The sequence below is a fragment of the Lichenostomus cassidix genome, chromosome 2 (assembly GCF_008360975.1).
Source record: "Lichenostomus cassidix isolate B80296 chromosome 2, HeHo_3.0, whole genome shotgun sequence".
NCBI classification, from domain to species: Eukaryota; Metazoa; Chordata; class Aves; order Passeriformes; family Meliphagidae; genus Lichenostomus; species Lichenostomus cassidix.
The window spans coordinates 18,732,704-19,272,961 of NC_139482.1; the positions used below are offsets into that span (position 1 = coordinate 18,732,704).

General features: G+C 36.8%; 2 protein-coding genes across 2 annotated transcripts; both read right to left on the bottom strand.

Annotated features, from left to right (window-relative positions):
- Positions 1–243: 243 nt before the first annotated feature.
- Positions 244–247,704, bottom strand: PLXDC2 (plexin domain containing 2). Its single transcript, XM_085050565.1, has 14 exons — positions 247,150–247,704; positions 134,464–134,675; positions 113,440–113,586; positions 108,719–108,788; positions 71,279–71,401; positions 68,316–68,434; positions 59,755–59,854; positions 50,882–50,977; positions 49,885–49,966; positions 30,102–30,162; positions 27,123–27,276; positions 25,716–25,754; positions 13,845–14,005; positions 244–2,346 (listed from the first exon to the last, which is right to left on the bottom strand). Exons 1-14 carry the CDS (start codon positions 247,256–247,258, stop codon positions 2,230–2,232), a joined length of 1,590 nt encoding a protein of 529 aa, XP_084906691.1. The 5' UTR covers positions 247,259–247,704; the 3' UTR covers positions 244–2,229.
- Positions 247,705–276,717: 29,013 nt separating this feature from the next.
- On the bottom strand, positions 276,718–506,603 carry MALRD1 (MAM and LDL receptor class A domain containing 1). Its single transcript, XM_085050566.1, has 41 exons — positions 506,302–506,603; positions 501,763–501,903; positions 498,131–498,225; positions 497,891–498,052; positions 493,791–493,884; positions 489,633–489,776; positions 484,918–485,066; positions 477,803–477,895; positions 475,407–475,614; positions 469,497–469,643; positions 466,464–466,573; positions 462,751–462,918; positions 460,837–460,957; positions 459,196–459,342; positions 449,520–449,672; positions 449,263–449,368; positions 447,657–448,024; positions 445,651–446,063; positions 431,471–431,558; positions 428,542–428,718; positions 426,166–426,343; positions 416,006–416,162; positions 412,441–412,551; positions 411,343–411,556; positions 407,574–407,821; positions 406,238–406,535; positions 392,771–393,016; positions 390,964–391,121; positions 368,933–369,113; positions 354,135–354,263; positions 349,360–349,521; positions 347,327–347,484; positions 340,265–340,466; positions 325,067–325,342; positions 321,743–321,868; positions 319,659–319,725; positions 286,990–287,072; positions 286,807–286,897; positions 279,612–279,687; positions 277,881–277,937; positions 276,718–277,132 (listed from the first exon to the last, which is right to left on the bottom strand). The coding sequence occupies exons 1-41, from the start codon at positions 506,462–506,464 to the stop codon at positions 277,031–277,033; spliced, it is 6,567 nt and encodes a 2,188-aa protein (XP_084906692.1). The 5' UTR covers positions 506,465–506,603; the 3' UTR covers positions 276,718–277,030.
- Positions 506,604–540,258: the final 33,655 nt, after the last annotated feature.

Consider the following 540,258-nt stretch of genomic DNA (forward strand, 5'->3'; position numbering starts at 1 on the left):
CCCATAGTACTATAAATCTTCTTTACTTGTATGAAATATCCCTTGAACTTATTGCAGTACTATGCAGATTTTTGTAAATTTCTTACTATAATTTGCTAAGATGTGCTCTGAAATAAAAACTATTTCAAACAAGGTTCCAGAAGCTCTACAATTGCTTCTTTTGGCCAATAAACCCTATCTGATGATTTCCAAGATTCCCAGAAAAACTGATGATAATTATTGCACACCAAATACATTCCTAAATGATGTGCACTGATGCCTTTTTATTTAATAAAAATGAGTGTCACCATATATATGTGCATACATTTGGTTATTGCTATCAGAATTAACAGCCTGCAATTTAACCCTGGCCTATTAGAAAAAGGGCTCAGCAGACTCACACAAATTGAAATGACTACTTGCCACAGGTTTTTCACCAGGCTTCAAGACAATGTGTTTGTTAGTACCTTCAGATTAATACCAGTTAGTTTTTGAATAGTTTCAATCTCATGCTAGATGATTTAAACCAGATGAAAATAAAAGTGTGTTACCCAAAATAAAAGAATACAGAAAATACAGTATTGCAGCATTTACTGAACAAAAAAACCAAATAAAAATCATGTTTGCTTTCTTTTTTTAACAGCATTAAGTAATCAAATTTAGGCCATACAAGCATCAACAAGAAAGGTAAGTAACTGTACTATTAAGGTGGTAGCTACAACTTCTTTAAACTGCTTGAAATCCAAAACCACAAATGTTATATACCTCACTTTAAAATCATTTAAGTGCTTTGCACAGTATGTAAAAAAATTGATAGTCAATGACTGTTATGAAAAGTACGTGCAGTACCTGAATTTTAATAATAGCTCAGGCCCAGATCATCAAAGCATTTAGGTTCCCACTCCTCAGGGAAGCTCTGGGTCTCCATGTATATGAAACCCTTCCCTGAAAGGAGTAACTCTTTTTGATGGTGTGAATTTATAGTCTTGTCTTTCCCTATACAGGGAGGGAAAGGGTCAATTTTACAGAAAGAATGGTTCCAATAGGCAGAAAGTTTATGGCACTGCAACTACACGAACCACCTTCCCTACACAACATAAAAATATTCTAATATTAAGGATTATTTTACAACTCAGTGGAAATATGCAGTAATGCAATTAATTTCCTTTGTCTGGATGACAAAAATGCAGTCTTAACAGTCACAAGAACCCGCCTTGTGTTAGCTATAAAAAAAAATATATTTATATATATATTTATGCAACTACTATGTGCATTAAACAAAACCACTGTATGAATCAGCAGGGTTCAATAACACTTGTATCTGAATCTCTGCAAGGGGTGCATTGTAGTCGATGGTGCTTCTCAGTAAGGACTCACAATGAAATGACAAAGAATAGAAACCCATTTATTTTAAGTCTTATTTTTCTTGCCCCATTGCCTATGAAATGGTCCATATGCTCTCTGGAAGCTAAAAGGATCTGTTGCCTTTACTTCAACCTACTGCTGAGAAATGAAAGATATACCTTAAAACAAAATACCTTAAACTGGTATTAGTGAACACTGAAACTGAAAATCAGCCCAACGTCATTGTGAACTCCTATGAAATAATTTCACCATTGTGAAAATTCTCTGTTGTCTTCAGTTCTTACCAATCTGTATGTCATGAAACATTGTATTACTCCTGGAAAGCATTTACATTGTGACTCACTCAGTTAGGTTGGTACATTAATTTAGAATTGGAAAGTGTGTGTATTTCACATCTGCTTATATAAATGCTGGAAAATTCCTTTTTGGATTCTTCACCTGTCTTAAGATACATTTCTCAATCACCTGTGAACACTGATCAGTGCCCTTTGCACCGAAATGGTACAGACTCTTCTTTCAGTCTTTGAGATAACAGAGAAGACTTGAACCAAAGGGCAATACCCTTGCGCACCGAAGCTTTATTATATTTCTGATTACTGTGCATCCCCACACCTAAAGCAAATAACATGGCACTTGTGCCATAGTTCTGATACTGTAGGTGTCCACTGACAAGTGTTCAGCATGAACCATTGTGTCTCAGTCCACTAACAAAAACTACTGTGCAGTAGTAATCTGGTATCTTAGATAGTTTTTCTTCTCGGACAAAGTTTATCCAGAATCTTCTTTCTATCAGGCTACAGCAGCTTAGGGCTCCTTTTCTTTAAAGAGAGGCAAAGTAAATGTCTTACACCTGTAGGCCAGTACTGGTGCTCTGTCCCAGAAATTTTAGCACTGCTCTGATACGATGAATCCTTCTTTTTCTCCAACTGGCTCCACCTCAGCATAGGCAGGATGTCCAGATCCTCTTCTGAATTTCATTGCTGGCCATCTGCTTGGACGTCGCTACAACAGCAACAACAAAATAAACTTTCAGAATATGAAGGGTACTATAATAGATTGTTATTAGAAAGGTCTAACAATATCCTGCAATTTTGACCTCTCATACTAAAACCTATTCCCTCTAGCTGTTAAAGGAATAGAAAAGTGCAATAGAAAAAGTGGCAGCAAAAGTCAGAGAATTAATCCCTCTTTTTAAATCTGTGAGTGATGACTGTTCTCAAAGATGTAAATAATTACCACTACTCTTAGCAATGAAGTGGATGGAATAGCTTCTGTCTAAAAGGGTTGATTATTGGATTTGTCACAGAAAGAACTGCTGATCCACTAACCTGTAGAGGATCTGTCCAAAGCTCCTCCTTCCTAGTTCTACATAGGAATTTGCTAACATACTCTATGCCATAGGAGAATATGTGGCAGAGTTGACAGAAACTGTAATTAAGAAAATTATTTAGGACAAAATTCTGGCATGCTTATGCGGGACTCTCAAAATAATGACTTTCTATTTCAAGTGCCCTAATTTTTACTTGAGTAGTTCACTTTGATGGTTCAAGTGGAAGCAACGTTTTTATTTAAACTCTTAAGTACTTTGAGTACAAGAGCCTTAAGAAGTCCTGACCAATTTCCACTAGGATCTTGGGTGCTTTCTTTAAAAACAGCTATTAAAAAGAGAAAATAAACTGTTACTTTCCACAGCAGATAAAACAATTCCTGTATTATTATGATATCTCTAGGGAGGAAAAGTGCTTTAAACAATCTGTATTTTCAAACTAATTAATATCAGGTAAGGCTCAGATTTTGGGTGACTACTCTGAGATTATGTCAAAATGAATAGCTTTCAGGAAAATAGTGAAATAGAGTCAGTGAGAAGAAACAGATCTCCTAAAAAGATTTTTCCCTATTGAAAATTGTATCTGCCAAATATACTGATTTGTTTTTCTTTACTGACAAGAGTTACAATCTTCTTGGAAGGAGGGCTAGAAGATACATCAACTTATATAGAAACATTGCAGGAAAATGAGAAGAGAATCAATGAAAATAAGCTGGAGCTGATATTTTCATTGACAGCTCAAAAGCTAAATAATTTTACTTTATGTTCTTTCTTCTGAATATAAACACTGCATTTGATTTTCTGTCCCCATAATACCCCATTTTTATTTCCTTTCAACCACTAAGGATACTTCATGCTGCTGAGGGTGGTGTTGGTGACCACAGAACAGGCAAAGCAATGATGCTGTGTGGGACTCGTGGTGCTGTTGGGCAGGAGTCACTGAAGAACTCTTGGGGTGCCACTGAATCTTGTTCCCAAAAAACCACACAGCTGACTGCAGGTTCAGCTCAAAGTCTTCCTCAGAGATCATTGTTGGGAAGATAACACATAAAAGCAACCCCTTCCTTTTCCTCCTGTTGCAGGATCAGGCTACTTTTGAGGCATTCAGAGTTAAATTCTGTTTGACAGGTAATTTAAAATCCCAGGCCTTTCAGTGCAGCACCATCCTACAAAGTAGGAAGGCAGAACACTGTCTTCTTTAATGGATGTCTCTTCCTAACAAGAAAACTTATTCTATTCAAACTTTGGCGAGTTTTTTCTACTCAAGCTTGATTCTGTGTGTTTTCAAGATTAAAAAGGACAGTTTGGTTACTGCTAAAGAAAAAGGGTCATATTCTGTTCTCAGGCTCACTAAAGCAAATCAAGAATAATTCAATTAAACGTAACGGGTTTATTTCAGATTTATACTGGTACAAATGAGAAAGGAATTTGATGGAGAGGTCTCTAATGAAAAGAGAAAATGAAAAGCCACTGGAAAATTCACAGGAAAAAATAACTATCAAATGGTGACATATAATGATGAGCTGGGTTTTAATATACTAAGTTGCTCCCTAATTTGATTTTAAGAGGTACCTATGATTAGTTTCTACTTCTTTGCTACATTGCTGATAGATGCTAAATCTACCTTTTTTTTGGCTACTCTTTTTAATTGGCCTTTCTAGATGATTAGTTATGGAACAGATGTGTATCAGTTTTAATGACACAAAGCCATAAGACATAAACATGAGCTGTTTTTCCAGAAATAAAGCAATAGACTTGAAGGTCATCTCCTAATATTGCAGTTACAACTTTCTGTGGTTTCTTGTCACGTCTGAGGTGAGATTTTCCCTTCACAGTGATTGTTTAATTTCAGCTCCTTTATGTGCATGTGAGTAATGTAAGTGGTTGAGAGTTTTAAAGGAGAGCACTGACAAGCTATCAATTCATTGCCTTATGTAACCCCTTGAAAGCTATAAAAATATTTCAGCTTTAATTGAAAAAAACAAAAGTAACTTGATTGATATTGGGAGATACAAAGTTTCTTCAGTTACTGAAGCCACTCAGGAAATACCTAATGCAGTCTTTCTCTTTGTTCTCTGTGAAGACCTATAAGAAGGCAGAAAAACCCTACCCCCAAACAAACCAACCAAAAAAAAAAAAAACCCATCAAAAAACCCCACCAAGCCCAAACTAAACTGGGAGAAAGCAAGCTGGATAATTAACTATATAATTATTTCCCAATTTTAGCAGGAAAAAGTATGTTTTGTCCTCTGGAATTAGAACACTTAAAGGAAATCCTCTGAGCTTTGGCTGGAGAGTTGTAACTCCTGCTTCCTTTCCGTGTATTACACAGCAGGAAAATGGGACTAGTTTCTTTTTCATGGGTCTGAAGCTTCCTTGAGTTCACTATTTTAAGCAGTGAAGTTGAGAGAAAAGCACTTGTGACCCTACATGACCAGGATGCAGAAGAAATGTAATGATTCAGAAAAAAATGTATGATTCACATAAAAGAAGTTAGCTCCTATTGAAGATCAGTAAGATAAAAGGAAAAAAACCCTAGCAGTTGGATAATCCATGGAAAGTAAGGTCTACCTTTCATGTTTCTTACATTGTCTCTCTGCATTGCTGGTGCCTATGCAGGATGCTTGACTTCCTGCAGCAATACAAAGACTAAAAGACGTATATTTACATATATCGTGCAGCAGAGGCAGAATTTATATAATTTGTCTTGCTTCTGAGGGGAAAACAGAGGGGATTCCACCTATTAAAACTAAAAGATAGAGACTGGAGTCTCTTATTACTTATACTCTTATATTACTTAAGAGTAATTTCTCTTATTGCATGGATGGTCTCCAGTTGTACTCTTCTTGTTGACCAGTTTCTTTTGACATCTTTCAACATCAGGGAATTTTGAGCCTTGTAGGGCCTCCTTTATCATGAAAATCATATGATCTCATTTAGACATGTTAAAAAAAAAAAAGTTTTGATACATATCTGAATGCAGATCATTGAATATAGTCTAATTAAAACTCGGTATGATGTGAACATGGTTTCCAAAGTTACAGTCCATAATTTTTTTAAGGTTGCTAGCAGTAGACCATCTTATTTCATGCTGAACAGTAAACAATATTACAAGATCAATTACAGGAGAATGGACAGCTGTGTAAAGCTGTGTTGAAATACTGGTATCTGAAGACTGATGCCCTGCTCCTCAGTGTTTCTGATGCTGACGTTATCACCATCTCTAAAATTTATGCCAATTAACACTTTTCATCTGAGATAATATTTCATCAAAAGCCATTGTAATAATGCACATTTTGTTAGCTGCAGCAATTATAAGCTCTCACACATCCCTTCACATCTACGTGAAGACAAGTTTCTGCTAGTAATGGACAGGAGGAACTTGGCAACATGTATTACATATTTGATATTTTTACATCCTAGCCTCTATTATCCCCATCCCATCCTTATTCTATCCTTTCCTGAGTACATAGAAATGGAATGAGAACAATTCTGTATAGATCTGCAATGTCAGAAGAGCAGTGAAGGGGAAACATTAATGAAATATCTGCCCCTCTGTCATCTCCTCAATCCTGCCACACTCACTTTGTTCTGAAAAAAATTCCAATACACTGTCAAAAGTTTCTTTGTATATTTTGACCAGCATAAAATCCCAGAGTGCTTGTGCATGGATCAGCTCTTCACTCCTTCCTATTCAGCAGTAAACTCAAACAGTGGGTTTCATTGAGACATGTGCACAGTCTTTTTCCAAACTGAATTTATGTGAGTATAAATACTTGACTTAGCATGAGGAGGTCAAACTTTCAAAGTTTTGACTCCCCAGAGCTCCCTAACAAACTTGATTTCCTACTAAACTACACAAAAGCTGAAGTTAATTGAGCACATTTTTGGCTGAATGCTCTGGCACAACTTTATCTCCTCTATCTATTGATTATTTCTCTTTATTTCAGTCTTTCAAACTTTTAGAGCTGTGTCTCACTGTTTCTTCTGAAGGGCTGAATCTTACATTTCCACTGCTGTCAAGTTGTCTAATTAATGAACATAAATACATTTAAATCTATTTCCGAGCTGTATTTTTAAATCCAACTTTGTCAAGAATGCCTATTTAACTCTCATAATATAGAAATAAGCAGATATGGAGCTATCCAGATTCTGGATCAACTCTCAAAACTCCAGAAAAACTGTTATGACTTACTAAAATAGATTAGAAAAAGAGAACAAAATTGTAGTAAGGTCTTACTAAATTACTAAATGTTAATCTGATACTATTCAAGACCCATTAGTCTAAGTACACTTATACTTACAGTGTTAATCTACCTCAGTAGTCAGGCCTTTGGTTTCTTGTGAGAAGTAAAGATCTTTCTGTTACCAATTACCTTGCCCAGTTTTGTGCTCAAAATTACCTGAAATTTGTGCAGGAGTCTTTAATCTCTCCTAGAAACACACAATTTATTTGGCAAATCACAGTCAGAAGTGGATGAGGCTACAAATATCTGGAACTATACTTCTGATACATATTTTCAGCAATAAGAAAATATTGATTTCCCAACACCATAATTAACTGTTATTTTGAAGAAACTGTTCTCAAATGAGGATTGCTTCAGACTTAAGATTCAGTAGAATAATTTCCTGTCTTCATTTATTTTTCTTTTTGATAGAAGTACTTGTTTAAAGTATCTTTTTGTGATTTAAACCATCCTTCTTTAATGGTTTCTGCAGTCTTATGCTCATCTGAGGAGCTGGCTGCTGAAGGACGAGAAACAGAATGCCTCCTTCCTCTACACCTTTGACTTTTATTGTCAGTGTTCATTATTTATTTTAGTGCTTCTCCCTTGTGGTTGATTTAGGTTTCCCTTGCTGAGCTGCTGGTTCCTGCTGAGCTGGATAAGCTTTGGAAAAAATAACTTTACTATCAGTACTGGGCAATGACAGTGAGATCAATGACAATACTCCAAATGCCAGGATACTGCAGGACTTTGAAAGAAGAGAAAAATGATACCTGTTCTCTTCTTTTTAATCATCATCTTCATGAAAAGCAATTCAGCCTGAACAGCTGGACAAAAACTAATTGATGACCATGTGAAGCCTATTTGAAACAAAAAGCATAATCCCCTGTAAAAAACAACAGTCCATATCCCAGAAGAAAACAGCAGAGCTGTGTGGGCTCCATCAGACGGCTTAGACAGCTAACCATCTCATTCTTTAAAAAAAAAAAACAAACCAAAAACCAGTTCTTTTTTTTTTTTTTTAAATCTGCGTCCTATTTACTTCTCATTTGTTTGAAGACATACACTGCATTTGTGACATTAATGCAGAAACCTGGAAGTGGTGTGCATGGAAAACATGGCTGGATGTTAAATCTGGCTCTTATTTGTGATGTGCTGTTACAAGCAGAGAAGTATAATGGAGAGCCAGAAATGTCCATTAATTTCCTGAGCTCTGAAACACCAATAACTGTCTTCAGCTTTTTAAACTATTTTCTCATGTTATTTCCTTCCTCTAAGCAGGCAGGGGATGAGCAGAAGGTCAAAATCTGAACAAAATCTACTGCTAGATTTGAATGGAAGTGAATGTTTCCAGATACCGAAATACAATCTCTATACAGTCCAATAATTAAAAGAAATACCCAATAATTAGTGCTTTCTCAGACAACCCCAGCTAGGACTCAATATTCAGAAATCATCCTCAGTCCACGCTAATAGTCTACATTCTGTCAGCTTTAGGTGAGACAGACTGAAATGACAGGAATGCAAATCTTTTGGTGCTGGTTGGTCTTTATGCTAAGAAACCATCCCAGCCTTATTTAATTTACTAGAAAAGACATAATTTAAGTAAAATCAAGAGGATTCGAGGTGCATCCTCAAGGTTCTGATCACACACTATTATTTATCTGAAGATCTGCAGCTGTTGTTTCTTCCTCCCTCCCTGTCTTTTTCCTGAAGGTCACTCTCTGTCTCGATAGCACCATTTCTACTCTCTGTGTGGCCATTTAAACAAATTCCTGAAATCACCCATCTTAGACATCCAAGATGAAGTAAAACAAACTACTAAAAAAGACATAGGTATGTGCATGTGTGGGGTGTGTGTGTGTAAGAGTACATGTATGTTTCTAAGCAGCTGAAGCAACAAAATAAATCTCTGGAATACCTCCAGGGAGGGTAGGAACATGAAGGCAAAAACTGTGACCTTCAAAATAGGATCTAACTCAAAAGAATGTTAACTTTTAACCAGAAACAGCCACACTGCTCTTCAGTGTGTGTGACATATTAACTATTATTAATACACACAGAGCCACTAACACATAAGCTCCAAATTAATTCATATTCTTACAGCTTCAGAGTCCACATATGTTAATAAGTTTTCTATCTATAAGCTGGATATAAGAGAAAGACACTTTGCCTGAGGTTAAGATGGCCCTAATTTGCAATGTCAGTTTAGACTCCTTAAAACCCCTAACCCACCTCTCCTGCTGTGCCTTTCCCTCCTGAAGAGCCTCTAACCATCCAACAGGACACTGCAGTCCCAGGACTTATCCCACCAGGTTTCACTTCTCAACTGCAGCCAGATCATATTGCCTTTGGTCTCCAAAGGCAGAACACTGGGATGACAGCTGAGGTAAGTTTCAAGCCTTAAAAGGACTTTGGATCACAATATAAGGAAGGAAGGTAAGAAAAACACAAATAAAGTATGCAAGTGAAAACTTCTCGTGTCATATGCAACCCTTCTGTCCACAGATATCTGGGTGCAAACAGGCAAAAGACAACTGAATAAAAAGTAGTTGGAATTACACCTTTTCAATTGACTAAATGTTCCCTTGACATTAATTGCACTCAGTGCCCAAGCTCAAACACATTTGTGAATAATTAAAATATAGGAAAATAAAGGTTAAAAATATAGGAAAAAGAACATGAGGGAAAAGAAGAATTAAAATATAAAACTAAAGCTGAAATTTGGCTGACAACTCATTGAAATCTGAGCAAATCCATCTGACTCAGCTGGGAATTTCTTTACTCTTCTTTACATTCAGCTCCAGACATCTAGATCACATGAACTATGATCTGTGTTGCAGGTATGCAATCCACAACATTCAGGACATCATGATTGGCTTCTTGGCCATCAAACCTCACATCTTGAATGCAAGCATACTGCACAGGTTAGTAAATAAATAACTCACCTTTCAATTGTGCTGTTGCTAGTGTGTAGCTATATATGTCAATGCTAGGTTTCTGACATAAACTTCTGCTTTGTCGAGAAAGTAATGAAGGACATTCTTTGACATGTATCCTACTTTTCAAAAATCAGTCCAAATCAGTTCAAAGTATACCCAAGAGACACAGGGTTCCTCAAGGAAAGAGTATGTAATGTGATTAAAGAGAGGAAATCATTGGCAACATTAGGAGAGGAAATACTGCAAGGTTAACATTAAGAAAATAGAAAACCAAGGCATGCAACATCTCTTCTGTCACTCTGCAAGTTAATCTTTAGTCAATATTTACTCTTAGCTCTGCATTCATTGGAACTTTGACTGAAGCTCCCTTGACTTTAAAAGTTGATAATTCATTCTTTGGGCCAGAAGCATCCAACTTAAACAATGAAACACATGTCGAACAGTGTGTATGCCAGCAGTGCATTTTGATTTGAAACATCTACACACTCAACAAAAAGTGGAACTTTTAAAAAAATGTGCTGAACTGTTTGGATGGTATTGTTTTAAAATTGCACACTACCATAGGCAAATTGAATAGCACTGGCATTTAAGACTTCTCAAACTCTTTGCTCAAAATAGCTATTTTTATTCCAGGTGGGGGGGGGGCACATGTGTGTTCTGCTGAACAGGTATGAACAAAAACCTCTAGGGAAGCATTTTCTTCAGACTTAAAGGGTAAAAAAGCAATAGAATATTGTTACTAGGTTCTAAGACAATAGTTTTGTAATAAATGGTATATTTCTTGGCTTGTTGTATTGCTTATTTAAACTAACTAGTGCACTCAGGGTATCATTTAATGGTGTTCCGAGGTGCCACAAGGGATTGCCTTTATCAGTGCAAGGGTAAACAGAACAGTCAAAGTGTGGGTGTATTTATTCTTATCTGGGAGAGCTCACTTCATGACAAACATGAGCTGGATTTGAGATGAGCTATGTGGGAACCTGAGTGAGGAGGTAAGTGAATATTGGGTAATATCTACAGAGAGCACAAGGAAGAAAGAGACTTAAAGCCTCAGATACAAGATCAGTTTACTATACTGTTCTTTATTCAGTAACCAGTCATAACTATAAGATAAATCAACAAATCAACTAAAAATTCCTTACATGGCTCTTAACCTAAAAAACCCAACAAAACTGATTGAAAATGACATTTTACCTACCAAATTATGATGGTATCTTAGATGTAAAAAGAATTTTCTCTATTAGTTATATCAGAGTTTTGAATGAATGCTATGTTTAATGCCTATATGATGCCTCCATAAAGTGCCTTCTTGAAAGCTAATCACAAGTGCAGCAGGTTCATGTTCCTTCTTTTGGCCACCCTTAGAATTATATTAATTACTAAAGATAGATAAACTGATGCAGATCTGGATTTGGCTTGAAGACTGATGGTAGACTACAGTGTACTTGTAATTTTTTAGACAACTGCAGGAGGGAGCTGCCTTTCCATCTGTCACATCTTGTTTTAACTGTGCAATGTGCTTATTAATCAAGAGACTCATAGGAAACAGTATTATTTTCTGAAATATTGATGTGCTTGTTCTCATTTCATGACCAAACCCATGGCACTCCTCTTGAGCTCCTTCCTTAGAATTGTAACATCAGATCCATACTTCATTCATTTCCCATAAATAATGGGCAGCTTGTCTCCTGTTACCACAGGAGCATGTGGGCTACCATGCAATAAAGAATGATTTCTTGTAACACTGGCCTATTTATACCAGTTTTGCCTCATTATTTTTTGTACCTAATTTTTAAAAGGCAAGTTTGAGAAGCTATTTTCTTCTTTCCATTGGAAACACGTAAATCCTACAGATCAGGTGAATATAAGAATGATACATTTTACTGATTATTTTTTGAATTTATCAAATTACTTTTTTCTTTGAAAATTAAATTATTTAACTTACCATAAGTACTTGATTTCCAGAATGGATTACATTTTTCTGTTCTAGGCTTGTGATACCGAAAATGGTTTTAAAATTTTGAAAGTTGTGCAAGTGTTTTGAAATACAGTCATCCCCTTTTCCATCCCTTGTGGTTTTCCCACTGCATCAGTGTTTATACCACTTGCATGGAAAGGCCACCCCTCCATGACTAGTATTTTTTACAATTCTTGCTGATGCTGGTTCCTCACAAGTACAACAATTATCCTAGTAACCGAAAGGGAATGTAGGTTATACCCTGTTTTGCATAAAATTTATTTTGAGTGATTTCTCCTTTAGTTTATACAGAAAGTTTATGATTTGCTATATTTCTCAAAAAGACTACATTGCTTGCTAAAAGACATTTTAGCTTTGACTAAAAATTGATTAATAGATTGATTAATGACACATAAAGATTAAATTCAGTCAAAGGAGTGTAACAAAACTGATTAAGGAAACTCTGTTTGCATGATTAGTCTGATATCAATGAAAGAAATAAATTAACATGCCCTCATTACGTTTGGAACAAAAATAAATAAATAAATGTATATTGTAATTTGGTATTCTTCTCTTCTTAAAAAGCGGTGTTGCCATTTACTTAGCCTTTTCCATCACATCTTGACAGAAGAGAAACTTGCTTTTACTAGAGTGAAAGAATAGAAATTCAATCTGTGTAAATTTAATCTCTGTGTGAAAAAAAGAAAAGGATGAGACTTTGTCTTTTGTACAAAGACTTCAGTGGAATTTTGTTTGTCTACATCAACAGTGAACTGGCTTGAAATACTGCATAAACATGAGAGAAAATTATGTTTTATTATATGGATTCTGTTCCCTGATGGTTAACACAGTTACATCACTTGAGCCTGGAATACTGATAAACAATTCATTTTGATTTATGCCACTACTATTCCATCTACGAGGTATATTTATTATAATACGATTTTAAAAATGAATTGATCTGTTCATATTCATGTCTCACTTCAATTCTTATTGCTGTCACTAAGAATAAATGTCTACATCTTCTTTGTCCATGCTTTTACCTAAGCAATCCCTAAGGTATGTCCCTAGTGACACTGCCAGTGGTTTTGCATCTTCACTTCTGTCCAGTAATAAGTGTCCAGGTTCTCAACAGTAAGGGAATAATACAAGTGGTGATTATGAACAGTCATCCCTTTCTTTCATGTTCAGCAAATCTATTCTTATCACAAGCCAGAGGAATGTTGCTGAGTTGAAAAAGAAACCACAGGGACCTGTAGGTATTCATGGGTTTTTGTAGATTCAAACGCCTATGGAGAATTTTCCTTTCTCATATTTTCATCTACAGCAGAGCTGAACTGACTAAATGTCAGCATCTGCAACGTAGGTATCTGCACCTAAGGTAGCCATCTGCATTTGAGGGAGAAAAATATCAATTTATCTAATCCTAAAGGAGATGTCTTAAATAAGTCAGATGAATCAGGTCTAAAAGAGATTGTTTCTGTCTACACTAATAGAAAGAGAAGAAGATGATAGATGTTAAACATTACGTTAAAATGTTTACGTTTCACGCTCAGAGACAAAGTGTTAAAAGATTCCTTTAAATCAAGTAAGGACTAGCTAATACAAGTTTCCAGCTAAAAACTTACTATAAGTCAGCTCTTCTGTAGAATTAAGAATAAATACTTGTTTTTCTTCCCCCCACAGGAAAATAATAGAAAAACCGTATGTCCCAAAATAAAATGACAGTGCACAAGAAAGGTAATGGGAAAATGCTATTGTGAGGAAAATGAAGGATAAGAAAGAGAGGTGGAGTGGTATCTGAGATACATCTTTTCCATATATGTCCAGTCTAAAAGCAAAAAAAGTAATAGCAATGGTAGTTAAAGGAGCTGAGTGACAAGCATGCTAAGAACAAAACAGTATCACCTTCTAGGAGAGGTTCACTTCTTCAAAGATTACACCATGAACATCCTTTCTGATTTACTTAAGAAAGGTCTGCTTTGGAGACCCCAAGTACCCTAGGCAAGAGACAGGACTAGTGACACAACATGCTACTCTTGTCTTACCTCGATGAAGAAGAGACTTGCTGCTGACGTTGGATGGTGATACATGTAGACAGTCACGAGGATGGCTGCAGCCACAATGAGGACCAGGACTAGAATGCCAACAATCAAGCCTGTATGAAGTGTTCCACCTTTCTTCTCTGCTGCACTGTCATCTGTTGAAGCTGCATGAAGAGCACAGTGACTTATGTCTTACCCATTCCATTACACAGATGGCAACTGAGCATTTGCTTTTTCTCTTGTTACATATACCTCATTTTATACAGCCCAATTTAGGAAAAGATATTAAATGTCTTTTTTCCACAGCTGGGTACTTTCATAATCTTAATGAAGAGACTTTCAAATGTTTTACTGATTTTAATTCAATAAGCAATATTAACATCCTTTATTTTGAATGTAAAATGGACAGTCTGAAGTTCCTAATTACCTTCACAACAAATTTTGATTTGGTTTTCTTATAAAATTATCACAATTTCCCCACGGACAAAAAGTAATAATTTAATATATTTTGATCATTATATTTTTCTTTAAATATTACAGTTGAGACAGGCCACAAACCCTCGTGAGGTCTACCTATTAAACACATTCTGAAACAGCTTGTAGAAGAGTTTGGAACCACTCTTTGCAACCAAGTCAGGCAGTCAAAAGTGCAACAGATGGATGCCAATGATCCTGCAATATTCTGATCTTGGTCTGAATGGAACACACATCACACCAAAGTATTACAGAAGACCATCCATTTACTAAACTTTATACCAAGAGGCCATTCATGCTATGCTCCTGCCAGAAGAAAAGAGGGCTGTCTTTGTCACACAAGCATTTTGTCAGCAGTGCTTCCAAACAAGTGACCAAAAGTCTTTTAACAACTCTGTAACCTTCATGCGAAAAGTTTCTCAATATATCAACCAACATTTGTAGAACTGCTTGTTCTTCATCATACTCTTGCACAAAGGAATTACTGTTCTGCCCACTTCTCCAGGCAAAAGAGCCATTCACAAATCCTAGGTTTAAGAAACACCACAAGAGCACTGGTAATCTGACTTCACAAACTTCCATCACTCTCCTAAAGGTTATTCACCCAGAGGATGGCTGGCCTTCCCAGGGAAGTGGTCACAGCACCAAGCCTGACAGAGTTTGAGAAATGTTTGGACAATGCTCTTGGACACAAGGTGTGACTCTTGGGGGACGGTTCAGCATAAGGCCAGAGTTGGACTTGATGGTCCTTGTGGGTCCTTTCCAACGCAGCATATTCTCTGAGTCCATGGGCTATTCCCATGGCTTTCTGCTTTTCTGGAAATCCTTCTAATCACTTCCATGCCTTACTCCATACAATACCTGTCTCTGGTCTTGCTTATGAGAAATTTTCCTCCAGTTCCACTCTTAAATTTTTTCTCACCATGCTTGTTTGCCAAGCTGACTATAATGAAAATCACTGATTTCTGCAGTCATCGTTTTTGCTGTGCCTATCCCCTTGAATTATTTGTTTGGTTGTCTTAGAGTGTTATGTTTTTTGAGGACAGGGACTCCCTTTCATTTGTTTTTTGAAGACAGATAATGGATTATGAGCATCACTTCAAAAAAATCACAGGCATTGTTATTAATAGTAACAACAATAACAACAAATATAAGTGTACATGGTCTTTTACAATTCATCAGATTGGAGTAGAACACTCCATGGTCATGTAAAAAAAGAGAATTGGAAAAAAAACATAAAAAAGGCATATTGATGCAGGAAGTGGTAAATGTCTTGCATGAGGGGCAATAAAAGAAAAGAGGAACAGTTAATCTGAGTGTTACAGCTCATACATCCATGAATGGCAGCACATTTCTCACCAGCCCAAGGAAGGCTGCATGGCTCATCACCCAGCAGATTGCATGGCACCATTGCAACAAGAGGGAGAAAAGGAAAATGAAGATGCATTATCTTAGCCAAGACATATATTTGACTATTACTCCACGTAATAGTTATGAATCTCTGGGGCCAGAGAAGGGATTAAAGTACATATCCCTTGCTTTTGTCCATATTTGCTCAATCTTGATTCAGGACAATCAAAACCCCAAAGTGTTGTTGTTTTTTCCCATAAAGTCAGCGACACTTTGTGGAGTTAGGACCTGAGTAACAGAGTAAGAAGATAAAGATCCCAATTAATTGGGAAGTTAAACTAAGATGTGAGAAGCATTACTGATTTTAATAAAAAATTGCAAGCATGATCTCCACTCAGGTACAGCCTAATTCTGAAGGAATCTTTCTTTTTAAAAGTTTGTGAGTATCTGTTCACACAGGAACTTCAGTTCTAATTGCACTGATTTTGGACATGAATTTTGAGTTTACACATAAACAGGATCCAAGAACCAGGTCTCTCCCTGCCTAAATCCTACAAAGGCATTTGCTTTACACTAATGTATAGGAGCTTTTGAAATGGAGAAGTAGTGTCAGCCCTGTTTGATTTTATTTTATTTTAAAATTTTTTTAACACAGTACATACAGTGAAAATTTCCAGGCTGTTCTTTATACTGAAGTGGAGGAAAGGAGATATTGCCTGGAATCTGGAAGATCTATTTTCAATGATCTCCCAAAGGGTCATTAAAATACTTCCTAGTAGTTATGGCACTATATAAAAAAGGATGAAAGATTCATGGAGAAGACAGGAAAGAAAGGTGACCCCAAGAAAGGTTCCTCTTATTTTCAGACAGGAGAATCTTTGACTTGACATGGCCATTAATATTCACTTCATCTGAGATTAGATGAATGTATAGAAATGCCAGTCTTAGTTTCTGTTCATGCACTGTAACAATATGTGGTACCTGTATGTATATCTCAAATTGCCATATAAATGGAAATTAGGTAACTAAAAGACCACCAGAAAAGGCCTGCTTGATTGTACAACCTCTTGGTTGGACTACTGATTCCCACTGGTGAACACTTAGTTGTGAGTCACCCTACTGAGAAGCAACTGCTGCCACAAGGGAGCAGTTGATTCATAGCTTGTTTGCCTCATAATTTTCGTTTTGACAATTACATATTCTTTACTCAATGTCACATTGGTGTATCAAAAACTACTTTGTCACTTGTACCCATTTTCAGGCTGATTTGAACTAAGTGAGCAATTTCTATTGTTACTATGTTATGGTGGAAGGCATAACATCATACTCTGCATATTAAAAAATGCTGGACTTCAACAAAGGCCCTAACCACTTTGTAAAGGTCATCAATTTAATCCCTTTTGATCTGATATTTTCTCAGCTTTCAGCTTTACAAAGTAGAACACCATCTCTTTGAAACAAAACAGGTGACAACTGCCTGCCCAGATTTCTGCTAGCTGAAGGTGGAGCACTGTGTGGGCATCAGTGCAGTGAGCAAAATGCCAAATGCAAAAAATAATGAAATGGAAGGAATGCTTTCCTTAAATTACAACAAGTGTAAGTAACTTGTAATTTCCATAATTGAAATTCAGTCCATTGACCCCAGGGCACAAATACTCATGAGAAATTGATTTCACTTTCTTTGCACAGAGACAATAAACAGTGTTGTCAACACTGAAAATACTCTTTGCTGCAAAATCAACTGTCAGTTCTTTTAAAAAGCCACCAAGGGAAATAGATGAAAAAACAAGGACTTAGAAACTTTTTCAGGTGTAGAAATCTTACTAAGATTATCACAAGCACATCTGTTGTTCCAGGCAAGGCTAAACCCCTGGGAGGCTATTTGTTTTATGACCAGTCCTTTCCCAAAAGGAGTATTCTCAATGGAACTTTCCCCAAACTTTCTTTTTCTTATGCTCAAGAAGCAATTGTTACATATAATATACTCTATTTATATTTCCTTCTCAAACTCTTAAATGCATAAAACTTTTAAGCAGAAGGAGCCTGTTAATATCTCCAAGGTCAGTCTACTTCTCATTAGGTGCTGAATGACTGGGTAGAAAGAATAACTACCTTTTTTTTCCTTAATACAGAGGCACAGAATCCAAACATGCAACAACTATTGTGCTGCTGGAATGTTGTTTAAAAGAATAAAAGTGAAAACACAATAAAAATGTTCTTATTGTTTCCACAATAAACACATAAAGACTGTAAATTCGTTGATTTAAAATAGCTGCATTATGTCTCCAGTTACAGTGGGGCTAGCTTCTTTTGAAGGAGGAAAACAAAAAAACTCAAGGAATGAAAATCTTGTCTTGCCAGGGCACACATGAACTGCAATGCTGACTTAACAGAACAAAGGTATCTACAAACTGACTGCTTTTTAGTGTTTACAAACTGCTACTTGCTGTTTGTAAATGCACTGAGAATACACTGTCAACATTATTTTTCTCATAACTGTATATTAATCCTTGAGGTCTGCAAAATAATGAAATATATTGTTTTATATTACCTAAATTTAAGGTTTACAAAAAGTTTCTACAGTGATAGTTTTATATATGAGAAAACAAAATTTTGATGCAAACATTTACCCCTCTTATAAGATGGAAAAGAATTTGATTTCCAGAGATTAATATCTCCGTCTGTGAGAGCAGAGATACTAAGTATTTTACAGGAAAATTGAGGGAAAATAGATGAATTTCTGGTACTTCCTGGCTAGAAATTTCCCTTTATATAATGTGTCAAGGAACAAAAGGTGAATGACAGACAAAAAAGTGGACTTTAATTGTGTAGACTTGGAAAATAAAATTTTGCTTTCCCTTCCAAAAGCCATAGTATTTCTTTTCTCTCTTGCATTTTGATCAGATGGAAAAATCATCTAGAAAAACTCCATTGGAGTTGAACTTCTGATTCAAACTCACTTACATGAACATGAATCATTAAGGGCTAAAATGCAATACCTTATTTGACCCTCCTGACTGACACACAAAGCCAGGGATATAAATAACTTAGATAGCAGCAATCAGCCTGAAGATGACAACTCAGTACTGAACACTGCACTTTTCTTTCCTCTTTTTACCAGAAGAATGAATTTTCTGCTTTTTGGTCAGCCCAAAAGCAGAAATCTTCTCTTGTTGCATGATCTGGGGTTAATATGCACCACAGATCAGGATCCCTCACCAGCCCTCCACCCTATTACATCTATCATTTGTAGCCTGGAAACTGTACCTCTCCTGTTTGCATGGCTGTGGGTTTGAGTTAAGAGGCTCCTGCCAAGAGGGAGGACATAATGTTTAGGACAGCTGAGCACACAGGGTTACAGGTACAGTGAGCTCAACAGAGTCACCAGGTTTTTCCCCTTTTCTGGGCCTCCTTTTACATCTGGAATGCAAATCTACCTTGCTTTATGGTGCAGATATATGGTTCTTCAGACTCAAGCTTTTTCCCTGCACATAATGCAGATTCCTGAAAAGATGATTAATGACCTGTGAGAGGGAATAAGGGAATGCACAGTTGGAAGGATTCCCCAGAGACTCAAGGGAATCCCCATAAAATTTTTTTCTCTACCTCTTTTAGGAACAGCATGCTCTGGAGTCCTCAACTTATTCACAGTAATGGTGTGTGATTTTCTTGATTTGTGGGTTCAATCCCTTGGCATTTGTTAACATTTTGAGGTTAAGCCATTGCAACACCTTACTTGGTTTCATGATGATTTATAAAGTTATGGCTCAGCTAATACTTTAAAAATTGATTTCCAATTGCATGTATGAAATGAAAGGTGGTCTCTAAATGAGAATATTATGAACTATAACACACAAATCAGAATTCAGTATCTGGCTTTGCTATCAATTTTCTGTAGGACCCAGGGCAACTCAGTAAGTCTCTCCAAGATTGATCAACTGCTTAGTGTAGTAAATTGATGAGAGTGCATTACAATCAAATCCCTCTGTTTATAGGATGACAGTACTCTAAATATGTTAGCTAAAGGCTTTCATTCTTCTGCTCTAAAATATTACCTAATGCTACAACAGTTGTAATCTGTATTAATTTTAGTTTGAGCTGCTTGAGACCATGTAAGCCATTGCAATACTTAGTAGCATCAAACAGTTGTCATCACAAAGCTCAATATTGTACCACGAAGAACCACACCATTTGCCTGTAAAGGCAGCTGACAAATCCAGATCAGCAAAAAGTTAGCTATTTATAAGAATTTCCATTCTGTCACCCCACTGACTCCTCTTAACCCTACTGAAAGCAAACACACCACAATAAGGTCAAGCAGGCTGTTCCTCTCAAATGCTGTGCCTAATGCCTGTAGAGTTACTCACCCCCATGCCCTCCACACCTTTGGCAGACAGAACAACTTCAGCTACTTCAGTGCAAAATGTACAACTATATTAGGCTTCCTTCATTTGGCCTTCATTTTTCCCATTCTTTACAGTAACCCATGCACACCAATGTCAAAGAGGAGTGAGCAGTGTAGAGAAGATTGGAGGAGGCTACTAACTGCAAAATGGGGTTAACTGCATGTAGAATAGGAAGGCAAAAAGAAAGATCACAGGATCTGTGACAGCTCTGTGACAGCGACAGCTCTGTGACCAACAGGAGCAGACGACAAGATAAAAAACTAAGTAATCCAGCCTTTTCTTAACAATGTATCCATTTTTTCACATGTCGCCTTTCTTAAAATCTGCATTTAGAGGTACATGTGGTTTTCATATTAACCCTTTGATCAGGTACCAAGTCAAAAAATGTAAATGTGTAACAAAGTCAGCTGTGTGCCTTTACAGCAAAGTCATGACCACTGTAAGAGTAGGATACCAGGTATCATTTTATATCTTTCTTAAAAAACCAAAGAAAAACTAAACTAGTATGCTAGACTTCAATATAAGTTGAAGTGTCTATACATAGCTGTTCTGTTTTTTTAACATCATGCTTCTTTAATGTGATATATGAGGCTTAATATGATACAAAAATGCCATTCTGTGCTTGAGCAGGAAGTGACATTTTCTTTCTATGGATTATTTTCATGCCAGCACCATTATTTTGGAAAACCTCTGCCATTATTTGATTGACTCTCTGCTGATTGGATTGATGTTTTTTTACATATCTTTGTGATCATAGCTGTAATAAGATGATAACAACAAAACTTGGATTGCAGTGGAGATACAAAAATTCTGGAAAAGGCACAAATGTCTTGCTCTAACAAACATTTAAGTACAATTCAAAGTACCATGAAACCAATGGAAAAGAACAGAGTTTATTAATTCCACCAATAAGAATAAAGATTATTAATGCAATATTCTATTTTTTTTAACCAGAATGGATGAGTTCAGCACTTTTCATTTGTACTTGCTTTAAAAAACATGCATGTAGCCCACTGGCCACTGCATATAGTAGGTAAGATCTCTTTCTTCCTGTGGAGGAGGAGGTTGCACATTAGCTAGGACACCCTGAAGACAACTAATTTAAGGAAACCTTGGATACCTACAAGTTAGATGTCCACTCTTAGCATGTAATTTAGATTTTTTTCTGCAGCTGGTGGAGTTAGGCACTTCTATATACTAATATATCCCAGTTTGGGCACTTCTTTTAGCATGACATTAATTACTTCCTCTTGCCTATTGCTCACTACTGGCTAGGAAAAAGGCCTAAAAGAACAGCTTGTGGCTTCCTGGCTAACAGCAGATGAGATGAAGCCTCTGGAAGGTCATTTCCTGTGGTTAGACTAAGTTCTGGCAATAAAACAAAGCCATGTCTTGTCAATCTTATCTTACACAAAGTCCACTTTAAAACATTTTTAAGCCACCACAAAGGTTATGTTTATAAATTTTTAATTTATTATATTTTACTTTAAAATTGAAGTAGACTCAGCTAATTTATAGTGACCAGTTAAGCAGTCACCTGGTTTTGGAGTGTGTGGTCATAATAACTTCTTCTATGTCAAAAATATTTGTTTGGCCTAAAAGGTTGGCTTATCTCTTTTGTGAAATGGTTCTCATTTTCTGAATAATTTAGAAATTTAGCACACTCGAAAGAAATAAGTTATATGACTCTTATCAGGCATTAGCCAGTGTTTAATATCTTGCAGCTGGAGTTCAGGGTACACAAGAAAAAAAAGGACTATGTTTTCTCCATAATTTTGAGCAGCTCAGACTGCGCTTTTTAAGAGAAGTTAAGCAGACAGATGACTAACAGAAGCTTGTTTCCAGACACAGGGCACTATTGGAAAAAAATAGTCTTGGGTAAGTTAATCACCGATATAAAGTATATAAAGGTTTTCTTTTTTCCAAAACTTGGGTCTATATTTCGGTCATTTCTTATTGAGTTTCCCAATATCTCAAAATCAAATTAAGCTCTATATAGTACAAGTGTTAAGCCTGTACACCTCTGGTATTTTCATCTAGACTATCTTTGAAAATGTCCAGACATGACTGAAAATAGCATGATACTGACATTTCCTAGAACTACATATGCTGTATGAACATAATAACAAATAAATAAAACAGCTTTCTTCCTCAGGTGGTTTTCTTGGTTTTTTTAAGAGCCTTCCTATTGTAAAACAGAAATTTCTGTACACCTTGATGAATGAGAAGTGTTGCACTTTGTCTGATACCTGCTGTCCAACAGACATAGATTTTTCTTTGGAGTTTTAAAGCTGAAGGACTGTGGGGAACTCATAACAATCAAATCATCACCACAAAGAGTGTTAAAATGTCAAATAAAATGTCTTTGTGTGCTGGCCAATCATTTAAATCACCCACCAAGGAGTTCTCAACAAGAAAATACTGAATTATGGGATAGCCATGGCCAATTGCTCACAATTTTTTAGGAAAAATTAGGCTTTTAAACTGTTTAGTCAGTTGTGTTAAATTTTAAGAAAAATGAAAAACCAACAGAATCTGAAATTACTAATAAAAAATTTACATTTATAGTGCTGGATATCTCTTAGAACTTATAAAATGCTTGTTATTTTAAGGAGAACCAAGATATAACAAAAATTGTGATGGCACTCCAGCTGCATTTTAAAATGGTTGAAGCATGTATGTAATAGGCATCTGTCATGTCTGTAAAGAAAGAGGGCAGGCAGACGAAAGAAAACCAAGCAAATTTGAAATGTACACTAAGACATGCCACAAAATTGTGGATGGATTACAACACAGTTGTAAAAGATTCTCTCATATAATTAAAAGGTCAAAGCGGTATGACCAGAACAAAAAATTTAATCTCAATTCATAGTAATTTATAAAGTTATAATATTTGGTTTCGAAAGTTCTAGACAGAGGTGGGATGCAGAATTTCTGTGGAATCCTTTTGTTCTACCTAACACCAGATATTGACTGCTTTCACCCCAGGACACATCAAACTATAGGCAATCATTGATCCAATATAGCTTTGGTTTTCCATTATAAAGGGCTCCTTTTCATTAGAGTTTTAAAGGATTTAGTGTGAGAAAGTAAAGACCCTGTATTTGTGACCTGGAATAATCTACTCTTTATGAAAGGCTGACAAACCACAGAGAATCAAAGAATGTGCCTGCGGCTGCAGAGGTTTTATCTGAGTCTAATCTAGGGGACACTGGAAAATTCAATGCATAATTGAAGATTCATCAAAAAGAACTTCTCAAATTAAAAGCTACGTTTACTGTGTGGATGAGAAATCCTGGAGTGTCGCTTTGCTTTTGTGTTTGAAATAATTTTCAATTTTTTTTTTAAATTTGAGAATAAAAGGAACAGTTCAAGGAAAATGAATAATCACATCAGGTGTTGTTTTTGTCCTCCTAAAATGCAGCAGCTTTCTCTGTGGAAATGAACTTTCTATATTTAAGATAACTGATGCCTCAGACCCTACACCTCACCTACCAAGTAGGCCACAGCCATCTATCACTTGCTCTAGGATTCAAGCCATAAACAGAATTTTTCTTTCCAGATCTTGGGCACAGAACAGAAAGTGAAAAAACAATCCTGTTGCAATTGCCAAACCGAAATAAACTTGGATGTGATTTCTAACCCCCACTTTTGGAATTGTTTTTGTATAACAGTATATAACATACTATTTTGAGCTGTGTATGAGATATTCATGATGGAGAGCTGCCTGGTCCTGGGTCAGCCACCTGCTGTGGAGCGTTGGCTCCCAGGGCAGAGTGTGGGCACAGTTCAGCCAGGAATATACCTCCAGTACACAGCAGGCAGGGAAGAGGAGAATGAAGTGCTGACTGTTGACCTCTAAGAGCACTGAAGCACTTTTCACAATAAAATAAAAAGCAATTTGATTTCAAGAGAGAAAGTTTCAGAGACATTTCCATAGACAAAATGCCTGAAAGTACCACCCTGAGTCTACAGGTCACCTATTTCCAAGGGATCACTTTTGTGTCAAAGCAATGTCAAACAACACCACTGCCAACAAATGGACAATGCAGTGCCCAATACAGTATGTGACCAGGTATGCTGGGCTTAGTGACAGCAAAATGACAGAGGAGACACTGGCAAGGAAAAGGATGACAACCACCCCCTGTGGAGTGAACTGATCTCAAGTTTGAGGCAAGGAGAAAGTAATGGCTGAATATGACTGGAAAAAAAAAAAGACAGGAAAACAGACCAACAAGCTAAAAGGCATCTGCACTCTGTGTTTTTTCAGAACTTGAATAATTCTCTGTGAGGGTCCTGAGAAACTTCTCTATCTCAGCTGCTCTGAACTGCTGTATGTGGGACCTCTGCCTATGATGCTGGGGACTCTGTAAGCTCAGGTCCAAACCTAAGCTATGCTGCAAATTAACCTATATTCAGTCCCATCTCTGATCTTGTGTCCTGGGCCAACGCTGAAGGTAGCTTGTCTCCCATCCTGTCCATGGACCATGCCTCCTTGGATGGGCCCTAGAGCTGTTTATCCTTCTCCTGCTGCAGAATCCCTGTACAGACCTGGTTCATCATACCACTTTTTGGGGACCACTGATGGGAACTGCTTCCTCTGGTCCTTGCCTGAGCTGTGCTGTTGGCAGAAGTGCCACCTTGCCTTGGCCCTGTGTCTGCCTCATTGCTGCAGACTCTGCTGATGGTCACTAGACTGGGGTTGACCCCAACTCACCCTGTGCCCTGCCTGTGCCTGCTGCCACACTTGGCTGCCTGCTCCCCTGATCCATGAGAGAAACTTGGTGCTCCCTGCTTGGAAAGGCAATCAGAGCCAATAATATTTCCCTTTATATCAGGAGATATATGATTTACTTAAATTTGCTCAGCAAATCATCCTCTGCTTTGATAGACCATTCTGAAGCCTGCAGAAATGAGCCCAAATCTTCCCTTTCACCTCAGCAAGCTCTACGTTTGCAGCGAACAGAGGCACAGGAGACATCTAACAACTCAGTCCTACTCTAATAGGGGAATTCTCATCCACTTCAAAGGGAGAAGGAACAAACCTCAGGTCTCAGTGCTTGAACTCACAAAGAAGACGACAAAAGCAGTCCCCTGCAGAGCCTCATTTAACAGGGGCCTTTGTCAGTATGACAAGGTGATCTTACTTGCACAGGGAATGCACACTGAAAAATACAGAAACTCTGCCAGTACAGACATAGATATAAAATGGGTGTGCTCATGAACAAAATGTCATGTAATAATTCACTACTATGAATTACTTTATACCAAAATATTATTTAGAACTAGCATCATATAGTCTCAATACAGTTAAGTAATACTGCATTATTATAGTAAATAACTGCATTAATACTGCATTATTAGTCAATAGTGGTATTAATACAATTAAAATTTATTTAATATGTCCATCATTAAACCTGCTCTTTTATTATAGAATTATAAAGAGAGTTGTAAATGTTTAGTTTCCTAAGCAGCTCCTATAAGCTTTTTTGCCTTACTAATCTTCCACACAGACGTGGGATGCTGGAGTCCCTTGAGAGTGGTAAAAACGATTTCTACAATCTGATTTTGATTAATGAAGTTCAGTGGGGTATAATTTGACAAAATACTGACACTATTTACAGACGAAAAAAATATCTCTTACCTCCATTATCTTTTAGATGCAGTGCTATCTTGGTGTCATCTATAAAGGAAATTCACAGTTAGTTGGAGGAAAATGCATTTTTCTAGGTCATGAATCATTTTAGTTATTAGTTTTTAGTGTCATAGAAATTCCACAACCAGAAAATTATTTGGTACTCAACTCAAAGAGAACTAGATTGTGGTGTTTCTTAAACTGAGCACTACACTTTCTTACCACTAAAAAGAAGCATTTATGAGAGTGTTAAAGCATTCAGGACGATTCAAAACACTAGCAAATAAGGGCATTAGACACTGTCTCATAACTTTTACAAATAATTAAAATATTTAATATGGTCATATGCAGCTTGAGCATTCTATCATATTAAGGACCATTTGAACCAACATAGGACAATAAAGGAAGACAATTAGTTCCCTTTTGAAGAACCTTGAAAAGGTCTACCAATGTGAAATCCTATTCACTTCAATGTTCCTCTTTTTCTTGTGAATTTTAGTGAACAAAATGCCAGAGAACATTCCTTTTAACACAGTCCTAATGCTTCATGGACAGTTTCTAAATTTTAATGCTTCAAACAAAACTAGCCTTTCTTATCAGCAGATTCCCGATCTTGAAATTCCTTCAGCTCAGATTTTCCTTTCACAGGCTACTTGGAAAACCTGCCTGAACCTAGTACCTTTTCTGATGATACCATAAAATTTCAACAAATGCACACAACATGTACATTTTCTAGATGTTCCTTGATTAATCAGAGTTAGCTTTCTTGCCCAGATGAATTTTCTCCAAAATCAGGAAAGCAGGATATCCCAAGCTCAAAAAGGCAAGATTTAAGCAGCCAGTGGAACACGATGAGAACTGACTCACCATCACTTACCCAGTTAATTTGGTTCAGAAGCCTAGAGAAACTATTTCACAACAGTGAGCACTAAATGAAAAGAACAGTGTCAACTGAACAGGCATATTTCAAAGAGGTTTTTAATTTATGTTATCTATAATTTTCATCTGGCAAAATAGAATCCATAAAAGAATTAAAAATTCATTAATTCTGTGATGGGAATTTCTTCTAGATTTAGCAGGGACCTTTACTAATACTATTCAGCAGGTTTTGGACTGTAGCCTGAAGGTAAAGGAACATAAAATGTCATTGTAAGCTCAAGTTTTCCAGAAGTCTGCCTGACTCATCCTTGATTCGCCAGCAGCATCCTCTCCTCCAGCCCTCACTCCCTTTGCACCTTACTGGTGCAAGAGTGAGCAATTTAAAAGCAGCAGCAGAGAGAGCCTTGACTGCAATTCCCAACTCCTGCTGCCCCAGGGGGAAAAGGTCATCATGAACACATATTTAAAGGAGAACATTTTCTTTCTGACTTGTAAATTCCTTTTTTTCAAGTGTAAAATGCAGTATTTTCACGTCACCTTCTGTGGGCAGACTTGTTGGCAGGTGGGAAGTAGTGGATCCTCTGGTGGTTGTTAAAACTCTGAACCTTGTGGTGGTTGGCAAAAGGGTGGTGGTGGAGTACAGAGGTGTTTCAGTTGTGTCTATATTCTTCTCACAAATCTTATCTTTTGACTGTCGGGAAACAACAGAAACAGGGAAGAGAAAATTAATTCTCAGTGGAAACTGTCAAGAATGAAGAATTCAAGCATGGATGAGCTGTTGTGATAAAAAGAGTGAAAATAGACACCCTAGATCAAGAAATTCAAGAGCTTTTTTTTAAAAATTTATTTTTTCCCCCTTTCAAGTAATGTATGCAGCATTCAGCAACATATATTTTTTCATTTATCTGCAAAATTTACAGTTCTTAATTGTTACTGACAGGGCTTCAAAGCTATCCCAGATTGCCAAACTTGTTACTTCCCTCAATCAGATTTTTACATCAAAGTTTATAATTCAGATTTTCACTCTTCTATTATGAAAGCTCACTGCCATCAACCCAGGTGCCATAACATATGTTAAAAAAGATATGTGGGAATTAAATAGTAGCCCTTCATAGTGAACAACATGTAGTTAACTGCAGCATTTAATTAGGCTTAGCAATTAACATGGAAGAACACACATATATGTGTAAAATGTGTGCATTTATTCAGCCTATAGAATATTTATTTACTACAAAAAAGCAATCCATTCACTGTATTCCTATTAATTCTACATAATACTAAAATTTCATGTATTATAAAACACTAGCATACTATAAATAACAGTTACCATCACATAATAATTTAAAACTTATTTGCATGGGCAAATATTTTGATACAAGTACAGAGTCTTCTTGCTTTTCTTTTTTGCTTTCTTTTTTAAAATCTTCCCCCAAGTTCTGGACACTTTTAAAGTTGTGCAGATGTAATGAATAATTTCTTTTATTGTGCACACTGTTTTGCAGGAAAATACATCCAATTATCTTGCAGCAAATATGGGAACTGCATCTGACTCCTGCTGTCCCCATTAATTTTAATGAAAAGAGTGAAAAGTAGAGTCCTGCAAACACTTATTTCATTTTATTGGGATCTGGCTGTAAGAACCTAGTGGGCATTGTCTTTCTTTTAATATGCACAGGTATTTTATTGTTGTGTTTTACTAAAACCAATTTATTACATTCTAGAAATATAGCGGTACCTGCAGGATAATTATTCTTTAAATTTTTTGTATTTTTCTTGAAATCTACAGGTAATTTCACAGATGCCTTTTAATCAAAATTGAGCTAAAAATCTCTATGAAAAATAAGGAAATGTTACTGTGAGAATGCTCATTATTCATCCTCTTGAGTGAAGGCATCCAGAATTAACCATTGTGTGCTAATTATTGATCCCTCACTGAACTCTAGCAGTCAGCTCAGGCACGATTCTGGAAGATGCCAAGTAAGCTCTTGCTTCTACTCCATCGAGCCTAAAAGCTGAACACTGAACTGCCACCAAGGAGCCTGAAACTGTGCAAATTAAACTATTAATTTCTCAGATACACCTAGTGAATTTATAATTTCCTCTCAGATTGTGTACTAAACCTTGGAGCACTGGCTGGACTGAAACAAGAAAGGAGAGGCAGAATGGGATGTTACTGTCCTGCAGAGAGAAGATTTTGGATAACTTCATTTACAAGCACAACCAGATCCTAGCTAATTAGAATCCAGATTAAAGCAATACAAGGGTTGTGCACTACAACAACACGTGCTCCAGAAACTTTTATCTTATATTCTTAAACTGTTTGCCCCCCACAGACAAATCTGTCAGAAATTTTGCTTTTGAATCAGCAGATGATAAACTGCAAAGCTGAAGCTTCAAGGCCATGTAACAAGGCAGTATGTAGGTTGCAGTTATTTTGCAATTACAGTAATAAGAAAAAATTTCTTCAATTACTCTGGATTTATAACATTATTTCTCTTTGCTTCTACTGAAAATAAAACAGAATGTGCTTTTCTAGACACTTTTAACTAGACACTTGGGGCTATGTTTTGCCCCAGGTTTCACCTGACATTTCAGAAGGGCTGTGTTGCAGAAACTTATGAGAAAATTTAGCCTGTTCAGCAAAAATGGAAAAATAACTGCCTTTTTTTATGGCCACCAGAAGATTAAAAGTGACATAAATTAATTTGTTCCTATTACCACAATCCCAAAACGGAAAAAAAAAAAGCCAAAAGAAAAATGAAAAAACCCCCAACCCCCAAACCAAAATCTGCTGTAAAGGGGCTTTTAAACTGGAAAAGAATCATCATCAGCATATTTATAAATGTTTCTTGAAAATTAGTTTGTCTGGCTTAGGAGCACCCCAAATAACTTTCAGAGGAGGCTTATGGTCCCTGTTTGACAGCTCACCACAACCACAGTCAGATATCTTTGTCATCCTCTCACTGCATATCCATGAAAAGAAATCAAAATGCCATGTAAGTTGCTTGTGTAAGGGCTTTTAATTTTTTTTTAATTATTATTTTTATTATATCTCTGAATTCATCTGTGTAATTTCTTCCTTACTAAATGATTTGGCCAGATTTCATAATCAAAATGCAATGCCTGTTTTTTACTTGACACTACTCTGGCAAAGGGTTTTCTGAAGAGAGGAACATAACAGTTTCTCCCCTTTTCTCTCAAAAGTCCATTTCAAAGTGCATGGATACCATTTTGGAGGAGGCTTTCTGACTTTGTTTGTTTGTTTGTTTGTTTGATTTTAGGTAAAGTAGTTTATCAAAGATAAAATTTCAATTTTTGTCCATTTTAGTCCCTTGAATGGGGAGTGAAATTGCTCAGACTACTCTTCTTTGTTATGCCTTATAGAATTTCCCCTGAATGATAAACATAGCATGTTTGGCCTTGAAACCATGCTTCATAATCTGAATAATTTAATCAAAAGCATCATAGCTATATAAATTGCCTCTGATGGGCTGAGGATGCAAACTACTCACATACCTCTTCAGGGCAGCCACTGTCTACCCAATCTTGCCGGTGACGATCAAATCCACTGGAGCATCTTTAAATGATGAAATAGATAGAAGTTTTCCAGATGGAAATAGAAGGAAAACAAGAACAAGAAAGGAAGGGAGAGGAACAGAACAGAGTGACAGAAAGAATAAGTAAATGATGTGATTTAAAATCCATGTGATTTATATGGTATCACTTTTATTCAGGATGCTATTGATTACGAGTTACTCCTTTAATCCACTTCAGTGAAAGGCATTTCAATGGAATGGAGTTTATTTTAGTTTTTAAAATTAATTTATAATTTTTATATAGGAATTTTTATATCCCTTTGACTGGATAATTATTCTTAAGATGTCACCGATCCATAGCATTTTTAAGTTTGATGCCAACCATATTGATCTAAATTAGTTTAATTATTATTTTCCAGATTTCTTAGCCAGGAAAATTTAATCCCACAAGCGATGCAGTGAACCAGTCACTGGGTTTATCAGGCAAAGTGATCTGAGACATCAAGATACATATATAGGCATTTGATCAATGTTCACAGCTCCTCTGAACACTCTCCATGACAAATAGAAAACACTGTACAGCTGCTTCTACACTCCTCACTAGATGCAGAAAACTTAAACTGCATGCATACTTCTTATCAAATTAGGCGACTTTAATAACCTGTTTGCAATATCCTTACTCTTTTTCTGTAACAAAGAAATTTTTAAGAAACATGTAACACTTCAATATAATGATTCCCTTGGAAATCCCCATCTCTCAAGAGCGTTATCAGTGATTGCAGAGTAAGTTTGTGTTTCCTAGACAACATGCAGCATCACGAACAGAAGGCATTATTAAAATGGCAAGCAAATAACTAAACAATGATGTTCAGCTTTGAAAGAGATTCTTCCCAGCTTGGATGTTTTTTATTTTGGAGGGGTTTTTTTTGGTTTCTATATTCATTTCCTGCATTATTTTGTTATGACACATGGTGATGTCATTCAGCACCCACGGTCATAACTCAACAAACTACTTTCTTGCTGTCTTTTAATAAGACTAGGCAAGCAAATAAGGCCACTGTTATGGTTAGCTGTATTTAAGGGTAATTTTTTTGTTTTCAAAGAATTGAAAAATGATAAGGCATGTCAAGTACTACCTACTTCAACTAAGGCAACAGGTCCATTTGGAAGATCTGAACAGTGGAATTATTTTCACAGTAGGAGAGGATGTTACGAGAAGATATAAGCAATGTTAACAACACTCTTGGGGTAAGAAACCTCTCCATACAGTTATTCTGAGCAGAAGCTGCAATGGCTTTGAGAAAAGATTTTAAGAAAAATGTTCATTCTCTTGTTATACTTGCACCAATCCACACTTTGCCATTTGCCATATTACTAAAAGAAATGCCCAAACACTAACAGTTGTCAATTTTCACACACTCTATAGGAACTGGTGTCTCCAAACATCTGGTGTAGTAAAGAAAAACATGTCCAAACTAGAAAAACATTTCAGAGAAATACAGATATCTCCTTCCCAAGGCATGAGGCCTCTAACATAGGAAGGACGTGGACCTGCTGGAGCAAGTCCAGAGGAGGGGCACCAAATTGACCACAGGACTGGAGCGCCTCTTATAAAGACAGGCTGAGAGAGTTGGGCTTGTCCAGCCTAGAGAAGAGAAGGCTCCAGGAAAACACAATACAGACTTTCCATACTTAAATGGAGCATATAAGAAAGATGGAGAGAGACCTTTTATCAAAGCCTGTAGCGCCAGGACCACGGGAAATAGCTTTAAATTGAAAGAGAAAAGATTAATATTGGATATAAGGAAGAAGTTTTTTAGATTGATGCTGGTGAGTCACTAGAACAGACTGTGTAAGATATTCCTCCCTGTGTCAGTGGGGCTGCACTGGGTAATCTTTAAAGGTCCCTTTGAACCCAAACTATTCTATGAATAAAGGCCAATGGTAAAAGTGTTTCCTTGCTGAAGTGGGAGTGAAATGGTACTATGCAGGGAGCTCAGTGCAGCTTCTCCATCCCTGAGGTGTTCTGTCTCCCTGAATGTCTAAAAGAACAAGGAAAATCTTAGTAAGACGAAAGAAACGATGACATGGCACTCCAGGTATGAACAGAACATTTTTTTTTCAGTATTCCCTACTTTCCTCTAAAATTTGAAGAGCTTCTTTAGCAACTTCTGTGCCCATCTCAAAGGAGGACTGGACTGATTTTCAGATGCACTGAATACTCATAAATCCATTACATTTTATTCATATTGCTCTAGCTAAAATCTAATGGGTTTGAGAATATTCAGTATATCGGAAAACCAAGCCAAATATTTAGACATGAAATCAAGCCACTCCATAAATTCCTCCACTTGAGGCAGTTATTGTAGTTACATATCTATGCTAATTCAAACCCAATGTACATAGAGCTAATAGGGATTGACAAACTGAGATTTTATATTGTATCTAAATGGTGTCAAATTTAGGGCTGCAAAGATTAAATGAATAAAAATGTATCCCAAGTGCACTCATTTACAGTTCTTAAGTCTTACAAACTACTGACTTACAGTGGTGAGTGACATTTCTGGGGTTAATTTTTTTTCACCAGTAATTAACCAACCTCCAAAAATTGAATGCAACATGCAAGGAATTGGAATGGCTCTTTCAAGCACGTGAGGCACTGTTGAGAAGACTCTGACTTAAAAAAAAATACATTAAACCCTGGGCAATGTTTATTTAACATTTTCCACGGATGCATAGTGAGTCCAAACAACATTATCAGCAAGCAGCTTTATAAGGAATGAGATAGTCTCCTGGCAAACCTGTTTGTGAACTTCCTTTGAGGCATATTTCATTAGCTGTCAGCCACGGCAGCTACTATTTGTGCCTCGTTGAGTTAGAATTCTGGAAACTGTCATTTCAGCGCAGCACCCGCTTTACTGACTGCACTTTTAAGAGCTTCATTTAGTAGCATGGTGATAATTCCCTGTTGCCATTAAAACATTGGAGCAGATTTGATTTGCTGTGCTGTTTATGCCATCTGTCAAAACGGCTATTTTATAACAACTTCATTTTCAAGTGATGACCCAACTCAGCTCCTAGGAAAGCAATAATAAAGATGTTCTAGGAAATGAAAATTGGGACATTCATGAAATGCAAGGAAATTCAGGATTTGTGTGGAACTCTGGAGTACTGGTTCAGGGAGGAAAGGGAGAATTAATGTCTCTGCGTGTGTAGCAATGGTGATTTGGCATAAATAATGGGCCTCAGTCTGAGTAACAAGAAAGCTGTCAAAATCCTTTCAGTGAACTGTATGTAGCCAGGAGGAGTTGGAGATACCATCCTATCTACTAAGTGCCAGTTACCTGTATATGGCAGAGCATATTTAAATGACACTTCAAAAGAAGTGTCCATTCAGTGCATGACATGAAATACTTTTCTCCTTCCTTTTGAAGGGAGGTCAGTGAGGATGAATAATAATTAACAATAATAATAATAATAATAATGAAATTAAATACTTTGCTGCTTTTTGAAGAGAGTTATGAAGATTAATAATAATAAAAATAACAACAACAACAATAATAATAATGATGATAGAAATGAAATAACATGTATACAGAAAATTCATCCAGGTTTAACCTGCAAAATCTAGAAACATAATGAAAAATTACCGGGAATGAAAGGGGCAAATTCGGTATGGAAAAATCTTTTCACTGGGTTGAGCTGGTTTAGGACAATCAAGAGCATTGAAATGCACAACACATGTCCTTTAAACCAATAATTTTCTAGTCTTTTTGGATCAGTAAGAGCAGGTAAACAGCAGATTTTTTGGGAATGAAAGACATTCCAGAACTCTGAAATGATTTTGTAAATACCATGTACTGATTTAGCCCAGTTAAAAGGTTTATTGCCTCAGCTAAATAAAAGGTTCATCTGGAAAAGTAAATAGAAAATTCAACAGACAGAACTCTTTTCTGACTTCAAGCATTAGGGAAGGACCATCACATTATGAAAAGATTAAGACTGTTGCTAGGATGTTTGAATTACTAAATGAAGAATTGGAACATTTTAAAGTGGAATTTGTTTCCAAGGTGAGATAGGAAGTAAAAAATAATATATAATATTAAAAAACCCCAAACAATCACTGGAACTTGGTGTCTGTCCAACTGAAAAGTATCTCTAATCATAGAGTCATTTTTGGAAGTAAAACTGCTTATCTTTGTGCTTGGTCTGGTTTTGCCTCCCTTTACCACAGAACAGACTCTGGTTTGGTTCCTTCACCGTTCAAACATCACTTTCTTGTCACACTGTGCTGTCTGGGGAAAGACTGAATTTTCCTTCCTTTGCTATTTTCCACTTTCAAATGCAGAACTTTATCACAGCTTGAAGTGCTTATGAAGTTCATTTGAAGTGTCACTGTGAGAGACTGTGGTACACATTCGTAAGGTATTTGAATGGCATTTGTGCTTATCACCTAGCTCAATACACCTAATCATGTATCTGAATTCAAGCATAAATGTGTTCTCTGTATTTATCCTTTACTTAAACACTGCTTAATTAAACTGTACTTCAGAATAGGGCAACAATTTGATTAGTCAGAAGAGGATTTGTTCCCACCTTGCTCTTGTAAAATAAAAAGAGTTGACTGGCTTAATACAAGGATTTTAAACTAAAACCAGCTGGTACTATTTTAATGTTTATGAAAAATCGGAATGTTACAAAGGCATAGTTAATAGTTGATGCAACACTGAATTCCACCATTGTCTTAACACTGTGTGCTGCTCAAAATTTAAAACATTCGGGTAATGATAAGGAGGATCAGAGTGGCACAAAGTTCAGCAGTCAATCTTCATCCTGACAATGGTTCCACAATTGCACGGGATGTAAAGTTTGGAAAAATACAGCTACATGTTCTGTAAAATGTTCCTGAAATATCAAGTAAACATAGAAGTGAAAGATGCTAAAACCCAAGCTATTATTTTATGGAAAAAGACTGAACATGCACAAGCCTCAATATTTGTAACTCTGACACAACATTTGAATAGGCAGTTGGAAATAAAGACTCCCATAGGGAATACTTTCTGTTGAAAGAGGTTAAGAATAAAAGTGGGATAAAAGAAGTAAGTTTTATTTCCAATTCAACTAGGAAGAAGAAGATAAAATTGTGGTTAAACTGAGACTTGGCAGAGTTCTGATTAAAGAAGAATAGGAGGATATTTTTTATAAACTTAATGTCAGTTACAACAATAAAGGAAATATGCTGAAAAGCTGATAACAAAAAATATGGCTTTGCTTTGAACAGCCAGAAGGAAAAAGAAAGTGTAAGAGGAGGACCCTCGAGTCAAATTTCTGAAATTATAGTATCAGAATTTCCAAGAGATTCAGCAATTTATATCAAATGTGTTCTCTGGGAAGGAGCCACACTGAGATTAGTCCCTGATACTAGATTAAATTCTCCACTGCTTTGACTTTGTGCATTTGTACCTGCACAAAGTGGGTATAAAGAGCTAATAGCAACAGAAGTTAGCAGAGAATTCTGATCTGTTGGCATTGCTACAGGTTTTGCACAAAGGTAATGTCTCAGGGTTTGAGGCAAAGAGCTCTGAAGTACTACTGGATGCACTTTATACTCTGGTTAGTGATCCTAAATAGCATAATTTAGCCCTCCTTTCTAAGACTGTCTGAACTATTTTCTATCTTTGAATGTTCAGCTGACACTGACAATCTCAGAAATACAGTTAATGTCACATACCCATTGATTTTGTCTCATTTTAAAAATAAAAATATGAAGGTCGCCTTTGGAGAAAATATTTCTTTTTCCACTTTAGAGATGAGGAAACAGAACACAGGACACATGAAATGACCAGCTAAGATAACACAGAATTTGTAACAGAACCTAGAATTAAGCCCAGATTTTCTGAAAACCAGATGAGCATGCACAAATCACAGCTTCTGTGCTTCCTATAGTACTCACACACATGTGATTTGTAGAACTGGGAATTACTTTGAAAAACATCAAGTCTGAGGTGGTGTGTACCAAGTCACAAGTCTCATTCACACATTGGCCATGATCCCTTTTTTTTTTTTAATTCAGGTACTTTCACTGGGATTTTCCTCCTTTATGAAAAACCCACACTGGTAACATTAACAAGTAGTAGAGTCCTTGTGACAGGATTCAAATGAGCTGGTGCCTCGAGATGGTGTGAAACAGGGCTGTACACATTTCTGTTATCACCCATGAACCCCCAGCAATCACCCAGTGCACACCATGGGTGATTCAGTGCTAATGGGCATCAGCATCTGAGCTGCTAGAAAGAGAATTGTAGCAATGTTTTGGTTAGGCTCCCATTACTGCTCCTGTTATATCTCATTCATAACTCTAAAAAAAATTAAGAACTCAAAGCAGAAGCTATGGCAGGCAAAGGAGGCACAGAGTGCTAAACTGTCTCTACATAATCCAACATTTATATGCTTATAAAGGTATGTGAATTAGGGTTAAGAAAATTCCCTTCCATTAATCTCGGTGAACTCTTCAGGTAGAGAGTAAAAAAAGAAGGAAATTAATCATTCTGCAACTTGTTGTGTTCAAAGCAACTTAAGCTTCCAAAAATTATTTGTTTACCAAGTTAGTATCATAATTGTGTCTCATTTTTCATTCTAAAAGTGAGTCCAGTTCTGAATACAACATTGAGCAGCAACAGTCACCAAAATAGATTGCCAAAGAATTACAAAACAGTTGGAGCTCCTCAGTTTCTTAATTAATTGTACATATTGATGTTTTTTGGTACATCCAGTGATTTCATAAGGGATTTATGATAATGTAGATATTGGAAGAGTTAATAGATTTGAATAGAGGGGGAACTAAAGATGACATTAAAGGAAGAATACTGATAAAATTTCATTTATTTCCCTGAAGTTGGGAATATCTTCTACAAGGACATGTTAAAGAGCCCCCACTGCTTATGTGAGTGGAAAGACTGAGAAATATATACGCTATAAAAATCTGAAGACTACGTTGGGAAACAGCAGTTTTCTGTTTCCCAATCAATTTATCCTATCCAAAATTTATGAAGAGACATATGAATTTCAGGTTTGTTTAAATAAGTTTTTTTGCCAACATTACATAGGAATATGTGTATAGTAACAAGTAAAATTTAAAATATGCTAAAAAAAGAGAGACTTTTCATTCATGGCACTTATAGAATGACATGTAGGAGGTTATGACGCAAATAGGATTTCCATGATGCTCAGTTTATATTGAAGAATACAACCATAAGAGTTTAGCACTCCTGGAAAGCAATTAAGACAATTGTGATCAATCTGTCTATACTAGTACAATAAACATGCCCAGAAATGTTCTTTGGCACTGAAGACTGCTGGCACACAGTGCCTCTGCCTGAACAAGCAAACTCTCTCAACCTTGAAAAGAAGGAGGCTGGGCATGAGCACCCAGCTAGGAATAATCCTTGGAACAGTCCAACTCCTGCACCAAGCCTGGGAACTGTTCTGGACAGTGCTCCTGGGCATGGGCTGAAATCACACCAGGAAACATCATAACTGATTTAATGGCACATTTAATTTTTTTACAATGCCCAGGAAGCTTTCCAGGCTGCGTTCAATTTGCAATGCTATGTAAAAAGATATTTGGTATGAGAAGATGAACTATGATTGTACAAGTGACTGTGGCTGCCATTCTGCACTACATTTCAATGAAACATGAGAAAAAGAAAATTTGATAAAGTACAAAAACTTTCCATTAAAAAGTATTGATTTATGCCATTAAAAATCACTTGGCTTATTTTATTTATTTATCCTTGTTTTATTTCCCTTGTAATGAGAACAAAAGAAATTACCAGTGATCATAACAAATTTGGTTCAAGATAGATTTCTCCATAGTAATGCAGTGGGTTGGATGATTATATGAATGGAAAAAATCTAATGCTTCCAAAAAAGGAGATTAATGTTCATCCTAAGAATTATCCTAGAGTCAAGTGTGATAATCTGGGCTGCACAGATCTGTCTCCACAGACCTGTCTTGAGTTTTGACATTCCTGAAATACTTTGTTCTCAGTTTTTGTTGTTATACATTTTCTTTTTTTTTAACACACTGAGTAAGGAAAGAAAATTGAGAAAATTATTAACCAGGCCAATAATTTAGGCTACAATGTAGGTGGTATCTGGCTTCTGAAATGTAGTCTCATGAACAGTCAAATAAAGGGTACCCAGCAAGTAATTTATTGGAACATATGATTCTCTGGAAATCAAGGAAGGACTTTAGAACTATAAATTAAATTCATCTCAGACATGAAAGGGAAGAAATCCAGTACCTCCTTTCTCACTAAATGATTCGCTAAGAGGGTCTATGAGACACAATGCACCTACTGCACAATCATTATTTTCACTAATCCATTAATAAACCTTTTATGTAAGTGAACTTACATGAAAAATCATCCTCAAGTGATAAAGTTTGGGTTGGCCAAGTTTGTGCATTTTCTAATACATCATTTTCGGGACAGAAAAAAATCCCAAATTGTTCATCTGTTGTAAGCAGTACAGTTGATTTATTTCAGTCCATTGGAAGAGAAGATAAGATTTAGTGCAAAATAGCAGTAGCACTGCTCTGTGTACAGCAATGCATAAAAACATTGCAAAATGAGGAATGATGGGTAATGGAACTAACCTGTTACAGTACTATCCAACTTTTTTTGACTACAAAATCACTTAGGACTATAAAAAAATAATTAATTTCATCAGGAGCAGCTTATTTATATACTTGGCTCGGAAACTGCTGTTGTAGGACCTAACAGGTCTTCAGAAGCTAAGTCTAATTTTGTTTTTTTTCCCTTTAAATTCCATATTAGAAATCTGAAAGGTTTTTTTCTCTCCAAAGTAAAAACACATATTCTGCTATATGTGAGTAGTGAGCATGAACTATTTCAGAATCCACCATTTTCATTAGTGGAAGACAGACAGCTCACTTGTGACTCTTCCAGTAGCACAGGAATAGTAGTTAGCATAAAACAGTATATAGAACTACACATGATAGTCAACAGAGAGAGAACTGGATAAAAAATGAGTAGTTTAGCAAATAAAGATAACACTTGCAAATTAATGTTAGTCAGGTTAAGGAAAATGTAGCAAATTTCAGAGGTGTGAAAAAGATATAAATTGGCACTTTACTCACACAAGAAGTGGAAGAAACAGCCTGAGTGTCAAGAAGATAACCTAAGTAAAAACTGTGCTGGAGACTCAATGATAAATTAATATCTCATTGGTTTTTGTTACCATACATTATAGTGAGACAACCAATGAGAAGTTTGAGACCCTAACTGCATTCCTCTGCCTTCACATGGGCTCATCCAGCAGTGGTTCCTATCTGAAGATGTCAAAAGCTTTTTTTCCCTATGGGGTAACTTCCATCTCAGTATTTTTTAGGCAGTTTTCTGTTTAAGTAACAATCCTAGTTTTTCTATTTTTTCTCATTTGTGTTCTGTATTCATCTATTATAATTTACCTCTAGTTTATATTTCACATTTCATGTACTATGAAAATTATCATTCTAACCCCTTTACATTACAATTCATTTAATTAAGTGTTGTTAAGTATAAATCTTTTAATTTGTCATCAGGAAAGTCTGTTTTATTTGAAATTTGAATTTGAATGTCCCTTGCATTCTTTGGACTATACAATTAAAGCCCAATAGTTATGGTAAATAACCATTTAAGATGTTTATTTGTGAATCAGACAATCCATAGTATCTTGGATAGGATACTCAAGAGAGAGATAGCCTATCACACAGAAAATGATGACTAAAAGCCTGAATCAAGTTTCTTAAAATGTCTAGGATATGTATAAATTGCATCCTAAGGCATCGGTGGAACCCTTTCATGGGTGAGTGTTACCTTTCACCAATAAAACAAGAATTGTTTGAATTCAAACTTAGCTATCAATGTAAGAAATGTACAGAAAAAAATGAAACCAAACCAAAAGGAATTTTGGTCTGCAATGTGACTGAATGTGACATAGTTCTGTCAGAAAAAACCCAAAGTTTAATCTCAGAGTCAATGCCTCTGTAACAGAGCATGGCAATACCCACTGGAATGGCTATCACAGTCAGGATAAACAAACAATGAGGAATTAAGTCTGTACTCAGCTCTCTTGTGATTTGAAGGATTTATGACTGGCACAGAAGTTGCAGCTCTAGATATAAATGGTTCATCAAAGACTGAGGTGAGCTTTGTCTTATTGTTCTAATGCACTAAGTGAAGAACAAAATGTTATATTATGTAAAAGAATTGCAACAGAGTTTCTATGGAAAAAAATTGCACTACTACCTATTTTTCTAGTGTTTTGTCATTACAGTGTCTTAGGTGCTTCTGTGAATTTAAACATGGAAATGAAATACAGATGCTGTCACCTTCTTTCTAAATTAATCAGCAAAAGTAAATATTCTCCAAGGTATATATAACAGGTGGATGTCTTCTATCCCTCCTCTCAATGGGATTGAAGTGGTGAACTGTCCTCTGTATGTTTGATAAATACTTCCTGCATTTATAGCAAAACACCTCAGGAATGTCATATATTTGATAGTAGACCTACATGAGACAGACTTTACATTAAGGTCTTAGAACAGTCCAGTCAGTGGCCCTTTCTGTATTAACTATGACATCTATGTCTTGTCCAAGCTGTGTTGCAAAATTGGATATCACAGAAACCTGCAGAGTGGATAATGAACAGAGTCTCTAAGCTCCAGAAGACACAGCAACAACTCTGGCAAAAGATGTCACTGTAAACATCTAGCTAGTGAAACTAAAGTCAAATTTTGAAAGGCAAATGATATTGTAAGAAACAGGGATATCCAATATTAATAGCCTGATATACAATATTAATAGCCTGAGTGAGTGGCTGAAATTAATCACTGTGTTTACATCTAGATTAAGAATCTTCAAAATGCTTCCCTATCTTCAGATCCAGGGTTTCATAGAAAATATTTTAACAGAAAAACTAGGATTTCAGAATAATGAGATTTGTAGCAATCTTCTGCTCCTTCTCTAGAGATAATTTAAAGTTCTATAACCTAGCCCTGAACTTCTTAAAAATCTGCATCAGATATGAGCGTAGCTGCTGTCCTCATGCTCTTCTGAGTTATTCAGGAAAACAAAGCAAGGTATGCATATGTATGACTAATGCTGCAGCTGCAAGAAAACTGGCTAGATTCTGTATGAAAGCAGGATTAAAACTGAATTAGTTAGATATCAAATCTATTAATATTAGGATCAGGATAATTTTATGGAGCTGCTGAGAACATCAATGAATACACTGCAGAAGAATGTGGGGAGAAAAGAAACTGGGGGAATGAATGGTCTTGCACTGACTTGTACTGAGCTCCTGAGAACTAGTGCATGTTCACTGGGCTTCTGTGCAGAGACTGAGCTTTTTAGGATTAATAGTATTAATCATAGGAATTATTCCAGACAATCTGTGCTCAAGGGAATTACAGAAATTCCACAATAATTCGATTGACTCCACCTACTATCAAATTCCACAAACTCACCAAACATGTAGAGAGGCCAGTAATCTGCTATTTATCCATGGGAGATTCTCAGTGAATAGCAAATTCCTCTGGCTGCAGGCTAGCTTTCAATAAAAACAGGTTGAGAGCTCAGGATCATCTATGTTCCTTAACAGTACTTTCCAATGTACTGTTATGTACATTTTACTGATATGTACATCTTAACCATAGTTTTTAAGTGTACCTTCAGGGTCACCGAAGCTTCCATTCCTCTCTAAACAGAACTGCCATCCCACTTGAGAATACCTATTACTATAATCTTGTGAGGCTTTTTTCATCAAACAATATCGAGCTCATTCTGGTTTGAGAAAATACTTTGTTCATTAAACACTTTTGTGCCACTGTCTTTTCTTGCCTAAGTCCCACCAGGCTTGCCATGCATACAAAATTCTCAATTATTGCATGCTAATTTCCTAACAGTTTCTTGCAGTGCATGAGGGCAAATTAGCTTGTCAAATTAAGAGCAAGCACCTTGGAAAGTATTTGAAGAAGTTGGGTGTGGACCAATTTTGTGCTCAATAAAATATGGATCTACTTACTGTATCATTCCTATCAGTAATGTATCAGGGCTGACAAATTTACACTTTCATTCTTGATACATTTATTGCACTTGATTACAAAGATCAATTGCTGTCTCAATGCAACTCAATGCAAAAAATATGTTGCATTTTAGTCAGAGCAAATTCTGACAAAGGGCCATAATTTCTGATTCTCAGGTTTGCAATATGATTGCTGCGTAATTGCAAAAGAAACAAAACACAGGTTAGAAAAACAGTACTGCCATTACTTTTCATTTATCACAGGGTAAATTTGACCTAATGCAATAATCTGGTTAAGACCCAGCTGTTAGGACTCAGCTATGTTTTCATATAAAACCACTCCAGCATAAAGAACTGCTGCAGTGATATACAAACATCCAGAATCTGGGCACATTTATTTTGCTTTGTCTGAAGCAGGTGTATGATGAGAAAATTCATGAAGACACATGGATAGAATGGAATATATTAAACAGAATACACTATATTTTAAACCTCTAGCCCTTCAAAAGCATCTAAAATGAGATTTTCCTTGTAATTTGTATATGAAACTATTACATTGATTGGATTATATATGCTCCCTCTGGTGGTTTATTTAATCCATAGAAATGCCTTATTTTTTTTTAGTTTGTAATTCAATGGCTAAAATACTGTGCCCAATTCTGTAATAACAGCACACGACTGTCAGTTAAATAATGTTTGGATGAAAAAACCCTGTATATAAATCAGAAGTCTTCCTCCCATCCTTTAATTTGCAATTGAACAATGAAATAAATTTTAAAAAAAGAAAAGAAAAAAAAAAGAAACCTCAAGTAGTTAAAATGAGAAACTATTGAAAAGTGAGCATTTTGAACCAAACTTGACGACTTATGATGGAGTGATAACATCAGTGGACAAGGGAAGGTCAAAGGATGTTGCTTATATCTGGAATTCTGTGAGGTCTCTGACACAGTCCCCCACAGTATTCCCCTCTAAATTGGAGAAATACAGAGCTGGTGGCTGGATGGTGCAGTGGATGAGGAATTGGGGAGATGTTTGCATCTAGAAAGTAGTGGTCAAAGGATCAATGTCCTGATGGAGATCAGGGACAAGTGATCCTTCAGGGGTTTGTACTGTACTGGGACCAGTGCTGCTTCAGATCTTCATCGATGACACAGACAATGGCACTGAGGGCACCCTCAGCAAGTTTGCAGATGACACCTGAGTGCCATCATCATCAGCTGAGTGATGTGGTTTGCCTTTCCCTGCTCTCCAGGGGAATCTACAACCTTAGCTGTGGTATCAGCTATCCAATAAAAGCTGAGGAAAGTGTAGATATCAAACAGTAAGCTATGTGTTTCTTATTTGGATTTATTTATTTTCTTTTGTAAATCCAGAGGGTTCTGTAGTCAGACAGAACAGTAATTATTTTTATGGTTTTTTTATAATTCTTTATGGAAGGTGCTTTGCTCAGCTAATAAATATTTTAGATTGTATAAGACTGTTACTTATACCAGAATATTTGAATCAACACCTCTTTTATGAAAACAGTCTTGTCAATAGGGACATACAGAACAACAAACAAAAAACCTAATCCTTTTCTTCTCTCTGATATTAAAAATTTCCAGACACAAACTCACATTTGAAAGTTAATTAAACATGTTTCCAATTTCCTTTTAAAAGAAGAATGAACAAACAGACATTTCAAACTAGCCCAGAAGTTCATAAGACAAGTAATAGACATTCTTTTTTATCTCAATTATCGTAAAGGCACTTGGGAAAACTGCCACTTCATTGTTCAACTGCAACAGGCTTTCTTAAAAACTGCAGGTGCCTAAAGATTCTTCCTTCCCCACCTTCCAGCTAATCAGCATGGAATGCAAAATAACTTGTTCCTTTATTACCTGCTTAGATGCGAATAATGATTATCATAATAAAAGATTAGAAGTATCAAGCCTTAAATCACATTATTGCTACTATTCCCAGACACATTTCTGATTTTTCTTTTTGCTCAGAACACATCCCATAAACCTCTGCCATAACTTTATCACTTACACAACTAGCACACAGATTACGCGTTGAATTAAAAGGCATCACAAATGGGATTCTTTAATTTTTTTTAGCTCAGGATTGCTTTAAGAGTATAAGAAGCTTTGAGAGCTGTGCATATACACATGGGCAGTATGACTCTGGCTAAAGTGCATGGAACGTCCTGGCTCATCACTGCACTCAGAAAGTCCTGGAATTCATTCAGTCTGTTTCAGAGCATTTTTCAAGCTGGGGGTTTGCACTCTATGGGTCAATCCCATCAACTGGTAGATTTCAAACCAGATCATTCAATGCATACTCTGGAAAACAGTGACTCTTAAGGATAAGAGTGCAAAATCTCACTTTTCTGTCCCAGGAAAGTCATCAGCAGGGCTACCTGGAGAGCAGTGCCAGGAGCTAATCCTGAGTCTCCAGGCAGCCAGTGCCTGAGGATGGTGGAGCTGGTCTGAGCTGGAGCCATGCAAGGAAGTTTCAGTGCTCAGGCTTACACACCCCCACCTCTCATGGGCCACCCTTCAGGGGTGACTTGTTTTCAGAGGACCCATGTTCACTTATCTCCTGTGCCTCTGGTGGTTCTCTGATCACTGACAGACTGCTGTGGAAAGGCAGTGTAACCCTTACTGAGTAGAGGAGCTTCATGGGGCTCCCATGGGAGATTTCACTGCTGAGCCCTGCTTAGACTCATCTGAAGTCTTTCCTTGCACAGTGTTGGATCCTTAGAGATTTTTTGGTCCTAGATACCTAAATCCAGAATCTGGTAAAAAGATGCTTTTAGTACTGCTCTCCTATTCTGTATTCCCTTGCAAACCTAAGTGAGTCTACCAGAAAAACATCCTTTTGGATCTAGCTGTTAGGCTTTTGGGTGCCCTTGGCATAAAGCAGACAAGTTTGAGGATTAAAAAATTGAATATAGGTACCAACAGTGACAGCTGAGTAAAGTTATCATCTAAATTGTTTACAGCTCTTGCCCTTGGTATTACAGTGCTCCAGTTCCCTACCTTCAGTGTCGTGGTGATGGTACCACACCAAACCTGACTGAGGTTGCAGATATTGGGAGGTGCATTTATTCTGTATTAATGAAGTATGAGACATTCAAAGCCTGAGTCTCCAGCATGCACAGATTGCAAGAATGTGCTCTTTGTCTGCTTACTTCTGAACACACAGAAATACCAGTTTTATTTTGCTGCTCAAATCTGAGAATTTCCTGAAGCTCATCAAAATAAAAGCATCAATATCTAGAGAATCTTTATTATTGGACAACTAACTTGAAATATTTTTAAGGGAACTCACTATTTCAGTATATGCAAGCAAGTTTTAAAAACTGAAACTATAAAATAACAGCAAGGTTGTCTTAAAGCTTCCAAAAACTTTCCTAGAAAATGACATCTCTAACATGCAAGCTATACCAGGTGCCTAGAGTATATAAACATTTTCAGAAGCATAAGAAGATGATATAAACAAATCTAACATTAATGAATTCTCCCAATTTGTACATGTCAGGAAGTCAGAGATAATGAAGGGCAAATGATCCAAGTTTCAGCCACAGGAGACTACCACGGGACAGATGCTGAAGTGTTTCTGGCATTTTATAGACATGGATACTTTTGTTGGAGAAAGTTATAATGCCATCTTAGCTTACATATTTATAGTTAATCTCCTTTTGAACAGTTTTACTTATGAAACAGTTATGAAATATACATAGCTCAAAAAAAAGAAGAGATCCTAGGGGGATCCTCCATCTGCTGAAGTCAAAGGAAAATGATGTGGCTTTGCTTCAGTCATGATAAAATTGTATGACACACATCATATTGGATTTCACAGTGGATAGTTTGATGACCCTTTATGAAACGGCTAATGGTGATTCAAGCCTATAAAGAGTGCAGGAATAGAGGATTTGGCCCTGAATCACATACAAAATAAACCTGCATCTCCAACCACTGCACAGAGTTTGCACAGCAGCTCGGCTGAAGCTACAGGCTGGAAAAAAACACTGTTGCAGGATAAATCTATTTTCATTCCAACACAGGTTGCCCACATGGGGGAGTACAATTTTTCTGCAATGGTTCTGCTGGTCAATTTTCCCTTGGGCAGTTACAGGTTTTACATAAACTTTTTTATTCCCCCAAAAACTATGCTTTGCTGAATGAACGATTCAATATGAAGATTAAGTATTATGCAAGGAAAAAAACAACAACAAACATACGCAAGATCGTGGTCCTGGTAGTAAGGTTGCTCTGGCTAAATGGGGTAATAAGTTCCTGAGAAAAAAGGTTTTCAGAATTGGTATACAGTTGTGTTTCCCAACGGACATGTGTATGCTTGTTACCGACATGGAAGTCTGTCTGCTCAAGAAGATCTCACTTTGCAGCACCAAAGTACTGCTGTGGCACCATGGAAAGAACATCCCTGTGTGTCCCAGGCATTTCTGACCCTCACTACCTATCAGTCCCCTTGGAAGCAAACAGCCATCCTCCCTCTGCAGAAATCTGAGCTCTAGGTCATTCAGTAGATTATCGATACACTGAAAACCACTCACTGCCAGTCCAAAGCCTTCTTTGGGCTTCTGCAAAAAAGACAAACTGGCTTCCCCACTCTCAGATATGCCTACAGCAAGAGAGACAGGTTTGGTTCCTCACCTCTTGGACCAGTGTGTCCAGTCAGATTTGCAACTGAGAAGCATTACTCAGGCATTACTCCTACTTCAAAACCACTTATGAGCAGTCATTTGAAAGTGGGCTGCAAATATTAATTTTCTTTGTCCTCTAGGCACCTCTGAAATGTCTAAGTTAATACTTCACTTAATGCTTTGCCCTTGTTTTTTCAAGCTGATTTTATCCTACTGCAGCAGAGCAATGTATATCATAACAGGAGATAAAAGTCTCCATTGATTTACAAGGCTGCTGAGTGAAGAGCAGTGACACACAGAAAAAGCTGGTAGGAATGAACAACTTTCCATCCTTTATGATTTTTAACCAGGCTATTAGATTTTCTTGTTGAGGAAATGCTTCTTTATCACATGCAAAAAGATCGTTTTAATACAGAAAATTTATTTCTGAAGGAAACAAAACCAAAATGATTCTTAGCACTCTCCTTTGATCCAGACAGTGCCCCTGAGAATGGAATAGGATTTTTTCACTTGTATCTCTCTAAAATAAATATACATACTGAAAAAGAGCAAGGTAAAAGAAGAGAGGCACTGGACTAGAAGGCCAGAGAGAGTATCCAGAACTGGTAGAAAATTTTCAAAGCTGAGACAGAATGACTCCTCATCACAATAATCCTGCAGTGTAACCAAATAAATGTTCAGTTTTCACATTTTGGAAAGCAAGTTACCACTTTTAAAAAAACCGTTAACAATTTATTATTTCAGGCCTGTTTCTCTGGTGAGATGAAATAGTTGAAATTGCTCATTTCAGAAAGAAATGTGGAAGAGTGGCCAAGAAAGTTAATGAGGCTTGTGCCAGACATCATCACCAAAGCCATGTTTCTAGAGGAAACAGCAGGTTAACAAATTAGGTGTAAAATCTGGTGTAAGATGTTTGGGGACTGGACCACAGCCTCTGTGGGCAAGTCCTAGATGAAAAAAACCACAAAGAAACTGATCTGATCTCACCGCTGGCCCTGCTTTGAGTGTCAGGTTAGTCTAAATGACCTTTGGAGCATCCTTCCATTCTGAGCTATTTTATGACTCTATTCACAATTCTCCATTTGCTAAAACCTGACTGAACATTGTTCATTTAATAGATAAAAATTTGATGGTATGATTGTTTTTAAAATACTGAAAATCCCGTGTAGAAGCATATTCTTAGTTTCCTTTTCTGGATCCATCCTTTTTCTAAGGAATCCTCTCCAGTTCCTGCTTTTGTTGGTAGTTAAACAATGTCCTAAGACAGCCTGCATGAAGTGACAGTCTCACTACTCTCAGAATGGGCTAATCAATAGCAGTAAAGCTACTCAGTCTATCTGCTGCAGCTTGTCAAAGGCATAGCCGTGCTGCAGAGTGGAGACAGCTGTTTTTGGGAAACAGTGCAGCACTGCATCACAGTAAGCTCATCTTTGACTGCAGTGTGATCTCCACAGGCAAAACAAAGAGCAAGGTTTTCTTCATTCAAACTTTAATTGAATAGAAACAGATGCATTCAAACTGTATATTTCTCAGCAGTAAATAACACCGTGCCAGTTGTGAGGGAACAGCCACAAATTCTCCTAAATGAGCAGAAGGAAACACAGTGTGACTACATGCTTGGTTCTGCTCCTGCTAAAGGTGAAGGACAAAACTTAGCTCTCCACACAAACTTGTGCCTTAGTGAGCAAAACAGATTTTCCAGCAATTTCAGAACTCAGGAAGCTCAGGTCTTTAGAAACTACAGAGAAACACAAAGGATCTGAAAGTTTGCCTGTTCTTCACAAGAGGTCAGAACTTTACAGTATAATTGAGTTTAACCTAACAGAAATGAGAATATTTGGCCAGAAAACAACAGGCCTTGCTCAAACCAAAGCCAAAGGAAACTCAGTGCTACAGCATCTATTGATGGAAGGAGAATCAAGCAATGCTGAAAGTGAGGAATTGGCTAAAGCAACCAAGAACTGTTCATGCTTGCTTGGAACAGTTTTCTAGAAGTATCCTTATTCTTCAAGAGGTTTGGTATGTTTTCTATTACATGATTTTTCTTAGCTCTAACTCTACTGAAAAGGCTCTTGCAAGGCAAATGTGGAACAGTTACATTTTAAGTGACTTACTACAGGAGTTGCAGCTTAAGAAAACATAAAAAATGACCCAAATTTCCTAATTCTGTGCCATGTTCTTCAGCTATTTACCACTTCTTCAACTTGGTGTCAAATTATTGCACTATTTTAGAATGTTAATTACCTTTTCTTTGTTCAGTATACAACCATTTCATACACAGTATTTCTGAACATAATCACTAGAGTTGAAAAGCACAGCAACAATAAATATCCATTATGATACTGCATTTTATTTCAGAGAACTGGTGAAATTCTTGCCATGAAGGTCAGTGAAAGTCAGTGAGCGAAAAACTTTTCAGAAAGCTACAGCTGCAGTTTCCATCCTGCTGGCTGCTCTCCAGCTGCTCCACAGTCTAAATCACTCCTGCCACAGACTTGCCTATCCTTGTCAATGGGGCAGTGAGAGGCTGAGGAGACCCAATGCACCCACTAAGCATATTGTCAGGTTAAAAAGGAAAATACTCTGACTTTAGACGTGTTGGTCTCCCTACTGTTAACAAGAAAGTCTTTACAGTTACATTAACACCCTGCTTCACCATGGGGTTAAATTATTTTTGATGAAGCCAGGAATGTAGGGAGAAAATATGATTTTTGTAATGATTTCTTGTTCTTGTTCTATTTCAAAAGGATTTGAAGGTATGACTGAAGAAATAAGAGCAAGGGCTTAGCTCCCCAGTCAACTGTTTTGACTGTTCTTGCCTAGTTGTTGAAGTGAAATGTGACGATGACGCGATGCTGGTGATCTCGACTGAGGTTTATGTTCATGTGAATGCATATATAGAAACCCAAATATAACAACTTTTAGTATTGAATAACCTGCAAGCAATGGTTTTGGATATACTTTGAGCACAGCTGCATACCCACACCAAAAAAAAAAAGAAAAGAAAAATTCTTTTCTTTACCTTTGGAGTTTACTGCACCAGCTGCAGTTGAAACCTATCTGGGCAGTGACACAGGGACCACAGCTGGTAAACTGGAGACAAGCTGGCATGTAAATAAACAAACAACAATTATTACATTAGTCTCAAATATATTTCACGTAAAAAGCACAAAAGAAGAATACATCTTCTGATAATATATATATTTAGAAAATCAACAGGTTCACTCATATCCAAATTAAGACCCTGAACCCAGCCTATTACAATGGTTTGCACAACTGCATGCACAAAAGTACAATTCATCTGTGGTATTCCATTTGTAAATGTATTCGTTCTTCCACATCTGTTCATTCAGCTTCATTCCTGAATTTTTATCTTTTGCTCAATATTAAGTATTTCCTTAAATCTCTTTCTTCCCTAGCTCCAGTGTTCTTTGGTGTTGTTAACATTCAGACATAAGCAGATAATAAAACGGAAAGAAAGATGGGCCAGAACTATAACTGGATTGAAAAAAAAAAAAGACGAAATAGATGTTTCTATTCTTTTTACAGTAGTACAGCCGGCATTTTAAACCTGAGATTTCTAAACAATGTCTTTCTTCTTTGGAAAGAAGAGCCAGATGAACTGCAAAATATTTGGAGTCATATTTTTGGGGATATTCCTTTGTGATGTTACGCAGAGTACACAGAAGAATCCATGTCTGCATTGCAAACATGAAAACTGTTCCTTTTTTTCTTGAGGAAACACATTTAAAGGCAATATAATAATTCTGAAAAAATGATTTGGCACAAATTTCATTCAAAACCTACTGGGAGCTATATACCTACAAACTAACTTGAGATACATGAGGATGCACTGGATAATGCATCATCCATATGGGAGTCTAAGAGAGGATAAGTGAATCTTTTCATTATTCCAGTCCACACATAAAACAAAATATTTGAAATTGTGTATGTGTTGCTGGGAGGGAGAGGGAGATGCTTCCTAGATCTGGCTCCTGCTTATGTAATGTTTTACTTACTCGGAAGAGGTATCATTTCGACGGCTGAGAGATTGGTAATCTTTGACATCTGTAGCTCCACCCTGTGGTATTCATAAATTGTTCTTCTGCGAACATCTGACAGGAGAGAAAAGAAGAAATCACATTTTCCTATTTTGCAGTCTTTACTTTGTGAAAAGTAATGAAGGTAATGAATGCACACTGTTCCTTAGGTGCACATATTGCAACAGTTTTTCTCAAGAATATATTTTTAACTTTAAAAATCCCAAAATAACATGTAAACCTGTAAAAGATGACAGAATATGTACTTCTCCTAGCAAAGAATTATGAAAATGCTGAATGTGCTCCCAAGCATCTTAGTCATTGATTTAGGCAGAAATTCTAGAGTGTACTCTGTCAGACATCTTACGGTGTTTTTCAAATGTTTGCTTTCTGAAGATATTTCTCAGCTTAGACACTTGAGAGAAATGCTTTATATGCTCACTTTGTCAGTTCTTGCCAAGATGTGCAAACAAAACTGATTTTACTGCCTAATCAAATTTGTTAGCTACAAGATGGCTAACATCTAAATGTACTAGACTATATTCTCTTAACATTATATTAAAGAAGACAAGTCTTCCTAAACAGCAAATGTTATGCATAATCTTTACACAAGCTGACTGCACCTGAGTTTCTCAAAGCAGAAATTCAATATAGTCAATGAACTATTCTTAAGGGCTTTGAACTCACAAGCAACTGTAAGACCCAAGCACAAGAGAGACGTGAAAAAACCATGTTATTTCCCAGAACAATATCCTGGAATGTGTTCTGAAAATTCCAGATTTTATGTGTACAGTTGCAACACAGACTGGTGAGCTTGTATATTTGCAAGTTAAAAGTACAACCTGTAACACCAATCTGACATAAAAATGACAAATTTCTGGTGTGCTAGTTTAATACTTAAGTTCTTTTTGAAGGAGTGCTAAACTAACTGAAATTGAAGCTAAATACAATCATCACTGACCCTGTGCAGTCATTTCAGAGAGGAATAAAGGTTTACATACAAAGGACTAACAGGTTACCCAGGTCAATGACCAGTCTGACTCTACATGCAACAGAAGAAAAGTGACTTGTAGACAGTCACAAACTCAATCTTAGGAGGTCTCCTGTGTTGCCAGTCCTGTATGGATTAGGACACACCTTGTTGCTTGAGGAAACAGCTTTTCTGCCCTCCCTTGTCTCATTTGCTCTCAGGGACAAGTAGGCAGTATCTTGTTTTCAGACAATAATGTTTCTATTTTGCTCCAAATCAGCACCATTGCCATCAACTTCTTGCGATTTATTTGAAACTTTGCCATAACTTCACCCCTCCTGATAGCAGATTTCTCTTTCGGAATGAAATGAACCTATAATTGAACTAATTTTATGTTTTACCTACAAAGCCATTCTGACTAGTTAAAAAATGGATATGGCAGGTGCCAAAGTTTACCCCAATAAATGCCTTAGCCATGTCCTTCAAACCCACTGGACAGAAAGAGTTTTCAGGACCAAACTAACTGTGTGTTGGTGTAGGGAAAATCTCCTGCCAGCTGCCAGAGGTTTATGCTCCCAGGATGGTCAATCTCATAAAAGCCAAATCAGAATGATTGTAAAATGTCTTTGAAATGAGCTCCTGCCAGTGCTGAAGGCTGTAATTTGTTTCCACAGAAACTTGTAACATTCTGTCAAAAAAAAAAAGCAAGTGAATTCATAAATTCAAATGGTGGGTGTTGGCACTATTGGAACTGCATCTCATCAGTACTGGTACAGACTGGCATGCTATAATCCTGTTAATGCTGAACCTTTCCTAACAGGCTCTTTACAGGCTTACAAGAAATAAGGAGCTTCTGGCTTTCAAAAGACTCTGTAAGTCAGGGCATAGGCACTTTTACCTCACTCAGTGCATGAAATTTCTGAAAAACACTACTTTAAAGAGAATTGTGTTATCAAAAAAACCCCAAAAACCTAATCATGCATATTTCAGCGTGACTGTTGATCCCATTAAATCCCACTGCCTGACAGACTCAAATTTGATCTTTTTCTTCAGAAAGATGACTGTGTCAACCACAGGTGGTGAGTTTGCATATGAGACATCTATCTAATGGAATAAACTTAAGCACAGAGAGGTATTTGCATAGTCACCTTCTAACATCTTTGTGTATACTTGCAGACAGGTGGTTGGAAACAGGAGCATTCAAATTTATCTTCCTGGTTAGGCTAGATTCTTTGGAAAGTATGGTTTAAAAATGCCATGCTTAGATCCTCAAAATGCACTTTTCTCTCCCTATTTAGAATTCTGAGCCTGCTCCCCTTAACAAAACTGGCTAAAAAAGCTAAACTCAACAGGATAAACAGAAAAATGAATATTTTTCCCTGATGCTTTCCCCCTCAACCTCTTCACATGCTCCTGCTTCAACCCAGAACACACATTGCCTTCCATTCAAGTGGAACTTTTTCTTTTTTGTCTTAGGCTGTATATTTAGCTCTTTCACAAAAAAATACTAGTGCAGAATAACAAAGAGCTGATGAGCTCACCTATACCTCAGTATAAACCTTAACATGACAAGAACTAGTGAAATAATTTGATGCAGTAACAGATATTTAAGCATTGTGTGCAGGTACTAATGCAAGAAACAATACATCAGGTCCAGCAGGACTTTTTGTATGCTTTTGAAGTACCATTACTGGTTCTGAATTTCAGAAAATATGTGTATATTCTTCTCCTAGCCATGAAAATATTTTATATTTTTATAAGTCTGAGTTTCTCAACAACACTTTTTCACTGAATAGCATAATTTTAATATATTTTTCCATAGCAGACTATATATTTTGTATTTGGTTTAATTCACAGCATGGTTCAAATTGTTCTTTGGTTTGTTTTCATGGTATGTACTTGTGCTGTCTTTGAACACAAGGCCAAAGGTACAGTCCCAGCTGAAAATCCTGAAGAAAACACCAGCTACTTGAGGTAAGAACACTCCTCAGTGACCCAGAGAGACAACATGGGGGTCAGAAGGCCATTGGAAAGAATCCTTTCAAGGGATTAAGCAGTATATTGTTAAATTATAGATGTGCAAGATTTTGGTGCGACAAAATACTTCTATGTCGTTTTATCACAGTAGCATTAAACTAAATAATGGAACATAAGTATTCTATGAAACAGAACTGCAAGAGTTTACTAAATGTACTTGATGGGGAGAGTGCTCTGGAGAGGGACCAGTGCCAGCAGAGCACCAGTGACTTCTTAACATGTCTGAAGGGTCAGCGGCTCATAACAGAACATTCTAAATATGTGTCTGACAGATGCATAATATCTCTGTATCTTTCCCATTACATAATCACTTTTCCTCTTACACCATTCCTCAGCTAAAAAACTGCAATACAGTGAAATGTGAAAATACTTGAGAAGTCATCCAGAGTTTTTAAATTATATATTCGCATAAATAAAGACCTTTGTCAGTGAAAGATTTCTGGGGAATTGAGATTGGACATATACCCAGAAATAACTGCTAAACAAGGTCATATGTATTCACACAGCTGTACTTTCACTTTTAAACCTCGCTGAGAGAAAAAACACAAACGGTAAGAGAGTGCATTTGATTATGCAGAAGTCAAATTGAAATAAACAATTTATGAAACATACCCAGAAAGCTGCAAGCAATTTGTGGAAAATATAAGGCATAGAAAAGTGTGGGGCACAGATGCTGTGCTATACAGCTACTGAGTTTGCTTGACAGGGACTTTGTTTAACATCACTGGCTGAATAAAATCTGTCAGCCTGGTATGTCTGATTGCTGTCACCACAATAGGTAAAGGAATCAGAATGTCAGAGCAATCCAATCTTTGTTTTTAACAGCTTTATTTTGCTCAACTTATCAATATTAACTAATTAATTTTTGAGGCATTGACACTGGGACCAAATACCAATGCCTGTAATCCAGACACTACCACAGTTGCTGTTGGTCACTGAATATTACACATATCTGAATCTAGACAAAAATTCAGATTCCTGAACTATAATAATTTTATTATTCTCTAAAAACTTACTAAAAAAAAAATCTTTCTGAACTTGGGAGCTGCAGCTCAAAGCCATATAATCTGTGAACAAGCAAACCAGTAAAAATACCTTCTTTAGGAACAGTGTACTAAAAGCTGTTCTGCCCCAATGCTCTATGCCTACCACACATCATTTACTTTGAAACTCTCCATGTCCTTCCAGATTTGCCCCAATACCTGATGGCAGCTAAGGAGCTCTTAGTACGGCATGGAGGTGTGAAAATTTTGCTTTACTCTCCAGTCCCACCATGCACCAAACTGCCTCACTCTGAGATCTGTCTGTGTCCAGTTATGAGAATATTTTAAACTTTGATCCATTTTTACCAGTCCCTGAATAACTGTCATGCTGCCAAAGACCAAGAGCATGCTCCTGAATCAGACACCTAGTGCAAGGAACCCAGCTGCCTGGATAAAGCCTTTTGGACCAGCAGACAAACACTGGAGCAGCTGGCTCTGTGGGATTAGTTACACCAGTGGAAAGAAGAATAAATACTGTGATTTTAGAGTGATAACTTTGAGGCCTTCTTTGCACAGAGGTAAATCATAGCACTTCCAGTAAGGCAGCAGGAAATCAAGCTGCGATTTCCCAAGTGGTGCTGCACCTTCCTATAACAGATATCAGAGCATAAATGGCAATGATCTTTTACCCTTCAGGAAGGTAATCCTAAGGTTCTTTCAGGGGTTCCACTGCTGTAAACAAAGGGGTGAGACATCTTCAGCAAACATTTACAACATGGAGAGTTGTCACTTAATTAAATGCTTGAGTTACACTACATATTGAGTGACACTAATTGCACTGAAAATGGAATATTAGTAACACACAGCTCAGCTACAGCTTCATTTTTGTATAAAATGTTTTGAATAATTTCAGTGAGATTAAACGTTAAGTTGTAAAGGCACGGATTTCCTAAAAGAGCTGCATCTGATACAGTAGAGGCTAAGATCATGGAGAAGTAGGTCTCCTTGTGGAGACAAACCTACTATTCATTATCTCTAAGTGCAAGACTAGCAATTCACTGTGTAGATCCCCTGAATTTGACACTGTCATTTTACCAGTGGATTGCATGGTTTTCTGGAAAACAAACACAGTATGGGAACGCTCTCTGGTGGGCTTTTTATTGCTAAAATACAAAAGTGGGTTGCAGGAAATGCTTTTTCATTTCTTCTTACACAACAAAAAGCTAATTGAAAGACAAGAGGGAAAAGCAATGAAACAAAGGAGAGAAACACATTAACCCCAAACAAGCAGAAAAAGAGGGGAAGAAAGAAGTTAATCAAATTAAAGAGAGATCTTGGGAGTCTGCAGAAGGGAGAGCAAAGGACACCACAGGCAAATGAAAGAAGGAACAAGAACAGAATAGCAAGCATGGATGAGAAATAAGAATTTAAAGGCAACAGGTAAGAGAAGGTGGTTGCAATGGGAAAGGAACAAGGGTCCTGAAGTAGTGAAGGTGTTCAAAAAAGACTTGATGGAGGAATATGTAAAGGTCCCAGCTTCATCATCACAAAATGTGTTTCTAGCCGGAAGACATCCATGAAACATTCTGAGTGTCTTTGTTCCAAAAGGAAAAATAGTGTGCAAGTGTTCAGCCTGTCTGAAGAAAAAGAAATCAGGGAAGTTGCTCTAATTTACAAATCAGAAGCAGAGAATCAGAGAATCAGAACCTGGCTCACTTCATTTGAATTACCTGGAAAGAGCTGAAACTTTTCCTCTGAAATTAATCAAAAGACTTAATTTGCCATTTTGCTGTCATATAAATCTCAGAATTATTGGTTAACCTTGGCATCAAGCAGAAATTTACTTCCCTTCACAATTACCATTCATTCCAAAACACCTCTAGTGTATATACAGGCCTATCTATATCTGGGTATAAAATATAAAATAGTGGCCAATCTGCAATAACATAAGCTGAAAATAAAGACACAGCCTATATCCAAGAAGTAGTAGAAGGAAATATATCAAACAAAAAATAGGCAGAAAGCCACCAGCCAAAAATCTCCCATCTCCGTGCTCCAACTCTTAAAAGATAAGGTGAAAAAATGCATGTGCCTGTATTCTTTTAGGGGCAGATAAAAGGGGTATTACTGCAAAGTCTTTATATGTAGGAGTATATTAATAAAAATAGGTATGAAAGTCTCAAGGTCCTCCATTTAAAAAAATTCAGAAAATACTTCCTTTTAGCTCCTGGCTCTTCAAGAGGATACTTTTCAGCACTCATTAAAATGCACTTTTGAAATGAAGTGGCTGATCAAAAAGCATGTTTTTCTCTCCTCAGAACAAAATAGATTTGTCTGGCTTTTGAACTCACCTTTCAAAAGTATTAAAAAAGTTATTACCAATGTTTTGGACAGTACACCTGAAAAAAATCTGATAAATAGTTCTAAATCCTCTGAAATTGCTTTAATGAACGAGGTCTGTTATATTGAAATTTTAGAATACTGAGCATACAAAATGCACCAGAGACATTCAGCATTTTTAGAAATTGAGGGGATGTGTTTGTTCAAATAGGCTTGTGTTGCACTTAGTGCCTCTTTTCTTTTTAAATGCACAATATATATACAAAACTGACAGAGCTCAAACATAAAGCAGTAGGGTTTGGGGTGGTTCTTCTGTATTTTTTGAGGGGGATGGTTTTGGCTTTTTTTTCTTTCTTTTTTTAATAATTAGCCATGAACATAAAGGGAGACTGGGTTCTTTTGATGGAAAAATCTTTGCTAAAGTGGTAAGCTAGAACATGTAGTTATACTTCTTTGCCTTCTTTTGGGACAAACAACAATGTATATTCTTTCATTGTCCTGAGAAGCTAGCAAATAAAGTAAAACAACTATTTTGTCACTTTTTCAGTAATTGACTAGAGGCATAGCTGATTTAATGCCTCTGAAAAACAAGACTTCAAGAACATGCTTATTTTAAGAGCATCTGATACTGGCTGTCTATTGGCCAACATTATTTACCAGCTCTGTCAAGGTGCTATTATATTGCCTGTACACATCAATATAAACCTATTTCATTGAAAGCACAATACAGCTTCAGGAAAATCTACTCTGAAATGATGGTTCCCTTGATTAATATTAGCTCCAGTGTAAGATGCAATCTAGCAAAAATAATCATGAATTACCGCCATCCCCAGAACCAGCAGTTAGGGGGGAAAAGCAGTGCATTGTAAACAGCAATACATTAATAATGCTCTCAAGAGTGCTGCAGCAGTGGCACCCTTTATACTCCTTACCCACATTACAGTCACACTTCAGTCAGTAGAAAGTGTCATGTGACAAAAAAAATTATGATATGCTAAAACCAGAAGACTAGTAAGCAACTCTGCATTCATCAAAAGCAACATTATTTAGTGGTAGTAAAACAAGGTGCTTGTCTGAAATAATGCTACAGAAAGAAACATTCAGACTAGAATAAAGACTCACGTATTTTCCATACAAAATATGTAAATCTAATATAAGTCCTTCAGTGTTTGATTATGAACTTCTGAGGTTAAAAGACTTGCATCCTGTTGCATCTCTTGGATTGAATGTCTTTGTGACTATTATCATAAACCATTTGCATAAGTCAGTCAACTTAATTTCCACCTGAATCCATCTTTGGAGCTCTCACAAGCTAAAGATTCAGAAACATTCAGATCATTTGCTTGCAAATATCACTCATGTCACTGAAATTTGTTGCCTAGTTTCATTTGCTCTTAAACCCTCAAAACCAATCCATGCAACTATCACAGACATATCACAACTACCTGTCATACTTCAGGAACAAATTTCTTGTCCCTTAAGTGAAATCTAGGCATGCTAACGTCCTTCACACTTCTCTGAGCTCACAACAAATAACAGATGGTACTGAATTTTTCCATATTCCCCATGACAGGACATATAAGACATAGGATGGATGCTCCCTCATGTTAAAGACTGTTTCACATGTCTATATGTGATGAAGAAGTAGGATGAGCTGAGAGGACAATGGCACTTGCTATTTCCAGCCCCATATGCAGTCTGTCTTAAAGTTGGGCTGGATCAGGTCAGTCCTTGTGAGCACCACAGGTCTGCCAGAGTTCACTTTAGGAGAATTGGCCTGGTCTCAGTCCTACGATGCTGGGTCAAGCACAGCTCCTTCTACACCCTGCTAGTAGGGGTTCATTGAAAACGGCTTAGTAAATTTCCTCCAAATATGTAAGCAAACCCATAGACTTGGAAAGTAAACATATTCTCTAATGGCTAAAGAACCTCAAAGGGCTCTGTGCACAGTACATTAAAGCACTGAGAAAATCACACTTGATTTCCTACTATTTATTTTCAGTAAAGCCATACAAAGTATAACTAAAGCCAGAGAAAATGAAATGTCACCTGCAATATTGCTGCCATGGCTATGTGAGCTCAAGCTGTTACTTAATGACTACATCTCCTCCTCTCTTCCCTCACTAAAATGTGTGTATGAATTTGAAGTACAGAATAAAGTATCAAGAGCTTCCAGCCTGGATATTTCTAGATAGAGATGATTTTTCTGAACAGATTCCTTCTTCTTTACTATGGATATGAAAGCCTACTCCAAATAAAGTATCTTATGGAAAACCAAATTGTGTCAGTTGAGAGTTTAATTTGACATTATTTGACTGGCCATTTAATTTTATTTACTTAATTTATCAGCTAAAAAGAAACAATGACAGGAAAAGCCATATTGGGAATTATCAAGCAAATAAAATTACACTTGAATTAACAAGATGAAATTAGCTAAGTGATTTGTTGTGCAGCTAATCATCCTTGATGAAATCAGCTTATACTAATTTCTCAGCCATTTGCACCACTACAACTCTACATACTGGGAATTTGCTGGATCCTGTGCACGACCACAAATGCATCTGAAAGTCCCACTTTCACTGGGTGGTTGGTTGAACTGATCTGTGTCACAGCGACAGGAATCTGGAAGACAAAACAGGAAGATATTAATGAAATATTGAGCTAGAAAAAAAGACTAAAAATTAAAGCATTGCCATAATGAACTTTCTAACATTTAGAGTGTAAATTAAAAGTCAGAAATAAATATTTTATACAACATAGCACAATAGGGTCAAGAATTTTTTGAAGATAGAAATTACAGGTTTTAGCTTGTATTTTATCTCAGTTTGCTTTGCTTCTTATATCGTTTTCACATGAACTCTTAGAGGTGCAACAATTATCAGTGACAAAGTGGAAAAGGGTAGTAATTTCCAGTAATTTATCTCCCTCAACTGAAGAAACAGTGGCATCTTGTGCTAGTAATACTCAAGGAGGAGGAGGCAATACCTCCCCTCTACTATTGAACACAAAAACTGTGAAAGCTCTGCTTGGGATGAACATTTTAAAATTTTATGGCTCACTTAACTTGCACTGAAAACTGTGAATTTTTATCTGTACAGAGCTCTGACACAATGATACTAATATTTAATATGCTGTAGAATAGCAGGAAAATGATCAATGCTGTGGTAAATATGGAAAATTCCAGATGCTCAATTGCCAATATCTAGAGGAAGAAATAAAAAGATGTTGATAGTCACAGACAAATCCAGCTTTACATCACAGAGCTACTGACACTGAGCAACATGGTTGCATGAAAACAAATGTCAAGTTTTATTCTGTTCTTGCAACGAGATTGCAGCTTTGGCTGATACTTGTACAGATATAATAGGACTGAATTTTTTAAAGAATTTTGATTTAGTGACAAGTAGGATTTCTGCAATATTAATATAGTTAACTAGCTTGACTGATCACAAACAGCAGCCATCACTAAAGGAGCAGCTCAGACTGACAGTGTGTCTTTACAGCAACCAAAAGTTGTATCCAAGGCTGAGAAGGAAACATAAATTTACTGCCTGGCAGTTCTCCAGATGCCTCTAGCAGAGTAAAAGTAATGAAATGTTTGGATCAATTAGCAAGGTTGGACATTGCAAAAAAATGTGAAGATATAATGCAGACAGAAAACAATGCAAGGTAGAGTTTGGGGACCATGAGGTAGAAAACAGCAGTTCTGGAAAGGAATTCAGTATTGTAGTGGATGGAGAACTCCAGCAGCCAGAAGGGACATCTCAGCAAGAAAACTTAACTGTTATGATATTTTGTTACACAAACAGTGAAATATAGCCAAGATTTGGGTTGACCATTTTACTTACACCTGAAAATTAGATCATTGCTGATATATTACACAGATTTTTAGAGGACATATTTCTTAAAAAAATGCTGAAAAATTTAGAGAAGGATGATTGAAAGCATCATAAAAATATTTTGTGAACTTCTCCAGTTCTCAAATGTCATTCAGAGAAGTGTTACAGTGTTCTATCCATTTGACTTCTCAGTAAGATAATGAAAAGCTCGTTACATTACCAAGAGAAGTACGACGACAGAGAAACTACTGAAGGGCTAAAGAGTTTTTGGTTCCAGCACAGAAAGATATAATCAGAAATTGGAAACTTCCAGCAGGTACCTTCAGAGTAGAACAAGCCACATGTTTCTATGAGCAGTTATGACTTTCTGCCAGTTGCTGCTTTCAGATCACAGTTGGATATCTTATTTTTCAAAGCTGCCCTTCACTTAAACCAGAAATTTCTAGGCTGAAGACAGATATAACTGAATCATGTGTAAGAAACTGAGATACAAGGTGTTAGTTTACCTAACCCAAAAGCTTGCTCTGGCTTTACCTGTGTAAAACTACCAAAATCATACAGTTGACCAGTATTTTTCACATAGCAGAAAAATGCTGAAGTAAAAAGCTGGTTACACATCCAGCAACTGAGGATTCAGTTCTGCCTACATGTCAATTAATGGCATAATTTCTGGTATTTGAGTTAAGCATCAGTAGCGCTCTTTGGTGTTCCCAAAATACCTTTTATGTATGCTTTTTCCCAGTTACACTGGTAACTGTGTAGTAAAAGCTAAATTTGAGAACACTAACAGAAAAAGTAAGTTCTGGTGAACTAAACATTGTCACAAATTTCCATTCCTTTTACTTATTTTGGTGACTGGTTTTTTTAGGTGTTCTAGCATAAATGATCTAGTATAAAAAAGGCTTGTGGCATGTGACATAAAAACCAGAACTGGCTTGGAAATACTGCTAGCAATACATCAGCTTTAATTTGGCTTATATCAGCTGAGCTTTAATGCAGTTATTGGAGAATATGACAGAAGAAGGCCAAAAGCCATATTTTCAAATTCTTCAAAATAAAAGACTCACTAAGTTCAGAGTAATTCCATAAATTTTCCGCAGCATGAAAGCTTAAAAGAAATAAAGGAATTATTCATAGTCTCAGAATACTGGAAAGAAATGCTTACATTAACTATCAAAGAAACTGTCTTAAAGGATTTTGAGGAGGACACTCTAGACAAGCTATTGAAAATTAAGTTGGAAAAAACACTGATGAAGAGGATGCAATGACTTTCTCTTCAAAGTTAGAGAGGAAACACAGCAGATGAAGTAAGGACACAAAGTCTACTTGGAATTGGCATTAGTAGGTGTGTGACAAAATACGCTGGCAAAATTGTCATCTGAAGGCATAAATTGTGTCTGATGCATGAAAAGAATGATACTCATTTGTATTGTGTTAATGTAAATTAGGAGAAATTGCACTCAGGTCTTTTTGAAAAAGATTCCTTTATTTTAAGTCTAGTGACTTATCACATGATTTATTGTGAATTTTTCAATTATTGAACAATTTGCATCTTTCCCACAAAAATTATGAAAACAGCAAACTAATTACTCTTTTTGTTTTGTTTGTTTTTGTTTTATTTCTGAGGAGTGATGCGTTCTTGCAGTACTAATGCCACAAGTGAGTTTGTTTTGGTTTTGGCTTTTTTTTTAAAATAAATTTCTTTTCATTACATTCTGGTTCAGACCTTGAAAGTTAATAAAATTATGACTGACTCAGTGATATGTGGTACTAAGATAAGATGCAGTAGCCAAGTTGAACAGAAAATACAAAGAAAAACTTCAGGAGAAATTAGAAAAATTAGAAGCAGAAATAAGAATGAATTTTTCCAAAATCCCTGCAGGTGTCCACACTCCTGTGCTGGGCATTCTGGTGAGAATAGGGAACTTGCTGAATCTGTTCTAAAACAAGAAAGAAAGTAGTAGGGGCCAGTCTAACAAAAGAAGCAGCCAAAATTTGTTTCAGAAACAGGACTTAGAAGCAAGAGCTAGGCAAGCTTAGAAAAACCAAACATAGCCAGCTCTTCAAACTGAAGGGCAGCTTGTGTGAAACAACCATAAAGTCAGAAATGCAGTCAAAGTAGAAGCCAATCCAGAACCCAGGAACACTCTTTTTCTCCTGAAAAACTACAGTGTCATTATATCTTGTCAATATATGTATTTACAAGTATATTAATTGTTAAGGTGTGGGGAAAAAAATTGGTAACGTATGTACTGAGTGTTGTATTACAGGCAAAATCTTTTGCATGATATGCCAAGATAAAATCAGCTTTTACCATATGCTGGCTGATTAGGAAACATTCCCTTTTGAGAGAAGGCTTGTAGTAAATATTAAAATAATTTATGGAATATTACAGCAAAACATAGGTAGCAAGCAGATAGGTGCTGTCCTGAATTTCTCCCCTGAGTGGCAAGATATGTCATAACAGGCTGACATGTTAAATAGTTGAGCAGAGAGCTAGGAACATACAAGGCTTTTAGCTAGAATAATTCTAAACTGTCTATTAGCTCTACCACAGACAATATGATCTTTTGTGTTGTAAAAGTCACCAGTTAATGAATAAACTACCCACACTAGCACCAGGCCATTAATGTCTATATTTTGGATTATATACTTCAACAATAGGTAGAAGGGTATTTAAAATTTATGCTCAAATTTACATGTCATCTATTTATCTGTAATCTAGATAGTATTTTTCATCAGACTTCTCAAATTTTATTATTTTCTACTGTGAGGTCAGATCAGAATCTTATCCTTCAAAAACGAATAGCATCATGGCCACTAACCTTATTCTAAAGGAGGTGGTGAGCAGGATGCATTTACTGCCCCACTTCAAAACTGACTCAAAGATCAGAGCCAGAGTATTTTGCAAAATAATAATTAGGAACATAATAATAATGCTTCCATAGGGTTCTCATTGCCAGTTTCCTAAGCAGTAATTAATTGGTTCACAGGCTAAACTGCATGAGAATTAATCAGGAGTTTTAAATTGCATAAAATGATCACCCCAGAAATCAAAGATCATATTTCCATGCTCATATTTTTGATAATAAAAAAAGAGGGAAAGAAATGCCGAGCATGTATAGTGCAGGTTTGAATTCTTGCTACTGAAAACAGAGTATTTTCCTTCATGCCTATCAGGGGCATCAATTTTTTTTAAGTGCTAGCACTTAATAATTTTAATTCAATTCTGTCTCCCTTTAGAAAAGAAATTCATTCTATTGCAAGCCTCTTTTAGAATTATTTTCCAAATTCACATACTGGGCAATTTGAGCAAATATTTTAACTTTAATAATGATTTCTGGATGGTTACATAAATAGAGTCATTACTATTTAAATGAACAAAGAAAGCCTTTGCAAATGAAATTAAGAAAAATATCCTAAACAATTAAGAAGGCCTCTGGTACCTTTGCCTAATTTGTCCTGTATTAATCATGGACAAAAAAAGAAACCAAATATTACACTAAGGAACAGTAGCCCTAAACATTAATGGGAAAAGGCTATATAGAATAGTCATTTTGTTTAATGAATGTTTAAGAAATGAAACTCTTGAGAATTGAACTTCAGTGAAATTTAAAATAGAAGAAATGAGTATTCACTACTAATACATAAAAGTATACCTTTGACAGAATTTTTCTTTATTACTATGTTCTGATGGCTAGTTTGCACTGTAATTTATTTCATTGGTAGTAGAGGTGCACCAGAAAAATTTTCATGCCAGCTGATGTTTCCTGATATACTGAGTGTTTGCCAGGATCCTAAGAGTTGGTATAAGCAAAGGGATATTTAAAATGGAAGGTGCAAGCACTGTAAACAAAGTAAATTGCTAAAGAAATAAATATTTTACTTGCTATAGGACCTTGTTATATTTCAGATTGTTTTCACATTTTGAAAACTTGACTTTACAGCTCCTTCTCCTAACAATTAACTCTTCTGAAAGATATTCTGACATCTCCATATTTCTCTTTTCTGATGGTTCAGCTCCTTTTCAATTTTTTTTTTTTAATTTTGGATAAAAATTGGAAATTTCAGGCTGCTTCCTATTGGGAAAACAACAGAATTCAGAAGATTGGGCAGAGCAGCTCCGTTGGTATTCAGCAAACTTCTGCCAAGATCCTGTCTTGGTGGTCAACACCAGGTTTATGAGGCAGCAAATCTGATGTGGGAACAGGAAGGATGTGAAAAAGGGACTCTCAAATTATTTGAACAAATAAGACATAAAAGGTAAAATTTATCTAAAGTGCACAAAACATACAAGTCCCTAGTTGTATCTGCTTTAAATGTATAATCACAGTTATTTTAAAGGTAAACCCTTCTAGACAAATGCCTGGTGTTACTAATCCAGAGACCCTGTGGGATGCTTTATAAAGCCACTGGTAACCTGTTTGCTGTATGTCTTACTCGGTGCTTCAGCTAGGAGACTTTCAATGACAATGCCATGAAGACCTCTCAGATCTGCCATGCATCACTGTCCTTTCTGATGAACTGTGATGCCAAAATAAAATGGCACCAAAAAGACAGTAGAAATCTTGTGCAACTTTTAGTTATGCTAGTAAGCACTTACACAAGTAATCTTACTGGAGTTAATGGGGCACCTGACAACATGGACCAGAAGCAAGAGAAATGGCTCCACAAGGAAGGACTTCCTCAGAATGCAATGCATTCAGCACTGAAAAGGAAAAAAATTCCTAGCCAGATTTGTAAGCACTAGGACCAAGTTTACAATGATAAGTGTATCATCTGTTCTTTTCAACTTGTGACTGATCAGTGATTGGCAATTTTATTTAATTTTTCTTATTTAGGTGAAAAGCTGATTAATGGAATAAAAGTAATGGAGTAAAGTAATGATTAATAAGTAAAGTTAATGGAGTAATGCAGATAAAGAGTGTAGTCTTCTGGAAATCTCAGCCTCAAAATCCATTCCCCAAGTAATTCCAATGGAATACACTACTTGTACCTTTCTAAAATTAAAAAAAAATATTTTATCAAACAGATTTACAGATCACTAGTACATCACTACTACCACTTTAAAAAGTCTTTTTCCTTGGCTATATGCAATACCTCTAAAACAATGTTTGGTAATTCCATTCAGGGCAAGAATAACTCATGACAGAGGATGAATTAAAAGATTCAGCAGCAGAAAAAAAGCACATTATTTCATTCGTAAATTCCAGTTCTCTGCCTCAAGATTAATGAAAAGAACATTAATAACTCCTACCCACAAAAGCAATGTAGTTTTGGAGAAAGCTTCCAGTAGTGTAATGAGAACAAGCAGCCTGTGCATTGTAGCACAGAAATTGTTTACCCATGGATTAAATGCCATGCTTGCATGCAATTCTAGGAACCACTCGTGGTAAAGGAGTGGTCCATTTACTCCTGTCTTCCTAAATGAATAATATTTTCCACTACCTGACACTCTGCATCATCATTTGCTTCTGTGAAAAATGTACACAAGATACTTTCAATTTAGAGCAGCAATTCTATCACCCATATTAGATCCATTTTGCACAGGGCTGGACAGTAACAGCCAGTGCAGAGCATCTCATAACCAGGAATACAAGTCTCCTGAAAATGTCACATTTTAATGTCAGAATGCATATATAGTTCTCAACAAATTTGTCATAAAACTAGTGTGTCCCCCCACCTCTCTGGGTCTTGAAGGCAGGAAATTTTCTGCAGTCTTTAGAAATTTTTGCTTTCCTTTAAAAAGGTTTCAACCACAGGAGATGACCAAAGCCTTTAGAGCACACTCCTTCGATCAAGTACAATGGAGCTCCTCTGTACTAAGCAGAGTAAAGCTCACATGGAGTCGGATTCAAAACCCAAATAAACTGCATTTCCATAGATGAAGACTGTAGCCTGCACCTAACATTCAGAAAAAAGACCTAAGCAGACCTTGCACCAGCATGTCTTTTATAAGACAAAGAAAGCCAGGTACATGGGCATACCAGAAGTTTCTTGTTTCTACAAGACTGATCCAGTAAGAACATCCTGCAGCAATCCTTTTTCCAAGCTGCAAAGGCATCTGTCTGAAGCGATGGTATGACTGCTGCTAGTAGAACAACCCAGATTCTGTCTACCTTTCCAGTGAAGGGCAGAGGAGTGTTTTTATTTCTGGTTCGTTAAAGGTGAACAGCTCCAACACAGGTGTGAAAAATAAGCCTGAAGGCTCATAAGTGTTTTATGACTGAGAAGAGAAAGGAGATTTCTCCAAGTCTAGACAATCGGTTGTACCACTTAGAGTGTTTTACCACAAAGAGGATAACAGAATTGCATCATGAAGAGAAAGTCCCAGTTTACATGCCAAACTGAGATTAAAATAACAAAACAAAACAGAACAAAAAGCCCTAAGCAAGCAAAACCAAAAAACAAACAAAAAAGAAGAAATTATTCTTTGTCCCTAGAGACTTAAGCTTGTCTACTTTCTGATTCTTATTTGTATGAATTACAGAATCATAGAATACCAGACTGAAAGGGGACCTCAAGGATCACTTGCTCCAGCTTTTCTTGGAAAAAGCACTGAAATTCAACTAGGCTACTGCTTCCAGAACTCTAGCAACTCTGGCAAAAACAAAAAAAAACAAACAACCAAACCAAAACTCTCAAAGCAACAGCTGGAATTCTGAAACACTAGGAGACTGCACAAAAGCCCATTCAAGACAATATATTGGTGCTATGAAGGCAAACCAAATGGCCTCACTTTTATCACCAAACAGATGGAAAACCTCAGAGTTAGCGATACAAACCAGTTATTTCTTGTTTCAAATATTTAAACTTTGAAATGTGTGAGTTGCCAAAAAATGACAGCTGCAGAAAAAGGTGACCTTTTAACAATAACCATGGATTCTAGAGTATTCTGAAATGGGTCAAAATTGGGTGAACTAATTGAACACAACTAGACTTTATCTTCCAAAACCCCAGAAATGTACTAAACACTTAACACTCACAACCACCCAAAAAAGCCCAGTTGAAACTCAGGATTTGCACATTTGTGTGATATTGATGGTTTTTAAGTCCATCACATGAACATCACTTTTACAATAAAATATAATTTTCATCAAAATAGTGATCTTATAATCAGTATGTAAATGATCTTTCAAATATCCTTCCCTTCCCCCCCACCCCCCAAAATGAAGATACAGGGATATTCCTGACATATACAAAGTAATTTTCCACTGAAATGACAATCCTCAGACCCAACTTACTTCTTTGTAGCCGAAAATGATACGCCCATCATTGAGAAGGGTGGCCTGAAAAGTGAAACTGCCCAGGTTGTAATTATCCTGCAGATGTACATGGTCCCACTGGACAACTAGTGCTGTGCCTGTGAACCCCAGAGTGGGGGCAGAGAGGCAAAAGGAAGAAAAAAATGTGAGAAAAATATTAACTGACTGTAAGAAAAGTACTTAACTGCAGTTACTTGAAACAAGAACAGTGATTTGCCTCTTTTTAGCAATTTTCAGCTCCACACCTTGAAATACTAAAGACATTACAAACACAAGTTGCAACTGAAATAGTCTTAAATGTAGACACCACAGTGCAACATAAGCACCTCAACTACAGCGGAAGCAAGAGCAGCCAAGTAATGTGTTTGTTTGAAAATGCACAAGAAATCAACAACCACTAAAGGCAGGATCCAGCACTTCAGGTGTGCTGCCATTACCACTTCTCTGCAGTGGCTTTCTTTACACTAAATACATAAATCCTGATGACTTTGAAATTTGAAGTGCTAATAGCATTCCCTACTTAGTAAAAGTTATTATTTCAAAATTTCAGATTCTTCCATTAACTATGCATTAATTAAATAGCATTTTTTTCCTGCATGGTGCAAGCCCTTGCTAATGTCCTGCAAATTGAAAAATATTAGTTGTTGGCAATAAATAAATGTAGTTTAAATCAAACTCACTAAGAATTCATAGACGGGGGTAAATAGTGAGTCTGGTATGCAGAGATGTAGTTGCAAGAGCCTTGTTGATATTCATGGAAGTTCACTGACTGAATATCCACTTACCACACTGAAAATATACCTCAAGCAACTTGCACACCCTGTGAGCATGTTTTACAGATGTTGAAAGACATATCACCAAAACTGTGTTTCCTGAAAATAACATTTTCATCCTCATATGCCTTCCTCAACATTTTCCCTTTTTGGGAGTAATGTGCTTTGATTAACACTTTCATTTCCTTTCTTCCTGGAATGTTCATGATGGGTCAGTACATATTCAGCTCAATATATTTTTGATATATCCTTGAAAAATCTTTTGTTACAGATCTTCTGGGCTGTAAGTGTCATGAACATATCTTGATAGGGGTTGTCATGAAACTATGAGCATGCAAATTTTGGGCCCACGCTGCACTAAGTCCAACACATATTTGTCCCTTGTGGTTTTCTACATAGTAGATACTCATTAACTGTGCACACAGTGCATTTTTTCCTTTGTGGCCACACTCATTAACTACTTTCTGAATATTTATTTGATTGTATTAAATTTTATTTTAAATGCAAATAGCTTCGAAAATTATTAGAGCAAAATTAGCAAGAATTTCCTCTAGTCAGTTACTGAGTACTTCAGATCTGTGTGCACCTCAGAGCCCCAAGCTAAAATGGAAATCAGCTGCCACCCAAACTGTCATCTCATTCCAGGGGCTTTTATGTAGATTTGTGTGTACCTAAGCTCCTTGCAGTTAGCTCCATCAGTGAGACCTGGATGGATCCCCACGCTCTGTGCTTGCCCACTGCAGATGCTGCTCTTCAGCAGAACACTTACTCACGGGGACAAGATACAGATGAGTGAGAAATAAGGTGCTGAAGTTACAATCTGCTCAGCTGCTTTTTAGTTGGGTTGAGATAGAAAATTCCTTGTCCTAAAGCGCATGGAGCTCAAAAGATGATGCATTACACATGAAGAGGAATCCAAAATCTCAAAGAACTGTTCAACCTTGTCATGAAAGCCATGTGATACAACCTGATACACCTGGTGTGAAGACTGGATGTCAGGACTATAATGAGAATTAGCAGCATCTTCTCCAGAATCCTCAGATTCTTTAAGTAAAGATGAAAAATGTCTGGCCATAATGCTAAATAATTTACAAAGTGAAAATCATATCTTTTTCTGTTTCAAAATTCTTCATGCAAGGAGTAGGATTTTCTCATGTAAATATTTTATTGGATTTTTAACAAATAAATGTTGCAATGAGTAGATTTTAAGGAAAGGTTATGACTAGGTATAGAAGCTAGAGAATGCATTTTGATAACTGATCTAAAGAATAAAAAAATAATATTGGAAACATGAAATGTTTTTGATTATTCTGGCAATTTTTGCTTAAATTCACTACAAATAAACATACATAAAATTTCACAGGTGTATCCAGGACAATTCAGAAGTCATGGATCTCATGATATTAAGTCATGATAATAAACTCTCTAGGTTTTAACTGCTGCTGTAGCTGATCACTAAAGGCCTGAGGTGAGGCACTGATGCCTTTTAAGCACAGAGGCTATGTTTCTAAAATATTGATTACAACTAACTTCAAGAGAAAAATATCCACACAGTTGAGGGCTTTGAAACGTCTCACAGAGTTTCATGTACAACACTGCAGTTTGCCTTTTCCTCTTTCAATCTTTTTTACAAGGAACTGTTGAGAACTCGTGGTGTTGATGAGTGTATTGGATTCCAATTCTGGGACTCCATGAACACTTAGTCATTGACAGGTTTATTAACCTTATCCTTGCCCTGCTTCTGTGTATTCTTGCTATTGCACTCCACAAATGCTATTTTCATTTTAGGTAGTGGACAGATGGTATGCACTATATATATTTTGAAGTAACAGGAATCTACACTCGTATATAAGACATATTTTTCTCTTTAAAACTGATACAACACATCACTAGTTCCAGTTTATGTACTTCAACATCCAGAAGATATCTACTCAATTAAGAAAAGGCATTCATGACTCTTTACTGTGTTCTAAATTAATAATTGCGTATAGATGTCTAGCCAGATGCTCTATACAGCCTCTAAATTAAAAAAAAAAAAGAAAAAAAAGAAAAAAGAAAAAAGAAAAAAAAATTTAAAATCCTCAATGTTTCCTTCAAAAATAGTTATTTAGGAAAATAAGAAGAGCCCAGGGATACAGAAACATTTATTTATCAAGGACTACTACATACCATTATCAAAGTATCTGACTGTTGAATTTCTTGACACACTGGGGTCAAAATTTGCCATTAATGGTGCAATATATTGAGTAGCTGTTAGCATTCGATGCACAACTTCTCCAGTATATATGAAACCTACAATAAAAAAAAAAAAAATTGAGACAATTTCAGTAAATTCTGAAAAGATTAAATAGAATGGCAGGTTGAGTTAGGCATTGCCAGAGCATTAAAGGGTCATCTGAGAGAAATTAATCCCACTACAAATTTTATAGTGAATTAAATGAGAGATAAAATTTAAGAAAAAATCTGTGATGGCTGCCAGAAAAACAAGATTCAAATTGAATAATGGAACAAATAGTTCAAGAAGTTTTTGTACAGAAATAAAACCAGTGAAAACTCAAAGAAGAATAACTCCAGTTAAGGGCAGTGGCACCATGAAAACAAGCCATGTACCAACAGGCATATTCCATAGTGCTTTCTTCCATCCTTTCCAAAAATCTGCATTTGTTTTGCTTATGCAATTTATGACCTCTTTAAAAGGTAGTCTAACCCTTTTTCATATTTCTAGAGACACAGAGTAAGAGACTATTTCAGACAAGGGGTGACAACCTTTGGAAAAAAAAAAAAGTCAGATGAAGAGTGGAACAGATAGGACTTTTTCAGGATTATATGGCAAGTGACATTTCTAGTGCATTCTCTGCAGTGTCAGGTCTCACTAGTCTGTCCTATTCATCTCTGAGTCAACAGTACTCCTCAGATCAATAGTGGGCTTCTTTCATCTGAAGTGCTCATCCAAAACCTCTTACTGGTTTGGCATTGGAGTCCTTTCTTTGAAGGAATACCAGTTATCTATGGTGATTACAGTAATACTGCACTTTTCTTCAAAGCAAAAATCAGTGTATTTTAATGACAAGAACCTTCTATTTTAAACAATAAATGCTCTACAAATAAACCTGTCTTGTTTAGGTTTGCCAACTCCACTCCAACTGGCTAATAGAACTAATTATTTTAAGTGTCCCAGACCAAAGCTTGACTTAAAAACTCTCATTGCCCTATAATTAGTTTTTTCCTTACCCCTTGCCTTTAAGCTGATTTGAGCTACAGGCAGATCTTCAAAACTAAGGTTTGCATATTACCTAAGGTTTTTATCAGATGGTGCCTTATGATGTTTTTGCTTTTTCTACTTCTATTGATTCAATGAAGTATATTCCAACAGCAAACATCTCAACAACAAGTATAATATTAGAGCTGAAAATTTTCTAACATGAAAAATTTTATTAGAAAGAGATATTAAAGAAATTTAAATATAAAAAGAAATTATAGTATTAATTTCAACAGTATCTATGCTGGTTTATTTTTCCTTTTCCATCTTCAATCTCTATTCCTCTACAACACCTTTCACTGCCAAGCCCAAGAGTTCCTTTCTTCTTACATTTAGTATCATGGCCATACAACATGTGATAAAGGAGCCTATAAATGTAACTCCAAAACATGGTTGTGAAATTCCAGAACCAAACACAAACCTGTTCAAAACTGCTTTTAATGTCTAGTATTAAGAACTATTAGTGTGCAACCTCGCTTTCTTAACAGTATCTCCATCCTAACCACTGTGAGATGAGAGGGTTCATTAACTCACTTATTTGATGTGATATAGGAAATGTCTGAGTGCATGAAAAAGTAATGTTTCTGGAGTGCTTTAGGCATTCTTCCCTACTCTCCTGAAATATGTAGTTAAATGCTTGACAACTGCTCATGGAACTAGATCTAGAAGTCATAAGATGCTGTGAACAAACAGATAAACAAACAAGGTGGTTCTCTGGAGTAATTCTCCTGCATGGCTGCTTATAGTTTACATCATGTTCTGTGAAATCAACACATGTGGCACTGATAGGAGACCTAAGAAAAAGTCAAGTGTGGGGAAAATAAAACCAAAGATTCAGTTGCAAATATTTGGCATCTGAAAAAGGGGCGAGCTAGGAACTGAGCTGTTTTTCTTCATTTAAAACATATCTATGTATTCAAAAGATACAGTATTCTAATATCTGGGCACAATTAATTCTTAGGATTAAATGAGAACTTTTTTTTTTGTTTGTTTCTTTGTAGGAGGCAGTGGGGGAGAGTGGGGGGCAGATTACTCCAATTGAATATCTAAATATCACTTTCCTCTTTTGGTAATTGACAGGGTGAGAGAAAAATCAGTTTAAAAAGTCTCCCCACACATATTCACAAGAAATTTATAAATGTGAACTTTCAGAATATACAAGTATGGCTAATTTTATTCGATTACTCATTTTAGAATAACCAACTATCTTGTCAAAGTATAGTCCCTGAAATGAAATTTCACTATTACCTGTTTATTATTGTTTGCTCCTAAAATGTTATTCCCTGGATAAATAATCTCTTATGCTTATTTAGACATTTTTAATACATGTTATTTCACAGGAGTATATTTCATACTATGTGCTGCTTATTATCCCTGTGGACATGTGCACACATATTTTAACACAATTGTGGGTAGACCTTGAAACCATTCCTCAAAAAATATTTTGAAGACACTCCAAACAAAACCTTTGAATCCATATTCATATATTATAATGAGCCTTAACAGCTCAGTACTTATTCATCCCTTGCACAATGATCCTACACTTACACAGTTTCCCTTTCATGCTTTCGTCCCATTTACAGTATAAATGTCACCATTATGACTAATAATGAGGCAGATACAATAGGAAAAGAAAGGACTTAATTGTGCTGGAACACACAACTAAGTAAATCAGCCCAAGTAATTAGTAACCACAGAGCGTATTTCCAAGTGTTTGCCGGATGCAGCTCTGCTATAGACAGAAATGGAAAGCAGGAGGTGGATGATAGCTGAGAAGCAGGCAGGCCTTGCATGAAGATCATTCTAATGAGAACTCCAGCCATGCACTGGAACAACTTGAAAACAAACACAAAGTCATTTGAAATCATCCCAGAGATTCAAGAGATGAAGCCACTGTTGACCATGGACATTTTTTCATTGCAACTATGACTTAAAAAGAGGAGCAAATGTAAAATTAACTTATTCTGGAATGGAATTCCACACAAAATTGGCTTATATTACCTGTGACCTAATTTTCTGACAGTGTTAAATGCTCATGGTTGATTCATTTAGTCAAGGAACAATTTTTCAGACCTGCAATTTCCTGAACCACTTAATCTTTCCTTTGTGGGAGGCATTGGTAGAGTTCTTTTCCAAAACTCTCCACAAGTACTGTACCTAGAAGCATAATAAGCTCCTGGAATGAAGACAAATAGGGAAAAGTGCTCTGCATTTTGTAAGTTTAAATGTACATATAAATTTAACTAAAACTAAGGCTAATTTAACTAAAACTAAACTAATACTAAAAACACATGTAAATCAAGAAGAATTTACTTCTGGTTCTCACAGTGTGCAAATTTACACTCACACAAACAGGGAAAAAATATATTTAACCACTTAAGCATGAAAGCACAGTTCTACTTGATGTAGGATCCTGACTTGATTTAAAAATGAATTTTATGTCTGAATTTACTCATTCCAAAATAAGCTTCTTATCTGTTGCATGCTAACATATTAAGTTTTCAAAGAAAATGAAACATACAAGGTTACAACACTCTGCACATAAGATTTCTTGATTTCCTTTTTATACCCTTAGCTGTGAACAAACTCAGCATCACTTGGAAGGTTTTTTGCAATGTTTGCCAACAGAATAACAAAATATAGCTTCAAGGCAGCACAGGCAATGAGTCTTTTGAAGTTGCCATTGTGTGTCTAAAGAGATGGTAGGATATGGCATATGCAGACAACTAAAAAAGAAAAAAAAATAGAAATATCTACGTTGATACCCATCTTCTAAGCTAGTTCATAACTAATTTCTAAGATAAACCCTAGTCTCTCTCTGTGGTGGGTTGACTTTTGCCATCTGCCACACACCCACCTAGCTGCTCTCTCACAGCCTTTCCTCAACAGGATAAGGGGACTAAATAAAATGAAAAAACATGTGTGTCCAGACATAAACAGGGAGAGCACTTGCCAGTTACTGCCACGGGCAAGAAAGAATTGACTTGGGAAAAGTTAATATAATTCGCTGCCAGACAAAATAGGTTTGCATAGTGAGAAAGAAAGACAGATTAAAACACCTTCCCTCCACCCCTCCCTTTTTCCCAGGCTTAGCTAGTGTCACTCCTTTATTCCCAACTCCTCTACCTCCTCCTCCTCCCCACTGAGCAGCGCAGGGGGATGGGCAATGTGACTTGTGGTCAGTTCATAACACTTCATCCGTGCCACTCCTTTCTTCTTTCATTTTTTCCCTATTCTACTGTATATCTTTCCCATGGGCTGCAGTATTTTTGGATAAACCTGCTCCAGGGTGAGTCCTCCACAGCCCATGGTTGCTCCAGGACATGTCCACCTCTGCAGTGCTGAGTCCACCACAGGCTGCAGGGTGAATATCTGCTTCAGCATGGCTCTTCCATGGTCTGCAAAAAAATACCTGCTCCAGCCTGGTCTCCTCCACAGATGCTTTGGTGCCTGGACAACCTCCTCCCTCTTCTTTTCTCTCCTTGATATTCACAGTGCTTTTTACTCATGCCTTTTCCCTTACTCCTGACACCGAGGTGCAACATTTTTTACCCTTTCTTAAACAAGTTCCCCTAGAGGTGCCACCAGGGTCTTCATGGGCTCAACTGTCTCCCTGCAGTGGATCTGTCTCTGTCTGGTAAGGGACAGCTCCTCACCTCCTTCTATAGAGGCAGTCACCCCACTACCTAAACATTACCACAATCCCTAGCACAACCTAAAACTCAACCTAATATTTTGATTGTTTTATATATTACTTATGTAATATTTTATTTTGTATATCAACTGTTTCACTTAATATGCAAAAATAACATTATTGACCTGAATTATTGGAATTTCTTGTATCTTATTAGGAGTTTTAAAAATGTATTTATTTTTAGATTAATGATTTTCTAGTAGAAGATATGTGAAGCACTTAATGGACTAGTCCTACCCTTAGTAATTGCTGGCTCTTGTCCAGGTCAGGTTACTCACACTATATAATACCTTTTGTCTTCTACAAAGGAAAAAAAATGTTCTGGTAAAAAGAAAATGAGATAGAAAAAAACCCCATTGTGTCTGCTGGTTCTACATAAAAACAGCAAAATAATAACCTGATGTGAAATTATACCTTCAAATAGCCATGCCATTGCTTTCATAAAGAGCACATAAAATTTGTAATTGATTGATCCAGAGCTGCAAGTTTCCTCTTTGTTGAAAGTCCAGTGGGATGTAAGATTTTTTTGTAACTGCTTTAATTAATGCTGCTGAGAATTTTGACTTGCATTTTATTTTCAGGATATTTCTTCTTTTACATCTCACTGTTTCTGACATACCACATTTTTATCTTGCATTCTTTTTCTTCTCTTCAGCAGTAACAGTAAAAACCTGATGAATCTGTTCATGTTTCTGGAAATAAACTACTCAAGGGCTCAAAAGAGACATTTACATCCAATAGAAAGATGGCAAGATAAGGAGAAATAAAATATCAGGAGTAGTGTTGCTCATGTATTTATTTGGTAAAGCTGACAAGTATTGCATAGGTGTACAAAGCACAGCCCAGAAAACTTTGAACTGTATCTTTTTCAACTATGCTGAAATGTGCTTTCCCTGTGCTTTTTGTGATATTTCTCCACCAACTATTAGTTTATGAAGCAAATTCACTAATATGCTATGCTTTTAAGCCCCTAAAATATATTGGAAGGCTGAATTCTAGAAACAGATAATGCAATTTACTTTCACGCCTTGTCCTATATAGCCATATTAATTTTCCTTTGATATTTCAGTGAAGTAAGCTTTAAGTAATGTCATTTATCCCCAGATGGCTAATTTATTGTTATGTCTGTGGAAGACTGTTATCATCACTGTAATTGCATGAAGATTACAGTGTAATTAAACAAAAGGATAACAGCAACTGAAGATCCCTCAGACAATCCATGAAAGTTAAATACCTTAATGAGCTTTCAAGATCAGTGTAAAATGAACCAATCTCTTATGCTATTTTATGATTTCTTCCAGCCTTCTGGGAAAAATGAATTAGAGAGAGATTATACATATTTTTTTGCTTTGCTTTTGCTTGACTAGATTGAATGTCTAACCCATTTCTTCCTTTGGCCTGAAAAGTGGGCTATCTGAAAGCTAAACCCCAGAAGGCAGGAGCATAACAGTGTCTCTTAATTGCATAACCTTACAAGGTCTTCTTGGGAGTCTGTGCATGAGGGTAAAAAGAAAAGCTACCCACAATTCTCCTACCGTTCTCTGTACTTCTGTGTTATCTTATGTAGATATTTAAAGGCCAGAAAATTAGTTTTTCACCATTATTTTTTGGGCTGCTTTGTTAATGCTTAAAGCAAGCATTATCTGGAAAATTTGAAAATGTGCAATGTGTGACATTGAGTAAATGTCAGTAAGTTTTCCAGCTTACTGTAGTTTTGTCTTTGTGAAAAGTATGCGATCCAATGGAATATAATCCATTCTGATTAATATTCTATTCAGCTCAGTGAAGGAATTTAGGGGATATTATATCATGAAACTCTTCCAGTAGACATTTTCCTTATGACATGCCACAAGTCATGTCTTGTCTGGAGACTGTTAGATACCAATGGGTAGAACATGGGAGCAAGAGGACTTTTAAGTAAGGACAGTGATGGACTGGAAAGAACTTGCAAAATATAATTGCAACTGAAGTATCTGTTCACTTCATTGTAATGAGTCTAAATTGCAACGCTCTCAAACTTTAGGAGAAAGAAACCCAGATTTTATTTAATGTCTAATGACTTGTATCTGCTCCTCTCTGATCATTCTCAATCTTCCTTAGAGAAAATTCTTGGAGAGAGGCATGAAATACATTATCTACTCAGTGAGACACCAGCATGCGATAGCTCCCCAGTGCCTCTGAGCTTCAGCCAAAGACCAACACAGTTCCTAGACAGGCTGGAACCAGAGAAAAGAGGTTGATGGGAGGAATATCTCACTTGGGACAAATATCTTCACAGCTGTGTCATTGTAGTAACTTTGGCGCAGCTGAATCCTTGGGAAAGGCTTAAATAGAGCTGTTAGGGGGAATCTAATTTTGCAGTCTATTTCTGATATAAGTGTTTCTTCCACTGGCTGGGTAAAACATCTTCGTGCAGGAACAGCTCTTGTCATCAATAAAAAAGTTTGGATGGTACCGGATGGTTTTTGGATGGTCTTTTAATGTCTGAAGACATTTAATATAATGGAGTTCATCTTTGAATCAAACTGTTGTAATATCAATACCAATTTTTTTTGTTTTGCTTCTGCCTCTCTCCTCCTATATTGCCACAGAGTCTAATAAAAATAACTGTCATAAGCTTTTCTGCTTGCTCTGGTTATTCTTCTCTTTCTTCCATCTAACTTTTAAAGTTATTTCTTATCTGATAAATCACAAGAAATTTGAATCATACAAATCACAGGAATTAAAAAAAAAATAAAGAAAGAAAGACTTTCAGGTTATGATGAAATCATTATTCTCGAATGTTTCAAAAAATTCAGTAAAGAATAATAGAGTTTAGAAAAATGCTGAATGCCATCAAACTGGATTGCCATTCCTTCTATAAAAGTTTAAAGCAACAAGGTTGCAGAAGACAAAAAGAATATTTTTAAATTTTAAAAAGTCTGCTTAAAATTTATGCAAAACAGAAAGACAGTTTGGTGAATGTCTGAGCTTTTACTGCAACAAATCAGTGTTATTTGAAATATAGCTTTGGGGTTTTTATGTAGAGATTAACTTCACACCCATTGTATACTGCACTGCTTCTAATAGTTCTTCATAAATTACTCAACCTAATCCTATGTATATAATATTCACATTCATGTAAAACAACAGCACACAGCATGTCAGGGAAGACTGCAGAGGCTATCATGCAACATTAGAGAAGCTTCAGACATCATAAAATTACATTTCACATATGTACATAAAAAATAACACTGAAATAGCATGCAATGAAAATGGGTTTTAATCTACCAGGAACTTTTTCAGAAGGGAATTTAGCTCTGCATTCCTCTACTGTCAACATCCTGCTACAACTACATGCTGTCTGATTCCTTGTTCTCCCACCACAGTTGTATGTGTTGGACACAGAATTCAAAGAGGTGAGGCAGCATGGGTTTGCCTCAGGCAGAACTATTCAGCAGTGAATGTACAGCTCGAAACAGTGAGATAGAAGCTGGTGAGTGTCCCTGTGCAACTTGGGCTTAAGGGGAGGAAAACTATGTCTGTTCAAAAAGAGGTTTTTGTCCAGAGGTGTTGCTCAATTAAAGGCTGTGTGAATATAAGCATATTATCCTCTTCTCTAGTTCCAGTCTGCATTCCTCCCAAGTGGACCCCTCCAATGCAGCCACTGTAAGGGAAAAACAGTCAGCTCTGCCCCATCTGATGCCCAGGACTGGATACACCACTCATCAAATTTCACCAATTTATTTCCCATCTTAGTGAAATTTATGGCAGACAATGCTTTGAATGAGGAACCTCTATACTCAGTCAAAAGTAAGTAAACCCCAAACCAAACCTTTTTGATTAAGATCCATTTGCTGGTCTATCTCTCAGTGCAGTGGGCAAACATTATGTAGGCAGCGAGGGTGGCAGGCTGGTGTAGTGGGGAACAGACAGCAAGCAGACACAGTACTCAACCAGACTTGTAACAGACACACTGTATCCTGAGGCTGAGACAATTTTGGTCTGGTCCATTCTTTGCCTCCTTTGTCCACTTGTTACCTCACAATCACTTTGGGCTATGCTCTTCAGTTGTGGAGCTAATCTATGAAAACATCTGGCTTAGAGTAACATGAGCAGAACAAAACAGAGAACACACAAAAATCTAAGTGGGGAAAAACTAGAATATATTAGTCTCAGTGTGCAGGATTTGAGAATTAAATCACATTAGCATTGGTATCAGTAATTCCCTTGTGTTTCCTCTCTTTTGCTGCATTAGTTTACATTAAAGCAAATTACGTGAAAGCACTGTATTGATCTGTGACTTAAAGCACACTAAAGAACTTCTTGAAACAGGTAGGGAAATGGACCAATTTTCCTTCTATAAAGAGAAATATTGCTTGTATGAAGTGTTACTTTATGATGTTTCATTTTTTATAAAATTTCAATACTAAGGATCTTCGTGGTCTTTACCTTCATGGTCATACACAACTTTGTAATACAAGATGGGGATGGGAAGATCAAAATTTTTTCTCACTGATGTTAATACAGGAAGATATTCACCTAGATCCAAAAAGAGGAAGTTTTCTTTCAAAGCAAATAACTTTAAAAAAGTCCCATAATGATGTCAGGAAAATCTGCACTGTCAAACTGGGTAATTACATTCTCTTTTCAAATTAATTCTTTTAATTAAGGAAAAGCTTTCCCTTATCTTCCTATTACAACAGGACCCGTGCTGCATCACAGTTCCAAGCCCAAGGTTTTAATAATCTGACCAAAAGGAAAAAAATTACAAAAAAAAGTTCAGTACTAGTTTGAACTAGATAATTACAAGTTTCTGTCATGGGAAGCATACTAGCTTCAAGTTCGAACAAAAAGACTGAAGTAAAAGAAGCAGCTTTATAGTTTCTATTTTAAAATAGTGTTTATGTGTGTGAATAAGCACTCTAAAGGGAGGAGTGAAATGATTCCTCATATGGACATTAAAAAAGGAAAGACCTTTGGTACCATGTGGGTGTCCCTTGAAGGAAAGGAACCTTGGCAGGGGTGAGCCTGTTTTGGAGTTGTGCATGCAGAGGTTTAGGAGCACAAGGGAATAGATCCATCCATCTGAAGGCCTCAGACCTGTTATAACCCATCTTTTCCATCGTTTCTATGTGGTCAGAGTGAGGCATTGGCCATGGCTATGCTGTGGGTGGCATGTTGCTGTGCTGTTGAGAGTTCAGCCTGTTGCAGGCCTAAACAGCCATCAGGAGGAAGCTGATTTGTGTGCAATCCCTGCAAAGCCCTTTAGTAAATATAGCTCTGCCTAGTCCCATGGCTGGCTTTTAACACATTTTTAATGGGCTGAAGTGCAGCCATCAGTGGAATGCCATACATGCTGGGATGGATTGCCTGGGCACTTTGTTGTACAACAGCATTAGCCCTGCCAGCCTTATAGCACAGGGGAGCATGTACTAACAGAAACACCAAAACGGGTTTGTTCCTGTGTCTGAGTAAAAACAGATACGAAAACACATAGTTCATGTCTTTCAGACATTTATGAAAGAATGGAAGGATCATCTTTCATAAATTCAGTACGGATTGGTACATGATATGAAGGAAAGTCTAAATGACTGAGATTGAAAACATTTTACGTAAGTTTTCCAACAATCACCTGATGAGCTAAAATAGGACTATTGGAGGAAGAGACATAAGAACTAAACAGAAAATATCTTTAGACCAAGCTAGACCAAAAAATTAATTTCTAAAAAGCCAAGGACGTAAGATACAATGTTGTTCTTCATTATGGAAGAAATATGATACAATGCGCACTTCACTCTGATGATAAATGTTGGTCATTTAATCATATGGTGAGTTACAAGCAGCAATAGGATATCTGTGGTAAATGCCATGTAATCACAGGGTACATAAACAGTAATCCCTGCCTCCTAAGCCAAAGTGCAGGTTACAACATAATTATGTTTAGACATAGCAAAAGTAATCATCAGATGTGGCTGGATTGTATTGGCCAAGAAAAAGCCATTTAGGGTCTGCCCAAAGAAAACATGTTCTTTCCTTTCAACATTAGGAGCTGGTGGAGCATTAACTATAGCCCCATGACTCATCACCCACCCAAAAGATAGAAGTTATACCAGGAAAGCTAGAAGATTAGTCTTAATGTAGAAAGCCTTAGACAGACATTAGCTGTAATGAGGATAAGGCTGTTTCATCATGCTTTGGTGGAAAATGTCTGTCTGTGGCATAGGACACAATAGGCTGCCCTTCACATCAGATGACAGCTATAGAAGAGTGGTGACAGTTTTTTCCATGAGCGTTTTAACCACTTCCTTTGGAATGAATAACAAAGTGGAGACTATGGATTAAACCACCAAGACGCAAGAAGAAAATCTTGCCTCCCATGAAATCCCAGAAAACAAAATATAATCTTGTTCACATTCTATTATTATTTTTAAGAAATAAAGTTTCTGAAAGATTAAATTCAGGAAGCATGCACAGGCAGGTGCAGAAACAAAACTGCTTTCAGCTACCACCTGCATTCATAGTTGTTTTCACTGTTGCAGGTCATGAATGGCAGCAGAGGAAAAATGGAGAACCTATGAATTTTTTTTGCTTCATTCAATTTGGACAAAATAATGCAGGTTCTATTTATTTCCCTTGAGAGAATGCAGACATATGGCTTGTCATCCTTCTGTCTGCTGTCGTGGCTCCATTAGGGAACTCATTATTATTTTTACTCTTCTACAAACTTTATACCCCAGAAGCTGCTACTTTCACAAGGTGCCATCAGTATGGCAACTCACATTCCATTTTTGAGGAACATAATTACTTCAGAGTACATGATCTCATTAGGTAATTAATACTTCTTAATAGAGGAAATTTTTTTTACCACAAGATTTGATGAGCTTTCCCAAGAAATTAAGAAAAAGGCATCAAGAACAGATTCCAAATGTCCACCCTGAGTATGCACTTTGAGGCACTAAGACAGCAAAGAAAATTTTTAAAGGTTAACATCATTACTATTTATGCTTTGACAATCTGCTCACAAAACTGTGGGTCCATTCTCTCTGATTTGGGGACTCAGTTGCAACGGCCAGTCCTCAGTGATGATTACAATGTTTTAAAATTCACTATGAACCAGAAAACACATAGAAACAATAATATTTTTGACCAGAAATATGTTTTTTAAATGCAAGCAAGGAAGAATCAGCTTTTACCCTCTGTTACTAATTGTGCTATGAGTACATGAAGGGGAAGTCATCCCTAGCAGTAACCAAGATTTTGTTAGTGAGTCCATGCAAAGGCCCCCGAAGGTTTGATTCATCTGGAAATGTAAAGAAGGGATAGCTAGTACAAAGGGTAGTGCAATTCTTTTAATCACACAAACATTAAATGAGACATTTCAGAAAACCAGGATCCTGGCAAGGGCTCAGACCCAGCTCCATCTGTATGCTGCTGACATAGGTCAGTCACTACTACAGTGAGTAGTGAACTTGCAGTGATTCCTTGCACTCTCAGAGCTCAGCTTCCTGAGCTCAGTGACTGCTGGTGAGGAAGGCAAGACCACAAATGACCAAGAGCAGCACAGTGACTTTGCTGACATTAACAGACCTACTGTCGTGCATCCTGACTTCTTTGTATGGTATCAGACAAAAACGTGTTTTGAAAAAGAGGATGTCATGCAACTTCCTAGATTAAGCAAAGTGACAGAAGGAAAACTTTGAGTGTGATATACACTGGCATACGATGTGAAAGAATAATATGTCTTATTGACAGAGAAAATAATGGTTGGGACATGTCTTATCAACAGGACTGATAAATTGAGAAAGCCATCAAATCAAAACCACTATGATTATCAAATCAAAACCACTGTATCTATTGCTCTGTGATAATACTGGACTGGAGAGCTGCGGGATATCCTCTCCTGAACTGCACTGGTGCTTGTTGCCTCTTTTGCACTAAGCTATCTGGAGCAGGGAAGGTCGGTTTCCAACTGGTCGCGTCAGCTCTTTTCTACTGTCACCTAAAGCACTGCACAAGATGCAAGTTCAATATGGATTTTAAGAATATATTTCTTGCCCTTATTTCTCTATTCACTACCCATCCTCCTGTATTTAGAGATTAACCTTAACTACAGCTTCTTACTCTTCACACAAACTCAGTCATACAGAATGGATAACACGTCAAAAACATCACTTTTGAGGATTTCCGCCAATGTGACTGATGTGACTTATATTGATTCTATCTGTGTGTGCTCAACCAAATAATGAAAGATGTCAACTAAGACCAGCAAAGCTCTTAACACAAGAAAACTTGGTACAGATGTACCGTAGGATGAATATAATTATGTACAAACCCATGTTGTTGCTGCTGCTTTTCCTTCTGCAGCAGCCCAAGGTAAAAGCGGAAACAGGACTGCTCTGGTAGTGCCCAAGCCCAAGTAGCAGTAACCAGAGAACCAACTCTAGTTGCTTTCTCTGAAACTCTTTGTTAAATTATGGTTGGTATCAGAAGTAAAACCTTTCCCTTTCCTACCTCTTTGGGGAAACTGCTTTGAAATTCCCATCACAGAACAGGGCTGCCTTCCCTCTGTGTACAGTACAGATGGCTGGCACCAAAATAAAAGCCCACTATGTGTTTATAACCTTGAAAGCAGTTGTCACCAGTCTGTCACTAATGATCTTCATGCCAGTCTTTTTGCCTCCAAGACTAGACTCACGCTTTCCCATTGAAATTCAACTTCTCCGTTCTTTATCTTGTTTAATAAACCCATCAAGGTGATGTAAACTCACATCCTCATCCAATGTCACATCCAACCAAAGTGGTCCCCAACCACTCCACCTGCTTTCACATACCTCCTACCAAGGAACAGAAAACTAAGCCAGCAATAATAGCAAAAAAAGTCTTCATCACCCCACTTCACTGAACTGCAGTATAAAGACTTCTGCTATCCCAGAATAGCTAGCAGGCAGGGTTAGCAGTGAGGGTTTCTTCTCTTGGCTGTGAAGGCTTATGTCAATTTAGTCTTTATGAACTCCCAGCCCTACACAGCTTGGTATGAAAAATGTCACTGTGAAAGTCTCTTGAGCTTTCCATTTCCACTTAAGACTCTCACTGGGCTAACCCACTCCCTTTCAACCTTCTAAAATTTTTGGTCTAAACTACATGTAACAAAACTTTTTACTTCTGCAAGTAAAAAATCTGAGAAGTAAAAAAAGAGCAAATCTGACCGTTAGATTTCTCTTTTTTTAAAATCAGCTCTTGGAAGATGACCCAGTCACGTCTTCCTCAACTGAAAACACATGCTTTCACGTCTAAGACATCTGAAAATGTTTTTCAACAATGACTGGAAGATGCTTCTGAACACAGGAGAGACATAGGTTTTATTCCCATTTTCAAGTACACAGATTCAGTGATGAGGCATGAGAAGGAAATCACATGGTATGAAAATTCTGAACATGAATGTCTAACATTCAAGGTCATTCAAGATCAATATGCTCAACATTCATGTTCAGTTTCAACATAGGCTAGTAAAAAAACCTTAAAATATTATTATAAAAAGATACTTAAAACCACTCAACCAGAAATGCCCCTCTGTGGCAGAAAACATTGGTTCTTAAGAAACCATAACCCCACACTTTCAGCTTTTGAAAACTCTGTAAGCCTCACCTGGTGTAAGCCTCACCAGGTTGAAAACAATGGCTTATAAATTCTATTTAAATGAATGCCAAGCCATTTCTCAATAGAAGAAGGGCAGGCACATCTCTTTAATTCCTATCATTTAACATAAACTATAGAAAGAGTGGAAGGCCCAAGTGCCATTAAAAATGCCAATTGAAATTAGACCGATGAATAGACAAGATAGAATTACAAAGATAGAACTCAACTATTCAATGTATGTTAAATATAAAAACTATATTTTAATGTAGATTTTAAAATAATCAGAAAAATAATTTCTCATAAAATACATGCACATTATTTACAGTGAAACCTATACAAAATCCATTGATTTTATGACAGTATGCACTGCTTCAGTTATTCCGCAAAAGCTGGAAACCCAAACAAATGAAAAGCCCTAAAAGGCTGAATATTCTACCAGTTGCAGAGATGAATTTTTTCATTTAGGAAATGATAAAAATATTTAAGGGCTTGTGACTGCAAAGGCTCAAAGGACTATCAGTACCTACAGAGTTCAGTCAATATTTAGGGTGCTCACAGTGGACAAAAAGGCTAATGGTTTTGACATGAAGTCTTGTTTTCCACTTACTCATTTTTTTTCTAACAAAGGGAATGCCTATCTCTGTCTCCTACCAATATTATCATAGCACTGAAGAAGAATCTCAGCTCCTATTCAGCCATGCACGGAATCCAAGTTCAAACTTCTACACACTTAAGTCACTGTCTTAAAAGACAGAGTAGATATCTGGGAACACCAAGTCAGGATGGATCTTCAGCCCTAATGAGACATTCACACACAGTCCTCTTGGCAATCAAGTATGTCTTGAGGCACAGGTGGCTGAATGCCATGGACAGTGTTTCCCATTTTGCTGAACAGATTTATAGAAAAACAGGATCCAGCCATACCTAGGGACCTTTATGCCTCAGGCTGCTTCCAGGCCTTCCAACCAACCTCAAGAAAAAACTGTATTTACACCTCTGGCAGATGGAAATCATGCATTCACTTAAGCACAAGAGAGGAAATCCTTGCCTGCTTGGCACTGGCTGTTCTCACAGCATGTTTCCAGACTGCAGAGGTGGAAGGAGCCTGCTCTGAGGAGGGAATCCCACTGCTGAGGCTAATAGTCTTTCATCCAAGAAGGCTAAGTTAGGTGCTCTGTATCACCTTTTTCAATTCATTGACTAGATAAGTAAATATATGCCTTAATTGAAAGCGAGTTCCATCTCTCTTGCCCTGCTTCTTGTTCCATCTTTCCTTCCACCTTTAGAGAAAGCAGAGATTTCATTGCACAAAGGTTATTGCTTCTTTAAAAATCACAATAACAAAAATAATCTTTTCTCCAGTACATTTAATTAAGAATTTATAATGCTTATGTCATATAATGCTTAGGTCTACTTTTTAAGTAGAAAAGATATATTTTTCTCATTTTCCATCATGAATATATTATTGCTAGCTGGACAACAACTCTATAATGCCACTGATATGTTTCTTATTTCTTAGTATTTATTGAAATGAGCAAACGGAGAAAATATTTAAAAGAATCAATAAAGAAAATCTGATAAAGGTGGCAGGCTATTTTGGGCAGAGGGATAGTGCTACCTCTCTTTGTAGAACAATGATGACTAATTATTTTTTCCTTATTTCATCTCACTTTCTAAAATTGTCTTTTTTATTTTATTTTTGTACAGATGGCATAAATCAGTCCATATTTAGGTTTTACAAGTTTGTACATTTACTTCTACTACCATTGCTTTGTTTTCTTCTTCTGGTTCTCCTTTGTTATGTTTAAAACCATGGGTGATTTTTGTGTAGATTTGGCGCTGGAAATCTACATGGACAGTAAACAATGGCATGCCATTTCTACTGAAACATCACTTATTTGCACATTTTCTTTTCAGTACAATATATCCCACTTTAGAACTAGAGACAAGCAGTCAAGCACAGCTCTGTAGTGATAATTTAATTCCAGATAAACTTAAGCTTTTATTTGGTAATGTGTCATTTGCATGGTTTTGCACATTTAATTTTCTTATGCGATGTGCACATTGTACCCTTTCACTTGACCTGCAAATTAGTAAACTGTGAAAACTCATACACTGTAGAATATGTACCAGTATCAGCTAAAAGGAGCTCCTCTTGGGTGAAGTCCAAATTGAACTGCTGGGTGATAATTTTCCTCTTTTTTTAAGTGCAGGGGACAAAATGTAACTGCCACATAACATGAATCACCCAAACTCAGGAAACAACTTTAGACCTGATGGATGTGATCTTTAGAAAAGCATCTGTCTTTTCAGAGTACACACAAATCCTACTGTGACATGGCTGAGCTTCCACTGAGTAAGTAATGTGAAACATAATTCACAAGTTTTCCTGTAATGTGAAACAAAATTCACAAGTTGTCCTTTCACATGTTAGCAAGAAAGTTCTAATGAAATCTACTTCAATCTATGAAAAATTTGGGTATAACCCAAGCAGTTTTTCCAGGTCTCTTAACGGCAATTAAACACGAAACAAACCAAACCACATCCCCCCCTGCCAAAAAACCCCCAACAAACCCAACCCTCCCTTCAAAAAACACCAACAAAACAAAGCAAAACAATCATAAAAAAAGAAGCTCAAATTTAACTAGCTGTTTTCAGTGGGAAATCACATCTTTTGGTCCAAACTAGTGCTTTATTTTCATAAGACACAATTATGTCAAAATTTCACATGGAAAGCGAAATTGTTCATGTACATGTTGTGTTCATAGGGAATCCTTGAGAAAATCTCCACAGTTATTGTAGATAGTAAAATTTAGCAAAATCAACTACACAGAAAGAACACAATATATTTGGCTTATGTAATTCATGCATTCATGTTCTTGGGCACAACTCTTTACTGGATCTATGCCCTTGCATCTCATGCATAGTCAGTCAAATGTTTTCTCAATGAGGTGCCAGAAAAGAAAGTACTCAGCTGGTTTTTGATACTTTTTAATAAAAGTTGTCAGGATTTACCAAAGTTCTTCCTACTTTTTCTTCCTTTTACTGCTGATGAAGAATGGAATTTAAGATACCAGCGCTGCAGATTGAGTCCTGTGCAGGGTACTGCTCACTACTCAGTTGCATATATTGAATATTTCATCTTGCCTTTTCACTGCTAGTGATCCTTCTGCTCAGAGATAAATTTTTCCTTTACTGTCAGTTCTCAACACATCACAATTAAAACTCTTTTTCTCCCATCCTCTTTAACCTGAGCAGTTCTTTCCTGAGGCACATGCACTGGTGTTTGCAATCAAGTCCTCTCTTCTTTCTCAAGTCTGCATGTTTTCAATATTTGTATATTTCCCCATGAAACATGCTTCTTGTTTTCCAGGTTAGAATTGTACCCTCTTCTGCAACTGACTCTCTGCAGGAATTTTAACAGTTTTTCTTAATTTCAGTGCTTAATTTTAAATATTTACTTCTGAGGGATTTTTGTGAAAAGAAAAAGTCAAGGGATTCTGTACCTAACAGAGCAACTTTTGATTTTAATAATTATGTGTGTTACGCAGCCTTCAATTCATGCTTCACAAAATTTTTGGCAGTATCATAAAAACCCCATTAAAAGTGGGGTTTTATTTTTTAAAATGTTTTTCTACAACATTCAATGACTATTTCTCCTCTTGTATCAAGCCTGTTACTAAAGGTAGCTAGAACAGCACAAGACTACTAGCTCACATAAGCTGCTTTAGCTGTGGCCTCAAACACATACCAAACTGTTGTGAGTTTTCCTGTCCTGCTGATGAAATCTTCCATCTCACATATTTTGACACTGCACTTCAACAAAAGACTGCTCATTTTATTTATTAGCATACTTACAGTGTTTGGTACCAGAGATCTGAGAACCTTACAGGGCTGATATAAATAATTTACTTTCAGCAGGGGTAATTCTCTTACCCTGTTTCTCAGAGTGAAGGTCTATTGGAAATAAACTCCTTTACCTCATCAGACATGACCTGCTCTTGGTTTCTCATCAACATTCTCTTTATTGGAGTGGATTCCGACACCAAGAGGAAAGTGAAAATGCCCTGTAGTGCTACAGTGGTTTGCTATGAAGTTTTACTTCAGGCAGTGACTGTGACTCCTAAAAGTACAGATAAACGGGAAGAAAAATTGTGTCCTGGTGGGTAAGATATTTGTTATCAAGCTGCAAAAGAAACCTCCCTGCAATGTTACCATTTGATTTTCCAGGGAGGAGAGATGATGGGACATTAAGAATTCCTACTACCACATTCAGACACTACCTGTTTATCCTGTTACAATGAGTCTCATAGAAAGTTCTCTGGGTCTACAGACTACATTTTGCTGTGTCAAGCTTTACTTTCATTACATAACTATGGAGAATACACTTCTAACTAACCTATTCCTAGAACTCTAGTTTGCTTGAAAACACTGCTCAGTGTCATCTGCTATATCCTCATCTGAGACCAAATGTTAATTAGTTAAATGCTTGCTAGCTCTATACTCTATTTTTTTTTTTCTTTTTCTTTACATCAGGGCCACATAATAAAACCTCTACTATATCTAAAATAATGAAAGCGATACCTCTTCCCTGTTAGCAGGATCTCAGATGAGGAATACCTTTCCAAATGCAGTCAAACTGACTCAAATCAGACTGTGTTGAGATAAAGATCTATTACAAAGCTAATTTCTTTTTGAGAAAGACATCCTCAATCAATACCATTTGAAAAAATTACAAAAACTCACTAACACTTTTTACAAGCACAATGCCAAATTTTCTTTTTGTCTTGAAGAAAACAAAAACAATTCTTCCAAACTCATGGAGCTTTTTAAATTCATGAGTTTTAAATATTAGTCATTCTAATTGTGGTGTCACAATAACATGTACCATGTACACAAAATCTGTGGAATGAGAGCCATTGAAATATATGCCCAGATATACCACAGTATTCTACTGCCAGTTGGTTTTGGCTCTTTGTTTTCAAAAAAATTAGCTTATTATCTGAAAGTCAGGTGAATTTACTACCTTTGTGGATAGCAAAGAAGCACCAAGTGTTGGAGCAAAGCATTTTGAGATGCCTCCCATCACAGCTGGATGCAGCTGTGTGTCTTTCCTTCAAGTTCTAAAACAGCAAGAGTCTGCAGCTAGTCTTTTGGCATGCCATTTATAATGAAATTTTGTCTTATTCATTAATTTTTATTGCTTGCCCAAAGTCACAGTTAGTATAAATCATGGAGTAATTGATTTTGTCCATTTTAGACTTTTCTGCGCAAAAGTAGAGGACCATGACATTAAATTAATATTAATGGCAAGCTATCATTTTAATGGTAGATGTTACCGAACCAGACACACAGAACTTCAGCATTTATGAGATACTCAGTAATCTGACTATTGGTTGGAACTCAAACTTCAGGTTTGTTTCTGCTTGTTTGTTTTTGAGAGTACAATCTTGGGGTGATCAGCTGGGAAGAGGCTTTGCAGAAAATGACATGGTGACCCTGGTGAACAGCAAGTTGAACATAAGTCAGTAATGGTGGGACACATCCAGAGAGCTGTGCCCAGCTCTGGACTCCCCAGCAAAACAGAGGTTTGCAATTACTGGTGAGAGTTCAGTGAAGGACACTCCAGTGAGGACATTCCAGCAAAAATGATTAAGGGTCTGTTTAGCCTAGAAAACACTATGCTTGGGGTAGATTTCATCAAGGTATATAAAAAAAGGGAGCCAGGCTCTTCTCACTGGTGCCCAGTGACAGGACAAGAGGCAGTGGGCACAAACATACAAGGTTCTGTCAACATCAGAAAGCAATATTGTGCTGTGAGGGTGACTCTGCACTGGTTGCCCAGAGATGCTGTAGACCCTTCATCCCTGGAGATATTCAAAAGCTCTCTGGCCACTGTCATGGGCAACTGGCTGCAGGTGGCCCTGCCTGATTAAGGGTTTGGATCTGATAACCTTCTAGAGGTTCCTTCTAACCTCAAGGTCTCTGTATTCTGTGAAACTTTTAGGTTTAAAAATTACCTTCTCTACGACTGACTGAAGGCAAATGCTTGCAAGGCATACGTGTATTTTGGGACATATCCATTCATTTCCAGACTAATAAATAAAAAGCTTTTTCTGCCTCAAAAACCATGAATAAGCCATTCATGAATTCTCTTTCCAGCCTCAGCAGTGTAGTAAGATCAAACTGATACACTAGGAAACAGAATATTTAATGAGGATCAAAGTCACTGAAACACTGGCAGACCTGCTAAACTAGTCCAGCCATGGTTCTTTGTATTAACTGCCTGTCCACTGAAGTTGTTATCACCTGCCCCATGAGGCAAAAATATTTAATTCCCAATTGTACTGTGGGAAAAACTATAGTTATAGAATAGGGCAGTCTTATAGGATGAAGTTAGAGTCATCCTTGAAAAAAAATTAAGCAGTTGGCTGAACTACACAAAATATCTGCAGTTTACTGATAACTATACTGTTTTTGTACTGCTTTAAACTTTATCGGGAGGTGAGGCAGTGTTTAGATCACACCACAACCCTTTTATTGATTTTCTGCTGTGTTACCATGGAAACTTTTCCCACAAAAAATGCACATTGCATTACAAATTTAGACAGTGTTCATTTTGTTGATGGGTTAAAGGAGGAGTCAAATCCAAATGCTCCTTCATTTTAATCATCTAGTTAACTGATGACAATGTACTGAGTCCTAATAAGTAATTTTTCTTATGGCTATTTTATTTTCTCAACCTTCTTGCAAGGTTGAGAAGTTTTCCATGGATATCAATCAGCTCTTATAAATGAGACTGTTCTACTCAATGTCTCCTCAAAGTTTCTCCACTCACTCCTTACTGAGGCAGCCTTTTATTTGTTTCTTCCTCAGCTTTATTGTGATGAAACCACTGGGCTAGAACCTGCTTAAGGGGTTGTGATACAAAATGGTTTTGTAGGCTGGCACTTTTAAATCATTAATTTTCTTGATCAGGTGAAAGGAAAAAATGCTTCATGCATGCTTGCTTACACGAAATCAATCAGGGAAGCAGTGAGGCTTTGGATCTTTATATGGTAAGGACCCGTCAACACATGCTCAGAATAAATGCAACAAATGGCAGAACTGACTTTGGTTTCTTTTTAGAAAAGTCAAAACACATCACCTGAAAATTCCCGTGTTTATGAAAACAGCTTCATTCAGCTGTCCTCAGCTCTGATATTTTATCCAAGGGTCACATAACATCTGATTAAGATGACAATAATGGATTAGGCCAACAACATGAAGATGACTTTAGCAGTTAAAGAAGTTACTGCGTACAGAAATTAGGTGGAACAAAGAGTAACAAGAAGGTAATAGGTCCTTGACTCCCATGGCCACCATCTGCCTTGCTTCACTGAATCTACAAGGACTTCTACCCTCTGACTACAGCTGAACTGGAAGGTCAGATGAATATTTATGAAGCAGGGATACCTACAGGCAGTCCAAGGTTTGCTGAATTCACGTTTCAAAATTCTTTTCCACATACCATTGAAACTCACATACTAGTGAGTTTTCCTTGGTCCCTATTTTAAGTATATTCTGTGGTACTACCTCCCTAATATTACTGGAAATGCTTAAAGCTTAAGTACCTAATTGCAAATTTCATTGCAATTTGTATTGGTTTCAATGTCTGCCCACCTAGATTATATAGTTTAAATGCCCCAAAGGAAGAATTATTTTAGGCAAGACTAATTTATTACTTCCCTGCTTGGAGCATATGGTTGGATGCAGTGATCTCTGAAGGTCTTTCTCTATTTGAGTTGCCCGAAATTTCTGTGCTTATTTATATGGTTGTCCTATGCAGAGTTCACAGTCCAGTTCAACAGGCCAGCCTTTTTTTTCTGAAGCATGCCATAAACAGCATTGCTTCCCCACCCAGCATATTTCCATCTCAGTTAATGATGAGACACAATACGAGGACGAGGCTAAACTGCATCACACATTGATTCCCACTCTTGTCAAAGTTAGTAACAAATCTCCGAAGGATTTTGAAGGCACAATGTTGAGTTTCAGCTAAAAGGGTGTTTCAATTTCTGTTTTAAAGTTTGAGAATATGCTGAAATATAGGCAGAAAGGGGCTCCTGAATGGGAGCATTCTTACATAGAAGCAATAGACAGAGGAAACCAAAATAACAGCAAGATGACAACAAAATGAATAGAGACAGGAAGAGAAGAGACAAATCAGGTTGATGCTCTGAGACTATCAATGGGACAAGAAGATGTTAGAGATGAATGGAATAAGATCAATAATGTATTCATTGATTCATCTGTATGAAATTAAAATTTAATGTGAAAAAAAAAGAATAAAATCAATTAGAAGCTAGAGATACTCATGTTTAAATTCAACAGAGAAAACAACAGTTTTTGAAAAGCTGGTGAATTGATGACTGCTCTTTTCTCCTACTTCCAGATAGCAAAACACACTAAACACCCATGATCATGGAGAAGAAATTCTCCAAGAAATGTCATCAAAGAACACAAACAGACTCGTGCAACTAAAATCCATAATTATTGTTGGAAATGGGACAGAAAATAAAATAATGTTTCAATAGGAAACTCAGAACATTTTCATCATAGTTTTACAACATAGCAATCTGCTAACAAGCCTTTTCTGTCTAGGCATACAAGAACCATTATAAATCTCATAAAGACAGATTTATACCACTGATTACCATTTCTTCGTACCAATTTAAACAAGTAATTTGCATTTTTCATAATTCTGATGTCCCATAAGTAGACACATATAGGAATATGCATGATGAGATGTATTTCCCCATATTTCCAGAAATTATTGCATTGTGGGTTTCTTCCTTTTTCTTTTCCTCTTGCAAAAATTAACCAGATCAACAAAATTACTTCTGAATTTATAATCCTTCTGTGGCCACAGAATGTCACATTTCACTACTGTGCTGAATACAGGAATTCCTGTAAGCTATGTCTGGACACAGGCTATCTGTTGGAATTAGCTATTGACTCTTTCCACACGGGATGCTCATTCAACATTAAGGCCAGGCAGACTTCTCAGGACACACTGAACCCACCCAGCTCATTACCTTTAGGAAGCAAGTAGGCCTTCTCCATTTTGTTTTGGTACCAACCCACAAGAGATGCTAAGTGAACTGGCTAGTTGTATTGGCTTGCCCATGAGAATTGGGTTTCACAAAGTTATAAAGTTAGGCAAATTTCTGTCATGCCAGAACTTTCCTCATTACTCCACAACATGAGACCAAAGAAGGCATGGTAATACTTATATGCGGAGAAAGATGTGAGGACAAAATATTTATCTTTTGATTGACATCTTGAGTCATAAATAAAAATCATATTTTTAAGTGCACAATTTCAGTTGGTTAGAAGCTGGGGACATTAATTTAAAGATAGTCTCCCTGTCTCAAAGAGAAAAAAACCCAAAAAACCTCCCAAACACAGTGAAGGAATGATGTTAGATTATTTAAAGTCAAAATGTTAATAGCAGTGCTAGTCTGCCACAGAAAATAGTGATGAGATGACAAGATCTCTGTAAACCTATTCAAAATGTGCTCTCCTTTCTGCTGCTCCTTACATAGCAGCTTCTCCTGGTACATTGTTATCTTTTGAGCCCACCTGCTTCACAATGCTGTCCAAGAAATACACTTTCAGCACATGCTGAATTAAAAAACAAGCTGACTGCCTGCTGAACAGAATGTCTTTCCACAGTGTCCTAATTTTACATTTATATATTGAGATGACAAAATTATTCACCATAATATAGAATGCATAGTTTGACTGCTGAGACACAACTGCTGTTGTCCTCCAGAGGGGCTGCTCTGTTGAGGTGCAATTAATAGGCATGTTAATTGGACAGTAATGCATTAATGGGCACGTTAATAAGACAGTAATGCAATTAAGGGCACCAAGGAGCTGCCCACCCACACTGTGCTGGGGCTTGCTCTGCAGTGGGCAGAGCTGACTTGTCCAGGGGAGCCAAATGACTGCTGAGGGCAATGATGCAACTGTGCTGGAGAACACAGAGAAGTCATTATTACCCTACAGATAGACACCTGTAGAGACCCCTGACCATCTAACTATCTGTCACATGGAGGGAATCATCAATAGGGGAGAATTCATTTCGGAAGTTTCTCAAAATTGGACCATGCCTTGGTAATGCTAGGCCTTTGGTAATAGCAGACAGTAGCTCTGCACTTTAAAGCTGGAGGATTGGAGTCCTCAGTCCCTCCTTTTGCACCTAAATGACTGTATTACTTTTTCTAAAAAAAAATAAAAAAATTAAAAAAGGAAAAACAAAATCAAACAAACAAACAAACAAACACCCACAAAAAACCCAAACCAAACAAAAAACCCCCACCAAAACCAAATAAAACCCACACAAACCATTTTTGGACTGTGTAATGGAAGAATGCTTTTAATACAGCTGACAGTCATCTGTGGTTACTGGTTTAGCAAGAAAAGAAGTATCTGTGTTAAATGACTAATTTCATGTGACCACGTCAAAAAGACTATACCTCCCAAGACACTATGGAATGAACAGAAGCTGCAGTTCATCCTCATTTTCAATGATCCTCATCTAAAGGAAGTTTTCTAGAAGATGCAAACAGCAGAATCTGAGTGACCCAAGAGGAGCTGCAAGCTGATAACGGTGCTTACATTTCATTTCACTTCACAAGAAAGCATCCAGAAACAAAACTAGGAAAATCCTACCTGACTGTGGCATCCTGGTAATTTGACTACAAGGTAGAAATCCCAAACTGTAAATATATTAGAAAAAAGCAGACATCTAAATGGGAACCACTGAATAAAAAACATGCCTTGATTAGTTTTCAAATATTTGATAAGTTAAAGTGCTTTTGTGAATGGAGCTGACCTTTAATATCTATAATACTGACTGCCAAAATGACTACATATAAAAGAAAACAAAATGTCAACAGTGCTATACTTCAAAACAGCTAGATTTCAAACTCAGAAATATTTAAGAATCTTCTTGACTACCTAGCCAGTACTTTATTTCTGCTTAGATGATAAGTATTTTCAACACTTGTGAAAAGAAAATGTCATATGAGATTCTTGATAATTCATATTCTTCCCCTTTCCCTGGTCTTAATAATCATATGCAACAGAAATAGGTTAAGTTTCTGAATGAATACAGTAAGGTCTTCAAACTAGAGACTGCCCCTTCCATAAATTTTAAAATACATACTTTTTTTTGTGGATAAAGGACACTAAACAAATATTTATCTACTTTTTCTAATTATTAGTATTACACAGTAAACAAAATACATCATTTACCACAGAAAATCCATATTTTTCCATTCTTTTCTGGTCTGCATAAAATGTAATTAAACCTAGTGGAATAATTGATAATTACACTGTGTCTCACTCTTTTGGGATGTGTATTATGGACAGATATTATTTGTGTTCCCAGCAAAATTGTGTTTTCTCAATAAACGCCAGTGATGGTAGAATAAACCAAATATGGCTAGCAGTGAAAACAGCATTTAAATGACCCCAACTATGCCTTCCAAATGCCCAAATGTCCAGAGCATATTTGCTAAGAATTACTTGAATTCCTCTTCATGTAGGGTAAAAACAGCTGAATGCCTCATAAAAATCTGTTCTGTTCCTTCCCCCCACCCTGGAAATAGATGAAAAATATATTTATAAAAATTGAAATGTATGTATTGTGCAATTGGTTATCTAAGGCTAGATTTTAAAGTGCTATGAGTTTTGAGAAGTACCAGAGGATGCAAGCTGCTCCACCAAATTTTTTTCCACTATTTTTTGAGTGAATACATATGAAGTAATGTCAAATATTATTCCTTGGACATTTTCACAGCTGAATGCACAACTTTCTCATCTCTGTGTTATCAGAAGTCCATGTTCATACTAGGAGCTGGAATTAACAAATAATATCATTATAAAAGCTACAGCTGAAGAAGCACAAAAAAAAAAAAAGCATTTGTAAAAATTCAGAAACTCTTCTTAAAGAGAAATGCTCATGTACTTAATCCATCTGCTGGCTGGATGTTTATGGCCAGTGCAAGTATGTGTCCTCCAAAGAAAAAACCTGGTTTATCTTTCATATCACTATTTAAAAGTAACCAATAATTTAGTAGGATGACTAAGAACAAAACTTGCTTCAAAACAGGTCTGAAGACTTGTTTTTCCCTGAAAATGTGGACATAATTTTTTATTATCGAGGTAAACAATGCCATTGCTGTCCTAATCTTGCTCTGACACTTGAAAACAGGTACAGCTCAGAGCTGTTAAGGTGGAGGAAAGGCAGCAGTAAGTAGGAGTGTATTATTCAGATAAGAAAACAAGTGTAAAATTCACACAGTAATTGCTCTGATTGTTAAGAAGGCTCCAGGTCTAATGGCTTACAGTGCCCCTCTCAAGGAATAAATTCAGGTTGTCGACTAAGAAATAGAATTTTTCCCTTAAAATACTGGTTTTGTGCAATTGTGAAATGCAATTGTGAAAGAGGTAGAAATCAGAAAATAAAATCCACTCGTATCTGTATGACCTCCCAATAATACTGCATAGAAATCTACTCAAAAGAAGGAAAATATTTATTTGAATGTATAGAATCAAGAGAGATGGAGCTTAAAACTCTTAGTCAATGTTACATAGATATTTTTATTCTTTTACATTTCATGTCTCCTCCACATTAGGCAGGAAATCAAAGCAGAACATAAACTGCAATTAAAAAAAGAATGGGCTGATGACTTTTATTGCACTATTAAGTCATTGCCAAATAACGCCTTGTTTTGTTTGGCTTCACTTGCATCTAACTAGTAAGATATATGAAATCACACATCTACTGTCATTCAGCTCAGTGTTTAACAATATTTCAGCTAGCTCCCTTCAATTATTAAAATCTTAATAAGCATTTATTTTTTTGACAAACTGTAATTTTTAGCAAGCCAGTTAAGCCCTTAGATTCTTGAAACAGTTGCCCTTCATGCTCTCTTCAACAGCCTTTAGACTCTCTCTGCTCTCAGATGTGCAGGCACGTCCCAGACTGCCACGTGCTGCAACCTGAAGTCAAAAAGTCACCATTTCTACTTGAGCAAAGAGCTACAAAAAGATTTTTCCAGGTAAGCAGCCCCAGGCATCATGGGTAATGATGCAGGTTACAGAGTCTGGATTTCTTTTTTTCAGGTTTGTTAAAGCAGAGTTATAGGCTGCACTTCAGCCTGCACAGATCTCGCAGTACAGTAATGGGTGAAGATAAATCACTTCTAACATGAATTGCAGGGCAGACCCCGACTGCAGAGTTATCCCAATGGTGTCTCTGGCAACACAAGGCAGCACTGAACCCACTAACACTTGAAGGAGGAGCAGCCTTTGCACCAATGGCCCTGACCCATGGCTGTTCATCCCCCTCTTAAGAGTGGAGACCAGCCCTGGTGAGTGAGGCAGGGTAAGAATCCCATGCTAGTAATTCTGGCTACCTTATCATTTCCTGGAAACACACTGGAAAGATATACCAACAAGCTGCTTTTCGAGACTGATGTAGCATCACTAACAAAATGACACACATAATATGTGAAATTGTTACAATATTATGGCCTAGTGATAGCAGTTCTAAAATAAAATCCCATCTAGAATAGTCGCTGCAAGGGATTGGAGCATGAAGAAACTGCTCAAAGTCAAGGGAACTAAACCACATGGAAACAAATGTAGTTTTGAGATAAGTTTTCTGTGAAAACAATAAAACTCTTTTTTATTTGTTCAATTTTTTTCCTGACACATCATTAAATCTATGCTTTGTGACAAAATTATCACTTCAAGCTGTGGCAAAGAAAACAAATCCGCAAACCTCTGGTGAATTCTTGCCTAAGATTTTAGAAAAAATTCAGCCCTAAATGCTTCTTTCCACTGCTCACACCTGGAACCATCTCCTCAGCAACAGGCATATGCATGAAAAAGCTTGAAGACTGGGGATGTCACAGCCCAGTGACAACACTGACAGAAGGACAGGGAAGGGGTGTGAATAGAGCCAAGGCCGAGACTGTAAGAAGGAGTGAGAAGCAAGTGAAAAAATTAAAGTCTCAATTCAAAACTTACAAAGATCCATGGGAATCTATTTGTTTCAATGGCTTTGGTTTCAGAAAACAGACTGATATGAATCTGAACAATTTGCAAGGGTAATGAATTTAGCAAGGACTGGCTTGAGACAGGGTGGTTGACAAGGAAGGAATGATGTTATAATGAAGAGGCTGGCAACGAGCAACTGATTTTTCATAATGTGGCTCAGACAACATTTGCATGCATTCTGTTTTCCAGCTGTTGATAATGCAAAACACGAAGCAGCATTTGCTTTTCTTAAGACTCTCCAGGAGTCAGGGATGGATGAACATGGACAGTCCTCATAAGAACATTGCACTTCAGCAAGATATTGAGAAAATCTGTACTCCCTGTACTGTCAGGGATGCAAAAGAAATTCCATGTGTAGAATTTTTCTTGACAGATCCCAAGTAGTGGAATTAGCATACTTTATCTGAAGTAATGAACATAAAAAGCCTTACATAGATTCAGTCATGTGCTTTTCATACTATTTAACAGCCAGAGATACAGATAGGAAATGGAAATTTTGGGTGATTTGTGGCTTTGGATACAACAAAGCAGAAACTCAATAGCAAGAAGAAAGAGAAATTATATTTCCATTTCCATAATGCTGCTGGTGACCTGTAAAACTAAACAACTAAACAGCCTCTTAATGTGAGCCTGTGCCATCAGTAGGATGGTTTTTTTTGCTGCCTTCTTTTAGTCCCCACAAAATGTTTCCTGCTTCCTCAACAGTGAAGGCCGGCACTGGCTCTCTGTGGGCTGATCTGGGGTCATTTTAGGATGCAATTTACTTTGTTAATTATATTTCTCCAGCAATAATTTCAGTGTTCACTTTTAAATCCTTCATTGATTTTAATTAATCCTGTGTAAGCTTCCAAACTCTTCCTTTAGATAACGAGCTGCTTACAGCACAACAACCAGAAATTCCATACTTACTAATGCAGCTGGAAATCAAATGTATTGTCACTTGCTATAATTGCTTTGGACATGTTGCCAGCGGCCCAGCAAATGGGTAAGTCTGAAGCAAAATAGAGGGGCAAGAAATATTCTTTTCAAAAATATTACAAGTTTCAAACTCGGACATTGTTTGAAGACTTTTGATTTCTATTTTTCTTACAACTTGCTATTAATGAATTCTTTGGCTGATGGCTCTATACCACATATTGATACATTATGTTAAAGATACTAAAGCTAGTGTAAAGCAGATTAAGTTACATAGGTAATACAGAATAAATGCTTAATAGTTGCACTAACATTGTACTAGCTTAAACGCCTTGATAGAAATTATCCTGTGAGCTGTTGGAATACTGTTTAAGGTAATAAAATACACAGCATAAAAATGAAGAAAGACTCCTTCACTGATAGAACAAAAAATTACTAACTGGATAAGACTCATACCTGTAGCTTTAAAAACATAATTTAGTTGAACTAGTATTGTAGCTGATGAGTACTTTTAAATATAATATTTCTGATATCTTTTCCTGACAGAATTAAAGGTACTTTATCTACACATGCAAAAAGCTTGCCTGTATTACCCTCTTCTTGTACCTAATGCTACTCATGCAGAGTGGAAAAAATCCAGCTAAACAGACTTTGACTCTTTTCCTTCTGAGTGCTGCTCTGCTACAATTTGTGAACATTCTCCACTATTTTGGAGAGGAGCAGCAGTCAGTATTGGTGCTTCCTGCCCTTGCAGGGCATGGCTTTGACAAAGCAGCCACACTGAAATGGAGAGCTGCCCTGATATGAAGTACAGGCAATTAGGGGAGCATCCTGTGGCAATCTAAGGAGCTTTACAGCTCATTTTGTTAGCAACAGGATCAGGATATCATTTCTGTGAACACTTTTCTTAACAGTCATTTCTTAAGGAAGCCAAATACATCCAGTGCAGGTGCCTAGATTTCAGCAGAAATTTGAGGAACAATGTGAATTTCATAAGCATTCTAGGAACAAGAAAATAAATTTATGACATTTACAGATAGAGGATAACAAGCAAAGGAAAATGAATCCCTCAGCTTCCCTGGCTGTTACAACTAATCAGTGGTACCTGGTGCTGTGGGGTACTAAGGTAGCAAGAGCATCACACAATATAAAGGATTTCACACACTAAATTATACAACTGCATTTAGAGCTGCCTGATTTGAGATGTAAAATGAGTTCCCTTAAAAGTTCAAGGAAAAGAGCCTTCATTAAGATGCACATGAGACCAAGCAACTGAAAAGATTTTATTACCCCTTGGCAATAATATTGGTATTAGTAGGAATTCAACACATTAAAAAAAAAACTAAGTCCAAACACTAAGAAAACAAAACCAGGAAACAGAACTTTTGCCAAAGTAAGAAATAAACTTTTTCAGAAAGGACAACTCTTACTAATATTTGAACAGATTCAAACTAAGACCCCCCTCTTGTTAGAAATGATGTAATTTATAGCAGTCCTTATGTTTAATAATAAATATTGAGCTGAATTTTTAACACAATTCCCAGCCTGAATGATTTCTAAATACTCTATGCTTGGAAAGACTTATTTTGAAAAATTTTATAAACAAATATTACCATAGTCTTAATTTTGACTTTAAAAAGCAGATATATGCAATTACTATTTTGCAAATCTTAGAAGATTTATGAACTTAGCACATTTCATTTGGTCTAGGAATTCCACACTAATACACAATTTTTATGAAGTACTGTCTTACAGCATCAAAAGGTGTATTTCCTACTCCTCAGGAATTTCCTCTTTTAATTAGAAGCTATTGGCAGAAATGTATTGAAGTTTATTTTATTTAACTTATAAGCATACACCAAACCAAATAAACATTATATTTTGTAGTAGCTGGAGAAAATAAATACTTCTCAAGAGTTCAAAATCTTTTCTATGATGTAACAGCACAATATTATTGAAACTTTGAATGCTGCTATAGAGGCTGAGCATATGATAAATGCCCACTAAAAATTATACTATAAAAAGTTATGGATCCATTTTAGACATAGTCTATATCTAAAAACTTCTCAGTTCTCAGTGAAGCATTTTTCGGCTATCCTGAAGGCTCTTTGCCTTAACATAAGCCATTTAATTTATTATTATTTTCTGCAAAATTATTTAATTTTATTAATGCCTATTTGGCATTACATGTGGACAAATGCTTTGGCTATTTATTTGTTATTCTATAAAACAGAGTCTTACAGAAACGCAAATGTGGTCATTTTAAGTCCTGTTACCACTTTGGTAAAAATACTGCCCATAATCCTCACGTTCAAAGTTGGCAAATGCCTCAATATATGATGATCAGAGTAATGTCAAAGCATATAGAATGCTTTTTTTTCCCCTCAAGATTATAGTTCTCTTTGCCCTCAGTGCTTCTGATCCAATTTGGAAAGATAAAGCACAAGTGTGGGAGCAGAAAAAGCTTTAAGAGTTCACCGAGAAAAGGTAGGCAAAGCAGAGTTTCAAGGGAGGGGCCACTCCCTCAGAAAGACAGGAGGGGTATTCTCACACACTTGACACAGGAATGACAGACAAAGGACTCTACAGGGAGAAAATTTTTGTAACAACCTCATGGCAATATAAGACATCAGAAAAAGACAAGGTAAATGAAGGCAATTGTGTTGAGCTAGTCAGCAGCCAGACCTCTACAGTACCTTCAAAGAGAGCTGCCCACTGGTGATGAGAGCTGCCCACTGGAGATGACAAGTGTAATCCCCAGTAACAGACACAAGCTAGTCTGAGCCACTGATTTTGGTCAGAAACACTGTGCTTCACTCTGCTTTGTATCACCTTTGCCATTTAACAGATGTTGCCCATAGGGTAATTGGTGTTATCAATGAGCTCTTCATTAAGTGATGAACACATCTCCTGCTGGCTCCTGTGCTGAAGGGCTCAGAGCAGCAGGAACAGCCAGAAAAGCCTTGCTGAGATTTCTGACAGACTCCAGCAAAATGCTCCAGTCAGGACACTGATAATTCAAAGAGGCAGGTAAATTTCACTCTACCTATCCACCAGTCAGAAAGTTTAAGAAAATAAATGTATGAGATGCAGGGAAAATAAAACATAATTATTCCTTGGGAACTAGGAATTTCCAGATAATTTTTTCATCAGCATGGACTTTCTGCAGGCTGCAAATGCACAACCATCCTCACCCTTAACAAGTTCAGGTCCTGACCCCGTGGACCTTTCTCTCTCCACAGCACCACCAGCTAACTGGACAAATTTCCCTCCTGCTCAGAGGTATTGTTTTGTGTGCCAAAGCAGAAAGATAGGGCTCAGACAGTGCAACATCAGGCTTTATTCCTTCCCCATAGCATGCTCTCTCTCATTGATCCTTTTTCCCTGAAAGTACTGCAAAATGTGATGGAAATTATATTAGAATTCTCCACACTTTGTAACTTATTTTTCATATCCCTCCTGCTGCACTGAAAACACTGAAAGTAAAATTCAACATGAATTCCATAACCATATAAACACATTTAATGTCCAAAAGGAAATTCAAAGTGTTATCTCTATATAGAACTTCAGCTTTTAAGCAGCTAACCAACTAGCTTGCTAACCCAAGATATCTTGCCTCTGCTACTTTCCCACAAGCCATATGTACACTTAAAATGAATTTGATACTGAAAAAAGCGTGATTCCTTGTGAGAACGGAAGATTACTTTGAATCAGCTGTCCTGACTAGTCAGAGTTTAGAAATCATGCTCAGTTACCTCACAGCTGCTCCTCAATACAGGATCAAATAACATCAGGTTTCAGCAGAAAAATTATTTCAGTGTTTTCAATGCTTGTGCTCTTATCTTGTGTTAATAGAGCATAGGGCAGCTGCAGTTTTGATGAAAAGCTGTGTGAATCTTGGATGCACAAAGATCTCTTTCTTTGATAAATACAAATATTTTTAAGCATGAGATCTGGCCTTAGGAAGTAATAATCATACAAAGAGTTCTTGATTTTTGTTTTAGAAAATTACTAACATTAATTCATTTACAGTGGGATTTACTGATGGAATGGCTTTTTATTTCTGATTGGTACTCCTTCGATTATTGACAGTGGTAGAAATGCTCAGGCAGCATCCCCACCATAAGAATTATTTCAAACAATTCCTCCATCTGGAATATTCCTCCACTGAAAGATAGTTCACCAAATATTATCTCACCAGAATTTAATACAATATTTAAAAATTCAGCTGCTTGCTTCAACTTCAGCAATTTGCTGTTACAAAGGGTAGGTGCACATTTCTGGAGCCTTCTTCATGCAAGCTGACCAAATGTCTCAATAGCCAGCTTTATAAATCTAAAAATGTAACCACCTAATCACTTCAATTTTGACTGTTATTGTTATGTTTGGTTAATGCTGGGTAGTGCTTGCACAGCATCAAGGCCTTTCCTGCTCCCTGCAGTACCATAGAGAAATGTCAATGAAAAATACCTTAAAAGAAAAAAAAAAACCCACTAAATAATTTACAGTATCTGATATAAAATTGTACTAAAAACTAGAGACTGGTAAGGAAAACAAACCAAAAATCCCCACAGAGAATAAACAACAGGTGCTTACTACCACGAACATGGAAAATTAATACAGCCACCAATGAAGCTTTGCTGCATGGTGAGTAGGATGTGGAGCCATAGAGCTTCAGGGATGCCAATGAGAAGGTAAGGATACTGCAAGGAGAGATGCATCACAAGTCAGGGCTTTCCCAGTTTCACTGAGCTCTGGGAGGGCTGTCAGTGACTGGCAACAAACAGACTTCATATACTCAGCTCCTGACATGCACAATATGATTCACTATGCCACGAGTGTTTTTAAACAAAAATAACCACATTTCTGGCCTGTGGGGCACAAACTTTATAAAGTGTCACAAAAACCAAAATTCAGATTCTTCTTGTGTTGCTTACTATTATTAAAGTTTTGAGAGCTATCTATAGGAATGTGGGCAGAGATATGTCTGTATAGCAAAGAACCAAATACTAATTATATTAATAATTTGTTTAATTCTAATATACAATCCCTATACTAATATATAGCCTTTTAAAATACAAGCTAAGGAAACCAGTGATTAAAACCCTCAAACTATTTATTTTCACTCCCCGTTCTTCCTTTTCCTCATTAAACACAATCAGCTCTTCAAAACCATTCAGAAGAGGAAATAAATATTAGCTAAAGAGAAAAAAAAGTTATGGCTTAAACCACAGTGATTTAAAAATCATCTTAAGCAATCTGGGAACCCTACTATGCCACACTGCACACTCCATGAAGAATGGCAGAAACCATTGGGGTAGAAGTTTTTATTGTGACAGGAATTTAATGTGCCATTGTCCTCAACTTCCCTTTTAAGAAGGTTATTTAATTTATGATTTGCATGTAAAACCGGTTTGTAGTGTTGTCATTAGCATAATTAATAATATCCTGCTCTCCAGGAAGTGGACATCTGTCATATGGCACTCCTGTACGCATTAACTTTGCAATTCTTTTGATGCCAGAATAACCCCTGGAGGTGTTCCACGTCTCTAATAATAGTAATGCCATTGTAAAATCTTGGTTACTAAGAAATAGCAGACTGTACAGTATACAAAGCACACAAAACCTATATTTATCATTTCTTATCATAAATCATTGGTGGTGAAGTGTGGTGCTTAGCCTAGCAACAAAATTTGCAAATATATCCAAAACAAAACACTTTCAGAGAGTTAGTAAAGAAATAAAACTTTCTTTTCCTGCTAAGTGAATTTAGGAATCTTAAGAGTTGTAGTAAAGGTTGCATCTTATCCTGGACTGAAAGAATGACTTACATTTACTTTCTGAGCTTTATCAAGATAACATCTTAAAATCTATTACTAGCTAGATCTTTTTCATGCCTAATTTTGAGGTTGAAAAATCATGGAAATGTCAATGAAAGACAGAAATATCTCTGTGCTAATGTCAATGGTTTACATTAAAAGGACTGATTTTAAAGTCCTATTTAGCTTGACAATAATCCATAGATGTATTTATAGCAATAACATTTTATTAAGTAGAAATGGAGCAAAAAGAAAAGCATAATTATCAGCCAGTGTTCCATTATAGCAAGAGAAAAGAATCCTGCAGAGCTGCAGTCATTTTTAAATGCTTATATTAAAAAAAAAAAAGAAAACAAAGACAAAACCACTTAAATTCCCCAGTTACTCTGCATCAAAAGGAAAAAAAATGTACTTCACAAATTGCTGTTACAGAGTTCACCTCATGAGATTAACTTTCCTTCCAAGCCTTTTGGGTCTGATGGAGAAACTGGTCACAGCAGCATATTAGTGAATGTGGTAAAAGTAGCAAAAATTCAGGACTTCCATTAAACGGGAAGGTTCAGCAGAATGACCACACAAAAAGAATTACTTAGAGAGAGTGAACTTTGTGAATTTTTAAGGAATGAAGTACAACAGTAGGGATAAGGGGATGTTTAGAGGCTGAACCCTGTCCCCACCACTGCTGTTTTAGCTGTGCAGGATCCACCCCATCTTATTCTTTCATGCTACACAGATCACAGCACTTGATTTTGGCAGCCTGTCAAATGCAGCTCCTCTAATAAAGAGTACAGAACTAGGCATTGATGATCAAGCACCAAAATGAAACTAAAAGCAAAGCAGAATAGAAATCAGTCTCAAAATCAGTGGCTCTTGGCTCATCTGATCCAATTCAGCATCAAAATGTCATTGCTGATCAAGAAGAGAAAACTGATACTGAAGTCACCTTTATAATTCTGCATCTGTTTTTATCATTCTACTGCAAATCAACAATTTCATATCAGCCTTTATTCACCTTTGTCCATCACTTGTATTCTGCTTTGGTAGCAAAATGGAGATCCTGATGGGGAACATGACAGAAACCAGCTCCCACTCTTGTTGAGACACTGGCTGCAATTCTACCCTGATCTTTTAGTCATAACCTCCCCATTCAGGGATCCAGCAGGACATGGATATTCCCTGATCCTGGCCATCTGGGCATAGCAAGAGAAGGAGAAACTTTGACCAGGGACAGAGTAGGATTGCTCCTGATGATGGAGGCTCCTATTTCTGCCTGCTTGTCCTGTCACACCTCTGGGCAGAGCTCCATCAGCCAGAGTCCATGAACTTGCTGGACACGTTCAAGGACCAGAAGATCCTGTGGGTGTACTCTCCATGATGCTGCCTTTTGCCTGGCTGTTTTCATTTTTTTATTATTACTCCTTCTTTTTCTCATTTGTTTTCTCCCATGTCATCTCCTTTTCCTCATCTCATTAGAATCAAATTTTCTTTCAAGGAGGTGGAGTGGGAGTGGAACATGAGGAGCTGATGGCTGTTCCCAGCACAGGAGATCAGTGAAAGCTGCAGCCAGAAGCAGTGGGAGGGAGAACCCCAACCATGAGCCACCAGTGGTGCCCAGAGCTGCCAGACTGGGAGCTCCAGCTGTGCTCTCCATCCCTTCTCACCCCATTGCTCTCATGGAAGGAGGAGAGGAACTCCATGGTATATTTTCACAGGCCATACAACACCACAACAATGCACTGCAATGGCTTTGCCCTACAGGTGACACATTACACGCTTCTAGCAGCATTTCTTATCTTTGGGCAGGAAATCCTCTCCCCTCATGCAGGAAACCCCTGTCTGCCTCCTTGTTTTGGCTCCAGCACTCACAGCATTCTCACCTTGTTTTGTCTCACAGCAACTGCGACACACACATACACCTGAGTTCTGGGGGAAATATCTGAACAGAAAAAGGATTAATGCTGTAAAGTCTTACAATCAGATGGGTTTATAACAGTTCAACTTGAACTGCTGGAGGTTTTTCATCATATTGATAGTTTGTGATTTTCGTTTTGTGGAAAGGAAAATTTCCTAAATAAAAGCTGCAGTTTATCTCTTGACACATACAAGTTGGGGGAAAAAGGTATTTTAAATAGCTGCAAGAAACTCTTCTCATCTTACTCAAAGTAAATGGTTAGAAAGCCACTTACCCCCAGTTGCCACAGTAATTTCACGTAGAAAATGTCCGTAAAATGGAAAATCAAAGGACAGATTCACTCTCTGAAATGAATAACACCAGAAAATACAATCAATATTGAGCAGAGCATTAAGAGAAAAAAAGATGAACAGTCATCCACTTCAAATATCTGTTTCATTGCTTTTTATTTTTCACTGGAGCCTTGTTATTCTTAATTTGGAATTGCCAGTAGCTAACCAGAAAGAATTCTGTAGAGCACTTAAACACTTAAAGCAGTGCATCTTTGTAAAAGAAAACTTCAGAAAAGAAAATACATGAGCAGACATTGTAACTCAATCACAAGAATAAAATTAATAAAGATTTGTAGAGTTTCTCCTTAAAAAGAATGTTGCTTTAATGTCTTTCTTAAAAGGACCCATCAATATCTAAAGCCTTAGCAACACGTGTTTTACAGGATGCTTGCCACTTTGGCTCCTCTGCCACATGAGCCTTCTTTAAAAAAGAGTATTTTCTCCATCCATCTACAGGTCTCTATCCTCCATCAGCTGAATTCATAGCAGAGGATTGTAATTTGGGGAATGAACTCTTCTCCTCAACTAAGCTCACCATAAAGCACCATTCAAATTCAAACTCATTTTGACTCTGCCTATGGCTTTACCTTTTTCCATCTATTCCACTACTTTCCCAAAGCTCCTTGATTATTGTGGCCACTCATAATTATCACCTTGTGTGCTACCTGGTTAAAGGTTAAACTCTGAATAAATTAGTAGTCATGGCAGAAAGGAGTGCTGATATCACAGCAAGGTCTTTTCCTTGTTTAAATATAATATCCTGTGAAAAACATATCACTTCCATAATGGTCCAAATACCAAATATGAAATGAGCATGCAGTCCATTATTCCTTATTTGGGAGGAGTTACTACAGGAAAAATTGATGTGAAGATGTGTTGCTAGTGACTGTCCCTCAACCCTGCCCTTTGAGGACTCCACTTAAAAAAGGGCAGTGGTCCACACATTTTAAAAAAGGGGGAGGGGGGGAAGGAAGAAGAAAAGTACTCTTTTGTCTTTATTTTCCCTACCATTACTTCTGTCCAGTGTTTATTATTTTCAGATTATATATGAGGACTTCTTCTCTCAGGAAGAGTTATATTTACAACAACCATAAATGTTTAAATAATTATTTATTATGAAATTAACAGTAGAAGATTTACAGTAACTTTAAATTAGATTTGCTTTCCATTTAAGTGGAGGACAGAATTTTGACAGGATTTATTAGCACATTTTTGTTTGTTTTTAATTAGAATGCAAAATTCATTTGCATTGTGTTAATTGGACTGAGTAGGTTCTAATGATCTTTCCTGTATATACATAAATATGGATGTACAACTGAACATTTCTAATAGAAAATGGCATATGCAAAAGACAGCACATGAATTAACTTACATGAATATTCTTTTACCATGTTCTACAGCTTTCACTGCTGAAGTGTATGCTCTATCTATGAATGCACTCCATTTAAATCATGTCCTTGCTCTACCAAACAAAATTTGAAGGACTCAGTTAAAACTAGGAATTTTCTGATGAACTTTCCCTCTTTCCTTTATACGCCATTCTCTATTTTACCTGTTAGCTTTAAATTTCTGAATATGCAGTAACTATTAAACTACTTCAAATAAAAACTCTGCCCCCTTATCTGTCTTCTACATTGCTATAATACAAACATTAGTATAAAGATGTTTGCAACAAAACCTTGATCCCATTCCCACTCAAGCCAGATATAGATCTCCCATTGACTTAAGTCAAAAAGTGATACCCTAAATTCTAGCAAAGTAAAAATTCTTAAACTAGTCAATTGTTTAGCATAATACTATAATAAAAAACCAACATGATTTAAGGAATATTTTAAAACACAATATTCTAACACTCACTAAAATTATGCTTTTATTTTGATGCTAGAAAGCATACCGTGTTCTTTAGAAAGAATATCAGAATTTTCAGCTCACTGAAATAAAAATGTTTTTTCCATACATAAATGACAGAATGGAAGAAAAGGGAGCTGAGTTCCCAAGTATAAGGTATCCTGCATTCTAGTTCAGTGTTTGAGTAATCAGTTCTTAGATATCTAATCTAAACACATTGAATATCAAAGCCACCTCTAAAATTTTATTATATGGTTAAGAAGATGGCGGCAATGTATTGAAAAAACACCCTCACTCCTAGTGATATAAATCCAGTACTGGTAGACATTTTATTTGTTCCATTAATATATGTTTGCTACTTTCTACAAACAATTACTATGCTGTCTATAAAGTCAAACCATCTCATGGATCCTCTCTCTTTATGACTTGCCTTGTAGAAGCAAAACCAACTGACAGCTTCTGGGAACTCTTAGAATTATTTACTTCCAAATGAAGTAAAACACACAAATTGAGTGTAAAATTTTTAGCATTCAAAGAATCCCTGACATTGCAAATGAATTCCTTAATACTTAGCATGCAATAATTTAACTCCTGGTCTCCAGTAAAATTGGAGAATAATGTTTAGAAATTATCAGCATGTAGATCACTGAGTCACAGAAAGATGTGCAAAATGGTCTTTTAAAAAGAGTAATGGCAAAGTTTATCTCTGTGGGAGAGAAGGTAAGAGATTGCTGCTGAGTTATGTATCATCTCAGAATACATGACTCTACAGCTGTATAGTTACAGAGATCACATCTCTCTGTTAACTGACTTTGATGTGTAGTATATATGGATATTGTTTACTTGGACACACACATACAAAAAATCAATTATAGATGAATAAAGTAGAAAGCCTTCCTTACAGGATGACTCTCTGGTACTTCTTCATCCTTTGGGGGAACATAAAACAAATCTGAAAAAGGGGTCTTTAAAACTGTATGTAAACATGGCTGTGGCCACTCACGTTGACAGTCCAAGGTGTTTGGGTAAGCATGAAAAGAGATGGATATCAGTGTGCTAAACAGGGACCAGAGCCTGCTCTGCTAGAGCTGGCAGAAAGGTAGAGGGGCACCTGACATTCAGAAGAAATGTCTTAACCACTTGCTTTGGACAGAAACCCTCCAGGGTTGAAGCCCTCTAGGTTCCATCTGCCATGCTCAATGCTCCTCTACAGTGATCTCACACCAGACCAAAAATATTGCCTTGTTCTAGCCTCTAGTTTAATAACTTCAACAAAATGTCTCCCTTGGAACTGACATTTTAGCTGTATAATCTCAGGGATCCAATTGGAAATGAAAGTGCTTACAACAACAAAGACATGGAAAGTTTCTTCTTCAGTAATCATTAAACACAGGTTACAATTTCTCAAAGAACTTTCACTAATGCTTAGGTCCTAGGCTTCAGAAATTACATTTAAGAGGAAAAGATGTAGTAACTTTTACAGGTATTTTTAATCAATTTATTACCTCTTCTTCTGGCATATTTCCATTCTTTCTCTCAACCCAGAGCACCAGGATCCCACACAAAGTAGACAAGACAGACAATAGATGTTCTCACTTTTAGGTACCCTTGAGGTTCTCTTCTCATTGGAATCAAATTGTCTTAAGAAAATAGCTGATACACTGTTTTATTAAGTCTGCCCCAAAGATATATAACTGTCTGAACCCTCTGCATTTGCATTTTCCCTGACTGCCTACAGGCTTTTGACTATGAAGGATGTATTTTCTGAATTGGACTCCCTGTCAGTTACACGTGCTGGATTTATCACCTCACTCTGCCTTCTGTATTCTGACTTAAATACCACAGTATTTCTTTCTGCTGCCTTTTGCATTCCTTTGAGCAGTCACCTGGCTTGTGCCAGGGAGATAACAGATATGCAAAGAAAAATATAAATTAAACTTGCGCCATCTCTTAGATTGAAAACTGTTAAACACACCCGCATCTTAAAAGAGCGTACAACTTTTACGTAAGACACTACTAGATTTTGTTTTAAGCTGTTAAAATCCAAGGACTTTTTGTTGGAGATAAGTTGGTGAATGGATGAAACAAGAACCCCATGAACCACAGATCTTGAGCTGTAATTTTCTGTATGTAACTTATGCTAATATTGGCTCTTCTATTTATGCAGGTTCTAGCCACAGGTGAGAACCAAGAATCTCTAAATCAAAAAATATTTGATTCCATTTTTAAGTGTGTAAGCCCATTGCTTTCATGCCCATTTTACCAGTAGCATGATCACAATAAGTTAAATATGATTGTTATTTATTTATTTATTTGCTGATAACCTAAAATTGTGATCACATCACTTCTGTTACTATATGACATTCTCATGAGATTTATCACTTGTCCTAAAAGGAAAAATAAGTGACACCTCACATAAAATAGAAGTGCAAACACAACACATACATTCCATAGGAGACTTAAAACTTCATCAATTTCATCCTGAACCCAGTTCTGTTACCACTGAACTCAACAGTAAAATTCCCTCTGATTTCAGCCACACAAGTGGTTTACTGTTTGATAGTTTGTGATCCTTATGAACAGAGGAAAATTTTAAACATATCTGTAAAGGCATCTCTGAAGAACTGTTATAGAAGGTTCAAAAAGGCAACTTGAAATAATTTCATACCAACAGTGTAAAGACTTTCAGTGTTTAACTAGAATTCAAAGATACAGCTCTGTGAACAGTAGCCATGGTACTTAGTAATACTGCTGTGTGGGTCACTGGGGGAAAATATCCATGTTAGTCACAGAAGAAAATGATAAAATAACTTACTGCTGCTTGACGATGGGTATTGGAAAGGATCCCATGAATCTTGACTTTGTCCTTCTCCATTTGGTCTATATTGACCCACAAATCCCGGCTGGTAGAATCATATGGGCCATATGTCCTTGATGTATAATAATTATGATCTGTATCCTCCTGAAAAAGGGAAAAAACACAGAAAAACCAGATTATAATGGAAGATGCGCCTTAGTTTTATACAGACATCACCCTTGAAATACTGTTACTCCTCAAAGAAACTCAATATGGAATGAAAAAGGTACAAATTGTAAATATGTTGCAGGGACATGTCTGCTCCTAGCCACTAGCAGTTGACAAGGCAGTTACAGCATGCAATCATCTTAAATTATGATTATAATGTTCAGTATCCCAAATCCCAATAATACAGTTTCTGTACTAACCACATCAGTGAAATGTACGGTAAAATGTTTGATGGCTTTTGAGGCAAAATGGACAGTTACTGTAATAATGACCACACTCTAACAAAGCCATGAACACTATTCACAGATAACACCTTAAAAAAATTGTAGTTGCTAACATTTCTGAACATAATTCACTAGACTATCCTGTATAAGAACATCCAAAACATTCGTAACAGCTGAAGACTTTCAACGCTATTTTATTATGAATCTCCAAAAGTTTGGTTTACTGTAGATTTGCCCCTCAAAGAGAGACAAATATATACATATTTATGGAAGAAATTTTCCTAATTCTTGTGGTTTTTAAAGTTACAGTAGTTGCTGTTATGCTCCCATCACAGCAAATTTCTGTTAAGGTCAACTACTGTGAAGTTCTGTACCTTCCTATCTAAGAAAGAGAAAAGAAAAAAGTGTGTGGTATGAGGCAAGAATGAAGCCCATCTCAGATTCCCAGTCTTCCTTCCAAACCAAGCTTTTGCAACCATAAAATATTTAAATCAACAGCATTGCCAGCAATCAGCTGAATAGCTACAAGTAATGCTATAAAAGTAATACATGCTTGTATTTCTTAGTTCCTTCCTTCCTTCCTCCCTGAGACAAAGCAAAAAACCCCAAAGCCTCAACGATAGTTTGAAAACTAAAATAGACTCAGAAAAGAAACACTACCATAGAAAATAGAAGAGGCGGATGTAGAATTTAGAATTACTCTGTTGATGGAGAAGTTCCTGTACCTCCTCTATCCTGGCAGCCACTCCACAGGGAATTCTGTCACACCAGGCCATGCTGCCATGCAGATCTGACACCCCCTCCCTACACACCCAGATCAGACACAACCTATTCCTACTGGCATAATCCTGAGCTGGAGACATACTTGGCGAGGATTTATACTCTAGATGACATCATTCATGTCCTGTGTTAAACATATTGACCATAAATCCTGGTTCAGCTGGATTTCACCCTACATTAACACCATTACTGATGCATCTTCAGCTGTTGAAGATATAATCAGGTTATTTTCTCCTTCACAATTTCTGTGACTTCTGCTGTACTTTGTATGCCAGGATGTACTTTATATGTCCAGTAAATCTCAGTAACAACTGTGAAGCAACTTCTAACAGCTTCATCAGCTCTGGTTAGCCACACAAGTAAACATAATTAAAAGTATACTGTCAATAAGATGACAAAAGCCAGCCACATTACCAAAATCTTTCCTCCTTTAATGGTCATCAGAAACAGTTCTTACTGTCATGTATACAATGGAGGTACTATAAATTAAAAGATTTCGACAACAAATATATATATTCCCAGTCAAATTTATCATTCTGACAAAATTTCCTTAGAAAATTATGGCCACATTTAAGGCATACAAAGTCTCAAGGAAAGAGCTCCAGAGACAAATAACAAATAATAACCAAAACAGTTTGTCTCAAATAAACATGCAATATTTTAACTGTAGTCAGAACTGTGCAAAGTTTTTGCATTTCCATTTGTTATAGCTAATAAAGCTACTCCAGTTAATTTCTAGCACCTAAGCCCCCACCTCCACAACTAGAAGGCTCTAGCACTGATCCTAGGTGGTAGCTCTATAAGAATATTTTAAATGGTATCTTGACCCATCATCAAAGCAGATTCATCATACAGCTTGTAAATCAAACACTTAAATTATAGCCTGCAGATCAAGATTTTGTCACTATGTGACAAATTACTTATGTCTACTAAATTCAAGTTACATTTAGATACTTCTGGAAGGAAACAAAATCACTTCTTGGACGATAGAAGGAAGAGAGAGTTCCTCTTCTCTTTGAAAAATATTCATAGCCTTCACGCAGCTGTATTTTATCAATATTATATTAATTATTTCTCTCACACATCCTAATATTTCTTGTTCCTATCTGTAAATTTACAATCTGAAACAAAAAGACACATGCAGCTACTGAAGTTGATGTGAGCAGCTTGGGTGCTCCCAGTAAGGTTAGGATCCAAGCTTCTGTTCCAAGTCACTGCCTTCATAGTTTCTAATTTGCATTACCATGGAAATGAAATTCTTTGAGTCTTTCATAAATATGATTTTATTGGTATCATTAGATACCTATGAGTTTTCATTCTGTCAGACCTGTTTATATGCTTTGGTTGATTGTACCTGCTACATAATACATTCCATTCCCTACAAGTAGGTACTCCATAGGAAGATGCAAAAATGCTTAAGAATTTATATTGAATTTGCATGTAAACTACTCAATTAAGTAAATAATTTTAATAGTTATATGCGATAGATTTAGAGTTCTCCTGATAATTAGAATTATGTAAAAATACAATCATGAAGAGAAACAAACTTTTGAGTATCTATTAATGACATAAAAGCATGTAACTGAAAGGAAGAATATGCAGACAAAGTAGAGAACATAAGCTTTACCACTTCAAGAAAGCTTTTCTTTTTTCTTTGTTTTTCAGGTATATGGGGGATATGAGCACTATCTCCCACTGGTTCTCTAGATGTGCAGTTCTGTCCAAATACTGTTTGTACATGAAGTACATAGCACCTTTTTTCTACCAAACAGTACAGCTTTAAAGGAAAGGATTTTTCCAGATATTCTTTACACCAGCTATGAGGATTACTCTTGGCAACTTTTGTGGGTATAAAGGGAATATTTATTAGAATATCTGTCATAAATAATATGGGGAAATAAGTTATTTTTTACCTCAGGCAATCCCTGATGCTAAGTTGCCATCTTATTGTAGATTGCAGAGATTAATTTCTTAGTTTTCACAAGGGATTTTGTCAGATGACAATTTGAATATATTCCCATACTTCTCCAACTACCACTGAATCTTCTCAGGAAAGCTGAATACATGCACTACTCCTAAAAGCTCAGCACAATTTAAGATTAAGCCTTCTTTAAATTGTTGCTGCTCAATATTTGTCAAATTCAAAGACTTAACATCCATTCCATACATTGCATTACAGATATTCCCACATACAGTCCAAACATCCCAAACTCATTTCATCAGTAAGTGCTTTCCCTTAACAGACTAAGGCTTCCAATGTGGGATGTGATCTTTCACAATCAAGATAACATAAAGTAACTATATGTGACATTTAAAAGTAACAACTACATTATGCCTCTGACATTATTTCAATTATTAACTGGGACAAAGATGTGCATGAAAATAGTACCAAAACAAACATAAAACAATAAAGTTCTCTCTCAATGAACTAAGGCACCATGATTCAATAACGATACAATCACATAGGTAAACATGGGACTTTTTATATTTAATTCTCTTCCTGTCACATTTTTTGTTTAACAGAAATTGAAAAGCAATATAAATCTCTAGTACACAGAGGATATTATCAAACATTTATTTAGGAATAAGAGCCCCTGTTGAATCCAACTGCATGAATATTTTGTTTTTAAATACAGGATTCAATTTGATCCAAACCACAGACATTACTGAACAAGAAGTTCTGGCATCTCTCAAGCTCTCTCTCTCTGTAAGGCTCTAATTTCTAATTAAAGAAAACTAATAACTTAAACCAGAGAAAAGCAGCTGGCAGAGCCAGGAATGAGCTCTGCTGTTGCACAATAATATGCTGTAGAAAAAGTCTTGCTTCCTCTGCAGTTGGAAGGAAGGAAGGAAGGAGGAAAGGAAGGAAGGGAGCAAGAAAGAAATGAAAGAAGGAAAGAAAGAAAGAAATGAAAGAAGGAAAGAAATAAAGAAAAGAAGAAGAGAAGAGAAGAGAAGAGAAGAGAAGAGAAGAGAAGAGAAGAGAAGAGAGAAGAGAAGAAATAAAGAAAAGAAAAGAAAAAAGAAAAGAAAAAAGAAAAGAAATAAAGAAAAGAAAAAAGAAAAGAAAAGAAAAGAAAAGAAAAGAAAAGAAAAGAAAAGAGAAAAGAAATAAAGAAAAAAGAAAAGAAAAGAAAAGAAAAGAAAAGAAAAGAAAAGAAAAGAGAAAAGAGAAAAGAGAAAAGAGAAAAGAGAAAAGAGAAAAGAGAAAAGAGAAAAGAGAAAAGAGAAAAGAGAAAAGACATTCACAAGGCAAATTATTCTGTATCAGCCAACCAGATGGCCATTATATTTCAGCAGATTAAGTTTTGGCTGCTTTCTCCCAGTACTGGAACACTGTTTGTAACATTATCAATGAAAAATCAATCAATCAATCAATCAGTCATCCCATCTAAGGAGCCTCATCTTCAAGTGCCGTGAGTTGTTGCCAGATGCAATAGAAGACAAGACTGCATTTAATTTGATAACTGTTGTCCCTTCAAATATGCTACTTATTGAAATCGCATTTCCACACTTCAATTGAGATGACAACATGATGAAAAAACTCTGGAGCCCTCAAGGATATAGTGTTAGAGTTTACAGACACCTAATTTTATCATTGTGAAAGGAAGGCCTGTCTGACTTTTTAACAAAATATATGAATAAATTGCTCAAATATTGCCAAACTCACAGACTAGGTCAATTTTTAAATTAACTGAAATTGCTGCCCCAAAAGTTAGTTTTGAGAAAATTCAGCACCAATTACTAATTTCAGAAAATCATCTTCACGTCTGAGTATAAACATTTCTAGATTAATATCCTATGAAATAATCAGAGAATTATGTTTTCTAAAAGGTGCATTTGTAGACTAAAATGAAAAGGAGAAAACATCTAACTATATATTTTAAAACAGACTATTCAATGAAAAAGCAAAGATAACAATACTTTTTTCTGGTATTTAGAGAAGGTAAATAAGCCAGCAATTAAAATTATTTTCCTAAGGAATAAAGCAGTTCTGGAAATCCATTTTGCAGAACCAGAACACCCTTTCTATTTAAATAAGACAGCAACAAGATGCCCCTGTACACACACAGCAAATACTTACTCAAAACTATTTGTACTTTTACCCAATCACATATAATGCTGACTACTCTCTTATGGTATCCCTGAATTGTTTCAGACTTTTGCTAGAAAATTGCTTTTACATTTCTGAAGATTATTAGTCTCCACCAGCTACAAACAGCCCAAAGGGAAGAACAGGGGTGACAACTTTGGTAGGAGCTGAGCTATCTCTGCACTGCAGGTGATGGAAAGCATCTTCTCAACAGCACGTTTTTGGGCCCTGAGAAGGGACAGGAGAGATGCATGGTCACACTCCACATTACCTGGGTGGGAGAAGCATGTGTGTATGGGATTGCAACTGATTCTCCTCATTTATTTACATTTTCTTTAGGCAGACACTGACTGAGAAAGGGGCAGGTGGCAAGGACACATGGAGAATATCCCTAATATAATAGCCACTAGCACACAGATGAGACAGTACAAGAAACAATCACCTATCCTGAGATGGGGTCTTAGTGGGAAGATTTAAGGCCAGGGAAAATGGGGAGAGAGATGTTTTGCATTCTGCTGCCATAGATCTCATTTTAACAGAATACTGTAATTACAGTCATAACAGAGCAATGCTATGATTTACAGGTTCATAGGATCTGATAATCAAAGAACCCTGAGGAATACTTAACTTGAACTGGCCTCTCAAAATGTGAAAGCTCTAATTTGGGTAGATAAGCTACATGTGGATTACAACATCAAAGTCTTACAGAGGATATATATAGGGGCTGCTGCTTAGGAAGCTCAGTCGTTCTGAGTTGCTCAGAATTACCAATTTCGTAAGTGCTCTGCATCAAGGATAAACTCTCTGCTGTTCAATTTCTTAACAAAAGTCTTTGTTCTGTATGAATCTACTGAGGAAACATGCAATTTAGAGAAGTGCTTTCACAGTGACTTGCTGCTTTCACAGTGACAGAGCTGCAATCTGTTTTCTTGTTTTGTTTTTGGGGTTTTTTTTGTTTGTTTGTTTTTTAATATCTGATATGAGAAAATCTAAGGGAATATATATATGTATATGTATAGCAATATGGGCATAGCATATGTACTCAACATCAACCATCAGCAGAACCTGAAGAAGGCTTGTGAATATCACTGTTGATTACACAAACCCTAGCAAAAGCTAAAGTAATGACTAATGAATGAGATGAACCCAATCTAACTGCAGAGGAAATTCTGTGTCTGAGTGCATTGGGATTAAAAACGTCATCTCACACTGTATTCTCCAAGAAGAGGCTACAAGAGTGCTCTGAAGAGCCCTGAAATAGTCCTATTGTGTGTGTGCAGTAGTTGTCACACTCAGGTTTTCACTAGGGCCAGTATGGAAGTCACTGTTTCATCAGCTGGGATGAAACAAAGGATTTAGCTCACATCTCTCTCCCCTATGCAGACACAAGGCTTTACACAGCTCTGTAACAACTTAAGCTCCCAGGTTTTAAACTGCACTTTTCTGAGCTCCTGACAGCACCCATAATGGAGAATCTCACATGCTGACAGATATTCTGCAGGAGAAGGATGCCATAAAACTGTTATTAATCCAAAAAGCCATTTAGTCTTTCTGGCTTTGTGAAAAGTCAATGTGGAGTCACTGCCTTTTCCATGATATTCAGCTGCTTTTGAAAGGAAGCTTCCCTCTTGGGGACTGCTATAAAACTGTCAGCCTATTTAGGGGTCATTACAGCAGGCTTATAAAGCCCTTTGGACTGTCTTGTCATACGAGAAAAGCTTCAAAAGAGCAAAAATCTCTGCAATGCCTTACTTAAGAAAAGAAAAAAGCCAAATCACCAGTCACTCAAAACCCAATTACAGTAGGGAAATATTTATTATGCAGTTTTGTTCTTGATTTGCTGGAGCAGAAGTCTGAGAAGTGACATTCTGAAAATAAGTCTTTATTAACTGCTCCATAGCACCCTCTCCCCTAAAAGAAAATAAAAAGAACCATTTCAATACAATGACCAAAAAAATGTCTAGCAGAAATTTTATTTTGGTGCAATTATCACACAGATTTTAGAGTTTATATTCTCATTTTTAAAGATGTACAAATGACTGAAGTGTTTATGAGAATGAAACTGCAAAAATGACTTTTTGTAAACATAAAATACTCTGCCAGGCCTAGACTACAGAGCATTAGTGGTTGTTTGACCACATCTCTTACCAGCTCCATTCTTGGGGGCTTATGACTACAGATAACACCATAAATGACTACATTTTTGTCAAGTTAGCTTTTAAAGATTTAGTACTTTAGTATTTTAAAGATCCACTTCCTGTGTGGAATATAACAAACAGTGTGTTTCTAAGCATATTTACTTTGACCTACTTACAGCCACACTTGGGCAATTTTCACCTCCCCCTAAATACATAATAAATTCAGTTTAATATTATACACCCTTTTCTTTTTTTCAATCCAGGTATTAGAGCAACTTCAAACTTTCGGTAGCCTACGTATTCTTCCGCTATATATTCAAATGCAGGAGATGGAAGTCATCCTTATTTCCTATTCTCTGGCACTTCCCTATTGAAAGAGACAAGAAGAAAACAGCAAAAGACTCAACCAAGAGCCTTGAGGCCTCACATGTGGAGGGGAAATAGAAAATCTAAATTGGTATGAAAGTGCTACAGTCTGAAGCATTAAGTTGATATTAGCAGGCATAGTTTGTAGTTGATCAGGGCTTTCCATAGGACAGTGCAGGAAGCTGCCTTCACGCTCACTGTGTGTGAAGAATTCACAATACATTAGTATTGTGTTTCAGGGTCCATCAGGTTTTAGAGCCAAAATTGTGGGGCAGTGTAGGAACAGGCATAAACAATACATAGGTGATATAGGCAGGAGCATGGGTTAATTAATGTGGTAGCGTTTCACCTGTAGGGATAAAGCTTAATTTGAAGCTTTTAGAGACATCCCATGTACACCTCACAGCACCAGCCTTTGCCACAGCCGCGTTGGTCAGTCCAGCTGTGTGCTGGTCAGCACAGAGCCAGACCACATCCATCAGAGATCCTGGGCATCACTGGACCAACTGCATCTCCATGGCTTCCCTGGGAAGCACTGGTTTTAAAACAGATTGCAAACAAACCGGTTTATGTAGCCACAGCACTTTCTAGTTTAGCTCTCACATACAACACACATGAAGCTTTAGTTACTAAAACATGGGACTGGCTGAAATCTTTAATCAATATGCAAAATTTCAAAATCACCATTTGTGGCTTACAGAGAAAGGCAGTGATTATGGAAGTGGTTAGTCTGTAGCAATTTCTACTGCTCTTTTGTTTGGAAAAAGTATGCAATTTGACTTATTCACCTGTATTTTCCTGTATACACCTGTAACAGCATTTCAATCAGGACTGTCTATGGAAGAATATTGAAAAAAATACTATGTCCAGTTTTAACAAACTGTTATCACCAGCCACATTTCTTAAGGACTTGACAGAGAAATGCTTCTTTATCAGATCTTGCAGTCATGCTCCACAAAATAAATAAGTCCCCTGAGAACTCTCGTGCCACAACTGTAAGACATCATATTTAATTGAGATGCTTGATGAGTTACATATTGCCCAGACAGGCGTGTCCAAGTCGCTGCCTTAGCCTGACATCAGACTCCAAACAAGATTTCTGCAGAATCTGCACTCTTGTTATTTTCAAGAGGGATACTCTGTGCACTTCACAATTCCCAGAGAAGATAAGGATGCTAAATAATATCCTCCCTCCATTTTCTCTGAGAAGTACTGTCTTCAAGTTAACCTAGAGTGCAAATATTTCAAAATTAAACTAACACATCATTTTAGTTTTGAGAGATGTTATTTTTTCTCGTATATAACTTCTAAATCTATATTGCTCTTTCAGAGTAGATAGATCCAAAGCGCAATGTTGCATAAATTTATTTACTTTTTTTGTCTTTCATCTAAATACAGGACATTAAGAAGATAAAACACAAGGCACGACAGAATTACTTTTGACTTGAAAGGTGTCTTTTGACAATTTCAAGCAACAGAAGTGATGGCAAACATCTGAACAGTGAAAAACAGTGAAAGATGAAGACCTGAGATTTTACTCGTGTTTCAAATAAATCTTTTTTTTACTGGGGTGAGGATGGTGGGGTGGCAACTAAGATATGGAGAGGGAAAAGAGAGGAGGAATCAACACTTTCACCTTGACCAGAAAACAGGCAATATGCAATTTGTTGGTATATCTCCAGGAAAAAAAACCCAACAAAACAGCAAAACAAAAAAAAAAACCCATATCATTTCCCTTCAGACTCAGGTGAACAAATAGGTAGATGAGCAGCATGTTAATTGGTGTGCAGGTTAGATACTTCAGTGCAGCTGTCTACCTGAGACCTGGGGTTGTAAGCACTTGTTATCAGAACCACACACTGTGGTTCATATGCTCTCAGTGAAGGTTTGCCAGCGCATTCAGGTCCACTTTAGAACAACCCAAATACACACTTTAATTGCCTGTACTGATCAGGGATGAGATCTAATGGACTAAGCACAGGAAGAATCCAGGGCCATCTGAAAATTTCAGATATGATTCAGGACCTACAGCTGATCCTTATCCTACAGGAGTGGCAATGGACCATTCAATAGAGCCACAGCCTAAAATGGTACCAGACATCTACAGGTAAGCAACTTGCACCTTAAGTTTCCACCAGTTCTGATCACAGAATCATAGAATAGTTTGTGTTGGAAGAGACCTTACAGATCATCTCATTCCAATTCCCCAGCCATGAGCAGGAACACCTTCCTCTAGACCAGGTTGCTCAGAGCCTTATCCAGCCTGGCCTTGAACAATTCCAGGGACGAGTCATCCAAATTGCTCTGGCCAAGCTGTTCCAGTGCCTCACCATCCTCATGGCAAAGACTTTCTTCCTAATATCTCATCTAAACCTGCCTTCTTTCAGTTTGAAGCCATTCCCTCTAGTCCTACCAGTACATACCCTAGTAAAAACTTGCACATACCTTGTCTATGCCACATGCACTGAAGAGCTGAATTTCACCTACAATTTCAATATTAGCTACAACTAAAAAAGAAAACCACTTGTACAGACTCCAGCCTCTTTTAGCAATCAAAATAGTCTAATATTTTGTAAAAATTCATACACATTATTGGATCAGTATATATATGTGTACTACCCTTTACTGAATGTTTTTGTAAGAAACAAAATTTCTGCGGTTTATTTATGAATTACCTTGATTTCCAAGGTGATGGAATAATATGCCTCATACAATATAAGAAAAGTCAACATTGTATACACTGCTAGTGACTAAACGATATTATCAAAAGTCCTATTTCCAGTTTTACTGGAAAAAAAATTCTCAGAAATGAATTGCTATTTCTTTCAACTACATAGTCACTAATATTACAAATCTAAGAATTGAGAGTTTTATTTTCTAGACAAATAGGGACACTGGGTGCACTAGCTTATGACTAGGGAATGAAGATGTTCCAAACATCCTCATCAAACTTGCTATAATCCACTGTGCTAGCCAATATTGTACCCCCAAAGTTATGCTCCCAAAATGAACACCCATCAGGTTGTTGGCCTACATAAGCAAATTATTTGCCCACTCCTGGATATTGCTAAACTAAGCAGTAGCATTTTGGAACCAGATTACGTCTGTTCTTGCACTGGCAGACACTTTTCATACACCAGAAGAAAGGCATCCATACCTTGCCTGGAGCAGGAAGAACCTGAAGAACCTGAGAAACAGCTTGCTTTGTTATCTCTACTGGAGCAGAATACCACTGAGAGATCATAGCATTTTATCCCTCAAGACATTTTACTGCTCCGCCTATATGAGATCAGACAGATAGGATTTCCAACTGCAATTTTTCCCTCTTCCTACTTTTGTTGCTAAGGTTACAGAAAGAATTCTCAGAAAGTGGTGCTTTGATTTATTAGAAAATTTTAGTAGGAAATTGTGAAGAATTATGCAGATTACTACAAATGCCTGAAACAAACCCCCAGTAACCCTGTCACATTGCTCTAACTTTTGTTAAATGTTGTGCCACTTAAAGGTCTGGGGAATATGTTTGCTATTCCTTTTTTTTTTCCTCCTTGTTATTCACACTGCAGTTTGCCGCGCACTCTCCAAGATCTCCTGTTGCCAATTTTGTTTTCTAGAAATAAGTCTACTGTTTTATTACTGATGGTCTGTGAACATTTAGACATGCTGCACATGAATGCATGCCAGTGTTATAATAGAAGAAAGACAAAACAAAAAAAATTATGTTATTTCCATTAGTTATTTCTATTGTGTGTATGAAATACTACAGCTCTTAAAAGTGTTTCATCAGTATTTTCTTCAGCAGTTGAAAGCATTTAACTGGCATTTTTGGAAGGACAAATGCACATTTTACAAATGAAACTTTCTTAACTCTGATTCTCCTCTCGATACAAATTTTGAGAATTGGCCCCTGTTGTTATTCTCTTTGAAAAGTCTGTATAACTCATACAACCACAATGAAGACAGATCATTGACTTCCACGAAAATATTAAATTTACACAGAGTCAAAGGAAGTGTCTGACCAAATCTGAAACAATGTACCCACCTGTTTACATGCCAAGTTGTTACTCTTTCGGGACAACAGATAATAGACTCAACCATTCAAAGAAACTTGAAAGATTTGGAAAGGCACGAAGTAATCCATCAATGTCAGCAGAATTCCTACAGCTTTGAAAATCTATCCCTAAGGACTAGTGCTATCCAAATTGGAATTGTGTGGCTTAGTGTGACAACTTTTTACTTACTTACCCTAATTCCTCTGCACTAACAACTTGGTAATGTATTCACCCTCACTCCCTGCTCCAACCAGCTATGCACAATTTGCTGAGTGCTGTTAAATTAGCTAAGGCTGTTTGCTCTGCATGGGTAGAAATGAACATAATCTGCTTTTTGCATGACCAAATTGATGAAAGTCTCCTCTCTCATGACACTCCATGTGAACATGGTGAAAAGGGTCAGAAAGGAAGTGCCTAGGAAAGGAGAGACCTTCCCAGCCTCTGCAGCCACATACACTAATATTCAGCTTTCACAAGTTGAATCTATTTTCAGCAAACCCCTGCAAGCAAGGGCTGAGGCATGTATGACTGAAATAATTAATTCAGAAAGTACAAGGTCTGTTGATTCTGCTCATAGCTCTTTTCAGTCATGAGTTCAGCCATTCTGGAATATGCTTTAGGAAGCTGGAGATGAAGGATAGGGAAAAGTAAAATATTATCTTGAAGAAAATTCAAAGGCAGATTCTGTTAAATTCTGAATTCCCTGTCTCCTTCCTTGCTATAAAAATTCATTATCATCAATACGTTAAATTAAATTACTTGTGTGCCAACATAGCTAAGCCTGTGGAAATGAACTCAGGATTACAAAGGAGTTCTCTTATTTAGGAATGGGGAAACTAGTTTTTAATTTCTTTCCTTCCCCATCCCCTCCTTCAAAGCTTGAAGGAAACAGAGAATGAATCTTTCCTCCAGCCTTTTCCCTTTCCAGATCTACCTGAGTTATTAGGGTAACCATCACTTCTTGAGTTTAGATTGAGAATATTGGAAATGTTGACAAGCTTATTGCTACAATACTTTTTACAGAGTTGGCAATACATTCAGTCCAGCTGAATAATGCAGCAAGACCAAGTAAAAGTGTTAAGATGACCTTGATATAAGTAAGCAAATAGTATATTCAAAACAAAATGATACATGAGGCGTTTGCCTAGTTTACCATTTTGCAACAGAAAGCCTGAAAGAAAACAAGACAATGATATTTCAGTCTGCTGGCTGGCTAGAAAGTGTGACATCACTGGTGAAAAACTCAGCTGGACAAGCTGAAAATAGTGAGTAAATTAATGATTATCCCAGATTCTGTTTCTAATTGCTGGTGATGTACTGTTTGGCATAGTTTAGCAAGAGCAGAGAATTAGGATATTTCATGTGTGATCTGTACTGCTTTCTAGACCAATTCACTTTCTGAATCTTCTTTACAATTATTAAAAATCATCAGTTAAATACTGAATTTAGCAGTAATTTCCAGACATTTTAGTTTGACTTAGGATGTCACATGAAGAGAAAGTTCAAATAATTTCCCTGAGATCATATGAAAAGGAAACATTTTTTTTCCATTGACTCAGTTTGAAAAATGTATATTTGTTTTTTCTGAAAATAAATGACACTCTTCCCCCCTAAGTAACGAGCTAACTTTCTAAAATAAAAATTGTGAATAAAACCATTTTAAAATAACAATAACAAGTTCTGCAAAAAAAAAAAAAAACAGCAAGAAAAGTCTATACAACTTAACCTTCAATTACTATATCAGCTATATTATTTAACACAAAATTTTAGCTCTCTCACAGCAAAAATATGACATCTAAACATTCTGCTACGTGGGAAGGCAAAAGATATATCCACAATGGTTTCAATGCAGCAGCAACGTTTCTGCAAATCCCAAGACTCTTCCATCCTTAATCTCCATTGTAACTTCTAAGCTTCTAAATAGGAAAATAGTAACGTGATATTTAACTTAATCTTGTAAATGTATACCAAAAAAAGCACAAGAACAGCTGGACTGACTTAAGTCAAACATTTCTGTATGGCACTCAGAACTGACTGGGAAAGAGAATTGGATTCAATGATAGTTGTGGGTCCCTTCCAACTCAGGATATTCTATGATTTTGTCTGCGTGTGATGCCCAGAAAGCATAGGGGACCCAGAGCAAACAATGCAATTCCCCATTTTCCCTAGGTTCCATTAATCTCTTCAGAAACTCTGTGTTTAATAACCCGTGACAAATTTGTATTCTGTGAATTTGCCTAATTTTGTAAATTTTGACATCCACAGCACTCCGTGTCAATGAGCTCCAGAGCTTTTGTAGTTTAATGATGTGCAGTAGAGAGGAATCACATGGAACATTTGTTTAATCCTCTCGAATGTTATGGAAATACCAGAGACATGAGCAGCACATATTCCAACAGAGATTGAGGACTAAAGTTACACTGGTTTAAAGTCAGCAGGACAACTGTGTTATAGGTACAACTGACACAGCCCAAGGCAACATAAGAGAGGGTCTGAAATGGCTGAATATCTGATGCAATGCCACTTTCAACTGTAAAACCATGGCTTTTAGTCACAGTGGTTTTAGCCCTGGAAGTGCCAGGTGCATACTCGGTTACCAAAGTTTAACCGAAGATTGTGAAAAATATTTGCAGAGCTACAGGAAGAGCCCAGATTTTCCCTGCTTGTCTTGAATGAGTCATACTCCAAAAAACCACACATACACTAAAAATCACGTGATATAGTAATTATTGGCTGTGAACAAGAAATAATTATATATCCCTAAAAATAAAAGTTAGAGTGAATATAACTTTTGTTATGATAAAGATTTTGCAAGTAGACCTGGCAAGCTTCAGCCATGTAATTAAATCAATTAAAGTGTACTTCTTGACTTAGAACTTCAAATTATCATTAACCAAAATCTAATGTTTCCCTTATTTCAGTCAAGGGCTAAATATTATTTGATTTCAACAATATAGTCTAGAATCTCTTGCTAAAATGAAGCCACATCAGAAAGCAAGTATCAAAGATAAAACTGATTGTTGCTTCATGGTTTTTAGTTAGTTTTTTTTCACAGGTTTTTGTAAATATGGATTTCAGAACAGAAGTATTGCTCTTTTGCTCTCTAAAGTATCAGCCAATTCCTGTGACAAATTTTTATTCTGCAAGCTTTGTTCCTCCACACTTTTCTGTCAAATGCTTCAAGTGAAACCTAAAATCTGGTTAAAACTTTGTCGAGAATATGCATTACTTTGGTATTTCATAATCTGAATATTGGATTTTAATTATGAATCATAATTTCATAATTAAAATGTGACTATGCATTAAGAAAAAGAATTCTGTCCTGGTGGTGGGATCAATAGTATCCCTGATATTATTAAATTGAAGGACTATACAGGAAATGATGCCCATGGAATTGCTCTATTGAGGATCACTGACAGGAAGGAAGATACAAATAATATTTAAGCTAAATATTCAAACTATAAATTTAAAAGCTAAACCAGCAGGCAACGAAACAGAGGCAGGCTTGGTCAAACTGAGAGCTCACTATGAGACCACGATACTCTTTAGTTTTAAGACTTCTTTTATGCACAGACAAGTTTTTCTACTTTTAATAAAGTGCATTAGAGAAGTCATTGCAGAATTGCCTTATCATTTGTCCAGCTGAGGGAAATTTAATCTCAACCATTTATTTTCTTCCTTGCTCAGACTTGCAGTGGGGACACAGCAACAGGCATGCTGACGCTGCTGTCAGTAGCTGAGAGTAATTGCTCTCAAATCCCAAGGGCTGTAAAACTCAATCCCTTCTGTTGTTTTTGCCAGTCAGAATCAGACATCTTCACTTCCATGAGTGACTGGGACTGATAAGGGAGAAGCGTTCTTTTGGCAGAAACTCTGGGTCAAAATGCAAAATCCAACAAAAGACTGTTTATCAGTAGGAAATTCACCAGTATTGTTCTGATAGGGGCAAGAGGCTTTTCAGGTATAAACTACTGGGGTTGCTAATATTTGCATTTCAAACAACATCTAGAGAAAGTAAAGAAAGGAGAGAAAAAAGACAGAAGGGTGACTTCAGTTGGCAGCAACTCTATTTTAGTTAAAAGCAATACACAGCAGGAGATATCAGTGACATCCACAGGAATAAATAAATCACTTCACTACAGAAAAAAAAAATTATTTTGCACTGAAATAGCCACAATTTTCTATGCTTGCAAGTACTATGTTAGGTGGGGTGGAGAAAATAAGATAAAGTTGAGTTTGGTTTGATTTAGCATGCTCAGCATGCTGGTTTTTGCTCAGAACTGAATCTTCTTCTGTCATACAGTTGCAATCATTCATTCTGTTCTAAGACTTTATATGAAAAATTATGTTTTCCTCACATTTTTGCTGGTGTAAAGCAATAAAACTTTACTGCACTCAGCTCAAGCTTGACTATGATTTAATCTATTATTTTATTGCTGGATTTATTTTTGATATTTGAAGTTTGTGAAAGACTATTGTTTTGATGTAGTATCTCTATACAATGGCAACAAATTTGAAAGTAATTCACATGATCTAAAGTTATTTTGCAAAGTTTTTCACCTTCTGCTCATGCCAATGCAAGCTATGTATCAGAGACTTCATTTCTCTTCTTGTCAGTGTTCTACCCTGCACTAGTGTGACTGCAGTCACAAGGAAGATCTGTGATTAAGAGACCAAAGCTATATATCCAGAGGGAGAATCTCTTCTGTATGGAGCTACACATAGCCTAAAACATAGGAAATCACTTGAAAAATTATGCACATTTTAAACCATGGAAAAATTATGATGCAAATTCGTTCAATGCACAATTGTATATTAATGCATTAACTGTACATTATTGCATTATTAAGCCTTTTCCAGTGCTCAGTAGCCAGACCTGCATAAGCAAGTTCTGTAAGTAAGGTAAAACACGAATGCATTTGTGGATCCCTTCGTGGTGAATACTGGGGAACCAGCACCCACACCAGATCATTTCAGAGATCACCTTCTTTCTCAGTAAATGCAAAAAACAAACAGGCAGCAAGAACTTCTGTTACCTGCCCTCATCATCTGTATGGCTACAGGGATTAACAGAACAACTAGTCACATCATCACCATAAAGCTGAGTTTATTTTAACAATATTAATACTAATCTAGTTAATAAAAGTGAGTTATTATAGAGCATACTATTATTTTACAAGAGTTTATGAAGAAAGGTAGTATATTTGTCTTATTTTTGTCCTTGCTTGAAAGAAGACATGCTGAACTAGACATATTCATGAAGATGTATTTTCACACTCACTGCTTTTGCAAGGACTTACAGTGTTTGCAGCAACAAATTCCACCTGACACATTGCACTTCATAGGCTCTATTTATCATAAGTAAAAGGCACTACTAAATGTCCTGAGCACAATAAACAAAAGCAGTAGATTACACAACAAGAAAAAACCCAAAACAACCCTGACCCTCAAAACAGGAGAGAAGAATCTCAAGAAAGATGCGGAAAAAAAAGGAAATATAGTCTTGAAATTATGAGATTGTGAAGTCCCAGAAATTTGAGAAACAAACTGTCTAGAAAGAAGAATTCTGACAGTCTCAAAGTTATTTCAGGTAGAAGGCTTTAATGTTTGGCTTTGTGACCCGTGGGAAGAAATATGGTTTAGCTCATATCTTCAAGGGAGCCTCTCTGAAACTGTCATTTGCCATAAAGCCAAGAAGCCAAATTGTTGCAATGCATCACCAGAATCCTGTCTTTTTGGGGTTGCCCCTTACAGCTGGTTTAGACTGCTGACAACGTATTTCTTTACCTGTCCCAAGGCTAACTGCTTTGGGGATTTCTCTCAGACTATAAAATTTGCACCCATCTCTATAAGATGGGATCTCACTCTTTTTATGTCACTCTCTTGTCTCCCTTCAGAGCTTTGTCTCTCTCTCTGTAGCTATTTTATACAATGGGAATGAAAACATAATAAGAATATGACCCTCCTCTGCATTTGAGCTCCAAACTACCAATTGCAAATAAAGTAAATGGGACTAACCTCCACCCTTGGGAAACTTTTTGGATTTGCAACATTATAGTCTCTAATTGGCACACTGTAATAACCCTACTAAAGCAGAAGAGGAATCCTTTCAAGATAGTCATACTGCTTTATAAAGCATTTATGATATGCATTTGTTATCCCTTGATTTTACCCTATAATTTACAGTTAGCTGTCAGGTCTCCTATCTGGCTTACAGCAGAAACTTGTTCTGTACATCCTTTGCTTTTCCTCTGGCAACATCCACCTTTGTGGGTTTGTGCCACCACAACTCTGCACCTGTGGACCGCAACATTCCTATTCTCCAGCAACACAATGGGACTTGGAGGTCTTACCTTCTTCTTCCCAAGGCCCTGCTCTTTTCTGAAGGTCTAGCACATCAAATGGCTATGGCCACTGCTTCTGCTAGTCTCGGCAATTTAGCTCAAGACCAGTCCAAGAGAACATCTTTACTTAAAAAAAGCACATGAATGTGTATATCATTTTGCAGGAGTCTTTTCCTGAATCGCAGTGCCAGACATATGCAGGAGACAAAACAGAGATGTGAAGAGAGACAGCAAATGTCCTGGGGTCCCTGGTGGCTACACTGCTCCATTTTTGGACCAGAGAGGCTGCACCCTAAAGAGAACCTCACCATTATCACCTTTCCTACACATAGGAAAGGTTTTGATTATTGGAGAGGTATGACGAACCAATCCACAATGTACTTTTAGGGAGAGCTTTAGAAGTTCTGCACTTCATGCTCCCACTCAAGCTGATGTTAAAAATAACCTCTGGATCAGGGCTGATGGCTGATCCAGCATGGTGAGTCTGTGAAGTTAAACAACAATTCCAGTAATTCCAGTGGGAGAAAATACATCAAAAATGTCATTACCTTAAAATAAAAGGAAATCCACTGGAACTAAATTGTGCTCCACACATTTTTGTTTTTCTTATTTTTCACCTTATGACTATATGGATTTGATAAAACAAGAAATATTTAATTTTAAATAGTGAGCAGAAATTTCTGCCTGCTGCCTTCCATTTTGTCCTTGCCTGTTTTGGGGGGATACTTTGGGTTTCTTTTTATTTTGTTATTCTTGTTGATTTTGGGTTTTTGTTTTTTTGTTTTGTTTTCTTTGCAGGGAGGGGTAGGTGTGAGAGAGACAATAAAGGCTGTTTGGTTTGGGTTTATAAATCTGGACAGAAAGTAAACTCATCATTATAAAGAAGGACAAAAATAATATCAACTGAAAACATGTTCATCACTGTCAGTCTTAATATTAAAGAAGTCTGCATTTGCATGGTAAGCCTACAAAATACTTTAGAGAGAAACACTATCTGTAAAGGAGGGATGCTGTCATCCTGTAGCATCACTAAATAGAAGTGGCAGGTTATACTCATTCTCTGGATTTTCTTTAGCAAGCACTGCAATGTACAAAGAGGAAGGATTTAAAATAATCAATAAACTCTCCAGCACTGCCGATAAACTCCCAAGCTGCAGAAGACTGCAGCATACAGATTCTTCCTCTGTGGATATCTGTTGTATACCCTACCTCCTCTGTAAGGCCAGGCATCAAGGGTTTTTTTGTGAGATGCCTGTGTGTTAAGGTAGGGATTTTCAATGGAATCCAATAATGTGTAAAACCACAACTCAGTTATCTTATTGTGCTGAAAAGACCTTAGAAAAAGAGGTTTGCAACAGAACACAAAACCTGAATTCAATAAACTTTTCAGGTTAAGACACTGTAAAGCCATTAATCTGTCACGAAAGATGTTCCTGGAAAAATACCATTCTATGTATAACCATTTGCAAGTGTTCCTTTTTTCCCCCCAATCTTACTATCCATAAGTGTTAGAGATGGAGCTCTGACCATTTTGTTTCGTAGGAGCTTGGAACCCAATTGAACAGAGACACTGCTTAGGGATCTATGGGTAAGCCAGGGAAAGATCAGCTAGAAAAACTTCCCTGTACCTGAGACAGCTTGCACTTTACCTGCTGAAACAACTAGAAGCAAGATTGATCTGTGTTGAGCCCGAATGAATTGCTACAAGTATGGGCAGATAGGGATTACAAGAGGCAAAATGGAAGTTATAAAATCAACATGAAATTCAAAACGACAATTTACCAACCACTGACTTTCATGTTTGTACAAGAGGAAACATAATTAGCGCTGTGCAAAGTGGGAAGCTTAAAAACAACAAACACAAAACACACCTCTCAGAAAGCACTATATTTTTACTCATGCAGTAGACATGCCATTGTCTCTGCAGATGGGTTTTATATTGCATTGCTTTTTTTTTTTGTTGTGTAACATAACAACCCAAAATCTGAAAGCTGGTTTTTTTTTCCTCTGAGAGTGAGTTTTGCAGAACTGAAAAAAACCCAACAACACTGTTGTTTTGGAGGCAGATTATAATGACTGAAGATTTTAAGTGTAATTTATTCCAAGCTATATTTTATTGAAAAGCAGGACGTAGATTTTATCAATAACAAAACTCCAACCCCATACTTACAAAACCCCAACAAAAACAACAACAACCACCAAAGAACCAAAAAACCCAGGACAGAGGGCTATCTGGCACTTGAACAAGAAATTAAGCTTGAAGACAACACAAAGTAGAGGGAGAATGTCCCAAGACATTACATAGATGGACTTGACCCATCTTATTCTTTGGAAGTCCAAAAATCAAATAATGTGCAATTTTTTTCCAATGACAAACCTAAATATTTTTCCCCTTCCTCATTTCTCTAGCGTATTTTCTCTTTTGTGTCTGGATATCACTCTCCATAGAGATAAAGCAAAGTCTTACAAATTGAGGTGTTTTCACCAGCTTCAAAAAAGAATTCAATTTTATTCTATTTTAATACTATTTCCTTTTCCAGTTCTCCAGCAAGAACTGCTAAAACATGGGACTTCTCTTAACTGTTTACCAGCAAAGAAGCAGACATCCTCAAGAGACCATCTTCAAAAGTGAAAAGACAGGTTGCAGCCTCAGGACAAGACAAAATTCCAGCTTCCATGTGCTGAAAGGTTCACAAATACAAAGACCAGAGGTACTCTTCCCCATCAGTGTTTGAATACACTGAAGGAAATGTCCTAATTTTTTACTTACCCCCAGTCAAAGACAAAATTAATTAAAATATAGATGGAATGAGTATCTACCTCAATCTGTGTGGTGTTGTCATGTCCCTCTTCAAGCAGCAGGTCTGTGAAACCACCTGGCTCTGAGGAATCCTGCCCCATGCTGGCTCTGTTGGTGTCCACTGATTTGAGGGACTCTGAGTGCCTTCTCCACCTGTGGCTGCTCACATATGAATCCACCTGCACATTTTCCTCCACGCCAGGGAAGCTCTGAAGAACTTCATAAAACACACCTGTTTGACAAGAAAAGAGAGGCAAAACAAAGCAAGATAATAAGTGAACAGAGCACTGGTTTGCTAATCATAATTCAAAACCTAAGGATTTTTTTAGAAAGGTTTTGTACCACTCCATAAAATAGCCATTTGTATCCTTAATAAAGATTCTATGCAACATAAGAGTTTAAAAGAACTGTTCCACTTTTACAAAATTCAGGGATTTGGACTATATTTTGTAGACTCCTCTAAACATCCCAAATGTTTTATTTTTCTGCTTGTTTTCTGTCTGGGAAAAGCTTTTCTGGTAACTTTTGTAACCTTAATACATGTCTACCCATGGCTGAAACTTTCCAAAATGTAGTAAGTCTAACAAAAAATATTTTAATTGCCTAAAAAAACAAATGTAGAAGAGACAGAGAAACACTTGTACAGACTTAGTTTTTCCTACTGATTTTATGTCGAAAGAGCTTGGAAGCCATGGTGAAAGGCAAATAAACATTCTGAAAGATGTGAAATTCTCATAAACAGCTGTTCCAGTGCAAAAAAATAAAGCTGCCCTGCTGTAGAAGTGATAAACATGAATGATGTGTGACGTCTGCAGACACCCACTATATCTTCTGCAAAGGGTGAGCAGTTGGGTGGTGTGTTTAACATATTTTGGATGTTTTCATGCTCATTTGCAACTTTTTCATACTAGTAAAACTATCAGCAAAACAAACCTATAAAACTATCACCGGACAACTATTAATTCTTCAGAAGTTTCTATTTTGCCCAATCCAAAAACTCATCAAAGTATTTTTCTGTTAATTTATTTTTGTTAACATCATCAAGAGAGCGTGAAGTAAGTTTGCATATTTTGCACTAAAAATCAGATATGCTTTTCATACTGTCTTTGTGTCTAAAAGGAGAAGTAGAGGAGTGCTCTGTGCTTTTGATGTGCCAGGAAGAAGGTGATTTGGTTCAAAAAACAGAAAAAGAAAATTCTCAAAAGAAGTGGCAAAGTAAGGGAAAATACTGAAGGGATAGACCGGTAAAATATTATTTGAAGAAACACTTCCCTTGCTTTTACAGAAGATTCTGAACAAAAGATGGCACCACCTCCAAGGTCCTTAATAAGCATCGTGCATGTTGGCTAAGTACAGAACAGATGGGAAAACAGAAAATTACCTATCAAAGGTTTAAATAAGTGAGATTTTCCTACATCACAGCAGGGACAGGTCTAGGAGCCATGGGTATAGAAAAGTTTGTCAGACATTGTTTTTGGCAGACCAGAAAGTGTTACAATACAGAAACTATATCTAATACACTTTGGGGTCTAGGTGGTTCCATTTTTCTGTCAAACTCCCCTAAATCTGCTGAACTTATTTCCTAAAGTACTTGATCAGCCTCAACCAAACCAAACTTTGTGAGACAAAGTTTCTGTCACCTAGAGAAATCAGAATTTAGTTTACATGCAAAAGAAGAAATCTCAGGCCATATCTTCCCTCAGACCTCAAGTAATCAGACTTCTTTTAATTGGTGGCTTTCTGAAGCCTGTTTCCTCGCATTTCTTAAAAGCTTTAGAATATTGTCTTCAACAAACTGCCACTGTGCTCCGTATTTTATCAGGCAATCAGCAGCCCAATGCAGAGGGACAGCTGAATGGATGAACTTGCTCCTCCACAGTCCTTATCAAAACCTATCCAAAGCAGCCCTCCCTGCTCCCCTTGCAGGCACTCTCCATGCTGTTATGGGGATAAGGCACGGGGAAGCTGACAGACAGGGCAAACTCCTCAGATCCACGGGCAAACTGGGCTTCCCGCCTGTGATCCACAATGTGCCAGAGGCTGTGGATGTATCCACAATGCCATGGAGCATTGTGTGTCCTCCTGCTGCTGCTGAGGCTGTAAGACACTGCTAAGGCTGACTGAGACACCACAGCACCTTCTGCAAGCCATGGGGAGCCCAGGTCACAGCACAGCACATCAGGGACACATCTGCAGGACCCCTTTGCCTTCCCCTGAAGCACCTTTTCTGGATGGTCTTGGTGGCTCAAAATCCACACTCAGGCAAAAAAAGCATTTTACCCTGATTTTGCACTTCCACTCCAGCCTACTCTTCACATGGCTATCATACATGCTTGACATGTTGAGGCAATCAGAATTAGCAAACAGAACATGTGAAAGTTAGGGGAGAGTTTTAAATCTCATACACCTCATGCTGAGACCCATTTGTAAAGAAAAGCAATTACAATTTGTTCTGCCACATCCTGAACAGAAATGAATGTGGTTTTTAACCTTTAAGGTGTTTGTAACTTGTTTTTTTAAATTATAATAATTTAATGATGGTGAGAAGGAAAGAAACGTGTTGGGGTATTTCAACTAACTTGGAAATTCTAAACTATTTTCTCCATATTTTTTTTCACAGTATGATTGCATCATGGAATCTGCAAAATTTGGCTTGAGCCATTCCCCATTACAGAGATTTTTGATGTCACTAGTGCACAGCTTTCATCCCCTTTCAAATATATTAATTATGTGATTTTTCTCTTTGAGACATAGAAAATGTTCTAAAAAATACTGTTTCTGCCATTACACTGACAAATACTTTTTACAGGTACAAGCTATACTGGCACAAGGAAGCTTTAGACACATCTAAATGTACTCAGAATACATTATACACTTCTAAATTGCATAGTAGCAGGAATTAAATGCATGAAGTGATAAATTTTCAGTTTTAAACTAGTCTTTGGAGGCTTTTTCACCATTACCTGTGAAATTTGTAAAACACTATTATCAATAGACTAGTCAACTGTGCTAGACGGGCAGCATGGAGATAGTGACCTACAATGTGAGATAAAATCAGGATGTGATTTCAAGGAATAAAGAGAGAAATGTACTGTGTGATTCTTCCTTCATTAAACCTTTTCCTTAAACTACAGGGGATGAAAAGAGAGAGGTGACAAGCTTGGCTAGACCAGCTCTGCTCCAGCATGTCCTCTCTGTTTATCCCAGCAGATCTCTAATGCCGAGAAAATTATAAACATTTTTGAAATGAGCTGAGCAGGATGTTTTACTTTTATGTAAATAAAACTTAGATAAATTTTCAGATAATGGATACATAAATTAATTTTAAGTTCTAAAAGGAGGCAGTCCATGAAGAAGAAGCGTACGGAGACCTAAAATTCCAACACTTTACAAGATAGAACTGTTTCTGGTTGAAATTTCTGTGTAGCTGAGAAATCACATAAATGGCCTCTTAGAGGAAATGTACCAAGATATTATAGTCTTATCTTTTAGATCTTGGAGCTCTCACTTAATTAACACTGAAGGAGAACTTGTCATTTAAATCAATTGGAAAGAAGCCAAATGCTGTAATATCTGATTTATAATGAAATCACAATATTGGCAAACACAGATGAGTTGCAACTTGTTCAACTTTTATGAATAGACATGTGAAACTACAGCAAGCCTTCAAAGCTGTTAAAGCTGGAACTACAGCTTTCAACTGATATTTTTATGTGTAAACCATCAGAGTGTTATATATAGTGCTATCACTGGCATGCCACTATCTCTGTGGGAATGTCTGTATGGCTGATACTGTACTGCACTATTTTGGAAGCAGTAAAAATAGAGGAAGGTCTTTCCAATGAATATGTAATGAAGATAGTGTTTTGGCCTGATCCTCCAGCTCTTGCTCTTGATGTTTTCATAAACTTAGTTATGAAAATCATTATGTCTGCAGCTCCTTTCCTCCTTGGGTGATATTAAAATTAAAGATTTCAGCTCTGTGTTAGAGGCAACAGGGTGGGGGCAAGGCAGACAAATCTATAAAAAATTTCACTGCTCTGAGATTATTTGGTGACTGTTGGGAAGATCAGGAACTCTTGCCATGGTTGGCCAGTTCAGCCCTTCATAGCTGATGTGATTGATCAGAACTTCCACCAAAGGCTTTAAGGGAATAGGAGCATCATTCACACAAACTGGAAAGACTTGCACAGAATATTTAGAGAAGACATTGAGGAATGGCAATGGGTGAAAATTACAGGCAGAATCACTTTCACTCATATCTAAAACAGGTGTTTCTAATTTCCTTCTGTACAGGTTTACATGCTCACATGAAAAAGAAAGTTTTTGGCATCTATTGCTTAAACCACCGTGTACTCAGGTAACAGTTTTTTACCACTTGAGCTTGAGCATTTTAACAGGTACTAAACAAGCTTTCAAATATGTTAAACTAAACTGATGGAAGGTACACATCCAAAACTTCTATCTTGTGCATCAGGACCTTTTGAGGTGGCTCTGAGGTTTTGGGCAGGAAGATGTGTGTCCCGTACCATGAAATACATAGAACTGCTTAACACTTAGGTCATTAACATAAACCAATACTGTCTGTCCACTTCAATATTCTGAATTATACAAATGGCTCTAACAGATCAGAAATGCTGGGCTATACCTCAAAGATTTGCTGAAAGGGAAGAAGATGCCTAACTATGGTAGGGACATGGGTTCTCTGCTTTGCCAAGCCTGTCCTCAAAGAAAAGGAAAAATTCTACGCAAATAAGCCCAAAATGCAACAACTGAACCTGACAAGTAAGACAGCTCTGCTTTTGTAAGGAAGTCTGGCCTACATAAAGCTTTATTTACAAGGAAGCAACAACAAAATAGAAACTTTATATTTTTACAGGCGGCAATGCAACCAAAGGAGAAAGAAAGGCTGTTTGGGAAAAAAAAAAAAAGCAAATATGCAAATATTCTTCCATTCATTCAACTAGTTTTGGGGTTTCTCCCCTATTCCATGATGTCCAACAAAGTTTTGTGGAGTGTTTCAGCACATCAGAATTTCAGAATTGCATTTCTGAAACGTGTGTGTTATTTACATTTCATGATTGCACATATTTAAGCCAACTCTGCAATTTGACTAATTTCATAAATGCACCATAATCAGCAAGATTTTTTTTGAAAGACTAGAAATACTCATACATTGAAACCACTATTCAGCAGATTGCTTGTGAGATACATGATCAACTTTCTAAATATGCTCCAGGCCAAATGCCAGGAAAATCAAGTATCAAATACACAAATTTATTCATCAAGGAACAGAAAATGCCATCATACTACTTTAGCTTAAGTAACTTTCTGTAGCCTGTCTTACAAGTCTTTATTTCTATTACGACCCTTTTAGTAAGGAGGAGAAACCAACAACAGCTAGTGGAAGATATGAATACTGGTCCCATGAAGTTATAGATGCTTTCAAAACATAAATATGCCTTTAAATGGTTCTCCAGGTAGAGGGCTTATACACTGAATCACCAATATCACAGCAAAAATTAACAATACTTCTCATAAAAAAAAAATATGGTTTAAATTAACTCTGCATATGAAGAACTCAACAAAATAGAGACTTCTTTCTTCTCCTGCACCTGATTCATGGGCCTAGGACCAATTCTATCTCTGAATTTAAATTAGGAAAGATATAACAGCTAAGTTAGACTTTCAATATGTCCATGATAATGTTACAACAAATTTCTTAACAAATTAAAAAAAGAACATGATTTTTAAAAACTATCCCACACTGATAATTAGCAAACAAATAGCTGTGTGAGTTTGGCCCATGATTTTAAATACAACAAAAGACCAGATCTTCATAGATTCTTTTTAATGCTTGTCTGAAATGGAATTGTAATAATATGTGGGTAAATAATGCTTAGCATGATCCTATTTTCCCCAACTAGGAATGAGAATTTATGAGGCCTGCAAAGGGAATCAGAGGTCAATGATGATGAAATTCTGAATGATGGAAGATGGTGTTCACTGTACTGCTCTTGAACTGTTTGCTCAGAACAAAAAAATAGTATCTAAAACAATAACACTATCTTGATGCACATTTTCCTTGCAATTATGCAGTAAGTAGCGACTAAGACTCATGTCCAATACAGACTCAGTATCAATAATAATAGGTATTATGGCAGGGAAATAACATAACTGGTAATCTCCTTCCACATCCATTTTATCAACAATATGAACTCAGACTTTTCCCTTCACAACTGCTTTCTATTCAATAATTATTTTTCACCACTACAAGAGGTCCCAAACAGCATATTACCACACTTCTAGAACTTTAGCTTTGTCACAGCTACCACTGCTGCAGGATGGGGTATTGTATTTTTTGGGGGTTTTTTTTTGGTTGGTTCTTTTTTTCATTTTTTTTGCTTTTGGGTTATTTTGTTTGTTTGGTTGGTTGGTTTGGTTTGGTTTTGGTTTTAGGTTTTGGGGGGGGTTTTTGTTAGATTTAATTGCCTAATTGACTTTCATTTTGCAATTATCTATGTAATCATACTGGTAAATTAAAATGGTATAAGTCAAGATCTGAGTCCATTGGTAACAATACTGTTACTTTGATTAGCCTGCAGCAACCCTGAGGAAATACTGTTAAATTCCAGCTTCACTTGTATTCTCCAGCTACATAAACACAGTAATTTGCACATTGAATTTACAAGCAATCTGTTTATGGCTTTATAACTTATTACAGATTTGTTTTTCTATTCTTCTTGTCAGTTTCACCTGGGGACCAAGACCTAAATTTATTTCTAACTGGATACATACAGAATCAGAAAAATATAACTTATGTCTTAAAGAAGGCTTGCTGACTTGAAGATGCTAGGTAATAAGAAGAAGGAGAGAGAATTTTGGTAAGTATGCAGTGACATCAGTCATCACCAAAAACCTAGCCAGTATCAAGACTTTGAAGCTATTAAAAGAAAAAGAGTATTTAAAAAGGAAAAAAAGTGTTCTAATTTGATGTGCTTAGGTTTTTTGCACACACAATCTATATGGGTTTAAGTTGCTTTCACAACAGAGGTTAAAACAGTGACAAGAGCCCCGGGAAGGCTGATCATAACAGAAGTGGAAGGCATGTAAGATTCCACACCTACTAGGTGCTTACATGTCATGCACATCTGCATCCCACACTTGCAGGTCTTTTTTGTATTGTTTTGGAACGACAAAAACACAATTATGATTAAGCTAACAATGCAGAGTGTAATCCCTTATCTCAATCCTCCACTTTCTGAGACAGGAAGACAAAATCACCTTGAAAAGAAAGATAATGAAGTTGGAATTGATTCTGGTTTAGGCTTTCCTTAAAAAAAAGAAAAAAAAAGAAAAGAAGCTCTAATAGACTTAGATGCCCAGCCATGGTAAATTCAATTTGAGTACTACTCACTTAATCTTTGCACACTATACTAATATGTTCAATATCCACATCCCCAGTAGCACTTGCAATAATTATTAGTAATGCAGACACTCAGCTGTACATAGATGAATATTTAGCACATACTAAGCTTCCAAAAGGAAGTGTATCTGTAATGTTCTTATGTCCCTGGCACACAACTTGCAATATTAATAATTGTATTTACTTGGGGATAATCAAAATACAGCATAGAAAAGCAAGAAGTCAACACATTTTAAATAATTTGAGGCTTTCTGATTAACTATTGTAGCAATAATATCGAAATGTTAATTCATGTGTATTTTATGTGTTTTCTCTCCAAACCTCCCTACATCACAAACCCTTGCTAAACTACAGAACTACTTGTTTAAAAAGCAGCAAAAAGTAAAGAATTCAACAAAAAAATGCCCTGCCAAGAGAAACGGAGATCTCTCTATAATATTCTATTTATATGCAAATTCTTGCTTTTCCAAACTCAATTCAAAGGTTTTCCAGAGAATACTAATACCAACTGTACTTTATTTAAACACACTGTAAAAAGTTTATAAATTTTTTTCTGGTCGGTAACTGGATTACAGTATGATTGCTGGTGTTGGGCAGTAGCATTAGAGCTCTCTCCTTTGTGTGCACCTCACAGTTCCAACCTGAGAGCATCTTTCTTTTTTCTGAAGGATCTAGCAAACCTAGGCACTAGAACAACATAAGTATACCAAAGAAATGCATAAAAAAAAGGAACTAGGCATTCATCATTTGAACCGCAGCATTTGTCTGGAACGCCTTTTGCATGACTTGTTGAGAAGGATGACAGTAAATAACTGGGACGCACTAACCTGTGTTAGCTTAATTATGCCCTTCCCAGGATAGTGCCAAATGCAACTTTGGTAGAAGAGTTATCTTGAGTTTTAGCCTGAGGAAAAGCCAAAGGCTAAGACAGAGGCAAGCCCATTGCTCAAGAAAAGGATTAGCACAGGCAGCACACACAGTGGCTCTGCACTGCAGAGGCAAAGAGCAGCAATTCAGGGACACTGCTCCGGCCAAGGCACTGCTGGTCAGCTCTGCACAGGCTGTCACTCACTGGCGCTGGAGCAGCACCAGAGGGTAATTGGCTTCCTGGGCAGCCCTGTCAGGCTGACTGCGACTCAGGCACAAGGATCAGTGTCAGCATTCCCACCAAAGCAGCCACGCAGGATTCAGCTGTTCAAGCAAAGAGGCACAGATGGAAAAGAGGGCTCACATCTCATCACCATGGAGCTGCCCTACATACAGGCACAGGCAGCAGCACCTCAGGGGCACAGGGTAAAGTCTGAGCAACCTGGCACAGGGCAAATAGAAGAAAGGTGACACAATGGCCTCATCAGGTACAACAAACACTGATCAACACAAACAGATGAAGGATTTCCTGTCCTCCCTTGTCAGTGGTGCCCGACAGACTGAAATCACCCTTAGGAAGTTTGTCTGCCAACAAGGGCAAACTCCTAAGCCTCTCACTATCTCCAAACAGATTTATTAATGAGTTTGTGGCAGTGGGCCAATACACAGCCTACATATAGAGTGCCACTTCTCAGAACTCAACATGTCCTGGACACTTCAAAGAAAGGCAGATCATGCAATGTAACCCCAGCATGACTTAAATATGGCACATTTCTCCTGCTGCCTCCTCAATCCCCTCTGCCCCCATCACAGGAGTGGAAAGGAAGTGGTTTGCAGTATGAGATGTTTCTCAGAGCTCAGGATTTGGAAAACTGGAAACGGTACAAGCAATTGCAGTTGTAGTAGAGAATGTAATAGTATCTGATATTGTAAAAGCTAAAGAAAAAAGCGACGTGATTTTTCTTCCAGTAGAGTGGCAAAAGAGAATTTTTTGCAGATGGGAAAATTAAAATTTACAACTGTTTATGGAGACATAACTTGGGCCTCTCTTCAGCTCAGTACTAAATGCACATATTGATTTCAGTCAGATCCATAAATTTAAACCCCTTCACTTTTATTATGGATCAAACCAGGAAATTATATATCTTCTTTCATTTTCTGTACACAAAGGCTTCCTAGACCAACAGTGATTCAGGATTAAGAGAGATTAATCCAGCTACAAGTAAATAGATTGATCATTTGTGGAATTAATGAATTCATTTAATAAACAGAAAAGGCTTAGTGCCAGAACTCACTACACCGTGGTGTCAAGATGGTTTTCAAGAAATGTCCTGCAAAAAGCAGAAGAAGTAAATTGTCATGTTCAAACACAGAGTTGCTTCAAGGGTCAGCAAAAGTAAAGATGGTCTCACTGGGTTTATATGGCAGGGTTACATGTTTATGTTAGTAACGATTGGGAAATACATTAAATGCTAGTATTTTAGAATTCTCAAGATTATCTGATTTTCATGCCTTTGTAGATTGAATTATGCTTACAGTGTTTTCCTTGTGATGCTTTTTTTTTTTTTTTTTGACATGGGATGGTCAAGAAATGAAACCAGTATTTTATTTAAAGAAAAGGACATTGAAGCTTATTTCAAGGTCTATTCACCCTCAGCTTGCAATTGCTGGTCAACTTCAATGTCTCTACATATTTACCCAGTTTCCTCATTTCTGCATATTTTGTTCCAAAAACAATAGTACAAAACTTTAAAAAAGAAGACCTATTGCCTTCCTTTTTCACGCATATGCATGAACTAAGTGTTTAAAGGACTTCTGAAAACGCAGAAGGGATACTAAATTGTAAGGGCTCAAATCTGGCCCAATGCAGCACCATAGATATGGTCCTCTGTAAGAGTAGTGACTAGAGAAGTCAGAACTTTTCCATTTTCCAGGAAGCACATGAGAAACCTCAATTATTATAGTAAACATATACAGTGTAGAGATGGATTCTCTAAAATAAACTAAATATATGCTGCAAAAGTGCAGGTTACTTACATTTTTTAGTATTTTTGCATAATAGCTCAAGGGATGCCTCTCTTTTTCAATCTGTAAGATACAGATAATGAAACTCACTTTCTCTTAAACATGGTCTGTGTTACTGATGAAAAGCACTAGATAATAGCTATACACTATTTTATTACTGAAAGGCCATTGCTTATTTCTTCCTGTCTCTCTCTTTGCAAAATATTTTCTGTCTTGTCTAATGAAGATTAAATTTGTCGCTGAAATCACAATAGGCCTAAATGCCTTCAGCTATTTTTCTTTTCCAGGAGAAATTTTCATTTTAGCTTCAGCTAAAATCAGCTAAAATCCTAGATCAGGAGATCTGCTGGAGAAAAACATCATGTTTCTAGTGCACTAATGGGAGGAAATTAGAGCGGAGATTGTTTTTAAGCTCTGGCACAAAATCTGCCTTGCTAGACTTGATGTGAGACCAAAAGAAAGAAAATCATAGATTAAGGAGGAATTGTTGTGGAAATGTGTTTAGAGTCAAAGAAACAGCTGTATTAAACCCATCAGAAATCAGAGGCATAAAAATACAGATTAAGCCAGTTTTAGATATGAATGATAGAAAGACATTCTTTGTTCGGCAGAAAAGAAATAAACCCTTTGAAAATGGGCAGAGATATTGGAGAAACAGAAGATAAAATATTGCATCAGTCTTGAAACCTGTCAAAGCAATGAAATTATCCAGAAAATGTTTAATTGGGCTGCCCGATACATGCAGTATTGAATATTGCCTTTGTCTTCTACCAAAAGGCAGACAAGCTAGTACTGTGGATTGTGCAGATCTGGGGAGTGCAGGAAGGGCATGTTTTCACAGTTTTTAACTGATCAGCAGAACTGGAAGGACTCAACTCCTATAAAGGAATTTTAGAGCTTACAGATAAAGCCTGTTTTTTAATATATGTTACATTTGACACTGTTTACATGCACTCCCACCATGCCTAAATAAAATTAGGGAACTGAATTGTTAGCATCCACAGAAGTTACATGGAACTTAGTTATTTGGATAGACATATTCTGGGAGAAGAATGAAAAAATGAGTTTTCTTCTGTGTTATACACCTTCCAATTCAACCACAACATTTCGAAGGAAAAACATTATTAGCTTTGCAGCACTCCTGCTGGCTGGGTTTGCTAGCATGCTGTGGACAGACATTTCATCTGTGCATTTTTTTTAAAAAGGAGGCAGAAATTGATGCTGCCGTGTTGCAAAGCACATGGTGTTTTGGAAGCTGTGCAGGGATGAGCCAGCTCAAATGACATCAGTCTACACTTATGAAGGGACAGATTTGCAACTCTCTGCTGTGCCAGTGTTTTTCTAAGTGGAAGGTAGGACATTATGTAATGTGTGAAGATCATTGCACATTAATCATCACATGAAGAGTATGTTATTTTACTTTTCAGAGAGTAAAAAAGAATAGATGTGGCACATAGAACAAGACAGTACAGTACATTCCCTAAAAAAATACAAACGTGCTTAAATGCTTTGGTGGAGCTTATTTTCAAAACAAACCTGAGCTTACAGGAACTCTTGGTAGACTCAGTGCATGCAAACACTGCCTAGGGCCTATAGAGAGCTGAAGGAATGACTCCATGAGGAAAAGACCTTTTTCATAAGATGGTGGTTTTCTGCTTGGGTAATCACTACAGTGCAGAGCATTTATACCTCTATTCAGCCACTTGCTCAAGCTGTTGCTCAGGCTCTTTATTATCACTGGGTAGAAGGCAAATTCAAATGAGAAAGGAGAAAAATATCCTTAAGTAAGAGTGAAAATAGTGTGCTTTAAAAGCTTTTTGGACAAAATGATATTTCAGTGTTTACTTACTAAACAAAGACTAGAACATCCATTTACAGAACAAGCTGGGAAAATAAGTCAGTCAAAATTTGTCCTATTTTTTAGACAAAATTGATATATCTGTAAAATATACTTGGAAAATTACCTGTGTTTCTTATTTTACTCACTGCAGATTTTATTCCTAAGAAGCTTATAATAATGCTGTCTCAACATGCTATTTCTTTCCCCTTTCCAAATGAAGCATAGTGCCAACAGTCAGCAATGGGTCCCCATGCCCTGCCCTTGAGATTCAATGACAGAAAAGCACTAGCCAGTTGCACAAAAAGGCATCTTTTAGAGCAGTGTTATATTTCTATGTCACAGCAACTTGCTGCCAAGGTTTTAACCCACATCCTGGCTGCCAGCCCATCCAGAGCCAGAGCAGCCACAGTAAGGTTGGCAAACCAGCTCTTCACATCTTGTGGCAGGGAACAGATTCAACAACAGCTAGACTACATCCAGTATGAGTAAAATGCAAAGATTTGCCTGACTCCTGGAAATTAATAAGACCCTAGAAATCATAATTAAGTTTCTCAAGAACAATTTTGATTTTCTTTCCAATTAGCTCAGGGTTAATTTAAGGCACAAACTCTCCCTCTGTACCACATATATACACACTGTCAAAACACTTGCAACTCATGCAAGTCCCAAGCTGATGAACTTTAATGGGACTTTAACAACCCCTAGAACTGCTCATCTTCTACAGGCCTGTCAGTTCTGCTCCACTGAGGAGTTAATCTTAAATTAATCTGTCTTCTTGCTGAATGCTGACTGACTTCCTCAACACATACATCTCATTTACTCAAGCAGAGAAACAGCTCATTCACTAAAGATATATCATTCAAGTCTGAATTATAGAGGGATAAATTATCAGTTCGTGGATATCTAGGTGTCTTGGCCAATTGACTGCTGAGCTTGCACAGGTTGGCTGTCCTTTTGCACTATGTCCCACAGACCCATCACTTCCAAACCCACTGCCACTAACAGGCCTGGTCCACAGCATTTTCTCTTCAAATACGTGCAAGGATGAGGCTTTCTAGTGGCAAAGGATGGAGTCAGGTTCATTCAGTAAAAGACTGGCAGTTGACACATCCCCACCTTATCAAAGAGCTGGCTTGCCTACTTTTCTTACCTACCTGAGCTGCTCACTAGGTCCTGCTTTCCAGTTTTTGAAAGAATATGCCCACTGTGACAGAACTGTCTCTTGAAATTCACAGTAAACTTTTCTTCTTAAATCAGGGCTAGTTACAGTCCTTGTGGATTTTCTAAACTGTCTGTCCTGCCCTCTCTATTTTGTTCAAATTAGTCTTCACTATTTTCTGGAAAAACTTCAAAAGCAGGATACCTTGCTAGGAGATGGAAGACCTCCCCCAGGGTAAAGGTAGCCTTGAACTCTCTGCCTCCCTTCCCTGGAGAGTACATTACCACCAGGATATTATGACAATACAAGACACCAGTGCTTGGGCTCAGAAGACAAGCTGAGAGCTTCTCTCATGCACGAAGACCAACTGCACTCTCAGAATTGCATTGCACATCCTGGATACCAAGGCAAACAGGTCTCTTCTTGCAAACCTTAAGAGCAGTTAATCCTTAGGAATAAGCAGGATTTCAGACACGCAATGGGCATTACTTGTTTTTGTTTTTAATTTTCAGGCCTCTTCCAGATCCACAACTGAGTGTTTGGGATTGCAAACTAAGTGATAACAGTAAGCAACTCACACAAGGCTTTAATTCCACTTATAAATTACAAAATTACAAATTTGTCATGAAGACACTGAGTTTTCAAGAGCTCAAGAACTTCACCACATTTGTAACCTTAAGCAAATTTGGGAGGAAGAGTTTGTTAAACAAGTGTTGACAGCAAATGCCCTCTTGCTTCAAAGACTAAACCCATTTTTTCAGCCCGTGTATCACATGCTTGTCAATCATGTGGAAGTTTCTCATAGTTTGGTACATTTGGGCACATTGTTTGGCTCCAAATGAGCCCACAAACCCACTGACACTTCCATGAACCAGGGCCTTTCAAAGACTTGTTATTTAACTGAACTTTATTGCATAACTCATGGTGGACATTTTTCCTCTTTTCCATTAATGGTAAACCACAACCTCACAACTTCTTGTGCCCCAAATGAATCTCCATTTCTGCCTGCTTATAGCAAAAGCAGCAGATTTTCCACATCACATAATGTAGACATCCCTTCACATGATTTAGCTAAGCTGTTTCTAAGCATCTGTCCAGTATAATCTGTTTGTAAAAAAGTATGAAGCATATATCACTTTTTACCTACTACTGGAGGAGAAAAGTAATAAAAGACAGCACATTCAGCCTCCTCCCCTCATATAAATGCAGTAAAAAGGGAAAAACCAACAACTTACTTTATTACTCACATCAGTTTTGCTGAAGTAAGGAGACTGAAAGCTGAGGGAGAAAACTTTCAGTGTCATTATACAGCCTCTCCACAGGAAGCACAGGTTCATCAATATATTGTTTTTCACCTTCAGCTTTAAATACGAGTGTTTTCACACATAGCACATATTTTCACCACATACAATTTCTTTCAGATCTATAATGCACTCAACACCTGTAATGCACTGAACTGCAGGCAAACTGAACTTTGCCTCTCTTTTTATTTTTGTTGTTGTTGTTTTTGTTTGGTTTTTTTTACCCTACATGTGCATGTGACCCCACTCCTCACTACGTGCCTTGCCCCTTAACCCCTCCTCCCTGCAGGGTACAGAATCCCAGACTGACTCTTCCCTCTGATGTCCTCAGACTCCAAATCAAGTCTCTCCCCATACAACCAAAGTTACCTTTCACATACCTCGAAAGACAATTTTTAATAGCGCATCTACCATTCAGAGCCCTGACAGCTCTGTTCCACCAGGAACAGATCTATACAGGGAATTCCTCATTTTATAGCTTTACTCAGGTTTTATTCTGCCTCCAGTTCAGGTATTCAGCACCTTTCTGCCTTGCTCTGATCATCCCCCTTTTCCACAGCTGCCTGGTGTCTGCAGATCAGCCTGTGCTCTCCAGGAAGAGGCACACTGTCAGACCCCATGTTGCACCATGGGCTCTTTTGTTTAGCCCAGCTTCAGGGAGGAGGAGCAGAGCAGGGAGGAAAAGGTGATGTTGCATGCAGAGGCTTCCTCATAGCCTTGGCCACAGCATTTGGCCCCACTTGCTTCCTAATCTTATTGTCTGAAATCAGATGTTGTCCTCTCCAGTGACCTGTCAGAGGAAGATAAAACAGCAGAGAGGAGAGTAAGACTGTATGGAGTTCTGCAGTCAGAAAATCACTTCTCTGAAAAGAAATGTGACAAGCCTGAACTCTATTTTGCTATCATATATTTTCTCAGTATCACAGAAGCAATCTTATTTCTTGTTTAAAAATTTTAAAATTAAGACCTTTGTTATCTGAAGTTAATATTAGAAAATGTTTACGTTGTAAGTGCATAGAAACAGCACAGGGCATACTTCACACTCTTCAAGGCTGTGGACAAATCACTTCCATGTTTTAATTTACAGAAAAGACATAATATGCATGTGCATATTATGATCTGTTACTTACTGTTATATGAATAAATGTGACATAAATCACTAAGAAATTCACTTCGTCAAGGCAGTGACAAAACAGCAAAGTTGTTTGCATGCACACAGGGAAGGAATGAAATGCCTGTGCACATTGAGTGCTGTGGGATGTCTAAATTCCAGGAAAAAGCAGAAGGCAATTTACTGCTATCTAATATACAGCAGCACCATAAAACTGCTAGTCATAGAATGGGCTCCTCTTGCTTCTCTTAGAAAACTCAGATAGTAGAAAATTCAAAAAAGAATCCTAATATTCTGCTGTAAGATACATCATATAGCCAATAAATTGGCATCTTTAAATCTCACAAAGTGATCTAGAAGCCATACATTTTGCATTATAGTTAATAGGAGCATTTGCTGGTACTCAGCAGAGAGCTGATTAGTCACAGCACACAGTTTCCCTTAGTTTTCAGCTATTAAACAACACTTAAAAAGTTAAACTCATATTAAATATTTATCTGATATTCATTGTTCCATGTAAGCAATTGCTGCAAATGCCACAGGAATACTGTTCTGTTGCCAGAAAGACAATAATTGTCTATGCAATGGCAAACAGGCTGGGAAGTAGGCCTGTGAGGCAACATCTCGGTTGAAACATGAATTTGTGAACTCTTTGGCCAGGATTCCTCAATATGACTGAGAATTTCTCATTTTGCAGGTGCCTGACTGCAGCATCTTAAAGAGGCATAATTTTTGCAGAGTGATCTAGTGACACTTTCTAAGCAGCATTCCATCCAGAACGTATCCCCACAGACATCCTCCAACTCTTGATCTTCTGGTTCTTCTCATTAGTAAGCTCAGTTACTTCCTCACATTACACTACCCTCACACAGTTCAAGATTTAGAATTATAATCATTTTGGGATATGTGCATCCTCCTGAAGATCTTATGTTTTCTGTGGAGCTGTGGATGCTCAGAGCAGCTTTGATGTCAAGCTGCTTCTAGTACAGGGTGGTGTCTGCCTGGAGGTGGTAACCTCTCTGAAACATCCAGCTGTGTTTCAGAGCTGTCGATTTCAATTCAAATCTGAATTGAAATCAGCTCCAACAGATTCCTGAATTTCTGGAAACAGGTAGTGCTATGTTCTCATAAATTTATGGTCCTCATACAACATCAAGTAGAGGAGATAATCTCCCTAACTTTTTATAAATCCTCTTGAATACTGGCAGCTCTGAAGGTTGCTCTGGCTCTGGTGTTACTGGGTTAGTTTTCCTCCATGGGAAAAACCTTTTATGCCCTAATTTGAAATCCTTTAAACCTGAAATATTTTAGGTGATCAAAACCATTTTCTATTGAAGTTATTCAGGTAGTCTGGCTGCCTGACAATAATAACCTCTGCTTAGATGTTTTGAAAGTGTTCTAAACGTCAATCTGGCATAGAAGTAACCTCATTTTTCTCAAACTAGCACCCACTAGCACATTGCCTGCTCTGAAATTCCCTGTCGTTGCTCAGAAAGTCAGCACTGGGTCAGTGTCAGACATCTGCATTCTCAGTTCAGTAACTGCTATTTGTGGGGAGAAGGAAGGCTTGCCAGAAAGCACAAAGTTCAAGAACACAACATCCCTCATTAGCATAGTTCAGTTCTAGTCAAAATAACTTTTTTATGTCCTTATTTGAAATTAATCCCTCCTCCCAATCAAATCCAGATGTCCTGTGTTTATTTATTTATTTACATTTTTAAGACACAGAAAGTGGTGTAGGAATGGTGCAAAACAGTTTGAAGCTCTGAGAAGCTTTGATCCCAGAAGCACTGTTAAAACTGTTATAAAACATTTTTTTCCTCAACCAAAATGAACTGTATATACCCAAACTAACTAAAATAATAAGAACAAAAATTAAGTCCTTCTAAAGACTTCCTATGTATTTCAACTCTGTATTGTGATTCTTACCAAACGCAGATGCTTTCTCCTTTACTTATTGAAAATGCAATCAGCAATGAAGTTAATTCGTGTCTGACCAAAGCTCTTACACTAACTGATTACTTACAGATGTCAAATCTGCAAGTGAAATTTTTGCCACCTGTTTTCAATTTCAGGATTGGCAGTTTTGTATTTCCACAGCTTACTGACCTGGTGTGGGGCTATACCATCTGTTGTTGTATTCTCCATGCTCAGTCACCAGTTTCCACAAGACATCAAAAACATCAGAATAGTTTTATCTGGAAGTTTTATCAGGAAGTTTTCTCCTTCCTACAAGGAGGCATCCTAAATATTATAATGTGGAAATATCAAAACTGTCTTCCACATCAAAAAGAAGCTGTAGATGAAACAATGACTACTTTTCATTAATAAGTGGTTTCATTCATGGTGTGAATATGGCTCATTTGCTTGTCAAATTAACTATATCAAGATGCTTCCACGTATTTCCCAGGCCAAGTTTGACTCCATTTTTATTTGGATATCCATTATCAAGCATAAACATTTTGTATGGCCTAAAGTTCTTTAAGAGAGCCCATTTTATTTATGGAAACAGTGCTATCAACATTAAATCTATGTACTAAAAATACAACACATTTAATTTTAAAAGGGCAATAATAAACAATTGGGAAATAAATAGGGATTTTTGGTGATAAGCAATGATCAGAAATACAGAATAGCTTTTTTCCCCCACCAGCCTGCAAAGATTACATTGCTAAGTAGTTTTGCAACACATTTTTTTCTATTTTAGAATGAGATTTATTCTACAAGATGTATTACCAACATTGTTTTAGGCATGACTCATCTATAAACTAACTCCAGTATGTATTGTCATTATAATGATTACTAGATAGTACTTTTAAGAGAAACCCGTAAAGGAAAAGGAGCAGTTATCCTACTCGTAAGTTGCAGCACAAACCTCTAGGGGATGCTGTGTATATTAAATTTACCGTACATTTTTACTTCAGAATTACTTCCACTAGAGAAGTCCCAGCTGACACTAACCCAGCTGGCTTGTGGTTGGTTGATGATATTATTTTTTGCTTGGTATGACCACAGTGGGAAAGTTCCTCTGCTGTTGACAAGGTCCAGGGTGGTAGATGCACTGCAAATGCAGGATAAAAACACTGTCCCATCCTTTCCATTGCTGCACAAAGAGTTAAGCATGTGCCAAATTAGCCTGTGCTCTGAAGCAATGTGAGCACCTTCCCTCTCTTTAGGTAGCCCATGAGCAGAGGAAGCTGCAGGGCTTTGGAAGAGGAGGAGAAGGTCTGAGATGGGTATTCTTTCCCCAGCGTTGGAGTGAGCTATCAGAGGTGGAAAGGCAGAACCTCAGACAGGAATGGCAGAGTGGGCCTGGCTTGCTTTGGGTGGGAGAGAAGGATGACTTTTTGCTAAGACACTAAAATTCTTAAAATGACTGTTTCCCTTCTTCAGCACCAACCACAGAGATTTCAATACAGTTCTCTCCCCAGTGCAGGAAATGCCAGGTGTCCCCAGTCCTTTCCCTAGCTCATGAGGCAATTGAAACCATTGTCTCCAAAAGCAGCTTCTGAGCATTCCCCTTAGGTCCAGTATTGGTAGAGACAAGAGACAGCACAAGATCAAAAGGCACTTTCCAGACAGCCACAGCTCTTCCAAGCCTGTCAGTTACAGCTGCAGTTACAGCTCTTGTGCTAATGGTGACAGACACAGAACCCTTTATTGCTCATAACCGTTTGATTAGCTTTCTGCCATACCATTTGCTATTGCTCAGTCTCTAGAAGAGTCAAGGAGACCTTGGCAACAGTTTGGAGCCACTACAGTTTTTATGTCTTTTGCTTAAAGAAATCTGCCAGGCAAAAATTAGACAGGATTGTGGCCCACAAGCTGAAATGTCCTCTGACCTCAGTTAACACTGACATAAAACTAGAAGAATGCTGTTGACTGGAGCACAGCTATTGCCATTGTACAGGAGTGCATCTGAGGTCAGAATCTGACTCAAACTGCTTGCCAAAGACTGCAAAATATTATGAAAGAATGGCTAACAGAAGCTACCCACACCCACTGAGCTGTGGATGTTCAGCTGAGAAGCAGATGTTTTAAGGGTCAGTACTTCTGTAATAAGTAAACACATTTATTGTAATGTAGAACACTGAGCTAATAATATAAATACCAAGTAGGACACTTGAAATACTGTGCAAACAACAACATACATCTGAAAAATAACTACAACAAATGCTTGTTTTTCACTAGAAAGATCACAGGATCAGCAGCTGTTTACTGCTTCAGTACAGCAATTACGACGTAAGCTTAGCCAATGTTTCCAATAAAACCTGCTCCCATCCATCCCATTTCTAATAATCTGTGACATTTTTTCCTGGGTCTAATATTCAGAGAGTTTGCTGTCCAAAACACTAGCTGAGTTACTCTCAGAGCAAGGCCAAAAGACCACGTGCTCTCCTTTTTAGATGCAGTTAGCTAAAACTAATTCACTTCGTTCTTTGCAAAGACCCCCTGCTTCCTGCTCAGCAGTACAATTGTAGATTGCAAATAAGGAAGTTTCTGAAGACTAAACATGTTAATTAGAAACAAAAAAAAACAAAACAAAAAAAACCCAAAACCCACATACACCCCCCCAAAAAAAAGGAAAAAGCCTTGCCAGAACAAAAGAAACCTTTGCATTTATTTTGTTTCTGGAATTTGGCTAAATAAAGTACACTGATATGAAAGCCAAGCTTTCAGCTAAGAAGACACCCACACAGATTCAAGAACAGATCCAATATTTGCACTTTTGCTGACTTTGGTGGGCTCTGGGCCAGTGCTCAATAAGGCAAATAAAGCATCACTTTCACCAGGGCTCCTGCTTATCTGCATTGCCATGCAAGGTCTGCACAAGCTCTGACACTTTCAGAAGGAAGCCACAGAGCTTCTCTTGCACCATCAGCAGAAGGCTGAGCAGTGATTCTGGAGTGCCAAACCAGGCTGAGGAGAGGCTCTTGGTCACAGGAGCTGCCTAAACCCACGTCTGCCTCTGTCCCAGGAGTGCCTTGCTCCAGCTGCCCCAACCTACTCCCTTCTGGACTCTCCATCTGTGGTACTGGGTATGCTGGAGGATTTGATATGGGTACAGAGCCCAGCACCACAGCCAAGAAGACTCTTGTATTCACTGCACTATCTTCTCAGACCCCTTCAAAATTGCAAATATACATAAACGTGCTCAAAGGTGGCAGCAATATTCTCACCAGACTGGTCTAACTATTCCATTCATTATTCTACATGCCAACCATTTTGCTTTGATTTTTCATTTTATTCAATGTGTTAAAACAAAAGCATCATCCATTCTTTCTCTTCTTGTCAAATTTTTTTTCCCCAGGAGAATAAAAATCTAAAAGTCTCAGTGGAAATGCAGAACTACATGCACATTTTTGGTAGCATATCTGAAGTTTTTCAGATATTGTCTCCCTCCTTGTTCCTTTTCCTTTGCTAGAAGAAAATTTGTCATGTCCTTTATTGATCAAATTTTTAAAACAAAAGCCATGCCTACTCTTCCTTAGAACTCCCTTTCAAAAATTAGGACTTCCATGCTACGGAGTGAAGCTACTACAGAAGCAAGCAAACTAAGCATCCCACTCAAAGCCAGCAAAGAACTCCTCCTAATCCATTCCAATATGCATAAATCCCTCTTTTGCCCTGCAGTTTTGCATGTACGAATTCAGGTTCACCTGGGCTGAGCGAAACTAGTTTGCTGGTTCCAGCTAAAACAGGCAAAATTTTGGACTAGCTCAGGAAGAACCTGCATGGAGTGCATCATATAGAGTTGTAGTGGCTTGTTTTCTTCTTTGAACATAGTTTCTGCCTATCTATTTATTTATTTATTTTTAAATCAAGAACATTCTCTTCTGCTTGGAGGAAATTAATTTCCTTCTTTAGCTTCTGTAGTCTATAAAGGTGCACATGTGTTTCTGATAAATTGGGGGATCTTCCTCTGTCCCTGAAGTAAGAAATGTGAATACAAATGTTGATACAGTTAAAAAGGGTCAAGATTAGAAAACTCAGGAGCTGGACTGAGCAACCAAATTAAAAAAGTGAATTGGGCAATGTCAGACACAAGGATGAAAGAATAATTTTTTGTCAGAGCATCAGCTAGCACCCTCAGGCAAATGGCATGCAGAGGGGGAAGAGCTCAGGTAAATGTCTCATCACCAGCTCTACATCTGAATTTTAAATCAGTTCCAAGTCGTAAAACTGCTTGCAGAGTTTCACATTACTGACTTCTCCAAAGATTTACTCCTGATGTCATCTAGGTCTTTAATGTGGTTTTATCTAGAGTTCTCCCTTTTTTCTACTGCTTGGATATGTCTTCTCACATAGAGTTCAGAAAGCCCTATTTTTAATGTAGATGTCAGAAATGTTGGGGGTTTTTGGGTTCAAGCTGTTAGGATTTACACAGTTATGCACTTGCATCTTGCTGCTCTGGGTTAGAAAAACACAGATAAATGAAAAGGGATGTAACAAATACATGGATGACTTGCTTATTTTCATTGGCTAAGTAGTGTCACATGGAAAAATAAAAACAGTTTTAAAAAACAAGTTAAGATTTAAAACACAGCTGGACAGCTATAGACACATAGTTTAAAAGCATAAATTATGTGTGAGCTCTAATGCCTGCTATCAGAAGGTGAAAAGGTCAAAAGTATAGTCCAGTCTACCATGAAAGATTGAATTAATGAATACAGTCACTAATTTCAGTTGTACTTCCCTAATTCAGAGTGAGATTTATTTATTTATTTGCACCAGAGAGGCCTGCAGGACAAGGCCAACGACTCTGACAGAGGCTTTCTCAACACAGCTGTGCACATGCTCTAGTTCAAATAAAAAAGGAAATGTACAAACAGAGCTGGAAGGCTAATTCCTTTCATATACCAACCTTCCATACAAAAATTATGTAACATGATAACCTCATAGTATTCCTTTAAACTGTAGATTGCAACGAATAAATAACTTGAAAAAATGCACATAAACCAGCTATCAAACAGCTTCTTAAGGAGACCTGGATATAATGATGTACAGATAATTTCTAAATGGAAAGCTCATGGTTGGAAAGGAAAAAAAAAAAGAATTTAAGTGTTAGGTTCTATTCAAGATAAGGAAGTTACAAACATATTTGATTTAAATATTAGAGCAACATAAACACAGATTTTGGTAAAGCTCTTCATTATATTTAATGGTTTTCATGTACATTTACTTCCTTTTCAAAGGCAGGGGTTTGCTTACCTTTTAAAAACATTTTGAGAATATGGACTCTCATCATCATTCATGTCTGTTAAATGAAATTTTATCAACTAACATTTTGCCAATTTTAAAATATTTTCTCCCTATTTCGGTGAAGCAATTAATCTAGATTAGTGTAAATTGACTGCCTGTTAAATGAGCTCAAGAATGCATGGGAAAATCCTTCAGGTTAATAACTAGTTGCTCAGCTGTGTTCTGGAAAATGTTGCAAACAATATTCCCCAGGATGCAAAACCTCTTCAGCAAGCTAAGCAAGTTTTACCAGTAATTATGTTATTAATCTTCAGTGTGACTTCTGTGATTCTGTGAATTCTACAAGTGTCAAAAAGTATAATTATACATTATACATCAGCCTCTTTAATGCTGTAAAATACTGATGTAGAAACAAAGATCTTGTTCAGCAGAAGGGAAACTCAGTCCATGCATGGTGTCAACATATTATTTGCTCTCTGGATTTCCAGAGGTAGAAGAGATGATTTAACATGACAACTACCATCACAGTGTTAAAACTCAAATGTATTCAACATGCAGTTAGTCCATTACGAGTAATAGACCAAAAAATTGACAAATTAATATGGAAATTTTTATATTCTAAAAGTAAAGTCAGCAAAACTGCATGAAATCCATCAAGCACTTTGTTACTATTACCCATTCTCAAGGAAATTGTTGTTCTAATGGACAGCTGTATATAATCCTAAAATTGCTCTAAACCCATTTTCTATCTGTTCTCAGTCATTTACTCTGCAGAGACAGACAAGTTGCTATCTATTTTCCGTGTCTAATTTTTGTGTGGAAAACAGTCCTGTACTATGGAATATTGATTCTTTGCCTGGTGTATGTGTTAGAAGGCATTTATTCACCTGAAGAATAAAGGTGTGAATATGAAGAATGAAGGATAGTAAAAGTATCCAAACTCAAGATATTTCCATTTTCTTTCACATAGCATGAATTTGAGCCAGCAGCAGCCTAGGTATGAGTGTACTGTAACGAAAGTGAGGATTTTTGGACATGCACTGACACTAATGGAATCTACAATGAACATTAATTAATTCTCACATTAGGAAAAAAAAAAGCAAAATTATTTTAGGTAATATAAGGGCAGTATTTTTTCCAAACGCTGTCTTTTTCTAGCTTTCATAATAAGCTTGTATTTCAGCATTAGAAAATGCAGATAGGCAAACCATCAAGTACATAACTTTCACCTTTCCATGACACATCCCCAGGTCTGAATAATAAAAACACATAGCCAATCTCTGGAAATTCATGAGCTCTACATGTGCTGTATTCCACACAGCTACAAGAAGAACAAAAAAGGTGTCAGAATACTGGGCCAAACTTGCTCAAGTAGAATCTCAACTGATTGGATAAATCCCCCCCAAAATTATCAACACTTCTGCAAATGTAAATGCAGCCTGACGACAAAGTTCTCAAAGACGTGGCAACTTCCTTAACACTTCAGTGGTCACATAAAGTATTTTCCAGTGTTTATAATCTGGACTTTCTTATTTTTTCAAAATGTAAGTGCTGAATTTTTCTTTCCAATTTTACCTGGACACAGTATTTTGTGGGATGTTATCAAACACCTCATGCTGTGAAGTTCAGCTCTACAGGTGAGCTGGCAGTGCTGTCAAGGGTTAATCACAGAGCTCTGCAAAGTGCTGTAAACTTTAATTTCTAAATGCAGCTCACTGAAGGCTTAATATACACTGTGAGATCCAATACAGTTAGTTGTTGCTGAAAAACTGCTTATCAGGGATAGCTTAATAGCACCAGCATTTTCTAATGCATCTCAGTTCCTCTGATTGCTGAAATAATGGTGTCTTTATGCACAAGATTCTGAGTCAAGAAAATCCCTGGTGTGATTTGGATGCGAGGCAACATATTACAGACATTTCCCTATCTCTTCAAAATATCTCTAGAAGGACAAATTAAGTAGATTTCTCACTCTGAAAGAAACTGTGCTATGTTCTCAAAACAAGAATCCAGCTTTGCAAGTAGATTGCTGCCTCTTTCATTCATGCCCAAAGGATATGTTAAGAACATGGGAAGGCCTCAGCTGAGCTGCACTGCCAGCATTAATTGCCTTTTCATGAGGAAATATCAAAGAAGAAACTAGGGACCAATGGAGTGAGAGATTCACAGAAAATTTCTTGTCAGGAAAAGTGCTTCAAAGAAGGTCAGTAGTGTTATACCAGCTGGGGTGGAAAGGAGAATCTTTCACGCTGCCTTATGCATAACCTCAAACAATACATTGCATTCACCACAGACACATGGACCAGGGATATAAAACACTTCTAGCTGCAAATATCTGGAGATCTTCACATTGATAATGCCCTGTAAGAAGTTTTCTCATGATGGTAATAATTCTAAAATTTCAAATAGAAATTATACAAATGTCTCTTGGTATTTGTAAGATCAGGAAAGTGTCCTGTTACCCTTTCTGTTGTATGATTAATTTTAATGCATTTCTAAAGAGAAGCAATACTTTTCCAGATTCACCTAGAAAATATTATCAAAATAACACAATCTTACAACCCAATTGTTAATATCTTATTTTTCACATTATTGTCTTGCCTGCATTTCTGCATCTTAGAAAGCAATTTTTTCCTATCATCTACCCACAAAAGAGTCCAACTTGACCATAACCATTTTCTCTTCTTGAGAGTAGACTGTATTATTGCTCAACCTGAAGGCATCTTTTAACAAATAAATTTTGAAGCAATCTATTTTAGTCTTTTACTTTAAAAGGAAGTGCATGAAATATAGCAAGTCATTCGAGAAATTAAAAGAAAATAATTATACTAATTCAAAAGTAATGGAGCCCTTTGGAAAAAACATAGTTCATTACCAACTGCAAAAGCCTCTAATGTTGGCTCACTAAATACAAACTTGTCTTAGAGCAATTTCTGGATCAGGCAGAAATGATAATCTAGTGCAGGCACAGAAATTTTGCACATTTAACTAAAACCATCCCTAATTTCAACAGTCTAATCCAGAAATTCCGCAAGCTGTGAGACAGTATTTTTAATGTGCCACTTTACTGGAGACAAATGATGCTGCCTTTGTCCCTACCAGTCTCCTGCTCCCCATCCTGCACCCGGCTTTGATCCAAACAGGCAGAGGAACAAGTGTAATCAAGGGTTTTATTTCAGAATTCACTACTGTAAGCAGGCAGAGGAGGGATTAGTACCATGCATTATTCAGACCCATACAAGAGACAGCATATTTTCCCTTTCCTCTGGTATCAGCTGTTGGTCATTACCAGATGCAATGCAGATATCAGGCACAGAGACCACTGAGGCAGTTTTATGTTCAGAATACTCTTGGCCCTAAAGATCCTGTGTCCAGCTGCTGGAAGAGACAAGGGGTGTGGGTTGAGCAGACATCTGCAATGCTGGCATGTTGCAGCATTTTATTTTAACATCCTGTTTATCCTGGCCTTAATTTTAGCTCATTGCTGGGTAATGATGCAAGAGATTATCTGATGAAGCAGGAACTTGGAACATGACACCAAACTTCCAGGCAAATCACGTTTTCCATTTTCTCCTTGCAGCTCAAGAGCCCCTTCTGCTCACTCCTGGTAATTGCGCACCACCAGATGAAGAACATGGCATAGACAGATGAGTTACTACTGCAGTCTTTAGTCCAGGATCTCCCAGCAAGTTCCTGCTTTCTATTGCCTACACAACCACAAATTATAGAAACCCTGACTTCTTCAGGCTATATATCAAAGTACCTAATATTGCATGTTTAAGGTATATATTTTTTCTTTGATATAAATCATATAGTACATTTTTACTGACTAAGAAGCTGAGCAGAAAGAGGAGCAGAGCTGGAGAAAGTGATGGAATTCATGACTGCAGGGGTAAAACTCAGTTTCCTTTTGAGCAAGTCAGAGAGAAGACATTTCTCTCTTGCTTCCTCTCGTCCTCTCATGCAGCAAAATAACATATTAGCACAAAGCAAATATTTATTTTCTTTATACAATAAAAAGGTGGTTTGAGGAGCTGAAGGACTTTGCAAGTAAAAACCACCAGAGGTTTTTTACTTAGAACAGAAAAGAAAGGTATTGACAGGCTCCCTGAGCTGGAGTGGGTGAGAGGAGCATCACTGCCACTGGCATGGTAAAGTCTGCAGAGAGCTTTTGGCAGGCACCAGCCTGGATGCATCTGGACACAGCACTCCAGATGCTTCTCCTGGTCAAGACCCAGACTGTTGAGATGGCTCCCCTTGCTGCTAGCAATCTGTCACAATTGTGGTTCGGGGAGAGAGAGCCTGGGGCAATCCCTACAGCCCTGTTCTGAGGGGTCTGCTCTAAGTGCAAAGCCAGCACCGGGTCACATAGGAGGGTGGCACACTGCAGGCTTGCTGTTCTCTGAGCTGACTATTATTTTGACTATTAATATAGAATTTTTCTGTTCACTGTCTCTGTTTGAGAGAGAATAAAGAAATTTCAGAGTGAATGGTTTAATAAAGTCTCAAAAAAACGGTATGTAAAACTGATTGAAATGCAAGCTCATACAGCACACCAGGGCTGAGCTCCATATCCATGGTCACAAACACATGCCCAATACACTTTTCTTCACACGAAAGGCACAGGTATGGAGGTCATTTTCAAATATTCTGGACTGTGCCTGAGTAAACAAGGGTGCACTTTCTCGTTATTCAAGTGTTTTATTTTCCTGCTTTTTCCTTTTATCATCTCAGCACGCTGCAATCCCAGAAATGACAGTTAACTGCTGGTGTCTAACAGGCTTTTTGGCTTCCACACACCAAGTTTATAACTCTGCCATCAAACTGTAACTTGTACACATATGATTACAACTTTTCAGAGAGCAACTCACAGTATTTGCAGGACACAGAAGATAATAGACAGTGTAACCCAAAATAGCAGTCTATACAGATATTGGCTTTAATGGTGGGAAGAAAGGCTGCAAGACAGAAATCTAGAGCATTGCACACTGAAGGAAACGGCTTGCTTGCACTGATGTGTTAAATTCACAGCTGCTAGGGTATAGAAAGAATAGAGTGTTTCTCTCACTTTATATTAGGAAGTAATTAAATCAAAGGCGTGCAGTCAAATGCAGCTCTGAGAACCATGTGACATATTCCCTTAGAAACCTCACTGGTTCACAGGAGAGAATACAATGCCCATTTGAACAAAACACCTCTTATACAGCTTTTTATACAGGAATTTCATACCTAGACTGATCTAACCCAGTCACTAATTTGCCAGATTAACTCTGCTGCGAACAGCTGCTACTCCTTAAAACTATTCTAAGTGCACCTGACTGAAACCAAAAGGACGCAGTATGATTTTGTCTTTCATCTCAATAGAAGTAGACCATTCTTCAGGAGAAATTCTCCTTCTAAATCAGGCTCTGATGAAAGACCAATGCCAAGAGCAGGCTCTAGCATTGGTCATATAACTTTCTCTCCAAATACCATCATTTCTGCCAAGTGTAATGAAACAGAAGACAAATGCTGCAGCATGTACTTCCCAGCACTTACTGGAAAGAATTTGGAAGCACATGTGTAACTGCACCATGCAGTGACATCTGTCATAACACTTATCTGTTGTCAGTTATGTAACATAATAAAACAGAGATAAAATAACATCTGGGGCTGCTACAACAAGAAACCAGCTTTTAGGAATTATTAGGGACTTTGTTTTATTTTCTATGAGGTCAGCAATAATTTTGTTATTGATGTTAGTAGACACACAGCTGAGGACAAAGCTTATTTTAAGCCTCAACAGAGCTGCTGACTGAAGTGGAAAAAAGATTAATTATTTGAAGAAGTATTTATTGTAATGGTGGGGCATTTCCTTGGGATGACTAACCAGTGTATAACGGGCATAAAGGGGAATAAGATAACAGCACTTAGAAAATTATCACATACACAGATGATTTAGTTGTGTGTGAAGTATCTTAGCTACATGATGTTGCTTTTCAAGATCAGAGCATATGAGGCTCTGCTGCATCTTCAGTTAACCGGAACATTATCTGACTGCTATAGTGGACCCAGTAGCAATGACCTTACAGAGCTTGGTAATTCCTTACTGAGAATGCCATAGTGAATATATCTATCCACTTGGATTTTACAAGGATTCTTTAAATTAAGAAATAGATTCAAATCTGTGCAATCTACAGGGACAAATTTGAATCTACAACTGCTGCTCCACTGACAATTTACTCTGAAGTGCCATACATGGGAAGTTAATGAGAATTTTCAATTAATTTAATGAGAGCTGAATTTGTCTTCCATGTGTTGTTCTAACCTAATGAAGCAAATATATTAACTACCTGACAGTCCCAAGGTATTATCTACTAGATGTCTTTGGAAGATGAGGATGGACAGACATTTTGGGAACTAATTTGTGAATACTTTGCACCACTTTGGGAAAACCATGTAATTGCTCGTTTCAAAGATGTTATCATGAGTTGAATAGAATAAGTTTATGTTTGGTTTTTTTTTTTTTTTTAGTTGGTTGGTTTTGTTAGGTTTTTTCCTTTATTTTTTCAAGAAAAAGAGAATACTTCCCCTTATTTCACATTTGATTCAGGCTTGTAATGCTGTTTAAACACCATCTGTAGAAAGTTTCAAGTACCAGTTTTGGTTTTTTCTATTCAGTTGACTTAGCACGTTGCTAAGCCTTGCCCAAACACAATTTTATCCAGCAGATTCACATAATTTCACTTTCAAGGAAATGTGATAACCTGCCTGGTTTTACTTTATTCTACTTTTTAAAAACAGGACCCAAAAACTATAGTGTGAGTGGGAACCTCACACGTATCAGATATTAATCTCTTCACGCTTTTGGCTTTTTTGATTATTTTGAATTATTTGCTCCAAATTCTAGTGAAGGTGGAATTTCTAGTTTGACAATATTAGAAATTAAAGTGTTCTTTATTTAAGGAAAAAGCAGCATAAAAGCAGGCTAACCTGTCAAAATATCTTGAATTAGAGATCACAGATTTAGAAGTGGAAGATAATTCAACTTAAATTAATTTGATTTTTGTCAGCTTAAGATAGTGAGCTAAAAAGGGTGACAACTATTATCAGTTGCACTGTGAGTTTTGCCAAACCCAGTCAAAACAATTCCAGTTATAAAGATCATACATCAATTACAAAACCAATTAATGGGCAGTTATGAAACACTGTCATTGTAGCCTATGCTGGTCACTGGCCAGTTTTAGACAGAATTATTCATATTTTAGAAAGAGAGGTAGCCTTTTTGACACACTGCCCCTCAGTTGCTCTCATTCAATGAGTATTATATCTCCCTAGGGCTATCCAAATTTCTGCTGTAAGTACCAGCACTTACTCTGTCTCTAAGCCTAACCTTGCAGGCTCCCTGCAGATATGCAGATGCCACTGCAGTCAGACAAGCAGATGTCTTTGAGGTCAGGACAAAGTTGCTGCCAGCTGTAGTAGTTATTGGGAACATTACAGAAGAGTTAGCATCCTCCATGAAGCCTTGTACATTATTAAATCTTAATGGTGATTTTATTGTACTTGACTAGCACCTCAATTTTTCCTATGACTACATCAGTTTGTTTCAACCTGCCTCTTAGAAAATGAATTCTAAGGAAGTTTCCCTAAACTACACATGGATGTGGAATACATGCCCAAAATGTACAGGAACCAGGACTGACAATTTCAGCTGTGCTCACCATCACTTTGTGCTCTGAAACAGTGCACTCACAATCAGTTTGCTCTTCTGACAATTATTTTTAACTGCTGCTACTATCCATTGAAAAATGGTTGAGCTGGAGGAGAATTTAAGCAAATACCTGACTTCTAAAGCACCATGTTTTTCTGTACCACCTTCCAGAAGCCCCACGTCCTACCACTAATGCTGTCTACGGGCACTGTTCTTCATCTTGACAAACAATCTTTTGGACTTAGCAATACATGCATCTTTTTATTCCAGCTTTACAGAACTGAAACCCACAGAAACACGAAACTACACATTCTCAAAAGGTTACAGTCATTATCAACACTAACATTGCATTTTCTCCACCATATAGGTTGCTGCAAACACCATCCTTTAGACCACAGTTACATCAACAGGCAATATCAAGCCAAACTATATCTAAAGATATAATTTAAAAACATTCAACCATTCAGAAGTTTATTAGCATTAATCCTTTCATGATGCTGATTCTTTTAAAAAACCATATCAGACTAATTTTACTCTTTGTCTTTAAGTATCTCAGTAAAAAATTTGCCTAGGTAGGTACACATTGAATGAGGCAGATCACTGACTCGATTTTCAGTGCTCAATTCCAACTGATCGAAATGAAAGGCTTACAAAAATGCTTCTGAAAGTCTCAGTATGCCTGCTTGCATCCTCTAACACATCATTTGAAAACATTATCCTTAATGATTTCTGGAGCATATGAAACATTTGTTCAGACACTGGTTAATAAAATGCAGTCAGGAAATTCTACATTCTTTTTTTCCTTTAACTTGACAGAACACAGATCTCTATAAAAATATAGAAATTATGAAGAAAGGATGAAAATCTCTTTAATCCCAGCACCTCACCCACTCATGCTATGATAAAGTCCATTTTTCCAGCATGCCTTCCAAAATATTTTCATGTGCCTCTCTGTATGTGTATGTGTGATATAGCATCTTCTACTGAAGACTATGAGAAAGAAAGAGAGAATGCATAATTTGTATGATACATTATGGTTATATTAATCAATAGGTTTCTGAAAGGCACTTGGATACCATAAAAAGAGGCATGGAATAAGAACAGAAGGGTGGCTTTAAAGTGTAAAACAGACTCACAGCATAAATATAAGAGTTTAGTCCTCAAGTAAAGTAAATCTGTGGTAATTTTGAAAAATCAGCAAACTCTTACAGAAGCATCTCAAACGTCATATATCCAGCTGAATGCATAATAAAAATTAAGGTCAACCAAAGGCATAATTCTGTTTGTTTATCTTTTTCAGTCATGTAGATAACTTAATACTTACACAATTCACAAACTCCTTTATAAATTGATCACATTAGTAGTCAAACAGTAGTTTGGTCTTACTAACCTAGCAGAAAGCTATCCAAGAAAGTCTTATATCTTATTTCTCTTAAACCCTTATATGTATTTGTAAGTAATATACATGTATTTTTTTTTTTGTGCCAGAATAATTCTATGCCTTAAATGGATCTTCTCCTCTACATTATTTACCTATCTAATCATGCATGAAAATCAACGAACTCAGCCTCCACTTTAGAAGTTAAAACAAGCCAAAGCCTCTCAGTCTTCTCAGTCTTTTTTTGATACCTCTGCATTTAATTTTGCTCCTCCTTCAGTGCTTCCAGTTTTAGTTAATCTCTCTGGAAGATGGAAGACCAAAGCCCCATGTAGCACCACAAGAAAAAAATAAAACATTGCCCATTCTCTGCACAATGTAATGAGTTTTCATTCACCAAAAATGCACTTCATGGCCTCAGCACCATTGGAGCATATTTATTCTGTGACCCTGCTGAAATTTTCTTCATGAACTGTGACAGATTAAGTGAAGTCCAAACCTAAAATATCCTAATGGGTTTCTGTTCAGAGCTTTTTGGATTATTTGGAAACCAAACTGGACTTTGTACCCCAGTGAGATGGCATTGCCAGGTTTTCAACTCAAGTCAAATGAAAAAAAAGTCAAAAGAATGAGGTAAAATACATAATGGATTTTTCCAAGGAACCCATATGTCAGGCTTGGAAAGCTCTGCTACTTCCTGACTTTTTGCTCAGAATGGATAAGAAATACCACATCTCTGCTTAAATGCCATAACACACTGTAAGACAGTGAAAAACTGTCTTAAAAAGGCTCTGGATGCAAGCTACCACTACTTCTCAGACTGTCCATTCAATTTGCTTAAGACTTTCTTAATTTTTCAGATATTCAAATAATCAATCATATATCACCTCAATTTCAGATCACAAGAAATTAAAAGCTTGAACATTACCTCACAGATCTTGTCCTTTGAGCAATCCATCTGGCTAATTAGAATTAAATTTGCTTTTAATTTACCTGTACTGAAATGAGACAGGACATATCAGAATGTATTACAACCCTCAGTACTATCAGCCAGCATTGTTAAATCCCAAAAGAACTGAAGGCTTTAAAATGGGAGGATTATTCAAAGAGATTATACACTATATTCCTACATGTTAAATAATTCATCAGAATTAATTCTACATATATTAACATCTTTTCTCTCCTTCACAACAGTCCCAAGATCAGTTTATAAGAATATGAAGTGATTCAGGTGTCCCTATGATATTTTTAAGATTTTTTTTTTTAAAAAACCACCCTCAGAATGGCTGTAAAAAGGGGACAGTGTCTGTCAAAACAAACAAAAAACCCCAGTGATAAGAGCTAATAGTCGGCCTGAGCAAGTGAAAGGGCCTCAAGATGGACAAATCTTGATTTCTTGGATGTCTGAAGTCCATCTTTTGAAAAAAAAGGTCACAAATCATTTTTATTGCTGTCTTCTCCTCCAAGAAAACAAGCTATCAGCATAATTCACTTTACAAGAATAGTTTAATACACTTAAAAGAGCACAGTACTACATTTCTCAGATGACTGGAACTAAGCCAAAGCAAAGCAAACACAAATTGTGCTTCCAGTGTTCAAAAGCTCTATTAAACGAGCAGGGCTGACCACACTGACAGGTTTGTCTTACCTAATATTTCCTGAACAAAGTGCAGGGCTCTTATTCTTTGATGGTTGCTGAACACTGTGCTTAAGCTATTAAACTAAGCTAAAAACCATTGGGACACAGAAGATTTTTAATATTCATGAACAGGCTGGTTACATGTTGAACGACTGAAATCAAGAGAACTCAAGCGATGGGTTTTAGTAAGTACTGCCTTTTTTTTCCTGTCTGTCTCAAGTCATCACCTCTCTCCATAAATACAGTCGACGTCTTTCAAGTGGTGATCAGCTGGGTCCTTCTGCAGTTTACTCACATGTAACTCACAACACACCTTGCTCAATGTGTGACAATTTTAATTTAGGTCCCTTCACTCTCTCTCTACCACCTATCTCACCTGACAGGCTTGGACTCTTCCACTTCACTCAGAGGCAAGATCCATTATGGTTTAGTTCTTTTTGGCTTGGATCAGGAGAAATTCCTGTTCAGTGCTCCTAAAAAGAAAATCCCTCAGCTACTCTACTTGAAAAAAAGCCCTTCTCTCTGGAACACAAATATTTTTAATGATACTGAAAGTGTTTCAACAAAATAATTTATTAGTTGTTTGCTCAATGAGGATTAATATAGTAATTGGCCTATATAACTTGGTCCAAAACTTCAGAAGTATTTAGAATATTCAGTACTTAGCATCATTAGCTCCCACTGAAACAAAGAATGCATTTAATAATTCAGGCTGTAAGTTCTTTTTTAAATATTGTCCTTTCATTGCAAGTGAAGCTGATGTAAAGTCAGAGTCAAAGAATTATAACCCTGCTGCAACAGCTCTGTAGCAATTTGCCAGGAAAACATTTTCACAAGTTTTGGCTGATGTTCTTTTCTCCTGGGCTAAGAGGCACTTTTAAGCTTTCTATGTCTTCTAGTCCTAAGCCTTATAATCTTGTTAGCCCACCTGGATCGAGGTTGACATTTCCCCATTATTAGCACTCCCTCTACTCTCACAGGGCCTCACATTTCTCTTGGAGACATTTCATCTTTGAAACTGTTCTGTCTTTCCTGTTTTCTTCCTAACAGCTTTGTCTGCAGCTCCAACTGGTCTTGCTGAATAATATTGAGCAGATAAAGTAATACTAACTAGCACTGATATGACAACAGAAAAAAAAAGATATATTTTTTACTTAATTCACTTAATTTAAAGGTGAAGACTGTCTTCTGTGAGAGTACAGCTGAGAAAGATGGCAGTGTACCAAATATAAGAACAGAAGAATGTATTAAAAGTAGAGTCCCCATTTTGATATAAAATTAGGATGGAAACAATCACTTTGTATTCTTGGCAGGGTTATCTCACTGTCCTTCAGTCACTTCATTTACCTAGAGTCTACATGTCTATGCTGATTATTCCATTTCTGACTTGCTACATGCAAATATAACCAATTTCTCAATTTTTCTTTTGGATAAATTTAATTAGATTTATTAAAAATCATCATTAAAAATAACCTTTTTTTGTTATTACATCAAACTGTAGATCCAGGACAAATGTACATACACGTGATTGAATCATGGAACCCCCGATGTGCAAGAAAGACAAAGGTGGTGAGCCTTTCCTGTGTCAGAGAAGGTTGGTTTCACAGTGATTTGAATTCTTTTATCCTCAAATGTAAACACCTCAGCCAGTCTCATTCTCCAGTGAAGCCTCTGACCACAGCATATGGATAGACAGATGCCAATCCCCACCATTTACTTGCAACTCCTGCCTTGTTTTCGTCCACCTTCCTCCCTCTTTTGCAGCCCATTCTTCATTTTCTATTTCTCCTCCTTCACTCCTTGCCACCTATCTCCCCTTCTCACAGTTTTTCTCTTCTTTTTGGTGTTTGTGTGCCACTGCTTCATTTTACCCACTAAGGCACAAATTTGCTTCTCGGATTCTTGAAAAATATTTTGGAACTTAAACCTGAGAGTTCCTTGTGGAAAGTAGCCAAGAAGCTCAAACAAAAAAGTACTGGCCTTGCTTCTCTAACTTTTCCACAAATGCAAGAAATGCTTTTTGTGTCCAGCTGGAATAAAATATTACTGCCAAAGGGGAGCACAGGTGTAAGTTTTGACAATTATGAGGCAACTAAGACAAAATAAGGCAATGGATCAACATGATAAAGGACTGCATAGGATTAAGCAACTTTATCTCCAGGCCCTTATCCACTCTGAAGGAATTCATATCTTAATAGAGACAAGAATTTTGCTTAAAAGACATCTCATAATTTCAACACTTGTTCTCATTTTAGGAGGGGTCATTATGATTCTCAGATATCAGCTATACAGCAGACAGGCTGCCATGCACACACAGATGCACACCCACTGCAGAGCAGTGACAAACCCACCCACCCTCACCAACTCTGCATGAGAACACACTGCACACACCTTAGGTGAGGCTTTTATTAGCTATAAAGTGTGTGAACATGAAGAAAAATATTGAAAATAATAAATAAAATTAATTCTTACAACAGGTTCTGGAAACATACCTTGATCTAATTCTCTCCCCTGCTACAACCCCAAGAGGGAAAAAAAAAATGTGTGGGGGGGAAAGAAACCATTTAATGTCAGCAAAGACCAATCCATGACCAGAGATAAAGCTGTACTCATCATTATGCCCTTGAAAAACAATTATTTTTTTCTCCTGATGAGACTTAAAAATGAGTAAAATGCATGAATGTAGAATATACTCAGAAATTCTAGCACGCTTTCTTTGTGCTAAAAAAGGCAGACCAGTGATGTTAAAACCTTTGCAGTATGTGGTTAATAAAACATTTATACACTGCACACTTGGAGCAGAAATATTAAGTGTCTCAATCTTATTTTACAAGGAGTATAAAGCACGGCACAGACCTGATTAGATGCTATACAGATAGCAAATACAGAAAGCAACACTTTCTGATTTTGCAGTACGTGTTGTTGATCCACATCATGCAATAACTCTAAAAACACTTGGCTTGAGGAGCAAGCAACAAGACAGCAAGATTATTGAACTGAGAGAGGCTGACATTATCAAAATTTCTTGCTTACAGCTGCTCACCACTGCTGAATTAGGTGCCTAGGAGCCCAAGGTGGGAAAGGTCCTGCTCCACACACTTGAATGGCAACTGCCACCAAGAATTCAGGCTTCTCCCCAAGTGTGGCCCCAGGATCTGGTGAATTTACTAAATTACTTCATCCATGGAGGTGTAGCCTCGGTGTAAACCTTTGGAGAATGATAATTATAAAGATAATATTGAACTCGACTTGTGACAGAGAATCATAAAAAACGCCTGTGAATGTGTCAACCACAGCTTCAGCAGTATGGTGTAATCCATAAATATAATGTTCAGTTGCAACCCTCAGGTCATTTAAGAACAGGTGGGCTTGTTTTAAGGGGAAATGCTGGTTTTTCTGCCGTCATTAACTACAGTAAAATAGTTATGTGTTTTCTGAAGGGTTCAGAAAAGAAAGTGTGGGTTTTTTTAGAAATGTCAGATGTAAGAAATATTTTCTATGGCAGTTTTTTTTTTAGATTTCAGTCATATATAAGTGGAGAAGAAGAGAAAGAGAAAAGGGGAGAGGAAAAGGGAGAAGTAGAGAGGCAGGGAGAGAATGTTTGCACCTAGGTCAGTTCAGAAAGTAAAACATTTTCGTACTTGTTTTTGAAATAGGAGGAGTTTGACATGGAATCCTTGAAATTTCCTTGAAAATTCCAGGATAAATGAATTAGTTAGATGAAGGAAATGAGGAAACATAAATATACACCCCACTGGCACAAAGGTTTCTCTTTACTATGTTAGAGAATGTTAAAATAGGATCTCTGTGATCCTACCATGTTTAACAAGACTCACAGATCATCTGTGATTAAATGCAGGTCACATAAAATAACATCTGTAATGCTGCCAACTTCAGTGAGGCTCAAGCATGAGAGTGATTAAATGCTGGTCACATAAAAAATTACCCCTGGACTCTAAAAACAATGGAATAGATTTGCAATTCAAAGGCACGTACACAAATACATACATATACTCAGATTATAACTGCTAGAGATTAACTAGCAGGAAATTCTTGTGCTCTTTAACAAGGCTTAGAAGGTTCCAAAATAGGCGTAAAGGTGAACAGAACTGTCTCATTAAATCACATTTACCATTACTAACACAGGAGCAGGGATATTGCTCCTCATGTGCAGAGTGCTTTTGCAGGATATTTGTGTTTCATTCCACAAATATCGTAATACGTAATACATTCGTAATTAAAGCTATTCCCACACTTCAACAGCACATGCTCTCTACACATCACACTGTTTTTACTGAGTAAGAGGGGCATTCCTATGAAAATAAATAGGAAGACCATTTTCCTCTCTTTCTTTCAATCATTTGAAGTGCTGTCACTAAGTAAAGATAAGAAGGACAGAACTCTGCTGCATGACCAGAACTCCACAAGGAATGGCAAGGCAGGGGAATAACTGCTTCCTGCAGCAAACACTAACCAGAGCTGGGGGTCAAAAATACAGCACCTTGCATCAGCTGCTGCTGCTGCTGCTGCCTTAAGAACCAAGAGCTGAATAAGACCTATTCATTCACATACATGGGCTGAAAATGAAACATTATCTACTTAGAGCTGTTTTCAGAATGGCTGCTCATGATGCATCATAAAAAAATGGCAGTTTCATAGATCAGATCAAATCAAATGTCTATTACATTAAAAAAATATTTCTCTTCAAAGTCCTGACAGCTCAAGCTACTTTTTCTAAGTTTTGGAATGCCAGGTGCCACACCAAGATATCAGCAAGTTTCTAAAGTCCTGTTTGTCTTTAGTATAAAACATCCCTTTTGTACCAGTTTAAGAGATAAAGGTGCTTTTGCTTTTTCCTGATAAAGTCATGCTGATGTACTGAATGCACACATCCTGCAGTTTTTCTCAGCCTAATCATGGAAGCCTATCAAGCCAATACTCAGCTGATGCTTTTAATTTACTTTTTGCATGTACTTTATGGTAAAGCACTGCTGACTTTTTTTCCTGAATTCTTATTTCTCCTTTTCTGACCTACTTTTTGAACATGAGGTTTTGGGAATACTATTACACATTTGCCTACCGGATGTCTGGACCTCTGCTAAAGTCATCTCTCCTCTCTGCTACTCCTGCGTAGCTGCTATTTTCAGAGGAATAATAAACCAGTGTGTTAGACTATTCACTGCCAGCATGAAAAGGCTAACTTTAAATATTTCAGGACAATGTCACAAGTGAATTCATTTGTTGAAGCCATCTTAAAAGAGTTGACATTATCAGTAGATTAATTTTACCTTTCAAGTTTAGCAGGTTTGCTAGGAGTACTAGCAAGCACATTGACAATACAAATAATTCTGTCAGCTGTCATCGACTTAGTCCTTTGACCTTTTCTGGTGGGAAATCTTGCAAAATGCTCTACATTAATGAATTTATTTGAATCAGAAATACAATACCAATAAGCTGTCAATTAATTTGACTTCCAGTCCCAGTCCTAGCATTAACTTAAATTTCCACAGACATTTTGTCACATTCTGTACTGAAATAATAAAAGTTTAAAAAAAAATTAAAACCTCTCTTTCCCCGCTAACAGGCTTAGAAGTCAAAAAAGTTGTTTTATAAAAGCATAGATACTCTACTTCTTTACTTTTCTCTTCCCTTAAGTTCTGCCTATTTCACAGACCAGCTTTTGAAGGAAGAGGGCAAAATATTACTGTGACTCACTTCACTCAGAGAAAAAAGTGAGTTCACTAACTTCAACAAACCCACTACTGACATAAGATTCATAGATGAACTGGTTAATATGGGTGCTATCTTTTAAAAAAAATATAAACCTAAAAATTAATAGCAAAACCAAGACTAGCTAACAATTAAAATGGGAACCTTATGCTCCAAGGCTTACTTTCGGCAAAGACATAAGCAGGTGCTTTGTTTAGCACATAAAATAAACTCATTAAAATTAATGGAACAATTCACTGTATGTAAGAGTGCAGAGACTTAAATCAAAATGATTGGAATTACCACATTTAATCAGGAGTTAAATGAGTCAGCAGAAGAGTTTGACTTAGATTTTCAAGTTTAATCTTGTTTTCCATTTGTAGTTTTTTTCTTTAATGAAAAGTTGGGTCTTTATGGCTGGTATAATTTTTCCTCTCTTCCTGCAATCAGGGAACATTATGCCAAATATACTCATTAACAGTGACTAACATAACCTTGTCACTTGCTAAAATTCATTCAAATCCTTAATTTTTACTTTAGATTAAGTATGAAAATAGGGAATGGACTATTTCTTACTAAGAGGATAATGGTTATTCTTTATTTGGGTCCATGCATGCAGAAAGAAAATTGCATCTCAGGTTAAGCTAAACAGAAAAGAAAATATAAAACAAATTTAGTCAGGGAGTAATCTCACTTAACTTCACCCACCTAAAAGTTAAGCACCTCATCTCAGCAGGTAACCTAGGCTTGGTTTGCAGTGAGTGGAGGTAAGAGGCAACTTCAGCATGTAAATCCTTATTTTAATGATGAGATGATTTGCCATGTGTAATTCCTGTCTTCTTCCTCTGACTAAAAAGGGAAAACAAACATTTTGCCTAGAATTCAACAACTAACACTAGGTGGAAAGATTCTTACTTGTATTATTTAATCTAAACACCTAAGTGCATCAGAGACATGACAAAAATCTACCAAATTTACAGTATTAAATAAATACAATTATTTCAAATGCAAAGGATACACTGTCTCTATTTTGCAATTTAAATACATTGACTTTGGTTAGCCCAGTCTTTAAAATTTTAAAACTAGCAAGCAGTACTACTCTTGTATTTTAACTATACACTGAAAATGAAAAATATGGCCAACTTTCAGGCTTTTATCATTTCAGACCATTTATTAACTTTTAGGAAACAAATAACGGAATAGAACTTACTGAATAAACTGAAATAAAATACTTCCCATGAAGATTAGGATATTTGTGTCAGAAGCTGATTTTGCACTTCAGCAAACCTAAGTTTCAGGTGGTCAGTGTTTCAACTGGCCAACAATTTCTAGCAGATCATCCAGAAACCTTTCTGAAAAAAACCTCAAACACAGTATTCTTAAATACAGATTTTGTTGGGTTTTTTTCTTTTGTGCTGGGACTTGGCTCTCAGAAAAACAAATGTTCAGAAAGTGCTTGTGCACAAGACCATATCAGCTCATTATAATTTTATGGTTTGTCATTATAAGAATGTAAGTCAGAGTTAAAATAAACATTTTGCAACCTTCACTATAACAGATATTTATTTAATCTGTACTTTTCTTGGGGAAAAAAGTAGTAGAGACAAATAAAAATAACAAAAAATTAGTAGATTTCTTGTAGACTCCTCAAAGACAGTAAGAATGTGAAGCATATCTTTCACTTCTATTTCAGAACATTAAAAGAAACAATTTTAGTAGTAATTTTGTTAGTAATTGCTTGTTACATTTCTTATGTCTGGTTAAAACACTATAGGAATAGAAAACAAACACACACAAAACCCCCCCCAGAAATGCCCCCAAAAGAGATGGAGAATTTGGCCTGCTGGTTCTTCTATTAAGTAGAAAATCACATCTTCTCTGCCCCTGAGGCGTTCTGCTAACAATGTACTCTTTGGATGCTTGTTCCTTTCACAGCAAATTTACAGCTAAAAGTAAAACCAGACTTATTAAAAGCACACTCCACCACTACCACCACTGCTCAGCTGAGACCACTCTGTCTCTAACAGAGTTGTGCAAACACAGATATTTAAAAGCTCACATTCTCATAGGAAACCCTTTTTGTAAGCCAAATTAATTAAATGAAGCTTTATTGGTGAAATGTGCAAGGTTCCTAGAGGTCTTATAGATAAATATTTTAAAAAGAGGAATATATCTTTCTTTCCAAAAAAGATGAAAAGAAACATCCTATGTGATCAGGATAGGGCTGTGATAACATGTTTAGGATAAAGCAGTTGAGGCACTGTACCTGAAATTGCAAATATTTCAGTTGAGAAGCTACTGCAGAAGATGTTTATTGGCTCTATCCAGACAACACATGAAGAGGGATTCCTACAATGAAATTAATGTGTCACACCACCAGTTAGAGAATAAGCTCCTTCCTAGCTTTGAGGTAGTCCATTTTGATCTATTATCTTATTTTAGGCACTGTGATAATATTAGAAAATTAAAATAAATTAACAAGCTTAACAATCCTGGATCATCCTTGGTGCCATTCTCTGGACAGTTTTCAGTTCTACCACAGTGTTTGTGGGAGAAGGAGACCAGGACAGCACACAGGACTCATTGTAAAAGGGTCTTGTGAAATGTTGCAATAACAGTGACACTGTCAAGTTTAGCTTTCTGTGACTTTTGTAATAAATTCTGCATTTGGAATTCTACAGGACTACTCCTGTAGATATAACTGAATCTTTCACAGGACTATCCACTATAACTTTCAGCAGTAATGGTCTGCAGGAGGAGGGCCATTTGTGAAGTTAGTATTTGTTTTTTTCCCATAAACAACACTTTAAAATTATTTGTACCAAATTTCTAACTACCAAAGATTAGCTAAAATTAGGAACATTGCCAGGCATCTTCCCAGATTAGATTTCCAGTTGCCCTGATCCAGCCCTGTGAACACCTAAAAGTCTGATGTTCATGTCCTTCATATGCAGGACTCAAGTATTAAACATCTAGGGTATCTATTTCCCCACCTCAGAGCTACACACTTTCCAGTTTGAAGCACAAAGACGTGAATAAAACCTCTGTGTTTGATACTAATAAATCAACAATAAACCAACAAATTCATGATGTAATGCCAGAGAAAGTTTCTGAGCTCTGAATATATTCTTTAAGCATTCCTGGGCGCTACCATACCAAAGTTAACATCCAAATGGATTGTCAGTCACATACTTCTCAGCATGGATTTTTATAATACAAAGAGAATGTTTATATAGATGGGCCACCCTGATTCCTTTTTTTGCAAGCTACATTTTCTTCAGTTTGGGTACCAAAAAATATCTGTTTTCAGGAATATTACTTTGAGATATGTCAAGTAAAAGCATGGTCCAGGGTATTTAAAAAAAAAAAAAATTGAAAAGATTCTAAAACCAGTCACATTTTTAAGGCCCAAATTTCCCTAAATTTGAATTTAAAATCTAGACTCACCATTTTTTTGCTTGTGGTTAACCTCTGATTTCACTTACACATCAGTTAAAAAATATTTTGTTCAAGATTTTGGGCAATATCCTTCATTTTTAGTTCTATCTTCAAAAAGACTATAAACTGTGTTTCTGGCACTAATTTGAATACTTTCACACTATTACAGAAACGCCATTAAGCATGAAAACCTATTTTGTGTCCAAAATTGCTTGTAAGCCAAGTAAATTAAAATCACCATAATGTTGATTGGGGTTTTCTTGTAAAAATAATTCACAATAATAATAATAAAGCTAAGAAAATATTAATGTCTGAGTGGCTTTTCCTTTGTATGGGTTAATGGTGCATGTGGGCTGACATAGGCAAATGTCTATCCAGAAAAGAAATTGTGAGCATCAAAGTTTTTGTGCACAGTTGTGGAACATGGTATATTTAATCTAAGCCAGACAGGTTGCCAAAGACAAGCTCCAGAGGTGTGTTTGGGATCAATGCATTCTTGGATCACAAAGCATTTGCTGCACTTGCACTTCTGCTGGCATGGGAGCTAATGAGATTAAATTGAAATTGTGCATGCCCACGCAAAGTCTGTCACCATCTTCTCTTCTGTGGACATATTCAAAGGCTAATGCAGGAGGTTTCAGTGGCACACAGTGTTAGGTGATTCATTTTAGCCACATGTAAACCACACTGCAGAAGTATTCAAATGCAAAAAATAAGTAGAGAATACTTAACATAAAGTATGTTAGAAGAATATTGTGGAACTTGCTATTTGCAAAGCATGCAAAATACTCAGAGGAAACATTTATAGATATTTGAGGCTATTAATCACTGCATAGTTCACTGCCTCAGGGAATAGAGTACATATTAACAAAATTCTTCTATCATTAAATCAGAAGACAGAATCTGAACAGAACATGCACATCATGAGGGACTGTGTTGACAAAGTGCTGAGAACAATGGCCAGCAGGTCAGGCGCTTTACCTCTTCTGCCATGATGCAAAGCATCATCCATCAAGATATCTAACAAGGTTGTCATTTTATGAAAAATAAGTTTTCGCTTACAATGCAAAATAAGTGGTAGCAAAACCTACGGCACATTGCAAACAACAAACACTACATAAAAGACTTAAAAATACAGCTGCTTTGTGCTCTCCAACACTCACATAAAGCCACAAACTACATAAAAATCACAGTAATAATAAATAAAAAGAGGGAGAACCAATCAACAAACTATTTTTTTGTAAGATAATACAAAACTTGCATCTATACTTAATGATCTGAAGCATTAAGCTTTCATCAAGAAAGTAAATAACGTTCATATTATATTCACACTTCAGGAGAGGACTGCAGATACCCAAGGCTGGCAGTGAAACAAGACATTATTTTTTCCCTAAGATTGGGAAGTGTGAGGAAACTTATTCTGGGCAGATTGTTCAACTCCACAACTTGGGCATTGCCCTTTTTTGCAACAGGCTCCTCATCAGGCTGAGCAGTGGCAGCTTTACTCAGGAGTTCTCATTCCTTTCAGCATCTGCTCACAATGGAGTGTTGTTCTAATCTTACGCAGTGAACAGGACTGACATAAGAACAAAAGTGTCTATCACTGGATATCCCTCTGCCTCCAGCACTGAACTTGGGAAAGGAGAAAGCAACAGATCTGGTTTCACAATCAGCCATTCAAAAAAAGCGAAAACAGAAGAGCTCCACCTATGTAAAGATGCTTTAAATCAGGTAAAATGTTAGAAATTTTGAATTTTATTCTGTGTTGTGAATGAAACACAGAGACACTTCTCTATAAAACTGGCATTCACAAACAAGAACCCTATAAACCCTTAAGCAGTCCTTTAAAAGTGCAGAAAAATTACACATTTTTGTACTTCACTAATTTCCTCTTCCAGAGTCTTCTCCTGTAATTTCCTTTTTTTTCCCCCTGTAGATTAATTTTTCCAACTGTCTTTTCTGTCTGCATAAATATTTAAAATGCTGCCTTGATCTTCCCCATTATTCACCCATTATGACACAGAGTAGATCTGATGCTGAAGTAGGGCTATACCTTACTAAATTTATTTTTAGTGGCTTGCATGATTCCTTCCAAGCAAGGATCAAGAGAAGATTAAGTATAGTAGAGTACTTTCTAAATCATGTATCCTGTCTTGAAAGTAAGGAGAATCCAGAGCTAAAGAAATATAAATCAATAAATCAGTAAATCAATTCTATGTCATTTCAGCGTTCAAAAATTCTTCTCTTAGCAGCAATTTGCCAGTAGGAATATATCTGCTCTTTAACACTTCAGTCTTGTTCCACTGAAATTAACAAAACTCTTCGGTAATTCTGTAGTGCCAAACTGACCTACCTCATAGGATATGCAAATATGGCAGCATTTTAATTCCCTGATACAGAAAATATTGTTTGCACTCCTAGGAGTAATAATTTTGTCTAAAATTAAAAATTGTTAAATTACTCTAAAATTAAATTTTTTCTAAAATTAAAAATTAAAAATCAGTGTGAGGTTAAACCACATTGCTTCCACTCTGCTTTTAGTAAAGATCCTTGGGAATTATCATGACCAAATTTTGTGACATCACAATGAATTAGTGTACTGATTAATCCTGTCCTTGCATCATAAACTTCTGAGGGAGGAATCACAACATGAGGTGGGAAATCAGGAAAGCATGAAACAGAACTTAATAGTTGGACTTGATCATCCTTGTAGGACCCTTCCCACTCAGAATATTCCATGAAACAGATGAGCTGTCTCATCATCTCCAAGAGTCTCACACAGGAACCTTTTCCTTGAGAAAAAAGAATACTTTCAGTGTAAAACAGCTAAAAATGTAAATAAAAGAAAACAAAATAAAATAAAAACTGGTTTGATGAGTCTCATGTTAAGTCACACCTTAGTACCACGGGCCAGTGAAATGGAGCTGCAGGCAATCTCCATTTAGCTCCAAGGCTGCAGGTTCTTTGCTCTTGATCAAGACTGAATAGAAGATGAGAGTGAAAGTACCAACCAAGGACATGAAAGACCTGTGCTGATCTCCCATCGGACATTATCTGGTATTAAACCTCTTGTTTCTGATCTTTCCAACTCAAAAAACCAACAAAGGTATAACACCAGGGCTCCTGACAACTAAAAAAAAAAAAAAAAAGAAAAAAAAAGGAAACCCACACATGGAAATATTCATTGCTGTTCCATTTTAAAATAAAATAAAATACACCAGAACAAACTGATTTTTGAAATACTACTTTCTCTGATGGATTAATCGTCTAGCTTGTATTGCTCTTCAAGATAAATACCACATCTCACATGCTTGCACACTGACTGCAGAAGCTAGATTGTCAGCTCATTTGAAGCACCTGTATGTTTTAATTTATATATTAAAATAACAGATATGTAAAAGATTTCCTGTGATTGTAAGACTTAGAAGAATAAGAATATAATTTTTAATATTTTATAACTGTTCTCTTTCAAATATTTATCTGCTCCTCTATAACATATCCCATTTTTTATTCTCATTTCTTTCTTTTTCCATTCCTTATTTCACTCTGATATCATTTCTTATCTGTTCTTGCAGTTGCTTTTAGAAATGGAACCTAGGAAAAACTCCTGCGGAAAGATAACAGCTCTGTTTGCAGATTAAATAGTCCATGAGGAGATTCAGCACCTGCAGGGGAGCTGATTCTGCTTGGAGTGAAGAACCATCAGTCACACTCTGAGCATCAACAATCACAGCCAGCATCACTGGGCTTAGAAGTGGCAGTGTTTTGCTGGATCCAACCCTTTCAAAGAAGATAGAAATAAAAGCAAAAAGAAAAATAAAGCCATGGCTTAAATACAAGTTTACAAGGTCAGGTAGTGATAGGATGAGGGTAACGGCTTTAAACTGAAACAGAGTAGGTTAAGATTGGATATTAGGAAGAAATTCTCTACTGTGAGGGTGGTCAGGCACTGGGGCAGATTGCCCAGGGAAGCTGTGGACACCACTGGAAGTGTTCAAGCCCCAGACTGGATGGGGCTCTGAGCAACCTGGTCTAGTGGAAGGTGTCCCTGCTCATTGCAGAGTGTGGGTGGAATTAAGTGAGTTTTCATGTCCCTTCCAACCCAAAACATTCTAGGATTTCATGAGCAATGGAAAATATTGCAATTTAGATGTAATGTGTGATTGTGATGGGAATATTTTGTACATCCTAAGCCAGAATTACCAATGTAATTTTAAATGAAGCGTCAGACATTAAATAGTATATGTACTGAAACCTCACTCTTGTACAGTTGATCTGCTCTGCCAGCCTCTTGCACCAAACAAAAATCTGAAGACCACTTAAGAAACTTCCTGAAACTTAAGATAAAGATATGTCATAATACAGTGACAGACAATCATAAAGGAAAAATATGTATGTTGTGATACTCCTCTTGAAGCAAATTAAATTAATCAGAAGGCATGTATTAAAAAAATTAACATTTTGAAGAAAAATATAGCTACTGGATTTTCTTTGATTCAGCCTCCCAGAATATATCCTGGTTTCAGAGAATGACATACATCCTAAAGCAGTTATCTAGCATTTCTCTATAGGATATCTTACTTAGAATTACCTAATACAACAAAAAAGAAAAAGAAGAAAAAGGAAAAGGAAAAGAAAAAAAGAACCTTCAAACCCAAACCCACACACAAAACGCCCAAAACCACAAAACCAAAATCATCAAAAAATCCAAAACACCACACCATAATGAGAATGTTTTTTAACTATGTTTTTTCAAATCAGGCATACTGAATTATATGCATTAAATTTGGTTAAAGTTGAACCAGCCCCAAGAAATCACCTTTTCTCCACTTTCTTGACATTCTGTGAGGATTTGTGCATGTCTAAAGCTAAGATATACAGGTGTTCCGACTTTACAGTGGTATGAGAGAAAAAACCAGTAGTAAGTCTCAGTCACTGATATAAGCACTGAACAATTCCTAGTGTTTTATTTTCAGTGTCCATCTACTGTCCTGACCACAGAGAAAAATGAAACCAGATGGATTTACTTAATTTAACTTTCACATCTCAAAGATACTAGTTATAATTAGTCCAAATTAGATGCTTCAGCTCCTACAACATTGAAAGACAGCACACCAGCAGCTCCAGAAGTTCACTTGTTCCAGAATTGCACACACCTCCTTTAGACTGGGCTGACTCAAACCTGCTGCTCCTCTCTCCACTGCTTACAAGGGCATTCTAGATAATTAACCAATTAGACTAGGGCTAACCCAGCTCCACAGGCAGCGGCAGTTCATAAAATGATTTCTAACAAGTCACACTCACACCTAGCAATAAATTTATGCACCCAAGTTATATAGACTTGCTGATTTTGACGACAATAATCTGGCAAACATCAGACAGTGAAAAAGGAACAGAGCAAATCACACCATTAAACCAATCCCCAGTCTAGCATTTCACTCCATGGATTATCCTCCCTCTTGGAGCTGCACACATTTTTTAATCAGGTATTTGAGGGTGTCTCCTTATTTTCACAGGACTACAAGATATTTATTCAGTAGGAGTGCACCTTACTTGACTGTCAAAGTGCAAAGCAGTAAATTAACAAATTGGCTCTGCTCAGGAAGATTAGCTCCACCTTTTTTCTTCTTTTTTCTTTTCTTTATTATTTATAAAACCACTTTTAACACCTGAAATCAGGTTCTCCTTCGTTTATATAGTAAAAATGTGATACATGTCTACAGCCAGCATACAAGTAAATACAGGATTTAAACATTATTTGAAGATGTGCAGAGGTGTTCAGAAAATGAGATTGTGTTACTAGCAACCCTCTTAACCTGCATGTCACATAAATCAAGGTTCTGTAAAATTAGTTAGCACAAGATCCAGTATTACTATCACTGAATATACTGAGTTGGAAGTGAAGCACAAGGATCATAGACTCCAGTTCTTAGTCCTGCACAGGAGAGCCCCAAGAATCAATCACACCATGTTCCTGACAGCATTGTCCAAATGCTTCAGGAATTCTGTCAGGCTTGGTGCTGTGACCACCGCCCTGGGGATCCTGTTCCAGTGCCCTCTGAGTGAAGAAAATCTTTCTAATATCCAACCTAAACCTCCCAACACAACTTCCCTCAGGCCATTCCCTCAGGTCCTGTCACTGTCGCCACAGAGATCAGTGTCTGCCCCTCTTCTTCCCCTCACAAGGAAGTTGTAACTGCAATGAGGTCTCCCCTCAGTCTCTTCTTCTCCAGGCTGAACAGACCAAGTGATCTCAGTCACTTCTCACATGGCTCATCTGTCACCTGGCCTTGCTTCCACTGGGCATACACCTTCCTTTTCTGCTTTATTTACAAGAGAAGATTCCTGTTAAGCCAAGCCAGCCCTCTGCCTCACCTGCTTGACTTCTGATATTTGGGAATTGCCTGCTCCTGATGTTTAAAAAGTGACCAGCACTGATGGATCCCAGCACCCGCAAAAACATTTTCCCAGGGATCGGCTCCCTTAGGACCTGTTCCATAACGTTTTCATTCAGGTTTTCTAGGAATCTCTTAGCCTGGGTTGTACCAGCCGTGTGATGCTCCCCGTTAATTTCTGGCGAGTTGAAGTCCCCCATAAGGACAAGGGCAGTTGATTGGAAATGTCCCTTGGTTCCTCAGAGAATAACTCGTCAGTGTCATTGTCCTGGCTAGGAGGTCTGTAGCAGACTGCCAGGATCACATCTGCATTATTTGTTTGTGCCTTGATTCTTATCTGGAGGCTCTCAGCTGTGCCATTGCCAGATGTGAGCTCCACACCTTCTATCCCTTCTATCACTGACAGTGCCACCCCCCACCTCTCCTGCCATGCCTTTCCCTCCTGAGGAGCCTCTAACCATCCAACAGGACACTGCAGTCCCACCAGGCCTCACTTGTGCCAATGATGTCAAATCTGTGGCACTGGGCCAAAGCCTCGAGTTCCCCTTGCCTGTCCCTCCTGCAGGATGCATTAGTTTAGAGACATTTCAGGTGTACCCACTGTAGCTAACACATCCTGAGGCAGATCGAGGGATCCCAGCAGTGCTTCTTTCCTCAAGTTTTGACACACCATCCCACGGCTCATCACTGGCCAGACTGGGTTTGTCCCTTCCCCCCTTCCAGGCTAGTTTAAAGTTCTGCCAATGAGTCCTGCTAAGCCCTGTGCTAGAGTTCTTTCACCCCTCTGAAATAGGTGGATTCCATCAGGTGTTGAGTAGATCATCCCATGGTCAAACCCCCAAAATTTCTTTGATTACACCAACCTTGGAGCCATGCGCTGACCTGATGAATCTGCCTATTCCTGTCAATTTTATTCCTTATTACTGGAAGGATTGAGGAAATCACTACCTGTGCTCCTGATTCATTATCCCAGTCTGTTTTGATTTTTGACTTTGGTTGAATCTGTACAGAAGTGGCCTTCCTAGAGATCCATCACAGCACTAAGACAGTCAGCAGTGCATCCTGAGAGAGTACAGATGATGCTAAATAGCAAGCCTTCTTCTTGCCCATCTCTCCCATCTACCTCTTATTCAGCAAAACAGTTCAGACACATGCCATTTTCATTAACTCAACAGGCTGAAAATTTGTTTTAAAAACACTGATGTACTACTGTGCTGATTTACAAAAATCCAGCACCCTTGGATTCAACAACACAGAAAAAAGATGCAGGACGGATCACTATGAACATCTGGAAGTTTCCCAGGTTTGACTTTCAGGAGGCAGGCATGTGTACATGTCTAAACCACTCATGCAGTTAGAGCTATATCATCAAGTTATCACATTTTTTTAATGAATACAGGTTTCTGAATGCTGCAGTAAAGCTGGTGATTTCAGTTACATTAATGGAGGGAGCTTCATGCTGAACACATCTGCTTAAAATGCTGTTACAAATGTCACATGTGCAAATGAATGCAGTCTATCCATCAGCAGGTTTTTTACTGTGTTTTGGGGCAAAGCACAGGCAATCAAACATACCAAGGGGAGAAGTGAAAGTTCTGTTTTTCAGTTTGCTGTGCCTTCCAAGAGGGACTGAGAGGCTCACTGTTCTTACTGAGCATATGCTGCAAGGAGTCAGAATTCCTTTCATCGAATTTACAGGAAAATAAGAAAAGGTAGTGGGAGTAGAAGGAAGGAAAAAACAAATAGACAATTCTAAAGAAGTAATTTCCTTGTGCACAGTGTGTCTGACTGTTGCTGAGTAAAACTAAGACAATCTAATTCATTAAATGGAGATTGCCATTTTTGTAAACATAGACTGCAGGCTATTGATTTAACTGAGTAAATTCCATCCATACTGGGACATTGTAAGGATGCACTCAACCTTTTACATCATTCCAAGCAATTTCGTGTAGTTCTCTGTATTTTACTTTTAGCTCTCATTAACAAGTGTTTATTTAATATAATTTAATAGCATTTGTAGTGGGAGTATTGAATGTGTGCAAATTCTTGTAACCTCTATTTCCAGGCTTTGAGCTCAGGAATACAAAACTCAGTTCCGATAACAAAAAAAAGGTGGTCAGGTAGCCTTAGCAGGCAGCAAGGCTGACCATGCTGGCCTTCATGTTCTGTGGGTGTGAGATTATAATTGGGAACAACTTGTCAAAGCTAGGCCAGACCCCAAATCTACCAAAATATTCAATGGATTTGAGAACTGCAAGATATTGGTTGTAAGAGCCTAAAATTAAAATCTCATGGTGTCCCAGCTTGGAACTAGCAGAAATTCAATGCCTGAAACTGCATTTTAGATAATTTCCTCACAGAAGAGAAAAAGATTGTAAGCCTAACAATGCCACCACCTTTCCCATTCTATCTAAATTAAGTTTGAAATTTGAAAGAGCTGCACTCTTTTCAGTCTTACAAAGAGATCAAAAGAGGAAAGCTGGGAGTAAAGAGAGATTTCTTTTAGCCCAGTCATCATCACTTTGTAGACCAAGGGACATGATGATCCTTGTGGGTCCCTTCCAGCTAAGGATATTCCATGAACCTACAAAGTCATGCCTTAATGAGTGCCTCACTTCCTCTATTTGGAAAAGCATGTATTTCCATGGAGCTGCTTGCCTGCTTTTCATTATATTCCCAGGGATTTCTCAGCACTTTGCTTTGCCCTAGGAAAGTACACCTTACTTCCATTTCCACAGAAGTTCTCATTCATCATCTCTTATTAGGTCTCAAGGTAAAAATTTCCATCTGTTTACTTCAATTGTTGAAACAAAGCAATCCATCACAGTCTATTCATTCTGCATGAACTACTGGCATCAGGCATAACACACTTACTGTGGTCCCTGCCCTACAGATTAGAAGGTAAAATCTCAAACAAATGTAAAAATTACTGAAAAAAATTCCAATGTAGAAATGAGTTAATGTGAATTCTCTTGTTAAACGTAAACTGACATTTTTCTTTATTTTTCTTCACAGGGGCCTTAATGCATTCATAATAAAGAACCATGCTATAAAACAATGCTGTAATGATTAAAATCATCACATCCTGTAGCACAGGGGAAAAAATCACACTATAGTTTATCAAGACCATGAGAAAAGTGACAGAAATTTTGATACTATTGAATTGGAATTTTGCAGCTTTCCTAAAGGTGTTTTTTATGTCCCATGATGAATGGGACATAAAACTATAAATCTGATATACATCAAACAAATATTCTCAATATTAGGAAAACAGAAGTGATACACAAATAATAATCCCCTAAGTACATATGGAATTTTGAAGTAATGAACAATGAATGAATCATGTTTAGCTACTTGCCATGATTAGGGATAGATAAAAAAACAACATCTATTGATGTCTTTTCTTCCCAAATGATGACCCAACTTTGTTTCTTGCCAGCTGGCCTATGATGGAGCAATTGAAGCAATCAACTGGCAAGGAATTCTAAGCCAAGAATGATAGTGATCTTTGCTTCTACAGTGACAAACTTTAAAATGCCATCTCAGCTTCCATGTGCTATTTCTTTCAGCCAAGAAATCTAATGATCTCCTTCTATAACAAGGCTGCCATAGCTGCAGACAGAAAAAGAGTTTATCACAACTGAATAAAGCTCAGCTGTGCAGAAGAAAATTTTCAGACCAGAACAATCTTCTGTGGGAGCTAAAAACCTCACTGTCTTGTTTTTTTCTAAGTGCTATAGTCACTCGTTGATTTTGTTAACACGGTGTTTTATAACGCATATATGGTGTGCACATAATTTACAAAACACTCCTAAAAGTACAACCCTGTTGGATAAACAATCTCCCACCTGGAGAAAGGAGAAAAAGAGTGAGCTGCATGTGACAAACATTTGTCAAGCTACTTAGCACATTTCTGCAAGGCAGTGAGAAACTCCCTGATAATGGGAGTAGGAAGCATATAAACAGAGCAGATGTAGAGCTAACAGACAAGTGGACAGGATAAATTATTTAAAAGAAAATGTGGCAAACACTTCTGTTTTTATAAAGGATTAATAGTGCTCATTACAAAGGTATCTGCAAATATTTTGCATGGAAAATAATAAATATATATTGCAGACTTATAAACAGAGTTCATAGTCATTTCTGAAAGGAAATACAGTAATGCCGGCTTATTAAAATTCAAAATGAAAGATTTTTAAAAGCCCAAGACATCAGCTTTTGGTGTCACGTAAATGAAAGTAGCCCCAGCAGACACAGGAAGGTCACCACCATTTAAACAAGATGAAAACCGTGCTGTTGTAGTCAGTTGATTTGAACTTATTAGGAGAGCACTTGCCAGCTCATCAAAGTGTGGTCTTATTGCTGTTAAGCTCCTTCTCATCCAGCATCATTCCTCTGGATTATTAACATCTTTATTCAGGTACAAATACACTGCTGCTTAACCTACTGCAAGTCACCTGCAATAAATCGTTTTGGAAGTTTGATTTTGTGGTCAGGGGACTCTGACAGTGTTTTTACGCATTAAATATACACATCACACTTACATATGAATTTCTTTTGCCTCTTCAGTCTCCCCATGCATTTACCCTTCTGTGTCTCTCTGGACTACGGCTCTCTGAAACCAGAACTGGCTTGGTATTTCTGTCTGGCACAGTGTCAGGGTTTAACAAATAAGAATTAGTAACAATATTCCAGAGGGTGTTGTGCAGCGCCGGAGGAAAGCTGTCGTGAGGTCACATGTCAGCTGTGTCTGCTTGCTGCCAGCGGGCTTTAAGGGGTTTTAAGGAGAACCCCTGCAGAATACAGAGCAGGAGAACCCCTGTGGAGTCATTCATCCAAACTCTGCATCCCGCTACCAGAAATAACATCCTGGGGAATAAGGCTGGGGAAAGCAAAACAGGCAAGGAAAAATAAAATAGGCAATAAACTAGACACACACGTACAGCTAAACTGCTTGGAAGTGAAAACTCAGCAGGGTGGTAAATGTTGCTACATAACTCTGAGACCACATACGACACAGAACCTCCAATTTTCATGCCGTTTAATTGTGAGTTCTTTCCTCCTTTGGGAGTTAAATCACTGAGAACCATATAACTTAAAGTGGCTTGTTGTGGGCTCTATCTCCGGCAATCAGTGCCTAGTTTCATTTTTTCATGAATGCTGCCTCTGTTGTTGCAAGCATTGTTTCTCTGCTCCTGTGTAACTGGATTGCAAAAGAAGGTGTGTGGGAATTTTTAGATAGAAAAGTCTGCCGAATTTGAATGAGACAGTTCTACTCTCTCACTTCAAACCACGCCAAAGGGTAGATGCAGAGAGTGTAAGAGACATGCAGCTAAGGGCTCAACAAGGAATCCATAAAAAAGACTGAAATGCAAACTGAGTGGTCCAAATAAAAAAGGCTGAGTCTTGCCTTTTATTTTTTAATTACAAACCCACTGCATGAAAGCCTTGTAATAAGTTAAAAGGGGTAAATTAATGATCTTGACAACATTTGCAGAACAAACCGGAACATTACATTTTTCTGTGACTAAAAGGGATGTGGTGGAAATCAATCAGAACCAAGATGTATCCTTCTTTCCTCTTATCATACTTTTATTAATTCAATTACTGATTTCTTGGAGACTCTCCTCCCCTACTGCTTCTACTCTGACTCCAGAATAAAAATTTTCACCTTGACACTACTTTTTAACCCAAAAACATTTCTATGTTCATGGCTGGTGTGGAATTAGCAGCCTCAGAGAATGGCATTCCCTACCAGCTCACTGCATGGCAAGAGGATGGACAGCACAAAACTGCTTTACATAGATCCTCTCAGCCCATGTATGAAGATGATAATTTTAAGGCCAATTTGGCTGCATGTTGCCATGACAGCCAGTGAATATGCCGGTTGTGATTTCCACATTCAAGCAATAGTTGCTGTACTTTGGTTTATGATGGCAACCATCCAGGACCATTGCAGTTGGCAGTTGACATGCACTTGAGTGGAATGTAAGAGCAAACTGCTTTGGGTTGTTGTCACATTTCATTCATTCTCAGAACTTCTCAGCATTTTCAGTACTTGGTAATATCTAGTGCAGTTCTCCCACTACTCCTTTTATTGACATAGGAAACAACTAACTAACTCAAAATTACCTGCCATTACTTCTACGAATTATAGACCAGAGTAATTTTTGACATCACTTCTCAGGATTCCAGGAGGGGGAATTTTTCCTGCAGTAGGTTCTAGAAAGGTACAAGGAAAAGCCCCGCTGAAGAAAAAAAAAGAAACCCAACCTAGCTCTTTATTAAGGCAGAGATTCACCTTAACAGCTGCATTTACACTGTGCTTTCAAGCCATATGCAAAACTTCCCAAGCTTTCCTCTCTCCAGAGCCAGCCATCCCTCCCTCCACCTTTCATGCAGGTTTCTACAGCAATGTTAACAACTGAGTGCCCTGCACACAGACAACAGCAAAATATCCCTTATGAAGTAAATAAGGAACAAACAACATTTGATGCTGCCTTGAACAAAATGCTATTAAAATTATATAAGTGCTTTCTTTAATTCATTCATTCATTCATTCATTCATTCACTGATACTCTCTAACAATTGTTATATGTATTCTTTTACAGTATTTGAAGATGTTGAAGAGAATTAAAAGGGCCACAAATCACCTTCTCAGGGAAAAAGGCAGCTTTGGTATGAATGGAAAAAAGAACAAAGAAGGAAAGGAGGGGGTTGCACAGGCAAATACCTGCTCAGGTGTTGTGTGAGCTGGATCTCCTGCCCCATTCACAAGTCTGGGAGAGCCAGACTGGTGGCAGGATGGCAGGACAGCCTCAGCCACCCCTCACCTGCAGTTAAAAAGCTGTTCTGGACCACTTTTCAGTGGGTAGTTTGTGTCTGTCACAAAGTTTGTCTGTCACATGGTTTGCCTTCCTGCTGTCCTTAAAACAAAGAGAATTTTAACTTGAGCCCTTGACTTCCCCTGACCCTAAATTCTCTAAAAAGATTTCAAAAAGGTGTACAGGTCCAGGAATGGATGTTCTGGATGCTGCGAGAAACTGGCAGAGGAGGAGGGTTAGCTCTGTGCAGACATCTCCATCTCCCACAGCCTCCAGTTAGCTACATCATAGCATTCAGAAACACAGGCAAACTCTAGATATTTTGTGTGAAGGAGATGCTGCCAAATACCTTTGCAAGCTTTTCTCTTTTTCTCTACTATTCTAACCACTTTAAAATCAGGTCTCATTTCAAGTCTTAATACATTGGATTGAAGCCTTCAGTCATTAGGACCCTTTATGTCTTTCTGCTAAATTAGGTGTCTCTCTTCTAGAATAAATATTTACACCAGGATTTCTCTGGAACATGAAATGTCACCCTTTTGCTCTCTCATTAATAAGGTAAGGAGATCAAATTTCTCACTGCAAAAAACATCACCCCTGTCAATCTTTTCAAGCTTACCAATATTATTTCCAAAGGGAGAGTGTGATGGCTTCTAATGATGCATATTATTTCTAGTCCCTTTCAGCTGGTTCATGCATTTGCAGATGGTGTTTGATCTCCAAGTCGCCTTACCACACTGGTCCAGGAAATGATATTCCACTGGCCACCACCAAAGCTCTTAAACCAACCTAGTGGGATTGCTTTTAAAAACACCTCATTTTGTAGACAGGTTCTTTTTTTGTTACTTTGTTTTTAATGCTATTGGGAGACACTGACGTTTTTTTTTAAAAATTTTTGTATTTCGGATTGAAATCTATCATAATGTCATATTTTTCTTCTGTTTTTCTTCTATTTATTCAGTGAAGAAGTTGAGAAGAAAAAAGTCTGTGTATGGAAAAAAAAAAAAAAGAAGTGCAGCTATATGGGCAAAAATGAGCTCCTAGGAAATGCCATTATAGCATCTTTTATGTACCAGTATGCATTAGAATATTATCCCTCATTTAAAATAATAAAACCTAGTCTGTCACTCTGGCTATCTAATAATGTTTTAAAAAATATTTCTACAAATATTCCCTTTTTGTCTTCAGTATAAGCATGAAGTGGAATTTCTGACTGTTGTTGGAAAAAATATCCAGAAGAATGAAGATTAAACTGAAGCTCACTTTCATTATATATCATTAGTCTTGGAATGACACTGATCCTTTGAAAAAGGATTTCCTACTTTGGACAGAAAAAAAAAAACCAAAAAACAAACCAAACCCAAACTAAACAAAGCAAACAAACTAACAAAAAAACCCAGTTAAAAATAATAAAATCAGAAAATGGTTGGCTATGGATATTACAATGCACAAATCTGATGCAAGGGAAGAGTGCAACTTAAAAGGTAATAACGTGCAGAGTTATATTGATTTCTGCAGTACTGCAACCAATTTACAAATAACAGGGACACCATCTGTTCTCTAAAGAATCATATGAAAAAATGCCTGCTAGCAATTAAGAGATTGTACACAAGATGCAATTTCTGCAGTTTTCACTTTTTTTTCCTGGTTTGGTTTGGTCGCTTGGTCTGGAAACTATGTCATAACATATACCAGTAGATGATCTCTCCAGTATTTTTGTTCTATTTTAGCCTACTTAGCTTACATGTGTACTTTTTTAATCAGTGTATTTGGTATTCATGACTAATGTGAATTTGTAGATGAGATCTGAGAGAATTATGTGGATTTAGGTTTAGAGCTTTTCCCATCCTGGCAGATTGATATTAGTTGAACATTTATTCTACTCTGGCTAGTGTATTTTCTGTCTTGGGCCTTTCAATTATTTTTAGTTTTCCCTTTCTCTTTTTAATAGTTATGGTAGATTAGTGTAAGCACCACTTCTTTTGAGTTATGCTGTTACTAAGACTTTGCTAACGTGGATGGGAATGCTTTCACAACTATTTCACTGTTACAGATTTTCACAGTCCTAGAAGGCTTAAAGCTAAAAGAAACTATAGATTTGTTAATGCATTTTGCAATTTGATTGAGTTAATGCGTTCAGTAACATGCTCAGATCTTCGGAACAAGTCCAAGGCCTTTGAATTGTATTTGAGAGTGATTCTTATGTACACAATACCACGCTGGCACATAACATAATTGCTATCCAGATAAGTCAATAAAGACATAGTGAAATACAAACCAAAGTCATACAGGAGAATTAAATGACACAGGCTGCAGTATTACTTGCTGTCATACATGGTTTCTTTGGCCAAAACAAGCTTTCCCTAAGAAAGTGGTTCCAGTACACTAGCACCATAATGCCTTGGAAAGTTAGCTGGGCTTTGGCAGGAGAGCCATGATGATTATTTTGGTTTCCCTTGCAGAAAGTCTAATCGACAAGTACTTTTTTTTAATGTGTGCCCGCCCTTAAAAAAGCACACAATCCTCCTGTGGAATGAATAGCATGAGGATAAGGATGAGTAGGAATTACTTCTTAATTTTAAGTTTAAGGAACACCTGGACTCCTGCAAAAATCTGTACTTGTTGCAAAAAACGCTTCCACAGACACTGTGCTAAATCAATCCTCCCTGCCAAGCCCCTTGAAAGACTATATAAGTGTGACTAGCAAGGTATGATTGCATTTGTCAGTCACACCAAAACCAGGATTTTCGCTTTCCATAGTGAAGGTCAGGACCAGTCCCTTAGGGCAGAAGATAAACCAGACCTGCATCTTCAAAACATCTACACAGAACAATCCTGTCTCATGAGACACAGACAAAGTCAAGGGGCATTTTGTCCACACTGGCATTAAGAAATGGAAACTTTCAATATCATTACTTTCTCTTAGCTGCTTAAGCCTCTGTTTTCTGTATCTCCTCTTCATAACCCATGTCCTGCCCCTAAGGAAATAAAATGAACAGGCAAGAAGCAGGCTCAGTATTCCAAGACTGCAGGTCACACACTGGCCCAGCAAAGATAAAGCATCTCTACTGTATGAATAGATGTGGTCTCCAGGTGAGAAACTTTCTGAGAGCCTGGTCCAAAGCAGCATGGATGGCCATGACAATGACCATCACCTCCTGGGTAACTGCTCCATGCACAGGCCACTTTTCTGTTGCTTTTCCCCTTTTCCCTACAACCTGTGTAGCTAGGCAAGTTGGTACCACCATGAAATCTTCAAGGCAAAACATCCCTGTGAAAACAAGGCAGCACGCTGCAGTTACATCGGTAGTTTCCCTTCCCACCCCTTGGAAGAAGATGAGGGGATAAACACTGCACAAACCCATATTCTGTTTCACATGCCCTGAGAGCAATGGGTAAGAGTCTATAGGATACAGAAAAACCATGCTCAAGTGCAAATACTAATGTGAGCAAGAACTAATCTCACCATTACCCGAAGTGTTGTGGCGGCACATTGCTCCTATGACCAGACCCAGGTTCAGGCACCAGCCTTGCCCCACTTACTGATCTGTTCTTCAGGCTCTGACCCTCTGCTTTTCCCTGGGACTTGAACAGTCCCAGTCCTCCAGCTACTGTTTTGGAGGAATAAGTAGCCAATGCAGACAGCAAAATCTAATGGTGCATGCAAGTCTTGGGAAGCTCCCAGGGAAGAACAAGAAACATGACCTTCTCTGGAACTGGCTCCACTCCAACAAACCATCCATCACCTCTGAAGAAAACTCAGGAAAGGAATTTTACATTTGTTACAGGTTCCAGATGGGTACCATAGTAGTCAAATATAGTTTTACTACTGATTTGTTTGAAACACTTTACTGCCCGTGCCTGATTTCAATGAGGTTGCTGTTCTTTATATTCCCTACCCCTTGATTAGGGTATACCTGATGGACCAATGAGGAAAAAAGAATCAGCTACTGTTTCTCTCTGAAGTGTATCATCCAAAACAGCTGCTGACACTTTTAATGAATGTCAATAAAATATTTGTCACTCTGATTACAGCCAAACTTTATTTGAACTCTGTCTCTGATGACCTCAAACAGTGCACCTAAAAAATCACTAGAACCCAGAAAAAGAGAAATCTGACAGTAACTCTCATTTGTAATATGCCATGCAGCCATCATGATTTATCACAGTATACAAAAAATTGGTGAGCTCATTAGCAGGCTACAAAAACACTTCCCCACCACTCATGCAGCTGCTTGGTTGTAGGAATAAATAATCTATATTGAAATCGTGGGCTCACTACAAACAGAAGCATGCAAATTTCAAAACAGTTGTGTAGCTTTTGTGTTCTGCTTTGTGAAAAATAAAGAGGAAGAAAAGGAAAGGGAGGAAAGAGGATAAAACAAAAAGGAAAAAGAAAAAAAGGAAAAGGAAATAAAATGAGAGGTGGTGGGAACTCACTGATTTAGTTTAATTAATGGTGAAATAATTTGTTGAACATCAACAAGGTTTTAACACTGCCCTGAAGGACTACCTGGAAGTTCAATAGTGTGTTAAGACTATAACATGCTTCAGTGACCAAGACAAATCAACAGTCAACAAATCAGGGATCTGTATTTGAAAAATAGAAATCCGTTGTTTTCTGCTAAATGCTGAATTAATCTGTATTGTGAATCAATATTATTGCTATTTTCAATACCACCAAAAAAAAAAAGTAACTTATTACTCACTTGTTACCCCTTCCCTTGCAAAGCTGTTAACCCCCACAAAGATACTAGTGAGTTGAGAAAACCAGGAAGGAACAAGCAAATGGCACAAAAGATCATTTCATTTGCTTGACTAGGCACATTAATGAATTCCACTTAGGCTGAAAAAATGCAGTGAGCGCCACAGCATCATACATTGCTTTAGCTTGAGTGATTCAGAGTCTATGCCCTTAAAATGTACAGTAAACTGTAATTAAGCAATTAGACATGAAAGACCATAGGCTGAGCTGAAATAATGTTAGACCCCCAAATGCCTTGTTTGTTTTATGCCTATAGCAGTTTCAGCTTTAACTCCATTTCAAACTGACATATGCCCTGTCAGAGCTTTCTAACTGTGGTTATAAAAAGCTACCTCTTTTTCTTTCCTAGCAAAAAGCAATTCTTTAAGTATTTTGTTCTTACACCTTTGTACAAATCCTTTCAGTTCCTGTTAACACATTTGCTGCTCATAGAAGCTGCCTTCCAGAAAGTATGATGATGGCTAAGAGGCAGGAAATAAATGGCAAAGATAGGAAAGCTTGAAGCATTAAAATAAATAATAATTTAGCCTCCAGGATAGCTTTAGTATAGACTAAGAAGGGTGCCAACAAGAAAAATTATTTTAATTAGGAGTACAGGTCATTGTAAAGCCTTATTGGAAGAGACAGATTCTCTGCACCTCTGAGTTTAGAATGCAAAATATATGAATAGGGAACTCAGATGAAGGACCTTAAGACAGATATAATAAGGTAAAGTAAACTATAAGGGACACTTATGACTATATCTCATTTTTACAGTTTTTCCAATAATTTTGTGATGTAAAAAAATCCAGGTCTCACAAAGAGTCAGTGATGAAGTCTAACCTATATGCAGCAGCAAAGTGAATAATGGAACACATTTCAGTAAAAGAAAGATCAGTACAGGAATCTTACAACAAAGTACCTCACAGATGAGAGCTTAAAAACAAACACCCAAAAATCCCACAGAGTTTAGAACAACGGGGCACAGTGGGATCTTTAAGCACTAGCTTTCATATTTTCATTTGTGTATTAACTTATTTTTAGGATCTAATGTATCCTAAAGCATATTTCTTTTGGTAGAAACAGGCAGGTATATATTGTAAAAGATGTTATTGTAGAACAGCTACTAATCAGCAAGGTATGCTTCCACATCTATTTCCAAGAGAAAAAGACATGTAGATCTTTAGGTTTTATTTTTTCCTTCTCCATTTTTTTTTCAAGCAGCAAGCATGTATTTCAGACATTAAAACAAGATAATAAAATAGGCATTAAAGATGTAAAAAATAATGAATGCGATGTGATTTAAGAAAAAAAATCCAAACAAACCAATCTCATCAAATTTTAAAATTAGAAAAAACGAGTCTGTAAGGTGCATCATAATGGGTTTCACATCTGAAGCAGGTGGTACTAAACAGCAAATGGTCAAAATCTAGAGAAACTGAACACTGGCTTGATTCAATGCCACAAATATTACTGTATGAGGCCTTTTGTCTGTTTTCAGCATTTACTGTAGATCACAGGCAGTCTAAGACCTTCCTCCACACTCAGACAACACAGGGAGCTCGTGATCAGCAAAAGCAAACAGGGTTTGTGAGGCATCAAAACCCTCCCTCCTCTCTGCATAGCAGGAAAAATCTGTGCAGGCTCCAAGACTTTATTCCCAATAAAGCAACTGTCATGAAAAGCAAATGAATCTGAACCTTTCTACCCTTTTTGTAGCCCACACACACACACACACACACACACAAATTTCTTCAAATAGGTTATTCATTATTCTGTGGGGAGTCTTCCAGAGCAGTCCTAACCTCTGTGCAGAGTCAGCTTCACAGTGAAGAAATTAGTGACATTTGTGAGACCATGACATACTTTGGAGACAGTGAACTCCCATCTTTTTCTACCCTAGTGACTGTCTAGTCATGTTCCTGCCAAAAATTTGTTTTTCTCTTTCCATGTTTTCTGTTCTTCCTTTTAAAATTATGATCACATTTGAGTCAAAGACTTAACACAACTGAGTTTTCAGGTTGGTATTGAGAATAGTCATTTACCCATTTTAACTCTCAAATTCAATTTTTTTTCATTTCCTTCAATTTTTTTTGTTATATTTCTTCCAAGTAATTCTGGAAAAAAAATAAAAAGGAAGTATTGAATATTTTATACTTGGATTTTAGCATACATAAGTCTCTCAGCAAAAAAACAAACTTCACTTCACTGATATCTTTCCAAAATAAAGAGATGAAAATAAATGTAAAGGTTACGAAAGCATTTGGCTCAGCAGACTTGCAGACTCATGTCCTCTGTTTTTCAGAACAGGAGGAATGTGGATAGTGGCCAGGACATTTGTCAGACAAACTCCATCAACAACCATAACTCAGTGAGCCACATGTGTGCAATCTAATAATCCTGGCAGATGAATATTATGTAACATTGAAGTTGGTGGATTTGCAGTTCAGAGGAATTTATCTGTCCCTAATCATGATTTGTTTATAGTGTGAGAAGACACAATTATGAGATTGGTACAGCATGATAAACCAAACTTTTTTCTTTTCCTTTAATTTGAAAAGACAAATACCAATCATCAAAACCAGCAGAAAGGATAAGAGACTAAAAAGAATTATATCTTATAAGCAAACAAATAGAAGCCACTGTGATTTTTCATAGAGATATAAGGGGTCATCAGTACATGATATAACTTATCAAAAAAACCCTAGAACAGTTATTCAGCGACCTCTGAGTGTCTTGTGGTCCAATACGTCACTCGAACCATGATCGACCTTGTGATTCTTTTTTTCTCTAAAATCTAACTAGATTTCTTTCATTGTGATTTGTGTCCATTTCTTCTTGGCCTATCAACTTTCATTTTTAGCTGCAGACAGCTGTGAGATCCTCTCTCACCCTTTTTTCGTAGAATTCAAAAATGCCATGCCCCTCAGCCTCCTCTTACCTTTTCCTTCCTCTCCTTTTTCTTCCAAAATAAGCTGTCTGTCAATAAACCTTCATAAAAAGTGGCTCTTAAATGGCAGGAAAAGCCAACACAAATTTACCTAATTCCTAAGTATGCTTTATTTCTGAAGACAGTTAAACTATTATGAGAGACAACTTGTCCTCAGTGAGTGCACAGAGCTGGAGCATTATTTAATGCAGGGCCTCTCTTACGCTGTTTCCAGAGCTAGGTGACAGGCAGAGACTGAGGAAGCAGATACTTGCATGGCCCAGAGCCTGACCTGACAAGACCACTGAACAGAATTTTCAGGTCACTGTTACCAAAGCCACCCTTCTCTCTCTCCACCTGGTCGCATGGTCCTGCCCCATTGCCCTTTCGTCGACTCTAACTTTAGCATGTAATACAGAACCTATCATGGCAAAATGTTAGACTCGGGCAAAAATCTGGAACTTCTCAAAACCACAGTCTGATACATGGCACATGCAGAATGCCATTACTACTCTCAGCACATTAAAAAAAAAAAAAAAAAAGAAGAAATCCCCAAATCCTGTTTTGACTGGAAAGATTGTCTCAGATATAAAATTAACAGACCATTTAACCATATATAAGCCTGTCTCCCAAGGATCTCTATTAATAGTGTTTACAGTAGGTTCCCAAATGATAGAATCCTGTACAGCCTATGTTTTGGGTAGAGAATGAAGGACAATAATGTGTGAGAACCACACAACTGCACAAGGAGGAAGGTCTCCCTTACACCCGTGTCACACACTAAGTACACCAAGTACATCTAAGTACTTCTCCACTAAATACATCTCCAGAGGTGTTCTCACTCCTGGGTATGTCCAAGGCCACCTTTTCTTCCCTACCTAAAAGTTCAGTATGGATTTTGTAGAAACAAGAGAAAGGAAAAAAGTGATAAAGTCATACATTATTTTAAGAGGTTGAGCTATATACCAGTTGCAGATCTGGTGCCACCCTGTCATGACCCTGGGTCCCACAGTAGGTTCAGGGACATACCAAGGCTTCCTCTCAACAAAGGCAAAACTCAGTTTTGCTATATCAGTAAGCAAAAGCCTTTTGCTGGAGTCAAAGGGCTCAGCTTGGATGACTGGGAGAAAGGGCAACAAGCACAGGGAGCTGGGCTTTGTCCTCCCACTGCCTATTGTGCCAGTCCTGTTGAAATCTTTATGCCAGATTTTGACTTCTTAGATGGTCAACAAACAAAATGTTCTTTAGCCTCAAACTTCTGCAATAAAATATTTGAGATGTGTGCCATCTCACCTTGTAAACTAATAAAGGATGTCTATGTGAGAACATAAGAATGCTGATTAGTCTGCTAAAATGACTACACAAAAAGAGGTAGACTGGATATGAAAACACATTCTCAGGTGCTCTTAAATTATTCCAGAGAAAATTTTACAAGATTTACTATTATCTTACAAATTTTGCACCATGCTTTTTTCTATCTCTCCTGAAAAAGTATTAAAAACTCATCTCTATGTAGATACTTTATGGTAGTTCTGGCTCAGCTAATTAACTGTATTTAGTTTTTAATTTGTGGTTTGTGGGTCTGAAGCTCTGTGAACTCCATCCAAGTGGCTCTCAGTAGGTAATTAAAAAAAGAAAACCAATAAAATAAGATTAGTTGCACAATCAGTCAGCAGTCATTTGAAAAACATAGTAGCCCATAAATTTACAGCGCAAAAATCTCTTCTCTACTGGGTCTTCATTGTCTAGTGCACATGGTAGATGAGCAGAATTATTAAAAAAAAAACAACAAAGAAGAGAAAAAAAATCACCTCTTTACACCATTGCTTTTGAAGACATGCTGATCTCCCCTTTACTGCCTCACAGTGCTATATGACCAAGTTTTGGTATTTGCTACAATGCAGAGGGGCATCTTGTGCAAGGAGTTGAGGACATGCACACAGCAGCATTTTTGCTCACCTTTTCTCTCACCACCTTCAGAGAATTTGATTCTTCAAATAAAAAAAGTAAAAATCAGTGCTATTACAAATACAGAGGGGGTAAAATCAAAGCAAGATTATTAAATTCTAGCATTTTCTTTTATGAGTAAACCAGAGCCATGTCAGACTGCTGACAATGTAAGAACACAGACAGCCCTGGAGTTAGAATAGAGGAAACAAGCACTCCGGCCTTCCAGAGCAGACAAAAATGTACTCTTTTTTTGTTAATAGGCCAGATTTCCCTGCACTTACCACAACTGGAGCAATAAAATTTCATACTGTGAACAATCACATGCTAGATGTTCTTAATTAGAATCTGAAACTTTGGAGTTATTAGATTCTTTAATTAAATATTCTGCTAATGCCTTTAGCTTATCACTGACCGGTAGAATTCTCATAGCTCAAATATATCTGTTTGAGAGATCTGAACTATCGCTACTCCTAAATGAGTTGCCATGTAATTATAAAAGCCAGAAGTAAGGCCATCGATCATCCCACATATTTACTGATGAACTGTGAGCAACACAATTCCACAGAGAGCAACATTGAAAGAAGAAGCTGAGCAGACAGCAGGCCAGACATGAGTGCAAACCAGAAACTTTCAATTTGCATCTGGAATTGTTGTTGTCCACAGTTTATACTCATTCAAAACTTCCATCCAGGGGAATTCCATCCAAGGGAATTAGGGAATTGATAGAAAACTAAAAGGATGCAGTGCCATGGCTCCTACATGATCCTGGAGAAATCCAAAGGCCAGTTTTTCTTTTTTCATTGATTAATGTCTCACAGCAATCCTTTCAACACAGGGAGGACTTCAACAAATGTTATGATTATGCATCGCTTTAGAAATCTCTGAAATATAAAATGGGTAAATGAAGTCATGGAAGCCAGGACATTGTGTCTCCCACCTGCAATGGAGGAGTTGCACAGTGATGTTGAGAGCAAATGTCAGTGTGCCTGCATGCAGAACATGCTGTGCATTATTAACACTTTGCAATTGCACAGCTGATTAAGAGCTCACTACCACAAATGCTTATTCACAGAAATAACTGATATCCAGATAAGAAAGCCTAATGAAAACAATGGATCTACTAAGATGCTCACAATGACTGAAGTCAGAGAAGGACTCTTCTACAAATGAGAGAAGTTAAAAACAATCTAAAGAAGTCTGGCATATTTTCTGCCTTCAAGAGTAGTAACACATAGTCCTGAAGCAAGAAAATAAAGCCTTCGTTTTAGGTCAGGTGTTTCCTTGATCATATTTTGTGCTGTGTTGTGCAAGAAATACCCATGACTTAGCTAAACTGTGGGTGGACAACAGTCCCCAACAGATTTAGCAGTTTCTACTACCAAACACTGTGGCAAATTATGCAATAATAAAATAAATTTTTATCTTCTTTTCACATTGAAATAATCTGATTGCGAAATGTGAAAATATCTTTAAAAATAAACTTTTTTCCATTTTATGCTACACAGTAACAAGGCATGAGATACAAAAACAAGATATGCTATGGGATTATAATAACTGTGTCCTTTTGGATTTCACAATACTGGAAATAAGAATTCCTATTGCAATGTTTCAATCCTCTTACTCACTGCTATTTCAACAAGTGCTTTAACAGAGCACACAGCAAAGATGGCTAACTTGTGGCTTCCAAACCAGAGCTCTCTTGTGATCATCACAAAGCAGGAACCTTCCTCGTATATGGCAAAATAAGTGGCAATATAAGCAATCAGTCACAAAACCAACTGTGAATATCACAAGGAAACTGCTGAGGCCAGGTTTGCAGTGTTACACAAAGCACAGCAGCTCGCCCAAACCAGCCAAGGCCCCAGCACTCCATGCAGCATCAGCCATGACAATTCTCCTTGCCTTTGAGAGACACACAAACTTTATTTTCCTCTTGCCTTTCTGAATCAAATGCTGTGCAACTTGTGGCCACGTTAAGGTTTCCTTGGCTATCATAGGACCAGAAGCAATCTGAGGTGTATCTAACATTGGGATTGAGAGATGACACTTCTGTAAAACTCTTTTACCATTAAAATTTCATTCATGGACACATATGTCTTGGTCTACAACCCAAGACGGGTGATGAGTGTTAACTTTAAAACAAAAAGTTATCAACAAGATAATCAGTTGCATAATTCAGCAAGTAAAGTTCTGGCATAGTCTCCCCCCAAATCCACTGGCATAATTCATGTAGATGAGAACAAAGTACACACAGAAAGTTGAATGGAAAAAAAGCAATCGTTTCACAAAATCATTGAATATTTATCATTTTCTTCTGAATATGTTAATGTAGATTCCACACAGCAGTCATGGATTTTCATTTTCACAGTCTATGCCATGTTAATATCCATATTTTTCCGCCTCTAGGTTTAGCACTTGGCAGTAAGCCATTAAACCGTGAAGTACAAAGGAAAAAGCAAAACAAAAGCATGTTCAGAGTCTCTACAATCAGCAGTGCAAACTTTGCCAGATGAAGCAAATGATATGGTCAATGAAGGTGCAGAAGGTGAAAAAATTAATCTGAGGGAATTAACAGGATGCCTGACACCAGCATGCTCCCCAAAATCTCTTGTGCCAGCTTCAGCTGTCCATGCCGAGTCAAGTTCACATGGTGGATATGCACTAATTATGTGTGCATCTCTCTGCAATTGCTGAATTTATTGATTATTTTTACTGTGGTCATTTCATTTCTTTTCCACTATTTAGTCTGGCCAAGAAGTCTTCACTTCAAACACTTTGAATTGCAAATTTCAGCACCCAAAACCCAAACCTCTTACTCTGTTTCTTGTGCATTTTCCGTGTTGTTTCTAAAAGCATCAAAAAATGCCCTTTCTTGAGAACTCTTACCACCTTAATCCCATCTGCAGCATTGTTTGCACAGTGCATCCACAATTATTTCTGGGTTTTCTAACCTTACAGCCTTCTACTATTCCCCCCACAATGCTGTGGCTGCATTTTTTCATCTTTCAAGATCCACAGAGGATGCAAGGGAAGAAGAACATAGTCCAGAATGACAACAGAATTCTTCAAGATGGACTTCTGTGGCTCTAAATATGTTCTATCTTCAACAATCAGTTGGAAAGCCTGGATACTTCCAGTCTAATTTCTATAGCAAGGGCCGATTTTGGGGTGCCTTGTACTACAGTCTCAGATTTTTCCTGACAAAGTATAGAAAAAAGAAAGTATCTTTGCGCAAAAAACATACAGATAATAACTTTGAAGCGATGGAGTCAGCTTCCACTCCCACATGGTATATATGTGTGAGCAAGTTTATGCAGAGAAAAGGAAAGGCTTGCAACCATTTTGTTATTTAGAAGGCTCACACTTGCTCCCTGCAGTTTCCCATTCTTGTTTTCAACTCTACTCCATGTTCTTCCTCTCAAAACTTGTGCAAGTTCCTCAGAGAGCCGGTGACTGCTGTGCAGGAGAGCAAAGGCCAGAGAGGCCTAGCAGCTCCACTGCTGGGCCCATGTGCAACTGCAGGCCATGCTATTGCTCATTCTTAGGAACTCACCTAAGAAGGGCAATCTCTGAATTAGTGCTTCCAACCACTGTTCTCAGTCAAACACACTGGAGGCAGAGGTTATCAAGGCTTATTAACTGGTTTAATGATGTCCTGCCTTTGTTTCAGAAGTACTTTTGCTTTCTGCAAACGCCCGAGGGAACCAGTGTGGCTTTCCATGGAGCAGGGCAGTCTGTTCAGACAGCAGATCCTTCCAGACTCCTCCACACTCACAACTTGCTCAACCTGTTGCTCTGAGAAAGAAATTTTCCTGGAATTTATCCCTCTTCTCCATATCTCTCCAACTTGTCAGGACTTCACCTAAACTGAAAAAACTAGGAATCAGATTCTAGTCTGAATTACTCTTCATGAGACAAGCACAACATAGCACCTCTCCTTTCTCAAACCCTCTGCAACAGATCATGAATTCTTTCTTCTAAACATCCCAGCAGTCCCATAAATGTGGCAGGATATATAGTTTGAAGTCTTATCAGATGAATTCAGTTTTTTCAGTGGTTGGATTTTTTTTGGGTTTTTTCTGTAACTATTGGTGAGGTGAAGTCAGTGAAAAGGAAATTTTAAAAAATGAAGGTATTCAGAATCTATCTGATTTAACAGTTGACATTTCTATTCTTTTCCACAGCATCTAGATATTTGTACTTTTAATCTTGTATTAAGAACTCTGCCTAGCTCCTAGCTCCAGGGAAGAAACCTGTAGGCAAGATATATCCTTCAAATTTTACTCTTTCTTAGCTGTGACATGCTGGCAGCAGCTGATCAAGAAATCAATGACAGCAACAACTTCTGCCTTTTGTAACACTTCCCATACCACATATAGAAGCGGAAAATGCATATATAAAAATCATGCATATATATGCATATTTACAAATGCATATATAAAGAAATTATCTTTTGTTTCATCTTCCCCTTTGTAGATTTGTCAGCCTACTGAACAACTGAACTTCGCAGAAATGCTGACTAATTCATCTTGTGTTTACAACTCCTGCTTTTTTAACCAGATCTAAGTCCAAATGTAGCAATAACGATTATTTGTTGCTTTGGAAACATATGAACTATGCATTTATGCCTTTCTCAGTGTATATGCTTTTTTCTATAATGCTGTACCACAGGTTTACCAAAGCTTGTAATTTACCATTTGGAAAGAACATTACCTTCTGCAATTCAGTTATTCATCAACTGCTGATGTCCGATTTTCTTTTTAATCATGGCGCAGATGACTTTTGCCAAGTTTATCTCTGACCAGTGTCATTAACATGTTTACAAAATAATGTGACTTTTATTTTCCCAGAAAATATAAAAATAGATAAAATTTTCCCCTTATTATAAAATAAAATATTTGCTATTATTTATTATTTATCATCTTCATATCCAGAAATTCTTTGGCTTGGCAAACTGAGCTAACAGATAGCAGGTTGGAGGATATTCCTAAACAATTTCTTAATACTTATTTTCATATCCTTTAAAAGCCTTTGCCTTCCCTACAGTGTACTTGTGACTCTATTGGCAAAAAGTAGAATGTCCTTTATATTACTTCCACATAAATCATACTACAGTAGCTACAGAAATATCAATCAAAATCATTGGTGTCAGAACAGGCCAACCTCATGAGTCTCTCACATTTTCAAAGTACTCTTACCATTCAGTCTAAATACACTCCTACCCACCAATTTAGCAGAGGAATGTATTTGCCTTACTAGCCAAATAATAAACAACTGCCTGATTTATGAGTTAAAGGCAAATCATTAAGTGTGCCAACCAAATCTCACTTTTACACTAACCAACAATGGTCCCTATAACAAAGGCTTCTAAGCAGTCTACATTCAGTTTTGCTTTTTGCTTTCTCTACCAAAGGATCTAAAAACAGAAGAGTAGACAGCACCATTTTCAAAAGTGTCCTTACATCCCATTTTCTGAAAGGCAGACACATGAACTGCAGCCAGGCTTGCCCTGCTCACCAAGAGCTCAGGCAGAGGTACCAGCGAGAGTGGGGAAGCCTCAGGGTACCTGATGATGCTGGCACCTGTGCAAAGAGAATCCCACAAAAGGGGGTAGAAAGTTCCCAGCAAAGAACTTTGTGGAAACTGGGCCAAGATTTAAATAATACCTGGACCTCCCAGAAGGCATTACCTTACTTAAAAATATGAAGAACCAAAAACCTAATTAGATATGTAGCAGTGCTCAGGCTCCCCAGGTACAAGTGAAGAGCTTTATAGCTAAGGCTGAAAAGCTACAGAATGCCATTTTACCACTGCTCTGTGGCTGCCTCTCAGAACACAGTACTATACTAATAGCAGCAATACTAAAGTTTCAGAAAATCTTTTCTTTTTAATCCGAATGGCTTTTATTAATGGCATTTATTACTGTGACACATATGATAAAGATCCTGAAGAGTACAAAGTCTTTGACTGAGATGTACAAATAAACCTGGCAGTCAGGTTTCAAGCTCACATGCTAGGGAAGTGACCCAATATATTTATGATTTTATTAAGACAGAAAAAGCCTTGATATATGCACAATGTAAAATCCTCGCTTTTCGTCCCTGCCCATTATTCATCTAGATTTCCAACGGTACTTTATGGCAAATTATTCTGAACAGCAGGTGATTCTGTACCTTATACTGATAAAGAAGAAGAAAGCAATTTCCCAACAGTCCCTAGCCATCAATCCTTTTGAAAAATAAGCTTGACCGTAAGCTTAAGGCACTGCACCTGAACTAGAAAATACCCAAAGGGCATTCCAAGCTATGCTGGAGCAACTTCCATTTCTCACGTGCAATGTGACTTCTAAAAACTTTCTAGTTGAAAAAGTTTTTAGTAAGGTGGTAATTACCTAATGTGTACACAAAAAAAGAGGAAAAAAAGATATTTTCTCATTAGTTCCCTTATTTTCATGAAAAATTCTCACTCCTCTAAATGAGATCAATCAATTTTTTTCTGTGCACTAGGATTTTTTTGATGATCAGGTCTGACTATCAGTTATGTTGATTTGTGAAGAAATTGAAAACATGGTGAAAAAATAAAACATTGACCTTACAGAAAGTACTATTGTACTGTTATATACTCTCCAATGCATATTGATCACCTCCTTACCTACTTCAATAGGAAAACATAATGAAATAAGTTGAGTAGGGTGCTTGCTATTTTTCACAGCTTTGGATTCTCTGCAGCAAACAATGACCCCAGTTGACACCAACATCATTAATACAAAAAGATACTCAACAACAAAAGTCAAGGACAGAAGTTGTCTCACCAGTTTGATTCTGCCTTTTTTTCCTGGACAAAACTGCTGCTAGCTTCAGAGAATCCAAAGATGTTAATACAAAACAGACTGGCATTTTGAATGACTATCATTTTAGCCAGATAAATTTCTCCATAAGCTGGACCTGCAGAGATATCATATTCCAGATTAAAGTGTTTTGATTGTTGCACAGATGTGCAACTGATTATTATGGGCACCCCAGATAACTCAGAACCCTCTGTTTTTTTCAGACCATATCACAGGTCAGGTAAGGAGAAGACCAAACACCTACCACTAAGAAATAAGACAATAAAACATTCTGTCTCTGTGGTGGAGTACTCAAACTAAGGAAAACTTATATTTATTTATTTATATTTTTCATTAAATATAAAGGATCCTAACTATGATTTGCTAAATTAAGTAAAAATGTTCCATGTCCTTAAGAGCAAAAATAATACCCAGACATTCCCTTCTGGAGTTTTGCTTAACCACTTAGAGTTGCTGAATTTATATTCCCCAGATTTCATCAAGGCAGTATTCACTAAAGAAGGTATTCTAGTCAGTAAAGCCTCTCAGAAAATCCTTACCTGCATGTAATTATCTAGCCTACTTACTCCTATCATTTCTACAACCCTCATTGCTCATTATTTTCTAACAAAAATCAAGGGACACTTCAAGAAGAATAATTTCCTTTACTTGTCAGCTCCTTTTCCCTTTTCCTTTCATTAGCTGTCTCTAATGCCTGCTGCTCCAAACATTCCTCCCAGCTTAACTATCTCAGAGCTTCTAGCTGAAATTTCTGAAAAATGAAGTCTTTACCACACTTACAAAAGTTTTCTGACCCATTTAAAACTTTTAAAATATATTTTATTACATATTTTTACCTGTATATATATTCTTATAGTTTATTTATACAGTGCCAAAATCTAGATCGATTTCTGAGTAAAATGAAAGCATGATTTAATGTTGCTTCACTTGTTGAATACCTTCTTGTAATTGAGACAAAGAGAATACTGTGCTGACAACTAGTCACCATGAGAATATTGCTCAGTTTAGATGAGTGGCAAAAAGCTTTCATTTTCTTTTGAGTGAAACTAGACATTAGGAAATACTTCTTTACTGAGAGAGGGTGGTTGAACAGTGGAATGGAATTCTTAGAGAGGTGGCCAATGCCCCAAGCCCATCAACATTTAAGAGGCATTTGAATGATGCCTTTAATAATATATTTTAACTCGTCCTGCCCTGAATAGGTCAAGCGGATGGACTAGGTAACCATTGTAGGTCCTTTCCAACTAGCACCATTCTAATCTAAAAAATATGTTAAATAAATAAATAAGAGATTGAAAAAGTCCTAAACTGCTTCTCTCTGGGAAGTGTATGGTGCCCAGCAATGCACATCTGGGCTGTTCCATTCATTGTGAGAGATGGAAGGTGAGAATGAATCAAAGCCTTGGCTCATGTCTATTATTGGCCGAAGGGATTTGAAGCACAGCAAGACTCTGTTGAGCTTGCATTTGGAGAAAGCCTGCTTCATTTAAAGTAATTAATGTCACAGTATTTTTTCTCTAGATAATGACTCTTTCCCTTGCCTCTGAACACCACTGTCATTTCATTGCCAAGGTTCCGTCCAACCTCTGCATCATGCCACCCATGTGGAAGTACAGCTGTTGAAGCACTGACACCTAAAAGACAGAAGGGACAGCTCTGAGAAAGCTCTGGAGTGGCTAAAATGTAATCTCAAAGGAGACCTGGATGATTTTGTCAGCAAGTGCTCTTACTGTGTCAAAAGATGGCAATGCTCAGCATTTTGTTGGTCATTACCTTGCTTTAAAAAAACCAAGAAACAAGCACCTAATTCAATAAGCTAATAACATTGTGAAGGCTTTGATTTAAAGATATATACAACATTTCATTATCTAACATTATCAGGTGAAGCCATATTTTAGCTAGTGAACATTTTTGAAAAAGAATTTTCTACTTTTCAAGTACCTCACCTGTAAAGCAGATATATCCTATACCTATCTCTCACATTGTCTTTACATTGTCAAATTCAGAAATGTAACATGATTTGCAAAAGCTATAATAATAACAAACTAAAAGCATGGCATGAATTTAGGTGCTTAACTATGCATTTAAGAACCAGGTCTTTTACCCTGCCTTGAATGAATGGACAAGTACAAATAATTTTGACAGAATGATACATGCTTTATCATTGTTTCATCAAAAGTACATCCAAAGATTTAATTTATTTTTTCACAATGTCATTCATGACAAAGACATATATAACTCAGAAATACATTACTACCTAGCAGCTGTTATCTTCTCCTATCATCCCAAGCTTTGAAAACTGAAAAACAAACACATTGGCTTTCAAAGGCATTGATGGACACTCTTTCTCTCTTTTTTCCTCTGTTTCATCTGTTAAGCATTAATCACTGCCTTAGCTGCAAATGAAACTTTTATTGGGCAATTATCATCTTGGTCTATACTAAATCTCTTCCCTGTGCTCTCTGTATTAGGCAAAGGTGCCACTGCCTGCAGAATACAGCAATAATGTATTATAAAATATGAAACCTAATAAAACAAGTGCTATGCTTCTTGTGCCACCGTATTCCTGGATTTAACCAGCGCAGAGAAAAGAAACGCCTGATGTCTATCCCTGACAACTCCCACCATTACATCAGTGAAAACAGAATGTTCTCCTGGCCCTGGAATACATGCACAAAGCCCAAACATAGTGCTCCTTAATATTTTTCAGTTGAGAAAAGAAAAAAAAAAACCAAAACCTTTTTTTCACTACCCTTGAAAAGCTATGGCTGCTCTGGTATCCCCTCACATTCTTTTGAAATTGAGAGTAAGGAGAAATGAAGCAATAATGAAAAATAAATGCTATTCCTTAAAAAAAAACCAACCCAACACCTTTAATTTTACCTTTTTAATTGAAGGTGAAAAAAAATCAGTGATTAGTATGCTTCTGACTATGCTTAGTAATAGACTTTGATAAGACAGAACCTTCACTAACATTGGAAAATTACTCTATTAACTTTATTTCCCTCCATTGTTTGCTTATATGCAAAGGGATGTTATGGTGCTTCTATACACCAGTAAGATTTGCACAGCTTCCTGATTTTTTTGGATAAAGAATGAACACAGTGAGCAAGCAAAATCGTGCTAAATAATTAATGAGGAGTCAGTAACACAGGCTGTCTTGAATATCTGGCCCAGTCTTTCATTCTCTATTACATGAAGTGCAATTTCTGGCCAACTCAGCTGTCTATTCACAACAGGCAGAAAGGGAAAAATGTTAGGTGTGTGCCAGCCTCTCCAGCCCTGCAGTGACAGGATGTCACCTGGCAGCTGTTTCTCTAACAACTCCCTCATTTAAGTATTCTTTTGAACTGGGATTTATGCAAATGTTTATGTCTATACAACTTTAGCACAAATATCTAATGGGGGATGAAGCAAGAGCCTTCAAAATAAATATTTTAAGTTTGCCCCTGGGACAATGAATGGAAAGACAAGGAAAAAAGCCCACAAACCAAAAATTCTTTTAACAGTGAAATTTCTGCACTTTTTTCCTTGCCTTTTTTCCTCAGAGGCTATTCAAAACCAAAATGTAACACAGATATGGATGAAGCAACTCATCAGTTTAAGCAATTTTTGCTAGAACTTTTCCCGCAAGTCTTTATGAAAGGGAGACTCTTCTACACCCCAAAATGTTCTCCATGCCTGAAACAGGTAGCAAATTAGAAGCTTTACACAGGTTCAAATAAACAAAACCAAACAGCAAGACAGGTTAAGTAGGAAGCCTTAGCAGCTGGTACAGGCTTCAGTTATTCAACCTGGTTCAAAACTTCATTAGTATCCAAAGCCCAAATGTGAAAAATAGCACTGATTAAATGAGATCCAAATGAAGTGGTAGAAAGATTTTCAGTGAAAACATAAGATGATTTGACTGCATTATTTTATTTTATTTTATTGTCTACAATCTCACTGCAATAAGCTGGTTTGGTTTTTTTTTTCCTCCCCATGAAGATTGCTTTAAAACAATGAAATTGAAAGAGTATCAAGTTTGGCATATAATGAGGTTGGCATTAATACCAGCTAAATCCTTCAGATGTCTGATGTTGAGAGGCATAATTTTCCTCATAGCACATTCATATCAGAAAAGCTAAATTGGTTCTCTCTTTTTTTGATCTTTTGTTTTCTCTTATGATGGTTTTGCCGCTTGCATATTCAAGCATTATAATAACGACCTAGATGAGTGTGGGTGGGGGTGGTACAATTCTCCTATCTCTTTTTTTAAACCTGGTATTTGAGTTTTAATACATTGATTGATCATTGGATCTTGCCTGGAAGCAGAAGTCCATAGCAGAAAACACAAAAATTATGCACAAATAGCAGCTTTGAACCAACTGAAAAAACACAACAGGGTGCCAATACTGAAAGTTTACCTTATGTGATCCTCACTCTTGTTTTCACTCAGACAAATAAAAAAACTCCAAGGAATTCTTTGCCAGCCAAATGTAAGACAGATTACCATTTTAGTATAAAAAAGGTCTTTGCTAAGCATGAAATCAATACTGAGAGAAAGGAAAATTACAGGTAAGAAAATTATATTTTCTTTTTTCTGTATTATATCCACTCTTGAGGGCAGAAGTAATCATTCATGGAAAGTAGCAAAGAATCACCATCATCTATCAACTGCACAGAAATGATGATGAAAGAGTAAAATAAAATAACTCTTCCTCCCTCTCCAAACCTCAAAAAGGCCTGTTTTGAAGAAACAGTTTTCAGTAACTGCAAATTTGTGAAAGACTTGTTCTTTTCTCTATGCAAAAAAAAGGTATGTTTTTTCCAATATACCATATAATTTCTGAGTAAATATTAAATATTATGGGAAGAGGGAGATACAAGGAAAGGGGAATTTTAGACCTCAGCTTTCATGCAGACAGACTTCCCTTTCCATGCACAAAGCAGATAAAATTTGTATGTGTGCAAAGCTTGGCCTCTGTTAGTAGTATGAATCTTCATTCCAAAGGTGTTTCTGAGCGGACTGAATGATTTGCTATATAAATACTATATATAAATACAGTTCTGGAGGAAAACTGATTTTTCTTCACCCAGAAGCATCATACCTCCTCATAATCATGTACCTGACAAAACTGACATCTGAAAGGATATTCCCAGATTGCCACCTTTCCTGCCTGAAAACAATGGAGTAATTTGGCCTGGCAAATTACAGCAGTTTTATATAGGTTTTTCATGAACCTGCCATACACCATAGGAGATGCAAAAAGCCTTCTTTCAGGTCTGATTGGTTTAGATAGACATCATTTCAACACTACTCCCAGAAAGACAGAATGCCTTTCAAAGGTTGTGAAAAAAATTCATACCACCATTAGGGGAAAAAAAAAAAAGGTAAAATAATTGTATGCTTTAGGTTGAAGTCACCCATGTGCTGGAAAGGTCTAAGAAAAAGCCGGCATGCAGGTTTTTTAATATATCAAACCAATAATACTGGCTAGTAAGTACAAAAAACAAAAACAAAACCAACACCTCTGTTAGTGCAATACACCTCAGCACATATTCCCTCTCTGGTCTGAAGAAATTATTTTAATGCACAGCATAATGGGAAGGAGAAGATGCTGCAGTGTGAAGATTAAATACAGCTAGACATGGTGGAGGTGGCTTTACTAGCTCAGGCTTTCAGAAGCCATGTCCTATTCAAGCTCCTTCAAAAAAAGTTTTCTCCCAAAGGTAAGAAATACCTTAATATCTAGTCCCAGTAAGTACTAGACGACACTCCTTGGATGCTTTACACTATATTGCCAGATATAACCAAAGTGCAGAGATTTTACTATATGCCTTACTTCTGATGGCTTGAATATTACAGAAAAAAACCCAACTGCTTAGATTACAGTTTTGCTAGAGAAGAATTCAAAGTCTGATTCACTTTCAAAGATGAACATAATGACATAATTAACCACCAGTCTCTGAGGGAGTGAAAATGGGTTTGTTTTGGTTTTTTGTTTGATTTGGTTTCTTTTGTCTTGAGAGGGCCTCAATAAATTATAGAGAATAAAAAAACTTCAAGGGAGGATTAAAGATGAAAAAGTAAAATAATACACTTAAAAAAGGACTTAGAAAAGCATTAACTGAAGGTTGTTTAGTACCATCAAAGCAGAAACAAAAAAACCTGCATTATAACTATTTGTAGAAGGAATAGTAATTAAGAAAATAAGATAAATGCATCTGTAAAGAAAGATGTTTGCTCAATCTCCCTCTCGGGATAGACCCATCAAATGCTGAATCAGTCAGACCCTCGAAAATAAACAAATTTTAACCTACTAATTCATGTGAGGCTAGGATTTTCTTGAATTCTTATGTAATCAAACTCAAGTGGAGCTAGAAGATACATTATGTAATAATCTGCAGGTACTCTGTCCAGCCTCCAGTGACTTTCTGTGGGAGGATGTTTGCCAGGTAAAAGCTGGGAGCCAGGGCAGCTGCTTGAATTCAAAGCCAGAGTGGTGCTGAATAATACAGCACAGAATGTGAATCCAACCAAAACCCTTTCGGGTTATACAAAGTACCACACCTGCTAAACAAAATATGAATTCAATTATTTTATTTGTTATTTAAAGAATTAGTACTTCAGGATTGGCTGAGCAACAAAAGCAACAAAATTTTTGTTCAACAAAATAAAATGATCCCAGAGGAGTAATTGCAGTACGTGCTTTAATTCTCAAATTTGAAACTCAGGGTGATTACACAACCTGGAATTCAGAACATCTGAAGGACACTGAGAAACATATCCATTATTTCCTGTTCTGAGGAAGAGGCATGAACATGTCTGGCAGCTTTTGACATCTGAGTTCCAGAGTTGGATCATATCACAAATAAACACAAGACATTTGCCACTGGTCTAGTCAGCTCCCAGGAGCCCATTTATATTACACTGCTCCAGTTCTGATTTGTTTTTATTTTTAAGAAAAAATCCCATGAGTCTTGGGTTTTATAAAGTCCCTGGACTTCCATCTAAAATTCTGAAGGCGAGAATACAAATGAGGAAAGGTCCCACTATTATATGAGGAGATAAAGACTGGAGACAAAGCCTTGACCTCCTGCAAAACATTGGCAAAGTTTCTTGATTTGAGGGAACCCTGACTTTACCCTAAGATCCTTCTGAGAGCGCATATAGATTCAGACTGTCACAGCTGACATTTTAAAATGGAATGAAAGGCAAATAGGTACAAACTGTTGCCCAGTTTTGTCTCAAAAGATTCTACAACAAAGGCCCATAGTTCCCTCCTAGTTGTTGGGATTTCAACTCAAATGCAACTGTTGCAGCTCATCTTTACTCTGGGTCTGTTGAGATCATGTCAGGGATTCCTCTGCCACAGTCACAGGGTCCATTTAAGCAACAGCAGTCAAGATTCAGCCAGCAGTAGTTATTCGGCACTAAAATCAACCAAAATGCCTCAAACGAAAATGATTTGAGAAATAAATGACTCTCTGGAGAAAGACAAAGTGAGTATCTTTTTCTGTATTTCACAGAATGCTTAGAAAATTCAGGAAGAAGAAATACATAACATCCTTCTGCATGAAAGAAGACTGGATTAAACCTCAGATATTCTTGCCAGATAGTTAATACATTCTCAAGTATCTCTACCAGTGGAGACTTTGCATGTCATTAAATAATTTACTGTAGAGCTTAAACTACTCATTCAGTCACAAGGGTTTCCCTAACCCCCCAGTCTGATTTATCTTAATGCCCTCTAAGTTCAGCACTGTTTATCCTATGCACAATGGACAGGGAGAGAAAACTACTGCCTTTCCCTTTGCAACTATGTTTTAAGCACCTGAAAAATAATTTTGTGGTCCACTTCAGACTGATGCCATTTTAGTAACCAAGCTCCTTTAGCCTTTCTCTCAACTTTTTCAGACATGTAAGATCCTGTTTGCTACACCTTCTTTGCTCTCTCCCTTGGTCTAGTTAGGTGGCTTGCATCCTTCCTGAAGGATGCAATGTGCAAGCCTGGATCCATCACTTCTGTTGAGACTGTATGAGCTCTGAAGAGAATAGATGACCTTATATTCTCTGTCTTTTTCTTAGCATCTACTTCAGCCTTTAGAACTACAAATATGAATCCTCTTCCTCACCCATCTTTCTCACTCCTGTAATATCACAGTCACTATTCTGAGAAAGACTCTTGCACAGTTTCATATTGAATTGGCTTCTACTTCTTTCAGAATGGTGCTCTCATTTGTCATGATCATTCTGAATACAATCCTCCAGCTTACTTTTAATCCTCTCACCTTTGCTACATCTGCACATTCAGTACTTCTCGGTTGATTTTTCAGAGCTGGCAACTTATTAGTAAGTGTGTCTAGCATGTGCATTAGTCTCTGAGTCCTCAGATGGGATCATGGAATTGCTCTTTTCAATATGTTCCTTTTCAATGTTATAGAATTCATAGCAAGAGAACAAAATATACCTATTTCCCTTCCATTTTACCCTGAACTCTTCCCCTCTCCCCAGATGTATTGTCACCCAAGTAATGTTCCTGGTTTTATAACTGTGTTATACAATAAGTACTAAACCTCTCGTTGCTGAAGGGATGTTATGACAGTTTGCCCCTACTACCTCTGCTATTGTGCAACTTAAGATAATATTTGCCTCTAAAAGCCTAAAATGTTTCTAATGTTGTATAAGCACGGCATTGTAGCTGTTCCTTGTTGCGGATAATCCGTTGGGTATCGGTGCAGCTGTTCATATGAGTTACACAACAGATTCCAAAAGAGCCTATGATTTGTGTGGTTATAAAGTTAACACATGCATAATACAAAACTATTCATGGCATATTTTTTGGGTAAAGCTATGCATGTTTCTTGCTCAAAGTCCCCAGTCTGTTGGGCTGCACTGACTGATATCATGGTGCACGTGGGATCCAACCTTCGTCCAAACAAAACTGATTGGTTAAAATGATCTTTCTTTTAGCAAAGACCTGGAGGATGGGTCAGTAATTTCATTAACATATCCTACTCTGGTGTGAATACTCTTAATTGAAGTGTGGAGAGGGCCTAAAGACATTTCAGATGGGAGGTTCTGTGAAATAAGGCATGTAATTAGGGAATATTTCAGAATGATGGAAGGGGTGTTTTTCATCAACACCATCTCCGCTGTTTGAGGCCATTCACTGAACTTTGCAGAAAGGACTTTCTGAACAAGAGGAATGTGGAACACAGCTATTATTACTGTCAAGTATGACACATAGGTGAAAAACAAAAACTCTCCCTCCATTAGTTAGAAAATCACAGCTCTGGCTAATAAAAGCTCAACATTTCATCTGTGGCCTTTACTACAGATTTCTTTAAAACTATTAGCAGCATCTTCTGTTACTCTCAGAATGAAAGCTGATAAATTAGCAACAGAGGGAAGAGCTCCTAAGCTAGACAGTTCACTTGGAGTCGTTATATAAATGGCCTGTCTGAAATGTGTCCAAGACTTAAATTACTCTGATTAGTTGATGTCCGTGGAACTGGCAACAAGCCTTTTCACTGTTGCTCTCATGGTAATTATTATTCTTGTTTCACTGCATATTTTGATAGCATTTCTCAAGTGTCTAGTTATAAATCTCTTAAAAGCCTGAGGATGGTTGAATCAGTAGAGGTAAAGTAAGAACAGATCCCAGCTGATATGATCCTTCCCTTTTCTGTACAACTATTTCTGAAGTTGAAAATAAGTGTCTCCCTACATCCAACCCAGAATTGATCAGAATGCACTTCAAAAAAGGAACAGGGATGCTTTTAAGCCTATCCATTACATTTATATATCACAAAAGGATTTCTAATTCAGAACAACAAAGTTTTGAGCACACAGTTTGCTTCTTTTTGTTAGACTACTTTTTAAAAAAATGAACTGTAAAAATAGAATTTCTAATAGTCATCATCACCACACATTTTTCCTTGCAGATAACAGCTCTCTTCGGATTCAAGAAAGCTCTGAAAGATCTCATTTATCTAATGTTTCAGAACCAATTAATTTTACCAGAAAAATATTCATCTCATATCCTCAAACATCAAACCATTCGTGTTCCCATAATTCATCTCCCCAAACTGCTATTAACTCTGCAATGGGAGTTTGTGTCTCTTTGTTCCCACAGTTCTTTCAAACACCACTTCAAGTCCCATCACTTCTCATTAACTAGTAACTTCTGCAAATCTCTTTGATAGAAGAGTTAAATCCCCCAAGTCAAAACTTTGTAAATTAGCATTTATTAATCCATGTTTCACCCTGCTCTGTATTATCTGCCACTGAATCAGGAATAGAAACTGCTGTCTCAGTTCCTAACATGTTAAATGACTTTAGAAAGCTCCTGTTTTATTGTCCACTGCAAAAATCATTCCTTTGGACCCTGTGCTGCCTAAGAGTGACACAAGGCCCAAGATATTCCTCTAACAATATGGTATGACATGCTGTGGAAAATAAACTGTGAAGTATTTTATGATAGATGCTGCAAGAAATTTTCCATGCTGTATGATGAAAGCAGATGTAAGCAACCTTTTGATAACTTGCAACACATCTTGCTTTTTTTCCTTGATCACACACATCCTAATGGGTAAAGGACTTAATTCTGGTGGTTTTGAACGATAAAGCTGAAATAATCTTAAATGAAACATATATTTATACAAACATGCATCATTATAGAACTTGAGTTTCCATTTCAGTGAGTCCAATCTGGAAATACATGGCTGGCAATTGACAAAGATGCCAACCATAAATTTTGGTAAAGAGAGCTCCAAAAAAACTTTCTTATTCCACCAACATAATTTTTCTGTTCAACAGTACAGAACTAAATGGCCTGACAATAACTATTTTCATACATATAAGTGTCATGAATGCCACCATAAAGTCAAGGAGGTGAGAAGAAAATTCTTCTTTACCAAGAAGTCAGATTACTAACTGAAAAATTCTCTACATGAAATACAATATGATAGCAAAGGAAAAAATGGTGAGTGGGCTGAGGCACTCAGGAAGCAATTTCAAGAGCTACTAGTACTGACAGACTTCACCTAGACAGAAGATGATAAATGTGCAGAGGAACTGTTTGTAAACTGAAAAATCATCCAGCAGATTAGGCAGAAACAATTTTTCCTTAGGATCTTAGCAGGGTTTTGTTTTGGTTCCTCATCTGACACTACATTCAATTATTGAGACAGAATGACAAAGGAGCATATGTGCTCAATGATCAGAGGACCTGCACCATCAAACTGGGCATCTGCTACTCATTTCCAAAGGATGCTGCAAGTGAGAGGCAAGTGAAAAACAGAATACTGAACAGTCCTGAGCCAGGCCAGCTGGAGCAGGACCAAGCAATTGGGCTATTTTCAGAGGAACGTTACACAAGTGGTCTATAGAAAGTAATTTGTACCTGGGAATGCACCCTGTAATTGTTTCATTGTATTTGATCCGCAGTGTTACAGAGATGATTTACACATACATATGGCCAACAATAGACCCAAGAGTGATTGCAAAGGCAATTGCATTCACCCTTGGTCTTGCTCCCAAATAAAGTTAAAGTACACTATCATGACCCAGCCATTAATCTGAGAAAATATAACTAGATCTGGAGGAACTGTATCCTTGAACAGGATGCATCACAGAAATAATCACCTAATTTATGAAGCTGAAGGGTCTCCTCTGACTTGATTTCATTCTAGCTTGTCTTGCACCTGCCCCATTCTGTCCTGAATTGCTCACTCATTTTGGAAAATGTTATGGCTACCTACTGCATTCACCAGCTGTAACTGCAGCTGTTATTTCTGTTTTCTTTTTTTCCACGCACATACACACAAAACAGAAAGAAAAAAGAGAAAAAAATAACCTTTTTTTTCTTCCATCTTCCCATGTTAACTGACAGCCTAGTAAAACACATTTTGCAAACAACATTCTGAAGAATTTTAGAAACAGTGAGTCAAGTCAATTCAGTAATAGTTGTTCAGTGACAGAATCACTAAGGGTGCAATGTTACTTACAACTCCTTTTTATTGACTGCACAGCATTTATAGAAAAGATGGACTTACTTCAATTATTTTTATTAAGTGTTATGAATACTCTTTCTTCTACTTTCATTGTTTCAGATAAATCCCTGAGTAACCTTCTTAGTAATTCAGTAAGAAGGACATAATTTCTCAGATTTCATGGAGACAGTAAGTCTTCATAAATATGTGCTAACTCAGCTTCTACTAGAAACCTTTGTAATCTCACCACATTGTGGGAAAGGGAAGGAGGAAAGAACTCCTTTTCATTGAAGGCATGTGTAGCAGTGAGTTTCTTCAAAACAGTGAATGGAATCACAGAACCACAACAACTGAACAGGCTGTTTAGAACAGGCTGCTCAAGCCCAGGTCCAAGTGAATGCTGAGCCCCTCCAAGGATGAAGGCACCACAACTTCTCCATAAATCCTATTCCAGTATTTGACCATTCTCATGTTAAACTGAAAAATCTTAATATCTAATCAGAATAACCCACATTAATATATTTTCTTACCCAAAATTTTAAAATCTATTACTGATTTAAAGTCACAATAATTACAAAAAAATTAACTCCTTATTCATTGCTTTTTGCCCCTCAAACCCACAAATGCAAAGCTTGATTTGAATTTCTTTTGTGTCTTCATTGAATATCTGAGTGGCAAATGAAAATCTATAAATAAAATGTGCACAGGAATTCTGTACAGATGTATAGGGAAAAATGGATCCAGAATAGAGCATGAGTGTGGCAGTACATCATCCCACAGACAGAATAAACCTGATAATTGTCCAATTAACCATTGCTGCAAAAAAGGTCTTTACCCTGTCCTGTACCACTCTAATACATGTCACACAATAAAATCCCACATTATCCTGCTCTGATCATCAGGATGACTGGGTGTAACATGGAAGAAAGAAATTAGATATTCACTGTGCTTGCACCTCAAAGGGTTTTTTTGTTTTGGTTTGATTCTTTCTTTGTTTGGTTTTTGTTTTTGTTTTGTTTGGTTGTTTGTGGTTTTTTGTTTGTTTGGGGGGGTGTTTTGTTTTGTTTTTTAGTAACTATTGTAGCTAAGTCTCTAGGAGGCCTGATAAACATTTCCAATCTTGGGTAACACGAATTTATTAATAGAGTCCAAGGAATTACAGTGTAGGAAATTTCACCCATAGACATAAAAAAAAGATTGCTGAAGAGTTTACTGAGTCTTTTCCTTAAAAACTCTCTCATACAAATGGGACTAAATACAGATGTGATGGTAAGAACAGGAGGCTGAACATAGGTGAGTTTGTAAAATATTATTTGGGTTATCTGGATCCATTTCAGCATCCCTCTGCACTTTGAAAGATGGAAGAGCTGGGTGGTTGATTTGAGGGGTACAAATCAACCCTTAACAAAAACTTTTAGGACTTCCTTAACATCTCTCTTGAAGGCAGCACAACTTCAGTCTCCAGTGCTGGCTTCATTGCCTTATTTTAGCTCCCAATTTAAAGCTAATTGTACAGCAGGTCACATTTAAGCCACTGGAAAAAAGCCCAGTTACTTTTATGGTGCATGACCAAGATCTGAAAGAAAATAATAAAACCATTAATTAAATCCATTTAAAGGGAAAAAACAGCAACAAGCAAACACAACTGAGCTATGGTTATTTGGAATTACATGTAATTTTTCTAACTAGTTCCCAGGTAAATACAGGGGCCATTGTTTTCTTAAGCTTTATAAAACCCAAACCACAAAGTATCTGCTGTTGTCTCACTCTGCCACACCTGGCTTGGCTTTTGTAATCCCAGAATTTGGGTTGCAATTTGCAGACATCTACTGGCATTTTCTCTTATCTGTCCCTTCTTCTCCCCAACAACATGGAAAGCATCTATGAAACCTCAGACCTGAAAACTGAAGCAATGCTTCTGCTGGATGCCCTGCAAAAAGTCCATTATAATCAGAAGGCAAGCATCTGCTTTTTTTATAAAAGGGTGAATTCAAAACATGAAATAATTAACACATACCCAGAAGTAGGAGTGCGCTCAACCCAAAAACACTGGCTACAGACTATGGCATCTTCATTTTACATTCATGATAATGGAGAGAGTCAAAACATGCCCTCCTTTATTTATTTATGTGCAACAACAATAAACATCCTTTTCCAGGTAGCACCAAGCATACCAGAAAATAGAGTTCTGTCTCCACTTCTATTCTCTGTCTCAAGATCGATAAGAGAACAGTCCCAGCAGTGTGGCACAAGATAATGAAAACATAATAAACTATAGCTCAACTTTACAATTAAAGTGATCTGTTCAAGAGTGACAAGATGCCAAAGCTCTGACACCTACAATGCCCCAACAGGCAACATGTCCAGACTGGGCAGAGCACAGTGTCTGCTGTTCACTAAGCTATGTTAAATGCTTACTGAGACCTTGGATAAAGAAGTTTACCTAGTGCATTCCTTCTGCTCATCCGCCATCAGGTTCACTAAAGTGAACAGCCTGTGAAATCAATGGCTTCTCAATTGTTCATTTTTAGGAGAAGCACAAAACTGTTTTATATAAAAGAGACTGAACTGCCAACATTTCAATGAATCTGAAAGAACTTACCAGCCACTGACCCAAAAAGACAATCAGCACACACTAGTGAGCACTCAATGCTCCCCCACTAGGGAAATTGTTTAGTAATGGTGACATAACCCCTGGATTTTGGGTCATCAGATATAAAATATCATTACTGTTCAGTAACTATTCAGTGCTCAGAGGACACAAGAAGAGCTGGCAATCACAGTCCTTTTTTTGTGCTTGTGATGAGCAATTTCTGGCTAAACAAGTGGTTTTCTACAGTGGCAGGCTAGAGGATGCCAAGTCTATCCTGTTCCAGCCAAGGACTCATGCAGGTATTTCAATGGGATTACCCAAGAGCTTGACAATTGATTACAAGTTTGAAGGTTATGTTGGACTGGGACCCAAGTGCTAAGCACTAAATCTCTCTTGATGAACTTCTCTGTATAAACACACACAGAGAAAAAATAAGAAAAAAGAGAAAGACCTAGGCCCTGAAAGGTCTTTAGATACCAAAATTATTTAGATACCAAAATCCCATTGGTGTAACAGCCTTAAATATCTCTGCAGATATGAGCCAAAACCACCCTCTATGCTCCCAACTACTCTGTTTGTTGTGAGTCTTAGTGAAGAGGCCAGAGACAGAACAAACGTGCAGAAGGCAAATCCCACATGGCAACCTGGCAGGCTAGAGAGAGACATCATATTTTACTGTACCACAGCTCAGACTCTTTTGTAACCTTCTGAATTTATGCTTCTCTGATTTGGCTGTCCACCATAAGCACTGAAGACTCTTCGAAACATAAAAGAAAATGCTACCTATACTACAACTGCCCTGCAAAAGTAGTCATAGTTTAATCACAGTTGCAAAACCACCAATACATTACATTGAGTCATATGCATCACTTTCTCTAATCTGTATCAAGGAAATATCAACTTTATTTATAGAGACTTATTTTAGTTTAACTAAAACTGTGTTACAGCTGCATGCCTACGGAAAGAAGCCATACTGGTTCCTTAAATGGATAGTCACGTAGCACCTTCATCTGTGGAACATGTTTTCCCTGTAATTTCCCTTTGAGCGTGGAGTCTTTGACATGCAGAAGAATGGACAGCACTTGTCAAACTATGATTACTTCAGAAATTGAAATACATAAAATAATAACTGAGGCAATCAAATGCACACACAACTATCATTTGCTTGGAACACAGACAAGCAGATAGCAAATGATTCAATTTATAATTAATTCAGAGAAAGAAGGAGGAGTAGGAAAAAAACCCCTATATAAATACATTCTTCAGGAGTTAGCAGAAAATAATGACTGAACAAGGATCTCAAAAGTAAAATTAATGAATGACAACAGGAGCAGCACATGTGTATAGTGAAGATAGACTACAAGAAAATTAAACATGTTGCTTATGGGAAAACAACCACCTTCTCCCTATTTTGCTCAGAAAAAAACACATGGTTCCTAATGGAATTCAAGGCTATTATTCAATCAGAAGATTCTCATGAAGGCAGAAACTGTGAAAGTATGCTTCCTAAAGCAGAACTCCAGGAGATAATTGAAGCCTTAGAATCATAACAGTGATTTTCTTGAACACTCATCCCCAGGTTACCTAAAAGAAAATCCATCAGACAAGAACATCCAACGCAGTAACATAAAGGTTACAAGTCAGTGAGATGTAAATAAAGAAAGTGGAAGAAAATAAAATGCCTAAAAAATCTTTGAGGAAAATTATGGGTAAGTATTTTCATATGTACACATGCAAATTGAACTTTACTATATAAATCACTTACCTGGAAACAATATTACTTTAAGAAATCCTAGCTCCCTTTTGAAGGGACTGTTCAGAAATTTCACAAACCTTAGTGATGTTTTAAGAGCCCTGCAATAGCCACAGTTTTCAGAACTCAACCACAGTTTTCAAGATCACACTCAAGCAGATTTGCTACAAAGAATACTGAAAAAGATGGACTTGACGTGTAGGAAGGCCACAGATGTCACAGCAATGCTGTGTGAGGAGCCCCAACCTCTGGTTTAAACTGATGGAGATTTAAATGGAAGTCAGACTCACAAAGCAGACCCCAGCCTGACAATTCACACATTACAACTGTCTCTCTGAAAGCAAGAAATATGTTTATGGAAGTTATAGAGAGGAAAAAACAGATCTTATTGATTTAAAAATTCAGTTCATAAATCCTGTGGTACCACAGGATTGGAGAGAAGAAAACAGAACAACTATTTTCTTCTTAGGGTCAGAACTGAAATTAAATCTGTGGTCTTCTCAGCCATGCAGCCATTTCTCAAGGACATCCAGTGATAAATCAAATTATTAGAAGAGCCTTCTCATATGGAGACCAGACCCCACTCTGTGTTGCTCTTCCAGACGGCAGCAAATAATGGTGTGCTAACATTATTTGCCCTCCAGGTTCCCTTCTCACCAATGAACTTTGTCACTGCTGCTCTGAAGTTACTGAAGTTATGGTCAGAGGACAACAGGGACAGAGATGTGTTCCCAGCACTTGCCAGTCAGTGCTACATATAACCACTGCACTTATCAAAGTTAAATGACAACTGTGTGAAAATTCCATTGTCCCAAGTCCTGCAGCCACAGGGCTAACACAATTTTTCCTTGATGAGAGAATTCAGCCATTCTTCAGTTCCAAGCTATACAGAATGCACACCATACATCATACAGGGATGCAACACTCAGCTGCAGCTCCCTCTGCAGCAAGGTGAAGCACCAGCAAGGAAGGGTTAGAGAAAGGGTTGTAGCATACAAGCTGTCACAATCTAATTTATAAGCTCATAAGTCTGTGGAGAGACCTTAAAATAGGGAAGCAATAGAAACCATTCAAAGTACCTAAGAGCCAGTAGGCAAAGGAGGCCAAACAATGGCAAGAAATTAAATAGGTTTAATATACTACTGGGCACTCACAGATAAGTGCCATTAGCTCTCACATACTTCATTTTTTAAAAGACCAATTACAGAAGTCCTCCCACTGAATAAAGATTGTGGCTTTTACTCCAGCTTCTAGGGGAGAAAAGAAATTTGTCTGGGCAACTCAGAAATTATACAAGCAAATAAAAAATGCCATTATTATTATTATTGCTTAACAAATCCCATGATTTCCTGAGCCTTGTGGCACTTAATTTTGGAGTCAGTTACATGGTAAAGCTTGATCCATGAATGCAGGGATACAAGGCTGTTATCATCAGCATTGAAAAAGCCTGAACACTGTACCAGAGTGAATTTATTGCTTGCTCAATCTTTCACTGGAGTAGAAGATATATATTCCAACATCACCAAAGAAAATCTAAATGTTTACATTCCTATTTTCTCCAACTACTGATCAAAATCACTTTGAAGAGTACATTAAGCTAGTGCCAGGTAAGACACTGCAGTACTTGCTCCTCACAAAGAGGTTTCCAGCCATAGCAAAATTTGGCTGCTACATTCATGTCCTTATTACTGGAATGTTTTTTTCTGACATCTGCTGCCCTATAATCAGTGCTTGGATGCTAAAAATTACACGAGATATGATACTGTACATCTAAGCAGTGCATCAGTGAACCAAATAAAAAGACCAAGTCAAAAGCAAAGGAAAGAATTCAATAGCAAACTTAAGACAGAATGGAAACTTGAGTTCTCTCTTGGGTGTTCCCACCTGAGGTTTTCTGATATGTAGTAAAAAACAAATTATTTATATTAACCGAGGTACTAGCAAAAATCAAATCCTAACTCACAATTGCATTTAAAACAACTGCTGCAACACATGTCTCTTCAGGGAGTCCTGAGGGCAGAGGAGGTCTCACAGTTTCTCTTCACATATGCAGAAATGTGTGCAATTGGTATTGATGAATCAGGGTAGAAAGCTACCCTAGCCATCCTTCTCTTTCTTGCTAAACTCTTTTGACATATGTCTTTATTTGCGTGTGGAGAAGCACAGGCAACATAAGTAACAGCTTCCCTGAATCCTGGAGCTCAAACAACACAGTTGTGATTTCACTCCCCCTGTGACTCAAACCAGGCTGGAAGCTTCCTTGCTATAGAAATCATGCAAATGTATTAAAAATTGTCACCACCCTTGAAGACAAGAGACATAAAGAAGGAAACACTGTTCTAAAACCTGCTGGAGACCAGGCACAGAAATTGATTTTTAGCTGGGTTCTTTCACAGAGACAATACTTGAAAGAACTGGGATTGAATGTGAATCTCCTGAAAATTGGTTTGGCCACTATCCTAAAACTGTGGGATGAAATTATAAGTCATAGTCTTCATTATTTGAAGTCTGTAAATCAGATTTCTTGTAAGATACATGTATACTCAGGCTTTGACAATAGAATATAAAAGTTACAAACTCCCAGTGAACCCTAGGAATAGACATTGCTACTTAGCTGCCTAGCACAGAGCATTTGAGGTTGGTTTGCTGATGACATAGATATATTCCTAAACCTGCCTTCCAGTTTTCAAATTAGCCTGTACAGCCCTGTTACCCCTTGGATACTCTAAAGAAAGACACTGAGACACTGGACAATGGAAGAGGTGCTGAGTGCCCTCTGTCCCCTGTAAACAGATTTCATAAGACTGAAATAAGCTCCGAGAAGACAAAAGCAAGAGAGCACATTCCCAGCACCTCCAAGAGAACAGTTACTTTGTCAGACTGACCAGCCGACTTGCTTGGGCTCTCTGAAGCAGCAATTTGGGCCACCAGTTCCACCACTGTTTCAAGACTCTTTTTGCTACTGAACCTCATTTTGAGTCTTTCTGCTTTCTTTGGCTCAAAAGACACTTCAGAAAAGGAAGGAATGGCACAGAGTAAGGAGCTGGAATCCCCTCACTGTGTTTCCCAAGTTCAAATGGCAGAGCACTGTTCCTTTGTCCTTTCAAAGGTGGCTCCTCTTCTTCTGTTAGTGGGTGCTGGGACACACAGACCTTCCCCACCTCCTCCTTTTTTTCAATTTTATTTTTAATATCATTAGATTTTTCTTAATTAGAATAAAATTCTGTATTAGCTTTAAACTGCTTTTGCTAGTTAAAAGACTAATAAAGAATGATAAAATTTTACTAATTGTTATCAAACCAACTTTTCTCTGACACAATGTATTAATCCCAAAACAGAAATTACATCACCTTCAGAAGCCAACACCATCTAAACACGGTACTTTAGCACAACTCAATTACAGGATTAGGGAACAGGTTGTCTGATGTGTGTGACATACCTGGATCCCTTCAGGGGAATGCTTGAAGGACTCAAACACAATGCTAAGATGTTTCATTTTCAATCTTCCACTACACAGGGGCCACAGTGGTTTTAAAACCCAATGACCAGTCATCCTCCTGATAGTCATGCTGCAAGGTTTGGACAGACTGCAAAGTGGCACAGCAGGGTTATGTAATTATCTATCACAATATCGTTATGGGAAAACCTTGAGTAAAACCTGGAGACAAACAACCATGCCATAAAGGCTGTGCAGAGGCCAGCAGGTTAGACTCACAACCGTGATGCTAAGAAACCACGCTCTCTGGGAGATCTGGAACAGAAACAGCACAGTTATGATATAACCCATGACCACAGACAGCACTGCTGCTGAAACTGCAAGCCAAGTCTCCTGGACAAAGGCCCACTGGGATCCTCTCCAGGCAGCAGGAGCTGTGGCATTTGTTTTAGGGTCTAGCACACATGATTTAAGTGTCTTTTCAGATTACTGCAGAAAGGAAATTAAAGGGGATTGCCTGTGAACATGTCTACTTCTCTTACATCTCCAATCACAGACTCTGGGCAACACCCTTCCCTCACACTGCTCCTGAAGGTGTGTATCTGTTGAACACTGACTGAGCAGCGTTAAAGGACTCATTCCTCACCTCCTGAGAGGGACAAAACACTTTCCTCTGCAGTATTGCACTACAGAACCCAAAAGGAGCAGTTGAAATTATGCAGCAGTGACACCAGACTTAGGATGCCAGTACCCTGCAGACAGGACTATCCACTGCATAATATTCCATAAATTTTAGGTGTGCACTCATTAGAAATCTCTTTGACCTTGAAAGGGAACCACATTCAGAACCTCACTGCTCTACTGGCTACTGATCTTTGTACTTGCATAAATTTATTAATGGTCAATACATATCTGCTTGTCCTTTACCCCAAATATCTCCTCTTCTCTGTTTTTTCTCCTGGAATATATTCACAGAAAGGTATTACAATTTCTTCCAGACCTTACTTTGGGAGACTAAAGAAAATTATCCTACCTCACAGAGAATGATTTTTCCTTTTCATCCCAAACAGGCTTCCTCTGCACCTGTTGCAATTTGAATTAATTTTTGTAGCAAATGAATGATCAGAAGTTTATGAAATATTTTATGCTCAGTTATATCAGTGTACTTCCTTCTTACTGCTGAAAAAGCTGGTTATCATATCTTTTAGTAGCACAGTCATTTTTTCTACATCTGCCACATATTTTTACGGTCCAGTTTTTTCTCCAGTAAGAAGGCAGACGGTAAGTTGGTTTTTTTTTTTTTTTTCAGTTTAGAAGCAGAAATTTTGTCAATCAATCACCCAATGTGAGAATTTTGACTACGTTACATTTCATGCCTTTTTCATAGTTCACCGTCACCTAATTATTTTTTTACAGGAATTACTAGTCCTCCTCTGACACAGAGGAAATCATCAGCACAACAGCAGAATTTACTGGCATACTCCCATTTTTATGACAATTTTATTACAGAAATACTAAAGAAGACCAGTTCCCAAAACCAATTTATGAGCATCTCTGCTTGGAGAGTAGCTGCTTCTACTTTCTCTTTCATGGAGTCTTGCCATGTCCATTACATTTCTTCTGTTAGCAACTATTTTCCCTGTTTGAACTAACAATTTCTATGGGATACAATAACAAATGCCTTTGAGAAGAAAAGTAAAAGATCTACCACAAACTATTTTCACTGAACAGTAAAGAAATACTCTTCCCTTTCTTAAGTCACGTAGATCTTAAAACAAAATGGAAAAATCATTGTCAGTACATAACGGAAATTTTAAAATAATTATTTCAAAATGTCTAAAGCCTAAGTATAATTGCTTGCATCACTGTATTTCTAATTATGACAAATGAGATACATGACAAAATGTCATGTATTACCAAATTGAAAAAACAAATTTTCTTTTTTTTCCCTAGAGAAACACTGGAAATCACATGGTGAAAAGGTGAAAGCTTCTTTTTTTTTTCCCTGGAATGAACATATTTTCATGATTTAGTCATCTTTAAAAAAAAAAGCCAAACCAAAATCCAACAAAAACATGTGTCTTACAAAACCATTTGCAAAACAAAGAACCCACCTATTAACATACAGATTGATCCTGGACTGATATTCAGTTGACAATGTTTTTGATTTGTATTATCATTATGAGGTGAAAAGGGTAGGGAATTTCTCTGCTCTGACTGCTGGATAAAGTTATAGGAGACCTCTGAGTATGTGTGTTTTAAAAGGCTCCTCTTTCAACAACACTTTGTATAATTTGCTTCAACATCTGTTGGCCTGCTGAGTTCCTCCTTTATTCATGTTTCCCTAGACCTATAATTAAACCCTCTTACAAAATGCATCACTTCAGGTGTCCTAATGAAGAATCTTGAGGAAGCTGGTAATAGTTTGCTGAGGGAGAGCAACAAAGCTCCTTCTCTACTTACAACTATTCCTTGCAAGATTTGTTCTCTTCAGCAGATGGAGGGCTGCAGTAAAAGACAGCAACTCAGGGCTGAAGAGGTCATAAAACTCTCAAGAGCAGGAAATTACATAGTCATATCTGCCAATGAGGTCTATTTAAGAAAAGTCATTAGGTACTCCCAATCTCTTTAGTTCTTGCTTCCCCAAATAAGAGAACACTATTTTAAGAGTAATAAACCCCAATCATCTTGTTTCAATTTAAGCTTATTCCTCTATTTTCTTTTATGCGCTAAGCACATAACTCATGCCAAACACAAAAAGTATCCACCTGCTACAGAGAAACCAATTAGATGTATATGCAACTAGGGGATTTTCTCCCTTGAAACTTGATCCTGCAGCCCATGGAGGGTTTTGAAGCAGTAAATACCTACTACAGTATTGATACCATATGATTTGGCTTTTGTTTCAACATGAGTTTTAGCCCTCAGGTTTAACAGTCTTGGAAGGTCCCACATTATTGTGCCACAACCATCAGACTCAGGGAGGAGTCACTGCCTCCCAAGAGCTGTGGCACACACTGGGTGACCAGACCCATCTTCCTCCTGGGTTGGAGGGTTCTGTGAGCTTCATGTGCCTTCTTCCTCTTGGGACTCTGGCCTTCTCCAGAAGGGAGAGGTATAAACATTAACATGGAAATTACTACTGAAGCCACTAGGATTTTTGCCAGAGTAAGGAAAATTTAGATTAACATCCATAGGAACAGCTGTGCACAATGACCATCAACATGTGAAGTTGCTCGTATAAGGACTAGTAAAAAAAAGGGAGCAGAAGAACTCTGATGTCCCTATGTAGTCACTTTACTTAAATGCATTATGAGGTACTGTTAGAAACTGTATGAGGTACTAATAGAAGTGAAAAGTGGAAAAGTAAAAGTAAACATTGAGAAAAGATAATTACTAGATGCTCTTTGCAGTCTATTGATTTATGACTTTCATTAGTACTGAGCATTAAAAAGATGAAAAAAATACTGAAAACAGTAATTAAGCTAGGATAAAGAAGGTTATGTTTCCTTAATACATGACATTCCATCAATTAAAAAACCCAAAACTTAGAGTGGAATACGCTGTGAGAATAGTAAAAGGAATGGTACCTCTGAGATGTAAACACACCAAATGTTCAAAGTAATATCCTTATAATAAAGACTGTGAAAATCAATACAGAAATAGTCAAATAAAAAATGAAAACAAATAAAATTTACTCTATAACTGATATGCAGTGTCATCTTTAATTATATCTTCAAATATTTACCCATATGCATATATAGCTCTGTTGGTCAGAACCTGGTGCTGGTAATGCCAAAGCTGTAGATTCAATCCCTGTATGGGCCATTCATTTAAGAGCTAGACTTGATGATCCTTGTGGACCACTTGCAACTCAGAATGTTCTTTGATACACACACTCATTCTGTATCTTAATTTTTATAAGAGGTTACATACTGAATGTCAAAACAGGTTCATAATTATTTTCAGTGTGTAAATCCACTATGTCCCACAGCTCAATCTAAATATTTCTAATTTATTTTGCATCCTTCCTACACAGCTGTGATGGTTTACATTTCTTTAAGAATTATTCAGCAGCAGAAAGTGAAGACAACTGGGACCATAAGACCTGGCAACCTCTAGTATATCAAGCTGTGTGCTTCCCAGCCCTGGCCAGTGAGAGCAGCAGAGCTGAGCTCTTCAGGAGCTAACAGGAAATGCTCTTCAAGAAACACATATTCAAATGTCCTGTTGAGTACAGCAGACTGCTGATCAGAAGCTATTGGTCCCAAGACTGGCTATTATCTTTTCTATTTTGATTTCAAAGACTAAATGGCTGAAATTAAATTTGCTCCCAAGTGAATGGCTTGCTAAGCTGCAAAACTTCCACATTACCTGAATAGAAAATAAACTCACACAAACCAAATGAAAAATATTACCTTATATACCACACATCTAGAAGTGCTTAAGGAGATTCTGGGCACTTAGTTCTCACTGACGTCAGTGGTAAATGCCCAAGATTAAGCACTTAGGGAACTGTACAGTAAGAGTTGCAGAACTGCATGGAATTACTGTAAATTATACTCATCTTACTCATTAAAGTCTCGTATTTTCAGTTTTGTGGAGAGCATTCCAAATGTATTGTGGTCATTGTAAAACCAGACATTCTAAGCTAAATGGAGCACATGTTTCATGGAAGTTATTAAGCAAAGGATTAGAAAACTTTTAACATGCTTTTTGCCTACAAATCTGCTCTAAATATTCAGGCAATTGTATATCTTTCAGAAATGAGACAATAATTAAACTCAGTGGCTTGATTAAATTTCCAAATCAGATAATTGATCTTTAGAAAAAAAAACCCAAAACATCCAACTGATACATCTAATTTATAGCAGACCTTAAAAAATAAATCATACAGGTCATTAGTTTTATATCACAAGAGGCCTTTATATTAGATTAAATGCTCAGATGCATTTATTGCACAAGAAAATTAACAGGTCACATTTGGCTGCCTTTTCTTGGTCATCATTTATTTGGGAACAACTCTTCAGTGACTTGGCATATCTTTTTCAAGGTAAACTGAGCTGATGAATGATTCTATGATTCTATTTCTGAACTACACACTTTAAAATCTTCCCATCAAGGAAAGAATCTCAAAAATTATTGTGTTGTTGTGTTGGATTCTACATCCTAAAGAATATGGGGCTCCACTAACATCAGAGCTTAAATTTTGGAGTACCTCTGCCACTGGTAGGTCCCAAAGCCAAGCTCACTCACAATATTAAGTCTTCTTTTTTTGCTGCCTGTGACTAGTAGTGTAATTTAGTGAAAGATCAGGTACATTTTATGTGTAGGCCAGAAGAAATATTAGGGAGTAACGTAATTTTTCTCTTATCCTCTTCTTATCCTCAGCAAAGGAGCTCATGCTCTTACTGAAAAGCATCTGAAGGCAGCATTTAAAAAAAGGTCTTAGTAATAATATAACTATCCCTGGGCTGTGGCATTTCTCCAGATTTCTTCTCTCCTGAGATTTTTTTTAAGACCTTCATTATGTCCTTCAAAAAGATGCAAGAGATGCTGAATGCAAACCTAGACCCATTCAGGCTTCCACTTCTCTGCCAAACCTTTGTTCCAGGACACTGTGGGTCCATACCTGTTCCCTTGGCCTCACATAAATTACACTTCCACTTCTTGCTCACAGCATTAAAGGAAAACTTTAAAAGTAAAAAGAGGAGAAAAAGGAGAACAGACTTGCTGAAAAGTGTTCAAAAATCTTAAATGGCAAGTAAATACAATCCATAACTAAATTAATAACCTTAGCCAGAGGTGGAGGGCATTTTTTCTTTGTGGGTTTTTTTTCTGTGGATTTTTTTGTGTGCTGTTTTTGTTGTAGTTGATCTGTTTGGTTTTTTTGGGTTTTTTTCCCTTAAAGCATATGTCATGGAAGGAAAACAGATTCCCTAATTTAAGGGACTGGAGCTCTACTCAGCAGTAAGCTTGAATGCCATCTTGCAGCAACAGAGAGAGTGAAAATCCATTCCTGGACTGCCAAATATTTAAATGGAAATTCAAGAGCTGTTGGCAGGATGATGAAGTTCTGACTGAAATTGTAAAGATGCTATCCGCCTGTGTTTTAGTGAGTAGCTCTTGTATATGCAATTTTTAAGTTTATAAAAATCACTACAGAGCATAGAGTGTCTGCTTTGAAGGTTAAACATGAAAACACAAATTAAATTCTGAGATTTTTTCTTGTTTCTACACTCCGTTTGCTGTGCAATCTTGGCAAGACATTCAATACTCAGGTGCTCCACTGGTAAAATGAATATAAATAATAAGTTATTAGACATGGCAGTTTTGTAGCTAAATCCATCAGTCTTTAAGAAGCACTTCTTTAATAAATGGTGATGATGAAACCTACGGAAAATCTTATAAATAGTTATTTCAAGATTCAAGTCTATCCATTCTAAATCCACAAATGGTACGTAAAATTATTACAGCATAAGCACATGACATGATTTTAAATCATGAAATGTACATGGAACGTTTCATTGAGTGTATAGAATGATGACTATCGGATGCCAGTTGGCTGGATGAATATAAACAGCAGAAATAGTTATAGTTCAATGAACTTCCTCCTAATACCTTGACAAGTGAGTATCAAAATCCCAAACTGAGTAAGAGCAGAGATGCCTTGTTACTGATAAAAAGAGCAACTTGAGGGAGATGGGCATCTCTGATCAGAAACATGTTTTAGGATTCCTGGGAATGTTGAAGGCTGAAGCAATTTGCCTTGGCAAAGACAGATAAGTGATCTGCCATGCCAGTTAACAAGTTAAGGAAATGCAGCCCACAACTGCAGAGCAATGTGCAAGGAGAGCAGAACGTGTTTTAAATTCAGCTTCCCATGTTTAATGAAGCCATTATTTTGGGTTATAACTTAGTGTTTTCTGCTGGAATTTACTGCCTCAAGGATGGTCAGAGGATACTCCGTCAAGCTACAAGCTAAACTGCTATTGCCACAGTACAGCTGGAAACATACAGGAAATTACCATAGGGCCAAGCGAACTTAGCCTGTAGTTATCTTTAGCATCATTATTCAAATTTTCTCCTCTTTTCCCCTCAGAAAACATGTTTATAGGAACATGGAAACAACTGGACCTTTGAAGAAATGCTACAGACCAGAAGTGTCCCGCTCTGCCTTCCTGGCCTGTCCTCCCCCCATCCTGTGATGCCTGACTAAAACAGGTGTTCAGTGATGAAAAAGGAAGCATTGCTCCCAAATGCCCAGAAGCATAGCCCAGCAGACCCAGACAAAAAGTCTTTTCATTCCTCATATATTTTTTTACAAGGCAGCCATTGATAACAGCAGTCACCTGGCAGGGAGATAAAGGTTGGGAAGCTTTCCTTCCCAGTTTACCTGTCCTATATAATTTAGAGGTTTCTAACATTCCTTAAACTGTGCAACTTCCTCCTTTCTGTGATATTCAGGAAAACAGAATCAGAGAAGGTAACTTTTTTTCTTACTTTATTTTTTTAAATAATTACTTTTTAATAATGAAAAATAAACCTAATTAGAATAGGAAATGCAGCGTTTTCCCCTAAAAGGACACGGCTTCCCTATAGAGTGTCTGAATATATCTTTTCCTATCTTCACTCTCTGGCTCCCTACAGATTTAAATTACAGAAGTAGAATATTTGTCCTCAAAGTAACCTATTTTTTTTTATTCACATGGATGTTTTGATCTGTCTCCTCTAGACTTCCAGCCTGAATAGCCCCACGGAAATAATACGGCTGCTAAAATGTATAGAGTGAACTGAATCAAGCCTTTCATTCCTGCCCAGCAAATATTCTCATAGCTCTCACAGTCAACTCATGGACTCTTCTCTGCTTGCTCCTCTTTTTCCCATTTCAAGAGTCTCAAGCACTCTGAAATCAAAAGCACTTCCTTTACCCTTAGAATTAAGCAAATTAAATTATCATATATTATAATTAGATAATGCAAATAAAAACATCAGCAAAGAAACAGGCATCCAGAACCTTTCAGCCTCCAAATCCCAAACGCCTTCAAAGAGTATAATGAACAACTTTGAGGTATGGAGTAGGTTTTCAGCAGCAAGGTAAAAATCCCTTCCATTCATTCATTCATTCTCTTCCTGGGAGCACACAAGCCCTGCTCACTGCCCGTGGGAAAGTGGCATCAAGCTGTACTGTGACCAAAGATCCCACACTGCAATACATCACATACACTGAGCCTTGCTGAGCACACTACAGAATTAGAGGGAAGGCTTTGTGGGCGAAAGACTCATTTCAAATTGGCTCAAGCTGCTCTTACAGGAGTAAACTGTGGCTGTGTTGAAGCATGTGAGGGTAGAATATAGCCTCTTTCTTTTTCCCTAAATTAAATTCTACATATAAAAGGCCATATAAACATTTTAGCAACACCTACCAGCACGTTCTAACACAAGCAGTTTCAGTGAAGGCTTTACATATGCATTTCTCTTCAAGCACACACTTCAGTCACATTGTTAAGTGCTGTGCCAAATTGAGGCTTGCAAGGGTAGCAACTATTTTTCTTTTTGCATTGAATTTAAATCTTTTAAATCTTTTCTCTCTTTGCCTTCTCCTACTTTATGGCAAACCTCAAAACAGATTTGAATTCTACTTAAAAGTCAAAAATTTCCCTAGATCTCCAAACACAGATCATCAGAAAAAGAGAGGCAGCTGGCTGGCTCTCCAACTGTTCCAGCATCAGTCTCAGACTCTCAGGTAATTAGAGAGATGAAGTTAAAATGACAGTGGATTTATGATGATCAATAAAACATAATTATGTCAGCAGAAAATATAACCAGACACTGGACAACCTCCCTGGCCACAGAGTTTTTAAGTTTCACTAGGAATGCTGGCTTGGTATGCACCCCCACTAAGCTGTGCCATAAAACAGCAGAATAGGGATAAAATAATGAAATTCAACACAGGCATGGGAGGGTCAAAGCTAAGGCTAAAAGAACTGGTTTTATTTTACAGCCTGCTCTTACTACAGCAAACTTCTGCAAATAAAGCTGGATATAACTTCCTATCTTGAAGACCTCACCTTCAGTTTATTATCTATACATGCCGAGGGATAAAAATGTGATTCATTAACATCTCTGGGTCATCCCTCGAAGCTAACAGCAATGTTTTTGTGTAAAGAGCAGAACAATAAACCATAAATTTGCATTCAAGAAGCGCCATGTAATAAGTGTTTACACTTAAATTTGATGTGAGCCATGTGTGTTTATTGCTTCTCAAGCTCAGGCCACATTTCAGTCCCTTGGAGACAGACCATAAAATCTAAGTGAATATTTAGTTCGTGCATCCCCTAAATATGTCTTGCACATCGTATTAAAAAAAAAATCCCAATGCCCAGCTCTTAAAGAGGAATGCAACATGCATTAGAAGAGAGACCACTCGCTGCTGTTATCCACTACAACTATACAGGGAGGTGGCAATCTTTTCTGCCTGCTGAAATATCCTTTTCTCCTCAAATCATGTCAGGATCTGCAACAAGGCTGCAAAAATTATTGCCTCTGTTGCAAATGTCCTGGGACTTCTGGGTCAGCTACATTCCAAAGTCCAAGATCAAAGAAAAATCTTAAACATCTACATCTATTTCAGTCCAATCATCTGTAGGACACCATTTGTATAGATTGATACTCTTAAGCAAGCATTTAAGCACAGTTTTAAATACAGGAAGTTTCATGTAACTTGAGCCTAGATATGCAATCTCAAATATTCCAAAGCATTAAGTCTGTTTGGGGTTTGGTTTGGTTTGTTACTTTTTTGGTAGTTTGCTCCTCTTCCCCCTTCTACCCCTCCTTCCCCACCCTCCTCCCACCTCCCCCTTTTGGTTTTGTTTTTCATGTTGCTTTCTTCCCTGGTTTCATTGGGTATTTTGGTTTGTGGGTGTTTTTGTGGTTTTTTCCACTGATGGCTCTATTAGATCTATTACCTAAATGATAATTTAAATTTCTTTTCAAATTAGGTGGGAGGATTGAAACTCATATACTTTGCAAGGTAAGAGGAACAGCTTTTTAAAATACAGCTTTTTAAACTTATCACTATTTCTGCAGAACAAACAAAACCCACCTTCAGTGATAAAAAAGCAGATGCTGAAAAGCACTAGTCTGCTGATGTATCAGTTCTGTTTTCAGCAAGATATTTACTCTACAGGAAACTTCAACATGATTTATAGCACTAGAGCCACAGTATTATACATGGGTTATGTTTAAATACATGTTTTATAGACCATTTGTCAATAATCTTTTTCCTTAAAAGGTCATGAAGATACAGTTCCAATACAGGCTGCTATCATATTTAGGAAGGAAAATAATAATATTCTACATCTTGCAATGATTGTTTTCTTAGGATGATAAACTTCTTGAGCAATCAAAGCATTCTGGTTAGCAGGGCTTCAAACGGATTACTTTGGAATTCTTTCTTCTGACTAGCAATTTCTGAATCTGGATTGTTATTTTTAAAGTTTAATTACAGGAAAAATAATTTTACAGTGTGTGGAACACCATCACTGTGTTCTCTCCAAGAACTCAATGACAAAACCAAAAAGGTTTGGACACAGTCCTTTCAAGCTGCTGAAGTGCCAACAAACAGAAATCTGACCCAGTATTTGTCTATTTGTCTATTCTTCAGACATGCCTGCGTTTCGGAAAGAAACTTATCACAGTAGACTGTAAAATGCTGCAGTTTGGGATATGTTATATAAACAGCTGAGAAACAAATCCCTCTCCTGATGGAAGCCTGAGTGAGGAAAAGAATATCAGAAATGGTAAAATCTACAGCAGTCCAAAACTAAGCCTTGTGGTCTCTGCAGTAATCAGAGCCCTCAGTCAACTCTAATCTGGATTTCTTTCCAGACAGACAGGTTCCTTGATCAGAGGTCTGACTGGGATTTAAAATCTGAGATTAGGGATTTTAAGGATAAGAATGCAGAGAGAAATTACACCTCCTAATTTGGTGAAGCAAGGGAGAATTCGAAAGATCTGCTATTGCAGAAAAATTCAGCTCATACTTTGATACACAAATGAGGAATCTTTAATTTTGGCAAGGTTGTCACTTTTTCAAAACCACCTTCTTATTCGTAAAATTAGCATATTACCTTACTTCTACAAGGTCTTCCAAGAATAACATACTATGAATTTAAAGCACATATCTGTGATGATTATGGGAACGATCAAGAAATCTGTAAGGCAAGTGTGGTCTGGAAACAGCAGTGGAGAAGCAGAGCATACAAACTGCTTGCTGAAAAGAGATGGGAGTCAAAAGTCTGGGGTTCAACATCAGAGCACCTAAACAAAGCTAGGAACACAAGCTGGATCCAAGCTTGCAGTACAACACAATATGAAATGGCAGAACTGCCAATCCTCAGGTATCTCAGCTGAGGTGGAACATAAAAACACCTCCTTTTAAACACTAGGCTGCTTTCCAGGAGATGTATGTGGTGAGCTCAGGAGGCTGACAAAAGATAGTGGTAGCTCCTTTTCTCCATTCAAATGGACAAGTTTTCTATACAAAGAGTAACTTTGCAGGTCATTTATGCTATTCTAGAAAATGGCTCTGAATTGAATCAAAACCAGTGTTACCAACTCTGCAATCATCGTCCATGTAATTGTGCATGAAACAAAACAGGGGCTGAAAAAGCCAAGTATATTAAGTCAAAAAATAAATGGAGAAACAGGCTAAGCAAAACCAGATAAGGACCAGCAAGCCTTCAAACAAAGCATATTAAAATTAGTTGGGGTTTTTTTTGCTACTGTAGTAACTCAAACTGAATGCCCTTGCTCCATTCCGTGGCACGTTATTTGAGTCTGCTGCAGTTTTACTGTGGGCCCAAAGGCTGATAAAGTGAAGCCCATTCATGATGCCCTGTGGTGCATGGGGACATGTGCAACACTTTCATGACACAACTGCATCTCATCTCAAGGAAACACTTGCTGACCTAAGTCATCCCTTCTTAGCTGTGCTGTCCCAGGTATGAATTTCTTAGGACAACTTACTACCGTTATCATTTGTGCTTTGGAAATATAGAAATGTCTCCAACAGCTTACAGGAAAGGTTTGGGATGGATAAAATCATTAACATTAGCAAAACTGGAAGCAATTATGTTACTGCTTAGTGTGATGTTTAAAAGGGGAAAGAACTCTTTGGGTTTCTGTGGATGAATGTAAACATGAAAAGCTGTGTACTTGCATTGTCTACAACTATACATTTCAATTAGTAAGTCTTGCAGAATTTGCATAATAAACTAAAAAGCATTGCATTACACATTCTTAATTCATCAAAACTTTCTTAAAAAGAAAATTAATGACAGATGTAATAAAAAGTAAATGGAAACCAGAACTGATGATAATTTATAATGGTGATTCATGCTAACCATTTTATTTGTTTTGAGACAAATTAGATCAGTGTATGTAAGTTCAAATAGGAACCAGTAATAAGTTGTGTTGATACTGAGGTCAGGTTTCTGCAATACACCAAATGCTAAACTTCTAGTTTACAGAAGCCTTCATTGCAAGTAAAACATAAATCTATTATCTTTACAGCAGTTGCAATCTGAAAAATGTGCTCTCTTTTAAATTTGTTGTCTCATGTGTATCTTATTAACAAAGAAGCAACCCAAATGAGAAATATACTATAAAGTTAAAAAAGCCAAACACCCAAACCCAAGGTGGATGATCAAGACAACTGCTCTTTTCAGCCAGTCTCCCCTTTCCTGTCGTCATCAAATAAAAGCAAAGTTTTTTACAGGAAAAAATGGCCTGCTCTTACAGGGCTTGCATAGCCAAATTCTCAACAGCAATAATTCTCTATTAATAGAGATGCCTAGAAAGTTAATTTCCCACCCTCATCAAAATTTTGATCTTATTCAGATTAAAAGTGAATGGTCAATGCTTGCTGTAGGGTATTAAACAAAAAATATGTAAATACACAAACAGATAAATTTCAAATCAAAGTGCTTTTTAATTGTGTTTATATATAACACTAAAATTCTATGCTAGAAGTCCAAATGCAAAATTTGAAATGAGATATTTTATCATTATCAAAACAAGAACCTCACAACTACTTGTTTTGACACTTGCCAGTGAAATACTTGAGAAGAGCATGTCAATTTTGACATAATTTTCCAATTTCAACTAGTTTTTATTTTGAACATTTCTTGACTAAACCTATAGAATACTTGGTAGTATTAAACAGATTTCAGCTATTCTACTTTTCCAGAGTTCTAAGAGGATTTATAAAGCACAGAAGTTTCAAAATACTACATCCATCCTCCTTATAATTTTATTTTCACCTCCTCTACCTCTTCTGAAATGTAGTCTTTTCTATTTCTCTCTCTCTCTCTTCTAAATCTCACTTGACTAAAAAGAGCAGGTCTGATCCACCTGACGTAGAGCATGGCCACAGCAGCTACTGAAATAGTGCAAGTGAGGAGGAAATAATCTCTGAAACCAGCAGGAAGGGCAAGGAGAGGCAGGATGGGGCAGAAGAGGATGGACCTAGGAACTCTGAAACCTGTTCTGCCAAAATGACATCCCTTACAGAGAGCCTTGGGGTTATATCCCAGGGGGCTGAGGCTGAATTGCAAATGCACTGTTTTGCTTGTAAATTCAAATACAGAGCCACATTAACCCACACAGGAAAGCAGAAACATGCAGCTGGAGAACATCATGGAGCAACTATCGCAGAAAAAGACTCATGCTGGATCCCAGTTCTCTGTGGAGGCCAAGATCATATTTTCCAATGGACTTTTGATTCAGCTGCTGACTCATAAAAGAAGAATCTGCATAGGGATGAACACACTTTAACACTTCACCCTTCAGAAAACACTGAATTTACAATTGATGATACTCGCCTTTTACAATCAGCCTAGTAGCAACTCTTGTGAGAAGAAAAGATGCAATTATTCAGCAGAGATGCAGTTTGCAAATTATGACTGAAGGGGGAAAAAAAAGTAAGGCATGAATAGAAGAAAAAATTAAATAAAACTCAAAGTGCTTATTACTGGGTAACCACTGCATCCTTTTCTGCTACTAAATGCAGCTGAAACTTCCAAGAGAATGTGCCCTATGACAGCAGTTAAGGAAAGCTGCAGTAAATACTATAAATGGCATTGCATCCCTGAAACATAAGCAGCCCTTTGACACAGCTCTATTACATCTGTAAAGCAAAGGAATGGAGATCCTAGCATCAACTGTGACACAACGTATATTTGAAACACTGCCAGAGAAAGGTTAAATGGAAAGGTTTATATATTCCCTTTGCGGAACACTTCCTATTCAAGTCAAGGATTGTTCACTGAACAAAACGGCATGAGATAAGTGATTCTGCCTAAAGACCAAAAGTCACTATGAGAATATCTTTAAAAAAATTATCTGCTTATAATGGAACATAGACAGTGTTTATATTAAAAGGTAAAAGTTCTAAACAAGTAAGAACAAAATCTGATTTTAAAAGCTTTATTTCATGAAATAAGAACACTAACTAAAGCAGCATTTAAATTGTCCTTATCTTGTCTACAGCCACAGAAAGTGTATGTTGAAATCACATTAAAGTCACATATATCATTGAGAAATGAGAGACAGAGGCCTCAAGCTAAGACAGCACTGGAATTCATCCTTGTATTTTATATAGCTGGAGAGTTCAAGGTGAACCCCTGTGCACTTAAAGCTATCCACACAGAATGATTGCAGATAGCTGGGTGAGACCCAGAAAGGTCACATTGTCTAGCCATTTGCTCCAAGGCAGGAACAGCTGCCTTTTTTGACAGACTGACATTTTGGACATATGTTTATCTAACCTGTTTCAGTGATGAAGGCTACTGATAGATAATCTTGTCCTCTAGCCTTATCATATATATCTGCCTTACTGCAGTTTCAGTCACTAGTTGCTGCTGAAGACAAGTTATTCCGTCCTTTGTGGAAGCCTTTTACACAGCTTAAGGTTGTTACCATGTAATCTCTCAGTTTTATTCTCTACAGCAGTGTTCTTTCCTTTTTTCTTCACACAGCAGTCCTCAGTTAGTCCATATTTTCTTAAGAGTGTGGTGCTTGAAACTGAAGAGAATATGCCAGTTGGGATCTCACCATGGTTGAGTAGAGCACATGCATCATTCTTGTGATGTCTCAGATCTATCTTCACATTAATCCTTACATTCCTCTTGATGTATCAGCCCATCAAGATGCTACTTTTGAATTTGTGTGTTCAGTTCAAGCACCATGCCTGCCCCTGGCCTCAGAACCTGCTCCATTGGCCTGCTTCAGGAGGTTGGGTCAAATCCAACTCAGAGCCACACTCCCTTTGGTTTAGGGAGATGAAGAGGTTACACAAGCTCTTTCAAGCCCAGACACTTAGCACAACTGATTGCTCAGTGCTGACAGCAAGGAGTGCTAACTGAAGCTGAGTTTATTGGTTGGATGAAAAAAATGAAAAGAGGAGAAAGCAGAGGAAGTGTTCCATGATGAGACACAGCACCCAGCACTCACAGAAGTTACTTCAGGGCAATGCCTTATGCTCGTTTGTGAGAAGTCACAAACAAAAACAATCCCCATGTGCATTTAGCATGGCTTCTCTGCATGCTTCTCCATAGAAAGCAAACTCATAGGTTCTTCTTGTTCCTGCTGTGATTATGCAATTCTCCAGTTTAGTAAATACAGCATCTGCCAATTGCACCACATTAACACTCCCAGCTCAGCCCTCATCAAACCTAGAAGTTGGATATAATTCCACACTGCTGGCAAGCCTGCAGCATTTCCTTCTACTGGACTATAAAATGCTGCCATCAAATTACCTTTGTTCCCTCTGTAGAGAGTCCTTGGGAGAGATTACCTTAACCACTGCTGCCTTAAATTCCTTTGGTGTTCATTTTCCTGAGGAAGCATGAACCACACTGGGAATGCAAAATACCAGTGACCCCAGCTGTGTTCTCAGACTAAGAGACTGCAGCCTTGGTAAGTTTTGAAACTGGGGCTGCTGCAGAGATTTCTTTTTTCCAGTGCTTTTAAGGTTACAAGCAGCAGAACTTCAGACAGTCCAATGAAACCACAGTGACTTTTATAAAAAGCAGGGTCAGATGATGCTTTTATTTTTATTCCTTTTAATATGAAATTTTTATCTCCTTTGTGGAGAAAAACCAGTAGGATTCAACAGAGCATGTCTCTTGTGTGACAGCTGTATGCCAAATACAGCTCTCACACAAAAAAAAAAGCAGAGCAAGTTTCCAGGCATCACTGCATAGCAGTTCTGCAGGAAACACAAGTTTCAGGTCCAAACCTCCATCTCCTGAGGTCTGTGCAGGTGTAGGGACCTGCAGCACTGCTCCACCAAAAATGTGCCAAAAAGTCCTTAGGGAAAAACACTACGGCCTGTGACTATTTTCCTCAGGGAGTCTCTCTTATTGCCTGACAGTATGCATTTCTTCATCTAACTCCTTCATGGTCTCAGGGGTCTCTTCCTTGAAAGGAAACAGCCCTCCTGAACTGAATTTTTTAGAGGAATCTGGTATTCTGTAAAGCAGTACATGCAACAGGATTTTGCTCTAAATGGCCTCTATATGTTGCTAATAAATTGTTGACCAGAAAAAAAAAAGCTTTTCAAATTATAAAGACCTTTTCCTCATCTACTATATTTGTTTAGGTTGTAGAGAGATAGTTCCCCTGTTATTTATCATCAAGTCCAAGTTACATGTCAGACAAAACCTAACATCTGAGTCATGTATTTACTGGAGTTTAAGCACCTGCATGAGGATATATACTCTCAACAGGAATATTCAGAGCCAAACAAAAACACTTCTTCCCAAGGGATTTTTAAACTTTCAATGAACTATGAGTATTGATCTTACTCTATATCTGTGGAAATAAGTTTCTGTAAAACTGAATTAAAGACCTAAGTTGACCTCATTATAGTTTTAATTTACTCACTATTTACTAGCAATATTTCAAAGCACTCTTTCAGAGGAAATGACAATGACAAAAAGCACCAAAAAAAAAAGGAAGAAGCAGTATGAAAGTCAAAGAAAAAAGATGACTGCTTTAGAGGGAATTCTTAGGGAATTCTTAGAGTGAATATGTTATATTCAAATGTCACTAGCATTCTCTAACCCAATAGTCCCTGCTTACATATCAAGTACAGAAGAAAAAAAAAATCAACTTGAATTCAAACAGAGAAAATATACCTGATATATATGTTGTCTAATATTGCATTTCTTTTGATACTTCTAAGATAAAAGCCAAAGGTCCTAATGTGCAGTGATGAAAGTTTGATCTCAGTTGTGGGGTTTTTGGTTTTTTCTTGTTGCTGTTGCTTTTTTAACAGAGTAAAGCTCAGGCAATATACAAAATGTTACTATTTCAGCAGCAGATAAATGCTAGATAAACACTCCTTAATAGCAGTTTATCCTATAAAAATAATTCTACACCCTCCTCCGCCCTTTGAATGCCTGGAGACAGCAGCAGTCCGACGAATATATATTATATCAGGATTCTGGAACGTACTTTAACAGAATAAAAATTACAATAACAGCCTCCTAATTCTGATAGATGACATTTGCAAAAGAATGCAACACTTTCACGACTTTGTGGCAACACTTCAACAGTGAGCCCTCACTTATACAACTGCAATCCTTAATTGTTCTGTGAGCTTTCAAGAGACCATCTGCTTCGCTACACTAAACTCATGTCCTATTCAGTTCGGCTACTGTAAAACACACACAAACCTTGTGTTTAAGAACCTCCATCCTGGATTTATGGCATTTTTGCTAGCAAAAGTGAAGTTTTGCCCGGGCCCAGGGCTGGACGGACGGATGGATGGATGGATGGATGGACACTGGAAGGGAGCCTGGCCGCTTGCGGCTGCCGCTGCGCCCTCTGGCGGGGACAGCCCCGCTCGGCCAGCGCAGCCTCGCACCCGGCAGCAGAAGCCTGGGGTTTAGGAACCCCCAGGGGCCAACAGGTAAGCTCCAGCATGCCTAGAAAATTATTTCACTTCAATAAGTCCCACTTGATCTTCCCCAGTAAGGTAATTCTAAGGAGCTGGCAAAAAACGCCTTTGCATTTTTTTTCCATCTCTGTTGAAACCAGAGCTTATCCCTTTGGTAGCATCCTCAGAAATCCTCCCTGGCTCCAGCTCTGCCAGGGCTTACTGTATGTTTCCATTTCTTGATACCGTTATTCCATTCATTTTCAGTAAGTTGTTTTGTTACTGAGTATTTGGAGAAAATGTCAAAACAGCCTCCCCCTAAGAATTTGCAGCTACCTCAAACATTTACACTTGAATTCTTTAAAGTTTTTTTCTGAGCTGATCCAAAGGGATAGACTAGGTGCTAAATAAAGTAAAACTTTCAAACATCACTTTTTATTTTGACACATAGAACCTGAAGTTGAATTTATGGCTTTTCATATTTATCCTCTTCTCACTGTTCTCACTGATTAGACACACAGTCTCCCATGGCTTATTTTTTTTTTTCTTCCCAAATAGCAACAGTATTGCAAACAAACCAAGGGGAAAAAAAGTAAATAAAACTGATTTTGAAGATGACATTTAATTATTACTGTCATGATGTAGATTTTTTAATCAAGAGCTATGGAAAAGATGTCAAAGTTATAAACATCCAGATGTCAAAACTGACTTCAGATTGCCCATCTTGCTAGTTGAAGAAAACAATTATTTTCTATAGTTTCTTCAGAATGTATTAAATGTCAAAATAATATATGCCTGATTATAAACTCCTTCATACTTCATATCACATTCAGGAAGACATAAGACATTATGAAATGATTTATGAATAAGCAATCCATTGGTAAACCTTCTATTTTGCACCTCCTGGTAGAGACTCTGATGACTACTACAACTTAATAGCCTAAACCAGTGATGTGTGATGTTTATTTGCCCACTGATAAATTATATTTCATTTAGTCAGCACTAGTATCTTATTGTCTGGATACCATGGCTGGAAGATAATAAACTTTGCGAGTTCAGTCCTCTACCACACAAGATAGAAATTCTCTTATTCTAGTATCACCACCACACTTTATTTTCCCTTATAACTCACATTAACAAATACCAACATTTGCTGCCTACGGCCCTGACTGTGGCAGCATGGGGTTTGCAGCAGTACATGAAAAGTCTCCTCCTGGCTTTTCCCTTTGGCCCCAAGTGACATGTGAGCTCTGGCAACCTGCTGAGCCACCCCGTCGTTTAGCAATTCCAAAACTCAGTGGTAGGCCCCTGTCTGGGAAACTCCTGCTCTGTCTAGTGCATAATCTCACTGGACATTTACAAAAACTAGCCAGTCTCTCTTGTTCGGGTCAGTTACACAGTGACCACAAAACTTTTCCCATGTGTATCAAACCTCTAAGAAAAGGGAGAAGGGGCAGTTCTGTTGCACCAGGGAAGGCAGTGGGCATGTTCCATTTGATAATAATCTAGCTGGTATTTCGAATACACAGGCACAGCTTTTGAAAATACCTGTAAGCCAGCAGCTGCTGCAGAAAGGTCCCCTGACACGCAAACCCCACGACTTTCCTCACTATCCGCAAATGTGCCAAGATTTCCCTTTAGCAGCTTTCCCCTCCACAGCACAGGAATGCAGGACACAGAAGGCTTTAGCGATCAAAGGGGAACCCCATGCTGTGAGGAACAGTGGCCGAAGAGAAAGCACTACAGGTGCTGCGTGTCACGCATTAACAGGTGTCTCCGAGACGGACTGACAACAGGACCCTGATACTTCACAAGCAAACTTAGCCAACAGAGCCTCTCGCTCCTCACGAACAGGTCCCGCAGCCCCTGCGGCTTCTTCCTTTATCTTTCTCCTACTCTCAAACGCCCAATTTCCAGGGAAGGCTGCAAGCTACTGACTTCCGCGGGGGAGGAGAGTGCCCGCTAGCTCTCCCAGGCAGGATCTGCAGGGAAACTTTGCCATCCCTCCCCGGCTCGCTGCCGGCAGAGCAGGGGGCCCCGGCGCGGGAGAGCGGGCGGGGGAGGCTGCCGGGGCGCCTTTCCCGGGGGCTCCATCCCCCCTTCCCGGCGTTAGAGCAGAGCCCCCCGCGTCTCGTACGTGGCTGGGAAGGAGGCTCTGGGGACCCCCCGAAGGGGCTGGGGAGGGCAACAGCACCGGCTCCCGGTGCTGGGAAGGAAAGTCCCGAATTCCCATCAAAATAAGAAATGAAGTAATGGAGAGCTCTTTCTGGAGAAGCTAGGGTAGAGAAGGATGAGAAGCCGGGACCCGGGCCTCCCTCGGGGGGAGGGATATACAGCCCCGAGCGGCGTTTGCTCCCTCCGGGTGCGCGGCCCGCAGAGCTCCTACCGCGGGGGGCTGCGAAGGCGGCCCGGCCCCCGACCCCGACCCCGGCCCGACCCCGCCCCGCCCCGGCCGCGCTGCCCCGGGCTCGGCGGAGCTGCCCGGGCCGGCCCCGCCCGGCAGGTACCGGCCTCACTCACCGCGGCTCTGCCTCGGCGTCTCCCCGCCGGCGAGCTGGCAGCGCTCGCTCAGGCACTGGAAAAGTAATAGCAATCCAGCGGCTAGTTTGCTCCTCCGCAGCCTCGCCATAGCACGGAGCCTGCCGAGACAACTCTCCGGGTGCGGGGTGCGCGCCGCTCCTCGTCGGTGCTGGGGAAGTCCGGGGGGCGGCGGAGAGCAGCGCTAGCAGGCGCCGAGCCGCGCTGTCCTCGGAGCAGCGCTCATGCAGTGGGGCGGCACGGAGAGCCGCCGGGGCTGAAGGCGCCGGACCGGGTCTGGGGGGCGCTGGAAGGAGGGCGCGGGGGGGCTCCGTCCCCCTAACTCGCACGGCCGCGCCGCGCTCAGTCCAGCGGCATCACCGCTAGGGAAAACAAGCCCAGCCTCGCTGCGAAGTGCCAAACTCTTCCCTCCTCGCAGCCTGCTGATAGATTTTAGGAGAGCCACTGAGATCCTCCCTTCCTGGCTTGCCCCCACCCAGCTCCCTTCCCCCGCAGGGTGAGGCAGGGTGCCTGAGGGACGGAGCCTCTCGTCGCCGTACCGCTACCGAGCGAACCCCTCCGAGGCAAACGAGTGGGAAAACGTTCCAGCCGGAGCCAGCGGAGCGGCCCCGAGCCCGGGGGGAGCAGGACCCGGAGGGCGGGCGGATGCGCGGCGGGAGAGGATGCGCGGGCGGCGGGGCGGCAGGCGGGGACGCACGAACAAGTTCTCTTTCGGGGCGGTCTCCGCGGCCGGCGGCGTCGGTGCGGGGCCGAGGGCAGCCGCGTGGGGCGGGCGCTTCCCCCGGCCCGCTGCGCGCCCGCGCTGCCGCCGCCGCCCCGCGCAAGAGCGGGCGGGGGGCTCGCCCGAGGCCGGGTCCGGCCGCCTCCTCGGCCTGCCCCCCGCCCCCTCCGCACGGCGCGGTGGGGCGCAGGCGCCGGGCTGCACCGAGTCGAGTCTCCGCGCTGCCGCGCTCCGCACGGCGCTCCCGGGAGGCGCTGCCCGGCCGGGCACCTGGCCCCGGCACGGCTCCCGAGCGGGGCGGGGAGCGCCGGAGCCGCTGCTGCACGGCGGGGATGGGGCCGGGGCCGGGGCCGCTGCACGCTGAGGGCGGGGGGAGGGCGGCACGGAGACCCCCGGGCCCCGCCGGAGCTCCGCGGGACGGGGACAGCGGGGGACAGCGCGGCCCAGCGCCGCTCGCTCGTTCAAAAGTTGCTGTGTAAACGCGCGTCAGTTTCGCGGGTGACAACTGCAATAACACCCAACACCCATAAATCCCGTTCCCTGCTACCCCTCTCCCCCCCGAATTTCCCAGTGTTTTCGGGTAAAGCAGCCTCCCTTCACACACACACACACACACACCCCTTCACCCCTTCCCTTTTATTTTCTATTTCTCGTCACAAACCAAGGAGTTATTTATATACACTCATCACTTCAAAAGTGGAATGAGTGGGAGGCTTCTCTGCAAAAAAAAATTATCTACATGCTTGATTAAACGCGCCGTGAATAATCCCGTCCCCTACATGAATCTGTGAACAACGGCACGGAGCCAGGAGCGAGCAGAGGGCACATCAATCAAAGGCAGACAAGCGAAAGGGGCACCGGGGACCGGGCGGCGGCTTTTTACCAGTTCAGCAAACTGTGGTAATCAGCTGAGCAACATGTAGAGAGCCATGAATGCACCAGCCTCTCGGCACTTGCTACCAAATAATTAAATTAATTAGGACGACAATTAAATTAATCAAATAAATAGGTCTACGGAATGTCAAACATAGCAGATAACTAATACTTAATCACAAAAGAACAACCAGTAACAAGACCGTGTTTTCCTTTAATTTACCGCTGTTCCTGAGATTAAGAATTCATCAGCTCCATTGTAAGTGTCTTGTTCTTTAATCATTGATGCGTTTATGTGTAAATCAAAACATAACACCTGTGGGTTTAAGAAATATACTTGAAGTGCAAGCAGAAATTTGCAAAATCTTTTAAATGTATATTGAAATATGATACTGGAGGATATTACCAATAAGGTTTATACTTTTGAGTTTATAGTGGACCTTACTAGTTTCAAGGTTCTTGCACATACCCTTGCACAAAACAAAGCAAAAAAGCAGTCCAAGTATTGTTAAAAATAACTGCAGAAAATATTTTCTATATTTTCTGTATAAGAGAAGATAATACTGGAGATTTTATGCATCAGGAATTAAATCCTTGCCTTGTTGAAATCTGTGGGAATTCAGGGAGTGTTACTACATCCTATACCAGGTGATCTGGATTATGCCACAGATTTGAGCATATTTGGTCAAGTTATTATTAAAGCTATTGCTGCTTCTTAAATAAAAATGTAAGCCAGAGGCTTCTTCATGCCATTGGAATACCACAATTTCCTTGACAGTTGGTCAGATTGCTCGGTTTACCCAAAGTTTTGCTGAAATTGCTGAGAGGGTTATTGAGCTTTTGGCCTTTACTGGAAGGGTTAGGGAGATAGTCTTAAAGGAGGGCTGCCCACTCTTTCAGCTGTTTTTCAGCAATACTATTAGCTGAGAATAACAATAAGGTCTGTGAAACCTTCAAAATCTGTTTTCATCTTATTTCGTCTTGCTTTTTTTAAAGTAATAATAAAGAGATTATTGTAAAATTTTAGTAAATCTTAAAGTACAAAAGATTTGAATTATTTGAGAAAAAATGTTTACCTGTTCCTAAAATAAGTAATAATTTGTCAAGCCCCTTATATACAATATAGAGAAGCCTAAATGAGGACGAATAAAATTTTCTTTCATTTGTTCTCTGCTTCTCAGTTCTATAGTTTCAGATTAAAATTGTTCATAGATATCCTATAAAAACTACATGCTGAAGAAAGGTTAAGAAATAGCAGTAGACAGCTGAAGCATGTAGTTGCAGATAAAAGTGTCAGCAACATATTAGGTCCCACAGTCCTAATTTGCTGTGTTTTGTGCAGTTGTGGGATAGTTTTGCAGTGTGCCTGATGCAAGGTTAGCACAGAGTCACAGCATTCAGTACATCTTGTTCTCCACAGAAAAAAACAAACTGTGTCCTCCAAAGAGAGCTGTATGCACTGTTCTTGTACTAGAGAACATATTTAGGACATAGCTTATCTTGGTGTAATTGTGTGTAAAAGTAGAGGCAAAACTTTTTGTTGCGCCTGAGGTGAAAGCTAATAATAAATGTTATAGTGATTAATGACAAAATGTCATTGCTGGGAAGGCATTCATAGCACAGAAGTTTATGCACTTGTTACTTACAAAGCAAAAGTAAACATGAAAGAACAACTTCTTGAAGGCTATCTGAAGTGATGAGCTGATTTTACTTGGAACACAGTGCCTGTGATGAGTTTTCATTACTCTTAGGTGCTTCTATCTTTGCCATCCTTGCACATTATCTCACTTCTCTTGGGTATATATCTTGCAGTGGCATGAACAGCAGTGGTTCCATAGAAATCAATGAGAACACTTCCATTTCCACCAGTCAAGAATATGGCATTATAATTTCTTTTCCTGTGTAATCCATCCCTGTTCATAACATCAATCACTCAGGAAAAAAGGGTAGGAACATTCTCTCTGTTCATTGTGTTCTACTGTCATACTGCTTGCAAGTGCCTGCTCTCACTTACATATTCATTTAAGAATTTGCCTTTTTTTCCTTTTCTTTTTACCTTTTGTATCAACACAGTCTTTTCAATATACACAATTTCTCGCCTTATTGCATTAGTGATTATGAAAAACAGAGTTTTTAACTTTGCACTTTGTTCCAGTGCTAGCCTGGAACAATGACTGCTTTTGCATTTGAGAAGTCAGGGGAGGATATCTCTGCTTAACTTGGGAAAAAGAAACTGGTAGGGATAATTGCAATGTTCTTGAGAGAGGGGAGAATATATCTGTATTCTCTTCCAAGAAAAAAAACCCAAAGTGAGTTTTCCTGTTTGATGAACTTGCACTTGCTGTTGTTCTGCAGAGGATTGTGTCTGCATATTAGTAAATAGACTAGAACCATCAATATTTTCTGCTGTAACTGAGTGGTGCTTAACAAATAACCTATTTTCCCAACTGCAGAGAGAAAAACATCTAAATAATTTTGCAGCCATAAATAATGCTTGATCTGCCAGGAGTTGTCCCCACAGGGACAAAATTGATTATGGGACCCTTATGGAGCAAGGAGTCCACAGCTTGATGTTATGAGCATCACACAGTGAAGCTGCACATAGCCTTTAATCCCCAGGGGTGAGCTTGCCACTGAGATTCACCTCCCTCCCTTTGGAGCTCAAGAAGGTGATTTGTGTAGCTATTGGGAATTTGGCTGAGGCATTTGGTTCAGTGTTGTCAAAAAGAGGTGTTAGAGCTGTGAACTCAGAGTGCTGCCCAGCTGGCAGCTGCCTTTGACTTTGCCAGTTCAAAGCAGGAGCACAGCACTTTAGTTGAATCACTAAAGGGCACTGCAAAACTCAGATGTTAAGCATGAGGCAGAGAGGCAGCTTCCTTGTTAAATAGGGAAACACAGTAACTTTCCAGAGAAGCTGCACTGCGCTTTTAAACAAGCCTTTGCTTCTTGCCCTCTTCCCCTGGCTTGAGTCTCACCACCCAGCTTGATTTTCTGGGGAAAGCACTGGGGTTCCCTTTCTGGTTGAGTCACATCCAGTAGGGTTCTGCTAGATTCCCTGAAACTCTCTGCAAGGTGCTATATGCAAATACATGAGTTTGCATAATCATGTTTAATTAGAATCTGTCCGTACTGTGGCTCTGAGAGCTGTGTGGTTAATGCCAGTGCAGCTTTGCTCAGTGGAGCTTTCTGCTTATCTGTAGGACAGCAGGACTGCAAACCTCCCACATGGACTGCTTTCTGCCTATGCCAGGACGCATGGTTAGGGAGAGTTTCTTTTGGGGTAAAGAGAGTTCAGATTCATGGAGTGGTGGACACTTTGTGATGTGGAAAGTGGAACTCAGTCTTATTATCTCACACAGTGATAAAGTGGTTCACTGGAAATTTGAGGAGGGGGAAAAATTAAAGAGGAACATTTCAGCAAGAAAGGCAGTATGAAAAAATAATAGAGTTGGAGGTTAAACAAAAAGTTTAATCCAAAACAGTTTTGATATTTATTTGAACTCTGAAATGATTTTAAAAGAATGGAATCTGTTTTGAAATGGAACATACTTCCAGAATGAGAAACCAAAAAGTTCCAGCTAAAGTTCAGTTATTTGAACTCAGGATGCTTCAAACTTATTCTTTCAATGAATCTGCCTTTGCAACAGCACTGACACAGGCAAAAGCAATGCTGCACCAAACAATGCCTTTGCCTGCTTGTGATCGGATCTAGGAGAATGACACTCAACTTTGAAAACCACAAGGCAGCAAATCCCAAAACAGGGCCTTGGAGTTCTAAGTCACTCACCCCATCCCCGCAACTCCAGCAAAGGCTGTGGTTGTGACCCTTACTCGACTTATGTGCAATACAGTGATAGCTATGGAGCCAGGACTGGAGGAACTAGAAGGTTTCCTGAGCTCTTGTGGCAGGGCCAGGTTGAACAGAGAAGTTAATATTTCGATATAGCACTGGTCAGCAGGCTAAATTAAACCCATAGGAGAACTGAAAGAGGCTAAAGGGTGACACAGAAGAGAAAGCAAGCATGGAAATGAAAGTGAGAAAAAACCAATTTTGTCAGTGACATTTCTCTGTTGCTGCAGTGGAAACCTTATTTATATATGGATTCAGACTTTTCTGTAATGAACCGTACTTTCACAGGATCCAAGCCTTTTTTCATGGATGGCTACAGGGAAAGTGGGATATCCTAAGGAGAGGGATGTTGGCAGAACACGTCATTAGTTCTCATTCAGGCAAGGTAGTGGCACTCAGCACAGGATAATATTTAGAATGGACACATTTCTTGGTGGATATGATGGTACCAGTAGTCACTGAAGTAGTCAAGAGAGCTAAGGGAAGTTTTTTAATAGAACAGAAATTTTCAACTACAATTAAAAACAAATCAACCTCATAGTGTTTCAGTGGCCACATTTTCCAAGAAAGCAATCTTTATTAGAAGCTGCAGAAGCATGCCAAGCAATTCTCCACTAAGTCCTTTCTTACTCATGATCTGAGGCTGGTAGGAGGGCTTGAGCAATTATTATGGCCAATACAGTTGTGAGTAGAGTTAACTTCTTTAATCATTTGAGACCAAAGAAAGAAATCTGCTGCTGAGCACAGCAGGGGGAGGCAGACTGGGGTTAGGACTGGTGTTACAAAAAGTAATTGGGTTGGGATTAGGTTTTAGGTCAGCAAGCCTGGGCAAACTTTAATGCTAGAATGATCTTAACAAGTGCTTAGCTGAGACAACTGACACAGGAGTAGCTGTGACACTGACCTGCAAAAGGTCAATGCCTGGTGTTAATGATGGTTGTGGGGGCAGGGGAAAGGGGCAGCTGCAGCAAGTAGACAAAGTTTTGGGAGTTAAGTATTGAAAACAACTACCACATTTTTGTGCAGTTTGCCCCAGCAGCATAACAATCTGCTGCACATCCAGCAGCTTGTTGCCCATTTGTCTTTCCAGACTTGCTTGCAGATGAAACCACACCACATATTGCTCTAGCAGTTCGTGGCCAGAAAAATCTCTGTTGCTTGGATTGCCCCAACTTGGTCCATTATGGGCATCAAGACTGTACAACATGTTTAAAGAGCAGCTCAAATATGATGTTTTTTCTTCAACACTTGAAAGAAAAAAGAAATAATACTGTTGAACAACTGGCTCCCTTAAATGTGAGGACTAAGCACTACTGAACTTTGTCTTTCTCCCTGCTATATGGGCTGATATCTCTAGGCACAGCTGTCATAACTGATGAGCCATAAACCCTGAAACCTGCTTCAGAAGAATGCCAGCAGCCTGCATCCCCAGCATGGAGATTCCAGGACCACACTGGGGTGGGCAAGCAGGGAATTGGCTAGTTAAACTGACCACAGAGGCCACAGCCTGGGCAGGCAGGGAATGAAGTCTGTCAGAAATATTCTCTTTACAGTGCTTCCATTGAACAGAACTGAATCACATTCAGTACAGAGCTGAGCTGGCTAAGAAGAAATTAGAAATACAGTCACTCAGAAGATGTTGTCTTAGTTTCACCTTAGCATATTTCCTGTGTGTTGTGATGGATCTTAAAATACACTATAAACATTCAGTGTGTAGGAATGCACAGCTGATGTGTAAAATGCCACTGTGACTTGTGCTGATAGCAGGCTTAAGGAAGGGATATATCTTCAAAGAAAAGCATAACCTAGCAGGTTTACTTCCTTTCAGCCACTGTGGCAATACTTCCTTTGCCAGGGAAACCTTTAAGAAGGGAAGAACTCTCCAGGAGCTGTTGGATGCTAAAGCAGATGAATGTCCCCTTTTATGTTGTTTTGAAGTGGTCCTGACTTGGATATCACAGATTGAAAAGGTTTCTGTAGTGGTTCCTGTCTCTAAGAAACAAGAATTACTTAGTCAGAGGTAGGTGTACCCATCTGCCAGGCAGCAGGCTTGCCCCAAGCAGCAAGTTCTGCTCTCTGACAGCTGTCACCTCTCTCTCCAGTAAGGCTTTCCTGTAATTTGCCCCTGCACGTTGGTCCAAACTACCCTTGAACACCTTAGCTCCTGTATAAACATTAAGATATGTTTTTTGTGGGTTCCACACACACCATGGAGCCTGGCTGTGTGCCTAATGAGAAATGGTAAGCAATTGTCCAGCGAGGTCCACTTATTTGATGATTTTTCATGTCAGAAATCCACCCCAGATAAGTGTTTATTGTGAGACTTTGATCTCAAAGATTTAGCTCTCCCTGCAGAGAAAAAGCAGATGCTTGGTAAGCTGTAGCTGTAGTCCTGACAACCCTTTCAAATGTCTAGACAGTGGAAAGAGATGATTACATCCTCTTTTAAACTCAACTGCAACAATTCAACACGCTTACCATGTTTACTTTGGGATGAACCCCTTTGCACTGATTTGTTTCATGAAACTGCAACTATCTAATACTATTGAAAGATGCAGGATGATAAGGTGGTGGAGATAAAAATCTGCTTTCATTAACAGCAATTAATCTAACAGATGTACTAGGTCACATATGGTCCTTATGTAGACTTTAGCACGGACCTGGAGATTAAAGAGTTTGATAACATGCATTTACAGCTAATACTTATCATTTAAGAGTCTTGAAAATGTTAACACTTACAGAAATCCTATTTAATTAATGCTCATTGAAGAATACATTAAATCCCAGACAGAAGGCCAGGAAATGTCCAACATTGCTGATTTACTTTATGCCATGCATTGAACAGAGGAAGAGAAAGCTGAGTTATCATAGTCATAATGTATGAAGAGCTATCTTAGTCTTGCAAGATAATAGATTTAGGACAAGAGATCTGAAAAAAGAAGGGAGGGAGATTCCACCTTAGTCAGCATTCTCAAAATAGGTATCAATTCAGCAGTTTCTCCAAGCAAAGCCAGCCATGGAAACTGAAGATGTTAGTGTGCTAGGTCTGCCTCACATCAACCACATCACTGAAGCAGGTATGGGAGAAATTTCTGGTAATGTGATTCAGGACCGTTTTGTAATTAAGAACTTAAAACTTTTCCTTTTGGTAGAAGAAAACTTCTGATTTTCATGTTAATCTGTTGCGGTGTTTAAAATTATCTCAGGTGCTTCTAATAAATCAGAAGTACTTTTCCCTGTGGGAAGCATAACAAGATGGTATTGCCAACAGACAATCACAGAATTGTGATTGGATGCTAGAGAACTCAGAAAAGTTTGGGAATCACAGAAAATGTATCCAGTTCAATAGAAATTTTTAAACAAAGTTCTGAGTAAATATAAACTGTAAATATTTTACACCTTTGTCAATGGCAAGCTGTTGTTATCTTCAGAAAAACCCATACTATGATATGCTTTATTCTCGTAGTCAATTGTCCAGGTCAGAATACCTGCTGATGTGGAAAACTGAGGCTACTATTGCCAAAATGTGATCTTAAGCTTGATTCAGGAATGTTTTGTGGACTACTTTGTCAACTTCTTTGTCTCCTAACATTCATTTTGAACAGTCTTATTTCACGTGATCCAAAAAATCAGTTTCACAGTAGTGTTTGTATGATGCCACTAGGTGAAATGTCATTAAATCAACAGGAGTTCTTATTTTTGAGGATGATTTTCTGGATGTATTTTAATGCTTTGTTACAATTTCAGCTTCTTGCATCTATTTCATTCGTATAATAATGAAGAAATAAGTCTTCAAAGATGTTTCCAATATGATCATGTCACCAGTTCAGACTGGATTTCAAAAATAAGTAGGTAGTAAAAACATACAAGTTAGATCTATCTATCCATCCAGCAAATATAAGATTTTTCTGAGATCTCAGTTTTATGTTTCACCATGAAGTCTGAACTGAGTTTCCCAGCTGCAGCTGTCAAAGTTGCTCTGCTAACATCAGGAAGAATTGGGGTTTTTATTTCTAGTGCAAAATGAATCCTACATAGAGAAGACATTCTGTGTATATGAAGATTGTAAACCAAAGAGTGTTTAAAATGAAAATAGCATCTAAAGCTGGCAATGTTTGAATCCTAGCAAACAAGAGGAAAAAGAGGATAAATTTTAATTTTGGAAGCACTTAGTGAATTTTTAAGGACAGATGGCACATGATAATGATAACTGAAATCTGTTTAACTCATGAAGTCATAACTCACTCTTTCTCCTCAAACCATGCTGCTGTGCTGGCAACAAGTAGCTCTTCAGCAATATCAAATAAGCAGATGATGCAAAAGAAACAATTCCCTTATGTTCCTTTCAGTAATAAAATAAGAAGGCTATAAAGCTAATACCTTTGCATACAGTCTGAGGATTTTATCCTAATCTTATTAGGTATTTTTGCAGCTATAAATTTCCATGTGTAATGGAATGTATCTAAAAGATGCAGGTCAATCAGTGTCACAAGTCAAAATATGTTCTGAAAAATAAACTTCTTTGCTTTATAATCCATCATCCATTTCTTTTTCCCATTTTTTATTACATTTCCCTTTTTTGTTTTTTTTTGCTCATGAAGAATGGTGCTTTGAAGCAAGAAAGTTATAAACTGTAGACTGTAAATATGTTTATGTCAAATATACTTCAGAGATTTACACTCACATTTTCATTCAAGTGAATTGTTTTTTAGAGGTTTGACAGTAGTAGTTTTGTCCAAATGAGTTTCAAAGTGTTGTATTTTAACCCCAGTTGGCAATTAAGTACCACACAGCCCCTCATTGACTGCCCCTAACAAGCTCCTGAAGAGGAGAGGAATAAGAGAGAAAACGTAAACCTTGTGGGTTGATATAAGAGCACTTTAATAATTAAAACAATAATGATAATGATAATGATGATTATAATAATGCTAATAATGATGATAATAATAATGATGATAATAGTGATAAGGAGAGGGAGAGAGAATAATAGAATTATAGAATCCAAGAGTAACAAGTGATGCACAATGCAATTACTCAGCAATACCCAGCCCATCTCTGAACAGTGACCATATCCTCCCAGGCAACTCCCCCAGTTTATATATTTGGCATTGTGTCCTATGGTATGGAATATCCCTTTGGAGAGTCCAGGTCAGCTCTCATGGCTGTGCTCCCTCACAGCTTTTTGTGCTCCTCCTCACTAGCAAACATGAGACATGGAAAAGTCCTTGATTTAGGGTAAGCACTATTTAACAACAGTGAAAACATTAGTGTGCTATTTACATTATTCTCATATGAATTCAAAGAAAGCACAACACTGTACCAGCTATTAAGAAGAAAATGAACTCTGTCCCAGCCAAAACCAGGATAAAAAGAAGACTAACTGCTTTTTTTTTTTTAATTATAATTTGAGATTTTGGGTACATCTGCATTTTTTTGTTTGTTTGCTTAAGAAAAATAACAGCAGAACAGCACATTTTTCTAAATTCAGATTTTTGTTCAACACTAACTGTGACTCATTCCAATGCATGTACCTAATAGTGTTTCTTTCAGTCATTGAATCACAAATAGGAAGTCTTAAATTCCCCATTTATCTACATTCCAGTTACATTGGTCTGAATAAGAGTTAAACGTGCAGGACCACAGGGAGAGGTTCTTGGCTAGAGTCAGCCACATCACACTCTGGGTTCAACACTGCTAAGTAATTTAGCCAAGTTAGAAAATCGAGCCAGTGTATATAAAATAAGAGCAAGTTGCAGCCTAGGGAGAAAAAAACCCAAACATATGCAACTGACTTGGGTCTTCTGTTTTTGTTTTTTTTTTTTTGTCTTTACTAGTTTGCTACAACAATTGTAGAATATTTTCACTTTCTTGTATGGCTAAAGAAAAACTCCTCCTGGAAATCAGTTTTAGAGGTCCACCCTGATGCCAGGCAAAACAGTTTTATCTAGTTAAGATATCTGAGCAGAGTCTTCAGATTGTGTGAACTGAAATACTTGGATCTCCAAGAGAGTTACGGCAATTCAAAACATTTGAGGATCTGGAATATAGTGGCAACAGATGGCTGAATTTCAAGACCTTCTGCAGAGCACTCCTCTGAGGGTTACAGACTTGCCTGGAGTCTTTCAGCAGGTGAAATGGTTATGCAGGTAACAATTAGAAATTGGCTGTTTCCTTAATAATATCCTGCTTTTAAAAACTCTTTCACTTCAGTTTTCATGAAGATAAATGAGCAAAGTCTAACATGTTACACTACTTTTACTTTTGAACTTTTGTTGAAAACAATCAAATGAAAAATATTTGTATCAGCTGGCATGACTTGGAGGGTTTTACAGAACTGATTTGTGAGGGAAAAGGCAGGGTAGGGAAAGGCTTACAAGGGGTGAGTGTGTGTTCAATGCACATACACCTCTGCCTGCTGGATAATGTGAGACCAGGCTTCTCTAGTAGCAAGAGAGTTTTGTGCTAATTTTTCTCAATTGAACTTGGGCCAAGTTTTAATTAACACCCTCTTGGGTTATGTTCACTGTCTGTCTGGGCACACCCATTCAAATCCAACTTTTATTTTGGCAGTCATATAATAAAAGGCAAGAAAATTAAAAGCAGTCCCTAGAAGTGGAGGCATGGATGTGGTGGTTCCTACTTTTTGACAGTTGTGGTTTGTGGACAGGTACTGATTTTCAAAGAGGAAGGCGTTCTAATGTGCTGCCTTTCCTGCTTTTCTCATCTGCTGAACTTCATTTTCAAGACATGAAAAGTGCTTGAATTTTTCATATTACAACAAAATAAGAAAAAAATTATTGAAATTTTATATTTCTTCTAAAATGGCAGTTATTTCCCAAGCTTTAAAGTTGGATTTGAATAAGTTTTAGTGTATATACACTCCCTTACTTTCCACAACTCTATATAAATTTCCTTTGTTTTATTTTCTATATGCAACCCTAGAAAACATGTTTCCCTAATACAAATATTCAGTTTTTCTAATGCCTGCAACATGTGATGCAATTGTAATTGAAAGCATAGCTCAGAAATGGAAAGGTAAGGGTGCATAGGTTGCTTAGGATTAGTAGAAAAAGATATCATTACAAATGGTCTCATTAGCCTGATTTTTCAAGGTCCTCAAGCAAATGACACTTTGTAGTAGCAGAGGAAACAGAGCCAGAATTTACAGCATGAGCTCCTCATTCAGAAGAACTGGGCTCAGTTCCTGCCTTATCATTGGCTTTTTCCAAGCCACTAGGAAAGCAGATTGCCTCTCCTAATTCAAGAAAATAACTTTCCTTAGTGTACCAAGCTGAGTACCAGGCCAGGGGGGCTGTGAAGTCTGGTACAAGGTAAGGACAGCCCTGCAATAGATGGTGCTCTTCCCACACTTCAGAATCAGGGTCTCCTCTGGTCTCTCATCTACAAGTCATGTGCTGAGGATGTCTTGATTTTTTTTCTTCTGTGGTGTTCTCACAAAGAGCAGGATTATTAAAACATTTCCTCCCACCTTCCTCAAGTAGTATTCAGCTTCCTTGCTTTGGGGTTTTTTATTTGTTACCTACTATTATCTCACCCTACAGCAGTTTTCCTCCACTAAATCAGGTCATTATTCATCTCAGGTTCCACACATTGCCCTCTCTCCCTAAAGCAAGTAGAAGCTCATTCATTCCATTCAAGTATGGAAAATACATTTTCAAAGTGCTAGTCCTAGCTGCTACGTGTTGGAATCAGCTTAACAATTTGTATCAAATCCTTTGTGCAAGAGACAAAAGAACCAGCAAAGAGGATAATGGATTACCTACTGTCGTGTCTCATCTGGAAGTTATCTGAAGGCAGCTTTGATAAGTAGAGTGAGCATTGTTGGTGTGACTAATGTTGCACCATTATATTGCTATAACCTGTGAAACACAGAGATACCAGCATCATAAGAAATGCTGTAACAGAGCATCCAAACTGGATAACAACAGTGAGGGAAACACTGGCATCTTATCCATTACATATATTGCACTGATACAAAAAAATTGATTTTTCTAGTGGGAGTGAGGTATGAGAAGTTGTTATAAAAAACATCCTTGTTGATGAGGAGTTAGATGTTTTTAGCATGGCATAACACATTAACTAGATGAACATAGACATACTCAAACAGAAACCTTATTCCTTGGTTGTCTTGCTGTCACTGTAATAATATGTACCTCAGTCAAAGAATGTATATTACCAGCATTTAACAACAGAGATAAGCAGGGCAATGTGCTGTCCTCAGCTCTGCTGATGCCTGTGTGTAAAGATGTAACTCTAGTGGTCAGCCATTTCCTGGACAGTTACAACAGGAATCCTGATTTTCCTCTAATGCTGCTCTACAATTGACTCTCAGTACTTTAAGCAGCTCATAATAACCTCCCCATTAAAAAAAAAAAAGAAGAAAAAGGATGTATATAGTAAAAAAAAACAAACTACTATATATATATTTATTGTATAACAATACAGTATATATAAAATATACATAATATATAAAAAATATATATATAGTAATTTTTCAAAGAGTTTGCCAAAAGCTTAATAAGGATTTTGGTACCATCTTTGTCTTCCTTCTCCTGGTTAAAGAAGCTGTAATGTACAAGAGCAGGTGTTTAACTCAATTAACCCAAAGAACAGAATAAGATTTGTTAATGTGTCCTATGAACTCTATGCACTGTGTTTTTTTCTTTCCCTGTTGTACATTGTGGTGTCTGAAACCTCCACATCTGTCACAACCCTCTCAAAGTCTCTCCAGCACAAAGAGGAAAACCTGGATATTCATAAGAATTTTTTCATGGATTTTGTGCTCCTATATGTAGCAAATTGGTTTTCACCTAAAATTAATCACTGTTCTTAAAGACTTGGATAGTGGTTATTTAAGAACAAGAAAAGTAAGTTTATACATAAATAATCCAGGAAATAGATGATAGCAATAAACTCCAGGAAATATTCATGGGCAAGAGGGTCAATAGAAGTTAAGCAGTGACCCTGAAGCAATAGTACATTATGGTTTTCGAGTCCAATGTACTGAGTGCAAAGGAACAAATTGATTTTTTTAAAGCTATGAAAATTAAACCAACCACAGTAAAAGTGTTTTATTATACATCAGCAAAAAAATGTAAACCCTGCCATAAAAGCTAGTCGAGTAAAAATAAACATCACCACAGAAACAGAAGGCAAGATTCTGCTCTTCTTATTTCAGGTGATTCCTCCCTAAGGCTGTGATTCCCTGATGGTTTTATTGCTACCACTGATGGCAGGATTTGGCCTAGCCCTGGGGACCAGTGCAGTGTGACACTACAGAATTGGCTTTCCTTTGGGAAAGGGGGAGTTGAAGAAAGAGTTCTGAGATTAAATGGAAGAAGTAATGAATTGAAAATATGAATTGAACATTTTATTCTTAAAAATGAATAACGTTAAAAGCCCCATTTCAGTCTTATTACAGATGTTCTTAAAGTCTCAGGATAGAGTACCAAAAACCAACATCTGTGCCCATGGCATGTCCCATAGTGTGTGCACAGCAGCTCCTCACTACCCCTACGTACAGCAGGTATCACCCACCTCTAAATAACTTAAAACCAGGCATAGATCAGTCCTGCATTGTCAGTCTCTTAATCTCAGAGGCACTATTTCCCTTTTTGCAGAGAAATCCAGACACCAATTCAGCCTCTCTTTCAGGCTGCAACCTGTGTTATCCTGCTGACCCTCCTGCCATGGACAGGGCTCCTCTCCACACCAAGCTACTGCAAGCAGCTCTAGAGGCAGCTGTGGTATCACCATCCATCACCTTTGCACAAGCTGATTCTCAGTCTTTTATAGCATCTGCCCCTCATTAACTGCTTAGTAGAGGAAAAAGCAGGAGGAGAGCGGACTGGGGTGTTATTAACCCGTCCTGGTTGACTGCTGAGCTGTGCAGTGTCCATGCTTCATCACAGCCTTTGATTCCACAGCTCCAGCTGGTGTGACTGGGGGAAGAAGGTTCTAGCTGTCAGATAAAAGCTGGCTGAACAGTTATATCAGCTCAATTATATTCTGCATAAAGATCTATCTGTGCCTAAAATTGTTACGTTAGCAGGAACAGGCAGTTTAAAGTGGCATGATGTGATTGACCTGCATTGGTACTGGTCTCAGTAGTCATCTATTGAAATCAAATCTTTCTACATTTGAAGCTCACAAAGAAATGTGTTTGAGTTTGGAGAGAATGGTGTGGTAAAGATATTTGTTTAGAAAACCTGAAGTAACTTCTAATTTTTTTTACCATTGCTCAGGAATATCAATGCTAAAAGATCTCATTCTACTTTTTGATTGATTGCTGTGGTTATGAAAAACCAAACAATTTCCTCAGATCTTGGGTCTGCATTGATCATGTATTAAAAAAGCTGTCAGGAAAGTAATTGCATTTTTAAATGTATAAAGCATGTGCAAATTTGTGTTTATCTATATGAGTTCTTATGCATTTGTATTCCAAGTTTAGAAACAGAACAAGAAGAAAATACATTGCAATGAGGCAAACCACCTTTATTCTGGGTACATGGAGGACCCAAAATATAACATTTGGGGAGAACTATATAGAAGAAAATCTGTGCCAAACATTGTTCCTTATACGGTAACATGTAAGTATATTCCAATTCCCTCCTTCCCCTTTATTAAATAATGTGCAGCACAAGAATAAAAAAAATAAAATAAAATGTCTGAATGCTCAGGACTGTAGGTACGTAAAGGCATCTTTTAGATACTTTAATAAGATAATCTGTTAGAAATATTGCTGGAACAGTATCTCAAATTGCATTTTTAAAATATATATCTAGATGCCAAGTATAGTTTTGTCTGCTCTGAGGATAGGCAGATCTCTAATCTCTGCAGACACAAATAAACAGTCTAGAATTTGGTGGATTTTCTACAATAGGTTGAATTAACCCTGCATGGTAAAGCACTCTGCACATCCAGCCTCTGATAACGGGAAAGGCAATAGACAGGTATACATTGCATTGTCTGGATTCTTATTTCCAGAAGACAGCATCCTTTCATAGGATATTTGTTATTTATTCAAGCTATACGTGCATCTTTATGCTTCAAAGCTTTGGGAGGAAAAGTAAACTCTTTGTCATTTATTACTACTAAGCTAAATCTTTGTTCAGCTGTGTCTACCCATGTGCCTGCAAATGCAAATTGTTACATTTGAGGTCACAGCATGAAAACCCCTTCCTAGAGCTGATTTTGGATAACAAAATAATTTCCTTCAAATCTCTGATGGGAACTGGGTCTTGATGTCTGATCCTGGCTTCTGAAAGACATTTCTTTGGGTGATGAAGAAGGAATTTTCTTTCAAAGGATTAGTCATGAAATTACATGATGGATAAGAACAAGAAATTGACATCCTATGCAGCAATCTCTTGCCTCTGATTCTCTGGCTGTGAATCTCACATTCGCTCTAAAAATGTGTGTGTTCAAGAGAATTTGTGGAGAGTGTATATAGCTTGCCCTTGCCTATGTACCTTTCTGAAAAATATGTAGATGTGGGGTTGACAGCTGTTTTGTTTTGCCTCTCACTCCTTCCCACCAGTAGAATAATGAAGTCTAGGAATCCGCATCTCACAATTCTGAGACAAATGCACTAACCAGCAGGTAATTGTCCTGCCCATATTTGTGAACATACATGTTGGCAATGTTTCATCCTCCTATGAGGGGAAGTTCAACATGATCTGGTCACCAGATTGGTGCAGGGAGACTGAAGTTTTCACAGGTCTCAGGGAGGATATTTGGCTTTACTGGCTTGGATAATGTGGTCTGAATTACTGTGTTGCACTGCATAAACCTAAATCCTTACAGCTGGAGAAGGGAGAGAGATTCAGACTTTTACTTTGCCTCAGTTCCCACATTTAAACTGAACCTCAACTACTCACTGCTCACCCAGTAGTTTCATTATGGATCAACCATCTGATAAGGATATCCTAATGTTAGGGGCCATATAAGTCTTTTAAATTGTTATGAGATGTTTAAAAATTAATGTAGAATATCTAATTTTTTTCACCAAACTCCCTGACAGAGTGCAGGGATCAAAGTATGCTACCCAGGGACATATCCAACATCTGTATGGATATCTGTCAATTCCAGGAATTATTAGTTCTAATTTCCACCTGTAAAACTAAGAAGAAGGCTTAGCTCAAACATAATATTTTTTCAAACCTTAAGAAGATTTAGCTTCTTTTGTAGCTAGGCATTTCTCTTTTTTGCTAGTTAAATGGTATCACATTTTCTGTTAGTGCAGGGGAAAGGAGAAAATCATGGATCTTGCTGGGGCCATAGCTGCTCTCATCCCTTCGTTTCCTCTCTGCTGGTCTTGCTGTGAGCAGCAGCCTCATGTAAGCACCCTGCTTCTTCCTCCTGTGGGAGCAGAGACCCAGGGTTTGGTGGATGCGGCTCTGGGGCTGTGTGAAGGGAAGAGATGTATGTGCACAAGGGGAAGAGGTGGTTATGGGGAAGGAAAAGAGGGAAAGGGAGGGAGGAAGGGAGGGAGGGAGGAAAGAAGGAAGGAAGGAAGGAAGGAAGGAAGGAAGGAAGGAAGGAAGGAAGGAAGGAAGGAAGGAAGGAAGGAAGGAAGGAAGGAAGGAAGGAAGGAAGGAAGGAACTCCCACATGGAAGGTGCACAGGAACTCACATAAAGTGACAGGAGGCTGCTGGTTGAAATGAGGAGATTTAGGGGTGTGAGTTGTGTGAAATTGAGGGTAAGTGTTGTGGAAAAAAAAAAAAAAACCACTTGGTTGTTAAACATTCAAGAACTGCTGCTTTACCTGCTCAGACCTTTAGTGCTTAAGGCAGTTAAGAAGGAAATCACAGCAATGAAATTTAAGGATGTATTCTGGTAAAGCTTAGGAAACTAACTTCAGCAGATGCTTAAAAGTTAAACGTGAGCTTAAAAATGTCACCGAATTTTCCCCTTGAACAGAACTAGTCTGAAATATGTCATTTAATGTAGTTCCATTTCTAGCTTCGTAAGTAAAACTTAACTTGTGCTTCTCACCATTTCATGGATAATAAAAAGAAGCTGATAGGCACTCCAAATTTTAGGGGATTTATTAAGACTAGCTAATATCTATTACTGCTTAGGAAAAGCTAGTTTCATATAAGAACAGAATTTTGTGGCTTTGAGAAAGTATATTAATATTTTGGTAGTCTTATTATATAACACCTTTTTATGCAAAATTCATACAACCTAAGAGTACTCATGATCGTTCACTTTGTGTAATTATCAGTTAGTACATGATGTATTTTCTGATAATTTATGTTGCTAATCACACAAAAAATAACCAAACAACTGAGGCCATTGCTTCTCTTAAACCTTCTGCATAACCTTGATTTTGATGGCGCAGCACTGGAATGACCAACATGATTAAAATGAAGCACAAGCTCTATACTTTGCTGTAATGTGATCGAAGGAAGGCTGGTTAATGCTTTTCATTGGAGTCCTTGTGTTAGGTCAGAACTGTTTACCTGGTCTTTCTTGATCAATCACAAGCATGTGCAAAACAGACTACAAACTGAGCTACCAAATGTGTAATTACAGGTTGCACATAACTTCAAGGTCTAATTTTACTGTTTTTTAAGGGTTGCTATTAATGTTTAGCAACAATGTGCAGCTTTGTTTTCAATTGAAAAGTGATATAGAAAATGTTATGTCATAACAGAAAGATTAACAGAAAATAACTTTAAAGATTTTGTTTTATTAGGCTAGTCTTAGAATTAAATTTAACACATATCCTTAAATACAATGTAGAGGACATATTTTATAAAATATGTATATATTTTATAAAATATTTATATATAATGCATAAAATATATAAACAAGAACAGAAGATAGTAATATATTATGCATGTATGAAAATTAAAATTTATTTACAATTTAGATTGTGGTGACATTGTTAAAGGAACGAACTTCTGAGGGAGTTGTTAAATATATATAGATAGAATATATCCTAAAAAATACCAGTGCCATAATTTTTCTTCTAGACAAGATATCTTTAGCAGTAATGATGGCTTTTTAATTCTTTTTAAACTTATTCATTATTGTTAAGGTTAAGAGTTCTCAATGTGCTACACACTGTCCTTCAGCATAGCTCAGATCAAATATTTTGGGCATTTCCTTTGGGCAGTTTGCCATTGTTCTATTGGACTGAAGTTACAGCAATTTGACTGGTATGTCTCTTAATCTTTTTTTTTTCCTGGTAGCTATTGAAAGCAAGTATTGTTGTGTCTGTACTGCAGCTGAAGCAGTTTTGCAGTTGAAAACTTGCATGTTTGCCTTCTGCTTACACAATAATCTATTGGGATACAGGGTTCTGTTGACTGCTGCATAAAATAGCAAGTGCTGTCACCCAAAAAAAGTACAGCTTTAAGAGAATAGAAATACTTCTCTGTTATCTTGAAAAGGCTGTCTGTGTGATTTATATTGCTGGCAGTGTATTAAATGTGTCATGTGGGTGTCAGGGAAGGACAAAATATCTTCTGTTATAGAGGCGCCTCCTGTAAGTCTGTTCTTGGGTCCTCCTTAACATATTTACTTTTTTAGCATAATATAAATGGAAATATGGCATGAAGTACTTTTGCAGTGCACTTTAAATCCGTAGTCAATAATTTCCTAATAAAAAGTAGCCATAGCAATATCTACTCACTATTCACATACTATTAAGGACAGAATGTGTCATGAAACTTGAAGCTATGTAAAGAAAAATGGTTGAGTGCAAAAGATTTTCTCCTTATTGGGCTATTTCTTTTCTTTCCTCAAATGCTTCTTGAAGAATCTTAATTCACAGCTTAAAAGACCCATTAAGCAAATTTTCACATTGTACAATATTGTAGATCTGTGGAACACTGTTGGTCCTTTGGGCATAGTTTCAAACACATTAGGCCATTTTAGTAGATTAAAGGCAAAACCAGAACCATCTGTCCCCATTCCTGTATCTGCAAACCATATCTCTCCCAAAAGCAAGCAAGTGACCAGTTAATCTTTTACTTTACTGCCTACATTTCTCCACCAAGTCACCTGAGTCTTTCTAATGGCAACCCTATTTGAGGGATACCCCCGAAAAATACTGAATTGGGATGTTTCTGATAGAGTAAACCACATAATACTGGAATACTAGTAATTTTCCTTCATGTGAACTAAGACCTTTTTATTCATGAAAGAAGAATCTGCTAACAAGTCTGCCATTTCAGGCAGGGTACACTTTTTCTTTCTAAATTAAAATGTACAGGGGATTTGGATGCATCCAATTAAGAAACAAACAGAAATGATTAAACAAAACCCCACATGCTTTGTCATTCTAAAGAAGATACCACTTTCATAAGGCATGTTGATAGATTATTATCATGTTTGTGAAAATTATTCAGAATTGTAAATATTTCATTCTGTTAGGTTCTTGCCATTGGAGAAAAAGAAATTCTATAGTCAATAATTCTGGTACTTGCACAGCAAACATGCATCCAGCTCCCAAAACTGTTTGTTTTGCACCATACTCCAGATTCCCTCACAGACCACATAGAATATTTGGAGTTGAAAGGGACCCTCAAGGTTTGTTGAGTCCAGCTCCTGAGTGAACAGCCCATACTGCTCGTTGTACCAAGGGCTTTTCAATGGAACTCAAAGTCTTCAAACTTCATTGAGGTGATATTGAAACCTAAGATTTTCTCTGACTAGAAGAATTAAAAATTATATCTAATCCTATTATCTAAGCGTGGTTGTTTTACAGGCGACTGGGGCAGTCTCTGTGGCAGTGAGAAATGCTACGGTAACTACTAGATATCAAAGTGAAATATGAGCTCCAGAACCATGCCACTTACATTGGAAAAATCAGTATATTGCTCATGTTGTAAATTCATATTGAAACAACAAAAGTTCAACACCAAACTTGTCTTATTGTTATATATTTATTTTCCTGTGTTTCAAATGGAAGAGAATTACTTTTCTGCAATGAGCTATCCCTCTCCACCATGTGCCTCATGTTCCTTCCTGGGGGTGCATTCACTCAAACAACAGGCAGGGCACAGCACTTCATGCACCAGATAGAAAGGGTGATGGAGGAAAACAGCAATGCTTCAAATGTCTGTGATGATAGGATTTAGGTACAGTTCCTACACCTCAGTTTGGAACAATCTGAAAATTATTTGATCTAATGATGTGAGTCAATTCAATGTGAAAAGACAGCGAAACAAAGATAAAGCAAATTACTTAAAACACTGAAATGAAGGTCCCTGCAGTTAAGAGTTTCAATCCATATTTTGGCTATTAAATACGAGTTTCTGAGTGTGGTCTGGAATTTCTTGAGGTCCCAGGACTGCAGTTCACATTGACTTCAGTAAGATTTATAGGCAGTTGAAACTCTTGAAAATCAGGTGACATTTTTCATGATAATCAATGTAGTACTACCTGAGGATCAAGAAAGCCTTGAGGAATTTGCAATGCAATATATAAGCTAGAGACAGTATAGAGGGTAAGTGTAACTTAACCAGCATGATTGAAACAAATTGTCTATTTGATCAAAAATGCATTTCCCTTTCATGTAGAAAAGAGAGTAAGTGAAGAGTTGAATGACCAACAAGAGAATATAAGAGGGTGGATAAAAAGGCATATATAAAGATTGAAAATAGGGAAAAGATGGAAAGACTGAAAGTTGAAATAAACAGCTCACTGGCACAAGAAAAGTCCAGGCAAAAGCACAGACAGTTCTCTGAAGATGCAGAGGTTCAGAGATATCCATGTTTTACTTGCCTTTCCTCATAGCAGCTACCATGTGTGTTTGTATATAGATTTATGATTCATTTGTGTCAGGTTAAAGTCTATAATGCAAGCTTAACTTAGTTTTAAATAACAAATATGAGCAACTTCATTAATCAGTTGATTAATCAGTAATGGTAAAAATCAAAGCTGAGTGATGTGACACCTTTCCTATGAGAAAAGCTGAGACAGCTGGGGTTGTTCAGCCTAGAGAAGTGAAGGCTCTGTGGAGACCTTTTTGAGCTGTTCAGTATGTAAAGGGGCCTATGAAAAAGATGGGGACAAACCTTTTAGTGACACCTGTAGCAAGAAGACTAGGGGTAATGGTTTCAAACTAAAAGAAGGTAGCGTTAGATTGGACATAAGGAAGAAATTTTTAAAGATTAAAGTGGAAAACCCTTGTACAGATGGTCCAGAGGGGTGAGCAATATCCCTGCCTTGGAAACATTCAAGGCCAGGTTAGACAGAGCTCTGAGCAGCATGATCTAGATGTCCCTGCTCCTTACAGGGGTGTTGGAAGAGATGACCTCTAAAGGTCCCTATCAAACCGAACCATTCTATGATTCTATGATTTTCTTTCCATTTGAAATGAAAAAAATTGTACAACAGCTTGAGATCTGTGGATGGTATGCACTGGGAATGCACTTACATTTCAGTTTCATTTCCAGAGAGCTTTTCAGGAGTGCCTGAGGTCGTGAGTTTAACTGCTATTTATAGGAGGATGACAAGCTAAATATAAGGAGTGAGCCCACATATCTCTACTTATAGGCAAGATTTTGTGAAATAACTTCCTCTTGGTGATTTTTTTCTAGAATTCCCACTGGTATTGCAAAGCAAAAGTTTTGGTCCCTTTTTTTTTTCCAGTTAAATGCCTCAAGAATTTTCTTTGGATTATATCCAGTGAACATAGAGAAGTAGCATGCTAGCTTACTCTTTGATTTTTATCTACAAGTAGGAAAAGGGTCATTAACAGGATAGAAATATGAAAATATTTCTATTCCTGGATAGCTAATATGTTGGATATTTACTGATGTTAATTCTCTCCCTTACTTCTCATCATTCTACTTCGTATATAATTGAAGGTAGTTTTGTTGACGTTACTGGATAGGATTTTTCTTGTATCTGCCTCTTAGTAGAAAAGTGGAACACATCATACAAACAGGAAAATAAACCGAGACTGAATCCAAATATATCAAGTTCCTTTCAAGTCTTTTACCTGTGAGAAACAGATCTTCAAGAGAAAGTTCACAGAGTTGGTAAATTAGGCAGATTTTAGAGTAATTTAAAGTAGCATTTAATGTGTTACTTAACTGCCAAAACAGTGCTTCTTTAAAATTGCCTTATTGGTTAACATATGCAAAGGAAGTTACACGTGTTACCGGAATTTTCAACCTGAGCATCCTTTGGCCACTGCATTTTCCCAAAGGTGTCCAGAGAAATCTCCTGCAGGCTAATACAGCTAAACAGGAACTGCAAAGTAATTTAATCCTTATCTTCTGGATATTTTAAATTGGTATAGGAGGATGTATCCAGGAGTATACTCCTAGGAGTCCATTCCTTTATCCTTTTGATTGGCTTTGCGTCAGTAGGAATTTTGAATATAAGCTCAAGGCAGCGCATAACCCTGAGAGTCCTACTTACCTCTTCAATTTATTACATGAATAATCACATTGTTACAGTGAATACAGACCCTTCTTACAAAAAGATGCAAATCATTAATTCCATGACAACACTTCAAATGAATCACACTGAATACTTTAACCACTAAAGCAGCTGTAATACACAGATGCACTGGGGACCAATTGTAATATAGTGCTTATTAGTGTCCACTTTGGCCAACATGTCCATGTGAATACCCAATAGATTACTAATATTAATGCTCTTGACATTGCATGTTTCTAACATAGCTGTATGTTAGTGCTCAGTTGTATTGTAAGCCTTAGATATCAAAATCGTAATAATGTTGACTAAAGCTTTACAAATTCGCATAGCATATGTATTGTAAAATACTTGTCACAGAATGATACTCTTTTATGACCTGAATAAAGTGGTTGAGAAAAAGAAAAATTAGTCACTTGAAGAAGTAGGACTCAAAATTAAAGATTAAGATAAAGAAAAAAATGAAAACATCTATCTTTTGAGAGAAAGAAAAAAGAGTTACTTATTATTACCTTTAAATTATTTAGGCTTAGCATCCCAAACTTTCAAAATATGCAGAAAAAATTAAAGCACTAGATTATCAGGTTTTTTTTTGTTCTCCATAGGTCTATGCTAATCATTGTGCTGAGTGTGAACTGACTTTTTCCTCCTGTTATGAGCAACCATTCTCTTTGTTCTGAGAATGATCACATAATTACACAGAAGATTAAAGAATTCCCATGAATAATTTGTGCTCATTTCTCCCTGTTAAACCCATTTAACCCAGTTGAGCGTGCCTTGCTGACTTGCTTCAGAGACTCACATTTTCATTAGAAAACCCACCCTCCCCAGCAGCTGATAAGTTTTTCTGGCTTATCTTGTTGCCTAAACATTTCCCTGAACTTGACCAGCTCTTCTCCAAAGCATAATCATTTGGCATTGTTCATAAATAAATTATAAAAGTAGAAAATAACTCCTTTCATGAAAAAATAGTAAAAAGAAAAGAGAAACATTTAAAAATTCATTGAACTATCTGAATGGAAAATTCCTTCTAGTAGCTGGAATCAATGTTGGGTGGCATATTTTAGCCTGTGGTCCATGGAGAGCCAGAGAACTGAAAGAATTTCATTGTCACATCACAAGCTACCCTAGTTTACCTCCTACACCAAATTTTCAGCACCTGAACACTCAAGCTTTATGCTCTTGTATCTAGGCTGAAAATATTGCTTTTTGGCCATATTAAGATGAGGGCAAAATATGTGGTTTTATAATAAAACAGTAAATATGCTGTAAATTGCCGGTGTGTTTAAGGTTATGTTCTGATCTATTCCCCTGTCCCCCTTTAAGATGGACCTTGAGTATTGTAATGAAAGTAAAATGCAAACCCACCAAGAATAATATGCCCTACAGTTTATCATATCTTAGTCGTCACATACTAAATATCCTTAGAAAAGTGCACCTTTTCTTTATAAGCCCTTTTTCTTTCTTTCTTTTTTTTCTTTTTTTTCTTTTTTAGCATGAAATATATCCCTATGAATAATTATAGCTGCAGATGGCAAATTAAAGTCCAGATATGAATTTTAACTTGCCTGACACTCGTGAAGATCTGTGGATTGCTGCTGCAGGAAAATGCCCACTGTGACCACCCTTCTGGCCAGCTGCATACCTGCTCTCAAATGAAAAGGGTATACAAGATCAGGGCTACAGCTGATGAAGTGGTAACCTTCTAGGAACAGCTTGGAATGATGTTACTATGCATGTTTTTAGTATTGGGTTTCCTTCCTTTGCTGCACTTTGTACTTCATCCTCACACAGTGGAGAACAATTTCCTGTTCACAAGCCTTAGAAAGTGACTTGGAGAATTAATGGCTGTGTCTAAGTACTCAGCAGAGGAGGAATACTGTTCCGTGTCAGGTGCTCAAGTTCTCACATGCTGTAATCTACGTGGAGCAACACAGCCCACAGTCGATTTTTCTGCTTAGGTGCTTACCAACTTCCATTTTTGTTCTCCCTCTCCCACCCCTTCTCCCTCTCTTCCCACACACAAACTGAAAATGAAAAACAGAAGATGTCAGTTTTTGACAGATGCATTACTGCAAGTTATATGTATTTATTAAGCTCTTTCTGTCTAATTTATACAAACAGGGAGAGGGCTGGAAAATGACTATATGTTAGAGAGCATTTGTATGCCCACTCGTAAGGAAGATTATCCAGTGAAAATCTTCCTATTTCATACATACATTAATGAAATTTGGAGTTAATTAAAACAGTATGAATAGGATGCATATTATTAAATCTGGACATCTCCATTGCAGACAGAATGTCTAGACTGTCTTTACAGGCAACAGAAAGAATTAGGAACTGATAGAATTCAATATACTGCATCCTAGGGTAAGCATCTACCTGGGTACAAGATTAATTTAACCCCTGCCAAACTGATGTCTATAAAAAGTGGAGATTTTTTGTAGCTCCAGTGTTTATATATGGCAGCATATCTGATTAAGATTCAGCGGATCAGATCAAAGCTCTAAAAAATACAAGAGCCCATCTCCAGCTGTGTGAGGTACAGAAACAGGTAATGAGAAAGCCAAAAGCTGTGCCTGAGGCCTCAGCCACAGCTGAGCAAATAATGAAGGAACCGTAAGGGGAAGCTGAGGACACCTTTGGGTTCAGAATGATCTCTGCAGACATGTGCATGGCACAAGCTGGAGACTGAACTTAATGAGGACAATGATGTCAAGGAGGAACTGAGTGCCACCAACACTGTGGAATCATAGAAATACAGCTACATTCAGGTTGAAAAGGACTTCTGGATGCCATCTAGCCAACCCATCCTCTAGACAAAAACCATAACAACTTAAAAACTGGATCATGTGGATGATCAGTTTTATCATCTTCATATTTGTCAGGCTGCTGCTGGTGAAACAGGGCAAGGATGAGAGAAAGTCACCATCAGCAAACATCTGGATTACATCTGTGAGCATGTCCATTGTAGTGACCAGCAGATGCAGGAAAACATGGAGGCATGGGGCAACAGTGCCAACACAGGCACAGCTGCACCAGTGCAGTCACCAAACCCACAGGGAGCTCTGGGCAAGGCTTGAGCCCCCCAGTATTGGCAAGGAGAAAGGTACACAGCCACATGCTGGACTTCAGGTTTTGCAAACAGAAATTAAGATCCTGCTCCCCTTCAACACCTCTTCCAAAACTGCAAAGTAGTAGCCAGTGGCAGATGTCAAGGCAAGTATTGGAACAAGCTGAAAATACAGGGACCCTTTCTAAGACAAGGTCTGGCCATCTGTGTGTGAAACATGATTATTGATATGTACCATCAACATCTTGGATTGAAATGAAGATTAGCCAGATCTGAGACTTGGTTGCTTGTATTCTTTTTGATTGTGAGACCTCAGGAGCAAAACAACTCTGAGAAGACCACACTGAACACACTGAAACTGGTATTTGGTTTTCTTAAAAGTTTGTCTTATTATTTATTTCTGCTGTTACCTTGGATCATTAATGGACAAACATGTTTAAATATGGCTTAGTATTCATCATCTGTACAGAGTATCCATCTTCTAATTTATTCCCAGAAAACAGGCAACTTGGAAACAAATAATTTTTATTACTTAAATTTATAAACAAATGTGAGATTTTTGTCTTAAACATTTCCGTTTGGGGCTTTTAGTCAGCTGAGACAATAACCATATTGAATATAATTCAATCTGTAATTCTTCGTGAAATAAAAGAGTAAAAAATTACTGAAGTTCAGGAGGATTAGAAGTCTGAATTTCAGCACTTTCTTTATAATCATTCTGTCAATTATAAAAACAGAAAATTGTTTAGTTGGAAGGCCTACCATGTTTCAGAGATAATCCAGAAGAGTCACAGTTCTCTCAGAAGATAATTACTGATGAGTAATATGATGTTCTTTGAGTTCTTTTACAATAATTCTTTCTAATCATAGACTTTTCTTGGGCACATTAAAATATGAATACCATAAATAGTAAAATAAATATTTTTTTGTTTCTTAAGGGAGAGTGTGATAAAATTCTACCATTGTTAATATCATCCTCTTCATTATTGCAATTTTTACAGATATAAATAGCATGACACAATGAATGGAGATTTAAAGACTATAGCATAACCAGCATTTTAGTGTTTAATGAAATTCTGCAAGCACTGCTGGTCTATTGCAGAATAAATGTGAATTTTAGTACATGGGCTTGACCAAGTAGGAATGTTCAATGCCTGTTTATAATGTGGAGATCAATCATCTCACACAGATTTATCAAAATATCAGAGTTCAGGAGCTGGAGGCACTTGGCACTTCCCTGGATCAAATGTATTCTCTGGGTCTCAACTTAACAGGTACAATATAATAAGAAAATTCTGTGTTTCAGTGGTACTAATCTTGTTTCAGAAAGAAAGCGGCATGTGTGATCCTCTTGTCACTGTTCCTTATTAAACGCCTTAATGAATAACACTTGGTAACTTCCAACCAAATGGCATTAAGGCAGGTGTGTGTATGGATGCAGCAGAGAGGCACTTATTTGGCATATTGCTGGGAAGGTATGGGGAGAAGGGTGTGCAAATATCATGCCTTGTTACTTCTGCTACCTTGAAACAACATGCCAGTCATGCCAGTCAGACAAAAAAAAGAAAAAAGTCAAAAAGAGTTCTGTGGCCCCAGAAAACATATATGGGTATATAGAAAGATCTATAGATATATAGAAAGGTATAGGTTATGGTTACTGTATGAGGAAAAAGTGAATGAAACCCAAAACACCATCAAACCCAAACCCAAACCAAGAAGCCCTGTGAATGAAGCCAGGCATCAATGTGCTTTTCTGTCTGGAGTCTCAAAAGTCTAATAAATGTCAAACAATTCAGCTTTCCCTGAATGAAGGTATTAACAGAAATACCATCTACAGTGCAGATGTCTGTTTTTATGCAATTTGTAGGAGTTTAGCAACTTTAAAACTTGCCAATGGGTTTAAAATTAAGCAGGCTGTAGAAATACAGTAAAGGAGAAAACACAAGCACAGCAGGAACACTTAAGCCTTCAAGCTAAAAATGACGATCATGTAATGCAAGTGGGTATTATGGAAGATGACATTTTGTCAGGTTATTTAAAGTGTAAACACTGTTTCAAGCTATGCCTGGTACCACAGAGGATGACAATCAAAATCACAAGGCACTCCAGAATTCCTCCCCAATATCTTTCTCATGGAGGCATGGGCTGACACAAGTTTCAGCTCTGTGGGAGGCCAACCTATTCAGCAGAAATATGGTTTCCTAAACACGCCAGTTTCCACCCTCTGTCAACCACTCAGCTAAATTTATCAGTAGCACTCTGGTCAGCACTCTAGAACCGACCAGAATTGACCAGAGGGAAATTAGGTCCGATATAACTATCAAGGTTAACAATAAAAATACTTTAAAAAAATAAGTATATATACTGGAGTGTCACATAGATGAATCACATGCTGAGCTGATATTCAAATCCATGATTCATGACCACTCTTGATTTAGTTCAATATATTTCTAATTGTACAAAGACCTTTCTTTGGCTTCTCCCTCTTGGAACACTAAAAGAATCAGTTAAAATCCCTTTCAAATGCAAAATTACAGAAATATTTAAGTCCTCATTTCTCAAATAATGGACATACAATTATGATTCCCAAACCTTAAGAATCTGGATTTGATTAAACATTTTATTAACATACTGGAATTTGAACTGTACAAATGTAAAATTAATTCATAGTTATAATTATAAATCTCTTTCTGCAACAACAGAAATGACAGAAGACTATATATAATCATGGTTTACTTATGTATGGATTCCATTTTTAATATAAATTTACTTTCTGAACACAATTGTTTTAATAAAAGAGTTATTCTGTGATGAGTTAATAATTCATATTGCAAATTCTACAGTATTATGACACATTTTCAGATTTTATAACAAATCTTCAGGCAAAGAGTTACAATCAATATTGATCCTGTTTTATGTTTATGTTTTCAAGGAACTACATAATTTCTCCATGTCTTCTGCTGCTGCACCATAGAGAGGATTTGGAAAAGAAGTAGCATTCACATCATCATTAAATGGATACTAAAAGGAAAAAAAAATATAATTATATTTAAAAACCAAGTGATTCAATTAATTTTTTTAAATGCCCATACAAATGGCTGTGGATTCATTATATTTTAACATAATAAATTTTCTAGCAACATATTAAAGAAAACAATGAAATCTCTAAACATTTTTAGACCAGACTTTAGGCTGATAAAAGTTAGCATAGCTCCACCAAAATAATTACCTGCCACATACACATGATCAAGTCATTGAACATATTTCTGCTTCTGTTTCCACCTTCTTTTCCCTTGTCTCCAGGGCCCTTGCTCTAATATACATTTTGAATTATTTTATTGCAATCTGTGTACAATAGTGCAATTGCAGTGGGTCTTTAATTTTGGTACATGGTATGGTGATTTCCTTTTAATTCAAGGAAATGGTTCTAATTTCCTTGAATGAGGAATGTATGGAAAAAAAGGTAATATGAACCCTTCAGGTAAGGATTTCAGTAGTTCTAAACATTTTTTCAGCATCTGCCGAGGCTGAAATGTATTGAATTAGTGTATGGTGTAACAAGTGGCTCTGATAAGCAACATTAATAAAATTGTTATTAGGAGGTCCTTGACAACCAATTCAGTCTTGGTAATCTTTCTCAGATTTCCAGAGGTACTAACATTATAAGTACCAATACACCACTGACTTTAAGTGACATTTTCCCCTTTCCTCTGCAAATGAATTCCCTTTAGTCGCCCAACACGTAGCCTAGAAATATGCTATTACATACCTCATGCCATGGAGAAACACTGATTTGAACAGCAGGTGAGGTGGCATAACCAGCAAACTATAAAAAGAAAAAAACTGCTTCAGAATATTTTTAGTGAGCTGCAAAAGATATATTCTGCCATGTGTCTGCCTGAGTAACACACCCTATGGATCCAAAATTACAAGGCAGCATTATGAGCAAGAGTGTAGCTATGCTAAGCCCACATGGTTTTTGTGTTCAGAAAGGTCCAGGAGAATTGTCCTTTATGAAACTCAGAAACTCCCACAGGTACATAACTTGTGAGTATTCAGCTGGAGATAAGAGGTTTTGCTCACATTTTGTCATACCTTTTGATTGATGATACACCATTCAGATTTAAGTCTCAGCAGACTCAGAGAAAACTCATAATTTCTGCATTCTTTTAAAAAGAAGAATTAGTGTAAACATGTATTTTCCCAGTCTTAGAGAAAATAGAGGAAATTCTGGTACATGGCTGGACTTCAATCGCAATGCCTGGGGCTGTCTTCCATGAAAATGTCTCTCCTGACTCTGTGCTTCTGTTTTTCAACTTGCTATTAAATGAAGCCTGTCAGGAATCTATTTTAACTAAAATAAAAATGTCCTGATAAATTGGACATGATTGTGATGGGAATGTTTCCAACTTGGAGCTCTCACAAACTCCAACCTATAAGTGAATTCATTTGATCTAATGTCTCTAAAATCAGGTGTAAGGACCTTTATATAGAAAGTAAATGGCATGTCATAGTTAATCCTATTCAAAGCTGCAGTGGAATCTTATATTATTGACTGTGCAAAGGACAAGGAAGTTTTATTTTCTATTTCAAACCAAGCCTAGCTTTTTCAATGCTAATAAGGGTAGTATCAAAATGAGGGCAGGAAGGATATTTTAAACATTATTTTTCTTTTTTTTTTACTCCAAGGTGCATTGTCTATATTATTTTTAATTATAAACAAAATATCAGAGATTTCTTTATTTTAAATCAATCATATATTTCTTATTAAATGTAAGGCATGAATTTTTTATATCATTGTAATTTGCTAATTAAATCTTGCCTTCAAGCCTCTTGCTGCAATATGTTCACTTTCAGATACATAGTTTATTCAAAATTTTTTTTGTTACTCTAGAAATCCCTTAATTCTGACCAGAAAATGGTGCTAGGGAAATGTGTGACCAATCATTTCTTTAGTGTCAAGGTGAATTTTACGGTGATGGAAATCGTGATGTACATTTAAGGTACTGGGAATGATCCTAAACTGTTTTATTAAAGTTAAGTGAGTGTGCAAAGGCAACTTGGAGGCCAAATAACGCAGCTTGTGTTTTTACAGTTGTTTCTGTGTTTTTGTTGTTGGGTGTTTGCTTTGTTGGATAGTTTTTCTTGGGTTTTTGTTTGTTTTTTTCCCCAAATACAACAGGAGACAAGTCCCAGTGAGCTGCTTCTTCTCCATGAGTGGGTAAATATTTAATCCAAAACTCCTTTTTTTTTTTCTTCAAAACATCAGCCCATAGTCATACTAGTTATAAACACTGAAAGTCAACACTGAGCTGATTTCAAATATTCCTATGTTTTGAAAATGCACTGGAACTGATCTGAGTACTGAGTCAATTTTTAATTCTCATTTCTTTTATTGAACAGCATTCACTGAGGGATTACCCTATTTTGATGGAAAAACTATTTGAGGACTAGAACCTCACATTTTTCTGAACACATAGAAGCAGCTCTTGCTACTTACCTTTACTTTCCCAGATGAACTAAGGCCTTTGTACAATGGATTGGCAAATGAAGAAAAAGCAGTTTTCTGCACTTTCCTTGAGAAGTCAAACAAACAAACAAACAAAAAAAAAAGAAAAAAGGAAAAAACGTCCACCATATCACATAGGTTGTCAAAGAACCAAACAGTTTAGGGTTGAAAAGAGCTGAGTCCAAAAAAGTAGGTGGCTAAATATATTTATAACTGAGCTGTACAAAAATTAATTAAATTAAACCAATATTTTGTATAAATAATGTCTAGGTTAAAATAATATTCCTTCATTTGTTGCTGCTAAAAATGTTTATGCTTTTGGATGTGCTCGGAGCTATTTAGTATTTATAAAATACAGGTATAATGCTATACATTAAATAAAACTTGATATTACCTTAAAAATTGCATTGCTATAATTTGTTTGCATGGGATGAGATCATGTTGTTTTCGTGTTCTGCTATCACACTGACAATTCAGTGATTAACATGGTCTTAGGCTCCAAGTTCAAGAACATGTTAGTTATTTAATTATTATAAGTAATCTACTTTTCCAGTTAATTGGGAAAGAACCTGTATTTTGGGTGAAAATCATCACTATTAGTCTTAAAGCTATAGAAGCTGCCTGTACCTTTTGGTACAAAACCAGGAATAAATAATCACTCGGGGTATTGAAATGCAAATTTTTCATTAATTAACACAATGCCTTAAACAATTTATAATAGATGAATGGGAAAAATTTGCTATTTATGGGTCTCATGTCCATTACTTCTTCTAGAGGTTTGAAGATATACTTTCCTGAGAGAGGTCTTCACATATCCCATTTTTATTTTTGAAGCACTTATGACCTGTGCAGTTAATCACATTTATTCTGCAAAAGCAGAATGGGGATGGAACTTGCAGCCTAATTTTTTTTTCCATATAGATGACTTGTTTTTGATATTCCAAAATGCTTGAAATCACAGAATCATTTAGGTTGGAAAGGAACTCTCAGATCACTGAGTCCAACCTTTGAGTGATCACCCCCTTGTCAGCTGGATTATGGTACCTTATGAATTAAATCAGTGCAAGAAACTAAGTTTGCATTTTAGACTAAACTGACTTGCCTTCCTAAAACTTTTCACAAGACTTTCAGAAAGTTGTTGCCTCTAATGCCAATCTCATAATTTAGTTTGATTACCTGACACAACAGTGGGGAGAGCTAAATATTTTAACCTGATGATTTTAAATTTATTCTTAACTGTAATAAATAATGATATTTTGATTTTTTTTTTTAGTTAGCTTAGTGAAGCGATGACATATTAGATTATTTATATGCCTACTAAGTGTACATTTGCATCCCAGTCACAGAATCACAGAAGGATACTCTGCCAAACTGTGGGCACCAAAAGAGTGCTGGCTGAGTTCTTCAACAGCATGTTTGTGGTTGCTGTGCTTAGCGCTGAAATTGGTCCTGTCTGTGTGTGTGAGGTTTTCTCCAGCATTAAAATTGAGTACAGCAGATTTCAGGTGTCTCCCCACTCTAGATCTGCATCATGAAAAACATATGTGCTGGTCACCTAATCTTAGGGATAATGGGAATTTTATGGCCCAAAATATGGGCACTGCTTGAATTTATACACCCCAAACTTAGGTGGAAAAAGAACTTTCTAAAGTTCTCTCCTGTTCTTAGGAACATTTTTGCCAAAGCAGGGCTCTGAAAGTACATACTACCTTCAGTAACTTATGTTACACATGCATATGACATATATCAACACATAGATGCATACAGATGAACGTGATTATACAAACATATATATGCTTACCCCCTGCTTATAAATGCAGCAAGCAATTATTTCTAAAGGGATATCAATAGTTATCCTTAAAATTTCTGAAATATTTTCAAATTACTTAAAAGACCTTCAAGAATATGCAAGTGAAAGTTTAATCACACGTTTATACCAGTGTCATAACCTATTAATTGCCTGAGGTAGTAACTGCAGTAAAAAAAGGAAAAAAAAAAGTTAAAAAATTAGCAAATACTCAAACATGTGGGTAAGCTAGTTTAGAGAGAACAGGGTTTTCTAACATAACCAGAAATACCACAATAGGAAAGAAGTTTAATCATCTTGGGCTGACGTAACATAGGGCATAGTTTTGCTAAGCTCATCTGCATTCTTTAGTAGCAAAAACTACTGCCTTGTCAGAGGTTTCTCCTGTACAATTTCATAAAGACAGGAGGAAGTTGTATGCACCACAAAATATCCACCAGTATAATAAATAGACTGCTGAGTAACATCATTCTTGTTAATGGAAAATCAAGTATCTAGGTTTCATTTTTTTTTTTTTTGGATGCAAGAGCTCATAATTTTGTACTTTTCCATGTACCTTTCAAAGAAAAAACCAAATCTTTAATACAGGCCAAAGATTTTTTAGGAAATACAGTACTGGAGGAATGCTTATCATCTGATACAAAACAACAACAAAATCCTGGTAGACCAAAGATTTGATTACAATTAAGCTACTAATTAAAATAATCCCTTAAAAGAATTTTTATAGATGTGCTAAAGATCCAGTTCTAAACAGACACTAAAACTCAAGATCCTAATTTCAAAGCATATTTAAAATCTTTGCAACTAAATTTAGGTTTGCTGAAGTAGGCTGTGTTTTGCACATTGCATGAAAGAAATAGGAGGCATGATGCAAGGAGAGAAGACTTTCCAAAAGCTGCATCTAAAATAATGTACAAGTCATTTGGATGTTTCATTCAGCTGTTAACATGCTGTCTGGGTTTCCTAAGTCTGTACTATGTACCTTTTGAGTCACTTTAGGGATTTTTTTTTTTTTTTTAAATCAGTCCGTTTCATCTTTCATCTTAGTGATCTTGAAGGCTACAGACTACAGAGATTGGCTCTGTTTCAGCATGTTACCTCTTGTTTCTACGCAATTGTTCCTGTGTGTGGTGGTCATGAAATGTACATTTCAGGAAAACTGAAGATTTCTGACTACAGTACTCATCCCTCAGAACAAAAATATTCTACAGAAGAATGAATGGATTTGGACAGCAGCATTAGACTAATACAACAATTCCCAAACAACAGTTATGGCTGATGCTTCCAAATTTTGGTTTACTTTTTCCCATAAAACTGCACATTTCCCTCCCATTATACATGAATAGTATCTGTCTCTGTTCCAGCTCACAAGCTGAAAACGATTCAATAAATGTCATTATACTTTCATTCTGTTTATCACTTTGGGATATAGGAACAGAGGCATTGCCAGCAATGACCTCTGGCAGCCCTTCAGATCCGTTTGGAGAGCTTCCCTTGGAATACACCACCCGTTCCCCCACACCAGCCCTCCAGAAGGGTATGGTCTGATTGCACAAAGTCTGGCAACACAAACTGGGAATCATCATAATTATAAGTAAAGCTTAACTATGGAGAAAGGCAAAAGCACTGAGCTTGTTTAGCCTGAAGAAAGCAGCCTGTAAGGAGGCATGACAAATGCCTTCAAGAACAGAAAAAGTTTTCTACGAGGAAGAAGGGAATGATCTGTTATGTCCATGGTGAATATGAATGAACTTGGATTATAAACAGACATATCAGCAGTCAGAAAATAAATTTCTAACAGTAAACTTCTTTCGACCCAAGACACCAAGATAGCCTGAGGATGCCATCAAATTCATGCTGCTAGAGGTCTTTAAATACAAACTCAGGAGTGATACAACTGAGTCTGTGATGTGGCAGGATGAAAAATGGCCTCTGCGGGTCCTTTCTTCCCATGATTTTCTATCATTTTAAAATATTTTCTCAGAACACCTCAGCTTTTCATTCTGTTGCCTGAAAGGCAAGATACATTGTTGATATGCTTTGGGAAATTTAATGTACTGTGTTCATTAAGGTTGACAGGACTGATAATAGCTGTGGTACATTGGCCTTGCAGCTGATGGCACAGATCAAGAATAGGAAAGAAACAAACTGAAAGGATCCAGGGACATTCACTGCTTTGGAGGCAATAGCAATAAGGCATACTTTGCTAGGCAGAAAGTCACTTTTCATATTCTTAATTTTAGATTACAATGAAGCATTAGAAGGCAGCTGCAACAAAATGGAAGCTAAAATGAAGCTTTGCTTCAATTTGGTCAATAAGGACAGATGTCACTGATGGAGTGCAGTAACTGGCAGCCTTCCCTTCTGGATTAGGAAACATCATCTCTATAGCACAAACAGGAATGAGAGAAACTCACAAACTTCCCTGATTTGGGGTTTCTGTACAAAAGTTTCACATGTCCCCAGCCGGGGACTGGGAAGTATCTTGAATTTCTGAATGCCATCATGGTAATGAAGTGTGCTGCTGCCAAACCATGGAAGGCTGCTTTTGTCCATTAGGAAGTAAACTTATATGACGACTTCCAGTAACTCCCACTCAGTAACAGCAGTGTTTCAAGCCTGCAGATCAGAAATTGAATTCTGCAAAGGAGAAGGAGAAGGAGAAGGAGAAGGAGAAGGAGAAGGAGAAGGAGAAGGAGAAAGAAGGAGAGAGCAAAGGAAGTGGGCGATCCTATGTGGGTTGAAAGGAAGTTTTAAGGCACTATTAATGTTATTAGAGAAGAAGAGGGACAAATGTAACTTAGGGTCTCGCTGCTGTTAGTGACAAATTGCTAGCCGGCAATTGCCTCAGGGGTTCCCAGCCTACCCTTATTGCCTCCTCCCTGGTTTTCTGAAAAAAAAAAAAAAGGGTTCTATTGAGCTCTTAAACTTCTCCAGCTCTTGCACACATTCCTAGACTATTTCCATTGAGACTTAGATGGACCTGCACACCATTTTAAGATGCCATGGGAGCTAACACCTACAACTCTTAATGTACCTCTGGAGAGCCACTGCCAATGCCTGCACGGGTGGGTCTATACCAGTAAAGCAAGGAGATGCTAATATAAATTTCACAAAAACAGCTAGCAAATGAATTTATCAAAAGGTAGTAAATATGGTCTCCACTGTGTGAAAGCTTCCCCAGAGTGAGTCAAGTGCTTAATGACTTTAAGAAAACAACATGTCTCAGGAGGGCTGAAAGCAGACACAAGTGAAAATTAACTGCAGGAAAATATCATTTATGTGCCAGTAAATTCCTCTCATTCATCAAATCCCTTAAAAAAAATCAGGAGTAAAATCTCACGCCTCTGTGTGGTGCTGTCACATTGTACATTTTACACTTATGCAAACACAAGTCACTTCTTATTATAAAGCCTTATCCTAAAGATCCAAACTTCAGTATAACAACATTGGTTCCATCTTGACTAGTCACTTCTGATTACTGATTAAGCAGTTGAAGAATAACTTGCCTTAATTTACTACTATGTTTCCAGCTGTGATTTTTGTATACCAAATCATGGTAGGCACTAGGCAGTTGAAAAGGAAGAGGCAAACTGCCTGGATGAACTTATCTTCTCCAATTCAAAGTTTCAGATATCATTATTTTCATAATTTCACAATTTCAAACAAATTGCCATTTATTAGCTAGATTATTTCTTAGCAAGATGCCTATAAAATGCATTTCAATTTACATGCTAAGTCAAATGTGATTAAAAACAATGAAAATAAAAATTTTTATTCTGCAGTGTGGGCAAAAGGATTTGACAATCTCAGTTTCTAATAGACAAAACTTGTAATCACAAAAATTTCCATCATCATAATTTACCTTTTTGGCAGCTCCAATGAAAACAATCAAGACCAGAACAAGTTTTGTTGTGTAAGCTTGTCTAACCCTCTCTTTCACAGCTCTGAGTCTCTGCATATCAGGGCTGTGGTATACTCTTAGAGCCATAGTAAGAAGGTCCTCATTCATCCCTGTTTTAATACATACCTAATAGGACATTCAAGTGTTTAGCATCATATTGCAACATGGTACGAAAAAGACTGCTCTTTTTTTTAGCATATATAATTACAAGAAAAGAAAAAAAAACCTTAAATATTGATATGTGGGTAAAAGAGAGGTGAATGGCAGTGCAGTAACCTTTAAGCAGACATTTATGAAAGAAAAAAGTAGGAGGGAGCGTTGAGAGCACAGAAGTAGAGTGAGAAACAATATTTTTTAAATTAAAACATCATCAAATTTGTTTTGAGAAATTAAACTTTTTTTTTTTCAAAGATAATTATTGAAATTAGGAAAAGAAAAAAATCCAACAGCTCTTACAATACAGGTAATCTTGCCCTTCTGAAATGCTTTTCCATATGTATGCCTTAGCAGGTTGCATTAATGTGAATGAACTAAATCTTAAAGCCCTGTGAAATCAGATAAGGAAATGTTATTCCTGCTTTAAAGAGGAGGAAGGAGATGTAAGGACAGCAGGTGAAACTGTGCACTCAATTAACAGCAGCACAACCAATAAAGGCTCCTGCTTCAACATTTTGCTTCTGTGTCCATAGACAGCTCTACCTGTCAGGGGAGCATGCAGTGATAGCAGACGACAGTGGCAATAATGTCAGGACAGGAGTCTGCATAGTACAGTGGATAGTTTGGGAGATAACAACATCCCCAAAGAGAGAAAAGTCTATAGCAGAGAACAAGTTTAAAGGAAAAGAGACAGCTTTGAAGATGAATTCTCAGAAGAAAATGAAGGCTGAGCAAAATCTAACAACACAAAAATGGACAAGGAAATGCACAGAAGGAATTGCTGAAAGGGAGGAAGGGACAGTGCTAGGTACTTGCTGACAGAGAAGCATCTAGCAGAATAAGTTAAGAGATGGGCTGAGAAGCATCTAGCAGAATAAGTTAAGAGATGGGCCGAGAAGAGATGGGCAGAAGAATGCAGAAGTTAGATGAAAATAAAGTGAAAAAACCCTTAATTTAGGGAGGAGAGAAAAAGCAGAGATTTTTCAGAGGGATTACAGCAAGGGCTTTAAAATAAATCTGTGAAATGGTGAATTGTCAGCTAAAGGCATATCCTAAAAAAAAAATGATGTTTATAATTTAAGAATACTTATACAATGCTACAATCAAAACATTCTAGGCAGTCAAGCCATTGCTCATTGTTTCCAGACTGGGGTCCACTAAGGTCAGCTTTTGTTGCAAAGCTACGTTTTCTGCTTAGTGTTGCATGTGAAGACAGACTGTGGGGAGATTTAAAAGTTGAAACCAATGAGACTGGGCAGTTGGCCATTGCTCTGTGCTACACTTGTGTCTGCTACACACAAAATAAAAGTTTCACTTACGTGTCTGGCACTTTCTTCTTCAAAAGAAAATACAAGGCAGCAGCTGTAATTTTAATCAGTAAGAAACCGATACCCAATCCAATCCAAATATCTGCAAAATCAGAGCAATCAAAGACAGAACTAAGTAAAAGGAAGGACTCAAAGAATGGATTGAAAGATATTTCTTTCTTCTTACAGACCTACCATTTTGTAGGAGACTTGAAGTTGGAGGCTGAAGAGGCTTAGCACTTATGTGGCAACGATTTCCTTTCCATCCTTCTCCACATCTGTGAATAAAAGAAGAATTTTTGAAAAAGGGAGAAGAAAGGATCATAAACAGCGATGAGCACAGAGGAAATGCAAATGTTTTGAGCACTTTTGCCAGTGAGTAAAGCTCATCTAGCAATTACAAAGAGCACCATCAAAGTTAATGTCATGAAATGCGAGAAATACACAAAACAAACTTAGGAGAGACAAAACTAAAATAAAACTAAGTTCAAAGATTAGAATTGGCTTTTTGTCCACATTGCCATCATATTGTTCTCTCACTGCAAAAGAAATTGACTAATTCCCTGAATCTGCCATGTGAGGGTTAAATACATTTCTGAGTTGAGGAACTGGGACCCTAATGTAGAAAAAGACATACAATTAGAAATGAGAAAGATGTTTTTCTCTCGTCACCTAATTTGCCTCTTGGTTTTTCTAATCGTTTGTAAAATTGATACCTCTCCAACAAATACCTGTTTGTAACAAAAGCTACGCTTGACTGTAGCCATGTATAATTATTCCAAAGTTGCTGTTAGGTAAAATTCAGTCTTGATTTGAAGTGACCAAAATACAAAATATCTGACACAAGCTTTGGTGTTTTGATTTACACTTGTGGCTTGATGGTTTATCACGTTCACCAGAGAAGTCTATATAATCTGTCACTTTAATTTTCCTAGATTAGGGTTTTGTCTACTTGCTTTCATTGTGGCCTTATCTCTTCATGAGAATGAAGGGATCTTGGACAACTAGGTGAGGGTCAGCTGCCTTTGCTGAGCCATACCCAGTTTGGGGAATCTCAAAATGACTGCATTGTAAAAGGGTTTTTAAGGGGATGGCAACATAATGACATTTGATTTTCAGGCACCCCACATGGTGATCGAACCCCACCCTGAGTGTCATGATGGAATGGCTTCTACCAGCTTCCCAATTATATGCATGACTGGTGATTTATTAGCTTCATAAATTTTGACCTGTTTTTTAAAGGGAGTATAAGATAGAAGTGATGGTAGTAGTCCAGTTTCAGTCCTACTAATGTCAAATGCATGGAAAAATCATTTCACTTATGATTTCTCTCTTTACAGTTTCACAAACTTGTGAGCTGGATTGTATATTGAGATACACAATTTGTGTGTGTAACGCCACAATTTTTTCTATAGTCACCAATTTTTATAATGTAAGTTTGAAATTCTGGTTTCCTCTCTTAAATATGTAGTATGATACCTCACATATGCACAATTAAATCTTTGTATGAAGGTTTTTAATTTGAACATGGGAGAGAGAACTTCACTCTGTTTGCCATAGTTTAGCACATGGTATTGCCTACATGCCTTACCTGAGCAGCTGCACACTGAATAGTATTCCATTTTCCCAGAAAATGACCTAAGAGTGGTGGATGTGGGGAGAGGAAGGGTGGAAGCAGCAAGAATCTGTGGCTGCAATGACAATTACAATCCTTAAAGGATCAGGGCATGTCAGACACCAGATCAATATCCCAGTTTCAGACATGACAGGAAGGTGACTTCACTAAAGACCAAAAGAGACTGATGCAGGATTTGTTGCAACTCAGTGTCTGATTGAAAAACTGTGGACAGAGACCATGCCAGAAGGGAAGTACCAGCCCTGCTCAAACACGGAGGGCAGAGAGAGATTTTATTTAACCCATTTACCCCACAGATGAGTTTTCTGTGGCTAAATGGTTACGTTGTTCAAGGTTAGTAATTGATATAGTAATGAATCCTAGCTTTAGAAATGGGAGCCAGTAGCATATCCTGACATGCTGTCTTTAAAGAAAAAATGGTATAATTTCAGCTGACAGGTCTGGTTGAGCTGGAGACCCATTGTTTTCAGTGTCTGAAAATACCTGGTCTCTTTAATCCTCCTTCTTCTTCAGCATACTACAAAAATCCTGTTGTTCATAAGCTGCTCTTTTATGCAGACTGATGAACTTATGAAAATGTCAAATTGCAGCTGGGCTCCTACCCAGTTCTGTGGATCCATGTAGAAACAGTGCAATCTGATGGTAATCACCCATCAAAAGAATTTTCTGATTGCTCTCAATTGTATAATTTCCTTTCTCCTGTTTACCAGATTTTCTGTTGAACTAGATATGCTTTTAACCAAAATTGGCCTTTGCCTTGTCACTGCAGAACTTACTTGACTGCAAAAAAAAGAATAAGAAAATAGATTTGCAGCTGTGGACAAACACTACTCAGAGTGGCAATGAGAGGTTCTATTCACTGGTTTGGAGACACCAGGGCATAGCTCACCTCAGAGCTGCAAAGAGGTAATTCTCATAAAGCAGGTGAGAGTACTGGTAGGAGTACAGGAAAATTCTTCTACACAAAAATAAGTAAATATTTCTTCATATGCTATGTTTCCATTTATTGATGGACTATTTACACATATTCATGCTATGTTTGAATTTTGGGTAAAAAAAGTATCTTTTAGTTTATCTTCTGATATACACATACAGGTTTTATAATCAATTGTACACTCTCTTGGGTTGGCCATTCACTCATCTTCAAATCTCTGAATGTTACATGACACACACCACTTAGGAATCTGATATCAGACTGTCAATGTGTAATTTTGGCCAGTGAAATGATTTTCCACTGTGTCCATCTAGGTTGTTACCATAAGAGTCACTGCCATTGGTCAGGAAAAAAAATAAAAGGGTAAAAATGGATTAAGATGGTGCAAAGATAATCTCTGGAACCTGGTAAATTATAAGGACAAATTCAAAAACAAATAGATGGGGAAAATATTGTAAAGCATAAAGCATGGGGACTATTTTATAGGAAGAGGGAGGAGGAGGCAAGGCAAAAAAAGATGAAGATAGTAAAGATAGCATAGTGAATCCTTAAAGATCAGGATGGAGAAGCAGTGCTAAACAACAAAAAAAATTGAAGAGTGAGTATATCAGTTGGTTAAGTGCTCCCACATGTATCTTCACACATTGATTTATTTGTTATTTTTTAACTTTGGCAGGGGATCTTAGCAATCATCCCTGCCACTGAGGTAAAACATAAGACCAAGAAAAATCTGGGTTAGGATTTGGAGATTCATTCAACTCTTTATGAAGTTTGGTTGTTCATTACTACCAAAATTCTATTTTCTTAAGAAAAAAAAAAAAAAAAGACTAGAAAAGTAAGAGTTGCAGCTTGTTGAGAAGCCTGCAACTTTCAGTGAGGCTCCAAGAAAAACATGGGAAAATTTTTCATTACTGTACTCGGCTCTCAGCCTCTGGCTTTTAATGAAGCCAAGCATTTCTGTGCCCAGAATAGAGAAAAACTCATCTTAAATGCTAAAAACAATCTCGTTTCATAGATGTCTTGCAAGATTTTATTCCTTTTACATCTATTGTCTGTAGAGACTCTAGCTGACTACAGTGATAGCTGTAGTGGAGAAATCACTCTCTAATTGAGAGGACAGAATAGAATGAGATTTCTGGCACCAATATCTGCCAATAACTTAGATTAGAGAAGATGGTATCAGTTCTTGACCTTGAAGGTAAATAAAATAGAAATAATTTTTGTCAAATTACTCCAGTTATTTCACTCTACTGTGAAATAGTACTGTGAAAAGCTGAAGGGTACTTTCAAAGCAAACAAATATTTAAGGCATGGTCTTCTATAGGATAGTTGGAGGTTTTGATAAGAAATCCAGAAGACTGAGAATCTTTTACAGCTTTGAAAATGCTACAGCAGTACGTATTATTTTATTTTTAACAAAATCCAGAAACCATTGCAGTCCTTAACCAACCAATCGAACTACTTCAGAAGCTATGCAAAACTTCTATGCCAAAACACAGAAAACCTATTATCCCTAAGAGATGAGATACATCTACCCCCTTGTCTGAGCCTGACTCTCCGGGGCCTTCTGCCTGGGCAGTCCCTGGCAGCTGTGTGAGCTGGGTATTGAAATGAGGTTCTTCTCATCTACTGACATTTCCTGTAGGCTTCTCATTCTCTCCACTGCATGTAGTACTAGGCAGTTGATGGAAAACTGGAAGAATCCCTCTTTTCATTGGGTAATAAAATAAAAGTATTGGGAAAAAAGGTGGTAAGGGCAAGCATGGTATTGGTTCACAGAGATTTTGAGGAGGTTTCCCTCGGTGTTTGTACTGAGGACACAGAACACATATTTCTGTGCTTTTGCAATCACAATAAAAGAGGCTCAATCCTCACACTTTGTCCTTTGATTGTTACTGCAAAACTGTGTCTGTGAATAACAGTAATAATACTGGGCAGCTTTATAGGAAATCAAGTAAAATTTCACCTTGTAGTGTGCAGTCCTCGACACATGCAATCCTGAAGTGAACTTTAATTACTCCAGCAACTCCAGGTAGGTCAGAGCAGCCTTTGCATGTACCCAAGAGACAACTCACTGGAAGTCCAGATAATGAAGGAGAACACTCATAACTATCCATCCACTGCTGAGCACAGACTGCACTTCTGGGAGGCTGATAAGTTGCTTCTTCAAAGTCATGATTACTTTTCTCTCTGATGAGAGCAGCCACAGATATGCCAATGCTGTTGTGGTGTGAGGACCTTACAGAGCACAGATCAACCATGTCTCCTGGGCTATGTGCTAAATCTTCATTTGCAGGGTAATGGGAATTTTGAAGAGCTTCCCTAATAATCCTCTTTGGCTATTTTATTTTCAAGACAGACAATTCTGAGAATACTCTGAATTTATCTCTTGAGCCATAAAGCTGAAATTCCACATTATTTTTGTACAATTAATTTCCTTGGACTAATGACATCTTGACTAATTAGCAGCACCACATTTTACAAGACTCTTAAGCTTATCTGAAATACAGATATAGCCATTGCAATCCATTTAGACAGGAAACTCCTCATAGTTGAAACAGGAGGAGCAACAGAGAAAGACAGATGTAATAGCACTTGAATACTTCCATCCCAGTGCACATACTAATCTATTCTGCCTGACAAAACGTCTTCTGCTATTAGCAAGTTCTTAAGGAAAAGTCACCCTGGAAAGGAGAATGTTAACCCTTCAAATTTGCTTCTAGGATTTACAACTCATTATTCTCTATATACATATTGGTGATGCAGAAGAAAGAACTTAGTATTTCCTGTGTTGCTGCATCCTGTGCCTGCAGTTGTGGCTCATCTCACTCAGAATGACAAATAAAAACCAGACAAGGTGTCTGTTGTTTTTGATGCTCAAGAACATGTCTGGCTGGTACACTGCTTCATTTCAGGATATCAAAGCACACCTCTTTTTACTATTTTTATCAAAAAAATTGTTATACAGAAAACCTAATCTGTTATATCTTGTGTACATTCAGAATGACCAGACGTTATTCAGACAACTATTTAGTGTACATGGTATTAATAGTATGTAGATTAAGGCAGTAATATGTGGATGATTGTAGTTATATATTCCTCTGAACATGCTTGTACACTTTGCAATATTCTTTAGCGACTATTCCTATGAATCTGCGACAATGCAGAGAGCCAGGACCTCCTGTGTGAACTCAGATTTGCCTGTGCTATGTTTCTAAGGTATTTGCTATGTTTATCATACATTGCATGGGGAATATTACATGAGTGCTGACTTTATTTAGGAGCTGTGCCATGTATGCCTACATGCTGTACAGCTGCTGTATTGCAGTGCAGGCTGCTCCAGGAGTGATGTCTGATGGTACAGGAGAAAAAAACCCACCAAAACCACAACTTAGCTCCTTGCAGGAAACAGATACTTTACATCTCTCTGCTATATCAGTGTAAAAGAAGTTTCTCTGCTCACTAGTCTTTGTGATGAGTATTTTGCAAACTAAGCTTCACTAGACTCTTGATGAAAACAGCAACTCTTCATTCCATTATGAAGGAAGAAGCAAACTCTCCTGCAGCAAAGTAGTTAACCTTTTGCACATATACTCCAAGGATCCTCAGATGCTGTAAACTCCCAGTAGCACAGCAAGGTAGACAGGAGCAAGAACTCCCCATAACTGAAAAGAAAGCTAACTAAGCATCTGAATAGAGTTATGTGATATGACTAAGTATGATAACAAAGATCTGGATTTGAGGACCTGGATATAGCTTCTGTTCTGAAAACTGTTAAAATTCATAACTGGCAAATACAAATGAATCAACATGAAGAAGAGCAATATGAGGTATAAACAGATTCTAAATGAACTATAAGTACTCTAAGAAAAGATCTATGCATTCTCATAGATTATTCAAGGAAAGTAATGGCTCACTTTGTATCATAAAAGAATGCAGTATGCATAATGTGTAAGATAGAAGACTTTAGAGATTACAGTGATTAGAGTCATATGGCAGAGACTGAAAAGATCAGATTTAATTTATATAGAAGATGAGTGGGAGCAGATATGCTGAAGGTAAACAAAATGATATATGGTAAATGGAAGAAAAATTGTGTGCTGCTGACTATCTTCTAGAACATTCAATCACACTGAAAGGAAATACATCTTAAACTAATAATAAGGAACCTATTTGTCACACAGTTCTTAACTGACCTGAGGGAGTCCTTGCCAGAGCAAGTCTTAGAAGCCAAGAACTTAATGATATGTACTAGAGAGAGCTCCTTAAATCAGAGAATGAAACTCTTTAGGGATTGCAGAGCTCAATGTGATAACTAATGGCAATTTGGAAGAAAATTCATATATTGGCATCATTATCCTTTACAGGTATCTTTTCTCCAGTGTGTGCTGGGAGCTACTCCCAGGTCCCTAGCATGACCACTGATTACTCATTGCTTTTATAGCCACAATGAGAGGTTCTAATTACAACCAGAGTTGAATAGAACTGTTATAAGGAAGGACTAGGTCAGTGTATCTAATTGCTTTTTATAGAGAAACACAATGAAACTATGGTAACCAGCTTAAAGGTTTAGAGGAGAACTTAATTCTTCTAACATTAACTACCTGAAAAAGGAGGTATCTAGAGACAATTTGGACAAACATAGACTGTGTGAAATATAGAGACCAATCCTCACTGGGTCCTTTACTGGGTCTGTAAGTGTGTCACTATGAATAGTTCAGAATAGATAGGTCCATTTAGCTTTTTCACAGCTAGGCAAGAGGAACAACACCTTAATGTTTGCTGGTAAATATTGAAAAACAAAACAAACAATGTCTGGTGTTAGAATAAGAACATGAAGGTGGTCTTTGTATCATGGAGAGCGGTTGCAGGAAAACCATTTATTAAATAGGGAAGGGTAAATGCTTTCTCTAATGTCTGCCATTTTAAACAGAGAGGCTGGAAAATTTCAGAACAAATATTTCTTCACTGAAATTTGTTGATACATGAAAAAGCTTATCTTTCATGGAGAATTTGAATTTAAATTTTGAAGAAATTCTGTGAGTACCTGAAGCTTGCCTGATCTGCCTGTTTTCTTTCTGGCTCCTAACCTAAACACCTCTGACCAATGTAAAATTTTGAAGTTATTCTGATGAGAATTGCATTTATTTGGAAAACAAATTACTTTATGGTTTCCCAAAAATTCTTTTTGTTTCAGACCAGTGTCTGAGAGTCTTGCACATGACAGATTTTTTTTCAGGTTATTTAATCCTATCAGAAGGAAATGCAGACCTATATGGAAATTATTTGCTGTGTCATTTGCTTTTGTGCCTTTTATCTTTGATGAAATTGGCCCCAGCAGAATTCATTGAAGGTTGGTATGTGATATGCACTGTGTTTTATGGCACAGATTTATTCAGCTACAGCAATGAAGCAGAAGTATGTGTTCACAGCAGATGGTCAGACCTGAAATCCAACATTTAAAAAATTAGTTTCTTTTTTAATGCTACCTTTTCCCACCTACTTAAATACTAGTTTTCTGATAACAGATTTTTCACTACTATATCACTGAGTTAAAAGCTCCAGTGGGACAACTTGTGAAGCTACTGGCACTGAAGAAAGAACTTGATGCTAAATTCATCAGGGAAATGACTATTCACTTAGCTAACTAATAAACAAATTAAAAGTCTCAGGATTTCTTTAAGAAGAAAAAAAGTGATTTTTAAAATGAAATTTTCTCTAGGGCAAAACCTGTATTTCAACCCTACTTTTCTTAAAGGTGGAACCACCAGCAAGCATGTCTTTTATTCAAACTGATGCTGACATGAGACATCCACACAACAGAGAAAGGAGCAACTTGAACCAGTGTAGTAGGTACACTGGTCACTGACTGCTGGAGGTTAGAGTCCAAATTACAGCTGAGTCCTGAATTTCAGCCCACTGCTGGGGCTGTGCTCTGCAAAATGTGACCTCAGAATAGATGACATTGTCCATAAAATATTCTTATCATTTTAAGCTGGGATAAATGAGTGAAAATTAGTAATTTTTTGAACTGGAATCAAAATGTGGGATACTGTGGGCACCTTGTTGGCAATGGGAATTTTGGTGCATAATGAATTTTGGTACTCCAAGTGATGTGCTTAGGATGTAGAGTATTTCACTAGTGAGAAAAGTGACTAATCTTCGCCTTATCTCACTCCAGGGAGCCTTGGAGATTGAAGTATTGCACATTACCTTTGCCATATGAAGAGAACCTACTCAAGAGGTCTGTATTGGTACAGAAGCACCTAAACTGTTAAAGCAAAGTGAAAAAGTTCACTGAAGGGATACACCTTAGCTTAAATCAGCTGAGAGAAAAGAAGCAGTTATTCATGCCAGCCTGCCTATCCATCTTGTTTCCCAGTTCTTTTTTCCTCCTTTTCTTCTTTTTGTCCAACTTACATGCCTTTCTTTCTTTGACCCACTTATGTTCCTCTTTCTTCTATTCTTTCCCTCCTTCCCTTTTGCTCTTTGTGGAATATGCATTTGGAGCTAATGTTTGATTTGTTAAAGAACACTCCAAGTCAGGGAAGAACATAGAGAGAAAGAAAGCAAGGAGAGAAAGAGGAAAAAAACCTCTAGGAAACACATATTACATGTTTGTGTCTCAAATATAGACCTTAGCTGCAACTTTTAGAGGGCTGAATAGAGATTAAGGAATAACCTGAAAGAAAGTCTGGCTGTGCAGCTGCACTGACAGCTGGTAGCAAAATTATTTTGCATTCAAACCAGCACTAATTTCACATTTAAGCAAAATTAGGAATTAATGCAATAAATTATAGAAGAAACCCATTTCATTTCACAGAAAAAAAAGCTTTTTTTCTTAAATTACTATGTTGTGATAGAACAGATAAAGTTCTGTATTAGTAGAAAACCTGATTAAAGATTAGAATATATTTACAGTGAGTTGTATTTTACCACAGAGATCATCTTTTTATTGCTTTGTTTTTGCTACATTATGGATTGTGTTTCTTGGGGTGTTTTTAGTTTTTTGTTTGTTTGTTTGTTTGTTCTGTTATTATTGGTTTTGGGGTTTTTTTTGGTTTTTTTTCTTTTGAGGTTTTTTTGGGTTGTTTGCCTTTTTGCAGGGATTTTTGTTTGTTTTCTTTTTTAATGTTTGGTCTTATTGCTTTTAATTGATAATACTAACTAGCTAAGTAAAAAATAATAGGTATTTATTTCAGTCAGCTCATATATGTGCTTTCTACTGCAGTTTACCCTCTGAATAACTTTCATATGAATGAATCTACAATGTCATGGTGAAATTAAATAGTGATTTTAAAAGCTTAAGCCATGGAAGTATTTTGACTATATTACACTACACACTTGGCACAAATAATAATAAAAAAGTAATAAAAATATTTTCTTTCTTTTTCTGCTGCCCTGTTTCAACATTGGTTTAGTCATTTTGTCAGCTGAAATGGTCAGCTTTAACCAGAGCCTGCTAACACCAGGCATTGCTCCTGGCAGGTGGATTGTTGTCTATATTGGAGATTATAAATCATTTTGTCATTCTGAGACAGTCCTAAATTTATCTGCTTGCACAGGGACAACACTGTACAATAACATCTAATGCTGCTTCTCACTGTTGCACAAGGGAGGTGCACAAGTACAGACTAAGATTACACCAACACAAATACATTCTTTGAAATGCTTTGCTTGTATTTTAAATCTATGCCTTAATAAAAAAAACCTCTAAACCAAACAAAAAAGACACAAAACTTCTCTTTTGCTAACTATCCACATACCAGAGAGATAGTGGTTTACACTCTGAATTGCACACCACTCAGGAAAGACTTAAGTTCTGCAGTGAGTTCTACACGTGTCAGTGTGGCTCATAGAAAATAATGCAGGGATGTTGTCTCTGCATAATTTGCAGGTATTTGAGATGAATTTCACAGATGCTTGGGGGACTCTCTCTCTAGTTTCTTGTTATCAAGTTAAATTTATGAAATCTTCAGAGAAGTGACCTTTAAACAATTTATGAGAACCTAAGACCTTAGATGCAATAAAAATAATTTCATCACAACCTTTCTTCCAGCTCCACATTCTCTTTGTGTTGTTATGGTTACAGAGTCAAGACTTGAGAATTTAGGAGAAGCTGGAACTAAGGATTCCATGCAATTTCAATTCAAACCCTCAGGTATGCCTGTTCAGGCACACATTTAATTGGAAATCACAAATTTGCCATACACCTCCCTCCCAAATCTAAAGCTTTAATTCTGGTATGCAGTGTTTAGCATCACAACAAGATTATATGCAAAGCATACTGCAGAGGTAATTCACAATACCTAATACAGAAAGAAAAAAAAAGCCAACAGAAAAAACTCCAATTGTTATTATGAATAGATAAATGATCACTTCTGTTCTTAGTGTTTAAATCTTCAAACTTCAGCACTTAAGACTACTCTATTCATTGACACGAAGAGATATTTGAACTCCAAGTACATTACTTAAATTTTTATTGAGGAGAATAGGTAGGTCTAAATGTAGCTTATTTGAATTAATTTGATAGAAGAGCTAATTTCAACTGTTATACTTGGCACTTTGATGAAGCAAAATCTTTCCTGTGATCTTTCACGCATCACATATTTTTAATAACATATGGTGAGCTATAGCTAATGATAGAAAAATTTCTAACAGGATTCCAGCATCCATTCAATAAAGTCTTTTCTTGGTTACAGGCACAGAATATGCAGTACAGATAAAGAAATGAGAACTATTCCCCAATGTTAACACTCCTGTGCAATGAATCACTGTACATAGAACAATTCAGAGCAGCCTTTATGCTCCCTTAGCCTGTACTGCCAGGCAGAACAAAAGCCTAGCTAGCCTGCATTGCTGGTCAGCAAAGACAGAGGTAGTATCCAAAAATCTGTAAGATCAAAGAATCCTTGCTATGTTCTGTTTTTCTACTGATGATTTTGTGTCAGCAGTTGGGAGAAGGTGGCAGGGAGCCATGACAAACATTCTGTATCAATAAGGGGCAAATTTACATTTTGTAAAGCCACAGGACTAAGATGTTTATATAAGCTGAAGTCAGCTTTTATATAGCTGAGAAAGTGATTTCATTAACCCACTTCTCGTCATCTAAGGACATTGCAATTTTTCATCTAGTTGGAATAAAAAATGTATTTTTTTTCTGCACAGTTCCTAGCAGATGATTTTTTTTTTTACTACTTTTGAAACAGTCTGTTACAAAACTGGTACAATGCCCTGTCTTTGTTCTTCAAGATCAAATAGCTGAAAACCAAGACAAGATAACTTAATTTCACAAATATCTTCAAAGAATTAGAAGAAGAAATGTATCACAATGCTGCAAATCACTTCCTTTTTTTCTTTTTGAGTAAATAATTTTATAATATAGCATACACGTTCTCAAATATGACCTGAGGTAATCAAGTCTCTAATGTGCAAAAGGATACTGAACTTATTTGCATATGATAGTCTACTATCTTTTGAGTGAGATTAGACATTGATGTTTTCAATTTCTTATGCTAGTTTTTTTTTTCTACTAGAAGGATTTTGTCACAGCAGTTTTTTTTTACACTGTTAATGTAGAAACAAGAATAACCCAAATTTTATCCTTGTTTTTGTGAGGTACTTGATGACCTGCTACTTTAGCTTCCAGTTTTGACATCTAAAAGTTTCCTGTCCATTTTTTTTTTTCCTGTCCTTTTTCTTGTCCTGGAAAATAGTATAAATGTTAAAGTTCAGTAGTCTATGGTACCTTTTTGCTCTATCCAATACTTGCATAGTATAACTTTTTTTGCTATATTGTAATATTAACTTCAACTTACCATTAGAACTACATCTGGATCTAGCCTACTAAAGCCCAGAAGTTATATTGTGGGGACCAACTACATGTAGAGAACTGTGAAAATGGTGACAGCATCATGCAAGGCTAATTTGTTGTCCATTCTTGCCATTTTATCACAGGCCAGTCAATGCTTGATTTTCATATTGAAATCCTGCAAACCTCAGCCTGTTTGTTTCCAAATGTAAATATGCCTATTAATTTCCAGCTTTATGTTAAATTCATTTAATTGGTGTGCTTAGCTTTGGTTGAACCTCTTGATGGAGCCAGGGGGTGGGCTTTTTTCTGGGAAATGACTGACCAGCCAGAGGAGAGATGGGGAGAAGAGCAGAGGCTGCAGATGGAATCAGGCTGGGCAGGACAGGGAGGCACTGGAAAGCTGCTGGCCTCTGGCTCACCCAGAAAGGCTGAGAAACAGCTGTAAAATGAGGAGAGACAGAGGCTCTTTGAGCCAAGGGGTTGTTTCTTTGGAACAGAGGGAGAAGGAGCAGAGCTTGCAGTTACTCCGAAAATGTCTGAGCTAACCACAACAAACAGGGAAGTGAGAACACATCTGTGAGGACAAGTAGGCAAGGGGACAGCTCTGAGGAAATGCTTTTATTTCTGCTCTATTGTCCCTAGTCACACTGAGCTTTCTCAATTTAAATAGTATTCTAATTCAGATTCCAGTAAAAGCTGGCTTTTAGTTTAAAAGCCTTTTTGTGTTTAGTCTAGGCACATCCAATTTTAAGACAGAGCATTTTGCAAGTACATCATATGGGATCAAAAAATAACACAACAACATTATTGGGAAAAAAAAGGTAATTTTTTTCTTGGCCTGAATTTGACCTCAGGGTAGGTCATAATATATCGAGACCTTGCCAGACACACAACTAAAATTTCCTTTAGGGGTCTTCATCTTTTGGGTGTGAGAATATGGTAAAACTTCCAGTAAAAATGATTGGCTAAGGTAGCAGCTGTATCAGCAAGTGTTTTCCCATGCACAAGTACAAGAGGAGACATGCAGCTGCTATGAAGCAGCAGGAGTCTCAGCCTGCCTCTGTTTGTCTGAAAAGGTGGAAAGCAGAGGAAAACATCTTGCATGTTGGGCTTTTTCTGTGAGCCAATGTTTGGGACTTTTCAAAAAAATATTTTGTTTGAGTATACAACACAAGTGATAAAAACCTGCATTTTCATTATTTTCTAAATTCTATCTTTAAGACTTTAATATCTTTAAATATTAGACTGTATATTGTGATTATTAGCAAATTTAATAAAAAGATATTTTGCTAACATTGGATTCAATAATGCCTAGTTTTCTATGTGTTCCCATTCATTCATACTCTCAGTAAAATTATTTTTCTCATGTCCTCATGACTTATTCCACATTTAGCCCATTTCTTCCAGATGTCTACAGGACTCTCAACTCTCTCACATGAACACACAAGACTTAGCCTTGTGTCATGAGATGTGTGTTGGCAAATACATGCAGGGCAAAGGGGATAGATAATTATTGAGGCTCATGCTGCCCTTTTTCCTTAAAGACTGCAGAGGACTAAAAATTAGGTTTTCAGGTAATTCTCTAGTAAATATTTTTCAAAAAAGTTCGAGGGCTATCACATCTTGGACATCTCTCTTTCATCAAGATTGGTCAAATTTGACAGACCAGCTATATATGGATTTAGGTGGAAAGAACCATGGTCTGACAGATAGAATAGCAGTAGTTGCACTGATTTTGTTTACTTAGTGTATCAGGATAAAAAGGAGTTTAAAAATCCAGAATTTTTCTGTTCTGTTTGCAGTTGTGACCAATGTCTACTAAGCCTTGTATATCCCAAACAGACATACCTTTTCTCTTAAGTCATTACATCTAAATAGACTAAGGGAAGGCTCAGCAGTTATTTACTATAAATCCCAGAGTACAGTCCTGTGCCAGAGCTGTATATTGATGAATGGCACAAGAGGAAATCTTGATGAATGAACATGCTTTTAGTGTAGGTAGCTGACAGCATACACTGTGGCTTCCTTCCTTCCTCCCTTCCACCCTTCCTCCCTTCCCTCTTGCCCTCTCTCCCTTCCCTGGAAATTAATTGTGAAAAATCTTGTAGTCAGGCTCACCCCAGAGGAAATTGAAAGGAAAAACAATATCTATTTTCTTCTTTCAGCTCTTACACAGTAAGGGACAAAACAATATTTTATAAGTATTTACACCTCTGTCATCTAATTATCATTAATGTGCTACCTTCAACCTAATTTTTATCTCTTCTGGTAATCTCATGAGGTTATAGGCATCTTCCAGGAGGATCCCTGCCCTGGCAGAGACTCACTTTTGAACAGTTGAGTAAAAGCACTGAGTTCCAGTCAAATACAGAGATACAGTTCTAAGGAAGCTCCATGGGGACTTTGTTGCCTTTTAATTGTGCATGATTCAAGGCCAAAGACTGCAAACTTCTCTGTTTCTAGGTAAACCTAGAAACAGGTTTTTTTCAGTATAACCCTGTAGACTTGCTTATGTTATATACTGCATTGGCAGTATTTAGAGACTTTATTAGCAACAAATCATAACCATTCACATAATCAGGGTCATACTATTGTGCCTGACTGAGAGACTTTTCTCTACTACTCTGGCACAAAGTCTTAGAAATGTTTTAAAATCACTTAGAGTTCCACCAGTTCAGAAACATATCTATATATCACCACCAGAGGTATTTCTCTGCTACACTGCCTGATCCTTGCACGCCCTTCTCCTGAGCTTAAGTGAGCCAAATGAGTCCAGAAAACTCAGCTCTTTGCTCAGGCTGACCTGATGAAAGGTTAAATTAACTGACTTGAAGGACAGTAAATAATTTCCATTTGAGAGTAAAAGCTATTTGAAATGGTTCAGAGAACAAATTTTGGTCCAGGACTCAAGCATACACATGCCCCTGCCAACCACCTCCTCCAGCTTTTTAATGAACTCTAAAACAATTTGACAGAATAGAAAGCCAAGAACTTAACTCTGATCTTAAATGCATTAAAATAAAAATCAAATAGTTCAGTAAATAAAACATAATTGTTTCTTTCTCACTTGCCTATAATAAGAAAGACTTTTAAGTGTCAGTACCTAAAATACCTTTTGGGCTGCTGTACAGCAATTCTCAAAATTTTATTCACATATATATTTATGTATTTATAACATTTTAGGACATATAGATTTCCTGCTTTAAGCAGTTAGTTTTTGCAGAATTCTACTATTAGGAATTCAATTCAGTCTCTTTTTCTCAAATACTCACAAGTGAAATAAAAATTTATAATCCTATTTGATGTTCAAAGACTTACTTTGAAGGCCAACAGTTAGATGGGTATATAATCACAAACACTGGAGCAGTTAGGATTTCTGAAGATGGAAAAGTGTTGTCCATCTATAAGAGTTCACAGATTATAAACTTTTCTCAGCCTCTTCACTTGATTTCAATCAGCATGCCAACAAAAATTACCTTTCTTAATATTTTAGTTAGGACAGAAGATAAATACCACATGACTACTTTATAGGATATTTCCACAGAAGATCTTATGAAGAAAAAAGTGAGGAAGAAAGGCAAACTTACCAAGCAAAACCCAAAATAATGTGTTGTTCTAAACACACATGAAAAAGAACACCATATCACTGGTTTCACATAATAGAGACTTGTTTGGTATTACTTTAAAAAGAAAAACAAAACCAGATCATACTGGATCTAAAGTAACCTAAGTATCAAAACATTAAAATTATAGCAAAATTAGACTATAACAAATAACAAAACTGAATCAGCTATGTTAAGGGGCACAAGAAAAATCCAAGAATTTTAAATATTTGAAATCCTTGTATTATAAAGATTATAAAAACTATTCTTTGAACACTGAAAAATGGCAACTGCCAATCAAACACAGAACATGTACTTGAAAGACTGGGCTTTGTCACAATATTCAAATCAGAGCACAAAAAAGATGAAAGTTAAATGTCGTTTATACAGGTCAATAAACATGCAACTCTGCAAAGGACTGTTTAACAACAAATTCAAAAGTAAAAGGAAAAGGTAAAAGGAAAAATTAGATCCAGGGTTTCATTAAAAACTCTTCAAGTCTAACCAATTAAAACAAAATTCTATTTCAAAGTATTAAGACATGAGCAAAAAGTTGCCTAACTTATGGAGTAAACATTGGAGCAAGGTTGAGTGGCTTTTTTCACCTTACATTTCCAGACTGAGAGAAGAACATTTACATCAGCTGAAGAAATGGTTCAGTTATTATTGTGATGTTACTACTACAAACTTCTTTTAGTGCTCAAGAATGAATCTGAAAATAAAAAGCCTACAGGGCCAAAGTATTGGCAAGAGTGGAAACAGAATTTATTGCAGGCATATACATATTGTAGAACCTGTATGAACATCAGTGCAAAATGAAGGATCCTCTCAGTTTCATAAACTGAGAATTGACTGTTGTTTTTTTTATTTCACCGTTGGAATTTTGCTAGTAGAGATTATCAGTCTTTTCTTGAAGGTTTAAGGGTTAACCTGCAATCCACACTTGGTGTTCATGCACTTGGCAGTCTTGTGAATAAACCTTTATGTGATTTTATTTATCTTTGAGGTTAATTATTTTTTCCTGACCTTGTCCCTAAGCAGTTCCGTTCCAACTCTTCTTTTATTTCTTCCTCAAGAAAGAGACTTTAAGAACTTACTTTCCATGAGGATTCAATAAAAGCAGCCTTCCTGTTGCTCTGGTCACCCACACAGCAAAAAGGAAGTTAAACTGTTTGCTGACATATCTCTTATGGTTTGGGTCTGAGCCTTTGCTCTGGAGCCTGCTGCCAAAGTCTGACTTGCACAGACAATACTTTGTGGGTGGTGACTTCACTGGGAATCAAGAGCCAAAAATTGGAGAAATGTCCTGTGTGCCATATCTGTGGTGGTTAAGGAAAGCATTTCTGGATCCACACTTTTGAAATTACAGCAGATGTACTTATTTTGTGGTAACCATGCAGTGGAAGAAAGTCGTTCTCTGGCCCCTAAACTCCAGCTTAACTAATCATAAGGAAGGTCAGTAAATGCAGTGTTTTTCTCATGACATTTTATAAACACAGGGTTTCAAAGTGAATGTGGATGGAAAGGCAAATAATCTTTCCATCCCTTATGATCTGCATATAATTGTGGTTTGCCTGAACTGGCTGAAAGCTTAGAGAAATTATTTGGCAAGATGGGAACTGTTTAGAGAGCTATTGTATCTGCATCAATTCCCAACTTACCCTTACATTCTTTAGAAAATACAGATGTATTTCAATGCATTCATTGATAACAGATATGTAAAGTCTGTCTTAGATCCAGATGTGGAATTTCTAATAATATCATTGATATTTTATTACAAGGAATTTAGTTCACAATCATCTATAAGGAAGCAGAAATGAGCACATAAATCAGCATTTACATAAAAGAAGTGAGTAGAAATTAAAGATGGAAAGATATTGATTGCATTTTAGGATATCTGATTTATTCCTGTATATAATATGTGACATTATGATAAAAAAAACCTTCATTAAAAACTGAGCACTGATTCCAGGCAGAATAAATTACTCCAGTTTAGCTTTAGTACAGGACTGAAAATATTTACTGAATATTCTTAACTAGAGTCTGGTACTTCACAAACATAGTCCAGCAGAATCTATTCATCAAACTGTTATGTACATCTATCATTGCCTTATTCTGATGCTAGCCTTCCAGGAGCTTCAGTAACATGAAAAAATAAATAGTAGATAGAGTGCTGATAATTAAATTGGTTTTCAACTTTTTGATATAAGTACACAAAAAAATTCAAGTGTTCTGAAAAGAACACATTATGCTTCCACAATTACACTAAAGATTTTTTTTCCAAAAACAGTTTTTCAATCAGAAGTCTCTAAGTATGTAGAAACTCAACATCTGCTTATGTACTTAAAATTTACTATTGCAGTTCCTGTGTTTGTTATTATATCTGGGTCCCATTTCATAGAGGCAAACAAAAGTCCAAAGAATTCCTCTAATGAAGAGCTTGAAACAAGCACACTAAAAGGTCTGGAGGAGAGAAAACATTATTATAAGCTTGTTACTGATGAAGTCATAGATGAAAAGGGTGAACTTTATTAATATTTAAATGATATTTCATCAAAAAGCCTCTTGAAAGTAGGTAGGATATGGGTTTTAAAATTGCTTGTATGCTCTGGAAGACTTTACGCTAGGGAAGCTGCACATCCTAAGCTCAGAAATCCTCAATTCCAGACTTACACAATTATTCTCAGGACTGCCAGGCTTCATAAATCTGTGTCTGAAACTGCTGCTTGAACTTCCCTAAAAATAACAACAGCAAAAAAATATTTCCATGTGGGTTCTTTGTTACAGAAGAGTGAAATTGGTCATAAGGAATGCACGCACTTGGCACTGCTCTGAATACTTCAATAATTTTTTTAACTGCTAGAAAAATGTGGTTTACAGTTTTTCTGTGCTTCCTGTTTCACTAACCCTATGTGTTTTGGTTTTGTGTGGTGATGTTTTGGAAGTGGAGGAGCTACAGGGGTGGCTCCTGTGAGAAGCTGCCAGAAGCTTCCCCTGTGTCCCTCAGAAAATGCCAGCTGGCTCCAAGACAGACCCGCTGCTGGCCAAGGCTGAGCCCATCCGTGATTTCCCCAAATTCAGGTCTGTTTTGCCCATGGTGGTAACTGGTGAGTGATCTCTCCCTGTGCTTACCTCATTGCATTTTCTCTCCCCTGTCCAGCTGAGAAGGAGAGGGATAGAATGGCTTTGGTGGGCATCTGGCATCCAGCCAGGGTCAGCTCACCACACCACAGTATGAGCCACAGAGAAGAGTCTTCTGACACCTTTTGTATTTTGGTAGCATTAGAAAGGAGACTGTTATGGGATATTGGACAGAAATACTTTCTATTAAGGACATACTACATTCACAAGAAGATTATATCTTGAAAAATTACTCCATCTTCTCAGAACCTCTCCCTTTCATTGTGTGACATATGCATGTCCCTGATGTGTCTGTACATTGATAGCCCAGGCTTGTGTAGAAAGAAACAGTCTACACATAAAGTATTATTTTTTTCTAAATATTCAAGGTTTTGACACTTATTAAAATCTTACTTTAGCCTTACTGTCTGATAACTTTCAATGAAAATATAAATAAATATATAATTTTTAAAAGCTAAGAAAGAGTAATTTGATGATATAACAACTTCTATGTTATATTTAAATGCACAATTGTGTTGGATAGTCCCATCCTGAAGTTGGGTCTTCACAGATCTGTGGCAGGATGAATTTTGTAGATAAGAACAAAGCAATGGATGTATCACCAGCTTCTGTGTTTATGGAAACTTATATCTTGCTGTCTACAGTAACAGCATACTGAAAAGAATTTTAAGGACACCAAGTTTTAGAAAGACAGCTGCAGAAGAATTGTGTATATATATATGTGTGTGTGTGTGCGTGTGTGTATAGATATAAAAGCTAAATGAGGAATACTTGCTATACTGGTATAATCTAGTTTATGGTGTTGGCTACACAGCTGTATGTTCATTTTTAGCTTTCCCCTACTATCTTATGATCTGTCAGAGAAGAAGTTCTCCTCTACTTCCATTAAATGTAACAATCTCAGTGTGTGGGGTTTTGTGCTGATCTTATTAGCAACAAACAAAGTGATAGACCTTAATGATATCATAAGGGAAGTTTAAAAATGAAGAAAAATTTGATGACACCTATTAAAACACTAGAACTATAATAAGAAATAGCTGTCGTGTAGCCTCTTAAGATGTATTTTGCCAAATCATCTCACCTTAAACTCTAAAAGCAACAGAGGCAGGAAGATAATCCTCATGAATTTCTATGACTATGTAAACACAATATTTTTCACACACTAAAATATTAATGACTTTTAGGAGACCTTTCTTCCATTTTCCTAAGTCCCCAAAAAAGTTCACATTAATAAAACATTGATTTACAAAAGATAAAGAATAAAGGATAAACAAAAGCAAGGCAAATAAAAGCTTTTTTCCCGCCACCTATTGAAGTCTGCTAATAACTCCCGAATTTTAATTTTTAATTTTTATCAAACTGGGTTTGATAGACTACTATACAAATCAAATCATGCACTTTAAATTGCCTGATAAAAATAATTTGATTACAAAAGAGTACTTAAAATCTGAAAATGAAGCCACCAGAGGAGAAATAACTATTTCTAAACTGGAATTCTGCTTTGTGAAAAGCAAGCGTTGGGATATTCGGCTCTATGTAGCACTGCTTAAAAAATATTTTGTTCAGCTGCTAGTCATGCAAAGCTGCACCATCACTAATTTGCACAGGAAACTCACACATGCAAGGACTCTGTAATACAGGCTCCATTTTACTGTAGATAGTCAACTTGTTGGCTCCATTTTACAGCCCTAAGGAATTTTATTTGCACAACTTTTGCCTCCAAACTCAGTTGAGTGGATATTTCATCAGTGGAAAATGCAATAGTTAATAAGGATGAATGGCAAAAAGATTAAAGTAAGAAATTGGAAAATTCTAAGTGGAAACAAGAAACTCATGAAGCAATAAAAATAATTCTCTAATATAGTAAATTAATGACCCAGAGCTTAAACACATTCAGTGTTAGAATTTAGACAATCCTTTCTGTATAATCTCACCTAGCACTTATATTAAAGAAGTCATTGTCACATATTGTTGGCTCCAATACTGTTTTCTTTTCTTTTACAACAAAGACACTTCCTGAGGTTATCCTAGGTGCAATGCACGTGTTTATACAGAGCTGATATATTCCTTTATCCAAAGAATTTATACAGCTGCCTAGGTATCCTAAATATGTACAGAACTATAGCTAAAAATGGAGAAAACAGTTTGCGTTTGGTGACAATCTTTTCTCTCTGACCCCAGAGAGAATGACCATGGTTTTGGCTTTCATGTGGCTGCCCACAGCGTGAAATAATGCACTATTTAGTTCAGCATAGCTAGAAAGCCATATGATAATTTGTTATCTTGTCTGCTAATACAAAAGCACACATGCTACAAATAAAATATCAATCATCCTGGTTAGTTAGTTTTCTCATCCTCAGGAAAACAATTTGTGGTGGGTTGACTGGCTGCATTGCAGGTACCCACCAAAGCCACTCTATCACTCCCTTCCGTAACTGGACAAGGGAAAAAATATAACAAATACTTTCACAAGCTGAGATAAGGGCAGGGAGAGATCACTCACCAGTTACCATCAAAGACTTGACTTGGGGAAATTAATTAAATTTATTACCAATGCAAATCAGAACATGATAATGGGACACAAAACAAATCTCAAAAACACCTTTGACATGCTCCAACCCTCCTTCCAGGCTCTTTCTCCTCCCCATCTAGCTGTGCAGGGAGATATTGAATGACCATCAGTTTGTCACAGGTTATTTCTGACATTCCTCAGGGAGGGGAGTCCTCCCTCTGCTCCACTCTGGTGTCCCTCCCATGGGAGACAATTCTTCACAACCTTCTCCAGCATGGGCTTCCATGTGCTACAGCTCTTCACAAACTGCTCTGATATGGGTCCCTTTCTACCTGGTAAGTCCTTCAAGAACAGGCTGCTCCAGACTGGGTCCCCCACGGGATCACAAGTGCTGCCAGGACACCTGCTCCAGCATGGGCTCCTGTTTCCACAGATCCACAGGTCCTGCCAGGAGCCTGTTCCAGTGTGGGCTTTCCTTGGGGTCACAACCTTCTTTTGGGCTTCCACCTGCTCTGGTGTGGTTCTCCTCCACAGGCTGCAGGTGGATCTCTGCATCCCCATGGATCTCCATGGGCTGCAGGGCACAGCTGCCTCACCATGGCCTTCACCATGAGCTGCAGGGGAATCTTAGCTCTGGCACCTGGAGCACCTCCTGCCCTTCCTTTTCCACTGACCTGGGTGTCTGCAGAATTGTTGCTCTCTCATATTCTCACTGCTCTCCACCACTTTCTCTGGTTGGCATAACCTTGGCCAGTGGTGCGTCTGTCTTGGAGCTCAGTGGCATTGACTCTGTCAGACATGGGGGAATGTTCCAGCAGCCTTTCACAGAAGTCCCACCTGTAGCCTCCCTCCCAACTACCAACATCTGGTCACATAAGCCCAATACACAATTCCTTTAAATCCAAACCTTTCTCACCTCTGTTGCTTAAAATCAAACAAACAAAATCTCGGCCTCTGGCTGTTTACTGAATTCTGAAGCCTAGCTTGATGACTGATATTTTACTGGGTTTGCACAGCAAGGTTTTGGTATCTTCGGAGTGGGGCTACATGGGTGGCTTCTGTGAAAAGCTGCCAGAAGTTTTCCCCATGTTCAACAGAGCCAATGCCAGCTGGCTGCAAGATGGACCCAGCACTGGCCAAGACTGAACACATAAGTGATGGTGGCAGCCCCTGTGATGAGCTTACTGCAACCCTCATTCCTCATCCCCCGGCACTGCTGGAGGGGAGGAGGCAGAGAAAATGAGGAATCACAAATTCAATTAAGTTGGAAAAGTCCTCTGAGGTTATCAAGTCCAACCTATCACACAACACCACCATGTCAACTGGATCATGGCACTGTGTGCCACATCCAGTCTTTCCTTAAACACCTGGAGGGGCCCTGACTCCATCACCTCCCTGGGCAGGCCCTCCCAACATCTAATCATCCCTTCTGTGAAGAATTTCTTCCTAATGTCCAGCCTAAAGCTCCCCTGAAACAGCTTTAGACTATGTTCTCTTGTCCTATTGCAGAGTTAACCTAGTTATCATGGAGTCAAGTCTGGGAAGAAAGAAGGGGTGGGGGAAAGGCAGCTTAAAATCTAGTTTTTATTTCTCATTACCCTGCTTGGATTTGATGAGCAATAAATTAAAATAATTTCCCTAAGTCAAGTCTGGTTTGCCTGTGATGGTAATTGCCCAGTGACCTCTCCCGGTCTTCATCGCAATGCACAAATTTTTCACTATACTTTTCCTCCCCTGCCCATCTGAGGCAGGGAGTGATAGAGTGGCTTTGGTGGGCATCTGGCACCCAGCTAGGATCAACCCTCCCCAGAAGTTTATTCCTGCAGTAATTTTGGTGCTGATATCCATACTGTAATTTTTTCATGAGCCACATTACCTTGATATACTCTAGAGGACATTTCAAATTTCATTTATGTCTTACAATCTAATACGTATTGTTAATGAAAAATATTTCCGTACATTGAAAATATGACTTTCACACCAGATGCAGACAAAATTATTATAGCTTAAAGGTATGTGTAGTTTTTCCCCAAAGGACATCCAAGTGTCTGTATGGGAACAGCACATAGTTACCGCTTCTTGCTTAGAGATGTAGCCTGGTAGCTGATTAGAGCAATAGCAAACATGAAAAGCTCTTTCCAAGCATTGAGAAAAATCCTCTATGTTTGTATGTGTTTAAAATTAAAATGCATGGAGCTTTCCAGATCAGTCAACACTGCAAAAGCTGGCAAGAAAAGTTCAAAAGTTCTTAATTTAGTAGAATTTGCTGCTTTTAGGAAATCCCTAAGCCACCTAGCAACCACACAAAGGATATAATTCTTGGAGACTTAAATTCACTCTGACTGAACAAGAGAGAAAATTGCTAACGTGCAAGATGGCTTGATGACACTGTGACATCAGTGTTTCTAGTGGGTCAGACTCAATAGCCCACATATTAGGACGTGGTTAGTACAGAATACAAGATGTATGTCTATTCTACATGATTTACTCAACAGCACAGATCCTCAAATACAGATCTCCACCCTTCCCATCTTTCCTGACATCCTCAGCCCTGACCTATCCGCACCACAGCACTCCTCATTTTAGTCACACTTCCAAATTCTCATCAACATGCTTCATGATATCTGTTTTTTCCAAAAGTCTCCCTTACATCTTTTGTGACACATTCTGTATTGTGTTAGGTGTGTCCAACCAGCAGCCCCCAGGTGCCTCCTACAGAGAGGACTCTATCCCTGAGCTGATTGTCATTCTAGACAATGAACTCTGATATGCAGACATGCAGCTGTAATCTTAGGGAGTGAATATACTGGTTTTCATTCCAACTACTGTTTCATGCTTTCACTTAAATCCAGGAAGACTGAATCTGGAAAAAGATTGTTACTCAAGCTAAGTAAGACATTCTGAACCCAGACTTTTAAACTATTGTTCGACTTAATATGATCCAAAAAATGTAGAGTAATTTATTGCCTATAAATAGATATACCCAGATGTTTTTGAATTTCTGTGGGCAAAAGACAGCCACATAAATGTGAAGAAGAAGTGGCTGTAGCACAAGAATCTTTGCAATCCTTGTTAATACTTCCTCAATTGTTCCCTTTTCTCTCTCTTTGGAAAAGTATTTATTATTTTACTGCTATTCTTTCCTGTTTTGAACAAAATAGAACAAAAAATGTTTTGATTTAAAGCTTTCTATCCATGTTTCCTATTCTTGAGCATCTGGTATTAGTAGGAGTAACCCTTCAGGGGACTGTCCATACTTTGGCAAACATCCAATACCTAACATTAATTAAGATTCTCCCATATAAAAATATCTCATCACTCAAAATACACCCTCTCCTACACATACACTTCCCACATGCTAAGCTTTTCCTTACTGGAAACAAGCCTATCTCCTGAATTTTAAATGTAATAAAGTCTATAGTTTTGTTGTATAAGTCATTCTGAGGTAAAGGTTCATTGCACTCAGTAATAATAAAAAATCCAGTTGTGGTTTTCCTACATCTTGTAGTTTCCTCATTTTGCTTTGAATCTTTTTAAAGAATTAATTGAAAATCAAAAGAGAAATATAGCATATTTATCAGAGAGGTTGAATGCTTTCAGCAACTTAATCATTGCTGATCCAGCCAAGGAAAAATTTTTTTGCTTAATTGTTATTGTATGTCCAAGTAATTTTCACTGTAGCTAAATTATACCCTTCTCAATAAGATTATAGCATCTTCAAATTAAAACATCAGTTATTTTGTTCAGACACTAAATATAATTCTGTCTCTGATCTTGAGAGTTGCAATGACATTGATAATGTAGGAAAATCACTTTTTATAACAAAACATGCAGTTACTCTTATTCCCAAAGCTGTGTTATTACCTTTCAACTCCAAAATTTTGCAGGAAAAGCTTGTACAAAGTGTTCATCAAGTTTGTCAATATAGAAATTGTCCCAGAAATTCCTTGCTGATTTTCTTTACAGGTAAAAATCTTCCCACTCAGCAAACATATCATTAAGAGGCAATTTGAAAATACATAGTTGACAGTTTGTTTTCCAGTATGACCAGTAGGCTATATTTAAAATAAACACTTCCACCATGAGTGCTCTTCAGATTCTATCAATGGGTCATTCAAGAGAGACTTTTTCCTTGTCACTGTAATATTTCACCTCAGGAAAACAGAGAAAGACTATAAGCTAGTTTATTTCCAGATTTAAAGATATCTTGACCTTTGTTTTTCTGTACAAAAAAGACCAGAACCTAGGAGTTAAATGAGAAAGCCTGATTTACATTTGAATCAGAGATTTAAAAAAAAAAAAGATCAGAAACATTTATTGTGAGACCATGCTTTGTGTCTATTCAGTGGTATTTATTAAATTGACTCTAACATCTGGCTTTCAATTACATGCAGTCAAACCTTAACAGTTTCATAGAGACAACTTTGTTTTAATTCTATAATAAAGAATGCAGAAAAAGACAGGTTCCTTCTGAAATTATTGGATTCAGCAATCAACTGATTCAGACCATTCACAAGAGAACTTCACAGGATATCCCTGAGTCACTGCAGAAGGTGGCAAACTGCCTTATGTATTCAATTAGGTTTGACTAAGATAAATGTCAGTCGGGCTTTTTTTTATCATTTCTAGAAGCTACAAACTTCATGAAGCAGCTGGCTTTAGTGTGATAAAAAGCTGACCTCAGGATCATACTATTGTCTGCAGAGGAAGAAAAATAGCAAAAATTGAAGTAAACTGCTTCTAAATACAAAAGATAGCCAATGTATGCCATATTTTGCTTGATGGCAACTTTCTCATTAAGTAAAACTAATTTGGCCAAATGTATTTAGTTTGAAGTCACTTGGTACAAGTGGGGAAAACCTAAATAAAAAAAAAAAATTAAAAAAATTTGACATATATCTTTCTATATAGAGGGCCAGTATTTCCTGAATTCTGATATATGAAGGATTCAACAGATTTTCTTTTTTCTTTTGTGTTGTGAAATGATCATTGAACATCCTGTGAACAGGCATTCAGCATGAGAAGGAAAAGCTGTTTCATCCCAACTGCTGCAAAATAGACCAAATGCTAAGATTTTTGTATCTAAGTTTCTGTTGCATTGCACCATAATCCCTATGGGATTGTCCTTTGGAAAAGGTTATGGAGTTAGAAACATGAAAAACCAAAAGGCAGGAGTATTGTTGTGTCAAGCATCTTGATTTCATGAAATGTTTCCAAATAAAAAAGGATCAAGTGTAAACAAAATAATATAATAAATAGAAACTTTAGGAAAGAGTTTCCTGTAAGCAAATCCTTAAAATGTATTTCCATCAATATATTGTGTATTTGCTTTCATGGCAAATTTTGTCTAATTTATTCTGGAGAACAGACGTATTAACTTGTCTTCCCATTCTTAATTTTACCCAACTCAGGTAACCTGGATTTGATATTTAGTTTGCCTCAGCATCACTTTTCAAATGAGACTTGGGTATTGGAAAGATCTGAAAAAACCCTTCTCTATGTTAGCTATGCATACTTTTATATATGCCTTTGGCTCCCAAAAGCCAAATCTTAGCATGATATTTGTTTTCAATGTCTTATCTTTTTGACTACTCATCATGGCTTTTGTTTTTATTCATGGCTACATCCTTATTTCATTGCTCCTCTATGTGCAGTTGATTTTCATGACTACAACCTTCCTGAGCAGGTGTACATGCTCAAAATACCTTTATCAATTTATCCATATCCCATTTTCTCAGAAAATGTACAAGAAAATTCTTAGGGAAGAAGTGAAATCAGTACCAATTTGCTTTGTTTGAACAGCTAATAATCTGCAGTGAATCAGCAGCTGCTATGTCAGCAATCCTCCCTCTAAGATGGGAATTTCTGAGAACAGCAGGAGAAAATGAAGCTGAAATGGAAACTGCCATCTTCTCCTTTTATAAACTCTCTTTACTTATGGATTAGGTGTTTCTATATTGTCAGTGTTTAGACTTTGCATTTCCATGAAATCACATTCCAGATACTTCCAAGCATTTTATTTTCTTAGGCTAGAATACTATAATCACTCCATTTTCATGACATCCTGTATGATATTGAAATGATCCTCCCACTTTTAGTTTTTACAGATAACTACCATCATCAGTTCTCAAAACTCCAGTAACACAGTACAGGTAAGATTAAATGCAAAGTCAAACACGTTTATAAAAAAAAAAAAAAAGAACAAACCTACATTCCTCACTGAGAGATATTGTCCAGTGAGGATGTAGGAATTCCCTTCTTTGCCATACATGATACTTAACTGGAAAAGGTATCAAACAGTCTACCAAGGCATTATTTAAAGCTGCATGCTGCTTTGCAGTGCTCCTCAAAAATTTATCATACTTAGCAGAAGTTAGTAGTTTGAAAACAAAACCAGATTCTGAAAAAATGTCTCAAGTGAAAAAAAACCAACCCAAATCATTTTTTCTTTACATTTTGTTGAATACTGTTTACTATTGTACTACTCAGGATAAAATATTTTGTTTGTAATTTAAACCTGATCATCGGTGTTAAAATAATAAGCTCATTGGAAAAATGAGAAGGAAAGAAGCAAAAAATAGAGGACCAATTAACCTGTAGCTTTTCTAGAAAGAATAAGCAAGAATTCCCCTTCTCTGAATGAGTTATTACCCTGTAAAATCAATTATTTTTCTAAAAAATAAAAGGGAAAGTAATCTTCTTTATTTTTATCACATAAAAGAAACAAACAAAATAATTCAGTTTTTATATTTTGGGACAAATCAGCATTTAGATACACAACTACAAAAATAATCGCAATTAATTATCTATCTATATTGACTCCTTGCAATTCTAATCTCCACAGCTCAGTTAGCTAGATGTTATGTATTCATTGAATTTAAAAACTGTTTAATGAAGATTTATTTCTAATCTGTAATATGATTGTTTAATTACAGGCCAGTGAAAGCAATTACTTTTTACTTTTTGCTAAAGAATAGAACCTTCTTAAAGTTCAGACATGAATAAAAGTTCTCTCATTATACTCTTCAGTACTAGTCAGTATGACTTCTCTGAAATTTGGTATATTATGTTGAAAATATTTGTGCAAAATAAAGGGGAAGTTAAACATTGTATTTTGTCTTTTCCAACCTATTCTATTCTATTTTTAGTAGGGCCTACAGCAATAGGGCCAGGATTACTGCTTTTCAAATAAAGAAGTGGAGATTCAGACTTGATAAAAGGAAGGAATTTTTTACAGTAAACTTTGTGAAATGCTGAAACAGGTTGCCAAGAGATGTGGCACATCCAAGGTCAGGTTGGATGGGGTTCTGAGCAACCTCATGTAATTGAAGATGAAACTGCTCCTTGCCAGGAGGTTGGACTACATGAACTTTACAGGTTCCTTCCAACCCAAACCATTTAACGATTTGAAGATGATTTAAGATTTGTTATACGTGAAGTTTAGTACATTTAAAATGTGCATGTTTAGTATTGCTCTTGTCCAGTTGGATGAGAATGAAAAGTATGTATGAACAGTCTGATTTGGTTTGGGTTTTTTCTGTTCAGTGTTTTTTATCTTTCAGCACTAATATTCATCTCCTATGTTTCCAGGAGTCTGTGGCCTCTCTTTAAAATGAAAATAAAACAAACACAAAGAAACAGTGGACAAACAGTTGGGAAAAGCATACATATAATCAAAGGAATGATTTTGAAATCAGAGGATTTAAATTGCAAAAATTCTAGTCATTACTGCTCAAATTATCATGATTTGCTTGTGCAACCACAGTAGCTGATTGCCAGCACCAGCCACTTGGCTGCACATTGACTACAGAAGAGACCTCAGTCAGAGAAAATAGGAGTCACATTTTGCCAAATGAGAGTGACCATAGAATTTTGGATTAAAGCTCCATCTGGTCTGGCAGACAAAGAAAACACCCAAGAAATAGTATGTACAAGATAAAAGTGTTTGATATGCACCCCAGTTACTCTCCTGACCAAGCAGCAGAAACAGATGCAAGTGACTTTCAAAGCTAATTCAAAAATTCAAATACCGAGGACCGAGGCAGCCATCAAGCTGTCCTTTGCTCAAATAGGAAGAAAACCATCACCCACAAAGCACTGTTGCTCTGCATTTACTCACAAACTCTCCCTGAGAACATCCACCAGAACATCAACCAGGAGTCACAGTCTCGAATGTGGCATCTCACTGATATTATTGCAATCATTATGCACCAGCTTAGAGAAGCTCTTTTCAGTAACATGAACAAAAATTACAGCAGCTTGATACACCAACTCTCTTACCCACTCCAAAATATAAAGAAACTTTATCTAGGCTTGTGTCCACTGCTCTCTTTTCCACCAGGTCTACAGGTATGTCTTCACAGAGGGGTATCAGAGCTCACCTTCCCCCTGCTACTGATCCCTCCTAGTTTCAAACCATTGAAACACAGGGTGATGCCCTAAGTATTAACTTTATATATATCTATGCTACACTAGTTCACACATGTTAAAACACACAGCATAAAAGGAATTTGAGAAGTACTAAATGTATAAAATCTGTCTCTTGAAATAGCTGTTTCTTTTGACTAGGCAGCTACTGCAAATTCATTGTTCCCATGCTTGCATGTTACACTACTGGAAGGAGTCTATACCACTAACTACTTCAATCCCATGGCATTAAAAACACAGAAAAACTCAGCTGTTATCACCAGCAAAAATGTTTTCCAGAAACTCTATTCTTTTCTATCAGTGTACATCAAACTAATCTAAAAGCAGCAGCAGTTTCAGTTCTTACAGGAACATGATGGAACCCTGAATCAAATGAAGCTTTGAGACTTGCCCAGTCAATTATTTGTTAAATCAACATTCCCAGGGAGGCCAAAGAGACCTTTAAACTTCAGACTCAGGTTTTGTTTTATAGAAACTAGAGCACAATCATCTCACATGGGGGAAGATCAGAATCCATTTTGCAAGATAAAACAGTAAGAAAAGGACATGTTAACAAATCTTCCCCTTTTCCACAGTGTCACTGAATAGTATTAGTCAAACCCAGTGACTTTTAAGATCACTTTAACCCCCACACAATTACCTCTGGGTATCTAGGAAGACTCCTCTTCTCTGTCACTTCTGTGGTAGGGCAGTATCTGTTCTTTTCAGGAGTCTCCTTGCTGTGCAACAGGCTTCCTGCACTCATACACTCTGCTTTTTCTCCTGACCTATCTTGCCGTCTAGAAGGACAATTGCTCTCAAGGGAGGAAGATATCTCTACCTAAACTTGTAATTTCTTTTTCAGGAAATTTAGGGGAAGAACTGAGAACAAAAAGGTAAAAAAATAGTGGTTTTGTCATGATAATTTATATCTTTGTTTTGGTTTTGGGGGGATGTTCTTTGTTTGCTTTTGGTTTTTGTTGTTATTATGTTTGAGAGGTTGCTTGTTTGTTTTGGTTTTCGTTTTTTGTTGTTTTTTTCTTTTCCGTTGGGTATTGAAAACTGGCATACTTCTACATTTTTTATTACTTTGGGTACATTTTTTGGTTTTTTTTTCTTTTAATGGTGTTGACATGTGGAATTTCAATAAGTCATGCAGAAATTTATCTTAGTAATGGTTAACTCTTCCTGTTATATGTATAATTCCTTATAAGTATTATAAAGCCTTGAATGGTATTGATATCAGACTGTTGGTCTGCCTATCCCTTTCCTTCTCCATTTGCTATTCTCCAGCCTCATCCCCTATGGGCAGTTTCCAGAAAGCCTATTGCAACATGCACTGGTGTTCTGCCATTCTTGAGTAGAGATGCCCAATTTCCCCAACACAAGCATGTACAGCTCTTGGAGTTATGTTAGCCATTCAGTTAAGCCATTTCTGTTTCTGATTGCCTTTGCATTACATCAGAATTTGATATGTTTCTTGCTGAACGCTGAGGGGAAAGTACCCTATTTACTAGTTTAATTAACTATTTTTATTCCACCTGTCTTTTATTTCTGTGGATAAAAAAGATTTGCTAGTTTGGGTTACTTTCTCTTGCAAGTCTGACTAGAAGTTCAATTCTTATAATTCTCTTGTATACTTAAAATCTCAATTACTCCCCCAGTGCTTTGACCCTACAAGCAATTTTCTTTTTGATCAATGATTTAATCTAGAAATTGCTAACCCCCTATTGCAAATCACTTTATTTTCTGCTGACTTTTCATTCTGTTTCATCTGCAATCTTTCTCTATTGTTTTTTCCCCCTTTCTTTATGTGTTCAAAGAAATTTTGAAACACCAAGCTTAGTAAAATTCCAGGATTCTTGCAGAGACCATTCTCTGTTCCATGATAGTGGACATTTGTTGGGAAATCTGCAGGTAATCATCAGTGTTTTCTGAGAGCCAGGTTGAAATACCTTATATGAATGTCCTGGTATTTTCTTAATATTTTATATGTAATATTTCTTCAGCCAATAAATGATAAATCTGTCTTGAAAGACAAAGCAGGCTTATTAATATGAATTTCCTAGCAAGTAGGAGACAAAGTTTACCATCTAGTCTTGACTAAGACAGCTACTCTGATAAAACAGTCACTTTAGTAATTTGGCAAACTCTTTGACAAGCTCCACTGAAGCACATGAAGGACAAAAGCAAGATAACACATACCATCACTTCCTTTGCACTTAAAAATTCTCCTCTAATTTCCCAATGGGAAACAAAGGGATATCTTGTGTAAATGAGTCGCTTCAGCTAGCCTGAGACTCTTTCTAATGGCTCATACATTCTGCATCAGAATCGCATACATTTTCTTTTTCAGCAGAGAGTATTTCCAGAAAAAAATGCAAGCATATTTTGAACGCTTTTTAAAAATAATTTGGAAAAACATTACTTTCTTTTTCCAAATACCTGCCAAGAAGATAAGAATTGGTATGTGGCCTGCTGTAAAATCTCATCTGAGGTATACAACACCTGCTGCAAATAAGGCACAGAAACATGTGTTCTTGAATGTTGATGTGAAACATGAGACACAGAAAACTTAAGGTGTCAGGCCAAGAGGTTGTCTCATGTAATGACAGATGAAAGTTACAGATAATTCTATTCGATAAAATTCTTCTCAAAATGTGGTTAAACTCACTAAGTGTAAATACAGTGTAGACATAGAGAGACTTTTAAATATACACTTCTACTGAATGTAATTTCAGCCCCTGGGGAGCAAACCAGCTCTTTCAACAGCAGCTTTATCCAACCTCAAGCACGAGGCAATTGCCAGTGAAACTTACTCGCATAATGGAACGTCATCTTTGATGATGCATTTTCCTCCATTTTTGCAGTACTCTTCAGGACAAACTGCAAACATAAAGGCAAAAATTTAATTTCCCCCTCTGTGTTATTACATTTGTCATTATCTGGTTTTCAAAATGGCAAAATATTTACACTTGTCTTTTTGGTTCTTAACATGTCCAAAACTTCTTTTTTTTTGACCTGGACTTGGTGGTACAAGTGTGAAGTCGTAAGTATATTACAAGCAATGGAGTGTCTAGAGCTTATAGGAATCCGAATGCTTCACTTGAACAGGCTTCAAATTTTTCTCAAGTGAGATTTTCATCTGACTCCAGAAATTGAGTTTTTGCCACTTACTTGATTTTCAAACAATAGGAATATGTAAAATAAGACCCAAAAGAATTGAACTGATATTTAATTAGTACCTAAGTCTGTGTTATTATTAATAGCTTTTATGTAGGGCTGATGAGCAGACACTCCTATGTGACCAACCCTTTCATTAAAGATATTCAGAATTTTAACACTTAGAATCATATTCTCATAGGAACTAGCGAAATCAGGCTTTAAAAGTCAAAAGATGTTTAAGTACTTAGATATCCTATTAAAAACTCTTGATGTCCCTTAACTTGGATTTCCACATCATCACATTTAGATTTACTGAAGCTTGGTTTTACATTGCTTTAGCAAGAAAAATTCAAACTCAAAATAGAATCCTCTCAATCTTCTTTAGTAAGAAAATAACTGGCAATATTCAAATTACACCTAAAGTGTTTTGGATACATGCAAAATGGAATTGTTTATTGAGGCATATGACAGTGCTAGTCAGTGTGGACACCTCAAGTTTCAGGATTAAATTTTGAAAAGTAAATTTCTTACTTAAAATATCTGATAAAATAGTGGAAGATTTGTAATTTACTGTCATGCAAGCCTACTAGTTTATGTTCTATATTCTTCTATATTTAACTAATTTCTTAATTTTTCCCCTTTAATTTAAAATTATTTTTATAAATCCAATTTACCAAGTATGAATTTTCTCATCATATAGAATCAGTAATTTTCAAATATTGAAGTATGATTCCTTTTCTCATAAGCAACCTCCTCTAGTGGAAGGAGTCCCTGCCCAAGTCAGGGGCATTGGAGCTTCATGATCGTTAAGGTGCCTTCCAGCCCAAACCATTTTATGGTGCTATGAGAGATAATGAACACAATACTTGGGGACAAGTTTCACTCCCAAAGAAACTCATGGATGCCTCATACCAATAAATGTTTGTAGAACTTCTAGTTTTTAAACAAACATTTAACAAATTATAATGAATTATACTACTGCAATACATATGATATGTTGTGAAGTTTATCACATAACTCATAAAAATTATAAAGAGAGAGATTTAAATTCTCATGTAATGCAACTTCAGCAAAGCTGGCAGAGTACTGTCAACACAGAACTGGTCAAGAGTTTATAACTGTCTTGGGGAAGAGCTGCAGCAGCTTTGTGTCATTGAATGGGATGTTTTGAATCTAGACTTAATTATTTACATCACCATCATCTATGTATTTGTTAGATTTTGTTAATAGAAATCTAATTCACATTGAAGTCTATTATTGCCCTGTACTTATTTTCCTCCATCATTTAATGATTGCAAACCACACCAGAATATTGTGTCAAATGCACTGTGCTCAAACAAATACTATTTGATTTAATTTCCAACCTGGATTTGCAATACACTTGAAAAAAACCCCAAATAAGCATCCTATTACTCAACGATGTGAATTAACTGAAGTGGGCTACTCAACTGCCTGAAATCAAGGGAGGTCCTAAAAGCACACTACAAAGGCTTGGGGTTTTTTGAACGTGTTTTTACCCTAAGAAACACCCCTTGTGAAGATACTAAGCATATAATTCTTCGTCTTTTTCTCACTCTTTTATTTGTGTCATATTTTCATCAGGAAAATTCATACTTAATACAATTTGACAAAGTTTTAGCAGAGGAACCTCAGTCAAGTTTGAGGACTGCCAAAAGATTCAGTAGGAAATAACCATACTTTCTTTATTTCAATGATACTTTTATGCAAAACTAAGTACCTGAACAGCTGGACTCATCGAGACTGGAACCCATGCAGTCTGCAATTCCATCACAACGCTGGGAGAGTGCTATACATTGGTTAGTTGATGTACATAGCAAAGACCCATCAAAACAATCTTTAGTGGCTGAAATGAAGAGTAACATGGTGGTTATCATCAGCTGTATATTTTTTTTCCTCACTGTTAAAAAATTAGCAGAAAACGTGATTCATACTGTAGGATATAAACTTGCCTCTGTGTGACCTCTACTAGCTTTCGTCTTCAAAGACCTACAACTTTACTACTGAGATGCTAAATAAGTAAACAAATACAGAGCACAGATGGTACAGAACCCAAATTTTCCTATGTAATATTTGTGAACAAAAGGAGTGCATATTAACTTAAAATGTTGAGAGTGTATGCTGCAAAATCCCAAAGAAAACCCATGAAAAGGATATCACAAAACATAATCAATTCCCATTCAAAAACTAATTTTAAATTGATGTAATTGATTTTTTAATATATTATGGAGGGAACAGTCATAGCAATGGATCTAACTGATGAAAATTTTGCAGTTAAGGACAATGACACCAAGTTGTTAGTGCTAAGGTAAAGAATATTAGCAGCACTTGAAGGCACTAAAAACAGTGAAGATATAAAAGCCAAAATATCTAATTTTCATCTATATTTAATTTTCCAGGTGCAAATTAAACCAGTAGAAGGGATAATGATATCACAGCCTGTTTGAAAATATAAAATTTTTAATATTTCATAGGTATTTAAAATTTACCAGGACTACAAGAGATACATTTTGGTGCACTACAGAAAAGAGAGAAATGGCTTTTTATTCATTGCTGTTAGCACTTCAATCAGATGATGAAAGTGGGGAAGTATGCTGGTCTGTGGAGAAGTGATGTATGCATCCCACTGGTGTTAATATGTTTGTTTTACACCCTAACTATTGTAATCAGGCAAATAAAAGATTACATCGGTGAGATAATATACCTTTCACTAAAACTGACAGCAAGAAGAGACCCAGCCAAGCAAAACATCTATAACTGGAAAACAGATCCAGAATTTTCTTGTTAAATGCAACAAATAATAAAATCCACTACATTAGTAGGTATAAAACAGTATTAGTATAATATTGTACAATCTAACTGCTGTGTGAACTCTACAGGAAATTCTGTCTGCATAAATCTCTAAGTCATGAAGAAAAGCATTTCTGTGGTAGCAACTGTTTTAGTAGGGACTTGACTGATGTGTTTTTGTTTGCTTGGGGTTTTTTGTCCTGGCCTTCTTCTGGGTTTTATCCTTAATCTCTAAAAATGCATTTTGACAACTGGTCTTTATCCCAAAAGAAAACTTTCCCTGATGAATTCTGAATTCAGAACCCCGAATATTTTTGACCATTTGTTGTTACACTCAAAATAAAGTGGCTCTGGGACACGAAATGGAAAACATTAGTAATTCCTAAACTGAGGTTTTCTAAAATGAGCAGGTAGATTTGATCTGCACCAAGATAAAAAATCAATTTAAAATCTAAAAAAATAAAAACTCACACTCAGTCTGTGCTGTTATTAGAGTACACATAGACTGGAGTTACTAGCACAACATTCAATAATATAGATTATGCATAAATTTAAATAAAATAAATAAAATTTGTGAGGTATTTACTTTTTCTCTCTGAACTTCCCCTGTCGACAAACTTCTATGGCTTTTCACCTGTAAAAAGTAGAAATCTAAAGATTAAACGCTGTGCTCTCATGGCTTATGTAGTTGGATCTGAGCACCAGCTGTGACAGTAATGAGCTTTCCACTGATTTCATTCCACACTAGCACAAATTGCTTTCTTTTTGCTTTGCCTGCAACAAGCATCTTCTTCAGAGAAGAACTTCTTATTTCTATCTTGTACTATCAATGCTTACATGTTTATGCACCATAAACTGAATTTGGAATAACAATGAAGTACAGACTTGACTAAGTTTCCATCAGACTGATAACCCCGATGGTGTGCAATATCTGTGGAGAATATTTGTTCTTTGAGTTGACCACAATTTAATTTCTCCTTAATTCCTGGGTGTTGTTTAGAAGTCAAAGAAATACAATTAACAAAGCAAGGCAGTATCTCAGCTGCTTGGGGAATAGAGAAAAACATGGACGTATTTTGGCTTTCAGATTTTGAGGTTCTACATCAGCTTCTGTGGTGTGGAGTTGGAATGTGCATGTAATAGAACAGAGTGTGGAGGACTCTAACGGAGGACAGATTGAGGAGGAAACAATGTTAAATGAAGATTAATGATGAGAGGTTTATTTGAAGAAAAGAACAGGCAAAATTTCTACATGTCTTCAGGCTATGTAGAATTTAACATAAAAGTTACCTCCACAATCATGTCTTCTGCCAACAAAACCACAGAGCTCATTTCTAAACCAAAGATGTACACTGATAATCTGCAAAATCCATGCCAGTGTGGTAGACTAATTTGCTAAAATAAATGACATGTGCAGTAACCTGCATTTATAATTAGTAGTTTTGATAAAAAAATATTAAATAACTTGAATTTCTAACTCACTGGAAACTGATGTCTTATCAATTTTTTTTCCATTCTGATAAGGATGAAAATAATGTTAAAAAAATTTACAGTATGAAAAGTTTAGGAAGAAAAGTTTTCATATGTAAAAATGCTCTTCTTTTTCTTTTTTTTTCTATGTAGCTAATTATTTTGAAATTCCTGGAATGACAAATTTTGCCTCAGTTCATGGACTAATAATGAAATATTTTTAAATGGGCAAACACTCTTTTGTGTCTGTGTGTTTCAGATGTTCTCCATGGCATCTCACTGCAGTTACCTTTCAAAGCCTGCTGTCCTTGTGTTTTGTATGTGAGACTTTTCCTTGCTTGGGGCAGAGATTGCTGCTACTTCACGAACAGACTTAATTTCAAAATCCTTGAAAGGTCAGGACTGCCTTGAATGTAACTGAATTACAGAACTGCAAAAGTCTACCTTTCTGTCATGTCATAATCAGAGGTCACAGAGGAAATGCAAATGCAGATGACTGATTTGTGGAAAAAATGTGGAAATGCTTGAAAATGTTAACAGAAATACAAGAGACTTTTGTTTAAGCATTTACCAAAGTTGATGTCTAGAAAATAAAAACACATAAGCAAATTATTTGGAAATGTAAAATTAATGCATTATATGTGATAAAAAGAGGGGTTTTTTTGACAAGGTAATGATGAATTTCGCACTCCACTTCACTGTTGCTCTTTTTGTTTCCCAAAACCTCACTGCTTTAGGCAGGTAAGTTAACACAGCCATAACTTCAACAACCAAAGTAACTTACGGCAGCCAACTTCGTCTTGGCTGAGGTGGCAGTCAGGCACTCCATCACACCTCAGGAGGGATGGGATGCAGCCTTGGGAAGGACACAGGAACTCTGCTTCCTGGCAGGACCCCGGAGACATGGTGGGAGGCATCTCCATGGGACAGTTCATTTCATCACTGCCATCCATACACTCTTCAACCCCATTGCACCTCGCAGTGAGGGACAAACACTGCTGCACATAGGCACAAGTGAACTTGTCACTGCTGCAGGATGGAGGCTGTGGATCACCTGAGCCTACAAGAAGAAAAGGAATATTTAATGATTTCAGTCTTTCACTGGTCATTCATACTGCCTTTCAGACAGACATAGGAATTGCTGGGAATGCAGTTGATTTTGGTTACTAAACTCTTTAAAAAAAGAACTTGTATAAAAACAGAGCTCCTAAGTGCAAAATACAGTATTAAAAACATTTTGTCTCATATTAATTCCATTGTTGTTCTTGCAGCATTTTCCTTCCAAAGTTCAAGTTCAGCCTTTATTTTGATCCTGTTACTTCTTTTGCCATGTACTCGTAAAAGGGTTAATACCAAACTATTAATAAATCTTGTCATTCACCCTGTATCTGGAAAGCCTTAAAATAGTTGCAATTAAAAGTTACAATTTAAACAAGAGCCTTCAATTTATAATTTTAAGTTAAATTAGGAAAAAGCTTTTCATAAAGTAAAAAGAAAAATTTTTACTAATCTACTTTATTATCACTCTGATTTTTTAGCTTAGCTTGAAGTGATACGTAATTAAATCAAAGAAAATACTAGATATGTTTCCAGGGTACTAGTAAAGAAAAATGTGGTTTTAAAATCTCAAACTTTAAGTAATTCAGACAGTTGACAAAAAAACCCTGAAATGAAACAAAACAACAATCCCCCTCCAAAACCCACCAAAAAAACCCCCCAACAAATGAACAAAAAAAACCCCAAACACCCAACCCCCCCAAAAACCTAAACAACCCAAAAAAACCAAAAAAACCCCCAAAAACCAACCAGTGCAAGCTTCCATCTTTCATTGCTGGAAGAAAATACTGGGAAAAGTTTTCTGTGATCATGTATATAAATAAATTGTCTCTGATACTTAAGTTCTCCTTTTTTCCTATGCAAACCATTGCAACTGAGTTTTATCAGCAGAAGCATAAGATCTGTTTGGGGAAACTAAATTCTAAGGAGCTGGCTATGCTAATGCCATGTTCTTTATAGCATCTGTGTCTCCCATGGAAGAAATGTGATGGAATCCTGTACTTTTTAAGTGCAGGGAAAAGAGAAAAATCTCCAGAACTTAGCTCCATACATTTAATCTTTTCTAGGTCAATATGCAGCAGTGGAGTAAAAAATATAATATAATATAATTATCAGAAACAAGGTAAGAAAAATTAATGTCACTACCCCTGTAAAAGACAGGAGTAGTTTTGCTGTTGACTTGGGCTGAAGCAAAGGAGACAAATTCAAAAGTCATGGGTGAGTTTTAGCTTGTGGTTTGAAATGGTACAAAAATGATGCACCTGACCTCAGGTGTCGAATGCTACTGCTGCATTAAGGCTTGACATTCTGTAAGGGACTACATGGATTTTGGCATGATTTTATGACTTTTACTCTACTGGTTATATCAGCATGTTTGCATATTCTGCAATACCAGGCTGGATTTTTACAGCATGAGAACTTTGTTGAAACATATTCAGTTTTAAAGCTACCTACATCATAAATAACAATAGCATTTTGTACAAATAAATAAACTGCTAATGCATTCAGGTAAACAGAGTACTAGCATTATTTTATAATTTTAAAAACTATTTTTCCATTACTTTACCACCTGGTTGCTTGTGAAGCTGCTACAAGGACAAGGAGCTCAAAGTTCTGTCTAATATCTACCTTGTTTGGATTACAAATTTTTCATTTTCATGTTCTCTTTATATAAAAAAATCGTAATTGAAAAGCTTCAGACAATAGAACATTCCTGACATTATTTCATGCCCTTATTGTTATTAAATTATTTCATTCCACTAGAAAAATGTATTTGATACACTGGATATAATGTAAACATAAAACAACAAAAATGGATATTGACTCAGTGAAAGTAATAACCTAGTGATCTTTTGTCCTATTTGTATTCAGAATTATGTAATGAATCCCTCAAAGATGTATACTTTTACATGGGATTGAAAAGATTGTGGTTTCATATGCTTTTTACAAATGTGTTAGTCAAAAAAAAGAATTTTCATTTGTGCTATTTTAAAAGACTTTTGGAAGCTAGCTTTAGACAGTTGATTATAGCCATTTAAATCACATAGTGGATTGATTTTGAACAAATTTAAAGCATTCTGTAATTTGCATTTTTTCTACTTTGGTCCCATATTTTAGCAGGTAACAATAACAGCCTGTAAAGATACTTGAATTTTGTTTGTCATATCGGAATTGTATATAAGGTCATGATTCTGCTAAGACACTGATGAAATGTCATTGGAAAAACATATTTCTCTCTCCATTGATACAGAACTGGTGCTCCTAAATCTTGCACAGTGGAGTAAAACAAAAAAAAGTTATTTCCTATTTTTAGCTTGCACTTGCTCTGGGGAAAAAAAAAAGAGTATTATTATATTTGATAGCATTTTTTTCTTTCTGTTGTTTCTGACCCGTTCCTCACAGTGCCTAGGGGGCATTTAGGCAGAGAAAATGACTTAAGCTGCAGTCAGTTCTGCTTATGCACATGCTTTTGTCCTTGCATAGTCCTGTGTTAGTTTTTCTGTGTTTTTTTCTGATACTATGGAAATTAACCCCACACTGTTACAATATATTTGACTTTCCTGTGGTTGCCTGTTTATGTTGCAGGAAAGACTGCTTTTATAATACCTTTGTGAGCATTTCTGACCCAGTTTAATTTCCTGTTCATGAGATGTTTGCTCCCATGTTTCTACCCAAATTTTATCTGTAAACTGAAATCCTCTCTAAATTCCATATTTCTTGAACGTGTTGCTTGTTATGAATCTGATCCTGTGTGCTAAACTGTTTTCAGACTTTTGTAACCCAGGTCAGTTTAGCCTTATGTTCCCAATCATATAATGAGATAATGCATCTAAATAATGCTGCTCTAAATTCAGTATTTAGGGGATGCTTGAATACTTTTTTTGAATGGGGGATGATAATTTTTCTAGCATTATTATTATTATTAATAATAATACTAATTATAATAATAATAACAATAATTTCTATCATGATTCCCCCTGGTTGTTAGAAAATAATTTGTAGGATGAAGTTCTTCCTGACTTGCATGGCAATGATTTTAGAGTGTGCAACATTCACTGATGGCAGTGAAGATGTGTCCAGGCTAAGCTAGGGGCAAGGTTAACCAGGGGTCTTATTGAGATCTGCTTTATGTTTGCAGTACATTAAAAAAAATCCAAAGTCATACCCTGAAATCAGTTAAATTATTTTAGATCAGAACAATGCACGAGATGAGAATATACTTCAAAGATCATAAGAATATCTCTTGCTCATTAACTGATGTTAATTAGTTCACATCTGTTTGATTTCAGCTAGAACCGGAAAATTGTACTCTGAATGACGTTCTATAAAACGTCACTATTGCCATGCTCTGCCAAAATTCTACTCTTGAGTTCAATCTGTTTTCTTTATACTTCTTGTAAAGTAATTTATAAATACTTTTCTTAATTATGAATTAATTGTGCCTGATAAAAAATTTGAAAATTTATAAAAACATTAATTTGTGCAGACCTAACATTTAAAACAAACTAAGAATATGTAAATGTAGAAAATCATTAACTAATTTCCACTGAAAAGAAATCTTAAGCAACATGAATGCAAAACTAATTACTTGTGTTCAAAGCTACCATTGACGTAATTATTTGGAGCTCTTCATTGCAGTATCTACTACTGACGTGTTTCCATCTAAAATGTGGCAATATTTATTCTGTTTTCTTGCCACTGAGTAGAATTAAACCAACATGTTAACACTGTGATGTGGTTTGCAATGAAAAGTGAGCTGGCACTAATGAGAGACTCGTCACAAACAGTGTCCATGTGCTGAGTCACACAGTAGTGCACTCACCAGTTTAGCCATAAAAACTAACTTAAAACCTATGCATATCAATGAATTGTATATTTTATTCTTGTAGGTATGTGTGAAAGTTATTTAAACAGTGGAATCTGAAGTGAAGCCTTTTCAATGCAAATTGGACTGTTTGTGGCTCACACATCTTTTCTGTCACTTAATATGTTTCGATTCAACAATTGCCTAATACTGGCATGCCAAGAAAATGTTTTCCTCACCTTTTCCCAAATGCAGAAAAGATGTTCCCAAGGCAGCACTCATCTCCTGAGTGCTGTGTGACTCTCATTTGCAGACCACATTCAGGAGTGGAGGAGATACTGTACAGGTTGCTTTTTTAAAAAGCAGTATCTGTTTGAAACTGTTTGAGGATTTGGTGATAAATCTACTGAAAGTGATGAGTTCTAAGGAAGACCAGATAAAAGCTTAGCTTTTTGTATCCAGGCTGCATGATCCCTGAAAAGCAGGACTAAAGATCCTCAAGAATTCAGTATTTGCACACAGATGAAAAGCAAACGAAACAAAACCAATTCCAGCAAAAATAACCTCTGCACCGCAAAGCACTGAGTCTGAATTTAGACCCACAAGAAAAACGGCAATAATTGTTGATGTTTCATTATAGCTAAAGGAATCATGACTTTTTAAGTAGAAAGTTGAGTATACGTCCTTATTTATTTTACTTTGCACTCAGTGTTTTATTTTGCACTTATTTTTACCTTGCATATGGCAAATAACCAAAATTAAAGAAAAGGTTTAAAAATGTGCATATAACATCTGCTTGTATATCATAAAAATGACATTTTAATTAGTTCCTAAAACCTGACATTTTAATTTGGTCCTATATCTTTTGAAACTTACTCACACAGCTGTGCTGGCTGAGTTATGATATAAGAACCAGAAGTGCTACCTCACAAGCACCTTCACACTTTAAAGAGAAGTTAAGTAGCCGAGGAAGATATAAAAACATAAAAATCAGACCAGTGTTTAAAGCAAATAAAATTTGGTATGTACTGCTTCATGAGCTGCAATAACTACAGCTGGATATATCTGTATTTCATAGTTGTCAGATCAAATAGGTGCTTTTAAATGCATTTTTATTGCAATGTGCTAACCATCAAACCATGTTTACAGTAAATAGAGCTCATGAGTTGATGATTTGGTAGACAGGAGCCTTTGCAATATGAATGGTGTTAAGTCAATAAGTGCCCATTGTCAAGGACATAATTACATATCTGTGGGACAGGGATTTGTTAAAGGCTTGCTGTTGTTTGATGGACATTTTCTGTACTCTTATGCTTTGCTGTATTATTGTCTTTGCATCCATGGAGCATATGATCCTGTTTCCTGACTGTAAAGTGAACTTCACAGGCTGGCTCTGCAAATATTGTACTCATGAATCACAGGGATTCAGTCACAGAAAACCACAGAACTGCTATTACCCACATGCTAATACAAAATAAATGTTTGCATTACACAGTCATTATCACAGGAAGTAACACACAAACATGCTTAATTTGAATGAAGCAACACCTCCAGGCTATCCTACTCATTTCTGCCTTTCCTCTTCAAATACCAAGATCTCTAGTGCACAGTAGGTCCCCAATTTATATTTATATATCACCTGTAATAGTGAATTTTAAACTGTAACAGTTAAGAGTAGTGGACATCGGCATTAGAGTCGACACCATGCAGCATGAATCAATTACCACATATGCTGTTAGGCAGCATTAGCTCAGTTGTATCAGAGCTCTCTCCAAAGCCCATTTAGGTAAATGGGATAACTCAGACTGATTTTAATGGGCCTTGCACCAGACCCTTGAAAGCTAACAACCTGTCTGATATATTTGCATAAGTAATTTGCCTAGTAAATTTAATAGAAATGGTGGACCTATTAACTGTAGCTAAAAGAGGTCAAAAATAACTCCCTCCAATAGGTTTCATTAGACAAGAGTATAATTTAATTACGGGCCCAATCCAGTCCATTAATTAAACTGAGATTGGTGTCAGTCCTCACTTTCTCTTCAGCAAACATTGGATCAGGGCATGAAATCAACCCATTCAATGTGGCTGCAAGGAAACAACCTTGTTACAAAGATTAATTGGACAAAAGTTGTTCAAATACTTTAACAATCTTTCCATGAGGTTTTATCAGATTCAATAAAGCTTCTGCTGTTTATTTCCAAGCTTGTAAAAAGATAGGAAAAAAAAAAAAGGGGGGGGAAAGTGATTCTAGCCAATTGAATCTTTAAGTCTCTTCCTTTCATGAGAAGGCAGAGGTATGGGGCTGAGGGCTGGATAGGATCCCAGACACCCTGATACAAAGCCAGAATTGAAAAAAAGCAGAACATGGCCCAATGACTTCAGAGTTTTATATGTCTCTGCAGAATTTATTTTAAGTGATCACAGTTTGCTAACATACAAACATAATGGAAAACAGACAGGTTTACTGCCAGTAAATTCAAGCTATGATTTAGTTTTCACTCAGAGAACCACTGCTTCTGGCTGGAACACAGTGACTACCTGTGACAGCAATTTGGCAATATTTGCCATATTTCTGCTAAGAACAGTCCTGGAATTGCTAGCTATGCCTGCTAATGTGATGGATTTGTTGGTTTGTTTATTTATTAGGAGCAATGACAAATTGAAGAAGCCGTGAAGATTCAGTCTTCAACAAAATGAAGTACATATAATTTCTGAGATAAATCTGAGCTGGAGACTTACTCTTATTGAGGAGATGAGTAAGTTTTACATAAGGAAGAATCTGAAAATTTTCTTTTCTTTAAGATAGTATAATGAAACCATTTCATTCCAAATATTATTTCTCTCCATCCCTCCAAGGAAATATGTTGATTTTTATGAATGAACTAAGCAAGACAAAATATCATCTCTGTGATTTGAGGGGTTTTTTTGGTGTAAACAGATGGGCTTTGGAGGTTCAATATTAATGAAACTATTTTAATGCACTATTAATAAATTCAAAGATTTTTAATTTCCCAAAAGGCATGTAGCTTGATTCAGAAGATTTCAGTATTCTGGACAAGTTATAAGAAGGGAGAGAGAAACTGAAGGTTTTGGATGAAGGTAGTAAAATTATTAATTTAAACATCCACAACATAATTGCATTCAGGAATTGACAATAATTATACTAATTTATATAGTGTAATCATCTTATCATAAAATTATTCCCAGTCCCTTTTCTGTGCAATCCACAGAGTTTTGGCTTTTCATGCCAGCTAGGTCTGTGCACTGGAAGATACCAGAACATGCTGAAGAAGCTCCCTAAGGTACTGTGCCCTGGATCACAATTTTTACCTTTTAAAAATGCAGAAATGCCCTGTCTCTGCCAAGAAAAAAGGATCTAAAGCATATGGTGATCAGTTTCAGGGAAAAGCTAATTGACTAAAGAAACTATTCACAAATTTCCCTGGTATCTCCAGCCCTCTATTACTACTCATCTTGCTTTCCTCTTCCCCTCCTTTGTTTCTATGAGCAGCCTCCCCCTACAGCTCCCCCCTGATTCATCTCCTGCCCTTGAGGAAAGAAACTCCCTGAGTTTCTTCTTTCTCTCTCCCTGAGAAAGAAGCTCAATGTGAGAGAGGTTTCTGCTTCACTGCAAGCATGAGCAGACAAGCTAACAGTGATTCCCCTGGCTCTGCAACTTAAAGAAATCAGAAGTTAAGTCTCCTCTACAGTGTTTTTCCCCATGATCTAACACTGTAGTATCAGCAGCTCAGACAGTTAACCCTTCCAGTATTTCTAGCACTCAGACTCTGGGAGTTCCAGAGATGAATCATTGACTCCATCTAAGGTTTTGTCACATGAGTCCCGATCTGCTGCAGATTTTCTGTGTTGCTTCATCCATGTGCACACATGGACACACACACACAGACACACAGACATGCTTGCCCCTCAGCAAGATTCTCTCTGCATCACTTAGCTGTTTTTTTGCACAAACCTCTCACAAACACCTGCTGTAATTTTTAGGTTGTTGTCTCTCAATTAGATAAAACTGTCATTCATTTATGCTTTTCTTGTGATGAAATGCAATCTACTAAAAGTGCTGGAGAGCATATAAAATTATCTGCAAATGAATGGCTTCTGAGCTGTTTCATTTTTTTACTAGCTTGCCTGTAATGCTTCTGTCATGGGTAACCCAGAATGTTACCATATTCCATATCTGGGTGTTACTGTCCACTGAAAACCCGGCTCATCTCAAAGGAGGATTGCAGGGCAGCTGGGATCTGCTGGTCCCCTTAGAAGGCCAAGGCACCCAAGCTGACTCCCTCCTTTGCTGGCAGCGTTTGCTGAAGGTGGATGCTGCCCTTTGGAGGGGGTTGCTTCGGACAGGTTTCTGGGCTTGTCACTGTAGCAACTTGGAAAAACTGCATTTCATTATTAGAAGCTGGTTTCAGAGTGAAATTTGCCAATTCCATAGGCAGTGAAGCTCGAGCTGGTCCCATGGGGCTGGGTAACCCTGTGCCAGCACCGACAGAGTGGATTTCCCCCAACACAGCAGTGGCTCAGAGGATATCCATCAGCATGAGCTGAGCCCACACACTCTGTCAGGTCTTCATCTGCCCCTGGAGCAGCTGCCACCTTCCCGGGGTCCTTTTGTCCACCAGCTTTTCTCCCTTTGCCTCCTGGGCCATGCGGTCACCTGGGGAGCACCATCTTGGAGAGAGAGCTGATGCCATTACCCCTTTGTCTTTCAAGCTACACAGGCACCATATTGGGAAGGGTATTTCTGGCATTTTGGGTCTCTGTTCCCCTGGGGTTTGTGAGATTTAGAAATTTTGTATCTAGTGGTTATTTACTGGAGGTTTTTTGCCTTTTGCTGTTCCACCCATTAGTAAATGGTTACTTTTTTCCCATATTCATTCCTTATTGGTAGAAAAGGATTGGGCAAAACTAAGGGCAAAAACCTCATTTTAGAGTCTCCACCTCTTTAAATTGTCTTAAACCAAGACAGTTAATTGCTAGACTGCCAGTTAAGGGTCTACACAGGAGAAATATTTTGGCCAATTTTGTTTTTTTTGGTCAATTTACCATGCTTCATTTTTATGACTCTGAAAAAAAATGGTTTGGACATTTCCAAACTAATACTCAAAACTACAGAGCTTATTTTATCTCATCCTTTTAGTTGGCAGGTAGATAACATTATGCAATAAGGGGTAGTGAAGAAGGTAGTTATCAAATACTTTTCAAATATTTGGATACCACAGCTATATGCTGTGTAGAAAAACTGTTCGTGAAGATAAGAAATTCTACATTCAGAGATATATCTGAATAATGTGCACAGAGAAAAAAGAATGTTCAATTATCTCTCATCTCTGCATTGGAAAAAGCAAAGAGCTCTGAGTACAATAGTATTCAATGAGGTGACAAAGATTAAGTCATTACACATAAATATATGGATCTTGTTTTGAAGAAAATGGAAGACTATGGAAGGAAAAAGCAGGGAAGGCTTATAAACAATCAGGATTCAGAGTGTTTTTAATGAAGCAGAGATATAATAGGGATTAAAAAGTCCCAATATGTGGTTGAGCACTCTAACAGGTCCCCAGGGCAGTGGTCACAGCACCAAGCCTGACAGAGCTCAAGGAGCACTTGGACAATGCTCTCTGGCACATGGTTTGATTTTTGGGGATGGTGCTGTGCAGGGCTCAGTTGGACTCAATGATCCTTGTGGGTCTCTTCCAACTCAGCATATTTTCTGATTCTATGAATACATGTAGTGAAAAACAAATAACAATTAGGCAAGATGTTATGATATTAGCATTTCCACTCATATGTACCTTTGCTCTGTGGTTTCTCATCTGAAATCACAAGGGGATTCAGTTATAAAGAATTGCTACTCAAATTTTTTTCTGAAAATTAGATACCTTCAAGGCACCATATATCACCTAAAATTATAGGAGTCCAGACAAATACTGATTTTGAAGACCGTGACCCATTATCAGGTCATTATCTACATAGATTTTATTTTTCCACTCTCTTTCTTTTGGCTATATAGCTATATGGAAATAGCTTTCGGAGTCACTAATCTTTTACTATGTTATTCAATGAAAAAGTACTAAAACCTATCTTCATTCTGCTATGTTCAAATTATAAACACTCATAAACAGAGTTTAAATTAGATGCCAGTTATAGCATTAATTTCCTTCTACCTTGAACAGAGAATGACTTAAAGCTCTGGCCCTTTGGGACACCTTCCTTGTCATCTTGATGCCCTAACATGAACCTATTCCAACATTTTGGTATGATATTGCATATATTATGCTGTTTTTCTGGAAGTCAATGCAAATTGTTTTACTCTAAAGGAACTTCAGGATTGGGTCTATGGCATGCATCTATTGTGAGATTTGAAACTGCTTTATGGAGATGTCTGAAGAAAATCCTACCCACCACACAAAAGAGTGAATCACCAAGGTTTAAATAAAAGTTTCATACATTTCATGGCCTAAATGAGAAAGCACTGAACAGCTTTTCTATCCATGAATATAAGCCTAGGTTCATATAAGCAGCAGCATATCATTTAATTTCTCTATATTAAAAATTTCCCTGATGTTAAAAGGGGAACAGACAAGTTCAAAGAGAAAGAAAAAACCAGAGGATCATTATTATGAGACTACATATGGCTCAGGAAAACTGAATTACAAATAGCTGGCAGTGGGGAATGTATTGGGGTAAAAGAGTATGTATAGTTCTCCTTTTCTTCTACTCTTTCCCTGACATCCAAAACTGTTGGAGGCAGGTTATATTGCTACATGCTCTTTTCTCTTACTGTGGCTGACCAGAAATTCTGAGTATATCTATCTTAAATTTTGATTGAAATATGATTTCCTTTGTCACACCGTTTTTGTACTATCATCTTTTCTAGAAAACTAGGAAAGGTGATCTAAAGGGATGGATATGGCTAAATTTCATGACTATCTTATGCTGGTTCAAATAAATTGAAAATTCAATTCTTGGAGGATATTAGGTTTTAGGGTACTGGGACTCCTTTGTACACATTTTCAAAAATACCCTTGGGCTTGAATGTAAAGGCAAAACCAGTTTTATAATTCACAGATTCTGATTGCTTCTTCCATTTGTTTTTCTCACAAGTGAAGCTTGCTCAGAATAAGAGTTATATACAACCTTCACAGAGGGTCTAGTTTGTGCTTTGCTACAGAACAATGGGGAGACTTGTAAGATTATGGCATGTCAAAGCAAATGTTTCCCCTAAGTGAAAGCTGCCATCAATCACTAAAAATATTACTTCAGGTCCTAAGAGGCAAATCTGACCCTCTTTTTGGTAACCTGGGTGGTGAAGTCAAGAACTATGACAACATCAGAAAAAAGCCTCAACCCATAGCATCTGGGAAATAGCACTTTTTGTATTCACCATGGTTAGATGACAGTGTTAGAGATCACATGTCGTGACTATGCTGAATGTTTTGCACTATTTGAATTGCCCTTTTATGTCTAATATATCCGTAAATAATAATATTTTCTGCTGGAGACAAATCTTTCAGGTGAAAGGAAAGCTTCAGAAGGGTGTGGTGGGAAATTTTTAAGTGACAGTCCTTTCTCATGTGCTAAATTTATAGGCTAAATAGACATTTTTTTAAAAAGACAGAGAAAGGAATGGATGAAAAAAAAAAAAAGCAGAGAGGTAAAAAAGGTTTTAAAATAAAATTATCAAAGTTGATAAAAAATAGTTCACAAAACAGAAGAGAAGAAGGAAAATACTTCTTGTAGTGTTGAGCAGCTGTGGGAAGTAAACTATGCAGCAAACATACACTAAAACAGAAATGAAAAAGCAGAGAATGATAAGGAAAGGTGAAGTAGAAGAATAGACACAGAAGCACATCCTGATTAATTTTATTCAAATTAATTATTTCAGTAAGCAGCATTAATACTGAACTGGTGATAAGCATGACTGACTGTGGAAAAGCAAACACTGTATTCTCAAATACTCTGGAGCCTTGGGTGCCACACGATATTTGCACTCCTCTTTATGCCCAAGATTCATCCCAAATATTCATTTTAAAGTGTCAACACTATTATTTTTGAATAAACCAAAATCACTTAGGCAATTACCTAAAGCAGTATAATTTAGAGATATAAGTTCCCAAAGAGTTGCAGCTAAATAGGGCCTAGCAGGTAACTTGACTGCATAAAAGAGCTGGAGCATCATTCAGTGCCAACTTTGTGCTGAGATTTACCTTCTTCCAGTAGAAGATCACCATAAACACAAATATTTCACTTGTGTGATCTCTGGAAGACATCATAAAAAATATTTAGTATTTATTTGTGTCTCAAGAATACTGTTCCACTATGCAGAAGTGCTATTTAACTATTACTGGACTGTAAATTATACAGAATTTGTCCATCTGGTTTATTTCTCTGATAATGACTGAGTGACAAAACACAGTATTCTGATTTGCATAAGCAGAATAAGGTTTGGTTGTTAGGCATCTTCAGGTTAATGCTAGGATTTAAATTAGGTATAGCAGTAATTTTTAGAATTTATGTAATGCCTCCTATTTCAGCTGAACTAGAAAATAGTACAAGAAAGACATTAAAGAATATAAAATCTGATTCAATGTTTTGGAATTTTTGGTCCACCTGAAATTAGAAATGGAATTGTTTTTCTAACTTTTATTTTCAAAAATTGAGACATTAAACAGAATAAACTCTTGTGTTTTTTTAATCAAGCTGTTATTTACCAATTTGAAGAAGATGGTTACAACTAAGTAACAACTAAATTCTTTGGTCCTTAGGATGTAAAATAAGATCTTCACACAACTTTAACAGCAGAAAGTCATAGACCTTGAAAAGTGGTAAGAGTACATCTCATTTAGCAGCTATTTCTGAACTAGATGCTGTGCCACTGACATCTCCCTCTGCATTAGCATCAGCTTAAAGCTACTTCTGCAGCATGCCTGGCTTGACCTAGCACTACCATGAGCACACCTTGCTTAAATGTTCAGAAATATTCTTGGATATCTAGGAACTCTCATGGCTAATATGGTCTGACTGCTTAAAAACATAAAAACCACAACTGAATCAGAGCTGCTGGCAATGCTTTATTACTTAGAGCTCCCAACCAGCTAAATTGTGATTGCTTCTATTTAGAACATGTTGCCTCAGGAAACCCAAAGTAATTAAAGACAAGCTGAAAAATAATAATGAAGAGAGAGGAAAAAGATTTGCAATAGTATAGCTATCTTATGAAAGGAAGAGCATTACACAAAACCTGTACTGCAGGTAAAACACTTTTCTTTGAGCTAGTTCTTTGAATAAACATAATGAGCAACAATCAAAGCAAGACTGACGGGATTAGGCAAACTTTCCCACTGTTTCTGTTACAGAAAAATGTTCAGATATCTGCAGGACAGTGCTTTTATACTGCTGCAAAACAGTTTCAAATTTTACCATCTGAATATTTAAGCAGCTCTCTAGCAACAGCTATTAGTAAAAAACAGCACTTCCTCCTAAGCAGCTCTTTGTCAGGGACAGTATTATAAAGTCAGAGGTAGGTTCTTTTTTCCCTAAATTGCTGTAATTTATTTTACTACATAGATTTTGTGTAGTTCTCTTGCCTCTTCAGAAGCACAGATTTGGCCTACCAGGACAGCAAGGATCATTAGGATAGAGCTCTTCCAAGGACAGTACAAAATCACTCTTAAGTAACAGCATCTAGATATAGTTTTTTTCTGGAGATGAGAGTATGAATCAAGTCACAAACTGCATGTAGATATGGCATGAGTTTTAACTTATTCAGGAAACAGTAAATAGCCAGTGTAACTCCAACAAATTTTCTTCAGACCAATCTTATGATATACCACATTTGTAAGAGAGACTGAGTGTGATATAAGTTACATATTTTGAAGTATCCTATAACTGGAAAATCTCTGGAAAAAAATAAAGTAATTAAAAAATGTTGCTCTATCAAAACTACTTTATTTCTATAGTTGTGATTATTTCAGAATTACAGGCACTTAAAATATATAATTTGAAAATTTCCCTGCTATGCTATACTGTGCATGAAACTGCCTATGTAATTCTTAAGATATGGCTAAAATTGTGATTAATGTAATATTGGTAGAACAAATGCCTATTTATGCACATAGTCTGCAGCTCATTGAATTATATTCCAAAATATTATTTGCCTGAGCCTATTTAGAGAAAATAAACAAAACTCTTATTCAGCTTGAGACTGGACAAATGTCACCCCCATGAACATATTATTTCACTTTAAGCTTTAATCAGCATGTGGCTAATTCCTCCAGGAGGTACTTATCACAATAAAAATAATAAAAGATAAAGTTTTTTGAACAGCATGACAACTAGGTCATACACAGGCTATCTTAGCTGAACAACAAGAGCTGTATTAATAGAAAAAAATTGTTAGCAAAGAAAATTTTATAACCTTCATATTGGCATTTATTTGACATTAATAATTCATAGCTTTCCCTTACAAACTAATTTCTGCTAATTTTTCTATCAGAATCTGTATTTGCATGTATACCCTTCTTTTTCTTCTGATATTATATCATATACTGTATTTTGTTTGCAGATTAAACCACTGCTTTTCTCACAGAATAAACAGGGCATTATAAGACATTAGAATTTTTTTCTACATAGATCAAGTCACTTAAGTTGTGTAGCAGAAGTGAGATTGTAAATTCTTGAAGAACCTGTCAGCAAGGCAAATGTGCTACCCATTTATATTTCATGAAGAGAGAGAAGATAAAAACTTACCACTTCCTGTGAAAATAATTGTGAACTGCTTCGATACTCATAAAACACTTCCATACCAAACTAAAGCCTTCTCTGACTATTTTCATACAGGAGAAAAATAATATAGTGGAATGGTGGTAGATTCATCTCAACTGTGGTTCAGGCCCTCAATGACAGTAACATTCTGAGTTGCTATAATTATTCATATGCTCAACTGCTAGCTAAAACACAAAACTCTTTTCTACAAACCATGAGAAAAGGAAAATATTTCAGATTTTGTAACTGTGATATACATTGAAATGTGAAATGCCACAGTTTTCCTTGCCCTCTGAAAAGAAAACATATTTTATATATATTTGTGTAATTGCATACCTCCATCAATGCATTCTGGGGTGAAAGAAATGTCATCAAGAGCAAATTCTGTGGGTTGACTCCACCCCACTTCAGCTTCAAAGGCAACTCTGAAAAGGCTGTTACTGGAGAGAACCACGCTTGCATACATCCATTTGTTTTCTTCATTTCTACTAGAAGACCACATGAGGATCTCCATTCCATGTTCTTCCACTGTGTACACCTGTTGATGGCAGAACCCAAGAGATGCAAATGGATCAGCATGGAGCAAGAGGAGTAAGGCAGCCTGGGCAGTGCTGACCTGTTAGACATGGTTCAAATCCACCTCATATTGCTGATGACCAAATGTGACTGAATACTTTTGCTAATGCTAGCTCAGCTTAAAATTAAAAGCTACTGTGAAAAGAAAAAAGAGCTGCTAATCCAATCACTAATTGGAAAATCTACAGTCTCAGCCTGACATATAGAAGTTAAAGAGCAAAGATTTAACCCCAAATTCTTCTAAAAACTGAAGAAAGACTGAGAAGTATCTTGAGCTAACCTTTCCTCTCTAAAAGGTGACCTCCTCATAGAAAGACTGAGTGAAGATTTTAGAGATACAAATAAAAGAGCAATTAGGGATTTAAGTCTGTCATCTGGTACAAGCAATTTATAATACAGAGTTTGAGACAATGACAGAAAATTAATTCAAACATATTTAGTAAAATCAGGAATAATTGTGAATAAAATAATTAACTAGAGAAAGCAGTGAGTATAGCAATGAATGAAGTTGCAATTAATAAACAACTGGTGAATTTTTGCCAAGAACATGAAATGAGGTAGTTGCTTTTCCTACTCAGGTGTTAAAAATCCTTGTACAATCTAGACCAGGTCAAAAAAAAAAAAAAAGAACTGGAGTAAAGAAAGTAAGAATATTCTAATCATTCCGTATAATAACTATTTCTTTAAGGGACTGAATATCATAGTAATTATCCTCTTCTCATCATTTTCAACAACAAAATTCCCTTCAGCCTTTAAACTAATTTTCCCGTGAACTGTAGGTTCATGTTGCCAATTCAATGCCCCAGCTTAATAATGGAACAGAAAACCTGAGGCCCAATAAAGTTATGAACTTTAACCCATGCTAACGAGCTGTATAATTAAATACCTTTGACTCTCCCAGTCAACCTGGTGGGACAAATAATCTAAAAATCCAAATGGCACCATAAACCACACACTTTGTAGAACTTAGTGTATTGACTAAAATATGATGCCTGAAAACTCTTGCATGTTATTTCATTTTTGGAACAGAGGAGCATGAAGAATACTGTAATTCAAATCAGGACCTAATTTTGTCAAGCCTGATCTTTGGTTTCAGGACTGTGGAACAGCAATGTCTTGTTACTGTCTCCCTAAAAGCATGCCTCTTCCAGGGCTAAAAGGACAGGTGTTGAAAAGAAATAGCTGATTCAACCCTTAAAATAAAATGAAAACCTGTGTGTAAGAGTTTTTCACATTAGCAGGCTCTAAGACTTTAGTAAGTTTAAACCCATAATTAGAGAAACTCCACAGGTGAGGTTAGGATAATGTTACAGCAGCTGCGTGTGTCTCTGGAACCACTCACTATTTTACCAATCACAAAATATTACAATCTTGATGATCTGGAATTTTACAGCACACAACAATGTTAGCATGGTTTTAGCTATATGTAGTGATATTTTATCCTTTTGGCAGGTAAATATTGGGATAATATCACTTTTAATATATCTCATTGTTAGGTCTCACAGTCACACAAATAAATATTGGGGAAGTGAGAAGAATCAAAAACATTTGAAGACAAAACTAGAATCTCTCTTACAAGATATTTAAAGACTGTCCCATTGTTTAAAGCAGATTTTTTAAATTTTTTTTTTGTTTCAATTCTTTTGGTCAGGTTATCAGGAGCATTTTCTCATACTAAAAGTTTCAAGGTACAATAATTGCTTGAACAGTTAGGTCTGTGCACAGAGAAATTTCATTGTGTCCTTGCAAAGTCTGGTCTCAGATGCAGCACAGACTCATTCTGTGCACATACAGAATCTGCAGCTCAAGCTCAGTACAAACAATAAACCAATCAGGAAACCTGCTCTGTATTTACTGGCCAATGGGTCTGCAATGGCAGCAAGTCAAACTGGGTTTTAAGTGTGACATTTTGATAACATCAGCTCCCATTCACATAGATGTAAAGTCATTTTATATGCCTTGTCTTTCTTTTCTCTGAGAATTAACTTATATTTACCATGGAGTAAGGGTATGCAGATATGTAATTACTATGGATTGTTAATATGTTGTAATTTATGTGACTCTGTCCTCAGGTTTGACTAAAGTTTAAACCTGGTGTATAACAATCACATACATAATTGAGGAATCTGACAGCATTAGTGGAAATCTCTAAACTGGTACATTGGAAATCTCAGTTGAACTCCCAGTTCTGCTTCATTTGTCACATGCAATCCTGGGGTAATGCTTCAATCCCACTGCTTGCCAAAGTACTCCTGAATACCTGAGTTCTCCAAGCCTTTATGAATCCACAACTATGCCAGAAAAGGGTGTGAGTCCTTAAATATCTTCTAAAAAATTTAGATGAAATTTCTGGAATAATAATACATAACTGAAAATGCATTCTAAGTCAGATGAGATTAGGGGAGAGTTCAACAGAATGGGAGTCCCAAGGACTCTGTTCCTTTAGCAGGGGAATACAGATCTTATTCTCTCTGAGGTTGTGCCCAGTGAAAGTGAAGAAACATAGCAATATCTTCTCTCCTGGGGCTACCCATGTCACTCAGAGTTTAAATGCCTTCTGGATCAGGAAGAACAACAAGTGTATACAAGACTTTTGCTGGCCTATGTAAACATATACAGCACATGAAAGGTAGAGCAAATTTTCATGGATAAGATCTCCCTAGAGCCCTGGAAAGGTACAACTGTGTGGTGCTTAATATCTCCAGGGACTACACCACCTTCCTGCACAGCATCTTAAGTGTAACATCTAAAGTGTACAAGCTAGCCTGGTAGTGAAAACAATGTAAGATGTGAAAAAAAAAAAGCTAGCAAGTTGAATCCTGCCATATGGTATGCAATGAAAGAAAAATAACCACCAAACAAACAAACAAAAGAAGCCACAAAAATTCAAAACCAGCGAAACAACAAGTTGCAGCAAAATCCTGTTGAACAACTCTGTATTTTTCAGTCTGATAAGATTGTTCTCCAGCCTAATACTCACCTAGCTGATCCACAGAGAACAACATTCTTTAGAAAATCCTATTTACTGCCTTAAAGTCATGACTTATTTCTAATTCTCCACAGAATATCCTGTGTGTTAGAAAAACTTCTGAATTCTTTTTTTTCAGCTTCTATTTTATTTTGGGGATAGAGAAAGTGCTTTTGAAGGTCACAAAAATATAAATTTCTAATTTCTACTTATTAATCAGCAGTTACAACTCATGGCTATCCTGTATCCTCATCCTGACTTTTCAAGATGATGTATTGTCTTCCTGATCTCGCCTCAGTCTAGTAGTTGGAATGCTGGAAGATACTACATTCCACCTGAATTGCCTAAAAAATAAGAAAACAATGCAGATCTCAAGGGTGCATAAAAAGAGATGTATTCTTCCATCATTGACAACTCAGAGTCTTTAACTGCCAGCCAAGGAAACAGGAAAATCTTGAGAAAGACAACCTGTATTTTCACTTCATTGGGTGAAGTGTCTTCAGATACTTGTGTCAGTGGAGGAGAATTTCCACTAACTCCAGTGAATAATTATGCTATGTTTTCTACTTTACACCCTTAAGATCATGCCTTTGAACTCTTCACATTCCTCAGCACTCATCATTGCATGTCTTCCTTGGACTGAAGTCTCACCAGAGACAAACTGAAATTGTTTCTCTTCAGCCCACAAATCAGGTTACAAAATTGTATCACATTTCATTGTCCCAATAGAGAAGAACTTAAAAAAATACCTACCTCTCTTCTCTGTATTCCTCTAAACTTTTGTTTGAAGTAAAAAAAATTTTTTTCTAAGCATTAGGTTGAATTAATAAAATATTTAGGTTTTTAAATTAAAATTACCCTGTCTTATACCAAAATTTATTATGATTCAGTTCTGTTAGTACCAACAAATACCAAGGCAGAAAATGGATATATTAGCTATACTATCACACGGGAATTAATTTCAGTTTTAATTCTCCACTGTATGAGTATGAAAAACTCCTGAGGTCACTGGCCAGTGACAGAACACCAAAGCATGATAAACACTGAGTGTTTTCAGTCTAACTGACAGATGATCAATGGAATTTCCATTGGAATGAAACAGATGTGAAAGCTGCATTCATTTCTTCCTGAAAGAGCTCTCATACACCATTAAATTCAACTAAGTAATCATAAAAATGTAAAGAGAAATATGAGGGTTTTTTTCAAATTTACATTTACAGCATAATGCAGGATAATATGTTTGTATGAAGAGGTATTTTTGTTCAGAGCATAATAATTGATACATTAGACCAGCCAAGTATTTAGTGCTGCATAACTTCCCTTTCAAAGGCTGTTACCACACAGCTATAAGGAAAGCTAGTGGGTTTGTACTTAATCATTACAAAGAAATTTTTTCTCCCATTGGTTGACTCCTGAGGTAGATTGAAGTTCTGAAGCAAGAGTATTCAGATCTCTTTTAAATAGCATCCATTCTATGTTAATGCAAGAGTTGCTGTAAACATTATGACCTTTTTAAAAATAATAATAGCCTAGGGTTTTGGTTTTCCTATGAACAAACTACAGGGTTTATGACAATGGAATTGTGTAATTGAAATGTGCATTGTGAAAACAGAATAGAAGCATTTCTAGCTCCTCTTTCCCTTTCCTCAGTGACTAGTTTCTTTTCTGAGTAAAAAGAGGTTTGTTCCCACGACTTTACATTATTTTGTGTAGTTCTACCGCATCTACTTCCCATAGCATTACAGTGTTCATTTTTATCTTTCTTTTACCAATTCCCTGCATGTCATTTTAATCACACATCTCAGTATGTCTTATATCTGCAGTCCTTTTTATTTATTTTTTTTTAAATTCAGGCTTGACCAGATAGCTGTCTTTCAGATAAGAACTGTATCAGCTTTTATACTGATCTTATTATGTTCTACCACATTATTCAAACTTCCTATTACAGTTTGACTTCTTTCACCTCCAGTGCAAACTGGGGAACAAAAAATCTTCACAGAGCTATTGCTTTAGAAGTTTTGGGCTGTTGGTTTTATTGCTTTTCTTTTTTGTTCTTTTTAGGCTTTTTTCTTTTTCACTTGAATGGATACAGTTAATTTATATTCTTGATTTAATAACAGCAACAGTTGATACTGAAATAGATTATTATTTTGATAGAAAAGAGCAAAATGTTCATAGAGGTAAATTGATTCTGTGAAGGGGTGATTTTCCTTGCTGAGTGTTTCAGCCTTTTGTGAATATGTTTCTACATAAAGAGTACATGTAGCAAAGCCATAAACAGGGGACTTTATTTGTATGTGGGAGTAAGACAATTCTTTATTAAATTGAAGGCAATGAGAGTTAATTAAAGTAGTCTGTTTAAAAAGAAGAAACAATTAAAAATCAGACTCTGTTTGGCTGTCTGCCTACTAACTCTCTCATGGGCCACACACATCTCCTTATTCACAAATGCTAAGTGTTCTGTGATGCTTGAAAACATTCAAAAACTCCTTCAAAGAGTCTCATCATCAATCTTGCCTGCTGCAATGTCCAGGATACTTGAATTTAAACAAATAGCTAATCATAGATAATCTCACAGTATTTCAGCTATCAACAGACCAGAAAAAGGAATTTATCTTTGCTTTTTACTGCTGCTTTTATCAACTTTATGAAATACAGCTTTTTTTTTTTTGTATTAATAAGTAAATGTATAGCAATACTCAGGGTATCCATAAACTAGATGCTAGAGATTAACTTGATATGCAAGCCCCATTCTGAAAAAAACTTATTTAAAAAAAAAAGAAAAGTAAAGGGTGGAATGAAGGCTAACATTATCCTTGGGCTGGATGTAAGGAGACATCTATTCACGGTGGGCAGTTGACCAGTGGCAGAAGTTGCCCTTAGAGGCTGAGAAGTCTCCATCTATGCCCATTTTCAAGACTGAGTAACTTCCTGAGCCCCACAGTGTGATCCTGTAGCTGACTCTGCTTGGAGCAAGAGGTTGGACTAGAGACCACCTGAGGTCCTTCCAGCCTAATTGCACTATAATCCCATGGAATTGTGCTATGATTATCATTGCACTATAATCCCATGGAATTGTGCTATGATTATCTTTTCCAGTGGAGAAAACAGTGGTCCAAACTTCCTGACTTAATTCAATATCCAAGAATACAAAAATATTCTTGTTCACTTTTAACACAGACTAACTTAGTTCAGCAGTTTGATAACATGTGAAAAATTTATATTCTGCCACTGACTAAAAAATTAACAAAACCTGTATTTTCAAAATTTAACAACAGCCACAGACAGGAGCCTTTCTCAGGTCACTTAAAAGGAACTGTGCAACTTTATTTCAATTTATTCAGTGAGTCACATGAAGTGAATTGTTTGCCAAGGATTCTCATCTCTGCTGATAACTTAAAGTGTACTTGTTAAGGACATTTAGGGAACAGTAAGATGTCACTGAAGCTTGAGCTATAATTTCTAATAGAGTAAAATACCTTATTTCCAATTGTTTTTATAAAATACCCTTCACACTATTACAATAATATTTTTAAAACTTGTATTTTAAACCACTAAACATTGGAAACTGCCCCTATTTTATGTTAGAGTGAATTGTGCAGAGAGCTGTGCTGGTATTGGGTAGGTTTTAGTATGCTAGTCAAATGTGCAATGTTAATTCTTACGTATGTAGTGAAGGGACTTCAAGTGGAACTAAAACTAAAACTTTACTGTCAGGAAAATATTTATATATAGGTGTAACTGTAGTGAAGTTGTGATGAAGTATTGTTAACATAAATTCCTGAGATTTTGGCAATCCTAGACACAAAAATGCAAGTTTTATTATGCCGTAATGTATGCCGAAGGACTTTTACCTTTAAGACTCCTGTTTGCCTTGCAGCAAATATCCAGAACCAGAAACGAACTCTACAGACTCCATGACTGGCTGGGAAGGATTTGATGGTAGTTATCCTTGCTCTGCTTCCTTCCTTCTGGGCAGATGAGTTTACATACAAAAAACTCTGTCCTTTACCTTAATAAAAAAATAAAAAAAACCCATAAAACATTTAGAGTTTTTCAATACTATTTTATGCTTCAGTTCATAAGCATTTTTATACACACAGAGACTAGTATATATTTTATCTTTTTACCACATGTGCGTATGCCATATCTTGGTTGTATGGAGATCTTGCTTGGTAATGCTTTGTGTATTTCATAGAATTGTAGAAAAGCTTGGGTTGGAAGGGCCCTTAAAAGTCATCTAGTTCCAACCCCATGCCATGGGCAGGGATGCCACCCACTGCATCAGGCTTCTCAAAACACATCCAATCTGGTCTTGAACACTTCCAGGGATGGAGTATCCAAAGCTTCTGGACAAATTTTTCCAGTGTCTCACTGCCTCCTGAGTAAAGAATTTCTTTCTAATTTCCTAATTTCTAATCTCTTTTGGTATAAAACATGTGCTTTGTCCTAGATGTCCCTTGTGCTAGACAGAATCATAGCATACCCTGACTTGGAAGGGACCTAAAAGGATCATCAAAATCCATCTCCTGGCCCTGGAAAGGACACCCTAAGAGTCACCATGTGCCCGAGAACATTGTCCAAACACTTCTTGAACTCTGTCAGGCTGGTGCTGTGACCACTGCCCTGGGGAGCTGTTTCAGTGCTCAACCACCCTCATGGTGAAAATCCTTTTCCTAATATCCAATCTAAACCTGATGGACTGATAGATGTTTCTAAGTATTACAGGCTGTTGGCAATTCTGACAAGTGATTCCTCTGTAATTAATGTGAATATTTCTTGCCTGGATAATTAAAAGTAAATTACAAATCCAGATAATTTTGTAAACACATTTGCTCTAATTTTGTTTTCCTTTTGCTTCAGTTTTTATTAACTTTGTTTTTCTTACAATTTCTGGGTAATTTCACAGAAACAAAGAACTAATTAAATGAGAGAAACTGAAATAGAAAAGCACACAAAATCTTCTTAAAAAGCCAGGGGCTAGTGATTGTTTTGTTATTGCATTGCATCAAAGGAACAGCAAGAAAGCAAGTCAAACTACTTATTTGCAAGAAACAGCTTGCCTGGAACAGCTGCAATAGTTGCTACCTCTACCTTGACTATTCTGTACCTTTCCAAGAGGAATTCACTTCCAGATTTACAGCCTGCAACACAAAGCAGTAGGAATGCCTGCAAAAACTGTGATTTGTGGTAGATAAGCAGTTCCCTCATGATCAGGTGAGCAGTTCCTGCAGCAGGTGCAGAGAAAAGGAAAAGGGAGGATAAATGAGTTGGACAGGAATGGCTACAGCTACCTGTGATAAGGTGTCTCTGTTGATTTTGAAAACATAAAACACAAAAATAAAGAGTCAAAACTTGGAGATGATGCTGTTCACGAACCCAGGAAAGAAACAGTAGAAATTGTAATACTTCTAGATTGAATACTAGCTATACTTTGCTGATTAGATGGAAATTAAGATAGGGATTGTAATGATTAAGGCTCCTGAAAATAAAATTAGCTACTTCTCAAATAGAGATTGGTACATTTGTGATGGAAACTATTATCCCACCCAGATATATTGTATAATGTAAATAATATATTATTTAATACTTAAGTAATATAATTAAGTATATAATTAATTATGCTTACTACATAACACAGATTGCTGTAAAGATTCCTCTAGGAAGCCTGTTCCAGTGTTTAGCCTCCCTGTTGCTGAAGAAATTCTTCCTATTATCCAGTCTGAACCTTTCCTTGGTTTGAACCATGGCAGCATTGAACCATTCCCATGCATCAACTGATCACACTGAAAGGTGCTGTCATCTTGTTATATTTTTTGTAGGTTTTTTTTCTTAATTCAGTGAATATTTTGTTTTCCCAGAAGTGATGTAGTACACATGGCAATACCTGGTGTGTGGTCAGCATCAGGACCTGTTTGTCCTGTGACAGCACCATTGTTAATATTCCAGTCAAAATCATCAGTAGTGTCTTGTGTTAATCCACACTCAGTTGTCCACTCTGGATCTTGTGTTTCAAAGTTACAGCTTCCAGGAATACTTGTGTAGTAACCTGAAAATACAGCAAAAAGTAAATTAGCATCCCAGCTCTTTGTAGAGGGGCTATAATGTGCACACTAAACATGATAATGGAAAGGTATGGCTAATGCTGTGAATCCCTTAATTCCATGTATGGACATAATATGTAATGGTTATATTAACTTCCCAGGAAAGGGAAAACTAGTTCTTCACTTTAACAACAGGTATAAACTTTATTACAGATAAATGCCCATGTAACTCTTTAGGACAAACCAATGACTTCACCAAAGTTTGTTCTTATCCAAAGTGAATGGAAAGAATGATTTCCAGACAATTAGCTAGCAAAACTGAACTACACTTCCACAGTGGCATTTTTCATAAGCGTGTGTTGGCTCATCTTTGTGAATGCTATGTCTGATCACAGCTTTATGATGAGAAATATGTTCTAGTGATTAAGACATTCACTAACCAAATTCAGGAGATCTGACTCAAACTGCCTATTTCCAACTCTGCCTCTGATGTTTCAGGTGACTTTGGAAAAATAATTAATCAACCAAATTATATAAATGTTATGGTACAGATGACTCAAATAGCACCACAACTCTTCTGTTGGCTCCTAAACATCTTTTCCTTAGTTATAAAGCAAAGGCAGCTACACAATTGCTGAGTGAGAGTGAGGACAACTCCTGTGAGAAGACTTTGGAAAAATGTTCCAAATTATTGAACAACACAATCAGCCTTGCATTTTAGAAACAGGACTGACTGTAACTGATCAGAATGGATTTTAGTATTTAGACTATGTTCCTTGATCTAGAAGTATTTGGCAATATTAAAATGAGACTATTTATGTATCATTGTCTGGGTATAAAGGATATCTATTTATAAAGGAATAGATTTACTTACCTCTTAGTAATCTGTTTTGGGGTTTTTTTCCTATTTTCTACTTTGATGCTAAAAGAAAAACTGAGGCCATTCTTTATAAATATAGCTTATCATTATCATAAACCTGCTTGTGACCAATATCTACACACACAGTGTAAGTCTGCAGACTTCTGTTCTCTGTAAAAGAGAACGCCTTAGTTAAATGTGTAAGACAAATATCTTAAAAGAAGTATAATTTTGATCCAAAATACTTTATTCACTGGATCAAAATCCTGTGTGCTAGGAGAAGAATTTGCACTGTTCTGCAATGTACTTATTCTTGCTGCACTACAAGGACTGAAGTGTCTCTCCTGAGCACAGACTGAGGGAGCTGGGACTACTCAGACTGGAGATGAGAATGCTCAGAGGGATTTTGCCAGTGTATATAGATACTTTCTGGGACGGTGTAAAGAAGAAAAAGACAGACTCTTCTCAGTGCTGCCCAGTGTCAGGAAAAGAGGCAGTGGGCAAAAGTAGAGGAAGCAATTTCTAAGGTTAAGGAAAAAAAAAATTAACTGTCAGGGTGGTAAAACACTGATACAAGTTGCCTAGATAAGTTTTGGAGTCTCCATTTTTGAAGGTATTCAAACCCTGAGTGGCACAGCCCTGTGCCCCATTGCAGTGAATTGCTGTTTGAAGCAGGAGGTTGAACTCGATGATCTCCAGAGGTGCTTTCCCACCTCAGTCCTGCTGGGATTCTGCCAGGGCTAGTCAAATGCAGTGAGCAGCAACATTGGCACTGTATTGCACACATCATGTAAGCCTACTAAAGCCTAACTGCAACAATGAACACCCTCACGTGCAGGCAGGGCAAAGGGAAAACATTAATGGAAAAAAACAAGTATATTTTCTTGTGCATCTCTAATAAGATCAAAGTCCTAATCCATTTATTACCCTAACATACTAACTGTGCAATTATTACTAAATATTTATGTACAGTAGTTACTGGGCTGACAGAGCCATGTGACCTATCTGCACCTGCTGGGTGCCTTTTTTTTATGGGTAAGCATACCCTAGTTAGAAGCCAACAGAAGAAGATTGCTCCATTTACTGGAAAAATTGCTTTTATTTCAATAATTCAAGCACTCCTCTAGTTGGTTTGTCAACACTGAGGTTTACTATTAATCAAATCTGTGTGTATAGTTGGCTGCAATTCATGAAAATTGAAACTGCTTTCAAATGTGCTTTTTTCACCTCAGTACTTCCAGCAGCTGACTAAAAGAGAATGAAAATTTTGCAAGATTTCCTGACTGTACCGAATGAAACATAGAGTAAGTAATTTCCACTAGTTTATTTTAAAAAAAAGTCTACCACCCTACATAGATGCAGTTCATTTCATCAAGGTTCTGCTGTAAATCCTGCATACAGGAATGGCTGCTGAGTAGATTATTGACCATTTACTTCTTTGGAGTTACACTTGTACAAAACTCTATTAGAATGTGAAATACCTTGAGCTCAGACCTTGAGCTCAGTGCAAAGGAGAAATCTGCAGACAAATGTGGCCATAACCACTTGTGATGGGACAGGTTAGGCTATGAAGAGATTTCTCTGTGCCTGTTCTGCTTCTTTTCTGATGAAGCAGCTTCTGTTGCCTTTTCATTAAAAGAATCAGGTTTCCATATCTAGAAGGCATTATGTGCCCTTTAATGTTGTTTATTCCCATCTATAAGATATATGCTCAGGGAAAAAACGTGTTTATCTAAATATAAGGCATCATTTGTTGAAACTAAAATAGAGCAGACAGGGAAATATTATACCTGAGGCTTATCTGAGTATTCTGAATGCCAGATTACTGTGTCGCTGTAATACACCTCGGTAAAGAGAGCAAGACTAAAGACTGAAGAAAATAGTTTGATGTATCTACAGCCTTTCCATCTACAATAAAAAGATATTTCAGTCTATTTTTTTTAAGTGAATATCAGCAATTTTTTTTCTCCCCTTGGAAAAGCTTTTCTTCAGTATAGCAAAGGCTGAGTTGCTTTACTGTGATTCAAGATCATTTGTGGCTTGAAATATTCCCATCTATTATCTAAGAAAACAGTTCTTCCAGAAAACACAGAACAACACCCTCCCCCAATGAAGCTACCTTATCCTCTAACAATATTTAGAGAATAAATCAAGTGCCTCCATAGTTTTCTGAATATCTTTACTGAACGGTTCACTTTGGACAGCAATTCAGATTTATTGTGTGTCTGTTAGGTCTGGAAAATGCTACAAGGGTGAGTTTACAGAGTATTTTGCTGCACTTACTTTGCCTAACTCCTGAAAATGTATTAATACTTTAAACAAGAAACACAGATTATCTTTTTAAAATCTTTCTTGGAGTCTACTTTTAAATAGACTAGTATTTTAAAGTTATCATTCAATGTAAATCTATTTCCATGAATATGATTCACAAAGTTCACTGCAACACAAAGTACTTCAAGAGGTAGAAACAAGAAATAGGGACACCATCTTCAGCTTTGGTACTTCAGAACTGTTGTTTACTCATATGAAAGGGAGAAACTCCAAGTTAAATCTCTCATAGGGACACCTTAGGATATATCTCAGTAAGTAAGTCTGCTGCCTGGCTAAAACATTATTATGTGCATCATCCAAAAAGGGTCATTGCTTTTGTAATCCTGTTCAGTCAAGCATGTAGCAACCCTATGCAAGAAAAAAATTGGTTTTCAAGGGATTAAAAAATAGGGGCTTATTTCAAAGAAGTACTTTTACTTCCACAAAGAATGAACATGGAATTGATGTGTGTGATACATTTACTCTATCTATCAAGTTTGCTTTTGAGCATCCTTGAATTATGGCAGAATTTGACCCTCCAGCTCAAAAATTAACAATTACACTGATTACTGAACTGCATATATGGACTACTTAATCTTCCTACTCCAAATGTCCAGTCCAGACAGCACCTGTAAATAAACAAAGACATGGAGCAGGAACAAGGGCACAATGTTTTACTGCCTTTGCGTTTCAGGCCTGAATTGGGAAGCCCCTTAACTTGATCCAGATTTTAAAATGGAGCTGTGTCTTTCCATCTCAATCAGCCTCAGTGAATAATGCCTCCAGACAAATTTTGTCTCAGTGTTCACTAGGACTTAGGAAAGTATAAACAGACTCGATTTTTCCAACTGTTTGGTAACAGAGAAATGACAATAAAATATTTTCATATCTCTGGAGTACAAGAAAGAGTGAACAATGAAACTGTACTTACACTACTCAGATCACAAAGGCAGAATTCATTTGAAAGGAAAGACAAGTTTGTTTTGAAACATTCATCTTTTTATAGCAGAATCATGCCTAAATGTTACCATACATAAATTTGCTTGCTTAGCTTTTTCTATTCAACATTGATATTTCCTTTCAACACTTTTTCACATTAATAAATGAGCTTACATTTTTTCTCAGAGTTAATTTGTATTGTAACTCATTGATTTAATTCTTCAGGTATGTTTTTAATCCTTAAGCTGGTTTTGGCTTTTGTGTGGGTTTTTTTTTTTTCCTTTGGTTTTAGTAAGTTACTCCTTTGAAACTAAATTACACTTCAATACTTTTTGCAGCAAATATCTCTGAGGATATGAAAATGTCAGATCTTTCGAGCTGGGGAGAAGGCAACCTGCTAGTGACCATCTTCTGAATGAATCATTTATGTGAGCTCACCTAAACTATGCAACAGGATTTAAGGCTATAATTTTAACTGAAGATTACATTAACACACGAAGAGATACTTACTGCAGTCAGCCTCGTCTGATAGGTCTTCACAGTCTGGTTTATAGTCGCAGATGAATTGAGACTCTATGCATTTCTCATTCCCACACACAAAATCAGTGAGGGCAGGGCATTCCCTGGGATTCTCTCCAACTGAAACCAACAGGACATTTAAATCAATATTGTAGTTAAACCAAAGGATGCTCTTTTTAATTTGTTAGCCATTATACATCATGGCTTTAGGGTTTTACTGCTTCCAACAGATGCTATTTGGTCTCACTCTTTGAATGTTGCATTATATGTTTCTAGACTACTGCATTTGCTTTGCCCAAAGCTTCAAAGGTAGGATGTTTTGGCTGGAAGAAAATTCACTTCAGCATCAACATAACTGTTTCCCCAGTACATTTGTTGGGGACATTGCATAAAAATAGGGTTTTGTGAGCTGTTGAAAAGTTGACAGGCAAAATGCTTTATTCTGCTCATAATGATATTTTTTTGAAAACAACACTTTAAACTGAGAAAAATCACTGTTATACACATTTGCATAACACATAAACTTTAAAAGCCTTTATAAGACATTTAACATGTTTTTGAAGAGTTTAGATAAACTGCTGCTCTGTTGGCATGAACCACCTTTTTCTGATGGTATTTAATATACAGATCTGTTTTACAACAATTTGTCTTGATCTCTGAAGGTTAGTGAAAATTATCTCATAAAATGAGAGTAACTTAGTAACTTGCACATAAAACATTAGGATCAAATCCAAAGAGTGCTGAGATTCAGCCATCCCTGGACTCTAAGACTATAAAGGAACTTACGTAAGTTATTTTTTAGTGCACTGTGGGCATAATTTCAACTAACGCTAAATGAAACAGTTCTGGTAACCCCTAATGCAACACTTCAAATGCACTTTGCTAACTTCAGATTACTTTTCAGTCTAGAGCCTCAAGTTCTGCAAAAATGCATTCAAGAGAATTTATTTTGAATGTATTCATTGAAATGTGTTTCATTTTTTCCTTCAAACATGACTAAAATGTTACATATTGTTAAACACAGTCTGATCAGAACACCATGCTATTTACCTTTGTGCAAGCCCATATTTCCAGAGGAGGTGTTATTGTTGTCAGGCTATTAATCTCCTCAAATAGTGCTACTTACTGAATTTTACAGACTGAGGAATTGCATTCTCATTGTAGCAGAATAGGAAAGGAGAACTAAACTTTTGGTTTAGTTTCAATATGTACTCAAACTAATATTATGTACAGTGACAATACAGCATTAAAATGCAATCCAAATATTTTAAATGGGTAGTACAAAAAAAGAAAAAATACCAGTGCTTGTATTGGTTACTTGCAGACATTAAGACTTAAATTTTCAGTTTTGAAATAAAAAAGTCCCTGCACACTGACACACACACACACACACACACACACACACACAAAATCTGTTTCCAAATAGATATCGGTCTCGTTATTTTATTTTTTAATTTTTCACTGTCAGTTTGATCTGATTAGTGTCTGGGGATCCACACCACAAACAGCTTGTGAAGGCCTTAAATGCATGAAAAGCTATGGCTGCTTTTTTACAGAGAATTCTTGTGGCAGACAGTCCTTATCAGAGGAGTAGACTCTTGAGACAAAAATTGACTGAAGAATTTGTCATGGTTAAGGCAGTTTTCACACCTCTCTAAGATGATGTGATAAAACCTGATTGAAGATACCACGAAAAGTTCATTAATAAGGCTTATTCTAAATTCCAGAAAGCCACATAATAGTTGAGGTTGGCAGAGACCTCTCAAGACCTCTTTAGTACAACCCACTGCTTCAGATACCTCTAGTACAGCCGGTTGTGCAGGACCATGTCCAGCTGGGTTTTGGATCTGTCAATAGATGGAGACTCAACAACCTCTCTGGACAGCTACTTCTAGTGTCGGGTGACCCTCACAGTGAAGTGGTTTATTTTGATCAGATGAAATTTCTTGGTTTTTGAATTTGTGCCCATTGCCATTGCCTTCTGTCAATAGGCACTTGTGAGAAGAGTTTGACACCCTCACCTCCATTCCCTCCCTTGCACTGCAAGTGAGGCACTGGAAAATTAATACTTCTTCCTTAAGTCATTCAATGGCTTAAATAAGTACAGAAATAAGGTAATTGCAGAGCCATTAGCATACAATAATTTTCACATCTTAGTTCAACTGCATATGAAAGAGATACCTTATCACCATAGAGGGGAGTGACTTTTGAAAATCCATGACTGATCATATTCCACACCTTTACCAAGACAGAGCAACATTATGTTATGTTATGTTATTCTATCATTTATATTTAGCAATTAATTACAGTTGCTCTTTTTTTTCTTTTAACCAAGCAGCTTAATAGTACTTCAAACATTTCATAAAACAGCATTTAATAATATTTTTAATCTCTTTGGTTATCGTAAAATAAAACATGTGATTCCTACACAGAAATAAGGAAAATTTTTATCTCAACAGGTGTGAATGTCATGAAGTCCAAACACAAATTTACATATCCATGAATTTTATCCTTTTGGAGTAAGACCTTGTTTATATGTAATTTTTAGGGATATCAGGTTGCATTTATGATAATGATGGCACTTCTGGGACAGTCTTTGGCAGAGAGAAATAAAATCCCTCTTCAAATTAATGTACTGGCATTTGAATTGCACAGTGTAACCAAATATTCTATTCAGAATTATGGCATAAAAATCAACCTTCCATAGTACACTCATTCTGGCCAAAAGTCCTATGCCAGCTAAAATTTAAGTCAAAACAAGAGATACAGTGCAGTTTAACCATAAAATGCAACTTTAGTGTCAGCAAACCCAATAATCAAAGAGAAGTTCACACAGAATTTGCAATGCAGGAGTTTCATTTTTACCAGACATTCTTCAAATGTGATATAAAAAACTCAATTTAAACAGAAAAAAATATACTGAAAAACATATGGGAAAATCTGTTATAAACTACTTTGAACAAAGAAAAAGAGAGGACATTTAAAATATTATCTTGCCCATTTGTAATTTTGTCCCCAAAATTACAGGGTTGCCAAAATCTGGGTTCATGTCTAACAGTACTGGATTTGAAAAACAGTATTCAAACCTCATTCCAGAGAGTTTTAGTATAAAGCAAAATGATGTCTCCTAATGAACAGCTTTATGTTTTGGCTGATATTTCAGATAAAATGAGAAGTTTTCATTAGGTCTGATTTCTTTGTGCTTGTTGGTTGTGTGACACTGCATTTAAAAATATATAGCTTTTTGTCCGATCATGCTCCTCATCTGTGCTTTGATGACCAGTAAGTAGAATGATAACATCTATTGGATGATGGTTCATTACATACAGCATGTAATATTGTATTTTTCCTAATAATCTAGCTCACAACATTCCATGAAAATCCAAACCTACAGAAACACTATTCTAGGCAGAAAAAAACATGAAAAAATATGGCAAATTTTGTTTCTTGCCTCTTTCTCCTCTTAAGGGCTCAAGAAACTTGTAAGGAGAAAACATCTAATTTTGAATACACTCCAATCAAGTTAAGATAATGATGAAAAAGTTATCAGTTGTACTTTGCTTACAGTGTTATTCTGAAATTATCTTTGAGCAGCTACAATATTAAAATGGATGAGTGAACTACATCAAGCAAAAAAATGAGCTGATGACATGTATGGAAATGTCAGAGGTTTAAAACAGTGAACTACCCACAAATGCGGATTTGTCACAAAATGGGAATGAGAGGAATTACAGGGAGTTTAAATGTTTTTGATAAGTACTAACCTATCTTCTGAATATGCCATGAAAAAGTGGCAGAGAGCTAAGATACCCAAATTAAAAAGAAATCATCTCACTGTGATTTAAGAAAACTGTTGCCCAAGAAGTATCCTGGACTCAGTGAAAAAACCATAAATGTTCTTTTTTGACCTAACCTCCTTCCAAATCTTTGGTTTAAACCGTAAACTGAATAACAAAAAGTTTATTCAGCCCTACACATAATTTTACATAATGAAAAATATCCTTACAGACAGGGAGTGTTGGTCTACAGGCACAGCATGGGTGACAGAGGAATGGCTTAGAGCAGCAAAAATAACTGGTAGGGAGTGGGGACCTTTTGGTGTTGGTTTTGTTTTTTTAATGAGAAAAGAAACTCCAACTAAATTTGTTACTTTCCAGGACTCTTGTACATTTGTGGGGCAAATTACTTTTGTTTTTCATTATGTTTTGCTCTTTCTTCTCCTCCAGTTACTCAGTCCAAAAATCTGTGGGATCTGAATACTATATAGATATGCTAAAGGCCAGAAGACCACAATGCATTCCTTTCCCAGAAAAAAGACCATTATAGGCAGCAAAAAAAAGTCACCCTAAACCAAAATAAAATAATATAGAATATAAAACACAAACACAGATAAGAACTGAATAGCTTAGATAACAACCATCCTTTAGATCAGCATGGAAATAACTAGATGAACAAGAATCAGTGGAGCAATTAAACCACTTGTTTTCTCATAGGCCAAAGTCATCTGGCTGTAACCTATATCCTTCTAAATCACTTTTTTCCCTTACAGTAACAACTTGGTGATTAGATTTTTATAAATTAAAAACAAAACAAAATAAAAACAAACAATCAGAAAAAACCCAATTCAAAACTATAGTTATGGTATAGAAAAATTATAATGTTTTATTGCACCTATTCATTTGCTTTCCCATCAGAACTGAAGCTTTTCCAAAAAGCGAAGACACCACAAGAAATCAGCACAAGCAATACTTTAGATGAAGTAGCAACTAATGACTGCATGTTATGCTAATCCCTACACCAAATGAAAGGGCAGTACTTGAAAAAGAAAAAGCATATACAGGATATGACTTTTCAATTAGGCACAATTTTGTATTGATACAGCAAAGAGCCATATGATCTTGTAAGTAATTTTTAAAAGAACTGGCTTGGGTTCTGGATCACTAAACCATCTGAAATAAGCATATTAATGATTGTTGCCACAGAACTTGGATTTACATATATTTGCTTTATTTTCTACTTCTTTTGTCCTGGACAATGTAATTCTCAGAACACCAGGAAAGACAAGATCTCCCCTAGGAAGGATACCTGTGTGTGTTTCTGTACACGTAGAAAGCACACAAGGCACAGATGCACATCATGCATACCATAAATTAATTGTGACTCTATTTTGGATACAGCACAAGCTATAGCTATATTCATTTTATACCCATCTCCAGTATATGTCATCTATGGAAGATTAACCCATATAACAGACACAGAATTTATAGACATTGCAAGATTCACTTGGAGACAGCTGATAAATAAAACTTTATTAGCTGAGACTTTTTTTTTTCAATTACCAGGAAAAGACTGACTATGAAAGAACTCACAAAACCAGTCTTCTTCCCTTTAAGTTTGCTGCTAGAGGACAGCAACAGGTCAGTGACTGTTTCTCTGACTCTCTGAGTACAAGAGCTTACTTGTACCAATGCTTTGTAAGATGCAAATATTCCTGTGATATCCATTACATCTAAAATCACAGAAAGAACAAGACAGGTTGAATATCAGTCTTATAAGCTATAGATCGTTGTTGTTTGAAACAAAATGGATAACGCCAAAAATATTTAAGTTTCATAGATAGCACTAAATTTAATAGATTTGGTGACACAGAGTGAATGTTCAAAATACTTATCATGAAAGAAGTGATTGATCACACAGCCAAAAGGAAGAGATGCTCTGGTTTTACAACACTAAAGACTTATGTTGTCAGAGGTTGTTTTTGCCCAATGCTTTGTGCTTTTGAAAGGCATAGGGTGAATCCCAAATTATCATGGTTCCTAAAGGCTGCAGTGAATAAGACTTTTAGCTGTTTTGGAAAGCAGGGTGTTGTGGCTAGCACAGGTTTTTCCCATGAGAAGTTTTCTTGTGTTTTGTAAATAAAGATAAAGTTTGGATGTTGTTGGAACAGTGTCCCAGAACTTGGGCAGTGCAGGCCTGGCCATCAGGCCTGGGGGAAGGCTTCTGACTGACCAATCTGGGTGACTTTTGAGAACTCTATATATGTGATGAAATCAAAACAATAAAGGTCATTCCTTCTTGCCACTGAGAACTGGTGCCTTCATTACTCTGCTAGCTGCTCAACAGCGACAGGGTGTGCCTCAAGATCAAGTAAACTGAGCTGCTGTTTAGCAAGAGTCTCATCTCTGCTCTCCAAGAGAAACAGATGCACACACTCAACAGTACATCACCACCATGGCAGCACTATGAAATTAAACACACAATGTATATTCAATGGAAACGAGACATTTTTCCAACCATTTGTCTATTTAGAAATTATGGTCCTTCCTGAGTAGAAATGTTTTCAAATTAAAGTTGAAAATTTACCTCTTTCTATTTTTTTTAATTGAAACTATGTTGTTTAGTAGGAGCACTTATATCACTTCTCTCCCCTCTTTCAAAATACTTGAGATATAGGAATAATCAACAATTTCAAAAAATATTTTTGAAAATATTGTTCAATTAAAGGAAATTTAATTTACAAGTTTCACCCTTTGTTTAAATTGGACTTTATGAAATACACACTCCTGGAAGGTTTTATTACTCAACTGTACTCTGAGATTCAGAAATTATGAAACACAATTTACATCAAGGTTTTCATTTGCTTACCTCAGATGTTCAGTACTCTTTTCTGCATGACTTTTTAAAGAACATTAGAATTGTATTAGCAAACTCATCAGTAATGCTTCTCTCCATGGATGACCTTGGAAATCTATGCAAGATGAAAAGTTTCTACTCAAGCAAGCTAGACATAATTTCAAAGAAGGTTCTTTTATAATTCTGAAACCATAGAGAATTCTCCTCATGTAATATATCACTCAAAAGGCCAGATTTAATTCAAAGATATGTTTTGACTCCAGCATAAACAGTAGATCTAACAAATTGCATTGACTCTTAGGAGACACATTGACCTGTAGATACAAAATTCTGCCAATGGACTTCCCAAAGCTGTTCAAAGCAAGTAGAACAGTGCCTAAAGCCCATAGATAAACTGGAAGAATAAAAAATGTATTCATAGTTCTAGAAATGTAGAACTGGCTCTGGCTCAAGCAGTACAAAAGATAAGAAAATTCTCTTTAACTTCTAGTGCTGATATCATGGAGTATAAAAATCCACAAGAGACAAGGAGAGAAGCTTTTATATTTGATAAAGACTGAAAGACCAGCTTTGGCATAGACTGTATCAGCAGGATAAAGATCTCACACTCATAGTGCTCTCATAAAGGGGTCTACCATATTTTGCTTAAATACCAAAGGAGGCAAGAGGAAGAAACACTGAGGTCTGAGCAATGAATGAGGGTCTGGTTGTTCTAGGCTTTATGTCTCTGGAATCTGCAGATGGCAAAAGAAAGGGAGAAAAGGTAAAAAAACCATGAGATGCTTTTGCAGAAAATTCTCTTTCCAGTAATTATGAACATGTTTGACCAGATAAAAGTATCTCCCGAAGCAATTTGACACCTGATCTATACTACTTGGTCCTTTTCCCCTTCTGTGTGTCTCTTCCACCCTAATTCCAGTGTAGAACTACATTGCACCTCAGAAAGTTCAGATAAATAGATTATTTTTAGATCTTTTCAATGATATTTACACTGCAAAGTAACTGTCAAACTGTTGCTTCCACTGTGATGCAGAATCAATCAAAACCACTCAATCACAGCACTCTCCAGTTATCACAGATATCTTAGAAGCATCTCATATGAATATTTAATTTTTTTTAATACATGGACTTGTCCCAATGTGGTCCATAGGGGCTGTTGTGACAGAGCAATGGCACACAATGCCAGCTGCAGTTATCTGCAACAGGGAGACACTTCCCCAGCTGAGTGCTCTCCGTGTCTCTGCAGAATTGCCTTTAGATGTGAAATCCATCTTGGGCATCACCTTGAAGGGAGGTGTAGGATGTGCTACATGCAGTTTGGCTGTACTGGAAGGGTGCCAACCTTCGAGAGTCATTTCATATGAAAATGAACTCAGGCTGGGACAGTGGTCATTATTCTAAAACCACCTTTACAGAAAATGATCGCAAGGTTAAAAAAAAAAAAAAAAAAAAAAAAAATTATATATATATAAATGCCATTCACCTCTACCCTGCATATTTTACTAGCCATAAAAAGCTTTCTCTTTTGCCCCATTTGAAATACACAGATTTAAGAAATCTACCATTGGATATGAAGAGTAAGCAATATGTGAAGAAAATGTTAAAACAATGAGATTTTAATTTTATACTAAAAATCTGAGTTTACAGCCATGTGCTAGCAAACTGAATTATCTTTGGACACAGAAACTCTTTAAAATTTTCCCATGACATAAACAGAAACTTAAAAAGCCACTGAGGTCTCTTCATGAAAAATGAGGTAAAAGTTATTACTTGTGTCTCATATTCAAAATCTGTGGCAAATGTTCTCACTTGTATTCTTAATACAACAAAGTTGCAAAAAGATGAAACAAAATATTTTGGTGAAGGTGATAACATTTTTTATATAAACAGAAACAGAAATCCTGGAGTTTACAGGTATGTCAATGACTCCTGAGCAGTGCAGTAAAACCTAGACAATTCTATGATTTCAAGATGGTGCCATATTTCTCTTTTTCCTATTTTTAAATTTTTTCCAAGAAGGTTGTGAAATGCAATTCATTCCCTGAATCAGACTCTATAATATTTGCCTCTTCAGTAAAAATTATTTCATATTTTTAATATATTTCTAGAAAATACTAATATTCAATGCTATTTAAGCATTTCTGTATGATGTGCAGGAATTCATTCACATCTTCCCCCAGTGTACCTGGCAGCCCTGGCAAGCTGAGTTTAGGGAGTCTGTGTTTCCTCCCCATCTGCCCTGAGCACACTGCCTTCCCCACTGAGTCCTTCCCACAAGGGCATTCGGGATGTCTTCTGAAAGGCAGCTGTGGATGATTTTCACATTGACAAAAGGCAGTTTATTTCTTGCCCAGAACCAAATTGTACATATCTGTATCCTCTGCTAAGTGCATGGGGATCTGAGTTCAGTAAAATTTTCCCTCAAATCATAAAAGCACATTAGTGTTAATGTATGTTACACTACGCCAAATTAAGGTAAAGCTACTAAAACTTCTAGACTTCTCAAAATGCACTTTCTTTCTCTGTAATGAAGGAGATTCAATATGTAGCAAAAAATTTTGAATTGACAGCTCACAATGAAATCAAAGGATAATTTTCTTCTAAGGGCAAAATCCAAATGTTAGACTAACAATTAAGAATTTTACCATTAATTTCAGCACATTTACTGAGAAGTTTTAGCCAGGTCATGTGATTCCAGTGCCCCACATCAGAATTCCCTGACATTGACCTATTTATGAAAACAAGTGAAAGACATCATGAATCATTAAAATATTTTGAAGGGGGAAAAAAAAGAAAATAAAAGAACTGGACATACATTCTGTCTGAATACCAATGAATATCTTTAGTGACAAATTTAGGTCTGGCAGCTTTCTCTGTCTGAATTCCCTTCCCTCTCACTTCAGAGCCAGATTTGTACTGAATACTTCTATTATAAGAGTTTGAACTTCTCTCAAGTGTTTGAGAAGAAGAAACTAAATTCTCCACTAAATGTAAAGCTTTGCATGACACATAGCTGAGGATTCAAAGGAAACACTGGCTTGTTTTAAAAATAAGAAAGCTGGCCTATGTACACAAACACTAGGATGTTTTAGTTATTGTCTCTCTGATCTGCAAAGCTAGGATGGAATTCTAATGAGAAAGGATTTTTCTGCTGAGACTTTGAAAGCTTCTTGTTTATGAGAGCATGGAAGTAAAGATGTTCAAAGGATTTCAGTACCTTCACCTATGGTCTTTGCCTTAAACAGTAGGTGAGGTGGAATACAAATATACAAGGAGAAAGGGAAAGAAAATGTTTACCAGCAGGCAAAGCAAGCTTGATTATATTTTAAGGAAAATTTCTGTTCAGCTCAATTTGGTGAAGTAATTTCCTATTAATAGATTGTAGAATTGGAATTTTTAAATTGTTTTAAAAACAAAATATAATTTCAATGTCACTATCCTATTTACCTTAAATATTAGAAGAAAAACTTGTGGAGTTTGATCCCAAACAGTCAACCCACAAAGATCATTGGAGCTTTAATGGTTCTTTCTTATTCCTGAACTTCCATGGCACTGAGTTCCCACACTAGGTAAAATTATAAAAATCAACTAAATAAGAAGATATTCTAGAAATTTCTGTCAAATTTTAGTTCAGAGTTATGCTCTTACTTTCATTTATCTTTCCTTGCTAGTTTTCAGGTGGTGCCCTGGCATGCCAAAATCAATACATGTCATGGCTGAGTAATGTATATGTCCATGTTTATACTTGCTGTGGTGTATCTGGAGTAGAAAATTCCTTTTCTTCAAAATTACAGATGCACAAAATTCAGACTTCTGGCAACAGCAACAAGTTGTGCTCCTGATTCACTATTATATGACAGTGGGCCATCAGCTGGGAAAGCAAATCAATAATGCTTGAATCCTTAGCAGACCAACATTATCATGAAGTTAAATGTCATAAATGTCAAAAATAAATTTACCGTTAGGGATTATTCTGGATGAACCTCATAGGTATTTTACCTTTTTAAGGCAAAAATGGAGGCATTTTTTTTTCTATCCTGCAATAACCTCATGCATTATCAAAGTCAATTATTAAAAAGCACAAAAAATGACCACAGTAAACATCATTCAGGTCCCATAATCTGTCACTGTAGCTGTATGAAGAATTATTATACAAGAAGGTGAAATAAATATCAATACATCAATTATTGTAATGTTAAAAACATTTTTTTTCCAGCTGTGATGTGACTTGACAATTTTTCAGATTTTTTAATTTAACCTGTAAAATAAAATGTATCAGATTTGGAATTTAACTTACTTTTTGTTATCAGAACATAGCTTACCCTCTCAAAACCAACTCATAAGACTCTTTTATATCTGTTTTCTTCCATCTTTGACAATACTTTGTACAGCTCCGATTTCCAATAAACAGTTTCTTTCACTTCCATGGAAATTAGTGAGACCTGAGGAAAGTGAGCTTTGAAGGAAAGGGCCCCAGAAGCTCAGATCATAACAAATGGAGTTTTTTGTAGTATTCTACCGATATAGATGCTGTTGACCAAAATAATTTTTAAATAGAAACAGTGAAAATATTCTCTTTGATCAGTTGAAAATTATCATGTAAAATGACCTGTGTAAATCACAGCTATGTAAGTGAAGAGCAGAGAGTCCACCCCAGTGCAGATGCTCTTATGATGTATAAAGCTTCTTTTTATAACACACTGTATGGAAGCAAGCTGAAGGAAAACACATGTAAAACAAAATATGTATTTAGGTTTAATAAATGCTGGTATAACCATTGAATACTACCATACTGCAGGAAACAGGTCTAACATTCACATGGCAAAAATATTACATGGGCTGCCTCTCTCTTCCCCTTTCACTGTCTCAACTTGAGTGCATAATTTCTGCAAAGAGGCAATTATTTTATTGTAAAACATGTTCCAGGAATACCATTCAACAGCTTCCAAAACGACAGTCTGTGAGGAGGAGGCTATCCCAAAATATTTGAAAGCTCCCGAATTGCTCTTACACTGGTTTTCACTACTAAGCACTGTATGCTAACAAGCAGCTAAATATTCAATTTTTTTCTCCATGCAATTTAAGGCATTTTCATTTCAATTCCATTATGTTTATTTTAAACCTGTTTTCAAGTTTTAATTATTTTCAATCTCTATTTTTTTCTGTGCATGGTCTATTCCACTGTTCATGTAATTAACACATCCAGAATACCCATTGTATATAAGCTTTTAGTTTGGCAAAATAAGATCAAGTGAAAAATACAAATATGGCTCCAGTTGCCCTAGAGGACCCTTGTCATGTGTCTAGCCCAACAATTTGACAGCTACAAACACAGCACATGGGTAAGTGCTGTAAATCAAGTCATTTTGATGATAAGAAGCCCCTGTTCCCCTTCTGCTTTGTATGCTACTCTTCTTGAGTTTGGCCACAGTAAGATTGTGTTTGCTGACTTTTAGCTTTGGTACAACAGACACAATAAAACTCTGAACTGTGTGCTGCAAAAAGTGCAATCTGTACATGACATGCTTTCTCCACCCTGAATGCCCCAGGCTTGGGTCAGGTGGGAAATGTTGCTTTTGAGAAAAAGGCAAAATGTGTTTTGCTTGTTTGTTCTACAAAGGTAAAGAATCAATAACAACAAGAACGAGAAAGGTCACACCAGGCTTCTTTGTGTCATCATGCCAACAGGAAGGTCAGAATACCAAAAGTCTTGAGAAAATTAAGCAAGTAGGTATCAACTTGTGGAGTAGAAGGCAAAAATTTATACAGAGAGCTGAATTGCAAGGTGCTAAATGATTTCCTTTTGGTTTGAGCCTAAGTATCATCATAGAGATAAGAGAATCAGGGCATAGAGGTGTGGTGGGTTGTGGGCTGGTTTTGGAGGTTTTGTTTGTTTTGCTTTTTTACAGACATGCATTTTCACAGTTGCACATAGATACAGTTAAAAAGCCAAAGTACAATAGGCCTGTGATCCTCCTGAAAAGCAAAGGATGAACACATTTCCATAGGATGCTTACACATAAACTTTAATGATAACCCTGCAGAATCTACCACATGCTACCAGAGATATTTTAAGGAAATGGTTCCTGAGTGTATAAAGACTGTGCCTTTTTAGAGTGCAAAAACAGTGACCATGAAAGTGACAGCTCTATAAAGGATTAGCATCTTGGGTCTCCAGCTTTCCTAAATCAACCTTTAAAAAAATTGTATTGCATATTGAGCTTCAATTGTACATTTCAAATTTCTATGAATAAAAGCCTCCTCTGAATCATACATCTTCATAAGCAATAATTTTCTGCAAAATACAGAGGAGTATGACTGTGCTGAAGCTGTATATGGAAGCAGATGGAGCACTTGGTGCAACTGCTTTCCCAACAGAGCTTCTTGCTGAAGCAGTGCTGTAAAACAAATAATTGCTTATAGAGTAATAAACCAAGTTACTTTCTGAATTGTTTCATTGCAAAGGCATTTTAATGCAAGACTGGTTATGAAACACTGTTAACATTCAGATTTGTAGGGTCACAGACTAAAACCAATGTAAATTTCAGAAATCTTAGCAGTGTTAGGGATTGAGGATCCTTCATAAGACAGCTTTCCAAACCCCTATTGAAAGAATTTTCTTCCTTGCAGTGACAACTCTGGAATATTTCCAGTTATGTTTATATGATGTCACTTTTTAGGTTATTACATAATATGTGTACTTAAGAGTAAGAAGAAATATTTTTACACTATGTTAAGATATGTTGATAGCATCTTTATGAACTTAACAGAGATCTTACTTCTTCCTTAAAAAAATAAACTCTACTATTTTTATTTGCTAAATATCTTCAGTAATCTGACTGTGAAATGAAGTGTCAAATTTTCTGTAGCCCCAAAACAGGACAGAATCCCAGAAAATTGGTTTAACCCCACTGGTATGAATTAATACATGTGAACACAACTGGCAACAAATTGCAAGATAGATCAGCATCCACTTTGTTATTCAAGATGATAAGAGGATATTGGCCAACCATCTCATACCAGGGCATCCTTTCCTATCTACCTTTCTTTTTTCAGAACAATGGCATGGACAGCAGTGAGAACAATGAAACACTTCAATAAAGCACAAGGGCATCATTAATGCTCGTGCTCTTGGTAGAGCTTGTAAGAGTATATCTGCTTTAGAGTTTTATTGAAGTGCAGTTCTGAAGAAGGTCCCAGATTGTATCCAGTTCCCATTCTTTGAACTACACAACAATTTCTAAATGCAAAACCTTCATTTTCTAGGTGAAATAAGATCAAGAGATGCTCTCCAGAAGCTTATTGTTTGTACTTCAGTTGATAATAATCATCCAGTCTATGGCAAGAGATTAAAGCTTGCTCAAACAAATTTCACAAAACCCATACAGTATTGATATGTGGCATCAGCAGTGATCACCTCAATCAACAAAATTACTTATATTGTGTCACACTGCTTCCTACAAGATGGAAAGACCACATACTTTTCTGAGAGAAGCCATGATCTATCTACTCAGTGTTCATCTTCTAGGGTTTTGGGGTTTTTTTTCTGTTACTGTTTGGGGTTTTTTTTGGTTTGGTTTTGTTGTTTTTAATAAAGGCAAACTTTGTTCTTCTCTTAACCTTTGTCTGCACAGATGTGGATCAAATAGGGTATTATGTGAAGGAGTCAAAAGTTTTATTTTGCTGGCCTAAACACTTCAACTGACCTGGGAAAAAGAATATTGATAAAAGTTCATTTGTAGTCTCCACTTATTTTTATGGCAAGAGACTTTATAATAAAACACAGAGGCCACAGGTTTCATATGATGTAATCTGACACAATTTATATGAAATGGTTATATACAACGTCAGAGACTCAGTAACTTGCCAATGAATTAAAGAAGGAAAGTTCTTACTCAAAGTAAAATAAATAAAGGAAACAAAATCCTAGTAATTTCTTGGATTTATCTACCATAATTTAGTGTGAGAACACTGCACAAATGTACATACAGAAAAAGAGTATTAAAGTCATAAAAGCGAAAACAATTTGTTCATAACTGATTTCAAGAGCAGTAAAACCATGATGAAAACAGTAAAATTATGATGTATTTAAAAACAAACAAGAACTTCCTACATCTCATGTAGCATCCCTCTAGAAACTTCCTTTTTGAACTTACTTGTGGAGCAGTTGTTGAACTCGATGTCATCTATTGCTGCTCCTCCTCCCAGGTCTCTGGTACGAATGCCTTCAAAGATAATTTCAAAATTCCTCAGCTTCCCCAAGGGTAACTCCACTTTGTTCCACTTATCACCATGATTTCCTGATTCACTCCATATTTTCACAATGCCATCATCTGTCTGAAATTTGAATAAATTATACATAGTAAGACACATGTAAGTATGGATTATGAAACACAAGTTTTGGGGAAAAATACCCAAACCAAACAAAATGGAGAGAAGACTGGAAGACACCCATGCAGCTGTGTCAAGAACTGACAAACAGATGCTTTACTAGGATAATAGGAAAGGTAGTGAAATTAGATGAGTACTGTGCAAATAACAAACACCAATAGCAGGCAGTCTCAGTAGAGAAATTATTTTGTGTGTGGTTGATCTGCAAATCCACCCATTTTGTTAGAGTTGTATTTAATTTTATACAAAACTGTTCTTCGTTTTCAGAATATATTACTGGATACAAGGCTACCATTTTAAATTCTCTCTATCTTTCTATCTTTAAAAAGTTGTGTCAGTGGTGATAAAGGGGAGGGAAAATAAACAAATATGCAATAACCATAGATTTAGTAGAGTTTATTTGAAGGTAGATAAGTGTACTCTGACTTTCAAGTACACTAATATATTTAAAGCTTTTCTTTAGAGCTCCTATCGCGCTACCTATCTGGCAAGTCAGCAGCAAACAATATGCTTCAATTTTTAATAGTAGTGTTAGAATGTAGACACACTAATTTTCTATGCTGTGAAGGGATGACACATATATATGATGACATCAAAAAGAAATATTTGCAAAATTTTGCATATGTCTAAATCTATTTTTCTTTATGACTGTCTGACTAACCATCCAAACCGTAAATAAGAAATTTTTTTCTTCTCTTTTCTTAGCAGAAGCCATTAGTACTCCAGCTGGGTTTAAGAAAAACTCTATGAGATGCATCAAGCAGCTAAAAATAATGCATAACAAAGGTTCTAAGACTGTAGTACATGAACAAGCAAAATCTAAGGAAAATAGAGACAGCAGTAAAGTAGGCAGGGAAGAAAATTAATTACATTTCTTTATCCATGGTGAACCTGTTAGATCCGATTTATGTTAATAAGATTGTCTTATGCATATTTATGATGAGAAAATGAATCTTGGTGTTTTAGATATTGTATTCTGAATAAGAAAGTGCAGACAAGCGTGCACACAAATATTACATTAGTTGTTTTTGAATTATGGAACTCATAGAATTGTTGATATATTTTAGAAGGAGGTCCCCAGACCTACCAAAGCACAGAGACAGTTGAAATGTGGCTTGGAAAGGGTGTTCTGGAAAATCATAATGAACTGTAAAGGAATTTTTGAAAACAACAACTTTACTTTACAATGCTAAACAGGAAAGAAAACACAGGGAAGAGTTTCCATAATTTCACATAAAGCTATAGATATCCAGCTGAATAACCTTATTTCTGCACATAACTAGTGATGATGGACCAGTGGTGATAACAGCCCTTTCCAAGCCATGATGTCTGAGCACACAAACACCTACAGAGACAAGTTTAGGCATTGCTTCTTCAGTTATGTCTCATTTGTTTAAAGCCAATGACACAGTCCATTAAAGTGAAAATAATATAAAAGGACCTTACTAGTGCTTTGCACCACTAATTCCAGAGTTGATGACAACTGGCTATGATTTTCTTAATGTATTTCTCCCATTGAGACTCCCAGTTCCATGTGCCATCACATCAGGGGTCCATTCTCTTAACAGACTCATAGTATCATAGATTATCTCAAGTTGAAAGGGACCTGTGATGATTTTAAAATCCAACTCCTTGCTTCTTGCAGAAGTACTTACAACTAAGCCATGATCAAGACCATTGTCCAGAGGCACCTTGAATTCAGGTATGCTTGGTGCTGTGACCACTTTCCTGGGGAGTCTGTCCCAGGAACAGACCACCCTGCCAGTGAAGAAGCCCCTTTGGGTCCTATAATCAGTGCAACTAAGGGGAACTGAAATCAGAATGAGAGTAAGACCTTTTGTAAAACTTCTACATGGCTTTCAGTATAGAAACACAGCTTAGATGACTTTGTATGGAACTACACTGTGCTCAAAAAGAGTAGATACAATAACTGAAGCTGATTTCAGTTATTGGTATGGTAAAGCAGAGTGATGAATCTATTTTAAACTTACTTCCTACTATTCCTGTTCATCAAATATGTAGTCAACAACTTAACGTATTCCAATAACTCGGCTGTATCTATTCCATTGATTCTGATATTTTGAATGTCCTCCAAGAGATTATTAGTTATTATTTGGGTAATTTTTTTATTATTTGTTGTGCAAACATCTTCCACCTATCCATGACATTAATAAAATAGACGGTTATGATGAGTTACATTTGGCCTTAAGGTCTCCAACATGGAATAGAGCCCCAAAACTTAAAAAAATATGGTTTTTTAAGCATTTTATCAATTTGTTGTATGACCCTCTTCTGTCTGCGCTTGAGAACTGTTTGAAATACAAATAATTTTCATAAATATTATTTGTAATAAATCCCTGATTAATTTTACAAAAGTAGCTCAGTGCTACATATTAATGGTGAACTCAGGAAACTTAAAATAAAGAGGATAATAATAATGCAAAATGATAAGGGACTTGCTTTACATTCATGCATTTGAGCATAAATAGAAAAATTCAAAACTTGTATCTATCTCAACATTAGGCCCCAAATCTATTAAAAAATTAGATGTATTTAAGTTTGGATGTATGGAGGTAGGTTGAGCTTTCTAAAATACACAGAGATAAGTATTTATATAAAATCTGGGAGTGTTACATGTTGCGCAGTTAACCACAGTATGAGCCTCATGTCTGCTGCTAGCTGAATTTTGATTGATTTCACATTATATTTCATTACATGACATTCTGTTCAGACCAACAGTATGTTTATCACATCGATTTTTGAGTAAAGGATGCTACAAGTAACAAGTGATAGGGATCACATATTTCTTTAGAAATAACCACAGAAAAATGTTGCAGCAATCAATTTGTATATGGTATCATAGCCATAACGTATCAAATCTTTATGCAATTACAGGCACAGGGGCATTTTTTTATACAGTGAGACACAGAAATATTTTTTGTTAAGAAGAGTTTTTTCCAGATAGAAACTTTATGGCAGTCTCCTTGCACTTCACAAATTATTGAACATGAGTACACAAATAAAATGTAGAAAAGACATTTCTCTTCCTGTCTGGGTTCCACAGAAGGAGTTCCTCTACCACATTAGCACTTCATAAAGCTTGAAAGGCTGATTTTTCACTTGGTCAGCTACAGCTCTACATACCAAAATGAAAAGCATACTCATCCTCTGACTGCATATCTGTATGAAGGCAGTTCCAATCAGAGTGCAAAGTCCCTTCAAAGTCATAAGCTGTGCAGATTGTCTGCACCAAACATCCAAGGGGAGGTGGGAAAGGGAAAGAAAGACAAGCAGCAAACTCAGCTTTTCTCCTCTCCCCAGGCCCAGAGAGTGAGGCTGGCTTGGCTCAGGGCTGTAAGCTATACACTTCTGTATACATGCTTGGCATGAGAGGATCATTGCATGTGAGCTTTGCAGATTCCATTTCATGAATTATTGTTTTGTTTTCTGCATTCTCCAACCTTTTAATCTGTCTTGTGCTTTGGCATTTTTTTCATATCTTTGGAATGTGTTTGCTTCTAAAACAAACACAAATATTGCCTGAGGGGGAAGTAAAAATTATTCTGTGCTTTGCCCTGCCCATTGCATCCAGAAATCCTTCAATCTTTTTCACTCTCATATTACTGTAAAGGAGAGATATGTAAGAGAGATATATTACAAGCAGAAAAATGCTCAAGGTAGAGGAGGCTGGAGGTCACAGTGTCACCATTTTTCTGCTTTTAAGAGGTTATTCTTTTCCTGACACCTTCTCATCCTGAATGTAGATTGCTCTTCAGCCTTGGGTGGCTGGTGGCAAAAGGCCCAGCTGAACTCTGTGCTCCAAAGGGCTGATCCAAGGTGGCTCAGATCTGCAGGTTTGGTGGGTTATCTTGTCTCTTTGTGTGTGTGGGTTGACACTGCTGGCTGTTGGTCAGGGCAGAAATCTCATTTTCCTGCTACCCCTCAGGAGTTTAGCTACTTGTAGGCTTTATGCAGACAGAAACAGAGTATTGTTAGTCATACTGTAAGTTTTACAGGATGACTGGACCACGAGGTACAATAAAACCCCTCTAGTTTAGCACGTGTATTTCTACTTTAGACTTATTTCTTCCCAGTATGTGGTTTACTATTTATTAGCGAAGACTACTTCCAATACCTCTAGAAAAAAGTTTGGAAAATTCCCCAAATATAATTTTTACAACCTATTTTGTAATTCTGTAGTTTTTAATTCCCTAAACTGAACCTGAGAAATTCTGAGAGTTCAATGTTATTGACATATCACCTAAAAAAAATGTCAGTTCTTCCCCAAAATACACACCAAGTGTGCTAAAAACAGATGGTGTTTTCATTTAAGGCTCTGAAAAGTTATTATTAATTGCACATCACTGCCCTCTGTGGGATGAACATAGTGAAAGGTCAGGCTGAGGTGACAAGCCATCATTAAGGATAACTTGACAGTAAAGGGCATATTTTTACATTGATTTGTGTCAGTGGGTCCTATTCTGCCACTGCTGCACCTTGCTGAGCAATAAACACTCTCAGAAGATGGCAGAATCACTTCTAAGAAAGCCACAAATCTAAACCTGTTTAGATCTGTAGGTCTATATGCCTAGCCCTATTGGAAAATCCAAATTCATATTCATAGGATTTTTATCTGCTTTCTGAGGGTCTGAGGGGAATTATTTCTTAATGATTTCATTCCATTGCAAATCAGAATCTTTCTGATGCTTGTCTTCATCTGAAGGACGATCTAAAGTGTTTATAACCTCTCTTCTGAGCACTTCAGGGGGAAGGTACAACTTACTAGGCTCAATATGGTCATTAATTCACCTGGGGATAGTAAGAATAAAGCAGAGGAAGGATTTCTTTCTGTCTTAGAATTCCTTTTATTTTGTGGCTGAGTTTAATATTTTTTCTATCCAGCAGAGACCACCATTATTCTCAAGGCTACATTTCTAACAGAGTCAGAACAATATTAGGAAATGACTCTGAAGCATGCACAAGGAGTATGTGATTTTCCATTACAAGATGTTGCACAGAAACTTCCTGTGGATACACTTTCTTTCACAGCAAAACAGTAAGTATTCTAGATGGAATTATAAAGTTTCTTCTATGAGACAATATTCCTAGTTGCATCTGCAGCAATGAAACACAGATTTTGTTCTTGATCTGCCCTGGTTCATTCCCATCAGATATTTATTTCAGCAGAGCCACAGGAAATGAAGCAGAGCTTACCAAAAGGATGGGGGCAATGAAAACATTTGTTAAATATTCATGGACTCTTCAAACCAAATATACTTGAGGGCTTTTTAATCAGAGACAGAATATTTTCAAATGATTCATCAAAAAATCATTAAATGTTTGTTTTTAATCCCTTAAAAATACTTACACTGTATCAAAAGATTCCACTTTCTGCAGCACCTTTCAAATTTTTGAGAGCAATAAATCTCTGTTTTCACACTCTTTAAAACAATTAGAAAAAAAGTCTCTGCTTTCAGGTTACTATGAAAACTGTATCTTCCTGACAAGCTTTAATGATCCAGAAGTTTTTAAACATGATATATGTTATGCAAAGCTCAGAAAAATACTATAGAATGAGCATAATGTGACTTTAACTGTCACTGTTCTTTCCTCTAGTTTTGTTATCCCTCTATTTTACAAGAGTATGCCAGGAAGGCAGTTTACTTTTCAGGCCTTTCTTCTTGATTTAGAATAAAATGCATTTTCATGGTGTGCAAATGAAGTTAATTAATAAGCCTGGTTTTAATGAAGTTTTGTTTTCCTTGGTGTAGTAAATTTCTTAAAGCTGATTGTGGCTGATCAAGTAGTTTAAAGATGAAGTATTCCCATGATGAGGTGTGTCCCTTCCATGCTTCCTCCTTTTATCAACAAGGAGTGAGTGGAGTGCATTCCTGAGCTTTATGTGCACATCAAAGAAACAGGAGGCAGCAGGAAGAAAAGCCACAGCATTCCCCTATTTCTCCATAGTTTAAAGATCTTTCCCACAAATTTGTATTTCTCCAAGGCTCACAACAACTAGTATCTTTTCTTCTAATATCTGCTAACTACTTATTTTGCTTTCATTGTTCAAGGGTGAGACCAGTTTGGAGAAGGTTCTGAACACCTTTCTTACAGATTTGAGCTGTTGCTACCTCTGCACTGCAGTACACAGAATACTTGCTTAATTTAAAGATCTCGCTTCCTAGGCTTTAGTCTCTCATAAGTAGCTTGAAACAAAAGTGCATTAAAATACAATGAAACTGAAGACTGATGTTGTATAGCAAAACTTCTTAAAAAATTAAAAATATATGATTATTGTGTCTCCTTCACCTGAAGTTATGTTCAAAGTACATGAGAGTCTATTTTTTTAATTTTTCACTGAATCTATCTTAAAAATTCTTAAAACACTATTGTTTAGGTTACTTGCAAACAGTAAATTAAGCCTACAGAATTTGATCTTCTATTTCATTCAAGCAAAAAACGCTCTACAAGAGCTAAATGCTCGGAGAGTATCAAGCTATCAAAAGTATTTAAATGAGTCAAAAACTAAACTGAAGTCAAGATTTGTTCATCCAAGACTTCAAGTTAACATTTTCTTTCCAATCCTCTTCCCTATTTTCTTTGTTTCCTTTTTTCTTCTTTTGTCTCTTCAATCTTCCCTTCACAGCGACACAAAGAAAAATGAGAGCAGCCAATAAGGCCATGAGGATGTGAGTTATGAGTGAGCACAGTGTCCTCTGGCAGCTCTGTCAATCACCAGTCTGATAACAGTTCAATACAAACAGCTCAGTGGCACTTTATAGCAGCACTAGCTAAAATAACTCCTCTACCTTATTTTAGACAAAGGCACATACTCTGCATTTTAAATGCAAGGTTGATAATTGTATGCAAACAAACCAAACAAAACATTTGTACATGTTGTTAATAATGTAGGAAAATCTGGGCACAGTAGTAATTATTTATTACTCTGCCCTTAGCTAAGGTTTTGAAAATTTGTTGCACCTATTAAGTAATTCTTGTGGTTGGTATTACTGTTGCATTTAGAAAGCTGCTGCTAATTATCTGAATATTGTAGCTCTACATTAAACATATACTTCCAAAATTATTACGTCTTTCTACAATACCTCTGAGACATATAGAAACAATTTCAATGTAGGAAGAGATTTTAGACCCAAAATTTACCTTCCATCACTAAACTGAAGGATGCTGCAGGATGCATGCTATATGATTCTGAATTTTTCATCCAATTAAGGCAGCAGAAATGAAGAAACAACATCAAAAAAGCAGACAATAGAACTGCAAGAACCTGCAGAGTAATGGTTCCAAAAGACAGGAAAAAAATTGAGATGAGTATGCAATAGGATGGGTTTTACTTTAGGAATATGATACTGATGAGCTTATGCAAATTCCAGTGACTTTAATGAAAATTCATTACTCTCAGCAATGAAAAGAATGCATTTAAAAGATACATTAAAAATCTCAAAATCTTCATTGTTATTATGACAGGAACCAGGCATTCTATTTAGTATATCTCTGTCTTCAATAAAAACACTTGAAAAAGAAACATGAAGCTGATCAAATGACAATGGGAGAAATTATTTGATCCTGGCAACATATATACTACCCATGTACATCAGCATGCATGAAAATTTGGCTTCACTTTTAAGGACAACTTAGAAAAATCAAACAATTGCTTTTTCACAGTGCATTATAGAAAGAAGGAAAATAGTGATATTTCAGCTTTCAAGCCTTTTATTACAGTCTGTGTGTATTAGTCTCAGTAGGTTTTCATAATAAGAGCTAATGACAAAACTCATCCAGCCACCCCTTTAATTTCCTCCTTTGTGTAAAATTTTAAGATGATTTTCATTCTCTGAAATATCTTTTCCCCAATTTTCATTTACAAAATTAACATCACTATAATAAAGGATTATGCATTTCAGAAAAAAACCCCATGTATTCTAATGAAAAAAACCTTGATAAATAAAAGTGTACCACAGATAAGATTCGTTTTTTAAGACACACCAGTTTTGTTCGGAATTCTGGAATCTCAGTGAATTCCTCCAGAGCATCAAAAGGCATCAACACTTCCTCCTGCCATGGGTGCCAGCACTTACAATATTTCTAGAAGTAAAATTCTTAAATAGTAAGATTATTTCTTAACTTCTCTAAGTGCTGAGTGGAGAAAAGTCATTTAAAAAGATGCTTTGATAAAAAGTGACTGAGAATTCACTTGGAGACAGGATTTTGTTCCAAGCAAGTACACATTGCAAGGAAAGACAATTATATTGCTCATTAAAAAAGATGCTATTATACTTTAAACCCTCTCGTTTTCGAAATATATAATGGGAAGACAAGAATAATTTATTGTTTTTCTTTAAATTATTCTGTGTATTTCATTTCTTATAACTTTGATTTATCCTGTCACAGCTATTAAACCTAACAGATTTCATTTTAGCCAACTTTCTTTTGTAACCAAGCAAACTTTTCTGATATTTGCATCCCTTTACATTCCCATGATAGTATTCCATCAAATATGTGCTTTTATGTGCTTCGGCTCTTAAAAATATATTTCCATTTCATGCATTATCCCTACCAATTAGAAGAGAGAAATAAAACAACTCCTCATTGTAGAAGAGAAATCATTTAAGTACTTTGTACTACTTCAATCTCTCCTCATTTCCTAACCCTCCCAGCCCTTCTTTCTCCGCAAATGCAGACATTTCTTCTTCATTTCCTGTCATAATCCACCTTTGTTTGATTTTGGGTTTTAGGTAGCTTAAGGGACACAATATTGATTGCATGGATTACATTTTTTCCCTTCAGTTCTGTTGCTAAGGCTAAGTAACAATAAGCATCAAAGCCATTTTATAAGACCATTAGCATTTCAAGCAACTTAGTTCTGTTTTGTCTCAAACCTTGTCACACCTTTGTTATAATCGCATTTTACAGGTCTCTGGATTGTTCCCATCTCAGAGTTGAGGCAACTCTGATATTTTGGACAAGCAAAGCTTGAAAGACAAATAATCACTGTTGCAAAAATTCCAAGAAGACAATGGACAGAAGTTACAACCCTCCATATTGCAAAACAAGGACAGAGTGCTAAATGTTGTGCAATGTGAGATTTTTTTGATTATAAAATACAAGTAACCTCCTTACTTTTACTGACTATCTAAATAAATGCAGAGCATATAGAGTAATAGATGTAGCAGAACAGTTTATGAATCACTTTATAAAAAGTTTGCAGAAATGAGGCAACCTCAAGCCTGTCATGTTTTTCCTCCTATAGGGAATGCTCTGAATACAACATTGAAAGATGGGAGGCAGAAGTCACTTATCAAATTTCAGCTTTTTTTAATGCCTATTTAACTCATCTTCTCCTTTTTTTTTTTTTCCCATTAATGTTTTCCTTTATCACTTTGGATATTGACTGAGAGAAGGAATACAAATTTGTTTTCCAACTAGGAGGTGGGTATCCCTAATGGTGTAGGAAGTGGTGACATCCATGATGCATCTTGACCTCAGAGCACCCACCAGGTGGGAATTATGGAATCAGTCTGTGTGAAAGTCCTCTCAATGTGAAGACTTGTTCATGAAGAATCAAAGAACTATCATTATAGCTGCCTTGAAAAATAAAAGCCCCAAGTTAAACCCAATTCAACTGAACAAAACATCTGGAATACTCCAGAGATTTTGTTTTTTTTAGTCAATATTTCAATTTTGCCATTCACCTCTAATAACACTTTGATTCTCTGTACAATACTGGAGGGAAGAAGTAGGACAACATACCTTTACAGGAACTCTGGTGAGACAAAAATAAAATTTGATAAAATAAAGGGAAAAAGTACACATATCCAATGTAAACAAAACATAGTTAGAAAAAGTAAGGTTATTTTAGCTTGGACAATATAATTAAAAGATTAGTAATAATTAAGACTGACAATAGTAATTCTTAATTCTTGTACACTGTCATTAAAACTTTTAAGGTTTTACTAAATATTTAATCTGTCACTTCTTCAAAGTGACAAATCTGCAGGACAAGGATTGACGTGAATATTCCCTAATAATCATTAAAGTGCATCATATGCTTTTTCAGACGTATGAGAGAGTGATTAATGTCAGTCAGGTGTCATTCCTACTTTGATGCAGTGGGATGTTCTCTGGGATGTAACTGTCTTTCTTTGTGACATCTACTCTATAGCCTATTTGTATTCTATTAGAATCTTATTTTCAGTCGGATTGTAGCTTCTGGGCTTGTAGAAATATAGAACAGATCCTCTGGGATATTAGATGAACTGGACAACCTCAGGGGACTCAAAACACTGAGGCTGAAAAAAATAGTAAGCTCCTTATGTATTCAAAGCTCAATTAAGTATTTTAAGCTTCACTGAATTGATCCTGAACAAAGGAGACATCTTAAGAGAAATGCTTAAGTCCTGTCTCTATAACATCTAATGGATATGACTATTTATTTCTTAGAGAATGCCAAGGAAGCAGATATCTGATTTAATTTTTTAATCTGCAGTTATGAACTATGTTCTCTACAAATTGAAGGCTCTTAGACAGATATTCCTACAATAAAACACTTCTCTATCCAAAGGCCACCACCTAGCATGCTGAAGGACATATGAAGGTATAAATATGTAAATATACATAGCATGCTAGGGATGTACAAGACAAAAACTTGCAGACAGAGCCATGGGATTTTGGTGTTTGCATTGCCAGCATAGATATTGAAAATTTACATAAGTGTAGGACAACATTTACTGAAATATCCAAAATTCCAATATTTTCCCAGGAACATTTCTGACAGTACCCAATACTCCTTACTGCATGCTCTATATATAGCTACAAGTCTATAGAAAGCTGTATGGGAAATTAATAGCCACCTTTCCTCTTAGAGATGCTTGCTTTACAATGAGACAAATAATACGTAAGATTCCCTTTTATATGGGGAGTAAAAACCCACCATGAACAAAGAGATGCTAAAGTGACTGCAGCAGTGGCTGCTCTGGGGGCCTCTGTGACTTTAAGTAATAGGAATCCCACCCAGGCTGTGACAAATTGCATTTTAACAGCAAGTCCTGTGACCCTAACATTGTAGAAAAAATCTCCCTGCTGGAGAAAGTGCAGAGATCTCTTTCTAAGATGGCTTTTCTGTGATAACAAACATCATTTTCCAGAGAAAGGCAAAATGACTCATCTAAAAACAAACATGGGAACATGTGCCAGCCACACTTCAAATATGTATAAGAGAATTTGGACTAAATTTCAGCCCGTCAGACAAATACAAATAAAACTAAGGTAGAACAGGAAATTTAGTGGCTTTTTTTTATCTTCCTTTTTTCTTTTTTCTTTTTTTTTTTTTTTGTTTGTTTTCAATTATAAACCCTAAGTCCTTCCATTATTTTTTTTCCCCAGTGCAACAATTATTACATTATCCACTTTTGGTTTATAGTTTCAGTAGCTGTGATAACCTCAATTCTCTGGTTCAACTTCTTCAGTTTTTCCCTAGATCTTGCAGACAGTGCAGAAGTTTTGTCTGCGTTTTCTAAATGGATTTATTCCCTGCAGCAAATAAGCACAGAGCTAATTATCAGAAGAGTATAAACCTTGTAGTGTGAACTGAGGAAATATAGCAACATTAAAAAAGGCAAATCAAAGAAAAATATAGCCACTAAGTAACAAAACAACCAAAAATAAGAAAACTCCAAGGGATTTTTGGAAGAATGTACTTTCCCCACCACTTCTACCGTTGAAATTCAATCTCATCACGTCAATACGAAAAAAAATATTTTAAGATGATGTGTAAGAAGTTTCTATAACAACATCATCCTCAGCGTAAAATCTGTAGCAATTAGATTGGCATACTCAGAAAACTAAATGGTACTCTAAATTTAGAGTATTTTATTGTCATTTACCATGATGTACCTACTTTGGTCTTGCCACATGGTCATCTTTACCATTCCTTCTCATATAACCACATTTTCTGTGGATATTATTTGTAAAACCATTCAGGTTTTCAACTACATAAAGTGAAAATTCTATTGTCAAACTCTTTAAAATTGGTCTTTTCAAGACAGAAGGTCTCTTTAAAAGAATGTCACTGTACCATTATTGTCAAAAGGTCTCAGATCTAAACTAAATAAACACCTCATTTCTTTGTGCAACAGATCTTGGTACAACTTGGAAGGAGGAGACTGCAATTTTTATAGAAATTAAATTCCAGAGATACTGACTTTAACAAATTATACTTTTAACTAAAGGAAAGGCTAAGATTAATTAATGTGCAGATGTGAGTCAGGGGAAGATTTTCATTAGTTCTTAATTCCTTTCCATAGCCCACATTCTCTTAAAACAGCTAGACTGGGAAAAGAAATAAAGCAGAACTCTCATTGTTTTAGTAACTCTGTAAGAATAGAGCTGGTGTATAAAGTGTTAAAGAGATGGAAATCCACTTAAATAATTTCTGACTGCTAATAAACTTTTTGATAACGTACTCCCTCTGAACTCCCATCGAACACAATTCTGAATGGAATCACGCTGTCAAAATGCTCAGAATAATGTTGTGCACTGCAGAATCCTTCACAAATAATGAAATTTCCGTGCCATAAATAACAAGAGTCTTCTAGTGTTCGCTGATCAATGAAATTAATTAGATGCCTCATGTATCAAAATTTAAATATACCTCTTCTAGATCACATTGGAAATTCTTATATAGAGAAGTTTTTCTTCCATGCAGATCAAACTAAATTGAACTGGAAAACAGTAATATACTAGAACTGTGCTATTCAGTGGAAAGCGTGGAAGGCAACACTGAGATGCTGAGGGCAAGACCAAATAACATCTAAATATAGGCTGAAGATTTTAATTGCATGAATGGCAGAGCAGATTTATCATTGTGTCCTTAAAAGAAGAAGCACTTCATTCCAATGCCTAAATAAGATGATATAAATGTACAGAAAACTACTCTAAACAAACTCTAAACTCTAAAAGCTGAAAGATGCTTCACATTTGCACCTTGATTTATTGGTTCAGCCAAATATAGATTGAGTGTCAGGTCCGCTGTAACTTCAAACAAGAAAACACAATTTCCAATAAACTGAGAAATTCAGTACATAAAATAAGCATTGTTATACAATTGCATTAGCCTAATTTTCCACTGTGGTTTCATATGACCTTCCCACCACAGCTGTCTCTTCTTACATTTCATGGAAAGATAAATTGACATCCATAAAATTGGATGCCAAATAATAATTTAAGTTATTAATAATAAAATGGAGCCTGTGGTATCAAACGTTATCCTATAATTATAATAAGAAAGGTGTGGTGACATCTAATGGTTTAGAGAAAAGAGATGATTTTGCAAGGAAATAAAAATAAGGTTACTTCCCTTTTTTGTTCACCATGCTTCTAATTGTTTTCCTATTGTAATAGTTAGAATTAAAATAACTTTAAAATATATCACTGTATTTTTATTCAATGATTGTTATCCCAGAAACAAGAATGTTTTCCATTATAAGATTTTTTTTTTTACTTGTATGAATTTGAAAATTAAGCAAAAAGGTTGGGCTGGTAGTTTTCATTTACTATAAAAATCTGAAAAACATCCACATCATGTTTTGATAGATACAGTCTCAAAGGCTTGGGGTTTCTTGTTTATTTGGTAAATTGGGGGTTTTTATAGTATGCTCACTTTCTTTAGAAAACAAGACCCCAATTCTACTAAGAAAATGCTCATATTTTGACTACACCTAGTTATTCCTGGTTCACATGACAGCCCAGAATTACAGCTAAAGATTAAATAGTTCTCCTTATTTTCTAATGCCATGAGATCCATGTTTATAATAAAGATTTATTTATTAAAAAAAAAACAACAAAACAACCAACCAACAAAACAAAAAACCCCACAAACTTTTTATATTATCTAAACAACTGGAGCTACAGAAAAATTACTATCACAGATAGATTAAGAGCCTCTACTGATCTGGTATGTGGGAGATAAGAAATGCAATTCTTATTGTTCGTCTCCTTCTTTTAGTGCTCCTACTGAAGGCAAAATCAAATATATCCTGCAGACCACACATTTACACCTACATATTCCAGACTAAATGCAAATGATCTGTAACTCCTGATTTTAGTAGTATTATGGTGTCATCCCTCATGACTTCACTTATTTGAACAGAAAATCAGGTTAACATGGTTTCTGTAATTTTAAGAGTAGTTTAAAATTCCTTATATGAGCTCCCTGATCTTTTTTGCCTTTACAAATACAGCCTGGCAAACCCTTGCAGAAACAATTTACAAAAGAGTGAGGAGCATTGGGAAGTGCTGAGGGAAGCTGGAAACCTGAGGTGTGTGACTGAACAGAAAGAACTCTTGGAAGAATCTGAGTCTACAAAGAAAAGAAACTGCTATGAATGGGCTCTGGGGGTACCATGAGTGGGCAGGAAATTAATCTCTGAGCTGCAATGACCCTCTCACCAGCAAGCAACACGAAGTTACCAAGTTATGGATGCATTTGTTTCCGTATAAGCTGGTGGGAAGAACCTGGTGTCTCTCTAAGCTCCCACTGCACTGATATTATTCTCTGCTGCAAATAACATCTGCTCTCTACAAGCATCCTGGATGTCAGTGCATGCAATGATAAAACAATTCTACCTAATGCCCTGGGTTCAACCTACAAACAAATACACTTAGAGATAATTACAGTCATCAATATAGGTATTAAAACATCCCTAGTCTGAAACATCCCTATCTGACTCTCACATGAAATTACCTGGAATCAGATCCTTCCGTCTTTGTAAAATAAACTATGGTAAATACATAAACACAACTGGTTTGGGGGTTTTTTTGAGGTTTTTTGTTTTGATTTCTTCTGGAGCTAAAGAGGATTCAAAGCTGAAGGTCAGAAACTGAAAAAGATTCTGTAAGGATAAAAACTAGACACTTATGATAAGAACCCTTATTGATTAATCAAAGTAATTTTCAGCACGCTACAACTTGATGCTGCAAGACTGCAAAAGATCAAGGACTACCAGAAACCAGAACATCTCCAGAGCACTAAAACTGATCTGCAAATTAAAAATAAAATTGTATTAAGGGAATATAAAACTGGGAACAAATTAATGTTCTGCATCATGAGTGCTAGTGCTACATCTGATCTTGCTGAAGCTTCACAGTATGACATCTGCACAGTTCAGTGTTTATTTGGAAAAAATGAAGATACTTTCCTTGGTGGAAGACCAAGGGGCTTCAGGGTGTAAAAAAGGATGAGAAATAAAAAATGAAAAAGAAAGATCTTCCATCTTTTCTGAGGTCAAGTAGAACTCTTAGAAATGTTCAGGTTTTTTCTTAAAACATTTCCTAGAAATGTGAGGCTTTTTTTCCAAGTGGGTTTGTTGATCAGGAAAATTAGGTCCTGTCTTGGGGTTTTATATCTGATCAGTGGTTTATGCTTTGTAAGAGGTATCAGCAGGCACAAGGTTACATTTTGCATTATTTATTACCTCAAAAAAATAGTTAAATAAATTTCTGAATTCTTTAGAAGAAGAGGTATGGAAAATGCAAAAAGCTCAAGGCTATACATCAGAGGCTATCATTCAGACAAAGTCCTATGTCTGTTTCACAATTGTTACAAAAAAATCTGATTTTGATGTCTGTTGCTTCAGTAAAAATCTTTAAACAGCAGTTCTGTGATCCTTCAAAGAACTCTGCCCTGAGATCCATTTAAATCACAACTTTCACTGTTGAACGTGTGCCCTAAACAGTGTTAGAAAAGAGCAAAATATGTCTGACCTGCAAAGATCCCAAAATCACTTCAAAGTCTCAAATGCTAAAAAGAAGCTATGCAATAGCACTCTATGAGATTATGAGCCAACAAATCAATAAAGTGAATCACCTCAGAGATCTCTGACTTGGCGAATGTGTTCAGCGAAACACTGAAGAACTGTGCAGTGTGGAGGAGACTGAAAGTGCATTTGTTATCCATGCCAATTATGCTATATGGTGGCAGACTGGGGTAGAAATTAGGAGAGTGGTATTAGCTCTGGGACACACAGCTGGTGGCTCAGGTGGAATGTCACAGGGTATTGCTGAGTTGCTGCTATGACTTGGTGTGCATCACTCCCTAAATCTGTCAGACTGCCTGGGTTTTTACCAGACCCTGCTCTGCAGGACAGACACATGCCCCAGTCACACTAATCCTATACTATTCATCACACTCACCTCCTAAGGGAGGAAAAGGCCAAGTTCTCAAAAAATTTAAACAAAAAAACTCTTAATAATCCACATATGAAAAATTTCACTTATATGTGTTTCTAGAAAAACAATTATTTTAAGTCACAAATCCTCTGTTTTCACAAGAAAAACACAAAGTACAAGAGTGATTCTTTAACTCATCTTCAAAACACATTTTCCCTCAAATGATGTTCAAATATATTATTCTCTCTCACCAAATCTTTGGAATGAATGCTTACATCTGGTTGCAGTAAAGGGGTTCAAAGAATTACATGCTTCAGTAACTGACAATGAGAAGATTGAAATAATTTCCTAATGCACTCATCTGAGAAAATAAAACACACTGAATGGTGTCTGCACTTTCCTACAGTTGTGCATATTTGTTTGTACCTTCTATGTAAATTGTTTTTGAAAAATTATGCTTTCCCTGAAATCTGACTTATTCCTATTTAATCACTGTCTCATGCTCAATTTGCTTGGAAATGTGCTTATGTCATTGTGTCAAAAACAGGCCTAAAACAACCCTGTTTGAAACAACGCCTAAAAAGATGGAAAGTCCTGTTTGAGATTCAGGGAACACAAATAAAAAATTATCTTGCTCTGGGAAGTAAAGATGCCATAAAAGTTACTCTTGACAAGTAATAGTCTATTTCACAATATCTCTACTGATTTCCCTCAAGACTCTTGGGACAAATAGTCCCTTGCTCAAACTCATTAGTCAGATGAGATAGTTCATTGACTCAAATAAGAGTTTTAATAGTAGTTCACAGGCCAGTAATGGGAGTAAATAGTTTATGACTGGGTCCTTTTGATAGCAGTAGATACTCATTAAATGAAGGCCTTTGCTGTGATGCTGCTATGTGGAACTAAATACTAGGAAAATTTACATTTTGTTATCAGTTTCAAAGAATTTTGCTAATAATTAAATTTCGTCTAAAAAATAAACATTTTGTCTATGTTTAATAAATCTACACATATTCTGCATTGTTCAGAGCATGACTTGAAGTTCGGCAAACTCTTAAGTGAAGCATTCAAGCAAATCTTTGAAAATTTGAAAATTTCTTCCTCTAGTTTCATGGAGGTCAGAAAATCTGCTTTGAGGCTATCTGAACCCGATGCAATCTCTAACTTCTACATTAATGTGAAGAGTCAATTGTTTTTCATGCAGTCAGTGAGAAGAATCGATGTGAAAATACACATTCTATTTTATGCTGTGAAGTAGAATAAGCAGTTTCCTTAAGCCTTATTCTTGAGTGACTTCCCACAGAAATAGGGTCTATTATATTGATTTGTGAAAATGTCATGTTAAACCACTTGATCCTACAAATACAAATGTCCTGCATATACTAGCTGGCATCTGCAGCACCTCCACTTCAGATTTTCATGTTGGCAGCCCAGGGGTAGTAGGCTGCTCCACCAAAAGTAACCAGGGAATTAGAAAATCCACGGAGTCATCTACCCCTGCCTGTGGCACCTGCTAAGCCATACATTTGTACATCACCAACCCTCTCCTGTCTGCTTCAGGCTGGATAAAAGCAATAACAATATCAAGAGAACAACTGTGATGGCTTCCAGCTTTTGCTGAGAAGCGGCAGCCAAGGTAAGAGTGTGTGTGCAGCATCAGTCTGTGCAGCTGGAGGAGGCTGGGTGCTGCTCCACCTGCTGCTGCCCTGGCCAGCTCAGGCTGCTGCTGCTGCTGCTGTGGAAACGGGACCCTGCTTCCCATGCCCTGCGCTGCCATGCGCTTCTTGTCTTCCTGAATATCATTGTGACTTTGCTCATTTGTAACTGGATGGAATTAATTAAATGCCTGGGCAAGGTCCACTGGAACTTCCTAATGAGATCCTGTGTGTATTGGCCTTGTCACTGTCAGCAGAGGGAGTTACTAATGACGAGTTTCACCTTCTCTGTTCACCTGCGTATTTGTTTTTAGAGGCTTCTTCCAAATCTTTGAAAGAATCTTCCCCTACCTACACTAGATCCTAAATTATCTTTTTAAATTAAATGTCTGTATGCAAAGCAATTAACATTGATACCACAAAAATTGTCTTCAACAAATATCCTTTTGTTGCTCCTTTCTTACTATGTTATTAGGACTTGCTTTTTTTTTTTATGGCAGAGAAAACTTATGCAGCAGTCGAAAACTTATGTTTAGATCAGCAGAATAATATAATGCATTATCTCTTTTACATAATAATTCTTCCTTGAGTCTCTAAAGGTGTGTTTAAAAATACACTCTTTATTCTGACTCATAAAATAAACTGGTACTGAGTGCTGCTGAGGTACCCCACCATCACCACCAAAACTGGCACAGTGAATATGCTGCACTTTATCTTAGAAACATCTGCTAGAATGGATTGTAATCTCTTACAACTGCCACAGACAAGAATGGAATATCTCAAACCTCACCGGAAAAAGTTTTGATTAGTTATATCAAAATCTCTTTGGAGAATATTCTGTTTGCTTTTTCACTGCTATTAAAAACTTTGTAATTTGAATTTGAATGGGTGGTGAGTTGGGTATTTCAGTCTTCATAAATAGCTGCACTGTCAACATCTTTTGTTTGCATAAAGGTTGAGGGGGTCGATTTGAAGAATACTATATGTTTACATCTAGTTCAAAAACCCATCACTTTGACTGGATTATTATTCTTCCATATACAGAGGGTTTTCTTCAAAGAAGATATAGTACAATTTCAAGAGAAAAAATTAAAACAACAGTAACTTCAGAAAAATTCCTTTAGGAAAATGAATTGATTTTCTCTAGAAACAAGCCTTAACAGAAGAAGTCCGTGCTTGGATATAGTACCTCCTTTATGAGCTTTTAGTTTTTAGTTTTTGTTTATCTCACAATCTGAGGTATTGTTTTAGTATTATGATTGATAATATTCTTAGACTTCCTAAAAAACAACGCAAATATTAAGAAAAGACACTGATGCATACCATGAGTTATGATTTTTTTTTTAAATGGCTTTTTACTCTTCATTACCATTTTTGTTCCCCTGTGGTAATTCTGGAAGAAAAGTCTTCCTCATTCTGTCTCTATAAAATATTTCCTCATGCTATTGCTCATTGCTGTGCCACTGAATATGTAGCCTTCACTCTCAGTTAAATTTTCAGTGGACAGGATGACTTCAGCCACAGACAGTTTGCTAAGTTTTTAAAGTTGAGATGGTAATTATTTCTCAGATCATCTCCTCTTCCTTTCATTTTCAACTAATCACTACCTACAGATGAGATTTCACTGACATTAACTTTACTTTAAATCAAGAGATGTTCGGTCTGGATAGAAACATCTAGATATTGCAGTTTTGGACCAGCAGGAGAAGGTTCAGCATGACTTCCCATGACTATGTGTTGTTTAATTAGATTTTATTCTTACAGATGCTGCTAAATAGAAACTCTAATTAAAATATTGCCTTATGGATCCTTATAAGCAGCATAACTGGTAAACTTAATCTGATCTGCACGAAATCCCAGGTACAACAATGAGAATAATTTTCCTATATTCAGGTAGAATTCTTGCTTTCATTAAAAGAAAAAAAAAAAGAATAAGTCATGACTCAAATGTCTTCTATTCACACTGCCTTTAAAAATATCTTTAAGTTCCCTGGCGATGAGGGTTTAAAATAATATAAAAATAATGTCTTGAGTTTATTAGGATAATAAAATAAGGTGAAAATAAGAAGACGGCAATGTCTCAGTGTAAAATAAATAGAAATAAGTAAACTAAAACAAAAATAAATACAGAATAAAACAAAAAGAAAACATAAAGAATATTCCCAAAACCTAGAAAAAGGAAATTTTACTGATTGTCATATAGAAAATTCCATGAAAATAAAAAAAAATATTTCAGTGCAGTAGAAAATAATCTCTACAGATTATTATGATATGGATAACTATCTAGCAAACCTCTGCTCAGGTTAATAATTAAAAAAGAAATTAAAACACTTTGTCCATCCTGAGGGTGGAAAAAATAATTACTGGACACAATCAACAGTGACACCAATAATGCAAGCAAACCACGCACACATGGCTGATGCACCTGGTATGTATTTTCCACCAAACTTAGTTTGCAAGTTAGTTTATAACTAAAATTAAGCAATCCTGAAATGTTTATAATTACAATATTTGGCTGCCACAAGTTATATACTGCAGTAATGAAATGAGAATATAATCTGAACTTTGAGTTAAGATAAATATTTATTTTGGTCATAATTTTATGTAATTGGATCTATTTTTCTTTTTGTTTTTTATTACATTAACAATTGAAAATTATTTTTAAACAACAACTATTAGTTTTCTTTAATCTACTTGCCTCCTTTACAAATTTGAGTCTTTCTAGGAAAAAGAACTGTAAAAATACATCTCAGTAACTATACAGTGACTTGATGTGTGGTCTGTTGTTATTTGTAGGTGTTTGGACTTACTGAGGAATAAAATCTCCTAATGCCTGTCAAGGGGTTCATTGTTTTTATATTTCAGGCAGACATATCCTAGGTCGTATCTCTAGATATTAAAGCCTGTTGAAGTATTTTATCTTTCAGGCTTTTAAACTATCTTTATATTATCCAGAATATTGGAGAAATAATTTCTAATAATTTATTTTCAAGGAAAAAATATAATTTACCATTTAAAGTTAATTCGGTCAACATATGCATGGAAATAAAACAGAAACTTTAATGCAGTTCACCAAGACATTATTAGAGATATTGTAGAGAGGGAAGTTAACAGACATATGGCAAATAAATTGCATCATGATTTATATTTAAAAAAACAGAACTCCTTGCACAGATTCAAGTAAGCACAAGTACATTCACTGTCTTTTGAATAGGTTTCTGGTATGTCTTGAAGTGGTATATTTGGTCACTGTGTCTGAACAGCATTTATTATTAATTTCTACATAAGAATTAATTTCTAGGCAGAATCATATTATGATTTAAAAACTGCTTTTACAAGCAGTTAATCCTTTTTAATGAACAACAAAGGAACAGCCAACTTTTTCAAATGTCTCCGCTTTCACTTGCAAATTAATAATTAGACAGGCTTGTTAAATAATTTTTTGGTCATCTCACATTTAGTGAAGAAAAATGTAATTCTAAATAAAATTGATTATGTACTCTCTACCTGTTTATATAAAAATATAAATAATTCAATGGAGTCATATTTTTACATTTTATTCTCACTTTGTGCTTGTTGTTAATTCATTTTTTTGTGTGTCATCCCGTCAGAACAACAGGGCTGTACACTAATAGCTAAGGATAGAGATGGCAGCAAACTATGAAAATAACTTCACATGGAGAATATCAAAGAGAAATATACTATATGTGAAGAGGGGGAAAGGGAAAGAGGATTTTAAAAGATTTTCTGTGGCTTTTAGAAGCTTCTCTTGGAAGAGAAATGCTAAAAGCATTTTCAAGAGACTGGAGCAATAGAAAGCAGCACGGAAGCAAGAGGCGCGTGGGAGCTCTTCCAGTCTGTCTGCTAAACAACAGAATGTCACAGTGCTGAAGCTCTCTGTGGGAGCATGTACACCCCTAGAGACATAATATATTCCAAAGAAAAGGGTTTTTTAATACCTTAATCAGAACCCGAATATGTCCCGTGGCTTTTGATGATTTGAAGTACCAGAAGCTCATCACACAAGTCCCACTTGATTCTTTCCATATGGAACTCTTCACATGGGCTTTTTCATTTATTTGGCCTATTGCACTGGCCTCAAGATACAGGAATTGTCCTGAAATGAAATAATGCATTACTGAGAAAATGTTTTAGATTTTTAAATTAGATTCCAAAACTCAGCAAAGTAAATGCAGAGACGTGTGAAGTACACTTCCATCATAAGTCTCATCATTCCCTCACAGTCAGTCTCAGCATAGGGGAAAAAATGACCAGATCATATTCCTTGTGCACTTCTTATATCAGGAATAAACTGGTGGTAGCAGCTTAAGAGTTGGATGGGCCTGTGTGGATGAGTGGGAACACTTCCATATTTCCCACCTATTTTGATTACATGTCCCTGCTGGACAGCACTAGTTGCTTTTCTGACAGGACATCATAAAATAGCCATACCTTGATAAATTTCACGATATAGTTTCCTGAAAAGCAATCTCCAAAATAGCAAGTCACACTACATAAAAACTTGTGAAACAGGAAAAAAACTTTATGCATTTATAAATCATTAGGTATCCCTGATGGATCATATTACCTTCGGTCATTTTTACTGTGTATGAATATTAATGGACACATAAATTATTTAGCCAGAGGAAATTGCAAAAATAGATGCCTAGAGTTAAAATTTTTCAACACTGATATGGTCCTTAAGTCTTCCATCCTTTTTTTCAATCAGAAGCATAAAAATTCTCCCAAGTTTTCAAATTCTTTTTTTTTTTCCTTTGTACAAATAAGAAACGTGTATGTCACATAAATATAAATTTAGTATAAATAATGCACTTAAACTATAATTGCACATCTACTAATGTTTGTATATGAATTAGGCAAAAAAAAAATTATTTCACTAGAGATTGCATAAAGAAATTCTAACTTTGACACTTCTCTGGCTAAGTGAAGTGTCAAAGATGTTTGCCATAGATGTTTGCCATAGTATTATAGGATAAGAAATTTCCCTGAGGTCAAGCATATATTTAACAAGTGCAGTGATGCATTTTTGATAAGACTTTAAAAATATGTATTATTAGACAATGCAAATGACCTTTTTTCCCCCACATATTTTCAAGTTTATTGGGTTTTGTCTTTAAGCAGTTCATGTAAACATTCAACAACTACTATCATGCCTTTGTGCAACTCTGCTGTGAAATATTTCAATTTAAGGTCAGTTCTGAACTCAGCTTTGGTAACACCTTTGCTGAGCTGTGGGACCTTCAAAAGCAGAGGATGAAGGCACAGAGCTTGTAGCAATAAGCAGAGCAGATAACTCAGTGCTTTGGCCAACAAAACCAGGAGGTGCACTAACAAAAGAGGCTTGTTTATTTAAATGTATTTATTTAACATTATCTAAAATTAAAGTATGAATAGTCACCATGGGAAACTGTAAGCTTCCTGGAAATGACCTCAAGCTCTGGAGCAGTGGGATTCAGTGGATCTCAGAGCTGAGCTAACTCACCCTTGCAAATTGCAGCCAGACCAAATGTCTCTCTCCAGACAAGTATCAAATTATCTTGCCTGACTCATACGAGAAACAACTAAGATTCAATTTCCCTAAAATAAAGTTATGGTACAATGGTAATTAATATTTTTAAATTCTAACACATTTAATTCATTAAAAATGACACCCTGATTAGACACGTTAGAGCTCCCCTGCTGCCCGTGAAGATATGAGACATTCCATGAGGACAACAGTATCTTGTTTGTGAACTAACAACATACCAGTTCTATTTCCAAGCGTGTGGTCCCCGGGAGGTCTAAGACTTTGAGGCGAGCTGACCCCTAGCACCCAGTTAAAATTGTCAGCCAGGGAGTTTTGCCAGCCACATCTGCCATTCTCAAAGGTGCAGGAAGTTCCGCATTCACTCTCGTCTGTATTATCCCCACAGTTGTCTTCAAAATCACAGCTTTGTTCTGGTCTGTAACACTTGCCATTCTGGCACTGCCTATGGCCATGTGAGCAGGAGCCTGAAAAGAGAAGAATAAGGGTGTCCTGGTGAATCACAGTGCCATGCATCCCAGCAAGGTTACTGGAAGGTTACATTTCAGAGAGCTTAATATTTAGGAGGAGGAGGGTGGTCCAGAGCAGTTTTATTAAAAGCCTTTGGTTCCCCTGAAGTGCCAATCCATTATCAGTTTATTTCTTTTGTATTTTGTCAAGTGATTGCCTAAATAAATGACTGTTTCCCTTGTAAAGCCTCAGAGGGCAAGCTCCAGCCAGGCATTCCTTCACTAACAAAGCTTTCTAGTCTGACTTAATTGCTGACATTCTCCTTTCATGTGGTGTTGAATTAAATCATTTTATTTTAGCTGCAAAGTTGAGCCTACTTTAGGAGCCCTAATTTGGAAGAGAAAACTTTTCTGTTTTAACTACACAGGTTTGCCTTTTAATGGATTTTTTTTTTATGAGTTCAGTAGGTCGATGGTGTCCTTTCTGTGCAGTATTCCTGCCACTGTTGAGAGATAATTCTGCTATTGTGCAGCCAAAAGATTGTAAGATTCAGATCACAGGATCTATTCACAAGTTTCATGTTTTCATTTCAGATCAATTTCTGCAGGACTCTGAATAAAACGTAGCCACTTCTGTACATTCTGTAATGAAGAAGTGAAACACAACATTGTGCAATGGACCCCTAACCATTTACTTTGTACATTCTGCTCTGCCAGAAATAAATGAACAAGCATAATTTTACTTAAAAATAGGAACATCAAGATATTAGCTCAACAGAAAAAATTAGAATATGTACATGTCGGAAAATTACACAAGTACAAGGAGAATCTGAGTTAATTGATACTAAAAATCACATGGTGCTAAAACTTGTTTCCATTACTACTTTAATAATTTAAAGGAGATATGTGAAATTCACATATGGCTGAATTTTAATATGAGGTCAGAAAAACTGACTTATTAGTAAAAAAGAAAATAAGAGATGGGGTATTCAGTTGTTGTATTGGCAACGTCCACCCCATGACATTTGTTTAAGCCAGACTTCAAATTACAAAATCCCCAAAGTGAAAAAACATTGTCAGAACCCTTTGCTGTAGGTTTTGGGTGAAGTGAAAAGAAGTAATTTTATTCCTACACGTCAGTTAAAATAAACAAATGTTAACCTCTCCTTTTTAAGTAAAAATCCTCCTAGCACAATCCTTATTAAAATAAATCTACAATACAAATACATATTGAAATACAATAGAAATAGCTTGCAAGATTTCCAGGGAAACTATGAATTCCTGAATAATTCCTAAAATAATTTTTAATTCCTATTTCTTAGTAACATAAAACTATGTATCAGGTTTGCTCGAAAAGACTGCATATGATTCGGCTTTAACACTTGCTCAGAGAAAGGAGGAAAAATTCCTGATCAAAAAGAAGCAAGTCAGAATAAAAATCTAATACTGCCTTAGAAAGTCAAGAACATCAGGGAAAGGTCTCCAAATCTGGAGACAAGAAAAATGAGCAATCTCTGACCAGAAGAAAAAGATTCATTTGAAGTTCACAGCTCCAATTTTATAAAAGCATCAGTGTGATTTTTATTAGTACATGACCTCTGAAAATGGTCCTGGTCAAAAGAATGGTGAAATTCTATCGGTGAATCAGTCAGTGTCCATCAGAAACTTTTATAAAGCTTCTTCAGCATTTCGGTCATCTGTGTTGTATCCCAAAGAGTGACAGAGATTTATTATAAAATTGCTGCTTAATTTAAATGACGTATTTTTTTTAGGAGCTAGTTGTTATAACCCTACATTTCTTTTATGCGATTGCAGTAAGAATTTAGCAAAATATTTATTTTGTCAGCAAACTAGGAATTTAAATTTCAGGATGCAGTTCATGCCTTGAAATACTTTCCCTTGCAGTTCAATGACCAATAAGTGCAATAACTATTGAATTTTGAGGTCCTTTTCTAGCATTGCTTCCAATTTCAAGCTGGAAAAAAAGAAAAAAAAAAAAAAAGCAGAGTTGAAAAGTGGAAGTCTTTGTTTCCTGAGGAAAAACAAAAAAATCCATCTTGAATCCCGGCATGAATGAATCTTTTCAAGCATGTGTAATGAATGATATTGCACTGCCTAACTGAGCCTGTAACGTGACTTGCTTCTGGATGTACTTCCATAGTATGGCTTCTCTTTAAATGACATTTCTAATGCTTTAAAACTGTAGGGAAAAAAAACTCACCAAACAAACAAACAACCTCCCCTCCACCCAAAAAACAACCCCAGACCTACATGAAAAGGAATTTTGTTTAGAGCTCTCTCCCTTTCTTCAATAATTTTTCTCAATCCCAGTTGTTCAAACACTGTTATGTAGATTTCTGTGGGTGTGAGAGACATATTTAATTGAGAAAAACTTCTCCTTTACAAGGTTCAGTAAATTTTTCCTCCAATCAGTGTTTCTTGAAGATTATTAGTGGGTAGATTTTTTGTTCTGTGTGATAACTATATCAACACACTAGACTTCAGTAGACCCCAGGGGGCTCTTACAGCCCCTTTCAGTTAAATATCTTTTATCTTATCTTTACATTTTTCCTTCAGATAAATAATCTTTGAATTGAAGAGGATTTATACAACAGAGGAAAACAGTTGCACCAGTCAGTAATCGCCTTGTTTATACACCCTGAGCAAAATCAACAGGTGGAATATTTATTTTTTAAAACATATAGTTAGGAGAAGAGTTAATATCCATATTTTATAAGGGTGTTTCTCTTAAATGTAATTTGAAAAAAAAAGTACCTTCAAATATCAAGAGAGAAAATAAATTTTTCCTACGGACAACCCGTCTTATTGTGGAAAACTGAGGCAAAGGAGGTCTCAAGTACTCAGCCTTTTCTTCATCTTTGGTAATTATATTCCTCCCTGCATTCAATAAAAAATTGAGGTTTTCCTTGCCCCTCCTTTTGCTATTAATATATTTGTAAAAACATTTTATATTATCCTTTCCAGAAGTGGCCAGATTGTTCTAATTTGGCTTATTTTAAAGTTGTTAAATTTAATAAGCTGTTAACCTTCATAAACTTATTATATTTAATAGTATCAACATCTATGTTTTCCAAACGTAAATCAAACCAAATGAATGGTATAGTTTGCAATTACCAGAATAATTCATTAATAGGTGTGAAAATCTAGATCTGCTTCGAAATATTTTCAAAATACTTTATTTACATTCACATAACTAGAAGCATACCTGCTCTTAAATCAAAGCTAGAGCTCCTTTAGAACCATAATCTGGTATAGAGGTCAGAGTAATTAATCAGCAGACGGAGAGAGTGTCATCCCAGGGATAAGGGCTCGCTGGATAATTTAGATCTCTGAGTTTTTCCCTGCAACAATTACTCCATTATCCTTCTTGCTCTGAGTTGACATTATTGTATGACTGAAATCTATGGGTCCTTAAAAAAATAATTTGTTAACAAGAACATCTTTCCTCTAGTATCTCTCCAGCATAGCCCAAGGACACAGAGGAAAGTGCTTTCATCACTGTTGATGATGCATAGTAACACCGACTTGTCAGTGCAGGAATGTGAAAAATGCATCTCATTTCAAAAGAAAAGCTTTAGAAATTAAAAGAATTTACAAAGATTTTCAGATCTTGTTGGGAAAAAAAATGATTTAAAAAGTATTCTACTATATCAGTTGTTTTTTTTTTTTAAGGAAATGGCCTTTTTTTCTGGAATCAAATGCAAACATTTGGTTTTGTAAGCCTTGCAACTACCTTGACATTTTGATTTGCATTCTGAAAATTAAAAGTTAGAAGAACAACAGCTTGAGCTCATTTGCAAAAGGGAATTTTAGAAGAAATTGTTAACCTGAGTTACTACCATGTAAAAGACAGAGCAGATGAAAGCTTCTCCAACAATCAAAACTTCCTCCACTGGTTTCTTCTCTTGTCCATTTGCACACAAAACCACAAGAGAATTCTTTTCCAGTAATCAGATCCAGTAATTAACCTCAGAGACAAAAAGAATCAAAAATATAAACAGCCAGGTAGCCTATCAATGTTCAATATTATTGTCTCCATCCATGACAGAGCGCTGAAGAATCTTTGTTTTCCTTGTATATACTTTGTTATTAGAAAAGCATTGTTTTTTATCTGTCACTAATTTAAGATTTTAAGCCATATCCATTCTGTGACACATTCAATGGGTCCTGACATGGTGCTTTACTTTGTTCAGGGTTACCAGAAATTTTGAGCTGAAGGCAAGATGGGCAACTTAATGCCTCTTCATACTGCGTTTACTGCATTTACTATAAGCAGGGCAACACTGAAAACAATATCATAAAGAGCAAAAGTTTCAGTTTCAATTCCTCAGATGCATGTCAATGTGCATTCACTCAGAAGAAAAAAAAAGCAGGTTTTGACTAGAGAAGGAGGTGCTAGGTCTTTTTAACTCCTCCACTCTTACAGTACTGGCATACTGCTACCTTCAGTAATAGAAATATTGCATACTTTCCATGTTGCTCGAGTAATTCTACACCTCTTTAATCTATAAAACATGCTAGTTGGTCAGCTTAAAAGGAAATTTTTATTTACTCTCTTTGGGTGGTAAATGCCCATGCTGAATAAGAAGAGACCTAGGCCTGGATTCATTGAAAGACACTCCTTCTGTTGCAATAGCATCAAGACTGATTTGTTCTTTGCCAGAAAACTGAAACAAGACAAAATATATATTAACATTATTATTCCAATGCTAATCAAGTGATTTATGTCCCTAACATAAAGAAAATAACAAGCAAGGAAAACTGCTGTAAGAGGACATACACTTTATGGGAACAGTGATATATCAGCTCTTTTAAACAGTCTTCCCTTTCCAAAGCCATGTTGAAATTTATAACCTATCCTCTTGAGGGTGGACAAAGAAATACTAAGAGAAAAGGAATCCACACCTAGTTTTAAGCAAAACTTTTTCAGAAACAATAATATTCATCATATGCATTTACTACCGTGAGAGAGATTAAATAATAATGAAAGTGCAAAGCTTAACTCACACTCCTGAGTTAACTCTTAGCAAAAATCCAAAATAAAATTATATTGAACAAAATTTTCATTTGCCATGTTCTGGCTCAAATAAATAAAATCTAAATATTTACTACATGAACTCCTTAGTAAAGACACAGAAAGAAGAAGCATTCCCTAGGTATCAAATCCACAATCCTAAAAATATGTCAAAAAGCTGTAGCATGTCCTTTAGAAGTACAACCTGAAGATCATATAAAAAGCATTTTATAACTATAGACCAATATCTTGCCTGAAGCAGATCAATGTAACAGTGCTTTTATGAGTGCCTGGACTGCTGCATAACCGGTAACATCTCCACCTTAGAGCCCAAAATGGTTTAGCTGTGACCTCTGGTTTAATGGTCCATCTGCTATCTGATGCTTGAAGGGTGGAAGAAGGTTTGGCATCTGCATTTCCAGGGGCCATGGGCAGGCTCTGCTCAGTGGTTTCACTGCCTGCATTTCTAACGGAAGAAAAGTCTGGAGATTGAGTCTAAAGTATGGCTTGAAGTAAAGCAGACCCATAAATCAGAACAGTCTGAGCCTGGGAAATGGGTTGCACAAACTCTGAATAGCTGGGGATGTCAGAAGGGAATTTCTACAAGGAGATCAAAGAAAAAAACAGTGGACTTACAGAATTTACGATGTCACAACTGAATTTGGAAGGGGAGAGGTCTTCACTGGCTGCACTGGACTATGTGCTCCTTTCATATTCTCCACCAAACCCTAAGCTGTTGTCCACAGCACATAGTGGAAGGTGAAGCTACAGTGCAGTGACAAATCACCTTTGTACAACCTGCCAGAGCTGCTGGACTGTGCTCAGTAAATGTGACACGTGGAAAGCACTTCCCTCAAATCCTATTCAAAGCATGACCAACCAGCTCTAATTTACAGTCACAGCCCTGACTTCGAGACCAGAGGGCTGAACACCATCCTGGCCAGATTTACCCTTGGTAAGAGAAGACAGTGGACATGGAGACCCAGAACCTGAGAAGCACTGGTCCCAGAGCTGAAAGCATGAACTAAAGTATGTTGAGAAACTTTTCTCTGGCAAATACAGGCAACATGCCTTTAAAAAACATGTTTAAAAAGACGCAGTATAAGAAGCAAATAGTCTTTCTATTATATGTCCACAAGACCTCAGATGTTTTTCAGAAAATGGTGTTTTCTTCACCATGTTAGACACAATGAGGTGGTCCAGCCATGGCTTTAATTTGACATAAGACTGTTCAATATACAGAGAGGAAGATAACAAAAGATACATCTGTTATCAGTTGGGGATATCTACCATTTACAAATGTCAATCTCTTCCTTTAAATCAGTATTAATATTCAACAATAGAAATGTAAACTACAAAGGAAATTTTCTGGAGAATTCTTAGTTGTGTACAGATGGGAAATAAAGTGTGAAAGAGCTGCAAGAAACATAATTTGCTTAGAAATTCTATAAGAAATTACAACATTTAAACACAGCTATATTTAAACTCTTCAGAAATATGTGAGTAAGGGTCAGGTGTAGGAGAAACGAAAACTGCCCAAAACTCATTAAATTGAATCTCATGACCCCTATGAATCCTCATCTGTCATTGCTCAGAAGGAATAAGTTTCAGGATTACTGTATTTACCACATCCATCTGAAGAGGACATGATGATTAAAAGATTTCACTGATGTCTTGAATGGCCTTCCACACACATTTAAGCATCCACTGAAGAGGTCAACAGGAAAATGAAAAATGCCTTATGCTTGATGGAGGAGAAAGGTACTTAATCTCACAGTATCTTAAAGAAATGTAGCTTCAAATACGGTCAGCTTCACCCTTTCGTCTGAGTAACATGTTTGTTCTCAGACACTGAAAGAAAAAGACTAAACTTATAAAGTCAGGAAAAGTGTTTTGAGGTGAGTTTTTGAAAGCAACAAGAATTACACTTGGCACTGTTATGCTGTAATGTTGCTACAGTCACCTAGTGTGATTAAGATGTTCTGTTCCTTATCATTTTCCAGCCAGTATGAACAATTAACATGGGAGCATTTTTTATGGTTCTCATTTAATGTTAATCCAATCCAGTACAACCATTTATTCCCCAAAGCATTAATAACTTTGTTAACTGCACCTTTATTCAGCATGTGTTTGGGTTTATCAGCACACTTTGAGGTAAGCAAGTAGTAGCACATCTGCTTAGCGAGTGAACATGGAAAGAGCAGAACAGCTCATGGTTAGAAGGACAACCCTGAGGAAGTTGCTTGATGACACTTCACAGGATTTCCACAACACTTTCCATGTAAGCTCTGCCATTCATCTTTCCTCTGCTTGGAAAGGAAGGTAAGGGAAATACAGAAGAAACTAGTAGTTCCTACAGTCATAATCAGTTACGGGCCCAATCCAGAATCTGCTCTCATCTGACTGCTGATCCAAAGAATTAGTGAGCTTTAATTTCACATCCAAGATTCCAGGTCTGGGAATACCTAGGGGAAAAATTTTGTTTCTTTGACATAAAATAACAATTAAGTATGGGAAATGTCTGCAAATTAATTATAATTTATTGTATGTTCAAATGTTGTAGTTGGTTAGGCACTGAAATAATTCTAAATCCCCAAATAAAGGTGGAAAAAATATTTTAAACTTTTAAAATTATAACTCATTCTAAATTTTTATCATTATTTTGCAAATTAGACCGGCACCAATAGATGGGATTTTCTTTTTTAGTTTAGCAAATGGGCACATTGCTTTCAAACCATTACACAATCTAGTAAGACTAGAGCTCAAAATAAAAGGAGATAGATCAGAGTCTGAGCTACCAACAACCAAAAAGAATCAGAAGAAACTGTGGAATTAAAAAGGTGGTACAAGGAAAATATTTCCAGTTAAACTGATAGAGTGATTACAATTACACAAACTTGGAATTTAATTGGAGAAAGCTTAAAAAAATTTAGAAAATACAACACCAAAATCCAGACTATATATTTTTCCCCTTCATAGTCAATAAAAGGATAACTTTCATCATAAGTGGAGGATAATATATGTAGAAGTTGAATTCAAGTCACCTGTATGCATGACTAGTTTATATTCAAAAGTAGCAGCTTTATACCAAGCTCTTAAACCAATCTACAAATTCTACAGTATTTCTAACATTTTTGTGAAAAATGTGGAATTGTTTCTTGTACCAGAAAGGAGAGATTAAAAATAAATATGTTTATTTCTTAGTTTTAAAATACAATAGTGATAAACCTTTTGTATTATTACATAGGTGAAAATGAAAGTTGTCACTTGCATGGAATTTTATTGTAGATACATCTGAGAGTATGTTGCTGTTCAGGTACTAATGAAGAAAATAATTTCACAATCTGCTGTAAGTAATTGAGGCAACTATAAAGACATAGTCAATCTTCCAAAAAAAATGATGAGTCCTCTTTATAAGCTTGTTTTTGTTTGGGGGTATTTGTAGGGAGCTCTTTTGTTGGTCGATTGGTTTTTGCTAGGCTTTTGTTGTTGCTGTTGTTTTGGGGTTTATTGTTTATTTTTGTTTGCTTCCAGTTTTGTTTTTATTTCTTTCTCTTCCCAGAAATGGTTTAAAATTCTTTAGACATTCTACTTTATTGGTTTCACATCCAATTCCAGTTCTCTCAGTCAATGGTCAATGCTGGCTGTTTCAAAGGAAGCTAAAATGTTTTGTTATTCGATTAGTTCTGCACAAAGAGATATTTTTTCCTCTTTTCAGTAGAAGATCACATTATGCACTGAAGCATAAAAGTTTATTATTCTAGTAATTATATATTAGTTACAAAACCTGCCAAAATTATTTCTATTTATGTATCTGTAAACGTTTATAGATCTAATTATAACTGCAAAAGACTGATATAAGCAATATCCTTTGACCATTAGAGTACACTCTAGAGTTTTGAGCAATATTTCAAATGAAAATATTTTTGATTTCCTAATTGTTCTATTACTTTATGTATATTTATTTTAATTATGTTGCTGACTGAATTCTATAAATTTTAGTTTTTTTGTGAAGTAGGAATTTTTACTAAAATGATTCAAAAATCAGCATGGAACAATAAAACCCCACCAACCAAAACAAAATAAAACAAAAAAAACCAAGAAAAACAAACAAACAAACAAAAAAAATCCCAAGAAAACCCTCGAAAAACCAAACCAACAAGGAAGAAACAGAAAAAGAATCATTTTGTTACAGCATCATTCCACTGGTCACTCATATCCTAAATGCTCTACACAGACCTGATTTTATAATCTCAGAAAAATATCGTAGATTTTTTTTAAAGTTAGAGAAAGAAAAACATATGGAATAGTTTCCATGTAAGAATTAGTTGAAACTCCTTCAGTGTATGATGTCTCTTAAGGATGATTGCATGGAGAATATGGAGTAGGTGTGTTTGGCTGTTCATTTTCAGCAAAAGGAGGCAGAGTGAAAACAGAGCCACTTTCTCAGCAAATGGCAGAACTGTACAACTCACTGCAAAAAATGAGAAGGGAGCTAAACTTCTGAAACTGTTCCCAGGGAAATCAAGCTCTATACAGAAGGCAAATACATTAAGGTTTGCTACATATCCAAAACCACATTTTGCTTGTAAGGTCTCATAAAAAGGAAATATTAGGAGCATTAAGAGGAAATATCATATATGTTCAGCATCTCACTGACAGAGGTAGACAGGATGTCAAGTGAAATGGACCTTGATGTGATTGTCTGTTAATATTCCTATATTCTCAAAGTTTTGAAAGACATGTTCCACACTTCAGTGAGTCGCTTTTAATTTGCTGAAAATAACTGTCTTCTCTACAAAACTGAAGTCAGATACCAGTTCTCCAGTCTCTGGGAAAAACTTTTCTTTATTGTAGCCTGCTAATCTGATCAGGCAGCCCTTGGCAGCTGTTATATTCCCAGCTGAATGGCACAGAGACATGAGCAGAAACTCTGATGGAAGGATCTGCAATTTTTATAGTCAGTAACAACACTGCAGGAGGGAAGATATGGAAAGAAGAGAGGAGAACCAAGTTTAGAGATCATGGAAATTGTTTGCAAATCCATGATGTCTCTTGTAAACAGCTGTAGTATAAAATATGACTCACGGATAACTTGTGGATAACTATTACACCATTACCCTCCATGGGCTGCAATGAGACACCCTAACTCACCAGGGTATTCACCACAGGCTGCAGGGGAATCTCTGCTCCAGCATCTGGAGCACCTCCTCCTGCTCCTCTTCCCTGACCCTGCCGTCAGCCAAGTTCTTTCTCTTGCAAATTCTCACTCCTCTCTCTGGATGCAACTGCTGTTGTGCAACAGCTTTTCCCCTTCATAAAGCTGTTATCTCAGGGGTGCTGCCACCATCACTGATGGGCTCAGCCCTGAGAGCAGTGGGTCCATCCTGGAGCCAGCTGGAATTGCCTCTGTCAGACACAAGGGAAGCTTCTGGCACCTTCTCACAGAAGTCACCCCTGTAGCCCCCCGCTACCAAACCCTTGACACACAAACCAAATACAGAAGCAACTGCAGCTTTCACAAGGTTCAGCGTGGCCAGGGATGCTTCCTGGGCTGATGTGGATACAGGCAGCCCTTTACACAAGGCAGAATCTAAGAATCTAACTCAATCTTACCACGGTGCACAGACACAGCAGCAGGCATTAATGCCGTCATTAGAACAAAACTGACATTGCATTTTCCTACACACAATACCATTGTGGCACATGAGCAACAACTGATGTTCACACCATGAAAAGTTGATAAGGGCCAGCCTAAAATGGTGTTTATAGTTTCTCAGGCCCAGCAATTTAAGTGGCTCTCGGTGGCTTTGCACTTCAGCATTGTTGCTAAGCAGCATGTTGAGAACAATTTACAGTGTCCTGTCAGTTTACAGAAAATTACAATGCTAGCTTTCAAAATTATTCCTTTAGCTGTCCAGTGCTCACTTTCAGCCTTTAAACATCACTACCTGACTGTCTGAAAGAAACAACCACCTTAGAATATATTTTTGTTAATGTGCAGGACTTCAAGGGAGGGAAATCCTATATAGTCTGAGAAAAATCTTTCTGAACAGTGAGAGTCTGTGTCACAGATGGGAACATTTAATGATTTTTTTCTATTTATTCTTTACATTCTTTGCCATATCACTCTATATGTAGAAATAACAAGCAAAGACACCCTTAGTATACTTGTCTTACACAGTGGTAAGACTCAATAAGACTCAGAAGGGTCTCTCTTGAAGTGTGCATTACGAAGATTGCATTAAAAAAATTTAAAAAGGAAATGTATTAGAGTTTACCTCAAAAGCTACAAATCTCTCTGTTAAAGAGGAAACATTTCAAATTTCTTAGCAAATATTCTCCTTAGCTGGACAAGAAAGAAACAGATCTCTGCTGCGTGATCTTCCTCATCCTCAGAATTATTTTTTTTTAATTGAGCAATGGATATAAGTGCTTTATTTTTGGATAAACTTTCATTTGTCTCTACATATAAGCAGATAAATCTCGGAGTGCAGATTTTTGCAGCTGATCATCATGGCCATTCTAGCTGGTTCTATTAAAAAAGTTGCATTGCAGAGCATTTTTCACAACATCCAGCATGCATTTTGCCACAGTTCGGAGCATTTCTGCAGGCAGAAGCAGACCCACTTTCAAGCAATGATCCAAACAGACACCACTGCTGAGTAGTAGCTCTAAGTTGAACCCCTCAGTGGGTCATGTAAACCCTTATCCTGGACAAGTAAAATTTGTTAATATAGAAAATATGGTTTACTATAAAGATGCATTTAAACTATTACCTTACAGCGCTGTGAACCTAGGAAGTCCACAAAGTACATCTGAGATGAGCTACACCAAGAAATCAGTCTCCGGGGGCTCTTTCCTGAAATTTTAGTAGCTTTCTTATTATAAAACATAAAAGTTTTGGAACATCCTTTACTATCAAAACCAAAGCTTTAAAAGCTTCTAACATTGCCACAGGGACTTTTATCTCCCATTAAGAGGATGGAGCCTGAATACAACAAAAATAAAGAATCAGAAAGCTCGGCTAGTGTCCCTCCTGGGGTAACGTTCATATAAAGCTGGACTTTAAAATACCAATCTCATTTGCAATAAATTTCTATGACTGGCTCAGCAGAAGTAGAAAGCCAATAGAGCTACAACTGGCACCTTGTCAGAGAGATGTCTGGAAAAATTTGCTCATGTTGTTTATCTTGTGCTTGAAGTTGAGTGCAATTTCTTGGGTTTGATGTAGTCTCACCAGGGCTTTTTCCCAATGCCTGAGCAGTTCTTAATGACATCCTAAAGGGGAATGCTACTCATTAGCAGCAGTAACAAAGCAAAGTTGCTTACATAAATTAATGATCCATTCTCATGGTAGTCCTTGACACAGGGAAATATTAACTTTGTTTTATTGATCAGAAAGACAGAGAAGTAAGATAAAATGACTTTCTGCAGCCATGCAGGAAATTTGTAGTAGGCCCAAGAACAAAATACATCTCCTAAATTCCACTTCAGGGGGTTACATTTCAGTAGGTCTGTGATAAATGTGGAAGGTAGAAAAAGATTTGTCCTGTTCTGTCAAAAATGGTCTCTCCTTCATCATTTGTGTCCAAGCAAATATTGCCAACGTACAGCATCAGTGCTTTCATGAGTAGCTCTTACCTTGGGGTTATTGGGATCCATCCCCACACGAACTGTATTATTTCTGGTAAATGTTTTCTGAGTTTTATTTCCCTTGTGCAGGAAGTGAGGATGGTGCAAATAATTGCACTGATGCTAGCACCATACCACACAGGCAGAAGATGGATATGGTGCCTAAGCAGTATTAGTAGCAATTCCCACCAGACAAAAAGCATTTAAGCCTGTTGCCCTTATTGCAAACTATCCATATTAGCTTTGTCTCACTCTGTTCTTTATTCTACAACAACTATATTTTACAACTATTGATAAATAAGTCCTACTAAATTAAGCAGGATATTGGCTAAGTGCACATGTCTAGAAAAGAACCTTTGCAGATTCACAAGGGTTGACTCAGTACCCAAACTATTTAATACAATAATTTTATTAGCATTTCATGGGCCACCTAAAAGTGTTTTAATTTCTACCTGTCTTTAGCAAGATACATATACAATTTCTCTTTTGAAAGAGAGATGAAGAAATGAAAGCAATACTGCTGTTCCTTCTTTCCAAACTTATATAGACTACCCATAGCAGGAAGATACCTGTTGGAGGCAGCTTTGTGGGTTCTGCTGGTAAAAACTCCTGGGATGGTAAACACTCCCTGGAAAACGTGAGGTCATCAAGTGCTATGCCATCTTTGGGACCTCTTCCAGCCATCCCTTCAAAGACGACTTGAAAATCATCATCTCCATCTCCAGACAGGGTCACTGCCTTGCGCTGCCAGAAATTTCCCTGGTTTCCAGTAAGATTAAGGAGAATTTTTTCATGTTTTGATGTAGTTCTCTGGTAGACAATCAATGATCCAATGTGAGCTCCATACATATGATAATAGAAAATTATCTGTAAGCAAAAACAAGAGCATAAAGTATGCAATAGGTGACTTCAGACACATTCTGCTATTGTATTTACTCTAATTCTTAAATTGAGCAGTACTAGCAGCATTCAGAGTAGCCATTAATTTTACTGACTGAAAAATAATTTAATCAAAATGCAACAAAACAACTTACTAGTGGCAATTTTTGAACTGTATTCTCTCCCAAAACAGCTCCATTTATGCATAATATTTCTTTTCATGTAAATAATATATAGACATATTTAGCCTCTATTTTTAATTACTATTTTAAAAATATTACCAACTTATTAAGAATTAGAATTATTGGCAAATATTAATGTTCAAACTTCTATTTAATGTTTGATTATAGAATCTGAGATGACACTTGTTGCCTTGACACCTAAAGACCATGAAAATTTGGAAAAATGTCATTTCAAAATAAGGCATAGTTAAAGCTTCTGGAAAATTATATTTTTAGCAAAGGCTATAAAAGATGTATCAAAACCAGGAACATTTTTATGCCAGATTTGCAAAGAAATGTTCAAGCTGAAGTCACTACAATGTGCTGGAGTGTTTTGGAACATCAAGGCTTACATTTCTCCATTCTCTGGAGAAGAGCTGGTGACAAAGTCTTCTGTCACATATCCATCCTTCCATTTGCAGTTGTATTCTTTGAAAACCAATTGTTACTGTACTTATACACATTTCTCCATAAAATCACAAACCATTAAATAGTTGTTTCTTTCTTCAAACAAGTTGCATAAGACATTGTAAATCAGACACTGCATTCACTGTAAACTTCATCTGAATCTCCCAGAGTACTCATTTACTTCCAGAAATCTTTATTCTCCTGCACCAAGATGCATTTTTTTCTTATGATTTCAATGAAATAAGATCAGGTCCTGGCTTCTCTTCAACAAGATGGGTTTTTGGTTTTTTTCTCAAGAATTAGTTCAGTAATAATCTTCATTCATGTTAAGAGTACTCTCTTGGTACAATCGAGAAATCAAATTCTTCACTCCTGCTACTACCACACCCTCACATACCTTGCAGTTTTTATTTCTTCTGCTTAGGACAGGACTAGAAATCCTAGCTTTCTGTCCTGGAAGCTGAAAAAAGGAACTCTTTATAAAAATATAATGACCAGATGGGTCTTGCAGTGTATGATCAGTAGCTGGTCCAGTGCCCAGTTTTGGAGTACTACTGGTTCTGAGGTGCCAGTCAAAATCATCATTTTCATCTTGCTTCCATCCACAAAGGTCAAACTCAAAATTGCAGTGCCCAATAGATGTACCTGAAATATATTTGCACACACATGAAAAGAGATTTATTTTTAAAGTAGTTAATTAGGTACATATAGTTCAACCTAATACTCAAATCCATGGGAAAAAAAAGCTTCACTATAAAAAATTATATTCATGTGTCTTGTTAAAAAGAGCATTTTTAATGTTCTAGACTATACTAATAGGATAGACCTACTTGCATATATATGAAGTGGGTCTCAATGCTTTTGCTATTATAGTCAACAGAACCCTTGGTATAAATATAACCAAATTTAGCAACCTATTTTATCTCCTTAGGGTCTTAATTGGCTCTCCACAGAGCATCCAAGACGTGCAGAAAACTAGCCTCTTTCTGAAGGAACATACTAAGATCAGCTGAGAGCAAGAACAAGTGCCTATAGACATCCAAATGAATGTCTTGAGCACCATGAAAACACAGCCTCTATACAGACACATATAAGCAAAACATAAATATAGGTGTGATAACCTTGAGCTGAGTAACACCCAAAGTTTGCCTACTTTTGCACAATTCCTCAATTCATGTGTATTTTCTTAGCCAACATAGAAACATAGATAATTATATTGCTGGTGGATTGCGTCCAAAGAGGGGCAATGAACTTGGTGGAGGGCCTGGAGCACAGGTCTGATGAGGAGTGGCTGAGGGAGATGGGAGCATTTAGCCTGGAGAAAAGGAGGCTCAGGCGTGACCTTATTGCTCTTGACTACTGGAAGGGAGGCTGTGGCCAGGTGGGGGTCAGTGTCTCCCCCCAAGTAGTGAGTGATAGGAGAAGAAAGGACCTCAAGTTGCACCAGCAGAGGCTAAGATTGGATACTAAGAAAAAAACTTTCACTGAAGTGTTGTTAAACATTGGAACAGGCTGCCCAGGGAAGTGGTGGAGTCACCCTTCCTGGAGGTCTTTAGAAGGCATGTAGATGTGGCGCTTAGAGGCATGGTTTGGTGGTGAAACTGGCAATGGTAGGTTAACAGTGGGATTCAATGATCCTAAAGGTCTTTTCCAACCAAAATAATTCTGTTATTATCTACATATCTCCTTAAATTGTACTTAATGCCTAGAAAAGGAGAAAGCTGTCATATTTTTGGTTGATTTTTATGTGAAATAACATGCATGCTCTTTATCAATTTTTGAATCTTGAATGTCAAAACAACCAGCATGATGAGTAACCTGTCCACATAAATTAATTGCATCACTCCAGAAGTTTTAAGTTCTGTGTAGTTTTGCCTCTATACATCTATAAGTTCATTGTAATGATTACCATGTAAGACTAAAATCGCTGAAATAAGCTGGAATTTCAGCAGAGATTTCCAGAGCCTTTCAACTGTGCTCTCAATATTCTTAGTATTATTGCTGAAAAGGAAAGTGCTTTGAAGATAAATTCGGAAACTGTATGGATCATTTTGTAGGAAAATATCAGAAACTACAAAATGTCTCTTCCAAAAAGCAATCAAAATCTGAGCCTCCTTTGAGGTCTGATAAAGTTCAGCCACTTGAAAGTAGTTTTATTTAACTGAAAGGTACTCAGAAGCATCAGTAATGAGGCCAAGGAGCTAGAATCCATGGAATCTAGACAAAGGCCAAAACAGGACAGGCAGCTACCTCAAAAATTTCAGGTTGAAATCAGATTAAATATTTTTTCTTTGAATTTTAATCTGTGAATGTAATAAAGTGAAAGTTAGAAACTTTTTCTTAAAAATATGAGCTATTTAGCAAAACTAGCTTCACTGTCTTTTACCTTTGTCTGCAAATATAATGCCATCGAAATAACAATTAAAACCAACCTGATGAGCCAAATGGCATGATTATTTTTTATGAAAAACACAGATTGTAGATTAACTCAACTGAATGCAACTGGTCATAAAATTTGTCATAATCATATTTTTCCAACTTATTTAGTTACCTAATATTTCAAGATAATTCTTAAAGAAATTCCTTCCATTATTTACAAGTTCCATCTTGAGTCAATAAAATTCATGCATATAACTGCCAATTTTATTTTAAAGACATGTTTTCAACAATCAAGACCTTAAACTATGAGCACTGATATCCCTTCTAATGCTGTATATATTGTGTATTACCTAACCTAAGTTTACATGTCTTTGTAGGATCTCTATAGTCAACAAAGAGAAATATTCATATCTACAGGAAATTTATTTAACCTAACCCAAACAACTGATTTTAAGTTGCCTGAAAGCAAGGTACTCCACTGAAGAGAAAGATAATTTAGGCAGCCTGCTTAGAAGCTCAAGTTAATGGAGATGATTGTGCACTTGCATATTAAATGACTCCTGTGCTTTTAAAGCATCACAATGCTTCACTGTAAAGCTTACAATTAAAATGCAGTTAGGGATTTTTTTTTAAGAATTTTACAGTTTTTTTTCTTTACTTAAATATAATAATAATAAAGAAAAAGTGTTAGAGGAAAGCATTCTCTTTGCGGAACTGTTTCAATTAATTTCTTCCAATAGGAAATCGGACTAAAATCCTTATTGTTGTGGTTGTAAAACTAAATTCTGTCAGTTTATTTGAACCATTTTGCCCTTAGTGCTTCAGTTTTTACTTGTCTGGTGATATTTCATGGGAAACACAGACAATCCAGAAAATAACAAAAAAAAAAAAAAAGCAAGCCGTGTTTAAAAAAATAAAGACTGCAGTTTGAGAATCTTTTACAACAGATTAATCACGACTTTACTCTTCATTTTTAGTTGCAGAAGATCTGAACTGGTCCACATATAGTTTAGTGATATACCATCCGCAGATTGGAATTCATTGAGCAGTTTAATAGTATGAAAATAATCTGCAAAACATGGTTCCTTTGCAATGTACCTTAGCTTCCATAGGATATCAGCACACCTTTGCTTCATAGAATTGTACTCACTGAGAATTTGATGAACTGAATTCATATTCTCAATAAAAATGAAGCAACCGTTAATATGGTAGCAAACAATGCAGATTTGATTGTGTAAGCATTTCCCACATTTATAGCAGAAAAAAAAAGGGGTGTTAATACCATATATTGTGATTCATGAGAAGCCATTTGATATGAAACGTCATTCTTTGAATCAGATACTACATATGCTGCTTCTTGATATGTCTTGTAGAACCAAAATTGTACAATATTCAGATTAAAATGATTTGCTGAGACACGACAACCCTTGAAATATCTAAGGAGGTAGGTTCCTCATCTCCCAAAGGTATATTACACTTGGATTATTTTTTTCAGCTTTAATACATTCTTTTCATATGGAAAGCAGGATAATTTTATTCTGCTTTTAAAGACAGCTGCTTTCTGAGTTATTTTAAGAAATTCATTAGCAGTTCTTTGTATTTTCTATTGTGTGATTTTAAATTAAATAATAGTAATTTAAAATCCTTTAAAGCCAAGGAATAGAATTAAATTATTACCTTCTTGTTTGTTTTCTCAGCTGATGAGCTGTCAAAAGTATTTGAGTAATAGAAACCCACAGCAGGCACAGTTATTTATGATAATTATATTAAAAAACTACCATACTTACTGCAAATACTAGGGCTTTCATCTGAGTTATCTGCACAGTCATTTACAAAATCACACAGATTATTCTTTGGGATGCAGTACTTGTTGGCACACATGAATTCCTCTGATGTGCAAGGTTTGTCTGAGATAAGCAGAGGGGAACAATCTTCAAAGGTAATATCATCCACTGCCACGTCTCCCATGTAACTGACACCACGTTTTGCCCTGAAAATAACCTAATAAAAATTACAGAGCTATTACAGCAAGCCACTGACAAGATATAGAAAAGCTTATACACACAACATGAAAAGAACCAAGACTGATGGTCCTTGCAAATCTTTGAATATGGAGTGGTCAGTTCTTACTGTCAAAGCACGATTCTACAAAATCTTGTACTCCAGTTGGTACAGATCTGTCACTATAGCTATTGAAAGACCATGTTCTAACATTACCAAGCACACAAGAAAAGGGAAATAAATCATGCCACTCAAAGAGATACTAGTCCTCACTCATCCTGAATTAATAGCAAGGAATCCTCCTACTTCTGCAAAGCCTGAAAAAGACTAGTCTGTCATTCATCAATTATTCCCATGAATGTAAAAAGAATTTTAAAATTTCATTAAAAGTCCAAGACAGCAGTATCGGGAAATGTAACTGTTTTAAAAATATGTTACTGACTATCTCTGGGTTTTTTTGATTTTTTTATAGGTCTACAACTAAGCAAGTATGTCTAAGAGGCTTGAGAATCTGTTCCGATTTCAAAGCGAACATCATGCTTAAGATTCTTTTTTCAAAACCCTGATGTTTTTATTTACTGCACACTAAGGACAAAGAAGTAGAATATTTTAAGCAGAGTTGGATTCAAGAATAGAAGGGATTCTCAGTCTTAAAAATCAGTCTGAGGCTAAAGAGGAGTGAGAAATCTCCAAAAACTTGAATCCCTCTAAGATAGCCAATCAGACAGCCAAAAAAATGGTTTCATCTATTCGGAAGGAGAGGTATTTCCTCTGGGGTAAGGAAAATGAGTGGGGTAAAAAGGAAAATGATAAGGTGAAGAATGCTCAAAATAGAAGTACCAAAAGCCAGCTGTCTAGGAAGTGCCTCACGCAGGAATACATACCTGAAAATTTGAACGAATTCCTAAAAACACTTCTGCTCTGTTCCACTGGGGACCTTGGCTGCCACTTTGAGTCCACAGTTTAGAAGTCCTGTTACTGCTTTGACAGAGTATCTAAAAAAGAAAGTAATTCTAGGTCACAAAAAACCCCATTTTCATTACCAACTCACTTCAGAGTCTCATAATTGTATACAAGAGTACAATAGTATCTTGTACACCTAATATCTATTCCAAAATTAAAATAACAGAATCACAGAATATTTGGAATTGGAAAGGACCATCAAATCCTTACTCCTTGCAGGATTACCTAAAGCTAAATTATATGACTAAGATTGTTCAGGTGCTCCTTGCACTCCCCCAGGCTTGGTGCTGTGCCAAATGAGGATGCTGTTCCAGTGCCCAACCACCCCCTGGGTGAAGAACATTTTCCTAATGTCCAATCTCATGCAAATGGATATGTCAGATTACACTAAGAAAATAATGGTTTAAGATTTTCTGATCTTCTTATAAAGGAAGAGACGCAGCCCAGAGACTTAAATGGAGTAAGGTATCTCATTAATTTATCCGGAGTGGCTAGCAATGAATAAAAATTGTTCATTAGTGGGTTGATATTCAGTTGTACAACATGGAAACAGTGCTAACAACACTTACTGAAAAATATACTTGTTCATGCATACAATTAACTGCTCTTCCAGGATAGATTTTCTTGTCCTGATTCTTATGAAACATTTTGTTTCTTCCACAAATAAAAATGTTTTCTGTTTCTATAAAGACCAAATTTCATCTGTCTGAGCAACAAAAGACTTTTAAAAGCCCATACCCTTGTAAACAGCAAATTGGGGGGAATGATGACACTCTTCAACATGAGCAAAAAATTCTAATTATGCTTTGGTCCAACCTCTTGGGCATCCAAATTCAACTGAGCTGACAATATCAAGATGGGTGTTTGATGAAGTGTGTCAAGCTGTGTCTCCAGCCAGTACTAGCAGAGCTAAACATCCATTCACCTGTTGCCTGAACTACTTCTGCTTTAAAGGATTTACTGCTGCTCTGTGTAATCTTCTTAGGGCAGCCTAGGCATTTTTCATCATAACGTTAAAACACCTTTTTTTTGTTTTAAATTTATGCAGTCCCATGAGTGTATATGATATTGCATAACAGGTAAGTTCTGCCAGGGAAACAGCAAATCCTCACAATAAAGAGCTTTCACTTCAGGGGAACAAAAGGAACACATAATATATTAAATTGGATAGAAAAACAAGGGAATTCTGGCTATATAGACTAGAAGAACTGCCCATGGAAGATACGAATTTTAAGCAAAAATAAATAAATTACAGAGAAAGGGATTACAGATATTATTTGAAAGAACAAAAAGTGCTCCATAGAAATATATCCTTTTTCCCTCCCAAATACAAACTATATATACGAAGGTAGATATGTGTGTAACTATAGACACATATGCACATGCTTTTACAGCCTCTAAATTATCTACTCTATTATCTATCCAATTCCCTCACTAGAAATTAATATTTTCCATCATATCATGATAAAGGTTAAAATTGTAGGGTAAAATATGGCCATAAATTTGTGTGCTATTAAAACCCAAGGCTTCTGTGTACCTTAATGTACTTTGAAGCTCTAGGCATTTCAATTACATTGCAAAAAAGTACATCTAACACTTTGGTAGAATTACCCATGCCAAGTCAAAGTACAGGAACTAAATAGAAAAGGTTCCAGCAAATAATCAAACTGAGGTTGCTCAGGAAAGTGACAGCAAATCAATGCTTAAGAAAGTAGTAGAAACATAGGAAGGTAGCCATTCATGCAAACAGCAGGAAAATCTTCAGCAATCCTACATGATATTTGATGGCATGGATGCAGATTAAAATGCAAAAGTCCAGAAAACATGGTAGTCTTGGGGGATGATATGCATAAAAGGTATTTTAAGCACAGAAAAGATTCACATTCATAAAATACCTAGAACCTTCTTAATATAAAGAATGAGAAATCACCTAAATAATTTTATATTCTGAGTTATTCTAACATCTTATTAATTGATTGATCAAGCAATTGAAACCAGGCAATTATTAACAGCATGCAAAGGTTTAATGATTTTCTTTTGGTACACCTTAAAATCAGTTAAGTTGGGGGTGAGGGAGTATTAGTTAAAGAATAGAAGGAAATTGTAATCTGTATTCAAACTGAGAAAAAAGAATCCATACTACATACTTTTGCCTTTTATGGTGGTATTACTGGGTGAGGCTCCATAGAATTTGATGTTGATTTCTACAAAACACTCTTCAAATGTGATTCCAACTAACATGGGTTCCTACACTGTAAAGAAGCCCTAGACCCTGGAGAATGTGAAGAAGTCCCAAAGCACATTAATCTGTCCCAAACCTGAAAACTGAGGACGAACCATCCTTATCCTCTGATTTCCCACTGATTCTGATGAATTAACATTTGACTGCTTGCCAAGCAGCCTAGCAAGATCTTTACCTACCTGGGAGAAATTCAACACTATTTTAAAAAATTGTTTAGGAAAAAATCCAAGAATACACAGAACACTCTTCCACTTAATATTAGCAAGTCACATACATGGGGTGTAGGTCACCACACCCCAGATTTCATTTCTAATGTCAAAATATATATTAATTTTGTTGTCAAAACAGTTGAATTCTGCCAATTTTTATTATCATTGTCTGAGTAACTGAGCTTGTGAGAATTTATTTGTGTGTTTAAATCCACATGCACTGCCCACATCTACTATTACACTGAGTGCAAAAGTGACTCGGTAACTTATATTGGGCATTTTTTTCAATCCACTCCTGAGGCTGTAGGTATTTCATAACATTCCTGGGAAATTCCATTATAAGCACATAGCTGTGTGGTAAAAAAATATTGTTCAGACCAGCGTTGCTGTTTTATTAATTTCTCTCAGCAGTGACTCATCTGATCTACAATCTGCTAATGAGTTAAATTTCCTTAAAGTGCTTTTATTTTAACCAGGGTGAAGAAAAGGATGTGGCAAAGCAAATTTGTTGTTTATATGCCATACAAATAGTTCAATGCTGCTTACATGAATATAATTAAAAAGTGATATGTTCAGTTTGTCAAGGAATAAACTCTTTCTACAAAATTCTGTCAAATTTTGATGCAATTACTTCTTTTTTTCATGCTCCCACATTTAGCCAAAGACCCTGATGTCCAAATATCTGTTGTTGCTCTTCAGTGTCAAATAGCACTGTGTGATACGAGCTTTTTCTTGTATGGAAGTTCCAACCATGGTATGTCTATAACGGTCAGAATTTTTGGTTGCAGAAATCTATAATTTCCCCAGTCTACTTTAGCTAATGCTTTCTTCATCATAACATGATGAGAGCATTAGAGTATTAGCAATTTTTTATTTTTATTTATTAGCAGCCTAGGCTTTAATGAAACTAAAAGAGAAGCCATAAACTTCCTCACAGCAATTTCATGCAGAAAAACAAAACAAAACAAAACAAAACAAAACAAAACAAAACCAAACCAAACCAAAAATAAAACAAGATAAAGAGCACCTCTGTACCTCCAGAGAACCTATTGTTGAACCATTCATGTAGTTCCAGAACGTGATTTTGCATCTGGGCCCTGTAAGGGAGATGACTGGGGTAGCAATGTCAGCTGTGTGACCAAATTCTCCATTTGAGCTGTCTGCAAACAGATACCAGCCTTCTTCAGTGCACCTGCTCAGAGAGAAAGGGTTATAATTTATTCAAACAAAACATTTCATCATAATTAATTTATGATTGCAATATTTCCTTAGATAGCATCTGCTGTCTGGGTATCCAGAGGCATCTTAGTGTGTAGCCAGAATTGAAAAAAACCTTGCAAAGGCAGTTAGTACTTTCATATCAGAGACTGGCAAAAAGAAAAAGAGCTGAAGTCAACCCACAGGATCATGTAGATGTGGGCTAGAGGGTCTCTGGCTTTCCCTACTACCCTCTTTCATCATAGAAATCAGAGGATTTGATCCTGACTGAAAGTCAAGAAAATCCATGATATTGAGTGAGATTTTGTCGCCTGAGCTACTGGTAGTGAAGAGGCTGTCTTTGAAGTAAGCAGCCTGCTCTTGATTGTACAGAGGGACCAGAAGTGCAGTTTTAGTGTCTTGGGTATTTAACATTTAGCCCCTAAAAACCTTACTTTCCCAAACAAAATGCAACTGTTGACCAAAGATATATTCTTATCTCCAACAGAGGTGCTTCACACTCATTTCTCCTCAAAAGAATCTTTCCAACAAGTGTTTAGACACCTGACAATGGAGCCTGTGTTTTTAAATGGGTGCTGGTATTAGGTTTTCCTTTCTTTTCAGATTTCCTGACTGACCAAGTTCTAAACAACCACTCTGTAAAGCTGCATCACTACAGCTCTGAGAAGACAATGACCATACCCAGCAAGCACTGCCATGAGAAACACGATATGCTCAGAGATGTCATCTCTTCAGAGACTGAAAATTCTGCCTAATGGGAAGCATAAGGAACTTGATGGTATAGATTCAGAAACAGGCCTTCAAAAATCCTCACAAATCAGAGACTGGTTCACTGCTTGTTAACTGGACTGCTTCTACCTCTCCTGGTCTGACACCAGAAAAGTAAAAAAAAAAAAAGAAACAAAGAAACAACCAATTTAAAAGGAAACATTTTGAAATGTGGGACAGACCTTCATTTTGGGTGGATCAGACGGTACATATGAAATCACTGAAGACTTCTCATAAACCTAGCAGAGACCACAGTTTGTCTAGGGGGAATCTTAGGAGGAAGAGTAATTATCTAGAACATTATCAAATCAGGATCTTTTCCATGGTCTTATTTTCCTTTTCATTCAAAGATAGATGAGACAGTTGCTGCTGAAGCTTTCCTTTTATCACTGAATCCTGGCAATTCAGATGTCTTTATAATTACTGCACACATTTACTTTATCCTTTGGCCTAAATATTAAAACCTTCTCGGAATAAACTGTGTGTACTATAACTAATAGTTGAGAACTTTGTAAACTCATAGATCTTTCAAGAAGTATGTATTTGGACAATTCATTTATTTCCCTCCTTTCTGCTGAAGAAAGCTGTTACTTCAAGGTAGCAATTTTAGGTTTCTTTTTTGCCTTGGTGCTGATTATTCTACCAGAGTCTGGCTTCGAGGTAAAAGAGGATCCAGTTCTCTTAAGGCTTGCAAAAATATTGAAAAATTCAGAATTTACTCTGCTGCTGGGACCTCATGCCTTCAATGGCCCAAGGGTGTTGGCACTGTATTTACAACAGCATTCAAAAGGGCTGTAAGGAGCAGAATGATAAAAAGCTCTGAAAAGCAATAGCAGTTACAGCCCTCATACTTCCCAGAGTATTCAGTATTATGCCCATGCCTCTCAGTGAGATTACTTTGAAACAGTGGCAGGGTATAATCACTACTAGATGAAATTCAATCATCCACCTCTTATTGGTATGTTCTGTCAGACATGTTTTTGACCTGAAGGCAGCCCAAAGATCGCGTCTCAGCACAGATGCTATTGTCCCATAGTGCATCCTAAGAAGGCAGGTGTCACTGCAATTCTTTTGACCTTGTTCCAGTGCTTGCTATAATATCAGATTTCAAACTAGTAAACCAGATGAATGTCCCCTGTATGAAACACTTCACAGTGCTAGCAGCTAAACATGGTGATGGTATGTGATTACAAGAATATTAAAGTTATGCAGACAAGCAATGGGAAATGGAGGGATCTGGAGGGGACAGCTAAGTATGTGCAGAGCATCCTTGTTGTCTTTCACTCCTATCATGGAAATTTTTATATTTAGGACTACAGGAATGATATACTTGTGACCTATCTACGTTTAAAAGAAAAGCTTTATTCTAGTGAAAATTAACCTGCAGATGCTTGCTCACGGAACAAAGCAATTTCTCTGTCTTGAATTCTTAAGCTGCGCAGGATAGAAGCCTGCATGGATTTTCCAGGGAGGTGCATGTTCTACAGGGGGAAGAGTTTGAAGAAAGTAATAAGTAATCATTCTGCTTGCAAAGAGTTCAAATGCTACAGGGGCCACACCTTCTGTGGACACAATTTTTTTTGCAGAGCCAATTAAGGTACCTGGAATCCTCTGCCGAGTTTGTCAAGCTCTGACTTTGAAAGTAAAGGATTTCTTAGCTGGCCTACTTGTATTTTGAACTAGCAGTGACAAGGTATTCCAAAGCTTTCCATAAACATAAATTATCAGGTTCTCTTACTGTGCTCAGATGTTCTTGTCTTCACCCCCAACCTTTGTTAAGGGATCTTCAGGGAAGGTAACAGTTTCTTTATTGTGAAAGTTAACCAACTGACCCCTCCTTAAATTCATTTCTTTCCTGTTCTGTAAAAGTACTCCCTTGATTTGTTTGGTTTTTGGATTGTTTTCTTTTTTTTAATGAGACCTCAAGAAGTTGGTGGTAAAAAGTGTAAAACAAGATATTTTTCAACATATATAAAAGTGAATAAATCTGGCTTTCAAAGTAGATCTTATGTAAGTGCTGAAATTCAGAAGAATACAAGCAAGATCCCCTGCCAGTAGCTGGAAGAACTCTGGCCAATTTAGAAAACTAACCCATGGAAGACCTCTTAGTTGGCAGCTACACTAAGTGTCATTAAAATCTCAAAATTTACCCTTTGAAAATAATTAATTTTACCTCTCTACTACAAGAATTCCCTATACAGAGACACTCCTGTGCCAGTCCAATAATCCTAATTAATTTCAGAGGGAAATTCACAACATTTTAATGGATACAAAACTTTCAACATAAGCAAGTGACCTATATTTGCATAGTTGTCTTTGTTAATAGCTTAATATTTCAGATATCTTTTAAACTGTAGTTGGCAAAGAATGGGCATTCATAGAAGAATCTTCACACTATTTCCCCCTTCAAGGCATTCAAAAGGACACAGTGAACTGAATATATTTATTGGGGAAAGATTAGGTGGCTTAAGAAAAGTTGGAGACCTATCAGAAAATTAGGCCCATCTTAAATTTGTCAGTATTATCAAGTCATGTATCATGCTGTGATAGACAGATTTCATAGTGCTAATTTTCTATTGTTATTATATCTGAAAGTGGATCAAAAATTATTCAGAGGAATTTTCTTGTACAGCGAGTTCAAACTCTTATTTAATAAATTGCTGGATATCTGTCAATTTTTAAAGTGTTCATTCGTTAATGCATCTTCTACAAATTGTTTGAGAATACCTGATTAAACACTTAAATGGACTTATAAAATACCCTTTGGTCATTATTTTTCTTTAGGACTGAAAACTAAATCTGATTAGAAAACAAAAAACTCCCTTTCACTAAAAACTTCTGATTTCCTTCCAAAACTCAGAAACAATGAGAAAAAGAAACAAACCAAAAACATTAACTGGAGAGGGAAATTTTAGTTTCCTTAGAGTTATAAGTATCCCAATAATTAGCACACCATACTGAATTTCAAAATTCAGAAAGCAGCAGCCTCCACATGCATTTCCATTTTTCCTGATTTTATATGTCCATAAAAACTGTACAGTATCTGTCTAGCAAATCAGAGACCCACAGACATATTGCACCCATTATGCATTGAAAGTATTATTCTTCAGCTCTTTAACACCATCTGCCCATGATCTGCCAGGTGAGTGACCTGCTATTAGAACAGATGGGTTTCTCTATACAGAAAAAAACAAAATAGTGGTCAAGAAAACCCAGTGGGGCACTAGATGACATTCAAAGAAGCACTCCTTGACTAAGGGGAAGGACTGTGGGATATTGGACATACCAGGAAAATGTGGACCAACAAAGTTAATGGTTTGAACCAGACAAGGCAGTGGCTTCAGTTTGCATTTTCCACATCCTCAGCATCCTTTATCAGGGTAGTGGGGCTGGGGGAGATCACTGGGGGAGATCTAGATTCCTTCCCCCAAAGCACAGATAACCAGCTAACAGAAGTTTTGCCAAAGCTAATGAACTTGCAGGTTTGTTTTTTTTTAGATTAGCTAGGATATCCTAGCTAAAAAACATTTCATCAAAAGATTTCTGAGGAAAAAAATAGCTCATAGGGAGTTAAATTCTACCTTTTTAACTCCTAAAAAACATTAGGTATCATTTTTGAGATAATATTTGTGGTTTTGTCATTTTTTTCCTTGTGCTGTCATCAGAATATAGCACTGATACTTTAATGCGACATATATTTCACACAAGGTGGTTGTAAACTGTGATACTTTGACCTTTCCATCATGCAAATTTAACTTTTCTGTTGACTCCTATTAATTCTTGTTTATAGTGTCAAAACAAGATGATATGAAAGTTCTGGTAAAAGTTTAAGAAGATTTAAGAAGAAAACTTGTTATATTTTCTAGCAACAAAAGCTGTAAAACAAATATATAGCATTCAAAAGTCATTTTTACAATATTCCAAAGGAAACAGGCAAAGACATGAGGACAGTTTAATCTCTATGTGTTCATGTAGAGGCCAATGTAACTTCAATATTAAGTGCAAAATGGGGAAGCTGTGTATATATTGTGCCTTTTACTTGAAATTTTCCTGTAAGGTGGGAAACTGCTGAAAGAATAAGAATCAGCCTTCTCCAATTAAAGAAAGAAAAAAAAAAAAAAGCAAACCTTAACATTTCCCTCAATGCTGCATCTGCCTGGAGAAATCACAAAAAATCCTACAAAAATTCAGAAGTGAAAGACACCTTAATGCTCAAGCACTCATTCAAGAAGAAATTTATCCCCTCCTTTATGGTCTGGGTAACACTGGGTAACAGCTCCTCAATGCACTGCCCGCTATGCTCATTAGTTCAGTCAGAAGGCCACAGGTGATACAGGAAGGAGAGTGTTCTCTTGTGATGGACACTACCAAGGTTTGACTTAAAGTGTATAGTGACTGTGAATCTGAAAGAAATGGGGCAGGGCACGTACCTCGAGGAAGCATGGGAAGATTAATGATGAGAAACAAGGAGAATGAGCAAAAAAAATACCTTTTTTCTTTCATATACATGTTAGATATTCATTGGCTGCACCAGAAATACTTTTGACTGCTTATCCTTCTGTAGATAATATAGGATGACCTATTATAGATCATAACATATGAACAAAACCTTCACAGACCTTTCATTGCAGAGTTTGACACATATTCATAGGCTTCAAAAAGTTCCTTCCCTGAATAAAGGTTATTGCAGCTGTGAGGATATTGTTTCAGAAAAACAATCTGTATTCAAAATTAAAATGTTATAAAATGTGTAATTTCCAATATTTTTATAGGACAATAAGAAATCCAACAATTTAATTAATTCTACACATCAGAGAAAGATATTCTCAGCTGAACATGTCCAACCACTTAAATATTAATAGGTCTTAAATAGTCAGTAACTAAAATCTGTATCTAACAACTAGAAGAAAAAAAAAGAAAGGAAGGCTTTCCTTGAATTAAATTGAAGCATTTCTGTATAGATTTAAAAAAAAAAGAGAGAGAGAGAGAATTGAGAGCAAACTGTTGTTAGGAATGGATTTGCACAGCCATATGTGTTAAATTAATTTCAAATTGGTTATTCCAAAAAAGAGTAAGTTCTCCTATTACGATTTGAAACATTTTTTTTCCCTAGTAAGCTCCCACATCCATTAACATTTAATATTAACTCATATTAAACTCAGAAACAAAAAAGTAGTATGACTGTCATGCCATCATAAAGCAGACATAAATTTTTTGGAAGACTGCTTTCTGAAAGGATGCCATAGATCTATTTCCAATCACAGAAGCCAACTTCCACTTGTGTTTACAGCTGTCTGTAAAATGCTGGGTGCCAACAGACCTAGTCCTTTGCACAGTGCTAGAGAAAAAAACTTTCTATCTTGAGCATCTAAACTCTGGCACATGAATATAGGATTGAGTTCAATGGTTAATTCAAACTGAATGGAATCAAAGGTGCTTAATACACCAAAACACAAGTCATACTGAGACCTGTAATTTGACATTAGAAAGTTGCTCAGAAGAAAATCACTAGAAATGTGAGAAGGAATTCTTGTACTAAATAAAACTGTGGTATATTTATTATTGGATCCTCAGAGTCAAAATTCAAAAGGAAAATTTCTATCTGTGACCATGCTCCACGTGTATCACATAAAACTTTGATGCCTTATTTTATATAATAAATATGAATTCCAGAAAGAAAATTAGTTGGCAAAGTTTTACCCATACAAAATAATTAAAGTCTTCAAAGTTTAATTTATTTTCATTAAGAGATTCATCTCATGCTCTGGCATCCTAACATAAGAGGTAAAAAAGACTTTGGGTACATTCTCTTTCTTTGTACAAAAACAGGTTTGATTAAATTATGATTACCTGCAATGAAATAATTTGACATAATTCTGCAAATAATTTCTGGCCATTAGCTTATTCTTGAAAGTAAATGGTATTATTTAAATTTGACACACGAGGAAAAGAACCAACAACCAGCAAACAAACAAAAAAAGCCAAGGAAACAAGAAAAACCACACACACAATACTTCATAATTTTTTCCTCTGTTTTGAAGTTCTTAGACTCAAATTTGATACATTTCTTGACTGTTGAAAAAACTGATGGGCTTACATCTATTATTTAAAATCTTTAATTTTGCCTATTTTTTCCTGTCCTGAATTCTGACAATGATTGTCTGAAAAGCAGACACAAAAGCAAGGCAGATATATTAAAAATATGTTTATCAGGGGACCTACTTAAACAGCAGTAATTGTCACATCTGGTTAGAATTTTATCTTCACATCCATTTTTGTCTTGATTCATTAGATTTGATGCATGAATTATCATATTAATTAAGTCAATATAAAGTTTTCCACTAACAGTTGTACCCAAACATTAATAATGTCAAAGAATTTGCTACATCACTAACCAGATTCTTTAAAAAGGAAATAAACCAATAGACTTATCTGTTTGCTGGTGTCAATTCCATCCACTTGTTTAAGCCTACACAAACTGATACTTTTATTGTTACAGCTTTTAGAAAAAACCTAACAGCAATAGATAATTCCATTTCCTAAGTACAGGAACATGTCACAGGAGCTCTATGTTCATCTATGAATAGTGATCTTTCCAGTGCACAATGCTAATGTCACCTAGTCCTTTGCACAGCACATGACAGGATTTTCCCATCCCCAGCCAGGGACTGTCAGGCACCCATGGCAGATTCCCATAATGGCTTCTATTCCTCCAGCTTGGGTTTCTGTATACACATACAAGCTGTTCTCTCCACTTCCAAAGTAATTACTTTAACTTCATTAATGTAATTACAGCTTCAAAGTCTCACACCTCCACCTCACAACTCACCAGCCTACATGTGGCTAGCCCAAATACCTATTCTGGGGAAGCAGATGGTTTGACTCCAAGTATTCACAGGTCTTTTTGCTGAGAGAACTCATTGTAAGCTGCACTGCCAACTCCTCTTGCATTAGGATGAATCCAAACATTTCTATACATCGTCCTGCATATTTCATTTTAATTTGCAAACATACGAGATTAGAGTAACATAGTTTGTCTCATCTAACTCCACGGAAATTTGGGGAAAATGGATGAGAAAATAAAACTAAATGTTGTAGGGTTTTAATTCAACAAAACTGCTGCTCTGCATCTCCTGTGGTAATTTGGAAGCATCTATTTTCTGTACTTCTCTATAGGCCAATAAACAAAGGGAAGGGGAAAACCACAGAACCAAACTGCATCTCATGTGAAACATTACTAGAGCAAAACATTTCAGAGTTGCTTGAAAACTGCAATCTCTATGGATCATTTACTTTCTGTTTTCATCCATCCTTTTCAATACACTGTGAGTTTCACTAAACCCTGAAAATATGTTGAAAACCAGTAATACAATTCCATGTATCACTGTGCCAATGCAAAGCTGCAGTGGAAAGGTTGTGAGAGAATTCACTCAGAACACATATAGGGCTGGTATCAGCTAACATATAACAATTAAATAGCAGTTGATGAAAGGTTTGACAGCTAATTTATTGCAAACAGTTGCTCTTTTTTATGGAATACACTTCCTTTTCATATATAATGTTGAGACCTAGAAACACCTAGGTAGCATTGTAATTCTCTGCTATTGTTGAATGATTTTTGTGGGTTTAGTATTGTTGGTTTGGGATTTTTTGTAAAAATACAGTAATTTTAATGAAGTACACTGTGAAACTAACATATTGAGCTCATTCTTTAATAATGATAGAAATTCAGGCTGAGTGAATGCAATATGATGTCATTTCAAACTAGAAGAAATATAGTAAAGACTTTGTGGGAATTGTCTTAATCTAAAGACCATCTTTGCACTCCATGGGCTATTGTCACAGAAAGTAAACACACATGTCACTAGAACCAGGCAAAAATATTACTGTTCAAAATATTTACACTGTACAGAAATTTTCTTATTAATGAAGTTGTATAACGTTGAAAATTGTCTGTACTCAACACATTTGCTAGTTACCTGTAGGGATTTTTTTCAATAAATCTTACTGTTACTTTTAACTGGAATAAATTGGATTAATGCATTTTTAAAAAACACATTTCTTACTTTAAAAAAAAATCAAAAAACTCCACACATTTGAAACTAAATGTTTGTGCAGAAAAGCTAATTTTTGCTCTTTGAGATAAATCAAAGGAATATCTGTGGGGGAGCTAGTAGCTACCTTAAGCAATCTACCTAGAATTTAGTATTAATTTGCAAGTCTCTACTGAGAGAATAGAAATATTTTACATTTTAATATGAAGTTATATAATTTAAAAGAAAAATGGTAAAATAAAAATAAAAGGTGAATAAAATATCAACTAAACCCAGCTCTAACTAGTTGGTAGTTAGTTGGTAGTTAACTAGCTCTAATTACAGTAGTTTTGAACTGCATTAGTTAAATGTAAAATGAGTGCAGAATTCACATGACCTAATGTGTTAACTTGTACTGCTCACCCTTGGGCAAAACTGACAGGATAATAGCAATAGCTAACAATAGCAGCCAACAATAACAATAACAAAATTGGTTGCTGTAGCAAACAATAACTAACAATATCTAGCAAGGCAGAAAAGTGCATATAAATTGTCTGCATGAACAAAGACTATTTGAGAAGATATTCACCTAAAACTGATCAAGATGATGACCACCCTGAACTAAATTGAACAGTGCCAAAACAATTACAAAGCCAACTTTCAACGGAGAAGTCAGCTTGGGAAGAAGTGTGAAAGTAGGATGAAAAGTTGCACTAGCAGGGATTGATAATGCAATGCAAAGAGCAGTGGCAAAATCGTGGTTTTGACATGCCAGAGGTGATCTTGGTGGTGCCACAACCACAGCAGAGACCAGACAAAGCACCAACCCCTCTGTATGCTGCCAACAACCTGCAGCCAGCTGCTGGGCTGGCAATTTGGGGTGCTGCAGGGATGGCTGATTTCTCATGGGGAAGTACTGGAATTTTTGGGAATTACTTATAGAAAGCTGTTTAGAAATATGTATCTGCTTATTAATGGGTTTTTTTTTATTGGTTTTTTTTTTTCATCTGTAGAATGCATATCTACTTCACTGGTTGTCAGTTAATTACATGCCATTAATAAATCAGTAAACTGCTTCAAAATTATCAACAGAGCAGCTTTTCCCCCTGACAATCTATATATCATTAAAATCACACATTCTAAAAGAGACTCAAGTACCTGAAAAAATGTACTCACATGGTATGATCAGTCAGTGGGGAGTGTTGTTCTTGCTCAGGGTAGAGATTTGTCCCTCTTCCAAGTTGCCACTTGAATATGTTTGTGATATGTTTGGAATTATTTCCTGACATCTGTTCCAAGGCTGGTTGATGCCATCCACACAGGTCTTTTTCTTCAAAGTCACAGACTTCCATAACTGTAGAGATTAACAGTGATTATTTCATGTTTATTTAAAAATTGAAAATCATTAACTCATATTACAATACAATAAGCAACATGGGAGGAAAAAAGGATTCCACTTATAGTATCCATGAGTACTTACACATTACTAACATGCAGTTTTTTTCCTTATATATAAAACATGAAGTTTATATGTTTTCCTCCATTAGACAGATTCTAATTTTGGGAATATAACAATTCATTTGCACCTCAGCATCTACCTTCATATGCATTCTGACCAGCTTTCAGGTCATTCTAATAATCTGTCATATAATATACATGGAAAATAATGTAAAATTCATCAGCTGAGAATCTTGGAGCTGCTGCGTGATCGTGTCTCCAGTCCTGTAGACTGATGATATTAGCAAATCTTTGTACATTGTGCACAAAGCCCATGACCAAAATTCTTAAAAAAAAAAAAAAAATCAGACCACTATTTCAAGCAGTTCTCACAAAACTTGAAAGGTACATAAAAATGCATCTACTTGGTGTTTGTATCAAATACTGAATTGTTGTCTTACTAAATAAATATGCAGCTCCCTTTCAATGAATTTTTGCTTCCTGAGCAACTGGACAAGAAAAGTGAGCTCACTACTGACCATCCTTAGGGTAAAGAAACCAATTTATTTTCCATTTCTGCTGTGAATGTTTATTCTACAGCACATGATCCAAGTTGAGTCTAGTCACTCTCCAGAACTTTGGAGCAGATTATTACATTTAAGTGACTGCTGTGAGAATTGTTCAAGGAAAATGAGAATTTATTTTAACCCATAAAACTTATATGGTGCATCAAGAAATCATAGTGTGTTGGAAGAATGCGCCTGATGCTTCCTTCCTTGAGGGGTAAAAACGATAGACTAAAGAGAGAGTGAGTTTTGATTTATATCTTTTCTATCCCCAGTAAGGAAGTCAAATGCAGTCAGTGTGATCTCATGAGTTGCCCATATAAAGATTTGTGATGTTTCCTGAGAATGATGAGTTGCATTAAATACTTATTCCCCTTTTTAACATGCTTTGTAAACATTATATTTAGAGTAGCTCTGAGAAAGATAACACCTTCCTGTGACCATATTTCTGTTTCTGTCTGGACATACTTAAGTCCTACTCCAGCATTATCATTTAAGTGATAAATTCCCACCTTAGTGATGGAAGACTTCAAACAGAGCAAATATGTAAAGGTGTATTTTCCACAGTATTTATCTTGCTTAGAAGGAAAAAATGTTTTGTAAGATAATGTAAATTTCTGAGGCAAGAAATATTCAGAGGGCTCTGCATTTAATTTTCAGGGCAAGATCTCAATGGCAGGTGTTTTTTCACACCATAGGAAACTACCCAGTGATACTTAATCATCAGATTCATTTCTTCTAGTTATTCCCACACAAGAATGATACTTTTCCTCAGCCCTGAGAGAGGTGATTGACTTCCCTACACAATGTGTAATGAATTCAGAGTTTTCGTTTTCAACGACAAGAGTTTTTCTTGCAAAAGCTGACCAGGTCACTAGATGTCTGCCCCCCATTAACTGAATTTTGGTAAAGTAGTTCTTTCGAGTACTGTTCTTTGAGGCAAAAGGAAGTAATTAACAGCTTCTTCTAAAATGCTACAGTGTGAACTGCAGCAACTCACAAGCAATCAACAAAGTCCCAGCTTTTCAGGCTGGAACCCATTTCTCTGTGGAGGAGGCTGAATTTCACAATAATTGCTGCTACTGAAACAATTTTGTATTAAAAAAAACCCAACAACCAAACCAGCAAACAAATCCCATACTCATTGAACTAGGTAAGAAGTGGATCCAATTCTCACAGATGTCCACCCCAAACATGAAACTCTAAAGTTATTCTCTCTGCCAGTCTGGACTAGTGAATATTTCAAGAAAGTATGCTCTCTTAAAATTGTCGTGTGTAGTTACCAATAATTAGGGAACTGAGGACTCCTTCCTCTGCCACATTTCAGCAGTAACTTGAATTGAAATGTTGAGTCTGAACCAGAAGGCAGAAAGTGTATTACTTCACACAAATTAAGAGCAAAATGTTAATATTTTTCTGGGAAAAAACACATTAAAATAACACCTAGATGCTAATACCAAATTGCAAAGATTAGATAGAGCTGCTAAAACAATGAGTTTAAGACCCACAGACTAATAAGAGAGCAAAGAACATGATTTGGTCCACTCACCACAAGCTGATTCATCCGACTTATCAGAGCAGTCAGGTCTAAAGTCACACTTCTGGGTCATCTGGATGCAGTGGCCAGAGGCTCTACAGACAAACTCCTTCTCTGTGCAGTTGTTGGTGGGGAGTGTGGCAGGAACTGAAGTTCCTGAAGTAGTTGTAGAAATAGTGGGCAAGTATCCTTTGAAAAATGAGCAAAATGTTGAGTACCTGGACCAAGGAATTCCAGCTTCATAATGTTTTTTCCCCTTGCCACTCCCACCCTTTTCCAGGGTATAGCTTAACTGGAAGCATGCCTGGACAGTTGAGTTGAGTGACTAAAATGCTGCTCAGCAGGAGCTGCATTGGAGCTTCCCTCAGTGGAAAGCCCTAGTTTTGTCACACCATCTAGGCAGTCTTTGACACTTGAATTAATTTATTTACACCTCTTGCCTGTCTTTCAAATTTGGAGTAACCCAGAGAGTCATTTCAAAAAACTAATGCTGACACTCACAAAGCAGTCACAGAAACTTATTTTCCCTGTGAACCAAGGCCAACAGATTATTTTGATCATAATGGGGTTTTTAATATGTTGATTACTACAAGTGACTGTGGAAATTACTAAGTAACCTTCTTACCTTGTAAATTTATCACTGAAAAAAATTATTTTCTCATTAGAGAAATTATTCTGAGGTCACCACCTTGATTCACCCCCTCCTTTATGTTTCATTCAAACTCATTACCTCTTCTTTCAAATCAATTGTCTTTTTTTCCCCTCCTATTCTTTGCTATGCACCTTTCTTCAAGCTTGCTCTCTTTTCTTGAAAACCTTTGCTATTATTGTCCATAAAAGGAATTTTCATTATAAAACTCCGTTTAAAAATTTAATCATTTGTGAAATTATTAGCTGTAGTGCACAATGCACCTGAGCAATACACCTGAGTTAATGAAAAAGTACATGTGAAGACTTTTTATATTAAATGTGTCTGGGATAGCAAGGAATTTTTTCCCCCTGAAGGCTGGAGCACTAATATTGATAATAAATTACCCATTTCTATTTTACAGGGTGGAAAGCAAGTCTACAATATTAAATAAATTATACTCCAATCAAATGAATGATATTCCCATAATGTTCTAAGACTCAAATAAAGGACATAGGGGAAAGAAGGTTTTGAAAGAAAAAGTATATGAATTGATAAATTTATCTGCAACTCATAATAACAGCAAAGACCTCACTGGTCAGAAATTTTTAAATATAAATGTCACATTCAAGCCTCTGCCCCTAATCCACTGAAATGGGAGAAGAAATTTTAAAACACCATAGCCTTTGCAACACCTGAAAAGAAAGGAGGATCTGATACTTCCTCTATTTTGAAACAATTAATTTTCTGTACTTTATTAAATACTGTTTTGCCCAGAGCAAGCATCACTGAAAACCTTTGGTTAGGATATCCAAATGATGTATTGAAGCAGTACCACCTTCAGTATTCAAAAGATTCAACATCTTTTTAATATATAAGATTTAATATTTAATATGAGGGACTTTACCACTAAGCTGTCAGGCCCATCTCTCTGTGGCAGTATTTTGGTTGCTTGAAGTGAAGCAAGAGCAATTGGGCAGTGCTTGATTCTTGTGGGCAGAGACATGGGAATCCTGCTTTTCCAGCCTGATCCAACTCATGTTAAATATGGTGGAATATGCCAGAGCTGTCCCCACAGCTCTGCAGTCTATCCCCACAGTGTCTTTGTTTTTTTGCTTGTTGGGTATTTTTATGGCATGGAGGAGACAAAATAAAGGCAGGACCCTGGACTCACAAAAATTGCTCTCAACATTTAAAACATACACAGAACACAAAACCTGATTCCTGTCCACCATTACACTGGAGTATTTTCATTTTATCTTTCCTCACACAGTGAGCTTTATTTTTCTTCGTTACAAACTTTGAAACTCTGACCCTCTATACTTTCCCAACTTCTTGTTTATTTTAAAAATTTTGTGTCATAACTAATTTGAAAATATTTGGGGATTTTCTGATTAGTCCTTCTGAGATTTTCTTCCCTGAATATAAGGCACAGTATATTAACTGAGTATTTACAAAAAGCGTTTATATAAAAAAAGTTGTAATAGCTGCTTTATACTATATAAATACGGTAAAACATTAGATAATTATCTGCAAAAGAAATACCATACACATTTGATGTTCGTAGTAGAACTAATTACACCTGCAAGAAATTTTTGGAGTAGCAGAACAAAATGTATCCTCACTAGGGTTTTTTAGAGAAAATGGGCAACTAATATTCAGACATTGTTTTAAATTGTTTGCTGTTCTACATCCCTGTCATGACTTTACAGCAACTGCCACACCATAGAAAACTCTGCAATGCCTGCTGCAACTAGCAGTAGTCCGCTTAAAATCCCTTCTGTGATGAACTCAAGGTCTTGAGTCTGCTGTCTTGAAGAATATGTATTTTGGGATATAATATTTTACAATTCTGTAGACATTGTACTACCCTTGGTAACAATGACTTTTGACAACAGGTTGCTCGATCACCTGAACTGTTTGTGTGCTGTCATGTGAGAGCAGCTGGTGCAGTAAGAACACTCAGAATTATTGGAGAAGGTGGAAAGCTGTATCAAACTGAATTGGCTGAATGAAAGTTCAGTTCATTTGCACACAGATAAGTTTCTTTTTACTTCTAGGAATCAAGATCTCAAAGAGTATGGAAGCTGCACCCTTCTCACTAAGGATCTCTTTTGGACCTTACATGCACAGCAGAAACTGTGTTGTGCTGATGCCTGGATATTAGGGTCTGAGAAGCAGAGGAACAAGTCTGGATTTCCTTGTCAGGTGTAAGTCACAGTTTAACCTGGGTTTTACTTTTCTAGTAGCAATATTTACAAATGACAGCAAAGAATCAGCTCACAGCTTGGAGATGTGCACTTCAGCTCTTACCACTGTAAAGAGTACAGCCTAGAAAAGACACGTCATCAAGTCCAATGTCTCCAGTAAATCCATCTCCTATGGTACCTTCCACCAAAATCTAGGAAAACAAGAATTACAAAAGCATTTTTCAGTATATAGCAGACTTCCACTTCTCATTAAATACTTCATATGAATTGATAGAGGAGTCATTTGCCATGTTTCACACTTAAAATTAGATTAAATTTATTCTATGGGATATATTCTATTTAATGACAATTTATGAAAGAGACTGATTATTATCAGCTGTCACTGGTGGTCACATTAATCACAGTGAACCATAACAGAATGGTTGGCTTCACAATGGTGTAAATTCACTGAAACATCTTTGTGATATAAAAGGATGGCAAGACATTATCATAAGTGGCATATTATGATTACCTCCTTTGGTACTTATTGCAATAACATTAATCATGACTAAATATAGTAACATTCATTTGAATAAATTATAGACTCTTACACCAATCCCAGTATGATGAAAACAATTAGGCAGGTTGGAAATGAGCTATGGAATTTTTTAAAGAAAAATATTCTACTATTTCATTAGAGTTTTCAATGCTGTATTTGCTCACTTTCTCATTATTCTCTACTGCCAAGAAATGGAGAAGTTAGTGTTTGTGAAATACTCTATGGAAGACCAAATAAACCTCTTCTCTTCCATCTGTTGATGATAAATATCCAAGCAGGTGATTAGTGAAAGATTTGGTAAGAATATTCTTAGTTACACTAGTTAATAAATCTCTATTCATAAAAATACACTTTGAAAAAAGATAAATATCTTTTTTTTCTGGTCCAATGCAGTTCAAACATTGTTATTTCTTTACCATTTTTTAAAGACTTATTTTACATATCACACATACACAATCAGCTTCTGAAATGTTGCATAAAATTTCTAATTTTATATATTTACCTATTTATTTATTTATTTGTTCAGTTTATTCCTCCCTTTAGTACAAAATTCCTATGCAGGAAAGCAACATAAATAGTGGCAAAATATGACAATGCTGCTTCAGAGTACTGCTAGTTCTATTATTTTTGTTGTACTTTATTTATATGCAATTTTATTTGTAAAGAAAGGTTATATTCAAAAAGAACTATTTGTCATTTGAGATGTACACAGAGCTTTAAACATTGCCCTTGAAATTTATTACCTTGTAACATGAGGGAAAATACTTAAAAGACGCAAGGAATGGCCTTAACCTTGTGAAAATAAAAGAATAATATAATTCTGACTCTATTAACACTGACAAATTTGTTTCTGCTATTCTGAAGTTGAATGTGAATTGTAGATTTTTAACTGATGCTGACATCATCAGAGTAAATAAAAATTATTACACTTCATTTATATACTCTGTCCATTAGACAAAATAAATGAGTATGCTAAAAGAAGACAGGTATATAACTCCTGCTATGGATATGCTCCAGATGGGTCATTTTATCATAAAATATATTTAATGTGAATGACAACAGTAAATGACAGCATTGCTTTTTATTGCTCTCACATCAGTATGGGATTCTTATTTTTCTCTCAGTACTCAGAAATATTCTTTACATTATTGCCCCAGTATTTTGGTTTTTTTGGATTAAAATGGGCATAATGCTATTGGTACCAATAGCAATAAACTAGTTAGAAACAGGAAATAGGGCAAACCAAGACATCTTTTATTTTGAAATGCTATGCAAGGCAATTTATCATTCCAAAATGACAAATCTCCTGCCAGTATAATCTTGACTGGCAAACACGCTGCAGTTTAAATATAATTTTGAATCTGTTTTCAAAGTATGAATGATTATCTACTTGTAATTAATTCCTTATTAATTAGATTCAGACAAAGAGGCAGTGGGTTTGTTTAATTACAGTGTTATTACTAATACTAACCCAAATACCATCACAATTGCATTAACTTTCCATGGGATTGGATTGTGCACTGCTGGATGCTCAAGGAATTTCTCTCCCCATACCTGCCTGTGCCCATATCCCCAGCCCTGACAGTCCTGGGGGCTGAGGACATCCTTCAGTAACGTCTTCCACCAATGTTTCTCTCAAGAAAGTTGAGCTCCTGCACCTTAAGCAGGAATGTGTTTATAAAGGGATTAAAAATATCCCAAATTACAAGTGACAGGACACAGGTCTCTAGGGGTAATTGAATTCAGAACACCTCTGTATTGTTATGATGATGACTATGATTATGATTGTGTAGTTTAAAAGCTCCCCACCCAATTTTGTTTTTTAATTGATTTAAGCACTTGGGGAGTCTGATACTTTGACATATAGCATAAGCTCACTAGCAGCAGAGAAAATGTAATAGTAGTGTAGGTATACACCTAAAACTGAAAATAAGACCAATTTATGAGCTAGTGCCCTGATACAGATCATAGTCTCTCTGCAGCTGTGGTCAAACTTTGACCACTTAAATTAATTTGCCAGCAGTAATTCTGCTAACTTCATAAGCTATTATTAAACAACCTCCAGGGAATTCATCTGCCATGAAACTCATTTCACATCACATTTGTTATTTGAACGAGGATAAATAGTTCCCAAATTCACATTTTCAGAAGTCTAAGATCCACTCCCAAAGAAATGTATAAAAGCAGCAAAAGGTATTCGACATAAAGAAAAGAGGGGGATAAAACCCAATTCCATGAAAGCAAACTGTATTAGAATGACACTCTGTATACATAAAAGGAATGATCCCTTAAGACTTTGAACAAAATATGCTTTTGGAGAGTGAAGTAATGCTAAGACAAGTGTTAATAGAGAAATTACAATGGGTAATATTGTTTGGTAAAAATGCTCAATTTTTACAGTAATGCTCATTTCTGTCACTAGCCAATTCCCACTGAAGGTTACCAAAATGAAATCTAAATTTCCATACAAGGATAGTTTAAGATAGAATGGAATTAATTTCAAAAACTGTGGCATATTCAAAATTCTGATGGTTTCTGAATGTCTACGAAATAGTGATATTAGTTCTAATGTATTTAACTTGTAATTTAGACAAATAGTATCTCAGGTTTGTCACAGGATGTGTCAACACTGTTATATAGTGATTTTATTTGTAGTTGGAACATGCTAATTTTGATTAGGTTTGCTACTATGATTTTTGGCAAGAAATCATGTGATTTGGTTTGAACAGACAGAGAACAAACACACAAATAATTGACAAAACACTTTGTCATAAAAAACTTTTGTTATAACTTACTGAAAGCAAATTTATACACATTTCACTACATATCTCTGAAGTAAATGGCATCTATTTCTTAATGCTCAGTATAAATAAAGAAAATTGTATAATAATGTTAAATGACTTTTCATCAAAAAAGCAACAAATTCCTTATGAGATGATGGAACTTTTGGAATTACAGAGAAAAGACAAGCCACAAAAAGAAGCTTCAAAGCTCCTTTTCATTAACATATTTTCATCCAATGATCATGTCACAAGTCATGTCATAAGTCTTCACTGTAGAATTATTTTTTCAAGAAGACATTAATATATTCCTATAATAATTTCTCAAGAAGTACATCAAAAAGGGAACTATTTTCCAAGAAAAAGCAGTTCTTTTAGAAAAAAAGTTATTTAAAAAAATAGCTGAGAAATTTAGATTTAATTTTGACTTTTTGAGTAGTTATTAATTCAAGTCAAATAATATATTGACTGCTTTGAAAGGTGAGTCCACACAGACTAATTTATTCCTCCTTGGTTTTGTTTCTCTGTTTCCTCCACTGCCACGAAAGAAGCAGACACTGTGGACTCCAGACTATTCCCCCAATCTCTCATCTAGATGTCAGGTAGTTGCATCCTGTCTCTGTGGCACTGAACTGTATCCCTGTACCTTCTACAATGTAGTTTCTCTTCAGAAAACAATAATAAAAAATAATAAAAAAGGTGCATGGGTTGTCACAGTATGTTCCAGCTTTCCCAAGGGAATGATTTAGGCAATCAGAGCTATTATGTGCTGCAAAGGAACCCTTCTTCCCCCAAAAGAAAGCACAAGTGGAGACAGGCATCAGCTTCTGGAAGGATTGTCAACACTGGGTCACCACATCATTTTAATTATATCCATTGTAAAGCTCAAGATCCACTGCCCTTCTTCAAAACTTATCAGCCACTTTCTCTTGTGACCATCGAAAATGCTTTAGAAATTAATGTCTCAAGACTTCAAAAGTTGAAATAGAGACCTTACACAGGTGCCCAAACAAATTGTTACCAACATTCTTAAGGTTACACACATCAAATATGAAAAATCTTGTGTCAAATATTTGTTTACAGTGCTTGATTTTATAAGGTACTGAAAAGCACTAGTTCTAGTTCAGAAAAGCACTTTATCACACTTCACTCTAAGCTTGTGAACCCTCATGCTGATTTATGATGTTTTGCACAGCATTTCTCTTAAGTGCAGGGATGAATCACATTTCTATCCTGTTTTAGACTATTCAGTGATGTTGGTGGGATTAATAACTACATATTCTTGGAGTTTTTATTTTGCTGTATTAGGGTTACAAAACTTCATTCAAAAGAAAAGGTGCTGTTGTCACTCTGTAATACTAGCACTTGAAGAATTATTGCAGAAGTACTATATAGTCAGTGCCTAACAATTTCTGAGATTCTGGGTTTATAAAACAACATGATTGGCCTGCCCGCTTGGGAAACATCTATTTAGCAAGTATAACTATGAAGCTATATTTAAACCAGCCTAAGTTCATGGTTAGTTTTGACTTAATCTACAAGGATAGACAAAGTCTCCTTTCTTTTCTCCCAACCATGGTTTCCCTCAGATTTTATAAGAAAAAAAAAAACAAAACAAACCAAACAAAACTACAAAAAAACACCAAAACCAAACCAAAACAAAACCAAAAAAACCAAACCAAACCAAACCAAACCAAACCAAAAAACTCCAGGATTCTTGCTGAGTCACTATATCAAATACCTGGTATTTATGGTCCTGATGATGTGTCCCACATTGACCAGGATGACTTATTATGACCTGAGTACTTCTGTCCCTCCCTTTTGTACAGATATAAGATATCAAAGATATACAAGATATAAAGGGCTGCATAATGACATTTCCACACCACCATCTAGGGAAGCCTGAGCAGGGTTGAATGGGCAGACTGTACCTGACCTATGCAGTGCTTCCGCTAAGGCAATTCTTCCATGCTGAGCTAAGGAGCGTCCTAGGAGGAGAAACTCATTGCTTTCTTTTCAATGCTTGTGAAAACATTTGTGTTAGCAAACAGTGAATTATCTGTTCAGCAGCAATTGCTAGTGAGCAAAGGGATTAGACCCTTTAGATTTAGATTAGATTTTAGATTAGATTTTAGATCCTTTGCCTAAAGATGTGGAACTTTCTTGAACCAAAGGATTTTTCCTGACTTAGTTATACAGAATTGCTGCTCCTACATCCATGCATATGGCCTTAGCCTCCCAAGGTAAGAAAACAATAACATAGGGATATCACCCGAATATGTGGCTTGAGATGAAATCCTGTCTTCATTAAAATCAATGAGAATCTTGATATATGCTTCAGTGGGAGTAGAATTTCCACATTGTTTCTTAATTCTGCTACAAGCATACTCAATAAACAGAAAGATTATAAAAATATTTTTAAAATCTCTTCTTGATATAAAGCATAGAACTACAGAAGGAAATTTAATTAAATCTTCAGTGAAGTACAGCTTTCCTGTGATCTTCCTGTTACCTTTTCAAAGATGGCTTCTAGATACAGTTAATGCATGAGATAAAAGTCACTAACATTTTCCTTTTCCTTGCAATGTTATCTAAGTCTCATTTTCCTGTTCAGCAGCTGCTAATAAGTAATGTAATAATAACAATAGGAGATGGGAACCAGTACTCTGAATTTTCAGGAAAGCAAAATTCCAATCTTATCTTATGCCCCTCAAATTCAAATCGTGCAACACAGTTTCTCAGCGGGCTGTGGGTTATGAAAGATGGTGAAAACCTTTCATTACTTCAGGTTTTCCATATTTAAAACATGGGCAGAACTTAACTGTTCTTGGCAGTGAATAGAAAGGTTATTTTTCTTTATGTGATTTCCTTTGAGCAGCCTGCATGTAAACGGGGAAAAAATGTGGATAAATACTCACCCTGTCCCCATTGTCCTCTCCCCTCTCAAGCAAAAACAAATTGCAAGGAAATGACAGATGTGAAATTAAGAATATAATTTTCACTGGAAAAGGTATTATTAAAGACAGATTAGAAATTCTTATTCTTGGTCCCCTTTGTGCACATGTTGTGACTTGATGACATTATGACAAGTCTTCCACAGCATATCAATAAAACAATAACATTAAGAATGAATTATTGTTGGAGTGGGTTATATCTTCATAGTATTTAGTGTCCTGATAGCACTGAACAAAAGGGCACCATTTTTCCCAAAGACCTGAACTAAGGCAATGAAATTTTCCCTTTATGTTTGTACAATATATTTTCCTGTGACTTCTCATGTGATTTCCTTTTTTTCCACAGTTTTCTATGCTCTGAAATCCACTTACCAGAAATGGCAAAACTGATGTTTTGGAATACTTTTTTAAAAACTCACACTACTTTTTTTGCCTTTCAAATATACTGCATTGCACCACACACATTTTTAATATGCAAATTATCTGTATTCTACTTCATATTGTAGGTATTGAATCAACACTATCAACACAAAGTTCACTCCCAACCACAAAGTCTTAAGGTTGTTTTTCACTCCTTCCCACAAGTGCCCTGATGCCTCCATTGTCCACTCTACATGTATATTGTTTCTGACCTAGATTGCGGACTAGTCAGGAAACCTGAGTGTGAATTGTCCAAACCAGAGCCTATACAAGTTCTGCATGAAGTATGAACATGTGATTGACATGAGATATGTCATCTTTTGTTCCTGGCCCACTACAGCCCTTGGTGTTCATCATGAGGATGGGACATGGTGGAGAGCTTAGGTCCTACAAGTGGAAGAATTGGAGGTGACATACCAAAAGGCATTGACACCTCAACAGGACAGACATGGAGTAATCCACTGTGACCAGCACAGGTCTTTCTTGTCAGAACATTTTGCTGTGCTTTATAAACAAAGATAAAGTTTGGATGTTTTTGCAAACAGGGTCTCAAGACTTGGGCAGTTCCGGCCTGGTCAATTAGGCCTAGGGGGAGGTTTTTGACTGACCAGTCTGGGTGACCTGTGAGAAGTCTATATATATGGAAATCAAAATAATAAACTCGCTTCTTTTCTTGCCTGAGAACCTGGGTTTCTATCTCTCTGCTAGCAGCTCAACAGCGACAATCCACAATGATTTTAAATTGAAAGAGAAGAGATTTAGATTGGACATAAAGAAAGAAATTTTTTACAATGATGGTGCAAAATGTCCTGGTCATGTTGGATGCAAATTTAAGCAATCTTGTATTTAGTGCAAGATATCTCTTCCCATTCCAGTGCATTTGGATATTTAAAGGTCCATATTAGCCAATTAATAAAAACTTGCTCCAGAGTCAACTACATACCAAACTCTCTAGGTCTGCCTGAAACCACAGGCTGCACAATGCCACACTGAAACCAAAAAAGAGAATGATGACTGAAAACAGATCAGAAACCAACAGCACAATGAAAATATGAAAACCAAAGAGTGTCATGAAATAGGCAAACAGGTATCAGGAATGAAAGAAGTCAACACACAGATCAGAGACAAAGAGGAATAGTCAGAGAAAGAGCTACTGAGATGCAAAAAATATGGATATCCATATATTTGAAGTAGTATTGGAGGTTAGTTAGAAGCAACAAAAGCAAATTTACATTAACATTCAAAGGATAGAGGAAAAAAAGAATTCCTGAATAGTAATCTCAGCAAATTATTAGGGAAGGTACAAAGTAGAAGAGTAGCAGAAGGAAGATGAGGAATGATAAATTGAAAGTTGAAACTGAAAGTGTTCTTTGAGCGGAAATCCATGCTGACTAAATCTTTGTGTGAAAATTGCAAGCAGGGAATAGATCAAAAGCAATAACAGAAAAATTATCATAAGTGGGTATTAGAGGTGTAATAAATGTCTAAGAGAAGTCCTTGAAAAATTCAGAGCAGCTTCAACACCAGATTTTAATGAAAAACGTGTATCTGACCAGCTAGGCATTAACAAACTCCTACTGGTATGTCAAAACACACCGAAATGAGCCCCTGAAGAAGAAGTGCATAGACAATCAAATCAAGGCAGAAGGCTAACAACACTTGACAACAATAAACATGGCTCAACAGGGGCGAAAGTGACTGCAGAAAATCTGCAATCACAGCTGGAATACCAAAAAGAATGAGCCTCCCAAAGCACCCAAAGCTCTGTGCAGCACAGTGCCTCACAGCACGAGCACAGATGGAAGGTAGAAAGGCAGGCTGTCCACCCAACTGCACGGTGTGTCTCCCCATGGATTGCTGCCACATCCACACCAGAACAACCCTGGCATGCAGTGGTTCCACCCAGGCTCTGAGCAGGATAGAGCAGGCGGGAACTATAGACTCGTTATTGTGCCACTAGCCCTTAATACACATTTCTTGTGATAATTTGCTGAGTTACTTATTGATTTCATTGGTAGATTCTTGTATCCCTCAGCAATGAATTGTACAACTGACCATCTAAACTACTATTTTGTTTTGCTTGAATTTGTCGCTGTTGAGCCACTAGCAGAGAAAGGACCCAGGTTCTCAGTGTGGCAAGAAAAGAGAGCTTTATTATTTTGATTCCAACTTATATAGACTTTTCAGAGGTCACCCAGATTGGTCAGTCAGAAACCTCCCCCTAGGCCTGATTGGCCAGGCCTGAACTGTCCAAATCTCGAGACACTGTTTCAATAACATCCAAACTTTATCTTTGTTTATAAAACACAGGAGAAAGTTCTCATGGGAAAGACCTGTGCTAGCCACATGGATTGTGTTACTTAATGATCTTACAGAATACCTCTTATTCTCTATATTTAGAAAAATCACTAATGATCTTTCTCTATGAAGTTTCTCTGTGACACTGATTACAGTTTCTCTGTAACCACTGACACATGTTTTTTGATCAGATGTTTTTCTTTTCTATCTCAAACATCTCTCTTTCTAAAAGGAAAACAGTTTATCAAGGTGTTCTAGAAAGGGTCAAACATTTCCACTTCTTTTTTTTATTTCCTAGTTTAATGTTACAAAAGTAAGTACAAACCCACAATTTGATTTCTTATGTTGCTTTCCACACTAGGAAATAATACTTCTCCTTGGGACAATAAAGAGTTATGTGTACTCTTTCCCAGAGAAGTTGAGTGCAAAGAAGTTTGGTTAAATTTGGTCAGCTCCATGTTCTGGAATACACAATATAAATCCAGAATCTTAACCTGATGCTTATCAATTAATGATTAGACACAACTGAAGAATTCACACACTTAAGTAAATCTACAAAAGTATTGATGTTACAAGCCTCACTGAAAATTTCTGAGGGGTTGTGAAATGTGATACAAGATCTAAAACTTGTAATTTCTGTCGTCTGATGCTTGTAATGTAGGAAATGAAATTTTAAATTTTATTACTTAATGGATATTACAGCTAACAAAGAAGACCAGTAAGTAATTATCTTGTCCTAAACTGGTACAAAAGGTATTTAGTTGGCTATAAGTCCTCCTGTATTATTCATGTATGAAATATACTTATCACCACTAGAAATGCATGAAAGAAAACCATTATATTCTGAAACATCACAAATTGCCACAGTGGAATCTTTTTGTTTGAAACAGAACTCAAAATCACTATAAAAATAGTTTGCAAAATGGAATTACACAAAAAATTCCATTTACCAGTGGAATTCTGAGTCTTTCATTACAGAAATGTCTGGTGGGGTGAGGGTGCTGATCAATCCCCTCTCTTCCCAGAAAAGCAATTGCAAGAAACAGCAAGAATTGCAGAAACACCTGAAGAGGGATTTTTGTGATGCTGTTTCACTTATTACTTAGCAGATCCTCAGAATCCCTAAAGAACAATTGTTATCTCATCTCACTGAGGAATGAAAAGGAAGAGTAGAGGGTGAAAAGCAGAGCAGCCTATGTGATTGTAACCTAAGCAGCTTAGTATCTTCTGTACAATTTATAGCCCTTCCTATCTCTTTTTAGATGGAAGGCAACAGCCTGGATGCAAATGATGTATGTTCACTACATATACATTTGACACCAAACTGATATGTCAAAGTCATACCAAAAACCATAATACAATACCTGGATATTACTAAAAATAGCATAACAGATATTTAAAAATAGGAGTTGGAGAAAGAAGGTTGTTTTGTATTTGTGTTCACAGAACAAAGTGCTATTCTATATTCATAGCAAATGTATCATTCTAATTTTCAATCAATATTCCATTACTTTCTAAGCTAACACCTAATTGATAAAAGGATTAAAATTATTACAGTAGATTTTTTGTTTACTTTTCTTAACCACTTGTAAAATAGGAAAATATCAAATGCATTTTATATCTACTTAATTGCAACTTCATTTTCCATTATTTATTTTCTCCTGATTTTTGGTCCTTATTTTTCACACTTAGATGGAGAAACCTTTACATTTAAAGGGACAAGTAAGGTCCCTTCAAATAAATATTCACAATACTAACATTTTTAGTAATTATACTAAATATAGCATTAATAGTTAACCATGTACTCAAACAGTGTATTTGCATTTTTAAATTTCTTTAGACTCAATGCAGAAAAAGCAAAACTAATATTTCATAAAATCATCACAAGATGATGATGATAGACTCCCTTACATATTACTTACATTTTGCAGCATTCAAAGATCTATAACCATCTTTGTTTACAGAGATAAACATAAAGTTTTCAGATGAGCAAAAAGGGAATAACTGCATTGGGGTAAAGATAATGATTTTTTTTTTAATTATATGTTTTGCAAAATAGCAAAGTTGCAATAGGTGTCTTAAAACAGACATGGTAGGTATGTGATTTATGGAATGACAAAAAGGAGACTACAGTGCCCAAAAGGATTGAGATACTGAATTTTGCCCTTTTTCACACATCATCATTCCCATTTCTGTATGAATAGAGCAAGCTAAGAGAGAAAAATTTGTCTAAAATGTTAAAATAGAATCTTTGCACATTCTTCTGAGCAGAAACTATTTCAGATATGATTATTTCAAGGAAGATAAAAGCAAACACTATTCATCATCAATATAAGTAGGTTACCATGGACATAATCTTATTTTACTACCTGTTCAAACATATATCTAAGGAAAAGCCATGTAAGTAAACTTCTCAGGACAAAAAAAAATGCAGATCAAGTAAAGAGACAAGGACACTCAACAGTGGGTCTTTTGTCACTTTGAAACGAGTATCCCATATGAGTAAAAGGAATAGTTTATAAGGAATTTACTTTTAACTTGACTTTTTCCAATTAAAAAATGGTATACTTTCTCACAGATTATATCCTTTATAGAGGAAGTGAAACTCTAGATCAATAAAGCTGCAAAATTTTTATAAGCATGTGTATTTGGGACCATTTTTAATCCTTGTTAGTAATAGTATTTGACAGAGGTGCTTCATTTTGTCTCAGAAAACTGCATTCCTTTCATTTAAATGATTTAGCTCTAAATTTACTTTTCCTCATCCAGCCACTCCCGTTGTTCTCATTGATGTCACATTTAACACTCTGGTGTAGAACATCTGATGGAACAGCAACAAATGCCACCATTGTTTAATGGCAGCTACAACAAAGCTTTCCTGACAAAATTAAGATTCTGAGGCTCATTGGGAGCTGGTGTGAGCCAAGGGAGTCTGCTCTTGCCTTTGGATTTCTGCCAGAGCATTCAATTAAAGGGCCTACAGTTTCATACCTATAGAGTTCAAAACTTCCAAAAGGGAATCTGACTTTCAAGAGGTTCTCAAGTGCCTTTCTTTGCTGCTTTGAATTTTTGGCTGACAACTCCACCTTTTCCTAGGAGTTGCTGTGCTGGCACAATTGCTTATATACTTCCAAAGTTGGCTTCTCATGCTTAGCAAACAAACTGAATATGTGAATTTGAGGGATTTACTATTTGTAGTGATTATTTCTTGGAATGTGGTAAACAAATGACCTACTTACATAGGGAGCAAAGAGGAAGAGGAGATATCTCAGATGTATGATTATCCATACATTTAGAAGAGAAAAAACAAAATGAAAGGCTGACTGACAAAGACCTTCTTTGGTCCTTGAGTCTAACATTTTTTATTCACTAGGAATCTCTGAAAATCCTGTAAGCGCTGACAAGATGCTCTGGCCAGAAACGGAGAAGATTATGAAGCCAAGACATGTATTTTGAAATGAAAATTATTAAAAATTTCTATCTTATTTTTAGTCTTTTGTGAAAAAGAATCCATTCTCAAGTGAACCTAAACACTTCCTTTGAAGCATTGAGGTGATTTATAAGGCTTTAAGCATGAGGTGTGAAAGCAGTGAAATACTAACTTTATGGGGTGTGGGGAACATAATATAGTAAATATAGAAGCTACAGCTTTAATATAGTTACACAGCCAGTAGACAGCCCAGAACTAACTGTGAGGCTGTTGTATAACAAATCTCAGTGGAAATACTTCAAATAGGGTGTATTCAAACGCGATACACTTAAAAGAAACATTGCAAAGAGAAAGAAAGTTTGGAAAGAGATCAACAGCTGGCGACTTAGTAGAAACAGAACACAACTTGCTCTCTTCAAAACTTCTCAGAAGTGTTGTAGGTTGTGACACAGTAAACCCCATTATAAGATACACAATACACAATACACAACAATGAACACCAGATCTTGATCTCTTTCTTCAAACAATCACACTTACATCCCATTCCCCTCAAAAATGACTATGAGAAACAAATCTTATGTCAAAATAATAAAAGATCTTTGAAACTCCCTGCACAGAACTGGGGAAGTACAACAGAAAACCCTGCAACACTAACACATGAAAAACATTTAAGTTACTGAATAGACCTTCCCAACTCTCAGGCAGTCAAATATGGGACATGTAGGTTTACAGCTCTTTAGATATAGAATGGGAGGGAAGGCAGGGAAGGGAGGGAGGGAGGGAGGGAGGGAGGAAGGCAGGCAGGAAGGCAGGAGGGAAGGCAGGAAGGCAGGAAGGCAGGAAGGCAGGAAGGCAGGAAGGCAGGAAGGCAGGAAGGCAGGAAGGAAGGAAGGAAGGAAGGAAGGAAGGAAGGAAGGAAGGAAGGAAGGAAGGAAGGAAGGAAGGAAGGAAGGAAGGAAGGATTTGACAGCATTATGTTTATACGCCTTTAAATTTCTGCAAAAGGTCTTGACAGGAAACAAACACTCTCTTTCCAGGTGCCTCTTTGCATCCACAGCAATATTAATGCCTTTTCTTTCAAAGAGGATAGAATATCTCTCTGCTTAAAAGTTGTGTTTTTGAAAATAAATATGAAAAATCTAAAGAAAATATTGCACTATATCAGATTTAGAAGGAGGGTGGAAGATGTTTCTTTTTATAATGTGCTGGGGGGGAAAGGGGGTGTTTAGTTAATTTTATGACCAGTTGACAATCAAGTGAACTTATGTCTCCTCTAATAATCCTGCAGAATATCCCAACTAGAATAAACAGATCACACGTAGTAAAAGATAAATTATATATACAATATTTAAAAGATAAGAAAATAAGTCAAGATTTATAGCTGAAACCTACTTTAATCGTATCTTTCTCCAAATTATTTTTGACTCTTAGTCTAACCCGGAAGCCAAATATTTTGAATTGATATCTTTTCTGGCAGTGTATAATTAAAGATTAATTTGTAACTCTTGAAAAGTAAAGCAGAGCAGAGGATATTCTTTTGAACAGGCTTTACATTAATGAATCAAGCTATTTTGTAGTAGATTTGGATAAGATTTTTTCACCAAATCTTTCAAAAACAAAAATAGTATCTGTTTTAAATAATGCATGTTCAAAATATTAAAATTAAGTGGTTTAGGGGGAAAAGTTAATGTAACAACAATAACAAAAATATTCAATATATTTCCTCAAAAAACCCTACAACCATATTTTGAAGCAAAATTGATCAGACAGTTACAAATAGCTTTGAGATTGTGCAGTCATTTATATACTCTTAATATTTTACTATGCAGCAAACAAGCACTTCAAAACCTAGAAGGATCATACCTGAAATGGTTTAGAACTGCTGATGTAGAGCGTCTGTCTGATCCATCTGTTTTCTTGATTTCCAAACTTGTACCACAACAGCCATCCCTTAGCATTACTCACAGTTCTTCGGAAGACTGACAGCTTATAAACTTCTTTCCCAAACATGTGATAATGAAAGCGGAAAACACAGGTTCCATTGCCAGAAGGGTTGAAGAGAGGACTAAGCAAAACTGCTTTATCTCGGAATTGGCGTGGCTGAGAGGATTCCAGGTAGAGGTAGTGTCCTCTGGCTGTGCCTGTGGTGTGATCCTTCAAAGGGCCTGTATTCACTGTGGGGGTTGGACCCTGTATTCTGACCCAGTCAAAGTCATCCTCCACATCCTGCTCCCAGTTGCACAGCCCGCTTTCAAAGTTACACTGTAGGTCAGGGTCTGAAATGTCAACAGAAAAGACTCTCAAAAATAAAAAAGCAGCATCAAAAGGGGATAGTGCTTTAATATACTTTTTTTTTATCCATGCAAAAATGTATTGCTAATATACAGAAAAAAATGCATTTCTTCTTCTTTTTGAAAGTATTCCCCTCTGAAGGATATATGTACACTTGTCTGTACATAAAAAATTATTTTCAATCTTCTTTTTCAGTATATATCTCTCAAATTGTACTTAATTTATTGAATAAACAAAATTGTGAAAAAATTATCTATGTTATTAATTTTATGTATCATTACAATTAAAGAATGTAAAGTTCTTTAACTGAAAGTGAACAGATCAAAGAGTTAAAATTGAGCTTAATTGGATGAAATACACCACACCATACTGTCTTGTTGGTACGTGTAATAAGTGATGTAATATATTTTTGCTTGGTGGATATAGTCCTAAAAACACACTGTGGTTTAGATCTTTATTGTCCACAATAATATTAGCACAATAGCTTTATCAAGGCTAAACTGAAGAGAAGGGTTTGTAACACAACTGAACTTTTTTATTTGACACCAAGGCAAAATATATTGATTACTTCTAATGTAAGACTATAAAATTTGTCAGAGGTGGTGAACTTGTACTCCAACTTTGCATCTGCTTTTCATAAGAAATAACTAAAATTATAGCCAAGTTTTTTTAAATTAAGCTATTACTTTTAATTATGAGTTTTAAAACTCGTATCTTGTTGTAGACCTCAAAATAGGTTATAAAGAAGATAGACATTCCACAAGTAGAAAAACTAAGATGGATGGAAAAGCTTTCACTTTCTTTTAAATTTAGAGCAGTTTTAAGTTGATATTCAGCAAATATTACTGCAGACTGATATCCCCTCAAGCATGTAAGGTGCCCCCTGTTTCTCAAACTGATTGTGATTTGCATAATTTAGTTACTTCAGGATGTGATAAAGCAAATTCTAGCTAATTTTATTTTATATTAATGTTCTCGAGTTCTTAAAATTGATGAATGCATGCTTCAGGGGAAAAACCATCAACAGCACCCTTCAGAACTCAAGGTGAATGTCAAAAATGTGAATGACTCATGGCTTTCCTCAGTACTTTCAAGTTCTTTGTTTGAAGGGGACAAATATAACCAGCATAACTCCTATCTTTAGTATAAATATTTTAACTTTTTTTTTTTTAATAGGAAGAGTATTGGTCCTAAGAAGAGATCAGATATACACTCCTCTCAGTCCATGAGTACATCTTATATTATACTTCTGTCAGTAAAATCAAAGATAGCACATTGACTCAAAACAACTGGCAGACTATAAATCCACTCTTTTAAAATAAACTTGTGATGAATGTTCATGTTTTACACAAGTTAAAGAAATATAATTGCTTTGGATAAAAGAGATTGAATTCCATGCACCCTCAGTCGTTACTCATTATATGCATTTAGGTTTAAAATTTTCATTCTGTTCCTTCACTAACTATATTCAGTGGGATCATTACTGGCTGTGGTGATTCTGTGCTCTTTCAGTCCAGAGATGAATTGTAAAGTCAATTTTTGTGTGGGGTAAGTAAGCAATAGGGGAAAGTACTTACCACAGGTGTCTTCATCTGATCTATCCCCACAGTCATCCACAAGATCACAGACCAATAAACTGTCAATACAAGCTTTTGTGTCTCTGCACCAGAAATTATTTGGACCTTCACAACTTAATGCTGGAGGTGGGAGAGCACAGTTTTCAAATCTAACATCATCAATTGCTGAGACGCCCTCATAAAAACCCAGACTGATTTTATCAAGTGAAAACTGGAAAGGGTGGGGAAGGCGTCCAAGCTGAATGACTGCCTGCAGCCACTGATCTCCCTCGCTGTAGTATGTCCTCCAAAGGACTGTAGGCTGCTTCAGCCCATCCACAAGCAATTGCAGCTCTGCTGCCCCAACTGACTGTCCGTAATTGTAATACCTAAAATGACAAAAATAAGGATGTTAAGTGTGCAAATGATGAGAGTGGACCACGTCAGTTACAATGACCATATCTTTTCTATGTGTGTGAAAAATATAGGAAGTTCACAGTGCCTATAATTCAATCCATTTTCTGAACGATGGATAGGCTAACTATATCAGTGTAGACCTCATTTCAAGAATCGAAGATTTTGAGAGAAGAAGCATACTTCATTAAATTGAAACCCATAACTGAAGAGACACATTTGCTTTCCTATTAAGCAACAAACACTGCTCACTCAGATGCATAATATCTTTTCATAAATTTAATTCAGCACATGGTTGTAAAGTTTTAAGAAGGAAAACAGAACACTTACTGAATGCATAAGTACGCCTTCTATCTATGTAAGTTTTTGTTAACATGTTTCCTTCTACAGCATTTAAAAATAATAAATACTTAGGTTGGCAATTGTTCAACAACACTAGGAGCAGAAGCAGATATATAACCAACATCTTGTAACATCCAACTTCAAGTCATGAGTCTTGGATAATAAGACAGTTCCACTTCCTATGGCAGATATATTTGACATTACTGAGACAAACTGCACTTAATAACATCAAGGTTAGACCAAAGCTTTATTAAAACAGTAGCACCAATTTGGCCTTAGCAAAGAAATTATCAGTTATATTTTCTCTGTCCATCTTTGACAAGTTTGCACAAAGACTGAGACAAGACAATTACTGAAAATGTTTTTTTGGGTTTGATTGTTGATTGTTTGCTGTGGGTGTTTTGTTTTTCTGTGTATATGAAAAAGAAGTGGAAGTAAGGACCAATTCTCACTCTGAAACTTTTACTTAAAATTGATGACATCTTATTTTGGATACTGTAGGTGACTCAAGGATGCACTAGATTTTTCAGTGCTTTCATTTTCTTGAAAAATTTCACATTTTTAAATTTATTTAATGAAAGAATTGTTAGCAAAAAGACAGTGGTATTTTCCCATGTGCATGCAGGCACAATCCTTTAGTACAATTTAGCTCAGAGCCTGACAACAAAGTCATGCCATCTTTCAGTTCCATTCTCCAAGTGCTTCATCTTATATCTGCATATTGTTCACAATGAAGACTATATGCTGACAGAATAAAATGAAATAAATACGTCAGAGAAAGATGCATCTATTTCAAGCTGTAACCTCAATTTCAGTCCAAGAGAAGCAATATGAGACAATCCAGGAATTTTAAATGCAAATTATTTCATACCAAAAGGACAGAGTGCAATTTGATCCAGTTTGCCTGAACTTTGGGCTTCGTAGCCGAGCTATTTGTGAAATGCTGCTGCTGCTCTTCAGAATGAACATAAAATGACCTGTTAAAATAAAACAGAAAACAACTTTACAGGCTGAAGAAATAAAGGGTTTCTAAAAGTTTTTAAAGCATTAGTGGCTACAACTTAAAATCTGGTTGAAGAGCAGGTTTATCTATTCCAATTCTCTGTTTCTTGGCCCGGCTTGTCTTACCTTCGGGTTTGTTAGAGGTGTGATCCCGTGGAGGAGCTTGTTTCTGGAACACAGGTGGAAGAGCACTGCTGGAACTTCTTACCCAGTCAAATCCATCTGCATTTACAGTTTCAGTCCAGCCACAGCTCGCTCTTTCAAAGTCACATAGAGCAGCTGGAACAAAGAAGAGACATTTCATTTCTATATGACATTACTAAACAATCTTTACAGTATGAAAAGTAAATAAAATGTTTCTGTCACCAATATTCTTGAAATAAGTCTAGGGAAAGGGCATAGAGAGGCAGAGAGTGGCATAAGCCATTTGCTTAGTAAAAGAGTAATCTCAGAGGAACCACCAAGCCATCACCATGTGCAATGTGCTCAGTGAATCATCCCCTTCTCTCTTAGGGTGCTTCAGCCAAAGCACTGAAAGCAGGTGAGGAGGTGCTGAAAACAGACCTCACAGTCCTCCTGGCACACAGCAAGAACATTGGGCACACAAAACAGTAGCAAACCTTCTGCAAGATCTTTCTTTGTTGTTGGAGCCAGAAATTAAATCCCTTTTTCTCCTAACGTCAGCAAGTATGCCAATGATAACAAAACCCTTCCCCTATGCATAACTGGAATGAAGTTAAATATCAGGCATTAGTGAGACACTATGATATTGGTTATCCTTCAAACACAAACTATTGAAGTGAAAAAGATCTGAAAAGCATATTCAGCTGCATTCTTCAATTCTTCAATTAAATGAACAGTGATATTTTAGAGAAAGTCTATATTACAAATAAAGGAGGGGAAAGGAGTGGAAGGGTGCAATTTATGAATGAATCTCAATTGACCAACATTGATAATGTTGTAATGAAGAAACTTTTATAACTCTTATCACAGCTTTCAGTGGTCGTGGTATGGTATGTAAAATATGCAAATATCATATGAAGTCTCCTGAGAAATACATCTATGTTTCTTTATGGAAAATATTAAGAGGATTTTTTGTTATGTTTGATTTTGTTTTGTTTTGTTTTCCTCTTTAGAAACTATGTTACACTACATTATACATAATTTTTTAGAAAGCATGAAAAATTACTGATGAGGCATGCTAGTAATATTGATGGCTATAGCTTCTAAAAATACAAGGTTTTGTGAATTATTAAGCAAAGCACTTAAAATTCCACAGTTAACTGCAAAAAAAAATCCACAAATATGGAAGAACAAATAATGTTTAAGAGATCAAAGAAAATATAAGTTTGCCTTATATATGGTGTATGTGGGCCAGAAATGCCCAAAGATAAAATGATGAAAATCAAATGTGTCTAAAAAACAGAAGGAGGAATTTTTTTGACAGACTGTTTTGATAGAGTAAAATGAAGACAAAATATATCTGCAGATATTTAAGGACCTAGGCATGAGAGAAATGACTGAAAATCCCTAGAGAGAACATAATGAAAGAGGAATATGGACAGCTATTTTTGATTTTCTTTTTACTCGATAGAATAAATCATCCCATATTCCCAGGAGAACAGCAACAAAGAATATGACAGACCTTGGACACAGATGGTTACACCAAATGAGGCAAATAAACAAGATAAAACTGTTAAGTCTGAGCCCAGACTTCTTGCATCTGTAACTTGTAACACAGACAAAACACAAAAGAAAAGATGCACCAGACCATTTAGCTTAAGCATGGATGAGTACACTGGGATAAAATAACCCTGAAACCTTCAACTAAATCTCAAACCAACTATTTAACACCTTGGGAAAATACAATAATAGAGCAAGCTGGTTGAGCCTGGGTGAAATGCACTTGGATCTTGATGCTTGATAACACTCCAATTATCCAATTGTCTTGTCCCATAACTTCTTTGACTGGCACTTCCATTTAGGACAGATTGTTCAGGAGAAAAGGCACTTGCTTGGGTACTTTTGTACTTTCTCTCACAGTGAACTCACACAAACTAATCTGCCTTCTCTCCAAAGACTTTTGTTTTTGCTTTTCTCCTATTTCTTTTTTTTCCTCACATGCTCTCTTTATACTCTAACCACCATGAGAGCCTGTAGACTCTGTGAGGCTGTCTTCTCCTCATGTGTTTAATGAATTTATTGCTAGTGTTTCTTAAACTTATTTTGTCATCCTTACTGTGTTTTTACATTTAACCTACCAAAATTTATCATATTTTCTATATTTTCATTTAGAGAATACTTCAAATATTTGTTTGATGTTTTTTAACTTCTAGTGGTATCCATGCCCCCTGCATGGAAACATTTTTCTTTGCTGCCCCTTTTAGCATATTTTTTAAGTCTCCCTCAGCAATCAAGAAGGAATCAATGATATTGTGATCATAGCATCTGAGAGTAGTTGGCTTTGTTGATGCTTTGAGAAAGCTGCCTTTAAGTCTTCAGCAGTTTCAGTTTTCCCTGAGCTGACTTGTTACCACAAAACTCTAGATTTCTTTCTGATTTTGGGCTCCTATGTAAAGCACTTTGTCCTTTTCTATTTTGATAAGCTTTATTCAGAGGCCTCACAAATCAGATGTGCAGCTTCTGGTAGCTGAGTGATGCCTAACAGGAATTTAATAAACAGTCCTGCTCAAAACAGTATTTTAAAAACAAATGTTTAAGATATTTTCATTTCTTCAAGAATGGAAGTTCATAAATCTCTGCAATACCCAAAATTTCTCCTTGTCCTTCAGTGCATGTAAGTTTATACAGAATGCACCACAAATAAAAAAATCCAGGTGAAGAGATATAATCATCATTGCTTGCTTATAATATTTTTTTTACTTAAAAGCTGTTTTTAAGGGCTCTAATATGCCAATAAACTTTAAACTATTTTTTAATCAGTAGTTTTAAGATAAATTTAGGAACTTATTGCCAGGTGGAAGAAATAAAAATTGTCATCAAATTTAGGAACCAGTTAACTCTGGACAGAGTTATCCTAATAAGCTATTTTAACCCTCTTTAAGATACAAACACACTGAAAAGGATTACATCTGCCTTCCCATTTTTATGTTTTCTATCCCAGCTACTATTTACTAAATTCATTATATACTCAGTCAAATAACACTGTACTTTGTAGGTGTATTGGCTGAACTTCTACAGTGAAAACCAAATAGATACCAATTAAAAAGTTTCTTAAAAAGTACATCAGCAAGAAGAAATGGTAATTGGAACAAACAAACAAAAGAAAAAGAAAACCAAAACCAAGTCATTGTTTGAAGATCAAACAAGTTTGATCTTTACAAAATCCAAGACATAGTTGCACCTTCCCTCACTTTGCACCTCCAAATATTACCTACACCCACCAAAAAAAAATCCCAACCAGAACCAAAAAATCCATACTTAACGATTTAGGACAAATAGATACGGTAGTCTCCTCTACAGATGGCTACAGGAAACAAAACACTCCAGAACATTCTCTTTTGCTGAATTCTGTTGGGAAATCCATTTCTATAGCCGTGAAACTGCATGAGATTTCAGTCATGTGGGCTTTTTAGTAAAAGAGAAACATGACTAGCACATAGCACAGAAGTGTATATCACTTGTGAAATGAGAAATAGCTTTGCATGTAATGAAGGCAAAATATGCAGAGTAAAAATATTTTGCTATAAATAAATCTAGTGATTTCACTGTGCACCTACATATTTAACAACTAACTACCCTACATGTCTCCTAAATTAGCTGTAGGACTTGCAAAGATTGATTTAAAGAGGGAAATAAAATTCTAAAAAAAATCTAAGAAGCTGAAGGGAAATCTCCTGTTTTTACTGAAGGATACAAAAATAAGATCCAACGGTCATTATTCAGGCCACCTTGTTATTCACCCTGTTTTCTATGCCACTGAAGCTCATGTAATATTTGTTCTCATGGTGTGTAATTTGCTAGAAACTAACTAGGAGCAGCTATGCAATGATATATGCATTTTGCCCAAAAAATACTCCGTAGATGTTTGCTGAAGAAAGTAGACAAGTTAGACTTAATGGCTTCTATAGAAATTTTGAAAGTGTTTGTGGTCTTTGTCAGAAAAGTGCCCATGCTCTTTCTTCAATTCTCTCCTTTTCCACAGCCTATTTCCTATTTTACCTATTACACAACTGCTCTTCTGTGACCCCTTATCTCAGTTCTAGGAGCACTGGAAAACTGGAAATTCTCACTCTCTTACCTCATTTCCCCAAGCAGCTCCCTGCTCCAGGTTCTCTTATGGTAGTCTCAGTTCTCTGTCACTTAATGGCCACATTTCATACTGATCCCTCCCAAAACATCACTGCTCCACAACTGTATTCTTCATTCCCATTCTCTCCTTGCTTTTTTCTATCTTACCAGACATTTAATCTCCCATTATTGATGTCTCTTCCAATATTGGTATCTGACACTGTATCAGGGGCACTTTGACCAGCTGGTCTTAGTCCTTTCCCCAGCCAGCCCAGGTCCCTCCTGCCCTGTTTTCCTCCAGCCCCTACTCCAGCAAGCTCAAGCAATGCAGTGTCTACAGCCACTCTTGCCCACTGGCAAAGGTGTTCTCCATTCTCTGTAGATGGGATTTTAGTCCCATCCTTTGTTCATTTAATTTCTGTGCTGATTCTTATGCAGTTACCTAGGCACTTCAAGTATTAGGTACCTTCTCCATTTTACAAGCTGGCAATCTTTTCACTCCTTGCACTAAAGCCCACCTTTCTATCTGGCTGTTGTTTCTGGTCTCACCTTTAAACATTACTGATTTGCCTGGCTGAAATGGAGCAGCAAGGATACAAGACAGACATTCTGGTATTCAAGACGTGACTCTAAAAATGATGTTTAGCAAGCATTAGTCTATAATTACAGCAGAAGTTTTATTCTTTGCCAAGATTAGTAATGGGAAATACAGGGAATGTTTCTTATAATACTAAGGAGATTTTTATTATTTATACAAAGGTAGCCATTAGAAACCAAATAATATTTATGATTAAAAAATTATGCCAAAAAGTAGTTTTTAAGAAACAACACATGCATCCTTCTCTTTACTTGCCTTCTAACTCAAGGCACCTAAAACAAGCATATAGATTATGTTCAGTTCATGAATTTCTTAATTTAAGACTAGCCTTAGCATGCTTGTGCTGCCCTAAATTGTACACCATAGAAATAATAACTATTAAATGCATCTTTCATTTAGACATAAATACAAAACAATACTGTATATATGTGTGCTGGTTTTGGGCTGTGGTGTAGTTAATTTTCCTCACAGTAGCTGGTATAGGGCTATATTTTGGATTTGTGCTGGAAACAGTGCTGATTATTTTTTAATTATTGCTGAGCAGTGTTTATATATAGACAAGGCTTTTCCTGCTCCTCAAGCTGCCCCACCAGTGAGGAGGTTGGGAATGCACAAAAAGCTGGGAAGAGACACAGCCAGGACAACTGACCCCAAATAGCCAAAGGGATATTTCATGTCATATGGTGCTATGCACAGCAACGACCAATGTAGGGGGTTCCAAGTGATGTTGTTGATCTTCCCAAGTCACCCTAATGCGTGATGGGGTCCTGTTCTCCTGGGGATGACTGTACACCTTCCTGCCCACAGGAAGTGGGGAATGAATTCCTTGTTTTGCTTTGCTTGTGTGCATGGCTTTTGCTTTCCCTATTGAACTGTCTTTATCTCAACCCACGAGTTTTCTCACTTTTACCCATCTGATTCTCTCCCCCATGCCACCAGGGGAGTGAGTGAGCAGCTGTATAGGGCTGAGCTGCCAGCTGGGGTTCAACCTTGGCAGCTCATTCTGGCACATGGGGCTTGAAGAGTTTGAGCTAATGACAAGTTTGATTGGAATGTATTCGATCAAATTTATAGCCCTTATTGGGTTTTAGATATTTATTGGCACACTCCTGGGTTTCCCTTTGGGTCTGCTTTCCTGACTGTTTATTAGAGCCTGGAGATCATGAGTGGCTGCTTTTTGCTTTCACTGCTTGCTGCACTGCTTATCACCTTACTCTGCTGTGCCTGGAGCATTTTGATAACAGCTCAGGTGCTGTGCCTGCTGGCAGATTGCCAGATCATTGCAGTTGCTGAGCTGGAAGGAACAGGCTGGAGCTCCAGGGCAGACTCGAGTCAAAGGGACTGTGACCTGTGCATGAGGCCACAGGAGATCAGGACACCCTGGAGTGTCTGTGGCTAAGAAAAAGCCCATGCCAGAGCAGGTACATCTTGAAGAACCTGTGAGCATGGTTGTGTTTGTGCTGCAGCAGGTGTAACTCTGAAGGGTAAGCCCATGCTGAAGAGAGTACACCTCAAATTATCCATGGCTGTGGATAAGTCAGTGCTGCAACAGGGACACCTTGAAGCATCGGTGACTTCAAGGTGCATGAGATCATTTCAGAGCACCTCAAAGCATGTGACCATGGATCAACCTGTGAAAATATGCTATATTTCTCTCAAGTTGTAAATTATTTCATATTTATTTTATATATAAACCCATATAATTATTCCTGATAATCCACACCATAAGTAGACAGAGAAAAAAAAAAAAGAGCATGAGGGAGAAATTAGCAAAGGTCAGACAGAGTATAAAGAATACATTTATGTTACTAGATTGCTTTCCAACTTGATCTTATCCATCAACATAAATCTTAGGGTGAAAAAGTGAGCATTTAGACTCCACCAAATGCATAGGATGTAGACCATAGAACTCATGCTGCACATTCATCTTCCAGAGCACAAGCACACAGTGTGATAGGTATGTTAGGTCACTGCTGTAAATCTGCAGTTTGAAAAAGGCTGTCGCTTTTCTCTTCTGCTTTAATGCCTGGAAGTCAACTATAAAAGCTTTATGGCCACAGTAAATTCTTCATCTGTAGAAAAAAAGCTGTGATCTAATGGTCAGGGGGAGCAACACTCAAGAAAGGAAACATTTTGGCAGTCCCAGAAGTGGCAATCTTCAACTGAATTTTTCCAGACCTGACAGAGAAAAGGTACTCATTTGAGTGGAAGTGAAAATCAAGAGATGTCTCAAGGATTGACACTGAGAGATAAGAAAATTGTATGGAGACCTTGCTTATTCATTGGACTTAGTGGACCCAAGCATCTACCTAAATAATCTTGCTGGGATTTAAGATTATAAGATTTAAATTAAACATGTTTTGAAAGACATTTTAAGCCCATGTAATATCCTTGCCTGGTTCTCATACAAAGAGAAAAACCTTAACAAGGCTAAGGTGTGTAATATCACTATTAGATGGAACACCATGAAAAAAATATTACTATTGATGAAAGGAACAATGTAGCTGGAAAAGGTGAACAAAAATCTGTGCTTAGCTAAGTTGAGAAACTAGGAAAAGTGTCTGAGAAATATGAAATGCTTTCATCCAAGTGCAAGGATATGCAAAGGAAATACAGAAAGTAATGGTGCGCTACATAAGCATTAAGATGATGAAGCACTATTTGAAAAGAATTTTAAGAGCTATCCTAGTGCTGTAGAATACCAGACTAATGTGCTGAAAGGCAAGTTTATTACTTGGAAACAGTCAACTTGCCAAACTGCTTGCAGGGCCCTTTGTGTACCTACATTCTTCTTCCCACATTACAAGCTGTAGTGCCAACGCACACTGAGCCAGCTCAGCAGTAACAATGATTTATTAGTCAGCAATATACTTAGAGCAAAGATCACCATAAATATAACGGTTCCAAAGTTTAACCTTTAGCATGGCATTGTTAGCGTATTGTGTTGAGAAATGAGACTTGGGTATAATAAAAGTTTCTTCAGTCATGTAATTAGAGGGAAAAGAAAGAGAAAATCAGTTGCCGCATAGGCAACTTGTAATTAAGGCTAGTCTAGGACTGGTTAAACACCTAGCTGGACATTTGTCTTCACCTGAAGGGGTAATGTTGAAATGGAGACACAAGCTGAATAGTTAAAAAGAAATATAAATGGCAACAATACCCAGCAGATCTTAATTTTCTTGATTAAAAGCCACCAGTTCATTGCTATCCTAGTGCAGTTAGAGTTGCATGCAGCTAAATCTACTTAGAATGTTTTTAATTAAACTATTGATTTGGAAGTCTTATTATTTTGTCAGAGAACAAATACCCAGTACCTGAATTTGAAAAGGGTAATGGGTGAACAATCCAGACTATCATAACCCAATGCTGCCTAAGGTATGTAAGCTTAAATGAAGTAGAAAAAACATAAAGTAAATTAAAAGTTATAGAGCGCCGTAAGAGTTTTAATATGAGTAACATGGGCAGGGAGGGAATAAGAAGTTAAAACTCTTCTTAGTAGTGCCCAGTGAAATGAGAAGAAGCAACAGGCACTGGTTATACTGTGAGAGTGATCAAACACAGGAAGAGGGTGTCCTGACTGGCTGGGGGGGGTCTCCATCCTCACAGATATTGAGCATCTAACTCTGTCAGGCTCTGGGCATTCTCCTCTGGTGGCCCTGCTTTGAGCAGGGTGGGTTTATCTGCTTAGTGATCCTCAAATATCCCTTCTAATCTCAACTGTGCTGCAGTATCAGAATTTTCTTTGCTCTAACCCACAAGAGGAAAGAAATTCTTAGTGAACATTTAATATTTTTTTTCTGATTTTAGCTAGGCAAACTGTTATCTAGTAAGACAAAATGCAGTTTTACACCTCAAAATTCTGTGTAGTTTGGATACCAATCTATCTAAACACCTAAAGCCCTCAATACCAGTGCTCCGGCTGAGAAAGATTTAATACTAAAATTGTAGATAAATTGTATTAATACCAATAGAAGCTGTAATTATTTCTTTTACTTGCTAATAGCCAAATAAATTTTTGTTTGCCTGAGCAACAGCTCTCAAATCTCCAAATAAAAACCACAAAAATATACAGTGAATTTGGATTATCTTAGCATCTCTAAAGAAGTTTATGCTTTTTGATGCATAACATGGCATAGAAAATAATTTGAGGATCTTGTCTACAAGATTTCTGTCATTTGTGTGAGAAATGGATCAAGCTCTATTTTTAAAAAGAAAACTTGCATTACATATTGCTTATAGCAACTCATTTTGAAAATGCATCACAAGTTCTACAGCAAAGTTGATAGTTCAAAGCAAGAGACTCATTTTCAAAAATGCAAAGCATAACTGTGATTTCTTATGCAAAGCAGGAAACTGAATGAATCAAAAAGACTTTTGAAGCTACATATTAGAGACCCTGAAACATTTCCAAGCTCCCTGCTGACTGTGCAGTGGAGAGGGACTGTGAGATGCATCACCTCCCTCTACTTTCCCACGTGTTTGTCTCCATGCAGAGAAAGCCCAGGCATGTGGCCCTGACAGGAGTCACAGCACATCCAAACAGAAAATACTGACTCGGCTTAAATTATATCTGTAACCATGCCTGTGGTACCTGGGACAGCTGGGGCATCTTCACATCAAAAGTAACTATATAAAACACACAATTTGAATGCAAGTCTGTGGACCAGTCCATTAGAATTATAAAATTAAATACTATCTTTTAAGCAGCAGCTTCTACTAAATAATTACTCTAAACCTTTTTTTTTCTGTTTTTAATGCTAAGAGGGAAGTAGTTGCTACAGAAAATAAAAGGGGAAAAATCACAGAATAGAATCAAAGTGAAGTAACTATTTCTCAAGAGCTTTTACTTTTAATTAAATCACAAGATTTATGAAGTCATGAAAGCATTGCCAATAGGACAAAGAAACATAGTTACAGGAGCTTAACAACATAGATTTTAAAGTTTTCACTTACGGCATTTGGTTTCATCATAGTTATTCGGGCAGTCAGGCTTAAAATCACAAAATTTGTCAGATGAAATACATTGTCCATCCCCACATGAAAAAAATCCTGCTGGACAGTAAAAAGATGAAACACCACCACGTGCAGATTCTGTTTCCCCTTAAAAGTCAGAAAAGGACATGTAAGTAAAAACACACATATAAAAAATTATAAGAAGTGCTTTTTATCTTCTTTTAATATAGCAACGTACTCAGCACAAGGAGCAGAGCACCACCTGGGCAGTGTGCTAGATTATATCACAGTTGATAAGAAACACAGCTGATCTCAATGTCTGCTGGTCTTAAACTACATCTTACTCTCCACAATATTCAAACTTTTGTGTGAAATGTTGTCAAATACACCTCAGTGTTTCTGACCTGGGCTCCTGTTAGGGAGCAGAGGTTGGCTATGGCTCCCTGCTCTTCCCCTCAAAGCCAGAAGCAGGATTTTCACCAAATCTTTCTGCTGTAGCTGTGCTCTCTCTGTGCTCAGGGTACAGTGAAAGCTGCAAGAAGCCAAAGCTGGGTGCTGCACCACTTCTAGCTTGCACCTCAACGTACATGTCAGAAAACACCCAAAATTTCAAAGAATGGGGGAACAAAAGGCCAGGGTCTTTTAGCTTTTCTTCAGTAGATTACTGGAAAGTGAGTGAGTGAGAAGAATGATGTGGTGCTTTTAGTCTTTTTTGTTTAACCTAACTTTCATAAATACTTATCTTTCTATCCAGACAGGAGCTTTTTTAAAAAAAACCCACCATTTTAAAACCAGTATCTTTGTGATGAATGGGTAAATGAGGGAGTTGTAGGGAAAATAATTAAAGCAAATTCATGTTTCCTTAAATACTTCAAACTGACTGTATATAGGGATCAGAGAAACCTTAAAAACACAACACTGACGTTTTCTATTATGCTTTTAAATTTTTGGGTATTAAATTCAGATACCTGATGGCTACAACTCATCTACATTACCCCTGACTGCATATGTGCCCATGCCATTTTTGAAAAGCAGCTGTTAGCATCAAGAGGACCAGAATCAGAAATCTGACAGAAGGTTATTTTATATTTCCATCCATTGGCACTTCAAGACTGCAGAACATGAGTACAAAGACAAGTTTGGTGGGCATTTATTATATGTCAGATATTTAGCAGTGATGATGGGAGAATGCCCTAAAAGTAACGCAATAGAATTTGCTCTTTAGTGGAAAATATAAGAAGCTTTGCTTCTGCCTCCCCATCCTAATGTGAATGTGAGGAGGTACAACATAGTAAATGGTGTGTGAAAATTCCCACCAGAGCTCACTTTGCAGAGCTAGTGCAAACTACTTATAGCAGCTAGTGTACAACACAAGGATGAAAGCCTTCATTGTAGAATCATAGAATGGCTTGGATTGGGAAGGACCTTAAAGATTATCTAGTCCAACCCCTCTGCCATGGGCAGGGACAAAGACCCATACAAAATGGCCTGGAACACTTCCAGGAAGGTGACTGATTACAGCAGACAGACTTTTTCTCAGACTATCCTCTACTTTGTTACAAGTGTCTTCAAGTTGTCAGTCAAATCACAGTTATATGTAAGAGGCATTGGGGAAAATGTATTGAAAACCACAAAACTTGCCTTTACTTTCCTGGCTGACTCCTGGAAGTGATCTGTTCACAACTACACATTCCTCTGTTATACTGATATCATCAATAGCAACAGCAGCATTTGTTGTCAGAACAGTACCTCGTAAAATAATCTGTAAAGACAGAAAAATAAGTTAATTTATTAAAGGTGATATGATAAAAACACACACACATATTTATGTATTCCTTTATAATTGATGACATCTGCACAGGAACTAAATAGTGCCTACAACCAACTGTGAACATCAGCCAGGAAAAAACTACAAGTGCAATTTGATGAGGTCAGAACTTTGCTCCTCAACTGTCAAAACCATAACTACATTTACCTAGCGGAAGTTATGCAACCCAGATGACCTTGCTTCAATCAGAAGTGGTAAAAGTCATCACTATTGAATGAATGGTCTTCCTGCTGGAACAGATAAAAATTATAATCTTCTTAAATTAGCTATTCAGGGTTACCAAATACAATGATTTACAACACCATTTAATTGTGTTCATCTATAGTATGCCTGCTGAAGTTATCAATGTGGTACAATAAATGTAGGGATTGATTGCAAATTGAAGTACCTGCACTGTCAGCCTCACCTCTGTGCTGGGAAGGTCATGGAACAGATCCTCCTGTGACTTATGCCAAGGCACATGGAGGACAGAGAGGTGCTTTGAGACAGCCAGCACAGCTGCACCAAGGGCAAGCCCTGCCTAACCAACCCAGTGGTCTTTTATCATGGAGTGACTACATCAGGGAAGGGATACATTTGTCAATTTTCTGGACTTCTGTAAAGCCTTTGACAGCCCACAACATCCTTCTCTCTAAATTGGAGAGAGGTGGATTTGATGGATGGACTGCTAGGTGGATAAAGAATTGGTTACATGATCACATCCAGAGGGTAGTGGTCAATGACTCAGAGTCCTGACGAATATCAGTGCTGAGTGGTGTCCTTCAGGAATCTGTATTTGAACCAGTGGTGGTTAATATCTTCATTAATGACACAGACAAAGGGATTGAGTGCACCCTCAGCAAGTTTGCAGGTGACACCAAGCTGGGAGCCGCAGCTGACACACCTGAAGGACAGAATGCCATCCAGAGGGACCTGGACAAGCCCAAGAAGTGGCCCATGGGAATCTCATGAGGTTCCCACCAAGGGCAAGGTGCTGCACCTGGGCTGGGGCAACCCCTGGTATGAACACAGGCTGGGGATGAGCAGATCGAGAGCAGCCCTGCTCAAATGGACTTTGGGGTGCTGGTGGGTGAGAGCCTGGATATGACCCAGCCATGGAATTCACAGCCCAGAAAGCCAAACATGTCCTGGGCTTCATCCAAAGCACCATGGCCACCAGGGCGAGGGAGGGGATTCTACCCCTTACATCTGCCCTGGTGAGACCCCCTGTAGACCATTGTGTCCAGCTTTGGGGTCCCCAGCACCTGTTGGAGCAAGTTCAGAGGAGGGACACAAAGCTGATCAGAGGGACGTGGCATCTCTGCTATGTGGAAAGGCTGGGAGAATTTGGTTTGCTCAGGCTGAAAATGAGAAGGCTCCAGAATGACCAAATTGCAGCCATCAGTGCCTGAAGGGAGCCTACAGGAAAGACAGAGAGGGACTTTTTACAAGGAGCTCTGAGCAACCTGGTCACATGGGGTGTCCTTAACAATGGTGGCTGGAACTAAATAATCTTTAGGGTCATTTGATGTTTGTTACAAAATTTTATTCTAATTCTTAGAATACTGAAACAATGGTTGTGCTCTTTAATAGATGCACCCATGGAAAAAGCTACATTAGATTATTTTCCATATGAGTATTAAAGAATAGAAATTCTCTTTTTATATTTCATCAATAAAAACAAATTAATTCTAAAGGTCAAAATAAAATACATTTTTGAAAGCGATGTAAATGTGATTTTTAATTACCTGAAAAGGTAATTCCTCAGCCACGCTTCCTACGGGTATATTCACTTTTGTCCAATTCATCTCAGGCAATCCTGAAATGTCACGTAATTTTTCCAAACTTCCGTTCAATGCAGTCCTCTTAAAGACAGAAAGCTGGGCATCCTGAGATAACCAGTACCAAAATCTTACCTGTTTAAAGAGTTTTTAATGGAAAGCTTAAAAAAATTATATAATCAATATGCAATAAATTCAGTACCACGTAATATATTTACGTTACAACAAAAAAAATGACATGACAGGTCTAAACACAAACTTGGCATAAAAGATGGGGATGTTTGAAATTCTGACATGTTGGGGAACAGTATCATTTCTAAAGACAAAACCATATTTAAAGGTAAAGTAATTTTTTACAATTTACTTCTAACTTGTATGTATCAACTGATGCAGACTGAATGATGACTTCCCTTAACACTTTTTATCTTAGTAAGCACTTAGAAACTTCTTAAACGTTATTTTTCTTTGCAAATGCTGAATATATGACAATATCACAGGCATGTTAATCTCAAAAGTGCAATCATTGAGGTACTCATATGAAAGAAACCTTATGAGCTTTCATTTGCACAATCAACATAAATGAATACAATCTGAAGACAGATTTTAAAGATAATCTATTCATCTGAAACAAGCAGATTGACCAATATATGGGAGGAAAAAACAAAGACTGTAGGTGGATGAGGCTGCTTGTGAGGCAGAAAAGATCAAAAGACAGTGAGAATCACAGTTTACTCCCCTGTAATATAGAGTCAGTCTGACACTTTTTTTTTTCATAATACCCAGGCAAAAATTCAGCAGAGAACTGAGGGGAGAAAATAAGGTTTTCAAAGACTAATTATTTTCTTTCCCCCAAGTCCTTTCTGCTTCGCCACATAGTGAAATACTAAAATCTCTTCAACTGCAATATCTTTACTTCCCTGCAACACCCTTGATCTTGATAATACTTGAATCTTCAGGAAGGTAAAACAAGAGATGGATCAGTCATTCAGAAATATTCCTGTTAAAACACATAGCTACTTTTTGATATCTCCTGGCTTCATGTCTGGTTGATTCAGTCTCTCAATGTTTCTTTTTACCACCACTCATGAAAATCATGTCTTATAGAAAATAATCTTAATACCTATTAATGAATTGGAATGCTTTCATGTAACCTTTTTCCTCCCAGGCAAAAAGCTTAAGAAATAGAAAGCAGCAGGTATACAAACACTTTCCAAAATGAGTTGTTTGAAGAACGACACTCTAAGCAATTTAGATTGCTTTTGTCTATCAAACAGTTTTTCAAACAAATTTATGTTTTCATTAAGTAGGAAATAATTTTACCCTCCTTCTGTATGTCTACACATTCTACTATACAATGACTACTGTGTGCACTAAAGAGCCATAAATAGAGAGCTGGGACTAGAAATTTGCTTCTACCACTCCAAACCTTGAGCTGAATGAAGATGTTTCTTAGCTTATGTCTGCAAAAAGATGCAACTACAAGAAGCTGTAGAAAGAAGTTACTTCTAAGCTTCAATTAACCAGAAAGGCACAATATAAATCTGTTGTCCTTCAACACCAATTTTATTTTCTTTTTAACAACTGGAGCTAAGGAACTTGTAAAGCTAATAACAAACAGATCTCTTTATGTGGATCCTTTTATCCTCTCAGTGGGACATCCAACAGAGGGCATCATCTCACATTTATACACGGAGAACATAACACATCGTAATGAGCAACACTTACTCCTTGCTCTTTCCCAGAAATAAAAGTATGCAGGGAAAATGTGGCAGAAAGCCAGTCTTCCAGTCTTCAGAAACACTCTCCTGACAGACATGTACAGCTAGGTAAGAACTTGCTCTAGCTTTTGTTGAATCTGAGAATTTTAAATTTATTTAATATGTGCATACTTATAATAAAAATCGTTTCTTTTCTGACTTTGAAAAATATGTGCATCCCCACTGCATTTGTGTTTATTTTGAATGCAGACCAAACTCTGCAATAGATCTTACCAGAATAATTCATCGATTCACATATCAGTTGCGCCCAGTTTGCCTTAAGGGTTTCTAAGATAAATTAATCTGAATCTGAAAGGTGCTTATCTACTCAGCATCAAAGTCTACAAAAGAGAGATGAAACTCTCTAAACAAATGCACTGTGGATACAAAGGCTGTTGGGTGTCCCAGGAGTAATGCAATATGCAAGGCTTCAATGGGATGTCCAGACCTTCTGAGCTCCCTGCAGCAGCGTTCTGCTGGAGTTTATCCTGCAGCTATTTTATTTCTGATGTTTCATAACACTGAGGTGTCACGTGAAGATTAAGAACTGCAGGAGTGCCTTAAATGACAGCAAGGCACTGTTCTGGAATTGTTTCAGAGGCTTCTGCTCCTCAGCTGCAAGTTGCAACTATTCAGCTGAGATCAGATAACTCACTGAGATGTGTAGTCCAAGTGAGCTAGAGTTTCAGTAAAACAGATTTAGCTAAAATAGCAGTTGTTTCTGGTCCCTTAGATGACATATAACCTTAGAAACCTAGATCCAGCTGGAGTAAAAAATTCTGCTACTTGTTGGACCTTCTAAGTGCAGTTCCTTCTTTTCTGACATTTTCATTTTTGAAAAAAGTTTTCTTAAGTGGAATCAACAGCTTCTGTTCTACACTGAGTCTGAAAAATTAAGCAACCAGTCTAAATTTTATATTGTTTCTCTAAAGCCTCTTTCTTCCACTGAACAAAATTAAATTATTTTTGCAAGCTTTTTCTGTCTTTTCCTTTTCTCCTCTCTGACTTTTTAAATCGGAAGGGATTATACAGTATCAGAAAAAAAACACATCATAACTACACAGCTTCTTCCCAATATGTCATAAGCTTTGAAAAGTTATAGAATAGGAGACTCAAAAAACCTCAGGCAAAAAGAAAAAACCTTAAAATTGTACAGTGTCTATTCATTTTATTCAGTGGCCAAAATGACAAAAATACAGCTGTGAATGTTTTCTTGTAGTGCATAGTTTTTGTACATATTTAATATATTTCTTCAAGTTTTGTTTTAAAAATATAGATTTTTTTGAGTCTAATTATAAAACTGTATTTTCATTTTTTATCTAGTATTTTTCTATTCATTTGTCCCTCTTGATTCATTATTTCTGGTACCTTTCCAGATAAACCACTATCCTGGCTGGTTGTTTTTCAATTCCCCAGCAGAACCACAAGAAATTTGACCAAAAAATAGGAACTCTCAAGTACTGCACTGATCAGCTTAAAAAGCATCCTCCTCAAACCATGAATTAAAATTTAGTACTTGTCTGGAGTATGGTATCTAATTCTCTCTGGTCACACCAACATAGCTGCTGTGTATAGTGATTTTCCTGCCTACAGACAACAGAGTGGCTGTTTGATATAGCCCTGTTATTGTTGTCCAGATACCTTTGTCACAGTATACAAAAACCTGGAGCATGTCCTTAAATCTGAGACACCTGCTGAGTGCTTCAGAAAAGAAGAATAATAATGATCAGATATAAAAATTTGGCATCAAAGCAGTAAAAAGTTGCCTGCTTCTCCATCCTCCCAAAGAATCAGTCCGTAACTCCTTCCACTGGTATTGAAATAGAGCTCTCAGTAGCAACATTTAGAGCATGAAGAATACCTGATCTGCAGCAGGTGAGGGAGAGCTCACAAAGGTGGGGACAGACAAAATCAAACTGTTACCTGGCAGCAGGAGAGCCCAGGGGACAGCTTGACAAGGAAAGGGCTTCCCAGGTGAGACATGGCCATCTTTGTGCTCATCTGATGGGATCCACTGAAGTAAATGAATGTTCCTATAAACAAAATTATTTTTAAGTATCAGAAATACATCATGCTCCAATGGCAAATAGCTACCTCAGAGAGGTAACTATACGCTTCATGAGACACATAAAGATTATTCATATATTAAAACAATCAGAACTGCTTTGCCATCAGTTCAGTCTCTGTGGCTAATGAGGAGGGTGTTGTAAGAGGCTGTGACAGCCAGTCTGTGCGGGCAAAGACAAAACTGAATTGCTAAATGCTCCTGTCTCTTCCCTCTTGTAAAATTACCATGACTGATTCCAAAGACAAGGAGATAGGGAGAAGGAAATAAGGCTATTTGGGCAGCCATTGCTGAGACTCTACTGTTATGGTGCCTGCAAGAACTTAAACCCAAGGAAGTGACTGCAGAGCCCTTCAAAGGGAGTTCAGATGCTGTTTCTTTGAGAGCATTACTGTGCAGACCCACTGGAAGTATTTTCTATCTGCTCTCTTCAGGCAAAATCCTTGAGATCTCCAGCCTCAAAACACTACAACTATTATTCATCACCTTCACACATTGCCTATCCACTCTCTGCATGGACTGGGCAGAGCAGAGGAGCTGCAACACAGAGCACCCTGGAGAACAAACAGCAGAGAGCTTAGCCAAGATCCCTAAAGGACACGTTTTAATTGGCTTAAATAATGTTTCAAACAGAATTTAAACCAGAAATTACTTCCTTTAGGGTACAGTATTCACTCTCAGCACAGCCCAGCCACTTTTAAGCATGCTAACAATGTTGCAGACCACAGGAGCCAATGGAATAAGCTATATTTTCTCATGGGGTCCACAGACTTGACATTGTTGTCTGTGCTAGTGGGGATGAAAGCTTAATTAAAGATCTAATCTGAACTCTGGCAAATGCACTGCGTTTGGATTTGAACTACAGCAGATGTGCTTCAGACAAAGGTAGGGAAGGATAAACATTTTCAAGGGGCCCTAAAGGAGCATATTTTGAATGCCGTCAGTGCTGCCTTTGCTGAATACTGAGACTTTTTCATGAAAGTCTATGCAAAACAACACTAAAGGCTCAGTCTTTTTTGAGCATTGATATTACACATATTGCCTTACATCTTGGAAAATCAGCTATTGTGCTGCTGCAGTCATACTCCTGAGCCATTTATTTCCCATGGATACGTAATGAAGCCGAGGGTTAGGTCCAACCCCACGGGAATAATGGCATTGCTTTAGCAAGGCTGGCACAAAGGGGGGACCATTCCAGCTCCCTGCACAAACAGGAATGCTGCACTCTGCAGCATGAGGGAAGCTCCCCTCATTGGAATGCAAGGGTACTTCAAAGGACCTTCTTTTAATTTGCAGCTGATGCTCTACAGTAGCCTTGTTAAAATCTTCATTAATCAAAATTTGCTGCTGCCCTCCCCAGGAGAGAGGAGAGATGAGCACTCTGTGGCACTACAAGTAATGGCTGTAACCTGAAGGATCTTGATTTAATGCTGGCAAAAACTTGCTCAGATTCTGGAATCCGAATTCTAAAGATGTGGCTGTAGCAGGCACACTGATAGATGGATACAAAAGTACCTCAGAACTACCTTTTCAGCTGGCTTATATGGAGAATGCAGCATTACTGGGCTCAAGAGGTGGGGCATTGTAACCTCCAAATCTGCTTGAGGCTTCAACTTACAGCAACACTGGACCAAACTTGCAATGGTACAGGTATCAAAGCAGTTTAAGTGAAGCAGCACGTAGCTCCATATGAGTGATTTTAGGATGCTACTTAGGCTGCAGAGCAGGTGTTTCTGCCAGCAGCCTTCATTCTGACCACATTACCCCTCAGATCTCACAGTACCTAGGGCAGAGAAAGACACAGGCAAGGGCAGTGCACCTCTCTGGAGCTTTGAGAATTTGGAACCTGTAACAAAGTAGTGTTTACAAAAAATGCAGCAACGCAGATCCATTCCCACTCTACAGAGACAATAGAATGAAATGTCAAACCTAGAGAAGTGAGTAGCAACTTTGGTGCACTTCATCACATGAGGACCAATGGAAAAAATGACTGCTCAGGTAGAATCATTCTATAGCACACACATATGTGTACCCCCTACTCTTTGCTCACATGCATTTTAATCCTGGAATTCCTCTACCTTTGAATGCCTGAGGTGGAAAATCTAATATTTCACATTTCTTAAACATGAACATAGAAGAGAAGTGTAGAGGTCTGGCTGAAGATAACACACACAATTAATTAAATTAAATTTAAAGAGGCACTGCATTGTAACCCAGATTTTAAAGTAAACTTATCTCCACTGGAAGAAGTGTAATAGATACAGTTTAAAAAAGTTAAAGTCACAGAATATTTGCCAATATTATTTGACAATGATAAACATGCTCTGCAGTTTTATTTTTATGCAATGCGCTATAATAGCGTTTTCATTTTGGAAAAATACTAACAGCCCTCTACTGGAATAAAATGGTTTTCCAGCTGAATGCATTGTATGGCAAATATAGACTGAAGCAGGAACAATGCTTTAAAGGATATTATACTCACTCTATTTTTCCCAGACAATATGGATTAATTCAACTGCACTCTACAAAAAGCTGTGTGTCCAAATAATGCTTCCAAGAATGGCCCCTTTGTGAATATTGCATAAACAATGCTTATGATATGCACAAAGAAAGTCAGCTGTCAGTTCAAAGGTCAGTATCTCAAAAAAATTGCATTGTCTCATACTTCACTGGTTGTGCCAGCCAGAAATGAAGGTTACAAAGACACAGTAACTACATCACAGCTAGAAAAGAGCATCTCCAACAGACTGGCTTCCTGTAACAGATTACCTGTGTTATTTACACACAGTGTGGCATCCATCTCAAACCAGTTTTTATTATCTGTCTTTAAGCATTTACAAACAGGAATTTCCGTGACAGAAGGAGGAAAATAATAATAAAAGAAGTCTCACCGTGCCCCAGATTATTTGTATGACCTCTGCCAGGGAGTTCTCTGTGAAGGGGAGCCTTTTCTTTCATTATGTTCCAGTCAGCATCACCTTTGCTCAGTGGCTTCCATCCGCAAAGGTCACTCTCAAAATCACATAAGGTGTAATTAGCTGTGGTGAGAACAATGAGTGATCAATAAGTTGAACTTGAGGCAACAGTTTAATGCCACAACTATGACTCTTTTGTATTTAGATGTACTAAGAGTGTTAAAGAAACACAAATACTTTTCACTGCCAGGTTATTCAGATGGATAAAAAGTTCTAGAATACAGGGAAGGGTTTGGGAAGGCCCCTCCTTTCTTAATTAAACTCAGAACCATTAAACAAACTACCTGTAAGAGAGCAAACTGTATCACAGTAAAGACCTTCTTATAGGCTGCTGAGAGATTATGAAAACAGTATTAAATATTTTCAAAGGAAGAATTGTACTCGTAATTTAGTTATGAATGTGTGAGAAAAATCAGACGTATTTAGAGCTTAAAGTACATGGAAAGCAAAGATGAATTCAGCCTTCCTTTAATTTATTTTTGAAAATGAGATTAAAATTTATGAATTATTCAGATCCCCTAGAAATTTTTATTGCAAAGTAAAAGACCATTTTCTCAGTTGGTATGGATTAGACCAATTTAAATTGTATAAAAATTTCACACACTCTTACACCTATTGAGTACAAATAATTATTTTGATAAGAAAATTGTATACTCAGAGTTTTCCTTCCTGGTCTAGAATAGCTTCCCAAAGCACTATATTTAACTCTTGGGGTCACTTATTGCAATTGCATCCATTACTTTAGAACTTTGTCACTTTCCTCTCCCACAGCACATCTATCTGATCAGATCAGCCTCAGACACGATCATACATATTTCTTCAATTTTCAGATTGTACAAAACCAAAATTAAATGCATCTTTATTCAAGCACCACTGTAGCAAAGGTACATCGTAAAAGTTTCCCAGGAATAAGGAGGTTATTTGAGCAGCTAAATCTTAAAGTACAAAATAAATCACAAACATCAGTGTCTCATATCTGGCTTCACCATATACATTAAAATTTGATGGTGCATGGTTTTCTGTTTAGTACAGGGTATTTAGCGCCACATGAAACTTGGTTAACTTATTTAATTACATTGTCATGCTTTTGGAAAGGTATCTTTTCAATTAGTCTTCAACTGCCAGTACATTAAGGTTGAATATGCAAACTGATATCCAGCACTAAGCTGTTTTGGTAATTAATACCATGTCTAAGCATTGTGCTTTCCATAGCTAAGCAGTCATGAGAGAACCAGTGTGATACAAAAATCCAAACATTTTTTTGCTTAAACACCTCCTGGCCTCCCTAAATCCTGCAAAAGGTCTTCTGCATGAACAGCTGACTGCAGTGTCTGCCTAGTAATATCAAAAAAGACATCAATAAATGGCACCAAAAAAAGAAAAAAAAAAATTAAAATAAGAGTTTAAATATGGAACTAGGATCCAGATGGTACTAATGACTAATATTTCATAGATCAATAAGGTATTTACCATGAAAACATTTTTCCTAATTATTATTTGCTTTAAACTAGAGGCATTTAAAATCTCAAGAAGACTTGTTATCACACGAAAAACAACAGCTTTCATGTGATCAGACAGAACCCATCTCTGCCCTTGATGTTCAACAAGAAGAGAGGTGTGCTGAAATCAGCATTTCTTACATTGCTAGCTAGTAGTACAATAGCTTCCAACACTATAGATGTAGAAAGAAATATACAAACATCAACTTTTAGGCTGAATATAAAAGCAGTGGGGAAAAAAGAGACATACACACACAGCAAAACATTATTCCAAATCAAATGCTTTGGTCCAGTCATTTTTTTCAGACTTTATTCAAGTCGGAACACAATTATAAAGGTAGGAAGAACACTCATGGTAGTCACTTTGGGGTTTTTTTGTTGTTGTTCATGGTTGGGCTTGGGGTTTTTTTGTTGATGGTGGTTGGTTTTGGGTTTTTTTCTTTAGGGTGGTGGGGAAGAAATAGAATATGATAATGCCGACCACATTTTAGATGCTAAATGCCTTTCCATTACACCTTTCACTTGAAATTTAAAGCTCTGTACAAGCACCCAGTCATGCAGAAACACTGGCCAGAGTCAATTACCAGACCTAAGTGTTCCCCCTATGTAGTATCTGGAAGTGATACTTCAATTAATAAATGTAAATATGTTGTAGAACAGCTAGTTCTACAACATAGAACTAGTGTGGATTTCACTCACACTACAACTGTGAGTGAAATCCACATTTCCAAATTAAGAATTTAACTTAAACTTTATCCCTACTTAATTCTAAAAACTTAAGAGGTACTTGTAAATGGTTAATCAAACTTGAAAGAAAAGTTCTGTGCTTTGGCTAAAACTCAAATCCAAGAAAGACAGTTTCCCAGTGTGTTTTTACATTCCTCAAACATTAATAAATCTTAAGAAATGTGCCTTTCCTATCAAACATTCAACATTTTTCTCTGAACCTTCAAGTGATTATAGGTAATCTTTCACTATCCATGGCTGGAAAATAAGTGACTGCACAGCCTATAGTTTTTGAGTAGTCATACTACAGTTAAGTTTGACATAAATCTCTTTTCTGATATATTGCAGCCCTTCCTACTGCAATTCTCAGCACCAGAGCTTATGTTTCATATTTCACTAGGAAGATTTCAGTGGATTCAAACTGCAGAAAGGTTTTTGACATTTTGAATGGAAAATGAGTCAATTCTCTATTTTAGACATTCACTTATTTATAATTCAGCAAAACAGAAAGAAAAATAGAAAGGAAACAACAACTTGCATTAATTTTACCAATGAGTCAAAATTTAATTTTATTTTTTTATTTATGTGGATATATGAGTATATCTTAACTAGTCAAGTAGTAAACTACTACACCAGTTCTACAAAACCCAATGATGCAACCAGGAAAATAAATTGTTCCTCAAATACTTCTTGAGTTTCAAGAAATAAGTGTAGGTTACTAAAGCCATAAAATACACTGGAAATATTTTTCAATTAGTACAAACCATTTTCAACATATTAAAAAAAAAAAAGGACACAGGAAAAAAGGCACATATTTCACTGGGAGGTTAAATGGGAACGTTTTTTTTTTTTTATTAGCTTACTCTATCTATCTCAGCTCCTCACAATCCTCTGGGGAAAACAAAGAAGTTCTGTTAACTAGACTGGATTACCAGCCAATTAATATTGCTTCAGCTTTGCTAGCCTGCAACTGCATAAAGGTTTTCCATCCTGCTCTGGGCACTCAATCAAATGAACACAAATGGGGACACTCAGCTGGTCTCTCCATCAGGTTGGTGTTCCCCTGAATAATAGTATTGAATGAGGAGGGCTGCTCCCCTCATTCAGTGTGGCAGCACCTGAGCTGCTTTGGAATTTGAGGTAATAACTATCTGTATGAACAGAAACCAAAGAACCTCTTTGCCATTTACATTTTGTCACTTCTGCCTAACATTTTATGTCATTTTGTGAAAGCAAAGGGTTACATATATAACTTCTGAGTGTGCACTTTCCCTACCAGTTTGTGATTAGTTCTATTAACACAGAATATTTTAAAGGATTCATCCAGACACATCACACATGGCCATAGGTCATCCAGCCTGAACTTCCTGATGTTATAAGTCATTAGAGAGATGACTCATAACTGCCATAGGTGACATAGTCTCACCTCCTTCTGAAACTACTCAGCTCCCTTGCTTAGGGTTAAGAGAGCTTAAGAGAATCTCCTGTCAGCCCTTGGTCTGCAGAGGTCACATTTGCTTTGAGCTGTTCTGGTGAACCACAGAGGCAGTGCTACACAGTGCTTGTCAGCAATGAGGAGGACTGTTAAAATAATGTGGGTGCAGCTTCTTATTCTCCACATGCACATATAAGATTGATGAACAGATACTGACAATTTCAGGCAAATCATGTGCCACAGAAAGCACACAAATGTTTAGTAAAACAAGCATTTCAGACTCAAATGTGCTCTCTCCTAACACTGAATGGTAATAAAAATATTTGCATCTGTGTTCATCTGCTCTGGAAGGTTTCAAGGATTTGCAATTTTAAATTGCTGTACTGTGAATGAAATGCAGTAAAAGGTATATGGCTTTAAAATTATACAGGTTTCCTTCATTCTACATATTCTATATTCATAAATTATTCAAATCCTATGAAAGGCTGAGAATATTTAAGGTAATACTAGAAGTGTTAAATTAAAAGCAGAAGAGGTAAAGACAGGTGTTTTAAGAAAGCTTCTAATTAAGCTGAATGGAAGTGATCCTCTTCCATAAACACCTGTAGGATGACCACAGCCCACAATAATTTTGAATTTACGTGGATGCTGATGAGCAAGTAATTTCCAGAAACAGTACCATATCAAAGTGTGATATTACTTGAAAATAATAAGTGCTTCCTAGACTTGTTTACAAGTTTCCAGGACTGCTAGCTACTGATTCATTTGTATTTATGGGTTTATAAATGTTGTGGAGGTTATGTATAAATAATACAAAATAATAATAAGTATGGTTTTTGAAATATTAGTTATTTGATGCAGTATTTAGTGCAAAACATCTTTATATTAGGTAGGAACTTAAGAAAAGGCATCAGCATGAAAGGGATCTTTATAATCCTTAAAATTATCTAAGTACTGTTTGAATATATTAACTAGGTTTTCATAGTTTGTTATCATTCTCTGAAATAAGAAATTTAGAGGTGATCACAAATAAGAAGTGTCAAAAAAGACATAATAAAAATGTAAAATTTAAGAGTAAAATCAGTACTTTTATAACTTGTGCCTTGATTAGATTATTTTATTTTAACAGAACTACTCAAAGATGGTTACTCATGTGCATAAGTGTTTCCTAGACAACTTCCTAATTTATAAGACCTTTAAGCCTCATAGACTTAAATATGTATTTATACAAATGTGCAGAGATTAAACAGAAAGATTAGGAAGCATTACTAAACATATATGTGTTTGCTCTTGTAATAAATTGTAGTATTATAATACTATTTAGGTCAAACCAATATGACCAAAGAGAAACATTATTTTTAAATTCCTTATTATAATGAAACAAAGAAAATCTTAAAAGAGGGGAATCCTTCACATTGTTAAGTAACAGATGTCTGCCTTTGTTTTCATTCAGTAGGATATCTGTCAGACCTTTCAGTACTTGAGAGCACTTCAAAGGAATGATCACCTGAGGATGTGTCAAAGGATAGAGGCTAAGAGACCTAATAAAGGTTAAAATATGCATCACTGTACCAGATAGGAAATTTTACTGAAAATCAGTATGAATAAATATAGTGAACTCTAAACATCTTGGAGGACAATATCAAGGTCTGGTGGAAAGTGTACATAATGGGAATAAAAAAACAAAGGACAAAAATACATGAGGATTTTTTATTTACACCTCTTTAGTTCAGAACTATGGAAAGTGTCTGAAAGATGGTCTTCTAAGCTGACCAAATTGCTCAGTATCTAAATTCCATTAGGGTCCTCTTTCCTGAAAGGAGTGTGGGATGTATCCAAGACAATGTCATCCATTAAAATGGGCCAACTTTAACAATAATTATTGCTATTTTAAAGGTGGCTATTTTTCTTTCTTCTCTTCACAGCCAGTAGTCAGAACAATAAGCAACTACTACTGGTTAGTCATACTTTAGAAAATAACCTTTTTTCCACGATTTTTTTGGGAGGATGAATATACTTTTGTGCACTGCTCCAACAAAATAATACCTCTTCAAACTGCAAATATCTCAACACCTAGTCATGCAAACAATCCCTATATCTCAGGTTCAACAGAGTGTCATAGTTTCTTTATTTGAAGGGAGCTAGTGGAGAAAGGGATTCACTCACAGCAGGTTGCTGGGTCCTCATGGCTGCCATCAGGGCGATGTGGGTGACAGTCACAGGATGCTCTGGGCGCCGTGGATTGCCCATCACTGCCGGGGGATTCTTCCAAGGAGCAGAAACATGCTGGCTCTGATGGTGCAGCATCCCAGAGCTGGATGCTATTCAGGCAGATGAAACCTGCCCTGCTCTGGAATGTTCCTTTAAACATAAGCTGTAAATTGTTAGGGTTAAAATATTTGCGTTAACAGACAACGGAGTGAAACTGATTTTTATTTACGCAAAATGATTCTAAGGTGTAAAAAATGCTGCAAAACTTCCATTGCAAAATCATGAAAAATTTCCAATCAGAATCTGCAATTTTGTATGACTAGCTCAGGTTGAAATGATGGAAAATTTTAAATTAAAGTTGAATGAATTCCAAGAATGAAGTAAAAGATAAAGAAGGCTATTTAAAAAAACCTCCTGATCTCAAAAATATTTAGCTAAAAAATTGTAATTTCCCTGTGCTTTAGAAAGGTGTCCTGAAATGTAATATGGTAAAGACTCTGTTTTCCTTTCTGAAGTGTCCCTAAAACCTCATTTTGCAGGTGTCCAAGAGAAAAATTTCCAGTTACAGGTGCATAAAAGGGGCTGGGGACTGTCCTCAGACACCAACTGGCACAGCAGAGCTTAGCAATTGATAGCTGTTTGATCACGTGAAATGAAATGGTGCTCCCAGTCCCTGCAGTGGGGTTGGACCCTATTGCCTGTAACCCTGGAACTATTCTGGGCACTGGCTGGGAGGTGGCTGATTTGTTTAGGTTAAAACCTTTCCAGGTTCCATGCTGAGGTTTTAATTACACAGACTATCACACAGCAGCCTTGGGCCTGTGCCCTCGCCCTGCTTATTTTGCTGCTATTGACATAGACATAGAGGTTCAAGGAGCATTTTTCTCTCTGACAGAGTTCCCTTGCTCTGAGCAGGTTTAGCACAAGCTGATTTATAGCAATGGAATTCCAGAAGAACATCTGTTGCTCCTGGCCACAGTGAAGCCCAGCTCTGCTGGCTCTCAAAGTGATGAAATTACCCCATTTGTGCTCTCCAGGTTTCTTTTACCTGAGTTAAAGCAGCAAGCAGGAGAAAGAAAGCTTGGATTCATCAAAAATATTAGGATGGCAGTAAAAGAAAGCACTGAGAAACAAGTGCAAGAATTGGAGGAATAAATACAAAATGGATTTGTGGGTTTTGATGGGCTGGGTCATGACCAGAGTGTGTCTCAGAAAGTAGTTATGTGCAAGAGTCAGACAGCACAGTGTTAGTATCTGACAAAACAAAAGGAAACTAGAACAGATGTGCTTTGGGAAATAAGCAGAAGGGTCTAGCACACTCCCCAAAGCCTGGGAATTAGGTTGGGGTGAAATCTCAAGAGGCATTTTTCCTTCTCAAAAATAAGTTATATATGTCATTATCTTCCACTAGAAAGAATTTCTTCAAAATGACAAAATTCCTCTCATACTCCCCATTTTCACTCAACCAGTTCAAAAAGCAGAATGCTGTGCTGAAAATATGAAATAACCACATAATTAAAGATACTATCTTTCCTTCCCTAAGTGCAAGGGATCTTTGCAGTCTTTGTACAAGAATATATAGTTTGGGCTTCCTACTTATATGCAGACAAACTGAGCAGGCTTTTGTTTATTTTTAGATACTACAGATAGCTTAATTATGCATCTGCTTGTTTATTCAAAATAGTCCTTGTGGGAAAAGGAGAGACAGGCAACAACACACACTTAAAGCTACTAGCTTGCTGAAATGCATTCATTCTAACATCTGTCAAACCATCAGTTCCTGCAGTGAGCTTAGTCTTTGTCCTTTCACAGAGATTATATCTTCATCTGATTGCTGAAACAGTAAAATATGATGGCTATTTGCAGAACTACAAAAAATGTAAATGAGAAGTTACTTAAAATGAAAACTTGTTAATTAGTATAAGAAGTAAATAGTTGCAATTTAGCACATATCTATGCTTGAAATTTTAAGGAAAGAGGTATCTTCTCAATTAGCGGTTTACATAATTTCACTGAAATTCCATAAAAATTATTTACATTATCTCAATAGTAGATATACATTTAAATTAGTTAGAAATATCTAAGTTGGACTCAGATGACTAATTAAAAACAGATGAGATTTGTGTTCATTTTCTTGCCTGTTATTAAAGTCCAACAGCTTCTGCATGTCATGTTTGTGTCGATGTTTTGTTGAGATAAAACCAGAGATTTACTCATATTGAAGCAATGAAAAGATAGCAAGACATTCAGAGTACACACAATCTTAACAAATTTTTAGGTTTCCTAGAGGATTTTTAAACAATGAAGTAAAGCATCTTCAAAAATTGAGCACAAGCCTTTTTCATTCATACCTTTATATTTTCTAGCCTTGTTGGTAGCTGCATATTCACTTTGACCCATTCCTTCTTAGACATGATGTTGGTTTCCCACAAGACATGCTCCTTCTGTAAAATGTAGAAAACTATGTTATAAAGACAATTTTTGTTCCTCCAGAAGTTATCAAGGCCATTTTCTTTCCTTGATCTTTTAATCTCACAGCCAAACAATCTCTATGTACAAAGTTGCTCTCTGTGAGAATATAGAACTTCTCATATTCCTTTGCAATCTTTGCACTGAGGTCTGTTGGAGAGAGGAGAAACAACACATGTTTACTGTGACTAAACAGACTAATAATATAATTATCAGGAGTTGACTTGGTAGAATTAAAGTTAATTAATATGTAAATTAAGACACATTATTGCTTAGTTTAACAGTATGTTTCCATGGTGTTCTCTGCCTAAGTTTCCTTTCCATAAATAATTGCGTATGTTATGTTGTGTAATTAATTAGATTTGGTTCTCTTAGAACTGAATTTTGGGCCTACCAGAATAACCCAATCAATTGTGCTAAAAACTTTTTTTAAAATCTGTAAAGCAAGCACACAGAGTACAACCTAACAACTTTTAGTCATGTTCTGAGTTACCTTAAACCTCCCATTTTCGCTCCACCTCCTAAGGAAAACAGCAAGAGTGCTAAATACTGTAAGGCTCCCTTTATGTAGACACTCCAAGCCCTTTTGATTCAACAATCTGGCAAAAGCAGCTCACACTCATTCTGCTTCTGGTCATGATCCTACTTGGAATATACTGAGGCATAAAGGAAAGAAGACAGAAATTTGAGTTTTATGCACCTACAAAAAATCATTTCAGGCAGTTTCAAAATAGAGCAAAACCAGAAAGACAGAAAAAACCTGCAGGGAAAGTTAATATAGGCTATACATACAAACAGACTTGCCATTACAAAAATCAATATTGAGACTATTTTTAGGAAACTGCAATGTATTTGTCATTACTTTTGCATAAAGAATAGTACAGAATTAGTGGCAGTTCAGAAAAAGAGGCAAAGCAGGATAGGAGAAATGGAGAGTCTCTTGTATGAAGAGAAATTGAAAGTATAAAAACAATTTATCTAACAGGAGATTACTAAAAGGGGTTATGACAGGTATTTCAAATGTTATCAATACTAGAGACAAGGACAGTTATCTTTTTTCCTGTTTTGAAATATAAAAGAGAGAAGAAATGTGCTGTCTATTGCTTGATAGACTGTGAGGTCTGAGCCAGCAGAACAACACTGATATGATTTGTTATGTGCAGCCAATTAGTGCTCTTTTCCAACCAAGGCCATTCTGATATATTAGCAAAGCTGGAAGATTAAATCCCTGTTGAACATGTGTTCAAAGATCAGTTTTGGAAAACTGCAAGACAGGGCGAAGGCAATAACCTAATTTCAAACACTGAATGACAGAAGAGATCAAACTGGATAACGTACATGACATACTTGATTTCAGAAATAAAACTCAGCCATGAGTTTCCACATCAGTCTAGCATGTATTTGTCCATTTGTTTATGTGAGACATTCAGCAAAATTCTTTCAATATTTTGGGCACTTCACTGTGTAAAACTTGCTTCATTTTACTAAATAATTCAGCTTTCAGAGGAAATCTATTAGCCTACATTAGGCACATCTAAGACACAGAAAGGGATGAAGTACTAGGAACCAAACTGCATGGCAGTTTAAAACCATAGCCTGTGGTTAAATGTCTGCTTTCAGTTAACATACCCTCCCTCACCTGCATATACAAACCCTTCAAACATATTTGTATATCTTTTAGGAACACTCTGTATTTGCTGTGTACTTGGCTGGATGCACCTCGATGCTATAATTTGGTTCACATTCAGATAACAGCTTAGATACCCAGCCCCACGGCCATCTTTCTCTCAAATTCATTTTAATAAAAACAGCTTGTAGCAGCAAACTTGAGGTTTCTATACAGTATCCACACCTTCTAGGACTGTTATTTACACTGAAAGGTATAAGTCACCTCAGATGCACCAAAAATTTTAAACTGACTATTGCTCCATGCAGCAGGTTTTACCCTCTGATTTTATATAGCTCTAATAACCCAATAATATTATTTCACTTCCTCATAATTCTTGTGGTATTCACCCTGCTTGTCATATTTTTCCACCTCTTTGCTACAAATGGGTTAACCTCACTAGCACATTCCCTGTGTCACTAGCATTCTTTTAAAATATGAGAAGTGTTGCATTTCCAGTACTTTCCTTAAAGATTTATTTTGGTGATGCAGGAGAGCAGTTACTCAAGATACCTTTACTGTATTCCCCTTACTGTGATATATTACTATCAATAAATGACTTTTTGTAAAGCTAAACTGGGCAAGAATTGCTCATTTTCCCCACAATGTTTTTTCCTGAGATAATGCTACTCAGATTTGAAGGATGGAAGAAGCAATCACAACTTTTTGTAAAATTCTCCATTTATAAAATACTTTTTTTTTTATGTTTCTCTATAGACACATGCACCTCTGTGCAACTGTACCCATTATTTTGTCCCTACTTCTCTTTTCAGAGAGTAATTTGGAACAAAGGAATGTTTGTTCCTCCACAATGATTAATGGATCAACTTTACGTTCTGCAGAGGAGTGACTTTTGCAAGTGTTGTTGAACACAAAGAAAAATTTTAGTGCATTAGGATACAAATATGCTTGTACATATAAACATTAGTTGAAATTAATTTCCTTTTTTTTTAAGGCCTACAACATGTAAAGATTAAGACAATAAAAGGAAGAAGAAGAAGCCCATTACTTAAGGGGAGTAACAAAAAAGTAATGAACAGCAAATGATAGACTCAACATTATCTTCTTTGGTTTCAGTTTTTACAGAATATGTTAAAATTTATCTGTCAGTTAACAGATGACTAATTTTGTTAATCGAATATACAAATAGGGGAATGAGATGATGGAAACCAGTGCCATGGAAAAGGACCTGGGCATCCTGGTCAATGGCAAGCTGAACATGAGCCAGCAGTGCCCTGGCAGCCAGGAGGGCCATCTGTGTCCTGGGGTGTATCAGGCACAGCATCGCCAGCCGGGCAAGGGAGGAGATTGTCCTGCTCTGCACTGCACTGGGATGGCCTCACCTTGAGCCCTGGGGGCAGTTCTGGGTACCACAATATGAAAAAGATATTAAACTATTAGAGAGTGTCCAAAGGAGGGCCATGAGGATGGTGAAGGCCGTTGAGGGGAAGCCTTGAGAGGAGTGGCTGAGGTCACTTGGTCTGTTCAGCCTGGAGGAGGCTGAGGGAAGACGTCATTGGAGTCTACAAACTCTTCATGAGGGGAACAGGAGGGGCAGGCACTGATCTCTTCTCTGTGGTGACCAGTGACAGGACCTGAGGGAATGGTCTGAGGTTCTCTTATGGAAGGTTTAAATTGGATATCAGGAAAAGGTTCTTCACCCAGAGGGTGGTTGAGCACTGGAACAGCTCCCCAGGGAAGTGGTCACAGCACTGTTACTATGGGGTCAGGGAGGGTGGCACAGGCTGGCTCCCCTCCCAGACCAGGTCCCTGGTCCATGTAATCCCACCGGATCTGGGGTGCCGGGCCCGTGGGGTCCTGCGGCATGGCGCGAGCCTTTCAACCACAGAAATTCTAACAGGAAACATAGTAAGGCGAAAAAACCAATTGGAACCCATCTCTGTTCTGGCAGGGAGGTTTATTTGGGGTACGGGGAGAGGGTCACAGGGAAAGGAGAAGGGGAGGGAAGCAGGAATGGGGTAGGAGCTGCCAGCTCAAAGATGGAGGACCTCTCTCAGACCCAGGCTCTGGCTTTTAAGGGGAAAGGAAGGGGGCGGGGCTGGCTCTCTAAGAGCCAGTCCCAGGAGAAGGAAGGGAAGATTGGCAAAAGGGTGCACACCAATTGGTTTTCAGGTACAGCATGATGCATATTTTAAAATGAACCAATAGTATACAGAGCAGGGAAACAAAGAGAGCACATGGAATCCTAAACCCCCACATTGCTACACAGCACCAAGCCTGAGAGAGTTCAAGAAGCTTTTGGGCAATGCTCTAAGGCTCATGGAGTGACTCTTGGGCTGTTCTGGGCAGGACTGGGAGTTGGACTTCAACGATTCTGGTGTGTACCTTCCAACTCAGGACATTCTATGATTCCATGAGTATTTTATGTTTGTTGAACAGTTAATACTGCCAAATGGGAATGCAAACATGGACCGGAATAGAAGTATAATGTTACAAACACATATAAGCCAGAAGTGCTAAAACTGGAATGGAATTAGGAAGTTTAAGTAAAGGTGACATATTGGAAAGAATACCTTGTGAACTCTGAGAACCTAAGGAGAATGTGTAGGAAAATAGACAGTTGGGAGAACGAAGGACATATGTTACAGTTAAGGGGAAAATACAGAGTATGCAATTATAGCCAAGATGCTAAACAACTCTTAAGACACTGGAATAAATTCCTAACAACAACCTTGTAAGCAGCTAGAGAATTAGAAGCTGAGAAACCTACATTAGCTGCTTCTGATGAAAAGCAAGTCCTGTTTAGCAGTGTAAATTTTTTTTCATCGTAAACAGACTTGAAAAATATTTACTTTACTTTATTAAGGTCTTTTAAAATCCCTTATAACACATCCTTTAAAAAATTGTGGTAATTTGGTGTAGATGAAATTGCTGTAAAATGTGCAAATAGAAGTGTGGTCTTATTTCAAAGAGGAGATGTCAATAATTTTCTATTAAACTAAAAGAAAATTATAATAGAGTTCTGCATAGGTCTGTTTCAGAGCCTGATATAATTATAGTGCTAACTAACTGCCTGCAGAGTGTGAAGAGTGGGATGAAAAATAAATTTTAAAACAATGTGGATAATACTATCTTGGGAGGAATTACAAGCACTCTGAAGGGCATCGTTAGAATTTAAAATCATCTCAGTGTACAGAAACCAGTTCCAAACCAATCAGACAAAGTTCAAAGACATGAGTCACAATTAAGACAGAAAAATCAAATGGTCAAATGCAGTAGGGTTTAATGAAGAGCAGTTTGGCAAGCCAGCCATAGAAGAGGAAAAGCAGATTATCATGGACTGGAAGTTAAATGTAAGTAAACAACAGGTTACTGCTGACAAAAGGAGTCCATTTTCCCTATATTTCTTTGTACCCAAGAGCAATTTAAATTCCCCATCTTCTGATTGATACCATAATGTCTATATTAGAAAATATATTCACTCATCTTTCCTCTCTCTGTTGAAAGGGTGAGGAAAGCCAGGGATAAATTTACACCTGTGGCACTTGCCCTCTAAAAAATCTACTGAAACTGTACATTGATTGCAATCCAGTCTCTGTATGTGTCAGGCCTGTGTGTCTTGTGGGATTTAGCAAGAGTTATTCAAACACAAGAAGTTTTGATCAATAAATATAGACACAGGATGTGCAAGGAAACTGCAAGGCACACACTGTTGAGAGGTTATTTTGAATGACAGTGTCCAGGCCAGCTCTGTTGTCTTCCAGAGTCAGAAACAGCCCTCAGCTCTCACTTCTTTTTTTTGGTATTGGCTAGTTTTGAAGATTCATATGTTTCTCATAACAACCTAATGATTCAGTAGCAAAATGTGTAAAAGCCAGCTCTCCATTTCAGTTTAAGAAGTCCTAAATATAAGTCTGTAGGGTTTTGTTTTTGAAACTATCAGCAGAAGCTTATGTTACTGCAGGTTTTTCTGGCAAATTTTGCAGTATGAGTAACTCATATCAGCTTTAAATAAGTCTATGTTCACTAAATACACTTCTGATTGAAGGGGAAATTCAATAAGTAAAACATTAAAGGGCTAAGAGAATCTGTGGAAACAGAGTGGACTGGTGTAATAAATGCCAGCAAATGTTCTTCTAATGCATGTGTAAGGACGTGTTTGTCAGTTAATTTAATCTAGGTTCCCAGTTCTATGGGAACTCAGATGTCAGTTTTCTTATGGTTTTTGCTTACATAATTTGCTCTGTTTTCAGGGAAAGAAAACTCTTAAATTGGGTCCATTGATGCTACTTAGGTGTACTACTGAAATCAATATTCCTATTCTGTCTCAAGGTTGCCACAAGTGTCATACCTGGGAATTTATTGGCAAGTACTTTGGCACAAAACTGTGCATTCTGACCAGAGCACTGATTATGTTACAATTCCCTGACACAGTAATGGGTCATAGAAAATACAACTATTCCCTTTTATAAATGAAACATGAGCAAAAGCCTGGAGCTGTTTTCATGAATACTGAAAGACACAATTGGAAAGAAATAAATTATTTCCATTACCCATTCTTATTTTAAAACCTCTTGGTTGTGTTACACTTTGGGGGTTTTAGCTTCTTATCTTTGTGAATGAAGTGGATCCAATTTTTTAAATATATGTATTGTGGGGTGATAAGAATTCAACTCCAGCATCAAGATATGAGAGCCATTAACTTAATGAGTGCAGCTCTACTGCTCTTGCTTTCATTAAGTAGCAGTACAAAGCATCAATACTAACCCATTAAAGCAGACTTTCAAAAGAGAACATCCTAACATTAGAAAGTCTCACAAGGTAAGGGAGGTAAGAAAAAGGGAAATAGCTAGCAGTGCCTAACTGACGTTTGTGTTTCATTTTGACAGGGCTGTTTTATCTACTAATAGGCAGAAGAATAGAAAAATTACTGCTCTAAAACTTGGGCAAAGCAAAGCAGGTGTTTAATCAAGAACTTTCCAGTCATCCTGAGTCAACGACTTTCTTTTTTACTATGTCTCCAAAGACAAAAGCACCTATTTTCCTATTTCTGTAACAGGAAGAAGGCTAGAAAAGCTGTTACTACAGATTTCCCTCCTGAAATCTGCAATTGATTTAATTCTGTAATGGCTGGGTTTGCCCTTGAAGTCTTCTTGCAGAACATTCACCCATCAAATTAGTTTATAGCTGAGATGGCGAACACCCAGGTTTTGCAATTGCACAGACCAGTGGAATGGTACCAAGTTACTTTTTGCACAAACTGACTCAGGGGACAGGCATGCAGCAGCAGATGCACCTTCTTGCATTTTGTCTGGTAACACCTGGGCTGCCATATGCTTGCCTTTTGGAAATGAACACGTTTCTCCTCACCTGATTCATAAGCAGTACTGCCTTGAGAACGCTGCTGTCTGCCATGGAGTAGTGAAACTGAAAATGGCAATTCTTGCTGGAACAATTACACATGGAGCTGTTTAGGTAAGCACTTTCATTGTCATTAGCTTCTAACCACTCAAAATAGCCTGCAAAAAAAAGGAAATAAAGGTTACTTTTTCAGAATTTTTTTTTCTCTCAGTCTTTGAAAATAAGGACTGCTTTTCACATAATTACACCAAAGACCCATCCCAGCAAGAGGGAAATGAGACCATCATGCTGATGATGTGACTTGGATGTCATCTGTATCTTATTAAATAGATATATATATCTTCAATTTACTCACAGATAACCCCAGCAACCAAGAATTACATCAGTTGATAATATCTTGAAGTTCTTACTTTGCATGTTAAAACCTGTAAGAAGTCCCAGCTCAGCCTCCATGCATTTACAACTGTTCAATATCTAATGGCAAATATATGTGGAAACTGGGCTTTCTTCCCACTGGGGTTTCCAGGAAATATGCTTTTTACAGCAATATTAAAAAAAAAAAATAGGCAGTCTGTGACTGCTACAGGAAGCAGTCACGTCTCCACCGTGTAATCAAGGTCTTTACTTCTCAGCCAGAATTTCTGCAACAAAATGTTGGAAGCATATTGTCTTTCCATCTGAAGCAGAAAAGCAATCTGTGCTCTTCTTGACCTATTGCCCCTTATAAAAGGATTCCTACGGAGATCTAAAGGAGTACTCCATCCCCTAAGCAGTGTCTATTAGTTTTCAGAAATAAAAAGGCTAAATATTTTTTACCAAATATATCAGCTCTTTCCCCTGCCTCCTGAGTTGCTGAATATTTTGCTGCCTTCTGCAGCAACTATTTAAACGATAAACAAGGACTGATTAAAGGTCTTAAATCTGCAGTTTCTGTGTTAATTTCTCTAAATACAACTTATCTCCAATGCAAATGTTACACAATCTCAAGGAGAAGGAAGAAAGTATCATTTCACAAGAAAAACGTTCACTTTTATAAAGGACCATGTTCTTTTCCTTTTGTTGCCAGTCCGCTCTTAGTGTTATGCAATGATTTACACTGTATTGTTTACAACATATTGTTGCAATTTCATTGGAATTAAGCTTGTAATTTCATGCCACAGCAACTAACCTTGATATAAGAAAATATTATAGATTTAACCCCGATTTCTCTTTGACAGACCTCAAAAACACATCTAAACTTCCATAACTACTATCTTGTGCATAAGAGAAACATCCAACATTAGGAGATATGCTACCAGCTCTTTATCTAACTTCAGAGTTCTCTGATGCCATTAAAAAACGAACCAATTTTAGTTTCTAGACCCAATGATAATTAACATTCTTTTCCCTCTTTCCTTTGAAGTACCTGAATCATTAAAAGCTGGGCAAAGTGGAGTTGACATGATTTTTAGATAAGAAAGCAAATGCACAGCATTAGACAAGCCAAAATTCTATGAAGCATTCAGAATGATCCTGTGTCCAAGAGGTGTGCTTACCCTTCTTTAGGGAATAAATTTTATGCAAGTACTGTGATTGCTTCTAATACAAATTGAGGCCTTTCCATGAATGAAGACTACAGAACCTGAAAACTGACTTTTTTCTTATTTTCCCCTCTTCTCTATAGCCTGTAAAAGTAGAACAGAGTTTAACTTGAGAGACTATAAACTTTCCTAAAGTAATTATTTGTTTCCCCTCTTTAAGGGATTTTTAAAAATTGTTATTGCTTTTAGACAAAATTTATCAAGTAGCTGTCTAACAATCAATGGTATTAGGACCATTTTTCTTTTATTTGTTGCAAACTTTACAGCTCTTCTTTAAGGTCTGAATTTCCCTCAGTACAGTACCCTGCACAGCATATTGCTGTGTTTATGCTCTGACTTTCCTTATGTCTAGAATTTTCATGACTTTCTCTTTCTGATGGGCCAAACTCCCCTTTGTTTTTAGAGACAGAACAGGGATTCCAAAAGAGTCACTTCATTCCTGACAGCTATAAATAAAGCTATTGAGTCAGCGATGTGTGTGTATCTGACAAGACATGCAGGTCTATTTGCCAGGATAACGAATGTAGATTTTAATATCTTCCCATAAAATATCTTCTTTTATTCTCTTCAAAAGGCTGCTTGACCAGGTTTTACTAAACAGTCTTTTTCCTTTCAGTCTTGAAGGACAATTTTTTGTCACAAGTAAAACTTTGGGAGTCTTGCAGAAAGATGAGCCACTGACTACACTGGAGCCCAACCAAGCAGCAGAGCTTTCAGATTACTGCTGAGGTCGCCCAGGGTCTTCTTAGAGCTGGGGTGGGATAGTGAACCTGCCTGTATCCTGCTATGCTGGAACCTAAAACCATAAATCTTCAGCTGTTTGGTTCCATTTTAACCACATTTGGACTCAAATCTCATCAGTCCCACTTTAATCCATAGGATTTAATGATTTCACTGGTTTTGTGTGTTTAAACTCAAGGGACTTTTATCACTAGTTATCTGAAATATTGGTTCTTTGACTTATTTTTGCATCTTCATTTTTCTTATGCAGAGAATTTCTTTCATTTTTTGCTTATTAAAGGAATGTTACCCTAGATGTAGAAAACCAGCTTAATCCAATGTAAGAAACGTGAACTACAGAAACTACAAAAGCATATATGAAACATCAATAAAGAAAACAAGAAAAAAATATTTTCTGAACAGTATTGCAAGGGAATAAAAAAACTCTGTAAGAACTTTTGACACTAGAGAAATTAAGAGGAAAAGATATAGAGAAATTGCCTACAATACAAAACTAGAGAAACAAAGCAATAAAGGAACAAAGGAAAAAACTCTTCCAAGGACAGAAAGCATTTTATTAAATTTAAGGATACCAGCAAGGAAGGATTATTCAGAGACCATAAGAAATCTTTTCTTTATAAATGTAATTGTCTAGACCTCTGCTTTATAATTTTGTGTCTTACCTTTCTTCTATTTACATAAGTGAAAGCTTTGACAAAATCAGAATATAACACTTAGTCAAGTTCTATTTCCATTGCAAGTCTGAGCCCTCAAGCAAGGAATTTTTGCAGTTTGCATACCATTTCTTTAGTTTTAAGAAATTTTTTTTAATATTCAACCCCTTAATTTATGTCTCAACACATCTGCATGAATAGAAACACTGAATGTAATGAAAGTTCAGCTATCACAGTTCAGATTTTTCAATATTTTTCAATGTTAAGGATTAATTAAATTCTGTGTGTTGTTTTGATGCTTGTTTCTTCTCATATTTTCCTTTTTTCTTTATGGCTTGGAATGTCCCCAAGCAGTTGGCAAAATTCAGCCTACTCAGCTGCCTGTGCCTATTCATACAATAATGCCCAAGCACTTATATAAGAAATATTTTACACACATATATTTCCATATACGTTCTCTTTCCAACGACAGTGCTTGTGATGTAGTCGTGTAAAAGCCACCTATAGAATTTCAGTATCTTTACTGTTCTCAATATTGTCTTAAAAGGAAAATCCATACCTGTTACTAGCCTCCAAGGTGTTGTGTTAAAGTATGGCACAGATAAAACAGTTTTCAGGGACATTTTTCAATTAAAATCAAATTAAAATCTCTTTTTTTTTTTTTTTAGATACCCCAGTGGAAACTGGAAGATTATGTGGCTTTTTTCCTCACATTTAAGGGGGAAAAAAGTTTGGTTTACTGTATCCTCTCCATTGTACATATTTGAAAAAAATAATTTTAACAGTGTATACACTCAGGCACTTTTGCTTGCTATTCCATTATAATTTGACTTACAGTTACTAGACTGTATTGAAATGCATGCTAAAACTTATTTTAAAAATCTTTTTAAGATGAAAACAATATCTAACATTCATTCTGCTTCTATCAACGAGATGCACTCCATTTCTGTGGGTTCAAAGTTCAAGCAGTAATCACCACAATATCAGTTCTTCAAAGCTGCATCACAAACTGTGCTATTACAACTAGCACCGCTTAACCCCTCTGAAGGCAATCTCAGTACACAACCCAAACCCTTAGCAGGCAAGAGAATTCCATCTCACTATAGAACACTTAGAGATTTGCACCCATTAAGCTTTCAAAAGCCTTTCCCATAAACCCATAGACACACACTACACAGTGACTTCAAAAACAAGTGATGCTCTTTACTTATTAAAATTGCAGCTGGAATAATTTTATTGTTTTGAAGAGTAAGAAAGTATTTTGTAGAATAATTGTTTTTTTTACAATTCCCCATAATTAAAGGCTAAAGATGAAATTCCTGAATGTATGCTCAAGCAGAGTAGTACTACACAGGTAAAACTACCAAGTATCAAAATCAAAATTTGAAAAAAAAAAATAAAAAGAGCTGTGGGCTTAGATGGATTTGATTTAATTTAATTTCACCAAATTCTTGCACAGATCTCATACAAAGAATAAACTGGAGAATAAATCAGCTATTAATTTATATTGGAATTATGTTAAAATATTTCATGAATACCTGAAAAAATTTCATTAATTCTTACATTAAAATACATCGTGTCTTACCAACATGAGTGCCCTGATTAAACAGCCAAACCAAAACCTAATTCAAGTTCAAAATACATACAACTACTTTTTGCAGTTTTGTTCGGCATTGGGGCACCGTCTCACCCTAGAAAGCACCATATTCTCCATGACAGCTAGTAATTTTGAGTTCAATCCAATCCGCACCTGCAGAATTGCTGCTGCAGTCCTTCAGGGAGGAGCAGGAGGCAGTGCTGTGCCCGGTGTGCAGCCCTGCTGGCTGAGCAGGCTCGGCTGGCTGCTCCCAGCGCCACTCGCACACGCCAAGCTCAAACCTGGAAATCTGCGGAGCTGAAAGACAAACACCAGCACTTCTTAATAAGTCATTATGTAGGAGACTATTTCCCATTGGAAAAATATGCTTGTTAAACTCCCTGACAACGTTTCTGCTTTTTCAGAAGGTTGCTTCAAAAGCCCTGTGTATCCCTGATTGCTGTCCAGTATTTCAGCCTGCCATCTTTAACTATCCTAAGAAATCATTCCCTCAAGACAGATGCTTCTTTCAAAGCAAAGGAGTACTATTCATGTTAGCCAGTCATCACAACCTCCATGAATACAATTCTGCAGAGAGTGTTGCCAGGTAACATAAAAACTGACATATCATAATAAGAAATGCCTGTTTACTTTTCTAGATGATAGCTGTGGAAAAATCACTTTTAACTGAGAGGTTAAACTCAGCAGCACCCCCACAATACTTGTAACAGAATACTCCTTTTTAGAGACAGAAAGGTTCTGAATGCATCGCCACATATTTTCGAGAGTTTTTAAGATCACAACATGCCTGACTAATCTAGTTGCCCTTGGCAATGGTCAGGATTTTAAGCAGGATTGCACTATGATAATGGAAGTTCCATTTCTTAATGTTATTGCAGGTGAAAGCTCATCTCCTGTTAAATAGCAGTCAGGATATCTCAGAGAAAGCATAGAGATTCCTGTCTGTATGGAGAAAACAACTTCAGGTCAGCATACATAGATGTTACTGTCTTCTTCTTCTGTGAGACATTGTATTATTCACGTTACTGACATCTCAGTGAAATGGCCTGTCCAGCCAGTGCTGCAAACCTTTCATTTCTTCCTTCTTCCAGTGCTGAGTAAATGTGCACTTTTTTCAAACCCTGTGTATTATGTGAGAAAGAGCTTGTCAAAAACTTGTTTCCCATATAAAATGCAAAATTCCACAAAGGTCTAAATAGGATGGATTTTGTCATATTTCAATATGCAAAAAAAGTACAAATGCTTTCAAAAGGAATCAAGACCTGCTTTAAACACTTTTGAAGTATTGATACAAAACATTTTGAGTAATTCTGTGTTTTTTTCCCAATTTAGTTTTAGACATTTTTGAGGTTTTGTTTGTTTTGACAAAATACCCATTTTCCAGCTCTTAATTTCACAGCATGTCAGACAACATAAGATTAGTATTTTGGATTTTCTGACTCCCATCCCTGTAGCAGTTCATCCCAAATACCTGCCTCTGTAATATTAAAGGCTACATCTTTGCAGGATTAGAATTAACTAAGGAATTAAGTTTGAGATTTTTTTCAGTTGAAGTATTCATACTGGATTTTTGTCAAAATTTATACAGTATAAGTAATACATGTATAATTACTTCAATTTTCCTGAAAAATACCCACAACTTTGCAGTGAGGCTTTGTCATTTCTGTGTTACAAGTGACTTAAGGAGGACAAAAGCCTCATTCTCCCTGATAGCATCCCACTTTCATGCCTTAGAGCTCTTAGCTTTCATCTTTATGCAGAGATCAGAAGGACAGTCTTAGTAGGGTTTTTCATGTATATAATTCTTTGGGAGTTAAGAGGGAATTCTGCAGAGCAGCCACTTGGATAAGAATAGGAAGGCTTTGAACAGAAAGTTTTCTAAAGGTGTAATTAGAGGAGAATTTGCATTCCCTGTGTTTCAGAAAATAAAACTTCAATATTTTCTATTTGACAGCTGAAGCATTTTTTCCTGCAGCCCATATTCAAATGTATAATAAAGAGCTGTGGGGGTTTTGAGTGATAACAAACTATTTGGCAGATGTTGGGAAAACTATAAACTGTAGAGTATCTTAAATTGCTATACTGAAGATAAGGTTTTAATTGTATATTTTTCAATGCCTGAATTTTAGTCTTTAACAGAACTGGACAACCTACTGAAGGAAGACAGCTTGGGAGACAAGGGAGAGATAGAAAGGAAGAAAGAATTTATAACATAATGAAATTACTTTTATATTTAAACATCACAGTTTGTATCAAGAAACTCCTGAAAGCACAAAAATTTGAGATATTTGACTCAAAACCCTAAAAGCACAGTTATACTAATGAATACAAAAGCCCAGGTCATCTCTTCTGTGCATTTATACTGGGATTAAAAATCATGAGGGGTACATTAATAATGCAAGTTTTAGGAATTTCATGCAATTAAAGTGGTTTTCATTAAAAGTCTACTTATCCAGACATTCCATGAGGACTAGAGAAGAAATTATTTCAAATTCAGCCAACCATTAGTCTGACCTTTTGTTTTAATTATTGGAAAATGTTCAGTAGTAACATGCCTCTTTCAGGTAGAAAATTAAGATTCTTTGACCCTGTTTTTGGCTGCTCTGAGCCATTTAGATGTCACCTAATGAAGTTGACTTCTCCTAATGAGGAAACACAGGATAAGAACTGGCTCTTATTAGAATATACCTGAGGCACTTAACAGTGCAGCAGCTCAATCTGTAAACAACAGTATGTAATTCAACAGCTGCCACATAAGGTGAGTTTAACACCTGGATTTATAAAATCTAGTGACTACATCTGTTTCCTTTTCCATCTCTTTGAGACAGCAATTCATCTCTGTAGCTGATTTATTATTGTTTAATTTTTGTTTGCTTTAGAAGAACTTTGTTGAAAAATTCAAAATATTTTTACAGACATCTACATTCTCTTGCAGGAACTGGTAAAACAAGGTCATAGGTTGCTAGAATTTAGCAATGCATTTTTTTCCATTTTACACCACCCTTTTGTCTGCAGAAATCCTCCAAGGAGGGGAAAGAAGCTGGGTTTAAAACCAAATATTTGTCATCTTTACACTGAGGACAAATTTCAAATTCCATTTCAAATTCATTTTTTCAAAGAAAGCACACTGTATACTTTCCTGAGTTCATAGACAAGTGTGTCCAAAGTTTTGAATTAGCATCCTTGCCTATTCAATTAATACAGCTAGAAAGCCTCTAAAAAACCAGAAGAGCAAGATGTGACCTGGCATGAAAATATTAATATATTTACTTCCATAATTCTCCACTGTAAGAAAGCTATAACATGGGGAATTTGACATGACCAAGTTTAGTTACCTGAAACCTCATTTCCCCAATATAGATCCCCTTTTAACTAAATACATATGCCTGCTGCCATCATTAAATTAGGGTTTGTGTCTTGCTCTTAAAGTGATCTGCTTGCAATTGCTCAGCACTCTAACACATTAATACCCATCAGCATCTCTTTTCAATAGCTTTTTCCCACTGGGAAATCTAGAGGGCATTATTTAGGAGTGTGGTAAACACAAAACCAACCATGTAACCCAGCTCCATCTGTGCCAAACGCTGCTTTCCATACTTTGAGTTAAGTTAAAAGACTAAACCTTCCATGCCCATGCCAAGAATAAGAATAAGGAAAACAAAGGAGGTGCTTTGAATCAGGACTGCACTCACCTGAAGATGTGACACAAGTGCCACAGGGCAATTCTCTTGTGTAATACACAGCAGTCAGCAACTTAATTTATGCTAGGATGGGTAGCAATCCTTTTCCTTAAAAATACATTGGGTTGAAAAGAGAAATAGGGAATGTTTTGCTAAAGAATCCTGACACACAGGGATGGTCTGATGCAGAGATGACTAGCCTGACATTACAACTCTTGGATGTAGCAGAGCAGAACAGCATAACCCCACTGCACAGCTGAGGATCAGGACCTTTGCGCATTTAGAAATACACGAGTGCCTTGGGAATCTTCCTAGCCAGCTCCAAAGCTGTGCCTGAGCTGGCTGAACACATCAGTTCTCCAGCCAAAAACAGTAGACATTTTTTGCCCACTGAGCCCTACATCTATAATGCATCAGATTTCTTAAAGTATTTATTGTCTTTCCATGTAACTGTGTTTAGATGTGAAAAGACAGATGATTGTTTAGGGAAATGAAAATGAGCCAAATGACAACACTTATGGAGTTAAGAAAGCTTTTGAATAGCAAAAGGCTGTCCATTGTTTTTTTCTCTTCTAATCCAAGGAAAAGACAAAGTAAAATGTCTTGTCTCCTGAAAAACAGGTATTCTTACCGCATGCCAAAGAACATCCTTCGCTGAAGGCAATGTCATCAATGGCAACAGTTTCACCTTGTCTCTGGGTCTCCACCATCCCCCAAAAGATCACCTAAAGAGATTAACAGCAAATCAATAAAAAAATGCAATTTTCCAGTGTCACAGACAAACCAAAAAGCTTGCAGTATATGCCAGTGTAGTCCATGGAGTTTCTATTGGAGATATGAGAACTCTATTCATGCATTTAACAATTTTGGAGGATTACCATGCTGACTTTTTCACACACCCATGGCTTTTTCACACAAGCAAAGATATGTAGTCCAATCACCTAACTCAGGATGAAAGCAGAATTTAACAGGAAGGATCTGAAAATCACAATAAAACGCCTTAAAATCTAAGCAAGGATCATGAGAGTTGAAGAATAAAGCACAAAGGATTTTGGTTTTTTATCAAGCCATTATTCCACCAGAGACTGGAAATGTGAAAATTTTCTAGTTGATTTCAGATTTCTCAGAAACCTGGAGACAAGTCAGAACAAAAAAATACCATTATTCTGAAGTCTTTCATCAAGTTTTTAGCCAAAACAAACCTTGAGGAGCACTTGGTTGAAAGTTATTCTGCTCTAATATTACAACAGTGAATTTTTTCTGCCTACCAAAGACTTCTACACATAAGAAGTTACAAATATTTTACATTTCCATCTTAAGGGCAGATTTCAATCCACATGCACATAAATGTACAGACTATCACTGCTTTTCTGCAGTGGTGCACAAGGGAACTGACTGATCAATCACACTCCTTAGGAAAATGCAACAAAAAACATACCGATCAAAACAACCCAACATATCAACCTCATGAATAACATTTCTTAAATTATTCCATAGCCATATCTTGGGATGTCACAGCTCCAGGATTTTCCAGAGTATTGGAGGCACAATCTACCTAGAGGTACATTTTAGCTCTTAATAATGAATTCATTGTGTTAGCAATAATTTCTCAAATATTACCTGAAGAGTTCAACAACAATATTGTGCATAGTTCAACAGATTGATGCAGAAAACATATAAATTATAAAGAATTGAGTTTTTCTCTGTACAAGATGACACGACTTATCCGATGATATGACCATTATGTTAAGAGTTGGAATTTTTTGAGGGGTGGAATTTTTTGTCTCTTGTTTGTTGTTCTGAAGATGCAGCTGGCTTCCACAGGAAGAATGGCAGCCATATCACACGCAGATATATGCTTATATAACTGAAATGCAGCATATTGGAAATTTTCTCATTTGATTTGTTTCAGAAAACAGTACTTTGAATTTTTGAATTCTGCTGGAATTTTATGTGTAGCTAATGTGTATTTTCATTGCATCACCACTAGAAAGACAAAAAATTATTCATATTTGCTGCTTCTATCATTACATGGTTTCTGACAAGTTTCTAAAACAATATAGTGCACTGTTGTTTAATTAGAAACACAAGAAATATTTCATATCAAAGATTTGACAAATATTTCACCTTTGCACAATGATTTTTCATTGTGAGCTCAAAATTCAGTTATTAGTAACTAAATTTATAATATATATATGTAGCTGTAGCTTGCAGTTGGGGTTTCATAGACAGATTTTATTATATAGCGAGACAGAGTGATTTAGACAATGTTAAAGAAGGGCTAGCTCAATTTTCTGGTGCAAAGTCAGAGGCTGCTTCAAGTTCATATCCCATTACAGCATGTGAAGTCTGGATGAACCTCTGTCCCCTCAAAATTCATGAACAGTCTCTCAGCTTCCCCACTTCCAGAAGAAAATATTGCTAGATGCCTCCAGCTGCTCTTGTGTCTAAAAAGATTATCCAGGCTTTATCTGGTGCAGATACCCAGCTGACTGCCCCTGAGTTCAGTCCAGTAATAACCAAACTGACTCACACCCGTGTTTACTCCAGCAAGGAATCATTCAATTTTCCTTCTTACAAAAAGGCTAGAGCTCCTTAAGATCACAAGTCAGTAACAAAAAAAAAATGTCTGCTTAGCAGTACTTTTTTTGCTCATAACCTCAATGAGCTCTATCTATGCCACATCTGTGAGCACCAGAACAAATTAACAAATTGCAGCTCCGTTAGTGGTGTGGAAAGCTGTGGCAGGACTGTAGGTGGGATCCAACAGAGCTGGGCTGGCTCCTCAGTGCAGCCACAGGGACAGGTTTGTCCTGTGGACAGCAGCAAAGCATGGGGTAAAACAGGAATCAAGCACAGACACATATGAACCCCAAGCCCAAAACCCCTTCCCTTAATCTAGTCTGGGGGACAGAAAATTGTGCTCATTAAATCAGAGGAAAAGTATCTTAGGAGAGCAAACCATGATATAATTCTCCAAAATCCAGCGAAAACAGACATACTGAGCTTGCTGTTTGTTCAGTAGTTAAACCACTGGCAATCTTTGTAATTCACAATTCCATTCAGAAATGGAGATTTTACATGCCAAACCAAAATTCTGTATCCCATAAATATAGTCCAAGATACTAAGTACTTCAGTGTTAAACACTCAATATCAAAATGAGCTAAGAAAATAAGCAGCAGAAGTTCAGAGGTTGGTTTTAACTAAAATATTTCTTCAAACGTGTTTGTAAAACTGCAAAAAGTATGAAAGCACCCTATTTCGGACTGATTTATACATCTAAATAAAAATATTTGTCTCCTATCATTTTTTTTCCATAGAAACATTAATAATCAAAATTTTTTCTGGAAATATGCCACAGGTACCCCTGTAGGCTAAGTATCTTATATAAAAAAACAAGTGCAAAAGGGCAAGTGAATTGCATTCACTTGTGTGACAGTGACATCTTGCAAGTTGTCACTGAAGCAAAAATATGCAAAGAAGAAAATTTTCTCAGCCTCAGAATGCAGGTTTTGTGAGGTGCTGAGCTGTATTTCTTAAGCCAATTATAATGATTGCTGCAGTAAGTTTGACACCTGCCTCTTTAAAGCTGGACTGTGCCCATCAGTTCACTTGATAGAGGCCAGAGGAAACTAGGTTTGCAAACAATAATCTAATCAGGATTTGACCTGGCAATTCAGACGAAGTAGATGTTATACTATATTAACCATTCCCAGACTCAGTCAATTTTCCAAGTAATAAAAAGAATGAAAAAAAAACCCTAGAAGTAAACCCTTCCAGTACAACCTGAGATTGCTCTACATACACATATCAGGTAGAGGTAAGTTATTGACCAATAACAACATTGATATTTGTATTGAGTTGGTATTGAGGTATTTTGCAACATACATTCTCAGAAGGGTTGAGCAGGCCAATAGTACTTCAAAAATCAAGATCCTGTTGGATGCTTTAGCATAAAATATGCAATTCATGTAATTATGTTACTCATTTGGTTTATTGATATGAGGTTGTGCTGCTTTGCCTTCAGGTCTGTGTGCAAACCAAGCTCACAATAACTGCTCTGGCAGGAAAGCCTCTCATTCCCTTCTCTGCTCCCCACTCTCTCCAGTATTAGCATGCATCACCCAGAACATTATAGCCCTAAGTCACATTTACTGTGCTAATGTTTTTTGTAAATGCACATGTAAAAATATTTAAATAGCAGATGATATTTGCATTGCTTTCCAGTAGCTTTTAGCAAAATGAAACCATATGCATGCATTCTGTGACAAAGGCTCAAAGCTGCAATTAATAGTCAAGTGCAGTGTTTGTCACCTGCAGCACCTCTATAAAACAGTATCTCAGAGTATAAAATGCTGTTTCCTATATAAATGAAACCTTGAGTTTATCAGTCCAGTTAGATTGAGGCTAAGGGAATATTGTATTGAAAGTTAAGATCACAAGTATATCACCTCTATGGGCTGGTAGGTAAATTATGACTCGAGATTGTTTTATTTAAGACACATGCACAGTTAAAGCAAAGTTTGGTGTTAGTTTTAACACCATTAAGAGATAAGAATAAGCTGTATTTGTTAATGCAAACTATGATCTTCAAAATGGCTTTTTTCTCATTTACCTCACGGTAGTGTTTTCTTTCCATTTACAAAATAGTTAGTGCTGACCTATTAAAAAGTCCCACACTTTCTAACCCATTTAACAAGTGTCCTTTACAGGAACCTCAATTTACTAACCTCATACTTTTCAGTGCTGTTGATTGTGATGGTATTTACGTTCCACTGATTTTGTAGCTCTCCTGAAGCTTGCCAAATATTTGTAACAGTATCTTCAGAGTGCTTCTGAAGCCACACCATCAATGTTCCACTCATTTGACTGACCCAGTAATGAAATCTAATCTAGGAAACAGAAGGTCTGATTATTCCAGGGAAATTCTATGGTGGACAACGTAATACAGGGATTGTGCATCAAAATACCTGGCAAACGTGTTCTTCATCAGTTGGAAGGAAAACATTTGTCCTTAAAGATGCAGAAGAAGATTGCATTTCAGAGGACAATGAGAGGAAATAAGCTATTAAAAGGAATAAAAAAGAGAAAATTAGAAGCTTGGAAAAAAACCACAACAATAAAACAAGAAGAGCATTACGTAAAGTTATAAATTAATAACTAAAAAGCCAACTAGAATTATTTCCCCAGGAAATATTAATAGCACTTTTAACCATTGCGTTCCAACCTGTTTTTCATGTTCAATACTGTCATGGCATTGCTCCTTCTTCCAGCTAAAATGTTAAGTAGGATTCCAAAATATTTAATGTGGCAATGGCTTGAATATTCAGTTTAGAAGTGCAAAATTTTGGGACAAAGTGAGACTAACTCAGAAAGCTGATCAAAGGCTTGAAACTCCAATTGTTGAATAAATAGCATGTTTCATTCCTAAACATCAAACTGCCGTATTACAGTAAAATACACATGTATCAGGACAGTTCAGGTCTTTGAGGAGGTGGTGGAACATGGGAGAGAAGACTGTGGTGTTTTCACAGGTTCTGCTGGTGTTCAGATAGGCATCTAGGTTTTGGCTGCTCAGAAAATTGCCTCAGTGCCGAGAGAAGGCTGTGGTATCCCTGTACACATTCCCAATGTGAAAAGTTGTCTTCAGAATTTCAAAACTACCGTTAAAGATACCACTGTCTTTTGTTCACAAGTCCTTGCTTCACTTGAAAGTGTAACTGCTCAAGAGGACTCAGTGAACTATGTTGTTGCCTTTGACTGATTGTGTCTCTTCCCGACAATATTGCTTCAGAACTTAGAAAATATGGAAGGCAACCACCCTATTTTAGGATATCAAATACTGCAAGTCAAAATTTGGCTCTCCCTCAATATTGGAGATGTTATGTGTTAAAGGATGCAAGAGGAAAAATAAAGAATAGAGAACAAATCAATCTATTTTTAATTCTCTTCTTCCAAAACTCCAAACAATGTCAAGTAAACTGTTGTCCTCTGACATGAATGTGCTAATGAAATAAGGAAGATGAAGGAGAAAAAAAGCCAAGCAGAACTCAAGGAATAAAAAAAGAAAAAACAAATCCTAAAAATCAAGAATAATGCATTAACCAAATATCAGAAGATAGATCAAAACATCTAAATACTTAATTTATTAAACTGCATTTTGCAGTCTGCTACCAGGGCAATGGCCATGCTGCCCCCAGGTTTGAGACCTTTCTTGACTGCTCAGGCAGCACTTTCAGAGCCTGCCAGCTGCAAGGGTATTGTTCCTACCCACAACAGATGGCTTGGTGCCTCTGCAGAGCCCTGTCCCTGACTCCAATCTGTTCCATTGGATGTTAGCTTCCATGAAATTTTGAAATATTTTCTTTTACTTCCCTAAAGATAAATGTGTCTAAGAGTCGAAACTTTATTTTTCACCTGCCACACAAATTTTAAGTTTTACACAGATGGGGCAGAACTAGTAATTTGAAGAATTTTGAACAGTCATTTCATATTAGAGTTCTACATAGAGAACAATTTCATCTAGCAAAATCAGGTTGTGTTTTGGTTTGGGTTTTTTTTAAGTGGTTTTTACTCTTCAATTGCTTTTTCAGTGAAAAAAAAAAGAGCCATGAGAGACAGACCAAAAGAAATGTTTTGGGTTCTAGTAAATGATTACATAAATCATCAAAGGAGTTATATTTACCAAGGGATCATTGCTCTTCTGCTAATGTATGTGTGTCATCCTGATGGCAGGAACACTTCCTTCAGCACTCTGCCATAGAGCAGACTCTGCTTAGTGTCACAACAGAGAATCATTTCTGGGTTTTAAGCAGGAACCAACATAAAACTGATTACATAGTCTGTCAAGTCACCAGCAGTGGGAAAACTCAACTCACTGCTGTAAGAAGATAAATATTTCCTAGACAATTAGAACCAGCTTTTAGAAATTGAAAGTACAATTTAGACATTCTCCAGGTAAAAAACCAAATTAATAAAATCATTTAAATCTCCTTAGCCCTTCAGTTCACAGGTCTGAATACACAGCCTCTCAGAAAGTTGAATAGCTGCAAGTATTCAAGCTGAATAAAATAGTTTAGATTAGCATGCCCACTGCACAATTCAGACCTGGCAGATACAACAGTGACTGAGTACCTAAAACAAGTAATTGTGAACATACAGGTGACTGAACAGTTTGCTCTGTCTGTAACAAACACTTTCGTTGATGATTCTCAATCTTTTGCTGGCTTTGGCTGCTTATATAAGTCAAATTCTCCCTCCCCCACCAGCTTTTTGCAAGATGCAGGTAACCTTTTTTGTGTTTATGAGAGTATCTTATTCTAGCCAAGAGTTTGCTATATTTGTACTTTTGAGGGTTTTTAAAATGGGTTTCTTGATGAGAAGGGCTTTATTATTTTAAAGATAAACTATTTCACAACTTACAGACTTGGAATAAAGCTTATGTTTATGAAAAAGGTTTGGTAGCTGCTCACATTTTTGTGCCAACATTGGTTTAAATCAACACTTTTTTAAGAGCTACCTTATCTTTGGAAGCATAATGCACACAGTAGGATGTGCTTCTGTGATACATATAAGCAAAAGCTGAAGTTGCTAAATGCATATCACATGCATAAAGTTTCCTAATAATGAGAATTGTCCACTATGAAATGAAAACTTGCAGGAAAACCTAGAGTGGGGCTTCTGTTTGTTGTTTTTCTCAATGAAAAAAATTTAATGTTGGGTTCCATTTTCATCTGCTGATTTCTAAGCAAGCTTTCCATACATTCACCTTGAAACTACCAATTTATACTCATAGGGAACTTCTACCTCTTTGGTAGGTTATACAATGTGTAGGAGATGCTACTTTAGCACAGTGCAAATTTCCACACTCCCAGATAATCACAATTTGGGAACGAGGGGTAAAGCACTGGGCTAACCACAACAGCACTTGCATCCCACATTGGTTTGTGTTCTTGTACACACTGCAACACTGCCTGCCTGCCTTCAGGTGCTCCTAATGAGGGCTGCCAGAGCACTGCTTGTGTCCAGGAGAGATGAGGGGGAGTGGGTGGAGAGGGAGCGAAAACTAGAAAATATTGAGAACTAAACAGTTACTGTGTTACTACTGTATTACAGTATGTATTACAGAATGAGAAGCAGGGTTCATTTGCCCATAGGACAAATATAAGTGGTATATTCTGTCTGAGGAGAGATGCAAGGAATTACTTAGTTGAGAGGCAGTCTTTGAGGCAAAGTAGAATTGTAAGAAGATTTAGAAAGAAGCTGGCTCAAAAGCAGACTATCAAAGCTTATCCCGTCCCCAGATACAAAGTCCTCTTCTCTCAAAATATTTGAAGCAATAACATTAGCCACAGATAACAGATACACACACTCCAGGCATTTACCTGCCCAAGAAAATGTGAGAAAAAGTCTCAAGATTTCTAAACTGAATTCTGGGTTGTTGTAATTGCAATGGCCTAAAAGCATAGACACAAGTGCTCAGAAAACATGTGGCAGAATATAATTGAACTATAAAGAAAATAGCAAAATTTAGCAAATTAAATAGAAGAGCACATAATTTGTAAGAGTCCATGGTTTCCTCAAAGAGTACAAGAAGTCTTACCACTCTCATTCCCATTGTGGTCAGAGTATGGTGGTCCCATGCCAGATTGACCATTTCTTCTTATCCAGCCAGGCTGTAAATTGAATTCGGGAAGAGCTTTGCATAGATTGGTTTCAAAATCACACTTGTCCCAGGAGGAACCTGAATTGAAGCAAAAAACCAAAAAATTAATTGCTTAAAACCAGAAACAATAGGATACTTTTTCACCATCACTTGCTGTTTAATTAGCACAGAGAAGCACTCTGAACAGGGAGGTGAAAAAGAAGTGAGAAACACCAGAATGTTTAAATCATGAACAAAGAGAAACAGCTCAGTGGAAGAGAGATAAGTGAGAATGAGCATTGGAAAAAAACCTCAAAAAAAAAGGTGAGTGTCCCTTCACCAAACCAAATCCAAATTAGTCCGTTTATATTTAATCACTTTAATATATGCTCTTTTCGTCACAAATATGTATGTAGTGACCTTTTTGTAGGAAACTCTCCAAGCTAGTATAGTTTATATGCAGAGACTATTCTTAAAATACACTGCAGCTCTAAGGTGAAGAATTTGTCCAGAGTTCTTGCATAGAAAAACAAAGACTTAACACCAGGATGTAATCAGGTAGCAATTTGTTTTTTATTCCACATCATTCAAACAAGAGACGAAATGAATCCTCAGAATGGCATAGTGTCCCCACTTGCTTTCCCTCTTCCTTATCTCTTCCAGGACACATAGCAAGGTGGTGAGGAAGGACCACTTCTCCACCTTCCAGATTCCCCTGCAGAGCAGGGTAGAGTAGAAAAGGGAGGCAGAACATTCTGGTACAGAACTCAGTTTGGTGCACAAGTTCATTCAGGCAATTTGAGGAGGGTGTGTGACCAGATAGATAATTTTTTATTGGGATGGAGGGACAGATGTTGGTTTCTGCACGGTGTCAAGCAGCACTTTATGCATCATATCCAAGCTGAATGAAAGTGCCTGGGTGTGCTTGACAGGCAGGACAGCTCCATTCCTTGAAGCACTTACTGTAGTGGTGGAAGGATTTAGTTTAAAAAAATAATCTAAGCAGATGCAGCTTTGAAAAGCAAACTCATTACAACTTCAGCCCAAGTAGAGTGGCCAGTACATGATACTGTCACCACATTTCATGTCCTGAGTGGAAACTTTCAGTTCCCCACCTTTTGTCTTACACAGCAGAGGAAGATGGGTTAAACCCCTGCCTTCTAATTTGGATTCTGGTTAGACACAAGATCTGCAATTCCTTCACACTCCCTCTCAAATTGGTGCTTGCTCCAAGCCCCTGCTAATGCTTCTGGTCTAGTCTGTATTATCATAGTTCACTGATCATTTTAAATAAAGTTGCAACTGCAGCATTTATAGTCACACTATGATGTTTAATTTCATGACTTTCACATTCATATCAATTTACTGCAACAATTAATTACAAGGTGAGAGAGGGGAAAACAGAAATAATTCACACAAGCATTCCAGACTCAAGTTAATTTGCAGATTGGCTGAGTCACCAACCAACTTTTATTGCTGCTTTTATTCCTTAGATCTTTAAGTGGCTAAACAGCATGTCAGAGGATCATCAAAAGCACAAACATTGCTGAAGCATATCTGCTTTACATTGCATGAAATTCAACAAATCACATTCACTATTTCTTCAAGAATTTTCTCATACCTGAGAAAACAATTGCAAATTAATTTGCAAATCAAACAGGAAATAGCAAGAATTACACCCTTTTAAATTAAAAAAAAAAACATTCATCATTGTTTTCCAAGGCAATATTCATTTTCACAGAAAATATAACATGAAGACAAACCAATGTAATTTTGCTGGAAGATAGATTTACAAAAATAAAATCACTGCTTAGAGAGGGAAAGTTCAGAAGGAAGAAATATGTGGGGGTTTTTAGATAATTTTTGTCGAAATTCCTGTGAACAAAAAAAAAATATTTAAAATAATTTCTAAGGAAAAATTCTAAGTCTCATAGGAACTACAGTTAAAACTTTTACTTCAAGTGTGCATGTATATAAAATCTCAGTTTAGGATATTCTGGGAACAAAATAGTTTTAAGAGTAGTTAGTTATCGTTCACTTCCTGGCACATATTTTGCAATATGAAGACCAAATGAACAATAAAAACTGGAATTCCAACTTTTATATATTTTCAAGGCAGAAGCTTCCTTAAACCTGAGCAAAGCCCAGGGGAAAGAGCAGGAACCTGTCACAAACATGAGATCAGGAGCTGAAACCTAGGCAGAAAAATAATTTTACTATAATCCCAAATCACAAGATAGAGTGGCAGCAGGACAAATCTTGGATTTGACAGCCTGATCTGTATCTTCATGTGTGACAGCTGACTTATCTCCTGAAGTAATCCAGAGCTTTATCCAAGCAGTCCCAGCATGTAGCCTGTCCCTCAAGGCCTCTGGCTTATTCATATAAAACACAATATAATTTCATATCTAGGTTTTTTGAAGAGCCCATAGGCTCGTTTTTCTGTACTGGTCTTTGGAGGAACCTTTAATTGTCTGCTTTCATGTAAGCATTTGTCTAGAGCTGCATTCCCTCAACAAACAAGTGTAAAGAGCCTCCATAAAAAATAATGGAAGAGTGCACCTCTTGCTCCATATTCTGCAATCACAATAGAAAGTGCTGCCTGGACAAAATGCCCTCTCCAGGGAAACCAAGACCACGGGAAATGAAGATTTCAAGGCTATGCAGTGGAACTTAGCATAAGCACTTCTTGTGCAAGTGATAAAAATATGTGCTAACCTGAGACATGTTAGACACATCAGGGAATTCAACAGGCATAATTTGCGGCCATTACCATTTAATTAATTTTTGTACAGCACAATAAACTTGCAAAAATGTAATGATGTCAAATACAGTCTTAACAATTGTCTTATTTGCAGAGAAATAAAAATCAAGTATCCTAGAGCTGATTCTAGTCTCCTGTTCCAAACAGATCTCTGCACCTTATTTGGGTAAAACAGGAATTCCTATTGTAGGAAGAAAAACTTTATGTAGCTGGACACACAATTGTAATTTGAAGAGCCTGGATATAAGTTGCTGCTCTTTCTCACAGATTTCAGCTGAATTCAGTGATTGCTAACGTGCTCTAATTAGCAGTTTTCAGTGAGGACAGAAAGACATAGGCTCACCTAAAACAACCTGTTTTATATTTAAAGTGAAATTTTAAAATCCCAACAAAGATAGTTGCATAGTGAGAGGAAGAACCTAGATAAGATTTAGTTAGAATTAAAAATTTTGATAAATCCAAGCTCTTCCTTGGACTCAGAAAAAAAAATCTTCAAGAAGGACTATCTTATGCATCGGTCCTGGTTTCAGCTAGGGTAGAGTTAATTTCTTCTCAGCAGCTCTTACAGTGGTATGTTTTGGATTCAGAATGAGAGTGGTGTTGGTAAAACACTGATGTTTTGGTTTTTTGCTAAGTCATGTATATCCTATGGCAAGGACTTATTTTTCCCTTTGTCTCGTGCTCTGCCAGTGAGGAGGTTTGCAGGGTTGGCTCAGCTGGTCAGAGCCTGCTGCTGCTAACACCAAGGCTGCAGCTATGCTCTGCATATGGACCATGCACTGAAGAGCTGGACTCAGTGATCCTTGTGGGCCCCTTCCAACTCAGAATATTCTGTAATTCTGTGGAAAAAAATAAATTTAAAAAAAAAAAGCCAAAACTGGGGGAAGCATAGCTGGGAAAGGTCATCCCAGCATATAAACTGGGGGGAGTTACCTGGAAGTGTGGCTGATCTGGGTTTGGGAAGGGGAGATCTGACATCAGTCAGTGAGTGGCAAGCAATTTTATTGTGCATAATTTGTGGTTTTTTCCTTTTTAATATCATTATTATTTACCATTATTACTATTAACATTATTGTCTTTTACTTTATTTTTATTTTAAATTATTATATATATAATTATTAAATTATTTTCAGTTCTTATTTGCAGCACCATTCAGTAGTACAGTATTCTGGAAATACCAGAATTTTGATACAAATTTACTCAGACAAGAGCAGTTAAAATTCACTCTCACAACTTAGATCAATACCTTACAGGAAACAGCACTAACTGTATTTGTAGCAAATGAATGGGACAAAGATTAAGATAGGATAATCAGCTCATGAATTCAAGAAAGTTTCCACCTTGGTCTAGACAGCTGTTGTAGCTCATACCTTGCTCTAAATATTTTGGATTAAACCTGAATGCTACCAAACAATGTTGCCACACATTAAGGAAAAAAGTATTACTTGCTGAATCCTCATTGAATTTGGATGAGGAAACACTTGCTTTGTTATGTAATATCCATATGAAGATTTATGAGAACCCTGCGCTTTACAAATGTTGAAAAAAAATGCAGGAAAAAATAAAACTGAAGCTGGTAGAAGCTTTCTTAGAAATGAAATGAAGAGGGTGAAAAAACCAAAAGACGAATTCCCAAAAATTTTTTAACATAAAAAAATCCCCCCTAGTTCTTTCTGCTGTGATTTCAGCTACCAAACTGTGTCACACTTCTGCTAATGCCCACCAAGACTTACCTTGTTTCTCAGCACTGCTGTCCCCACACAGGCTGGGGGAGATGCAGACTTCTCCAGGTGGGGCAGAAGAGCCATCACCACGCTGGCATCCACCTGCTGTGGGTGTCTGAGTATCCACCAGGGCAAAACAATGAAACACACAGAGGTATATGAGCTTGTTCATGGGCTATATTACTACCCAAGCCTTCTCTTGGAAAATAATTCCTGTAACTGCCTAGTGCTGATCATGAAGTGCCTCTGACTAAGCTGTGTTCACACATATCTCTCTGAGAGGTGTTTTTAGAACCTCACTTTCTGAACCTGCAGCTTACGGGAAATATGGCTTCTGCAAAGCAGTGACTTTCAACCTGGTGTGTATAGGGATAATATTTAACTGAATTATAATGTTTTATGACTAAAAAATGTCAGCACATGCTATGCAAGTGAACTGTATATCATTAACTTACTGATTGGATTTATTGCTCAGTGGTATGAAAATATATTAGATAACAGGAAATAATAGGAAAACAGAGCAGAATTACTAAATTACCAACATACATGAAGATCTCTCTTTGCTCAAAGGAGTTGACAAGTGCTTATAAAATGTATGAAAAGTTGGTACATTAAATGTAAAAAACAGTCAAGAAATTCAAAGTTGATTTTGCATCAAAAGGATTGCAAATCAGCACTCTGACTTCTGTCTCTTGTACATGGAAGTCCTTTGCAGGAAGATGTTTTAGGAAAGCTTTTCACTGTGTTTCAATATTTCACCAAAACACACTGGCTCTGGCCACACTTTTAGACCAATGACTCAAGAATCTTCAGGTGGAGAAGGGGGTCTTGGGAGGGATATCCAGACAATCAAAAAAGCCAACCTTGTGAGAGAGTATTGAATCAACTTGTTTCATTCAGCCTAGCATTGCATGAAATCACGGAAATTGTTTTAATGAAGTGCCTTAAACACTTCAAATGCCCCAAAACCAGGGGATAAAGAGATAGTAGGAAAAAGAGAAGATAATTGCAAAAGTTAAAGGACAGTATTAGCCCGAGGCAAATGATGGTGAGAGCCAGACAAAATGAGTCTGGCAATCATGTAAGCATGGAACTCCTTTAATGGAAATATTGGGATGCAAAATTCCCCAAGTGGCTGCTTGTAACGAGTAACTGATGCCAGCAGGTCTGGAGATTTCATCACCTGCAAATTTACAAAATCAAGTCAGGGGAATGCACATTCCACTGTGCATAACTCTGATTTGCCTGTTAGCCCTGGCGAGCAGAAATAAGACAAGATATATCTCTGTAACTAAAGTATGCTGATTGGAAAGCACAAGTACCACAATATCTGTAAAGAGAAGCAGGCAGTCTCTGTCTGGAAGGGAACAAATCATTGCAGATGTGTATTTTCATCATGTAAGAAATCTCTTGTCAGGGAACAAACACTGCTACTCCAACATCACCTGAAGGTGAGAAGTGCAAGGTCTAATGCAACTTCCTATTATCTGCAACACCACACCAGGGCACATGTTTGTTGTGACAAAGGTTCCTGCTCTGCCTAGAAAGCATTTTCCAGCTCATTTGGTTCAACTCCACACTTTTCATCATTATTTCTGTGCACATTGCTTAGTCTGCTTTACTTTAATGCTTTGTTCTCAGGCCATAGAGCTGTTTGGAAAACTTCTGGCTGAAGAAGCAGAGCTATGAATAAATTAAGAGTTCATTGATATAGATATAGATTTATAGAGAGAGATTATTTTTTATATATATATTCCTCAAGAATGCATATACAAGAATTATTTTCTTCCATTCCGCAACTACAGCTTAGACTAAAAGTTTATATTTAAAAAAAAAACAGCAGAAAACCCTATGCCATATATTTTCACGTTACTACATTTGTAAAATCTTAAATATTTCTGCTATTCAGTTGCTTTCAATTAATTCTCTCCAACATACAATATTTCATCTTATTTCTTCTTTTCCTCCATATCTTCTAAAACCCCCTCACGCTGAGAAACTTCACAATAACAGGATTTCCCTGTCTTTCAGCTTTCTTTCATTTTATTAAAACTCCCACTGCCTTGTTCCCAAACACTGTACTGCTCTGCCTGTAGTACAAATCTGTATACAAGTATTCTGCATCAAAGGGTAATTTTTACAGGAACTATTATCTATATCCAGTTTAATATGCTCTAAAACATTTATAACAAGCAAATTCACATAGTCCAAACAAGTGAAAACCAAGATAAAATCTGTTATGGATAGAAATAAATGAAAAATGCATCAAATATTCAGGAATATTTAGGGTGTAATCCACAGATTTTTAGTGAATATGGGAAAAAATATTTCAGTGAAGGTCTAAGAGAAAGTGCAAGACCAATGAAAAGATGTCTTTTTTTTTCCTTTGGCAAGTGTTTGGCTATGTATGTGTTGGGAGAGTTTCTTGATGAGTGCAACAATTCAGCCCTCTTGTCAGCTAAGAACAAGAACAACAAAGGTTTTTATATCTCTGAGAATCATATAAAAAGGAACAAGAACATGACTCAGAAGCAAAGGACTTCCAGGGAATGTAAAAAGGACAAATACTTCAAGTACAGAACTGCCAGCACCCTGAAAACCAAAGAGCAGGCAGAGAGGGAGAACAAAAAGTATAAACTGGCAAAAATGTGCAGGATATCAAGAAAAGCAGCAGATGGGCACTAATCAAAGGGTATTTTTTAAAGCACTAGACAATATTGCAGAGCAAATGACGACTAAAAATGAAGCAAGCAGAGCCAAACACTACACCTATTTTCAAAGTTACTTCAGCAAACAAGCAGTTTTTTAAAAGGAAAAGAAAAAGTTAAACAGAAAACTGCTAGAATTTACATCAAAGCTGGATTTTTCTGGCTTGCCCTAATTAGTTTAATTTGAGGCAAAACAAAACACATTTCATGTAAGTGAAAAAGATTGCCCACTCAGCCTTCAACTTAAGTAAATCTGCTTGAAAATTTGCAGATATTTAATCTAGGAGTTTTAAAGGAGTCATAGAAAGAAGTCCAAACAGGCTCTGGAACAGGGCCAGAAAAATTTTACATTTTTAAGTCCATTTTTCACATGAACAGAAAGTTATTTGCTTAAGCAGAAAATAGATTGCAGTCAGTAATTCTCCATTAGGTTTTTGTAGAACCAGTTATTCTCAACAGTGAAACAGAGGAAAGAACTAAAAAACTGGAATATGAGCTTTACCATCTAAAAACATATTCAAATTTTGCTGCAAATACTAATTTTCTTTCAGGGAAAAGTCTTACAGAGTAGAAGGAAGACACCCTTTCGGAGTAATCCAAATTTAATTAAGTTTAATGTAAGCTTTTAATGGTAAAATTAGAACCTTTTTATTTTCATGTGATGGGTCTGGGGAGAAGTACTGTGCCAGTCTATAAATCTTTAACATATATAACCCTTTTTTCCTAATATAGAGTTATAGTAAACATCATTAATTTTGACACAATCGTCCAAAATTTTTTATGCAAGAGCAATTTTAGCCAACTGTTACTAAAACCACTGAAACTGTATTTTTAAAATATTTTCCAAATATTCAGGCAAGACTTCAATTTGAGAGGCCCTTCCCAAAAATATGCTATTCATATTATCATCTGACCATTCTAATTTTAAATTGTCAAATTGTAACTGGAAGATTCTGTACAGTAGCAGAAAGTCAAACAATCACAGTTACCCCAAACTGATCCATTTTTAAGAACAATTGACAGAATTCTTGACTTTGATGTGAAAGGCAATAATTGCACAGCATCTGCTTCCAGTTAAGTGGCACTAATTCAATAGTTATCTTGAAAGAGGACTAAGATATATTAATATATTTGATTAAAAATATTCTGGGTAAGTGTGCTTACCACTCATCTCCATTTGCTAAAAGAAATTAGTAAAATCAATTGAGAGGTTAAAAACAAACAATGCATTGATCAGTGTACAGCATGAACACCAGTTACAATTAGTAAAGGAAAAAAGTCCATCATATTAGGAAAAAGTTTGATGAAATTGATATAATCAGAGTAAACACCAAGATCATTACAGACTGAAAAAAGATTGCAATTCAGGAAAAAAGTTGGTAGCATATTTTCCATCTTTGTAATGACAGACCATGTAAAATTCAAGAGATCACAGGTGCTGATGAAGAGAAAGTAGAGAAAATATTTGGTGGGAGATACAAACATCTGCATGTGTACCACATGCTACAAATTGTCTGTGCACCTAAAGTTTGGAGAAAAAAATTACTTCAATTCTGAACTGTCAAGAACTCAGTAGAGCTGCTCTTCTTTCTCTAAACTTCAAAGTAAGAAGGGGAAAAAAATCCAGAAGTGCTTCTAGTCCACAAAGCAATATCATATTAGAAGGTAAAACTATTAATTGACATAAACTCTGATCAGACAGAAGCATTTCTACCTCCTGCCTACTATATGCATCTTCAGAGAAATAAGAATGGAATAAAGATTTTCTCAGCATTTGCTCTGCAGACCAAAAACTTCCAGCAGGTTTCAGTGCATGCTGCTCCCACAAGGTCTCTCTTCTACCACATCATTCTACCAAGCATTTTGGTTCTGTTCTTTCCTACCAGCAGCTCCCTGGTCCCTGCAATCTAGCAAGTAGCTCTATCTCACAGGAGAAGGAAACCCAAGGGGCAGAGGACCTGATGCATTATTGTGGTGTGAGCTACTACATCACATGACTTAAATATGTTTGACAAGGTGTTTAACTCAAACCAGCTCCAGACTGGTCCCATGGAAGAAACACCCATCAGTGGCCAAGGAGTGTCAGGTGTGCTCCCTGAGCTCATCCTCTGCTCCAGTGTCCCGCAAGGATATCCATTACACACTCTGTGGCTGCTCTGCTCCAGGCCACACACAGTGTGCAGGGATTGTTGGAACATTGCTTTCAATAGTGCAGCCCTCGTTGGAAGCAAAATGTAAACACACTAAGCATGCTTAGCAACTCTTGGAGCAAGAGCTGGCCTTCCCTTCATCCTTAAGGAACATTACTATACCTAGCTTTCTTCTCAAAGTTTGGAGGAAAATGTATATTATAAAAATTATACCTGAACCAAATTAACAGTTCTGTTATCCACCTCAACTCATCTCTCCTAACCTTGCTTGCCAGAGACTGGGAGAGCAAACAAAGGCTTTACAGGTAGAAGAAGCAACACCTTCTCAGGGCAAACCACCCAAAGATGTCTATCTCGGAGTGAAACAACTCCTTCAGGGATGCCTGGTGTTTTTTAACAGCAAAATAAGCTTACCCTTTGGTATCACTTCTAAGTGAGGGCAAATAAATCCTTCCAATGTCTGATTCTGTCATATATTAGTTAGAAAACACCGCAAGATCAGGGAGAAATCTGGAAGTAAGCAATATACCTGGCCTCATCTCCCATAACTGGAGCTAAATCAATGCAGCCCAGGTTTGTGACTCCAGCAATATTTGTCTTTAGTCCTGAAGCACATCCACATGCCTAAAAGCTGAAAATCAGGCTGCTAAGATCTAGAGGGACTCTCAACAAAGTATATACCTTTGTAACCAGGCTAAAAATAAAAAAAAAAAAAACTTATCCACCAAGTTTTCCCATATTATTGATTTTGTCCTTAGGATATATCTGGCATGACAATGCTCCTGAGGATTTCCAAGCAGTCATGCTCTCTCCACATATTTCTAGAAATTATTCCTAAAAAACAGACAGGAGGTATGTCATTTCAAACCTTTCTTGATGAAAACTCCCATTTATCTCAATTTCCTCATCCATAAACCAATAAGTGGTCTGAAAATTTCTGAATTTCTCTGATACCTTCTGATAAATAAGACTAAGTAGAAACTGATAATCCCGAGTAACTTTTCTCTGCCAATTGTAAGTGAACCTTCAATACAAAGGGCAATATCTTGATATACAAAGAAATAATATTCCAAGAGAAGGATACTATCCCGCTCGATTTTCAGACATATTAGATGAAAAGATGTCATTCGGAACAGAGAATAGCTCCTTTGAAACAACTTTCAGTGCAATTAAAACAAAGTTCAACTTTATGCAATGATGGCACATGGTTGGGAAAAGTCCTAGGAATTAAAGCACTGAGGAGATTAATGGTAGAAGCTTAGCATTTCAATGAAATAGTGTAAAACTTCAGAGTACATGCTTCATTTGGGAAAAAAAATAATTACAGGATAACTGTGTGCTGCCTCAATAAAACAGCTCTATCCTAAGTCTAAAATGCCTAGTTATACTTCTTAAATTAACCCAGACATACTAAAAATTTTATTTAGAGTAATCACATTTCAATTGCAGCTTTGTGCTACTTAGAGCAGTTTCACACTTTAAGGAACTGTGGGAAATATTCTGTTACTGTTATTAATTTCTTCACTATTTTTCATTGTATCATTACCAAAAAAAATTATTTAGATCTAGAGATTCATTTACTCCTAAAATCTAAGCTAAATGAATATGAATCTCAGTCTAGATGTGAAATGTAGTACATTCTCCTAGATCACCAAAAGGTTAGAACTTTCCTTGCAGCTTTTAACTTAATGTTGCTTTGTACTTCGAGTGACTTTGTTTGCAGTGAGAGATCAATGGGATAAGCAAAGAAACGAACAAACAGAACATACAAACAAACAAACCTTCTGTCTTTCCTAATCCGGCTGCCACTAAGACATGGACATATTTCCAAAACTGTACAAACTCTCATAAAGCAGCAGCTGTAAATACAGCTCAGAGGGGCACTGAAGCTGCTCCAAGTGATACTTCTAGAACCACCCCAGAGAGGGAATGAACCAGAAACATCACATACCACTATTTCCATCTCCCACTCACACAAAATAACCCTAGACCTCCCTACCCCTTCTAAGAAAGGGGTGTAGCTGGCAGACTAGACAAGTCCCAGGTGGTTGAAGTAAACACATTATTCTCTCCAAACACAGAAAAAAAGCCAACAAACAAAAAACCCCAAGTAAATCCTATTCACAGCCCCAAAGTCCTAAATACCTTAGTCTACCATGCAGGCTCCAGATCTTCCCAATTTCCTGTTCTTCTTCTACAGTTATTACCCAAACTGCTGCTTGCCCCTACATGATTCATCACATACTAATCCCCTACACCTGCATTAGAGCTAGGAGCTTTCAGCTGCTCTCCTAGTTTAAAAAAAAAAAAAAAAAAAAAAAAAAAAGTACGGTTTTATCTACAAACCTCCTAGAAGCTTGATAGATTTTGTTTCCTTGAAAAAAAGCCTTGGAGGCTTGGAGTACCAATGCCAAGGAAGCTGCCATGACATGGGTCCACCACCATGGGGTTTGTCCTCCTGCAGCAAGCAAAATTACTTTCAGAGTTGCTTTGAATGCGTTTGTGTGCATTAAAATTTGAGATAAAAGAAATATTTTCTCATCTCATCCCCTCCTCCATGAGATGCACCACACATTTTCAGACTGCAGCTGACAAAGGTGTGGTTGAGATTTTGAAGCACACAGTGGTTTTTTTCAAAGTTTACATGGTTGCTGTTTTTCACAGTTAGGTATCATTAACATCAGCAGCAATAGTTTTCAGTCCTTATCAGACTTACTGAATGTTTTTGTTGAATTACAAAGTTTAAAATGAATGTGGTGTTTATAGATAATGACAGGTTATTTCAAGTATGGCAATAAACTTTTATTGTTTTTCCTTACCCATTTAAAATTCTAGACAGCTGCTATGAGTTAAGTATTTACCATGTCAAAAAGACAACTCACCAGAGTGAACAAATTGCTACCTCTATTTTTTTCAAATACAGAAGCAGCAGCTGAATTAAACAATTCTAATGAAGATTTTAGGTGAATGTTATCAAAACATTCAACAAAAGTTTGAGTCTTGAGAATTTCTAAGCTAGGCCAAAAATTTGCCCCAAAGGATAAATGCTTGCATGTCCAGCACACTAAAAAGAGGCAGAATTGTTTCACCAGCTCCAGTGGCCATATTCCAACATCCAGTAACCTAAATCTGAAATATAAAAAACTGTTACACTCAAAATTTTCTATGAGTAATAGGGAAACACATAAATATAGACCTAGGAATTTTAAACAAGCGCAAATTTTGTTTTAATAGTCCAAGTTATCTAAGAAAATCCTCATTAATCCAGCTGATGGACATGACATTCCAAGTGTCTAACTCTTTTCTTCCTGTTGTGTTCATCTCTTCAATCTTCCTCAAGAAGAATGGGAGTCAAGTCATCAAAGACCTGAAGCCTTCTCCAGAAGGGCAGCTGTGCACTTTTAGGGGCATAATTCAGAGGGTTTTCATCTTTGGTCTAGGATGCATTTGGGTCAAATTTAACACACTTTTTGCAAAAGTTTTCTTCCTTTTCCTTGATTCTCAAGTGAAGTATGAGAATTATCCAATGCCTTTCTCATCCTCAGCTGAAGCAAATGGCAGTTGTTTGTTCAGGGAATATGTACACTTTTCAGATATTTTCTGCAGACGGTAATAGTAGATCTTATGCCAAAATGGGGCTACAATGAATTGGCCAGTATGAAATTGTTTAAACAGACTCAAACAGGGCAAGACAAGCCCTGATGAGCTCTGAGATCAATGCTATCCAATTGACATGATGGCTACAGCCTGTGACTATATATCAAATACCTTGACTATATATCAAATATCTTATATATTGTGTTATAAAATAGGATAGAAAAACAATATAATATTTTGACTTTTTTATCCTTGACCACTTACATACATATCATCTGGACCTATTCAGCGAGCCATTTCAGTAAAAAGTGAGTGGTGCTTTCCACCAGTGGCACATAATTTCAGATCTACAGTTTCAAAATCTTCAAGATGCAGTACCTATCACTGAAACTCAGCATGTTCCTATTCCCAGTAAAAACCTACTAAAAAAGGTTAATGAGCCTTCTGCTTGTCTTTATAAGGTCAAAAGATTCACTGACTGCAACCAAGGACATCTGAGGACTTCAGATCATACTGAAGAAATTTCAGTATGATCATAATATGATCATAGTCAGGATTATGATCAAATCATAATGAGCATAATCTTCATAGGACAAAGATCAGAAAACAAATAGTAATCAAAGGTAGTCAGAGCTGTACTCTGAACAGTTAATTTTCAAGGATTGGTAAATGGATGTTAATTGATTTACTGCCTTTTACTATTCTATTTTGGAAAGAAAATTCTCAAGACACAATAAACAAGTGACTGGGCATCCATTAGTGCAAGAAAATTACATTTTTAGCATTAATTATGGAGCAATGAGGTAACTTATCAAAGAATACTTCCAAAACTTAATATCAGGTAAATTTACAGCTGTGGGGGAGGTAGAAGCTCAGGGTAATGTTTCACAAGCAGATAGAAATTACTTTATAACAAGCACTTAATTACCTTTTGAATATATCTGGCAAATACAGACCATACACTAGAGTCCATCTTGAATATTCTAGTAAGATTAGGAGAAAAACTTATAAATGACAATTCATTAAAAAAAAAATCTAATGACAAGATCATAGAAAAAGAAACCCAAAATTTGAGATGAAACAACTATTAAATTCAGATTGCTCTGTACCTATGTACCTAGACAGGCTTACCTTAAAACCAAGTTTTAATTGAAGATTTTTTCTATAAACAAAGTTAGAAAAAGTATCATCCCCTGTCCAATTAAATAGAATATAGCAAGTATGAGGGTGAATGTTCACCTTACCTATTGCCACTTCACACGTGTGAACCAGAAAGTTAGCAATCTCCCTGAAACAGATTCTCAAGAGATTTAAAATGTCAGAGCTCCTTTAGAGTTTTGTCAGTTTACTCCAGACTTTATCACTCTTCAGTTCCTTTGTTCTTCTGCTGAGGCTGGTGCCAGCAAGGTGCCAGTTCTTGCTATAGTAATTTCTGAGACATAAACCATGGACAGCTTTGACATAGCTGACTCTTTCCATGGGAGACAAGCAAACAGCACCTGACAGATACTAATGAATTTCAGCCCTGGTGGCACAGAAGAAATGCTCACAGCAATGGCTGAAGATGTGTACCAAGAAAGCAGGCAGAACAAAAGGTTTGTGGTACAAATCTACCAGTGTATATCTGCAGCACACCTGGATGAAAAATATGTAATCACATCATCCAAAGACTCATGAAAAATTAGGAACTTTTTTTCTATTTGAAACACCAAGAAGTTTTGAATAGATAGCTCCAAATCAGAGGTCAGCTTCAATACCTAATGCAGATGATCAGCAGGAAAAGAGAAGGAATGGCTACAGGCAGGTCCTGCAGCTGGGTTGATGCAGGTGCAGGAAGTGTTGAAAGAAATTGGGGATATTTTCCCTTGCACTCCAACCTCTAGCAAATGCACCACTGACAAGAGAACTACACTGTCTGTGATTTAACCCATGGCAGAGGAAAACCAGGCCATTCTGGGGGAACAATACCTACCAAAGCCAAGAAAGGCAGTTTGGAAGCAGACAAAGAACACACAGTTACCCTCTGCCTACAGCACTGCACCCACAGGTCCTGTATTCTGACATCTTCCCTCCAACACACTCTGAAATGTGTGCTCTGATCCTTACTAGACTGTAAAAGAGCAGTTATGACAAGCAGTAAATGAATTTTTTCTCATGTATCTTTTTGCCTGTGACATCATAGCGGCAAAGTAAGTTTTTTCAAAGAAAACTCAGAGGGATCATGGTTTGTGTTCATCCAGAGGTGTCCAGGGAAGTGACAGGAAAAAAGCACCACCATGGATCAAAATTCTAGGTGAGAAAGACATTAGGTTTTCAGTTAACAGCTCAGATTTTATTTTGAAATTACAGGTTCTAGCACAATAGAAAACAATAAATAAAAACCTATTCATCTTGAAGTAAGGTAAAAACTGTAGTAGTTTGCAACTAATACAGTATGATACTTTCTATTCCAACATATGAACTCTGAGGAGGTTTTGAAGATGGGAATTTAAGTGAAAACTTTCCTCTTTCTTTCTGGTAATAAATTACCTTCTGACAGTGTAATCAACAGCTGTAGAAATAATTTTTCTCTAAAATTCTTAAGAATAAAGCAAGGTCAAAACCTGCTGGCAACATCAACCAGGCCCCAGTTTAGAGTTCAATTTTGTATTTAGTTTTATTTGATGGAACTGGTTTCCCAGGGCTTAATAGACACAGGTTCTTTTTGAGAGAAAATCCACTTTGTTGGTTAGGAGAAGGAGGCTGAAAATTGTTTGTTTCTAACTCCTAACTTGTGACTTTTAGGAAACTGCAATCTTTAATACTCTTATATGAAAGAGGAACATAATTACATGTACATCTGATGGACAACTGCCAGTTTAGGTTGTTGTGGACAGTGAGACCAGATCACCAGAACAACTTGCTTTTGTCTTAAATTCTGTCCTCCTAATGCTGTCATAAAGATGGAATTTATTAATGTTTAGATTCATCTTTAAGACTCTTTGAATTTCCATTTGAGTAATAGCTTATTTTTTTTAAATTTAATTAAGCTCGAATGACAATGTATTTCTGATAACAAGTGCCCATATTTCTGGCAGAGACTCATGATACAGGAGCAGAAATGATTTAACAAATAAAGGGAGATGGGATTTTAAAAATCAAAGTGCATCAGAAAATAAAGCTAAAACTGGAAAGTCACAGAAAAATAATGCTAAGACTGTAAAGTCAGCCTTAGAACAAGATCTCATGAAACAAAAACTAAAACAGATCAGAAATGTGCCAGAATGTACAAGACAGATTGGGTAAGGGTTGCTACATCTAAGTTCCATACAAATGTCCAAACAAGTAAATTAAAACTAGTTACTTAGGCAACACATCCCTGCTAGCAGTTCCACCACTAAAGGGCACAATGTCAGAATTCTCAGTGCAGCAATCTGCAGTTAATTTAATTTGTTAGCAGAATTGCTGTCTGAAATTTTAAATAAAACTGTAACATGCCTCCCACAGTCACTCACAGCTAAAAGCTCTTACAAAATGAAAGCGCTGTGCAGCAAAATGAAAACAAATCTGTCACCCCCACAGAAGTATACACATCTCCAAAATGAGAGAAATGGGCCTTTATCCAAAGAGTTTGACAGCACCACAACATCAAGTGAATCTTTGATTCGGCTCACTCTTGAAAAAATAATTGGGATTTTTGCTGAGCTGGACTGCCCTAAACTTAAATCCCACTGGGGATGGGAGGTAGAAAACCAGGTCCAGCAGACTGTGGCACAGCTGCCTTTGCTAGAAATAAACAATCCTTTTTTCTTATTTTCTTAAATCTGCGTGAAAAATGGTGGCAGAGCAAGTGCAATTTGCTCTTTCCATGCAATGGAAATTTAGTGAGCTTCCAGTATTTTCAGCTTTGCACAGCCTAGCAGTACCTTAAAGCCTATAGTTACTTAAAGTTTTTTGTCTGGTACCAGAACAACAAAAAAAAGGGAATGTAATGGAAAACATGAAAAAAGGACTAAGTAACTCATAGCAACAACTCCTATGCTACTTTGAATATAAACAGGGCTATCCACAGGAATGCCCAGTAAATGCAAGGACATAAAAGTTTTGCTCAGGAGGCAAGATTTGGCAAACATGAGGCCTGGGGAGGACGGAGCAGGTGTTTATTAGCAACTGTGTCCATGCATACTCACATGGAGTAACACTGGCATCTCTTGGATTCCCAGATTTGATCCTGAATGCAAACTTTATTCAAACTTTATTCAAAGTGGAACAAGTCCTGCCACATGGACAGGCATGCAGATCAAAACAGAAGATGTGGATGAAGTACATACATAAAATAATCTTTCTCTCAATCTTTCAGTAAATGAAGATCTTCCATTTCTGTCCCAATGTAATGCCAAGAATACTGAACAAACTCCTATCCCATCCACAGAACTAAAATCCCCGTAAAATTAAGCAGGATTAAGACATAACTTTAATTATGACAATAAAAATTAACTTTAAAGACAAAAGAAGTGTTATTTTAATCACTGACAGCAAGTAAAATATGAGTGAATGTGGCATAAATTGGAAAATCATTCACTGTGTAATAGAAGCTCCAAATAGGCTTATAGATGAAAAGTAAATGAGCTGGAAAAGAAAGAACAAATGTGCTAGGAATGCTGTTTTTCATATTATGTACTGTGTGAATCTGAAGACATCCCACTACATGGGCTTTTTCACTTCAGTTTAGATGGAAATGTACTGGCTTAATAGAGAAACACATTTGCATTTCATATCTTAACCTTTCTAAGCATTTAAGAATATTAAATCCATTTCCTTGCCAGAAGTACTAAAAAAGTACATATTTCATTGTCAAAATTATATATCTGACATTACAGTAATAATTTTTACCAGGGTCATTAATCTCCAGATACAGAAGATTTATTTGTTTTAAATATCAAATAACTTGCTTTATTTTACCGAGAAATGAAGTGAAAGTATAAACAGGAAAAAGAAATTAAACCCTGGTTGATCTGACTTTAAGAGCATATTCAATTTTATCTTTCCATAAATGTTAAGGTTTTTTAAGAGGAGCAGGAAAAACAAAGTAAATACACATGGCAGAATGCAGGTAACACCCTCTACTTCCTCAGTCAATACCTAGGCTTTAAAGCCCATGTAGCCAAAGGAAATGCTATCAAATATTTAAACTGACTTTGAACCAAGGCTTTCAGAACCCATCAGGACTACTCACAAGCACAGCTTGTGAGTGTATTCCTATGCTTAACCACCTTGCTTAGCCAGAGCACAATTCTGATCCTGGCTGCAAAGGCTAAACCTGCTTTTGCCATGGGGAGCATCAACCCTTAGTACAGTATTGAACTGGGACAGCAAATGCTTTATCTTTCCAATTTTTCTGCCTTCATTCACCTTTCTCTTTTAGGCATCCAATTCCAATCTTTTCATCTATTTATAGAAATTATACCATTTCTTTTCCTTTGAGTATCTTTCTTCCTATATGCAAATATAGCTGTGTAACTATGGCAGGAACACGAGTGAAAGTTCCTCCACCACTCAATAAAGCTTTTCATTAAAACAGCTGCTAATGTTTTCAGATTGACATGCTAAAGGTAAATGAGATTTTTATTAGGTCAATGAAGATGGTTAAGACTCCTTAAGACTGTGCAAAACCCACTGTTATCATACTCATAAGTACTATTCCATTACCTCCATCCTCATATATTCTACCCTAGCAAATGTCAGATAAACCTAGAATACAGATAAAAATTGAGAGACAAAAAAGAAAATGTTGTCAGAGAACAGTGTTTCCTGAAATATTGTAAAATCATTATGGATTAGATAGCCCAACTGCATGCGTCTGGGGTTGTGTTGTCTTTTTTTTTTTTTTAATTTTGTTCTGCTTTTTAATACCAGACCCTTCAAATGAAATTTGTAAGGTAAATCTAATAAAATCTGATAGGGTGCTTTACAGGTCCAAATAATGCCACTAAAACAGTACTGATAATCACAATATTTTATCCATTCATTCATATTTCTAAAACAATAAGAAACTTTTTTTCTCTGAGCACACCACAGGTCAAGTACAGGAGGAAGGTTTGTTAACATGCCATGTAATACTCCTTCATCCAGGACTTCATTTAAAACCTTTCTACAAGTTCCTCTCTGGTCTATTTTCCCAGTTTATTCCCAATGTATTTATTCTCAATGAGGTTTTGCTTTTCACTGCCATATCCACAGTTTTTCTTCTCTTTCACTCAGATACAGAAACATTCATAGACTCACAGAATGGTTTGGTTTGGAAAGGACCTTTAAGACCATCTAGTTCCAAACCCCCTTCTTTGGGGCAGGAAACATTCCATTGGCCCAGATTGCTCAAAGCCCCATCCAGCTCTTATAGAAATGGGGCATCTGTAACATCAAAAATTTCTTCATAATGCCTAATCTAATGTAATTCAGTATTTGTCTGAGTTTTGGGTAGTGAGTGCCAAGCACCAGCACCTTAGATGGTGGTTTTTGGTTTACCTGGTAATGTGAAATAGCTAATGTTTTATTTCATTTACTGTAATGAAGAGCTGTTTCATTCACAGTGGGAACAGGTTTTAACTCAACACTTAAAACTCATAATATTCATGCAAGTCAAAGGGCCAACTGGTTTCGAATTGCTCTGCCCACCTGCTTTGACTACCAGTGGTGTTGATAGAGCTTAATTGCCTTAAGTATAGCTTATGTAATTGTCTCCATTTCAGGCATAATATATGTAACTAGGTGATTGTAGACAAAGTGCAGGTGATTTCAGATTTTTAAGGCTTTCCTGAGTACACTTATTAGGACTTTGGCAGGTATATAATGATTTTTAAAATAAAATAATATCTTAATTATTCTCCTTAAACTTTTACTAGCATAGTGCTATAGTTTGAGTTGCAGAAATAATTTTTTCTGTTTTAGTTGTTCAAACTATTTCATCTAGACATCTACTTCTGTCAAAAAAAGATCCTTTAATATATCTCAATTTTTTATAACTCTTTTTTGCCAAATATATTGTATGTGCAATATTATTTTCTTGATTTTTTCAAGAGCTTTTTCACTTCGTATATTATTTTCAAATAAAATATAATGATGGTGCAAACAGGTATGGGAAGGCGGTATGAGATTAAATATGTTGTCAGTTTTATGGATATTTTTATAGCATTGCCATATGATTTTTTTACCAAGAATCAACCTGTGCTTGATTCAGGATGAACACAGCAAGAAAAAGTGGCAGTTTGTTTCTTGGTCCTTTGTTTCAATGAATGAATTTGTCTCATGCAAGCAAATTACCAAGGAAAAGCTGATATACAGGAATAGATCTGGATTTTGTTTCTGAAAATGGTTATATTTTCTGAAAGACGTGGAGAGGAATAGTTCACTCAGCTGTTCAAAACGTTCATACTTTTTGGTTAGTGATTTTACTGCTATCAAGTGTATGCAAAGTCAGCTCACATTCAGCTAATGTCTTCATTTACAGAAGAACAGGAGCACAGCAGCCCAAAGGGAATTTTATTCTGATGCACTGATGCTTTTTAAGAACAATGAGAAAATTATGGACAAAGAAGCTGTTTATAAAAAAAAAAAGCAATGACAATGGAATGAAGTTATTCTTTTAATGGATGGATATCTAATTATGCTAACAAATCATAATTTAGGCCTTCCATAGAGCTTCCATAACCATAAACATTAAACAATAAGCATTAAACCTACAGTCAAAACAATACCATGTCCTCACGCACATCAGCTTCTAAAGAGAAGCTTCTCTAATAGATGTACATACTCCAGCAATGAATTTTCCTCCAGGAATTACAATATGATAAAAGGGAGGAGATCAAATCTTAGACTGATTTACAATGAAGCTAAGCAAAGGCACACAGTATAGCAAGACAAATCTGATGCCAACACAATTTTGAAGAAATGAGAAATATTCTTCTGGTGCCCATCACTTTCTTGAAAATTCATTAATTAGTAAATTAGACTCACTATTTTGTTACATATTGTTACAAACTTGACATTGACCTTGAGAAAAACTATAGAAGCTTATTTAGGAAATAGAGCAGAGAAAAATGCATTTTCCCACTTCTGTATAGGAAGCAAAAATTCTGTTCTACTTCCGGCCCAGTAAGTAAATAAATTTGCAGAATTCATAGCACTGAAGGAAGGAGCCCCTAATATCAAGTCATGCACTAGCTAAACTATTAACATAATTGTAATAATCAGAGCAACACTGCAGATGGCCATGATAGTATTGTTTGATTCAACAAGCAGTCAGAAACTATTAGGAGGTTTGTTGGAACTCTTTTTTGAACTGACACACTTCGCCAATTAAAACTGTATTTGCTGCCTCTGTCTCTAAACCAGTCAATTATGGAAGCATTTCTCAATAGTCCACAGCACACAAATATTACATGACATAAAAACCATTAAAGTTCTTCTGGGGAACTGATTGCTGTGCTTATTGCTATACTTTGGTAGATAGCCAATATTGATGGAAATACATATCTTTTAGTCATATCTTTTTTTGGTGCTTAGTTATGATTTCTTTACATGATATCAGAATATTAATAAAATCTGTGAAAGAGAAAACTTCTTGCCATAGACGTGTCCAGATAAAGCAGCTGATTTCTTAGGTTGCAGGTTGGTGTGTGCATGTACATATTCTTCATGAAAGGTGCAAAATCTCTAAGGCATAGAACCAATTTCAAATAATCATCCTATGTTACATACGTATGCTTTTTTTAATGCAGTGGAAGTCTATTCAATGAAACTATGGAGAAATTAAAATTTCTTTTATTAAAAAAGAAAATATTACTGGCATTACATTTTATTGTTTGACCCTAGAAAGTAGGTTTGCATTTAAATGTCTGATAAAAGAACATTCTTTTCTTGCATATGTGTAAATATAATCAATTAAAAAGCACAAGCCAAAGCACTTGCAATAATTTAACTAAGATGCAATGAAAAATAGATCAGATATTTTTGTTTAACTTTTGACTCAAGTCATTCTTCTTACAGTAATGCTCTTTTCTTTTTGTCTTAACTTACTATGCTTAAAAGGACAGACTCTTTAAAGATGAGGCCATCACCAGTAGGTTGAATTCAGTATGTTAAGTTCATGATCTGCATGGTATGGAGAAGACTCCAAATGAAGTATTGAAAACCCTAAATATATCTCATCAGCAAGTCAAACTTGGATACAGATGTAATTAGCTGTGTCAGAAGAATGAACATTCTGCCTTCAAGGAAATAACAAAAGTTGCATAGAATTTGCATACAGTATATGAAATATGGAAATTTCTCTGTAAACAGATGTGTTTTCAGCTTTGATTTACTGTCATCACTAAATGATGAGGATGTGCATGAATACTAATATGATGGTATTACATTATTCATTTACTAGAAAAAGGTAGAAAAGACAGAGCGAGAAAGAGAGAGGGAGAAAGTAAATGGCCTTAAATTTGTAGAAAGAATTTTCTATTTGAAGAGGGCTTAAGTAGATAGAGAAACCACTTGGTCAACTGGATGCTGGAAAAGAAGGTGGGAAGTTCATACAGAAAATTTTTAAAGTACGTGGACATAAAAGCTTGAAACAAAGTAATTATAGTATTTCTACATTATTACAATATTAGTATTATTACAATAGTAATAATACTATTTCTACAAAACATATTTTTTGTTTATGGCTGAAATTTGAACACAAAGCTAATATATGAACACTCAAAAGATGGGTCTATTTCTGTGACAGAAAGTTTAATGTGCTCCCATCAAATCTCAAGAAATGGCAGCAGGAAATAATCTGAACCTATCTGAACTTTGTTTTATCCAGCCAAGCTGACCAGTTTGAATGTTAAAAGACATTTCAAAGACTGCATTTAGCCTATGAAAATAGATGTCAAGTTCCTACTTAAATAAACAGTGTGAAATTCTAAGCAGTCTTGATAATGTCAGGTGGAGCAATTGTAAAAAGGATTGAGAAAATAAAAAGTAAACAGACAATTGTAAGGGAATATAGAGAGTCTTAGAAAAGATTCTTACACCATATTACTTCAGTAGATGTGTGACAGACTTATGATTGTTTACCCTGCATGTGTTCTATTCCAATTTTCTACTTTCTTAGTTTTTGATGATGGTCAAAGCCATTTTAGTTCAGTCATTTTCACAGCTGTCTTGTATTCCCTATGTCCTCTTTCAATGAATGTACAAGTATGCTTCAGGCAAGCTTAAGGAGAAAAATCTGGCTATTATCATGCTTTATAATGCTGCAGGGGCACAGTTTTGTATCCTGGAAATCTAAACACTACTGGAAGCTTGTCTTGTGCATATTCTGCATACATAAAGTAGACTTGTTTATATCAACTGCATAAATAAAACAGTCACCTAATACTAATCAACTTTAACTCAATCCTCTGAAAATATCCTGTTTATATGAGTTTTATACATATAACCAGAATGTAAAAGTAAGAATGTCCAAAATCTTCCCCACATGAAGAGCTTTGGATATGAAAACAAAAAAATCTGCCTCACAGTCTTTTGCATGAAGATATAGTTGGAGGCCTGTCACTAGTGGTGTCCCCCAAGGTTCAATACTTGGACCAGAATTATTTAACTTGTTCATCAGTTCCTTGTATGAAGGGGCAGATGCCTCCTCAGCATCAGTTCACTGATGACACAAAGCTGGGAGGAGTGGGCAATACCCCAGAGGGCTGTGCAGCCCTTCAGAGGGACCTTGGCAGGCTGCAGGGATTGACAGAGCAGAACCTTTTGAGATTCAACAAAGACAAATGCAGGGTCCTGCACATGGGGAAGAAGAACCCCACACACCAGTACAGGCTGGGAACTGACCTGCTGGAAAGCAGCTCTGAGGAGAAGAACCTGGGGGTCCTGCTGGACAACAAGCTGTCCATGAGGCAGCAGTGCTCCTGTGGCCAGGAAAGCAAAGTGTACCCAGAGCCATCCTTTGCTAAGGAAATAATAGACTGTATTGAATAGAACATTGCAGATCTGTGGGTCCAAGGACAGTTCTTAGTTAAGGTACCAATAACAAATTCTGGAATTTCATGAGCAGTAGCAATAACAATTAAACTGTTAGGTGTAAATCAAAATCCTATTCTCCAATTATTCATTTTGGTATTTCTATTTTACAAGGATCATTTTACTTATGTATGTTTACCAAAGTGCTGAGCTAATATCTTCAGACAGTTCTGTTCTATCTCAGGAATGTGCACAAAAGCATTCAGCAGACACCTGCAGAAAGTTTGGATCAGATAATTCTGGAGTATGCATCACATTAGTTTCAAGAGAGTAAAATCACTCATATTTCAATCCAAATAAGAAAATAATCCCCCCTTCATAAAAACCACTTATAAAATAATTAGTGTTCAATCACTGAGTAATGTTTACTGAAGTTTCTTTACATGCCACTAAATATCCAATATTGGAAAGTAACACACCAGTAGCAATAAAGGCCCATATTGGAATGAAAAATGTTTTATGCATCAACTAGCCAGATTTTGCCTTGAGTGATTTCATCAGCTTATTTTGAAGTTTCTATCTGACATTTAAGTTAATGGTTAAATATAAGTATGAGAACCATCTGGAGATCTATTGTAGGCAGACTAGTCCAATAAATGTGATGTGCAATGATGACATGCCTTTAGATTATTTATATCTTCTGTTTGATTGCCATCCGAACTAATAATTTGTTCTCTAATTTTAGAAAACTCAGATTTAAAGCCTAGTACTAATTTTTACACATAATTGTATTTCACTACGACTATCTCTAGAGATCTGACTCTAGATCTTGGACTCACTTTGCCAAATAGGAGACCAGTGACTCAAGTTTGTTTGCAAAGTGAGCAGTGCCCTACACAGGACAAATTGTTGTCGCTTGCTATCGTCACCTTAAAACATGTAAAAATGGCTGTCAAAATGACAAATTGAGAGAATAAGTGTGAAGAACTCTCAAAGACAAGAAATTAAATGTTCTCTGCAATCAGCAAAATAAATTAACTAAGGAATTTCATGCTTAATAGTGTGTGGTCAGTCACCTGAATATTCACAACACCCTAAATCACAGTGGAAAATTCAGGAATAATTTTTGCTGATTTCTTGGACCAAACCCAGCCAATTTCTCTGTTAAGCAATAAATTATACTTTCTTGATATACCTCAATTTATCCTGTGAACTCAACCTCCCAGCAATTCTGCTCTCACATTAGTCCTGAACAGCACCAGAGTTCTGCATATTATCTACTTCCTGAGGGTCTCAAAAAATTCCACAATACCTGTAAAAACCCTAACTGGCTTTTCTTCACCCTCAGGTTGGGGGAAGAAATAAATGTGAAAGACTGAGTTTCCCATAAGTATTAAATATGTGCTGTTGTACTGATCTTGCATTTCAGAAATTATTTTTTTATGTCAGTGACCCACTGTGACTATTACACCAATTAAAATTCCATGAATTGTGGCTGAATAGGTTTTAAATACCTGGCTTCATGTTCCTAGAGCAATTTAAAATTCTTAAACATGTCACCAGAAATTATTGTAAACAGCACTATTTTAATTTTCACTTAGCTGTGCATGCAAGGTTTGACCTTGTCAGCCCTGACCCAGCAAGTAAAGCAAGAAAATCAGAACCTCTGTCTTGGCACTATTCCAGATTTTGACTGGTGGCTTATGCTTCATTAGACTTAGATAATGCCATACCATTTCATTAGACTTAAACACTCAAATGAATCTAGCTACCACTGGCTTATGAATCAGTCTGAGCATTTCAAAGCAAGCCACACATGCTTGCCAAAAAAAAGAGTCAGGTGCTCCAAAAAAAACTTGAAGGATCCAAGGATGATAATTCTGATGGAAGATGATCACCACAGATAGGTGGTGTGCAGAAGATTTAAATCAAGTAATATGTTAAAAATTGTTTGGTTGCTGATTCTGTTTTACCTCTGAAATCCATCCTAGCTTGAAGTTAGGCATTTAGCAAGCAATTGAATAGCGCATCTTGTACGGAGGAGAATGTCACTGATGCATCATTGCGAGATATTCTGTGACCACACACTTGTTTTCTCTCTTCCAAAGGCCCTGAAGGAACAATCCCATGCATATTAAAAAGAAGAAACTGTATCCCAGAAAACCATAATACACTGTAGTCTTTTCAATTAATAATGTCACAGGCAGTTGAGCACCTTGGAAATAGAAGCTTCACAATGCGCTACTCCACATTTCACAAGCAAAAAAGTATGACATATAGAGTCTTATTACTTAGAAGAACAGTGGAGCTTGAAACTCTTGCATTAAGTTTGAGCAGCCTTGGTGAAAATGAGATCTCGTTCCCTCATTATGCAATCTGACATCCTTCATCTAAAACCAAATGAGATAATAAAGTAAGAGAGATGAGATATATTTTCTGCATAAAGAACCACATAATCCTTTATCTCATTTAAATAATAGATTCATAAAATCTTTTTTTAAACATCCAACTAAATGATGCAGTGAAATATTAATATATCTGCATATTTAATAATACTAATATCACATGCTAAATGATAGCCAGATTAATTTATATTCTCAGAGAAATCGCAAACAACACCAACATAGTTGTGATTGGCTCTTGAATTTGAAGTTTGTAAAACATTGCAAATAGCAACAGGTCTCAGTATTGTGCAAATTCTGTGAAGTGCTGTGTATTAGCACAGGCACTAAAATACTGACTTTATTTCATGCTTACATAAACTTTCATTGAAAAGGGGGCTGTGCTGATATTTGAGATTGAGTATCAAGAGGCAACATTCCTAGTGCTTTACAAGGCAGTATCTTAACTTCTCATGAGAAAAGAATCTCACCAGTTGTTGAGAATCAACGTGATGGTGTGTTTTCAGGCATGCTGAAAAACATGTGAGGCAGCTACCTCATAACTCTACTAGGAGTGGGGCCCAAATAAACCCTTTTCTCCTCCCTAACTTCTTGGTAGCTGTGTCAAGTTACAGTTAAAAATAAAATGTCAGATAAGAATTTATATTAGTAAGAAATGAGCCACTAAACAATAACCAAAATTATCCTGACTTTGCCTGAAGAAGATGGGAAATGGAGATCCAAACACACTGCTGGGAAGATGCCTGACAGACTGAGTGCTCAGAAACAACAGGAACAGGACTAGGAAAATTTTTGCTGTTTTCTTCTGGGTAAAAAGGATTTTCTATGTCTTTTATAATTTTTTAAGTACTACATAGCCAGGAATTAGTTTCTGCCTGTAACCACTCTTTTATGTACAGGAGGGTCTTTAGTCTCTTAAGAATGGATAACTGAGGCATAGAATGTAAAGCTGAAATCCAAAATAGAGTATATTGAAATATCTACAGGTAAAATTAGGCAGAATATAGGCACATAGTTTCAAATGTGAAATCCTTTAAACTGAGGTCATTCACCACCTATTTCCAGAGACCCCTAAAGCACTAAGTGCTTTATTCACCAATATTAATGTTTCCTGTTCCACAGAGTATTCTCTCAGAAGTACCAAAGAGCTGGCAGAGCGAAACAACCTGATTAGTTGATTATAGTCCATAATCCCAGTGATGGTCTCTGACCTGTCTTCTTATTTACTGGAAGTGGCAGTGGGAATGTCCTCTCATATGTCTCTCTGAAGAATTTAACAACAGACACCACGTATTTCAAAAGGGACAGTGGAAGATACAGTTAAAACCCATAAATACTCTGGAAGAAGGACTCACCTAGGAGTTTCTCTTAACACACAGGCTAATTTCCTAGTAAAATGCATTTTTTACTTACCATTCCAGAAAATAACAAGCACTGGAGACTCTGAAATGGGTTCATTAGGACAGGGTAAAACGACGTTGCAAAACACAAGGTCATATGAGTCCCACTGATGTCTAAAATATAAGTTCAGTGGAGATGACAGAAGAGGAGAAAGTCTCATCAGATAACAACTGACAATATCATGTATCCACTAAAGAAACTGTATGAACAGAGCCAAGGAAATATAACCCCAATGCCAAAAGCTTTAGTGACCATGCACAACAAATACTTTGCAGAGCATTAGTCGTTCATTTACAAAAAAAATTTAATAAACAAACATAAACTAGCTAGACTCAGAAAAGACATGAAGAAATCATCTTACTAAAAGAGGCTGAAATAATCTGAAGAAGCAAACTAAGGCAAGCAGATGGGAGGGTAAACACATCAAAAGGATATATTTGAAATAAAAGGGTGTTAGGAGAAAAATAATCAGGCATAAAGTATCCACTCCTACACCTCTAACCTACAGAAAAGTATTGTGCATGGTTGTTAGAAATCACAGGAGACTGGATGTCAGCAGGCCAAAGGGTCACTTTTAATTCCATTTTCCCAGGTGAAAGTAGAGAATTTGCAAAGTGAAGTGAAGAATTTTCCAAGATTTCTAGGTGCATGATAAGGGAAAGCTACTTGGTTAAAAATCACATTAGTGAAAGACAAAACTGAAAAAGACAATGTTGCATATTGTGGTGCTTACATATGTAGCATAAATCCAAATACTGAATATACAGAATTCTGTCCAAAGAAATCAGTCTAACTTTCCTGAAGTCTATAAATATATGATAACTACTAAATATATACTGATGTTCCACTGCTGATACTTATATACTTATATACTTATATACTTGTATTTCATAATGTATTTCCAATTTCAGAAAATATTGTGTATTTTTTGGTTAATTTTCAAAGATCTAAGATTAGAAATTAATCCAGTTATGTATGTGGAAAAGGCAAAAGATGTAGATAAAAGCCATTTCATAATCCTTTCAGAGATATTTCTTTCCTAGGGGGGAAACAAGGTGATATCTCAGAGGACAAGCACAGACTACCCTAAGAATCCTCAGTGCATGCCTTATAATAGACTTATTTATCTGCCCAAGAAAAGAGAAATAGGAAAAAGACTCATATTAAATAAGGGCAGGCCACAGTGACAATGAGAAGAGGAAATAAACATAAAGTCAAAATATACCTTGTAATTTCTGTGTAGGTGTACTTCCAATGGTTGCCTTTTAATATCTCCTTTTTGCTTTCTGGCGTCTTGAATACATACACATTTGTGATGATCCAAGGTAAAACTGGAGCATTTTTAATGTGGCACCACAGTCTGATTGGTCCTAATTGGATTTTTTATCTCTCTGGGAAGATAAATGATTTGATTTCACTGCCTTCAGTGAATTTACAGGTGTGGCAGTTCTAAAGGCTTCTTTTAAATGGAGGAGGTGATTTATTACAGTATAAGTGAAAACCCAGGAGCATCCAAGTGTCAGCATTGCTGTCACTTTTTCAAAATCTAAACACACTTCAGTCTGACCCTGGCAGTTTTTATATGAACATAAAACAGAGACGCTTTGCTAAAATATATTTTAATTATTTAATGATTCTCCTTCCCCTCAGCAATATATTCTTTCCGAGGTGTGTTACAAATTGTGAATGGTCAGCCATGCAATGACAGAACACCTATTTAATCAGAAAGAATTGCTTGCTGTAGGTTTGTGGCAGTATCATCTCAGTACAAGTCAGGATGGTACGTGTCCTTATAGGTAGTCTCCTAATATATTCTGTGGTTAAAAGACTTATTTGTATGGGGATGAGAGTTTCAGTAGAGGAGAGTAAATGAAATGGCATAACTGAATGTAGGGCTAAAGCAGGAATTGGTTTTGAATTGCCTGCTTTTCATTTGATAGTGTTGGTTGTGTCCTATACAGTGAAAATGTCAAGATGTTTGCCTGAACTCCTAATGCAAGTCAAAGTGATCAGTCATGTATGTCCTAAAGGCAAAGGTACCTGTGTCTGTGACTATGTACATAGATATATTTGGTGTCTATGTTTTTGTATATGTATCTCTACTTGACTCTTCACACATATGCACATACATATATCCCATTCTTGGGGACTGTACAGAATAGAATTATAACTTTGCATATTATGTATGCAATACAAGCAACCAGCAGATGCAGGAAGCATGCAAAAAGTGACCATCCAGTCATAACTCCTCGACTTTGAATTTGTTAGATATTAAAAACAAAACTATGTGATGTTTGGGAAATAAAGAAGCTGAGATCCACTCCCCTTTTCCTTTCCTTTGAATCACTTAGAGCAAGTATATCAGAAAAGTCCTAGCATCAGAGAGTTTTCTGGAATAAGATTCAAGTGCATTTCAAGTGGGTAGAAGGGTTTGGGGTTTTTATAAACGCGTGTAATTAATGGTTAATAAATCCACTAAAATGGCTCCTTATGAAAAACTTAGGTTTTAAACAAAGCTGAAACAAACCCAAATAGTAGGCAACATAAGTGATGATCAGACAACAGTAAAAAGACTGGACCAAAAAAAAAATTGACAAAGAATTATAAATTTTTGCCCAGTAAAAACTGCTCCCATGATCAATTGTAGCATTGAGTCAAAACCTTTTTATCCTTACTACCCAAAATGAAATACTGATACAAAGGTACATATTTATTTTCAGTACATGGAATGATTCTAAAAAATATATTAGGTTTTTTTTTCACTTGAAAGCCCATGTTTATCAAGACATAGACATTTTCTATAAAATATTTCCCACGAACAAAACCCACTGCTTTTACAAAAAGAAATTGCTACCTGATTTTCATTCCTTCACCTGCTTCACCTAAAACTAATACCATTTGATTTCATCACATAATATTATTGTGAAGATATATCTTCATATTTTCCAATCAAATAATCACTGCAACAGCAACTTGATTGCATGAAGAATAGTGGCTATCAGGATATATTATCATTATACAATGTGGACCTAAAATGAGGCAAATTTAAAGCAATGTTCCACCACTTCATTATCATGACAAATGAAGACTAAGTCATTTTACCCTGTTGTTCCCTTATATAACTTCTAAAAGAGCTCAAAGTGCACAGCAATTATTACCATTTTGAAAGTTTTTTTTTTTCAAAAGAAGTATGACATTACAGATGGAATCAGCTTGAGGAGTGTGTTGCCTGACTGAATTGCACCATTCTTGATTGCACTTTAGAGCAGCAGATCATTGCTTTCAGTAGATCGAATTACATGACATGAGAGCAATAATACACATGCTCTTTGAATTGACATTCCTTGTCTTCAATACCAAGGTGCACTGTTATGATGGCATTATTTATGTTATCCTGATTAGCAAATAACACTTCTCAAAACAATTCAGGAAAGATCTTGTTTGAAATATGCTGCACTGTTGAACTAGAAATTGATCCAAGGTGTTACAAAACGTTGCATATGTGAAGAATAAGAAATGCACTGAAATCCTGTGCTGTATAACCCATTGGCAGGTTTTGATGTAAAATACTTAGCAAATGCTTGGTTGGTTTAGCCTTTAAAAAAATAAAGTAATATCAGAAGAGGTTATGGAAGTCTTTATCAGAGACTGTAGACTGAACTGAAAATTGTTTGCAATGAACTTGTTACAATGCATCCTATTTCTGGAGAAAAAAAGCATTTTTACAAAAATAATAGAAAAAAAATTCCTGTGTAAAATAGCTGTGTGCCTTTAAGTCTGTGTGAAGTTTGGCTGATGTACCATGCACAAGACAGAGGTGTAACTTTAGTAGTGATGGTTACTTCACTGAAGGTGGATGCCAAAGCAATGGAATAATAGGAATTTCTGCCCCCCACTGCTGTGAGCTTCAGATCCTGAGCATTGAACAGGTCTGGTGGGAACTAGCTCAATAATGTAGATGGCTGCAACATTTCTAAATTTCATTGTTTTAATCTGTACAACATAAATATAGCATCAGAATAACTTATTTCTGTTATTTGTCTTACACAAAAAGGAACAAACCAAATAACTAATTGAAACTGGTAGGTTAGGGAAAATAATAATCACAGCAGCCACATTAGAGAATAAACTTGTTTCAACAGCTTTGATTAGATTGGTGTAGATATTCTTCAAGCAATTTTTTTTTAAATACCTTATTATGGAAATCAGCTTTAAAATCATTCCCTTGCATATTCACATGGTTTCTTTATCAGGCAGGATACAGAGATGAAAAAGCACTCCATTACAGCTTCAGGAATTAAACTTCATCATATCTCTGCAAATAGAGGACTTGAGAAGGTAAAAGTGACTAAGATTAATCACATGAGGCATTTTGCTTCCCTGGCTACAGAAACTGTTGACCATGCTGGCCACTTTCACCAGTTCCTCCTTTCTTTCAAGGGCAGAGACATTTTTTTGGTGGAGGAAAGACAGTGTTTACAGACCTCTCCCATGGACTCTGGCACAGGATGGCAGAAGAGAATCTGACTGCATCCCTCTCAGCTCAGTGCAGGTTGGAAAATGCACCTCTTCCATCATGAGACAAGTTTGAAAAAATTCATCATAAACTGACATCAAGACAGAAATCTGCTCAAAATTTTTGGAATAAAATAGAGTGCTGGTAGCAATGTTTCCCAAATTCTCTCTCTGTAACTCTTCATCAGCTGCTTCTGATGCATTTCTTCAGGAAATAGTGAAAGTCTCAGAAACTTATCCTAGATATCTTCTTCATGTAACAATATATAATAAAATAGCAAGTAAAACAGAAAATCAAAGTAAATTAGAAGTTCTGAAGTACATAGAAGTGAGAAAGGATAATAACTACATTGGGGAAAAACAATTGTTGGCAGAGCAAAACACAAAACCCCAAGTGTTTTAAGCACATTGAAAAGATAAATTGTTTATTCATTATCAGATGGAAAAGGTAATGATAATAATAACAGCAACAACTAATATGCAGACTGAAGTGCTCAACAAATATTTCTATTTTACATTTGGGAAGATGCAGGATAATGTACAAGTTGACAAATGTGGAAGACTTCACAATAATAGCTAAACAAGCTGTTAATCAATACTTAGTAGTGATGGTCAAATTTTCAAACTAGTGGACAATGCCTGGTCTTTCTATGTTCCTTCTAATAAATCTGGAACTCCAAGGAAATGCTAAAATGTTGATAGAGAGTAGTGCCAAAGTCACAAAAAGCAAAGAGGGTCACAGGAATGAACACTGATATCAAACAAGAGATACCCTTGGAAAACCTGATACAGGAATCAAATAATTTAGATTTTAATTGTCTTACAGGAAACTGGGCTTGTCAAGAAAAACTGAACTTAATCACTGTATTAAATGGCAAATTTGTTTAAGTGTTCTTACTGTAGAAGTATAAGACTAAAAAACTAATAAAGGCATTTGAATTTGCACTTTCAGTCCATAATGAGAAGATTGCAAATTGGCTTATTAGCCAAGCTTGTAAGGAGTGTCTTTGAGATGCATAATTTTTCTAATAGCATCTAGACTTACTAGGATTCAACTGCTGGTGCTCAGATCAGAATATAAAAGTCTTGCTGATAAAATGACATGCAAAATAAAATAGATTTCTTGGTTCAAGTTTGGTTTTCAAAATCTTGATTCAATACAGCTAAATGTAAATATTTACAGCAAGAAACAAGGAATGCAAGCCTCACTTGGGAACAAAAACTCCAGAAATTGTGTGGGAGCTATAAGCAGTCAGGTCCCAAGGAGCCACCATGAGGCAAAAAGGGTTCAATACAATTATTACTTGAAAAACAAGGACTAGCAAAAAGAGAACTAAGATGATGTTGCTTCTGTTTAATAAGAACAAGACTGGAATATTCTGAAAAGATCCTACACAGGAAGTAAAAGTCTTTCTCAGCTAAAATGTCAGTATTTTAAAAATTGAATTAACGTGAAAGTAAAAAATGGCACACTATTTCATAAAATAAAATGTTAGCACAAACCTATCACACAAAAGAGGAAGCAAAAGAAAAACATGACAAAACAACTTCTCAGCTGGTATGCCCATGACAGACAGTATCTGAAGCCCAAGTCAGAAGTCTATCAGCTATCATATTGATTTTTCTGTATGGTTTGACATATGAGATTTAGAAATGGGTTTTTAGAAAATTTTAGTTTTGCAGAAAGGAATATTTGCCCATTAAAAATGTTTCAACTATATCTGGTGGTTTAGAATAATTTTTGTAAACTGAAAATTTTTTCAAATAATAAAAATAAAGCTCCATGAAATTATTCAAGTACATAACACCTTAGTTGAAAGAAAGCACCAGATATTGAGGGGCCACTTAGGTTATAGGAAGAAGCTGACAACTGCAGCCAAAACAAGTGAAACAAGGAATAAGGATTTTGTTTTGTAATCAGGGTGATTATCCACTGGATGAGATTTCTCCAAAACAGTAACGGACTCTGCAGGTCAGTTTTTGATTCCTTCTAATCTAATTTCTGGATAAAATTCAATACCATGTAGTATAAAGGAGGTCTGACTGGATGGTCTGCTATGATCTAGTAATCCATTTCAGGCATAAATTTTCAGGGTGTGTGATGGGGTTGCCCTTCCTGACTCTGACAGTGCTTTCCAGTTGTAGGTGACAGTATACAAAGCATTAATTAAGCTTTCCATTGCCCTGTAACTGCCAAGGTTATTTCAATAGCTGCAGAAACCAGCACAATGTGAATAGAGAGCATTTCATGTTAATATTTGAATTCAACAGATTTTTCCCTTTACCCTCAGTGAGGATAATTTTAGCAAAGATAATTTTCCATAGAACTGTAGCAAGGAATTATGTGTACTAGTTCAACACACGGAGACAAAGTCCCCTTCTTATATATAAAAATCCTATTAATGGAGCTGGTCTCAATAAAGAAGTTATGTTATCATGTGAGACATGTTCAATGACTTCTACTCTCCTTAGTCAAAACACAGGGTAGTTCATAACTCAGCAAGAAATAAATCATTCCCTTGATGCTATATTTGATTAGCATTCCACTAAAGCAAATTCTATATTGAATCCAAAGAAAACAGCTTTATTTTACTTGAACAAGTTAATCAATATGGTCAAGAGAGCACAATAGCAGCAAAATTGTTATTCTGTCATATGTGTCACACCACATCTCAGAAGGGGAAAGGATGTTTTATTCAGTTTAGTTTTCTTGCTTTATGTACAACCCTCATATCCCCTTCCTTCCTGCTATGTACCTTCACTTCATCATCTCCTATTTCTGCCTCATGGAGCAAGGCAAATCTTCCACCGCCAGGAAACAGAAGAAATAGGACTGATTTAGATCTGGGTTACAAGCCTCATAAAATTACCATACTTAGTAGACATCTTATTTAAAATCTTATACCATTTTATACACCTTTTATCAAAGTATCAGACCAATTGAAACAGTAAGGAAAGCAATGTTTTGCCCAATACTTACTGCAATTTTTCCTATGGTATTTTAAAAACATTAAATTAAGAATCAACACTCCCTCAGGAAATAAATGAAGGAGAGACAATGTAAGCAGATCGCTCACCCACTGCTGCATTGCCTCTAGACAGCAATTGCTCACATCAGCTAGGAATAGATAGTGAGAAAAGAATCTCATATCCAGCTGAAATGGCACAGGGAATTTGGGAAGGCAGAACGCAATTATCTGAGATGGAATTTCATCAGAATGGTAAGGTTATACCAAGGGAACACTAATGACCACTTTAGAGCCTCCTTTCAAGAAGAAAAGCAGGACTCAGGTATAATAATGCACTCAAAGATTTCAGGGCGTAGGGCACAGAGAGATTTGAGTTTTCCTGCATCTCCTAGTTTGCACACTGAAATACAGTGTGTCCCTTTTGAGGCATTTTTCCCTCCTATGGATCCTCATTGCAGTACCTGGGTGACAGACCTAACAGAGGGCTGACATGCCAAGGGGACAGAAGCAGGCCAGTCACAAAGCAAAGCTGACACTGCAAGACTGAAAGCCTCACGACTAATCTCAGCAGAAAGCACAGCCAAACCCCTGCAGGGTCCTGAGAACATTTGGGGGATCTGAGCTGTGGGGCTCACGCTGCCCTCTGGTATTGTATAGACCTTGCGACAGGTGACATCGCAAACTCTTCTCTATCTTTATCCTTCCTCAGCTCTGAATATCCACAAAGGAGGCAGATGCCACACAGCCCCAAGAACCTAAAGGAGCTCTCAGTTATAATTTTCAATACCTCTGATAAAGATAATAGGACTATGTTCTTAACTGTAGATTATTCCTGCTGCAAAAGTTTGATCTAATGTATTGCCAGATGTAATAAAAAGAAGATGCAGCACAGGGCAGCGTCACCTCTCTAGCTTTCAGCACACAAACTGTTTGGATACATTATTCCCTTGACATCTTAGATTACAATGTTATTTTTTCTTGGCACTTTTAGGAACTGGAGTGTAATGAAGTTTTGATGAACTGGAATATGGTCTGTTGCTTCTAACAAATCACTGTGACCAAAGCTGACCTCATTAGAAAGACTAATTTTTTATACAAAGGACTAACCATTGGACAAATTCAGTCCGGGTTTTCTAAGCATTCACAATTAATTTAAACAGCAGTTTCTGTGTAAAGACAAACACAACCTTAACTGAAGAGGGGGAAGTAAAAACCTGGATTATTACAGATTAATTACAGATTAAATTCTGTTCTGAGAAGAGCCTGCATGACAAACAGCAAATACGTATCTCTATATCCTAAAAAAATATGCAACTCTCAGTCATTTCCAGTTCTGCTCAATTGGAACACCTCTCTTTTTATTGGATTATTTAACTCTAACACCTTTTACTGGTTTATAGACAAGACTGCTGTCTATATACCTATTTAAATTGCCCCATGTTTGAGTTGCAGTGGGTGTTGAATGAGAACAGTGCTCAAAGAATGTCTTCTAACATGCGCTTCATGGTGTGATACATTGCCATGAATATATTTCAGTTGTTCTTCACCTCTTCAATTACTTCTGGGCACTTTCCTTTAGGATTCAGTGCAGTGATTGTAACCTGCAAAGGTTACAATCTGTGTATTTAAAATCTGTGTATTTAAAAGTCATGTTTCATGGAAGTAATTTCCCATGTACTAAGGTAGGAGGACAAATTAACCACCCTCTAAACAGTTTCTTATTTCAAGGCTCCTACTCATTCCTAGGAATAAATTCCTGGGATTTGAGATTTTAACATAAAATATTATTTTGGTCAAAATTCTCTATCAAAAATGTAACATAACATGAAATTGTATTTGCCTCAGACATTATGCCTGTTTTACCCAACTTCAAATTTCTTGCTGTCTGATGAAAAGGTGGAGCTACATTTGGATACTGATCCATAAACTCTTCTGTGGCAAAATTGGCAGCAGTTTTGGCAGGAGAAAAAAATCTTCTCTATCTTGGAGATAAAAACATTTTCACAGTGGCAGATTCATCTTGTGGACAGTAATGCAAGGAATCAGTCTGAATTCACATAGTGCATTATCTATATTCCACACAAAACTAGGCAAGTTAAACTATGTTCCTCTAAATCTGGTAATATATCACTGGCATTAACATCTGATCTTTGAAATTATGGGAAAAAAATACACCAATATTTATGAACAAGTGAATTTCTGGCAAACACTTTCCAAAGAAATATTGATGTTGTTAATATATCTGATCTATAACTATGTTTCTTGTAGACTGTATCTTTATTTCATTCTCACAGAAATTAATTTTGAGTGCTAAAAGTGTCTGTTTCTAGGACATTTTGCACTCCATTTGTGGGCACGGTTGCTTTTATAGTTTAGAGTAATACTGATTAAAAATGTGCCATCTTTCACTACCTCGTGTTTTCCTACTTCTTTATTGGTCACTATATTGAAGGGAAAATACATTTTTTAAAATCTCAAAATTCAATTATTATAATATATGATGAAATATTGAATGAGAGTTCTCAATTTTGATGTAGGCACATTGTAATGGGTCCAATAAGAAACTCCTCTAAGTATAGAAATATAAATGCATCCAACAATGCAAATGAATACATCCACAAACATACATACATGAATACAAAAAGAAAGGATATTTTTTAGAGAATGAGAACTCTGATGAAGTGACATTGAACAGCCACAAAAAATAGTAAAGTGCACACAGAAGTCCTAATGACCTAAAGAAGTTAAACCAAACATTATTTAGACCATAATTCATAGCTATAAGCTAGGACAGGAACTATCCTACAGATGCAGCTGTATTCATTAAAATTCAATATCACTGCACTTGTTTCTAACAATGTCCTTTAAAATCTTTAGCTTTATCCCCTAAAGATCTTTCAGAAATTGAACTTCTTGACCCCACACAGTCTTCTCCAGTCATACACATCCTTCTGGTTATCCATTACCTGGAAAGGTCCTGATGGGGTCAAAGTCATTATCTGTAAATTCTGAACATCAGAGAGAAGGAAAAAAATAGTACAACTTTTTTTGATACTCCTAAAACACGGTTTTGGATAAAGAGTATTTTGTTCCAAGTATCAATAAATACAATGCACAGCTGATGTATTGTGTTAGACACCAGGGGTCTATGGACTGTAGTACCTAATAGAACACAAAAGAACTGATGGATAAGGACTAATAATAAATGTTTAGTAAGTATTCCAAAATCACAGATGAGTAGACT

Coding starts and splice junctions, on each gene's coding strand:
- PLXDC2 (XM_085050565.1), bottom strand. CDS start 247,258: ATGGCGAGGCTGCGGAGGAGCAAACTAGCCGCTGGATTGCTATTACTT. Junction 27,277..30,101: donor ACAGTGGCTGCCCTGAAGAG/GTATGTGAGTAG, acceptor GTTTCCCGACAG/TCAAAAGATAAGATTTGTGA. Junction 25,755..27,122: donor AACAAGTCTGCCCACAGAAG/GTGACGTGAAAA, acceptor TTTCCTTTATAG/ATGACACCAAGATAGCACTG.
- MALRD1 (XM_085050566.1), bottom strand. CDS start 506,464: ATGAACAAGCTCATATACCTCTGTGTGTTTCATTGTTTTGCCCTGGTG. Junction 493,885..497,890: donor ACAGCACTGAAAAGTATGAG/GTTAGTAAATTG, acceptor TAATCTCTTTAG/GTGATCTTTTGGGGGATGGT. Junction 448,025..449,262: donor AATTGCACTCTGTCCTTTTG/GTATGAAATAAT, acceptor TTGTCATTTTAG/GTATTACAATTACGGACAGT.